This window comes from Colletes latitarsis, chromosome 1, assembly GCF_051014445.1.
Source record: "Colletes latitarsis isolate SP2378_abdomen chromosome 1, iyColLati1, whole genome shotgun sequence".
Lineage (NCBI taxonomy): Eukaryota > Metazoa > Arthropoda > Insecta > Hymenoptera > Colletidae > Colletes > Colletes latitarsis.
The window spans coordinates 43,603,828-44,180,543 of NC_135134.1; the positions used below are offsets into that span (position 1 = coordinate 43,603,828).

A 576,716-nucleotide genomic window follows, 5' to 3' on the forward strand; every position below is an offset into this window, starting at 1 on the left:
CCTTAACAGCCGTGTAATTCGTTATCGTAGGATGCAATTGAATTTAGAGAAATCAAAGGCAGAAGGTGGCGATGTTTACGACCGTATAGCAGGCAGCGGTTAAGACAAGGATGTTTTATTAATGATACATCTAAGATTAACCAGGATAAATGAAGTACCGCATTAAATAGACGGTGATAGTGTGCGAAAGACAACGATGACTGCGTAACGTGTCCGGCCACAATATACATCGTAGGTTCGTATACGTACGTCGGCCCCAGTCCCAATGATCCGTGCATGAGATTACTTTGATATACGACAGTTTATCGTCGAACACGTTAGGTTGTCGCAGGTCAGGTCAATTCAGTTCAACGTACTCCTTGCACCGTCCGTGTGTCCTCGGTTTCCGTCTTCGAAACTTTGTTGCTTCGGCGATTCTTTCTTATCGCGGCGGAACGAACAAATTTTCACGAATTTACGTTCTTTTCTCAGAATTAATTACACGTGTCACCTTCGGCTTAAACTTCTTCATGGGCGACTACCTGCACTTTAGCCTTTGGACGAGCAATAATCATGCACAACGATTGGCTGAAAGAGACTTCAAGGAGCTAACGGAATAGCAGTTCCTGTTTACGTCTATCGGTTGATAGTTTTATCGTAAAATTCTCTAGTGTATTTTGCTGAATTAATTCTTTTTAGTACGGTCACTTTAAGTTGCATAGTAATGTCCTTCAGATTTGATCAAGACCTGGCTACGGGATTGATGAAAATGAGTAGACGCATGTTCTTGTTTACGTTAACTTGTTTCACAAAATTTTCAGGTGTATTCTACAGGTCAGAATTAGCGACAGATGTTTAATAAACGTACGTTTTAAAGTCATTAGTTTTTTTTTAGATACGATTACTTTAAGTTGATCAAGGTCTAATTTTCGTAACATACTTCGTGTGATTTTGTGATTAAGTGCAAAGTGTTTTTTTTTTTATAATCATCGGATTTCACGTCGACACGAGTTAAGTTTATCAACAAAGAATGTATATCATGAAGTAGATCCCTCACACGAAAATCGTTTCCTCGCACTTTTCGTCATACTAATATGAATATCGAAAAGACATTACTGCACATTGAGGTCTTCTACGTCCTCTATTGGTTTGAATTATTTTATTATTCAGAATTCAGCTTATATTTTGTTATTACGTTTACATATCGGTACCAAGAGTTTTTTTTACAGAATGATGTCGATCGAATAAAATAAGTAATTTTTTATTTACTTATGAAAAGAATTTTGCTGGAGTCATCAAAGACCCCAGCGTGTTTTCTTATCTTAAAGCTTAGTTGGAGCTTGAAATTAACTTAAAATATTATCAGCTTTTTATTTACATCCAAAAGCAATAAAAAATACGCGTGCACGCAATACGATAGTTCAAAGATTACAAGTCTAATACTTTGGTAATAGAATATACTGGGATCTCGGTCGATGGAGGAAAACAGGGCTGAAAATTCCTCTGCAATTAATAGGATTCATGCAGTTATCGAGGTAACCAATCCAATATGAAGGAGTCTCAGTTACACAATGTATACCCAAGCATGGCTCATGCTTGACCTCTCGTATAATCTTCAATCTCTAAGCAACGAACTGTTTTTGTCTCATTGGAAGACTTCTACTTCCAATTTCACTGGTTGCTGAGCTTAAATACGTGTGATTTTATTCGAGTTGTAGATAACTAATAACATCAACCTATTATACATTATACAAATTATTTTCGTTATTACGAAACGTAGGGAAAAATGACGAGGTATTTGAATGGTTTCGAAGCGTGCATCTGATGGTAACAGAGAATCGTCCTGCCATAAAAGGTCATTTTAATGATTTTCTCAAGACCTTTAACAATTTTTTGCACATTAACGTACAAACTGGTCAGATAACTGTCGCAAAACCGATTCACAGAGACGATAATGCCAGATAATCTCAATTTCTTCGATAATGTATTATTTACCGACGAATCAACATTTAGCAATAATGGAGGATTAAATCAGCAGAACATTCATTACTGGAATACTGTTAACCCACTTTGACTTCGAACTATCGACCACCAGGATCGTTGGAATGTTAACGTATAGTGTGGTATTTTAAAAAATAAAATTATCGGTCCATTTTTCACTGACAGCACTTTCAATGATCAAGAATACAAGGGATTCCTAACAGATAAATTGTTAGAATTATTGGAAGATGTTTCATGTCAAGATAGAATTGTAATTATCAACATAACAGATGCCCAGTTCATAATGCCAGAAAAAGATATAGTACAAATATTATCTGGCCAATTCGATTGCTAGGTTTGTCATCGTTAGATTACTTCTTATGGGGAGCTTTAAAATCTATTGTTTATTGATATGAAAGAATTTGAAATGCGTGTCATACTCTGAACCGTGGAAATGTCATAGAAAATGCATTCTCTTATAAGCACTTGCAACAAAATAAAGAAAGTTACAGCATTTTTTTTAATCTTCAAATTTCAACTCATTTTTTGCATTGTCAAGATCATCTCAAGGTTATTTAGTTCACTGAGCTCGTCTTGATGTAAACGATAGCATCCCACTATAAAGAACAAACGTTAAGGACTTTGAAAAAATATTAAAATGACCTTTTATGGTAGAACGATTCCGTTTCCATCAGATGCACGCTTCGAAACCATTTAAATACCACTTCGTAATTTGTTCCTACCTTTCGTAATGACGGAAATAACTTAGATGTTCAATTTAAGTGAACCACCCTATACGTGTATCTGTTACACGAATCACATTCAGTTGTTGTCTTCTTTAATTTATGGTTGTAGCATTAAATTTCAATTTTGTTCGAATTTCTTTGAAACGACATTTATGTTCTCGTATAAAAAGATTTTTAGGTAATCGTTTCAATGGGAATTATTGAAAATAACATTGTGGGTGTAAAGCTTTTAGCAAATCAAGGGTTAATTATCAAATACTTGTCTAATCTGCGTGCTCTTGTTCTCTATCTTTGAAACATTCTTGGTTCAATGATTCTTTTCTATAGTTTCTGTATTCGATTTAACGTTCGTATAATTTTATAAGCATATTATATCTGGCTAAAACCGAAATCAAATTAAATTCGACCAAGCAAGCTTTTGTGTTTGTAATTATTGAGCGTTCCTTACACTTCGCGAAATAAGGTCGTCCATTCATCCATGCATTTCTAGTAAATTGGACATCGTTGAACGCGAACAATCGAACGCCCCATTAAAACGGTTGTCTTCACCCCCTCGAGTCCGAGTATCAATTAGTCGATGATTAATTTCGGAATGTATTATTCATCGCGGAAGACGAGACGTGACACGCTAATTAAAGTCTGAAATCCACGGCTCGTGTCTTTAACGAGGGAAGAAGATCGATTCCAAAATATTCTTATCGACGCCATCGACTGATTTTTATCAGTAAGGTTGTATTTGCATTAGGTAACTTTTGATCGAACCTCGTCGTTCGACATTTTATTGTTCGATGCGACTCGTGCAATGTGTAAAACAGTTTCACCCGTATCGTCACAAATTGCAATCAGTTTGTTATATCAGTCGATAAACTTTACAAAAATTAAACAGCAGGAAACATGGTCGATGGGTTAAAAAGTGGATAGAGACGACCTATACTTGAAACATCACCCACTATACATTTTGTGGGGGATAAAGAAATGTACAGAAATGTTCTGAGAATATCGACTGTCTAATGTATTGATTAATAAAATTAAACTGTTAATTTTGAAACAAATTACTCTAATAGTTATCTAACTATCTGCTCGCTAGAGACAGTTTTAATTCACTTGTTATTTTTTATAGAATTTCAAAATCAATTATATCGAAATTTTTGTCTCGTGTATTGCAGCTGATTTATAAAGTACTATAGGACTGCAATACTGCAATCAACTTAGATGTAACAGTACGTGGAAACAAAAGATTAAAAGGTACTATTGTTGTCGTTTAATAATATAATATCTACGCCTTTCAGATGGATTGACAGTACGTCAATTGAAATAAATTGAAGCTCATACCTTTGATTATACAAAAACATAGACTTGAAGAGTCTATAGACTCAAATTCGATCAAATTATCAAAAATTCTACGGTTAATGTACCTCTCAACGTACACCACTTTCGAAATCATAACAAAAAAACATTCTGACATCGTTTGTTTTTTAACAGTATTAGATCGGAATTTATAAAGAGTTAATTGTCTAAATTAATTACAGTCTTTTCTAGAATTTTTACGGTTAATTTGTTTTCGTGTGTACCGTATTTCTGTCTCCATGGCTTCTTCAGACATTTTGCCAACGATTAAATTAAATTTGAAATAGTATTAGTTCCATGAAATAGTTATTTATGTAAAGTAGTAGATATCTGTATATCACTTACAATTCGACAGATATATTGTTTTCTCTTGTAATAACTGATAAACCGATGTTTAATTTATACACCAAATCGTAATTAATATCACGTAATTGGACTGTAGAAGCATCGATAACAATTTTTATTATTTTCTTCGTTAAACATGCTTTAAATTAACGTAGAAAAAATCACGGGAATATTTATTAGTATTTTTGTCTAAAGCTCAAATCAATGTTGGTACCGTGACACTAAATATAAGTTGCATAAATCAAATTGAAAACACAAATTTTCGTTGAAACTTTCTGCAACAAATTGGAAAATTCGGTAAAAACGAATCTAGGGTACAAAAAATTTATAAAACATAAATTTCATTTTTTTGTTTAGTTCAGTTAATTGCTGGCCACTCTGTACGCCGTATAAATTGACCAGTGAGCGTAGTTCCTATTTCCACCTAGAAAATAACATCGATTCGTAAATACTTTTAGCATCGTTTGATTTATACGGATCGAATCTAACCAGATATCAGCGATTCCGCGATCGAGCGGTCGGCTTACCACGGCGTAAGAATACGTTAATCCGTTCGTCGCAGGCGGTTCGAATTTCATACGTCAACCGGTAACTGAAATAAACAAGAACGTTCAGCGAGCGCGTCTCCTAACGGGGTGTAAGCATACACGTGACCAAGGAACGTGCCTCCTGGTGCACGTGGACTCGAGCACATCCCCCGGCATCGCCCTCCGCTCACTCGTCGAGCCTCGTGCTTTCAACCCTCTTTCGCTCGAGGCAGAGGAGAGGAACTTGTTCCTCTCAGTCATCCTCGAGCCTCTTCAGGCTCTACGCGCGCGACATCCTTCGTCGATTATTCGTACGTGGAATACGCGAATTTTCTGATCTTTCTCTTTAAGGAACGTAAGAGTGACAAAGAAAGGAGGGGAATGTTGCACTTATTATGTTTATTCGAACGTTCCACCTGTACATACCTACGCACCATACACGCACGTACACGAACAGACGCGCGCGCGCGTGCACGCACCTACACTTAGACACACGACGCATAAATTCACACACACGCGTAGAGACCCAGAGCTGCGGGTTTGCCGAGGCTATACGTGTCGCGCTTATTGGATCCCAGTAGGTTTCGTTGATTTCCGAAATCGTTTTTTGCCGTCGGTGCTGAGCTTTCCTTTGCCCAGCGTCTCCTCGAGATTTCTTTATCAGATAAGTAGTGGATATATACGGTTGTGAAAGGTAGTACTCCAAGAAGGTGCGAGGATATCCGATCGTCATGTGTCGCCGGCTGTTCTGTGATATAGAATATTGTGCTCCTATTTTTCTTCTTGTTTTTCCAGTGTTCGGTGGTTGATGAACAACGTCCCGACGAATCCGATTCTTGCGAGTAATTAGAGCGACCCTCGCGATAACGGGAACGCAATTTTCCTCGAAAATGTTGGCGCCGTTTGAATCCGATTTCGATCGAAATCGTCACGTTGCATTCTCAAGGTATAGTTTCTCGATTCCTTTCTGAAAGCTTGACTCGCGTGTCGTGTTCGTCTCTGGGGAACACGTTTCGAAGACGTAATGTCCTACTGTCGGACAGAATACCGTAATATGACGTTTTCTCGTACGCACCGAGGATTCAGAATCCATCGGTGCTCCTTTACCCTTGCTTCCTACGAACTGCTCTTAAACTTGCACTCGAAACTGCTCGCTGGTCGCCCCGGAATTCTCTAAACACCGTTTCACATGCGAAAACACGCGCAAGAAATACTCCATATGTACACTTTTCAGGGCAAAACACTAAAAGATGATCTCACCTGCTTCGACTCCTAGCTCAGACCGTTAAAAGAAACAAAGTCCGAGTGTTTCGCTATCAGGGTTCCACGATATTCCTCGTAGATGAAATCCCTTAAAAGTTCACCGAAGAATTCCGAGGGATGTTTTGGATTATGGACAGTTTACTATCAGTGAAACAGTTGTTGTGAAGAGAAAATTGCGAACGAAGAACAAAGCGGAAACGATCGAAGGGCCGGTAAAACTGGCATCGAAAAGTGATCACTGCGCGTGGTTTCGAATGGGGAGCGAGGAAGGAGGAGATGGGATGGCAAATGTGAACGCCGCCGATTCTTGGCAGCAATATTACACCTGGTCCGCCCCGTATTCTCACCAGCATCCCCATTCACACCCCCAACCAACGTCCCATCCGAATACACATTCCCAATCTCAGTATCACCATCCGAATTATCTGAATCAGTACCAGGCGGGTCAGTATCAACAGCAACCTCAGACAACCTCCACAGCGAACGCTTCCGGTCGCTATTCGACCTCCCAGCAATATCAACCGCAGCTGCAACCCGCCCAGACGCCATCCTTGCATCAACAGCAACAATTTCACCCTGTTAAGGATCAGAACGCGCCGAGAAGAGCCGCTCCTTACGACCGACCAGGTATCCAATCCAGATTTTTCTATGGCTTTCAGTGCTGGATATGTGCTCTAAGATGTTTCCGTATAGTGGATGTCTACAGTGTCTTCTGGATGTTTGCCCGACTCTGATAGTGAAAATAGTTACCAACGAAGTTTAGTCGAAATAATACTCTTGTTATATGTACTCAAGTTTTATTTATTATATATCCTTGTGGCACGTAAATTGTTTAGCGAATAATTAAAATTAATATTTACGTTTCCGTATGGATAAGCAGAGCTTGAACGAATCTATCGATCGTCGAGGAATGAAAATAAGTGGACGCATAATAAAATACGTAATGAGTTTAAAATTAATATTTAGCGTTTCCCCCCTTTGCTTGAATTATTCGTTGCGAACGTCGTGGAATACTGCTTATTAGATTTTCGATAGAATCTTTGTTATTATTTTCAGATTCTGGCTACGAACTTTTGAAACTTTCGAGCTTGTTATTCTGTTTTTTGTTTTCAGTGGGACTTTCGCGTTTAAAATGTTTAAGTTATCGATTTGGGTTCGGAGCACCCACCATATTTTCACCGAAGTAACTCCACACAATAATTGAACAGACACTGAGTTCGTGCTTCGTAAGAAGATGAAATCTAAGGGCAATATATTTCTCAAGTGCCTCTATAGAGATAGCTTAAGCCTATGGTTCGCCAAGAGGGCTCTTTTCAAAAATATCAGAAGCAGTATCTAAACCTTGCGATTTGGCAATAACCATTGTACAAAGGCTGAATTCTATTCTTCCTATACCATGGGTGTTATTCTACCTCTTTTGATTGCGTACAAATTTTTTAACACGTTTGCTATCTATGACTCGTATACGGGTCATAGCACAGCAGAAAGCTATTAGTGGATGATCTATGTTTATCTTACTGTTTATATGAACTCTGTATTACGTAAACATTTCTTCTTAGTCTCTATAAGAAATGGAAAGTTTCTTGAATGAAATGGAAAATGGAAAGTTTCTCGAATAAAGAAATGGCTGAGATGTACTCAGTAATAATATTTTTAAAGTAAATAATATTCTTTTTCGTTGTCATATTCTCTATCCCTGCTCTTGCTCGTGTTTTCTTTTCAAATTCGAATTATGTGCCTCTCGATTTCTTTTTACACTTTGTCTCTCTTCATATTCTGTTCTAGTAGTAACGTTAAAAATGCTAATCGACGATCAATATTTCATTCAAAAGGATGAGACTGAAGGTTAAGAGAAAGAAGAAGTACTCACTTGCGCGAGGAATATTTGTATCACAATTTTAACGCACTAAGAAGCTACTACTTTACGACGTCGAAAAGTCATTTTCTTCAATATATTTATTTATCGAGTAACTGTATTGTTACTTCAATTATAGTATTGTATCATATATTCAAAATTTGCGATAATGGGTACGACAGATCTTAAATTATTTACTATTGACCCCGGTTTCCCCTACTCTGATCATGAATAGAAACCGTCGAGGAAGATTATAGAAGGACGATTTAATATTTGCTTCTTTTGGTACCATTCAAGGTATCGATTACCGTAATCGGCCGATTCTCCGGCTCTTCTTCTAGGTTTATTTGGCCAACGTTAGAAGAGTAACCGGTACCAAGAGATTTAACATGAAAGAAACGCGATCCTCGGGGGTATAGTCGGGGCAACGTATAAACGATAGGATGGGATTTTAATCTGGATGATATATACGGTATTCGCGAAAGAAGCTGAACTGGCCGACGATATTAATTCTTCCACAAGGATCGACCCATTTGGTGATTGACGTCGCGTGACGATCGGCTAAGCCGTTTATGTAATTCCGCGTAGAATCCTCCAGGGTTGTGATCAGAATAATAGGTATCCGGAAGCCAAGGACAAGATTGGGTAGAGCGCGCTGAATCGTCGAAAAGAAAAAGTTCATAATAGGTTTTTGCAATTTCGCTGTTCCCGATATTGTTTAAAAATTTCAGACTGATTTTTACGAAAGCTACCTCTGCAAAAGAATTTTTGTCCCCGCAACTTCCATGTGCTTTTTATTAATAGAAATTCGACAAAAATTAAAAATTTCTTCCGAAATAAACATTTCAATAATTAAAAGAACAATTTAGTTTCTGTTTCGAACGCAAGTACCGGGATTCTTTGCTGTTAATTTAAAACTTTGAACCGCTGTAATAAATAAAACACAAATTGTGTCGTTTCTGGTAGCCTGTATACTAATAGGAAGAAACTTAGTTGGAATTTAGTCCCAATTTTTTTATTTAGAGCTGGATTTCTTATTAAATCCTTTGCCCCGAAAGAGTCCCTCGGGTGGTTCGATTTAGGCAATATTACTCTATAGTATTTCGAAACTCTGCTATTGTTTCCCGACGAGAAGCCACCGAAGCAATTTCGAAAGGGTTTAGGTCGTCGCGAGGCGTCGTAGTGACGGTATGACGAGGAAAGACGCGCGATTTTTCTAGGAAATGGCATTTGCGTAACGGCGAACACAATCTACGGGGGCCGCTTACGTATCGCGAAAACAAAAATGTCGACGAAAACGACGATCGACCGAAGTAAATCTACCCTGTCTGGGAAACGCGTCGCGAAGGGATGAAGTCCGGGACGAGTACGAAGTCCCGACGCAACCGTCGGTGAAACGAACGCTGAATTATTCATGGGGAATCTGTTGCTTTTATTCGGCCGATAGCGGTGTCGTTTGTACCTCGAATTTATTCAAGGAAGAACCGTGGAAATGACCGGCGAAAATTGCGACACGCGCGACTTCAATTATCTATGGCAGCCATGTTGAACTGACTTCAGCTCGCGGAACAATTTCCATTTTGCTACTACGTCGCAACGGGTGTACAGTTATTTAATTAACGCTTGTTAATATTGTGTGAAAAGGTGTGCTTAACAACAGATAGTCGTTCGATCATTTGATTAATCAATCGACGCACAGTAGGGTTGTTTCGACTTCCAAACACTGTTATTGTCGAACAGCTTAGGACGCGTTGTTTATTCCTTTCAAATATTAATAATACGAGGGTTTAAGACCTTCCAAATTACTTAATAGCACAGAATGCAAGATTCAAAGGATTAGATTTTCAAGAACTTGTACGAATTGAACCGTTAATACACCTTGGAAAAATTTTAATGGGACATTCTAGAGCCCAAAATAAGACGGAAATCAAGAATATCAATTTCTTGACTGAGGCTTCATTAAAAAGTTACTAAAAAATTAAATTAAAAAATTTCAAATCATTCTAAAAAATTATTTTCGGTTTCGGGGGTCAATTACAATCACTTTTGGTGAATACACATGCCCCTGAAATCCTACCCACTTTCGAGAAAAAAATTCGAGTAGGTACTGAAATTTTTAGACGAAATTAAAAAATTAGATCTTATAAATCTTCTACTCTTCGTCTGCATTCAGTTGAAACAGTATGATCAAAGGCAACACAGCGTAATATTTGATATTAATCAAAAACTAAAATTGTCTAACGATTTAACACTAGATTCTCGTTTCCTATTTCTATCGAGACCCATCGTATTGATAAATTGCTAAGAAATAATATTTATAATTTCTGTAACTTTAAGTATGAATTCTAGCGTTAAACACTCAACCTTTCTGTTCAAGTTGAAGTTGAACACGGCGTTTGAAACGTTTTATTATCAAAAAACGTTGATCGAAATTATGTTTGTTATTTCGCTAACACTTTACTGTTCTCTCAATTTCAATCTTGATGCAACATTAACAATTTACTACTCCTCCTAATTACATTTTTTTAAATTTTGCTTGTCAGAAACAAGTTAGGATTGTTCGTGGAAAGTAAACGTGTTCTTCGAAATAGCGTATCTCGTAATTTGAAAAGAAGACGACTGTTTTCGCGACCGAATGCTGTTACGAAAACGTATCGGTCCGTGCGTGCTGTTATTTTTCTTCCATGGAAATTCACGATAATCCCGACGCTGAAATAAACAGCGACGTCCATCATCCGGAGTGGCGGTACATGAAAACCGTATCTAATCGTTCGCCATTTCCATGAGCGGTACTGTCTTCCACTGGCCTGTCCTTTCTCGCTTATAATTTCATAGTCCTCTTTTATTCAAATCGAAACGTGGCCAGTCTTTTCCTCCACGCGGGACTCGCGAATTTGTTCCAGTTACTTCAACGATAATATTCACTTTGTGCAATGAATTTTGATGCGTTCATTTTTCTGCAACAACAAGGTTGTCAAAATGTTCGAGAGAAAGCTGAGAAATTCAATAAATCAATTTATTGATGTAATGACCTTTTCGGCACTGATCTATATCAAATTTTCTTGCTTTTATAACTAAATTTTTAACAATAAAAGTTATGTTAATATAAAAGTGTATCTAAGCACTTTTATTGGTAATCCAAGCAGTGACAATTATGGCGCCTCGTTATAAATCTGCTTGAGATCTAAGACGAAACGCCGTAATCGTCGTTGATTTACTTTTATATTAATATAGCTTTAACCAATAAAGAGCAAATGAATTAAAATTATTTCGATCATCGTTATACTAAATTTCATAGTTTTCTGATAAATCCACTCTGAAGTACATTTGTCCAAAAAAGAGTATCGTTTTCGTAGACAATTTGAGGAGTACAGTTTGGCAGTCAACGTGTTAAAGAAATAAAGTTGTCCTGGAAATATTTTAGAAACAAGAGAGAATATGAAGATCACGTTCGTTGCTTTGGTTTCTCGGGGAAAAATTGTCCCTCTATCTTTATCTCGTGAAATCGGTTCGGACGTTATTTGAAACGGTACTCGCGAGACTTCCTGTATCATATCGTTACAATATAACACTGTGTACATTCTTCTAGCTTACAGTCGTAAGATTTGCACGTAACGAGGATACGAAGCACGAAGAACTTGGAACACGAGAGGCTCGAACGTTGAAACCTTGAACGACGAAATGGAAAATTCCCGTGGCGGCGGAAGTCGTTCGATTTCGCAGGACACGCGACCCGCGGCATGTAATATTCCACGAAATTCGTCGAGAAATAGCGGAAGGTCTCTTAAACGCGTCTCTCGAGAGCCTCGTGCCAATTAGTCCCAGCGTTATTAATCGCGACAGGATCCAAGCGATCTACGATCTTCCAAAGATCCCCCATGCTTCCCGTTTGGTCGTTTCCGCGAAGAATGCAACGCGCAACGATCGATCGAGGATCCTGAGACGCGTTTCTAGCGCTCAAGGACGCTGGCGTTCCGTCTCGTTGCCGAGGATAATGCAACGTTCCAGGATAAACTTGGTGGTTAGTGTTTATTCCTAAGCAGGCGATCGCAGGACGCCGCTCGGCGAATAATCGATTTCCTCCTCGTTCTCCTCGTCTCTTATCCACCGGTTCGCATCATCCACCTCCATCCTCGAGTTTCGTTCGCGTTCGTCCGTCCCACTCGACTCCTTCCTGCGAGTTTCCACCTCTTTTCCCGCGTTCAAACCGAACCGCCGCGATCATTTTCTCTCCGTAACGCTTACCTCTCGATCAAGGATCCGCTCGAAGGCGAGGCTAATATTCCCTTTCGAATGCTTCCGAGCTACGACAAATTGAGACCAGCTGACCCTTCCGTAGCGAAGAATGCGAACGTACAGTTGCGGAAAAAATTCAGTGAACAGGTAGGGGGAAATAGGTACAAATTAAATTTAATCAAAATAGTACAACTATATTATGCGTTTAAGTTTTATACAAGGTGTTCGACCACACCTGGGAAAAATTTTAATGGGAGATTCTGAAGGCCAAAATAAGACAAAAATGAAGAATGCCAATTTGTTGATTGAGGGATTGTTAAAAAGTTATTAACGTTTAAAGTTCCGTCTAACATTGTATTTTCGGTAAAGAATTTTTTTCTCGAAAATGCGGAGGATTTTGAGGGTATGTCTATCCACCAAAAATGATTGTAATTGACCCCTGCAACTAAAAGTAATTTTTTCAGAACGATTTGAAATTTTTTTTTTTTCAGGGTAACCAGACAGTCATGGTCAGACATTGTATTTTCAGTAAAGAATTTTTTTTCTCAGAAATGCGTAGGATTTCGGGGCTATGTGTATTCACCAAAAGTGATTGTAATTGGTCTCTGCAACCGAAAATAATTTTTCCAGAATGATTTGAAACTAATTTTTTTCGCCGAAAAATTTAGGCACCTACCCCCTGTCGATTTTGCTTAAAAATTCGTTTTCGATTTTTAGTAATTTTATTTGATGCCCTATAGAAAAGTTGTCTAATACTTTTTTGAAGGTACTCATGAGCTCTACTTCAGAAAAAAGTTTCATTGAAATATATTCACTATTGTAGGAGTTATGGCCGTTTGAAAATTGGACTAGTTTTAGGCGGTTTTCTCACCTTACGGGTTTAAGGAGCAACTTTTTGTTAATTTTTAGAATTTCTACATATTCTCTACCAAAATACGCGTTGTTTTTCATTTTGAAACATTAAAATCCTCCATTCCGTTCAGAAGTTATAATATTTTAAAGACTTGCATGAAATTTCAGTAGAATATTTCTGGTCAGACATTAGTGCACAGGTCGAAATAGGCAAAGATTATTCATAGATTCGAAAAAACCGGGTTGTTTAAAAATATTTTTAAGGGTTTGGGTCAGACCTGAGTTGGGTTACCGTGTAATTACTTCAAGGAAATGGTAAAACAGTACAGTTTCGTAGGAATTCGCTTTTACGGTATAATGAACGCTAATTTATCTGTCGATGGTTCTTTCTTCGGACCTCGGGAGCCACACAAATCGTCGATTATAAAAGTTCGGACGCGATCGAAAGACCGTTCTTCCTTTCGAAACTATCCTCGATGTATTTCGTATATTGTCGACCAGTTCGAAGAAGAATGAACGATTCGAGGTACGAGATGTGGTGAGTCATCGTGCAAAATCCACCGGAAGATCTGCTCGGCCCACACGCGCTGGCATGGCTTGCATGTGCAAGCAGATGCACGCACTGATGCGCAGCATCGCGGGCCACAGCTTACTACGAGGATCAGAGCCACGACTCTTAATCCAAAATTTTCTTCGTCAGTTAAAGTTACACCTTTTAATCGAACCACATTGAAGATTGCAACCTTACTCGCGGTTCGAACAATTATCCGTTTAACCAGTTAACTGCATTCGACGCGTGTACACGTCAATCTGAGGCTCAATTGCGGTGCAAAATAAAAAATTACCATTCTACTATAAAAACTTGAAATTTTAATAAGATAAAAATAAATAAAAGTAATAAAAATGTCATCTAGTGGTGTATTTCGTCGACAACGCATTTAGATCATCAATCAGTTCACCAGTAATGTTTTCATTGATCCAGCGACAATTTATACTTATCGATGTCGACATTTAATGCGTATTATGATCGTTACTTTTATTTAACTATTGATAATATGTCTATGTACGTCAATAGTTCAATAAAATTGGCCATTTGTATTACAGACTTAATATTTCAATAATTTATTCTCAACTATCACTATGAATTTACAATGTGAATGCAAGTGAGTTAAAATCCATCGAAATATCAAAGACTATTATTTAGGATACTAAATAAAACTAACATCGTATAGCTATACAGGGTGTTCGGCGATTTTTCAAATCGTTCTAAAAAAATTATTTCCGATTGCAAGGGTCGATTATAATCATTTTTGATGAATAGATATACCCCGGAAATCCTACCCAGTTTGGAGAAAAAAATTCGAGAAGGTGTGAAATTTTTCAACAAAATTAAAAAATTTTAAATCGTTCTAAAAAAATTATTTTTTATTGCAGGGACCAATTATAATAATTTTTGGTCAATAGACATACCCACGAAATCCTACCCACTTTCGAGAAAAAAATTCCTTACCGAAAATATAATTTCTGGCCAGAAATGGTTCTTCGAAATTTCATGCATATCTTTAAAACACCATAACTTCTGGACGGATTGGACGATTTTAATGTTTAAAAAAGCAAACGCCGCGTATTTTAGTGTAGAATATGTAGAAATTCTAAAAATATTCGAAAAGTTGGTCCTTGACCCGGCAAAATGAGAAAAACCCCATAAATATGGTCCAATTTTCAAACAGCCACAACTCCTACAATTGTGAATATATTTCAATGAAATTTTGGGAGGAAGTAGAGTTCATGGATACCTACAAAAAAGTACTAAACAATTTTTCCGTACAGCGTCAAACAAAATTACTAAAAATCAAAAACAAATTTTTAAGGAAAATCGACAGGGGGGGGGTGGTGCCTAAATTTTTCGGCGAAAAAAAAAAATTTCAAATCGTTCTGGAAAAATTATTTTCGTTTGCGGGAGTCAATTATAATCATTTTCGGTGAATAGACATACCCCCGAAATCTTACCCACTTTCGAGAAAAAAATTCAGTATTGGCAGAACTTTAAACGTTAATAACTTCTTAACGAAGCCACCATCAACAAATTGGTATTCTTGATTTTCGTCTTATTTTGGCCTCTAGAATCTCCCATTAAAATTTTTCCCAGGGTTGGCCGAACACCCTGTATACAAAGAATACTTTCATAAAACCTCGATAAACTTACAAAACAAATCGCTCGTATAGAAATTTCAAATTGTGAAATCGACGAATCATTAACTTCAAACTTACAGATTTAACTATTTATATTTTTTCAGCTTTATAAAAAAAAGTATCGTCAAGTGGTTGCTCCTACGTATAATAACTATAATGGGTACATGTTAGTCTTGACGTAAATTAACGTACACATTTGCAAAATATTGTTGTTATTAAGTGAAACAACTTTTACGTATTAATACGATTAATAATAATTGTTGAATAGCCAGAAATATGTCTTTCTTTCTTTTTTTTGCGCTTTGTAGCCAAATACGTGTGCACTTGAAACGTTAATTTGAAATCTGTACACGTTTTTTTAGCGTCAGAAGTTACTCGATTGAAAAATCGTATGTTATTAACGAATTAGTAATTGTATAAGTGCATAAATTGAAGCATCGACAGATAATATTGGCCGTCTTTAAGGTCATACTGTGTTCAATTACAGTGGACATGTTTAACAGGTTTTTTCGCGAGTAAATGATAGCAGTGTCCTTGAACGTTTAAACGAACAACCGTAGTTGCTTATAGGAACCTGGTTATAAGGGTGGAAGCATACGATAACTCATATTCACGATTAACTCGAAACCGCTGCTAGTTAGCGTTGCAACACACCGGCATAATTGCATCCTGACAGTGAATAGATTTACACTTGTGCTCGGGGATAGGAGCTTCTGCCAATATCATTCACTCTAATCAACCGATTATACGCGTTATTCGTTCCGTGACTTCTTGAAACGATGGCCCGTGACGGTAGCAGTTTTGTTTCGTTTATTCGTCTTACCTTCCAATCGTGACCAACGCAAACTGTTCCGGATAAATATTTCATTTGCATTCAAGTAACAGTGAAGTATAATTATGAGTGTAGATTTTTTAATTGCCTTTGTAACAGTGTCTTTTTATTCGGATTCCATCCAACCGGATTGCGGGTCGGTTATCAGAAAGAAGGAAAATAGTTGAGAAGAACATCTATTACCGTTCTGCTACATTTGCAAACATCGGAAAACGTCTTGGTAAGAGAAATGACTTTGCAATTATGCCGTTAGATCAGATCTGCGAGTTTCAGGTTTCGAGTAGTTAATTACATTGGCGATATTTTGAACTTTAAGTTGATTGGAATATCGAAATATCGTGGACTCTTCAAACAGGAGCTCTTACATCTCTGGACAACTTGAAACTATTGAAGACTTCCGAGAAAAAAATTCTTCACTGACAATACAATGTCTGACCATGAATGAATGATTCCTCTAAAAGTTTATGCGTTTGTTTAAAAAATTCCTCAAACCTAAAATTTTATAGTTCTTGATATCCCAAACTGTGGGCTGTTAACCTTTCAAATCCAAAATTCTTGATCCTTTGAATTTGGATTCTTGACCTTGGAGCATTTAAATGAACTTTTGAGATTCGTAATTCTGTAATGTAATCCTAAACCAGTGACCTTAAAAATGCACAAACTCATGATCCCGTGGACACCAGAATAGACTCGATTCAACGTAGTTCGCTTCGACCACGTTATAAACTGTTGTGAAATCGTTGGAAATTTACAAAATCGGGGGAGAAATGAAAGGATAGACATTGATGGTAAAGAAAGGTGGCAACTCGGGCGTCCAAGAGTCGCATAACATTACGTTCGTGTGTGGCGCGTCACGGCACGGTGCAACGAATCGCGTTCGTCGGTGGTAAGGGCGAGGTAAAACAAAGCCTAATAAAGGGAGGAGGACAGAGGAGAGAAGAGCAACGGCGAACAAAGAAGGGTCTTCTTCGCGAAGACAGTTCGCTCGGTCGTGGCTCGGTCCTAAGCGTGGCTGTACGAGCCTCCCACTTGCGCATTATGCGAGGAGATACTCTATCTGCTGCGAGAGAAACGTTTTCCCGTTCCTTTCTGCGGCGCATGCCTGATCCCTGACCTCTGGAACTGTGATCTCGGCCCAAAGACCCTCCCTACTTTGCCATACCGGGCCCACGCGCCGTCGACACGGCCTTCTGCTCTTGCTCTCTTTCATATTCCTCGAATGGTTTCGATTCTGCTCGTGATATTAACCCTTTCGTTACGAATTTATTAAAAAGTCACGAGGCAAAATGTTTAAATATGTTTTCGTGCACATCGAATGACCGTATAGCAGGGTGGAACGTATTTTATAATTTTGGAATTTTGCTTGGAAAAATAACCTACGCAAAATCTGAAATTGTTTTTCCCCATTAAAGTGTATTGCTATCATGCATTCTAGTACCTCTTTGAATTCGTCTTTTTACACTTTATAAGGATTTAGAAACAAAATTTAGAATTTTTTGTTTCTTATAAGTCGCAGTTATAACATTTCTAAAATTTATTGCGGAAAAATTTATACTTTTCCGCGTTATATTTACTTCGTTAATTGGTACAAGTTTTGCCTGTAATATTTTTTTATATGTTTGTAAATAACGAAGATATTCAAGTGATTCCGTGTTTACGTCTTTGAAAGTACTGTTATATGTGACGATTCAAAGGAGCTTGTATTAATTATTTAGTATTATGTAATATTAACGCAAGTTTCTTTGAATCATCAGGTGTAACAGTGCTTTCAAGACTTTGAATACTATTTTGCAAACGTTTACATAATCTATTTTGTACGCATAAATTAATTGTAATATTAAATAATTAGGAAATTGTAATCTTGATATACGCCTAAATTATTTCACTGAAAAGTAGTATTTAAGTTACTACTACTAATAATAATACTAATATAATAATTATAATAGTATAAAAACGGAATTACTTAAATATCTTCGTTATTTATAAATGTTATAGGTAAAACTTGTACTATTTAACAAAGTAAATATAATGCGAAAAAGTATATTTTTTTCTCGCAATAATTTTTGAAATTTTAGAATCGCGACTTATAAAACACAAAAAATTCCAAATTTTATTTCTATATCCTTATAATGCTATACATTGATTGAATAACACTATGATAGATTTATAGTTACATCAACTACGATTTGGCGACATTTTCATTACATCGTGCTATTGCATGTAAAAACCAAAAATTTATCATGTTTAACATTGTTTTTCTACCTCCAGTAGCTTTTGAAATTTTACTATTGTCGAAATTTTCGATTATTGTTTCCATTTTTTGATTATGCAAGGTCTACTTAAGGTTGGTAATACTTTGTAACACCTTGTTTGCTTTCTAATTTTTTTATACGCAATCAACAAAATCGACGTTTTAAGCGAGACGAATGTATTTGTTTAATCCATAATTATTCATAATTTTATCAGCTAAATGTATGCTGAAGCAGCGTCTTAAAACATGTATCGATGCAAAGGAATTTGAAACCATTTTATCAGAATATTATTCATTTTGGGACGAATATGTATTTCGTTCGATGACTGGTAACAATTGTGTGAAAACTATACTATATTTGCGTAACAATATTCTTGATCAATTTGTAACAATTTAACTTATAGATAAAATCAGAGTTTGAAAAATCAGAGAGTCGACAGTGTAGTTTATAATGAGATATTACAATTTTTCTCAATACCATCCAATGGAGACGTGTTTACATTTATAAAAAGGCGAGTCCCACATTTTTCCAGTAATACCATTTTTGTACAGACATAATTTATTTATCACGCCACCACGCCAGCAGTACTAGAAAATAATAATCGTCCATGTTTAGACATTGATATCAAATCACTAGGAATTAATTAAACCGGTTGCGTATAATGTACAGTGTGTAGTGAAATTATATGTTACAATTAAAGAATGTAAAATTGATCTTCACCTAGAAAGTAAGGTCAAATTTTTTTTTTATTTCATCGTATTCTACTCGTGGCGAGGATAAGAAGTCTCGAAGTACATAATTATAAGTTGTAACTCAATCGTTTTCTTAAAAAATGACGAAGTAGAAATAATTCTTTAACAGACTTTAAATAGTTATTTGCGTAAAAAACTTCCTTGGCAATTTTAATGATTTCAATGCATATTGTTAGGGACATATTCCTCGGTGTTTTAATACAAAAAATGTCGACAGCGCTTAATTGTCATTGTTAATGTAAATCTATTAGAATCGATGTTCAAGGCTACCAGGAGCACTCAAACAAAAGGTATAAAAAATAAAAATATACGTTCAACCTAGACCAACCTACTTTTCTTTTAAATCGCGTAATCGCAATTTATTTTGAACTTTGAATCGTTCGTTTTTATTTATCATTCTTAATTTTGGACAATTTCAACAAACTTTTGAATAGCTTAATAGCATACAAAGTTCTGCGTGACTCTGCAGATTATTGTATTTGAATGAATAGTAATTATCTATTATTTTGCTTGTTCATAAATTCCAATAGATTTGCAACAACCTTTTGAAAATTAAGCGCGAAAGAAACACTCAGGAACTCCACAACATACATTTAAATCGCCCAGGAAGCCCCTAATGTGAACAAATATCTAAAGTCTGTCCAAGAATTATTTAAATTTTAATAGCGATCTGTGATTCCTAGCGACGAATAGAATACGATGAAACGAAACGATTGACCTTCGTTTCTTAGGTCAAGGTTTTTGAACACCTGTCCAAAGATGGAGAATCCCGGCGTATTATAATTTCTTTGCACCCTCTACAACAACGAAGAGTACAAACGGTGAACGCATCTCTGCCTTCCCTTTCTTTGATCTTTCATCTTCTCTAGCTTTTTACATCTACCAATTAGCTATTTTAATTACAGTGACGAAATTGTTCTCATACGGCTCTCCTTCTTTCGCTCTTTGTATATCTATCTGCCACTCTGTCTCCCACTTTATCTCTCACTTTCATGCCATGACGTTCACGCAATACTGTACTTGTGTCGTTTTCAGGTGACCCCATGATAACATCCTCTCTGAAGGGTAAGTGACAAACGACAGCTCATTCTGTTTCTTTATTTTTTTTTCGTCTTTTATTCTCCCTATTTTATTTTACTTTATGTTTTCACTTATTTATTTGGTTCTGCATCCGTTCCCCAAAACGAACGATCCACACCAGAATCATAGTTCTCTCGGACTTCTTCTGGAACGAGGACAATGGTGGGACCTGTCTCTCATTTGCATGCGGTTTTTTTTTTCTCTCCTCAGTTTTTCATTCACGCTTTACACCTTTTTCACACACGTAGGAATTAGAAGAAAGAGACCGAGGCGTTCTGACGCGAATCGAATACTTCGATTTGATTGATTAATTTCGCCGCGGCGATAACGCCGTCAAAATCTTGTTCGCGTCAGAACGACATCGACGTATCTTCGAGCATTTAAGATGACGTAGGTAGAACCAGCTTTAGCACACGTTTAGTTTGCAATAGAATATTAAACAGTCAGGTTTAGATAAGACAATCTTGTCCCGAGCGTAGTTCAATAGTGAATTACAAGCGATACGATGAACACGTGTTTACGAAGCAAACTTACAGCTTCGCGGCGGTCGTTTTGATCTTATCAGATTAAAACGCGAGCATCGGTGTTTTTTCTCTTTTCTAAACGTTATTCGAGAAAATATTTAGGAGCAAAGCGAAGAGGATGATATTCGAACATACGAAACCGAAGTGCCTCGTTTTCTATAAACTATGTTGGTTGGTTTTATGGGAAGTGACTAAACATGGAAATCGTATCAATGAAATTGGTTTTGTATGATTGTGATTAACTCATGTGGTAACTGTTTGGATGATGTAACAAGTGGCTGATAACATTCTGATATGATGGAAAGTTTGATCGTAACCAATAATGTGTACGAATTTAGACGAATTTCAGAAATTGTTCTAGAAACGAGCAGACACTACTGCAAGATTTCGTGTCAAAACGATTGGCAAATATGCTTTTGGGAACCTCTAAATTATCGAATAAATATAAAAAGATTTTATCGCTTCGTAAGTTAAAAGGGTTAAAAAGTGAGTAACAAAATGGGACCAATGTGCTTATAATGCTGTTTCAGTATTTGTTCTAACGATTATGGGTACAGAAACTCCTTGTTGTTACTCGGAATTTTTACCTCGATAAAAGTAAAAAAAGGAATGGCCAACACCACTGTTTATGTTTATTCGTTTATGTGAATCGAAACGTTCGATTCCTGAAATAAAATAGTGACTTTTATTGAAGATTTCCTGCAATTAAATAGTGATTAACAAAATGAAATCAGAACACTCGTAATACTAAAATGTCTATTTCAATAATAGTAAGTGCATCAATTTTTCGTTCAAAATTTAGTTTTGACATTAATCTTACCCGAATTTATGACCTATATCGAGGAGTTTCTGTAGTTAAAGATTAACAAAATTAAATCAGTCCAATATTATTCTAATGTTTATTCTAATAATCGTAAATACAGAAATTCCTCGTTAAAACTCACGATGTCTACCTTGATAAAAATTGCTGAAACATTTCTACCATTCATGTGCTTTGATCCGTGTAAATGAAAAAGGTAAACACCTGGAATTACATTGCCGACCATGTTCATTAAAAATTACTGAGTGGATACAATTTTGTATATATTATCAAGAAGTTTCTATAGTTAAATAGTAATCAAAAAAAGAAATCCTTAGAATATTATTTTAATTATCGTTCTAACAATCTGTACATGAATTCCTCCTTTACTATCTTTACACACCTATTTAAATGATAACGATAAATTTCTGGAATAAAATAGTCTACCATATTCTGAGACTTTTATCAAGGATTTCTGCAATTAAAGAGCAATTAACAAAATGAACAAGTACGCTTATAATATTAATGTATTTTAACAATATAATTACAGAAATTCTTCGTTAAAAGTCTAAATGTTCATCTCGATGAATATTTTGGAATTTAGAGGCTGAAAATTCTGTAGACGTACCATAATTGTTTGCTCGTAAAGAGTAACTAACAAAATAAGACTAATATAATACTATTCCAGTGTTTATTACAACAATGACGAGTACAAGAACTCGTTAAGAGTCCATATTTTTACCTCGATAAAAGTTCCGTAATGAACTCCGCGGCTTCTTATATTTATCTGGCTGTCTGAATAAAAATGGTCAATTCTTATAATAAAATAACCGATAATTGTTTAGTTTAACACTACCTTGAATAATTTTCTCCTCTAAAACAATTAGCGGTCGCCTTAAGTTTACGAGATATCTGTTCAGTTTTAAATGTCGTGTTACGTACTTTGCTTTGTTAATATTTTACGATTCATAATTTTTGTAAATTAGATTAAAATGTGGCTAATTATAGAACTAGCTTAACTTTTGAACAAATTCTTTTTTCACACGTTAACCAAACTGCAATGTTATTCGCTCGTTACATATTCGCGGATAGAAACAAACATAACAAAACCTAAACATAATTCATAAAAATTAATACTAATCGCACGATGTTAAAACTAAAAAAAAGAAAGAAACGAGCTATACTAAATAACTACCATGATAGTTTTTAGCAAATATTTCGTAAATTAAAAGCGATTTCCAGTCGTTCTAGAGAAAAAAAGTTGTTTAAAATGGCTCCCTCGACAACATGAGGCATTTTTCCTTGATCTAAATAATTACTAAATGACTTGCCATACTCGTCAAAAGTCAATGCAGCCTCGGTTTTGTGGCTTTTATCAAAGTGTTTCCGTGCAGCTTGCAGGTGTTACAGATAATACGAAAAACAATAGGAAAACTGTGCTTCTTTCTGTCAAGAATTTTACACTATCGAGAAAATTCCCTTTTTATATCATTGGCGTTAGAACGATTCGGATTTTCAAAGAATCTGCGATCTCGTAATTTTCGCAATCATGTTTGCCAGCATTCTTGCGCACTCCTCTCGGTTTTCCGTTTCAACACGAGCGCAGTTTCCGCGGAGCGGATGCAAACGGGATTGGCTGCTCGTGGCTGGACAAAAGGCCATTTAATATGTGCATTAATTCAACGCATTTCATCGTCAATAATTTATAAGTCGCGAGGCTATTAATTACGCATCTCGTACGCCAAGAAGCTGCGGCTGTTGCTTGTACACCGCTATAGTAACGTTGCATGAACCTCTCCTTTCCAATTTCTGTTGACTGTCAGTGATTCTCAACACATTTTTCCTAATCGAAATCATTGCAGTACTTCCTAGCTTCGTCGCGAAATACAAGGGTTTCGTGAAAAGCGATACAGTATTGCCTGTAAAGTTGTCAGTGGGTCAGGAACCGTGCTGTGACAATCAGACAGGTAGGTGAAATTTGATCGCCGTTATCCTTGGAATCACGACTCAGACGAAAATCGTGACAACTCGGCAGATTGTACTGTATAGAAATTTTAATAAATCGGAGACGGTAATTAATAAAAGAACACTTTGGGTCCACTTGTAAATAAGGAATTTACAAATACGATAAAGTAAAAATTCAATCAGAAACCTTGCATTAGAATACGAAATAACGAAATTCAGATTCGAGTCAAAATGGACCCAGAATTTGCTATTCTATTTCTATTTATCTTAAAAACGCGACCACATCACTCGCGATCCTGAATACTTTGTGTTCAAAGGTTCGTTACAGTCGCAGCAGTACTCTTTTAACATATTTGTGGAATTTCCTTTATTATCTAGCATAATTAATTTTGTTTTGGAAATTCTAAAAGACAATATTATTACGCAACTACTTTAAAAATTAGCTTTTTGCAAAGTGTACGTAGATAATTGTAAGTTTATTGGCAGATAAACCAGGCATACATTTAGGGACTTGATTGTAATGAAGGAAAGAAAATTCGGAAATCAATTCATCAGAGATTAACAGTGAAATAAAAGGATGAGTTCTACGATAAAACTGACAAAGTACGACATTCGTCGACAAACTAAACAAAAAAAGAAGAATTGAATTCGCTGAGGAATATATGATTAAATATCAAAACTTTTATGGTGATATTTTATTTTCGAACGAAAGCAAATTTTCGATATTTTAGTGAGATGATCTGATTAAAGCGTGGATAAGAGCGAACTCTGAATAGGAGGCTAGCAATCTTCAAAGAACGCTAAAACACGAAGGCGGTAGAATTATTATGCGAGGTATTGCGTCATACCTGGCGTAGAAGTGTTGGTGTTTATCGATGAGACAATGGACACAACCTTATACTTAAATATGTTGGAAAAAAATGACAAACGAGTGCAGAATCATTGAGCATGCAATATAATTTGTATTTCCAACAGGTTTATAAGCATACAGCCCACGTATGTAGTTCGCGAACGAATATCTTAAAATATTCCTTACAATTTGAAAATTTTATCAAAAACGCCGCATTAAAATGTGCGGATTAAATTGGAGAATTTCTTGTTTTTTGGAAAAATAAATGTGAAAAATAAACTTAAATTTAATCATGGATCAAAAATACGACTAATTTTTGTGATTTTAATATGATTTTATATTGTAAATAAAAGTTTGAATTCATAAAAAGTTAAACATAAATCTTGACTAAACAGAATCTATTTTCGTTTTATGATCGTCTCATAATTCTTACAGAAAAATGTATTTTTATATGTACATTTTTAACTCTCCAGTTTACTATTGTTCGAAAGTGTTCAACTTTGGGAAAACGTAAAAGTGGCATTATGATAAACTTGGACCATATGATGGACGGTGCGAAATCCAACTTCAAAGTTACCATGTTGCAGCAAAATTTCTTCTTTATGCTTTCGAACTCTTCTCAATCCTTGCTTTAAAATAAAGAGTTGGTGACCTGGTTGAGGACGCAAAGTTCGAAGTTCTGTCGCGACGACATCAAGAAACATGTCCATAGTTGATAGAAGTACGCAGCGAATGGTGATGATTCTGTGAAAAAGTCGATATATCGCACGTAGGAGTTTGTATCGATGACTGTTATCCTGTATCGTGCATTAACTGAAGAACTTCTAGGGTCTAGACTAATCTCACGAATTTCAAAATTAAACCACTTTGTCCAAATAAAAGGTTGGACGCTGTTATTTTAGAAACCAATGAAGATATCAACTTCATTTCTTTTTAGATTAACTCTTTGTCTTGTAATAACGAGTCAGAGTCGTGATACAAATAGTAGATGGAAAATGGCAAAAATGAGTCGCATTCATAGTGAAACTAATTTCAATATTAGTGCTTAATATTTGGTACTTTTTAAAAGAACGAATTTTTAAAACTTTCTTCTAATTTCGTTGGCTTCTGGCAGATTGACAACGGTAAATTTATCTAAAAACATTACAATTTGCCTTTAAAAATTTGTTGAGTCTCCATATTTTTGAAAATAAAAGATGATATAATTTTTCTGTCATTTAATAGGTTTTATCAAACTGAATAACATTTACTTAAACTATTTTTTTCTATGCACACAAATATCTTCAAAAGTGTTGATGATATCGGAAAATGTTTGAAACAAAAATTAAATGGTTTTGAGGGTTGTTTAATCTGCTGTAATTTTTTCTTTCATAAGTGAATGCATAGAGGACATATGAAGGTTATTTATGCTTTTCTTCAATGGAATTTTTTTAATGGAAACCCTTACAAAAAGGCTCAATCCGACTGCCTGGTCTCCTTAAACTTATACACTTAGGACATAGTGTTTTCTGAAAAGCCATACGTAATTTAAATTTGATGTGAAAACCCCGGGAAACCTAATTCTGAAGAGTCAAATTGGGCAGAAATCGTTCTAGCTTTAGTTTAGCGTTTTTTTAGTCACCTTAAAGCGTTCTTGGCGCGTATATGCGTATATTTAGGAATCACGTATATGCATCTTGATCTCCTAGCAGCTCGAATGGCATGGATTACGCGCTAAAACGTCGTCCAGGTTGCGCGAATCGATCTCCTGGTGTGTTTCTTGGCTCTCGATCTGTGGAGCATGTCTCAGCGACGGTACCAGATATTCTCGTTTCACCGACAACATCACCGCTCTTGCATTTTATCTGGCATGATGTGGCAATGCCGTGTTATGGTCTAACTCTCGGCTGACGTTATGGAAGGATAATCCCATGCGGTCGACGCTTGGTTTCAAATTTCGCGCGGAGACCATAATCTCGTCGAGGGAACGCGAGAGGAAACCTGGACAGCCGGCTACCCGCCTCTTGGTAAACTCGGTTACTTGCAGAAAAATTGCGGGAACTCTTAAGAAAATTAACGAGATACAAGCAGAGATTAGGACCACCGGCGGGAAAAGTCTGTGTTTCTTTCATTGGCAGGTGACGATAGTTTTGAAAAATTTCTGGACCATGTAAAAATTCGTAAACAGACTGTGTGAGTGATATTTTGTTCATAATTGCATAAAAATGTATGACATTTTGGTTGTGCTTGCTGTTACAACACAGGCATTTATAGCATAATTTCTTATTAATTACACACACATAGAAATACAAATTTAATTTGCAAGAAATTATGTAACAAAAGGTGTTTATTATAAGAGCAAGAACAAGCAAAATTTCATACATTTTCATACAAGTATATACAGAGTGTGGCACGAATTAGTCCCCACGATTCTTCAGCCCCTTTCGATGGTCTGACAAGAAATTGCTTTTCAATCAAAAATTATGGTCACTGTTATATTTTTAAATGGAACTAGGCATTTTTAACTTCATAGTACTATAGACGATATCAAAACGAATTCAACGATATTTAAGGTATTTAATTCCGGCGATTGAAGGTTCATTTGAAAAATAATTAAAAGTATTTGAAATGTTGTCATGGTACATCTCGAAAAAGATGATTTCGCGTCTCAATAATAGAAACTACATGAGTTTTGCACGGAACATATCCGAGGACTGTCGACGTTTCAGAAACTCCGCGATACACGTCGAAACTTTGAAATATTCTTTGACGAGCCTTGTCTGTTCCTGACATTACTGAATTTCTGTTTACTTCTGGGTGCAGAGGTCGAGCATAAATTCGAAGCTTCCAAAGTCAGCTTTCTTATGAATTTCTTTGAACGTGGACCTCCAACTTTCCGCAGACAAAGAAAATTTATACACCCACGGCTGATAAGGGTTGCGTCAATTCTTAGGATCTCTTGGATTCTTTTTCTCTGACGAGAGAGGCACTCAGCCTGACATCCTTTCGATTTTAACGTACTCTTACACAATGACGGAATACCGGTTGCTAGGTGAAAAATATTAGGAGTAACAATTTGATAATTGTAGAGGTACAAGTACTTAAAGTAACATCATTGCTATGTAAAGGGTTGTATTCTAACATTTAGGACCCACTTCGACGAATCGAAGACACGTTGTTTATGCTCAAATTACGATTATCGGAAAGCAGACCTAAAAATATTAACGAATTAAACCAACAGAAGAAATATGGCAGTTATTTTCAATCTACAAGTGCAAAATGTTGGGACTTTCTTTGCCTGATAAATTAGCCGAAATGTCATTAAACAATGGCTGTGATTATTATTATTAGATATTGAAACGATGTGTTCGTTTATTTTTGAAATACTTATTTATTTAAAAGTAACTGTTCTTATTTTTCTTTGGTCGATACATTGTTCAATAATAAAAATTGCTGAATTTCCATAAACATTACCTATATAATAAATGGGAAGATTTATATAAAATAAAATGTTTCGATGCTAGTAAATGCGTGTTTGTAACAAAATAAAAGGGGAAAAATTAGGTTTAGTTATAATTTAAAATCAGTAATAGACAAAATCGGGCTTAGAATTTTTCAGAAGCGAAGGAGAAAATTATGTCCTATCTAAAGGGTCATTTTACGTATCGAATTCAGCAAATGGCGACGAGGAAACGACAGACAGGATCTCAATTCCAGTTTGATCGTCAAATTGTTTAGAAATCTCGATTCAACCTTCGAGTCTTAGGAAAGAATCGCCCGGAGCTGAATGCGTTCCTCATCTGCGCAGCGATAACCGATGAAACGATCAAGCGCGACGCGTAACGAGAATGCACGCGCATATCAGTACGCTGTTATTATCGTTATTATTATTTTTTAATGTAATTATATGGCTGCGCTAACGAGCCGCCCTGTCGGTACGATGGTAAACCGTTTAAATAATAGGGCGCGAGACGAACGCGTCGCGTAGTCACGTCTGCACGATTGTCAGCCTGAAAAGACGTGTTTGCAGTGAAAACCGGTCATTAGATTCCTATAAATGCATTATATCGTCAACATCTCGCATCGCAACGTCGTCTTTTGCAAATGCTTCTGGCGTCTTTCAGCGTGTTCAGTCCTCGCGAAATCAATCTGATCTTAGTGGATGCTGTTCGTTAAACGACCACGTTGTGTCGATTGCCCTCGCAATGGTAATCTGTTTGTTTGATTCGAGTAAACGTCTGATTTGGTGCTGACACGGTGTCAGGTAAATTGACACCGAGTTAGCCTCGATGAATTCATGAATTCAGGAATTCAATTTTCCAGTCTTGCGTCGATCTTTGGGGGATGTTTATTCGTTTGTTCGTCAACTATTTATTGCTTATTTTTGTGGCCACAAGCAGCAGACTGAAAGAGTCCTAAATATAGCTGTTTTAAACTGTTACTTATCGGTCTTGATTGAAAGAGTTACAATGTTCCCGCGTTGAATGTACAAATTTTATCCCCGCTACTAGGGGAATCCCTCTTGGAGTCAATGAAACGATGCTCGGCCGCCAAATAATGCAACGTGATCCTGTGTCGAATATCCACGCGAGACAGTACTAAGAAAGAAGCAAAACCTCTCAGCGATTTGAAATTTTTCAATTTTGTTGAAAAATTTGTCCACCTACTCCAATTTTTTTCTCGAAAATGGTTAGGATTTCGGGGGTATGTCTATTCACCAAAAATGATTGTAATTGACCCGTGCAACTGGAAATAATTTTTTCAGAACGATTTGAAATTTTCTAATTTTGTCGAAAAATTTAACGCGTTCTAGAATTTTTTTCTCAAAAGTGAGTAGGATTTCGAGGGTATGTGTAATGACCAAAAATGATTATAATTGACCCTCGCAACTGAAAATAATTTTTTTAGAACGATTAAAAATTTTTTTTTTTCCTCGGGAAATTAACCCCCTGTCGATTTTTCTTCAAAGTTCGTTTTTTATTTTTAATAAATTTGTTTGACGTTGTACAGAAATGTTGTCTAATACTTTTTTGTAGGTACCAATGGGCTCTGCATTAGAAAAAAATTTCAACGAGATACCTTTACTATTGTAGGAGTTATGGCAGTTTGCAAATTGGACCAGTTTTAGAGGGTTTTTCTCACTTTACGATGTCAAGGAGCAACTTTTCGAATATTTTTAGAATTTCTACATATTCTCCATCAAAATATGCGTAGTTTGCTTTTTTAAACATTAAAATCGTCCAATCCGTTCAGAAGTTATGATGTTTTAAAGATTCGAATGAAAATTCGGGCAGACATTTCTGGCCAGAAATTATATTTTCGGTAAGGAATTTTTTTCTCGAAACTGAGTAGGATTTCGGGGGTATGTCTGTTGACCAAAAATGCTTGCAATTGACCCCTGCAACTAAAAATAATTTTTCCAAGACGATTCGAAAGTCTTTTTTTTCACCTAAAACTTTCAGCACTTACTCGAATTTTTTTCTCGAAAGTGGGTAGGATTTCGGGGGTATGTCTATTTACCAAGAATGATTGTAATTGACCCTTTTAACCGAAAATAATTTTTCCAGAACGATTTGAAATTTTTGAATTTAATTGTTAATAACTTTTTAACGAAGCCCCAATCAAGAAATTGATATTCTTGATTTTCGTCTTATTTTGGTCTCTAGAATCTTCCATTAAAATTTTTCCCAGGGGTGGCCGAACACCCTGTATAATCAAGAACAGAACTCAGTTACAGTCAGAACCTTTACAAGTGACACCCAGAACAGAACCAAGTTACAATCAGAACACTTAACAGTTACACAAGAACATTTACAGTTACACCAGAACATTTACAAGTTACGAGCAGAACTCAGATAGTATACGAGACTGTAATAGAACATGATTAGTACGGATTAGATGTCAGAAATCTACGAACCATTTATATATGTACAATTGTTAACACGTGTATATATGTGTTAATAAATTTAAGGTGTTTGTAAATAGTTATTGGACTTATCTATTTACTAAATGACTCGGCTCCACGAATCTTGTGGGAGCCAACACATGGAAAGCTCGAAATTTTCGACGATACGAGTCGACCGTAGTTCATAATTTCGAAGCGCGACTCTTATCGTTGCTATCTTTCGCGTATATCGAGTCAGTTGACTCGGTCGCTTGTCTCGATCGCGATAACGGGGAACAATCGCGGTTAGGAATTCATTCGTTTGTCATATAATTGGCATACTTCAGCGCGATCGAAAGCCAACTAGCGGGGAAACACGTTGCTGGCCCATTTTTGCGACAGGAAAGGTCGAGAAAAGGGACCTCATTAGCGCGCGTGTCGCGGACGTGCGTCGAAGAGAAACAATCAATTAATTTTTCCACGTAATCGTGGCCACGTAATGGCCAGTCTCGTTACGCACCCGAGGTAAACTCGTTAGCTCGAGTTCGAGAGGCTTATAATTATAATCAATCACACCGGCTAGACCAAGAGGAGAGATCGCGTCGTCGTCGCGGGAAGGACAGCGAGGATGAATAAATTTATTACGTAACCGTTAGCCCACTTATCGCGCGACGAAGCGCTGAAAATATTTTTCGTGCCCGATTGCGCAATTGGATCGATAGCGAGAAATGGTAATTGCGTGCCCGCTGTCCGTCGCATCGTTAAAAAGAACGTTAACAATAAACGTTGTCCGCTTCTCCCTGGTTGGTTATGATTATTGAAAACAGATACGGGGGATCAATTATCGACAGGCGGTGGCTATCCACCTACGATGTTATATGAACCGCATAACGAGCTGCAACCCTCGTACAAGGTTGGACGTGTTCGATAAGATCACGAGTAAATCGAGAAAATGAGAGTGGAAATACGTAGGCGATCGCGGTGGGTGGTAGATCTTGAAATTTTTATTCAGAGTATTAGAAGGTTAAGAATCGTACTGTTTAAGAAACACTGTCTTTTAGGCGTGTAAAAATAGATGGCGATTTTCAACGTAAATTACGTTAAAAGTCGGTACGTTTACAGCCTTGTATTGAGAAAATGATTATTCTGGCGTATAGATCTCGAAAAAGGGAACAAAAAAGTATTATACACTTTTTTTCTGAGATGAATATTTATAGTTGAAAACATGATTCACTTTTGTTGCATCGAACGATTGATGCAGCATGACCAGCAACTGGGATATTGTAATTTCTTAACATAAAACATGAAATATTTTGATATGAAACAGGTCGAACAATGTATGTTTCTATTTACAAACTAAGTGTAAGAACATATTGCACCTCTTTATTTAAACTATTATATTAAAAAGAAAAATTTTATTAAAGGATAGCTTTCATTGGGGGATTATCAATTCGTTATACCTTTACCTACAAAAGGGTTACACCTTATTCCAGTTTGTACAATTATCCAATATAATTTTGTTTTTGAGACAAATGGGATGAAAGTTAATATTTTCAAGTTTTTATATCAAGAAAGTAATACTACTAGCTTATAGATCTTGATAAAGGAGACAAAAAGGCCATATTATTTTCTTCTAAAATGAATATTCACAGTTGACAATAATTCTTTGTTTGGAACGTCAGATGATATCGAGTGCACAGAAATGGCAAAATGGCGCCACGTTGGTCACCGATCAAAACCGTATTTATATATTGCATTTTGAACTATAAATATTTTTTACAGAAAAAAATATTGGTACTCATTTGTACTCCTTTTGCGGAGATTCATGTACCAATATTATTACTTTATCTATATAAGAACTTTAAATTTAGTAAACGACTATTGTAGAATATAAGATATAAATTCATAAAAAGAAACAAATTTCCACTTTTGTTGCCTTTTTTAGTTAGTTTATGGAAGAGCGAGTAATCGCAACGGCTTGATTTTATTTTTTGATTTTAACCATTTTTGTTAACAGCTGATCAAAAATCAAAAGACACCAGAAGCATGTTTATTGAATACAAAGAAAAGAGCAATTACTTGTAGCGTTTATGTTTCATTGAAAGGTCGCCGGACAGTGACAAAAATCGAATTTAATATCCCAAGGAAAAGAGAATGTGATATTTAAAAGAGAGAATTGGGTTAAGAAGTTTACTTCCTCCTAAGGAAGTTAAAAGACGACACACAAAAAGGTGGATTTCTTCTTAACGAGTTTAAAATAAGATACGCGAAAATATCAAGTGAAAGTAGGCTGTTTGTGGAATTCATGTTGACAGAAATTGCTTTCGTTGAAAGCTTCGAATATCTGGTGCAAACAACAACTATTTATTAATAGGTAGCATCGATTTTGGGAGACTAACATTCTTTGTCGTTTCTCTTCAGAAATGATTTCAAATAACTTCAATTTCAACCTAGTCTGAACGATGATTCATACGTGATTATTAATCCGATTACAGATTATCAAAGAATATTTATTTTATCGATTGTGCAGTCCTTTTTAGATTCTCTTCGGAGAAATGAGTACATTTACATTAAAGTCTAAAATAATAAATATATGACGTGTAATTAGTTAAATTAGAAGAAACATGACGAAAATTTCAAGGTTCTATTTTTTGAATTTATTGTCAAATCCAAACAGGATTTCGAACAGATATGCGAATAGGTTATAGTCTCCATGAACATAGTGGAAGCCTACAGTAAATGTATTTAAATTTTTGTACGACCTTAAAACAAACTGTAAACTTGAACAAAAATGAAGACAATATATCTGAATTTTAATATAATTGCAACAAAATGTAGACAACGTAAGTGTTCCTGAATTTTATGAGTATGCACAGTGTATCATACGCGATCTACAATACATTCGACCGTTTGATCGTTGTTCGCATTTTGCTAACGTTTCGTTAGGCGAACTAGCGACATATGCTCGGCAGGTCGTTTTGCCGGCGATGATCTTTAATTGTCAGGTGTCGGTAAAACACACAGGCTTGTTTTGTATCTGTAACATAAATGTTTCCCGACACTTGCAGCATCTGGTCGTCAGCTGTGGAACTGCCAAACAGAAATGGTCGCGAAGGAAAGTCGTATTCTTTGTCAACGAAATGTAACATCATCTAGAAGGAGGCAGATCGATTAGATTCAAAAATATATACCTAAAGTTAACGTTTTCCTTCGAAAATTATTATTTATTTGCAACGATATGCCGACTGCTCCTCACCAAATTAAATTAATCAATTTGATACGTCGGTATCGAATTTATACACACAGTATTCACACTTATGTTATACCTCTGCTGAGATTTCATCGTCAATGACAGTTGTATGAAAATATTCTAGTTTTGCACACGATAAGAAATAAAGTACCGTCGAATCTCAGCATAGCAAAAACATTAAAACGCGAAACGTACTTTTAAACTAAAATTTTGTTTAAAGAGGGCAACTGCTAATCGAGGCACGAAAAAATAGTTTTTACGTAGAATTATGCGGTCGACTTAAACGTTTCTTTATCAGAGTTTAGTTTCTATCATTTATCTTGGATCCCGAAGTGATCTTCCTTCGATGATAACTTTTTGTTGTCATAAAATTTTCAACTATCGTTCAAGTTTATGGTCAGTAAATCGCAAGGAAACTCACTTGCAAAAGATTGATTTCATTTTGTTATAAATTTCTTTTACTTTAATGTCCTGAATCTCAATGGAGTTTCGCGGTTCATATTTTTGTTATAAGTTCCTAACAAAGCATTTATTTGGTTTTACTTGTAGAACACACTGCTGAAGTGTGTACGGAAAAATGCGGAACACTCTGAATGTCTAACTACAAGTAGAACTTGTTTAAAAATTGCACAATTACAGAAGTTACACTTTTATTTGTAAAGATTCTGTGTAGTAAAAACAAAATACCTCTTCTCGGTCTTCGAGGTGGTATTTTCTCTCGATGGGTCGTGGAGTATGTCATCGGATTAGTCTGGTCGCTACGAAGCGAGATTCGCGGCAGTAGAATTGTCCGTTCAGGACCGGGCCAGACGTGAAAACGACGACTTTCGGTGGGTCACTTTCTCCTTCTAGTGAAATGCGCCCAGCTGTTTCCCCTACCCGCGATTCCGGAATTGGTTTGCTGACTTCGGTCGTCCCATTTATCCCTCGCTTTCCTCCTCGGAAGGGCCTCCCTAAAATTTTCGTTAAGTCGGTCACGAAAAGCGGAACGCACCGAAATGGAACCGCTTTCTTTCGACTACCCGTTAGACTAGTTCCACGGTACTTTTACCCGAGTTAGACAGTTTCGATGAATACACGAATACATAAATATTAATATTTGCTGTAACCGCAGTATACGAGTTTGAGCTTGTGCAAATAAATTATTTAAATCCTTTTCCGTAATAAATGGAAAGGATTTTTAATCGCATACACTGTGTGACATTAACGAAATTATGCATATTTAGTTATGTACTTTTCAAATAAAGCGAACACCACGCCATTTGCAACCTTGCAATCAAGTTACAAAGGCGGGAAATCTAAATTATGAAAAATGGGCCATTTCATTTGCATTTTTATACAATAACATTAAATACTGACAATTTTATATAGAACTTGCTTCATCAATGATATACGTGCCATTTTGTTCTATGATTTTTTGCCATTCTTTGGGCAATTTAAATATTTCTTTGCGATAAAAGTCATCGCTTTGTTTATCAACAAAATCTCGATACGAGTCTTTCTTTGGTGTTTTGAACGATTTTCATTTTTTAGTGACAAAAAATCATTTAATTTTTGCACAACATAGAATAAGACACGATAAGGGTCTTCGAAAAGACGACAAAATTGGGCAAACGAACACAAAGTGTCATTATTTTATAACAAAGTTCTCGTTTAGCCTCTTTATTTTCTTCGTCTTTCCCCTATAGACTATCATCTTTTCAAACATTCAAGTAACTTTTTAACTGGAAGGGCAATTCATGAGAATTATTATAGAAACAAAAAACTACATTTGACGAGTGTATTGCTTCTCACGTACGCAATTTCTTCCGAAATAGCATTGGTAAAGAAGAGATGTATCGAAGTCTATGAAGATTATTATAACATTAAGTTTGCAAAATAACAGTTTAAATTAAATGTTCAAAAACGATCGTTTCATTTATAACAGTACTATATAAATTCGTAGATTTGAGATCTTGTTTAATGGTCAGAACGATTTAACGACGAGGTAACTTGTGGTATCGCGCAGAAACTTTTTTCTACAATGGGTAGATTCGACGAACGAAGCATAATTCGTATCCTCGAGGTTATCGATTATGAAATACCGAAACCGTGCCGTAGTAAATCAGTTGACCGATTTGCCGCTTCTTTCTCTCGAGTCTGGCTCATGATGCAGGGAGTGAAAGGAAGCTGCACGATCAACAGGTTGTCTCGATTCCCATTTCATGCACCATCGTTAGACTGTAGCAACAGCTTAACCTTTACCCGGGAAACGAAAGCGTCTTCGCTGGCATCGAGATCTCCGTGAATGGTGGCAAAAGCAAACGCCTCGTCAACTTTTAGCAACGTGTTACAGTTAACACGCATCGAATTTATCGAACTTACACTGTCGTTTGAAAGTTTGATCGTGCCTATTTAAAATTGTTGTTAGTCCCTTAAGGGAGTATTGCTGTCTAGGCTGTCATTTCTGCCTTTTTTTGTGATTTTTTTTTTAACGACAGGTAGCTTGTTTTGTAGTGACATTTTGCAAATATATTTATTTGTCTTATAGGTATGTACAGTATTTTTTTCATCAAAAAATATTAAACATTGCGAGAGTTATAGCTTCTTGTGTAAAAAAACGCATTTAAACTTGCTTACGTGATATTTCAAGATCTAGCAAACCGATTTACTTCAAATTTGGAGAGAATATTCAGCAGACATGCCTTTATAGCTGGAACCAGAGATTTAAAAAAATATTGAATTTTACTATTTTTTTTTGATACGCTAAAGACAAAAGAACGATTAACAAATAGAAATTTGAAACTTGAAGCGTTGCCATTTCTTTATTTATCAGGATTTTAACTTCTCCCTAGTTCCTGCTATAACTACAACCTTCCTTATGAAGATACTTTAACCCCCTCTGTTTCAAATTATCTGGAATCCTGGAAGCCATTGGAGCATCTTTTCCAAAAGAGCCATTAAATAAGAAGTTATAATTTCCACGATTTTTAATATTTTTCAATGAAAAAAATATTGTGCACGCTTATAAGATGAATAAATATATCTACAAAGTCTCAGTACAAAACAGCCTATCTATCATTAAAAAAAACTCACAAAAAGGGCCGTGAAATTGACAGTCTAGACAGCAATACCTCCTTAAGAAGAGTATGATGAAGCACGGAGCAGATAAAACAAAAGAAAATACAGTGAAACCTTGTTTATGCGAATCGATCGGGAGACAGCAGAGTTCTTAATATATGTAAGGAGATTTACAAGGTTGTGGAATAAGTCCTTCTCCTCTTAGGACTTAAAGTGTTGAAATACACGGATTTAGAGTGTTTGAGGTGTGTGGTTTTAGAAGAACTTGTTTTTTTAACTTTGTTTCCATTTCTATTGGTTGTCACTAACCATCAGTCCCTTCTTATTAAATTGTATCGGCAATTATCAATCAGCGAACTTGGTAAACATCTCTCCCCCAGTTCTTAACCCCTTAACGCTCATATTTTTCGGGTTAACCAAGAATGATCAGTTTTCTTTATTGGATTTGTTTCTAAAAATGCGGTCTTTGTTAATTACAATGTTGTATCTAACGTATAATTTGAAGGAAAACAAATATTATCATCCCTTAAACCGTTAGATTAAACAAATATCGTTTTTCAAAGCAGTTAAACTCGGGCATGAACGTTAAGGGGTTAAGGCGTTCGTTAGCACCAACAAAGATTATTATTACGTTTATTACTAAGAACTGAGTATTCTGAAATGAATTTAGTACGCAAATAAAAGAAAAATACATGTCAGTGACCTGCACAGAACGCAAAACACACGGATAACTGACACTACGTTCGACCTCTGTTTGAGTAATAGAAACTCGTCCAGAAATGAATAGAAATCATAACAGAGATTCTGCCTCGAGTAGTTTAGATAATAAAGGTTGTCTATATAGAAATAAATAATTCGTACATAAGCGTGCTACAGGCAAAGGCTGTTTATCGATCTAACCTCAAAGTTATTACACGGAACTAACAACCATAAACAAGCAAAGTGATACGAAAAGGAACGAGTAAAGAGAGAAAGCTTGCACAAACTGTTGACGAATAAAAGAACTGATTGCATGTATGGAAAAATAATTACTCGATGGTACCTCTCACTTACGACTAAATGCAGTATTTGACAATGACGATCTTCGAAGAAGATCGTGTATGAACGCATCGTCTGCAAGTTGGCTAAAGAGAAAAGTGCCACGAAAAGGGCGGTGGTAAGTTCTGCGTGTGCAAAGGGGAACAAAAAGGTAGATGAGGGGAAAAAGATGTAAAAGAGGAGGAGGAAGGAGGACAACGTAGGAAGAGAAAGAAATCCTTCCGTGACCCGCGCGAAGCTGCTGGCTCCTCGTGGTTTCCGCGTTCGCAAAACAGGCATCGTGTTCACGCTACGGGACCGGTTCACCGGTGATTCAGAGCTTTATGCCTCTTCCACCAGAATTAACGTGGCTATCTGCCCTCCTCCGTTGCTTTTTTCCCCTTTCTCCGTACGGCCAACGAGGGAACGACGGAGAGAAAGGTCGTCGGTGCAAATGAAAACGAAACGGGAACTCTTCCAAGTCCGCAACCGGCGGCCTCTTCTCAAAGTACCGCAAAGAATATTTGGACCGTGCACGAAACTTCTCTAAGAACTTGACGATTTATAATAAATGACTTTAAGACCTCGTTTAAACTTCTGCAGCATTTTCATTTTTCGCGAACCTTCCATTTAACCGGTTCTCTCGATTTTATACAATTCACGATTTCAAACATCGATTTTCTCGGTGTCTTTGTTATAAAGAGCGCCCCCAAATTCACGCAAGATTTGTATTTTGTGGCATTTGTGCGGTAATGTGTTGGCAATGAAAAAAAACGAGTGTGACAGGTAACGGTTCAGGGTTATTAAAAATAGAGCGCTACATGAGAGAATAACGTGACTTCATTGTTGAGAAATATTTAAAAAATAATGAGTTATTTCCTCCACGTTCTTCCATATTTATGCATAACGATCACTCGTTCAATGCCAGTAACAGATTTGTAGCAAAAATATTTGTTTGAACATCGAAGATTGTCGGATCAAACGATTCATCGTACATGCTTGTTAGTCCACACGATTTAAATGATAAGGATTGTATAAAACATTTTGAAATTCTGATGAAATTAACAGATAAAACACATGTTTTATGACATAGAGTTTGGAAATACGGTTACTGTGCAGTATAATCCCAGTTTTAGGAACGATAGGAAGGTATCAGTCATGAAAGTCACATATTGATAGTGATAAATTTGAAATATTTAAGAAAATATGCTATAAATATTGTGACGAAGTATATTTGTGTAACTATAAAAACTTGTAAAAAAATATGAATAATATGACGTATAACATGACAAACATGCACATGTTAGTATCATAAATACACACAGTCACACGCAAAATCTGTATAAATCGAGGTTACTAATATATAGATGATGGTATAAATAATATTAAAAAAATGTTATTTACATCTCTGAGAGTAAAGTCTGAATTCTATTTTGTAACATTTTGAAATTTTTTGCTTGTTAAGCTAATTAATCTTCGCGATTGTAACTATGATGCAACAATCTTTTAATCTATTTCTTGTCATATATTGAGCATATAGCTCGTCAGAGAGAGGCAAGAATGCATCACCTTCACTGGCACTGACACCGGTACCACGCTCAAAATTTCATAATCGTGTGTACCTAATTATGGCCATGGTGTACCTAAAAATTTAACATAGTTGATACAATTAAAAATTAATAGAGACGAATACGGCACAATATTTTTTAGTATCTCGTAAAGTATTGGAAAAAAATATCGTTAAATGTTAAATCAAATACAGAAAAAGTTTATTTAATACCGACATAATATTAACGTATGAAATAAAACGTAGACAATAATATAATTTCATTTTCCTATATTAATCACATTTAAAAATCTTTTACGACTGTTTAATTGGTAATTTTCATATGTATAGTACAAAGATGATCAATTTAATGTTCAAGATAACACTTCTTTGTTCGCTTGCTTGTACGACCAAGTTTGAATATTTATTAAAATATAGAAACACGCAAAACTATTACTTTCTTCATTCTATAAATTTCCTATGATATTTAAATTCATTGTTGCTCATTTAATCAAACATGATTCCCTATTTCGTAATTAGAATCGGATAACGATCTTCTTTAAACCAAAATCATTAAAAGCTAGTTTGAAATTGAATCTAAAAACCGTATTCGTTATTTGTAAATAAAATTCTCCTAGCCGTGACGGAAACCATAAGCAATCGTTAAAATATCCTCGGGACCATAATCTCGGATCTAACGAAGTTAATTCTCACCAGTGGCTAGCGATGAAAATAGATCGTACCACTTTCTATCTCCAATGTTCATTTGGAGCGTCGTATAACGTCGTGTAATTGGATATTATTGTTGCTTCGAATTGAAAATAAAAAAAAAGAAAAGAGACGTTCTACATCTCGACGTGAACGATCGTTTAAGAGTCTTAGAAGAAGCGTTGCTATCGAACGATCGACGCATACAGAAGGCAGCAGATCAACGTAGTTAGAACCTTTCTTCAGGAACAACGAGGAACTCTCTCTCTGCGCCCCACTCGGACCACTATGAAACGATCCTCCGCCCCCCTCCCGACGCTCGACGTCGTGGCATTTCGCCACTTTCGATTTTACCCGGCGAACACAGCCGGTTCGTTACCGTTAATTTCATGGATCGGTCACGATCGAACCACGCACCAGGAAGTGGGTCGATCTGACGTAGAAAACGGGGACAGGCTGCGTGCGGAGGTTCTCTCGATCTAACGTCAACCGCGCGTTCCAATTTCTTTTTCACTTTGATACGTTACTGTCTCCTTCCATGAACGATCCATAGAAAGAGAAAACTTTTGCTTGTAGTCATCGTTGTCGTAATTTATAACCAGGCTGCGGACACGTATGCATTTATGGGAAATTTAAATTTTTAAGGATCTATATAGTGCACTTAATACGGAACAATGTAAGATATACTTAAAGCAAGATACGAATAATTATATTTTGGGGTTGAGACAACCCTCTACATGTCCTCGTTTCATTGATTTTATTGATGAAATATACTTCTGTTGTCCTATTATCCTGGGTTTACTTTCTTTAATGCTTATGGTACGGAATAAAGGAGCATTGGAACTCGAGGACTGTCGCAGGGGTTAGTCAGTGATTGCAAAGAGCTTGTGCTAGTAATATCGAGTCTTCCTTGGGAATAGCAAATAAAAGTTATAAATAAAACATTTCCTAACGATGATAGAATGTACTTAAACCATGGGGGTCCACATGTAATACTCAGACATTGAATATCAATAATTATACCTTGTTTGATTCGTTCATATTTTAGAGATCGAACTTTCGCTTTACGTTATAAATTATTATATAGAAAATAAAAATATTCTAGGTGTTCTCATAATTTATAACAATAGTACAAATTGTATTCTACGCTTCTCAATGATTATGCCTTGTTTGACCTGTTTATATTTATTGAATTTAACCTTTATTTTACGTGTAAATTATCATTTAAGAAGAATGGATCGGTGAAAGTAGAAGGCTGAAAAGATAAACTTTAAATTTTCATAATTTCTAACAATAACACAAACTTTTGTACCGGTGCACTTAAATTAATTTGAAAGATTTTGAAAGATTATATCGTGCACTTAAAGGTTAATCGAAATCTCCATTGATCGCCATAAGTTAATTTTTCAAAACAAAGAGTACTTCTCGGAACGAAAGATAACTGCGTGATCCTTGAATCGATCAGTTTAAGTAGATTAGGGCAGTGTGGTTCTTTACAAGGTTCGAGAAATATACTTCAACTTTTTACTCTAAATGTACGTCGCCTACAAGTTCTCTCGTATCTATATTATATCCTCTATTTAGTTTCATTTGAATTATATAAATGTACATAGAGGAAATATACATAGAGAAAAATTATCAAAGAATACTGTATTAACAGTGGTTCGCTATTTGGTATCAAACCTCTGCAATTTTAAACTTTAAAATCTACATTAATCTTTTCGGGTCTAAAAATAATACATGTCTAGCGGTGTATTTATTTAATACATAATTATTCATAATTTCATCGGCAAAATATATGCTGAACCAGAATCTTGAATGTGCATTTCGTTCGATGATTGGTAATAATTGTAATTTGTAATAATTTGACTTATAGATGAAATCAGAGTTCGAGAAACCAGAAAGTTGACAGCGTAATCCATAATGAGATATTATAATTTTTCCAGTAATATATCTTTTTGTATTAGAAAACAATAATCGTCCGTGTTTAGACACTGATATCAAATCATTAGGGATTAATAAGATCTGTTAAAGAAAATTACTGTAAAATTGACCTTTACCTAAACAGGAATTTTTTTTTTTATTTCATGGCATTCTACTCGTGGCGAGGATAAGAAGTCTCGAAGTAATTATAAGTCGTAACTCAACCGTTTTCTTAATAAATGACAAAGTTGAAATAATTCTTTAACAGGCTTTAGATAGTTATTTACATAAGAGGTTTCCTCACCCATTTCAGTGATTTTGATGCATATTGTAATGTACTGGTAATGTTTTACAAAATGTTTTTTTGTTCTCTGATTCTTTATAGGCAATAAAAACACGTTAGATATGCGGTTATACCTTACTTTCCCTTATACTTATTTTACGCTGTATATTTATAATTTTACTGCCTCGAAAAATGATTAATTAGAGAAAGTACGTCAAAGTCATGCTTAAAATTAATATCCGAGAAGGTTAAGCCAGACGTGAAGAACCTTTTGACATTATAAAATATGTAAAATATTTTTCAGATATTATTGTCTTAATCAAATATATCTACATATTTTATTTTCATAAAAGCATCGTCGCATGCCACTTCAATTGTAAACTGTTTATACAAAGTAAATGTGTTTGGTTTGTTTGCTGCTCTATTGTAAGTGCATTCATTTGAAAGATAAATTAAAGTATCTTTTAAAAGAAATTCAAAACCAGTCAATTTGACTAATGTAAACTTTCACGATTTTAAAATAATTATAATCTATTAAAAGTCACCAAAAATTAGACAAGGTAACCACCTCTGGGAAAAATTTTAATTGGAGATTTTAGAGACCAAAATAAGACGAAAATCAAGATACCAATTCGTTGATTGAGGCTTTGTTAAAAAGTTATTAACGTTTAAAGTTTCATCACAACCAGAAAACTTTTCGGTGAAATTAAAAAATTTCAAATCTGTTTGAAAAAATTATTTTTGGTTGCGGGGGTCAATTACAATCATTTTTGGTGAATAGATATACTCCCGGGATTCTACGCACTTTCGAGAAAAAAATTCCTTACTGAAAATATAATGTCTGACCATGAACGAATGATTCCCCTAAAATTTCATGCGTTCGGTTAAAACATCATAACTCCTGAACGGATTGGAGGATTTTAATGTTTCAAAATGCAAACAACGCGTATTTTGGTGAAGAATATGTAGAAATTCCAAGAATGTTCGAAAAGTTGTTCCTTAACCCCGTAAAGTGAGAAAAACCCCATAAAACTGGTCCAATTTTCAAACGACCATAACTCCCACAATAGTGAATATATTTCAATGAAACTTTTTTCTAAAGTAGAGCTCATGGATACTTACAAAAAAGTACTAAACAACATTTCCGTACAGTGTCAAACAAATTTATTAAAAAACAAAAACGAATTTTTAAGAAAAATTGACAGGCAGTAGGTGCCTAAATTTTTCGGCGGAAATGTAAAGTTTCAAATCATTCAGGAAAAATTATTTTTGGTTGCGGGGGTCAATTATAATTATCTTTCGTGAATAGACGTACCCCCGAAATCCTAAATACTCTCGAGAAAAAAATTCATGTATTCTTGATTTTTTCCCAGGGATGGTCGAACACCCTGTATACTGAAATAACTTGACTTCGATGTAATAAAACGTGGTATGGCATACGTATTTCGCCTAATTATACTTTACATGCACAAAGAAACCAGAAATAAAATATTTTGTCTTATGTAAAACACTATTCTAAAACTTGGTTCTTTGTATCTTACTATTTAACGAAGAAACATCGCGTCGCGTGCTTACACGACTTCCCGACGCTGTATATCAGTCTGCCGGCACTAAAAGAAGATAATTTTACTAAATTCAAGCATAGAAGTTAATAGATAAGTTATCGTTATGCCTTGCTTTATGTTACAATTACGAAATATACGAAAAAACCACACCGAACGCCTGGAAAGGTCGCGTGCGGCCTTCGGGGCAGCAGGTTCCTCATCCTTGGACTTCGACGTTCGAACGCGTGAAACGCAGTTCTCCGGCGCGCTTCGAACGCGGGTGAAGCTCTCGGGCAGTCAGGGGTTTCCCCGTCCCCGAACGCGGAAGCTCTTTTGCATCTGCGAAATCGTCGTTGATTGGTCCGTGACGAAAGCGGTGCGCGCGTTCCTCGCGACGAAGGAAAAGCGCGCGGAGCTCCCGCGGCGTAGGAGCGTTAAAAACTGTGGAAAGTGCACGGGGGTGTTACGCGAGGAAAGTATCCGTGTAGTCGGAAAGAAAGAGGGAGAGATATGTATGCATAGAGATCGAGGTGGAACGGAGAAAGACTAAGGTCTGGCGTAGGAAGCGCAGAAGTGATAGAATCTTGTAGATACGTTGCGCGCGCGAACACTCGAAAGAGGGGATCCCTGGACGCCGGGTGGGAGGTGGGGGCGGGTAAAAGCGGATGTTTGGCGAAGGCGAGAGAGACCGAGTGTCGCGGCGGTGGAGGGAGCCCGTACATGCGTGCAAGTATCTATGGAGGAGAAACGATGGGTGGAACGGGGGCGAGGGGGAGGGCCACCGCGATGGAGCGACAGAGAGTGAGGGAAGAGAGCGAGACGTAATCCTCGAGTGGAACGGAGTCGACGTTCGCGGCTACTCAGTGTCTTTCCGGACGCCGCAGGTTCGAGGCACGCACAGCTTTTTCCCCTCTCTTTCCCTCTCTTTTTTCCGTCTGCTTGCCTCTATTGGTGTCTCCCTCCCCCGTCTAACGAAACCCCTCGGCTCCCCTCTCCTCGTCAACCCCTTGGAGCGTCTTTCTCTCGGACTCCCCTATCCCTCCCGGCTGTTTCCCTTTCTGCCCTTCCTCGTGCTGTCTCATCTGGTCGGAACCCGGTCCCAGGACGACGTCGAGGCGCGTCATCGTCTCTCCCCCACCGTTAGGAACGCGACCAGGGAGCCAATAGGAGCACCGCTTCCGGCAACGGTGACGGCCCAATGGGCGAACACCGACGACGGATAGACGCTGACGGTCGCTGATTTTGACAGTCGACACACGACGACGGCACCGTGTTGCTCTTCTTCCGTGTGGGCGCCTCTTGGCTCTCCCTCCTGTTGCCAGGACGCATCGAACGACTCGGGATTCACCGCGGGGAGGACGCGCGCGTCCACGTCCTGTGCTACCACGGTGTGTTGTTGCTTTCGTGCGGTGCCGCTTCGCGGATCACGCAGAGGACAGGGACTCTCCGTGAACGAGTTTCGTACAGTGACAGTTCGCGTACGTGGTCGCGAGGGAGGAAGGGAGAGAGGGGAAAGGAGGAGGGTCCGGTTCGCGATCCGTCAGTCGCGCCGCGGAGGGTAGTTGGATCTCGACCACGTGGCTCTGCACCGAAACCAGAATTACTTTCAGGAACAATTCGACGGCGGCCCGCGACGTGGAACGAGTCCGTTCGGATTCATGCAAATTCTAATTCAAGGATTCTTCGCGACTCGGTGGGACCGTGTTTCGTATGTCGAAGCTACCAACGTTCTCCGTCGATCCTCTTTCGTTCTCTCCCTCTCTTTCCGGTGACTCTCGCGTCGCGCACAAGTGTCCGTCCAGTGACAACGCAAAAAGGACTGCGCGAATGACGACCGGCGCTCGAATCGGATAAAATTACGCGCAGATGCGGAGGCAAATAAACGCCGGTAACCGCTGGGCCTCGGTGGCGTAGCCTGTCGTTTACCATCTGTGACGATTACGTATTCGCGTAGAAAGACGTTCGACGAGAGGCCCGGCGATCGACGTGAGAAAAGGGACTTAAATGCGCGCGTGAAAGAAACTGATGAGCTGCGCTATGGAGTACCAGCAATTGGCACCACCGTCGGTACCAGTCACGCTGCACCCGGCGCATCATCAGCAGCAGCATCAGCAACCGGTGCAGCAGACTCCCCATCCGCACATCGTGGTCGCGCCTGCGCTCCAACAACAACCCCAACAACCACCGCCGCCCCCGTTACCGCCCACCTCGCACGGCCATCAGGTGCACGCACCACTTCCGCCTATTCACGACGACAGCACGAGCTCGCGTTGGAGTCAGTATCAGCATCTCTGGAGGCAGCACCACGTCTACGTAAATGGTAGGAATTTTTCTTCGTGACGTATCCTAAGAATAGGTCCGATGACGAGTAGAATACACTTTCGAGGAAATTGTGCGTCTTTGTAAATGGTAAGACGTTCTGAGACACGTGTTAAGAATAAGCGTCGTATTTGGATAATGGGAATGTACTTCAGAGACAGTCTTGAGTGTTTACGATGGGAAGTTTATTTTCAGACGTATGCTAAGAACGAATCTGGTAACGAGCAGAATCTACTTTCAAGGAAACGTTTGTATAAATGGTAAACCGTTTTATTTGAGACGCGTATTAAGAATAGGTGAATCAGGGTGTGCTATAGTGCAGTGTTTCTTAACCTGTGATTCAGGGACCCCAAGGAGGCCATAGGTAGATTTTTATAGGGAATTATTAACTATTAATTTTTATTAATATTGAAATTGTTATCAAACAATTTCTGTGTTTTGAAACGACGATTAGACTATTATAAATCTGTCGAGTCTTGAACCAAGTAATTACTACCGAAAGTGATACCACATGCGAGTAAAGATACCAAGATGTAGTTAAAATGAAAAATATTACATGATACGTAAATCTTTTTCTATTTAATATGAATTCTTATACTCTGATTTGAAAAACGAATTTAACTAATATTTTCGAAACATCGTTCGAAGAAAGAGATCCATGAATTTCATCCAAGTGTTGATGAGGGGTTCGTGAAAAAAAAACTTAAAAACCATTGCTATAGAGGTAATCTCGAATGTCTAGAATCGATAGGTGACTTTAGAATCTAAATATCTGCATTATTTATAGATATCTATCTAAATATCTGCATTGCTTCTAAAGCAATCTGCTTTAGAAGCAATCTCGTATCTCTGTAAACAATAGGAATTTTTCTTAAAGACGTGCGTTAAAAATAGAGTTGATCTATGCGGACGAGCAGAATCTACTTTAGTAAGATAGTTTCTTAGCAGGTATCGGTGAATCTACTTTAGAAGTAGTCGCGTGTCTCTATAAACGATAGAAAGCTTTCTTTGTCGCGTGTATTAAAGGAGTCTATCACTGAACTGTTGAATGATTAGAATCTGCTTTAAAGGCAATCCTCGAGACTCTGAAAAGGATGAGAAATTTTCTTTGAAACGAACGTTGATCTTCCATAATATTAATTATATTTAAATTCTGGGAAAAATTGTACAAGATCATTTATAAACAGACAGTGGGGCGTAAGCTGAAACCAAAATATTTAATCCTTCATGGTAGACAATTATTTTATAATATATACAGACAAGATGACAGAATATTGGATAAACCTAGAACAAACGTAGATAAAATTTGTCTATTTTATAATTATTTGGTACCAAAACATTTGGTTTATATGAGTATTATGGCCACTACGTGTAGCTTTAATATCTTATAAACGTAATAAATTATAAGGTTTAATAAACTCAGCTTTCTAACTGTACCCGTCCTGGCGTGAGAAACCATTAAAATTCAGATCAACTCAGAAATCATTAGAATTCAGATCGAAACATTAAAATTATATTTCATACAAGGTGTTCTTATCATACATTGTTCATTAATAATTATTAATCAAACGACGTAAAGGTTTTGACCACTTTGAATGTCTTCTTCGAATGTGTAAACTGTTTTAAGAAACATCTTTAATTAAGAGAAGAAATTCTGTTTCTTTAAAATGTATTAATAATTTACTCATTGCAATTGAGCAATACAGTTTGACATAATATTAAAACAAAATAAAATACGTAAATATTAGTGTGCAACGTGACATCGGAGCACGTGCTTGCTCCGCTCTTATTAATTTTGTTGCACGATTACACATTTGCCTTCGGTATTTTTAATCAGGAAAACAAGGAATGACGAACAGTCGTTCGTAAAAACAATCGCTCGTCTGCGTCGAGTCTAAGGTGCAACATTTTCGATCGAATATTACAGCAAAAGTCATACATTGAACATTTCAAAATTGAAAATTAATCTGCAACTATCTATACAATTTGTACGTCATACTATTATATAGATAATGTATTTATAAATTGATGACCCGGGGGGTTATACTGGATTACAAATAGGTATCTCTAGTCCACGTGGATGTTTAATATCTACTATAAATACAGTGATAAATAAAATTTACTTTAGAAGTAGTCTCGATGTTCTGTAAACAATAAGAATTTTTCTTTGACACGTTCGTAAAGGATAGGTGTCATTTAACAATTATTAGGTATTATCGTAAACATTTAGCGAACAAAAATAGCTAACGTATCGCTAGTGGTTTTGAATGATTGTATATTGTTTGGAACGTTTGTCCACTCGCCTGTATTGGTAGAAACTAACTCAGGCGGCATCGTGTTTGAAATAGCAAGTGCTTTTTGTATTAATGTATTAGCAGTTTGTGCGTTGACCTTTCAAACGCAAAACAGAGTTAATATGCCTTGGCATACTTTCTATTAAAAGTTGACGATAGTCTGGCGAAATTTAATTCCATTGTTCTTGAACTCTGGAATACAGTTGAACAATCGACGATGACGGAGAATCAAACGCACCGTGCATACGCATTTTCCGTAATGTTTTCAAATTTTCAATGAGATTCGGATCGGTTACTATAAAATAGAAAATTACTAAACATTCGCACGACTTTGAATACTTTCGACAGTATACTCGAGATCTCGATCGTGTTCGAAAAAGTTATTTTAGTATTTTTAATAAATTACACAAAATTTGACGCAATTTTGTTAAATTTTATTATATCTTGTATCAAGTTATACCAAGTGAGGTATATTTTCTATAGTTTATAGTAGACTGCGCTTCGTAATATCTTTATACGTATACTGGTTTATAACACTTTCTATACGGTGCAATGAACTGATTCCAGCCAATGTCTTACTTCCCCGCAACATAATTGATCCACCTCCATATTTAACAACTTGCTTCACATGTCGTTGATTAAGAGATTCGCCTTTACAAATTCATTCACGAGCTTTAATGTTTTTCATTAAATAGACATTATTTTTCTTCTTGACAACACTCTAATTGACGCTTTCAATGATCCTTTGAACAGTCCAGTTACTTATTTCTATTTTTATAACACGTTTTCATAATTAAGTAGCTATGGTTGCTGGCGTTTATTCGTTAATTATGTTGTCTTGATGCTTGGTTAAATATATCATAGAATTTTTCTTTTGTTTTGATACTTAAGGCTTTCCTTCTACTAAGGAAACATCATTTATGTTTGATACTTATATTGGACTCTTAATTAGGTTATTGAATATAATGGGGTAATCTGTAATCGTATTGTGAAAGAAAATGATTCTTTTTATTCGTTCTATTTCTGTTTCTTTTAGACATTCGTTAAAAATAAGTGTCTTCTTCGTGAAAATAATTTTTCCCATTTTGCTCTCCTTACAAAAACAGTTCATCTTTGAATACTCGATTATTTGAGAACTCTGTTGAAATCCACTTCAGACCAGAGTCGTATCTCTCTGTAAACGGTAAAAAATTTTCTTTTAGACGTGTGTTTAGAATAGATGCTGGCTAATGTTAATGATGCAACTGTGTTTTAGTAGCAGTCGCACGACGCCTGTAAATTATATGAATTTTTCTTCAAAACATGATATAAAAACAGGTGTCTTTGAGCTACACCGATGTTGAAAATCTATTTCAGAGATGAACTCGTGCTTTGATTATAGAAAGTAGAACTCCACTTATTTGAACAGGTGCAGACAACTAGATGGTTCGTACAATAAGAGTCCACCTCACTATCTATTCTACTAGTCTTCATTAGTTCGTATACCTAATAAGAGCTCGGTAACATGACCAGTAAACTAGCTATCGACTATCTCTGGTCTGCAATGATTATCAGAATCTACATCAGAGATAATCGTGTACCTTTGTAAACGATAAAAAAATTGTTTGCAACGTACTTTAAGGGGGTATTCTCAATCGAGGACATCGATAATTGGTGATTTTTAAAATAAAGAATTTTAAACAGCAAGAATTAAAAAATTTTTCTTATTAGTCATTTTTCCAAATAACGCAGTATACTTTTCACGCAATAATCTCTATTATTACTTAAGTTATCGCATGTTTCCTGCAATCTATTATTTTGAACAGCCGTTGTGGTGTCTCGAAAATAGATCGATGGACATATAATAAAAGAAAAACTGTATTTTAATGAAATCGTCGACATAACAGGTTTCGATAAAAATATGTGCAATTAATATCCATAAATCTAGTGTTAGGGATAGCTGTGTCTGATGCACGCAGATAATGAAAATCTTCTTTAGAGAAAATGTTGAGTCCATGCAAATGGAAGGAAGTCTTCTTCGAGACGCACATTAAGGATGATGGGAATTTACTATGGAGGCACTCTCGGGCCTCTGTAAATTATAGGAAGTGTCCTTTAAGATCTGCGTTAAATATAGGTATCTTTTTTCCACGTGGATGTTGAGAATATACCTTAGAGACAGTCTCGTTTCTTTGTAAACGATAGGCAACTTTCTTTACAATAAACTATACGTGTGTTTGATTAATGTAGATGATATAAATCCATTTTAGAAACAGTCTAGTAAATTGTAAGAAGTTTCAAAAGCAGTCAGCCCACCACAACTTAGTTCAAACTATATTTATAGCAAAAGAAAAACTGAATGAACGAAATAAATGAATAAAATTTAAGTTACAAACATTTCTAAATTTTTTTGAGAAAGAGACCTCTTTAATTTTTAAATGTAATATCTCTAAATAGCCTGAAAGTTGCTAACTGCTCGTATCAAACAAAAATCTCAGAGTGCAAAGGGTTAAACACAGGTTCTAAAAGTGTGTATTTTTCGATCCTTGCTTTTTAGCATCGAGGAAACGAACGTTTTTGTTTTGCAGATATACACATTGTAAAAGAGTTTATTGTTTGAATCTATGTAGCATTAAGAAAATGAGCTACTTGTTTTAATTTCTGCACTTTAGTCTGTATTAAAAATAGATGTCTATTTGTCGAATTATAATCAATAATCATTTAGAATTGTGATAATATCGTAGATTTATAAATAATAGAGATGTTTGTTTACCATCTGAAGTTGTGACAGTTTCAATTTAACCCCATACGTCGATTTTAGACACGAAATTTTCAGTTCTAATAGATAATAATAATAATGACACTAAACAAACCTATAGAAATAAACGATAACAATAAACAAAGAATCTAATCAGTGTCTTCGTACTCAAATTCGTTTGGTTAGAATGCCCGCCGTTTGAGGGTGAAACTGACTATGATTCGAAGAATTTTTTAGTATTGAGAAAGAGAACTTTTTATGTTCATGCCTTAAGGGTTTAATGTTTTAATTTATGTTAAGAACAGATGTCTATTTTTTTTATATTGACGATGATGTCTTACTTTGAAGGTAACGTTGCAACCAAGGATAGCAATTTTCCTTTTCAGATATAAGTTAAGAATAGGTCTGTCCTCTAATATGCATTGATGATGATCATTTACTTCGGAAACAGCATCTTGTTCACATATGTACGTAACAGGTATTTGTCTGACATCTGCGGTTAGTCGTGATAGAAACCAGTTTCTAGAGTAATCTGTTTCTTTCAATCTGTAGTCTAACGTAAATTGACGATACTCTATGGCGTAAAGAATAAACAGCGTTTAGTTTTAATTGTCACAAGCCTAGTTTTCTACTTTTTGTATTCTCTGATCCATGTCTTCGACGAGGATCTATTTTTCAGCTTGCACCTGATCGAAAATTTTGTTTCTCAACTGCAATTCTGATGTTTCAACTTTGTATAAAGCATTGTATTCTTTAGATCTAGATTCTATTATAGACTAAAGATATTTTTTAGTATTTTTTATATTTAAAGAAGATTTATTGAAAATATACTAACAATACAAAATAAATTGATATTTACGAATATATCAAAATTCAATTTTTTAATTCTTATTGTACTACATATAAATTTATCATGTGAAATACTCATTGGATGCAAAAATATTAGTATAATAATGATATAATACAGTAATTAATATTGAACTTAGCAGGCACGAAGTATGATTTTGACTAAAATTGAGGTTTAAAGGTCACCATATTGTTTTTATTAAATGTACCTGCACACTTTCTTTATTCGTGTAACGAAGATATAATAGGTTAATTAATAATAAATTTAACAGTCGCGAAGTACGATAAATCCGCGCCATTAGGCATGGAACTTTGTTTCTCGAAAATGACCAGGAAAATTGGCGGGAAAGCGAGAGAAGGATGAGATCTCGCGTTGAAACGAGTGAGCAGTCGCGAAATAGAAACGCCCACCTGTTGCTTACATCAGGCTGCCTACATTTTATTCACAACTATATCGCATCGTGATCTAACGATCGACTTAGATCATACTCCGCTTGGGACTTTCTCCGTGACTTTTTCCTTTCGACTTCTTTCCACCGTGGATTATTATCTCATTGAATTATTATTTTACTAGAAACGTATTAAACGTTTCGCCTACTACTTCTATTAAAACAATGAAATCAAAATATTACACAAAATTTATCGTGCTTTCAAATAACGAATAGAAATTTTTAATTCATTTACAGTCGGAGACAAAAGTAAGTGGTCAGATAGTGGAAATAGTTGTCGATGAAAGTTAATCAAAATAGTACTATTGTTACAAAAATAACGAAAGTGCAAGCAAACAAAATAAAAGAACATTTAATTTCGTGTGGTTTCGACTATCCTTGAAACAAAAATGGCATGAGCTTATGGGGCAACTCGATAGAACGTAAAAGAGGATATCGAACCTTTCAAGTGTGGTGTATCTATTCGCATGTAAATAATATAAATTTAATCGTTGAATAAAATCGTGCAAAAATAATATTAGAAAAAACGATAAAACTTTCGGATCGCCAAAGTGAGTTGTTTAGACTTGTTGGGGCAATTAGAGCGACGAGAATAGAAAATAGTTGAGAACTCCTGGGTTAAAACTTAATTGATGGTGCCTGTGTCTACGTATGTATTAGTAACTGTCAAATGACGCGAACTATAGCTCATATTAGAGTGAGTCGTCCGTAAGTGTCGCAAAAATCTGTTCCACGACTGTCGCGTAGTTATCCCTACCATTTCTTGAAACCTTGGCGTTATCTGCGACACGCGATAGTCGATGCCTGGTTACCAATGAGTTACCGAAGTAGAAAAGTAAAAGTTTTATGTCATTCACACTCACAGTTCCCTACTGACCGTTTTTCAGCTGATTTCACTATTTCGCACTTTCTTCCGTAACGTAAACATACAGTGAGTGTTAGTCGAAATCGTATACCTTAACACGTGGAAGAATTTTGCTTATGAATTACTTTTCCTATGTTGTGCAGGATAAAGCAATCTATACACGAATTTATTTATCTAGCATAGAATAATTACTAAATTAACACTCCATTTGTGATAGAAAATGCAAACACATTTAAAAGTAACAATTCAGTAAACTTTCTTTTATTTACAAATTGACAGTCTTTTGTTCTTTAGTTGAAAATCAAGTGAAAGCAAATTAAACGAAAAGAGTTGCAAATGTAGAGTTGCTGAACTTGATTGGAGCAGGATAGAATATTATATAATTAAACGATACAACGAATGTAATCATGTATCAAACAAATTAAAAACAAGATCTAACACTATTATTGTGGATTATTAAAATTATCAAAAGCAGTCCACGGATTAGTGCATCAAAGTGGAAAAATTGATTCTACGGTTAAATTAGAAAAAATTTCAACGTAATATCTGATAACAATGTGATATGATGAACACAAATTGTCACCCAATGAGCATAATAACAGTACTTGATAAGCCATCGAGAGCTTTTCGTGGGGAAAAATAGGTGATTTCTCTATCATCATCTAAAAGAAATGTTTCCATACCTTTCATATTTATTTACCCAAGAAAGGAAAACGTGTAACTATGTATAAGGCAATGGAATTATTTAGAACAGAATTCTAAGCAGAATCTTGAGATCACGGAAGTAACGGATGACTAATTTTCATTGAACGAATAAGGCACCAAAAAGCTTCTTTTATTCCTTTCACGGAATTTGTGTAAGAATTTTGTCTATCCCTGGCGATCAGTAACTTCTCAATTAGCAACGCTTGGGTACTTTTTTTTTTTTATAATTCTATCGTCGATTTTTCTAATCTACGCGACATCGTAAAAAAATTGTACGGACGTTGGTCAATATTTTGATTCCTACGAAGCTCTAGTATTATTTATGCCTTTATTTATTCCACGTCGAGCTGGCCCGCGTTCTCTGTCGCAGAATGTTATTTATTGCCCGCAGTCCGAGTTAACGGGTTTGAACATGGAGCGTGAATGAATCATACGCGTCCGTATGCGAACGTGTGAATTCACCTATGCACCTATCCTACTTGCGACGGAATCGACTCAAGGCTATTAACATTTGCATCCTCCCACGTCTTCCACTCGGTATCTCTCTCTTTCTCCTTTCAGACCATGTCTTCGCGATCCCGATTGTTCTTTTACTCTTTTGTTGAAAAGAGAAACGACTGACGGAAAAATACATACGTTCTTCGCGAACCGCGAAAAGAAGAAGCAGAATAGCAGTTAAGAACGAAGAATGTTAACCGTTTGAGTATGTAGCGTCTTTGAAGAGTAGATCAGGCAGTATCGAAATTATCGATGTGAAAATAACAAAATCCTCGGTAATATGCGCATGGTATGTTAGAAAGGTTTGTTTAATTTCTCGCTAAAAGAACGTTTGATAGGACAATTATTCTTTTTCGTGATATTGGTGCACTTATCCCTGATAACCGTGTCGATTGTCAATCATATCGGTTTTATAGGTGAAGTATCAGTGAACCAAATAACTCGGTGATTTTTCTGCATTGCAATTTATATTAAATTTTGTGTAAAATGTAAAACAATGTCCTCTAACTTTATGGAATTGTTAGGGAAGGTTTTTAACGATTATTATATGTATAAACAAGTGAACGAGAATGAACCAGTAAGTCAACTATAAATGTCAGAATTGGGAAATCAGTGACAGATTTAAATGTGAAGAAAGTGATTAGTTAACGAATCATTACCGAGGAAGTTGCTGACGAAATTGAAATCTTCTACAGTTCCTATTTTCTATTCCCAAGAATAATGGAAACCATGAAAGGGTAACGGTTGTGGAAAAAGTAAAACAAAAATTACAAAGCGAATGACAAAAATGTTTTTTAAATTGGAAGAAGCGTTGAGCATATAACATCAAACGGGGATTATTTTTAAAAAAACAATATAAATTTGAACGAGTAAATAAAATTTTTATTCAAATAAACCAGAACTGCAAACTGTACGCAACAGAAAGGAAGAAAGTGCTAAAAGAATTTAATTTATTTACTTCCATAAATAGTTTATCTACTGAACGAATAAAAGCGAATCCGTTGGTGGTCCGAGCAATGGAAAAAGATAAACATCGAGGTCGATAATTGCATATAACTAAACTTCTCGAAATGGAAAAATTTTAAATACATTTCTCGAATCGTTTGAAGCACAAATTAATTTTCTCATCCCCGATATTCGATTTCAGTATCAAGTTATGGTAGTTACGAGATCGGTTCGTAAGGTATTTGGTATTTGGTTCGATGCTGTAAATTTTTCAAGAGGCTAGAGACTTCTGAGCACGCGATGCTTCATCATATTTCGAGGCCTATTAAACGCGAGCGAGAGAGACGCGTGCTGCTTCCCGCAGTACATAGTTAGCGCGTTAAAAATAACAGAGGACTGAATGCTCTCTTAGCCTGTCATTGCCAATTGCATGAACGTCATTTTCGCAACGGCTTTCACGCGGTTGGACTTTCCTAAATTCCCAGATTCTTGCCCCCTAATTCGTGGAAACTTGGCGAAATTTTCGAAAGGTCCCCGTACGGTCGCGTAATTTAAAATATTAAACATGAAAATATTGGAATTAACGCTGGAAGGACCGAACGGAACAAAATGATCCATTGGTAACTTTGCAAATGCATATTTTCGATACTAATAATTATTATGGTCTGTAACCAAGTTTGCATGCCAAAAATTCACTTTATTTATCGACTTTCTAATGTACTGGGCAGTTTTTAATAGAATAATTTGTGGAATTTTCACTTTTGTACATTGGATACCAAATGCTTTGTGTCTGATTCATATTTCGTCAGATTTAATAGTACATATACTAAATTAGCGTAACTATACGAAACTTGTGTAATAATAAAATAAAAATAGTTCCAGTAAACATTATTCAGTTTGATAAGAGCTATCTAAATAACATAAGAAAATTATACCGCCTTCTATTTAGAATAATTTTAGGGGAACCACTTTTTTCTTGTAACAGTCGTTCCAAAAAAATTAGCTACCTGAATCGTTAAATTTTAGGGGGGAAAATAATGTGAATATCTTCATTGATTTCTGAGATAACAATTTGTAACACTTTCTTTAAACTATACGGTTTACTATTATATGTCTCGAACACTACAAATTCCTCTGTAGACTTTTGGTACGAATCTCATAGAGCAGAAATTCTGAAAGTAAAGTACGTCCTACCTATTATTCTCGAGCCCCTAATTAGTGGTACGAACTCGGTGGATGGAATATATAATTACTTTCTTCGATTTTGAACGCATTTATCTTTGAAATTTCGTCGAACAATTTTACTTGTTGCATATACATATATTAGGCTGGGAGAAAAGAAATTCATTATTTTTCACTTAGATGGCTGTAGTGATATATATCTCGTAAAGTATTGAACAAATTGAGACTTGTGGTATTTTACAGTTTTTTTGTTGGTCGATTCGATTGTGAGTTACATGGTGTAAAAGATGGAAGTTAACAAAGAAAAAATTCGGTATATTTTACAATTTTGCTTTGATGTGAATGGTGTTTATGGCCCCGACACTGTCACATCCAATATTGAAAATTTCGATAAAATCATGGAAATAATCGAAGTAGACCGACGTGTCAGCAGTCGTAGCACCGTTCAGGAGCTAAAGATCGACCACAAAACAGTTTTAAACCGTTTGCATAAAGCTGGATTCAAAAGGCTCGATGTTTGGGTGCCACACGAATCGATGGCAAACCAATGGCAACAAATTATAAAACAAAACGGTACATATTTCGCCCAAGTCGGGCAATCCGAACCATGTTAAATAAAGTCTTGAAATAAACGTGAAAATAATGGATTTCTTTTTCCCCCATCTAATATTTTAATCTCATACTAGAATTATAAAATTTATAATAAAGTAGTAACTTAAAATGACTTCGGGAAATTGTAATTTGTACCTTAATTTGCATTTTCCAAAACGGACGAGCAAAACGTCCAGTGAATTATGGACAGTAGTGCAACTATAGGGTCGCGGACCATAGGATAAGAAACGCTAGTATAGAGGATCGAAACCAGTTGCTTCTTACTTCTTAAATTTCAAATAACGTTTGCTGGACTGTCGTCCCGCGACTCCGGAGAGTAAGAACGTTCATCGATCCTCGTTCCTCGTCGTTTAGCTAGTCGCTTAGCGCGACAGAGGCTCGAACGTCGCTCTTCTAAACGCTGAGCGACCTCGTGAGCTCGTTGCAACTGTGCTCGGGCGTGCTCGTCGAATTGTCGTCGAACACAATGGATCAAAGCACTTCGAGGGGCACAATGCTAGGGATGGGCGGACCAACCCGTCCTGCACTTTGACGTTGTCAACAATGACGAAACCGGGGATCGTGTCATTCCCCGAAATATCCACTTTTTTAATCGGAAGCCCGATGATGTTACGTAATTACTCTTTCGCGGTACTTTTCGCGCTGGAAAAATATGATTTTACACCAGAAGGACCTGGGATTCCATCAAAGCCTACGATTTTTAATAGAGATCCTCCTTTCACGTACGTTTAAATACACGTCTACGTTTCGTATTAGAGACACGTGTATCCGTGAATTATTTCATGTACATTTATGTACACATGTAGTTATTCACGTGTCCGTAATCCTGGATCCGTAAATTAATAACAATATTCTGAATATTACATAAATTAAGATAAATTTATTCATGTGGAATACTACACGTGTATATAAACATACGTGAAATAATTCACGAGTGCACGTATGTACCCAATACATATTAAAACCGCAATCTTTAGTAACAATGGGAAGAATTTTAACATACTCTCATGGAAAAATTCCTCAATTACAGCAAATTTTAACGTATTCTATCATTAATTGTTTTTAATATGTTTTCTCACATAATAGACGATATTGATACGATTTAAAATCAGATGATGCTATCACTTTTTATTAATCGAACGACTCCAGTAATAGTTTCAGTATCTTCATTGTGGAACAATAGTTCATGTTGAACTTTGATTTTGATATTGGATCGAAGTAGTTTTTAATCTAATAATATTATTATATATAATAGTATATGTAAAAAAATACATTCCTTCATTATGTTTCTTTTCGATATATTATATGATTCATGGAATATCTATATTGACTGTGTTTTGACATTTTTAGTTATATCTGATAACTTTCTACTATTTTTGTATGATTTGCAGAAATACAAACATCTTAACGTCTTCGATGTTATACCAAATACTATAAATAGTATTTATAAATTTATAAGGCATCGTTCCAAAACGATGGAACAAGTTGAAACATATAAATTCCTTTTCAAGATTTAAACAGTTAATGGTCACCGATCTAATATGCAAGTCAGAATACACGAGTAAATTTATTTCTATGTAATAAAACGACATCGAACTTCTTCATTTATATTGGCTCGAGGAACTGACCGTGAAAAGAGTTCCAACAATTTTGTTAACACTCTATACAGAGAGAAAGTGTGTTTAATAATAAATACTAGCGTTTGAAAAAATATCATTTGATTAATGATTAACGATTATGATTACCGTGTAATCGAACCAGCGATTAATAAGTGATCGGTAATCATGATTAATGACTAACACATATAATCAAAGCGTATGTTATTACTCGATCAATTCACTACTCATTAATTATGAAATGATTGTAATATATTTTGTATTACAATTGTATTGGTAATTTAAATAATGAGACGTCAACGACGATAATCAACATTGTTGTGAAAAATATATACTCATTCGCTACGGAATGGACGAATGAATCAATTATAACCTGAAAATTAATAAATTATGAAAATTACACGCAGTTGGATACATTTCCAAATAATAAATAAAAAGTTTAGATTCATTCTTAAGCTAGTCTTTGCTAGTATTTTTATTCGCTTGAATGTCGAGTTAGAAAAATCTAATTTGCAAATGAATTTACGAATGAAACTGAAACGAATCTAAAAGTTTTATTCGTTAATTGGAAATAAAATTTTAATATTCTTTTAGGGGATTGCCTTCCAAAAAATTTGACTGACACTATTTACACTCAATTTCATTTTGCTGGAACATATCTTAGAGTGGATATGTGTCAATTTAATGAAACTACTCACACTAATTACGAAGTGACTCCTCATGATATTCAATCATGGACTTCTCCATGAAATTTTATATTTAGGGGGTTAGGTAACTCTAGCGGTTTGGAAAACAAGGCAATTTTTTAAGCTACAACGAAGAAAAAGTAAACAGTCAATTATCCTGAGACTTTGCACTGTATTTAGGTATAACAAATATTGAAAAAAACCCTTGTTCCCATGCCATGTTCCCGAGCCACTTCATTTTTTGATGCCTAACTGGTGTGTAGGATTATGGTAAAATGGTTGTTGTCTACAACAAAAACCGAAATATTCCATTAACTATGATAAAAGTCCTTACCATCGACGATGAGACATTTCAATTAGTATAAAAATGAACAGTATGGCAGATATTTGAAACCTAGAATCAAATTTTATCGAAAATCGAGTTTTTATTACTAATATTTTGCAGAATTATTAGACAATTTTTTAAAAAACGGATCGTCAGTGCTTAATAAATATAATAGTAAAGATAACTGTAAATTTTCAAAGCAATTGATTAATTAAAACTGGAGTAATTCTGCACACCGTTTTGTTGAGGCTCTAAATTTTCAGCAAAAACATTGTTCCGACACTGGGACCTTCCGCATAATGATTTTAAGGCCTCAAACTATTATTTAAGCCAAAAAAACAAAATATCGAATTTTTCAAAATTTTAGTTACCTAACCCCTTAATAAATCATCGCGTTGGACAATAGAAATTTCATAGATCCTGGAAGCAGTTCGACGAAAACGTTTGTATTTTACGTTCTCGCGGTACTCGTTCCATAAATAAAGTTCTGCGACATTTCCGTGACCATCGTGATTATTGAATCACGTTTCGTACGGACGTCGGAACTCACGAAGCTCGTTGGTACGTTTTTGTTCTCTTGTCGGTAGGTATTTTTGTCTGCTCGATTCTTTGGCATATTCTTTTTTTCGAGTCTACGATGCTGGCCAATATTACAAGCTCGTTTCATTTTTAACTCGTTTACTGTTACGATTCGAGCTATTTTCTTTTGCAAAATTCCGTAAAAATGGACGAAAGAAAAAGTATCCATTCGCGGTTAACGAATGGAAATCGATGCACTCTCGATGATTGGAAATTATTCGTCTTTTACGAACACCACTGAAAAAGCTCGCGCTTCCAGGATGAAAATTGGGCTACAGCGTGCGGAAGAATGAACTTATTTGGCGTTATTTATTTCGCAATAACAAGTCTGTTGGGAAACTAACGGATCGCTTGTAACATGTTTTGATGGCAACTTCAGGTGCGAGGAAAGAGCACAGTCGAGCGCGTCGCTAGAAATTAATATCGAGAATGCCGACAGCTCTATGACGCAAAGTGGAGGCCGACCTGCGACCTCGATTCATGAAAGATATCGTTCGCGTTGCCCGATCTGAAGCTTCGCAGAATCGCAGATCGTTTTCTATGACCTGGGGACTTGTTGTTGATAAAAACCGTAATCGAATCGCTTCTGAACGATCGACCATCGAACACTCTGTTTAGCTTTAAGTTAAAGAGGAAGAAGATTATTATCTTTTACATTATTCTTTTTACAGTGAAGCATTATGGCGAATCTAGAAAAACCGATAAAGTTATAGGACGTTAAACCGAACTTCTTACGTACTCCGATCCTTAAAGCCGTCCTCCTTGAAATAGCGTTTTTCAAGGTTGGGCTGACGTAATATCTCGGGGAAGAAATGGTCAAATTCGTTTGAAATTTTACACGCGTATAAAACAAACGTCTCGCTACGAGTCGCCCACAAAGTCACAAAATTTTATATAGTAACTGAATTTTTCTTTAGAATGTTTCTTTTTTTTTAATTTAATATACAGGTTCAAAATTAATCCGAGTTCTTTGTCTCTGATGCCTTCTGCAATTACATGTAACTCCAACCATATCGGTTCGTGCTTGAAAAAAATTCGTGTGTTTTATGAAACTAAGATACGGATGTACAAAATTAACATACTGAATATTTTTCTGTGAAATGAATCTAAAAAATCTTCAAATCTTTACGACTGAGAATTTTCTGAATCTTGGGCCACGTTCCTGCGTGTTTATTTATTTATTTAACGGCTATATCGAATAAATCAACGATATACATGTCAAGTAAACATTGGTATGATAAAATAAAGAGATGCAACCGAGGTGCTGTTTCTGAACTTAACCTTATCCTAGTTTATAGATATGACATCATTCTTTTATGAGAATGGTTCTCATCAAAGACACAAAACAAACTATGTGTAATGCTTTCAGTGGTCACGGAATAACGGAAGCTGTTACTTGAATTAAAAAACGAATTCGACGTATTCCACGAGTAGAAATCGGAACAAAATTTTATACGAACAGAGGTTGAAAAATTCTTTGTTAGAAAGTTATAACGAAAAGGCAATATGCAATTTTCTAACGGTGTTCGTTTTGACTGTGTCCGTTGTTGTTGCTCAATATATCCCAAAAATCATGCAACTTTTCAATTAACAAAAGAGAATTCAGCAGATCTGTCGCTGCAGCGCAGAAATATACAATGTGGATAGATGATATTTTGGACGTTCCGATCAGAGAACGTGAAAATATGTTTGCGAACGTTTATTTCTGCTCTCGCTGAAATTAGATTAGATTTTTCTCTGGCTCTCTGTTTCGTGACCTAGATTCATTCCCCTGATCGGTATTTTGACCCCTGTTAATGCATGGTGTCCCATAAACTTCGAAGGATCAAGGATCGTCAAGGAATAATTTACAAACGTCCATTTTATGACTTTTCATAACATAATTGTCATATATGTATATCAGTATTGCATATGTCTCAAAACCTTAGTCTCTCATATTTCTACCATATCTCATAATCTTACCTTTTCTATCGTACAGAAAAAAATCATATCGAATGACATTCGGTGAATAATGAAAAACGGTTTTAGAAATTAACATTTATGATTTAAATCGTTCGTTTTGAAAAAGTGATTAAATCTTACGATGCTGTAGGCGAAAATTATAAAAATTCTTGCGTGTATGCTGTAGGGGTTGTCGAACGTCAAACAATTTTTATAATTAGACAAATGTTTCGAATTTCACCCTTTTTAAAAGCTTTAATTTAGTTCCTGTTGCGATAGTTTTGCACGAATTGAAATTTGACTTTTCAGTAATATTCAAACGGTGCAATAAATTTGTCAGTACTGTATAAAAATAACTAAACACACTGTCTTTGTTTTTTAAACTGTCATTCGGGTGTACAAACGTCTTGTAACTCGTACTTGTATTTTGGTATTTGTTGGAAATACTATAAAAAAAAAACAATAGAAAACCTGAAACGACCAATGTAAAATAAACGTTATTGTGCCTGTGGAAGTATAAAGAATTCATCCAGATTCATTATATGTTTAAAACAACGGTCGGCGTCCTAACAACCGTCAAAGCGAGGCATGATCGCTAGTGAACGCTGTCGTTATGCGAATGTCGCTCTGCAGATCTCAGAGAATAAAGATCGTTCTTAAAATACGGTGTTTTCATTAAATATCCCATAATATCCAATAGTATTGATAATGTCCAGCAAATAAATCTGGCAATTTGAGCATTGTAAAAAAATGTAGCAAACTCTTTATTTTATATAAATTAACGAAAACGAATAGTGTTGGAAATTCCAACATTTATTAACGGACCTCATTTAGTGAATATTAGTTAAATTACTTAATTATCAATTTAGCGTACACCTTATTTAGTTAAATAGCAGTTTAAATTACTTAATCAACAATTTGGCAACCTTTTAGGTGGAGGATTATTTAAAGTATTTTTAAATTTAATTAATGTTATGCCTTAGTTCACGTTTTTAAACGTGAATTGGAGGATATATTCGAATAATTTTGTGATCGAGATACAGTAAAACCTCAATTTAGTGGACTAATTAGGGGAGCAGGGGTTCGTTATATGGCGACACTTCCTGTATTCGTCCACCATCTCGGGTTTCTATTATATGTACATTCCTCGACTGACTTCCTAATATCTCAGTCTAAAGCAGGGCCAGCTAGGAAGCCTTATTGATGAGTCCACTAGCAGGCCCGGACGAAACGCACCCCCTTCTTTCCTTTTCCGTCCTCCTACGAGATTCTCACGAGTTTTCCACACCGCAGCGAAGCAGCGCCATCAGTATCTTATGGTACAATGCAAATTGCCGTACCATAAAGCCGTAAAAGAACCATCTTTCTGGACCATACCTGCCCCTTGGGACCGCGGACACCTACCTATGCACCACTCTCAGTGGGATTTCGAATGTTTGAGGACTAGCCCACGAGAGATGAGCAGGGGTTTGATTGACGACACCGAATCTCCACCATATTTTGGAATATGTATAAAATCACGGGGCATGAGATTTTAGAATTAGAACACTATCAGAACACGATAAGAACAAGTAAGAACATTAAAATTTAAACTGTTAACACATGTACATATTGTAAATAGTATTGGATTTCTATTTACTAAATAAAACGGCTCCACGAACATAGTGGGAGCCTACAAATAGCAATCGATCGGATCGTTCGCTTGGACGGTTCACTTTTCAGAGCAACCGAGTCCCCAGCGTGTCGCAGCGAGTTAACATTTCCCGAAGACCGTGGCACATTGACCGTCACCCGACCTTCTCGAAGGCCGCGCTTTAATCCCCCGGCCTAAACGAAGCCGTAAGAAATCACTCTATCTCCCGACCATACTCCCATCTACTCGCGTTACGTGCTTTCGTTTGAGGTGCACGTGTTCATTCGCGAGACTATAACGAACGAAAGGCTCGGCGCATACGCGTCGGTTTCAACGCGGCATTAAAGCTTTGCGTTTCAGGGTCACGCTTTCGCTCGCGCGAACCTAGGCCGAATTTTAAACGAGATCGTCTTATGGCAAGCTGAACGCTTCTGTCCTTTCTTTTTCACTTTCCCGGCCGTATGCTTATTTATTTATTTAAACGGGACGGAAATTTCTTCGGTACGCGACACAGAACGAATAAATGAAGACATGGACAAAATTAACTGGATAAACACAACGAACAACAAAATGTGAATTTAATTTGACGAATAATCCAGATACGTAGACTCAAACTGCGCGACGCGCCATATACTTAAGAACATTTAATCAAATTGCATATTTTTGAATGGGAGATTCTAGAGGCCAAAATAAGACGATAATCAAGATTACCAATTTGTTGATTGAGGCTTCGTTAAAAAGTTATTAACGTTTAAAGCTCCACACCGACCGGAAGGTTTTTCGACGAAAAGAAAACTTTTCAAATCGTTCTAAAAAAATTATTTTCAGTTACGGGGGTCAATTACAATCATTTTTAATCAATACACATACCCCCGAAATCCTACGCATTTTCGAGAAAAAAATTCAGGAAGGTGGACAAGTTTTATTAATATTTTTTAAGAATAATTTTGTTAATAACTTTTTAACGAAGCCTGAATCAGCAAATTGGTATTCTTGATTTTCGTCTACAAAGTAAGAATTTATATAAACTTGCAATTAAGAATATTTTTTAAAATCGTCAGTTTCTGATCAAAATATATTAATTAAAACATGGAAACAGGACGTGAGACGCGAAACGGTGACAAATTGTACGCATCGCTCGTAATCCACGCTATTCGGTTATTCGTATTTCCTGTTATATTCAGTGTACCGGATTATCGGACTCTACCGTATAACGATCATGATTGTGTGCGACCAATGGCGATCGCGCATGTTCGTACGCGTGTACTTTTGTGTCGGTACACGTGCGTCCTGACAGAACGCAACCAACAATTATTGCACATAGAAGAAAGAGAGGGGATAACGCGACAAGCATATAGCTTGATTTATTCCTAGTTTCATACTAACGTAGCGTGTGTATGCTATCGTTCGAAAGATTATGCACGACGAGGACAAAATTTTAAAATACAGCAGAATGTCGATTATCTGATTTATTGAGTAGTAACTAGTGATAGGATTTAACACAACTCGAATCGATTAGAATTCATACATATGGCGAAAAATTCAAATCAATTCGAACATGATTTGAATCTTCACAGTCTTAGAAACTTCGAACCATTTCAAAACTGAGATTCGAACAGCCCACCATTAGTTGTAACATAAACAAGTTCGATTATACTCGATACTTTCGTTTTACTCATTAACAAAGTACGAAATTACATTTGATCCATAATATGATCTTTATTATTATTTGCAACAGTCTTTCATTTTGAAGACAATGGATATTGTCATCATAATTATCATCAAAATGGAAGTCTTAAATTTTATTTTATGTACATTATTTCTTTGAATGACATTTATTTGTTACTCGAAGATATGAATTCTTGATGTCATTTCTTGTTATCCCCAAAATCTTGCATTACAAAATATTTAAAAATTATACCTTCTGATTAATTTATGCGAATTTCCATTGATAATTAAAGGTAAATTCTGCATATGTAGCACTAAATAATTTAAAAGGAACGACTCGATACAGTTTTGTAGACTGAATATTATACACAAAAGTGAGGCCCACGAAGGTTCTAGGATAGAATTATAATATTCAGATTTAAACAAAGTATTATGAATAAATTGAGTGGGTAGCAAGAGCCACTGAAACAATATATTATAATGCACGTGCAAGCATATGATTTTATATTCATGGCGTTACGTGGGCGTGATTCGTTCCTTCCCATAATTGTTCTTTTCGATAATAGATTTTCTTCTAATCGACATTTCCGGTAATGGACGTTCTACTGTATGCTAATTTTTATAATTCATGGTAAACGCTGTTAGAACACGGACAGGATAGGAGCAAATTATAGAGATAATTCCAATATTTAACGTTTTGTCTCTATTTTGATATCCTCTTCAGAAATTTCATAGATTTATGAAGCTGTAAGAAATGAAGGAAATTGTAAGCCTAATTTGACTCCGTACGGAAATGTTGTCTAATACTTTTTCGTAGGTATCCATGAGCTCTACTTCCATACTAAATTTCATTGAGATACCTTTATCATTGTAGAAGTTATGGACGTTTGAAGATTGGGCCATTTTTATGGGGTTTTTTTAATTTCACGGGGTCAAGGAACAACTTTTCGAACATTCTTGGAATTTCCACATATTCTTCACCAAAATACGCGTTGTTTGCATTTTGAAACATTAAAATCCTCCAATCCGTTCAAGAGTTATGATTTTTTAAACATACGCATGAAATTTCAGGGGAATCATTCATTCATGATCAGACATTGTATTTTCGGTAAAGAATTTTTTTCTCGAAAGTGCGTAGAATTTCGAGGGTATGTCTATTCACCAAAAATGATTCTAATTTACCCGTGCAACCAAAAATAATTTTTTTGAACGATTTGAAATTTTCGAATTTTGCCGAAAAATTTCCGAATGTTTTAAACGACACTATGTTTTGTATTTATGTATTCTTTCTTGTAAACGAGTTTATTCCATTTTTAAATACTTTTAATTTTAACTAGTACATAATTTAGTGAACGTATAGAAAATCGAACAATTTTTCTATTTTTTATAACAATACAGATTTGCTTGTATTTAACTCACTGTATTTGATGTATTTGATCACCAAAATTTCCATATTTTCTTTCGATTATTATTTCATTACCGTTCCATTATTCTCACAGTTATTTCATTTTATTTATTATCGATAATCTTTTCCCTACCTTTTTCAGAGTGTTGCCATTTTTCAGATCAGTAATAATGTTCTTTTTCCATTCGATCATATTCGCTTCCTGTTGATTGCTATTATATTTCAGCATATATTATGATGATCTTTGCCCTTTTTTATCACTCTTTTCAGTGCATATCATTCGGCTAATGACATATTGACTAACAATAAGGCAGTAGCTCTCGTCGTCTGCACTACCTTCTTATCTATAAATCTTAGGAAAACTTATTTGATATGTTATATTTGATGAAATACGTCAGAAAGAATTCCCAAGATAGAAAGATAACCTTAAAGTTTTTAAATGTTAAAATGCCCTCTTTTTACAAAATCAAATTCAATGACTTGCAAGAGAGTGACCTTGAACATTGATTTCTCCTTCTTCTAATTACTATTCAAGTACAAAAATGATAATACATGTTCTAACGTGTAGATTACGTCAAGGCCACGTTGTTACGTGCCATTGAACTCATTTTTTTCACCTACTTCACAGTATTCAATAAAATACACGATACCATTAAAAAACATTCAAAGTCACCACGATATTTCGGAAAATATGGGACACAAAGTCAGTGAAATTTCATTTAGGTAATGAATTATAAATAAAATCGTATTTACGTAAACTCATTGTCAGCTATGAAATTTAGCACAATAGTAAAAAAAGGAATTGCGTGTTAATTAATTGATATTACCAAAACAGACCTTTTATAACGCGATAAAATTTGTCGAAAATTCCACTCTGTTTTTAAGTATACGGAATCTAATATCCTTTTAGCATGCTATGAGCGATTTTGCGAACTATTATGCACACATTCAAAATGGCAATTTTTTGCAATCCCTCGTGCACGTTAATTTTCAGCTTGAAAAATATTATATTCTACTATTTATTTTATTTGTATTATTATTAATAGTATTATTACTACTATTATTATTACAGTAGTTTCTTGATTATCTGGCCTAATTAGGACGAGGGTTGATCGCATAATCGAGAGGATCGGAACATCGAAAGATTTTCGTTTACCTTAGAAGTTATAAATATATTGCAATTGTTCTTTAAACGATAATATAATTATTGATACATAAATATGTATAATATATCGTATATGGATATCCACTTTTAAGGCATAGGATTATAGATTATGCACATTTAAATAAAAAATTTCGTGAACATCTGCTGGATTATTATGGAAAGCTTGAATAGTTGTAACATAATGAATTAATTAATATTTTAGAAACTTCAGGTCGGTTAATCAAAGATCCACTGTATTATTATTAATATATTTTCTATTTATTTCTCTCGTATTGTCATAAGTCACTGGGCACTAATTGCTGTGGCACAGACTATTGTCAAGTACATATCACGCAGTAGTTTCTATGAAGTCTATTGTGCCAAGAAACGTCTTGACATGTGACGTGTGTCCGATATAGCGTGTCTTTGCATTTATTCAGTTAAGTATAGCGTGGTCAACATCTTTAATTGTTTAACTATCGTTTGTAGAATAATGCCAGTTGACTTTCATGACACAACAGAAATTGTTAAATATATAGACAGTAACGATACTTTTAATTGTACCCTTTTCTCGAATCGATGCATTTCCTTATTGGTACAAATAAAAATTGTACAAGTAAATAAGAGGATAACCATATACTGATTTTAAAAAAGCAGTCCACCGATTGACAGGCTGAAGGCCGTTCTGGTTATGCGAAAGGAAAAAATCAATTATTCAGGAAGAAGGCAGTGGCGGTCTAAACTAAACAAAATCGAATACCTTGAAATTCGAGGAAATAGCGACATTTTAAATTCAAACGATAAAAGCATGTCTTTTTAAGGCACTCGACTTATCGTGTCAACCAGTTCCAAAATTATTTTGAAGAAAGTAAAATTTTTCACCGGATCAAAAATTTAATTTTACACAATCGCAAACTGCACGACTCAAAAAATTTGTCTAAATACTTATTCTTGTTCTTATTCTTTAACATTTTAATTTGAGAATCAATTGTTTTAGTTCCGTAGTGAAAACTGCTGTCACCTATATGTATATGGATGACGTGGCAGTCAAAAATTTAAATAAAAAAAATGTTTACTTCCGATTTTCGTTTACCCTACAAAATAGACAACCCTGGTGCGTTTATTCTCATAGATCGTTGTATTTGTTTTGATATCAGCTGTTACGCGATAATCTTAAAAATATATAATACCGTTTGAGGATATATCGATGACCTTGAAATGTTGAAAATATGACCTTGAGAGAAAATCGAACGAAACCGTACGATGCATTGCTAGTTGTAGGTGCGCTCAAACGTTTGGATGTTGTGTTTCTCGACGCGTTACGAGCAAAGCTCGTACAATAGGAGGGAGAGAGAAAAGGAGAGTGTTGTATGTATAAACAGTGTTGGAGCACGCATGCATCCACGTGCTCGGGACGCTGAGGGAAGCCGTTCCGCGAAATTGGATTTTGCTCGAGCGTATCGATCGTTGGAAAATGATTACTCAAGAGATTTTATGCTATTTTTCTTTTTCGTGTATGTGCCCCCTCCTTCCCTCCCCCCTTCTCTACATCTTCACGGACGCCGTTCTAGCGCTTCCTCGCGTGAGTCACGACGAATCAGTTCTTTCATTGGCACCTCGACGGGCATCCTTCGCCCAGACGTTCCGCGACCAAGGACGCCATTAATCGTTTGATTTGATAAAGGGTTAATTACTCCTTCAGTGGTATAAACTATAATAACTCCGACTACAGGACATTTACGATCACTTCTATTTATTACCCTTGAGAAGAGAAACAATAGTTACCATTAATGACGATAATTCTATGTTTCTAATCCTTTACGCTTCGGTCTCTTCTAAGGAGTAGAACTGTTCGAGTATTTGTTACTTAAAGATATTTCCCACTAGCAACAAAAACGAAGAACGAAATGAAAAATATTGCTTTGTAATAGCAAAAGTGATGAGTGATTCAAGTGACAATCACAGTGGGTCAGTTTACTCGAACTTAGACGTGCACTTAGGTCAAGATATATTTAAAAATCGGTAGAAATATTCAAAATGATTGGTATTTTAGAAATCTACAATTCCTTTTATTTTACTTGGTGTAAAACAAATATTTCTGTATATTCTATTATACGTATAAAATATTTGTATTCTATTCGAATCCAAAAGAATTTCGTATTTTACTAGAATACATGAAATATTTTATTGATTTTACTCGAATAAAGCACGGGAACATCTACACGTTTTACAATCAAACAAAATAGTTAGAGATTTTAATCTAGTAAACAAAAATTTCTATGGATTCTACTTAGATTACGAACCAGAGAAATAGTTCTACGTATTGTAATCGTATACAAAAGAATTGTATATATTCTACTCAGCCGTAATTAAAACTTTCTACGTGTTCTGTATTCAAGAATAACATGGTAGTTTGAAAGTCATTTATGCTTAGGCTATTAAAAATGTTACAATGAACGTATGAAGTGGAGATACGTACTCATGTATTTAGATAAAACGATTGGGACACAAGACGTGAAAGAATTTTATAGCCACTAATACATAATTTATTGTTGACCGACTATATGCGAACGATCATAAATTTCCAAGTTTTGATTTTACGATTATGAATTACTATACTACTTTTTAATGAATAAAACCACTATGAAAGCGATGTGATCATTATTAAACAATGTTACGATATGTAGAAAACTTGAGTATGTACAGTTCCCTTATTGTTTTGATTATTAATATTTTATTCGTAACGTGAAATTAAATTTTTTTACAAGAAATTGCATCATTAGGCTATATCTGACAAAGACTAATTTTATTTATAACGAATTGTATTTATTTTTTAATATTTGCACAGTTTTTAGAGAGAAATATGTGTATTGGAACAATGAGGAAACAAGATTTACTTTGCAGAATTACATCGTGGAAATAGTACTGAAAATAATTGCTGATTTTAGAAATAAAGTAGAGGAAATCTTAAAGGAATAATTGAATATTAATTAGACGCAAGAGCAAAATTTTCTTACTAAAGATATGCTAAATTTTAAAATTACTAATATTCTTAATTTCTTCTTTTCACTCAGTTCTTATTAATTAATGCGTACAAATTTGGTACAATAAAGACGTATTATTATTAATTATATAAAACTTGTATTCCCTATAAAATATTATTGGTTTACTGATCCTTACTTTTGAATTTTCAATTTCGATTACAACTTTATTTATATGAAGCATTAGAATACCTATGTTTCTTAGTATGTTGCATGGTATTGATATGTATTTTTTTCTGTTATTTTTCAGGTAAGCAGCACACATACTGAAATAATCCAGTTTAAGTTGCATGTAGAATTACTCGGACATATGTAAGTAAAATTTTAAAAACTTTGAAAAACATATAGTTTATAAAAATGTTATTATTTTATCTATTTATTACCATTAATTATGTACGTGGCTTGATGAATTTAAATATTTATTTCTATGTGTAAATAAACATATAAACTCTTATTTCACTCGTGATTTTTAATAAATTAATATACATTGATTTCGACAAAAAATCTACTCATCCTTTCCTATAGATGATGTTTATTAAACGTAATCACCTTCTATTTTAACTTCACGCGCGTAATATAATTTAATACTTGACATTTAACTCATTCTGTAGAAAAAGTGTGAATATTGGCTGTATTTTGCTGTCTGTTATTAATTCATATTTCTTTCAAGAAAATGGGAAGACTGTCTAACCCAACAATTTCATTAGAGTTTCAAGTACATATTTTGGTAACTTGAAAGCAATCACTAAAATTGTAATGTAATATTCAGTATAAAATTGGATAATCACCCGGTTATCTGAATAACTGTAATAGAAGGTGCCTAAATTTTTCGACGAAAAGAAAAAATTTCAAATCGTTCTAGAAAAATTATTTTTGGTTGCAGGGGTCAATTACAATCATTTTTGGTCAATACACATACCCTCGAAATCCTAACCATTTTCGAGAAAAAAATTCTATACCGAAAATATAATTTCAGGCCAGAAATGTCACTCGAAAATTTGTTGCGTATCTTTAAAACGTCATAACTTCTGAACGGATTGGACGATTTTAATATTTAAAAAAGCAAACTACGCGTATTTTGATGGAGAATATGTACAAATCGCAAAAATATTCGAAAAGTTGTTCCTTGACCCTGCAAAATGAGAAAAACCCCATAAAAATGGTCTAGTTTTCAAACAACCATAACTCCTACAATTGTGAATATATTTCAATGAAACTTTTTTCTGAAGTAGAGTTCATGGGTACCTACAAAAAAGTATTAGACAACTTTTTTGTAGGGCTTCAAACAAAATTACTAAAAATCAAAAACAAATTTTTAATGAAACTCGACAGGGGGTAGGTGCCTAAATTTTTCGGCGAAAAAAATATTTCAAATCGTTCTAAAAAAAATTATTTTTGATTACGGGGGTCAATTACAATCATTTTTGTAACATGTCGACAACGTTACAGTTTTCTAAGTGAGACCCAGCTAAATGTTATTAACTTTTTAACGAGGCCTCAATCAACAAATTGCTATTCTTGATATTCGTCTTATTTTGGCCTTTAGAATCTCCCATGAAAATTTTTCCCAGGTGTGACCGAACACCCTGTGTAAACGCTTGGCTTCGGATTCTAATTTTCGAGCGTATATTCAACTTTGACTGTATCGAGTATTAACAGATCGGTAGAAGATCCGTGATTCGATGGATTGTGTTATTGCCGGTGACTTTGATAGAAACACCGTGACATAAATAGGCAGCCGTGTTATCAAACGACCCGACTTGTACGATAACGTCGACCGCCTCCTGGACCTCGACGATAAACTTTTCGCTCGCTTCTAATACTATCGGGAACGAAGACTTTTACTCGTTTTGATTAAAATTTGTTTGCCGGAAGGGAACCAGGGTTCGACCCGCTGCGTCAAAACATTAATTTCACTGTGGGGCGGTGACGTCGTCAACTTGACGGCTGTAAACGTATTTTCAGCACTATGTCGAATAAGCGACGACTCAAGAATAGAATAAAAGGACAAGCGAACTTAAAAACGTCTTAATCGACGTGTTCCCCACTCGATTCGATCACTTTTCCTAAATTTCTTCGAAGAAATAGATACCAATGGCGATACCAAGTTCGGTCCTTGGATGAGAAATATTTTGAAAGCGTGAGTGTCATTGTTTTTTTTTTTTAAATTTTTTAAATTATTGCCTTACAGCATACTGGAAATGTCTAAATAGTATGCAGAATGGTTCCGTGCTTCCTGGCCCATTTCTTATTTATTTATATATTTATACTTTTTACTTATACATTTGCTATATATTTACTTATACATTTCTTATCTTGCTTACAAGGAAACCCCGGTGACTTTATTTTCAATTTACTTTTTCGTGTAGAATCACCTTCTACTAGATAGGATAGTATTATTATACGTTATCCGATCTAATATGGAGACAGAATTTTTCGAATAATAGAACACTCATTTTTCTTACATCGATCATTTATCATGTTTGAGGTAAAACAGTTTTAATGCTAGTGATCGTAGTAAACCTTTTCGATGTCATAATATTTTTGTTCTTCAATGTATACGTTACCATTATAACATATTGGTGTTATTATCACTTGTACTAAAATGTAATAATTTTTTTTTAATATTAGGAAAGAATATTTCGATAAGGACAGAGATATTTTATAAACACATACTGTGTTCGAATACATGCATGGTATAACGATTGAATGGTTGAAATTTTTAATAGTTTAATAATTTAATTTAATAGTTTCCATGAAGGAAAGAAAGGGTAAAAACCTTAAAACGTAATATAAGTATAACTCTCATAATTAACATATATGTTTTTAACTTATTACATTATACTAATTCTCACATTTTGTATAAACAATCAGGTTGTTCAAACATTTGAACAGATTCAATTTTATCAACTTTGATCAAATATTTAAATTACTTGGATTGTTTCGGTCGCGAAGTACTATGCCCATTTGCTGTAAAAGCAATATATAGTAATAAATATGGAACAGAAGTGTAAAAATTATTCAATAATACACACGTGTATTATTCATCAGGAATATTTATCGATCTACGATATACAATATAATCTTGACAGATCCAGTAATGGAAGACATTAAGAAGTACCTTTTACAAACTAATAATTGTAATTAACAAAATGTGCTTATGATATAATAGTAATGGTAGACATCATCGTTTCTGTATCCAATTGTATTTCTCAAAATATTCTATTTATTTCTTATCCAATAATTTTTGTCGAATTCGTACTAAAAACGAAACGTTTTACGGAGTTTCGAATTTATCGAACGCACCCGATGTCATTTGTTTGATCAGCTGTTGATTATAAAACATATTTTTCGTATATCCGTGCTGTCTTTTGGCGAATCTTTCCTTGGCACGAGGCACGAACAATTTCTTTAATCGTAAAAAAACACAACAAAATAGCCGATAACGAGTGATTATACTCGCGTTATTTCTTGAAATTTAAATTTGGAACTGTTTACGATGATGTTTACCAAAGCAATGAGCGCGACCCCTGAGTAGAATTTAACAATCCCACGACAGGGGGTGCGCGAATAAAGGTTTTTGATCATCTTTACCAACTGTCGTAATATAATTTTCTTGTATGATTTTCAATCATTTATTTCGAACGCAGAAATTGTCTTTCTTTCATATAAATCCAATACAGTATCTTCTAGTTTTCAGATTTGCACAAATAAATTTTAAAATCAATTTAAACATTTCCACTCAGAGTGCAAGTTTTCTACAGCATTATCGTCGGAAATGTTACCAAGGAAATTATATAAACTAAAAAGAAGAACATGTTTACAAATATTATAACGAAACCAATGGTATAAACATTAATTATGGATGAAAAAAATGGATTGCATGAGTAAAGATGTTTGAACATTTTTCGTTATAACGAAATATACAAATTAAAGTTTTGATTTTATATTAAGCCGGTTGATTTATAATTGTGTAGTATGATAACTTAAGAACGGTATTAATCGTACAAAATAATAACTATCTTTCGTTCGAGCATTTATAAAATCAGATATTTGACATTCGAAACGGTAAACGGTTGTCCATCGACAAAAAATTATTTAATAACAATTAAGTAAATTTTCGTACGTAATTAATGTCAAGGTCCCCTCGATTACGTAATCTGTAATCTCGACGCAGCGTTGACGATAAATGGTTTTTTGCTTCATGGGATTATCAATTCCAGCTAATAACGCTTAATAGCACACTTGGCGCAGTAATTAAATCAGTTATTTTAAAAGCTGCATGTATATGATTATACAGATGGAATTGTACTCGAGATTAATCACAAAGTGTTCCATAGAGTACAAAGGCATAGCAAAAGCGAAACGAGACGTAACAGTTAAGAAATAAAAAAAGTACCTAGTCACTTGAATTTTCTTCCCCAAAGTTGCTTATTTTAAAAAGTGAATAAACATTTGATAAATGTGAAAAATAATAGAGCTTACCGATACCACTTATCAAAATACAGTTCTAGTTATGATTTAAAAAATTGCACCACTCGTTGAAAACTTTATTTTAGATAAGAATATGCAGAGAATATAGTGATATTTTTTTCTATAAAATTTTATACCACTCACCTTTCGTCTATTGTTTATTTTATTATCTTCGTCGTCACATTTTACTCTACTCAATTTCACCGGAAGTCATCGTTTTTTAAACGTTTACACGATATTTAGAATCGAACGATACGTATGAAGTGGCAATAACAATAACGATTTCAGTTCTATTTTTATATATTTCCATCGTTGTCGTAGTCTTTCTGATGTTTTTGAACGGCAATGTACATACGTCGTGCGTTATCGGTTTGCGTCGAGTTTATCGCGTTAAAAACTAGCATTTACTTATTAAAATAACATTGACCCGGTAAGGAAAGAGTTCACTATCGAAACGCTGTCGGCCATGAGCGAAATAACGCATATTTTCACTTTGCTTTCCAAACGTGTTTGCACAAACTGATCAGGTTCCTTATGTCACGTGATAGAAAGTAGGCCCGATATTAGTTTCTAATTTTCGGATATTTGGATCTTGAGAATAACTTATGAATTGTATAAATACGATACATTGCAGGGAGAAAGAATGATTAATCGCATATTGAGAAGAAAGTATCATTATGAGTGAAAGGAATAACGACAATGTTGATTAATTTTTATTCGTTGTCAGACTAAAACATCTGTGCCAATACGATTGGCAATTTCTTCTAGGATTAATCCTTCTTTCTCTCTGAAATTCATTTGTAAAATATTTTTGTGTATGTATATGTAACAGAAAGAGAGGGAAGTAGGGTAAAATCGCATATCTACCATGTTTTCATCTATCTACCAAACAGATAGCAAACAAGATTTTATAAAGCATTACCAGCCTTAAGTAGACCTCGCATAATCAGCAAATGAGATTTCTGTTTCATGTTTGGTTATTATGGAAAATAAGATGTTTCGACAATAGTGAAATTTCTTACCCCATCAAGAATTATATTTGATAATTCATTGATAATTGAATTATAAAGTAATATTTTTTACCCCATACTCAGGTATTAAAAATAAATATGATTCATGAATTTAAATGGATATGAATGTGATTTATAAACATGATTCATGAACAAAAGAAACTGAGTGGTTCTCCACGTTATAAGTTATAAACAAGGCTCAAATCATCGACATAATATTTTTGTATATTTTTTATGAAATAAGAATTTTTTAATTTGATGCTTTTTTTTAAAAAATAACAATCAGTACAGTAGTTTTTCGAGTTTTTCGACTGATTTCTCGTTTCAGTAATAAAATAAAGCTTTAAAAAATTTGAAATATTCAGCTACCAAAGTGTAATATTATTATTTGATCATGAATAACCTTCAAGAACCGTGAATTTGTCGTTTCTTGAACAGAATGTTTTCTATGATGTATAATTTTTGCAATAATGTTAAGACATTTTACCGATAATTATCATTTGAATCGAAAAGATTTGCGCGCAACCTAATTCAAAGATTATAATTTCAGTTTTTTGATAGTTGAATATATCAGACTCTATTTGCTTTAGAATAAATGCACCTTAATACTTTTATTCTCAGAATTCATTACGATATTGAATTCTGTCATAAAAAACTGGTCATTCCATTTATGAAAACGAAGTTTACCTTGAAATCTCCTCTACGTTACATCCTACAAAGTAACCATTCTTGTTGTATCTATTGTTGCAAAACTAAATGACATAAGTCGCGTGTTTTCATTTTTTAAATATTCTCGATTTAAAGTGTCGAACATCAATTTCTTTTATTATCAATATTTCCTTATTTCTTTATTATGATACGATATTCCTCTAATTTTGAATAACGTTTTATGTTAGTTTAACAACAATTTATTATAAATGATGTGATGCAGTATTTGATAATCGAGACAGAAAAAATTGGTCTATTTCATATTTTTTTATAAAGATTATTTTTTTTTTGGAGCTTAAGGTACAACAAATATGAAAGCAACTAAAAAAGTATTTTTTGTCAGCTAGAATACATTTCTGTTCAATTTTTAAAAACGTTTGAGAATAAAAATATTTATCTTTACGTATGTTGCTCTCGTTAGGGGAGAAATAATGCAGTAATCTTCCTGTTCTTTGAAATTTATAAAACCTCTTTGCTGTTTGAATTTTATTGTATGTACAACTTTTTATCAGCCACGGTAAACGGAAAGAAAGCTTGGAAAGGATCCACATTGCGGAAATCCAGGTAAATTATTAACGTTACTTTCCCTTCGCTCCGTTTGCCGTTGAGGGCTGAATTATTAGATCGATATCGTTGTAAATTTTTCTATATAAATAAATAAAATTCATGAGACGCGTAGAGCAGCGTCCCGCAAGGAAATCTGGCTGCCTGAAGACACCGTAACGCGGGTTACGTGTAAAAGTAAATTCCGAGTGCAATGTCCTCCGACAATTTCACTTTCCACACGACGAAAGGAAAGAAACTGTAGATACTTCTCATGCGCTCGCATGAACCGCAGTCCCACTTGGCTGATCGTAGAAACCGAGTCCACATAATGAGTACGTTTGCACAGCATTCATTCTCGATACGATTACAAATTTTTATTTATCTCATTTATATCAAAGCGATTCAAAATTATTCGTTTACTTTAATCAATTTAATAGATTGATTCGAGGGAAATAATTGTTTTTATTACAATATTAAGGCGTTTAATCATCTTGTCATCTTTCTTCGTGAACTCTTCTTATGGTTGCTGTTAGCTTGTAACAGTAATGGTACGCTAATTGTTTATTTATATTTAGTTTGATGTACAGAGTATTGGAAACATTAAGGAATTATGTCATACGGTAGAATAGGACGAAAATTAAAGGTGACGAAATTTCGTTTGGAGACTATCGGAGTTCTCGACTCGTAAGCAAGCTGTTATAACGAAGAAAAACTTGAAAACATTTCCTTTACGCGAAATCTTGTTTTATAATATTCTGATCACGTTTCGTTTATTAAAGAAATGTATATATTTTGTGAAAGTCTATACTTATATATGTTAACATGATTGCATTTTAATGGTTGAGTGAATGCCAATGAAACTTTATATTTAAGATTTATATTCTTTACAGGCAAGATTTATATGGCAATGTTTAGATTTTGAATAAAATTAGTCCATGTAGTTATTTTTTTTTCAATAGTCGTTATCTGTTATATACATTTATTGATGTTGCAGCTTCGATTACTAACTAGTTATTTATATAAAATAATCTAAACTGGAATATTTCTCGAACAAATAGAAGAAGAATATTTCTTGAAGAAATTGTCTAATGAATCAATTAAAAATCAACTTGGAAATTTAAGTTCGAACGTTAGAAGTTAACTGAATCATACCATACACAATTTAAAATACGTTACCAGTGTGTAATCTAGTCCAAAAGGAAAAGAAATAAGTACAACAGCTTGTTTGATCTCAAACTAAGTATAAATGTCAGGTTCTCTGTTATTCATGTTTGACATCCAAGAACCAGGTTCAGATTAGTATCATGTAAATACATTACTTTGCAAAACTATTTTGTTGTATATATACATAAAAATAAAAAGAAATTCAAAAATTTTCTTACCTTTCTTGCAAAGTATAACATGCATAAATGTTTTAAAATTTTCTTTAAAAACAATTTTTTTTTTTAAATAAATGTGCAAACAATGAGTTCGAGGATACCCCTCCCCCTCACCTTACTTAGGTTTTAGCGTGACTGGCTCGGAACTATTTCTAAGGTTAAAAAATATAACTTGTCTGATTATGGGACCATGTAGCTCCCATTGAGAATCACTGCGTTAGAAGACTCTTCAGTAAGTTGTTTTAAATTTCTGCCACTAGATTGCTAATGTCAAGATCGTTGTCTCGCCGTTAACCCATTTATGTCTTGCGTTCTATATATAGTCCGCCTTTAAAAGATATTCATAGAAAATTTTCTTCCATGGACGACACAATACCACGTTTGTGCTTACATGCAGCGAATCTTTTTTGATAAAGAATTCAGGATTACTTATGATCCAATGGTAATAGTATCAAGCTTTTAGTTCGTACACGAATGGTTTTAATTTGATTTTAATTTTCGAAAATTATGTATTGATCTATATTGCAATGATCCATGTCATTGAAATTTTAATTTACGATTTACCAGTAATCTTAATTAATTTTACGATATTCCAATAATAAATTATGATAATAATATAATAGTAAATAGTATTATTTTATCATCATTTTCTATTATAATAGGTACTTTTACAAGCAAATTTATAAATCGATCTTTATCAAAGAGTTACTAAATTCAGATTATTTGAACAATTATTCAAATATTAATTTTCACAATTATAGCATTTTCTTTACTAAAAAGGAGTACTAATGTGCAATAGCAGACTCAGGAAGAAATGCAATATTTTTGCTCTTGGGTATTGTAGGGGGAAAGATTAGTTTTGGACTAAGGTGAATCTGTCATGAATAAATAGAATGTGGATAGTGTAGCACAGTAGTTCTCAACCTGTGACCCACGGATCCAAAGGGAGTCGTAGATTTATTGCGCATAAATGTTAAATACTTATTTTCGTTGCATTATGTCTAAAATTAAACTAAAATAAATCTTTCAATTCAGTGTCCTAAACTCGTCAAAATATATTTCTAATGTATCGTTGACACGATTAAAAATACGATCTGTTTCGAGAAATATGTAGTAAATTAGTCATTCAACATCGATGTTACCTACCGTCTTTTTTTTTTTGTTTAACATGCTTCACGCTATATTATGTTTCGCACAGCTTCACGCTATCTTGAAATACCAACTAACAATTAGCAGAGCATCTAACAGTCGGCAATGACACGCACCATCGATTCATGATCTAAATCCTAACATTAATATGATCATTAACGACGGATTGTTCAATAATTCCTGACTAATTACGTACATCCGCGGCGCATTTTTATTTAACACTAATTGACCTGGATAGTCGTATTATCGTTGGTAAACGTTGAATAATTACTTCTTACGAAGACTTATTTTGTAGCCATTCTATCGATCTGTTACCATCAAGAAAATTGAAAGAAAATTTATCTTTCTACAATTGTTGTAAATGAAAACATAGTTCTGTATTAATGAAACATCGTCGAAACTAAATCAAATATATTTCATTGTGCTCAAAACGACCATTGCTTTATGTTGTTTTATATACAAAAATTTTAATGGGGGATTCTAGAGACCAAAATAAGACGAAAATCAAGAATACCAATTTGTTGATGAAGGCTTCGTTAAACAGTTATTAACGTTTTAAGTTTCGACCGTACTGAATTTTTTTCTCGAAAATGCGCAAGATTTCGGGGGTATGTCTATTGACCAAAAATGATTGTAATTGACCCCCGCAACTAAAAATAATTTTTTTAGAACCATTTGAAAATTTTTCTTTTCGTCGAAAAATTTCAGCACCTACCCCCTGTCGATTTTTCTTAAAAATTCCTTTTCCATTTTTAGTGATTTTGTTTGACGCCTTACAGAAAAGTTGTCTAATACTTTTTTGTAGATACCCATGAGCTCTACTTCAGAAAAAAGTTTCACTGAAATATATTCACAATTGTAAGAGTTATGGCTATTTGAAGATTGGACCATTTTTATGGGGGTTTTCTCATTTTTCGGGGTCAAGGACCAACTTTTCGAATATTTTTGCGATTTGTACATATTCCCCACCAAAATACGCATAGTTTGCTTTTTTAAACATTAAAATCGTCCAATCCGTTCAGAAGTTATGACGTTTTAAAGATTTGCATGAAAATTCGGGTGGACATTTCTGGCCAGAAATTATATTTTCGGTAAAGAATTTTTTTCTCGAAACTGAGTAGGATTTCGGGGGTATGTCTGTTGACCAAAAATGCTTGCAATTGACCCCTGCAACTAAAAATAATTTTTCCAAGACGATTCGAAATTTTTGAATTTAATTGTTAATAACTGTTTAACGAAGCCTCCATCAACAAATTGGTATTCTTCATTTTCGTCTTATTTTGGCCTCTAGAATCCTCTATTAAAATTTTTCCCAGTGGTGGCCGAACACCCTGTATACTACGAGGAACGAATCAGTACATTTATGGTAAAATTTTATACTATAATATTATTAATACCGAGTACGTTAGTATTTTTTATATCATTTGAATAGAAATATCCATGACTTCAACGGAGTACGTAAATCTTCTGAATCGATTAAATTGATTAATGCACATTGTCGTGTTTTCCTTGGTAGAAGCATGTAAATCAGAATAGATATACAGTGTTCCATTTCAATTTGGACGGCGGAGTATCTCGGAAGATAAACTTTATCGTAAAATATATTTTAACGAATTTTAAAAAAATGAGTTAACCATGGTGAATGACCTTGACCTGACGTTAATACAAGGTCAGCATTAAATGTCCACATCTAAAGCCTACAACTGTTGTATAAAACATCTTTTTCGATAAAGTTTACTTCATTCATTTTTAACATTCAATTATATTATTATCTTCGAATTTTACTGCCTTTACAAATTCCCTATATCTTTTTATGGCCAGCTATTTTTCATATAAATCAATGTTCAAACATCTAAGTATCAATAATTTTGGTTGTACATATAATTTTAAGTTGTACAAATCGCAATTTATCAAACGTAGATCCATTTTTCTATTTTGTTTCCAAGTTTTCCGAAGGATGTTTGAAATTTGTTAAATATTGATTTATATTTATTATATTCTATGATATAAATAGATGATTAAATGTCTGATATCATAAAAAATAACAAAGTAATCCTAAAAAGTAAATGATCACTTTGTTCAGCTGTGACGCAGTCGAAAGAAAATTAATCTAAATTTAAATTTAATTGAAACAAAACTCAATATCGTATGTGAAGAAGTTCGACAAAATTGCAACCAACTGAAGTAAACAATAAATTGAATAGTACGTCGATGCCAAAAGTGTCTCAACAAAGGCGAGCGTCACTTTGGAATGGAAACATAGGTATATTCAACAGTGTTTGCACCACAACTCATATTTTTGTCATAACTTCTTAACAAAACATCTATGATTTTTTTGTTATATAACACTTTAGTCTTATTTTTACTTGTAGAACATACTGCTGACATGTGTACGGAAAAATGCGGAACACCCTGTATATCAACGTGATACAAAAGTGTGGACAATACTAACAATAAGTGATATTGATCAACTAATTGATTCTTTAAAAATTCTATAGTTAAAAGTAGTATAATTAATTGATTACACTCCTCTTCGAGGCTGTACGTTATTCATGCAAGCAAAGTGACCATTTAAGAGACTACCTTCTGATGGTAATCCAATTTATAATATTAATTAACACGTTCAATGCTTCGATCAACCGATTCGAAGTCCTTAGAATCACGTGTAACTATCATAGACTTTGCTCGATGAGCATCATCTTTTTTTCAATAATGATCTTTAGCATTTCCTCAGACGTTGAACTATTCGAAGAAACATATTCGAAAGGTTTATAGAAACAGATGAATCGTAATTACTGTAATTCTTTAATTTACCTTTTTCTTCCCCTACATTCATATATTTTTATGCAACTTTTAATAGGTAATTAATTAGCTTACGCACATAGACGTACATGTACATTTATAATCTATTTATTATAATCTGTTTAAGAATGATAAAAACTTGCACGATCGTGAAACTTACTCTAGTTTAATTAATTGCATTTAAATTCTGGAAGATTAATAATTTCTTTACAAAAGTGTAATAATACCAAGGTGTCCTATTTTAATACGTTTAATTTTATTCAATTCAACGTACGTCTCAGATATATATCCATCTGTGCATTATAATGGGTCATGTTGGTATAATGGTATAGTGAAAGTGGGTTTCATTATCAGGAATTCGTATGTCGTCAAAGTGTTGAATGAATATTATTGTAAAATTCATGAAATTTTTTCACACGGCACTATAGGTTAAAAATTTGATTTATTATTTCATTCGACGTGTACATTTTTTTTTTAATTTGATAAATTATTATATGTTTATTAAAGAAATCAAATTTGTTCGTTTATAGCAACGGTAAAAGTATATTGTCTAATATATAGAGACACATGTATTTTCAATTTTAAACGACGGCTTTAGTGTTATTTTTAATTAATATTAAAATCTAGCATTTCGAAACACATTCCAAATTCAGTTTTGAATCTAATTGTGTAAATCTTCTAAAGAAAAAGTGATTTACGTTCTTAAAACAATTAATAACAACGATACAAGTTGTATATCTCGTCGACATACGAATTGGCACGTGATGCATGATATTGTATCAAGAATATCAGGGGAAAAAGACTATAAATCAGATAAATTAAGTGAATAAGGCAGAATTTGATATTTACAAAACGTAGTATCTATTTATCTTCTCTAAAGTCCATTTGTGACATCTACAAATTTTCCATTTCCTACATATATTATTTAGAAATATTGCATAGCGATGTTCGTAGAAAAATAAACATCTACTCACATACTGTACAACTGTTTTTTCTACGACATAAGGAATTATAATTTCGCTAAAAAAATATCAGTCGACAACTTTGGTATAAGATGGTACAAGTGCATCCAACTTCAACGCGAAATTATAAAAATGTCAAGAATGTTACTTAAATGTTAGAAATTGAAAAACTTCTTTTCACAAAGTGTCGCAATCTAGGGAGGGGGTGCGTTAGAAAGTAATCGAAAGTCGAAAAATAAAGACCACCCTACCCAAGATCCGTCCAATATTGGCAGATCGAGCACCGTTCGATCCAGCTACGATCCACGGATCGTGATCTTCGTTATCGTACGAGAGACCAGCAGGTTGCTCGGCCGCGTTTCTTTTTTCCACGTCTTCGTCATAATCGTTTTATGTGTGCACCTTTAACGTCCGCCGCGGTAAAACCAGTTACGGTTTCTTACGTTACAGGAAGTTTTCGCTCGCGCGATTTTTCCGACGTGGCGTTTTTATTTCGCTTTTTGTCGCTCGATCGTACGCGCGCGCTTTCTGGAAAGCGAAATACGGTCGGGCCGCAAAAATTATAGCCGAGCGCGAACTTTCTCGCGACATTCGCTTATGTAAGGAGCGGTAGGCGATCGTAATTTGTAACGTTACACGATTCCCGTTGCGATGGGAGGGCAATTGTGCCAGTAATTACCAAGGTGGCCTAACTAGGAATGTCATCCAGTTAACAATCTGTGATCCTTCTGAAACGTGAATCGAGCACAACGGATAGAAGCATCGTAAAATTGTGGAAGTTAATTTCTTTATCGACTGATATTTGAATAGGTATCTAAATTTTTCAGCGAAATTGAAAAATTTCAAATCGTTTTAAAAAAATTAGTTTTAATTGTAGAGAACAATGACAATCATTTTTGGTGAATAGACATACCCTCGAAATCCTACCCAATTTCGAGAAAAAAATTCGTATAGGTTCTGAAATTTTTCAGCGAAAATGAAAAGTTTCAAATGATTCTGGAAAAATTATTTTCGATTGCAGGGGTCAATTACAATCATTTTTGGTGGATAGACATACCCCCGAAATCCTACGCATTTTCGAGAAAAAAATTCTTTACCGAAAATATAATGTCTGACCATGACTGTCTGGTTACCCTGACGAAAAAAAAATTTCAAATCGTTCTGGAAAAATTATTTTCGGTTGCGGAGGTCAATTATAATCATTTTTGGTGGATAGACATACCCCCGAAATTCCACGCATTTTCGAGAAAAAAATTCTTTAACGAAAATATACTGTGTAGCTGAAAATGTTTTTATAACTTTTTAACGAAGCCTCAATCAACAAATTAGTATCCTTGATTTTCGTCTTATTTTGGTCCCTAAAATCTCCCATTAAAATTTTTCCAATTTATTGACCGAACACCCTGTATAATTTGGAGTATCTTTACCATATTTTAAACAAGTCCATTTCTTACAAAACATGAGTCCACTTTTTACCTTGATCAGATCTTGAAAAAGATTGAAGGTAATTTATTATTAATTTAATAATGTATTTTCCCCTTTCCTTGCGATTTGTAATTCCTCACCGCAACCTTTTCTATTTGCATTATTTTCTTACATCCAGAGTTATCGTCCACTCAGATTCTATAAACTCGATCAGAACCCTTTCAAGTACTTCCAAAACAAATTACAAGAAAGCTACACCAAACTGGCTGCAAATAACAAACATATAATCTTCGACGTGCAACATTGTACTTTTACAACAGAATACAGCGAAGGGTTAAATTTTTAAACGAAGAAGGATACCCCAAGGTCTAATTTCTCGGAAGAAATAAATAACTTGAACCTGTAGAAGAACTTCCGAGCGTAACGTGACATTTAATCTCGCATGACGAGTCTCATCCTGATGGCTATCGGACGTGTGCAGAAAAATACAACGATTGGAGTCGCCTAATCAGGAACTAGTTTCCGCGAGCCTAACTATAAATCAACGATACGTTCTTGACTGCCGAGTGATATTCACACCGTGCACAATAACACAGTTTATCATCGAAATCAACATGATTTTCATTGCCATTGTTGTCAAATCCATGATTTTATCTATTCCGATAAATGCTTTGAATTCAATAGGCAAACGGATCCCAGAGAACTGAAAGGAGAACGGAAAAGTAACTTCTTTCGATCGTTTATTGTTCCTACGATTATTATTTAACTACGTCTTCCTGGAGAGAAGAAACTGTATGATCTTTACCTTCTCACGGAACACTGTTGGGGTTTTCACTCAATCATTTCATACCTGAAGTCACAGAAATTTTAAACGTTATCTTCGTTATCTTTCATGTTGAATTTTATTGTGGTAATAATACGGATACGTGTCCTGATTAAAAAAAGAACGTATTTTAATGGACTCGTACAAATGTAATCGTGTAAAGAGACTAATTTCCAAATACTTTGTATTGAATTTTAAGCCTTTATAGTATAATGGACCACGAGAAACGTTTAACTGATTTTGAAAAGGGTCAGGTTATTGGTTTAAAGGATATGAGTCTTTCGAACCGAAAAATTGCAATAAAACTTCAAAGATCTTGGAATGGTATCGTTAATTTCATGAAATTAGGCGACAAATATGTTAGTGAAAAATCCACGGGTCCTTTAAGAACAAGTCACTGACCTTTATTAGGGTAAAAATTCCAATTTTTAATTAAAAAAACATAAAAGTAATGGAGTTATATCCTAATAAAGTTCGGGTAGAGGTGTCAAACTTTAAACATGATTTTCTCAAAAGTATGTTTTAAAGATCGGTATCAGAAATATTTCAGAGATTAATGAACCTATGATTATGAAAATACGATTCGACCATTAGTATTTTCACGATGATTACTTTCAATTGCAATTATTTTTATAAAAATATCGTTCTCGAAGATTTCCAGTACTTATTTATTTAGTTAAGTTCGCGGTCCTGTGTGATCGTCGGCGAAACAAATTTGAAATTTTGCTCGAGTGTTTTTATCGTAATTCTATGATATGTTTTCGGTGGTTTTCGAGTGTTACGAAGGCGTTATCGTTTTGCGAACAACTTGAATTTGGGTCGCGGTTGAATTTCTCCTTTCGGAGAAGAAAAGAAACGAGAAAAAACGCGTTTGGGTGGGAGCAAAGCAGAAAAAGGGCGCCGAAAAGAGAAAGGAGAATCGCTTTTGTACACACAGACACACTGACTCGTGCACGACACTCGAGCACTTTTATATTTAGGCTCGTGTAAAAAAATATGACCGCGCACAACACACGATCCTGCGCACGTCCTCGTTATTTCGGTGAAAGTGAAAGTTGCGTGGCGTACAACTTCCTAGTCCGATCGCGTATGTTTGTGGATGGAAAAATGCATGAAACAACGAACGTTCTCGCGTACACATACATATCACATAGTAGCCGAGTTAATTTGAAACGAAAACGAGAAACGACTGTTTGACATAATATTTCAGTCTTTTAAAAAGTGAGATCAATTTCCCCGACTTTATTTAGAGCCCGTGAGAATACAATTCGATCACAGGTATTTGATTTTCAATCAATTAGACATGTATAATATTGTAACATCGGTAGAAAATTTGAAAAAAAATTTCTCTTTGCAATTAAAAAAATCTAGAAATTACTAGAAGCTATAATATAGCTTATGTTTAAATTTAAATAAAAATGTAACATAGTGTAATGCTGATTTGGTATAGTAATCCAGGTCGTATTACAATTTATCGAAAATAAAATACTGTGCAAGTAGTATTTAAAACAGGATTTTTATAATAATAATCATAATTTTTATAAAAATCATTTTAATTTATTTTTACGAACCATTAATCTGCCATAATACGTCTTCCTGAGACACTTTATAATATTATAAAAAAAATAGTGGAAAAGAATATTTATTTCGAGGTTGTTATAGTTTTCCAAACTTAAGTTAAGCGAAACTTGGAAGTAATATAAATCTAAGAATTAAAATATAATTTTAAGAATTCATACATTAAAAGTAAAACAAACGAAAGTTGAATATTTTGGTAACACAAAACAACACAAGGGACATCCCCTGTTTATTTCAACCAAAATATTGTTATATAGAAATCGTATTATAGGAGTGTACAGTCTAACTTGTCGCGTATTTTTCAGATATAGTTTACAATATTCATCGATTCTAAGAGGCACAAAATATGCACAGATTTGAAAATGTGAACGACGGTGCTACTTTATTCGATAATTGTATAAATTGTAGCCATGAGGTAGAGTGGGAACGAAGGGGTTAACAGACGAACCACGCTCGGTAGCTTCGCTTTCTTTTGCGACACTTGGACCAGAGATGCCAGAAAGGCACCGAAGGTGCTCTCTCACACTATGTCAGATCACGCGTACGTGAGCTCGTGGAGTTTCGGAAACCCGACAAAGGCAAAATGACGCATGCCCTCTTTCTTGATTATTCCGAAGCTGCCCGAAGTAATTTCGGACCGCTTCGTGGGAGTCGAGAGAGAAAGGCTCACATTTGCCTTCTCGCTCTTAACAACTGAAATCCGACCTCCCGTCTACGGCATACGATTTGGAATCTCGACTGCCCAGGTATTTTTACTTGCCTTTCCTAGAGTTCATTACTGAACTCTGCAAATTACTCCTGGTTTCTATTTGCCTCTGATGACCTCTGATGACCAGTGCTGACAAAAGTACAGAACTCCCGACAAACTTTTGACACCATACAGCGACTGTTACTGACTGCTCCTGATTACTGCTTGCCTCAGCTGGACTCTGCTGACCATCGCTTATATTTCTGACAACCTATAACGATTACTACTGACTTCTGCTAACCTCTGTTGGTCTTTGCTGATCTCTGTCAGCGTGTGCTTGTCTCTGCTGAACTTTCCTCGCCTCTGCCGAACGCTACTGACCACTGCAAGTATTTCTGATAATGTGTAACGATTAATACTTACTACTGCATGCTCCTACAAGTCTCTGCTTGCCTTTGCAGGTTTCTACTTGCCTGTGCATGCCTTTGCTGGCCTCTGCTCAACACTCCTGACCACCCCTGATGCTTCTGACATCGTATAACAATTACTACATCTTACTGTTCGCCCCTGCTGATCTCTGCTTGCCACTGCATGCCTCTGTTCATCTCTGCTGACCGCTGCTGACCACCTCTGATGCTTCTGACAACATATAACGCTTACTACTTGCTACTATTCGCCCCTGGTGATCTCTGCCTGCCACTGCTGGCCTCTGCTGACCACCACTTATATTTCTGGCAACGTACAACGATTACTACGGCTCCTGCCTTCCTCTGTTAACCTCTGCCAGCGTCCCCTGCCTAAGCTGGCCTCTGCTGACCGCTGCTGACCACTGCTGACCACTGCTGACCACCGTTTATATTTCTGGCAACGTACAACGATTACTACTGGCTACTGCCACCCTCTGCTGACCTCTGCCAATATCTCCCGACGTCAGCTGACCATCGCTGACCACTGCTGACCGTTGCTGACAAATTGTGACACGATGTAATATAATATAATATATTTATATGTATTAAAGTGTTGTATAATGTAAATGTATGGCAATAAATGATATAATTTCAAAGAATTCTATGTGTTCTCATAATTTTAACCCTTCTTTTCCCATCGAAATCTTTCCCTTAGTTATAAGACACTCCGAATCTTTTAAAATTTTCCAAGTTCCCCGGAAAGATTTCAAATTTCCCGCCGCCAGGAATTTTTGCGAATTCCTGGAAATGACGTCATTTCTAAGAATTCCTGAAAATTCTCGGATCCCTGAAACTTACCGGTGGCCCTGAAACTTCTCGGAATCCCTGAAATTTCCAAGAAGCTTCAGGCAACAGCAAAAATACCGGCCTGAATTTTTCGGCAAAAATTTTAAAGAGCTGTTACGTAATATTACGTAATATTACATAATGTTACGTAATATTACGTAATTTTGCCGAAAAATTTCGGTCACGAAAAATTTTCAAGAGCTATTACGTAATGTTGCGTAACATTACATAATGTTACGTAATATTACGTAATAGCTCTTTAAATTTTGCCGAAAAATTCAGGCCGAAATTTTAGCCGCTGCCTGAAACTTCTTGGCAATTTCAGGGATTCCGAGAAGTTTCAGGGACGCCGGTAAGTTTCAGGGTTCCGAGAATTTTCAGGAATTCTTAGAAATGACGTAATTTCCAGGAATTCGCAGAAATTCCTGGCGGCGGGAAATTTGGAGAGGGAAAGAGGGGTAAAAAATGATGAGAATACATAGAATTCTTTGAAATTATATCATTTATTGCCATAGATTTACATTATACAAAACTTTAATACATATAAACATATTATATTATATTACATCATGTCACAAGTTATCAGCAACGGTCAGCAGTGGTCAGCGATGGTCAGCTGACGTCAGGAGATGTTGGCAGAGGCCAGCTTAGGTCGGGAGATGCTGGCAGAGGTCAGTAGAGGCTGGCAGTAGCCAGTAGTAATCGTTGTACGTTGCTAGAAATATAAGCGGTGGTCAGCAGTGGTCAGCAGTGGCAAGCAGAGATCACCAGGGGCGAATAGTAGCAAGTAGTAAGCGTTATATATTGTCAGAAGCATCAGAGGTGGTCAGCTGTGGTCAGCAGAGTCTAGCAGTGGCAAGCAGTGGCAAGCAGTGGCAAGCATAGTCCAGCAGGGGCAGGCACTAGCAAGTTGTAATCGTTATACGTTGTCAGAAGTATCAGGAGTGGTCAGTAGCGGTCAGCAGAGTCTAGCGGATGCAGGCAAAAGTCAGTAGTAATCGTTATACGTTGTCAGAAATTCCAGGAGTGGTCAGCAGCGATCAGCAGAGGCTGAGAGAGACTAACAGTAGCCAGTCGTAATCGTTACACGTTGTCAGAAATTCCAGGAGTGGTCAGCAGCGGTCAGCAGAGGCCAGTGGAGACCTGTTGACGGGAGGTCGGATATTAGTTGTTCAAGAGCGAGAAGGGAAGTGTGAGCCTTTCTCTCTCGACTCCCACGAGGCGGTCCGAAATTACTTCGGGCAGCTTCGGAATAATCGAGAAAGAGGGCACGTGACAGTTTGCCTTTGTCGACTTTCCGAAACTCTACGAGCTCACGTACGCGTGATCTGGTATGTGTGAGTAGGGCACCGGGTGCTGATTCTGGCATCTCTGACTTGGTGGCGGCGTTGTTCTCGGAACGCTTCGCTGAAAGTTCAGATGGAACTGGAATGCGGCCTTGACACGACATAAGGAATAATAAAAGATGTCAGAATGAGCGTAGATGCGCGACACAAGCGTGTCGCCGGCTAGCAACTGTGAGGAATTAATTTTAGATTAAACAACCGGTGGGTGCCTCACTAGGTCAACTTCATTCGAGTCAATGAGCGCCGCAATGGCCGTCTTTCTGCGAGTGCCATCGCTCAGATCACCGTGTTCCTCTTCGTCTTGTGAGGAACGAATGCCACGCGTTCCTCGTTTACGCTGATTTTTGCGGCCGTGCATTTCGATCGTCGCGGGAACGCTACGCAAAGATTTACGTCAGCGTCCGCCGCGGAATTCCATCCAAGTGAAATTTCTTCCGGAGTATTTGTAACGAACACGGAACCGTGGTTTATCGTAAAACTGCTGGCGCTAGCGCGACGTCATGCGTGGAACGGAATTTCTAACCGTATTTATAATTTATAGCATTACTAATTCCTATAAAAAACATTTTTAATATAATTTTCACAATTTTATTGTGGTTATTTTGGTAATCTTCCAAACACTTTTCTCTTATTTATGCATCTCATGTATGTATTGTATAGTGAAAGTAAATTCAAAATTTTGAATAGAACTGATGTATGAATAGGAATTTTCTAAAATATGCATGCCAATGTTATTTTTGTTCTGGATCAATTTGCATTATGCTTGTGACAAGCCAAGAGCGTAAAATTATTTTCCCACAGTAAAAATATTTCAAAGTTTATTTTTCACGTCATATTAACATGGGAAGAACCATTTCAACAAAAATAAGTAAAAGAATGCATTTATTGATAGATTGCATAAATACACTAATATAAAAATTTGTTATCCTATGTAACAATATTTAATTTTTTCTTATAATAAATATTTCCTTATTTTTGTTTAAGAAAATTGCCTTTCAGAGCTATGATATTTTCGGAGCTGAATTGCTACGATAACAAGGTTTTGAGGTTTCAATATTTTCTGTTTCTCTCTTAATTTCGAACTTCACGAACGTTAAAATTTAGGTCTATTTAGTTTTATAGTAGATAGTTTTTAATTCTACGGTTCGTTAAAATCTAGGAAGAAAAATTTACTAGAGATTTATCTATCATTGTTTGAATGATTTCACACTCGTTGCTTTTTAGCAACGATACAAATTCGCCTACCTGACTCTCAGATTAGTACAACTCGGCCCCAAATCGCTTTCAACCTGAGAGGCAATATCGTAATTCAATGACAAACACACATAGAAGCTTTTTCACTCATTTTCCAGCAGCGATACAAATTCACCTACCTGTCTCTCAGATTGCTACAACTTTTCAATCCGAAAGACAACATTGTACTTCAGCGACCGACACGCGTAGAAGTTTTCCTACGATCGTAATAAAGTCACAAGCTCATAATTTATTTATGCATTGATTATTATGCAAAACATACTCCCTCAAAACAAACCTCGTAATTAACAAGTTAATTATTTTATGACGTAACTGTTCACAAATGCGTTCGTTTCAACGTTGTATACCGCCTTAGATCCTTTGGATCACTATCCTTCGTTATTACGTGTTAGGTTAGTAATAAAACTTTTATCAATTTACTTAAGGACGTAGAACAAGAGCTGCGTTATAGGTCGTGTTCGTTATACTTTTTTTTCTCGGGTTTCCGCGCGTGGAACACGCTGGCGAATTTAATGGCGCCAGTTTCGAGTCACCCTGTACCAATAAAATCGATCAAACGGTGAAACAAGCGTGTGTGGACAGTGGACGATTGGTAATCGTTGGGAATTATTGCCTCGGGCTGTTGCATTGGCTTTGCACGAAATTACGAAGCGCGCGTTTCCCGCGGATACCTGTTCTCCGCGTTAATAAAATAACAAAGTTTACAGCATCGTCGATTATCGCACGGAACGGGCCTTGTTCAACGTATTGGCTCATTAACAAATTCCATAACGATCTTTTATCCCGCTTTTTGCTCGGTCCTCTATCATAACTAACACGTGCACACGCGTGGACGTGGATAGGCAAGATGTGTCGAGACAACGCCGTGCAGGACTGACATTTGGATGGCCTCCTTTCTCCGCGCGGCACGTGGGTTCGTACTTTTCGGCGTGCAGCGAGAAAGTTGTTAGACATACAGAGTGATCCAAAAATACCTGGCCAACAGGTACAGTAGAGCCTCGGTTATCCGAGGTAACGTGCAGTCAGACTCCTTTGAACGATACGAAAGAATGGGTGTTCACGAATCGCGGAGTATACTCGTGAGAAACCATTTTGATAATGTCATATTACACGTACGTTTAAATTTAATTATATAATTGCTTAATTTAGTCGAAGTTTATTAACCCTTTGCACTGGAAAAATTCATTTTAATAAAAGCGACTAGCTGCTCCGATGTAATTTTGTGGAATTAAATTTGGCTTTGTTAAAGAAAAATTTATTCATGGTTATAATTTGAAATTTGTTCGTTTGCTTCGTTAATTTAGTTTATTTTTATGAGTAAAATATGAATTGAGTCGTGTTCGTATTATGTATGTCGCCATTGCGGCGCCATTGGAGTGCAATAGGTTAAATTTTCGAACAAAGTTATAGATTTGGGGTTAATTTCATATCTTTTTTGCTGTTACGTTTCATAAATGTGTTGGGAAGGAGAAAGTTAGATAAGTAAGACTCTACTGTACGATAAATGTTGAGTATATGCCCCGAAAATTGAGACCACAGGCGTTTATGGAGTAGATCAGTTCGAACTTATATCCAACGATCTATAAGGTGGTACGACATATGCAAGCTGACTCATTTAACCCTAATCACATTGAAGTGCGATTTGGTATACAAGGGTACTCGACTGCCTTAAATATCTAATTTGTTTTCTAATGATAGAATAAAGTATCGAGGGAAAATATTAATAGCTTGATGTTCAATAGATAGTAAGTAAATAAGAAGAAAATACATATGTACAATAATAACAAATGATAAAAAATACAAGACAAAGTAAATAATCAATGAATCTCGCAATTTACCTATTTTTCGGAATAATCTTTTGCTATAATGCGCTTGTTCCATCGATTTACTAGTTTTTTTTTATCAACAATAAAGAATTCTTTATCTTGAAGTTTGAGCCAGTTTTATACATTTCTATTTCAATTCTTCGTTGCATAATATTTAACCCCAACTAATGACTCTTTCAAGGGATCAAATAAAAATAAATCTGATGGTAGAAAATCTGAAATATGAAGTAAATATGGCAGGACCTTCTAACATAATTTTCGAATGGTCTTAATGGCATTAATTTGGCAGTGGGTAAGCATCATCTCAAAGGAAAAACGCTTATTCTATATAAGTCTTGCCACTTTTTCAGTAACCTAGGCTTCATTTTATTTTTAAGCATGTTTCTATAGTGTTTACTATTGATAGTTTGTCTTGTTGCCAACGATGAATCTACTTATCTGTATCTGTAGAGATTCGTTCGAAAACATCCATCATGAAGTTGATTTCGACCTCGAATTCAAGATCACATTTTTTTCATTTCTATGTTCTACTTAAACACAGGATAAGAAACTCTGAAGAAATCGTATGTAATGAAGTAATCGTTTCCTCGGAAAAGATTATTAATATTCAAGCCAATTAAATTGCACAAGCACGAACATTTCGTTCAATAAAACACGATGTAGGAGATAATATTCAGTAAAAAGTCTATTCTCCTATCAAGCATGACGCACAACTAAGACTTGCATTATTTTCTTAGACGAATTATAGTATTTATTTTACCATAGCTGTAACTAAATTGAATTTTAGCGCATGGAATGCACATCACAGATGTATTTTCGTAAAAAGCTTTTCGCTCATTTAAAGCCGCGTAACCTACTTTGCAGCTAATAATTCCGCAAAATAAGTATCATATACTTTCTGTTGAAACGTATAGAGTAATTAAACAAAATTTCATTTGCGTTGGACAAAAATATTAGGAGTTCTAAAGAAATCACAAACATACAGAATTTGAATTTTATATTAATAATAATAAGTAAAGAAAGATAAAACCATCCTAATGGAAGTAAACTGTACATTTTAAAGATTACAGTAGAATGTTTATAGGCGGTCTCTATACTTGCACGCGAACCTCGTTTGTTGCATTACAGAGACAAGTAAATGGTCACTTAGTAACCAGAAGTAATAGAGTATTACACGTACATATTGTGTAAGTAACGCTCATTGGATTGGTTACCTCGATAATTGCACGTTTCTCTACAAATATGTTTAGATAGAAATCCTATTATATCGTAATTTGTTATATTTTAGAACAAGCCTGAAATCGTAACAAATGCTAAAGCAACTCGCTGTAAACATACACTTATTTTGTCGACAACCAAGAACTGGCAATCTAAATTTATTTGTATACTTAACGATACGTTCAATTTGTAATTCTTATGAGTGTCTAACATTGACATTGCATTATAATAGTAAAATGTTTCTAATAATACATGAATTTTAAAGTGCACATAAATTTAGTATTGTACATACTAATGATCCGATTATATTAGTGTATAACAAATATTCGAGTATTTAGGCTTGCGAATATTTGACAATATAAATTCATTTAAATTGTATAATGCATATGTAATTATTTTGTGACGATTTCTTGTTCCGTCAATTAATAAACGACGTGAAAGAGCTTTTTTAAATTATACTTTCGAAAGGAACGATGTTGTTGGAAAAATAAGCCATTGACAACATAAAAACATTATAAATTAAAATAATACATACCTTATAAGGTATCGATGATATTTTAGCCATTTATATTCTACGAATATCCCTTACTATTTGACACTTCTAGGTCGTGTAACATGTGTGTGTGTGTGTGTGTGTGTGACACATGAATCAGGAAAAATGGGGGAATCACGTCCCACCTACAAACAACTGCGTAAGATCTAATTGGCGGAAACTTGAATACTCTACTGGGAAAGAACACGCAGTTTCTTCTAAACTTATTATCCTTTTGTGGCATAGAATGCGTAGCTACGATAAAAAAATATTGAGCTTGAATCTTTTGGTGAAAATAATTTTTGTGACTTTTATTGTCTGTAAGTTACATTATTGCCGTACTTTCAAAAAACAAAACACGTTCTTTGCAGTAATAACAAATTAAATTTCCTCCCCTTCTTATAAGGAACTCAGTAAATGTTATTGTATATAGAAATGATATAATTTTATTCGTTTCCAAAAAACTTGAATATGTAATCGGGAATAGTAATATTTCGAAAATAAGAACAATTTACGAACAAGATATTTATCAAGTTTAATAGAATTGCTATTTCTAAATTTTTTCCAAGCAAATGATGAAACTTTAAAATTGTCTATTAAGTAATATTTATGAAAATAAATATAAAGTTAATGAAAACGAAACTTACAAATGAAATAAACTATATAATTAATAACATATCGATGTAAACAATCTATACATTTTCATTTAACGTATAATATTTTTACTCGTTAATAAAGTGTAAATTATTATTTTGGAAAGGGGTTCAATAAACTCGGAACGAATAAGTACTAATTAGTTATTCGGATAATTATTTATCTATAATAAGAATAATTCTAAAGTTCTAAAGACTCACTGTCGACGAAAATTTCTATATTCTCAAGATTATTCTTTATTTATCGATAAAATGCAGCATTTGTCTTTATTTGTCGACTGTGGATTTATGTTTGATCTGCTTCTTAGGTATTTGTTTATATTTTCTCTCAGTTCTCGCAGAACAGACAACAGAGTATAGAATTTGGATTTCATTAAAGTTCGTATTCCTTAACGAAGTTTTTCTTCGGTATTAATCAGTAATAAATCGAAGGTAAATGCGTGACAGCTGCGCGTAGATGTGTTTTCGTCGCTTCTTCGGCGTACCGTGAGACCAATCGTCGATAATTACCTTCCACCGAAGATTCGCCTCTTGTCTGACCTTACATTCAGAGGGGTGTATAATTTACTACGACGATAATTGACAATTACTGCTGTTTCTTTTTACTTGGAGGATCGACTGTCGAATCGGCGATTTTAATTGATACGCTTTACCCTCGACGGGACACTTATAATTGGACGTGTTTTAAAGAAATAACGAAGATATGCCAATTATTTTCGTCCGCATTACGCCACCCGATTTATCATTTATTGTGTCACATAAAGCGTGAAACATGTAGAAGACTAGATATGTATTTCTATCACATAAAGGACAGGAAGATTGCCTTACTGACTGTGGAAAATAGGATCGCCGAGTCTGTCACAAATGCGTTATTATTTTAGTATAACCAAAATATATTTTGACTTAGTTTCTAAACGATTAAATAATTATATACGCATAGTAATAGTTGATTACTCCTTTCCTCGTGAGATAGCCGTATGTATAATGAATTTACTCGCTAGCAATCACATTTTACTAGAAAAAATATGAAAAATGGCATAAGTGAAAATGATCAATAGTATAATAATATATTCTTACTTTAAAAACATTTACTTTTCTACTTTCTTTAGCAGTTATATAATGTATAGAAATTATGAAACATAATAATCACATTACCAGTGTTCCATTTGTATTAAATAATAAAATATCTTATCTGTTGGGAACAAAAACGCAAATACTATGAACAGTAATATAATATTACATAAGAAATGTGAGTGCACACAGAAAATACATATAAACTGTACACACAAGCATCTTTATTGAAAAATCAACTGTCTGCATCAATATTTAAAAATATGATACCGTGTGGATAGTTTGATTCAAATTTCCTCTACCAATGTCTGTTGGCAAATATTTTGTTTGCTCGAGGCCACTTTCCGATTTTTCGACACATTCGTCGGAAACTACTTTCTTTTTTTTACGCTACGTTTCAGTATTTGCGGGACAAACGTATAACGAGAATATTAATTAACCGAATGTATTCTTTTGCATTTAGAAATTAGTAAATAAATGTCGAAGGGACTTTCGTTTTTTAGTAAAGGAAAACAACTCGTTCTCTGTATATCATGTTTAAAAGTTTCAACTATCACAAAAGATTTTGCAATAAACACAAAATCAGTATGTAGTATAAAAATGAATAAAAAATCAAAGTTAGAAGTGAAAGAAAATCTTAGATAAAACAAAGACATAAGAAAACATGGACTAAAATCAAAACTCTGTAAAAATGAATTTCGAGTTAATAATATTCGTTGCTATTATTAGTCAAATAATAAAACCCCCTCTAAATAATATAATGATACTATTCGATGTTCTTGGACGGCCAAAACATTTGACTTTAGTAATTGCGTATTACGAAAAAATTAGATTTTTATTCTGGCCAACGGTACTTTTATTTGTTAGATTTAATAGCACTATACTGACTTTCGAGTCAAATTAAAAAATTTCAAATCATTCTGGAAAAATTATTTTTGGTGGTAGAGGTTAATTATAATCATTTTCAGTCAATACACATACCTCCGAAATCCTACTCAATTTCGAGAAAAAAATTCTTTACCGAAAACACAATGTCTGGCCATGAATGAATGATTCTCCTGAAATTTCATGCGTATGTTTAACAAATCGTAACTCCTGAACGGATTGGGGGATTTTAATGTTTCAAAATGCAAACAATGCGAAAATTTAATTCCAATAAATGAATTTTACCGTATGTACAAGATAATATTCATTAATCAACAAATATTAACTGCGTTTTAAGTTAAATTTTAATAGTTTCAAAATAAAGTAGACCAGATAAATATGTACCGTGAGAAATAAGTATAATGTGATCCAATATAACATAAGAAATATCGAAAATATATACATTCCTTTCTTTTTCAGTTCGTAAAAATTTGCAAATTTTTGAGTGTTTGCAATAACGCAGCTGTCGGTTAAAAGATTATGTATATTATGCGTAATGATTAAATATACACAATCTTTTAATCAATGGCTAATAACTGGTGTTATTTTTAACATTATGTGATTATAAATTTTAATTTTAATTAACATTAAATTAAAACTGTTAAGAATCACGCAGACAAGCGTATCAGTGGAATTTTGAAAATTCGTATTTCACTCGTTTGAAATCGAAAGGCTACGTAAATCGTCGAGACACGCCCCATAAAGGCTAATTAACGGGAAACAGGAAAACACCTCGTTCGTAAATACACGGCGAAAAGAGAATAACGAAGAAACCAGTCTCGTGTTTCGTGAAACAAAACCATACAGGGTTTGATTTATCACCATGCGCAAAAGAATAAAACGAGAACTTCCTTAACACGCGTGGCAGGCGACCAGACTTCCTGCATAATATCGAGATCGAGTTTCGATTCGATTCTTTTCCACTGGCTGCCGACTCTCGAATACTCCTGCAGACAGTTCGAACGATTTTCTTCGTTGTCATTATTTATTACGCGCCACTGGGAAAGTTGACTGGCTGACTGGGCAACCCGCGTGAAATTTTTACGAATCTCCCACTACTTTCCATTTCTCGGGTCGTTCGATATTTTTTTAATTATTTTATAGCGAATAATTCGATATTTAAATCGAAGTGGTCGAGTTATATCACCGCTTACGCGGAAAAACTGAAATTTTTTAATCGACGCGAAACCAAAAGAATTCATTCGCTGTCTAAAGTTGAATAACAAGGAACACGTTCAAATGTCATTTTACTGAAGTACGTAGTAACGGAACAGTAAATCGATACAACGTTTAAGAAGATCGTATTCATTTTTAAAATAATAATAACAATAACAAGTAATAATAATAATTACTATACACGCAATGATACTTTAAAAACAAACAAAAAAAGTTCTCGTTGGTATCGTTATTGTTTACCATCATGATTGTAATTATGTTAAAACACGATGATGCACGTACGTATTTTTGCTTCAAGAAGATTAGTATGCTGTGTTCAACGTTGATGCAATATAATTCTCTTTTACGCGTACCACTCCGTGTTTACAGACACTTTAAAGTTACAGATAGATGGTGTGTGCTCGGTAAACGAAATTAAAGAGAATATTTATAAGCGTAAAGCGCGACAATTTTATTTTTACATAATAGCGAAACATCGCATTCCTCGTCGAGCGAAGTATTATTTGCACCTCGTAAATCTGCAGGTTAACTTTATTTTCCTAGATAAAATCATATATTTTCTAATGTATAAATCGATTAAATCATTTATGAAAAGAAATCATTAATTTTGAGGATATTTTAATTTTAGTATTAAACGATAGTACTCACATTTGAAGCAGTCGATGTCTTCTAAACTAACGACTTTTTGTTACAAGTGGTTCTGTACTTTTGTATAGGGAATGACATTTAAGAAAACAAAGTTGATTTTCACAAAGGAAAAATTAATTTACGTTAGATTATGTTCACCCTGAAACCATTTGTCTTTTGTTTGAAATATTTTTTAGTATCATTGATAATTTCGAAGATTGTCGACTGATTTAAATAGGACACCTTGTATATTGTCCCTTTTATGCCAGAACAATAAATACACGGTTCGACACTTTTTTGGAACACGTTTACAAATCATTAAAACGACATAATCAGTTTTGCACCAGGATTAAATGGACACCGTGTGCGTAGTTATTCGATACAAAACTTGTAATTAAAAAAACCCAATAAAAGATTAGCAGTACTATTCCTGTTGAACATAAATTTTATAAACTGACAGCGTATCGTTTCGTTGAAACATCAAGATGATAGTGATTAATGCAAAATAATAGACGGATATAAAGTGTTTATTGCACGCTGGCGTTTCTATCTCACAGTGTAACCACGTTTTTGTCACAGTTTCGTGCGTATACGCTGTAATTGCTATGATTGATGCGTAATGAAGCAAATTACATGTGTCTAAATAGCACGGGCGAAACGAACGTGCATTAATGTAATTTCTTGTCAGTTTGCAGAAACCGGATAAACACTATTTCGCGAAGACGTGATGCGGCATTTCAATATCGATTTGATTCGATATGCAGCACAATTCAAGGAAACCGCATCTCCTGAGCCATAATAATGTTGTTTGAGTAAAAGGAAATACGCAAATGGCGAAACTCTCTCGATTACGTTATACGTTCCATTCATTTCACGCTTCATCGTTACTTTTGCAAATTTCCTTTATTCGTAAAAAAAATGGCGTTCCGCGAACGTTCAACTTTCAATCTCGGTACATATATCTATTTTAGCATTGAGTTTATTTTTCGAGCAAATCAGAATTTCCAACAGAGTTGTTTTTTTAAACAATTCTTTGATTTTTTCTCGTGGAAATTATTCGTAAAATGACTTGAAAATAATAAAAGGGGTCCTTTACACATATCCAATAGATTGTCGAAGTTATTTCACGAGTCTTGATACAAAGAATTTCAGTATAAATTGTGATTGATTAAAATGAAAAAGAAGTGAAGAAATTTTAAGAATAGTCTTATTGAAATAATTGCCAAAAATTGTTCAGTTTTCAAAGTTGTTCTTCTCGATAACGAAAGGTGCTACGAAATAATTTTATTCCACATTTTCGACTTAATTTTGTATATAAAAATTGCTCACTACCCCTGAAAGTATGACGTATCAGGTTTTGCAATCTGATCGCAGATCTATTAACGTGGATATTGGACTTTATAGACTGTTTGATCCAGACAAGCTAAAGACACTTGTTCACCCTGAAGGAATATTCTTCTAAACGGAGAAGGGAGTGAATCGTTTTAGGGTGTAAATCAGCATGATGCAAAGGCAGGAACTGCATTTCGTGTCGGTGATGTTACCCGGCAGGAAGAAGCCACAGGTTGTTGCAGTCTGTCTGTGTCAGCGGTCGTCGAGAGAGAGAGAGAAAGAAGTAGGAAGGGAACGAAAGCGCGACGGGAGAGCTGGGGGACGAGAGAAAGGCACGAAAAAAGGTCGGAGGAAATGGCAAAGAACCGTCGACACTTCCGCGATCTAAAGCGATCTTAGGCGTTTCCCAGTCGCGTGACCGATCTTTCCCCTCGCGTGGCCAGACAACGCGTGCTTCCCGTATCGTGTCTTACGTCATTGATTCACTTTTGCGTAGCAGTGTTTGGTTTCGCCCGAGAAAGTTCTCCAACTGCTTTCGCGGTGTTTCCTTTGACATCGCCGCCTGGGCATACCAATCAGAAATACGTGTTTTTTCACATTACGATATTGGAGCCTCTGGGAAAATTTCGATTATCTCGACATCTTTTCAACGCAATGGAAAATCTCTTTTTTCTTTCGTACTTCGAATTTACAGTGACACCTGCTTAACACTTTGACTGCCATCTCACTCATATATGGATGACAGGATTTACCATTATGATGCTAGAAAAATTAATTCTCAAGTTAAGACGTCGGGGGAAATAAATTTAGACAGAATTTGTGAATTTTAATAAGCTTATAAAAACAAATCGTGAAACAAATTTTAGGTGATCTAGTTTGAAGTTATCTAAAATCAAAATTTTACTTTTGCAGAATATTATACGATTTTGATTTGGCAGTGAGCGTGTTAACAAGAGAATCTTCGAATTTCTTTCAATTTTATGCCAAAGTACCTACTTTCACATATGTATCTTCTACTCATCTATGTAAATAATTTAGTTTATATATTTTCTTCATAAATAAATAAAAAATCTGTTCTAGCATAACACTTGTACATAACTTATTTTATGTAAATTTCAGATTGTACTACAAAATTCGTTAAAATTAATTAATCACGTGTACAATTAATAGTTGATTGCATCCCCTAAAAGTAAATTATGAGACGAATGAAAAACAGGTGTGTGTATGGATGACTTACTCTACTTGTGCACAAAGTTTCATTTTTTTCTGAACTTCGAGATTACAAAATTTCCTTTGTATACTATATCGCAGTTTCTACTTCTAACTAACGCATAATTATTGGAGTAGACCCTTGCTATAGTTTGAATGGTCGAAACCGCATCGCGAATTATGACGAAGGCGATACCGTTCCGGGAATTACCAGCTGTTATCGTTAATCGGCCTGCTCGCATCACAGATTATGATAATTAAAAAATTAACTTGGCCATGGAATCTCCACCACTACTCCACCTACATAAAAAACTATTATTACAACATAATGAATCTTTTTGTACTAAACAACTTTTCTATGAACAATTTTTTATAGTTTGAATCGTTTATGAATTATTTCACTGTTCTCACTTAAATCTATTATCTTGTATATCTACATCTCTTTAATACTATTTTAATTAAAGATAATTGTTTATAAAAAAAAGTATGTTTTTGAAAATATATTATCTACGATGTACGTTGCACAAATAATAAGATTTTATTTAATTTTTTCTTCGTTATGAAAGATAGAAAAAATGCTTTTTAGGAAAAACTCCAAAAATTTTTAGAACTTTTATAAATAACAAATACACAAGATGTTTTGACATAAGTAAGGAACGCAGAAAAAAAGTTTAAAATATACTTTAAAAAAATAAAAGAAAAAATCTAGTTTCCCAAATTTCTAGACCAGATTACTCCTGAAATCTTAAAGTTTCACATACGAATAAAAGTGCATAGCATATCATGGACATACACACCTGCATATAACTTTCTTAATTTTGTAAGTCTAGCGATATCCATCGATAAAAATATTTTCGAGGACATATATTTATTTTTAGAAAACGAAATAAAAAAGATGTCGATTTTTCAAGGGTTTTAGACTAGAATACCCCTTCAAGCTCGCGATTCTAATTGGTCGGTAACAGGTTTCGAAAGGCACGCGTGTGTCCTTCGACACCTCTGTCTCGTCCTTGACAATGGAACGTGTAAACGCTCAGATCCAACGTAACGCGCGGCAGTCCTTTTAGTTTATCCTGAATCGTTACATTCTATGTAACTTCGATCATCCGCGCAATTATTCCGCGACTTTCAATCGTTACGTAACACCGCGAGCAGATTTGCATGAGGTGTTCTCTCCGTTGGAGTGGTTTCGCAAGGATGAGCAACATCGTCCTTGAGCAAGTCCTGGATCCGATGGCATACCGATCAAATTGGCCAAATTGGTCCTCCCAGCAAACGCTTCCTCAATAATAAATGAAAGGCTGCGAATTATCTCACGGACACAGTGACGTTCTGTTGTCTCCAGTTGCGCGGAATCAAAAGAATTCAGATCCTGATTGCAAATTCGTTCGCGGGGTTGTCTACACGATTTGACATTTTTCTAGAAATATTCTCACCGGTCTATAATTATACAAAGTCAAATTTTTCACTTGTATTCGTGTCGACACGAGATAGGCTAAATTCTTATTTAGATAAATGTTTAAAATAGTGATTAAAAGATAAAGAAGCGTTTATCCGTTACTCGTTAAATAAAAATAACAAATTTTAATCATAGAATAAAATATACGAGCTAATAAAAGTTTAATTGCTCGTCATAAATAAATTAACGTCTCTGTTTTCCATCTATCCCATCTCCTAATGTTACTCATATGGAAAACATACACTCTGCTAAAGATATTGCCAAGTAAAAGTTGAAAAATTTGCTTTATTTTTGTTTAGTAATTCTGTGTCTTCTTAATTGAAATTAACAAGTATAGTTTCTAAAAAAAAACTTATGGCGTTATTATGGCGTTTTGTACTAGATTTGTTAGAAGACTAAATAAGAATCTAAATTGATTAATATGTTTACATACAAGCTGATATTCTAATTATTATTTCAACATAATAATGTAAGCCATATTTTCTGTTTTAGGTAAGTCATCGTCAACACCAGTCCAAGTATTGACCATCACAGATACTTTCGTAGATTTTACGGTAACGTTTTCAAACTGATTTTTAAGTTGAATTATTTAGATTTACATACGTCTAATTAATGTGCATGCAATGATTACTTTCAGCCATAACGTTTTTCAATTATTATTCATTAGTTTTTAGTTACATATTTTATACTTAGACTAAGGATATTAACATTAAAACTCTCAAATTATTATATATTTATATTGTTATTATTATATATTTTATTATAATTATATTTATATATTTTTAGCAATCTAGTCATCCTAACCACAAAACTAATCACGTTTAGTTTAATAATGTGTATCGACTCTAACCACCCCATTTTCTAGATGCTATATTTAGAACAAGTTCAAAATTCATAGGTTTTCTATGGTCCACAATATTTATATTCATGCAATTTATTTCACATGAAATTCTTTAAATTTATTCATAAAAAATTTTAAATTTTAACTATTCTTGGAGTGTCTAGGTTAAAGCATTCCTACCACTTCTTGTATCGCAAGATAGTTGAGAATAAAGAGGCTCTTTGAGTATTTTTTTAACATTTGGATCTTATATTCTTAAACTATATACTTGATGAGATTTCAATCAATTTTTCCAGAATTTGTTGTATATTCAAAATATAGAAAAATGGCACCTGAAAGATCCCAGTTTCACGTACATACAATAGTTCAAAAGGACAGTTTCTCATCTCAGAATGAAATATAAAGTTTCGAAAATCATTCGACCGTTTAAACGCAATCGTCTAAATAGATATACACATTAAAAGAAAAATTAATTGTTTCATAAACGAAACGTTACCAAGGATCTTAAAATTTGTTTTCCAGTATTTGTCTCGATCGTAATTTCTTTTACCCCATATAAAAAAGTAAATTGTTCTTTCTACTCTTTTTCTTTCGACGGAGTTAAAAAAAAATCCATGTCGTCTTGGACCCCCATAAAGACATAGCGCGCCACTGCACGATCTATACTGTTTCACAACGAATGGCAGATTCCGCGAATTTTCCGCGCGTTATAGTCGAGACTGCGAAAAGAACGTTTCCGCGCAAAAAGCCTCGGGGTCGTTTCCACGATTCTTCGACTAGTCTCGCAAAAATTGCTGGCAAAACGCCCACGTGGTATCTAATGACACGCTGGCCGCGCTGTCCAGGAATAACGTCGGAAGTCGGGGACGATGTTCCGCTAACGATAAACTCACTACGAGCGGCGTTTATCGCGTTTGTCGAAGCAATTACGCGAATCGACCCGAGAAAGAGAAAGTCCGCGGAGAGGAAAAGCCGATCAAAAGGAATCTAATCGCGCCAGAGGTGTACGTGTTCCGTGCATTGTGCGCAATCGCACGCGCATTTACGCAGCACGACAAGAAAGTAATGGGACTGAGAGGAACATAAAGAAACGATGCGCATAAGATAATGGCTGCGAGCTTACGATAGTCGGCGATACGCTAGATACCCGTGTATGCGTGAATAAATCTGTATTGTACGGATGGGTGAGAGTTGTCGCGCGTACAAATGCGAGATACAGTCGAGACGCTGTCTACGCCATTGGTTCTAGGCTATAATTCTGCGCTCGGTTCTGTAGAGTGTCTCGAATTAAGTACTGTTTGGTACGACGCGTAAACTACGGATTTCTTAAGGTAACGTCAATAGGGAAATTCAATCTTCGTTTTAATCTTGCAGAAGAGAGTTTCTAAGATCGGTTTGAACGGTCATATTCGAAGTTCGAGTCTTCGGCACTGTGAACGAAAATGAAATATAAACGACAGAAAATAACAGCTTGCAAGGGAAATCTCGGATTTACCGATTGCAGAGCGATAGATCCAGATCAACAATAAGCGTAACCATAATGATAGTAGATGGTCAATCAATTTTGAGGAAAGTATGTATGAAAGTTCGGGAATGAAATTATTTCAAATTGTACTGATAGATATCTGGTTTTGCATTGGTGAGAGGCTGTCTTGTTTACAATATTTAGAGAAATAATTAACGTACCGTTTTGCGTTTGATATATTTGTTTTTTTGTTGCTGACTGCGTCTGCTGTTGCGCGCTCCTTGCTGTGCTGTTGTGTGCATATCCTCGAGCGTGTTTTTTTACCAAATTCATGCAATTATATTATTATATCTACAAAAGTGCTGTTCATTTATTATACCGTGGTATTTCCCTGCACCTGACTTCCCGGAACAAAACCCCAACAAGTACAATAAATATCGTATAAAATAGTTGTACTACTTGACAGTAATATTTAAAAAAAAAATTCCCGTGGCGAAATTTAAATATGGGCCAGAAAGTTTGTAGACATATAGTGTAATCGTTTCGCCAAACTTTAATACATACTTTTTTTACGATTATAATTGGTTACGCTTATTGTAGATATGGATCTATCACACTATCAAATTTCATTAAATTCAATAAGGGTCACATTTGAAATTTCCCTTGATAGACAGTCACTAAAACGTAATTAACCTAATTATTCCGTATAATGTCAATATTAATTTTAGTATTAAATAATTACAGTCAATAGTAAATCCAGAGTAGATGAAAGAAATCGATAAACAAAGGCCGTGGACAGTGTTAAATAACAAAGTAATTGGACTTCATTTTATTGGCGAATCATTAAATAGAGAAAAAAGCAGAATTTTTATCGGGTGATTTGGATAAAATGGTAAGAAATTATATCAAATGGTCGTGGGATTATATTGGACTAATATTTCTACTACTATATAGGAAAATGTCCATTTCGTTAGATTCGAATAACGGATCCACAGTTTGGCTAGCACGTTCATCGTATCTGACCCCATTAGACTTTTTTCTTTGGGAGAAAGTAAAAGAAGTTCGTCAACAATAACTTATCATTCCAAAGAACACGATGCATCATACAATTATAGTTTGTATTGTTATCTATCACCAAAACAATCTGTGATTGTTCATTTCAAAAAATGTGACTACATTGCTTTGAGTATTTATTACATACACAGTCATTTTTGTTGGCTTATTACATTTTTTATGTTCAAGGTCATTTAAAGGTCATGACCCAGAAACTGTTGAATATATTTTTCCATCCATCACAAAGTACAATACAAAAGAACATAGGTTTTCTTAGTAAAAAATATTAACGTTGTTTTACTTTGCATTTACTCGGTTAAACTTTACTTTGCTTTTATCAATGATCATTGCAAAAGAAATCAAATAAATCGATATGTTTGCAATTGATTCGTTTCATGTGTTCAGTCAATAGAGAAAAACTTCTTCGCATCAAAAATGTATATTAAACTTAGTGGATTTATGTTATTAGCAGACTTTCTAATAAAAGTTGGACCTTATTAATGAGTGAGAGTTAATTTGTAGAAGTCGTATTGCTGTTCAATCGCTTAAATTTTTATTTCTTATTATTTCTAATTCATTACTACACTGCTGAAGATTGAAAGGAATGATTGCAATCAATACGATGAATAAGATAATTCTTGATAGGATGACTTAACAAAGCAGAATAATCAATCAAACTACATAATTACTGGCACTCGTCAGAAAGTAATTAATGAATTAGTAGAGTGGTTCTTAAAATAATTGTTGAATCCATCTATACTATGTTCAACTTAAGGGAAGACTTCGTGTGAACAAAATCACGTGACTTTAGGTTTAAAAATAGTGAATAACAAATGCAGATTGAAAATTGTTAAAGAAAAATTCGAAACAGAAAAATAATAGCAATGGCTGTTTAGCGGAGATTTAATAAAATATTATGATCTAACCATCGATGTGTGCCACCTATAAAGTTAACAATTTTAATATTGTTCTAAAATTTGGACAAAGTGTAAGAGTATTGAAAATATAATTGCGTTCATTTATGAAAACGTAGTATTGGTTTCTGATGAAAAATTATTCAACATAGAATAAGTAAGTGCAACTTAATAATCGTTCACTTAAAAGTTTAGCCATTTTTTGTCGATAAAATGTGCAAATCAAAATGTATGAAAAGGTTAAATGTAATTATAACAAAAATCTATGAAGAGAACGATGAAAGATTTTCATATAATTGTTTAGAAGGGGGGACCATATATAAATACTGATGTTTCTACTTTGAATAACTAAGCAATCCCTACAATTATTTAGGCCAAACTACTAATACGTGGTGTGCTACTAAAAGAACTTTACTTCTGAGAGACGAGACGTTGAAAACAAATTTTGTATGTAATAAAAATTTATAATGTAATAATATGTTTTGAATGTTTTGGAAAAATCAACAATACCTATCTCTTTATTAACAACAAAGGTAAACTACACAACTTAAAAGTTGTCCTAGTAGTTACTTTCGTAACCTCATTAAAATTTATGAAGCCTATTAAAATTTATTTTCTTTAACATTTCAATTTGAGAATTAATTGTTTTAGTTTCACTGTTAAAAGTTCCGGCACCCATATATGGGTGACGTTAAAGTGTTAAAAGACTCCTCTTATAAAACATAAATCGTCCAAAATTAAAATACATAAGAATTCGTTCCATATAGGATTTCCAAAGAATTCTCATATATTTATGTTTCTGAAAAAGACTCAACGTTAAAATTATGCTTGTAACGATCGAATTATAAATACGTAAAAAAGGTTTTCGTACCAACGAGCATAAAAACATACGATTTAAAAAACACACCCGGGAAAAAGAAATGAAAGAATATTCTTTCTACTGCAAATTTCTGCGAAAAAAAAGACTCGTGCTTAAGCGGTTAAACCAATATTCAGCCATAACGGTTTCACCCCGGAGCCAGGACACAATACGAACGAGGTCCGTGGTATAGAACTCGAAGAGACGTGGCTTGGCCTGGCAGCGAGTGAAAGTTGCTCAAACCACTTTCCCCTCGGGCGAACGAGCGAACGATCGCGCAGCCGACTTCCGGGCTGCGATCCCGCCGCAAATGCCGGAGATCTACCGCCCCGAATCGATCGATCTGCTCGAAAAATCTCCGTTCCGCGAAACTTTGCCCCGCTGCCAATAAATTCTGCCCGCGTGTCCTTCGACAGATCGCACTTTCTCGCCGATATCGTGCTTTTTTACTTTCGGGATTCTTCGGCTCCGCCGAACTCTCGCTTTCCAAATCGATTGGTATTTATTGCCAATGCGATTGGATTCGTACACCTACGCCACCGTCCATATTGTCACTAGACAGACGTTGCTCGCTCGACATTGAAAGCGAAAAGAAAGACACTGACACGGTTTTGTGAAGCGATCTTGTTATCTTATCTACGTTGTGTTTACTTATGTGAAATTATTAGTTCTCTAGAACTCGTCAAATTGCAGTAGAACTAGAAGAGCGTTTTACTATTCGAACTTTATAATATCCTATCAAGGTCTTGCACAGAATGATTATAGTAAGTGGGTTAGATTATAGCTCTGTTCTAAATAAAGATAGAGAAACACCATTGAGGTAAATGTATATTTTTTTTGACATTTTTCTCGAATGCATCGGTGAACAAAGTGTACACTTTCTTTCGAATGGAACTATTTGATTTGTCTTTCATAAATTTACTTTTTGAATCATTCTATGTACATATAAGAAATATCAAAAACTTACTACTTTATGAGATATTTGATATCTTTCAGTAAATAATTACAATGAAGGAATTAAGATAAATTGTCCAAATTTGGTGTTGACAACTAAACAGTAGAATGAAAAGATATTATAAATCAATTTCTATTTTCTAATTTGGCAGAATATAAATTTTCGTAACCCATTCATTTTACAATTTATGTAATTTCATGACAACTCGTTCTTATTTGTCATTTGCCAAGTATCCAGTAATATACGGACTCGAGTATACATAAATTAATAGTACCAAGGTCCTCGGTCATTTATTGACCTATATGTATCATAATTTTTCTATTAATAACTGCTTTTTTTGCAATAAATAATCCTTTGAAGTCACTAATCGCATACAGTTTCTCCTTTTTCTCCTTTTTTTCGTTTCATTGATTAGTAGCGTCAAACAATTCGACAAATTGAAGAATTTCGTATTCGTTTAGTGGCGTTGTTGAGGACCTTAGTTATTAGTCGACCCTCGAAAGGAGAATCAAAAACCCGTGCTCCAAGCGCGTCGAATCAAGAACTCATGCGTGATCCTTCGAACCTGTTGATCCGGAAGGAATTTCGACGCCCGCACAAGCGATGTCTCCGCACGCGAGCGCGCACGCACGCGTTAAACAGAGAAGTTACGCGACGACGACATTTCCGACAGCTCCATTATCTCCAGTAAAATCACACATCCTTGTGTGAAACGATCTATAAAATCGCGCGCATCGTCTTCCACGCGTCAACTTATCTCTCGGTGACGCCGTCAATACGTAGAGGAAGCGCAACATATTTAAAATACTAGTTAGTTTAAAGTGAATAAAAAATTAACTGAAAAGGTGGGAACAAATAAAATTACATAATATCACAGGGAAACTAATAAACTTTTTAATTTCAAACTATCAGTATTAACGAAAAACAAAAGTATCTGAAATTTTGATTTGACTGAAAAATGACACAAAGTAACGATTTGGCTGTAGTGTGTGGATAATTTTGAATAGTGGTATTTCAATTTACCTTCGTGCTATAAAATTAATAAAACAAGTAAAAATTAAAATTATTTTTTCTTGTGATCTAATTAGAAGCAAAAGTTACAGCATAAGAACAATCATCTTTGTTAAACGTCAATTCTATGTCTTAAAAGTTATTATTTGCAATGATCATAGATGATATTTTCTGTAGTTTCTTGTAGCTATGACGTTATCATGTACTGCCAAGATAGATATTTCTATTTATATGTAACTACACACATGAGAAAATAAAAATATTTATATTCTATTTACTATTTCATATTTACTATTTTTCCACAGCCCTGAATCAGATCAAAAGGCCATGATTCGCCATGCAATAGGACTCTCGACCGATTTGTAAATATGTTACTTAAAAATGTTCTTGCTATTTGAAGATAATAAAACAGAAACTGTCATACATGACCTACAAGTTTTGATTAATATTCAGAGACACATCATGCAGTAATTCCTGAAGATTGTCTCGTAAAAAATCAAGACAAATAGTCCCAATTAAGGGGGAATTCTCATATAACAGATCCAAAAAATCGATTTTTCAAAAATAAGCTTTAAAATTTTAAAAGTCGAATGATAGTATAGTGATCCTTTTTGATGTATGTAAAATATTAGGTGCAGATACTCAATAGTTTTTAAGATATAAATAATTGAAGTTTCATACCTTGATATGCAAGGTGTGTCGCGACATAAACTTCGTACTTCAAAATTGCGGTGGTAAAGTGGTATAAACGATGAACCAGTAAACGCGAGGTTATCAGATCGAGTCTCATCAAACATAAACAAATTTTTTTCGTTCTCCAATATTTCTTACTCGCTAGTAGGAGAATGTACTACATGACTATGGGTGATAACTATCGTATATGTCATTAAAAACATTAAAATGATAATTGGTAAAATGATTTTTTGGTATAATTTTGTGTATCAAGGTATGTAACTTTAATTATTTATATCTTAATAACCGTTAGGTATCTACACGTAATATTTTACATACATCAAAAGAATGTTGATCTTGCTCTTGTTCCCATATAGCAATGATAATATTTTACAATTAAATTTGTTTTAATTATAAGGATAATTTTGTTTAATTTATAAGGATATCATACACCATTGAATGTGTGATTATAAGTATAAAAAGAAGATATATATATCTCACTAAACTACCATTAACTCATTGTCAACTTTTTGTCCATTGTAAGACTTCTCATGTAATACTTGGAGTTTTAATTCATCTGCTCGCTAATTTTGTTATTAATTATTTCAAAGACGGCTCGATACGTGAGAAAAAAAGACGAGACATAAAATCCAGGTGAATTCGATCATCGTCGCACTTACTTTTTGGACTGATTTTTAACGAATTTGTCCATCGTTTTTCGGGGAACCGATGACATTTTTTGTTGTTTGGAAAATACTCTGAAAGACGCCAAAAACGGACATCTTTAACATTCTACTTTTCATTCGTTGTTCGATCGTGATAATTGTCCGCGTTCAGTTTCGATTTGTATGATGCGCGCGGCTCGATCGTTCGACCGAGAGTGAGTGTTCACGTCTGGGTGCGCGGCCGCGTTCGCCAAGAAATCAGATTGCGGATGAAAGAGAAATCCGGCGTGTCCCGTGGAGGGAGCGGCGCGCATGGTTCATTAAAATCAAGAAAGCCCTGCCGCCGGTCGTACGGCGAAGAGGGAGTGGAAAGAAAGAAGGAAGCGAGGCCAGACCCGAGACAGGAAGACAAGCGAACGCGACTTTTCGTCTTTCCTCTCTTTCCCTTTCTGTTTCTCCGCCCCCGTGTGGCCAGCTTGTCGTTTCTTTTTCCTCCTTCCCACGGAAACGGAGTCGTTGCGTGCCTGAAACCCTCGCTCGTCGTAACGCACAAACACCGTTTCAGGTTATCAGGAAGCGAAAAAAGCAACCAAGCAACGCGTGGATTCTGCCCGGTACCGAATAAAAAGCCAAAAAAGTGAAATTTCTCTGGCCCTATTTGCACGTATATTGTTTCGTCACGGTCGTTCCTTTTCTACGTACCCCTCGCCATTTTTTAATCTCTTTGCTTTTTACCGATTCTGGCTAAACGATTTTCGAGGCCTCGAATTACCAAAAGTTATCTGTATTCTTTTTAATATTGTAGTACATGCACTCCTTGTGAAGCGATGAACCCACGTACTCTTGCTTTTTGTTTATTGTAAAGTTAGAAAACCCCCCTAAAAGTGGTCCAATTTTTAAACGTCCATAACTCCTACAATAGTGAATACATGTCAATGAAACTTTTTTCTGAAGTAGAGCTCATGGGTGTCTACAAAAAAGTATTAGACAACTTTTCTATAGGGCGTCAAACAAAATTACTAAAAAGCAAAAACGAATTTTTAAGAAAAATCGATAAGGGAGTAGATGCCTAAATTTTTCGGCAAAAAAAAAATTTCGAATCGTTCTAAAAAAATTATTTTTAGCTAGTGGGGTCAATTACAATCATTTTTGGTGAATAGACACACCCCCGAAATCCTACGTACTTTCGAGAAAAAAATTCGAGTAGGTGGCCTTTGTCGACAAAATTAAAAAATTTCAAATCGTTCTGGAAAAATTATTTTTGGTAGCAGGGGTCAATTACAATCATTTTTGGTGAATATACATACCCCCGAAATCCTACGCACTTTCGAGAAAAAAATTCTTTATCGAAAATATACTGTGTGGTAGAAAAAAATTCTTTATCGAAAATATACAGGATTTGAACACCCTGTATATTCATACAATATGCAAAACCTTAGATTTGTACGACAAAGCAAGTATTAAATTGTTTAAAATTTATTTTAATTTTAATCCATTCGGCATCGGTGTTTCGCTAAAATGAATTGTTTTTCAATACAATTTGGTTTTATTGCGTGCTTATGGTGCAGAAGTATCGGTATTTTTATAGATAATACCAATAATCAAAATCGGGATAATTAGTGTAGGAATTTGACTGCTGGTTCAACCGAGGAAAGATAACACAAAAGTTGAAACGTCTAGTGATTTTAAATTAAATAAAACAATGTATTTTATTTAATACACTTTATTATATTGTTTTCTGTGGTAGATATCATGCAGAACTAGAGATAAGTATACAGGTGCAAAGGCGAAGTACAGCTATTTCAGTTAGTTACTTGACCTAGAATACAGTAAGCGAGTGAAGCAAGAAGGTTAACCTCTTTGAAGATACTGACACATACCTATGCATTTAGTTTTTAAGTTACATAAAATAATGCAACATGGAAGCCACAACTATAATTACAAATATATATTTGTAATTATATTTTTCATCGATATAACACAGAATCTTCAGAAAAAAATTATGTCACGACTTAAAATATCAATTCAAATTTTTATTTAACTGAAAAAAATACTTCATCTTTAAGGAGGTTAAGAATAGAGGTTGAAGAAATTGATTAAATTTGTATAGTTAAATAATCGTAGTAACGCCTTTGTTCTACTAGAATTGCATAGAATATGAAGTATAAATAATAAAGTAAATAAAATAATTTAAAAAAAAGTTAAATGGTGTAACATTGTCTCCTATTACTACTAAAATGTTTGTTTCAACCTTAAATTTAATTTAAATTCTTCACAAATAAACTGTTGAAACGATTCTAAGGCTAAGGCGAAATAAACATTGTCGAGAAAGTAAGGATTAATAACTTTCTGTTTCAACGTTAATCAGGTTTGGCAAGTAAAAATAAAATAGAAATTAAACATAATAAATTCGTGCTATATAATTTAACACAAGTCTGGTTTCTCTTTAACATATATAGACTTCTTAATATTTGATACAACCCAGTTCCATCAAATCTGTTATGAAATAATTTAACAATTTTTAATAAATGGCAACTTCCAAAATTCATAATTATTTTTTATTCGTCTCGTAGATATTGCAAACGGGTTTAATTCGATTTTATATTTACGCGATGCTGTAACGTTAGAAAACGCATTCCTGTTTTGGCAAATGAAATTCAAAACATGAAGAGTAAATATATGCTCGAAGTTAAATGTCACTATCGTTTCAATGATTACAAAAATCATGTATCCGGTGTTCTCGTAAATTACTTCAAAATACGCCATAAATCTAACTTTCTCCATACGAAATGTTTATCAATGACAATTTCATCTTGATAGAGATAACTTAAAAGAAGCAATAACATTCCTTCGGTTGTTCCGCGATCTCTGTCAATTTGAAGTATTCTAATCTTTTACATCTAGTTACATTCAAATTGGATCTTTATTTTATCGAATATTTGTTTCTTTGTTTGGAGAAGAAGGGGGGGGGGCAATAGTAGAAAGCCAGATGACATTTTCGGAGTTAAAGAAATAATTTGTTTGAGAAACTAAGTAAAAATATACATGTCTGTAAACGCTGAAGATAGTGTTTGTCAAAGTAAAACGTTGCTCTCTTTTTATGTTGCCTTTATCGGAGTGAAATTCTCATTGATAAGCATTTTGTATGGGGAAAGTTGAGTCCGTAGAATTCTAAAAAGTAATTTACGAAGACAGCAAACGTAGATTTCCGGTGCCTTGGAAACATAAATTTTATGTGTTTGAATATTGATGACTAAAATTGATATTTTCTACAATATCAGGATTTAGTATCACTCTTTAATAAAATCCAATACAGGGGAATGGAATATTCTATCTATTCTATCGATCGAAATAAATAATTCATTGTAATACAGAAGAGTTAAAAAATCCTTTCTTGTTTATATTGATAGCAAACTATTCGATTATATAACAAAGTAATTTATTTATTTCAACGTTTTGGCACTAGGTGTGTTTATCATACTCCAAGTTATTTCAATTTAGTCGATTTAAATAGTGGAACAAAAAAATAACAGAAATATATATAAAACAAAAAAATAAAGAAAATAGAAAAATGAAACATAAAAACATCTTAAGATTTAGAAGTCATAAATTGATGGAGTTCTCTGTGTCGTTATTTTTTTTGAAAGTTTGTTATACCATGTTTTTCTGTAGTAAAATATGTATCTGTTCTTGTAGTTTTCAATGGAAAACAAATATTTATCGTTAACAACTTTAAAAGAACTGTTTTCATGAAACAGGTAATTTAGAATTTGAATAATACAAATAATTGCTTTCATGAAAACAATTATTTTTTTAGATAAGTTTCTATAAGATAAATAGAACTAGCATACTATGTACATAAGTATATAGATACAAATTTTATTTAAATATCTATTTAATTATCTGTTCACAGTTGCTGTGGTTATTTTCATGCTAAAATATGTAAAATAATTCAAAGACTATAGGTACCGGGGACTTACTTAATTTTAACGAATAAAATATTCCTGATAGATATTTTTAACAGTGTTCTATTTAGAGGACGTTAAGAAAAACGTGTTGCATGCATTCCAATTTATTTAATAAGTTGATTGCTGTGGTGGTCACTGGTGACCGACACATTAAACTTGCAACATGTTGCAATGTTGTTTATAATGGAAAAATTCTGATACCTGAATGCTATGAAATAACAGGTACACTTTTTAATTATTTACTGCATGATAATCATTGACATATTATCAAATATTTCCTAACAAGAAATGTATATAAACACGAAATATTAAGACAAAATTAATACACTACTTTCTTGAATTATATACGATATAAACTACAATATTAATAATGCATACTTATCGATGCATAGAAAGAAAGAAATAAACCTCAAAAATAATTCAAATTTATGTATACGTATATTGCGAAGAAAGGCGTTTTTCTAGTTAATTTCAGAATAAAACATTATGTTATTATAAAAAGAACATTCAATTTAGTCGAATTAAACAAACTTTTACGAATTGCTCTAATAGCCAGAAAAGGATTTGCTCGTTAATTCCGATCCAAAAAATTGTAAATATTCGAGCAAAGAAAGTGAATTGTCGATTTTGGGAAAACAATGATTCGGTGTCCATTGGGTTAAATAACGACCTCGACTGATTCTCTTTCGTTCGTACCGCTATTTGTTCCCGTTTCCTCGTGGATCGCGGTGTGTACCGTTTCGGTGTATCAGGAAATGTGTGTCTCGTTCGGCGCGCTTGTGTGCGCGAGGGAAAGTTTTCGTTCTTACCAAATTCTTTTTCCCCGGTCACCTCCCCTCCTTCTTCTTCTTGCCCCACCGTTCCGTTCTCCTCTGGACATCGCCGAAGAGAAACTTGAATCACCCGGTTTATACGGCGCGTTTATGATTTCTAGCGGATCGCCCGTTCGGCTCGAGAAGTAAAAATACAAAAAGATTAAGCCAGCCAGAATAATCGAGTCATGTTAATTGCGAATAGTTCGCCGCGACCGCGACACGAGCGTCGACGTCTAAACGCTAGAGAAAAGGGGACAGACTTTGGAACGATAAACTCGCTATGGTCTGGCGAGCATTTTACGAGTACCCTTTGAAATATTCCCGCCGTAACACGGGTAGAACGTTTATCGCCAGCCGGAGAAAGCTCGAAAGCCGTATGACAACGAAGCCAGCGGGTTGCTTCGTATTTCGAATTGATTCGTTGCGTTTAAAAGTAAAAGGGGCGAGAAAAGTATAAACTTGTGTTCCTTAAATCGTCCCCTAGGTAACGCGTATGCCATTCGAAACGATACTGTCTCGCAATATTTAAAAACAAATAGTCAAGATCTAACGTTGAATACATAATGATACGTGAAAAATAATTTACGAATTATAGCTTGGAGATTTCAACGTTATTTTGAACACCTAATAGAATGCAGCTCCCCTATGTTCCCAATGTCATCTCAGTTTTTAAAAATATTAGTCTTATAAAAAACAGTTTAAATAAATACTGACATTTTTTCAAAGAAGTATAATAACTCTAATCGTAAATTCGTGATATTTTCTGATTACTCGAGTTACCTTTTCCTAAATCATCCTACTCTCAACACAAAAGCTAATCCCTATATTTTTGAAATAGGTATGGAACAAACTTTACGATCATCGTAAAAATAATCCTTACATAAACAGAATCGAATTTTATTGGATTACCTCCTCGCATAGGAATTTATGGTAACGAAGTAACTGGTAACTTTGCTAAGAGTACCTCCGATGTAGATTTTAGACTTGACGTAAAGATTCCTTTTATGAATCTTAGAAAAGATTGTAAAAGAACAGTTTCGATTAATACTAATGATTTCATGGTCGAGCAGGACTCGTACAAGGGTAAAAATTTGTTTACTTCCATGATTAAACGACGAAGTTGATTACTACTATTAATAAAATTAGGTCCGAGCATTATAGGCTTTGCGTTCTCTCTAGCTAAAATTAACGTTGTAGATAATCCTAAATGCTCCTGCGGTTGAGAAAGTCAAGATATTGACCACATTCTAAGGGAATGCCCTTTATATGAAAAACACAGACATGAATTTACTAATCGTCTTAAAATGTGTAACGTTTGTTCTTTAGACCAAATGTTAGAATCTGTTACCATATACAGGGTGTTCGACTATCCCTGGGAAAAATTTTAATGGGAGATTCTAATGACCAAAATAAGATGAAGATTAAGAATATCAATTTTTTGACAGAGGCTTCGTTAAAAAGTTATTAAAAAATTAAATTAAAAAATTTTAAATCATTCTGAAAAAATTATTTTCGGTTGTGGGGGTCAATTACAATCATTTTTGGTCAATAGACATACCCTCGAAATCCTAACCATTTTCGAGAAAAAAATTCGGGTAGGTGCTGAAATTTTTCGACGAAAAAAAAATTTTTCGAATCGTTCTAAAAAAATTATTTTTGGTTGTAAGGGTCAATTACAATCATTTTTGGTGAACGCATGTACCCCCGAAATCTTACGCATTTTCAAGAAAAAAATTCCTTACCGAAAATATCATTTCTGGCCAGAAATGTCTGCCCGAATTTTCATGCGAATCTTTAAAACGTCATAACTTCTGAACGGATTGGACGATTTTAATGTTTAAAAAAGCAAACTACGCGTATTTTGGTGGAGAATATGTACAAATTGCAAAAATATTCGAAATGTTGGTCCTTGACCCCGCAAAATGAGAAAACCCCCATAAAAATGGTCCAATTTTCAAACAGCCATAACTCCTACAATTGTGAATATATTTCAATGAAACTTTTTTCTGAATTAGAGCTGGGTACCTACAAAAAAAGTATAAGATAATTTTTCTGTAGGGCGTCAAACAAAATTACTAAAAATGAAAAACGAATTTTTAAGAAAAATCGACAGGGGATTGGTGCCTAAATTTTTCAACGAAAAAATAAAATTCTAAATCGTTTTGAAAAAATTATTTTCGATTGCAGGGGTCAATTACAATCATTTTTGGTGAATAGACATACCCCCGAAATCCTACTCAGTTTCGAGAAAAAAATTCTTTTCCGAAAATATAATATCAGGCGGAACTTTAAACATCAATAACTTTTTAACGATGCTTCAATCAACAAATTTGTATTCTTGATTTTCGTCTTATTTGGGCCTCTAGAATCTCCCATTAAAATTTTTTCCAGGGGTGGCCGAACACCCTGTATAGTCATACTTAAAACAATGTGGACTCAAAGTATAGTTATTTATTGTTTTATCATTGCACTGTATTCTAAACGTATTAGCGAATGGTATATAATATTCCAGACGTATGCCAAATGTAGGAATTAACATTCTGTAAGAAACTGTATGTATTTTGTTTCGGAGAGTAACCTATTTTCGAGGTTGAAACTACTTTAAAAAGAAAAAGAAATGGTGCTCTAGTTCTTCAAATTAAAACGAAATCTGGAAGTCTTTCTACATTTAAAAAAATACAGATTTTATGAAAGGAAGGTTTATGTATTATATTGTAATACAAATTATTTCAATTAATATAGTCTCCATTATTATTTACGACGGTTTTACAATTGGCTATTCCTGTCAGAATAAAATTCTTAAAATCACATATTTATTCTATAATACGTTACAACTTAATAATGCAATAATATTGTTCGTTGTAACACGGTACATTGTCTTATGTTACATAACTGAGAATGTTCTAACATCTTATGGAACTACTCTACAGAGGAGTGACTAACGACTTCGTAATGAAGTCGAGTACGAGTTTATTTCAAATGAACTCCGTTCGTTTATTCATTAAATTTCATCGGCTAATCCGTCTGCAAAGATTAACTTCTAGTCATTTCGCCGTGACCAGTTTCTTGTCGGCCGCGAAGTTCGTGCGTGATAACGAAAGCGAAGCATAAACGCAACCAGGCGTGAATTATTTCATGTGGACAGGTTTACGGTGTGGGGCTTGGAAAAACCCATCGACCAACAGGTCGCTACTCTTCCTTGGCAAGTCTACTTCCGTGGGTGATTGACGAGCTACCAAGACTCGCCTTTTCACATTCAAACGAGCGAGTACCCTGTAGCGATTTTAAGACAACGTGTTCTGCCGTGCAAAAAACATCTACCCTGCTTAATCATCGATGTTAAACACAATTCTCACGAGGATAAATGATACAAGAGTTCAGAAATAAGAGTCGACACTGACAAGGTCGCAAAGTTGTTTGCACTTCATCAATTTTGGTTTTAAACGATCGATACCTTATGAAAGAAAACACATAAAAATTAATAAAGCAGATACCTGCGTGATTCAGCTGTGATCACTTATACTTATATATCTCTAGGAAAAATTTTAACGAGAGATCCTGGAGGTCAAAATAAGAGGAAAATCAAGAATACTAATTTGTTGATTAAGGCTTCGTTAAAAAGTTATTGTGTGTGAGAACCAGTAGAACCGACCTGCCCCAACCTATCGCGCGCACGCAGCCTTACTAACAGTTGCAGACCTAGAAGAGCTCAAAGAGGTTGGGTACTAATAATAAGTCAAGAAAAAATTTCGAGATCTTGAAAATCCCACCCCTAGAAATTATAAATTGAAATTGAGATATTAAAGTCTAAAATCTCAATAATAGCTTGACCAATTTCCTCTAAGTTTTATACACATGTAAAGAATCTCATGATAAAAATAAATATTGACTTTACATGATTACTATTTCGAACGATAACTACACTCGTATTGATTTCTTTGATTACTTTGATTTCTTTATTTCAAATAAATGCAACGTTGTGGATCGTGGCAGCCATTCAAACCGATAGACTGTGGAAAACGTGCAATAACTTGAGTAATATTAAAGATAATTGTATGAAAATTACACTGTGTTATGTTGAAAAATGACTGAATATATAAGACAATTTTTAAAACATTTGGTCTATAATTATAAACATCACCTAAAATTAATGCTTCCAGGTCAAAATACTTCCTTAATTCGTCGAATGCCTATAGGCGTTTAATGCACATATTTGATCAACTATAGTTAGTCGTCTGAAATCACGAAAAGGTGGTAAACTATTATTAATTTTATCAACAACAACACTAGTCTACACCTTACGTACAAATGGGTATGAAAAAAAGTGTGGCGATTATGCTAGATTGATTCTAAACTCTCGATTTGTCGTTCATATTTGAGAAGATAACAATCATAAACACTGAGTAGCAATAAAAGTAAGCAACATGTATTATCTTGAAATAAAATCTGAACATTATTATTATTGTTATGTCTTTATTATGCAAATTAGAAGAAAGTGCAAAGACGAGGTACTGCCGATGGCTATTTCGAAACCTAATCTCAATGTTTAAGGCGTAATAGTAGCGTGTCCACTCATCACAACTTTAACATGATTCTGAAAACTGCTTCGAGTAAAAGTTTAATAAGGAAGAAAGTTTTACAAAGTGGAAAATTCCTTTTGACGAATGGAGAAATAACTTCTTCCACTTTTATATTTAATTTTTGAGATCTCATTCCAATCAGAAAACTGTCACAAATATGTTGATGGAGTTCGAAATGAAATGAAAAATGAAGAACAAAAATAAAGATAAATTTCGTTGTTGATTTAATATACAGAGTGTCTTGTTCAAGTGAGTATAACAGGATATCTAGGAAAGGGTTGCAGTTATTAAAAAAATGTTCGTACAAAAGTTGTTTGGTAGGACGAACTACATCATGTAGTACTAATTGTTTTCTCGTGGGCGGAATGGTGGAGATCCGAAGGTCAATCTAATTTTCTTAAATGGGATATTTTTTCTTCAGAAAGTAACAGTAGGCACTGAGACAATTATAAGATCGGTCGAGTGCTTGCGAGAGGGACGGTCCCTCTGGCGGCGAGTACGGGAAGCGACGGACCCCGCACTACGAACGAATAGAAATGGTTTTCTTTGTTCGTTGCTCAAACTAGGAGTCTGAACGTCGCAGAAATCGATTCTTCGAGGTTGCCGATGAATGCTTCGAGTTTCAGAAAGAGGAAATCGGTGACTATGATATCGAATCTCGCGTGATTCGATGCGGAACGAACGACACGTGTGGCTCGGCTCGATGTTCCTGCAGGAGTGCAGGCTGCGGACGTTTCGTTGCACGCTCGTGTGCATCCGAGCGGGATAGGAAACGATTTCCAGGAGGTCTGGAGGCTATCAGAGGAGCGGCCAAGGACGCATTCGTGGCTCGCTGCGTTTCAACCCGTTACGCGCGAGTTCGTAATTTATAATCGCAACATTCGCGACGCGACTAACGATACCATCAAGTTTGATACGCGCGAATATAAATCGATCTGATACTCAAGTATCGTTTCGCTGGAATCGAGTGACTCGTAAAAACACAGGGCCCTTATAATAGAACGCGGGACGAATCATGCAAATTCTCCGTACAAAAAGAACTCGAAATGTAATTTACAAAGACTAAAACTTTGACTCCTTTGTTAACTAATAATTTAAATGCAAGCTTGTTTTGATAGAATAAAAATAATGTTAGTAAATAAGGGGTTTCTCAATGAATATTTTAATAATGTTTCAACCTTTCGATTTACACTTCATGTAAAAGCAGTTTTACAGTATCAATTTTCTTTTTCAAAATTGTATATACTTGGTAATTATGGCTATTACGCCGTAGAGGTACTTAAAAAGTCTGAAACGCTATTAAAATTTGTCTTGCAAAGGCCAGTATGTACGAAAATTAGTTTTATTTTTTATCAGCTGCAAATAAGCTCATAAAATTTATATTAACTTATCAAAATTTCGGTAAATTATTTATTTTATTGCGTCAAGGTAAACACTAATTCTGTTCGAAATATTTTGAAGGAAAGGTCTTGAAGATCATAACTATATTTGCCAGGAGCACAGTTGCCAAATTGACTACGCTTTTGGTATCTTTTGCCATCGTTTTCTGTCGCAAAAGCGACTATAAAGTCGACGGGAAACGTGTCGATTGTGTATGTAGATACCTATTACCTTAATTGCTGGTCGCATATGTCCTTGCGGCACACCTGTATACACCTGTATTAAGCCGCTCGAACGAACGAACAGCACGTTTTGTGGTCGAAGCTTTATAAAAACGCCAATCTATCGCGCATTTCGCAGAATGAAAACTGACACGGCTATATAAACGCAGAACTGGAATAACTTGTAATCTGAAGTGCTTGAAATCGAAAAGAAACGCGTTCTTTTATCCAACCCTGATGATCTATGAATTACCTTCATTTGCAATTTTCTTTATGTAAATAATTCAAACATTTGCATTAGATAAGTATTGGATTCGATAGAAAATTGGCTTTTATTAACAGGAACGTGATTGATTGTGCTTTGCTTTAATGTCACAATGCACATTTTTTTGCATTTTACAGCAATTCAAAAAAAAAATTTCCAAAAAAGGAAAGGTGAAGGTAGCGTTTCGTCTTGGGCCTGACATTCGATGACAGGTTACGAAACATATGTATGTGCATGTAGGATTAGGTGATCAGTCGGGCACTTGTGAGAGAGCATAGCCCTCTGCCGGCGAGTGCGGAAAGTGTCGCCACATTACTTTTAACTTTTCCATTATTTTTAGTTTCAACAAATTTTTATTCACATATGCACGATTGAAAATGTATGTAAGATGTATATGTACCTAATTGTACTAATTTCATAAAGATACATAACCTAATAGTTAATATTTAACCCTTCGAGTTTTTACTTATTGTTAGATTTCTGAGTTAGGCAATGATCGCGAAAAATTTTATTAATTTGTTACGTCACACGAAATTTTTCAAACTTAATGTTTTTATTAACATTCCTAAATGCTTGGACAGTACAATTCGCCTTAGGAATGCAAAGATTTAATGCATCCCTCTAAAAACAGTATCCAGAATTGTAAAAATACAGCTACTAATAATTGAAATAAAAGTGTGTTACCAATGGATAAATTAACAGAATACGTCTGTGTGTTTTGTTTTAAACAAAATACACGTTGGTTAAGTTAAAATAAAGTTCGTTCCAATTCTGTTCGTTCGTAAACGAGGAGCATGAACGAGGTGGTGGACATTCTAGCAACAACATAGCCTCGTTGTAAACCGACTGAACGATACCGACAATAAGGTCGCTAAAAACTAGAGATAGTACCGTGTACGCGCGCGTCGAAAAACTGGTCGAAATATACAACGTATATGGTGGAATTCTTCGTCGTGTTTTCGCGAATGTTGTTTCAGTGATAAGATGCAATTGATGTATGCGTTGGAGAAGGTATTAGAGAGCTGTTATCACGAAAAACAGTTGAAACTATTTCAGAAAGTCTGTACTGTTTAAATTTGTCGAGCAGTGTGAACGTTTCGGTATAATTAATAGTTGAGAATGAAATGTAAAAAAATTTTTACGTTCCGATTCTTAATGTAATCCTTTAGGTCTATACTTTATAACTCTTCGTTCAGTTTAGAAGATAGTATACTTTTATTGCTTTAATAATATTATACTTGCAGTACCATCCCCCACAATATTATTATTAGAAATACATATTAACATACAAGAGTTCTGATTAAATTTTTGTATTATTGCATTTGTAAATTCTTTATTTATTAATGTCGTTCTGCAAGCTTGCTATTATTGGTGTTTATTAGAAACCAAAATTTTACGATTCTGAAAGAAATAGTTTGCATGGGTCCAAATAGACCCAGATGGTCCAAATGGCTCCCTAAACCAACTCTGAACGAACTAGCCGAAAATCCAGAATAAGTTTTCGAAGTCAATTTTTGTGGGTATCGAGGTTCGCGCAGAAGTAGCTCGAAACGGACTATCCTGTATCGTAATCGTTTTCCTTTTCCACTGTGCAATCATCTAGCGAGCGTGTCGGTAATTAGAGAAGACCACGCTAATTGGAGCGTACTCGAAAAGAGAAAGCATTTTAAAGAACACACGCAGGAGCACGTACTTCCGGCAGCCCGAGGATCTCGGGATCCTCGTTTGCAAACTTTTGCTCGGACATTACATAAGTCTGTTAGGCTTTTCCGCGAACTCCAAAAGTGAAATTTTTCTGTTCATACTTTCCTCGATCTTCTTGCTTGTGTTTCGAATCGCTCCAAACCTTTCTATTATTATCGTTATCGCTATAATTACACAGAATGTCCCACCTAACTTGAATACCTTAAGTAAAAAAAATAGTTTGGGAAAGAGAAACAGTATGATAAAGAATCAATTTTCTGGAGGATAATATTTTGAAGATTTATTGTACTGTTGACCTTCAACTGATTTTAAACTACAACGTTCACGTATTAATTTACGTGTTTCGGTAAAAATGTCTACATATTTTGTGTCAGAAAATATTCAAAATAATGTCTCTGTTCTCAATAATGTTTCAAATTCATGGCTATACGTCTTCAAATATAATAAAATTAACCGTAACTGTTTTGAACATATTCTGAAATAAAATAGGGACATGTATGTGCTACTATACGCAAACATCAATGATGTATCTATGATTCTTCTATCGTAAACTACATTGCAACACGTTGTAAATTCAAAGTGCCAGTCAAGTAAAGTTGATAAAATTTTTTCGAAATTAAAATCGGGAATGTTTAGTAACTAGAGTTCTGAACTTCGTAGTAAAATTCGATGGAACGAGTTACGTTGTTCTCATTCATCTTACGACGGTAGTATTTGGTTTCGTAAATCTAGCTATGTAGCTATATGATTGCGGATCAGACCGAAATGATTAAGAGTCGGAAGAAACTAATCCGAAGTATCAGATACCCGCGAAAATGTTCACTTTCTCTGAAATGAATAATACGTACGTCGCGCTGCGCATTCCCAGTGATCTTTATACTAGTTTTAAGCATGAAACGAGAGAAACGAACATTCAATAAAGCGTAATTTGTGGGCTGGCAAAGTGTTATTGGCAGTCTTGATCGTAAAATTGCGTCCGCTCGTCGGACAATAAGTACAGCGCAATTATCGAGCCACGAGGTTAATAGATTTTTAAGGTAACGTGGTTTACGAACCGTTCGTCAAGGAAGATGACAGTGGCTTACCGCGCGTGTAAATCATCGGGACACCGACGACGACGCGAGATTTACAGATCATAAGTCAGAACCTTTTTTTTTCTCGTTTGGTTCTTCTTTTACGTCGACCCGTGGAAAAATAGCGGTTAGCTGAGCGCGATAAAACATCGAGTTGTCAATTGAAATATCTATTCCCTCTGACGTCATCACTAACTCGCGATACCGTTCGTTAATTATTCGAACGAGTGTCGGTAAAGACATGCATTCTAACAGGTTGCTGCACAAGTTCTGTTCATTAGTAAACATACAAATGCAATAAAACTTTTAACTTGTTAACTGTGAAGGACGAGATAACTTGTCATTTGTAGTCGACTATATCGCGAGATTTTCTCGTTTCTTTGTTTACCATATTCCTCGTATTTCTATGTTTAATTTTATTATTTTGCTGCTTCTATTAGTATATATTATGTCACATTCGAATCTGTCACAAGATAGATAATGATTGATTTTTACTGCGAAATTACCCAATGTACATACGGGTTAGAAATTTCTTACAAATTACCCCTATTTTCATAGTTTTATAAAGCGAAATTATTCTCAAAAACGAGTGAAATGGTTTCAAAATGGCAAAACGGCTTTCGAATAATTTCTGAATAGCGTGATCAGTAATTGTGTAAGCTAAGTGCAATGGTTATATTTTTAAATGGTTTTTTATCTTTATGGGCGCTCATTAAGATTGGAAATGCATATTCGTTAAGCGTTTAAATAAACAATCCTTGCAATTGTATTACTTTGTTACTTTTTAGAATACTCAAATATTAATTGTCTCGCTTTTATTCACGCATTTCCTAAAAATTCAACAAATATTTACAAGATTTGTCATCTAAATGTACATTACATAATTTATATGTTATGCCCAACGATGGATTTAAAGATCTGTAAGTGTAAGTGTAAACTACAATATTATTATCATCGAGGAAATAATTACGATATATTTCAAACGTACTTGTTCCTATTAAGTGAAAAAGAATCCCTCGATTATGTGACCAACCCTTGTTCCATTAGGTTGAATAATCGAGGAATCATTGTATAAAATTTGTAATATTCGTTACATGTATGGTACTTATTATTATTCAGAATTCAGGTAGGATTTAGTAGTTTGTTCCTATAGGGTTGGACTTATAAATTTGATCGCTAGTTAGACCTTGATCACGGACTTCAGTTTCACTTCGTATTGAATCAATCGTCCGAAATAGCCGAGTATCGGACTACCAAGGCTACAGGAAACCATCTCCAAACAGATGTGATTGTTTATTCACAGCTAGCGAAGTGGTATGGCTCCGTTATTGTTTCTTATTTCTGTAATGTTTTTTTTCTTTTTAAACTCATGTACACAATACACCTGTCAATCTCTATCGATTGTTACTCGTTTACAAACTAGGACAATATTACAGAAATTAAAAGGTAAAGAAAACGTTTTTTATCATTTATGTTATTTGCAACTTAAATTTCTGTTGTAATATTTGAAAAGAGATAGGGATTCTCTAGTCACAAACGTTTTATTACTTTTTTTATAATATCGATTGGAATTTATTTAAACGAAATGCTATTATTACGACCTTTTGCTTCATTTTATTAAAGTTCCATACATGTAGAGTATTATGTTAAAAGGAGTTTTGGCATTTGAATAATTAACAGAGTTACAGCACTAAATGTGCTTCTAAAACGTCTTAATATTACCTATAGAACTAGTGTTAGACAAGCACTTTCCCGTTTATTTTTAAAATATACTTTGATAGGCTACATAAGAAGTAACTGTGAAAATAATAAACTTTCATTGCATGGTTTGTGTTGAAAGAAGAGCGTTTAGACTACGGGGAGAAACTATATACGCATTTTTCTCGAAACCATGTTTTCTGACGTGGCACGCAACAAACCTTTGAAATTGTTCATCCTCTTAACTTCAGATTTATTTACTTCTTAATATCGAAGATTGCTTGAAATTACTAAATTTAAAGCTGAGATTTTTCAACGAGAAAGAAAAATTTTTTTCATCACAAGGTTGTCATTTCCTTGCTTTTTAAAATAATCAAAAAATCATACGTTGCAAATCTTTTGCAATTCTGCAATTTCCTATTTTTAACTAACATAACATATATGAAAATAAAGTTAAAATGTTGCTTATGAATTTAAGAAATCAGTGTTTTAAATACATTGAGAGTTATTTTAATCTTCATATTTCTTTATCCCTCCAAACGAAGGGCGCGCGTTCCTTTTAAATAATTCTTTCTCAGTTAGAAAATTCATATTTTTGCGTCTTTATTTTTGAAGAATCAAGATGAAAGAATTACTGGCAGAGCACTAACGCCAAGTGACATCATGAATCGAATCGACGCGTGAAAATTATGAAAGTGTAACGTTAACGTTGGTAAAAGAGGTACGAACAAAATATTCGCGATTAAAAGTTACGACAAAAATCCGCAGAGGGTAATTGATATGTAACGCAGATAAACTGGTAAATGAACGGAAATCATGGTTGTTCATTAATAAAAGCATTTTCAATTCCCTTTCACTGGCTAATCTCGAATCAGCCGGTAGGTTTTTCCACGGGTGCACAATGCTCGCGATACGGGAACGCAACTGCGTGAGACTGTTAATGGTAATTGTATTCGGCGACTCGAAATATTGCCTATCAAGTTGAAATTTCACCGACGAGCGAAATTAGAAACGTTGCTCGCGATTTCGCGCGAATTTCTTGAGGTTAACGGCCTAAGACGAAGAGAAGAAGAAAAAAAGAAATGTAAATAAAATTCCTCAACGTTTAGACCGTTCAGAGTTACAGTAACATATGTATACAGGGTGTTCGGCCACCCCTGGGAAAAATTTTAATGGGAGATTCTAGAGGCCAAAATAAGACGAAAATCAAGAATACTAATTTGTTGATGGAGGCTTCGTTAAAAAATTATTAACGTTTAAAGTTCCGCCAGTATTGAATTTTTTCCTAAAAAATGGGTAGGATTTCGAGGGTAGGTCTATTCACCAAAAATTATTGTAATTGACCCCCGGAACCGAAAATAATTTTTCTAGAACGATTTGAAATTTTTTTTTTCGTCGAAAAATTTCACACCTTTTCGAATTTTTTTCTAGAAAGTGGGTAGGATTTCGGGGGTAGGTCTATTCACAAAAAATTATTGTAATTGACCCTTGCAACCAAAAATAATTTTTTTAGAACGATTTGAAAATTTTTTAAGTTAATTTTTTAATAACTTTTTAATGAAGCCTCAATCAACAAATTGATATTCTTGATTTTCTTGATTTTGGCCTCTAGAATCTCTCGTAGCAAAGTTGAGCAAATTTCATTCACGAATAAAAACTTTTCATTCGTAATGTACTGTTTGCTCGGCGGAATGTCGGTTTAAAAGATTTGTCAAAAGTATCGAATTCACGAATGCGACCAAAACGGAGATTAGTTTTGGAACGAGTTAAAAATTTGTATCCGTTATCCGTGAATAAAATTTGCCTAGATTCGGTGAAACTTCGTCCGAATAGACACTCCGCGACGATGAATCTTTACAACACTCGAATCGAACATGAACCGTGCGTGTGTAATCGCGTCGGAGAAGAAAAATCATCTCGTCGTCGTGTCTTTTTCTGTTTCAACGTCGTGTGCCTACCGCGAGACGACGAACGACGAATCGTTTCGATTTTTCTGTCGTTTCTGCGGCGGTTGTGACTCACTCAAGCCAGGTAAAACGCTCGCGTGTTGTCGATTACGTAAAGAAATATCTCCTGGGGGAGGGGGGGATCGTAATATGACAAAGAGAAGAGGAGAGGAGAGGGCTGGACAGGGAACATAGTAATTAGAGACACGGTCTCGGTGCAACGAAAGAGCAGAGCTGAGAACTGGTTCTACCGTTAACGGAAATCGTCTCCGGCCAGATTCAGAACCAGCTACCCCGCAACAAATGCCCTTTACGGTGCTTCCGGTTTTGTAACGCGGCCTCAGCGACCAGGAACTCGGTCAACTCAATCGGAGACCAGCGTTCGTGATCGATTCCCGGTCGAGCTATCTTTCAAAAACTGTCCACGAACGATGGTTCTTCTATACGCAGTACCCATTTCTAAGAGATTTTTCAATACTTTAATAGTATTAGTAAATTAATAATTTCCATCGGATAAAAGATAAAACGCTCTTGAAAACAAATTTTTTTTCAAGTCGATACCGTAGTTAATTCCAGAGAAAACAATTATTTACGAAAGAATGGCATAATAATTATGCGAACACCCTGTATACAAATTTAAATTAATTTTCAATTAAATAAACAATTTATGATCCAGTTTTATCGCACACCAGTCGTATAATCAATAAAAATTGTTAAAACATTTTTAGGTATATAACGTCAAAGTAAATTTCAAAATAAGCATAGAAGATAGTAAAAATTATAGTAGCTGGTATAGTCATTGAATAGAGGATGAAATGCCCTTTAAAACGAGCGTTTGTACGAGTCGATAGCTTTATTAGTTCCGGAGATATGGCGATTTTAGTTTCAAGTCGATGCGGTGGCTAGTTACGGAGATATAAGGGTCCGAAGTGTTTGTTTACTACGGCCTTGCCAAGGTCGTTGATCGCACGTGATCGTAGTAAATAGTAAACGTGACGTCACTCGGTCACTCGGTCAGTGGGTCAACGTGCGAGAAGGAGGTCCGACGCGTTAGACGAGGACAGAGATAGTCAAATTAAAAAAAATTACCATTTACATAAATTGCGATATCTCGAAAACGGAAAGTCGGATCGACAAAAACCAAAAACCATTTTAAAGGGGAAGGTTCACCGCTTCTAACGATGGCTCATTTATGCAAAAAGCATAAGTAGTTTCAGAACAACGCGCGCCTAAACTTTTAGTATTTTTAATACGCGTTAGTAAGCTCTTGTACGTCGGAGACAGAGAGATAGCGGAAATTGAAAAATTATCCCTTTACATAAATTACGATATCTCGAAAACGAAAAGTCGGATCGACATAAACCAAAAGCCATTTTAAAGGGGAAGGTTTACCTCTTCCAATGATAACTCAATAATGCATATAACACTAATAGTTTCAGAACCGCACGCGTCTAAAGTTTTAGTAATTTTAATACGCGTTGTTAGACTGTTTTAAGACAGTGGAAATTGAAGATTCTCTCCTTTCGTCTTTGCTATACATATATTTCCTATTTACATCGGACGCTAACCAGAATTTGGTACCCAATTTTGTCCAGTTTTGTACGAAAAAATATAAATCATTCAACCGATTAGATGACCATGGTAGGCAAGACGGACTACATATTTTTTTCAGAAAATAAACAACAAGAATAGAAGTGAATATTCAAAAATTCATTGCACGTATACTATAAGAAAAGTCGTGAAGTTACATGGCGCTAAAATAACATTGTGTGGTAGAAATTCTAGACAAAATTCCAAAAACAAAATAAGACTGTCACCCGTCTAGAAGACTCAGCACTCTTTATCTTATCTCACGAAGCCTAAACAATCTCCAAATCATTTCCAATTCGTTGATGCATTATATAAACAAACTAGAGATAATTCCAAAAGACCTACATATTCCGCAAAACGGAATATGGTCAAACATAGCAAAATCGAAGTCACGTAGATCGTAAGAAGAGATGTAAAAACGATCTATCCTAACATTCATTCATTTCATTCTGTCCCATTCATTTATTCGTCAAGAATCAGTCGGTTCAGTGTCAAGTATTCATTCGTCAAAGTTCAGTCGTCGAGTCATAGAAGATCCATCTACTAAGAAGAAGTCTACGATAGAAGATCATTAATCCATCGAGGACGAGAAAATGTCTCCTCGGAAGAGGGAACCAGCAGGACGAGTAACCATTTCCTAGGAGTAATAGAAGAAGAAATGGTTTTATTCGGAATCAGACTATACAATTATAATAAAAAAATTTCATCATAGGACTGAAAACTAAGAAATAATTCTTTTAGAATATCATAATCGCGTTATACCCTTTTTCGTTAGCCTCCTGTGATATCTAGAAACACTTAGAATTCATCAGAATTAGAATTACAGATAATTTTAGTTTTATTATTTTTATTTCATAGATAGTTTTAGTTTTCTTTTAAATTTCATTTATATTTAGTTTTCTTATGTTTATTAATTTTACCTTTGCTGAATACTATGATTTAGTTTAATAAATAACTTGATTTCTTTAAGAATAAAAGTGCATTACTATTGACCCCGAGTTACGATCGCCCTAGGGTAAGGGACGGTTGCAACACTTACTCTGTCTTCCATTATTTACTAATAACTTGAATATTACTTGGCATACATTAAAGTAACCGTGAGCGAATACTATCAGATAATTAGGTAACATTTTCTAATACTTTTTTAGTTATTGTGTTCCAAATTCAAAGTATTACTATTGATCCCGGTCTCCCCTATACCTAGATCTACTATCCATCACGGAATTCTTATTATTTGTTAGATCATCGGAATACCCTATTCCGCGTCCAGGTTAAGATCTAGTTAGACTCCTGAGGTTTTTCTCAGCTTTCACCCACGTCTTTTTAATGGTTCTCAGTTATCGGTTCGGTCGATCAGATTTTTTTTTGTTAATCTTGTCGTTTCCCTAGCTATCGTTACTCCTCTCCATTTTCCGCTTCGCTTCTCCTCCGATTTCACACTCAGGCTCTCCTTCGTTCGTTTCTGTTCCCTCTCTTCAGACCGTCCACCGCCTCTTCCCCGTGTTCCAGTCGGCGATGCCGCCACGCAACATGAGATTAGTTCCGCAGAGCTGGCGACGGCGAGTAGCCTTGAACCAAATTGCGGGTTGTCGTTGTTTAGTTGTTTAGCTGGCGTGCGCGGAGAAACCCGGCGTATTCCGTATGGCTGCCGGACTTTTAGAACGTCCGTCCTGGAACGCATTCGCTTTTCATCGAGAGCGTTAGGAGATTTTCCGTCAAGAGACTCTCGCTTCTTCGGCTCGTTGCTCATCAGACACTGGTATTATATTAATTTTTAAAAATACTAGTTCTGGTTCTACTACACCATTATCGGGATGTTCAATCGCCCAGATGATCAACGATGATGGAGGTTCTACTGTATTAGAAATAAAATAAGCGCATCGAACCGTGAACAACTGGGCCATTTTGAAACATTTTTACTTTTTAAAAATCGCAATATAATGATCAAAGTTACTTTTATGTCTAAAGAATCTATTAAATAGTTCTCCACCTACGGAAACTATTGTGTATTATAATATAATACATGTATAAACATACATTATTTATAATATTCTTTTTCTCGACCACCCGATAGTTTCATTGACTCTATTTGTCGTACAATAAATGACAGTAAATGATGTTTTCTCTGTAGACCACGAGTATTAGAATGAACTTAGCTAATTATGACCATTCAAACCTGGAATACCCTGTATAGATTTGAAAGAACAGGTCAACTGATAGAGATATAGCCACTCGAATGATTGCAAAAATTTGCAAGGAGAACGTGGGACATGCAATTGTTTGGAGAATGATGCTGATGGACAGCTGTATCCGTACCACACGCAAAGGGTGCAAGGACTTGGTCGTAGCAACTCTCTCCATGAGTGACCTTCTGCACATGGTTGCTTCTTATTTGTGTTTTTAATCAGAATCAGAATAATCAAAACTTCTACGTTCGACATTATTTATCGACAACGCTCGATTTACCAAACACAGTGTTTGTAAATATTATTATAAATAGTCGAAATACTGCTGCGTGAATCGCGAACTTAGCATTGTCAATGTTTTATGCTTCCAATATATATGTAATGATTTACAAATCAATTAAAAAAGAAAGTTATAAGATTTGAATCCAAAACCTCGAGTGTATAAACTCCCAGTTTCTACCATCTGCAGTACGGTCACTTTGATGAGGAAAAATCTGCTAAAGATTAATACTTATAAAAGAAAGTAACTTCAACTATATTTTGCACATAGCAGGACATATAATCTATCAGTCTGCAAAACTAGATTAACACATTGTCAACTCCTAATGCTTTACTACAATTTTCTGTAGGACCGACAATTTTAGTCATATACATAGAATTATTTTAAAAGGCGTGTAATAAAACAGCGTTTATTTTTTTTAATGAATGCATATTGAAATGAAACATTTTTAATTTGGATATACAGCCAGTTGCGAAAGTCTTCGTGCACTTCATAAAAAAAGCATTTAAAATAAGAATAAACATTAACTTTGAATAACATCATGGGATAATATTAACTATCGTATAACAAAATTTATTATTTTACAGAAATATTTTAACAAATTTCTTAAACTACAAGTTGTATTAATATTTTGTTAGGCTGCATTTTGTTTCTAAAACAGTTTTTAATCTTTTGGCATAGAACACACTACATGAATAGTATTTTTTTCTCTAAAACATTAAGGCTTTGTTTATTTATTACATTACGTTTTCTATATTCCTCTCTAAATACTCCCACACGTGCTTTATAGTATTTAAATTGGGAAACTGAGATGGCGAATAAAGAAAATAAAATTCTTATCGTATGTTTGGGATTTTAATTTTGTTGCAAAATCCAGTTGTTTCCAACTGTAATTTTTCTGCATCATTTTAATATAAATACTACTCATGCTGTCGTTGATTCCTAAACCATGACAAAACCACCCCCATGTGTCATAGTATAATGTTGCTTTAATCGAAATGCTTTGACGCTCTTTCTCCATACAATATGGAGAATAGAACTCTAACAGGATCGATAATGTTCGAAAGGAAAAAGAAATACCGTTATCTGTAAAACAATCACGAAACGAGTAATTTCGTTTCCGGTCGAAACATACGTCTTACTAAAACAATAACTCTCGTTACCAGTCGCTAATGCGTTAAAATCGAAAATTCCAGTCCTTTGGAGCGTAAAATACGTGTTAAGATTATTCGAGCGCCATTTATTGAACCACTCTGTACATTGTTAGTATTCACCGTCCCTTGCATCCACTTTATCTCGCAATATTGATGCTCCGAGCGGCCAGAAAATTTACCATACGTTCTCGTTCGGCCTTAGAATACGCGATGACATGCTCCCTCCCGTCCCGTGCGCCGCTTTGCACCTTTTTCTTCCACGGTGTTGAAAGCCGCGGCCATCAGAGATTGCTTCGTGGAAGAAAAGAAAAAAAGGAGCCGCGCTGACCGTCGCTGGCCTTGGAGATGTTCCTCCAAAAATAGTGAGCCAACCCGACATCGATACGACCACCTCGACTCTTCTCTCTTTCCTCTCATTTCGCCGCGTTCCTTCCGCGTTTTTTGTTCCTCGAAAACCACGTTAATTGTTCGCGATGGGCCGTGATCGTGCCATTTTGAACGGACGTTGTTCGATCTACGTTTATCCTTGAACGTTCCGCGGTTCGATTTTCGCACGCGTCTCGATCCAAGGCGTCAAGTAGCATGATCGTTCCTACGCTAGATTATCATCCCTGGCAACGTAAGAAAACGCATGAGAACCAATAGCGCATCAGAAGAACGAATATGCACCACCTTCGTCGAGATATCAAATCGTATAAGTAGAAATACGCTTAGTTTAGTCGAATTAGACTCTTTAATGGAAAATAAGTTCTAATTAAAAAGAAATGATACGAGTCATCGATCCACTGTAACGAGATAATAGTAGCATTTTGTCTACAAAACCCCTTAGATCTCGGAAATGAATAATCAGAGGTGAAATTTAGAAAAGGAATAATACTAGATAACCGATATTGAAACTGGAAGAATAAGCTATGCAACAGTGGAAGTTTTATCTAAATTGGTTTAGTAGTTCTCCAATGTATCGTGTATAAATGTAATCTAAACGAACTAATTTGCACAATAGTGTAGATAATAAATAAAATGTCATTAGTAGATACATTTACTTAAAAACCCTATAGTTACTTAAACAAGATATAAATCATATTTCAATAGGAGTAGGGTAAGAAAAGATGACTGTAAAATGCCAGAGAGAATTGGTATAATATTTTGATTTACGTAAAATGTAATAGGTATTCAAGAAGATGAACAAATTTCTACAACGGAATTTTTGTTTACATAAATATAAAATAATCGAATAGGGGTTTTCTCGTGGATCTGGGATTCCCCTAAACGAAACGCATACGAGATTGAAATTAATAGATTTATCTCACTGTATCACAACGTGGGACAATTTTTAATATTTTGAGGCCACAATTGTTTATTTAATGTACCCATTTATATTATACTGTTTTAGAATTTTGATGATTATTATACTAGGGAAGAGGTTATCAAAGTCTTTGAAGTATTGAAGACGTAATTCAGAAACACTGATCTACCCGATTAGTAGTCTAAGTGTTAAATCTAACTATTATTTAAAATTTTTATAACACAAAACGAACGAAGGAACTGATCTAGTTCTTTCCTTGCACTGCGAAAAAGTGTGTGAATTTTATATCACAATTTGCTTCCATAAAATTTATCGACACTCTATTTTAGAAAACATTATCGCTGATACTTTGTTGGTAATAAATATGAAATTTGTATGGTTTCCAGGGAAACAAGGCAAGGATGGACCGGAAGAGAAGAAGGACGCTGATGGAGAGCTCTGGGGCAACGTGGAAGCGCAAGCCGCCTTCCTCGGCCCAAATCTTTGGGACAAAACTCTGCCCTATGATGCCGACCTGAAGGTATTGAACCATGTATGTACAAAAACGCGAACACGGTAAGCCCATAAACCCGGCTGAATATGAATCCCAATCGCGTGGATCTAAAATATAAACCAGACAATTGATAAACAACTAAAGAAGAACGTTCATCGTGATTTCTATTAACGACAATTAGTCAAGAAATCATTTTTGGACGCCCACTTTTCTTCTTTGCCGCAGACCAAAAACGGTAGCTTCGATTGAACTTTCACAAAACTAAAATGTTGTTAATTCTGTTTTATTTCCGTCGAATCAGGCATTTTTTAGGTACATAGGTTCTAAACGTCGAACGTTTTGTATAGGACAAATTTTATAATATTGTAATAATACGACGCGTACGAAAAATTAGAATCGCGACCAGTTGAAACAATCTGAATGCCTGTTTGTGAATTCTTGTATCAGGAGTGTACGGTTGAACAAACTGGACGCCTAAGTGTAAAGTCTGGCAGAGTAAAAATCATACAGTTTATTGTAGTATTTGGAATCATTTATCTGCACGAGTATCAATTAGTTACCAAAATGTACCTAACCAAAATATATTCATTGTGTTTCCAGAAATCTGTTTCCAAAAAAAGTTATTTTCTGATTATACTCAAAATCCTTCCTACAATATAAATTAAAACTAAGTTCGATGACTAATATTAAAAATTATAAAGTTCTTGATCTACTCTTCTCTTAAAGTAGAAGAAAGTATCTACTTTTCAGTAAAGTAGATATCCTTTAAATATCGAATCTCCGTTAAGTTTAGATGAATTTTATTTTTCTATTTGATACGAGTGATATACGTCTGGAGAAAATATATTGATAAACATTTGTGTCGTGTGTATTTAAATGATTCACAGTAAAACAAAATATTTAGAAATGATATAAAAAATTATGTCCGTTCCTAAATGATTCAATGCAAAGGGAATGAGGTCTAGAAAATAGAGGATTCATTAAAATAATTTTTTCAGGATTAGAAGAATAAATTTTAAAAGGTTATAAAAATAAAGCTATCCCAGCAAACCTTAAATTAACGAAACATTGGTTTCTGATTGATTATTCTTTAATTCTGATGGATTATTCTTAGTTGATATCGTTAAGTCATGAAGAAATTAGTCTTTCATTGAATTTTAAGCGACTGTTATGTAATAACCGAAAAAATATTTTATTGTATTAATAAAAGTTTAATTTATACTAAATTCTATTGTTTTCATATATGTATTATTTTAGTAGTTTATCATATTTTATTCTGTAATTAAAAGAAACACAATCCATCCTACTTTCTGTTTCCCTTTTGTCACGTTCGTCATAATTAATAATATTAATGCAAATTAATTTTAATTTATTTGCCCATCACCTATTTGACCTACGTTAATAAGAATGCATAGCCACGTCCATGAGTTGCAAGAGCAATGACAATTATGTCGTTTCATTCTACACTTGCCACAATCATAATATTAATATTTTTTTAAAATTCATTATTTACATCTTTTTTGTATACAGGGTGTTCGGCCACCCCTGGAAACAATTTTAATGGGAGATTCTAGAGGCCAAAATAAGACGAAAATCAAGGATATTAATTTGTTGATTGAGGCTTCGTTAAAAAGTTATAGTAACATTTCAGATCACACAGTATATTTTCGGTAAAGAATTTTTTTCTCAAAAATGCGTAGGATTTCGAGGGTATGTCTATTCACAAAAAATCATTGTAATCGACCTCTTCAAACGAAAATAATTTTTCCAAAACGATTTGAAATTTTTTAATTTTGTTGAAAAATTTACACCTTCTCGAATTTTTTTCTCGAAAGTGGGTAGGATTTCGACGGTATGTCTATTCACAAAAAATCATTGTAATCGACCTCTTCAAACGAAAATAATTTTTCCAGAACGATTTGAAATTTTTTAATTTTGTTGAAAAATTCACACCTTCTCGAATTTTGTTCTCGAAAATGGGTAGGATTTCGAGGGTATGTCTATTCACAAAAAATCATTGTAATCGACCTCTTCAAACGAAAATAATTTTTCCAGAACGATTTGAAATTTTTTAATTTTGTTGAAAAATTTACACCTTCTCGAATTTTTTTCTCGAAAGTGGGTAGGATTTCGACGGTATGTCTATTCACAAAAAATCATTGTAATCGACCTCTTCAAACGAAAATAATTTTTCCAGAACGATTTGACATTTTTTAATTTTGTTGAAAAATTCACACCTTCTCGAATTTTTTTCTCGAAAGTGGGTAGGATTTCGACGGTATGTCTATTCACAAAAAATCATTGTAATCGACCTCTTCAAACGAAAATAATTTTTCCAGAACGATTTGAAATTTTTTAATTTTGTTGAAAAATTCACACCTTCTCGAATTTTGTTCTCGAAAATGGGTAGGATTTCGAGGGTATGTCTATTCACAAAAAATCATTGTAATCGACCTCTTCAAACGAAAATAATTTTTCCAGAACGATTTGAAATTTTTTAATTTTGTTGAAAAATTTACACCTTCTCGAATTTTTTTCTCGAAAGTGGGTAGGATTTCGACGGTATGTCTATTCACAAAAAATCATTGTAATCGACCTCTTCAAACGAAAATAATTTTTCCAGAACGATTTGACATTTTTTAATTTTGTTGAAAAATTCACACCTTCTCGAATTTTGTTCTCGAAAATGGGTAGGATTTCGAGGGTATGTCTATTCACAAAAAATCATTGTAATCGACCCCTTCAAACGAAAATAATTTTTCCAGAATGATTTGAAATTTTTTAATTTTGTTGAAAAATTTACACCTTCTCGAATTTTGTTCTCGAAAATGGGTAGGATTTCGAGGGTATGTCTATTCACAAAAAATCATTGTAATCGACCTCTTCAAACGAAAATAATTTTTCCAGAACGATTTGAAATTTTTTAATTTTGTTGAAAAATTTACACCTTCTCGAATTTTTTTCTCGAAAGTGGGTAGGATTTCGACGGTATGTCTATTCACAAAAAATCATTGTAATCAACCTCTTCAAACGAAAATAATTTGTCCAGAATGATTTGAAATTTTTTTTTCGTCGAAAAATTTAGACACCTACCCTTGTCGATTTTTCTTAAAAATTCGTTTTTGCTTTTTAGTCATTTTGTTTGACGCCCTATAGAAAATTTGTCTAATACTTTTTTGTAGGTACCTGTGAGCTTTACTTCAGAAAAAAGTTTCATTGAAATATATTCACTATTGTAGGAGTTATTGTCGTTTGAATATTGGACCATTTTTATGGGGTTTTTATCACTTTAAGGGGTTGGGGAATAACTTTCCGAATATTTTTAGAATTTCTACATATTCTCCATCAAAATACGCGTCGTTTGCTTTTTTAAACATTAAAATCGTCCAATCCGTTCAAAAGTTATGACATTTTAAAGATACGCATGAAAATTCGGACAGACATTTCTGGCCAGAAATGATATTTTCGGTAAGGAATTTTTTTCTCGAAAATCCGTAGGATTTCGGGCGTATGTGTAATGACCAAAAATGATTGTAATTAGCCCCCGCAACCGAAAATAATTTTTCTAGATCGATTTGAAATTTTTTAACTTAATTTTTTAATAACTTTTTAACGAAGCCTCAATCAAGAAATTGATACTCTTGATTTTCGTCTTATTTTGGCCTCCAGAATCTTCCATTAAAATTTTTCCCAGGGGTGTTCGAACACCCTGTATATCTCATAGTATGAATATGATATGAATGTGATTGACATACACCGCCATACTAGTTGAGTGTAAATAATAAACAAAACTCCATCAGTAACTTTCAATTTCTTTAACACGTACAAAAGCTTTGATCAAAAATTGTGTTTCATGGTCAAGATGAAACTAATCGTGAAAGAAGTCGTCAAAGGAACTTGTATAAAGTTGACGTACCAGTGTTTAAATAAAAAAAAGTCTGAGATCTCTACAAACGCATTCCTCTAAAGTTCTGAGTTTAATAAGGTTTTAAAATTCAGACCAATCGTAAAAGGATCACGGTTGAAGACAAACGAACTTCAAAAATGCTTGGGAGCCCCGAAGGATAAGCGACGCGACGGTCGCTTTACGTCGATCACCGAAACCGAAATAGGAACCAAGATGAAATGATGGTTCTCTGTTACAGTACGTGGATCTCGACGAGTTTCTCTCCGAGAACGGCATTCCTGTGGATGGTGCAGCTGGTGGCGGACAGGGCACGATGCAGAGCGGGCAACTGCACAAGATCAACAATACCGAAGCACCAGGACACCAGGGACCAGCCGGTCTTCACTTGGAACCGGTCACCAAACGTGAGAGATCACCCTCGCCGAGCGAATGTTGCTCCCCCGACACGATGAACCCTCCCTCGCCCGCGGATTCCAGTGAGTATATATTACTTTAATTTCACCCTATTCCGTCCAGTATTCCCAAAATCGATGATATCGGGAAATATACTATCACGCTACCACTCCCAATTAAAGTTCATTTAAGGTAACGTTCGCTACTTTTTCCCTCGATATTATTCGCGGTGCCATTCCCACCAATTCTTGGAACTGCATCGACAAGGTGAACGTTATAAGCCTGGTCATTAATTGTTCATACGTAAGACTTGATACTTCTTCGAAAATGTGTAAATTAAGTTTATAAATAAGGAAGAAGAAATACCTGAGAACTGGATATTGAACGTGCTAAAAAGATGCGAAACAATTATAAGGTGTAACGTTATTAACAAATCAACCTTCACTGTTTTGAAGTTAAGCTATCAGAATTATGCAATTTGTAAAGAAAAACTATATATACAGGGTGAGTCACCTAACGTTTACACCTGTATTATCTTTGTTATTTTTAAAGATACGTCAAATGTCTTGAGGACAGAATTGAATGGTACAATGGGCCTCACACGATGCCAAAAATATTTTTATTTCTATGTAATTTTTTTAAGTAGAATCACCCTTTTTGAAACACCTACAATGATAGTTCAACAATTGTACTCTTGAAAAATGTCTAGCTGAATTCTAATCTGTAAGATTGTACTGTTAGTTTAGCATCTTGCCAACTTAACTGGCTCGCTTGTGGTCAGTAAAGCCTCGTACTTCAGAAGAAAATACGCAACGTCAACTTCAATATTAAATATCTCCTAAATTATTGACCGAGGCAATAATATTTGTTGTAGTTTGCGTGGTCTGAATGAAGTTCGCACGACGTAATATCTCGCGAGACACAAGGGATCTCATCGTAATCGCGGAATCGACCACGTGCAACGACTATGATCATTCGAAGTTTTCGCGTCATCGTATTGAATTAGACTAACATCGACATTGTCGATTGATTATTCCTTCTCCGCGCGACAGATTCCGAGGACTCGTCACGAATACAATATGGCTTTCTTGTAGCGCTCTCGATGGCCTCATCGGGGCGAGATTTCGATCCACGTACCCGAGCCTTCTCCGACGAGGAGCTCAAACCACAACCGATGATCAAGAAATCACGGAAACAGGTGAGTTTAATCTCGTCTCGTATTCTTACATGGGCCATTCCACGCTAAACCGATCGCTCGATGTCAGGAATTTTGATGTTATTAAAATATCTTCTAGTTTGTATAAAATTAGGATTGGAGGTAAAATTTAATTCTCGTAATACCAAAGGAAAATGGTACTTTGTGTCCACCATGTTACTATTTTGATCATTCCCGCTAAAATAATTACTCAAATGTCCTGAAAAAATTAGATATTCTCTAAGAGTATCTTTTTATGTAATACAAGAATCTAAATATTGTTTCATAGAATTTTAAAGAAAGTTAAAAATGGACGAGAATGTTGTCATGCGTAATGGTGTAAATACGTAAAGAAATGTTATGTTATGTTAAATTCATTTGTGAAGAATTTTTATAAAAATTGATCAAAACTGCAAACTTTGACAACTTGTATGAGTATTAGAAAAATGGAAACTAAACGCTCCATAATTTCAATATCATCAAAATTCTTAAGATCGAGGTATCATTGAAGAGATCGATTTATCGTGGATTGGTCCATACTCGCTCGTCGTACGATCGAAAAGAGGCTGGTTACTTTCGTAACAAGATTAGTTAAAAGTACATGGTATCCAAAAATAAAGCAATAAACCTGTGAAGCAATTTTCCATGAATATAAATAAATAGAAAAGTTACAAAGTGTCCATCGTAATGAACACCATAATTTTTTAAACGCTTATGATAACCTGAAAAATTTATCATCAAACATTAATCAGCACTCAGTTAGCAACAAAATTAAATATTAAGAATTGTTAAACACATTTTCTTTAATAAAAATTCAGGGTCATTTCAATTTTTTTAAATAGCACTGTATAACTTCTCCTGCCTGGTGTAAATGACATCTAGACAAATTCAACGATATCGAATAAATTTTTGAAAAATTGCAAATACATATTTTTTATTTTTTACCTTATTTACCCGTTAATTATCTTTCTCATTCTTTCTCATATTAAAATTTGAACAAACGTGGATGACATCCCTAAACATAGAAAATAGGCGCGATAGTCAACGTGTCACGAAGGAATTTTATTAGATTTAAGAATAACAACTCTGTTTTTTAATCAAAGAAAAAGTATTTCTAGAATTTTCAAAAATTTTACTTCGTTGCTAATTAAAAGCTGATTAATTTTTATTTATAAAATTTTGGTGTCATATTATTGGACATATTACAATGTATATTATACAATTAACAAAAAACAATGTTAATACCCTGTATGAACATAGGTGAGAAATATTTCTCGGAAAATCAATAATTTGACAATACTTTTAAAATATTATATAATATATAATATCTATTTAAAAAATCGTAGACTATTTTGGCAGTTTGATCGTGTAATTCTACCATGTATAAAATGAATTTTCGATCGCACGAAATTTCGTGAATATTAAGCTCAGAATGTTGAGCTCGGGCATGTTTTGAATCTGATCTAGAACTTCTAATCTAATTTTTAGTCTTATCTCATTTCTGATCTAAGTTCTAATTACCTTCCGTTTCCTATGACCCACTGCCGTGGCCACAGTTTGTTCCGGATGACCTGAAGGATGACAAATACTGGGCGCGTCGTAGGAAGAATAACATGGCAGCGAAACGATCACGGGACGCACGGCGCATGAAGGAGAACCAGATCGCTCTCAGGGCCGGCTTCCTCGAGAAAGAAGTAAATCTTCCCACGCCTCTTAAATTATCGAACACATTAGAACAAAACTCTAGATCGTTTCATCCTATCATCGAAGCTACGCGATCACGGCGAAAAAATGCTTTCTATGCTGAAGAATCACTTTTGACGTAAAATGATTTTTATTTTAACTTTACTACACCGATTAATCAACGATAACGCATACGTATAATATTTCTAATCAAAAGAGCATAATCATTTTTAAAAACTTTCATCAATTAGAAGAAAATTGACTCCTGAGAAGATTTCCTTGTACTCTGTTCTAAATAAGCCACCCTATAAAGGTTAATAAAAATAAGGAATTCTGGGAAAAATTCTGGAAGTATCAATATAATGAAAAATAATTTAAAACCATTAAAAATATCGATATTTTATTCCGTAAAATGATTACATTCTACTATCAATATGTATCAATTGTGATTCGAAAGCTATAACGTGATTTATAAACAATCAAAAATAAATTCTATTTATTAACACGTTAAACGCCATGACACTAGACTTTCCGTTTAAGCGGCGTTAATATCTGCAAGCCAACAGTGTTAAATTTACAAAATAATATTAAAAAATATATTTATATTGTTTCAATAAATTTTATTAAATTATTTTAAATGGAAATAAGGTCTCCTGCTCGAAAATGAAACAGAATTAGCTCGGCGTGTAACGTGTTATTTAAGAACGGTCCTGTAGTATGATCTTTTTCACAAGCTAAATACATAGTATAATAAGTATACATTGTATTGTTTACAAAGGTGGTAGAGGTACTCGAACGAAACAGAAAATGTTCTATGGCACCACGTCCGATCTGCCTTCATTTTGCTTCTTTCTACAGTTTAGCTCTTATAAACATTAAATGTGTACGATTTTTGTACAAGAGAACATAACTTGGGTATACAGATGAAGTTTCACCCTAAAGTAGCTGTAGTAGTTAATTGCTTACCATGACCCAGTAGCCGAAAGAGTAGCAATCCTTCACAGAATCGAAATCTATTATAATCATTTGTTAGACGTTCTGAGAAAAATTAACGGAATAACTAAACATCTGGTTTAGCGTTTGCTTTTACAAACAGCTTTTCTTTCGTTACACTTGATTACTCTGCGAACGACCTCTTCCCTGCTGTTACTAAAAACTCAAGGATACTCTAAACAGATACCGTTATTTCGAACAGCTTAAATCTTCAGGAACCTTGTTTCAACGTATTTATCTCACCGATGCCAATAATATGATGAATTACGAAATTATAATATTTACAAATAGTGTAATTCTATTAATTTATAACGAATTACAATGCTATTAAATTTAAGTTGTTATTGCAAAACGAAGGCAGATCAGAGACGATGTCACAGGATATTTTTTGTTTCGTTCGAGTTCCTCTACTAACTCTTTCAAGAATAAAGCGTATAATTGTTTCACTCTGTATAATTCGTGTTAAAAACGAACGGACCAAAATTCATTCTATTCCAATTCGATCAAATCGTGTTCATTGTTTCACATTGTAACATAGTAAAATATCACCAAATTGAAACGTGACTTGTACATTTTTCAGAACATGGGCCTACGGCAGGAGTTGGACCGGTTAAAGAACGAGAACATGCTGCTGCGCGACGAGCTGAGCAAATACACGGACGTCTAACAGCGCGGCGGCGAAGCAAGGCAACAGCTCGTCCCGGTGTTAAAAAAGACGCAGAAACGAGCGTTTGTTTCGTCGGCTCCTCCCACAGTTATAGTCGCAGCACTTAGGTATCGCCAGTCCGGAAGAGAAAGAAGGAAAAACGGAGCGCGCCGAATCACAAGACCATCCTCGACAATTGAACAGAGCCCACTTTCCTAGGGGATCCCGAAAATATCCTTCTAGAAGTTCTGCTATTCATCGATTCTCTCTCTCTCACACACAGACACATTCTTCTTTTACTCCTCATCCCGCCCATCCTCTCGAGAAGAAAATCTTTCCATATCCACCTCCCCCCTTCTTCCATCCCCCCTCCCAAAGTGTACATAGTTATATGTATAGTTAGATTATATGTATACGTGCATACATACACGGCCGTGTGTATGTCCTGTCTGTAAGTGTGAGTCTATGCGCGTGTGTACAACCGCCTGTACACCTGCGTCCACGTGCACACGTGTATGTCTCTGTGATTATATACGAAGGATATCGTTTGCTACACAGTATCCACATGTTATATATATATATGTGTGTATATATATACATACATATATTACGCATGTACGTATGTACATAGAAGCCTACGCGTATACACGCGAGGCCGCAGACGTGGATGTCAGTGTGCGTGCCAGAACGATGTACCATGGTACCAGTGTTCTTCGTGAGACTATTAAGGGGCTTTTTTCATCGATAATATTAATAAGGAGACGGACAGATAAGCGTGTCTGTTTTTCACTATTGGAGGTAGAAAGGATACAGTGTGATCTACCCAAGACGGGTGTCTCAAACGTACCAAGCACTGGCACGCACACGCAAAACGGCTCGTAAGCCGGGCTGGAGCTGATTAGAGTAATAAGCGAAAACTGTATGAACATAAGCACAGACAGGCGCGAGCGTAAACGATCGCCTCGTTGGAAAAAGCGGCCGCTTAGCCACGCGCTGGCTCTCGAGCTTCTGTTTGTTTCTTGTACAATATGGCCCCGCATCAGATCGTGGATAGATTCTTAGTCTAACGTTTCCTTAGTTAACGCTTCCTCGACCTTCCTCGTTCTTCCTCCAGTCTAGTTCCCCGTTCAAAGGATTCCTGGGGTGACACCTATACAAAGGATTTCTAGACGGTACCTATACAGATCTCACAGCGGCCTATACAAGGGATTTATAGAGTGACCTGTACGGATCTCTACAGTGGTCTCTAAAATAACAGAATATAGAGGATCTCTAGAGTGATCCATAGAAGGGATCTCTGGAGAGACTCGTAGAGGGGACCTATGGTGTTCTGTATACAGAGGACCTGTAGAATGTTCTATACAGGAGATCTTTATGGATACCTAAACAGGAATCTCTACAACAATCTCTAGAATTATTCATATAGAAGATGTCTGAGCGATCTATACAGGAAATCTCTAACATAACCTATACAAGAGATCCTTACAGTGGCCTATGCAGAGTATCTCTAGAATTACCTATACAGGGGATTTTTAGGGTACCTATATACACGGGATCTCCAAGGTGACCTATACAGTGCGTTTAGAAGATTTTTTAACGACCTTACGACGTCACAGTGAATCAACTACAGTAACGAGCATTATTTTACCATGACGTGGTTCTGTAATCGACATGCACACTTTGAAGGATAATCTAACATTTTGTAGACCGATAAAGGAATTACCAGTTCTTTGATTACATAAGACACTCGTTCCCTGATTTGGTTTCTGAAATAGTGTAAATTATTATTCAGTCGTCCTTGTACAGACATAACGTTGTAAACGCAGAAAGATGTAAAAGGCACAGAAATTGCGGTAAAGGATTCATTCTAGTCGAATTGTACCATTTTGTCGCACGAGATTGTTTCTTCGGAAGATAGTTGGAGATAGGGAAACAAAAAAATGCACCCAATACTGAAGGAAGATAGAGGAGGGTAGAGCGTCCGAATCGGCGGTTTATAAAAACTAAATTACGAACGAAGAATACTTGGGAGAACGACGCTTTCTTGCGCACGGACTAGGTCCTAGTTCTCTAAGAAACGTTAATTACTGTAGCGTATCCCACGTGGTGATGGTACACAAGTGATTCTAGTTGTTTTTATCGTAAGGTAGATCAAGTGCTTCTTTTTTCCATACATAACATTTTATCTTTTCTTTATGTTCATTTCGGCGCTCGATTGTATGCTATTCAATCGCTCGAAGCAGCTCGAGTGCGGGGAAAGCGTTGCGACGCGTCTCTTATTATCGTTTTGTCGCGCTTCGATAGTCGATAGATCGTCGAACAATGGATATTTAATCTTTTCTTTTGTAAATACTTTAAGGTGAATCGTACTATTAATTTTCTTGCAATTCAAGGTATCGTTGTATAATGTTTGTTGCTAGTTTAATAGCATAAGATTTGTAAAACTTGAAAATTATTAGAGAACAATTTAAATTTGTTCTACGAAAATGCAAATTTTTTAACGAGGACAAAGTGCTTTTTTTAAATAAATTAAACCGTAACCTCCATTGTTGAAGGTATCACGACGATAGGATTATACAACAATTGCAAAAATTATACACCAAGAGGGCTACCTTTAGGCAACATTAAATGTATCTCTATTCGTAGCTGCTTCCTCGTGTCTCATGAAATTGAATATATCATTACAAGTGAAAAAAAATCATGAGCGAAGCTCACTCATGCGCCTTTCATGGATAATACATGCGACTAATATTTTACATACTGTTGATGCGTTAAATAAGCGATTCTGCTCGTTGCAACGCTCAGTGACAATAATCGAGTATAATTATACATATATATACATATATGTTTTTTAGCACTTTTTGCGACATAAAATCGACACTGAGAGAACGTTCCCAATAGGAGAGTCTTTTACATTATGCTTGTTACCAATTGTTTATATTATTGATTATTATCTTACAAGTTTATTCGGTTGCTTGATCTGTAACTCCACGAATTCTCGAAGAGCTTCTACTATTATATCGTATTTAATACGTTATATATGTATATACATACACATATATATGTATATTTGTAGATAAACACAAAGAAATTAATTTTGTAGGAAGCCTTGTCAATTTGTTTTTATATAAAAATCATTCTAGTTGAAAAAGTATCGTATCGTTCAACCGAGACTTAGCATTTGTCCAAATCCAACAAGTGTCCATACTACTTTCTTTATTTTTGTGACTATGCGTCAGGGAGCTCTGTAGAATCAATTATGTTTTACATTTATAAATTTTAGTCGGATATAAATCCGTGTTACTATCGCGTCGACGTTATGGACATTGTTTTACACATTGTTATTGTATACATATATGTTCTATTTTTTTTTCTGCCAAGATTTTATGCATGTTGTATAATGTGAAATTTTTGTAGTTGATAGTGTACGCGGGCGGATCTCGTGTCGCAGTCAAATCACGTGAATGATTTTTAAGTTCAGCCCAACAGATTCGATTTCTAAAAGCGACTTGAGAATTCGTTCGAACGTATACCATTACTTGGCCGCGAAAGAATGAAAGGCGGAAGTAATAATTGTTATCTGTGCGTAACCAACAGTCGAACAGCCGTGCGTATGAATTTGATTCATGAATGTTGCAAAATAGCGCATTGTAAACCCCGCGTGTAGTACGTGACAAAAAAAGTGAGATTATGTGAGCCCGACTAACGAAAACAACACAATATCAGGAGCATCGCGCGACATTGACGATATCGGCTCTCATCGTTCAAATTTAATTGTTACGCGACAAACACGCCGTTTTTTTATGTCATGCAGCCTAACTAAAATATTAAGAGAACTCATCGAATCATAAAAAAAATTATATCAATGGGCTATTTAAGCGCGTCCGGTCCACGGTCGGGCGTACAACGGACAGAAATTTCCCCACACAAACGAGAAAGAAACCTTTTGTATCTCTGCGTCGTAAACCTCGAGCGTATAGAAATTGCAAAAGAAAAACAGAAAACAAGAAAAAAAAAAAATATAGCAGGCATTCTGATTGTTTCTCGATTGCTGCGATAGCTGACAAACAGTCGTCCGATTTGTAAAACCGAGAGAAAAAGAGACACTCGTTCACGTTTCTCGAAGATCGATATTTCTAAGTACCTTCTAGTACAAGTTGCTATTAATTAAATACGTCGTAGCTTTCTAAGTGGCCGGTCTTGGATGTTGGTACGATTTAATAATGCGACAAACGAAAAGCGCAATAGCATGGTCGATGATACAAATAAAAGTACACGTGCGCGCGCGCGCGCGCGTACACACAGTCCGAGATTAGTAAACCCATTATGGAAATCGTAGAGAATTAGAAACATGGTAGACGTAACCGACAGCTTTGCTCCAGTTAGAATTAACGACGATGATAAAAGCGAGGGAAAATTAGAAGAAAAAAAAAATACAAAAAAAGAAAAGGAAGAGTTAGATGACGTCGCCGCGTCCGTAATGACACGCCATCCGATCCATTGAAACGAAAAACATTGAAACGAACACGTGAGAATTAAAATACGACCACCAACGTCAAAGTGTATCACATTTCGAGAAATATATGTATTTGTTATTGTTTTCATTGATTTATGTTGTTGTACCTGATCCTGGATCCCTTGAATATCTTGAGCTTTAAGAAATCGGTTGCAATCGTTTGCATTTTGTTTCCGTAATTTTATCATAGTTGTTTTGTGCGTCAGTATTACTGTCACGTTTCCTTTTTGGTATTTCAGAATTTTAATTCAACAAATTGAAGAACTAACAGCCGTAAAGAATTTTTTCTCGAAAGTGCGTAGGATTTCAGGGGTATGTCTATTCATCAAAAATCATTGTAATCGAACCCTTCAAACGAAAATAATTTTTTCAGAACGATTTGAAATTTTTTTCTGTCGTCGAAAAATTTAGGCACCTAATCCCTGCCAATTTTTCTTAAAACTACGGTTTTTATTTTTAGTAATTTTGTTTGACGCCCTACAGAAAAATTGTCTAATTCTTTTTTGTAGGTACCCATGAGCTCTACTTTAGAAAAAAGTTTCATTGAAATGTATTTACTACTTTCGTTCGAGAGGATGCCACCTTACGAGGAACTAGAAGGATTGCCCCTTTGTGATATTCGCAATGCGAGAGAAATCTGTCTTTTTGCCCGTAAAACGCGATTTCGCGATGGTAATGCTACTAATCATTAGTTCGTGCGATACGAAATCTTGACAAATATTAAAATAATTTTTTACGAGAATACCAATCACTGCATGTAAACTCCATACAGTGTACCTTACTCGACGATGGTGTGAATTAAACAATTATAAATAAAACTTGGCATTGTTTAACATTCCTACGCAATAGTTTGAACAATTCTTAACAATATGTGGTATATGAATAATGAAAGAGCTCATCAGTATGCGTAAATAATAATTTTTCGCGAAATAATTTGTCCACCGGACGGCAACCAACTTCAATCACAAATTTGCATAACAGAATTCAAGAACAGTGGGAACAAATATCTCCAGATTATTGTAAAAAGTTAATAGAAAATATGCCAAAGAGAATCAGTGCAGTTTTGCAAGCTAAAGGGTTATGGACGAAATATTAAAAATGAATAATATATTAAATATTGTCAAATATTGGACGTGATGCAAAACTGAGTCAATCTATTGTTCGTATTATTCATAAACAACAAGATGTTAATTACTGAAAGACTTTCTTATATTATTTCTAACTGTGATAAAAATAATTATAATGTTTATTTTTTGTTATTCTTTTATATTCCTAGTAATAAATAATGATTTATGCAAAACTTGTGGTCACTTATGCTCCTTACTGTATGTCTTATTGTATCGATTATCCGCGATGTCCGATTAACATTTATTTTTTTATTTCCTAGTCTTGAGATACACTCCTTCAAAATGGAACAAAATGTTAAAAAGATCGTGCATTAAATTTTAAGAGGATCCTTCTAAGAAAGCTTTAATCTTCGACTTGGTCGTGGTTTTAATGGGTCGTTGGTTATTCGCTAGTCAACAACGATTAGGTAATGGTCATCGATGGTCAACGGTGAGGCTGACATCAAGATCAAAGGTCCAGGAATCCAAAAGGTAGGGCCAACCGAAATAGTTGTTCGGTAGACCAAACTTTCTTTAACTGTCAACTTGGTCTCCGACTCCCCACTCTTCCACCTTAGGAAGAGGTATAAAGGATCACTGCTAGCGTACTCCCTCAGTACCCCTGGGTCTCCCAGGGGGATCGGGTCTCGCGAATTAGTGAACTGGGCTGACCAATACTGACCAATGGTGACCACTGATGACCAATAATGACCAATACTGACCAATGCTGACCACTGATGACCAGGACTGACCAATGCTGACCAATGCCGGGCCGTAGTGAGTAACAGTCAGAATCAGTGAGTTAAATATGATTTTTATTCCTCCGGCCCCCATGTCCTAACCGACATGGGTGACTGGTTGTATACGTGTTCTCTTTGGCAAGTGTAATGACCGCGTGAGTAGTAACACATGTATATTGTTTTATCTTCGGATCTCTTGCTTAAAATTCGAATCTTCTTGCATACCGCGATTTTTGAGATGACAAATGTCATAGTAGATTCAATTATTTGAAATTTGACACTCATTTTAAAATGAATATATAACGAGTACATACATCAGTTTCTCTCATCCGCTCGTTCTCTGGTTCTCGCTTTCCGAGATTACGTCTCGACTGAAAGGACCAGAGAGTTTTGCTCGATCACCTCTGTTTAATGGAATGAAACACGTGATCACCTGTGTAGTAGGTCTGATAACTCTAACCGCTTCAACCCCGGTGCAGCTTGGTTCAGCTTAAGTGGGGCCTTGGCGGAGGGATTATTCTCCTCTTTATCCGGAAAAGAGCATAACCGACGTCGAGAGGTCTTGATTCAGGTCCTTTCTCAGTACTAAGTCGGGTCCTTTTGTAATCGTGTGTTCTCTAGGACCCGGCGGTGTACGTAGAGAAGTAGAGTGACCAGTTTCAACCGTGACTTGCTTTTCTGATAATCAAGGCCGGGGGGGATCAATTTGATACCCACACTCACTGCACACTATGAGCACGCGTCGCGTCGCGTCGCGTTTTATTTAAACGTGCAATGGTTTTGCACGCCGCGATTTTTAGTATGACAAATATCGTACCGTCGATCAAAAGTAGAGTCATGATTCTAATATCTTTTACTTGTAATTATATTCATCTTGAAATTAGTGTCAAATTTGTAGTTTCCGATTGTTCTTTATATTTTTCAGTAATTAAATTCACTTTCATGATTGATTTGACGACTTTGGGTATCTTCGATATCGAAGATAACCAAAGTCTTTCTTTACTTATTAAAATATATCATTAGATTTACGTGCAAGAAGATATTTCGCGACAAATACATTGTAGAATCAAAGTAACATATATTATGTACTATTTTCACTTTGTCACTGCACTTGCCTGTAGTTGTAGTATCTGTAGGTTTACGAATGTCAAATTTTTGTTTGTTCTATTTCTAATCTATTAAATTTCTGTTACAGAGCATATTCCTATGGAAGTTGTAGGTTTACAGAAGTAAGAATTAAGAATTGTTACAATTTCGTTTCATATTGTTTTGTTTGTGTTTCAGGAAATCATCGTGGGATAAACAGAAAATACATCAGAAACATCAAGGAAGTACATATTTTAATGTATTTTGTTAAATAATCAGATAGGTAGGATGTATATTAATTTAGATTTATAGTTAGGCAGGAGTTTCGTTGTCTGTATTAACTATTGTATTAGGCAGGCTATATTTTGTTGTTTTGTTGATGGGCATTTATAGGTAAATTCTTTCTCAGAGAACTCTTTTGTTGGTTGTTTCCTTCGTTGGTTGCATTTCCATTTATTGCTTCTTCGACCAACGTTATCTATATTAATTATTATGTCAGGCAGGGTTCTATTTGAATACAAACTCTCGTTTTGGTTCAAATACTCTCTTCGTTGGTTGTGCACCTTTCATTGGTTGCACTTTCGTTTGTTGCTTCCTCGACCAACGATCGTTGGTCACAGAAGCTCTTTATTAATGGAGGGTGGATGGGATTCGGTTAGGGTGGGTCTCCATTCGCAGCAACCTCCACGTGGTGAGACCTGGGTAATATTATTTAGCGTTTAATTAATAATCGTATCATTCTTAGCTGGGTAATACAATTATTAATTAAAAACTAAATAATATTAGCAAATTGGCTGCGATTCGCCTTGCATAGGTCATCATAAATATAGAGCTTCTTCATTAGGTTAGTTTTGATCCTCATTGATTCATGAAAGATTCAAGTGTATTGTCACAGACGAGGTATACGAGTAGATCTTTCACCCAATGTATTTTTTCGTCCCTTTTTTATGGGGTCTCGAAACCCTATTACCATTTTCGTGTCATTCGCAACGCTACCAACAGTAACACTTGGAATATACTGTATACTCGCCTGTGAATGCATTAGTACCAACAATGTTTGTAAATATCTTAAAAACTAAGACCGAGAAGCAATTATTATTTAAATAAACGTTGTTCACAATTTCGTCCTCTACATATAACATACTCAAAAATCATCGAGATTGCTCCAAGTATACTACAGTTTCTTTTTGTCAAAAAATGCACAAGCGCATTACTTTTACACTCTTTCCTAATTAATATTTTTTTTCAATGCTGAAATATAGTCTTTTATGAACAAAATAGACAGACTTAAAACAAAGCCACTAAATATATTTACCTTAACTTTACATAGTTTATGTCATATTTTAATTCCATTAAAATCCCTAACATTGAACTGAAAAGTGATTGTTTTGGTGTTGAATGACTCAATAACGCTTGACTTAAGGATTGCAGTGAAACGATTCCGTTTGATTTATTATTAACGCGAAGCTTTCCATTCGTCATATGTACTGATGACCCAACGATTCAGTAAAATCATTGTGTCACTAAACGCGACAAGGGATATTACTACGCAATACCGTTGAAAATGTTGCAACAAACAATAAAATATTAATGGAGAGAAATTTTAATTGCAGTGCGTACGGATTTTCTATTTCTTACGTATCGACGCTAGATGGCTATAGCATTTGTCGGTTCGTGACAATCGTTTCATATGTAGTATTCGTTTTGTGTTGAAAGAAGGAGGCGTTTCGAAGGAGCTGAATCTATTTTCATAATCACGAATAAATAACAATTGTATCTCGATTGTCGACAGCAATTGTCATAGTAGTAGAGTGTATATTAGTCTGCAATTATAGGTACAAAGAAGGTTTTACATCTTGACAAATGCCGAATACATCCTCTATAGCTCATTTACCATTAAAGGTAAATATTATCGAAATACTTATGCGTCTTTCGTCTTTTGTCTTTTGGTAATCGACATTTTTACTGTGCGAAAATTATTCTGTCAGTCTTTCAAAATGTTATTCGATGCATGTTATTATTGTTATTCTTTCCTTTTACATTTTTACCGCTTTTGCCTCGCACGTCTGCATATACTGCGCCCAATTATGAAAACAGTTGTCAGATAATCTCAGTCTCATTCTATTGACGTAGTATATATTTCATTTGAAATAAGATACAATTATGTAAGGGTATATGGCAATGAAACAATTCCATAACTTGCTTGACAAGTTTCTTATATTATCGAAGTGGGTTATACATTACCGTAATTATATTTTCGGGAAACCACGTCCCAGAACACAATACACTGACTTTGTACTTTGTGATCATGTTTCATGATCCCTTCGAAATTTTTCAGGTGATATTTGCAATTCATTTAGTGCTAATAACATGGTAAGAATAAATTTTATACTTTATTATGTATTAATCTATAATGTACTACTACTTAATAATAGAGTACTATATTCAAATATTGTCTATAGTACTTAATTATTAAAAAATCAATTTTTAGGGGTATTCAGGGGGATTGGTGTCCAAAATCAGTAATATTTTACAATTTTTTATTCTTTATCTGCTTATTATGGGCTATTCACCATATAGAATCAGACGAACCATTGCAATTCGTAAGTAGCTGACATTAGTTTGCTCTGTGATATTTTATTGAAATCTATATATAATATTGTTGATCGTTTTAGGCCTTTTTCATAAATGTAATTTCCATATTTTTCGACATAATAACATTATCAGTTTACTTTCCAACAAAATGTAAGTTAGCACTGATTTCAAAGTTAAGTTCAGAGTAATCTAAATGCGTGGAATTACATTACTCTGATTAACCTCCCAATGCAGAAAATGTATTTATCTGATCGCACAAACTTACAGATTCGTCTGAGAAGTTTAGCGCAGGGATTATGATTATAAACATGATTGTCCGTATCATCACAAGCGTATATCTTGTACGAATAGGTCAAGCAAGAGGTGGATGTTTAGCAACAATGTTTGCTTCAAGATCAGCGATGGGTCAGTAACACATTGGATTCAGTTCCTTGTTTTATAGGCCTGCATTGCTTCCGCAAAGTTTTTGTTCTAAGTAGGTACAGTAGACTTGTTGTAAAATACGTGCAACATACGTTAATTTGAACAATTTGCATGAGTAACTGTTATGTTTGAATTAGTTTAAAGCTTGCTAGTGTGTTTGTAAGCATTTTGTGTGCAAGTATTGTGATGCATGTGTTGTGACGTTATCTTGTATATACAACTTATGAAGCCAAGGAGCTGGAAACATATGTTTACCAATCGTTTTTTTATTTTAGACTTTGGTCGAGAAGATTACGAAGACATATCCCACCCGATTCCACAAAATTCTGACTTTGCTGGAATTTAAAAATATAACATATTTTCAAAATTCCACGTATCGAAAATCACGCGATATTGTGTTACATCTATGTTAGCTCATAAGATGTTCGTTTACACATAGTTTTGGATATTCAGATCTATTTTTTAGAATCGAAATTCCATAATTAAGAGTTCTTAACAACGATAATACTCAGTATGAATGGGCGAGTGAAAAAGCCAAAAAAAGGTGTTTATTTTTGTCAAAGGAATCGTTTTTTTTCATTTTGTACCAGAGCAGTAACAAGAAGCATCGAAACACGGCCTGCTGTGTCAGCTATCGTTATCTGTCCATAAGTTTATGACAAATTGTATGATAATAACACACAAAGAAATATTGTATTATTGTAAAAATTATATCTTAGTTATACATTTCATACATCGAACTAACGGAAATTTATTCTGTATGACTGTTTGTATTTATAACTTGTGAATAAAAATCTTAACAACAGCAGAATGACGAGACTTCAATTTCTAACATTATTATTTAAGGTGTTCGAGCGTAAATTGTCCCGAACGTTCCTGTGATTAATAACGATCGAACGGAACACGGGCCCCCCTAAGGCCGGGGGCACACGAGCGTCTAAACGACGTCTGTTTTTATACCCTTTCTCGTCTTGCAATTGAAAAGACATAAGAACGCTGATCTTATCTGTCTTCGTTGTTTTCAATTGCAAGACAAGGAAGAACATAGAAACACACGTCGCGTCGACGTCGTGTACCCCGGTCTAAGATGGTGAAAATTGAACGAGTAAGTTTTCTTCCGTGACAAAATTAATAAAATGCTTTACAGCTTTAAAGAACATAAGCTTATAGTACACGTTTACAGTATACATTCTTTGAAATGTTTATAAATAATGAGAATATGTTAGAAAAATTAAAAATATAAAACTTACATATAATGTCTCCTGGAAATATGTTCAGCCGTTTAGGTGCAATCCTGTTCACAGACGTACATACGTATTTAGGGATCTGGACATTACGTTTCGGTCCTGGTCTGGTCACGCGTTGCTCGCATGCAGCTGTTTATATTTCCTTTGCTTCCTTTTATAGGTCGAAAAGCGAAAAAAATGGTGAATTCAAAAAACCTGATGTATAATCCACATCACACTATTCAGATACTTCATCTGTGCACTTAATATTCAAAATGTCAAATTTTTGTTTTACGTTCGTAGAATATTTGAATTTTCGAAGTGTTCCAATACAGACAAATTTTATAAGTATGTAGTCTTAGTTGGACTAGGCTAGTTCAAACACGTATCGTAATTGATTCGAGCGGCGAATCGCTACTTACTATTAAACGGTTTAGCGTATAAAAATGTGTCTGGATCAGTACAATCGAACTTTCGTAATTACGAGAAATAGACAAACAACGCCATCGTGCGGCACTGGACAGTATTATCAAAAATACGTTGAGATTTTACTAGAAATTGAGGAACTAAATAAAACAAAGTGTATTTGGGTTAGGAAAGGAACAAGTAGAAGAAATTTATTGGAAGCTTCAGGTAGTCTTTTGAAAGTTCTAGAATTAAGATAGTACAAAATACTTCAGTATGCTCAGAATGTTGAAAAATTCTTTTAATTTATTGTCGAACAAAAATAAGGCACGAATTCAATGCAATGACATTTTTAATATTAATAAACTTAACCAAAGAAATAAGTTGATAGGTTTAGTTAGCTACATACTAGTGAATGGTGGGGAATGATTACTCGACCACAGTGTTACCAGACAGCAGATCAGTGTCATGAGGAAACTGCACCTCCACTTACATACACTAATGCACAGTCACATGTACGTGTGCTCTGGCGCTTCAGCAGCTTCGGGGAGTCGAGAAAGAAGGCGAATGTTAACCTTTCCATCTTGCATTTGAAACAGCTGGAATTTCCAAGCATTTCTGATTTATGTAAGTACATATAAGGAAAGTATAATGAAAAAAAAATTTACAAATTTCGCAAATTGTTTTTACGGTAATACACGTATTAAGACCCCCTGATTAGATTTGTACTATTGAAAAGAAAGACATTTTTTTACTGTGTCTATGTACGTGTGTACGTATGTATGTTATTAACATGATTGCGTCTAAATGACTAAGTGAATTTCAATGAAATCTCACATTTAAGAACAATGTTCTCATTTTGAAGTTTGATTCAAGTTTGCGTATATTCAGTCCATGGATAATGATGATAACCTTCTGTAATTTTTTAACCTTAGGAAGAATTAAGTTTTATATAAAAACATAAAATAACCTTTTTCTTTGTTTTCTCTGGAAAAGAAAAAATTAAACGAAATCTTATACATTGCATACCTGCATAACCATAATAATTAAAAACATATCACAAATATTTTAGAATAATGTTGTGCAAAGCGGTCTCAGTCACAGAACTAATTAAGAAATAAATATTTAGAAATTGTGAATAAGTAAAATTGATTAAAATGAAAATGGTACAATACAATATATTGTGTATATAATGAAGTATATAATACATTTTAATGTTTTACGGTACGTTTTACGATAACCATACCGATTTCCAAAAAAGAGTCGAATGTTTTACGTTTTAATAGAATTAAAAAATTGTAAAAGAATTATAAATTCATCTTAGACCAGGAAAATCCAACGAAATGGATTTCGAGTAAATTTAACTATTTGAGTAACTTGTTTTATTCAATTACTAGACTTGTCTAAATCTGTTTTCAGTTAAAGTAAGAAAGAGTAAGATTCAAAGCAGCCGCGTAGCGATGGTGGCGCGATTCGTTGGGGGCAGATGGCGCCACTCTTGGACTATAAGAGCCGCGTCGGTGAGGCGGCGTGGTTCAGTAGTGTGCGTGACCGTTCCGGGAGGAGGGTGGCTCCACGCGCGGCCGCACCGCGAAACCGTGCCCACTCGTCTCAACCACGGACATCCACTCGTTTTCTCGTCTCGTGAAAACATGGCGGCCAGCGACGATGAGCCGATGCATCTCTACGAGGTCTTTCAAAACTGCTTCAATAAGATCGCCAACAAGCAGCCCGGTGAGTGCCGTCAGCCATGAAACAGTCCCTTCCCCGAGCCAGGGTCACCTAAATCTTGTGCTGTGCGTGCGCGTCGTGTGAAAAATAGAGCGACACAGAGTGTCTCTTGTGTCTAGTGCTACTCGTTGCAAAGAAGCACCGTGCATTAAATCACGCGAGCATCGCTCTGGTGTGTTCCCTGTGTCAACAAGTACCTACTGCAAGGGTTAAGCGGAGATCTGGGTGTTGTGCGTCGGTCGATCGAGCCCTCGATTTTCTCGAGAATCGCGCCGGACGTATCTCTCGACCAACTCGGTCCGTTTGTGTTTTGGTTTGCTTGTCAGTGCTTTGGACAGTGCTGCCCCGTCGTAGTGAACTAACCCCCGGGAGAGATATGTTCTTCCTTGGGCTTCTTGCATCCCGTATACGTTCTTTCTTTCTCGGTCGCTTGAGTTTTGTCCGACTGGCGTACTCGGCGTTGAAAAATATCGACGACATAACCTAAACACACACCAGAGACGACTCGTTGCTGTCATGTGCAACAGCGTCCGGTTGACTGTTCTGACGTGCCCGCGACGGCTGATACCGAGAAAAAGTCTCTGCTCGGTTATTATACATTGTCACGTATGTTCTGTGGTCCGTGAATCTCGCGAGATTCCGAGTTAAAAGTTGGTTCGCGATTGGGCGTGCTCCGATCGCTGCGTACCACGTGTCTTCACGACGCCGCTGGAGGAATCGTTAGAGGTTAATCGCTCGAACGTAATTCAGATCATAAATCCGAGTCTTTTTCTCGGCGGATAGCTTCGGGAGATTTGGAGGGAAGGGACTGCTGTGCTTTTTTTCTTTATTTTTATTCTTTTCATACACCTGCTCGATTAAGAGGGGGAGAGAAAGAAAGAGAGAGAAATTGCTCTCCGTGGAGCGATGCGCCGTAACCGCTGCGTGTCGTAGAACCGTACCGAAAGTGGTTCTCAATTTCTCACAACCCCCGGGCACGTCAATTTCGGCACGTGTCTGCTTGTTTCTCGCTCGAGTAAATTACCGATGCTTATGTATACGTTAACCGCGGTCAAATATTCTTATCTGTTTTCAAAAAACGATGTTATCTAGCGATGTGCGACACTGTTGAGTTTTAATTTATCTTCGATAAGCTTTTGCCAATATTGTTCGCCGTGATACAGCGAAATTATTTGATATTATAGTCGAGGAGGTAATTCTAGTGTCGGTTGTTCATACAACCGTGCTGTTTGCAAAACGATGGAGTCGTTCGGTTCAAACTGAATCTCGTCTCGGTCAAGCAAAATTATTTTTTATTTCTTCATGTTCATAGTACAGTTGTCTTTCGAAGTACGCAGGTTTGATTGTACACAGTTTTTTTACGACTTTCGTAGTCGCCGCGTTTTCCGTGGTTGCGGTTCTTTCGCCATTACAAATTACGATTTTTTACAACTTTTTTTACGATATAGATTCCTTAATGATACATTCATTAAAATTAAAACAAAATGTGGAAGAAGGATTAGAGATGTGACAAACTACAATTACCATATATTTTCATAAAATGTAATAAATACACATATGATTTTCTTGTAATCTGTATTGTATTATGGTGGGAGGAAATAGGGATGGTCTCAGAATTACGTGGATTTTCAGTTACGCGGTACGTGGGTGTCCCGAACCCCTGCGTATTTCGTGGAACAACTGTAGTTTCAATTATTTTCTTATCACACAAATACGCATACGAAGATAAATTAGTAAAGGATTTTATTAATTTAATTACATTAACGTTCAACTTTCTAAGCTTCAAAGTGTTTTTTATAAACCATTTAGTGTTTTTAAAGTGTTTTCAAAGTGTTTTTAAACGGTTTAAGTGTATATACACAATTGTTTTTGAACGTGAAAATTATTTTTCTAATATTCTTGTTATTATGGATTCTAGAAGGTAAACAAAGTATATGTAATATATTATATTCATTATTTTTAATTTGGGATGTGGAAGTATAAAATTGACGTATTGAGCTTCATTTATGTTTATTAACGTGATAATGTTGAATACATGAATTATAAAATATAGGCATGATTCGACTTTCAGTTGGTACAATAGAATACCCATAATCATTTGGAAGTTGGATCCAAGTGTCTTTTGTTACATCTAAGATAGTATGGATACATTTTCTTGCATCAATCATTACATGCAATAATAAGCAATTATAGTAAGATTCGATAAAATAAATATTAGTGAAATTAGGGTCAATTAAGGTTTTTGATACTCGGGTCGGATTTATAGATATTTTTAATCGAAACCACGTTATTTTTAAAAAATATCACTGACAATATCTTCAACAAAATATTTGAATATTTTAATTCCATTAAGAAAACAACTTCATTTTTGAACGGCATTTTAAATTTTATTAATTTCAGAAAAATATCGTCGCTTAGAATATCTTAGTATTAATATAGAAACAAGATATGTTTATTTATAAATATTAGCTTCCTTTAAAACTAATATAATTATAGACATTCTTTTATATAAAAATTGCAAAATCGTAAACATTTCAAGATCTATTTACAAAAAAATTTATCTTCAAATTGCAATATTAAAAATCACTGCGATTTTTTGCTAAGATATGAGGTCCATTTTGTTAAAAGTTATATTTACTTGAAACTATAGTTTTTATAAAATCTAGTTTATTTTAAACATATTAAAGTTATCTAAAAATCTCAAAAAAAAGAGAAAACAACAGTAAGATTTCAGAAACGATTTAGTTCATTGGGGAAACATTAGTAAATAGAAAATAATATTTATTTTAGTATGTAAAAAAAGAAGGTCCTTCCCTTTCTTTAATCTATGCTTGAACAAATACACTCGTAACCTAATGTAATTTATATTATAATAACAAATTTGGAGAGGTTAGAGAAGAGAGGCATTGAATGCCAAATATAAAATTTTAGTTTCGGGAATTTAATAATTTTCGAGATACTAAAAAATTTCTTGGAAAATATTTAATTCCCAAAACTAAAATTGTATATTTGGTATTTATTCCCCCCATCCCAAATTTCATGTCGATCGGTCATAGGTAGGTGCCATTCGGAAGAATATTCCAAATACATTATTATTTCATAGTATTTCAATTATATCAATTATTATTAATCACTGACACTTGTACGCAGATGCACAAATTTCACGTATTAGATCGATGCATATGTGATGAAAGATTTTGTAGAAAAACTTCTTTTAGTTTGTTATGAACGTGTTTAATCAAAATTATTGTTTGATAGTTCGATGGTATACTTGTTATTTTGCAGTATTCCAAATGTATATACTATTCAGAAATTTACAAATATTCAAATTCACTTGTTATAAGCGTTTTAGAGGCATATTGTAAGTTTAAAATGCTGATCGCCAATAACTCCCGTGGCAATAAACGTATTAAATTTTGTGCTTTAAAAAGTTGGAGAAATACTTGTCTTTGTATCGTCAAGTAAAAAGATTAGGCTTATTCGGATTTCATCGGGCCAATAAATTCTTCCACATTGGATCGTGTTATGTTTAATATTGATGGTTGCGCGTGTCTTGTATTTAATCGGCGATTAGATACACGATTCGTGTCGAGTTTTACGCGATGTTTGGGGAGATCCGTGGCAAATTCGAAAATACATGTCCGTTTGTTTGAGATCGATCGTCGCCTTACTCATTTATATTCCGATGTTTGAACGGCACGTATCAGGTTCGTTAAGCGTCAATTGTTCCGTCGAGGCAGTCGCCAATTGCCAACAATCCGATTAATTCTTCGCTCGTTTCGGCCGGTTAATTTGAACGATTGCCACTTTCAGTGGAAACACTGTACTGTACGCAGTCTATTGTACGCGGCGATGGGCAAACTATATCACGAAAAGCTGCCAATGTAGTTTAAAAACTTTCCCGGTATTAGTTTTAAACGTATCAGAGTTCCTCGTTATTAATAGACGACGTTTTAAACAAAAGAAAATTTTATTTCTCTTTTTATTCCCATAAATTTTATGCCACCTGTACCCCACACGTAGAAGTTACCATACCAAAAATATAATTCTTTGACGAAATACTACTAAGTATGACAAAATTCAGAGCACAATATATATACACGTAAAATATGTCAATATCTTCCTATTCCCTTATCGAATTTTATCACAAATTCAATGTCATCAATTTTCATTATACAGAGTGTTCGATTTTAAATCTATAAATGTGAATTACTTGTGAACTACCTTTTGTATAAAAAATGGTTCAGTCAGGATTTACATAAGTGGTTTCAGGGGAGACATAATCTAGCGTAATTAGTTATTCTGCTACGTTTTCTTAAATGGAATATAGAATTTTTAATGCGTCGATGATTGCAGATCGTTATTTTGCAGATTGTAAAGTGGTATCTGTCTGCATTTATATTTTTGTAATGTTTAAAAATTAAACAATACGATAATCGCGGCATGTAACACAATCGGGGAAGAAATTTTCCAGAAATTCATCAATAGCTTGTCAGATCAAATTCTTCGATTCGTAACAAAAAAAGGGAGTCCTACAGATTATCAAAATCATTTACAATATATTTCTGTCGATACGATGCTATAGCTGTACAGCCATAAAGAAGTCATTCATTCATGTATATATTTTTATATCGATAGGAAACTTCAATAAAATTTATCTAATGTTCATTATTTAGCATATCCTTTTAGCTCGTATAATTGAGGTTTTTGCATTTCTATTTAAGGGAGAGTTAAGGGGAAAAGGGAAGATGAGGGGAAGGAGGAGGAGTTAAAAGAGTAGAAAGGAGGGAAATAACTGAAACTGAAATAGAAAATTCAGAAAGAAAACGAAGAATGGTGTTATTACAGAGCTGATAGAGCTGGTATCGCACTCAAATAAAAATATAGGAAGTAGGAAATTTCTATTTAAAAATTCAAAATATTTAAAAATGCAATATTTCCTCCTTGATTCGAAGTTCACGAACAGGACTCCCTCTTCTCCCCTCTGGCGCATCACTGCCAGGGGGTATTCGGAATAACTAGCTCTCTCATCGTAATCTGAGTCGTAAAGGAACGGGTATAGGAGTCCTGACAAACTCTAGTTGTAAGTTGGCGTAAGGAAGTTTTCTCTTGGGTTATTCTCACTGTTGAAGTATAATACAACTCCTCCAGAGACGTGACTCTTTACCCCGTGATATTGCTAGGATCGTTTTCGTTCATTTTCACCATCAACTGATTTAGAAGTTCAGAAAATTTATCCGTTATGACACTTGGCCCTATTCATTAATTATAAAAATCGATTAAGTGTTAAGTCATCCCTTCTTAAATAACCTTCAAATATTTCACATACGTGAAAATAAATGATAATTATTAAACAACGTGCTTTGAGGAATTATTTGTGTCCCGAAGCTCGTCGAAACTCGAAAAGTTTGGAGTTTCGAAAACTGGTTCTCAGTTTCCCTTTTTAAAAGTTGTGGCCTGATTACAGGTGAGCGATTTTTAAAAACACGATCGTTCGGTTGTTCTTATTTTACGAATTTAAAACAAGGAAGATAGATATATGAATGTGTATTATTCCAACGCTCGTGTGTCCCCAGCCTGCCTAAATCTTCGTTGCAGTTTAAGCACGAAAATTTTTTGAAATATTTATGCATCAGTTTATACAAATTTATCAATTTTTTCAAGTGACATATCACTTCCGTTGAGAATCGCTGATTTATACAAATTTATTCATTTCCATTTTGGATATATTAAAAATACGTATTTCATGAAATTTGTTCGCTTTTGTATTTATTTAAATTATACTTCATTTCAATAGATTTTCATTAAATTTTAGATTTTTTAAAAACTTCCAGGATTAATTGATTAGAAACAAAGTGCAACAATATGTGGCAGGAGATAACAAAAAATTATGTGAATTTGGTTGAGAGATTCTGTCACAATTACTTTGTTCTACAAATATTGCATCATTCGATTATTACTTTTAGTGGGTAACGAATTTGAAAATATCAATGAATTAAAAACAGTATTGAATAACATTTTAATGGAAAATCAAAGAAGTTTTATAGCGATGGTATAACAGCTTTGTCGATAAAATGGGCGGGAGTTATTGAACGAGAAAGGGATTTATGGTTTTTCATAAAATTCAATGGTATGTTTGAAATATTGCTTTAAATTCTAGTACCAAATTCGGCACGAACTTATGGAACGACCTAATATAAATGAAGCAATAATTTACAAAAATATGTTTCACCATTATGTATAGTTTAAAATTAGTTATCATATAATATCTTTTAAAACATTCTCTAACGTGCAGCTCAGGCTTTCTTTCGCATGTTTAATGAATGTAACTCTTTTTCTTTAGATTTTACGGTTGTAATAAACTGGGCAATCTATATGTTTTTCTTGGGACGACGTTCTTTGCTTGAACTAATAGTGTAATATAAACACGATTCGATCTAGTCTTATCTTAATCATATTACAGTTGCCCCTCGAAGTACGTGGTTTCCTCACTTTTGAAGTCATTGAAAAGTTCTAAGTTCCTTAAGAAAAAAAAAAAAAAATTGGGACGATTTTACACAAGAAAAAACATGCAAATATTCATCTTTTTTTTACCATACTCTATTTCGTTAAAAGAATTTATTTTCAATCTAAAAACAATTACAAGTTTCAATCAATTTTACAACGAAAATAACCATATACCGTTTTTCTCCAAATATTTTAGAAGGTGTGAACACCTGTACCAATACCATAACATAATGGACGCTGCCACTGTGAAAGTTCCTTTATCCACACACTAGTGCAAACAAAGCTGACCAAAAAATAGAAAGATCTATTAAATCGAAATCACGTAGGAGTAGAATTGAATGTCCTAAACTTGACACCTGCGCAACAAAGTGATTATAGCTCTGTTACTTTTACGAATTTTAATAAAATCATTTAGGTGCATATTTTTGACACTCAAAGTTATGACAAAACTGCCAGATTAGAATACTTCTTCAACGCTTTCACAGTCACTTTAAATTCGCGTGTGAGTTTTCTGGACGTCGCATAGATATGTATAGTTCAACGAAACGATTTAATACATTCAATTATATTACTTCATGTGTACTCAATGTCTGGTGATATAATTTTAATATTTTCATATATAAATTATAAAGTTGATATCTCAAGTCGGACGTAACCCATAATAGTTTAGTTTGTAAATTGTAGAAATCCTCCGATTATGCAGGATATCTCAGGAATTATAGTACTCTACGGAGAGGAATGATTTTTTCATGAAATAGAAAATATAGAATAAAATATTTTTTATGGCCTTTCGTTATCGAGGAAAACATCTCTGAAAATGTATAATTGTTGATTCTCCAAAAATTTAACTACGATAACTTACTGTCGACCAGAGGCTATATTTTATACTGTATTAGGTACCGAAAAAATTTCGTGCGGTTTTCTATCAGAGTTGAATTCGCTGCAATTTTCTACTATGATTTATGAAGAACAGTGTGACAATACTAGTATCAATGGAAGGTTTAGACTGTTTAGTGTCTCAATTGATTTCCCATTTTTTATTTATTTCGATGTTGCCTCCTCTATACAAAGATAAAGATGGCGAGCGAAAACAATAAAAATGCGTTTCTTTTTGTTTCATGAGTTTAAACTTGGTAATTCAGCCAACAGCCGCAGCAAGACCAACTTGTAGTGTTTGCGAGGACGATTCAGTGAATGAAAGGATAGCACAGAAATGATTCAAAACGATTTAAAAAAAAAAAAGTAACGAAACGTTAGAAGACGAGTAATTTTCAAGGCGTCGATTCGTCATCAGGGATGAAGAATTATGTGAATAAACTTCTGACGGATAGAGGATATCGGATGGAAAGTTTTACCGCATCTTCCCTGTAGTTCAAATCTTAACTTATTTTTCGCAAAAGAGTCTCAAAACTTTCACATTACTGGAATGTACAAGCTTGTATAATAGAACTTTGAAAATAGGTTGTAGCATTAAGCAATGACTATTTTGTCGAATAAAATTATATTGCAAAAAAATTGTGATTGTTTGAAGTTTGTAGTGTTAATCCGTACGAACCTTTTCCGATACCTAATATATGTGTTATTACTGCACTTTTACGATCAAATAAATTAGAGAAAAGAAAATATTATCGAATTGTACAGAGTGAGTGAATATTTTTAAAACTAGCGGTGATACAAAAAAAGTTATTAGGCAAAATTGAAGTATTCGAGGAGTTGCATATTTTGGATTAATTTGATTAAACAAAGGGAACTACATATTTTCCTCACATTCTGTCGAATTAAATGATCATAGTCACTTAAAGTCAATAAAGGTCGTAGATATAAAAAATATCTTTTCTAATTCCATCTTGTACTGATATTTGTTTGCTAGGGTAAAATATCCAGTTATTGTCATCTGAACGACCGGTTTTATTGCTCAGTAATTAAAAAAGTACTTACCAAAAGATATAATGATACCATTCACGCGTTTTTTCATTACAAAAATTCGAGAGCTATAGTAGTTTATAATTTGTACGATAGCTTCTAATTAGACGCAACAATCAACTGATTTTTTTAGCTGCGTACGCGCGACTAGAACATGGTGAAACTTGATCATTGTTTATTCTATTCCTACTATTGTTTATGCGAAATAACGCACAGCATAGCGTTTCATACTTCAGGGAAACTCCCCCTACTTGATCTCCAAAGTTGCAATGTCTTCGAAGGCCTCGAAAAAACTGCGTACTTGAAAACCACTTTACTTCGAGGGACAATTGCAATCGAATTGTATATAGATTTTGTTTGTTCTAATTGAACGAATCCACCAGCACGCGTGTCAGCGTTCATCGTTAAATCTCTCAAGGGTCAGGGCGCGATCGTTCAAGCACAAGGGTATTCTAAAAATACGAACTAACCGTGACGCTCGCGTTCTCCAGAAATATTTTCTTCCTTTCGAATGCGTTCCCCGTCCTGTACCGCGAAGGTTCTCGGTGATCAAAGACAGTCTTTTTTTAATTCTTTAAACCCTTTCCGCGACATCGTTAGGAAAACGATCACGGAAACCACGCGCAACGCTCGCGAAAACAGCGCTGATCCCAATGGCCGATCCGATCTAAAATTATCAGTTGGGTGACTCACGAGTAAATCTACCTGAAGCGGAGTGAGTTTGTTTCGGGAAACCTTGGCGCGGTAAAACATTGCGTAAATAGTTCCACGACCGCCGCATTAATTATCTCCTGTCGATCGACGAAATTATACGTGACGCGGACAAAAACGATGGGTGAAAAAAGTTGATTCATGAATCGAACACGGTGTTATCGCTCGTTGGCTGCGAAAAACAGCGAAGCAAACGATCGATAAAAATTTCTCTGCACGTTGTTCTCTTTCTCGAAACGGTGTTTCTCTGTGTTCCAACGAATTTGTCCAAGAATTCTTCCAAAGTTGTTCATTTAACCCTGCGCAGTGTACGAGGATCATTTGAAAAGTCTGCGGCTTGAAAATGAAAACATACTATTTTGAGTTTTAAATTGCATTTGTATTTTAATATCTTTTAACTTCTGAAGCTCTTATACTATCACAAAAATCCATTTCTTGAAGGTCTTCCGAATAACTCTTTACGGTATCTATCATCCCTTGATGAAAATCGTCGACCATTGAGAAATGTTTTCATTTTTGGGCACAGGTGAAAGTCTCAGGGTGCCAAATCTGACAAATAAGCCACTTGTAAAAAATGATCTTTTTGTGTATTAGCCTGGTCTTTTTTGTGAATTGCATCATTCAATCTGACTTTTAGGGAAGATAGTCAGTCGGTAGTATTCCTTTAAAATCCCCAGAAATCCAAAGCCATGACTTTTCTGACGGATAAAACTGTGAAAAATATGTGAAACTTGTGATCTCGAGGAAAATGTTTTTTCGCCTTCGAAATAAACATTTCTGAATAATTAAAAAAATCATTGTTCGTTCATAGAATCTTGTATCTTCATAAACAGGAGGGCCAAATTTTCCATTGTGTAAAATTTGAACTAAATCGGTGACCCAATATATATCCTATTTCGACTATTTGGGAATGTTAATTTGTTGTATTAACTTTAATCTGATAACTTTGGTTCTCACTCAAGATGGGCAACGGATCAGAATCTCAGCGCTGGACACGATGTCAGTTCGATTGCCGAACAGTGGCGAATGAGTTTTGCGACTTCCAGGTATCGGTAGAGATTACCTTTTCGATTCGATCTGACCCCGGACCGCCATTTCTGAAACTCTCTCGTTCCCCGGAGCGAGAGTTTAACCGAACAACCATAAACGAGCTCTCAGACACAACACTCTCGTGGCTTAGCTCTCCTTCTCTCCTTCTCCCTCGATCACTTCGGCCCGTAATTCCGTCTTTCTCCCTCTTACTGCCTTCTCCCTTTCTGGAAGAATTATCGAGGGAGTGTCACCGTGATGCACCTGCCTCTTGCTCTCTCTCTTTCTCTCTTACACTCTCTATTTTTTCTTACTCCCACTATACATCCCTCTCTTCCTGTGGCCCTCTCACTCGTTTCGTTTCTTAGTTGTACACGCGCCTCGCACACGACTTCGGAATCGCAATGGCTCCGCGTATGGAAATTCGCTTCGAATCCGATAGATGGATCAGTGGATTCATTAAATGTGGTAGTGGTACAACTATAACCGGTGGATTTTTAATTAGACAATTTTTGACGAGGGAAGGGGGAAATATCTAACATAAAACAGAAAGCAGGAACAGGCAAGAAAGGTTGAGAACTGATGCTTTGAACATTATAACTATTAATTGTAATAATAGAGACACGGTAAAAACAAATTTCAATGAACTGAAGAATAGACGCCAAAATAAGACGAAAATCAAGAATACCAATTTGTTGATTTAGGCTTCGTTAAAAAGTTATTAACAAAATTATTGTTAAACATTTATTATTAATAAAATTTGTCCGCCTAGACGAATTTTTTTCTCGAAAGTGCCTAGGATTTCGAGGGTGTGTCTATTCACCAAAAATGATTGTAGTTGACCCCTGCAACTGAAAATAATTTTTCTAGAATGATTTGAAACTTTTAAATTTCGCCGAATAATTTAGGCACTTACTCGAATTTTTTTCTCGAAAATGCGTAGAATTTCGGGGGTATGTCTATTCACCAAAAATTAGTCTATTTGATCCCTCCAGTCGAAAATAATTTTTTCAGAATTAATTAAAAATTTTTTTTTTCGTCGAAAAATTTAGGCACCTACCCCCTTGTCGATTTTCCTTAAAAATTCGTTTTTCATTTTTAATAAATTTGTTTAACGCTGTACAGAAAAGTTGTCTAATACTTTTTTGTAGGTACCCATAAGCCTTACTTTAGAAAAAAGTTTCATTGAAATATATTCACTATTGTAAGAGTTATGGCTGTTTGAAAATTGAACCATTTTTATGTGGTTTTTCTCATTTTGCGAGGTCAAGGAGCAACTTTTCGAATATTTTTGGAATTTATACATATTCTCCATCAAAATACGCGTAGTTTGCTTTTTTAAACATTAAAATCGTCCAATCCGTTCAGGAGTTATGACGTTTTAAAGATTCGCATGAAAATTTGGGCAAACATTTCTGGCCTCAAATTAGATTTTCGGTAAGGAATTTTTTTCTCGAAAATGCGTAGGATTTCGGGGGTACGTGTAATGACCAAAAATGATTGTAATCGACCCCTGCAACCAAAAATAATTTTTCTAGAACGATTTGAAATTTTTTAATTTTGTCGAAAAATTGTCTACCGACTCAAATTTGTTTTTCGAATGTGCGTAGGATTTCAGGGATACATTTATTAACCAAAAATGATTGTAATCGACTCCTGCAATCGAAAATAATTTTTCCAGAAAGATTTGAAATTTTGTAATTTAATTTTTTAATAATTTTTTAACGAAGCCTCAATCAAGAAATTGATATTCTTGACTTTAGTCTTATCTTGGCCTCTAGAATCTTCCATTAAAATTTTTCCCAGGGGTGGCCGAATACTCTGCATAGTCCAACTAATTTTTACATCCAATAGGGTTTCGATTCGTTTCACATAAACAAGATACGTTCTTGGGGTTTGGGGTCCGCCGTGCATCGATGCGTTTCATCGAGCACGCAGCGTAGAATCCGATTTTCTCTTACATAGGTCGAATTTTTGCAGCATTCGAGATGTTCAACAGCTCGTTAGCGAGTCCCTCGAAAGCCGTATTTATCGGTCGGTCGGTCTTACATTTCCTCGGAGCTTGTGCCGAGCGAACGTCTCCCGGAAGTCAGGTTCTCCTCTGTAAGTAAATCAGGGAGGCGTTTCCCGTTGGCCGGCTATGAGACTTTTCGATTCTCTCTCCTTAGGAAAGGCCAAGTCCAAAGTGCGTCGCTCACGCACACGGCCGCACACAGATCAAGGATGAGCGTAATCTACATTTACAGCAGGGGCCCGATGAGCATCTGCTTCTGCCACCCCTCGCGGCCTCGGCCCCTCGTCCCTCGACGCCCAAGCCACGAATCCCTTTCTCCTCCGGCGAGCATCGTCCTCCCACCGTGCATGCTCTCCCGATCGCGATCGTTCGTCCTCGTCCGTCGCGTGGCTCTGCACGTTGCTCTCCTCTCTTTTCCCCCTGTATGCGCATACCGAATGCGCGTACGAACGCCGGTGTCGATAGGTCACGCCGAAGATCTCTCGACGCGCGTTCGTTATCTCCCGAAGCCTTTATTATTTGCGGTATCGCGGCGAAAAAATTTGTAATCGTTCCGACTTTTCAATTCCCGGTAATTTTTTCAATCGGACATGGCCTATTGCGTCGCTGAAACAGGCGAATCCACGTTTTGCGTTCTCAGCAAAATCCGCGTCGGTGTTGTTTTGGCGACTCGGTCGCGAGCGACCGATCCTTTTTGCCGCTACCGGGAACAAAAATGCGTCCGATAAAATGTTCAACGAGTTGACTCACGAAGCGCGGAAACGTTCCTCGACGTCGTTGTTAGTTCGCGTACGATCTGCCGGGGCTATGATTTATGGATATGATTTTTCTCGAGTGCAACGATGCGAGCGCGATACGCAGTTGCGCTTTTTTTTTATCTTCGAATCGAACTGGTGCCATGTTTTGTACCGTTACGAAACTTAGGGTGATTTAGAGCAGCGGTTCTTAACATTTTGTCTACCATAAATACCCTTTTAAATAATTTTTTATAAGTTCTTTTAAATAAGTTCTGTTCAAGTTTTATTTGTTCATACTCTCTAGAATTCTTAGAATATTACCGTTGAATTTCTGTCTGTTCGAAGACTGTTTTGATTTCATTTTTCATATCTGTTCTGTTCCATATTTCGTATTTTGCTTTCTCTTATCAAATTTCTGATCTTGTAGTGTGCCATTCACACATTGATTTACAAACCATAATCGTAATATCATGTGATGTTCTGTTTGAAGAGTGTTCCTTGATTTTTGCTATTCTCTTTATAGTGAATATATTGTACTACTCCTTTAATGTTGATATCTATATTATTAAATGCTTTTTGTATAGTATTGCCAATTTCATTTAAGGGGGTATTCTATTATAGTATGAAATACGTCCTCACTTTCTGAAGGAATTTTTTGCAAATAAACTGTGACACCTTTTGCAGTCGAATTTACAAGGTTTATTTATACATGTTTTAGTGTAATCTAAAAATTTTTTAGGCGAAAGGAAATTACAATTGGCTGCACCACATACTCTTATACATAGTCACTTTTTTTAAAAAAGGCGTTTCACGGTGTCCATGATTCTGGCCACTCTGTCTTCTTTAATATCAAGGTCCTACAGAAAGATAAAAAATTAAAATTTAGGGTTGATTTTAGTACGAACTATGATCATAAATGTACTGAATGTGCACCTAAAATATTCAAGTAGATTTTAAAATGTCATGGGCATCGTTCTGGTAAACACTTTTAAAATTTTGCATCCCTATAACGTTGCCGTTGGCCATCACGTTCCTTACATAGCCATAACTTCGTTAATTTTACGGTCCCATCGAAGTCCACGAGAAAACTCCTTTCTGACAAGTACGTTTGTACGTTTAGTTCGGTCCAGAGTTGGCATACTTTTTGGCGGAACGCGTAAAAAACTATTCTAGAGATTTACTTTCGCAAATTAGAGTACGGTAGCGTCTAGGTGGTCGAGAGCAGACATAGCGAACGTAAAGGGTTTTGTGAAGTTCGCGAAACGGGCGAGTGCATGCTGCGACTCGAATTCCTGACTAATGCAAGTCCCTCGTTACCGAACGTGCGCCGCTATTCGCCGCGCTCCCGTTATGGTCGATATGAATTTGCCACAGCATGAAACACCGTCGCCCTGAAACTCTCTTCTCTCTTTCTCTCTCCGTCTCTCTCGTTGCAAGCTGCGTTGTGCGGCTCCGAAGCCGCGACGGCAACGTCGTCGTGTCTCCGCTCCTTTCTGCATTTCTCTCTCGCGGCAGTGCCAAGCCAACTGGTCTCGGTAAATTCGCGATGCTCCGCGGGGAAGAGCAAAAGTCCATTAGCCGGCGCGAGAACTGGGTTACTGAAAGGGGCCTGGACCGATAAAAAAAGATTCTCGATGATTCCGTATCTGCCGCGCATTCTGCACCTTTCCCCGGTCGATGCAGCTCGATTCTGCGAGATCTCGCGAGAGATACTCGACTTTAGGAACACGGACTAAGGGTGCTAGTTGCCCCAATAACTGCTACCGTGAGCGTGTCTGCGTATCATTATTATTCTTTTCGTTTTTTAAATCCGACTGTATTTGAAATCAATCTACCTTTGACAGATTATAGCGAATGTAAGCGTAGACTTTTTTTTAACCCTTTAATAGTCGTAACTGTATTTTCTACATTTTTTTATATTCCCTTTTTATATTTAAAAATAAAATTGTACCAAAAGAATCTTAAACATCAAGAAATTGAAGCTACTTCAATGAGGGATATTTTATGTTTTCAAAAATGCAAACGAGAATTCTGTTCGCGTTTTTCACTGTAGAAGATAATTTACAATGGATTATAAATGAAGTAAATTATTATTCATTAAATACGTATGATTGCATTTTGAGAATAAACTTCAACATATGATATTGATATTTTATATTTGCTGTTTAAATGTCATGTAGAAATACGTAGTAGAATATGCAGAACAACCCAATCTATTTAGCATGTTTTCGTTTATTAATATGTTTCTGTACATCGTTTAAATAAAATATGGAAAATGGTTGTATGCATTGGTATTAATTTTCAAAGTGCAATGACACGTATTTAGTAAATATTGTAATAAATGTTGCAAGCAAGTATTATTCTTATATTATAGACACTCACACGTAGGTTACATCTATCGAAATGCATTTCTGACAGACAGTGCTGTTATTCCATAGCATTTAGATTAGTCATGTTTTGAATAGATGTGTTAGAAGGTTTGAGTTGCTCTATCGTGCGATTGGTGATAGCATGCCACGAAGAAAGAGTATGAACTGAGCCACATGTCGTTCAAGCGACTGAATATCAAAGAGAAATCGTTTTAAAAGTGAACTTCAGTTTCCGTTCGCTTTTAATATCAAATTGGGAAAATAATTATACTGCAAAGGATGAAATAAGAGAACACATATCGAATGGAGACAGGTAGCAAGCTATAGTTAATGTGTATACCAGCACAGGAGAAAGAGTCGCGAAATTTAGATTTATGATGGACAGGAACAGTTAGGCCAGATTCATACCTACTGCATAGGAGTTGAATCAACAGAGTATAACTGCAAGTTAGAGTGGCGTAGTTCGCGAAGGCAGGTAGATGCATTGGATGAGAGTGTTATAAATTAGATAGCAAAGATGAAACACTTAACGTTGCTCAGATATTCAGACACCTGTAGAAAAGAAGAAATATGCTATCCCCTTCAAGGATACTAACACATACATATACATTTATTTTTCATGTTATTTTAAATAATACAATGTGGAAGTAATCGCTAAAATGTGAATAAATATCTGTAACTATGTTTTATAATGTTTTATCGCAAACATATCGAAAGATTAATAGTTGCCATGCATGAACATCAATTTGCATTATTGTTTATTTCGAACAAAATAATTTTTATTTATTTTGAAGAAAAAGAAAGTCGAATTTATTGTCCCGATCTATTGATTTTTGTGGCACTCTTGATTTATTTATTATTTAAATTTTTTTTTATTTTATGAATTTCTATTACGTATAATACTATCTAACATCTTTTCTTCAAATTGAAAAAACCCACCGATTTAAGATTTTATACAATTTCGACGTTTTCATCCACACTCCACAATAAAAAGAGATGACAGTGTTTAATGAGAATAACAAAATATTTTAACACACCTCGGTACATTTATTACCAAAACAGTTCTTTAGAAGTTTTTTAAAATAGCAATTACGATTGCATGAGGAAAATATTCTGTAGTATTTCTAATTAAAGAACTGTTATCCGAAAGTTTATAAATATTGGTGTTTGTTTATTGCAAGTTCGTAGTGTCAGTCACCGGTGACCAGCATGGCATTCAGCGTGCCAAACGCGTATCGTTCGAAACAAGGCAATTCCCCTCGACGATGTTTCTATTTATTCAAGAGGCAGTTTTCGAATTGTACCGAACACATTGGGCTTGCAGGAGCTTTTTACGAGCATTGCAATCGACGTTGATCGTTACGTTTCTCATCCAGACATTGTCGTGAATAAATCTCTTCGATTGGTCCGCGCGTAACAAAATACATATAGAGATCTGATGACCGTAGACGCGCGTTTCCGTTGCTCAGGAATGCCCCTGCTCGGGTTCGTATGGCGTCCTCCGGAAAGACGAGCATCCATCATCGTCCTAGAGAGTCTCTTAGCAGTTTGACTGAAAGCACCACCCTACGAAGTACCATATTCTGGTATCCCCTTGTTGCATTGGCGTAGGTAGCGACGTTCTCAACTTCCTTCTCCTACAACTGACTTTTGGCGTTTCGAAGAAAAATTCTTCAACTTTTACTCTCCAATCTTTCAGTACGTCAGCTGCCCTTATTTGTAATCATAAATATGATTTAAGTGTTAGGGAGATCAGAGTCCGGGCGTTTTTGTTTCTTGAATAACGAATGAAAATATTAGATTCGCTCGTAAACTAGCTCCTGTCTATGGTTTTGCATGTCTAAATATTGGTTTAAAAAATTCGTTAATATATTCTAATTTACCAATGAATTTATGAATGAAACGTAGATAAAAGTTAGTTTACAAATGAAATTTTCCCAAGTCTGAAAGAGATGATAAGATGATAAGTCACATGCATCCATGTCCTTGTGTTAGTATAAAGATAATCAATTGGTATACTTAATTAATACTATGTAAAATGAATGCAAAGTTTTCTAGGGATACGAGCTAAAAACAGAATTGATTTAAAGTTTGTTTCCATGTCAGGTTATTTCAGAGTAATTTAAATAATTCACTTGTAAATTTCAATAAATACATTATAAAGGAAAACCTTCAGAATTTTTGTTTGCCGAATGTATTACTTGATAAGTTGCTGAGTGTACTATACTTGAGCTATAGTGGGCAACGTGCCAAATGGCACACTTTATTAAACAGAAACGACGTGACGTTTCGACCAGTTGTTTTCGGTTCTCTTTAGGAATACAAACTCTTGCAAAACAAAAAACAATTATTTAGGAAAAAGATAACTAAGTATGAAAAAATAATGAGTAAGGAAACAATAATGAACGGATCAAAACAAACGACAGGGGTGAAAGATGAAATGTAAAAAAGATGCAAACCGTAAGTGTATTATACATAAATAATAAAGTCAACGTAATCGTAAAATTACGAAAATTTCATATCAAAAAAGGTTGGGAAACACTGTATTAGTGGTTGACGCAATGATACGCTTGTGATATCATTTTGAAGTTTCAGCCAAAATGATCATGTAATGCGTGACTTTCTCTTTGTTCCTTTCATTCTCGGTGTACCTCATTTAGTCTTCTTCGAGCAACCAATTTGAGTTCAATCCAGATGCGAGGTATAATTCATTACGTACCCCATTTTTAAAACTGACTGTTGTGACTGCTATGATAGTTATAATTAAATTGAACGAAAGTTCATATTAAAAAACATTAAAAGGAGTTACAAATAACGTAGAGAAACAACGAGACAGTCGAGTTCCCAAAAGTCCTCCTGGAATTAACTTCGATGATCGAGTAAGAATCGTATTTCTAATTTAAGTGATGTTAACACGTGGTCTTCAGACATGGTTATATACGCATAATCGTCCCTGTCACACAAATGGACTTCACAAACAATTATCCTTGTTTATGCGGTCTACAAGCTCAAGGCTTACAGTTTGTGTTACGAAACTTCAGATATTTCAGTTAGGCGGTATTCTGGTCTAAGCATTGCAGGGAAATATGCAGAGTGTCCCAGAAAAAGATGGTTTCCTTAAGACAGATGGTTGGGGAGGTAAAATGAAGTAAAACAAGTCCTATAAACACGATGTCGAAAACGTGTACTTAACAAGATACATAAATGTTATCAGAGTGTAACATAATTATGGCTGATAGATTTATTGAAGACGCAGATGCGACTCAATGTTTACGTTTACGTTAGCGAAGAACCTTTTCTATAGGGCACGTATGTGTTAGAATTAGATCTGTTTCATTAAACGTATTTAGAACCGAACGTTACAATTTTGGATATGCGCCTAATCGTGTAATATCAAACTACGAATTAAATTTTGTACGCAAAAGAATGATGGCTAGTTTGTGGATTTATTGCTTTGCCTGTTGATAGTATTTTTATTAAATTTTATATTGTTTTTTCATACGCCTTAACACTTAACGGACGAATTCTTGAATGAGATAAAGGTAATTTTCACACAATTATATACACTCGTACGTCATTTGATAAAATATAGGAGATGTAAAACTTCAAATTATTTTAAATGACGGTAGTAAGAAGTTTTTTATTTATACCAAATATTTTTATTCTTTTAATAATATCAGTTTGTGGTTTTAAATGTATGTAGATAAATAGGGAAACACCCATCTACATGTAAGGAGTATTATTTTCATCTGAAGTGAAATCTTGTGCAGGAACTTTACGAAATGTATGTAGAGAATTACAACTGGCTACTTTTGCTAGACTAGTATTTTGGTTCAGAATGAAGTCAAAAACTAATTTCTTTTCGATGTCCTGTACATATTGTACGTAAAGTATTGGAATAACAGGGAGTAAATACAACATTAAGTGCATCAGTACAAGTGACAAACTGTTTTGAGGGAAATTTTCTTATCTTGTCCAAGGCACTGCCTATGGCAAAATACATTCCGCAATAAAGATAGATGCAAGTCTATCGATACTAATGCTTTTGGCCATGACCAGTTTTCGGCAATACAGCTTGTCCTTCATTTATTTTGGAACCGTCTCGATTGTAGTGTGACCTTTATGTAGGGTTTTCACGGTATAATTGAAATTTTGTTTGACGTTGGAGGAATTTCTGATTACATAGACTGAATATTACATTCAGCTGTTGTAAGCAAAGAGGGATATTTCTGCGCGCAACAACTATAGAAACGTACCGCAAAGAAAATGGCACAGGATGAACCGAGATATTGGACCCTGAAGCGGTACGAATAATTGTCACCTGTACCAGTACGTGGAATCTATGAAAAGTTGGCCGGTTCGACGGACTAACGCGCGTGCAAGCATATTCATGCAGTACAAGTGTACGCTGCTGGTGGGTCTGTGCCGACCTGCACCACGTTTGGAATAGACATCTGGCCAGATTTCGTGAAGTCTGGCCACGTGTACACCTATATGTATATACACGTACACAGCTGGCGTATAGAGACTCGTACACGCGACACCGGTGCTCGAACGAACGTGCATTCGGTTCCTGGCGCCGGCCGAAAAGGGGGCTCTGATTTTTTGGCAGGTGCCACTGTCCTGGCGCAGCGTCACCTTCCTACGTTCAATGGCCCGCCCAAACGCAAAGGATTCCGCAAAAGTCTCGATTCTAATTGGACACGAAAATCTCTTGGGTCAACCTCGACCATCGAACTTTGCCGTTCGTTATCGAATTTGACGATGAATTGCTCCTGCCGTACCTTCCTCTTCCAGTCTTTGTAGACGTAAGGAAGTATTCCGGTCCAGACGTGTCATTTTTAGGCTCTTTTTTTATTTTTAAGAAAATCGTAGACCGCTTTTCTTTTTTATTGAGTTTTAAAGTCACATCGACTGCTTGGTTATTAGCGACTGGACTATTTATACTATTTTGGACAGAAATTTGGATTCTCGTAGAAAGGTTGTTTAGTTTGCCCTTGTGAATTTGTCTTTTGATAGGTTCGATCTCATAGAGATTGCGTTGTGTTGTATTTCGGACAGTGGAGAAGTAGGTGCTTTCTAGTAATTGTTGTGTTACAGTCAGAACAAGTGGGCGACGATTTCTTGAATAGTCTATCCTTATTCTGAAGATTCCTACGTTTCTTATTCTTGATAGAGGTGTCCAAGTACTTGAAAATACAAACCGAGTCAAGTACCTTGGTTTGTTGAAATTAAATCAAGTTGTAGTTTTCATAATTACCGCAGGAGGACTGTATCATTTACTAAAAAAAGAGTATTTGATTCTGACGTGTTTCGCATTTTTCCGTACACACTTCAGCAGTATGTTCTACAAGTAAAATTGAAACTAAAATGTTATATAACAAAAAATTCATAAATGCTTCGTTAAGAAATTATAACAAAACTATGAACCGTGAAACTCGGTTGAGATTAACATTAAAGTAAGAAAAAAAATGTATAATAAAGTAAAATCAGTCTTTTGCAAGCATTGCTGAACATAAACTTGAACAATAGTTCAAGATTTTATGAAGGATTTTAAAAAATACTTGAGCATCCAAGATAAATGATAGAAACTAAAGATAACTCTGGTTAAGAAATGTTTAAGTTATCCACATAATTCTACGTTAAAAATAGCAGTTGCTCTCTTTAAAAAAAAGTTTAGTAAAAAAAAATATATTTCATCTTATTGTCACAACTTCTTAACAAAGCATGTATGAATTTTTTGTTATATAACACTTTAGTCTTATTTTCACACACACTGTTGGAAGTGTGTACGGAAAAATGCGGAACACCCTGTATATTTTTGAAACAGCCTGTATATCAATGGCTTCGGCGTTTCGAGCGTTATTACCGTGCATAAGTCCATTAAAAAGTAAGCGTTACAGTCGAGTTTGACTGTTTATGAGCCACGCGAGAACGATTGCCGGTGAAACGTGGAGGCAAAAATGGCGGCGGGGCTCTCACCTGTTGAACGTAGCCCCGAGGCGATCCACAAGATTCGCTCTCCTGCCTCGAACCTCCGTGCTGCCGGTGGTCCTCCCGTACAGCGGCGATGGGTTCGCCGTGAACCTGTGAATGAAAACGCGCGTTAACTTGTTCGCGCAAAAGGGACAGGGAGGAGGGAGGAGGCGGTGAGGCGGTGAGGCCGCGGGAAACCAGAGCACGTGCATGCCACGTGCCACCGGTCGCACGGCCGCATGGCCGCACGGGCGCGTGCGCCCGCTCACGCACGCACTCACTCACCTTCGCCACTTTTTTGGACGCGATTTTACGCGCTGCTCTCGTCAGTTTTCACCGTTCGCAGAATCACCGTCCGCTCGACCTGTTCGCTTTTATTCCGCTCGCTCTGACCAAATTTCGCGTATCATCCTTAACGCGTCAAGGTCCATCTATATTGCACGGAAAGCAGAGATCTCGATTTTACTTGCATCTTATTTCACCTGCACGTATGTAAATAATACACAGTGTGTCTCTGTCCAGTGGAGTATCTTAAAAATTGTTGTCGATCGACCTGTTCGCTTTTATTCCGCCCGCTCTGACCAAATTTCGCGTATCATCCTTAACGCGTCAAGGTCCATCTATATTGCACGGAAAGCAGAGATCTCGATTTTACTTGCATCTTATTTCACCTGCACGTATGTAAATAATACACAGTGTGTGTCTCCGTCCAGTAGAATATCTTCAAAATTGTTGTCGATACTGCAAAAATGTTTCACGCGAGAATCGATGCAAATAGTTTGTTTATGTGAAGGTCAATAATATTTTTCAATTCACTATTCAACGCAGGTCACCATTTCTTGTGGAAAAGTATTTAGTCACTTATGACGAAAATCCATTAGTTTAAAAGATTTTAAATGTAAACGTTGTGTACTGTATTATTAAAATATTATTCAAAAATAATGTTCTACTTTGTATGGCATTCGATACTTTTTAATGCATTAATCGATTCAATTCTTCATTCCCAACAAAGAAGTACTGTATTAATTATGGTGAAAAGCCATTAGTTTAAAAAATATTTCAACTTAATAATTTAAAAGCTCCTACATTTATGTTGAAATATCTTCTAAACTAGTTATTTTTCTAGTTACTAGTTACATCGAATGGTTATTTGAAAATATATGATTTCAGTTTTAATAAATACATTAATAACCTTCACAAAAGAAATAATTCTAGTAGATTATGCACCCCCCAAAACCATTTAATTTTTATCTGAAACATTTTCCGATGTAATTAACAGTTTTGAAAATATTTGAATGGACAAAATTCGTGAAACACGCTGTATATGCATATTTTTGGATTTGTCTAATTTTTAATACACGTGTATTGAGATTTGTGTACTTGAATACACGTATGTACATATATGTACCCGTGTATTTCAGTAAACGCTTAAATATGTATGTACTATACATATAAGCATATTTTATTTCGTGTGATTATTTTATGTAGAAGAACGTTTCCAAAGGAGGATATTAAAAAATAGTCGAATTTTGTATTGCTCCGAAACAAGTATTGATAAGACATCAGTTTTTAGGGCAAAAAGATGTACAAATCCATTAGCATTTATCGCAAATTCGATGGGAAAGTTATTTAAAAAGCGATTTAAGTGGAAATTGCATGAAGCAAGCAAGAAATTAAAAAAATTCAACGTTATTTTATCGATGAAAGTTGATTTTTAGATAAAAAAGACTCGTAAAAGTGTTGTAGTGTTATAGATTGAGTAGTGCTATCTTAAATGTAGTTTAGGCGAAGTCTTATTATTATTTATTGATCGTGATTTTTCTAAAAATTCACATAATCTAATGAAACGCTAATATTTATCCTATTTATAACTATCTCCTTAAAGTGAAAAAGAATTGTTATTCATCAAGCTTTATTAAGTTGTTCGATATTTCTACAGATGTTGATATTCAAAATTTAACTAATTATGCAATTTTAAAATAGGAAAACTAATTAGTTCGAGGGTTATGTGTTGGTTTTAAAGTCTGAACCATATAAAATTTTTTTATTTAAGCGACATCTCGTAGTGTGCAAAATCGCATAAACCAAACGAAAATAATATTCTAACGATGCATGTAATCATTTATTAAATTCAAAGTACATGTAAAAAAGTTTTCAAAGATATAATAGCTTCCTTTGTTTCTGTAATGTTTGTGCTTTAAAATGGTCTCCTACACATTTGATAAATTGTTTACCATTTGAAGTACATTCAGGAGTTCCTCTTCTTTAATTTTAATTCATCGAGTAATGGGTAAATAATTATTTATCTTGTATTCATTATTCGAAATTTTTATCTAAATAAGAATTTTATCCATTTTTATCGTGAAACTTAAGCTACACTCAATTAAGTTTACGAAATAACATGCTTGTGTTACTAGAATACAGACAAGAACATTTTTCAAATTAGACAAATATTTTTGTGTTATTAGTATAAGCATTTGTCACCATTCTGTTTTAAGACTTACTATTTTGTAATTTCGCGATTGTGTTTGAAATGAACAGCATGAGACAGTTTTCTAGACTGTATATTCTAGACGTTTGTAGACCAAAGTATATCACACGTGGATGTAAGAATATAATTATAAGGAACTACGGATGTAGAAATACCACACTGAATATACAACATTAGACTCGATCTCGAGGAAATTAAATAAGTTTAATAAATGATAACATTGTAATCGAAATAGTGAAATGACATATACGTAACAGCAGCAGGTAACGGCTGGTTGGTGAAATCACATACACGTGACAGTGGCCGTCAAAATGTTAAGTAGGTATACGTCCAACTTCGCAGTCGCGAGATAAATGCAGGGATAATTTCTCGTTCGGAACATCGAGAGCCCGGAAAGTTAGTTACCCAGGCCCGATACGCCTAAAATTTCGCGAACCACTTGCGCATCTACCGCCAGTCTCCGCTCGGAACACCGAGTTGGACTCCATCCAAAGGAGACGAGAGCAAAACGTGTACCGGTAAAAGATACCCAGGACAGATAATCCATTTCAAGAACATTCTGGATCGTTCTCGTTTCTCTGCTCGAAATGTTCGTATCAGGAGTTAGAGAAGCGCGGAATTGACGAAAGGGGAATCGATATCGGATATTCGGAGGTGGAAGTTGAGAGCTACTGGAGCCCCCGTGGTCTGCGCCACTGTCCTCCGGTGGGCCCCTTCTAGGGTAACACGAAGGGGGGCACTGACAGCGACAGCTGCCGCTGCTGTTGCGTCCCCCTCTTCCCTTGCCCCGCCACGACCCACCGCTCGGAGCTCAGTCCCTTTTGCTGAACGCGCAGCCCTCTCGGTCCCGCGTGGCCCCTTGGCACCATGGCATCCCCACCCCGGGCCCCATGGTCGCGTGGCAGCCAACCGTCTCCTCCACAAAATACACCTTCGCTGTTCCGTTTACTCCCGAACGCCGCAACGGACGATCTCCCCCCTTTGAACCCTCCCCTTCCCACCACTCCCTTTCTCCCTTGATTCTCGTGGCTTCTTTCTCCGGGCCAGCGCGAACCCGACGTTCATCGTGAATTTTTCCTGTACAGTATATACTTGGAAGTCATGTAAAGCTAATGAAAATGTTAATCTTACGATTTATAATTCAGGTAATACAATGTATATAATGAAGGTGCATCACGAACATTACTTTCAAACGTTTTTGACCAAGTTTGTTGGTCCCCTTCATAAAGGAAATTACATCTTTCACGTCTAAATTACATGCAGTCGTGCGTTAAAGTCACGTCCAGTAAATGTTTTTGATCAATTTTGTTAGTCCCCTTGATAAAGCATATCATGATTTTTACATCTAAATTACAAACGATAGTGTCTCAAAGGCACGCCGAACACATTATATTTAAACATTTTTTACTAAGCTTGTTGGTCTTTTTCAAACAGAATATTATAGCTATTAAATCTAAATTATAGACAAATGTGTGCTTAAGTCGCGTAAAACACGTTATATTTAAACGTTTTTAACCATGTTTTTTGGTTCTCTTCAGAAGAGAAATTGTCATTTTTGTAAAATTATTACTTGAAATTAAAATACTGCGACTTTCAAAATCTCTATTTTCATTTATAATTACAGGTGTAAAACTCACTATCACTCAAATATTAAATAAAAAATATAATTAATCGTTCTATTACGATTGCTTTTATTTTCTATGTAGCTTATATAATCTAAAAACAGCATATTTTATCATGTTTATAAGAGCAAGATAACTATTATGGTAGGTTTTTATCTTTGTTCTATCGTTAACTCTTACACTTTTAGACTTTTTAGTCTCGATAGTTTTCCTCATACTCTCTACAATCATCAGCAATATCACTGTTTGCAGATATAAAATCATCCAAGCTGCTAGAGATTATTTCTTTCTTTGTCCCGTCTCTTTTTCCTAGTTCTTTTTCGACTTTTTTACAAGGACATATCTCCAAACTTTTTATACGCTTCTGTTGACCTCTTTAAATCGTCGTCTGCCGTCTGATTCTTTCCCTCTGCTTTTGTTCACGTGCCCGAGCGATGTCAGTAACTCACATATTTAATTCATTGTTCGTTTTTAGCCTTTTTCTCCCCATAAATAATCACAGATCTTCGTACGGAAATATTTTTTTTCTTCGCGGCATTTAATAGCATTTTGTAATGCGACTTCTGTCCAACTGCCACGAATTCCAACCAAATGTATCAACTACATACGAAATAACCAATTTTGTAGAGAAATTTGAAACTTCTCCATACGTCGTTGTAAATTAAATTTTCGACGCATTCCATCGACATTCCACGCATTTCTGCCAAGGAGACACAAGTGCATTTATTATATTGTTATACAAATCTGGTTTTCTGGGCGCGATAAAGTCCTCGAAGCGTTTTTGTTTGGTGTTTCACCCTCCAATAGTTTCTCCTTCAAGAAGTGATCCGAATGTTTGAGTAAGTGTTAAACAATTGGTGACGAATCCGGTGAAGAGAGTGGATGTAGAATATATGTGTATGTGTGTATAAGATTTTCGAGTGAACATGTTGAATTATATTTTATAAAACATCAAAAGACTCATACTCGAGCCGATTTATTTCTTGGACCGATAGCTATTTTGGAGAACTATCATATTGATCGATTAATACAGGTTACTTGATGCATAATTCGTATTTCTTAACAATATTTGTTCGTATTTATGGTTTCACCTGATTTTCGAAAGGAATAATGAACAATGTCAGCTGCAGACCATCAGATGGCCACTAAAACCTTTCTTGGGTGGAGAATAATTCGGCATGTATCTCGGTGCTTCAGGAGTATTAAACCATTATGTCGATCTCAGTCGATTGTCGTACAGGATCCATTATTCGTCGTAGTTTATAATTCGATGCAAAGATGGATTATTTTTGTTTCGTGCAAGAAGGGAAAAACATACCTCAAATCGATGAACTTGCGTTTATTCGATATATCCTAGGGGACCTGTTTATCCATCTTCTTCATTTTCCTAATTGATTGTGAATATCTGAAAATTGTTGAATAGTGCAGATCTAGTTTACTCATTTTTTAACTCACGGTACACTCTTTAACTCATCGTTATCGATCTTCTTGTTAATCATGAAATTTAAGCTTTTTAACATTAGTACGAAGTTCATGGGTCCCTTTCTTAAAATGATGTTTTAAGACATTAGTTAAATCGATGTTTTTGGCGAATACTCTGCAAACATGCTCCACTAAGTAGCCGTTTGCAAATTTTATTTTCTCAACTACGTCTTAGTAACTTTGCCAATACCTGATAGTACTTCTGTCAACATTTCAAAGTTTGCAAAGACAGCTTAGGCAAGAATATTTGTAATTCTTCGGTTCAAGACATAATAGTGACTTGGACCATTGAAAGATTGATTATAGTCTAATAGCTATCGCCATTTCAAAGTATTGCAAGCGCAAAATTTTATAAAAATATTATTTTTAAACATAATATATATACAGGGTGTTCGTGTCGTGACTAACCAGCATTTTTTTTCATAAATAGTGAGTATATTGAAAAAATGAATGAAAGAAAAGTTTTCTTGTCTTTTATTATTAGCATTATAATAAATATGAAAGTGTACGTCAAGACAAATTCAACTATGTGATACACTATGATTTTCAAGATTATACCATGTCAGGAATGAAAGAAATATGTAAGTTCGAATATTTCGAACCATTAAATGGAGCTAGCGCAGTTTACCAGTCAATAGTTGAATTTGGTTCGATGTATACTTTCACATAATAAGAAGAAATATGTAGCATACAATTTGAACAATTCAAGTAATACAACAAAATACAACAAACTTTTCTTTTGTACGTTTTTTCAATATAACCACCATTTACAAAAGTAATGATGAAATGAACACCCTGCATAACAGTACGCTTGTGTAACTATAGGAAAAGTTTGTTGAAGTCAATGGAAATTACCACGATTAGTAAAATATATAAGTTCGTAAAGTAGGAGTTAAAACTAGAAGTTAAAGGACGATATTTTCATTTGCAACAACCTAATAAAACTGATGTGCATTTCGAAACCAGCGAAAGTATAGGTAAAAGATCCGTGAACATCCCATCTATAGGGGTTATTTAGTCCGTCTAGATTGTTGAAATTGGCCACTGTACAACGCCGTTTGAGAGCAGGCCCCGGTGTTCTTTTCACCCGGGGAATTTTTATGCGCCTGCTACCTTTCCGTTCCAGAAAGTAACGGTTTCGGAATGTTTGCTCCTCTCTTTCACGCGCCAGCCTCTCTGGTCGTCGAGAACGTGCCGCCTGGACAGTTCCGGACTTATCAAACTCGAGTATTTCAATGGTGTTCGGGTACCATGCGTCTCGTCGGTTGCAAGTTCCAAAAATGGTCAAAATCGTCATCTGTGTAGATACAAATTTTTAATAACGTACAAAAGAAATCAGTTTATTATCCGTTATTCGTTAAACAGGGATAAAAGTTTCAATTATGGATTATGGAAATTATTAACTTTCTAAAATATTCATATTACTTACATATCGTTATCTACTGTCAGCGTTTCATTTAATATTTAATTTTGAAAAATTTATCCATAATAAATGTAATAACGAAGTCTTTTTACGTGCGTGTACCTTAAAATGATATAAAATGCGGTACCAGAATTCCATCTACGGGATGAAATTTGAAAATTCGAATTAGACTAAAAATATTATAAGCGATCGTTAGTTCGCGAGGAAAATTGTTCTTGTCAGTTCTACAATTCCTTCGATAGAGTCATTGGTACAGAAACAAACGACTGTCAGTTATTCTTCTCGCATCTCTATTGATTACACGACCTCTGTACTCCTTTTATTTGTTCACACTGGAAACATTTGAAAGAGTTTGACGAATAGAAGAACTTTCGAACACCTGATGTAACCTATGTAATATGTAGCCACTATTGTAACCGTATAGAGGTCAAGTCATGTAAACTATAACTGACAATCATTTCTACGTCAGCCATTTGTCTAATGAGTTATGGAATCGATAAGAATAGTCCTGTTGATGAAATATTCTATATTCTAAGTCCCTTATACAGTACTCGCTTTCGTACACCCGACTAGAATTTCTTTATATTTTAAATTTAAAATTAGTTTTGTTTAATAGATTGTATTTTCTCACGTTTTATTTCCCATGCTCGCTTTTTTCTGTAAAATGTGTTTATTAACGAAGACAAATGAAAATCAATTTCAATTGACGATTGGTGGGACTTCTCTCATCACAACATGCGTACCAATGTTGAAAATATTTAAAAACGATATAATATAATAACAAATATTGCGGTATTCATTATTAATCTGTTTTAGTTCATCTATTAGTAAGTTTGCTACATGACTCAAGAAGATAATTTCTATTTGCCTGATCTTCAGTGAATTTAATTGGGATCTTTACAATTCTTGATGGAATGATTCTCGCTATTTGTGCAGTGCTATGTGCAATACTGTTACCTTTTATTTCACGATTAAGATATGTGGCTTTTTCATATTGTTCCTGCAATTCTACGAAGGTTTCATCTAATACGATTTGTAGAGTTTTTATTATTGTCTGGTTAAGTTTCTTCGTCTTTCTAGAGATTTATTATACTAACGGTTTAAAGAGTGGTGTGTAAAAAGGAGTAATAAGAAGAGAAAAGAGAGGGGAGCATTTCGTCCTGGGTCTGCTAGTGGACTCATCAGTAAGGCAATCCTAGCAGGCCCTGCCTTAGACGCCGGGATATTGGATGGTCAGTTGAGGAGCGTACATACAATAGAAACCCGAGATGGTGGCGAATACGGGAAGTGTCGCCATATAACGAACCCCTCCTCCCCTAATTAGTCCACTAAATTGAGGTTTTACTGTATCTCGATCACAAAATTATTCGAATTTCTCCAATTCACGTTTGAAAACGTGAACTAAGGCATAACATTAATTAAATTTAAAAATACTTTAAATATCTTAAATATTTATCCTATTAAAAATGTTAACTTACAAATCTAATTTTGCAACTCCAAAAAACGTTTCGACACACAATTTTTCTAATAAAAAATGATAAAGTGTTAGCGATTTAATTTTTGCAATAATGTTAATACAGACTGTATTGTGTTTAACAATGTATAGTTTGAATTTAAGGGACTTTTGATTTCGTATAGATGTTATTTTACGAATATCTGGATTTAACAAACACCAAGCCTTCTCCCTTTGTTTTTTCAATTAGTTCGCTAAATCGGGGGTTTTACAGTGTTTCCCTCATAAAATCATTCGTACGTGACCATCCCTGGTCATAATGGTTGCTTGAAAAGCGAAGAAGTAAGAAGTCACGTGACAACTTCGATCTCTTCGTTCGCGTCGAGCTCCGTGGGACTCATGGATCCGATACACGTATAATGCCCTGCGGTTTCGGGTCCGACGAACCCCGCCAGTGTCGAACAAGGTGGGACATTATATCTGAAAGCGTAGTGCACACGCTCTTCCGATTATTCCCAGTCCGCTGGTTCCACTGTGCCCTTGCTGGAACAACCTTTCGAAACCCTGGCCCTGGAGACGGCTCGATGCCTCTGTCTAACGGGTGGAAAAGCATCCTCGTGATAAAGTTCGAATCCCTCCCGCGACTATTCCGAGACCATGTCTGGGCATTATTCAAATAAATTATTTGTAAAAGTAATCGTTAGAATAATATATTATTTTATTGAAATAACTATGCATTAGTTAATTTCAGCAGTCAAATAATTTTTCACGCGATGTTTTGTTATTTGAATTTAACATAAAATAATTGTTTGTTTTATTTATTATCTGATCAAATATTTATTCTAATATTATCTCAAATACTTGAAAAATTTGGTATTCAATTGTTTCATCCGAAAAAATTGAATTTAAAATTTATTACTTTCATTTTAATTTATTGCTTTACAAGTACTGTTGGAAATGTCTTCGTTGCTGCATACATAACTGTACACGACGAATTAAAAATGACTGAACGGATTGTAACGTATTTTTATTTTTCAGCTTTACCTCCACAAAACGAGTAACATGTCAACATACTCTCAATTAAAATATTTCGCCATAACTTGATAATTTACAACAAACGAAACGAAACGGACTATTTGACTATTTAACTATTTCCTATAGTTAAATAGTCAAATATATGATCAGAAACAACCGGTAATAGAATACACGATAAATAAATCGTATTGCGTTGTTGGAGATACTACAAACCGATTTTTTCGAAAACGAAGCCTCGAATGAAAATATTATACATCATATTTTTTCCTTATTTTTGTTTACATACAATCACTCCGTAGTTAGTTGTATTACGATTCTCCATCCACCCTGTATATTCTGTCGCCACGAATATTTTGCATCAGTCTGTGAAGGAGTTGGACAAATTTTATTCACGAATAACGAATAAAAATTTTGGATCGATTCGTAAATGAGCTTCTATGTACGTTTCATTCATAAATTAATTTATAAATCAGAATCTATTAACGAGTTTTTTAAATCACTATTCCGACGAGCAAGAGCTAGTTTACGAGCGTATCTGACATTTTTATTCGTCATTGAAAAATAAAATTTGCCTAATTTTGGTCCACGTTATAAAACATTGGAAGACGTTTCCTAGCGAAAAAAATCCCATTTGAGTTTCATTCGATCCCAAGTACAGATCGGATCGAGGGGGCAGTCGTGAGTTCGGTTGAGCACCAGTGGCTACCTGAGTTCTTTTTCACATTTTTTTCCTCTTTCTCCTGGTCCTCTATTCTTCCTCCCTCTGCAGAGGTGTGCGTAACCCCCTCTACCGTTGGAGTCGAGGGCCCCAAGGGTGGCAAACCTTCCCTTCCCCCGTTTCTTTCTCTATTCTCTGCTGGCTGCGAACTTCTTTTTCTCTCCCCCTCTTCTGTCTCTGACCCCTCCGCTCTGGTTCTTACCTGCGAGAGCCTGGAACACCCTTTTGGGTCGCGTGGCACCGTGCACCGGCACACACGCGAATTCTCCCATAGAAATGGCTCGTCGGGGTGCGTGGGCCCGACACGGTGGCAGTCCACGTATCGGGTGTCCCGCAAATACAGGGGAAAAAGTTGTCACGAGGATAAACCGATAACCCCGTGGAGCTGTTTTCCCGTTTCCACGCGCGGATCCTTTTACCATTTTGTAGCTGGAAGACGGATACGTTTCTTTTCTGCTCCCTGTCAGCTACCTTCGGCCTCTGTTCGGACACCGAGCAACTGTTAAAATTTATCTGCGGGCATAAGGAGAAAAAAAAAAGAAATAATGCTGGCTATCCGTCGAGGAAGATAATCGAATTAAGCCTTTCCAGGGCGCGCAGGTGTTCCATTATTTCTTTGGCCGTTTTACAAGCCAGGGCCTTTGTCGTGTCTCGCGCCCTCCCTTCCCTCGTGCCTCCTGGATTTTTCTTGACATTCGTTTACATTCGGCTCGGTTTAATCGCGATCTCGACAGGTGGTGATGCGTTAGAAATTCGATCGACGGCCGGATAATTCGGGCATGAATTACTTTTTCGCTTAATCTCGGCCTTGCTCTGTCCGACTTGTCCTCGCTGGGTAACTCGATCGAAATTTTCATCAAATCCCCGGGCTCTACGCGCGAGCATAGTGGGAACGAAAAGGATCCCTCTAAGTTTCACGATCGCTGGCCCAGCGAGGTACCCACGCGGATCGGGCGTCCGATCGTTTTTCGAAAAAGGGGAAAAAATCGTCCAGGCAAGGTGAACACATAGGAATCCCGGGTCAAAGTCCAGACGACCGGTCACCCAATACTGGCCCGCATTAAAGACGTCCCATCGAGCGTGTAATCGTCTATTTTAACGCAGCCTCTCGGTTGCACCCGAATTTTCAAAATTCAGATGCCCACCCATAGTGAAACCATGCGTTTCTGACGTTTCGTTGATACGTCCAATGCAGAGGCCTGTTTTGTAGACCTTCGTACTCGATAACAAGGGTTAGTTGCACTTACAAGAAAGCAGAGCCATAAAATACTATTTTAACGAGTAAATACTTAATATTTTATTTTACATCCTACATATAGTGTTGAAAATAAAATATTTTTTTGGAAACATGTTTTAAAATGATACAGTAGAGTCATATTTACCCCGACTCTTCTTTGGTATATATTATGGATTACATTTCATCAAAGTAATAAAAGTAACAAAAAGACTTAAATCTATATTTGCCTTAGTAAATTGTTGCCTCGTCCAAATCTTGGGTATTCCATTTATTAATTTCTTAAAATATTCTGCATTTAGCCCAAAGATTGAAAACCCAAAAACGTTTCAAAACAACAAAAATATAGATACAATCCTGAATGGTTCTATAAGATTCTATTCCCTGAAAAACACGTTAAAATTCTACAAAATACAGAATTGTTCAGAAATGAAATTTAAAAAAAATATGCAATAAATTTTGTTAACAGACGGTTATTTTCCATTTGATAACAAAAGAATATCGTGTTTGATAGAAAGACATGACTGCTTCCAAACTTCTAAACGGTAGTGCACAAATAACTTGGGGATTTAATTTGATAAAGAAGCATAAGCATCGGTGGGCATGATTTGGTTTCTTATATTCCATGCTAAAATTATGTCTTGAAGAGAGGAATTACTGTAATATCGAACGATAAGTCAGTAGCGCTGATCATTCGTCAGCCCGACGTAAACAGGGAAAATGAAAACTCTTTCGGTCGTTTTTTTTCCAGAACCGCGAAATGCAGATACGATCGCGCACTTCTGTTCCACCGAGCCCATTTTATTTTTTATGCCGGCTCTTGTTTTTCAACGGTTCGCGTTTCCACGCGCTTTTTTTACGAGATCGTCCACGCTGAAAGTGTCTGGCATTTTCGCAGCGCGTAATATTCGACGATATTTTTCCCCTTTTTTCCGCGTCGCTGCAGCGAATCCGCGGAACGGTGTCGGCGCGGTATAATCGATTCACGGAATCCCGTTTCTGCCGATTGATTTCGTGAATCTCGCGCTTCGAAATTCATTGTGAATTCAGGCTGCGAGAGAGGGCAATTTTTAAAAAATAGAAATTGTATAATGTCTCGCGTTTTAATGGAATCTCGACCATATTGTCGATATATGACTTTGATTAATACTCGAAGCTGATGTTTTGCTATTATAGGTACAAAATAAATCCAGAAATCAAGGCTTGGGTTCAGATGTTCTTTTATGTTTAATTAAAGTATTAAATCAATTATAACACACATAAGACATTCTAATGGATTGAATATTTAATCCGTTAATATATTGATAAAAACCTATTGGAAAAGTTGTGCAGGATATCGAATATAAATTATTGTTGAATTGTGATAAACCATCCACAGACGAGCCGTCACTCGTCTATTTGCCTCAAATAACGAATGAAGTGTTATTTCAATGAATTTGGTTCGAAGAACGCTATTTATTAACGAACAAAGTATAATTCTTCACTCAATTAAAAAATTAAATTAAAAAATTTTAAATCATTCTAAAAAAATTATTTTCGATTACAAGGGTCAATAACAATCATTTTTTGTCAATAGACATACCCTCGAATTCCTAACCATTTTCGAGAAAAAAATTCCTTACCGAAAATATAATTTCAGGCCAGAAATCTCACTCTAAAATTTCAAGCGAATCTTTAAAACATCATAACTTCTGAACGGATTGGACGATTTTAATGTTTAAAAAAGCAAACTACGCGTATTTTGATGGAGAATATGTACAAATCGCAAAAATATTCGAAAAGTTGGTCCTTGACCTCGCAAAATGAGAAAAACCCCATAAAAATGGTCCAATTTTCAAACAGCCATAACTTATACAATTGTGAATATATTTCAATGAAACTTTTTTCTGAAGTAGAGCTCATGGGTACCTACAACAAAGTATTAGACAACTTTTCTGTAGATCGTCAAACAAAATTACTGAAAATGAAAAAGGAATTTTTAAGAAAAATCGACAGGGGGTAGGTGCCTAAATTTTTCGGCGAAAAAAAGAAATTTCGAATCGTTCTAAAAAAAATATTTTCGATTGCAGGGGTCAATTACAATCATTTTTGGTGAATAGACATACCCCCGAATTCCTTACCATTTTCGAGAAAAAAATTCAGTACGGGTGGAACTTTAAACATTAATAACTTTTTAACGAAGCCTCCATCAACAAATTGGTATTCTTGATTTTCGTCCTATTTTAGCCTCTAGAATCTCACATTACAATTTTTCCCAGGGGTGGCCAAACAGCCTGTATACGGAGTTCACAAATAGAAGATTCTATTAACAAATCAAAACTTTGCCCATCCCTCGTGGTTTTTTTTTTTAAACTAATTAGATGTGCTTAATGGCTTTAGGGTATGTAAATTCCTTTTGTAAAATAAGGTACATCGCCAGATGACCAAATCAAGTAATGTTGAACTAAATGATGTGTCCTATAATATAAATTGTTGGAATTCCCAACACTTATTCCTCTTGTCAAAGCCACGTGGCATTTTCAGGTCAGCAGATCTGGCTCGTAAAATTTGTAGAATCGTATCGAGAGGCTCGAGTCGTAACAAACTGAACAAACAAGTAAATAAAGTAGAAATTTGGATGTACTCTGTGCTCGGTATGAGATAACTACACCGCGTAGAGGGAAAATAATTTTCGGAAATTCTAATTCGATGGTGTCCCCGCTGATATACGACGCCGAGTGGGGCTGACCACCAAATCGCGGTCATGTCTTGCGCGCTGAAAATCGCCGTACGCAGCGCGCTCCGCGCGCGGTTTTCGAGGTTGTGTCGCGCGTTTCGCGAGCTGTAATGCCGAATTGATGCCGGCCGAAATCCGTGTAGATGGTATCGTGGCGGCCAGCGACCGGCTGTAACGCGTAATTCGCCACCGGTGGTCGATTTCCCTCCTTCTCGACCCATATTCCACCGCTTCCGCGCGAAAGAACGCTCGCGCGACGACGTTCTTTCGCTACGAAAACTCTCTTATTGACCTTTTCCAAGCCTTTTTAACATTTTTCCTCTTACCCGGTTCTCGCGAATGCGGAAAGTAAATCGAAGGACCCGGTGTAATAACCGGGTATCTCCAGTTTTCTCAATGTTATAAGGCATTGAAAAGAAAAGAAGCTTCTTTTTCATAGTAGGGTCAATTGCCCTGATATGGAAAACTTATTTTATGCACATGCTTCGTTTATTTGTAGAACTTATATAAAAATTTACGTATTATGGACTTATAGGGACTTGTATGCTCTTTCGACTGGGTAAAATCAAAGTTAAAGTATAATAAAGATTTAGGAAATATTTATTATTTTTACTGAGATTCTTATTTTCGATATTAGGCTCATAGTGTTTGTAATATAGAACAGCATAATATATCGAATTTACTCTTCTAGAAAGAGAAAATATGATATAAAGAATAAGTGACGCACAAATTTCAATGTTTTAAAAAAATTCATTCAAGGGCGTGTTCCATTTTTAACCCCTTGACGTACGATTTAATTTTAAATAATTTGTCGAACGTATACTATTTAATATTGTTTAAATTTGTTTGTACAAGGAATGGCCACGAAAAAGAATAGATTCGTTTCATGAATACCTCGTAAATGTAAAAATATGTTGATTTCAATATACGAGACTCGATGGCGAGTGAGTAGCCTCATAATTGTTAAACTTGACATTAAGAACTTGTGTCAGACTCGTCATTATACGGAAAGGGGTTAACACGTGCGAAAATTTCCATAGAAATTTGAAAATACAGTACTGAGAATTTACATGGGAATTAATTTAAAAACTCTTGCATGTGCAAGAAATGGAACTCGCCCCAATAAACGCGCATAAAATTATTCAAATACGCTTATTTATTTTTATATTTAAATTTAAAACCAACAAAGAAAAATAGAAACAAGACTCGAAGGAAGAATTTATAGCTTTTTGTAAGAGATTGTATTAATACCTAAAAAAGTTTGGCCATCTCTGGCTGACACGTTGCGGACGGTGTCTCCGGTGGTTGCGCGAACACATTTGCTTCGTAAGTCGAACGTGGCCAGGCGGTTTCGGAATCTCGCGGAGCATGTGTTCGCGGCAATTCTTCATCGAGCACTGTTCAATAGAGGTGACGGCGGCAGGAGCCAACGTGGAAGACGAACTAGTCGTGACATGAAGCCGGCCCGGTGCTCAACACTACGTCATAATGGTCTAGCTGGCTTGCACCGGCCCTGAGGATGACACGATGGACCATGGTTTCGCTTGTCCTTTGATGCATGATATTGCAGACTCGGCGTTGCACGCTTCGGCAAACATGTCACGAGCAAGCCGAAACTGTTAGGATTCATAGTTATCTCGGCCGATCGTGTCGTAGTCGGACACTCGCCCTATCGTCCACGCACGGCTATATCCGTCCACCGTAATATGATATACTCCTTCTATAGTGGCCTTTTCCCGGCCAGTTATCGGCCAGCTGGACTTTCTGCTCTCGCCACTTTGATAAGCGGAACCGCTCGACGGAGCTATTCTTCTCAAAGCCGGCAGGTGAATTATACGAAATAATTAACACTAGCGGGTTCTTCCAAAGTGGGACGCTCGACACTCGGAACGGGCGTCCTGCAATTCGAATGGAACGCGAGAAAACATTTGTTACGCATCGGGTTGACCAAAAAATTATTTTGGTTTTTAAAAAAAGATTCAAACGCGAACTTTAAATTTGAATAAGAGTCCATTATCTAAAGACGAGTATTAGTCGCCAGATAGAGATAATGAAAAGGAAAATATTTTAAATAGATACAGGGTGTTCGGCCATGCTTGAGAAAAATTTTAATGGGAGATTCTAGAGGCTAAAATAAGACGAAAATCAAGAATATTAATTTGTTGATTGAGGCTTCGTTAAAATGTTATCAAAAGATTAAATTAAAAAATTTCACATCATTCTGGAAAAATTATTTTCAGTAGCGGGAGTCGATTGCAATCATTTTTGGTGAATAGACATATCCCCGAAATCCTACGCATTTTTGAAAAAAAAATACGAGTAGGTGGATAAATTTTTTGACAAAATTGAAAACTTTCGAATCGTTCTGGAAAAATTATTTTTAGTTGCAAGGGTTCGTTACAATCATTTTTGGTCAACACACATACCCTCGAAATCCTACACACTTTCGAGAAAAAAATTCCTTACCGAAAATCTAACCTGAGGACAATAAATGCTTCCCTGAAATTGTATGTGTATCTTTAAAACGTCATAACTTCTGAACGGATTGGAGGATTTTAATGATTCAAATGCTTATAAAAAGTAAAATTTTTTTCATGTACGGGGTTTTCTAGTAGAAGTATTAGAAAACCACAAAAAATAATCTAGTGCTCGTTATTTTATTTTGATGTCCATTCAATGATATTATACATGCAGTACAGTATCATTTGTTGGAGTGTATATAATAAACACAATTTTCGATGACTGACGCATAAATCAGATTGTATCTTACCAATAACACGAATGATGTTTGCTTTGAAATCGTCAACAGATCGTGGTTTGTTGGAACAAGCGAGAGACTTAACATTACCCAATAAGAAAAAGTCTGATGGCGTCAAGTCGTAAGATCTTGGTGGCCAGTTGACAGCTGCATTTCTCGAAATAATCTTATCATCGAACTTCGATGTCAATAAAGTGATAGTTTCGGCGGAAGTGTGGCATCTGGTACCATCTTGTTAAAACTAAATCTCAGACAAATCGAAACCACATAATTCACGCAAAAAAAAAGGTGAAATTATCGGACGATAATGCTTATCATTAATCATTGCAATTACCCCTTCATTTTGAAAAAAAGAAGGGCCGATGACTCCACCAGGAACAAAATCATAACGCAGAGTGACTTTATATGGGTACCAAGGTTACTCGATTATTGGCCCTCAAATTTGACAATTTTGACTATTGACAAAGCCATCTATCCAAAAGTAAACATCATCTTTTTTGGCAAAATCAGGATCGTAGTACGATCAACAAACTCACGGTGCATACGATGGCTTCAATTCCTAAGTTAATTGAATTTTGTAAGGAAGATATAAGTCTTTTTCAAATTTATCCACTAAATGACGAAATGTTTTTCGAATTGAACAGAGAATTTTGATAATAAATAAAACAATTTCAACGCATCGCGACTGTGCAACAAATAAGAAATATTCTGAAAATTTAAAGTTCTGTCACTCTTATCGGCGAACCCTAGAATCAGTTATTATATCGAAGGGAAGAAATTGATCGTCGTTCGAAGGGTTGGGAACGCAATAACAGGCCGCGACAATAAAATATCGTCGAATTAAAGTTAATCCGAATTCTTCCACGGCGGTTTTCGAAACCAGTAAATCCAGCCGATCCTCATAAATTCTTGGCACGACGCGCGCACGTAGATTCGCGCTCTCGTCTTTCTCTGCATGCCACGTAGGTATACGGGGTGGGCATTAATAACAGATGAAGCCCCGACTGCGGCAACCACGTAATGTTTATCTCGTTGTTTATTCCGCGTGCGTGGCAGCCGCAACGCGGGAAAACGCGCACAGCGCCGTGCGGATTCTTAGCGCGATCGCAGTTTTGATTTATAAAGACGCCTCGCGAATTTATGCCCGACATTAATTTTGCATCGACTCGCTGGCGTGTATGCATGCCGAAGGATCGTCTTCTTCCGCTTCCCCGTTTGACGGGGGCCGTTATCTACAATAATATAATTTTAAACCTTTAACAAGTTAACCTCCCGTTTCCCATCGTAACTCAAATCGTGATTCGGCGTGTCGATAATTTTGTTAATTTTTATATTTATTGATATAAACACGGTAAAAATTATTTCATGTTAGGTCACATTATTGATCGTATCAAACATTACGCCTATCGTTTAAAATATTGTTCTAATAAATACTACGTTCAATATGTTTTGTATTTTCTTTGTAGCAATTAATGTAACACTTCGAGGTATACATGGATAACTTTTCCAAAAATTTATAATCAGAGATCACAGTTTGATTAAATAAAATTTTAACGTTCCTGCTAGAAATTCGAGATTTTAACCACTTTTTATACCTACGCGTTACATTTCTAATTTCAATTTTACTGATCCGTTTAGCAGAATTAATAAATTTTTTAAATATTAGGTTTCTATCATTCAACTATTTTAAACAAACTAAATACTACATTTTTATTGTATCTTTAAATATTATTAACGATCGATCGAATAAAAGTGAACGTTAAATAATTAAAGCGTAATTATTTAGTACAAGGGTCAATCGTTCGAAACGATTGTGTTTCGACATTTACATGTTAGCGACTGACAACTTTTGTATAAAAGTTCGTTCTATCTGACTTTGTTTTCATGTTAATGACGTTTTAATACGTTGGAGTCTGACGTGTTAATATAACTACACTAATTTTATCTATTATTCACGCTCAAGGCTTCACGCGTCATGTACGATTTTATTGATTATTTATAATCAATTCTACTGTTCTCCGTGAATCATTTTAATCCGTTATATGGAAGACATTAATACGTACGCGTTGAATCTGTTCAATAATTCTTGCTACGAAAGGTAAAAACTGTAGGTCATATACATAATTAGCGAATATTTGTTTCATCTCTTTCGTTTATTATTTTTGCGCGTAGAATGACTTTGTTTTTACCAACTTTCTACAGTAAACAAAGTTATCTCAGGGATTAAGAGAAGCATTGCATTTTTATCCAGTTATGTCAAGTTGCAGTTTTATTTGTTAATCGCGAAGAATTTCGTTTCAACGTTCTTTCTTTGTTTGTTTCAGAGAAGTCGGGTTTCCAATCGCCGTATGGCCCCACGATGGACAACGGAATGGTAAGTGCATTTCTAACATTTGCCACGTTAGGGGTTTCATTAGTCAGAAAAAGAGATGTGCAGAAATTTATTCGACGAATAATAACTATGTTTAATAATTTATTTGTAACGTTTAGGACTAGATGAAAATTTTGCCCATTTTTTCAAAATGAACGTTGATAAAACGAGCAAATTCTAGCACTAAAAATCTTTTAACAAATACTTCAAGTTTCTATATTTAATTTTATATCCTTTTATCGTAATTACGGTATTGTAGCAGTGAACTGATGCGGTCAGACAGTGAATCAAAATAATGGGCAACGATTCCCAGATATTATTTACGACCTCAAACAATGCGTTCCTGTTATTGAATTTTTGGTGACACAATAGCCTCTCAACCTTCCTCCAAAAATGTTTAATGGAGTCTAAATCAGATGATTGCGCTGGCGAAGTCAAATACTAAATGTTGTTATAGCCGAATCACGTTTAATCTGTTTTTATATTAATTTCGTATAACATGCGATAAGATTGCAGTTGCAGGTAACTCATGATATTGAATTCTTCGAAAATTAACTTTTATCTAAATCCTCTTAATTCTTCGACTGTCATGTCGCCCATACCGACGACTGGATTTTCCACTATGGAACTGGAAAAATTAATTCTCCAGTTCAGATGTCGGGGAGAATAAATATGTGCATAGTTTACAATGGTTTAAAATCAAAATTTTGTACGGTTTTGATCTGGCACTAAATGTGTTAATATGATCTTCAGTTTTAGTTTGCGCACAGTTAGTATAAGCACAATGTTTATTTTTTTAAAAAAGTATATTTCCCCGATTGGTTGACAAATGTGTTGAGATTTTTTTTCTTTATGCATTAGCGCATAGATGAACAGGAAGTGAGTTCAGAATTTGTCTCCCTTCCGTTCGACCGACTCGAAACTCAAGATAAAGCGGGATTACGCAAGAAACAGGAGCGTAATAATTATTGCAGCCGTAGAGGCAAATTTATCCGAGAAAAAGTTACTCCCTTTCTTCCTACTTCCTGTTTCGCGCCCTGAGCCGCCCGCTAGATAATCCGAAAACTTTATTGCGGGCGATATTTTTGGAGAGCGGTTCTCATTGTGCTTAAAATTTTCTTGCGAGGAGGTGAACACGCGTAAATTTATAGTAATTAACTGGTATACGCTTTTATAATTTTTACGAAGGTGTGTATTGATTTCTTTCAAACGCTTCAGCAAATGTTCATCAAGCTTCTATAATAGAGCATAACTCTGAAATCGCATACTTGATATTTTGAAATTCGATGTAATCCTATTGTCACTATAATTGTGGTTTTAAAGCAATATTTTGAATGTCTTGCTAGGGTACAGTTGAAAATTTGTGTTTATTCTAATTTATCTTTCAATTTACGTGGCATTATTAGACAACACAGTTATTCACACTGTAGAATGTTTTTTTACATACAAACTCTTTATATAAAACGTCTTTCTCGTTTTCTTGCGGCATTTGCACAGGTTGAAGTGTATTGTCGTCTTTCTATTTTCTTTTGGCTTATAAGTTATATCTTTCGACAAATATTTGTCAACCAGTGTTGGATTTAATTACATGAGTAGCTAATTTTTTCAAAAATGTCTTCCTAACAATAGATTTTATTAACGATGGGTTCCATAAGTTATGTTTTATATTTCAAATTACGTAGGCATTAGCCATTAGCTTAAGAAGCTCTTTTACACGAATATTCGTTTACTAATTTGTCAAGAATATAAACTCCACAATTGGTTTCGTTGTAAATTTCAATAGTTTCTGATAAAATTGCATGGTCGTGATGCGTCGATGATAATAAAATAATACATCTTCCGTTCTTTGGCGTGTATGATACTGGTGTTAAATTTTTAGTGAATAAAAACTCCGATGACATGACATCTATTTTTGATCTGTAATAAACTTCTTGGTAAATTCTCATGATTCTTACGTATAGTTTCAAATATAATTATTTTTTGTTTGAGCAAGTCATTTGTTAAATCAATACTTCTAAAATAGTTATCGGTTGCGGTGTTACTTAAACTTAAAATAAAGATAAGGAATAAATGAAAAATAACTGTAAAAAACTGTATCATGAGAACGGGCTGTAAGGGTTTCGAAGAGCCTCAGTTTGCCCACCAATGGTATATACCTTATAACTGACTCGTAAAACCGGGATTTCATGTCTCTAATTTCATTAAATATGAAAATAGCCTCGTGAAACGTCGATAAAACCACGTTCGTTTAAAAATCTCGTGATTCTGGAAAGCTCGTTCGTTCCGATGGCACGTAATTAGACGTTCCACGGGGACGAAATCGTCGCGACTTCCTCGCGAATTACCAACGATACTTCTCCGCGGGAGAGCGAATTAATCTCAGCCGCCCGCGGCGATTCGCGTGCGTTCTTTCCTCTCGGAAATAAGAATTACCTAATTTCGCGAAGGTTGAGCGTCGTCAAGCTGGCCGGTTTTAATATCATTTACGCCTCGCGCTCTCGTTCGCGACGAAGCATTTATACGGCCGTGTACGTGTGCCCCCGCACACTACGAATACGTACATACTAATATATACATTATATGGAACAAAGGACCACCGTCGGAGGGGTTGCAGGGGGGTTAAGCGGTCTCGGATGAAAAGTTATCCCGTGGCGCGGATAAAGTCCCTCGCATTTTCTTCTACCACGGTGTGTGTCGACCATCCATTTCTTCCGCGCGACCTCCGTGACGATCGCTAATTAGCCGAGTCGGCGAGAAGACTGCCGAAACGAAACGATTCCACGCGATGAAACTCGTTAAGAGGGTTTTCCTTGTGCGTTGGCTTGAAAAATGAGCAATATTTAGACTATTTTTTGTTTTTTATGCGAGACTTCTATAATCAGGAATTATCAAACTAAAACTTTTTGTGCTGATTAATACACTCGTCATTGCGTGAATTTTGGTCGTATAATTTATTATAATAATAAATGAATTATCAACGACGGACTGTGAATGCAGAAATACGTAAAATTGGGAAAATTTTATTCACGAATAACGAATACAAAAGATTCATTTGTAAACTAGCTCTTGCACGTTGCTTCGCTTGCCTGAATATCGATTTGAAACATTCGTCGATAGACTCTAGTTTGCAAATGGATATTTCCAATAAAACGTAAAGGAGAGTTAGTTTACGAATAAATTAACTTTGTAATAAAAATCGGTGGAGCATCGATGTCACGATCGGATGGAATTATTTCCACGATTCGTAATTAATAAAGCGTTGTTTACTCTCGATTCTATGCGAGACGTTATCGAAACGCACGTCGAATTTATGAAATGCGTAATAGAAAGGCGACCTTGTGCCCTCATTTAACGCGCCTATTGCTGCACTTTTAATTGTTGCATCTCGACGACCTTTATCGGTGACCGTCGACGTTTTGCAGTAACCTCGGTCGAGAACTGGCGAATCGTAGCTCGAATCCTTCGAGGAGTTTTCTACTTGTTCTTTAATGGAATGATTTTCTTTGTCGGCGTTATTCGAAAACTGTTTGCATATGAGCGGTTAGTAAGACTTCTAGGAAGAGGCGTTGATAGTAGAGACTTTTTTACGTCGTCGGAGAGCAATATCTAATCGGTAGTCGTTAAACCATAACTGATAAGAAGTATTGATTTCGATGGGTGATTTATTGGACTCGCCTTCTATACTCTTCTTCGCATTGGTTCCTTCGTTCGTACGTGTCTTCTGACAGTCTCTATGTAAAATTCCAATTGTAAGCGTGTTACGTATTATTTAAATCATTTTGCGTCATCTTTGTAACTTTTAAAATGTTAGATAATTGGAATGCAGATGTATAATTAATTGGCAATTAGAGCAATTACGGTAATAGAAAATTTATTTCAACGTTTCAACCGTGTGGATGCGGTTTGCTTCAGGAACCGCTTCAGAAACATTGCAATAAATTTTCTATAGATGTAATTACTCTAATGGCCAATTAATTACACACCTCTCTTCTAATCATTTACGCAAATAATGGAGCAAAAATCTACGCACAATTTGCGTTATCAATTAATTTTTTTTAGATTTGGTTTCAGGACTCCGTGACAGTGAATTGAGCTTACAAATGAGAAATTTTGCGAACGAAAAATGCTTCTATTATCAAAGGAAACGATTATTTGTAACTATTAATCCTTTCATTTTCAAATTATTAAAATGTCATAGGAAAGAATATCGAAATAATCGATTATCAAAGTACATACATAGTTTTATATATTGAAAACGTTTGAAGCTTTCTTTGTATTATTTTTATTTCAAACATGTATAATAATTTGCATTAAAAAATTCTTTAACGCGATGAACAGCCTTTTTTACCATTTGCAAGTTGCAATCTTAAAGTAAATAATACAATTCTAAAAATAAATATATTTTCTTGATGAAATCTGTAATTCTTGTGTCATCGTGGGTCATCAACTAGGATATAATAATTTTTAAAGTGGCACACTTTCGTGTAAGTTATTCATTTTAACGATCTTGGATCAATTTTACATTAGCAGAACATTTAATTTTTGACACAGTTTGCATCGCGATGGAAAAATATTTTTTAATATGGTCAAACGCTAACATTTAAGTATCTCGAACCGGGAAATATATGACTTAATCAATTATCATAATAGCCGGTACAAATAATGCTTTACGATTATTCGTGAAACATATTTGCCTTTCGTGCTTTGCAGCTACCGACGAGAATATTTTCACAAATCTGTTAAGTGATTCTGTGTGGAGAGGGGGGAGACCTGTTCCGCGTTTCAGTATAAGATATCTGAACACTTTAATACAATGACCTTGGGTTCAGTCTGTACACTTGTCGAATAACCGATATAAACTGATCGTTTTGCAGACGTATGGCGGAGCAGCATACGGTCCGACGGCGGGAGGGCCAGGCGGGGGGCCAGGTGGGGGCGGCGGCGGGGGTGGCGGAGGCGTAGAGGGCGCCACCTACCCCCCGGATTCTCCGTACTTCCCGTTCGGAACCCGGGGTGTACCGCCCTCCGGGACACCCACTCCCGCTGCCAACCCTGCAGCACCCACCGGCACCAACGGAGCACGGTTACCAAACTCCACAGCTGGTTAGTTTATTCTTAACCCCTTTGTCGTCGGTCGGGAGTCCGTCAAAGTTGAAGTGTCTCGTTCGATTGTTTCAGGTGCGGCAGCCGTGAAGAGGAAAAAGGATGTAAGTACCTTTTGCTCCTTAAAGGGTGGTCGGTTAGAATAGATCAATGATTCTTAACCTGTGCTCCACGAACCCTTAGGGAATCATAGATTTCTGGGGATCCGCGAATATTTGTAGGGAACCATTGAATATTTATTTTAATATGTTTTCTCAGATTTATTGAAAGAGATTTTACCAAACATATTGGTAGAAAATATCATGTAACTCCACTATTTTCACTTAAATCTTTCTTCGATATTATGTCTCGCATGGATGGAGGGAGGCAGAGTATATCTCCTCTAAAAAAATTAGTCCAAACCTTAGTTATTTCTGATTTTGAACTAAAACTTGGTTTCAATGTTATGTGTTATTTTTATACGTGGTATTTTGTCGCGCTACTTAATTTTCAACTAGCAAAAGTGTATTTTACAAAAATTCCATAAAACAATAAAATTTCAGCCGTTTATATCGATTAACCAAAATTAAATGTCAGTCATATTTAAAATAATTAAAAATTTATATTTTTTGATAATCTCGTTTCTCGAAAAGCTTGCTTGAGTTTACGTGATAACTGCCTTCCGACGAAATAAAAATTAGTTGTTACCGAATGATCGTTTTCGAAAGAAGGTTGAGAATAATTGTTATTTTGTGAAATTCGGGAATAATCATTGATCGTTTGGTTTTTGATTTAGCAGGCCCTGGACGGAGCGGACGGCGAGGTCGTAACAACGCAGCACTGGGTGAGTGACTCAAAAATATTTAATAAGCGCATGCCAGTCTGCGGGAAACGCGTTCCCCATTCGATAATGGCTCGAATGCATCGAGACCATGTGAGTTCAGCGGCGCGATTGGTAAACGCCACCGACGGAAAAACGATAGAATTAGGTTGCCTCGTAAATTACACTGCTCTTTTTTTTTCTTCTTCGTTCCTCGAAGTACGAAGAAGACGCTCCGATGATCTCAGAGACCGCTCACGATCGTAATCTTTATGAGCTGAGTTACGATGGATAATGATTTTACCAAGAGACCAGCGTCGGATAAAACTTCAGGATCTCGAGTCGTTTTCTCATGAACGTAATCCACGCTGGTCGCACGCCTCTCATTTTTCATCCAACGAAATTATCCCCACGTTCTTTACTTCTCGATAGGCGATATGTATTTAATCCTGAAAGTACTGAGCCACGAAAGACCAACGAATGGATGGTTTTTTCGAACTCGTGCAATTCCTACACGTTTATTCTGAAAATAATTGTGCTTTAAGAAAAGAAATTTATTACATTTAAGAGTGTCACATTTCGTAGAAAAGATGGTAAAATTTTCTTTTATTTAGAGTAATTGTTAAAAAGCGAAGAAATATACAGGGTGTTCGACCACTCCTGGGAAAAATTTTAATGGGTGATTCTAGAGGCCAAAATAAGACGAAAATCAAGAATACCAATTTGTTGATGAAAGCTTCGTTAAACAGTTATTAACGTTTAAAGTTCCGACCGTACTGAATTTTTTTCTCGAAAATGCGCAAGATTTCGGGGGTATGTCTATTGACCAAAAATGATTGTAATTGACCCCCGCAACCGAAAATAATTTTTCCAGAACTATTTGAAATTTTTGAATTTAATTGTTAATAACTTTTTAACGATGCCTCATTTCGTCATATTCGTCGGTTTTACTGTAATTAAATTATAACGTTTTAATTTTCACTAAATAACAATAATGATGGGAGGCATATAAACTGATTAAAATAAATAACAATAAAAAAATAATAAATTTACAAATACAATAATTAAGAAATTTAACCAAGAAGCTTATGTAGGAATACGAAACATCAGTATTTAAATTCAGGTCAAAATAGAGGTTGCCGTGCAAGGGTTAATATTTAGTGTAATGCTCGTTTGTTAATTCCGTCTTTTGCAAAGTCTTATTAGTTTTTAACAGAGTTAAACATAAAAAGTTCTAATAAAATGAGTTTCAAGGTTTTGCCAAGGGTCGCGTGTTCGAGTTAAGTAAAAGATCCGATTGCAAATGATCGAGAATACCCGATTTAAATAAACCATGTTCGGAAATGTGACATGCGTACAGCGCGTGAAAGAGTTGGCTCTCGGTAAATAGGATATAATATCGATCGATAGAAGAACGTTAAATATTTGTCGTCCGCGTTCGTGATTCTCTTTCGAGTGGCAAAGGAAGAGAGGCGAACACAAACTGCCTCTTGATGATCAAACACGCTCGCGCACCTGTTTAAATTTCTCTTTCCGTGCATCTCGTTTAACTGATTTATCGAAGGAAGCTATGTCTCATCCGAGATTTCGCCAGCGTTACGGTTGTTTTTGCCAACAACAGTTCTTTTTAGTCGTGTCTATGTATCAAAAATTTGTAGAAAGCAAAAAGGTTTTCAGGGCAGTCGTTTCCAAACTATGTTAGTCAAAATTAGACTTCGATGTTAAAACTGAAATCTGACTTTTATGTAGGAAATTTAATTTTTGGACTCTGATCTCATCGTGTTCTGATATCATACAGTCATTTTCTCTGAAATCAAAGGATGCAGTTCTGTGAAACTTTAATTAATTTTTCTCAAACTGCAACTTTCATCCCTATTATAAATGATTTGTTATAACTGTATGTTCGAGAGTTATTCTTTTCTGCGATCATAATCGTAATGACAAAAATTTCAAATTCTATTTGGAAAACTGTACAATAAATCGTACTGAAATTTAACATCCACATATACTGATTTTTAAATTTAATTTTTAACAAATTATGTTATAATGATTTTCCTATAAATACAAGTATAAGTCAAGTATCGTACATTTTATAATTTACGTCTTTGATAATACAAAAATGGTCGTTTAAAAATCCTAGCATCGGAACTCCGTCCAGGTTTTGTAGACTTCCCTTTTTATCGACTAAAATGCCTGTTGTGCTGAAAAGTCTGAGTATATAGTTGATGGCGGTTCTGAAGATTGAAAGTCGAAAGTTTCTTTAAGTTTGGATACTTTATGCCATCCTTCCAGTACTTGAAGATATTAGCAAAAGGCGGATGTAATGACTCTTGTAGGTAGTTATGAATCTCTTCTTCGGGAGTCTGGCAGGAGTTTTGGTTTTCGTTGGTGGAAGTTGACGTCATCAATTATGAATAAAAATCTCACATACTATGAATTTTTTGCTCTGTAAACATATCCTGACGCTTAAGATTGCATCTTATAAAAGTCAATTTTTCTTTACCTCAATTTTGTACGATTCAAGCTTTAAATTGAGACCAAAATCACTGTTCTTATTTACGCGTTATTTGGTTGCTGTCTACATATACATGAGTTTAAATAACTATCATAAAATTCGTATAATTAAAAACGAATATTAGTGAAATTTTATCAACTAGGCAGTTCTGTTTACATTTGAAGTGGAAAAAGTAGCTTACTCCATTTTCTGATATACACGTAATAGAATAATGATGGTTTAATCAAAATCGATTCAGTCGATTTTAAGTCAAACAATCAAACAGATGGCCAGTGAAGAATTTATAATTTGGTTTAGATACATTGCAAACTATACGTTTAAATGAAAATTGTATAAAAATTGTATAATTACAGACAAAATTACAATTTTATTTTTATAGAGAAGTCGAAGTTTATGATTTCGTTTCTCTGGACCTTTTTTCGATCGTTGCTTTCGAGACGCGTCGTTCCTCGTCGATAAACTACCACTTCCGTGATTACCGGGCAAACAAGGGTAAATATGTCGAAGGGGGTTTGTGAAAAGGGTCGTGGGCGGTGTTTTCGCACTCTCCCTCGATGTCGATTGCGTCCAATCGGTGAAAGATGATCCCCACGATGCGGTGAAAAATTTACGCGTCGATGATCCTTTGATTGATTTATTTATTTATTTATTCAGCATACGCTTACACTGCCTACGTACACTTCTGTACGTGAGTCATCGGAAACATAATAAATACAGAATAAGAACGAATCGAAGTTATATAATTACGAATGTATTTACGACAATTAGCCCCTTATTGTATAAAAAAAACATTAACATGTTCATTAGCTACGAAATGATTTGATACTTAATTTTTTTCATAGATAAATATTCAGTTCTCTAATGCATACTGATTTGTATTTTTCTTCCGTACGCTTATTATCTACTATTTACTCGTAAGTGACGACCGTTGATAAATCGTTAGCTACGAGTTAACTCATAGTTGGCAGTCAATATGTTAATTAATATTAATTGAAAATGTGTAAGGTTATTCTTCTCTTATATTATACCGAGAACGGTTCGATTTCACATCATGTAATTTTTGCTCACATGTTTACTCATATTAATATTCAGATAAAGTGTGGTTTTATACTCTTAATTTGCCTAATTTAATTTAAATACACCTCTGCTTAACAAACTGTTTGCCCCCAAAAGTGGCTACTGTTAAAAGCCCTATTATTGTACAAAAACACGTTACAAAGTAACATAACACTGGGAATTTTTCTTATCGACGGTCAACACGTTCAAAATAAAATCATTTCGAAGCAATGCGTGGAATGACTCTTGTAAACATTAACTTTTTATCATATTTATTTTTGTGCACTGTATAAAATGATTAAATAATAAATTAAGAAAATCGTATTACACATTTAGAAAGAAACATGCTTCTGTATTCTCGTTGGACGATGGTCCATTGATCGCACTCGTGAAACCTTTTTTGTCATTTCTCCAGTGAAAGTTTCGATAATGTCGCGTATAATTTATCAAGCAACCGCGTTGCCCAAAATTACGCGAATGTATTCGGAAAGATTCAGGGCCATCGGGTGATTAAAAATAACTGGCACACGCGTTTCACCGTTGTCATGGAAATTGATTCGATAAGGCCCTCGGGGCGAAAGAGATCGATAAGATTATGACGATTCCATGTTTTCATTTTCGATGACACGCATGACACAATCAGTTACGCGAACGCCGCCGGTTATCGTCGCCTTTAATCATGCTCGATAATTCCTGAGCCGAATGTCGTCCTTCGTCGGAAAAATTTTTTAATTAAATCGCCACGAAATACTCGCAAATGATTTAATCTGTCGACAATCTTCGATCGAGCAATTTGAATTGGATCAGGTTAACAAATTGGAAAATCAGTGCATCGTTCGTCGCTGGTATTGCGTTATCTCGACGGTTGTATTATTATTTAGAGCAGTGTTTAAATTTTATTCACGAACTGGTTTTTATCCGTGACTTCGACCTCGTTGAATCTTCTTATGCACGAATGAAGTGTGTAAATAAAACTTAATTGCAATTCGCCTAGCGAAAATATGTACAGGAACAAATAGTTTTTAAATTCAATTTACAACAAATTATATTATGAATGCTTTTGCTATGAAAATGAGTATAAACGAGATATGTTACATTTTGTAGTTGGTATCTCTCACAACCCTTATCGTGACAAGAATTTTGCGACGTTTTCAGGGTGAGTCACGCAACTTGTTCACCCCGAATCACTTCCAAATAAAAATACTAGGAAGACAAATCGGACAATTTCTGTCTTTAATGCAAGCATATATTTAATGTTTTGGCCCCATTTTAGCGATAAATCTAATAAAGAGTTATTGGAATAAAATTGTCAAGACAAAGAATAAAATGGGTGCCACTCGTGAATACCCAATAGAAATTCATTGGAACGAAAACTTCTAGCAATAGATTTTTATTCGAATCAATATTCTTTAGCGTTAGGGGTAAAGTTGATATTATTCATAAAGGTATTCCTTTTTATTCAGGTAATTCTTTTGCAACTAGGATTTCCAAAACAATCCTTTTATATACCTGTTACGCATATATGTATAGAATGTATGAATTTTCAAACGTGTACAATTTTTTTGTGCTCTTGTTGAAAGCAAAGAATGTTTCTTAAGCTTCTGGTAATATGCGAGGCAATGTCAACTCTGTCGGCGCAAGAATGTGACTGGTACTCGGAAAAATCGCCCGACAATAATGGGTAATGGAGCCAAAACAATAATAAATAAACGTGGAGAGTCACGGCCGAATAAATCCTCGATTATCCCACGGTGCAGATCGTCGTTAATCCAAGCGATATGGCGTGTTGTGCGGACCCTTGGCCATAGCTGCGTAAGCCATGCTAATAATTTATTCAGCGCGCAGGACTACGCGATTACGTTTCTATTAGGATATGAGCGTTCTAGTGTCCTCGAGGGTGCTGTAACCGTATTCCCGCCGCCTCCACCGGGAGTTTCACTTATCGTTACCATCGTCCCTCCGAAACACACTGTCCCTTTTTTTTTTTAGAGGTCTCTCGACCGTGTCCGATAACGTCCTGCCACCGTAAGAAAACACAGAACCCTACTTCTTTTACCAAAATATAAATACCGCGAGCGACGATGGGAATAGGATTTTCGTTCGAGCGAAAAAAAAAGCTTCCAGGGCGAAGCAATTGAAATTACCACCCTTATTATTGTCTGCAGAGGGAGCTTAATCAAATAACAGTCGCATGGTGGAAATCGTTCCGAGGGAAGATCCTAAAAGATCCTAAAGATCCCGAGGCGACCCTAATTTTACTTCTAACAAGATCCTGTCGCGCTGAATTTAATTATTCTGCAGCGGAGATGCTGTTAACGATTATCTATAACTTATTGATAGATATCGGTAGTATCGTTAGGATATCGATAAAATTAATAAAATTGAATGAAATAATAAATTCATCGCTCGAATCTATTTATTTATAGACGAACTCACTATCGAAAGTATGTTTGTTAATTACGCAATTTGTTCCCAAACCTACGGCGGAAGAAATTTGAGAATACTGAAAAAGTTATTTTTATAAGGGAATAAATAAATTCAAATTAATTCAAAATTTTAACCTTTCCTCGTATGTATCGCTTAAGACTCGTGTACCATAAGTGGTACGCTAACCATATTTTGTTAAATCCTGTCCTAAACGATTCTCTGCTCGTTATACACAACAGTACGTGGATCGAATACTTATGGTACTTTATCTACCTACAAAGTTTCATTGAAATCCGAGTGTTGCACTTGGTGCGGTTCCTTTGGCAGCGTTCGGTCGTTCCACGTTTCCCTTGGCGATCGTTAAAAACGAAAAAGTTCCACGGTTCGTTATCTGGCGGGGTTTTTCACACGACGTCGTTGCATAGTTCGTTTCGGTTAAGATCTCGTATCCCCCATATCTTTCTAAAGCATGTTTGCGCATTGAAGGGGTCATGGGTATCGGAAGACCATATGGTGTCGCGTGCTACGGTCGCCAGACCGTGGAGCCCTTCCAGTTCACTTCCACGGCTCGCGCTATGGCTGCTTGAATGGCTTCTCGCTAATTCGTGGCCCCGAGGAATTTTGTGGCCGCGTCGAAGAAACGAAGGATCCAGGCTCCCGTGTAAGTGGCACGCATTTACACGGATCACTGGACGGCCCTTCTCGAGCTGGACCACCGACAACTTTTGATGGACGCACTGTCCGTGTGGTCCGATGCTCGTCCAAGCCGCAGGCTACGCCGGAAATGACACCATTGCTTTTTAACCCTTCTGTAGGCAACCGGGTACTCACCCATTTGTAACTTTTATAACAATTTTTTATGATTGCGTACAAATATTATAATATCGTTCCAGATACCCATTCTTTAGATATTTTTACGTGCATTGATTTACGTACATACAGGGTGTTCGACCACCCCTGGGAAAAATTTTAATGGGAGATTCTAGAGACCAAAATAAGACGAAAATCAAGGATACTAATTTCTTTCTAAAGTAAAGATAAATGCTTTGTTAAGAAGTTATGAAAAAAATATGAAATGTTTCTTTATCCACTAAATAAACAAATTTATTAAAATTTTGTTTAAAGAAAGAAGTATTTTTAACGTAGAATTATGTGGATAACTTAAACATTTCTTTATTTTATAGTGATACTATTAAGTATTAGAAATGTAAATACATTATAAATTCGTAATTAAATAAGAATCATATTTCTTACGATAGAATAAGGAAAGTAACTTATTTAAATCCCTTCCTGGTCTGTCTAGGGTTAATCGTGGACCGATATACGCAGATATCGAAGTATGATGCATTTATCGTTGCATCGGTCTGTTGAACGTTGATTGACTTAAGGCGAGTTTACGATGCCCAGGGTCGCAGGTGTTTTCTCGAAGAAATTAAATCCTGGCCACTTTTGGGGTTTCGCTTTTAATTGCGTCGTAACATCCTCCGCCTGGCCACGGAAGGTTTACAGCAGGAGGATCATTAAGGTCGTTCCATAAGATCAAAGCATCGTTCCACGCGAACATTTCATTCCGAAAATTTCGGATTTCTTCACCTGTCCGCGTCGTTGCGTTCCTTAGACGGATCAGTCGCGTAGTTCGATCTTGTTTCGTGACGTGGTCAATCGCGCGTATAGAATTAATGGGCCGTCCGGCGGTTTTTTACCCGTTTCGAATGTCGTCAAACAAAGTAACAGCTTTACGAGCGATTTTCAATATTCATTTGTCGGCTTTGACGTTTATCGACCGCATAATTCGCGAGCCAGCCAAGTGTTACGCACCGAGAAAGTCTCGGGAACAGTTTCTCGGTCGTTTCTACTCAGACCTGGATTAAGGAGGGGGGTTGCAGCCTCAAGCTTCACGCTTTAAAAGGCTCTTTTCTTAAATAATAAAATAAAGTTTTGCAAATACATTTTATTTTTAATACAGATTATTTTTAATTTGCTAATGTTTCTTCAACGATTTCGTTTTCTTAATCTAATGGAAATTATTTTATTTGACGTTTAAGCAAGTGAACCAGTGTTTACTTGTTGCTCGAACGTAAAATAAGTCAATTTTGATTAATACAAATAGTGGATCTGGATTTCGAGCCAAGACATCGGATGTATTAATAATAAACTCAGTTTTACTTGCTTTTCAAACACCGAATAAGTCAACTTTCATTCGACATACAATGTCGAACAAAAGTATTGGCACAGGCTGTGTTTTATGATGCAATCGTGTGGGAATCTTGTTTCAGAATACTAACAATTATATGATTAATAATAATAGAAATGTATACGTATGTAGCATAGTCCATTGAGGAACTATTCTAATGTGAACCTATCAACAAATCGATTTCCTTTTTTTGTACTTACAAAACCTTATTCCTAAACTCCTAAAATTAACTAAGTAATGGCTGTTTAAATTTCGTGATGGCCAACCTCATTGTTATAGGAACACAAAATTTTAACAGCGTTTTTCTCGAAACTATATCCTTAAAATTTTCGATGCACATTCAGTGGATTTGGCCACTTTACCAAATACATATCCGCGTAGAACTCTCTTGCATCGATCGAAATCGAAATCGAAATGGAAATCGTTTGCACACGTCGATCTTTCGGGACCGGTTCTATTTAGACGCGAGATCGAGCGAGGGCCGTCTTTTGACGAAAATATGTCGAGAATTTTGCGTAATTTATGACCGTCGCCTTCTCGAACCGCGCTATTATTGGACACGCACCGGGTGACGTAACGGACACGCGTGCGACTCGGAGAAATCGGGGGATTTTTCGCGCTCACGCGCACGCGTACGCTCGTAAACCGAGGTGTCGAAGCGGCTATTACGCGCGCGTAAGTGCACTCCTCGATTCTGCCCCTTATCTTTGTTGGCAAAGTGGTTGCTTGTCGAAGAAGCACGTTACGTTTAATCCCTTGGGGCCCCCTTCATCCCCCCTAACGATTTCACGTTATTGTCACGCGACTCACCGCCATTGTGTTTGTTCTCGGTTTCCGAACTTTAGTAGCCCGCCGGAGCAGTAAATTCGCGTATCGTTTCGTTGGCAGTTTTCTTCCCAAACGGACGATAAATCCACCCCCGCCCGTGTTCCTCTTCGTTTCCCGGCGAATGCGTTGCGTTTGTCCCCCTCCATGTCTGACGTTTAAAATATTCACGAGACATCGATGTCCACACAGATTTCTGAATCACTTCCCTACGGACGGAGATTTTTGCATTCTCCAATCGAGATTTTTCTGTGCACGGACTCTCGAATCGCCCTATGCGCCAACAAAATGTGGTTCTGTTTATCATTTCTGGTTAACACTTTATGGAAAAATGATTGGAGTGTATTTACAAAGTAATCAAACTTAAATTATTAGCTACGTAATATCATAAAGCTCTTAATAAACGGAAAAATTGTAAGAAGCATCAACCATATGTTGTATTTATATCGTACTCTTAGGTGAAGTAAAACTGCAAGTAACGAATACTGTCAGAAATTAAATTTGGAAATCTTTTAGCTGAGATATTAAACCGGGATTTCTCCATTAATAGGATTTCAACACACTCGTTTACCGTTGCGTAGGTATATAGCAAAATTGTATACAAGTAAAGTTAATGCACACAAAATATAAAAAATTTGTCGTCTTAGAAAAATTTTCCATAAAATTAATAATAACTGAGGTATCGATCGAGCCTTTCCAATTTTTATATGTGTCCTCTAACAAGGTTCAAATTATATATTCGCTAATCGTTGTTTAGTAATAGAATTGAGAAATCCAAGATTTATTTCAAAGGTTCTTGGAACGAAATTAACTAAACATTACAAAGACATTAGCTTTGTCAGTACAAAGAAGATTGCAGACCATCATTGATGCTTGAAGATGGCCTAAAAAATATTAATATAAAATGAAGTTTAGTTTATCATTAACTTATACTTTTTTTTGTAAAAAAAATCCTTAAAGAAATGAAAAGAATGAAACCACCCTAAGTCTTGTAGGTCCGCGACAAGAAGAATGTATTTATAGGAGGGTTCGTGATGGTCAAAGGGTTAAGAACCTATCTGAATAGAAAACGTTTACGAAACAGTTTACGTTTCGATTTCGGTCGATGCGAGAGAGTTTGCTCGAAGTCTATGTACCATGCACAACAATCGCGAATTTGGACGAAATTACGAAACTCTGGAGGATGAAAAAGCGAACCGGAGTCCGAATAAAAGGTGCGACGAGGCGAAATAGCCCGCGCAAACGAAGAACGGGCCAAAGTAGCACAAATGGGATCGGCGCGGGGAGGAAAGAGGTGGCGAGTGCAAGCCAAAGAGGCATTGGCTCGTGTACTGCCAGCAACAGGTGCTCGTCAAACAGCGTTCAACGTCTCCGGTAAGAGCCGTCTCTTTTTCGCTCTTGCGCTGACCTTCCTCCTTTTTCCTTTTGTTCTCTCTCCGCCTCGCACGCGATTCCTGGTAATTGATTCGTCCACGAGACAGCCCGCCAACGAGCGAGCTGTTCATCGACCGATCACGACCGTCAGATTCGAGAAACGCGACAATTGGAAATCCTTCGATACGTTTTTACGCGGGTAAAACACGACGATGTAAATTTATTTCGCTTACAATTTTTCAGATATCCGTGAGACTCGTGCATGTAACACAGAGATTTCGAAAATAGGACCCAAAAGAAAATATGCGCTTGCAATCGACTATACTTGAGCAAAGTGATGTCTTGGAAATTGGCTGGTTACTGTCCCCATCAGTTCTTGGAACTAGTTTCCCGCTTCTCTCGGAGTATATTTTTACAAAAGAGACACGCAGGATTTACTAGAAGATTTATCTTCCTTCGACTTTTGGCTAGTTTCTAGTTCCATACTAAATTTCATTGAGATACGTTCACTATTGTAGAAGTTATGGACGTTTGAAGATTGGGCCATTTTGATGAGGTTTTTCCCACTTTACGGTGTCAAGGAACAACTTTTCCAATATTGTTAAAATTTCTACATATTCTTCGCTAAAATACGCGTTGTTTGCATTTCGAAATATTAAAATCGTCCAATCCGTTCAGGCGTTATGACTTTTTAAACATACGCATAAAATTTAAGGGGATTACGCATGATATTTCATATGTGGTCAGACATTGTATTTTCAGTAAAGAATTTTTTTCTCGAAAATGCGTAGGATTTTGGGAGTACGTGTAATGACCAAAAATGATTGTAATCGACCCCTGCAATTGGAAATAATTTTTTTAGAACGATTTGAAAAATTGTAATTTCTCCGAAAAATTTGTCCACCTACTCGAATTTTTTTCTCGAAAGTAGGTAGGATTTCGGGGGTATGTCTATTCACCAAAAATGATTGTAATTGACCCCTGCAATCGAAAATAATTTTTTCAGAACGATTTGAAATTTTTTTTTTTTCGTCGAAAAATTTAGGCACCCTTGTCAATTTTTCTTAAAAATTCGTTTTCGATTTTCAGTAATTTTGTTTGACGCCTTACAGAAAAGTTGTATAATACTTTTTTGTAGGTACCTATGAGCTCTACTTCAGAAAAAAGTTTCATTGAAATATATTCACAATTGTAGGTGTTATGGCGGTTTGAAAATTGGACCATTTTTATGGGGTTTTTCTCATTTTGCGGTATCAAGGACCAACTTTTCGAATATTTTTGCGATTTGTACATATTCTCCATCAAAATACGCGTAGTTTGCTTTTTTAAACATTAAAATCGTCCAATCCGTTTAGGAGTTATGACGTTTTAAAGATTCCCATGAAAATTCGGGCAAACATTTCTGGCCTCAAATTAGATTTTCAGAAAGGAATTTTTTTCTCGAAACTGAGTAGGATTTCAGGGGTACGTGTAATGACCAAAAATGATTGTAATCGACCCCTGCAACCAAAAATAATTTTTCTAGAACGATTTGAAATTTTTTAATTTTGTCGAAAAATTGTCCACCTACTCGAATTTTTTTCTCGAAAGTGCGTAGGATTTCGGGGATATGTCTATTCACCAAAAATGATTGCAATTGACCCCCCTAGCTAAAAATAATTTTTTTCAGAACGATTTAAAATTTTTTTTTTCATCTGATCTTCTAAATCTGATTTTCTTAAAAATTCCTTTTTTGATTTTTAATTTTGTTTCACGTTTCAAAATGTAACATCAGGCACTAAGGCAAATCCAAAAATTGTAACAATAATAAATGGGCTACAAATTCAACAATTTCTGCCCCGCTAAATAATGTTATTGGACCAGTTCCCCTTAAGGGGTTGAATAGAACTAAATAAATTCATTCCGCGTCCAAGATGATTTCGCTTGCGTACGAAAGAATCTTGCGACTTCCCCGACACAGACGGACACGTGGGTCCCGAAGGGTTTCGTGACTTTCTCGATCAACACGGTGGCCCGGACGAGGACCGCAGAAAACGGTAAACACCGACGGGAAAGCTGTAGGTGAAGCAGCCATAGAATTATCGCGCGGGTCTTGTCGTATTTATCCCCCTTCCTTTTCTTTACCTTTCCCGTCGATCTTTCGTCTCTTTCCCGCTCTGGTGACCGTCTCTGGCGGGCCGGCGTGCAAACACAGTGTACAGAGTACACAGCACGGCACGGCACGGCGCGGCACGGCGCGGCACGGGTTTATGGAGTGAGTTGTCGACTTACAACGGGTAAACCACCACCCGTCGGTGTCGCGGACCGCGGGGAAACCAGTGGTCGTGTCGGCGGGGTGGCGGGTCGAGACGCGGGAAGGGTTTGTATCGGCGTGGATAAACCGACCAGAGGGAGGGGGGGGGGGGATAGATATGATCTATACACATATTTTCTGGCTTCGAACGATACGGTAGAACCGCGCGCTCGCCCATTGTTGTTCGGCCTGGCACTTTAATTTGTTACATCGAGCGTCGTTAAGCCGCGTAATTGAAACCAAAGAACGATTTTAAGTTCGACTTCTTGTCAAGCGTGATCTCAAGAATGACATTCCCGTTGTTTCTGGGATCCGCGTATACTTGCCCCCTCTCGAACGATTAAAAAAATTAAGCTTTCGATCGTACTGTAGGGTTCGAGAAATTGTATACAGAGTATAGGGGAAGGTACCCCAGTGCCAACTCGGGTTTTTTTATCGTAACTTGGGCTAGAGTTGGTAAAATTCAATTTAAAAAATAGTAATTTATACCGTAAATGGCATTTAATACAAGAAGGTTTGTTTTTGGAAATTTTATTGTAAGAAATAGTAATTTGCAAAAGAAAAATGTAATTATTGTACTTACTACTTATTTGGTTAATAGTGTTAAGAAACGTTAATAAAATATATTTATACGTTAGTGTAGTACAGTGTTATTTAAAATTTATTTTTCCAACCGTCTTTGGTACTGCACCCAATTTTCATCGAACGATTCTTCGTACGTAATGTATTCAGTGATTTCTTCATCACTCAAGGACTTCTTTATAATATTTGTTAACCTCTTTTGTTTTCTTAATTTGTCCTTAATTGTCTTTTATATTTTTCCTTCTCATTTTCTGTGATTTCTCATTTCCTTCAGGCTTCTCTAGATTTCTTTCAATTTTTCTTGTTTTATCTAAGGGGGTGTATTCTAGTATAAACTTTTGAAAAAATCGATTTTTTCTTTTTTGCATTTTCTTAATTCGTATAGTTTGGAAAATATATCTGTAAAGCCTTTGAATTTTTTAAATTAACGAAATAATGGCTGTTTAAAGGACGCGATGGTCAAAACGTCATTGTTATAGAGATTTTTAAGTGTTTTTCTTGAAACTATGTTTACCAGAACGATTGATGTTAGATGTTTGTTGAGATTGATGTTGACGTTAGATTCATGGCTGTCGTTTCAGTGGAGGGTTTTTGCAGTTAATTAATTTCGGTAGTGAATCGGGCTCTATCGTCCCTGTTTCAGATTACAGTCGATCCGCATTCGGCTGGGTGTGGAAGACACAGGAACATATACATATATCTGGCGTGCGATCGGCCGAAAATGCACGCGTGAGCGATAGTTTACGGTCATTATGGGATTATCGCTATAAATTATTGGGTGTATTGCAATTGCGCCTATCGGTATGTCGATAGTATTAATTGGGTCGTCGAGATTATTACCGGGAATGTATCAATAATAATTACCAGTGTACCAGGAATAGAGCTTGGATTTCCCTGGAAATTGTAATCGCGAACTTTTGCTTGTTCTCGGTAACCGTGCGCTTTGCGAATTCGTCGAAGCATGGAAAAACAACTCACGAATATATTTTCACGATTCTGTAGTTACTGGTTAATACTCGAAAGGTGAGAAACACTTCTGAAAATTACGGTAACCGAAATAGTTATGCCGTTTATTATGAAAATGATTTTAGTCATTTTATTACAAAATATTTTTCCATCGTAATGCAAACTGTATTAAAAGTTAAATGTTCTGCTAATATGAAATTTATCCAAAATCATTTGAACAGTCGAATTACATATGCCACTTTAAAAGTTAATAGTTCATTAAGAAAATTATTTTTAGAATTGTATTATTTATTTTGTGATAGCAACTTTATAATTAATTATAATTAATATACAACTATAATTTTCATATACTTTGTATTAAATTTTAGATTAGGTTAAACTTTTATAGTATAATGAGCTGTAGAAAATGTTGAATTCATTTCGAAAACAGTCAAATTATTGTTTTAAAGGATACAAGATTTTCAAAGCGAGAAATTGCAAATAAACGTCAACGATTCTTGAATTTTATTAATTACTTCGTGAATTTAGGCGAAAAATATAGCAGTAAAAATTATTGATCCTTCAGGAAAGTTTTTCAAGAGAGAGTAAGGAAAAATCTTTCAAGACACTCAAAGAAATACAGTCGGTGCAAGTCAAATAAAAACTAAATTAAGTTTGGCAGTATCTACTCGACGTGTTCAACAAGTTTTAAACTCTAGCGAAACTCTTTGTTATAAAAAGCGTGCAAAAAAGCCTCCTCTAACGAAACTTCGTAAAGTAGAACGGTTAAAATTTGCTAAAGGTCACGTGTCATGGGTTGAAAAATGTAGAACAGTAATTTTCCTTCGTGAAAAATAATTCAGCAGAAGCAGCATACAGCTAGCATTAGAGTGTAAGCATTCCTTTAACAAAATCAACTCGTGTTAGCTTGTAATTAGTTTAGTTATATCTTTGGTTACAATTTTTGTGAATATTCCATGTCGAATTCATGTAGTTAGTTACCTTCCGATTTTCCTTTTCATTAATTCTAAACATCGAAACAATAATTGTATAAATTTTTGTCATTTTTAAAATCGTCCTCGCACGTTTCGTTTCTTAAATTGTTTACCTTGCATCACATACACACGTCGTATCGCGTCTGCTGTCGAAACGAGACTGATTTTTTTAATATTAAAATCGAATAGAATAAATTATTCGATAATAAAAAAAGATTGCATGGAAAAAGGGAACGAGACGTTTCATCTTTTTTACAAACGAAACTAAAAATTAGAATATATATTTTCCTATTAACAGCAATTATTAACATTTAAGTATTGCTACTTTTAATTATCGAAATGTTGTTTTTTCGAAACCAGGTTCTTGTATTCGCGTCCTTCTCGAAGCTAACGCCTCAATTTTAGCCAGCGACGTGTTGCTTGCACGGCAAGATGTAAGAAATTCGTTAGCCAAGTGAACGGGTCAATTATTTCGTTACGCGTCCGAGCTCCTATGTTTAACCAGGCTCCGACGAAAGGAAAGACACCGATAATTACACGGTCGAGATGACGCGATGCGTCCCACGAAGGGTTGAAAACCGGCCCATACGGCGGATCCCATGGATGGTTGAGTTCTCCATGGCGTGTGGAGAGCATTCAACGATCGTCCGGATGTCGGACGTGTACGAGATTAATCTATTACCTTCGACCAGCGCGAAATTTCGAGTGGACGGTATTTGTTCGCCCCACGGGCCGTAGGTCACGTGGCTCGCCGGGGGTTTTCTACTCGAGTGGCTGCTTCACGTGTACGCCGCGATCGTTTTCATGGGGGATTGACGATCGCGGTGAGAACTGCATGGCAATTAACATATTAATCGGCCTAAATAGATTCATCTCACTGCTCCGGCCAATAGAACCGTCAAGCGATTCAAATGTCTGCTGGTCGAACAAACGACAGACCACAATGACCTTTCGGTTCGTCGGTGTTGCTCTTGATACTCACATAGCGATCGAAAATCTCAAAAAGCTGGTCGAACGTATGTTTCCTTTCGCCTAGATTTCTCAATAGGTTTTAAATCATGTTTCGAAGCCTCAAAGAAAGACGTTAGCATAAAAAAAAGTGGTAATTTTGTTTTACTGTGTCGTGAAAGTGACGAGTCTAATGTAATTTTTTAATTGCTTCACGTTGGGAGGGAGTGATCAGTGTAATAGTCTAAATTAAGGTTGGGACTATTGATTATCGATACTTTATTGATACTTGATACGTTGGCTACGATGACCATTTTTCATTGTCCTTGACGTTTGATCGAATTATAGTGTAAATAGTAAAAATATTTAATAATTCAATAGTGTATCGTAGAATTACTTTAAGTTGAGTTCTGAGAAGTAGGCCATTTTTCTGAAATTATCACTGCTGTTTTTAAATTTGGCGTCAAAAATAATATTGTTAATTATTGACCAATTTATATTCTTAATGTCACGTTAAATATTTTTTAAAGTATCGTTGTTAATAAGATCTCAGTTTTAATAGTAATATAGATTTGTCTATAGACGTTCGACTATAACGAATCTATCACCATACCAAAACTATTTGTTGCAGAAAATAGACAATGGCAACCATTTATATGTATACAGTACACCGACTTCTATGAGGCTTTGATACCATTAATCATAAACTTCTGATTAGGAAGTTGAATGCCTTGGGCTTGCCTGATTGTTCATTTATGTTTGTAATAACTCACTCTTTGTCAAATATAGCGGTCATTTATTCAAACCGGTATATGTTATATTTGGCTTATATCGCAAGACTCCTATTTACGTCCAGTTTTATTTAATCTCTTTATTAACGACATCTTCGATGTCTTCTTAAAGACTAAAAATTTATATTTTAAGCCAACAGTTGAAAAACCTTTAACAGAGTGGATCTAATTTTAGAAAGATCTATTTAATCTTAATGAATGGAATAAGCATAACATGTTACTATTTAATATCTTCAAATGTCATACCATTATTAATTAAATTTGTATACTTCCTTGATGACACTGAGCTTGATAAACTAGAAAAAGTACATGATCTTGAAGTCGTCTTTACTTTTACATAAAGAATACTGTGTTTAAAGTCTCAAGGGCTTTAACAACGTGTCCAAGTTCTTGAAAATTCAAATTGAAAAACACATTTGAAAATCATCGAAATCGATGAGGTACCCCCTATCCCGAATAATTAGTGAGTAATTGCTGTATACAGGGTGTCCCGTAGCATATGGGACCCACTTCAGGACTTGATTCTACACATGAAAACAATAAAAAAAGTTCATATAAAAATACGTCCTATTCGACCTGGTTTTCGTAGGTATCCATTTAAAATCCATTGTATACAAAGTGCCTATTAATAATGTTGCAATGCTACGCCAAGACAAAAAAGTGCGTATGTGCCAGGAAAGCCATGGAAGCCCTTACTCTTACCCTTATTCCATACATAACCCTATACCGTATACTTCATGAGTCAATAAAAAATTTACAATTTTTAATTGAAAACCTCTGTTCTCTATGAAAATTATTTCTCGCGTGAATGTTGATACACCCTTTAGAAAACGTGTGTTCGAAAGTAAAATTCGTGGAGAAGTTCGAGTCCTACCTTGGAGCGGTTTTACGCGTGCAGCTTTTGCGCGAAGATAACGGACGCGATAAACATTCGCGTTTCCCTCCGTTTCGCCACGCGTGCGTGCACCGGAGTTGCATAGACGATTGCATAAGGCAAGCCGGGGCTCCCGGGAATCCGATGGGAGTCTCTCCCCTCGAATTCGAGCCGCGAGGGTAACGCTCGTGGATCCTCGCGTGCGCCAACACGTGAAACGAGTCGCGTGTGCGGCGATCCGCTGCGCGTGTGTTTGAACAGGGTTGCCTCGAGTGGGCCCGGGCATCGTCGTTCTCAGCTTTCGTTTCGGTTTCTCCGTCGCGCTGATCGCTTTGCCCACTTAATTGCTGGCACATCAAGGGCGTATCATCGGCGTCCTCCAATTATTTGCAGATAGAACGCCTATTCCTGGCGCCCGAATACTCTCCATTAGTGTGGTCCTTATTTTTCGACTTTCGATTACTCTTTAACGCACCGCCCTCCCCCCTGATTGTGACACTTGGTAAAAAAAAGGTTTGTGCAAAATTTTAGAGAGATTAGACAACAGGAATACGCGCGACATTTAAATTAAAGTTTTGAAATGTTTATGATGTCACATTCGAGTTGGATGCACTTGTACCATCTTATATCAAAGTTGTCGATTGATATTTTTTAGTGAAATTATAATTTCAAACAAATTTTGACCCCTGCAGCTAACGGCCACTCTACTCTCAATCCAAGCAAGAATAGAATTTCAACGATTTTAACCCTTTACCTTGCAATATGGAGCACGTGGTTTATATTACAGACTAAACACGACGTCGAGCGTTGCTTTGCGTAGCAATGCTCACTGTACCTGGGCCAGTGGCCTATAACCACTTGATCCGAAAGTCACGAACATTTCTTATCAACCCCTTGACCGCTCGAATACCAAGAGGTTATGGCTCAGAATTACTAACCCTCTACATTATAGATCATCGAGGAAAGATACTCAAATGACAGCATCTTGACACTAAGTATATTTGATCGTAAGGACGTTTCCTCTTGAGTCTTTCTCTCTAAATTGAGTCTATTTTTCATCAGGCCACTCACCCAATGAAAATCGTACAAATCCTATTGTAGGAAGTACTGGCTGGCTACAATAATTGATCTAATAAAATGATTGATCTATAGATTGATACGTACTTATTACCCAAGCCAAAAATACAAAATTAAACATTAAAATTAAAAATTTCTAAGGTTCTTAGGTTAGTTCAAAAGACGATTGTGCAAAGTTTCATAAAACTCATTTCTTGCGAGAGGAAGCATTAACAGTGCTATTAGGATAGACGATTCAATGTCAGCCATTTATAATTTAAAATTTTTTTCTATATACTTAGATCATAATAGATACGTTGCATAATTTGTAATAGATATAATGTCCATCCAAAAATTGTTAGAATCAATCGTCGAGGGCCTCCAAGTTCCTGGATGAGGAAGACGTTCGCTAAATTCCTCTCTCGTTACTCTCTCCGTCTCTGTGGATACGTGGTGCAAATTCCAAACCTATGTATCTATAATTCCCTAAAATTACATATGTACACAGGGTCGCGCGTATGTGTTTGTTCTACGTACGCAGCAGTGTTTGCACGATGCGTACGACCTAGTCGAGGGTACGGGATGATACGAGCTAAATCGAGCACCACCCAAGTGTGCTTCATTTGTGGCGTACCGGTCTGTGAAATTCGGGGGATGCCTTTATGCCATCCCCTCGCATCGTCGTTTCATCCCCCTCCAGCGACGATTTGTCGAATACCGGGCGTTGTAACGCAAACGAACGCTGTACGAAAACTGGAGCTGGATTTTCTCATCGAAATTCTGGGAATAATTTATTTCGTTCGCCTCGACCCTCGGTTAGGTCACTTAGTATCACTATAACTTGCAACTATTTCAATCGTTTCGTTTCTGATTACTAGGTAGTGACGTTACTCTCAGTTTCCTGTACACTTTCAGCATAATTTACAATGGTGGACATAAATATTTACTCAATACGAACTTTTATTTATCGAATCGAAAATATCAAAATTAAATGTCGTTTACAAACGTCTGGGTAACAGGTTATTTATCCTTATTATTCGCGACATCGCAAATTAGGTAACGTTAGCAGTTTTTTAGATACTTTGATTATTATCGGTACTCCAAATACGCTGTGCTTCCCAAATAAAATAACTTGCCCTTGAAGAGGTTAATTTCAATTTTTTTTCTTCACAATAAACGATTCAAAAATTTCGTGAAGGGCTTCGCAAAATAGGGGCGGACGGGAATAAAGGTAGACGAGGGTAGACGAGCGGCGATCCTCTTTTTTCTTGGGCTTGCTCATCGGCGTCGTTATAATTCCGTGAAAAATGCAGACTGGCAGCTCCAGCGGGGCGTAAAACCAACAACTCAAGGGCGGAAAAGTACAGGTCGTTTCGAAAATCGAGTCTCGTGGACGTGGCTGGCCTTCGAAAAGGAAGAGTAGCTTTGCGAGAGCGACGAGGAAACACTGAGCGGCCGAAAAGTCGTGCGCGATCGTGTGTTGAAACACCCCTTTAGAGTAAATAACCCCGTACGCGGCAGGCTCAAATTATCTGGCCCGCTGTGCACTTGGAACCGTGACCTTAAAATCTTTTCGAGGTGTTTGACGAACTCGATACTTCCCTAACTTCGCAATATTTTTGAACCTCTTACCGGTCTGCGTCCTGGCATTCGATCAGTGTTAGCCGCTATTCAGAACAAATTTTATTTCAACCCCTTAACTCTCAGATATTATTCAAACGTACAGTTTGAAATGCATAAAGTCGCATCCTGTGAATGTCGTGACATATTTTATGCATTTCTAGCAGTGCACGAGTATTTTACATATCTTTATTTAAGTGCTTTAGCCAGAATTTAGAAAATTATGTAAAAGAATCTTTTGTGTAAAGTGTTTTATATACAGGGTGTTCGGCCAACTCTGGGAAAAATTTTAATGGGGGATACTAGAGGCTAAATTAAGACGAAAATCAAGAATACCAATTTATTGATGGAGGCATCGTTAAAAAGTTATTAACAATTAAATTCAAAAATTTCAAATCGTTCTGGAAAAATTATTTTCGGTTTCGGGGGTCAATTACAATCATTTTTGGTGAATAGACGTATCCCCGAAATCCTACCCACTTTCTAGAAAAAAATTCGAGAAGGTGTGAAATTTTTCGACGGAAAAAAAAAATTTCAAATCGTTTTGAAAAAATTATTTTCAGTTGCGAGGGTCGATTACAATAATTTTTGGTCATTACACATACCCCCGAAATCCTACTCAGTTTCGAGGAAAAAATTCCTTACCGAAAATATACTGTGTAGAAATATTTCTATAATTTTTTAACGAAGCCTTAATCAACAAATTAATATCCTTGATTTTCGTCTTATTTTGGCTTCTAGAATCTCCCATTAAAATTTTTCCCAGGGATGGCCGAACATCCTTTACATGATCTCGCAATAAATTTGAAAAAAAGGAACTTTAATTAATAAAAATTGATACTTATAATACATCAAGAAATAGGTAACTTTAGTTATTTATATCATTAAACGTATTAAGGTAACACACATACCATTGGAGACCTGAATGCTGTTATTTGACTAAAGCTCGATTCGGACAATTTGGGTTCTTCCCTTGTCAGCCTCGTCCAAAAGCCGCTCGTAAGCATAATTTGTATACATGGTAATTATCTCAAATACCACACGGGATAATTAACAAGTATATCGAACTGCAGCCACTTTTCTTAATTAATTCGTATTTCCCGCTGAGAAGGGACGTTCGGATGGATGGAGACGCATTTCGTCAGACTTGTTCGACGAATGCTGCGCCGCGGCAAAGTCGTTAAATTAATTCACCAGCGGTACAACCAAAGGGCCCCGCGGAACGGTAATCGTCCAAGTGTTTCGGACTTGATCATCCACCTTCGAAGGAATCTTTTTTATTTTTATAGTTCGTTCCCGCGGATGGTTAACGCGTGCGTCGATTTATGGTGATTGCGGTCGGGCCTCGAAGTTCGCTTGGACTCGAAAAACGTTCACGATTTATACGTCGCGTTCGAGATCGACCCACGACGAATCTTCCAGAGTCCTTTTTTTCCGTGTATTTCTAACCGTAGCCCGCCTCTCGGGATCTTCGAAAACTATCGAGGGCGTACAGCGGAGCTGATTAGAATTTTATCATCGCAAAAGAGGAGAGAAAAAAGACAGGAAAGAGGTCTCGAAGGGTGGCATATGGCGCGACTCCTCGGGCTTTTGAAGTTTTCGGGGATGAAAGAGGCCGCCATTCTCGAGTTTACTTGACTCTTCTCCCTCCTGAGGATCCGCCAAACCCCCTTGCGTCCCTTTCGCCGTCCGTTCCTCCTCGAAGGCGAGTCGTTACTCACGAAACGAGTTACTATCCCTCGTTCTGTCGTTCCAAGTGGCCCGACTCGTCTCACCGACTCTCGAAACGACTACCGGCCACTGGAAGACGTTGGCCAAACATCCGTGTGAATCCTGCAGTTAGGCTAACTCGCCGCGAGTGTATTTTCTGGCCGGCCTGGAAAAGTTTACGGGCGAACCTTCCCTAACAGAGCATCATTCGAGTGGCCCAAGTTGCGTTTAAACGGCCGTGAAACTTCGCGAGAGTTTCCTAGTAAAAACCGAACATTCAACCCTTAAGTCGTTTTTACGCCTGAAACGCGTGTTCCGCGCCGCGAACCTTTAAACCCAACTTCCGGCTGAATAATGTTTATTGACAGTTACACTTCGAACCACCCCAAGCGACGCTGTTGAAAAATTATTACAGATTCAGTAGCTTTGTACACGCCATAATTTTACGCTGTCTTCTCATTCTAAACATATAATTTAACATTCGTTCATTCGTCCTTCCGCCTAAATAATATAAACGCGATTAACTCGTTCATTGAGCTCGTTCGTTGAAAGCACAATCTGCACGTACTTTCGGTTCTAATAGTGTTTTGTATTCTTTATTGTACGACCTACAAAATTTAAACTATCAACGCTAGAACTACCGTCAATTATAGTGTATTTGTACCAAAGAAATTAATACGATAGATACACGAAGAAATAAGTGTTTATTCGTTCTCTTACAGAAAATTACGATTTTTCAAAAATTCAGTCGAGTAAATTTCTTACAAATTTTATTAGAAATTACGAATGGGTCATTTTGACTGCTTTGATAGTTTTAGTTTCTTCAATTGTTGATAATGTATTTGATTAGAAAATGGTAACTGTTTGAAACGAAATTATGTTATTTTCATAATAAAATCGTTTCTTTTTTTTTATATTATTACAAACTTGGAAGCAAAATCAACGAGTACGCTGAGTTTCTAAGAATATCCTGTGCAATTTTTACGTGTCCATTGCATTCGAAAATCGTATTTCGAGAAAATCGCGTTTAAAGTTTCACGTACAGTTTTCCCCCTATGTGAGCAATTCATTTTTTGTTGTACCTTTAGTTGTTTATTCTGGCGCCATATAAGGTACCCTCAACAGCGGGAGCAGCTTCGCGGAATTGTGTGTTTCGTTTTCTGCGAGCTATTCTTCCTTCGTGCCCTGCATCATGCGTTTAAACCTTTACTGCGCGAACTCGCTCCTCGCCTTTATCCTCGCAGTTTGTATCACGATTACTGACGATTTTTATATTTGTTGCAATAATTACGACAGAAAGCCCACTGGATAATCAAATTTAGTCCAACAATTTGACAATCAAAATTGATCGAATAGCTTCGATCATCTTCCGAAGGAAACGGGTTGTGTTTATATTTACTCGATGTTCCTTTAGCTTTAGTCACAATAGCACGATATTTTACTAAACAGTGCACATAATATTTCAGGCTATAATTGACGAACTGACTTAAAATTTTAAACACATATTTAGAAAAATAGCAGCTTCGGCGTGACTGACGATTTTTTTGGTAACATTGTTTGTTCGCGAAATATAAACAAAAACAGCAAAGAAAGGCTCGGTCACGTCATAATAAAAAATTTGTTTTTTTATTTCTGCAAAGTCACGGTAACTCGAATAAATACAAATATTTTTTTATTTAATTTTAAATGTATATTTATTAAGATTTCTATTAATAAGGGCCCCAAAAATAAATAGAATCGTATTAGTAAATTTATCATAATTAATTTCCAAAGTTTGCGCTATGTTTGATGGATTTAACGTTCAGTCCACTGTCAATAGATTATTTTGCGACGTCCAGACAGAGCAATTCGCTGAAACCTAAGAAACGGGTGTAATAAATAATCGAGTACCATTTTGACTAATGCACAGTCGAGGAAAGCTGTTCCTATGGATTCTTTCGCGTCTCTTCCCCTACGGAAAATTTAAGGGTCCCATTTCGTGGAGTGGTTTCCTCCTCTAGAACTAATAGAAATTTCGGGGTTCGGTACCTTCGTATTCCGGGTAATGTACCCTAAGTACAGCCATATAAGATAACAGTAAGTAGGGTGAACCAGGATGGATAACACCATCCTCGACGCTACGTAGCTTCAGTCACCGCGGGGTACGCGTGTATCCAACTTCCTTGGTAATTTACTACGATCGACCTGCGCTGCTCGTACGACCTTTTATCTTCGTCTATTCCCCCCTTCGCGGCGGGGAGCAATGTTTCTTTCAACTACTAAACATTTTACTTTTCGTTGCCAATTTGCAGGCCCGTTTAACATGTCCGCGACTTCCGTATCTGTTGTTTTATCACATCGAGCTATAAGTAATGAAAGAAACATCTTTCTGCGTACCGCTTCAATGCGGCTACGTCACTTATACAATGATTCAATCTAGCTGAATACTAACTCAGTGGTTAACTCAGTGGTTACACGTAGATATTGTTATACAATACATTATTGGTTATCTCTGTGAGATTAATACTAAAAGAACGAGGTACTGTAGCTATCTGAAAGAATCTTCTGGGTCATTTTGACCCAGATGTATGTTTTTGTTACTTGTTTTTCTCTAAATTTTTCTATGTGTTTATTATAATTGAACCTTGGTAATTCGACTTTCAAGAGAAGAGACAAAATCGAATTATAGTGATTTCTCCTTAACGAAGTTTCAACTAAACGAGGTTCGATAGAGAAACATTCGAATTATGTATGGATAATTTATGCGAGGATATTTCGAATTTTAAGAAGCTGCAACCGGTTGTTTTATTTCTAGTGGAAATAAATAGTAAGTAAATTTCTTAGTGGAATGTATCAGATTCTATATGCTTTTAATTTCATTTGTCACATGACAAATAAACGGTCACAAATTTATTTAATTCTTTATAATCCAGCGTAACTTTGAAGTTACGTATCTATTATTTATATTCTTGAAATCTAATTTAATCCTGTTCTCAATATGTATCAATTGTGGTGTTAAAGCAATTAGAATACAACAATTATTCTACAGTGTCTCACATTAGAGTGGGTACAGTGGAAAATTTGTGTTCCTTGAAGTTTACCTTTCAATTTGTATCTCGTAATCATAGAAACTTAAATTCAATGAATCATTACATATCGTATAATAATTCAGAAGCAAAACATAATTCGTATCACAGAAGTTTAAATTTAATGAATCGTTACATATGTATTCATTTATAGCTACGAGTATCTAAAGAATTATTCGTCCAAAACGATAAAAGTATGCTGACCACAGCTCGCAAAAGATGAAAAAAAAGAACGTATAAAAGAAATACAAAACAAACAAAAGAGACACTTCGGTGACCATAAAATTTTGAATTCATTGATGAATAATAACATTGATCCTCGTAGCGATTCCGAGTGAAATAATTTGGGTATATCGTGTGAGAAAGAGGGAAACAGAGTGAGTTTGTTTCTTAATACCATGAGAATTGATTTCTCGAGTTCAATTTAATCCTCGCGGGGTAAACAACGTTCTCAGGTCGCCGTTGATCCGCGTTATTTCGTAACTGCGCGGAAGTTTGGCCCATCGACAGCGGTCCGTGATCGAGCACGATACTGCTGACGAAGGAAAATCGGAGGACCGATCAATTCCGGGGACAATATTTTGCAGCAGTTTGATATTTCTCATGAGTATCGACTATAGTTCGGGTACGGCGCCGCGCACTATAGCCGGGATGGGTAGACTAAACGGCGGAGGTTGGTACTAAATCTCACCCTAAAGCATCCCTACCGAGCCACCCCTAACTACGCTACTAGTGCTCCTGCCACCCCTCGTTCAGTGTCTCGCATTGGCGTAGCCCTCGCCAAGAAGAACTGCTTTCCCAGCATCTCTGCCCTGGCACCGGATACGATCATCCTTTGGCTTTCGGCTGGACGGAGCTCGTTGGTCGAAAGATTAAATAATGATAATAATACGGCTTCCTTACGCGGCATCGTACGGCAAAAGTAGTAAAAAAAACGAATATAGGGTGAATACAGTCGTTAATCAGCGATTTACACTTTTTCTAAAGAAAAGGTTTCAAGAAAGATTGTTTAGATAATAAAGTGTAGGATTTAACAAAGAGAATTGTATTTGAAACAAATGTACAGACGATATAATTCTGTAAACCACTTTGAAAGCACACAATCTTTTTACACAAATGAATTATTAGCAACACAAATTAATATCGTATAAGAATATCGTTGTCTTGCTATCCCTGGTTACCCATTCCTTCTCGAACAAAACACTTTCAACCCTTTTGCACATAAATTAACATTCGACAAAACTACAGCGCAAATATTCAATACAAATCTCCTACGAAAGTATATATTTCAGTGGCTTGGATAGTTTAGCTCCGAACACAAATACATTTTATTGCGATCCACGTGTTATAAATGTATAAATAAATGTCACCGCGTATAGTGCTTATCGAAACTGAACTTCCCACTATGTTCTGTACGGCTATCCCCGCCAATTCCTAGAATTGCTTCGAGCCAGGAAGTCTCAGAGAATCGTTGATTTGCTTAATGTTTATTCGTTGTGTGAATAGACATAGTACACGTTGTTCAAATAAGTCAGCTATAAAGTAACGATTTTGCTTCGTTGCTTTCCTTAAAATTGTTTCCTGACCTTCTACAATGCACTACGTACTATTTCCAAGGATTTAAAAAAAGACATGCAATTGTAACTGTCCTTCGATAAGGCGACAAACAAATAGAAGGGCAACATCTAATAGTTTCCCATGTTATTTGGGTTTTATGCAATATAAATTTTGCATTGTTGGCCATAATGCACACGAATATTATCGTTTATTAACTGGAAAATAAACTGGAAATTCAGCAAATTTGGCGTTATCATAATAGAAAAAATACTAGGACAATTTTGCAAGAGGCAAGATGAAACTTAAGAAACGATATATTTTCGTCCTATTTTGAGGTCTGAAGTCATTGGTACTCGGGGGTTTTTTTTTGAGGATATATATCTACATTTAGATTATCTGTACACACTTATCGATAAAAAATTATACATTACAGAAAAGCAGCAGCTAGCTTAGATTAAATATATACACAATGCTTCTGTAGAAAGTTGAAAACAACCATTAGCGCGGAGATGCTTGGTTGAAAAAGAAAAGTGTTAATCATGTAAAGGGGGAAAGAAAAAATTTAATGAACGTAGTTTAGCAATCATTTCACTTCTGCCAATGATCAAACCGTGGACATTGCCAGATAATATGATCAGGCTCTTGTTCAGGATAGCCGCCACTGCACTTGGGATCGGAAGCAAGGTTGATATTATAAAGAGATTACTAGCATAAAGTTCAAGTTATTTCGATGAACATTGCATAGAAATCCCCGCGAACTCAGATTATTAAAAGGGGTGTGTGAAAACAGGAGAAGATTTATCGCAATACCAAAATCTTTGGGGGTCAACTATCGAAAATGTTTCGATTCGTCGTGTCTCGTAATTTCCTCTCGAATGATTCGAAACGTCGGGCATTTTTCGAGCCAGAGAGGCGGGGAAACCTCCTTAATTTCGCGTCGTAACAACTAAGAGAGTCGCGAGCTTAATCCCGACGGAGTTACTCGGTCCGATGAAAATCCTCTGGCGAGCAGAACGATCGATAAGACACGCGGTAGCTCGTGGAGCCGATAAAGGGAGGTAAAAGAAAATAGAATGGCGCATAGCGAGCAAACGAGAGACACGTCTCTCTCGATACGGTCGGTGGCTTTCGTCTCCTTTTTAGGACACCCGCTCCGTTCGCGTATCAGGGCACATACGTACACCGGTGTTATGCGTTTCTCTCCGTCTCTTTCAGCGCGGCGCAAACGAGGATCTAGGAATCGACGTGCCGGGATACATCGTGCGCTCCGCAGATCGAGATTCGTTAGGTCGATCTATATTTGGACGCAATCGATCGGGACGCGGGCGCAGAGTGGGGGGGAGGAGGAGAGAATACACCGCTAGAACAGCCTCGATTAAGGCTAATCGGGATTAATCTCGCGGATCTCACAATGAGAGACCGCTGGGCTGGTTCTTCTGCGTCTCTGACCGGCTGGGAGCGAGCGAATTAAAAAGAATTAATTAGAGAGATTAGATATACGGGGGCCCCCGCTAACGACGAGCTATCCGGCACCGCGGGGAGTCACGCAGTGATTCTTTCCGCGTCGGTCACCTACTCGGTGCATAAATCTATCGAAAATTGACCCTTCGTTAGTGGCTTAATTAACAGGATAAGTAACGATGGAACGCGGAACGCAACCGCTGCAGACTGGCCGAGATTTATTTCCTCGTTCGGTGGACTCCTGACGCGCGAGGTCTGCGGAAAGTCGAATCCCTTGCCGATTCTGTTTTAATTAAGCTCTCAAAACGGAATTTTTTTGTTTGTCCTTGCACGTTCGATTATTAGGAGTTCGAATTTAGGACAATTAAGCGATCGGGTTTGTTTTCGTTCGAAAGTTTGCAGTTCACGCGGTCTCTTTTGCTTGTACGTGGTTTGAAAATAAAAACGAAACGGAACCGAAATAAAACGGAGATCATAGTGCACGTACGAATGAATTTAAGACCCTCGATGTAAAAAGTAAAAGTAAAAGAACTATTTGTTCGTCTCTCGTTTGTGTTACATATTACAATTATTGTTATTAACAGAGTTCTCATAAATTAGATTTACGGGTATCGATTGCACATATTCTTGTTAAAACTCTTTAAAATGTTGTTTTTATTTTAATTAGAATATATACATTTATTTTACATAGATTCTCAACACTAACGATTGCCATTGACAACATGGTAAACAAAACATTATCTAATATTGTATAAGCATTGCTATGTAAAATTATGTAGTAATTGACGAACAACAGATATACTTTCTAAAAGAAATAGTAGCATCGAAATTGCGTAAAAAGTTTTCCACGTTATTTGGATTTCATAGACATGTGTGTTTATACGTGTTGAAAGATGATGAGATATGAATATTGTCGTTTTTTAAATGGAAGATAAATTAGAAATTGTGTAACTTTATCTAGTGTTGTCATGATAGACCAAATGTTAGAACGATACAATACATGTAGCAAAATTTAATAGATGACCATTAGTTTCTTTACATAATATGCTCGACGTAATAATCGTATTCTGAAAAGGAAAACAAATAACTGCCGTGTATCATAGATTCCCAAGCATATACATCTTTCCACAGAATTAGCAATCGGAAGTATGCTAATCAAACCAGCTACAATATTCGACATTTTATATGAGCATGACGAGATGTAAATAAAAAGAAAGGAAGCTATATTTGCCAACGATTAATTTATAAAACACAAGAATTGCATTTCATTAAAAGTAAATGGTTTTAATAAAAAATTTGATATTCTGTATTACTTATCGATAACACTTTCCTATGATACTATTTATAATAGATCTAACTATAGCTTTCGTTATATGGGTACTCGGGTCCCTCGGTTATTCAACAAGCGCGTAATTATATTTGAAGTCCTTGTATCCAACGCAATTTTGGGATATTACGACAAGAACGCTACCCTGATTCCTGGTTATCGACGTAAGGGTTAAATATGGAATTTGAAACCAGTCGAATCGATGAGTTTCATAAATTCAGTGTTGTAAATCTTAAATATCCTTCATAAAATCCGACGTGTCGTATACGCAAAGTAAATATAATTATGACGAATATAATCTATTAGAAAAGAGGAGGTTATGGGAGTGGCTAAATGGGCCCCCGAGTCGGTACTTGGCCCAGATGGGTGAAAAAAGTTTGAGAAACACTGGTTTCGTGTACACAAAAGCCCAGTACTCTCGAGTACACTTCCGTGACTCGCAAGAAAGGTCAGATTAAGCCGTCTCCTTGCCCTAGAGCAATATCCCGTTTTCTATCGAGCTTACGCCAGTGGCGTCGCACCCCAAACCATCTCTATATACCCCGTCGCCCTGCAGTTAATGTGTTCCAGGGTGGAACCCTGGGCTCCCCTCCTCTCAGACCGCCCCCAATTTCAGCCCTCTTTCCACATCCACCCTTACCGTTTCTACCCCCTCTGAAACCCACCCAACTCAGGATCTCGGGTTCGCCTCAACGAGACAATATTTCTCTTTCTCTCTCTCTCTCTTTCTCTCTCGCCATCTAGCGTCGTCTCGTTTTCTCTTATCGTTTCTACGCTCGTATTCCGGACTCTCTTTCGCCCTCTCGCTTTCTCCCGGCGTACGGTCGCTCTTTGTTTTAGAAATTAGAAGCGGATTACCGAATCCCCTTTTCAGCTGCGCTGTTATTAACTATTACCTTTTAGCCATTCACCCTCGCGCGCTCGAACGAGTTGTACCAGGAAATTAAATCACTTTTATGGAACTCCGTATTCGCGGCGATTCTTTCTGCCATCGTTCCACCTCCCTCCTCGGTGACGTAATAGGAACGGCTTGGACGAATTTTTCGGGCTATAGTATTGCCGTTTCGGTCATCGTAGTCTAATCTACGGAAGCTCGGTTTCAGCAAATACAAAGTATAAACGAAATAGTTTTGAGGATCTTTTTCTTTTATTATGCGTTACATCAGCAAACAGAAATTAAGTTTCTTTAAGTCAAGTTGATGACTTGGAACCCTCACGGAGTCGAAATATGCCATAACGAGAGAAAATCTCCTGAATTTTGTTTAAAGTTGATCGATCAAAGTGTCTTTCAGTCTTCTGGGACCCTGTTCCTTGACACGTTGTTGGACGAGAAGATTTATCTAGGAATTTAACTTGAAATGATATTTATCATTATCTTGTATATTCCGTGCTAATATTACAATTCACCGATACGTGGGGAAAAACAGTATTTTTCTGTATGACATCGTGAGACGTGAAAAATTTTTTATTATAATTTAGAATATTTTGTAAGTTAGAATCGTCTGCAAAAATGTTTCGTTTCAGTGTGCGAAGAAAATTAAAGTGGAAGATTGAATTGAAATTATATTGAAATCGAACGAAGTATTTTTCCACTTGGTCGCTGAATAAACATACATACATATATGGTCCAATTGACCGTTCATTGCACTTGTACGGCAAATTTTACGGCAGCGCCATACTTTCATTTCGTTCGATCATCTTATACCGCTAGTTGTACGAGATACTGGTGCACGTTAAGATTTTCGTTAAAAAAAAATTGTATCAACGATCGACATCGTACGACAGATAGTGACGTGTGCAACTAATTTCTTATATGGCTCCGCAGGTTCTACAGAAACTCGTTAAAATTGTCATTGTGACTTGTACTATATTTCGTACGAGAAATCGTAACGTGTATGGGCCATTTCAGGTCCGTTTTTATTAATCTTTTTGTTCATTTTAACCGTATCTTATTGCAATATTTGCGGTACACATCGTGCAGTCGACGTCAGTTTCAAAACTTTTTTTTACTTCATTAGCAGTTTTATTTGCAGTTTATGTCTCTTTAAAAATTCGATAACAATCACACCTTGTCAGTTTTATGTTGCCGCTTGTATAGCGGTTTTTACCGTATTTTTAACGAATTTCTTAACAAATATTGCACACGGCTATTAGACGTAACAATTCTTTGGATTTAAGTCGTTGATTGTACAATGGCTTTTTCTATACTTTTCACGCATTTTTAATAAACTTTGTGTGCAATTGATTCATTTATCAATCGTTTGGCTATCTTTCGAATAAAGAAGAAACCTACATTGTTCAATTTTCTCAATTCAAGAACTGTTTCAATTTTGAAAGAAATCGGGCAATGGATAAGGATGGCTGTGGTTTTTTGCTTTTCCGATAAATAGAGCGTTCCACTTAACTTAAATACCTTGAATATCTCAGATCTTGAGCCGAGGATATATATATATTATTTGTAAATTTCTTGAATATTTGTTATTTGTAAAGGTTCTAAAACATTCTTGATATAAATCTAAGAGAGAATTAAATTTTGTGTAAAAAACCTATACAGGCAATGGTACTCATTTAAATATTGCTTTTAATAATTTTATATGGTCTTGACAAAATACTGCAAAATTGCCTTAATTCTCCATTATTTAAACACTTTTACATCGACTCACGCTTTATGAGAAAGAAATATATGCAAATAATTTTGAAATAAATGAGCTGCAATCATAATTAAACGCTTCTTGCGCAATTGAGGCTATCCGGGTACCTATATAAGACAAATTATATTTAACACTTTCACTGTCACGTTACCTATATATGGGTGACACAAATTTTCACTGTGAAATTAAAGAAATGAATTCTCGAGATATTAAGGGAAATTTTAGTTATTTGCAATTGTTCAAAATCAAAGTTTCAGTCTCGTAAAAAATTGTACGATTTTGGTCTAGCAATCAATGTGTCAAACAAAATTATAATTGAAAAATTTAGAAAGAAATAATACTGAACACTAAATTACTGACACTATTTATCGATATAAAGAGTACAAATTATAGTTATTAAATAACCACACAACTAAAAAACCATATTTCACATAAGCTTGATATTTGCCTACATAAGGGTTAAATTAGGTAAAAATTAGGTCTTATTCGTCAAATATTTAACAGTCTCATACAATATTTTTGAATATATTATAGAAAACGTTGGAAAATTTATAAAGAAATGATACTGAACACAAAATTATTGCCACTATTCATCGATATAAAGAGTACAAATTATAATTATTAAATAACCACACAACTAAAAAACCATATTGCACATAAGCTTGATATTTGCCTACATAAGTTTTAATATAGTAAAAATGAAGTCTTATTCGTCAGATATTTAACAGTTTCATACAATATTTTTAAATATATTATAGAAAACGTATCTCGAATAGCTTTTTCCTTTGCAAAGAACGCAAGTCAATTTTAGTTTTTATTATAATATTATGTCTCTATAAATTTTTGTTTTGCATTATATAAACGATAATCTTTAATTGAAATAGTGTTAAAGTAACGCGTCGGACAGCATCGTGACGCGTTCGTCCGGTAATTTAAAATGGTGCTAATTACTTTCAGATGGCCGACAGCTACACTGTTCGATCCTAGCAGGCCCCCACGGTGGTAGGCCCATATTCCCAGTAGAATTCGGTCCCCGGAAACCGTCGACGCTTCATCCCGGTCGCATTTTATCATATAATTTCGATCTCGAGCAATTTTCGCGTTATCTAATGACTGACCTTAATTATATCAGCGAGACGCTTCGGCTCGTAATGGCACGAGGCACGGAGTTCCGTCTTCTTGCGAGCGAGACTTTTTGCCCTGTCCTCGCGAGAACGCTCGACAAGGAACATCAGCCGACAACGACCGCGGTCTTATGATTTTTTTTCCTGCTCGAACGGGGCACCATACGACAACGACAACGACAACGACGACGACGACGACGACGACGACGACGAAGGAGAAGAGGCGTCCGGGTCGACGACTCTCCACCTTTCTTTCTCGTCTCCGCTTCTTCCTCTCGTCGTTCACCTCCTACTCTTGTCTTCTCCTCTTCCTTGTACTTTCGATGTCTTCGCGCGAGCCGACCGGACAGAACGCAGAGAGCTGATGATCGCGAGGAGCCGCAGTTTACACAGTTGGCCAGGCGAGGTTACCTAATTATTTGTTGCCCGTTGCCAGTGACGAAACGTTTCCCGCTGCCAGGTTATATGTCGCATCTTTTTTTTTCCTTTCGATAGTTGCTCCCTCGTAGATACGTGGCATAACTTCAAGATTACTCGTAAAATTCTTTCGAAGGATTCGTTACCAAAAAGTGAATCGGTAATCGTTTTGTTCGCTTTTGTTTTTCGAGAAACGAAAGAAGAGTCTTGCAAGCGTTTCTGTTCTCGTTTGACTCTATTATATAGTGATTCAGGATTATTAATTTTTTGCGAAAATATAATCACATACAATTTTGTTTGCAATTAGTGTTTGGTATGATCGTCGTTTTTAACAAACAGGTGCTCGATGGAATTTAAGTCAGGAAGTTCGAGTGCCCATTCGTGAAATTCGAACCAGGGTTTGAGAACAGTTATGGTAGCGGTTTTGGTTCTTGAAATGGTTGTAAAAACCGAAATAATTTTAAAACAGTTATTAATTGGGTGCAAGCAGTATTGTTCTTCGGTTGTGAGGATATCTACAAAACTGTGAAGAAATAATTTTCGATAAAGTTTCATACGAAGTTAATGGTATAAAGAAAAAATTGACTATATTTCAGCCCTACCATAAGTAAAAAGTACCCAGTATTTGTAAAATTAAAGTCAGTATCAAATTTAATTCAAAACCCAAACGTTTTGACCCTTTTGTCAGACAAACAAAAAAATAATATATATTTACTATTTTTCCAACCGTATTGGAAAAATACAAATAAAATGGTATTTAAAAAACAGTAATTTTCATTTTATAAAATTTTTTATTACATTTTCAAAAGCGTAATGGGCCACGAAGTTGTAAAACGCGAGTTATGCATCGCTGCTTTGATCAATACGTGTTATATAAAAAAATGTATCGTTGTAAAAGGACCTGATAATTTCTGTTAGCCAACCATGTGTCCGATATTTGAGGCTAGAGCAAACGGACAAAGGGAACATGTAGGTAGGTAGTCTGTATTTTTCCCCCAGTGGTACGCATTTATGCCTCGGGGGCGCTGATTTTTCCTAGGAACAAGGTGCTTCGAAATGATATTCGGGTACACCATATGCCAGTGATCTGAAGGTAGTCTAGTGGTGCGACAAGTACCTTTCGAGATTTACAGCGGCCATATTAATGCCCAGCAAGTGCACCGCGAGAGTCCAGGGAATCTTCGTGCAGCCCTCGGGCCGCCATGTATTATTTTCTAGCGTACACTTTAACTCTAAACTAATTTCTCCTCCGGAAGTATACTCGCGAACGCGATGTTTTTTTCATCGGTAAATTGGATAAACCTAGATTATTTCAATTTCATTCGTTTCTATATTCTTATAGCTTCAAAAATAAATATCTCTCGATGGAAGCGTTTGCTAGTTCCAGAGAAAAAATTCGTTTCTTTTACGATTCCACGTTGGTGTCTCAAGTTCGAGCATTTAACCCAGGAACAAACTGTATATATCGAATTTTCGGTATATCTGGTATATCTTACAGCAGTCCAGCTGCAACTTATCAACCGAATTAACGGAATGGGAATTACGCAACGATATATTGTAACGTTGTTGTATTTATCTTGAAACTTGTCGAATTTTCTGGCTGTCGTTAACACGACGCTTGAGACTCTCCAACCTGCGTTCCGGCAGTGCTTGGATCTGATACGGAGTAAAACATGTATCTCGATCAAGATAAAGCTGTACTTAGGGAAAATACGTTCCGATAGGATTCTTATACGTACAGTTAAGCTGATCCGCCAGAGTTGTCTAGGCACGCTAATTAAATTTGTGAAATACAGTAGAACCGCCATTACTTATCGTACGATTTCGTTACAAGTAATGTTTCAAATATGTACGTTAGAAGAAATAAGAAATCTATCATTGCTGTTGGTTCCAGATTGTGGTTAAATAAATCTTCTTGATTGTATTAAACATATAATATTTTATACAGTGTTCACAAATTGTTTTTGGCACGTCTTTTCTATGTAACGCTCTAACATGGACTTTTATATCTTCTTGTAATAATTTACTCTTTACTAAATCAGCGGTTAAATTCGTATTTAAACTATCGAGAGTCATGCCATAAACCAGCTAAAAGAATAACTGCTAATAATTTATCTTCTACTGGATTACCTAGGTTTTTTAACGTTGTTGTGTCTCTTTATTACTAGTTCAGTAGAAGCAGTCTCATTATTTGAACATTCGAGGATCGACTTTAATTGTTAAAAAATAAAATTCATCTCCATACGATGATTATGTATGTCCGTGATTATGAAAGTAGTCCAAGTTAAAATTATATCGATTTATTTGACTATATCATGTAAGAATTTTTGCAAAATAGTAATAAATAGAATTGATAATGAAGTTGATCGTTATTGGGTTAAACGAAATTCAGATCACGTTTATTTCGATAATTATCCAAGTCATTTATTTCTCGATAAATGTGTCATTCGCGAAGAAGTGCATAATTATTTTCCAATTATGTCATTAAATAGTAGTTCGGGTACATAAATTTTTCAATAATTTTAATGACGAGTTATACAGATAAATTATGACGAAATTTAATTACTGTTACCAAGAAATGAAAAATTGTTCATATTTTTTATACAGTTGTCTCTCCACTTTCTCAAAAAACTCTTGTTGAGATTGTTTGCTTTAACGAATACTTTCGGTCTTTTTTGCTGCGTCGGATATCCGCCACTTGGATCGATAGACTTCATCGTGATTTCTATTATTTATGAATGTCATAGTCTCTCGAGCTATAGTCACTCCCATAGTTTTTAACGCAGCTAAAATCGTATTAATGATGGATGTCTTTCTCAATAGGGCAATTATTCGAAAGAAAGGCATACGTACTAAAACTGTATTTTAAGATATTTATTGATAATAATCGACATTGCAAAAATTTTATTTTTTAGAACAAAACGACGCAAAGAAAAATAATCATTTTACTTTTAGTTAAAAAGGTAATTACAGTGATCTCTTGCTAATATTCGCAATTTTTTCCCTCGTTATTATTCGCAGAATCATTCTCATCAATTCCTAGAATTGATAGAATATCACAAATAATCATATTTAAACATTTCTTTAATATTATATTAGAATTGTTTAGTTTCTTCTTTCTAACGAAATAAATCGTGGGAAAGCACCCTCCCTGCCCTCAACAAAAATTAGCCCAAATTATGTCTATTTTTTATTTTAAATTACACATAGCTTTAATTGAGATATCTTAGCTTGTAATAATTACGTCGTGTGATATTTATTTTATCCTGCAGTATTTTCTCACGGTACCCTTGCATTTATTTTGGCCAAGTCCAACGGAAGAGTCCCGTGTTTTAGTACTTCCTACACGATTGCAATTGAAGCAGCATCACCGTAGCCAACAAATTGAATAATTTCGTTAATTGCCTCGAAATGTGTTGCATAAAACGCAGCTGCTTTTAACTAAGTATCCTGTCTAGTTAACGATAGTTCAAATGGTAATGGAACATTCTCTGATCTCGATAACATTCTACTCGAACGACTCTTTGACTAAAAAGCAACTTATATCCGCGATGAATATGATAACTTTTATGTAGTCTTCGTTGGATCGAAGTCAAAATATTACAGTCATTAAAAATAGGTACTATTACTCTAGATACTGGAGCGAATTATGAATAATGCAAAATGTAAACAATCGTAGAAACAACATTTAATGCCAAAGTAATTTTCCTTATTAAAAAGTCAACATACCATATTTTTCCATAAAACTGCTTCTACGACGAATAAAATATTTTTCTAACGTAATAACCTGTGTTCACGTTAACTCGTAGAAACAAAGTTTAATGCCAAAGTAATTTTCCTATTGAACTGGATTTGAACTCCATAGGGTACATAAAATGAATTGCACCACTAAGAAAAGAATAATTAAAAGTAAAAAATTCATCGATGTCAAAGGACATATTCCTTATTGAAAAGTCAACATACCATATTTTTCCATAAAACTACTTCTATAACGAATAAAATATTTTTCTAACGCAATAACCTGTGTTCACATTAATTCGTACAATACCGTAAATGTACTTCGGGTGGCTATTCCGAAGGATAACCTCGGATGGGCCCAGGTACGCGACAGTCCCTCCCTAACTGTACATCGCTGGTGTCCCATTGTACGCTCGGTTCATTTTCGCTGAAACCCAGGAGTACCTGTCGCTTTTAAGTATTTTACTACCAGTACCAGCCAGCGGCATAGAACGTTTCTTTACACCTGACGACCGGCGTCTTCGCAAGGCACAGGCATCTAGTTTGACTTCGTAGTTTATTGCCCCTTTGGGGCCTATCCTTTTGTCACCGATTTACTGTTCTACCGTCGAATCTCCACGATTTGGCGCATTGTCTCTCTAATTTAAAAAATGTTCGGGACATTAGAGGCTCGTCGTATCCGTCGAGACTCCCGAAGGATGTACCTGTGCCCCGGATGCACCTATCTCGAGGCCATCGACGATCGATCTGTTCCCGGCTGTTCGTTCCTCGGGTTCGAAACACGGATCGAGCGTCTCCAATGGAAAGGTCTTCGGCAACGATTGATGTCAACTCGTTCCGTCGTTGCTCCGACGGACTCGAAACGGAATACATACTACGTACAGTGATTCACATTATTGATCGCGCGTTTCTCGAATATGCACATTTCCATTATTAGAACAAAGAAGGGCGTAAGAAGTGTGGACGAAACAATATTTCGTGATGCGTGCGCCGTCGTAGGAAGCTTTCGAGTACGAACGACGTATTATTTGATAAAATTTTAAATTCCCTAGAAAGCCCCCCTGAAAGGGCGAAGAACATTTTTTTTTTTACAATTATTATTCATCGCAGAAGTCGCGAGTAAACGTATTTCTGACTTCTCTGGTGAAACTCAGTCGCGTTTGCGTGTTGTAAATTTGTGTGCAACGAGTAAGTTTTAAAATTTAATTTTCAACAAATTATAGCAGGAACACACACATGGAGTTTTAACATAAATAATATTTTATTCGATGTCTTCTTATGAAAAACATTAAATTCTTATTACTATCGTCATTTTGCTTAATATAGATTATCTTCGTGGAACAAGTTTTGAACTTTTGACTTGATATTTGATCCACGAACCTTTAATAATGATTGAAATATGCTTCGGCTTACATGATAGATCATTATATATCGCTAAGAATAATAAAAATTATTTTTTCTGCTAAAACGTTTAGTTACAAACGGTTATAAGCGATCGAAATTTATTTCAGCACCTCATAATAGTTACATTATGATTATCAATAATATGAACCAGAAGTTATATCATATAAATTACAACGTCGACTCCAACCAAGTAAAAGATTCGATCGTAAATAATGTTTTTATTGAAGTCTGCTCTATATTTCACGATTATTAACCTTAAATTAAATAACAAGCAACTTTCTCTTAACGGTCTTTTTCATGCATATTTTTAAGATAAGTGTTATTTTTGGTCCCTCGTTACAACAGTAAACGAATTAAGAAATTTCAATCGTGTCTACGATAAACTCGTTCCATCCAGTGTATACAAAATCGAACGATCTTCCTGTCGAGGAATGAGAACAGGGATCAAATTTCGTACACCTGTCTGTTATAGTGTCACGGTCCGATCCCCAGCTAGCCACTGATACTTTGGAGGAATTCACTGTGTCTTGAGGAAACTTTTTCTTTCGCGACGTCCGGCTAGTCATATCCGGATTTCGGTTCGGGAAAACTGGAACTCTCGTTCGTTTGCCAAGTGGGTTAGATTGGGTCAGGTGAGGTTAGGTAATTTTATACCTTCGGCCAGTCGCGTGGGTACGACACTAAAATTACTCACGAATTTCCAACTAACGAGCACTACCTTTGGCGCCACGGAGGTATCTCGTTTGTCTCCCGCGACAGATTTTCCGAAACCGCGGCATCGTCGCGGGGGCCTTCCGCCGCGAGTAAATAAAGCAAAATAATAATATATTTTCACTCAACGAATCGTTTGGTGACGCTTCAGCGCGGGGTTGATCGTTATGCTGCACATTGTGAAACAATCAAGAAAAAATCAAAATACAAAAGACGCGGAATTCATTTTTTAAAAATTAGACTGATCCTTTGACTGCCACATTCTCTAACTCAGAACCAACGCTTTGATGCGTTCGTGTGACAGAATTACATGTTAACTCTTAACTGGTATCGTGGAGTGCCTTGACATCACGACTAAAATTTATTTATTTATTTACAAAAACTCATAAAAATGCAACTGGGGCATTTCCATGACAAAAACCATAAATGAAATGCATATCAGTGTATTCACGATTGGAAAATTGAAAAAATTTAGTATTAAACATTATTAGCTCAGCAAAAATCAATGACAATATCAACTACTTCAGCAAGTAAACATTAGAGTTTATGTACGCACGTATAGATATTCATACTCCTTATCATTTTGTATTATTAGTTATAACTCCTTAATAAAACGTTTAAGAGCATATACAGGGTGTTCGGCCACTCCTGGAAAAAATTTTAATGGGAGATTCTAGAGGCCAAAATAAGACGAAAATCAAGAATACTAATTTGTTGATGGAGGCTACGTTAAAACGTTATTAACGTTTAAAGTTCCACCCGTACTGAATTTTTTTCTAGAAAGTGGGTAGGATTATGGGGGTAGGTCTATTCACCAAAAATTATTGTAATTGACCCCCGCAACCGAAAATAATTTTTTCAGAACGATTAAAAATTTTTTTTTTCCTCGGGAAATTAGGCACCTATTCCCTGTCGATTTCTCATAAAAATTCGTTTTTGATTTTTAGTAATTTCATTTGACGCCTTACAGAAAAGTTGTCTAATACTTTTTTGTAGGTACCCATGAGCTCTACTTCAGAAAAAAGTTTCATTGAAATATATTCACAATTGTAGGAGTTATGGCTGTTTGAAAATTGGACCATTTTTATGGGGGTTTTCTCATTTTGCGGGGTCAAGGACCAACTTTTCGAATATTTTTGCGATTTGTACATATTCTCCATCAAAATACGCGTAGTTTGCTTTTTTAAACATTAAAATCGTCCAATCCGTTCAGAAGTTATGACGTTTTAAAGATTCGTATAAAATTTCAGGGAAGTATTTCTGGTCTCACATTAGATTTTCGGTAAAGAATTTTTTTCTCGAAAATCCGTAGAATTTCGGGGATATGTGTAATGACCAAAAATGCTTGTAATTGACCCCTGTAACTAAATATAATTTTTTCAGTATGATTTGAAATTTTTTAACATTTTTTTAATGAAGCCTCAGTCAGGAAATTGATATTCTTAATTTTCGTCTTATTTTGGCCTCTAGAATCTCCCATTAAAATTTTTCCCACGCGTGGCCGGACACCCTATATATTCATATAACATTTTTGTCTTACGTTTGCTTATAGAATACACTGGCAAAGTTATGCCAAAAAAAAAAAAAAACTGAAAAATAGGGAAAATAGTTTTGGTTGACGAACGATCTTCAGGAACGAATCAAGTTCGTGAACCGTGGTTCGACTGGTACTTCTTCGACCCATCGGGAAGCAAACTAAAAATACTTGTCCTTAAAGGGTTGATTCGTGTCCCACCCAGTGGCGAATCTTGCCTCGAAACAATTTTTGTCTCCCGAAGAAACGGGGCTTTCGCGTGCACAGCGCACGAGAAGACGCGCTCTCCGTCTCTGTCCGTCTCTCCTTCTCTCGCCTCTCTTTCCGACTCAACAAGTGGACCGATGTTTTCAGTACGGCGCACAGCCGACGAATAGCCGGAGATCCACCCACACTCGTAGTTCTGCTCGTCTCGTTGATACACGAGAAGAGCGTGGGCAAAAACGCTGGCCCTTCGCGCTAGGGGTTGCTTCCTGTGAGCCGTGCACGAGAGACGCGGCGAGAGGAAAGAGGCAAAGCCAAAACGCTGCAGGCCTGACGACGGTCGGTTTGGTTGGGGAGAAGAGGATACGTGCTCTCTTCGGGACCGAGAGAGAGGCCCGTTTTTAGCGATGGCTTTGAAACACTATCGATCGGAAAATCAAAACGAAACGGTTCGTTTCTACGGTAAAAGTTGGACGTATGCCCGAAAATTGGGACCCCAAGCGAGGCATTTATAGCGGAGATGGATCGATTCTGATTATAGAAATGGACAGCGAGTAAAAGAGAATCTCTCGTCAGTGGTGGGGATGAGCACCACACATTTACACCGTAGATCAATTCGAGCATATATTCAACGTTCACTGTAACAGGTTTTTCAATAAGAGAAATAGAACTTTGAATTTAAATAAAATGAATACTACAAAGGATAACCTGATACATTCGATGACATTATACATGAAATATCATGTAAATGAGAATCACGATTGTATTTGGTGAAGTAAATAGGACCACCCCAATTCTCGATGATTCTGACGCATAAATCGTCAAAAAATCACGCACGTTTGCTTTGAAATCGGCAACAGTTCGGCAACAAACATAGTGGCTATGATAATTCAATGTTCTATTACCTCTATGTAGGAACCCTTATTATTTAACCTTTATGTTAATAACCGAATAGGAGAGATAGGGGCTAAACGTTTCGATTTTACGAAGATTCTTGCACGACAGTTTCAGCGGCTTAACGCATAACTTTAATAGAAGCGGAACCCCTTTTCGTTTTTCGTTAATATGTTCGCATCTTAAAATACAAGCAGAACTATTTACATATTTGCGTTGAAGCAAGTGGGGCAAATTGTTACGGTAACAACATGCTCCGAGTTTCAGTAACAACTAACTCTTATCAGCACACGTAGCGATTCGTGACAATATTCTGCTTTCACATAAACAGTAATGTTTTTAAATGTCATTTGATCAACAAGAGCTAAACTGATAGCGGCGTTAAATAATTGAAATATACCGATATGAATAATATACTGAATATATTTGACTAACTGTATTACACAAATTATTTCAAGAATGGATATAACTTTTTAGAAGATCGACTCCTTTCGTTCGTAATGGGATCTTTTGATAATTAACCTGCATCTAAAAATTTATCATATGTAAAATTCTCTTTTAATTCATTGAATTATTACGTATGTATTAAGGAAATCAATTTTTCTTGATTTGTGGCTATAGGTTTGTACGACCCAAACGATAAAAGTATCTTATCAGATATATTCACAAATAGGAAAGTGAAGTATAAGAACCAAAGATTGATTCGTCCGTACATGACAGAGTTCATGCATATAGCCAAAAGATAAATAAAAAAAAGAGCGACGAAACGTTCGTCTTTAAAAGTCATGGTTTTCTTGACAAAAAATTCCTAAAGATGACACTAAAAATACCCCCTTGAGAACCACTGGATCCTAAAAAGCAGCTTGTTCGAAAACTCGGAAGAAAGAGATTTCGAGCTTCCATCGCTAGCCGCGCGCCTGCCGCGAGTAGTGGGGACGCGACGGTGAAAGTGGTGGGGGCTGGAATCGTCGGTAGGGGAGGGGTGGGGCGGCCGCCTCCCCTTAGGAAGCGTCAGTCTCGTCGCGTACCCCGTATAGGAAGGAGCTTACGTGGATCTCGTCCGCCTGTTTCCACGCTCATCGTCGCTAGCCTCCTTCCGATCGATCTCGTCGTTTACTTCCACGTTCTCCTCGCGTTCCTTCGACGGTGGAACGACAAATTCTGGTGACCGGTAGAGTGCGTCGAGTGCTCGCGTGGACCGAAAGTGCGACGCGTGTATCGTGGACTGAATGTTCTGCTGGCCGGGCGTTGCGAGCGTTTCTCGCATCGAGGCGTAGTTTACTGGTGCGTTGTGGTTCGCTCGATCCTCGGGTACCCGCGATCGTTGCTAAACAGGTGTTCGAGAAGCGATCGGAAAGCAGCTCCGCGTGGAGAATGGTGCGGGGACGCGCGGGTGAATCGTAGTGCGGCTACGCGATGCGTCCTCGTGGCACGCGGCGGCGTCGATGACTTGAGCCCTCTGTTGCCTTCGAAAACGTGCGCGACCCTAGTCCCCGATGACTCTGTTTCCGTGATATATCCATCCCGGTGCTCCATAAACTGGTCAGTGCGTGGTGTTCGCAGCCGTGAGCTCTTTGTTTTTTTTTCTGTTCATCGACCCCCTCTGTTTCTGATATGCTCTGGGAAATTGGTCGTACGTGACGCGAGGTGTTCTACAGAGTGGAATTCGTACGAAGCTTCCCGCTACCGATAGCGCGCTGCTTCGACGCGAGTGCAGATTATTGTCAAGTTCTGACGGACGATGAGAGCGATAAGTACGGAACGACCCGCGATCGTTGTCCAGATTTGATAGCGAACGCGACCATCGGGGTTAGGCGACACGTTGCCCGCGGCCGGTACTCGTAGCCGCGAAATGCAGTCGAACACGATACTGCGCGACATCGTCAGCACGGAGAAGCTGATGGGAAACAACAACAATCTGAACAACAACGGCTCCCCGGGTACGGACATAATGTTCCAGATGGAGGATGACGGGCTGACGCAGCTGGGTAGCGTCTTTCAATCAGCCTATCAGTCGATCGTTGGCGGTGGTGCGCAGGTAAGAGGAAAATCATGGAGACGATCGTTAGATTTTCATTCGTACCTGCGAGGACGATCTCGTTCTTGATGAAACTTTTACTCGCGAACGAGGTTTCTACCTCGGGGTTATTGGCTCGCCCTCTTGGAACGATAGACCGGATACGCCAGTTGGAAACGAATTCCTTTCAATCTAGGAGGGTTTTCACGGTGCACAGGATTTCCTCGTAAATCCGATTGTGCGTCGATTGAAAATAGGAGCAAGTTTACGATATTATCTGTGCATTCGACGGGGCGTGCGGAGCACGCCATCGGTCCACTGACGTCAGGATTACGTCACGAGCATGGCCGACGTCACGTGGGCGGGCACGTCGGTCATTCTTTTTTGTTTTACCGAACAACCCGCGTTGGTTGTTGCAGAATTTTCGAATCTTGATCAACTACAAAAATTACAAGCGATTCTAAACAATTACTTTTCACCCCTAAATTGTTATTTTCTCTCTTCTCTTTTCTAGAAAACTCTGCTTCTGAAAGTTCTTTCGAAGAATACATAGAATTAGTTTACGCGAGATAGACGAGACCTGTCTTTTATTGTTGGAATCGAGGGTAGATTTTAATAGCAGGATTTTTAGTTGCATTTCAGTTCTTACATATGTCATATATCAGTTTTGTTTATATTTTTTCGCATGTATTGGAATTTGTGATTTTCGATGAACAATTTATTTACCACGTTCTTTGCGTGTGATTTATTCTTCATATTTTCTCAAAAGCACGATTATCCAATTTCCATCAGATTTTAACAACAAAATTTTTCCATGTATCTTAACTTTTAGTTTTCGAACTGTAAAGAAGTATTATCGAGACAGATTTTGATAAAAAAATTTTTTTTACAAATCATATTTTAAGACATTTGAGCTGTACGCCTGTTGCAAATATTTACAAGCAGTTTATTATACAAATAGGTTGATTTTATTGGTTATCTATTATTCGCATAAAATTTTGAAACAGTAATTGTGACAAAAAAAGCAAGTTCCAAGACCTCTTGATTACATTTCGACTGTCAAAAAAACATTTTATTTCTGAATTTGCATGCATACGTATTATGTATTTTGGGATGTTCGTCTGTCAACTCGGTTACGTATTAACAGTTGAATAGACTTCAATGAAACGTTATATTTAGGTTCTACATTCTTGTCTCGAGATCTGGTTAGATTTTTAGTAAATTGTATCCGTGGATAACGATTCAATTGTAGTTTTTGTTTTTTCTAGTATATATTCGTCACTTGTAACGTTCATTCTATCTTTTCTAATACAGAAAAAATTAAATGAAATGCTAATTACATAATTAAACACATAATTGTAATACACAATTATTGTTGTAATTAATATAACCATGAAACTATTTAAATAATTATTATCTTTTACTAATATATTGGAACCGCTGATCTCTAATGCACAGTTTATATTTGTTGTTCTTGGAACGCGGGACGTTCTTCCTAGTACTCTAAAAACATGGTTCCCTCGTTTTAAAGTTTTAACTAGCAAAGTTATTAACTATTAGTAAAACATAGATCCATATAACACATTTATTCTTCGCAACTCTGCAGGAGCATGATTTCTAATAGCAGGTTAGATTTTGACAATCGAAATTTACTCATACCTAGCCTCTTAAACACGTATGTGACCTAATTTCATTGTATTTTTCACATGTACATTCAAACTACTCGTTTTTTATGCACAATTTATGTCTTTTATTCGTGATATGTCAGTTATTCTTTACAATTTTTAGAAGTAGCATCCTCCAATGCAGGTTAGGTTTTAACAAAAGAATTTTTACCCCCGTCTTGATCACATATTTACGTGTTCTAATTTCAGTTTTATTTCTTACACATATCGTAACTGTACGTCTTCGATGCAAAATTTATTAACACCGTTCGTGGTGTGTTATTTACTTCACGCAATTTTCCAAGGGTATGATACTCCAATTTTAGGGGTAGGTTTTGACAAGAGTTTGAACCATCTTCTTGCTTATTCATGTACCACGATATTATTTTCATTTTTGGTGAATTTGCTAAACTCTGTTTCCACCAATGCGTAACAGAGACGTTTAGTAATTATAATCAGGCGTTAAGAAATATCAGAAACGCTAGGGAACGTCTATTTCGACTCGTATGGCAGCAGTGACTCATCGTCATCCCTGCATTGTTTCGTTAAATGGAATTTCTATCTAATTTAAATGCGGCTTAGCCAGAAATAATGCGATTATGCGTTAGCTTATTCTGTTTGTTAATCTCCTTTGCACACCATTGTCACCCTGACGGCGAGAGAGACGGGGAGATAGGAAGAGAGAGGCCACTGTGTGTTCCGTGTAGTCCCGCTTTGCCGTTTTGCACGGCACTGTACATTACTTCAGTACAGTCCGCGCTAGATCCTCTCTGGCTTATGGACTGGTAGCAGCGGTTCTCCTTTTCCGGGGTTGGGACTTTAATTTCTACTTAATCGCGCCTACGGAAGTTTCCCGTCGTTCGATAAATCTTCTCAACGTTTCGTGGCGCGTTTCGTATCGCGACTACAGTTGGTCGCAAAAGTATTTAGACACCAATATTGCAAGTTTCAAAATAAATCTTTATTCAACATTTATGTTAACACGTTTATTTCCATGGTGATCATCGATGATCAACACTTTAAACTTATATCGTCTTGTAAAATTATTTATAGTAATTAATAAATTTTATGGAATATTGCTAGTTTCGAAGTAAATGTTTATTCAAAATTCATATTAACATATTTATTTCCATGGTGGTCATCGATGATCGACACTTCAATATCGTCTTGTAAAATTATTTACAGTAATTAATAAATTCTATGGAATATTGCTAGTTTCGAAGTAAATGTTTATTCAAAATTCATGTTAACACATTTATTTCCATGGTGGTCATCGATGATCGACACTTCAAACTGATATCGTCTTGTAAAAGTATTTACAGAAATTAATATAATCTATTTGTAATAATCTATAAGGAATTGATTTAAAAAATTTAATAGTTATTTTTTTTAGTGCCATTTTATTTGTAACACATTTTGCCAAGGATCTTTCTGTATAAGAATTTGGATTGTCGTTTGGTGGAAAATTAATATTCAGAAGTGTTGTTTCAAGCATTGCTTTGAAATTATCTTAAACAGTTCGATGACTCAATTTTGTACGATCCTCTTCAGTAACATAAACATATGATTCATGTAAATCATATAATTATTTACATTAAGTAACAGAATGGAAAATAGCTTTTGTTTTTTATTTTAAAAAACTATTTAAATCTTTTTAAGTTTTGTTATTGTGTTTTAATTTTCGTTTACTATGTTGTCTTTTGTATTATTTAATAAAGGTTGAAACATCGATTGAATAATTAGAGTTGAACAATTTAAAAAAATATGTAAATCAAATTATAGTCACCGGGCGATATAATTTTTTCGTTCTCCAAGTGTTTAATAAAATGTTGAATTGTTTGGGCGTGAGAACAGCTTTATTGAAAAGTGTATAATATAAAAGCTGAGCGTTTAATTGGATGCAAAAAAGAACGATATACATATTACTTCATCAATTACATAAATTTTAAATGAATATGGACTATTTTATTTCATTTATGGATTTTATTTCATTTTGTTTTCGTAACGTGCTTGTTTGATAAATTATTTAATATGAATATTTTTCATATTTATTTATACACAATATAACATAACGAACATCATTTTTGTTATAAATCGTTACAAATGCTGACAAATACATACAGTTTCCGTTTGAATATAATTTTAAATATTCATACTGAAAAAGGACTGTATTCATCAACCAAAACATACCGTCAGTATTATATATTTTTCAATAAAATTGTTCCCAACAAGAATAAAACACAAACAACTGTAAAAAGAAGTTTCTTTTGTTTGTGATTTAAAATAATCACACTTTTCCACTCTTCATCTTTTCTAGATACGAAAGCAAAACGTTACTCTTTTTTCTTTTTAATATATATTGTCAGATTCTCTAAAAAAAACATTTGCTAATATTTTAGATTTTGATAAAATAAAGTTTCTAAGAACTCCGGATTTCGAGAGTTTTCGCAAAAGTTTCGAATTCGATTTTGATTTTCGACCCGTCTCTACTATTTACAAAGATTCCAAAAGCATTGTTTTGAAATGTCGAATGTAGTACAAATTCGAAGTGAATCGACGAGATTTATTGATGTTGTGAATGTTTGATACTTTTGTGATGTAACCCAATTTCACGTCATTTTCTCGTCGTTTTTTTATCGTCAGAGGAAATTTGTCTTCTGGTATCGATTGTTGCGAAAGCGTTTCCGTTCTTCGATCCCTTTTTCGCTTCTTCGAGACTCGAGACCCGACTTATTAAGCGCAACAAAAGCCTCGCAATTACAAAAGACGAACGTCACGACACGAGACAACACGTTACAGTAGCAGAGTCCCTGTGGCGTCAGATCGACAGCTGTCAGGCCATTATTCGAAAAGCTACTGGTGCAGCTTCCTTGAATTGGCAATTGCAAGAAAAACACCGATTGCTCAATGATACTACACGTTCTTTGATCGGAAATCCTAAAAAAATTGTTCAGAAGCGTGCCTTCTAACTTTGAAATCCAAGTATTATCGACAAGAAGTGACAGATACAAGAAGGGGGTTTGTACCCCCCTACCCAAACTGAATTTTAGTTGCTTCAAGCGATTTCTTTATTCCTTGATAAACGTTGAACGGAGTCGTCGTAGTTTTAATATTTTTTTTTCTATTCATAATGTATTATCCATCTAAATGAAACGAATTTAAAAACGAAACGTTCGGTTACAAAAGTCGCGCAGAAATAGTACCGAAACAAACGAGAAGAATTCATGAACCACCCAAGTAACGCTTCAATTACGTGAAATGTCGTCCTCTTCGGAATAATTAAAAATAATAGTAACATAAAGTAAAAACGAATAATACATATAACAGAACAATAAAAGAACGTAGTATATTACAAACTAGAAACCGTAAAATAATAAGAAAAATATGTAAGCAGCCGTGTAAAAATTTACATAGTTTACTATATGAATAAACGAGCTCGGGCAAATCACAAGTTGATTTGCATACAAATTTGCATATTACGGAGAGGAAAGAGGATAAGACAAGAAAGTCGTCCAACGGTAAAATGACAACTGTAGTTTTGAATTATATGCATAGTCCTGCGACAGAAAAATGTCCAAAGGAAGATGTTTACGGTGACCAGTAAAAATACACGTTCAGAAATAAATTGTGTACCAGAACTATCTATTGATTATATTATTTTGTCAAGAACGTAAGGTACCTTTCGAAGAAAATTAGTATAATATACAATTTATATTACATGTTCAGTCACATGTGAATGGACATCTATAATACAAAGTATTAATTCAAAATTTAATTTCGAAGATTAAATATGGTTTTATATCACTTTGTAGATTCAACGTGAAATTATAAAAGTATTTTTAATCTTTCAGAAGTTTGATTTGGAATTAAGTATAATCATCTCGTAGTTATTAGAGCGCAAGAGGGAAAACAGAAATTTGTTTATGTTAAAAAAAAAATAATAAAAATAGCGTAAAGTCGGTATGAGTCTAGATTATCGTGTATTATCAATTTTGACACTTGATTTTCGTTGGTTTTATCATTTTGTACAGTTTAACATTTTCGATAGTAAATATTTTTTCTTATAAAGAAAAATTGATTGCAATGAATTGCATCCTTAGAAATTCCGCGTTCGAATTTTTCTCTTGAAATGACTCGAAACGTTCGAAGTCGTAAATCTCGATAGTCTTCATAGTTTCGAATTTAAACGATTTTTTAAGTCTTGACAAATTTTGAGAGTGTGAAATAATCTTTAATGTCAATCGTATCTTGTATAGATTGCGATTTTTATTCAATTTTGTTGGCATCGGTGCGTTTTGCTAGAATTTATTTAAATTTTTAGTTTAATATCTTTTGAACGTTACTCATCGCAATTCCATAATAATTATTCTTTTGATGAAGCGATCCATTCTTCTACTAGTTAGCGTTGTGGTTCGGAGCAACGACTTCAGAATCCATTCTCACGCGAACATTTGTTTTCTGGCATTCCCAGTAGGTTAATGCTTGTATTATTGAAACGAGATAAGAACATTATTAGTTTGCTACGTTTCATAATAGAATTTTAAAGTCATTTCAGGAGAGATCATTTCCTGCAATGGCTATTTAAAAATACAATACGTTGTAAACTGCTCACTTATAATTTTGCATTAAAATTATGTTTTGGAATAATTTGAAATTGAAAATACGTGATAATTAAAGTTTTGTTTGCGTTAAAATAAAAAGTTGAAGAATTCGTAAAATATTATTGTACTTGGATAATTTTTATAGAGTTACAGAAACGAGTTGAGACGTAATTTTGGCAGAATTTCTTCGATCCTTCTACAAAATTCTAGTTGAACGATAGATAACTAATAAAACACATAGTTATAGAGATTTACTCCCAACGTTTATTTTGTCGAACAGTCACTGAGACAAAAATTCAGTTTATAAATTATCGAGCAAACAATGGATTAAAAGTTGCTTATTATTCATTATTCGAAATTTGTATCTGTATACCTTTGTCCATCTCCGCTCTAAGGTTACACACGTACTCGTGTATCAATATTTATAAAGTCTGATTTATTCAAAATTACATTTCAAATTGTAGCTTATTATCAATGTTTGTCTATGACCTATTATATAATTTTTCCCGAAGCTAAAAATAATTCCGTTTTTAAAAGATTAATTGTCTTCGTTATCTCGAAACATATTAGTTACAATAATCGGTAGCTCGTTGTGTTTGTAAAGGTCTTTGACGCAAAGCTCTTGAATTCTCAGATCCCGAAAATTTGTAATTTTGCTTATTCACGAATTCATTTAAACGGGAATGTGTTTGCTCGTAATTAACTTCTTTAAAAAAGAAGGATCACCCTTAACAAGCTTTAAGAGACAATTAGTGCTACCTGAATTTTACAAGGAAACCTGTGATAGTATTCTCCGAAGTGACCGATCGATCCTTAATTCAAGTCTTCTAAAATTTCATTCGAACGATAAATGACAAATAAAACCAACTTGCAGCGGTCTATTTGTGACATTTATTCCATTAGACAGATAGTTTTATTCGGCCATTGTGGAATATTTTATATTCCCGTAATTGAAACTTGAATTTTTACTCTACAAGGAACGAATACAAGATTGTTTTATTTTATTCGATACTCGAAACTTTTATCTAAATAAAAATGTTACCCATTTCATCAAATCGACTTCACGAATGTCCCCACTTATTATTAATATCATTTTTACTTTAAATTTGTCATTTGAATGATCACCACTGTACATAGTCAAATTACTCTTTAATTTTATCAACACAATCTCTGGACTTACTACAACACATACAATATTGTTTTAAACACTTCGGTTTAATAGTGCATATTCGATCCGCTAAAACATCATGAATTTAAGCGTTGGAATACTTTCATCGATCGCTGTAGCGAGACAGCCTCAATTTGTTCGAGGAACATTTTGTATTTGGCAGTTGATACGCCGTAGATGCGTTCTTTTTTTCTTTTTATCTTCCACCGATCTCGATTTCGAGCGTCTGGCGAAACCAGTTTTTGATCGAGTCGTAAGACCAGTCACTTCCGGTCCGCGTTCCTCCCTCTCTCTCGGCTCGTATCCGGTACGGTACCCGCAACGTTCGAAACACCCTGCCACGGTGCACTGGAGTGGAGCTTTTTTTCGGGCTTTGTCGGGCGTAAAATCTTGGCCGAGTCATCGGAGGAGGAGGCCGCGTAAAAATACGACAAAAAGCGCGGTACGCGTTCGTTATGAGAGCGTTATCTCTCTTTGGGTCGAACTTAATTAGCCGAGAGGGCGCTCGCGAGCCCGTTCATTTTTCCCCTGAAAGCGACGTCGCAATTAAACGTTTAAATTAGCCGGCGGGTTGGTAAGTGGCCCGGCGAGGAATATCGTTTCGCAACTCCGGTTCGACAGTTTGTGGAAATCCGATCGCAATTCGCACCGTATAAGGTTCATCTGGAAACCATCGATCGCGGAAGCGTTTACAACTTTTCGATCCTTTTTTTTTTCATACCTCTGTACGGGACAACATTTGATTATTAACTCTGACGAGTACGGTCGTACGTATACAATTAATTTACCGCAGGAATGAATTTGTTGCACTCGGGCAAAATGACTTACTATGCTTTAAGTAATAGTTAGTATTGTACAAATAGAACGAATAATAGAGTGATAATTAAAAAATTATTAACGCTTGCACGTAAGTTTTAGAATAATATAGTATCTAATTTGTTTTTTATTTTTAATAAATTTATTTTACGCTCTACAGAAAAGTTGTCTAATACTTTTTCGTAGGTACTCATGAGCTCTGTTTCAGAAAAAAATTTCAATGAGATACCTTTACTATTGTAGGAGTTATGGTCGTTTGAAAATTGGACCAGTTTTAGGGGGGTTTTTCTCATTTTACGGTGTTAAGAAACAACTTTTCGAATAGTTTTGGTATTTCTATATATTCTTCGCCAAAATACGCGTCGATTGCGTTTTTAAACATTAAAATCGTCCAATCCGTTCAGAAGTTATGACATTTTAAAGATTCGCATGAAATTTCAGGGAAGTATTTCTGGTCTCACATTAGATTTTCGGTAAAGAATTTTTTTCTCGAAAATCCGTAGGATTTCAGGGGTATGTGTAATGACCAAAAATGCTTGTAATTGACCCCTGTAACTAAACATAATTTTTTCAGTATGATTTGAAATTTTTTAATTTCGTCTAAAAATTTCAGTACCTACACGAATTTTTTTCTCGAAAGTGAGTAAGATTTCAAGGATTTGTGTATTCACCAAAAATTATTGTAATTGAGCCCCGCAGCCAAAAATAATTTTTTCAGAATGATTTGAAATTTTTTAATATTTTCTTAATGAAGCCTCAGTCGAGAAATTGATATTCTTGATTTTCGTCTTATTTTGGTTTCTAGAATCTCCCATTAAAATTTTTCCCAGGGGTGGCTAAACACCCTGCATATACCATTATATAATAATTATGAAAAGCATGCAGTCAAACATAAATATGCAATAAAAACTTGGGAATACTACCAAACAAAGCTCACTCTTCAATCGTGTGCACTTTCGAAGAAAATTTACTCGTCAAAGTGTATACATTAAACGGATGGATTTTTACTCTATATTGATTTTTGGGAAATTAACGTTTGTACTCCATTCCCGCCATTTCTTTAGATTAGGAACACAAGTTCTCTCAGACAGTGGAAAACGTAATGTTACGAAATAAATAAAGTAAATATTAAAATCACGGCTATAAAAGTGTTTAATAAAGAAGTTACAGATCTTTTCTTTTTTGCTGTTACGTTCTATAGACGTCTTGTCTTAAATATCTCTACCGAAAAGTTCAAAGCACCTCGGATAATGGATACTCTGTTGTACTGAAAAACAGATTCGCGAGACATCCACTTCGTGGCGTCGTACGAACGATATTGTGTCCCGGAATCCGTAGTTGGATGCAGTTAACGTAATTGGTTTATCGCGTCTATTCGTAGCGCCTTTCCAGCTTGTCGCTAAGAACCTCACGCGTTGACGCGACGTGAAATCCTCATTTAACAATCTAAGAAAAAGGTTAATCTCGTTTGTAAAAAAAATGACACGCGTTTCTCTCGTTGGATCGTCGTACGTATCCGTGGGTACGCAGCGAAAGAGTAAAAAAAGACGGAGAGGAACAGAATGGGAGAAACGAGAAAGCGAAAGTGGTGGCCGATGACGGTGGTCCCGGTGCGTGCCAGTGCAGCGGTTCGGTTGAGACGAAAATTCGAGACGATCGTCCGGTAGATCGAGAAAGCTGTCGAATGGGATTGTTTTACGAGCGATCCTCCGCGTTCGATCGTCGCCCGGAAGGATCGACGCCGTTCGATTACCAGAAGATCGACGTAATTGCGTCCGAAAACGGGGGACTGAATGAAACCGATAGGCCCCGTTACGTCTCCTCGTTTCACCTGTCCATCGACTCGGTCGACGACAAATTTCGCTTCGAAACCAGAAATTTATGCAAATCGTGGCGCACGCGACGGTTCACTTTTCTCGGGGCTTCTCGATCATTTCGACGATCGTGTTTAATTTTGTTTTTCGATGTTTAGACACGAAGGAATTATGGTCGTTCTTCCATTCGAACGTCGAACAAATGATCTCTTTATGGTCACCTGCACGTCGTAATAATTGTAGATAAATTTGACTAATTCGTTGTTCGAGCGCTGAATATTATTGCAGGAATTCGTTTGGACAGTGCTGAACATCGTTTCTGTTTCACATTGAAAAATGTCGAATCGAAAGCATTTGTTTTCTCAAAACGTGAGAATACAAAAAAGAAAGTTGTTAAACGATCGCTCTTCTCTTTGAAGAATGAAAAATGTTTTTCATGCAGAAACCTAGTGCACGTCGTGAAAATAATTTTTCCAGAACGATTTGAAATTTTTTAATTTTGTCGAAAAATTTAGGCACCCCCTGTCGATTTTTCTTAAAACTTCGTTTTCAATTTTTAATAAATTTGTTTGACGCGCTACGGAAAAATTGGTTAGTACTTTTTTGTAGGTACCGATGAGCTCTACGTTCAGACTAAATTTCATTGAAATATATTCCCTACTATAGGAGTTATGGATGTTTGAAAATTGGACTATTTTTATAGTGTTTTTCTCACTTTCCGAAATTAAGGAACAACTTTTCGAATATTCTTGGAATTTCTATATATTCTTCACCAAAATACGTGTTGTTTGCATTTTGAAACTTTAAAATTCTCCAGTCCATTCAGAAGTTACGATGTTTTAACACTTCAGGGGAATCATTCATTCATGGTCAGACATTATATTTTCAATAAAGAATTTTTTTCTCGAAAGTGAGTAGGATTTCGAGGGTATGTCTATTCACCAAAAATTTTTTCAGAATGGTTTCAAATTTTTTAATTTAATTTTTTAATGACTTTTTAACGAAGCCTCAATCAAGAAATTGATATTCTTGGTTTTCGTCGTATATCAAATTAAAATTTTAGTTACCTTCACAACTTATAGTAGTATATTCATATACGCATACTACTATATGTATTAAAAAATTACTGCATTTTCGTAATTCCTATAAACAAAAAACGTTTGAAATGATACATGTAAGCAATTTATGTAGAAGAAAAGAACGAGTCGACAATTTGTGGATCGATTTTGTCAGAATCGCGGAACTGAGAAACGGTTAAATTAGTACGTAAACACTTTTTGACTCGTCAGGATCGGGAATATCGAGTTTTAATCGGCCTCTGTCCGTTTTTATTCCACGATGCCGGCGTGTACGATTCGACGAAGATGATGAATATGGAAGCAGATCTTGAGTTGGGAGCCACTGGCGGCGCGAGGGCTAGGTTAAAAGCAGCAATGAATAGAATTGATATAAATGGGACGGCGACCTGGCTCCGGTCTCGAAGCTGATTGTTTTTTCTTTCCCCTATCGTCGAATTGGCCGACAAGTGCCACTTTATTACCGCGATCGGCTCGTTTTCGAGCGTTCGGGGTTCCGAACGACGCGGCGAGAAAAACCGCGCTTTCGCGTAGCTTTCGACGTAGCTAACGTGATCGGAAGCTCGAAAACCGCGAACGACCGATGAATTTCCCTACGTAATTATCAGCGTCTGTGTGCGCGTTGAGGTCGGTTCGTCGGCTATTTTTGAACCTCGAATCAATTCCGCGCGGACGGAATCGAACGGAAAACGATATTAGATCGTCCCCGCGGTCGAGTTAGAAGCCAGAAGTCAAAGGGAGCCCGAATCTCCCGCGGCACGGTGTTCCGGTTGATCGTCGCTGCTCGTCTCGTAATCTATGGTCGGGATTAGCATTAGTACTTAGGCACGTATGTGTAACCCGTATGATCACGCTTGTAGCTACACGTCTCGGCACACGTACGTGGCTCGACCGTACGCGCACGTACGCGCGCTAAAGTCCACTCCACAATTTGCGCCCGACATATACACACGCGTAAATAGATACTCCGCCGTGGAATATATATTCGCTAGACCCGTACGTGCGCGCGAGCGCACACGTACACGAGCGTAATTAGACACACGCACAGGAACACTGACGCACGCGAGCTCGCTCGCATACCAGCCATTCGCGTGACAACAGTGTATCCCTACGCCTGGAGCTCTACTAATAGCGGTATCCTGGGATGCAACGCGCGCCGACTGATATATCCATTCCCCGTAACCATTATCCCCTTGGTTCTGTTTGCACGGATACGTACCTACGAGACACGCGTACCTCGAATGCACGCGCGCACGTGCTGTTGGTGCTCGACGAACCTCCTATCCCGTGGATTATGAGACTTCTCGACCCGACGCAACGCCACGGAACTTCGTAGGCGAAGGACACCGATCCTGAGAAGGAATGTCCTTTCTATGGGTTGGCGTTTCTACCCCAACTGATCTGATTCACCTGTATGATAGCGACCCAAGCAGGATTCCGCGCGCTAATTTTTTCAAGGGTCAAATACTACAACTCCTGGCAGAAAGTTTCCGATCGTACGCATTGATACAAATTTTACGAAAAACTACCACGTTTTATGATTATAAAATGTTATACAGGTGTTCACACCTGGGGAAAATTTTAATGGGAGATTCTAGGGACCAAAATAAGACGAAAATCAAGAATAACAATTTGTTGATCGAGGATTCGTTAAAAAGTTATTAACGTGTAAAGTTCGTAACGTGTACAAATTTAGGCACCTCTACACCCTGTCGATTTTTCTTAACAATTCGTTTTTCATTTTTAATAGATTTATTTGACGCGTTACGGAAAAGTTGTATAATACTTTTTTGTAGGTACCCTTGGGCTCTGCTTCAGAAAAAAATATCAATGAGATACCTTTACTATTGTAAAAGTTATGGTCGTTTGAAAATTGGACCAGTTTTAGGGGGTTTTTCTCACTTTACGATGTTAAGGAACAACTTTTTGAATAGTTTTTGAAAAGAAACAGTCGTGACCAGGTAGTCGTAGTATTTCCAAGAATTTATTATGCACCTTATATCATGTATGCACACGAGGTCATTCACCTCGCGTCAATGAACGTAAACAAACGCTTCGGACCCTTATATCTCCGGAACTAATTACGCTATCGACTCGTACGCGCTCATTTTAAAGGCCATTTCATCCTCTACCTAATTATTATATCACCTACTATAATTTTTTCTATCTTCTATGTTTATTTTGAAATTTACTTTGATGGTACATACCCAATGAATTTTGATTGTTTTTTTATTCCTACTTATCGTACGACTAGTGTACGATAAAGCTGAGTTATAAATTGTTCATTTAATTGAAAATGAATTTAAATCTGTATACAGGGTGTTTGCATACTTACTGTCATTTTTTCGTAAATAATTGTTTTCTCCGGAATTAACTACGCTATCGACTTGAAACAAAATTTGTTTTCAAGGGCGTTTTATCTTCCATTCGATGATAAATAAAAAATTTTTTAACATAGAAAAGAAGAATATCTTACGAATAATCTTAGAAGTACGTTGCCTCGTAAGGAATGGGTATACATGAAGTGCCAGTAGGGTTAAAGTTTTGTAAGGAACATCATGATTCGACGAGGTATAAAATAAAATATATATAACATTATAATATTTAGTTTTCACACTGGAAACACATTTTTTACAGACAATTCAATTGATTATGAACAAAGTTAGCACATAAAATCTGGTTCAAACAACGTAAAATCAAGAAATTACGCGATAAAATAACGTGCATCTCGAAAGATGATCCTTTCAATTATTTGGAGTAGTACGCGAGCATTTCATTTGGACCGCGAGTAGCCGAAGTAATTGATAAATAAATGGAAATTACATTTAGCAGTTCTTCGTGCAAAGTGGCGTCCCGGTTCAACTGGTGCCAGATTAGCAGGAGACTTCGCAGTTTCGGTGGACTCTCCGGGTAGCCGCCCGATTGGTCGTCCCGGAATAATCCTCCGCGTAATCCCTTCCACGGCGCAATTTAATTAAGCGGAAATTAATAAAGTGACAGCGTGAAAATTCCAACGGAAAATCACGTCGCCTCTACTCGTTCTAATTGCCCCGTCTACTCACGCTCACCTGTGTTTGGCCTCGTACACGTATCGCCCGACAAGATATATACCCATATCCGTCTATATGGGTTTCGGTGTGTGGGTTTGTACAGCCCCGCACACCAATGGACGAGCCTTGACAGGAATGTATGATACGTACATAAACGGCTACACCAGCGCCGCCCTCTATGTATACACGTGTGCTCGGGAGCCACTGTATAGACACCATATATACGTTCGATTATTAGTGTGTCACACACGCTTGATTTGGTAGCGGGCTTATAACGGCCGCCATAGTGCCGAGAGGCGCCAGCTGGATGTGTTTCGGAACGCCACCCCCTTTCGCCCCCTTACCTCGGGCGTACGCTGTCTCGCTCTCGTGTATCGTGCACACCGATGACGGTGACATTGATGATGACGGGGACAACGATATCATTGACCGCGAATCCTTATTCTCTTCCAAAGGGTTTTTCACTCGGAGGTGTCCAACCACGTGAAAGTGCAAGCAGAGTCATTCTTAGCTTGGATCGTTCAAATCGAATCAAGTATTATTCAAATAATTCAAATAAACTTGATTCACTATATATTCTTACTTAATTATAGTATTATCTTTCAATAGAGAAATTCAGGAATAATCATGGTAATTTTAGAAATTAAAAAAAAAGTTATCCATTTAAGTAACCCGGGGTGGTTTGATATTTGAATAGTTTTCTGTAGTTTGCGTAAAGGAAAGAAAGGGTAGAAAGCTTAATACGTAATATAAACATGATTCTTCTAATTAATATATATGTTTTTACTTATTACTTGATAAGTGAGAAAGAATTTTCTCGTATAATAAAATACTTGACTTGATTTTAAAATGAATTTTTTCTTGGTTTGAATTTTGAGTACTTCGACAGCTTTATTTTCACTGACGAGGGAAGGATAGAAATTGTCTGACTTGGATTTTAATGTGCTTTTGCAGAATGATAGAGTGATGTAAAATATTGGGTGTAGATACTCAACAGTTTTTAAAACATGAATAATTGTTTATTGTGTGCTCATGACGTCGGAATTTTTTGTGTTTTAGCGAGCAAGAAACATTGATAAACGAAAATGATGTATTGCATTTGACAAGACTCGATCTGTATCTTTTCCAACGAGACAAAGTAGCAGACGGATAGTTCTGTCTTTATTCGTTGACTGTTAATATTGACGTTTATCACTTGGGTATTTCCTATTGTTTGCTGTTTCGTCATGTTGGACAATCTATAGTGACCACTTCACCGCCATTATCTTGAAGCACGAAATTTATATCACGATACACTTTAATTATTTATATCTTAAAAACTGTATCTACGTCTAATATTTTACACACTATGGTGGCTATGTCGTCACCTCCCATGCTCGCCAACAGAGGGGTCACGTTCTCACAAGAATACCAATTTGTTGATGGAGGCTTCGTTAAAAAGTTATTAACAATTAAATTCAAAAATTTCAAATCGTTCTGGAAAAATTATTTTCGGTTGCGAGGAACAATTACAATCATTTTTGGTCATTACACATACCCCCGAAATCCTACGCACTTTCGAGAAAAAAATTCGAATAAGTGCTGAAAGTTTTGGGTGAAAAAAAGACTTTCAAATCGTCTTGGAAAAATTATTTTTAGTTGCAGGGGTCAATTGCAAGCATTTTTGGTCAACAGACATACACCCGAAATCCTACTCAGTTTCGAGAAAAAAATTCCTAGACGAAAATATAATCTATGGCCAGAAATGTATCTCGGAAATTTCATGCAAACCTTTAAAACATCATAACTCCTGAACGGATTGGACGATTTTAATGTTTAAAAAAGCAAACTACGCGTATTTTGGTGGAGAATATGTACAAATCGCAAAAATATTCGAAAAGTTGGTCCTTGTCCCCGCAAAATAAGAAAACCCCCATAAAAATGGTCCAATTTTCAAACAGCCATAACTCCTATAATTGTGGATATATTTCAATGAAACTTTTTTCTGAAGTAGAGCTCATGGGTACCTATAAAAAAGTGTTAAACAACTTTTTTGTAGGGCGTCAAACAAAATTACTAAAAATCAAAAACGAATTTCCAAGAAAAATCGACAGGGGGGTAGCTGCTAAAATTTTTCGGCGAAATTGAAAAGTTTCAAATCATTCTGGAAAAATTATTTTCGGTTGCGGGGGTCAATTACAATCATTTTTGGTGAATAGACATACCCCCGAAATCTTGCGCATTTTCGAGAAAAAAATTCAGTACGGTCGGAACTTTAAACGTTAATAACTGTTTAATAAAGCCTTCATCAAGAAATTGGTATTCTTGATTTTCATCTTATTTTGGCTTCTAGAATCCCCCATTGAAATTTTTCCCAGGGGTGGCCGAGCACTCTGTGTACACTCCTCGACCGACGTATTTTCGTTATAACAGCGAACAGCAACTTAAGACCAAGTTAAGTTTAGTACTATAAAACAGATAAAATTAAATATCAACACAATAAGAATATGAATTGAATTTTTGTTGCTCTTCCTAATATTACTCCATCCTTCTTGTATACAATTCGTAAGTTTCTGATTGTTTTGTTTTTAAGTCTAAAATGGCTATAGCAATATTTCAACACTACGTTTATTTAGAAGTTGTCTAACTCTGCGAGACGTATATTATGGATCGTTGTCGGCTTGTAAATTTTCTGTTTAATTATTTACAAATGAGAGAAGTGCTTCATTTAACATGAATCCTGTGTATAGGCCCAACATTTTGTTACACCATTGCTCTCCCACGCGTGTATTGGTTCTCCTGAACATGTTATCGTTTATTACACAGTTTGAAGAAAATTTTTCATTAGCTCATTTAACGTACATTTGTTCATCCGAGACCGTTTTATTAAATTTACACTTAGCAGTGAAAATAACTTTCTATCTTCTTCTTTTATGTCAATCGGAAATAAGCGGTTTCTTGTAAATTAAATTCATTCAATTTTCTTTGGACTGTTCTGACACTAATTTCACTGTAAATTTCGACTTCAGAATCATGTCGAACTGGTTGTTTTTTTATTGAAAAGCTGAACTATTAAGAACTGTGGTTGGTTAATGCATTGTTTCGTGTTGGTCACAAGTATGAAAGGACCTTCTGAAATCATGGGGCTCCAATATGAGAGTCTCTTACCCCTGAAGATGCAAAACGTTTGGGAAACGTTGGGGAGTTGCTAAACTTGGACGCGGAATCCATCCGGGAGCCATCAATATACATATATACACGAGGGTTTATTGATAGCTAAAGTCTCCAATAACGCCATTGTGCGAGTAATGGGGATGTAAACAAATTTTAACCTGCATTCGATAACCTCGAGTGTCGAGTCTGACCGTATAAACTTTGAGTTTCTTGTGTAGCATCGTTGCATAACACATTTATTATGACTTCGATTTCTGAATTGCCTACCAAGCAACTATTTTTGATAGAATTTTTAACGCTGAATGCGGTATTGAAAATAGATGTGTCCAAGTACTTGAAAGTATAAGATTACAGACAACAATTAAGAATTTCAGGAGGCAAAGTTTTTAGTTTTTTTTTCGACATGAAGATGTCAAGGAGGTTTCAAGATCATTGTTTTAAGTGCAGGTTATATTAAACAAAAGTCGTAAACTTCCTAAATATAATTACATCTTAACAATCGCATCATATATTCGCTATTGTAATCCGTAAAATAGCTTCAGATCAATCAGAATGTACTTCTTTAATGCGTAATTAATAATTCGGCTGACCACTGCATAACGAGGCAAACCATCTAAATACAACATAGTACGAATTTATATTGTCATTATTATTATAAACGGGACAGGTAATGTAAATACAACAAAGTGCATTGCTCATACACGCGAGTGCAATGATATCATCCCCGTTGTTATTATGAACGGAACGAGCCTTTTAAATTAAATAGAATAATAATACGGTGTACAGAAAAATATGTAAGTATGAGAAATTTATTTATTTCGTTAATATGGATTAAAGAAAAATAGGTGAACGGTGATAGCGTCTGGTACTGATAAATACTGATCCTGTGAAGGAGTTTTCGAGTTGTAAAAGATGGTTTATCAGATTTAGACAGGATTGAATTGCTTAGTGTCGTAAGGCATGGCGGGACTGCTAGTTCGGTTCGCAAAGCTGTTGAGAAACATCGCGAGAAATTAAAAAAAATATTTGAAGATGGCGGCTTTCTTCCACGGTATTCAATTGCAACGAGAGTGGTCGTTTTTTTGTAATGTTGCCGCGTCGTTGTCTGTCGGCGCGACATTGTAAGGCAACGCGATATGGTAAGCGACGCGTTGACTTCATCAAAGACTACCGATACCTTTGTAATTATGCCGCATTCTGGAATGTTTCGAACCTTCGAGAAGGTGTCGGTGTTCCATTTAAGAAGACACGAGACAAGGGACCAGACAGACTCGATCTAGACGTCAGAGCCGCAACATCGAAATATATTTATTATCGTTAGCCTGTGGCCATCGTTTTATTTTATTTCTTCCCCGAATTTTCCCCCGAGTTATGCTCTACATTTTAGAAAAAATTGTCATTTAGAATATATTCACGTTAGGAAAGAGGAATCAACCACGACAGACCATGATAAACTTTTAATATGCGTCACTTTTTTTTATTTAATGATTTGATTCATTCGCAGTTCACTATTTTAAAAGTTTATTTGCAGCCTTTAATAAATAAATATCACTATTTATCACGATATAAACGTTTTTCGTAACAATTAAAAATATCCGTCGAAACATTTAGAAATAGTTTGAAACAATCATAAGTGAGATATTGTAGATAGAAGTATTTAAAATAATACTTCTATTGAGGAAATAGTGACTTTATACTATATAAAAGCATATTTATTTTTTACATGTAAAGAGTATGAATTTTTACACTAGAAATAACTCAATAAATGCCATAATTATTACAATATACATATATATTGTAATTCTTTACTGTAATAATATTTATTGAACTCTAAATAACTCGAAACAATTCTGAAATTGAAAGGTTAATAATTTACATTTAAATGAATATTTACACTTGAAATAAATGGATGAATGTAATTATACATTATCAATAAATGTCCTCGTAGTTATTAAAATTCATGTATATATTATAAGTTTTTAATTAGATGAATCTATCAAACTGGAAATAACTGTAGAGACCGAAAACAATTTTTTTTAACACCCGAAGGGTTTAACTGTAAATTAGGTCTATAGTGTTTTGTTCATTGAAATTAATGAATATGAATATTTCATTCATCTTTAATTTATATGTAAATGAACTTGTATGCCAAAAATAAATTAATGTCATTGTAATTATCGAAATGAATTGAGGCGCTTGAATAACATTTTGTTTACCCAGAGGATATTAATCTTTTCACGCGACGATTACGCGTCATTAAACGCGACTTTTTCGTCGATCGGAAGTGTCAGGGAACAATGGTTATTAGTGTCGATATTGGTCGAGGCGTGTACGAGCGAATTACCAACGCGTTGCTTGTGGGCGTCGCCCGTATGCGACAGAATACACCAACAGAGAGTCTGATGGTCGATTATGTCCAGAAGCGTTTGTGTGCGCGTCTGTTGCGCTGTACAAAGGAATACAGGCGCGAGCCGATCTGTAATTACATGCTTTCAAACGGGAAGATCTACACACTGCTAACGGTATCGTTCTCCTTCTGTTTCAGGTGAGTTAACAGCTCCTGTAGCTTGTCGATTGAGCCGCGTTAGAGACATCTTTGGTGAGTGAGCTACTCCGTTTATCCCTTCCGTTCCTCGCAGACCCAAGAACTTGAATCGTTAAGGGAATAGTCTGCTCCGCAAAGCACAAATCAAATATTTCTTCCCACATTCATTTTACGAAAAACGTTACACCTATTTAGTTCATGTTTCGCGTATATGTTTGTGCATACATCAAGTATTTGTACGAATACTTTTATATTTGTGCACACATCAAGTATTTATATAAATATTTTTATATTTGTGCATAGATTAAGTATTTGTATAAATACTTTTATATTTGTGTATACATCAAGCATTTGCTCAAATATTTTCTAAAGTTAGTGGTCGTTAGATCTCCAGTTATTATGTTCTTGTTTAATGGAATTATCTTGTTTTTAAATGAATGAATTCCATGAGTCATTCTGTCCATACAAAGCAAAGTAGTCGGAAACTTAGTACTTATAGTATTATATAATTTTCCTTAAAAATAATAGCTTCTATCGATAATTGAAAAGAAAAAATTAAGATCAATTGTTCAAATTTGAATAAGGTAACGATTGCGTACTTTATTTTGAGAATCTCGGCAAATGCGGGAGTTTTTAAATTTTCGGTAGTAATCCCTAAAAAATTTCCTGTTCCCGATTCGGCCTGATATTTCGGGTTCTAGCACACCCCTAATATTATGTACATATGTCGCCGTAGCGACGCCCCAGTGAAGGAGAGCAAAGGTTTAAGGCTATAGAAGATTGTAACTTGGTTTAATCGGCTATGCGGGATAATTTTTTATACAATTTGTCAATACATATTCTCAATATCCGTAACTTAAAGATAACGCTTAAAACATGCTGCATTTATCTAACCAATGAACAATTTTTGGTACATCATAATTACTGTTAGCAGAAAGCATTATTCACGAATGACAAAAGTTACTATTTACGTATTATTTTGTATAAATTTTATTTAACACGTTCACTGCCAGATCAAAAATCTAATATTCTATATGACTAAAATTTCTTTCGATACTCATTTTTGGAACCTTGATAAAATTCACGAATCCAATCCAAATTTATTTCCCTCAACATCTCAACTTGGTAATTAATATTTCTAGTTCCATATAAATGCTGTCACCTGTGTGTGGGTGACGTGGCAGTCAAAGTGTTAAAGGAGGACTTTTCATAAAAGCTTATTAAGATTTTCCTAGTTCTGAACCAGACCATCTCCCCTTAAGATATTTTCGATGACTGAGGAGTACTCCCCAGAGCTTTCTAATTTTCTGCTCGGACAAAGAATACGCGCAACGCGAACGTGACTTGAGAGATCTGCTTAACGAGAAACCGAGAGGGAAGCAGCTTGTTGGAAAAAATGAGGGACGGTGTTGGGTCCCAACGGAGGAAACATGGCGACTTTCGGGGCCATATGGCGTTTACGGATACCCAAGCACCGTAAACTTCCACGGGCATAACCTGACCTTCCCCTTGCTCTCTTTCTCCCTCGCCCAGCTCGAACAGGAGCCTTAATCAACAACCGTCAGACCCTTAAAGATCGACGAATGGTCTCGTTTCGATGCCGTGAAATGAAACTCTCGTGCCAGAACGTCGTTCGGTTACTGGTTGTATCTACGTTCCGAATTCGATCCTCGTATTTAAAATAATTGCGTTTGTTCGTTCTTCGTCGAACCCCCTAACCTGACCTACGAACATTTTAACTCGATTGTAATACACATTTGAGTATATTGAACCATAGTGCTATCATAATTTTGTTTCCAATTTAAAAATAATAAATATTTTCAACATTTTCTTATGTCGTGTCGTTATGACAGCGAACAGGAACTTAAGGCCAAGTTAAGTTTAGTACTATAAAACAGATATAATTATGTATCAACACAATAAGAATATGAATTGAATTTTTGTTGCTCTCAAAATGATCGTAATTGACCCTCACAACTAAAAATAATTTTTGTAGAACGATTTGAAATTTTTCCAGAATGATTTAAAATTTGTTTTTTTCGCCGAAAAATTTAGTCGATTTTTCTTAAAAATTCGTTTTGCATTTTTAATTACTTTGGTTGACGCTGTATGGAAAAGTTGTCTAATACTTTTTTGTAGGTACCCATGAGCTCTACTTCAGAAAAAGTTTCATTTAAATATATTCACAATTGTAGGAGTTATGGCTGTTTGAAAATTGGACCATTTTTATGGGGTTTTTCTCCATTTGCGGGGTCAAGGGCCATCTTTTCGAATATTTTTGCGATTTGTACATATTCTCCATTAAAATACGCGTAGTTTGCTTTTTTAAACATTAAAATCGTCCAATCCGTTCAGAAGTTATGACATTTTAAAGATTCGCATGAAATTTCGGGGAAGCATTTCTGGCCTCACATTAGATTTTCGGTAAAGAATTTTTTTCTCGAAAGTGCGTAGGATTTCGGGGGTATGTATAATGACCAAAAATGATCGTAATTGACCCCTGTAACTAAATATAATTTTTTTAGTATGATTCAAAATTTTTTATTTTCGTCTAAAATTTCAGTATCCACTCGAATTTTTTTCTGGAAAGTGGATAGGATTTCGGGAGTATGTGTATTCACCAAAAATGATTCTAATTGACCTCCGTAACCAAAAATAATTCTTTCAGAATGATTACAAATTTTTTAATAACTTTTTAACGAAGCCTCAGTCAAGAAATTAATATTCTTGATTTTCGTCTTATTTTGGCCTCTAAAATCTCTCATTAAAATTTTTCCCAGGTGTGGCCGAACACCCCGTATATAAAGTTTATGTGCAACGGAGAATACAGAAAAACGCGGTCACACGGTTATAAAGACTCGCCATCTGGTGGGAGAAAAGGAACATAAAACAAAAGAAAGCAAACCTCGTGTTAAAAACAAAAAATATATATATAATATAGAGAAATAAAATGTACTGTTTAACACAGAAATAGTTGGAACACGATCGTCTTTGAATTTAATTTAATCGGGAGAACATCACCTCTCCATTTATGGTATTCTCGCGAAGGTACGACGACGAAGATAAAAATATTAATTTTCCCAAGTGGGTAAAGTCTGGCTGTTCGAGTTGAGCTGGTGATTTCTTTTCAGTTATCGGTGAACAAATTGTTTCACGTTCGTGGCTCGAGTATCGATGCACGTGGTATATAACACGTAACACTGATACGCGTACGCTTAGACACGGACGCGTCCTCGCCAGGGAGGCGGACCTCACGTTCGACTCTAGGGATCGATCTACATAACGGTAGCTCTCATAATCGCGCGAAACGTGTATAGTGGCGCGCGTGCATATGTCCGTCGCGAATGGTGCGAGCCAGTTTAGGCGTCTCGGGGGATGGATCGTGCTTAGATTAGGTCGGTTCGCGCCAGCTACGATTCCGTCGAGATCTCACGGCAGATCGTGCCTACATCGGTGCCTGCCTCTAGATTTCAACGTTCTTACGACCCACCGCGTGCCTTTTCATCTCTGGCTGCTCGATCTTCGCACTTTTCAACGCGCGGTCTACCGTGCAATTTGTTTCTCCACGCAACGCTCGGGCACCTCCGCGCGCTTTTGCAATCCAATTACACGCAACGCTCTCAGAGAGCACGTTGTTCTACGCGTTTCGCCTTACCTGGAGCGAATTCGATGTCCCTTCGCGACACGCGATCCACCGGAGCGCCGTTTCCATAGCGTGGCGGCGAATTACTAATTTTCAATTCGAAAACTGCAACGTTGGCGATCAAGGTAGAGCAGAGTTTCCGTAGAGCGATACGCGTAGCGATAAATAGGTAGGGGTTGGTAACTTATCAACGACGTTGGCCACACTGGGGCCTTGAGGTTAATAAGGGAACCATGGCAAAGAGTTACCATCTTTCACAAGTTCTTAATGTCGAGTTTGTTAAGTTTAAATTTGATTTTTATCATTTTAGACGACAAGCAAATTACTTTGTTACTGTTATTATAAATGCAATTTTTCTCTATTGAACCTCGATTTTATTCAAAACTTCATTAAGACGAAATTTGTATAATTTAAAGATTTTCTCCTCCCTTTGAGATTCGAATTACCAAGGTTCGACTATCTACAATATCATAAAAAATTTATAACCTTAATCCTCTGGGGACTGGCACGTTTACCTTGTATCTCGAATGTAATGTCTGGGATTAAAAAATAGTACACTTTTCGGTACGTTTGTCGTGTAGTTTTGAAACATCCTGTACATTTTTATTCTCGAACAGGTTGATCACCTGCAAACCCAGCTAACCCAGACCTAACCCTTTATAAATCCGAATTTTGCTCTATTATTTTATTCAAAACTTCATTAAGACGAAATTTGTATAATTTAAAGATTTTCTCCTCCCCTTGAGATTCGAATTACCAAGGTTCGACTATCTACAATATCATAAAAAATTTATAACCTTAATCCTCTGGGGACTGGCACGTTTATTTTGTATCTCGAAGACAATGTCTGGGATTAAAAAATAGTACACCTTTCGGTACGTTTGTCGTGTAGTTTTGAAACATCCTGTACATTTTTATTCTCGAACAGGTTGATCACCTGCAAACCCAGCTAACCCAGACCTAACCCTTTATAAATTCGAATTTTGCTCTATTATTTTATTCAAAACTTCATTAAGACGAAATTTCTATAATGTAAAGATTTTCTCCTCCCCTTGAGATTCGAATTACCAAGGTTCGACTATCTACAATATCATAAAAAATTTATAACCTTAATCCTCTGGGGATTGGCACGTTTATTTTGTATCTCGAAGACAATGCCTGGGATTAAAAAATAGTACACCTTTCGGTACGTTTGTCGTACAGTTTTGAAACATCCTGTACATTTTTATTCTCGGACGGGTTATCGTTGCACGCAAGATTGCACGCAAGATTGCACGCTCGTTTTCTATCAAACTTTGATTGGACACTATGAAATCGCCGGCTGAATAATTGAGAACCCCCGCGGACGTACGTAGCGCGTCGTATCAGGTTCGGGATTAGGGTTGCCCCGAGCCAGTTCCGATTTCCGTGGAGATCTCACGGTAGATGGTGCCTACCTCGGTGCCTGCCCCCAGATTATATCCCGCTGATCCTCCGACGAGTTCGTGTCCCTGCGTGGTGTTCTTGCTATTGTTGTTCGAACCTCTGCCCCCTCCCCCCCTTCGTTCCCTTCTCGGTTGCATTTAGTTCGAGTTGAAACTTTTCCCGATTTCTCGCACCCCTGGAAGTCACGAAGCAAATTTCAGTTTCGAAGATAACCACGCTTCAATTTCGTTCTTTTATATTCGTTCTCGCCATATCTTCGATCTTCCTCCAGTTTCTCTCGACTGTACTTTTTTCTTTTTCATCTCGGAGCCTGTCATTTATGATTTATCGTGTTTAAAAATGTTCGCCGAGAAATCGGCTTTCCAGTCTTCTTCGGGAAATATAATCGTTATTCTGTATAATCTGTCACTTTGAGGTCACGTTAAGCTTTTGTAGAAGCATTTTTAATTTGAATCGCTGTTACGTTTTCTCTTTTAAACATTTTTAATGGCCCGCAGGTACGAAAAGATATTTCTTCCGCTTGAAGTAAGTGGTAGGTTTAAAAAAAGAAATATTCTCCAACAGTTGTTAAGCTTAAATGATTAATATATTAGTATAAACAAATGTTTAAGTTATCCACATTTTTCTTTTGTTGCCTTTGGATCGTGAAACGCATCCTATCTCCTGAAGGGTCGCGTCCCCCTACTTTGGGAAACAGGCTTAATTCTTCGTGGTCAGACATTTGAAAGACGATCAAAATTTATTATAATTTTAAATACAAGTAATAAAAAAAAAACAATTTTAGTGTGGAGTTATCGTAAGTTTTTGGAATAGAAATTATCAGATTGATATGTATTAGTCAAAATTCCACCACAGGTTTCTAGTTTATATTCATTTCTTTCGTTTTTCTGAAAATCAGCTTTTTTTAATAATATAACTTTAAAGTTAGCAAATATTTCTTATTATTCCTATTTTTCTATTATTTTCTTTATTATTTACATACATTATATAATTCAAAATATTACGCAGCAGTGAAACTTTCATAATAAATACATTTCGTTTTTTTTTTCTTCAATTAAATAATTTAATTTTCATTCGACATAAAATAATATAAAAATTATTAAGCAGAATTAATGTTAACAGTGTTAATGGTCGTTCATAAGCTTGTTTTTAACGATTTATATACTTTTAGGGTTGTTGTAATATTTGATAGTAACTGAATACGAGATAAGGTTAGAAGTGTATTTATGGGTACATAGTACCCGACTAGCGATCTACGCCTATCCAATAATACAATCTTTACGGCCACAGAGCAGTCTTCGATGATCGATAGATCGCAGGTGAGGATGTTATCCCCTCTCTTCTTTGTAGACATACACGCAACAAAGTGAAATATACTTTTCAATCGCCGTTTTCGAACACTGCGCGACCGTACGAATAACGATCTCGATACTCGAAGGTGTACGCGGCTATAGCAAGCGTCGGAAAAAGGGGTATTTATAGCAACCGTTAATAATTTCGTAGTAGAAAGTATCGTGTTTGATCGAGAGCACGGAACGCACAACAGGTTCGATCGGGCAGACCACGTCCTCGTGAAATCGAGGCCCGAAAAGTCGCGGCTTCTTGGATGTATGGTCGCTCGATCGCGAAAATTGCTCTATCGATGACGATTACCAGCTACTCGGAAATTCCACATGTTACCCGAGCCGGCAAAGCATCGTCTATAAGTTAATTCGAATCGATCAAGCTCGGTCGCGGCGAAGGTACACGTGTCTCTTTTAATTTGCCATTGAAAGGGGACCTCTCCTGTCGCGAAGACTTATTTTCTCGAAAGCCTCGCCGCGTGTAATCACTCGAATCGACTTTGCGTCGCGGTTCCATCGCCGGCGCGGAGCCAACGGTTTCGAGAAAAGAAATGGAAAATGAAGAAAGATCGCTCGGACGGTGGTAATTTTCCTGCAATAGAGCCGTCGTTTATCTGAGACCGTTTTCCGTATTAATCCCGCTGTTATCGATTATGTTACGCAGCGACGCCATCGTACGCTGTTAAACGGCAACGCGATACCATTCGACGCATCGTTTGTTAACGAAACGTTGAACCTCGACCTCGAATCGCGAAACTGGGAACTGCGTGTGGAAAATTGTAGCAAGTATACGAACCGACTGGAAATTACGTCGGTGTTTCTGGACAAAAAGATGTTCCTCCGATGGTTTGCTACCTGTTTGGTTTCATCAACGTTTACAGTGAGATTCCACGTAAAAGCTTGTATTATAAGAAAAGAATTAAACTTTTTATTCGATCTTCGGTAAATTGGGAAAAATTTAATTTAATTCGAGATTTTGGTTCGAGTCGTTTTCGCGGGAGTGATCAATTTTATTTTACAAAAGTGAATATATTTACTACTAATATATTTGAAAGAAACTCACCAACTAATCATGCACATGTATGACAATAATTAATCATTCCAACGTATTTTACTCGTATTACCTTTTTATTCGAGTTTGCTAATGGGAATGGCTTCAAAATATTTCACTCTGTTGGTGAGTTTCTACCATTTGATCTTATTTATTTAGGGTCAAAAAAGACCCGATCACCTTATGTTCAACTGTTTTTATAGATTTTTAATACAAGGTGGTCCATAGAGTACTGACAGAGTAGTGACACTTTATTCGGGATATGAAATAAGGACACACAGAATCATCGCGTAACCAATGACTAATGAAGACTTTATTCGTGACAAAGGTGTACATTGAATATAAGTTTCGATGTCTTTCTTCGTTTCTTTGACACGTGACGTGACGCAGCCAAAGAAACGAAGTAACGAATCGTTGAATGTCAATAAATTTCAATAGTTTATAGTCTCAGACTGACATTATGTACGAGCTCCATTTTTCAGAATTTATTAGAATCAGCTTCAGTGTTTTCCTTGTCTCTTAGTTGTGTTTTGTTTTAGCTGAAGATTAAATTTTGACTGTCGCATTTCTATTATTTCAATTTATAAATCATAAAAATTTTTTCCCTCGACATCTCAACTTGAGAATTAATTTTTCTAGTTCGTAGAGTCAAGACATTCATGTTAAACATCTCAAATGAATTTATAGCACAATAAATGAAAATGAAGATTATTCAGAATTTACGTTCTGTCCACTTAATTTTGTCCACGGCTGTATGGGTGACGTGACAGGTCAAAGTGTTAAAAAGGGTTAAGGTCTTTTTGTTTTAGACGATCCGGTTTGAGCGTTTTGCAGGTCGAATTCTTTTGGCGTGGAACAATTTCGATGCTCCTGGTGGCGTCGGATTCGTTCTCACGCGGCGTTATTTACGCGACAAGTCTCGTATTTTAATTCGGGTACCGTGGTGACCGGTCCTGAAATTCGATCCGAAATTACGAGGACGGTCCCGGCGAGTTCCGGGACAGCAGAAACACGATAGTACTCCCGTTGGTCCCATGGAATTACGGTGTTTCGACGGTCAGGAATGATGGTTTCGCTGCGCCAATGGGTGGGTCATTTCCTGAGTGTCGGGGTTCTTGCTCTCCCCCTCTATGTCTGCTTTCTTCTCTCGCTCTGTCTTACTTTCTTTCGCCCGTTGTTTCTTATCCTTGTTCTTTTCTCCCCTCCTTGGCTGCACTTAAGCGTGGCTAGCTTCTTCCACTCCCCGCGGTTCGTTCCTTCCACGGAGAAGGAAAATTACAGATGTTGGAAAAAAAAAAGAGAAACTCGGGAAGGGAAAAAATGTGACCCTCGTTCGCGGCGGAAGAAAAAGTCCTCGCTCCCGATGATGTACACGGTCTAGACCAGTGGTTTCCAAACTTTTTCGAATGCAACCCCCTAAAAAGAGAATTTCTTAGCTTGAAATTTATTAACGATTAATTTTCATAGGTTTAATTTACTTCACACGTTGAATGGTACGGTGGCCACCAGTGACCGGTATTTTAAACTTACGATGTATTGTAAAATTGTATATAACACGGTTGTTATTAGAAATGCTGTAACAAAACAGATATTAAATAGTCGAATATTTCAATTTTTTCGTCGGTAATTATAGGAAATTATTTAATGAGAAAGGACCCCGATACTTGTAAAGTTGTATACGATGCTGCTATTATTAGAAATGCTATGAAAGAACGGAATTAAATTTGATATTAATATTTATTTCATAAACATCGAGTCTGTTTTGCTCGTGCAAAAACTGAAATATAATCAAAGTGTTTATTCAACTCTTACAAAAGATAATTCGAAGCACTCGAAAGTATCGCAACTTCGACAGCCTTTTAAACAAATTGAAATTAAAATTAATTCAATCGGTGCGGCTATAAAACTAATTTAAAAAAGGAAGAAATTTTCTTTACTCTTAATCTTAACACTAGAACTACCGACAATTATAATGTATTTATTTTTACCGAAGAAATTAAAACGATAGATACGCGAAGAAATGTATAATGCAATGAAAATAAGTGTTTATTCGTATTTTTATAGAAAATTACGGTAAATTTTCAGAAATCCAGTCGAGTAAATTTTGTACAATTTTTATTACAAATTACAAATGAGTCATTTTGATCGCTTTGCTAGTTTCTAGTGTTAATTACAGATATCTAAACGGATTCCTCTTCCCTCCTCCGCCTCCGCAAACCCACGAGATTAACGTAATAAGCACGAGATATGGAGAACATTACAAACGCGTTCCAAGGTTCGATGCGTCGATTTTCTTTACACAGGTGTGCCTAATCTGAACTTCTTTTCAACTATCGACGATTGAATTGTGCAATCGTGGTGATAGCCATGCTTGGACGAGAGTTCCCGTCGTTATTAAGTAGTTACTTTGAAGAAAGCCTATTAAGATCGAACATACTCTACAAACGTTTGTGTTTATATGTATAATGTTCCTAATTATATAAGATTTTATAATCGCGACGGATACAGAAAGAAAGTGAAATCCACAAATCGAATTATGTATTTCCTCGTAATTTACATTTTACACAAGAAATCGAATAGATCAACTTTCTCGATTCCGTTTAATTATTTTATATTAAGTAGCAAGTGAATTAAAACTGTGCCCAGTGGCCAGATATCAGAGTGTTTGTAATTTTATCATCGTTAAATTTATCAACCGATATTCTTAGAACATTCTTGTACATTTTCTTATCCTCCGAAACAAGTTTTCTCAATATTTTGGACGATGCTCTAACCGCAGATTGTCTCTTATTCATTTTTTAATCCATCAACGTCGTTTTCTACTATTTAATTTTTGTATAACTGCATTTATTAACTAATATAACAAATTAATTGTAATACACGTGAACTTGTTTCACACGCTACACGAGCTATATCGAACAACAATATGTCGAATAACGAGGCTACAGTGCAAAATTGTACGATTTAGGGTCGATCAACTAGGTTGTTTGATCAAAAAGTGCCAAATATAGAGGCGGCTATACGAGATCGATCAAGTCGATCAACATCGACTCAAATTATAGTAAAAGTTGGATACAGTGTATGTTGGATATATGCCCGAATTGATCTACAGCGCAAATGGCCAGTGTTCATCTCCATCGCTGAGGGGAGATTCCCTTTGACGTAGGACCTCTTTATTCCCTGTCCTTTTCTATTTTCGACATTCGTCTCGGACTGTTTCTAAAATTAGACTCGATCCATCTACCGCATAAATGCTCGGCTTGGGGTCCCAATTTTCGGGCATATACATTCAACTTTGACTATATTTGCCATGTCACCGTCGCTTCGAAAAATAATGCAATGAAATTTGGACGGAATAGGTTGAAATCCATTAGTAGAATTACAGCAGTTGGTAGATTTACGAGTTTCCTCTAAACTTGTGGGAATTTTTACCGTCCTCTGACGTAAATTACGCCTTCTCGTTATCGTTCTCGCATCTTCAGGTTCGACCACGTCGGGGGACCCGTGGAAAATCTATCCCGTTGATCTTTCCCCGGTTTCGCGGAGATTCGAAGCCTGTGATTTAGGTCTTGGAAGGTCCCTAATCCCAAAGACCCTCGTCTCTTTGCACAACATCGTTATTGCTGTTCCGTGTGTAAAACAATGAAATTAGCGCCGTTTGAAAACCGGTCGCGAGCTTTTAAAACCCATAATCCTAGCGAGTAGAGACCTGCCAGAGGATAGTACGCTACTTGCCTGAGCCCAATCACCACCCGTGGTTTCTTTCTTCGATACATATTCACCCTCTACCTGTTCGGGGAATCTTCAGGCTTCGAAGCACCCGAAAATCGATGGACGAATCGGTATTATAGAATTCATGGTCGTGGTTTTGATGTTTCGCAACGTCGCATCGTTTATTTCGATGTAACGATTAAGATAAAGCGTACCCATAACTGGTCAGCTTAAGAATCCAAGGCAGCATTTTTTATTTAAACAAATTTTTTACCGCATTATTTTTGCATTTATAGTAAAATAAATTAAAATTTCAAAATACATTCGTATCATTACATAGCCAATGATATAAGCGACTTTCTCCTTAACACACTTATACGATGTGCACATTGCACTTGCACTGTTTTACCAAACAAAAAAATGTCTTATCGATAAATAAGTCTTATGGATAGATGGTAGAGTAGAAATACTCTAAATAATAAATTTGTATCGTTTGACTTCCAGGTAAAACTGTATCATAATTCAAATTACGTATTATATACCAAAAAAAAATCATTTAACCCGACTACAAGTTGCGCTTAAATCCCAGGCCCAGAAAGGGTTAGGATGTTAGGTTAGCTGATTCGTGGTGCGCGTATCTATGACACGCGTGATTGTAGGAATCGCGTACGGTTTACCATTTTCTTTTTCTTTCCTTCGATGCGAAGAAGATTCGTGCGGACGCGCGCCGCACGATGCAGGGCAGATAGTGCGCATGTCGCGTGCATTCACACGCACTCGCAGTTAACGGCGCTGACGCATGCGCGTACGTCGCCTCGTAGCAGCTGTCCGCCAGGTGCGTGGCCCGCTCGACCAATCAGGGCCCTCCCCTTGACCAGAGGGGTGCTCAACCTTCGGTGCCCTCGATTACCTGCGCCCTTTCTCGTGGGTTGTAACCTGCAACCGTCTCGATTCTTGTTTTCAGAATACATACGTGTCCTCCCTCGCGAAATATTTTATTTTCGTTCGTAAAGGATTGCATTTTATCTCCGACACGCGAAGCAGCACGATTTATCAATTACCTTTACCCCGTCGTTGCATCTCGAAACCCAAATATCTTAATACGTGTCTCTTAAATAACTGTCGTTTCTTGCGAAATATTCGCCTTTCTTGCTTCGTAACTACATAACAGTCTTCGATATTTCGTTTCTGAAATGTCATATAACGCGCTTGAAAAAAGAAAAGAGTTATAATAATTATTTACGTTTACTAACCAATAAAAATAGTATGCGAACTCTCGGCGTTTTATTTGCCTCGTCTTTCTCGTTTAACGAGCGTTGTTGGAATATAACGACGAAAGCTCTTAAAAGTTTTGGATTTATTGTTATTCGTGTCGTTTGTAATTTTAGGAATGTATCCTCCGTTAAACTTTTATACTGTGTGATTATACTTCGCACTTGATTCGTGAATATGAATTATTGTACAGTTTAACAATACTGGAAGTTCGAATTCAGAATCGATCAAACGAAACGAAATTCATGATTCTCGCATAACGGGAACGATATTTATTATCATCGTACCTTTTTACAAATTCGCATAGTGTTATCGTTATTTATTGAAAACCAGAACCTCGCGATTCTGGATAAACAATTTGTATAGGTCAAAATGAATCCGAGATCAACACTATGTTTATTTCTAATTCTTACATTTTTAATAATTTGATTTTTTTCACTGGAAACTGGCTTGTTATAACGTTGCTTCTCAATCGTCGAGTTTCCTTATACGTTCAGTCATTCGTTTCCGTAATCCCCACACACCTAAAATTTTATATAAGCCTGTTGCGTTACCACATCTTGAATGCACCTCATTTATCTGGTTTCCGTGTATTGGTGTATACGAAATATAACTAGAAAGAATCTCCATAGTACAATATTCTGAGATTTACTTCGCGCCAAATTGAGTCTGTTACGATTATGCAGACATTCTACACGCATTACAAATACATACTTAGCTTTCTGCAGAACTATTGCATGTCTTTCTGTCGTATTCCATATTATCAACTGTATATACACGATGATTATTGTAATTGAGCCAAACTATAGATCTGTTCCAACGAGGAGAAATCGCTTCTAAATCTTTCAGAACATATGGTGGACCTTTTTTTTTAGATTTTTTATTTAGAAGGGAAATTTGAGAACTTGGAAATTAAAAAAATTATGAAACTGTACGACTAGAGTAGGTCATTCATAAGATATGTATATCTATTTTTCATTCATGCCATAAGTAATTTTTAGGGATCGTCGCTCCTTAAAATGTATTTCTTTCGATACTCTATCTATCTATGTAAATAATTTATTTTAGATTTTGGAGAAATAAATAAAACCTCTATTATCAAATTTGAAGTCTTTTTTAGCAGTCTTTATTATTGGAATGAATTCATAATACATAATATATATAAATTTCAGATTGTTATATAAAATTTGTTAAAATTAATCGATCGAAGTGTTAATTTTGCCACCTATTATAAACATCGTCATATGTTATGAATGATCTACTCAACTTGTACACAAACTTTTATAAATTTTTGTATCTCCTGGTTTCCAAACTTCACTTGTTAATCCACCTTCGTATTCCTCGGTACAATTGTGGGTTCTTTAACAGTTACAACGGTTCATGCAACTGACCGCATTATATCCTAATAAAATTGCATCGTGCCTCGATGATTAAAATCAAGAAAATCAAGTTCTAAATCACACACGAGCAAAATTATTATCAAGACGAAAATGTCAACGACTTAAAGATGAGCCGATCATCTGTTATCATATAAAAATCAAAAATTTCAATTATAGAATTAAATATTTTACAATGAAGAAATAAAAATTTATCCGTTAGGTCCAATGAACGGTTACAATTACATTATTATATCGATTCGATTGGTTATCTACTATTTGAGTAAAATAATAGGAAAACTTTCCTCCAACAACGTTTCCACGATTTCGTTTTAACAATCGAATTCTTCTCAAAGCGTCTGCGACCTACAAACTTAACGATTCGTCATGGAGACGGCCAGCTAACCTAATACGTAATATTTTGCAATAGTTTATTCGCGGGCCTGATTTGCGTTGTATCGTGGTCCCAGAATTCGCGCAGCTGGTTGAAAAGACCGATTTTCGCGCATTCGTCCACGTGGGTCCGTGTTGCGAAACGATTCCGCACCAAACAGAGGCGAGCCAACTAGCATAACCTATGGCTAGGCTCGAAGGCAAAGAATCAGAACATACGAGCGATCCATTAAAGGCGATCGGCTTCAGCTGGCCGATCCGGCTAACTTTATCCATGGCGAATTGTCCTGGACTGGGCCCGACAATGGACGCTATTCCGTCTTATTGTCCGAACGAGGAAGAAAGATAGGTCGCCTCGCCCCACGAGGGAGAAACGGTACGACGTTGTGCGTTTCACGAAAGAAAAATTTTACAACTCCCGTTCGGCGTAATCGCTTATTGTGCGCCCGCGGCTTAACAGTCGCCATTATTATTATTCGGTGATAGGTGTACCGTGTAGAACATAAAAGGGTACAAATGCCTGAGTTGCCCCTAGAGAAAATCTGTTCTCCGACTCTAACAAGAAACACTAATTTCACTCCGGTCGAATTAGATTTTTTATCGGAAAAAATTCCCAATTTGATATTCTTCTAATGCAATAATATCAGCGACTATAAATGATAATGTAGAGGGAAATTAATATTATTCTGTTATTGTCTATCTACGATGGTCGCCAACCAAGTTAGTTAGTGTTAACTTACAGTGGTAGAAAAGAAAATTTAATTTATTGCACAGCTTATTTAATTTCATTTCATAAACTCTGATATTGAATATTTATTGTATCGAACAGTACATCCAAGAAGATGGTTCGTTCTTCGAAACAGAGCTGATAATTTTTAGTATTGACTTTACTGTCAGAGATATTGTTCTAGGAACAGTTTTTTGAAAACAAGATCTCGCCTCTTGTCTCAATGTAGAAATATTTGATCCTGGTATATGTCTATTGTTCACGTACAAAGTATTTTTCTACCATTCTTACCTGTTTAAGTAACATAGTGAAAAACAGGTAAAATTGTACAATAACAGAAGTCACATTTCATGGAAATTATAAACGATGGCCAGTATTAGTCTTTTCTTTAATAAGTTCTTTAGAAAGTTCATATTTTACATTTCTTTCATTTAAAGCAATTTTTCTCTATTTTGTCATTTCGTCGTAGTTTTTATTTATATATTCACACGTGTGTTTGTACATATTATAAGATATTAACAAATAGCTTACTGAAAGTTTTGAGATTCATACATTAACTCCGATATCCTTCGAAGTTGGCGATCAGTGGTCTATACTATTAGTCTTTCTTGGAAGAGAAACGGACGACTAAACCCGTGGGCAAACCTGCAGCAAACCTCCGCTTGCATAGAGTTACTTAACCCTTACCCTGTTCGTGCGTTGTGAACTATCGACCAGTGTCATTATACGCGACATATTATTCAAAATATTCAGATGGTCTACTTAAAACGTCATTTATGATTGACAAATTATACGTTGTACCGGCTAAGGGACTTATTTACGCATTTAAATATCGTTCTGCGTAATAGCACTAAGGTGCCCCTAAGTTTAGAAGCCTATAGATTCCTTGGTTCGAATGACATAAACGTGTTCTACCCTGTGGACCACCACCAGAGGGTTATCGACCTCGGTATAACTAGCCCTCTTTTCGTTATTCGAGTCGTAAAGGTTACAACGAGTACGAGAGACCTATCAAACTCTAGTTGACGTAAGGATGTTCTCTCTTGGGTCCTTTTAATACTACTCCTCTGAGAATTAGACCCTTGGTACATACAAGCAATTTATCGAACCATCTTTTTCACAAAAAAGACCAACGAGGAAGACGATTGGCCAAACTCACGAGCTAAGTCCTTAACGTTCAAATTTTTCGGATTAACCAAGAAAGATCAGTTTTCTTTATTGAATTTTTCCAAGCTATATGAAGATACGGTTTTTGTTGTATTTAACGCATAATTTGAAGGAAAACAAATATTGTCATCCCTTTAAACGTTAGATGAAACAAATACCGTTTTTCAAAGCAGTCAGACTCGGGCATGATCATTAAGGGTACCTTAATTTATTTCAATAACCTTCAGTAAATTTCAATATGTATAGAGTTAGATACGAGGTCTGATAAGCTAGGTATTCTACTATAGATCACGTCCAATTGGGATTCTCACAGGCACTTGCACTATCCGTTACTCGCAAGCAATGTTGCGTGCAAAAAATGTCACAGCAAGAAATAACGGGTAGGGATCTACCGCTACAGTGAAACTACAGCATCACATACCTTAGGTTTTACTTACTTTCCTCTTAGAAACGATCTTATTTTGATTTATAAGCGTTGATCAATTTAGATGATTATGTAGAGCCGTTTGTTCTATACTGTTTGGTATTGCGTTTTTAAAAATAATTTTTAGTTCATTGATATAAATTCATACATTAAAAATTCTAAAATATATAAGAGTATATTTTAATAAATAAAATTAAATAGTACAAATCGTGGAATATCTGGATTTGAACATCTCGGGCCGATAGTTTGAATTCTTTTTAATTATCACGAGCTTTCATTTTATCGTACCATGTTCTACAGTTTGTTTTTCTACGTGTGTTTGCTGTTTATTTTAAAGATTTCGTAAATATAGCGAAAATTACGTAGAATAGTAAGTCTATTAGGCTATGACCAGTAAACTATTACGCGATGAAAGGTTCTTGTCACGATAGAGAATTTAGGAATAGAATTCTCTAGGTTCAGTTTTAACGAACTCAAACGCTAGACGCTGACTGTTTTGGGTCAGTTCCAAATAGAAAATATGTCGACTAATCTTCTTTACGAGCCCATGGTGCGGGGGAGATACGGTTCCGTGATCGAAAGGGCGTGGTCTGGTCTTTTTGAACCCACGACGAAAGAATATTGAAGGTGACATCGTTTAATTTTCTTTAACAAATTTAGTCGGTGTGATCCAAGTGTCCAGCGTCGATTCGTAGCAGAAAATAGATAAAGTTGCCCCACCCACGGAGTTATTCGTGGAGACGGTGCCATTGAATCCGCTAGGACGCGTCTTCGTAGCCGCGGAACCGTGGTTTCGAGTTTTTATCCCACATTTTCACGACGTAAGATTCCGAGGAATTGTGTGGTTTTTAAAAACTGAATTCAGACGTTTTAATCCCAACTGCTCGACGTTGTTTCGTAGCAGAAATTGCGTGTGTGCTGTCGCGCGAAGAATAGGAGAGAAAGGATGAAAGTGAAAAAATGTTTTCTCCCTTTCTACAGCCGACACAGCCGCGAGTTAACCGTTTAGGGAAAACGTCGGTTCCTTTGAAACGCCCGCGCAAGATCTGCCGCTGATTCGCCGAGGAAACGTCGGGGAAATGTCGCGCGCGCACGTGCACGTGCAACGAGTACAAGGATCGAGTTTAGGCTCGGGACGATTGATGGCGACAGTGGAAAACAGAAGGGGCAACCAAGAAGAAAGAGGCGGCCACGAATTGACATTTTCGATTGCGAAACCTGGAACTTATTCCTATCTGTTTCTGCCTTTTATCTTTTTGGCTACGTTGATACCTTTGTTCTCAAAACTGGATCAGTGGTTGAGAATCTGTTTTCTTTTTTTTACCCTCTATAGCCCAAATTATATTTGGTCTCTAAAAAAAAATTATACAGTATGACCATTGATAAATACTAACAACGAGATGTAAATTGGAGGATATGTTTCAGTAAACACAAATTTTCAACTGTACTCACCCTAGTGTGAGAAATTCTTACCTAAATTTGCCTTATATAAATCTACTTTTCGTCTTTTCTAAACTTGAAGTCAATTTACTCTCTTAATATTGATTCTGTTGATATCAATCGTTTGTATCGGATCAAAACTTTTCAAATTTAATTTATAAAAAATTTTCGTTTGCTTTAGAAATATATAGTGACAATCAAAATATTGTACTTTTAATTAGACAAATTTTGTGATTTTGTGCTGCTCATCCAAGAAGTAGGTTGCTGAAAGCAAATAATATTAGATGAAGATCACGGTTGCTATCGAGTCTATTGAAAACTTTTATAGAACGAAAAAATTTCCAAACTAAATTTACAGCAGCTTTTGTTATACACATTCCTGCTGTAAAAGCAGTGATAAGTCAGAAATCGTTCATTTAATTACCTGTAAGAGTAATTAAGAGTATTGTGATGCAAGTTCCATTTTAAGCTATGTTAGTTTAAATAGCACTTCATGTTTCGTCACAATCGATCTAGCTGTTTTTCTGTCATATGGTAATAGGTCGACCGATCTATATTTTATTTATTTTGATTCATATAATTCCATGAAATTGTTAGTAATTTGTTTAACACCGCAAGCGATGAACTGACGTAGGTAGGTCTAGGTTAGATATATAAACACTCACTGTTTACTCTGGTTGATTTATGGACCTATATATATCTAGCAAGTAACTTTTACACGGTTTAACGAAGACTATCAACCTTCATCTTTTTGAATGACCTTTTTCTCTTTTATAACTTTCAATATTTCCTTACTTCCTAACGCGAATCCTCTTAAAGGAGGAATAATCCCTTTTAGTTTTAAAAACTTCTAAAAAGAATGGCATAATTTTTCCCTCGAACTTCATCCTTTTAAGAATGTAGTTTTAAACTAATAAAATGAAATTCGAAACGTTTTTCGTTGAGTATGTTCCAACAATCAGTAATCGATCCTTAAACTTTAAATGCGTTTTTTTTTTTTAAATGATATATCCAAACCATCGATTCAAAATTTGAATTTTATATTCACAATAACATTTCTTTAACGTTGCACCTATGGAATTATTTTTTCTCTAATACTTTTTGAGAAAATTTCAGCATCTGACGATTTTTTTTCTACAAAATTTATACTTCTTTTTTGTAAAGTTAAATACTCTTGAATAACGTTCACGTAGTTTCTAAAAAGTCTAATTTTATTCTATTCTGACCATTAAGATCGAGAAATCCACCTCGCCAAGTAACTATACCGTAACTATACATTTTTTAATGGTTTCTTAGAAACTTTCGTTAAAAGAGGGTATTTTTTCATTCAGTTCGAATCCTTTTAGCTTCAAATTTCAAGAGTATCCATAATGTTTCTCGTTTAAAAACATCGAAAATAATAGGAGTTATAATGAATCCAGTGAAGGTCTAATTAACACTGCCAGACCAAAACTGTACAATTTTTTAACCAAAATTTTGATTTCAGACAATCGTAAACTACACAAGTTAAAATTTGTCTTAGCACTTATTTCCGTAATCTCACTAAAATCCATGAATCCTATTTAAATATCATCTTTAACATTCCATTCTGAGAATTAATTGTTCTAGTTCCATAGTAAAAAATCCTGCCACCCATATGTGGATGACGTGGCAGTCAAAGTGTTAAACATACACTTCTTCCACGATCCTGACTTCTGATCGTGTGAAATCAAAAGAATCAAAAAACATTTTATTCACTGATGTGGTTATAGTCAGATCGTGCAAAAATACTAAAATAAAAAATTCGATAGCATTTTAAATATTTGTGAATATCCTTAAGCAGGCACAAATAATAGAGGGAATTTTAAAAACAGATAAAAAAATACTCTTAAAATGTAATTCACTCTTTTAATCTGTGGTTCTCGACTGTCGCGTGAACTTTAGGTTAGACTTCGCCGTAGTCGAAGGATCGATAATTTTCAAACACTTGTAAAATTCTTACGAACGTACAGCACACAAAGTGCATCGTCGAATGCGGCGTTGTTTGTTTGCTAGACAATCGCACTATTAATAACGCAGTCGTGTTCTAGATACTATCGACGAATCCGTATCCGTCAACGCACCGTGAAATCGGCTGGTTTACTATCGAACGATCAAACGTTTCGCGCATCGTCGGACATGCTAGTGAGATTAATGAGGGAGCTTTGATGCGTGCCAGTAATCATTAATTACGTACATTACGTGACGCTTACTGACTGCGACCTCTCTTCTCTCTCTCTGTCTCTCTCTCTCTCGCTTCTGTGCGTTCCGAGCGGTGTTCAATCGCGTTAACTATTGGCCTTAATGTACCAAGAAATGGACTTGCCTTCGGTGATCACGTGGCTTCCGTATATCGTCCGCGTAATCGCTGTCCCGCGACGATATCGACATCGCGCGGTAATAATTTCGTTAACTCGGCTAATTACGAAGTCAATGGAACGTTTTCCCTGTCGGATCCCGGACGACCATTTTTCTTCATTCACATTTTCACGAGCACTTCGTAAAAGGTTAAGAGGCAGTGTGATCGTTTCTTTTCGCAAAAAATAAAGGCAATTGATTTTTACCGATATCCTAATTACTGTCGGCTAAACCAAATCCTTTATAGTTGGAACATTAATTACTATCCCTTCCAGGAACTATTTTCGTCTAGATCTCGATTTTTTAACGTTTCTTTCCTAGAAATTTTTGTTAAAGAAGAGTGATTTTTAAATTCACTTTGAATTCATGTGTATCCGCAATTTTTTCGTACAAAAATGTTAAAAATTATAAGAGTTACAGTAAATCCAATAAGGATCTTGCAAAAAGAAGTGTGCGTTTTTGTATAAAAGTTAGTGTTTTATAATACATCTTTTAATGTCGTGTCTTGGCAACTTAGAACCTACTTGAGTAACCATTTCTATGTTTCCTACGCATTTTCGAGAAAAGAATTCTTTACCGAAAATATACTCTGTGGCCAGAAATGTTTCTATAACTTTTGAACGAAACCTCAATCAACAAATTAGTATCCTTGTTTTTCGTCTTATTTTGGTCTCTACACCCTGTATAAGAAACATAATAGTTAAATGTTTTATGAAAATTTTGTAAGTTCCCTAAAATTTTAGTTGCCAACATAAGGGTTAAACTACATAGTTCATTCTATATTAAATGTTCAGTTGAACGTCTATAAATTTTGCCAATTGTTACTATTATATTTTCAGTTATGTTCCAAGGGCTTAAAGCTTGTAATAAAAATTTAAAGAAAGCAAAGAAAAAAGAAATAGGTACTTTCTTTCTTCGCGAAGCTCGTACTAACGCGGACGGATAGCAAATTATTCAGCAGGTCCCTTCGTTTAATTGGCCTTTAATTAGTGTTCGATAATTTGCTCGGCGAATAACAGGATCCGGTCGCCTGGCAGCAAGATGAAATCAGCCGATGAATTATTTATTGTCCGCCCCGTTAGATGGGTCAAGGGTTCGACGAGTCCCGTTCGTGCCAAAAGCCATTAACTCGAGAACCCAGCAATCGTCTCTTCTCTTTCTCTCTGTTCCGCTCGGTCGAGACTCGTACTTTTTCCCCACCCTTTTCCGGCTTTCATTTTTCCATACTAATTTTGCGACAGGATCGCCGAGAGAGGCGTTCCTTTACCGGGCGTGCGAATTTTCTCTCTCTTTCATCGATTGTATCGATCGTATCAATTCTAAGAATGTTCCTGGCGAAATTCATCGCGGTTATCCACTACTACCCCGTAATTTCCCTCGTCGCGTCACAATCGGCGGGAATTCTTCGCCCGGACGCACGTGAAACCCCATTAGGGTTTTCGTCGACCAGCCCGATATACCGGGTGTCGCTGGTAGCTTTGGCTCGAAGCGGTGGGAAGGCGGTGCGAGTCTACCCCAAGAGAGTTGCCAGTGACTACTTGACTGACAAGCAATTATACGACCTGGTTGGTAAGGCAGATGCGTTTATGTCAAGCAAACTGCTCGAATCCGGGGGATCTCTTTCGGTTAATCTCGACCGAGGGGTTAGAAAACATCTTAAGAAGGATTACGTACCGAATAAAGGGACGCCATCGTCGATATCCCGGGAGGGTATCGATAGCCCGATAAACGGCGATACCGTGAAAAATTTTATTTATTCCCTTCCCTATTTTCCTTCGTATCCACGAGATCGTAGTTTTTTCCCTATCGCGAACGTCGTAATTGATTTGGAAAATCAGCGTTATATAATCGCGGTTCGCTGTGTCGCGAACGTGATTTATCGTACACGCGCCTCGATTACATTGTTAATCTATTACTCGTCGCGGAAAAATTTATTATCGTGCGTAGTAACCTCGGTATGATACACGAAAAGAGGAAACGAAACCGGTAATTAGTAATAACGCACAATGTCGACATTAACAAGAAATACGGGCCGCCATTTTTTCTCGAGGATACTCCCGCCTCGTGACTTTGTCGGCTCGTATCTCGCTTCGTTTGGGGCATCGGAGAGTCGGCGAGGAAGAGGAAGAACGAGGACGAGGGAGAAAAATTGGATAACCTCGGGGTGCGCGAAAATAAAATTCGCTATGCCTTTTATTTTAATCAGAAGCAACCGATAGTTGCGGATCACTGAAGAGCGCCATGTTGTCTGCCCGCTTATCGCCATCCCATTGGTCGTTGTGATTGACGTCCGACGAAGAAGAATCGACCGGCTGACGAAGACGATTACAAACGAACTTGTAACACCCTGGTCACGACCGCGATCCGTGATTTTTCGAACAATAACAGTATCTCGATTTGCTCGATGACTTTTTCCCGAACCCTTTATTGAAACGAGTCGCCTTCTTGCTATTGTTCGTTCGAGATTTACCAAAGCCACTCGTCGATGAAATTTATAATCCACTGTATCGCCGCGTGACTCTGAAGTCACATCCCATCATCTGTATTTCCGAAGTCTGATTTAATCCTGTCGTTAATACGTATCGGGCAACAATATCGACTAGAAACAGTCTGTTTTCAATAAAATGGAATATATCGCAACGGACAAATACAAATTTAATTATTCGATCGAACTTACTACGTGCGTTCGTTTGACTAATTGTCTATTATTCGAATAAAATTTGCCACGCTAGTACGAGGTACAGATAGATATCTGTATTTATTCGTATTTACATTTTCACGTATATTTTGTTATCAACGTATATCGATGGTCCTGTGATATAATTTTTGTTCATAAACTAAATATAATTTAGTTTGTAGAGAGTCAACGGTCGGAAACATCGTCCGCAATAAATTTTAAACGCTTCCTTTGATTCGGACGATAATGGGTGCCATCGCGCGCAGCAAAGGTAAAACTGAGAGTCGTTAAATTTTTTGTACGTCCATGCGAAAACAAATTTTTTTTTTTTTTTTGTTTCAAACGTGGTCGCGAATCGCGATTTTTGAGATATGACCTCCGGCCTCGCGGAGAGTCAAAGTTTCAAATATTCATTTGTCGCGACGCGCGACGGCATGAAATTTTCGATTTATCCTGCCAGCGGATGTGCAGCGCGCTTTTCCGCGCTGCATATATATAAATAGATATATATACACACACACACACCAGCGGCCACGGTGAAATTATTACATAATTGTTATTCACACCGGGCGTGGAAAATTAAAGCGGAATATCGCGAGAATAAAGCAGACACGAGCCGACCGAAGTGGCCAATAACGAGGTGGTCACTCGTTGTTGGGCTATCGCTCGTAATTTTAGTATCTGCGCAAACATCATTTTTACCTCCCGGGGCAACGGTGGTTCTCAATTTTTTCAATATTTATTTTCAAAACCTACGAGGAACCAGGTGAAAAAATAAATTATATAATAATAATCCATGAATATAAGGGGAGTATCGGGTCGCAAGTTTATTGGATAGACGTAGGATAAACGTTGGTGCTGACGTCTTTTTACAAAATGGAAAATTGCACAAAATACTGAAAGCCATTCACACAAATATTATTTAATTTTAGCGAATGTATTCGGCATTGTTAGAAAAGTTTTCTCATTTTTGTCAGTAGGGGTTAAGAACAATGAAAAATGGAAGATGAAAGGACAGATCTTATAATGTCTTCATAAAATATGGAAACCCAGAAATTGATATGAACAGCGAAGATGATTTGAATGATCGCTTGTTCCAATTTCAATTTGCTTATTTGAGATGGCTCACGGTCAATTCGAGAGTTATGCAGAAATACTGGAAATATGTAAGTCGGGCGTTGAAAATCATTCGCATAAATTAGACCACGTGAATCGGTATGATATACATATAAATGCCACATGGGCTGTATAAAAAAAATTTTGTTTAAATCGCGTTGAAACGGAAATAAAACGGCTTAAAAAATATGTTAAATAAACAAATATAAATCGACTTATTAATAGAAATCTATATGGTCTCCATGCACAGTTAACTTTACAAAATACTTCTCAAGATATTATTTTTGAATAAAGAACACTGGTTTTGTTTTCTCTGCATCGATGTACGTATAAAAATATAATCCAGCGCATAAAATATATGCTATAGATTCATAAAAATTATGAAGCAATACGAAAAATAAGACAAAAAATTTATTATTGCCCCAACTATGACATGTTAAGTAAACATAAGTACGTTCGTTAATAATTATTAACATACGAAGGGTTTTTCTATTTCTTATAGATTAAATATGTTAACATTAATATAAATAAGTGTCACTTAATTGTTGTATATTGAACAGTTTCACTGACAAAAATTGTTAGATGACTATGTAAATTTTAATTTAAAATTGTTTAGACTTTGTGAAGATTATAATTTAATTGTAAAATTGAAGAGATAATAATAAACATGTTTTGGTAATGACTCGACGTTTCGTTCGTCATTATCGATTAATCTTAAAATATAATGATAAATATAAAGTATATTCAGAGATAGATGACATTCGTAAATTATAAAGAAATAAATATCTTTTATATTATGCAAGAAATTTTTTCTTGATAATAAGTTTTTATATACTAGGGGTGGTTAGTAAATTTGTTCGTTTTTCTTATTCATAATTCAAACATAAATATAACAAAAAATAAATAATGATTATTGTACAATATAAAAACCATTATAATAAAAAATATACACATTTTATACGTGTATATATATTTATTATAGAATTTTAATTTTAATTTTTATTATATTATCTCGTCAGCTCCCACTTACAATAGTAACATAAAAGTATTTAAATCTCTAATCTCTTCATGCTCCTTCCCAAACTTCTAAGACAACATTACAAGTGATTAATTAAAACCGAAGTAGAATATGAAAGAAAATGTCGAAACCTTCGTATCAATATACCATCCGCACAAATAGAATAAATTCGCTAAAAAAAATCGCAGAAAAATAATACCACAAGAAATAAAGAAAGACTTACGGACCAGTACAATAACAGGTGTGTTATGGATCAGGCTGTAATTTCCAACGTTAATTTGCGTACAAATTACCACCATATATAGGAAGCACAAAATATCCTAAGTGTGGTACGATGTTCAAAACTTTCTCCTACTTTTTTTTTTAACAATAACAATAATAAAATAACGATCGTTGTGCAATTACCGTGGTCCAAGTCTGAGACACTTGCAACGTAGATGAGAATAAAGGGCGGAGGGGAGTGGAGGAGCATTCTGAGGTAATGGCCGCAAGGGATACCACGGACAGGAAAATCGCTTTTCCCCAGCGGCGGAGATTCGTCTCGCGCTCGGTGCACGGGGATTCTGTAATCGGCGCAAACGTTCCGTATTGTGTCCGGTAAAAAGTGAGTTGTTCGCGGCTGATTATCGACGTACACGTAGATAATTGTATATCATTACGAACCCGGACTCGCGGAATAATCGTAGTGTTTAATTTAATGTAAATTCCGTGGGCTCGTGTATTATTCGAGTTGCACAGAACGGATCGATCGGCCACGGCGGTCACCGATCACCTGCGCGTTTTCGCGATAAATCCCCGCGCAAAGCCGACAATAGGCTGCGAGAATAGTCCTTTTTTTTTTTTTTATTAAATCTTCCGTCCATGCATGCCATCAAAGGCGCTTTCCTCGCGGGCCGAGGGACTAATTATTATTATCATTGGCCAGGAAGAAAATACAGGTTCCCTCGCCGTGATCATCGTCATTATCTCCTTATCGCACGCGGCATCGCAACACCGCTCTCGTTTACATCGGATTCATGACCGTTCATTATTCCACGTATATAGATAAGCATCTGTTCTTATCGACTGTTGGCGAGGACCGTCCCAGGACACGCGAGACCCGAGTATCGTCGAACAATTGAAATATTTTTCGACTCTCGGCGAACAGCCCTCGGGAGATATCGTGTTTCGAGGAAATAAAGTATTCGAAGATAAAAAAAAATGCACGGTAATCGCGTTTATATGCAACCATTTTCCCCGCGTATACGAAACTAAATATCGAAATAAATATCTGTTGTCAAAGGTCAGTATATTGATTTATCAGCGTCGTTTATTTGAGCGAACAGTTATATAAATTAGTTTCGATTTGTTCGAAGTGAAGTATAATTTTGTTCTATACTTCGATCTGCGAATTTTTATTTCGCGAATAATGGTTGGAAAATTATAAATTTTTATTAAGATAAGAAATTTGCCCTTTTTATAGAAGTGCTCTTCAGAATTGTCGCGTTCGAAAAGATGAGACATAGCAAGTTACAAAATAGAGTAACCCCGGTTATATGCAACGAAATTTTCCCGCATATAAGAAACCAGAGATTGTTAGTCACCATTGTTAGTTAACCATTAACGGTTTGTTTTGTCAGTACAAACGATACATTGGCTCTATTGATTTTTATCGCAGTTGCTATCAAATTTTATACAGTGTTGAAGATCAACATTTATATAGTTAATCAAAATAGTATTTTTGCTTAATAATGTTTTACAAACGTGAAAGTTATCGATCTTGCAAGCTGTATTTACAAATACTACTTGCGAGTCAGATAACCTTTATATTTTTATAATAATCTCAGCTATCGTTGAATAGAGTAACTATACAGAATTGAATACGAATAACGAATAAAATTTTTAGATTCACTTATAAATTAAATTTTTATCGTCTTCGATCGCCTGGATGGCGATTTCAAAAATTTATTAATGAATTTACGCACGAAACATAAATAAAGCGTACTCTGTGAATGAATCTAAAATTTTTATTCGTTATTCGCGAATAAAAGCCTCCTGAATTTGGTTAAAACAGTTTCATGATGATAAAATTAAAAATATGATACCTTTACCTTTTTGTTTTTATAAAATGTTAATTACTTAGGACACCGTCGATCGTTATCGAAAGCTGCATTTAAATCCAACCTTAAATTGTATTCGAATGATAGATAAGGAACAGAACCAATTATAGTAGTTCGATTGAACAGTTAAAAGTATAGTATTATTTAACAACTAATAAATGAGAAGTCATTTATTTTTCAATCGTAATTTTTATTCATTTAAAAATGTTATTTGTCTCTATCTTAAAGTTATTGCATAAACCAAGGCACGTGCCCCTATTTAAGAAAACATCAATGACATCGTATAAATGGTAAATACATGCTTGAAATTAAATCGGGACGCGTACGTAATTGAAAGATCCATTCATAGTTATTCGTAGTCACATTGGGTATGAAAATTTGCATTTCCAGTACGTAACGATTTAAATAGATACTTTGAAAGTTGCGGGTAACTGACCATAACATTGCGTTCTGCATTATTCTTGCTCGAGGTCAGTTAAGGACAGAGTTTGCAAATTTTAATCACGAATAACGAATACAAATTTTAGAATAATTTTTGAAATAAATTGTGCTTGAAAACGTTTCTAATTTGGATTGATTTTCGATAGAAAAGACCCCTGCAGTCCATTGATAATATTGTAATGAAAATAGAAACAATAGTTTTCATTTTTGTCACATAAAGGTGTAGTAATATGTTGTTGGAAGGCTCTGTAAAAATTACGAAAATATATTTCGCATTTATTTTCATTTTCATTGTACGATTTGTTTATTTTTTAAAACGAATTACGGGAAAATGGAAATTTCGTTATTTTCGCACTGTTATAGGAAAAAATACTATCAGTTTATAATTGAAACTATAATTCACCTAGTCTATACTATAGTCCATAATTTAAATCACCTTTTCCAAGCAATGGTGCATTTTTTGAACGAGTGGTGATTCATCATTCACGATGGCATTAAACGAGTATGCGTGGACTTTTTTGCATTCAAACAACCGATATAGTATTGCAGAGGAATGCAGTTGATTTCAGAATAATAACAGAAGATCATAGATCATCGTGATTGAAATTCCGTTTTATTATAGTTATCTTTTAGGACATTATACGAGACGTATAAGTACGTCTTCCTCAGATTACTCTTCAACGACTGGGGTCGTTTGCGCGTTATAAGCTCGTAGTTGCTTGATACTTATATTTCTTTGCTAGAATATAAGTAACGCTTTACTTTCTTTTAGATTTATTCTACTTATTTAAATGTTTTTTCATAATTTTCAATCTATTACGGTCATTCAAATTGAGACATAAGTAATCATTTGTTTCTCATTAGAGCATTATTTATGGTCGTGTAGAATTCAATTTAAGTTATACGTACGTTCAGTATATTTTTGAAGTTTCGTTTGGTTTCTTCGTTAAACAACACCTGTGAATATTGGTGGTTTCAACTTTGCTCCGAATATCCGAATTTCAACACGATATTGACGCATTCAGAGGGGTTACCATCGATTATTACGCAAGTATCGAGGGTAATTTCGTTTAAAAATAGAAATTCTTCGTTTCGTTTAAATCTGTAGATATTTAAATAAAACTTATTTGAAGGATCGAACTCAAGCTTAACTTGGATCAGTCTTTTTATTATTTTACACAATACAGACACGTGACACGACTTATTTCTGTAGCTTCAATTACGTTCTGATTCACACGTCTTAGACCTAATATCGCGTTGAAACTATCTACATTTATTTATAACAATTTACAACAATTCTTACACAGGGTGTGCTACTTAAGTAATGTTATTGAAAGTAAGAAATTTGGGAAGTAACAGGTGTTAACTTTCATCATTTTTGGTGAAGAGACGTACCCCTGAAATCCTACTCATTTTCTAGAAAGAAATTCGAGAAGATGTGAAATTTTTCGACAAAATTAAAAAATTTCAAATCGTTCTGGAAAAATTATTTTCGGTTACGGGGATTTATTACAGTCATTTTTGGTGAATAGACATATCCCCGAAATCCTGCGCATGTTTGAGAAAAAAATTCAGTATCGGTGGAACTTCAAACGTTAATAACTTCCTAACGAAGCCTCTATTAACAAATTGGTATTCTTGATTTTCGTTCTATTGTGGCCTTCAGAGTCCCCCATCATTAAATTGATATTAAATTGATATAACATTGGGGTTGTTAATGTTTTCATGTTCTTAAAATGTAATTTAGTTTCAATTTGGTTGCCAAATGTCACGTAAACTCATGAAAGTGATAATTCTGAGGTTATTAACATTGTTTTAACGCACGAAATAACGAAAGATTTTTATCAACCATTATCCACTGGTAATGTGAAGAGGAAAGACCGAGTAATCATGACAAGGCTACGAACAGGACACTGTAAACTCACACAGGAGTACCTAATGAAAAATACCGAACCACCAACCTGTAACCTATGCAACAAAATCATAACGATCAACCATCTACTACACGAATGCAGACGATACGCCCAAAGACAAAAATACATATAGAAAATACCCTGAAACCAACATCTACCGCAAAATACAATCACACCAAAAGAAGAGAGTAAAACATGAATAAAAAAAAAAGGCATTATTTTTTTATAATGCAATGCAACAGTCAACGTCGAAACGAGTCGAACGATCTATGACCGTAAAGAGACCTTGAAGAAAAATAAATCAAGATAATTAATTATTTAAAAATAATAAAACGAGAGGAGGTAATAACGTTGGATCGTTTAAAAGAAATGGCGTACACAACGGGCTCGAATCGACTATATCTGATCGATTCGAAATTCTAGTCAGAGGATCGATCTCGCGTCTACGTCGCGGAGCAGCGTTTACGTATCGTTCGACAAGTGGAAAACTCCATCGCCTCGATTTCAATTCTCTCGCCTCCCCCCCTCTCTGGCGAATCCTCTCTCTCCGAGTTGCTCCCTTTTTCTCGCGTCGACAGCGCATCGCAACAACCACGCGACACCCAGCCCCCTCTCCGCTTTCTCCGTCCTCCCCTCGCCCCCCTCCCTTCCAGCCCGTCGATTTACATATTTCGGCGTGCGTTTGACCGATAATAATGTTTCGTCCCGTTTTCGACGAATGGCTCGCCATTACCGGGGAACCATCATGGCACTGACTTTTCGTTATTATGTGCTTTGAAAAATCAACCATCCCCCCCACACGCACACATACCATGCCGGGGTGCGTATCGTAGGCACACAATGGGACCTAGCCGTGTACCATGGCGCGAGTAGGTGTGCGTACTTTGTGTGATTTAACGCGCCAAGCACGCGGATATCGAAGGGGGGGGGGGGGGGCAGCAGCAGCAATGTAACTTTTCACAGAAGCGAGCCTGCACGAGCCATTGATCATCGGTTCCGCTGGCCGCGTAGAGGGTGACTGTACACAGTGGATTTAGCCAGTTTTTTGGCGGGATTGAAACCCGTTAAAATGTTTACCGATGTTGGTTCATGGTTCTCCGTTCTGCATTTCCGACCAGTCCATAGTAACGCCCTTAAATTTTTGCTTTATCGTGCCGTGAGCTGTTTGCGATCAGAGAAAGCGAAAAATGACACGGGAAATGGGAGAAATAAACGTCAAACTGTGCACCAGTTATCTTATTTTTTTTCGTTGACGACCGGTAAACCATCAGAGACGGGCAATATTGTTATCCGGATGACAATTTTGAAGATCGTTTAAAATATGAACAACTGTAATTCGTTATTTTTATTCGGTGAAAATTACAATTTTAATTCTAAAATTAAATTATGTTTATCGATCGTCTTTAGAGCGACAAAACTTTTGTCTGATAGAAGTATTCGTTGTTATTCATATTGTATGTAATTAGTAATTACTTTATAAAAATATACAGGGTGTTCGGCCACCCCTGGGAAAAATTTTAATGGGAGATTCTAGAGGTCAAAATAAAACGAAAATCAAGAAGTATTCTTAATTTACATGTTTGTATATTAATTTTATACGAGTAGAAATTTTAGGCTTTGATGCCATGTTGCTAATTCGGAATATCAATTATTTGAAGAAAAATGGGTGCAGTATTTTGTGTGTGAAATACTCTGAAAGTTACGCCTGCGACCGCTGCAAATCAATTTTAGGACTCGGATAAAATTTATATTTATCTAAGACGATTGTTCCTCTGTAACTTTTTTGTCCGATTAGATCGTAAGATAAAATAATTTTATTATCTACTTGTTTTTTTAATTATATTAAGCGAAGGTTAATTGGAGCACCTATGTTCCAATTTACCTGCACCCTAACGAAATCGTTACTTTACGTAATTTTTCAAACAGACCAAAGTTAATAAAATTAACAGTTACTTTTTGTTTTCCATTATTACTGAAAAATTTGAAATACAAGAGTTTACTGATTTCCCTACGATGCGGTTTTCCTTATTTCCATCTTCTGCCATAATTTCTGACGAATCTTATAGAAACTAGCATTCGGAATATCTTGCACTTCCTCTAATTATTTAAAAGCAATTTGCGAAATTAATTCAGCGGCGAAGCGTTTCTTTCACTGATTAATTCAGCAGCGAAGAGGTTAAGGAAAACCATCGACTACGGTTCACTGTATTTCTTTCGGTTTAATAACTTCGTAGAGTAGACGCGAATCGAGTTGCCGCGGGATATTCTCGCGAGACGCGGAAAGTGGAAAGGGATCGCGCTCACTTTGGTTAAATATTTAAGTAACAGAGCATTTCACTCCCGAGGGTAGATCGCGGGGCGCGAAGACGCCGAAGACATCTCGATTCTCTTTATCTTTATCCGTGAGATATCTCGCGATGGTGAGGACGGGAAAGTCCAATCGCGGTTTTATTGCCCCTCTTAGAAATCGGCTTAAGTACGTTTCTGTGTCCCGCGGAAATTCACCGAGCACGGAAATGCCTTCCGAAAATTCCAACTCCCGCTTTTTCCAGCCGCGTTCTTTCTCTGTCTTCGCTCCCCCGTGAAACTCGAACCTTGATTTCTGAAATTTTATCCATTTTCCGGGCCTGTGCATCTTTGTGCAGCTTTGTTCGAAAATTATTTCTCCTACTAGTTAAATGGAAAAATAGATTTAATTGTTTCCACTGTTTCTGATCGTACAAAAAAGGTTTCGAAGAGAATATTCAGAGGATTTGAACTTTGTTTAGAATAAATGTATTCTTCATATTGTACAGTGTTCGACCAAACCTGGGAAAAATTTTAATGGGGGATTCTAGAGGCCAAAATAAGACGAAAATCAAGAATATCAATTTCTCGATTGAGGCTTCGTTAACAAGTTATGAAAAAATTATTTTCGGTTGCAGGGGTCAATTACAATCATTTTTGGTGAATACACAAATTCTTGAAATCCTACCCACTTTCGAGAAAAAAATTCGAGTAGGTACTGAAATTTTTAGACGAAATTAAAAAATTTCAAATCATACTAAAAAAATTATATTTAGTTACAGGGGTAAATTACAAGCATTTTTGGTTATTACACATACCCCCGAAATTCTACGGATTTTCGAGAAAAAAATTCTTTACCCAAAATCTAACGCGATGCTTCCCTGAAATTTCATGCGAATATTTAAAACGTCATAACTTCTGAACGGATTGGACGATTTTAATGTTTAAAAAAGCAAACTACGCGTATTTTGATGGAGAATATGTACAAATCGCAAAATATTCGAAAAGTTGGTCCTTGACCTCGCAAAATGAGAAAAAACCCCATAAAAATGCTCCAATTTTCAAACAGCCATAACTCGTACAATAGTGAATAAATTTGAATGAAACTTTTTTCTGAAGTAGAGCTCATGGGTACCTACAAAAAAGTATTAGACAATTTTTCTATAGCGCGTCAAACAAAATTACTAAAAATGAAAAAGGAATTTTTAAGAAAAACCGACAAGGGGGTAGGTGCCTAAATTTTTCGGCAAAAAAAAGAAATTTCGAATCGTTCTAAAAAAAATATTTTCGATTGAAGGGGTCAATTACAATCATTTTTGGTCATTATATATACCCCCGAAATCCTACCCACTTTCGAGGAAAAAATTCGAGAATATGTGAAATTTTTCGACAAAATTAAAAAATTTCGAATCGTTCTAAAAAAATTATTTCTAGATTCTAGGGTCAAATACAACCATTTTTGATGAATAGACCTACTCCGGAAATTGTACCCACTTTCTAGAAAAAAATTCAGTACGGGCGGAACTTTAAACGTTAATAACTTTTTAACGAAGTTTCCATCAACAAATTTGTATTCTTGATTTTCGGCTTATTTTGACCTCTAGAATCTCCCATTAAAATTTTTCCCAAGTAATGTAACATTTTCGACTTGCTATTTATGGTCATTCAAAAAAATTAATTTTCATGCGGCACAAAGTTGAGTATTCTATATAAACTCTAATTTTTCGAACATTCCCCCTAATCTCTTGATATTAATGTAACGGATTATTTTTTGAATAAATTGGACAAAAGAATAAACGTGCATAATACTACAAATTCTATCACCTGAATTTTGTGTAAATTCAGCAAAATCATCAGTACGATTTTTACTGACAAATTAAATCTAATTCGCTGAACGTTATTAAAATTTTTAGAATATTTTTGTTGCACTAAAGTTTTCGGGCTAGAGGTTATCCGAAAATCAACACATTACGTATGATTGAATTTATTTTTACTGCTAAAAATTTGCCAATGACCTTAAAAATGTATGTTTATCATAGCAAATTCGCATTTATTGTAATAACCCCTTAAAAACAAATATTTTTTTGAAAGATGTTCTTTTCGTACCATTAAAAACAGTGTAAATATTTTTGGTCGTCGCGACAATTGGGACATGTTGCGTACAAACAAATTATCAACTATAGTTATTTCTTGTCAAGATAGTGTCGTGCAGCGATGGGTGCAGCGTTAATGGGACGCACTTTTCCCTCGGGTCGAATTAATCGAGTCGATGGCACTCCGGGAATCGCGAAACAGTTGTCGTTTCGAGGGTCGTCGACGTTTCAAAAACGATATTCCACTCGATGATCTGGGGGATAATCGAAAAATTAGTAAAGTGCCCTCGACTGGCTGGCTGACGCTCGTCGAAAAACGCACCCTCGATCGCGGCAGAGAACTCTTCTCGAGTGTCCTCGAGTTCCAAGTTCGATACTACGAAACGTTTTTGTGGCTAATGATGCTGCTTCTATTCTGCTTTTCGAATCGCGTTTTTTTTAATTTTTAATGGAATTTTGCACGATTGACTTTACTATAAAGTACAGTACTGTGCGAGCAAGGTCATGTGTAGATGTTTTGGCGTGCTAGACAATAATAACATACGATACACTTTGTCCATTTTTGTTTGATCATTTACTATACGCACGTTTGATAAAAGGTCAACAGTTTATTATTTTTAGGGCTCAAATAATAAGTAACCGTTCGATATTTGCATAAACATGCTGCACGCCTGTAAACAATTCCTTTTTCGCGCAGCTCACGTTTCCACGCGCATAGATCATCCTTGACACGTTATCGATCGCAGCACGACCGAACTCCCTTGGAGATTTACATCGAAGAAGTGTCTTAGAGCCCCGGACAGGCAGATTTTTGCTGGAAATTAATGAAACCGCGGAGAGAGTAGAGGGAAGGTCATAAACAGGAGATTTTTCTTTTCTTCGATTTTTCGCAGCATACAATGGTACAGAGAAACGCCGAGCTAGCGGGATAATTAGCATACAGAGTGGATAATTAATTACGCGGAAAAGACAGTTTCGTTCGCGCTCGTTTTTACTTGTGCGCTATCGCAATGCTGTGGCCGATCGAACGTAACAAAGAATTTGAGGCACGGAAAGAACAAGTCTCGACCTTGTTGTCGACGACTCTGTTCGAGAAGCTGCTACTATTTTTGCCTGATAAATTGTCACAAGCTTATCCCTGTATACAGGATGCTCACCCACCCCTAGGAAAAATTTTAAAGGTAGATTCTAGAGGCCAAAATAAGACGAAAATCAAGAATACCAATTTGTTGATCGAGGCTTCGTTAAAAACTTAGTAACGTTTGAAGTTCAGTAATGAATTTTTTCCTCGAAAGTGCGTAGGATTTCGGGGGTATGTCTATTCACCAAAAATGGTTGTATTTGACCCTAGAACCTAGAAATAATTTTTTTAGAACGATTCAAAATTGTTTCTTTTCGCCGAAAAATTTGTCCACCTTCCTGAATTTTTTTCTCGAAAGTGCGTAGGATTTCGGGGGTATGTCTATTCACCAAAAATTGTTGTATTTGACCCCAGAACCTAGAAATAATTTTTTTAGAACGATTAGAAATTTTTTTTTCGCCTAAAAATTTAAGCACCTACCCCCTATCGACTTTTCTTAAAAATTCGTTTTTCATTTTTAATAAATTTGTTTGACGCTCTACAGAAAAGTTGTCTAATACTTTTTTATAGGTATACATGAGCTCTACTGTAGAAAAAAATTTCATTGAAATGTATTCACTATTGTAAGAATTATGATCGTTTGAAAATTGGACCATTTTTATGGGGTTTTTCTCATTTTGCGGGGTCAAGGACCAACTTTTCGAATATTTTTGCGATTTGTACGTATTCCCCACTCAAATACGCGTAGTTTGCTTTTTTAAATATTAAAATCCTCCAATCCGTTCAGAAGTTATGACATTTTAAACATACCTATAACACTTCAGGGGAATCAGTCATTCATGGTCAGACATTATATTTTCGGTAAGGAATTTTTTTCTCGAAAATGCGTAGGATTTCGGGGATATGTCTATTCACAAAAAATGATTGTATTGGATCCCCGCAATCGAAAATAGTTTTTCCAAAACGATTTGTAATTTTTACTTTTCGCCGAAAAATTTGTCCACCTTCTTGAATTTTTTCCTCAAAAGTGCGTAGGATTTTGGGAGTATGTCTATTCATCAAAAATGCTTATAACTGACCCCTGTAACTAAATATAATTTTTCTAATATGATTTGAAATTGTTTAATTTCGTCTAAAAATTTCAATACATACTCGAATTTTTTTCTCGAAAGTGGGTAGGATTTCAGGGCTATGTGTATTCACCAAAAACGATTATAATTGACCCCCGCAACCGAAAATAATTTTTCCAGAACGATCTGAAATTTTGTAATTTAATTGTTAATAACTATTTAACGAAGCTTCAGTCAACAAATTGATATTCTTGATTTTCGTCCTATTTTGGCCTCTAGAATCTCCCATTACAATTTTTCCCAGGGGTGGCCAAACACTCTGTATTCACATACAATACTTATATTACAAAGCTTTCTATCAGTTTGAACGTTCGAAAAGTGAAACGTGGAACACGAGTTTTCGGTGTCTCCAGTTTTCCGCGTTTATCGGTTGCTGGGTGATCGATGATATCTTTAATAAACTCCAGATTAAATGGAGAGCGCCGGCGGCCGACAATTAATAACGATCGAACTCGATAAAGATACAGCGGGTCTGTTCGCGGAAAATATCAACGTAGCCGGGATTGATCGTACGGTGCTTTACAATTACGCAATTGCCCGCAGGTGCAGCTACAATTTCGCGCGTCATAATTATTTGTTATCATTTAATTAATCGCGCCGGCGAGCATTTATTTATTTACCGGGCAACGGGACGGCGCATCGATCTCTCTGGTAACCTCGTGGGCGTACCGACGGTAAAAAGCCGAGAATCAAAGCCGCGAGTCAATTAATTGAAATTAGGCGACGCGCTGGTGAAACCAATCCTCTCTTCCCGCTTTCAATCACGCTTCCGCGATAAACCACGCCGGATGAAACTTCGTAAATCTATCAGCCAGAGATATTATAATAGATACAATCTGAACGAATATAGTTTATTTAATCTTGGAATGTCACATAAGGGTTTTTCTTTCGCTAGCTTGGAAAAATTTTCTGTAGAAATAAATGGAAAGTCCATTTTATGAAATTGTTATCATCCGTAAAACTTGGTACCGATATACAATATGAATTAGATAAATGTGGTAACATAAGCTATATTCTAAACTTCAAATCAGTGGAGGGGACACCCGGAAATTTCCAGATCTATCTTTTGACATTCGCATTAATAGAATGAAAGGAGTGATCAAACGATTTTCACAGGAAGTATATACACCTATTTCGATAAATTAGATAAAGAGAATACGGTTCACGTGTACTTCGTAAGAATAAAAGGAACGTTATACTGTTGTGTGCTTTGCAGTAAGCCAATTTAAGACAATTATAGGATCCAATTATCTGGGTTACTTTCGACCTGTCTTTCATATAATGTTTACGCAATGTTATATTCTTCAGGATATTATACTTTTCCGTTTGTTTATAAGTCTTATAAATTTAAAATCAAAAGGAAAGTTTGTGATAATTATCATTACGCAAATAAGGAATAAAAAATAATTATTTTTTTCAATTTTTTTCTTTCAAATCATCTGTTGCCAACAATAAACATATTTCATTCAATTTAACTTAATCTCTGTGTCTAGCGTACCTTATATTTCTATGTTAAGCGTATAAATTTTGTCATTTAATTTAACCTAATTCTATATGTAACGGTTGTAAGGCATTGTGGTTGTTAATTACCCTAATGTGTTGATGCAACAGTAAAAGTTAAATAAAAAAAAAACAATTTGTTAGTGGTACAATAACATACAATTTTGGCAGAGAAAGTATTTCTACAGTTTATAGTAACATGGATCAGAAATAATTCAGAGCCAATCGGCTGGTCGTTGAGGGGTTACTATAAAGATAGTTCATTTTCTGACGTCAAATAAGCTTGTACATAGACGTAGGTCAGAAACGTCCCGACTTGGACGTCCGACTATTAAAATTGAAAATGGGGAATAATTTGACAGCAGTTTTATCCGGGGGTTTCGCAGCTTAAACGACCCTCCGTCCTCGAAGACTCGCGTGTGCGTTTCTTGCAACCCTCGACAGTACACAGGGAAAACGTTCGTGCGGAACAGTAGAAACAAAGGCAGAACACGACGCTTTATTCGTCGATCGTGAAAAAGATACAAAGGGAAAATGGAAGACAGAACGGCCGTTACCTCAAATTACACGGTTCGTTTTATTATTTATCGCCGGCAATTTCTGCTTCCACGAGGAGGAGCCGCATCTCCTAGACGCGATCGAAGTATGATTTGTTCGAACGCCGCGCGAATTCGTCGTAGATCTCCTCGGTGTCTTCTGTAGCATAGTTTCTTGTACCTATTGCCTTCCGATAAAATATTGTTTTTTCAACATCGTCACCCCGTTATTAAAAAAAATAAAATTCGAAAGTCATCCGTTATTCTTAAAGGGGTACTCTATTGTAATTAAAAAATCGATTTTTTAGATTGTATTACATTTTGCGAAAATAATAAAAAAACATTAAGAAATCAATAGTTTGTAGAGGATGACCCGGTGATTCAGGGAAAAAATAGAATAAACGATAGCTACAGATTAACGATAATAAATATACATATGTATGTTTAATGGGACAACTGAATATTTTGGATGTATTATTTCACATAACGTGACAATGGTCGACAGTTTACAGTGTTGGACACAAGTATTTGGCACAGTATGATTGTGGTGGTACAAATGCTTCTACTAAACAAATTGATTTGAAGGAAAATTTTTTTGACATATTCATTTATTATCAATTTTAGTTCTTTAATTTTATTTAAATAAGATTAAATGTCATAAAACCTTATAACATTCGTTCCTTTTAGTAATTTGGAATAATAATAATATCGTATTCTACGAAATTCACAAATATCGTTGAACCTGTTTTCTTAATATTTAAAAAGAAGTAAACAATGCCAGGTGTTCGATAACTGCCGAACACAGTAAGATGTATCAACAATAGTGGTGTGCGGTTAGTTCGAAATTTATGCTCGAGCCAACAAGAAACCGTCGAATGGAGGCAGAGCCCGGTACATTTCGGACCGAAATGTGTCGAATGGCACCGAAACGGTTCGGTTTCCTGAGATATATCGGGCTCAGTCTGAATCCATCGCTTCCCTGATGGTCCGAATCCGAGGTTTGGGCTACACGCACACCCCTAATCAACAACAATCGAGGATCCGTTCAAAAAACTTGGCCACAATTCTTCTACTCGCTCCCAAAAAACAACTGAAAAGACGCCGTTTTCTATAATTGCGATTCAAATTTATCGATCACAGTGTAGCAACGTGATACACCGTTAGTTTAGACTCGAATCATGCCCACAAACCGTAGTGTAAAATGTCATTGTTGATTTTCGTCTTATTTTAGCCTCTAGAATCTCCCATTAAAATTTTCCCCAGTGCTGGCTGAACACCCTGTTTACATTGATTCAGAAAACAATAAAAAGAATGTATTTATTGAACATTTTATGGGTGGACGAAAGTTTTGGCACACTCGAATAAAAATATTTAAAAATGACTTGGAATTAAATATATTTAGCTGGCCCTCTTTTCCTTATAAGGACTTCCTTTAATCGCTCGGGCATCGAATCAACTAACTTTTTTGTAAAATCTGGCTCGATTTTGTTCCACTCTAAAAGAACATTCTTCGAGCTTTGTTTGTTATATGATGTTTTCTAATTCGTTCCAGACATGTTCGATAGGATTCATGTCTGGTGGTGTTCAATAAATACATTTTTGTTATCGTTTTACGAATCGATGTTTGTATATTATTGCTTCTGTTATGTAATGAACTAAAATAGATAATAAATGAATACGTCAAATAGTTCTTCCTTCAAATTAATTTGTTTAGTAATTACAAGCATTTGTTCCGCCGCAACCATGCTCTGGCAATACTTACGTCCAACACTGTAGGTCTTATTGGTTATCTATTATTCGACTAAAATTTAGCCAATCTCTATTTTTCGTCTATTCTTGATTCTAGAAAAAAAGAAACGGATCGCGCGCGATCAGCCTTCCTTCCCGGCCGTCTTATACGCTTCCTGACATTTTCAGATATTCAATTACCGCGACACAAGATATTGCGGCCAAACGGAGCCGGGCCCGCCGCAAAAACGCAATAAATCGCCGAGAGGCCACGCCGCGCCGGTGCTCGCGGATTCGTATCGATACCACCACATTTATATGCGTTCACGCGCACGCACACGCACAACACACACACACACACGTGACCCGTGTCTCGGCTATAACCTCGGATGCATGCATATCGATGGCTCGCTCTCGGAATATTGCGTGCGGTTGATCGGCAAGAATCGCAGCGGCAGAACGCGAAATACGAGCATCGTCGGCGCGGAATGAAATCGATGGATCAATTCTGAAGGGGCCACGGGGTCGCGCAGACACTTCCGCCAGGCCATAGCTGTGTTTTCCATCAACCCTTCTGGTCTCGATTTTCTAGACGCGACGCTGTACGATGCAGCTAGAACGCCAGCTACTAGCGATCGTTATTGTTTCGCGGAGTGTATCGCTCCGAGATGGTGTCTTAACCCCGTAGGAGTATCGTGCTAATATTTATATTACTCCGTTTCATTTTTACGGATACGATGGTGTAGTATTTTTTTTTTCAACAGCGAAATTGTATTGGGTTTATTTTATTAGGTAATTAGATTGGGGTATATACACGCTTGAAGGTTTGGTTGGTGATTTTTGTATTTGCACCAGAGAGTATGTTTTATTCTTTTGAAAATAATATGTTTGTATTAGGTAATTAGATTAGGGTGTACAGATGCTTGAAAGGTTGGTTGTTTTTGTATTTTCACCAAAGAGTATGTTTATCGCTATTATTTTGTTCTTCTTTTGAAAATAATATCTTTGCGTTGAATTTGATCAAAGTTATTAGAATAGCGATTACTTTTCTATTTTATTCTTTTTTTTTCAAAATAAAATATTAAAAGACAAGTCTGACGAAGAGGTAACAAGGTCCAATCATGCATAAATAAATAACTTTTTATGAAGGACCTATTAAAATTAGTTAAGTGTAAGCTTAAAATTTTTAAATTTTAAAATAGACTTTTAATAGATTGAAATTATTTTCTAGTTAAGTAATAAGTATTATTGAATTATGTAGCACTACCTCCTAGATTTTCGAATCTGTCAATTATTTCCGTTCAATTTTGTATAAATGTTGGATATATGCACTGAAATAATTTACGATTTTATTAAATTTGTACAAATAGAGTCGAACGTCAATTGGTGGGACGCCAATTATCGGAGACGTCGATTGTACGAAAATCTATTATCGGAAGAATAATTCAATTGATTTGAAATCTCACGCTTGCATTCTAATTAGAATATATTCTTTCACTCGCTGTGTTACTAATTCACTCGTCTTATTAAAATTTTATTTACTTTTAAATCTTATTCCATGTTTTTATTACGATATTAACGTTTATAGTTCTTTATGGTCACATCCTTACGTTCAAATTGTTAGTTGCTATAATATATTAATTGTTATTATTGATATTATTATTCATTTCGTTGAAATGTTCCATACAATTCTGGTTTATTAAAATTATGTTTCAAATTGCATTGATTTTTTGTTGTTCATTAAACCTGTCTACTTTGTCCACGACTGTACATATGTTTATACAGACTCTATTTCTTATTTTTACGATCCTTGAAGTTACACTCGCGTGTTTCGAAACATCCTGTAGGAGCACACCGAGAAAGTAGCAGGAATGACATCTGTCTGTCAGGTTGTCGCAGGATCGGTGGAGCAAGTCTGCGGCAACCGTAGAAGCCAACGCTCGGGATATCAGAAATAAGTATCATCGAGCAGCGATTTAGCTGTACAGTTCACACGACTCAGCAGCAATAAATACTGGTACTAATTAGCCATTCGCGCTCGCATTTCACACGGTCGTCGAAGTTACCCCGTAAATCACCGTAATTGCCCGCGCGTATCGCTCGCGCGAGCGTGTTGCGTGCTCTTGGCTCGCGGTACCATATTCCATTCGACTCGACGCGCGCGGTCGCGCTCTCGCGAGGGTCAGAGGACGCGGAGCGGAGTACCGAGCCGTAAGATATTTATCTCGTGCTCGCACGCGCCTCGTAAATTCGCGCGTCGCTGAACTTTTATGCTTTGCCTTTAATACACTTTGCCGGGACCTGGGAGGGAACGGGAGAAAGACAAAAAGAAAAAAGGTGAGACAAAGAGAGAAGAAACGAAAAAGCTTCGCCTCTCTTCCGCCCGTCTGCTGGTGTAAAAAGAGGCGAGCACGAAATAATACTTACGACGTCTGGAACGATTCTCGGAGATCCGTGGCTCCGTGTAGCAGCCTCGGTGCGCGTCGCAGCTTTCGTATCGCCGATCGATCCACCGGCGGGGGGATAAAGCTGTAAGCCGGCGCCGTTTTCGCACCTCCGCAGCTTCCCCGTAGATGAAAACCAGTCACCGAGAGAAATGAGAATTTTCGCGGAAATCAGATTTACCGATTCTCGCAGTGTCCATCGCTCTCTTTCCTCCGTTATCCGTTCCTCGTGCTATTTCTCGACTCTGTAGGAGTCGCGAATTACCCTCTCACTGGGTTACCTGACATCGAGCGGTACAGCTGGTGGCACGAATACGCAGCGATCTCGTAAAAATTGTAACTTGCAAAGCCGATAGCGCTCTTGACCGTGGGATGTATACCCATTGCTACTATGACCAGTTAAATGACTTTCTTTTCCTCTTTTACGAGGCAACGTACTTCTAATTTTTGCATTATATGTATAGAAAGTTGCGTTTTTATGTTTATTCGTAAGATATATTTCTCTTTTATGTTAAAAAATTTAACTTTCATCGGATAGAAGATAAAACAACTATTTAAAAAAAAGTGCTGGCTAGTAATCACGCAAACATCCTGTATTTAAATTTATTGTCAATTAAATAAACAATTTATGGTCCAGTTTTATTGTAGACTAGTCGTACGATCAGTAGGAATTGTTGAAACTTCTTTGGGTATGTAGCGTCAAAGTAAATGTGAGAATAAACATAGAAGACAGCAAAAATTATAGTAGCTGGTATAGTCATTGGATAGAAGATGAAATGCCCTTTAAAATGAGCGCTCGAACGAGTCGATAGCTTTATTAGTTCCGGAGATATAGCGATTTTAATTTCAAGTCGATGCGGTGGCTAGTTTCAGAGATAGGGTTTGTTTACGTTTTTGTTGCGCCCGCGCGAGTTCATTCATCCCCCGCGCGCGTAGATAGTAAACAGTGCGTAGTAAATTCTTGAAAATACTACGACTTCCTAGTCACGTGACTGTCTCGACTCACGCGCGACAAGGAGGTACGGCGCGACGCGTCAGACGGAGACAGAGATAGTCAAATTAAGAAAAATTCCCTTTTACATAAATTACGATATCTCGAAAACGGAAAGTCGGATCGACAAAAACCAAAAACCATTTTAAAGGGGAGGCTTTGCCGTTTCTAACAATGCCTCAATAATTAATAAAACACTAGTAGTTTCGGAACTGCACGCGTCTAAACTTTCAGTATTTTTAATGCGTGTTAATAGCCTTTCCTACGGTGGAGAGCGGAATTTAAAAAATTCCCTTTTACATAAATTACGATATCTCGAAAACGGAAAGTCGGATCGACAAAAACCAAAAACCATTTTAAAGGGGAGGCTTTGCCGCTTCTGTCAATACCTCAATATTTAATAAAACACTACTAGTTTCGGAACTGCACGCGTCTAAACTTTCAGTATTTTTAATACGTGTTAATAGCCTTTCCTACGGCGGAGAGCGGAATTTAAAAAATTCCCTTTTACATAAATTACGATATCTCGAAAACGGAAAGTCGGATCGACAAAAACCAAAAACCATTTTAAAGGGGAGGCTTTGCCGCTTCTGTCAATACCTCAATATTTAATAAAACACTACTAGTTTCGGAACTGCACGCGTCTAAACTTTCAGTATTTTTAATGCGTGTTGATATCCTTTTCTAAGACGGAGAGCGGAATTTAAAAAATTCCTTTTTACATAAATTATAATATCTCGAAAACGGAAAGTCGGATCGACAAAAACCAAAAACCATTTTAAAGGGGAGGCTTTGCCGCTTCCAACGATGGGTCAGTTTTGCAAAAAACATAAGTAGTTTCGAAACTGCACGCTTCCAAAGTTTAACTATTTTCATACGTGTTGTAAGACTATTCTAAAACAGTGGAAACTGAAAATTCTCTCCTTTCGTCTTTGCTATACATATATATATATGGAATTTGATACCTAATTTTGTCCAGTTGAAATATTAATCATTAAACCGGTCAGGTGACCGGTCGTGGTAGGCAAGACAGACTACATATTTTTCTCAGAGAACAAACAGTAAGAAGTGAATATTGTAAAATTCATGTGTTCATTCGTTCATTCACTTTCTAATATTTTTACATGTATTAAATGAACAAATGCAATTATTAATTAAAACACATCTGTATCAAAATTAACTCTATACTAGATGTGATAAAATATCCTTCAGCCCTGATTTAACCCGAGCCAAAATTGTTGTTCTTCGTCATTAACTTGATTTTTCTTTTTTGTTTCAGGTAAGTCACCAGAACTTTAACATAATTGAATCTGCAGTTAACTACTAAAGAAATCTCTCATCGCAGGTATTTATCATAATTATTTATTGTTGATAAAGAAATACAGTAGAACTTTCATTAACTTTATTATTCATTGAAACATTCTTCCACAACGTTAAATGGTGAATCTGTTGATCACAATTTTGCAAGATAACATAAATAAGAAAGTATCGAAACGTCTCTTCAGTACATAATACTAAAAACGTCTTAATTATCAATTTTTATATCATTGGTAGCGTAACGAAAAGTCATTAAGTAACAAGTGATGGAAGAAAAATTTAATTACACGTAGTTAAATATGCGAAGATAAACTTGTTCTGTTTAACAATCAGAAAGATACGAAACTCATAAATTGATAAGAAAATTGTTTTTATTAGTTAATTTTTTCATTTCTGCTATCTATTTATCTACGTTTTTTTATCTACTTATACATTTAAGTATATGACAGATGTATTGCCTTAAACACGTGTCCTGAAGTAGATCAGTTTGGTATTATTCCACAGGTTTTATCATCAAAACAATCTTTCTTTAATTTAAAAAGAAAATGAATCGATACAAAACTTCTCGACATACGGAATGTCTTTGACAGTAGGATAGTGAGTATCCTGTTGTCAAAGGCAAAGAAACTTTAAAAAACACAGAAAATATATATTTTAAATTTAAAATGTTGTTAAATGTCTAGCTTTTAATATGTTTTGATTATTCTAATTCCGGCTATTACCACGTCCATACTGAACACCATGCTTCTTGGTTTTTCCAACCATCTTATTTTAAAGAACCTTTACTAAGATTACCAAAATTACGAATATTTTTCCAATATAAAAGATTTCAATACAAAAATATTTCACTGTTTCCTCCAGAATTCCAAAGAGCCACTGAAAAGTTACATTCTGGACTAGAATACCTTCTTAATTAACGTTAGAAAATCGATATTTGCGAGATACTAATTTACAGCGTGGACAGGTCGATAGGAGGCAATAGATATCGAAATTTGGGTTCCTTGTGTTACTCTTTTCCATCGAAGGTGAAACCATTTATGCGTAGATCGGCGAATTCCGTTGGTTTACAAGCGGTTCGGAAGCTCTCGAGCGGCAGGTCCGTTCGCGTAATTTGTGATTTTGTTGGTACCGTTTCCCTCGGACGAGGAGCTCCTCTTTTTGGCGGGAACCAACGCCGCGCGTTAGATTTGTACGGGTTATCGAGATACGCGGCGTTTGACCAGCGGAAAAAGTCCACCGAGCATGGGGATAGCGAAACAGCCATTAATTACGAGCGTCGGCGCTGGCCTTCCAATTAGCTCGAAAAATCGGGTTCCGTTTCTGTCCTTCTTCCTCTCTCTGTCTCTCTCCGACGAACTCGTAATTTATGAATCGACTAACAAGCAAGTGGAAAAAGAATCGCGGGGCAAACCGATAGGCAGTCATACGACGCTCGAAACGCGTTGATTGTTACTGGTCCTAAACAATCGCTAATATCGTGGGCTATTTAACTTATTTAATTTATAATTAATACTGTGCTCTATTATTTTGTATAACCAACTGCATAAAATAAAGACAATACAAGTAAGTCGTTGCTTGTTTCTTTTTCGATAGTATATTTTGGGTTATTGAAATGGCCCACGATACCAGTTAACAAATTTACGAAACCCATCAATTTTACTGCTCATCTTTCGCGATCTAACCCGTTAACTAAAATAAGTAAGACTAAAATTTTAATTTTAGACTATCGTAAACTACGTGACACAAAATTTGTTTCAGTACTTATTTTTGTAATCTTACTAAAATACACAGATCCTACCCAAATTTATTTCTCTCCACATCTAAACTTGGGAACTAATTTTTCCTGTTGCATAATGGAAAATCCTGCAATCCATATGTGGGTGACGTGGCAGTCAAAGTGTTGAACATCAATTTTTTTTATTGGATTTGTCCCCTTCTTACTACATAATTACAGTGTTGAATCTTATATTTTAAGCATAATAAAATGGAAAAACGTAGAATGTACAGGAAAATATTTATTTCCGCCTCTTAAACGATTAGATAAAACAGATTGTTCCTAACAGCATATTTAAAGGGTCAAAATTAAAAAAACTCAAAAATATTACTTGTCATGGCAATTTAAGTTGATTCATGCAATGATATAAGTGTACGTATACGATGGAAAACATCGATTTACTGCAAAGCTTGTACCGAAGTATACTGAAGAAGCACGCGACTACGTTATCTCGTAACGCAGAACTACAAAAATTGCGAATAAATATAAATAAATTTTCCAACAATACACGGTAATATCGTTGCAAGATTGGTAGATGGTCGTTGTACATTTCGACGAAACTGACGCGTTCCTGAAGGGGTTAATTAATCGAAACTCTCCCAGTACGGATCAAAAAGAGACCGAGGCGCGATCGCCTCGAGCGGAAAAGGGACCGATAGAGACGAAAGGATTACGGGATCGCGGCTAGGTTATTTTTGACACGGTGTATAATCTTCGCTACGGGGACGCGTCGCCTCGCGATGATCGGCTTTATTATAGACGTGCTCCCCTGCTGGAGGAATATTATTTCTTTTTTTCTTTTTTCCTTGTTCCCTTCCGCCTACCCTCCAATTCAAATCCGCTTCCACGCATATAACTCTATCGGTCGATCAAATAATTGAAACGCTTTAATGCTCCCTTTTCTTTTTATTCGCCCCCTTGTACTTTGGAGGCTCCGACCAGCGACAGTATCAATCACTTCGTCGAGGGTTCCGTGAATTGCGATCGAAAGGAACGAATCCAGGGGCGAGAATACGCGTACTTCGTCGAGTAGCTGATTCCTAGAAAATTGCCTTCGATTTTCGATCGCGTCTAGGTGGTTTTGAACCTTGGGTCACGATGAAACATCGAACATTTTGAAGATTCTCTTGTGTAACTTTTAAAGCATAAAAGCATAAAGTTTGAACTCGAATACATTAAGGAATAATCATTTTTTAATAATAGATAACATAATGTATTTGGTATTGTTTGATACAATTTTTCTTTATCCTTTAAATTTAATTTCTTTAGATAGATTAAAGAATTTTTAGCCTTACTAATAGTAATAATATTTTACAAATAATTGCAAATAAATCTTCTCCTTTATTAGTAAATAAAAACTTGAATAAAAAATAACAAAATGACTCGATGGGCCAATAATAAACTTATTAGCTATATGTACCTCAAATTTCGCGGAAAAATATTGAAAATTGACATAGTTATCGTGAAGACTGTCTCCGGAAAGTGAGTTTCAAAGAAAACACGTTTAAAGTTTTACGAAGAGGATGTATACTGGAGGTGCTTACAGTGCACGCTCTTACTTTCACAGAATAGTCTTCATGCTATATACATACAATAAAATAAGCAAATCAAAAAAGAAACGATTTTTTGAACCTCGTAAAGTTATATGTACCCTCTCAGAGGCATCTATCCACGTCACGATAACATTGTGATCAGAGTATTTTCTACGGTAAAAATGATCGAAACATATTGCACGTTCTTTAGAAGAAAAAAATTTACGTTTAAATATAAGATATTACTTGCACTTTGCTAGTAGAGAACTCAAGCAAAATTCATCCTTGAGACTTCTCCAGCGTTGGGGCCCTCCACCCTTTGCGCACTTAATCCGCCCCAGAATGTATTTTCGACGCTAACTGCCGCAAACTCGATAACGATGCGAATTATCTGCGTGATTGTACCCCTCGGCAAACGGGGCTCTGGAGTCTACGAGGAGATCGCAATTAGGACGGAACAGTTCCTCAGACTATAGTAAGAGAAAATAATTCGATTTCGACGAACGATTACATTATCCTTGTCAATATGGCGAGCAGTGGACGATAAGTATCGTTGCCAGAGTGCATCGGGTGGTTTTTTCTTTGGCGTGTCTAACAAAGGACACTCTTGAAGTGGAAATAGTATCTTGCAAATGATTATGATAATATATTTAGAATTAATATACGAGGCGAATCACGCGACGCGACCACTCGAAATAGTTCGTAAAGTATTTGTTATAGGAAAAAATGGTTTCGAACGATAATCAATTTCTTGGTGATTCGCTCCTTTCGTGATATGGATATTGCGTCCATTATAAAAAATTGTAAAGTCTAATTTCTCTTCAGGTATTCAAAGTATCAAGTTTTAGATAGAAAAATATTATGATTATTGAATATCTCCTCCTCGAAACCATTCAACTTTTATTGGAAATATTTTTTAGTGCCATCAACATATACATATATGAAGGGTTTCACAGTCATACATTGAGAATCAAAATTATACACACAAGAGGAAAAGGTACAAATTAAGTAGTAGAATTGTAATCTAAATAGTGCCAAATAAATAAAATTAATAGGTACCAAGTCATACAGATTAGGTAAAATTCGATACAATTATTTCTACTAAAACGAAATGTCAGATGAAAAAATTGTTTATCGCAATTCTTCCTTATTTTTTTTACCCCCTGGTCGGTTGTACTACGATTTTCCACCCACCCTGTATGTCTACGCATATTATTTAAACTAATTTCTACGGCCAGAGATGAGTTAAACAGCTTACGTGACGAAATTTGTATTTAAAAAATATTTAAAAAGAACACAAATTTACAAAATATACTTTGATCGAATATTTGATCAACCTGTTTTCATTCCTGATTTGAACGTTTTCGTTCCTCCAGTATAAACATTTAGTATTGAAAAAATACACGGCCAGTATTTTTGCAAGAACTTTTTCAGAATAATTTACATGGAAATTGAAATTTCAATCGCAGTCCTAAAAATAAAGGACAAAATATGAAAAAATATGGAAGCTTTTGAACGATAAAAAGCAAGGAAAGGACTTCGAAAGCAGTGTTCCTCAAACTTTTGTAATCCCGGTCTACTGGGATAAAACACATAATTCAGTGGACTCTCTAGACCCCTCCCATAATCCTCCCTTTCTGATAGGCCATATTTTCCCGTCAGAAGCGAACCTAAAAATGCCGCTCCAGAGGGTAAAATTATTGTCTAGAGGATTTTGCAGTTATTCCATGTCCCGAAGTGGTTTCAGCTAAAAATTAAGTCTTTTTAAAATTAGTCTCACGGTGTATAGCTTTTCCAGTCACATCGGTGCGCAGAGAAAATTCATTCCAATGCAGAATGTATCATTACTTTTGGAATAATTAGTTGAAGATACAGGGACAACAAAAAATAATTTCCATATACATATATACGTTGTATTTATATGTTCTATTTTACCCTCTTCCCAAGTTATAGTCATTTTTGGGGAGGGAGTAGCGAAATATATTAAAGTATATTTTTGAATTATGTTTTGCACGATTTGGAATTCGTTTATAATTTATTCATATTTTAAATATTCAAACATATTATTTATTTATACGAATGCATACTTAGAAACAGTTATAGAAAATAATGTAGAAGAAATAATATGTTTTCAAGATTTTATAATTCTTATCTGTTTAATTAGAGTACAAATACAACATTATTTTATTATAAATAATAATAATATTGTTACTATGTAAATAGAATAAAAAGAAATTAGTGTATGTAACAAACCATGTAATATACATATTTGCAATGAAAAGTTTTGTATGTTACCAAACAAAATTTTGTACGCGTGGAATGATTAAAAAAACGTGTTAAACGAAACCATTTGATTAGGTCGATTCGACACGATGGCCAGTGAAGGAATAAAAACGCTGCTATAAACAAAAATCGCCACCATATAAGCTCTACAGGTTACTAGATTGTACCCTGAATTTCCTAACAGTGTAGCGTGCTGGAAGATTTTTAAAATCAGATAATCGAGAGATGAATGAGATAAATGTGATAATCTCCCAGCACTATTCAGCTGTCTGTGCAGGGTAAAATGGAATCGGTGACTCAATCAGGTCAGAGGGTGGATTTCCCATGTAGAAATGAACCAAACACGTAGAATAAAATAATTTTATAGGATGTTTTCAGTTCTATAACGCTAACACATTTATGCGTTATCAATAAGAAATTTTCGAAATACATTATTATAAAATTAATTTTTAGAGCTGTTTGAAAAACAATCTATTTCGAAATAATATCATTATTTCGTGAAGTATTTTATATGGGAAAATGAATTGATGTATTTCCAATTGAATAATTTATTTGCCACTTAAGAAAATAAATTATTTGTTATTTGGTTTTAACGAAAATAACTTGTTTCTTGATAGAATTCTGTTAAAAACTAAATCAAATTTTTTCTCTGATAAATTATATTGTACTCTGTCAATATCACTGATATTATATTGTTAGAGCTGCTTGAAAACTAATCTATTTCGAAATAATATCATTATTTCGTAAAGTATTTTATATGGAAAATGAATTGATGTATTTCCAATTGAATAATTTATTTGCCACTTAAGAAAATAAATTATTTGTTATTTGGTTTTAACGAAAATAACTTGTTTCTTGATAGAGTTCTGTTGAAAACAAATTTTTCCTATGATAAATAATACTTTCTCAGTATGACTGATATTATAGTACATATATGTATAATCTATAGTATACTATTGCACACTTATTACTATTATCCCTATAATAGTATATTTTTCAGTGTCCCTTCTGAACGTCATTTGGAGAAAAAAAATGTTCAATTAAGAAATAAATGTTATTTCCACAAATAAAAAGTATTTCAATTCACTATTATTTGGGCAAAGGAAGAACCTACAGAGTGAAATATGAGCTGAAATGTCAATTAACGTTATTTGAAATGATTATTTAAAAATTATCGTTCGAAATAAATTTCAGTCAGGTCTGTTTTAAAGGTTTCCGTGTTCGCGCCAAAATCGAGCCTAACCTAACGCCCATGACTTCGATGCACCTTCCCCGATCCCCACTCTTGTTCAACGGAAAACGTTGCTACGTGTTGCTACACCGGCCAAGGGCCTTCGAAGGGAGGATGCGTGTTTGACGGACGCCCTGCGTGTTTGTTGCTTACTCTGTACTTGTGTTTGTGAAGGGGAGCTCGAGAGGGGGCGCGGACAGGAACGCAAGAGGGTGAGTCAGGGTGCCCGGGTAGTTGAGGCATTATAGTGCAGCTACAAATCATAGGGTAGACCCCTGCTTTCCCGTGGGTGTGTGTTGCGTATCCGTGTGACTGTGTGCGGGTACAGGCCTGCGTTTGTGTCGGTGGAAGGGTCGCCTGACAGTGGGACGTTACACGCTTTGTGTACTGTATATTTCGTTGGTGCAGGCAGGGGTGGCGCACCCCCGAAAACTGCCGCCCCACGAAGGGTTTTCGGCATTGGTGTACACGTCGTTACTACGTGTCCCCTTTTGCCCCCTTTCCCCATCCTTTCTCCGCTCCGTGTCGTTCTCTCTTTTTGTATATTTTTTTTTTTCTTTCTTGGCATTCGTTCGTTGGAGCTTCTCGAGCATCGTGACGTTGGTGATCCATGGTTTACGGACTCCCTGCAGCCACCGTTTTCGTGAATGCGGACGAAGGCGGAAGCTCTTAACAGAGTCGAGCGGTTTGCCTGCGTTTTCGCGATTTGAACTTTAAAGTCCTAATCGATCCGCGTGTAATCGTATTTAGACGAATTACGCGGCAGAAACTAGAGTTTAAAACTTGTAAAACGTTCTAAAAATGAATGTCGTGACTCGACGATGATACGCGTCTTATTTCTAACGTTTTAAAAATTGGTCTACGCGTCCTTTTTTCGTGAATTCTATAAACTCCTTAAATGCGATTATTTGTAAACTACCTATAGTAAACTTTTAACAAATGTACAGTTAGTTTTTTTATTTTCGCCTCTGGAATCTCCCATTAAAATTTTTCCAAGAGGTGGCAGAACACCCTGTATATTTATACGTTCATGTATCTCTTTGTTTCAATTGTAACAGTTTTTAGATTACGTTAATCGTATTTTTAGAAACTAAAATTACTAATATGCATTTTAAATTAGTAAACTTATTTAATTCTTTATCAAATGTTTAGAAAGTTGATAAATTGATACCAAATTTACTATTTTATCGAAAATTTCTAAAAAATGTATGACAAGTTTGTGAAATGTATTTATTGTATAAAAAATGTATACTTTACATTTTATTCATTAATTATTGCTTTTAAACAGTTTCATTCTCTACGAAATTAATGCTAGTACAGTAATGGCAGTAATATATAACCGTTATTGAACCGATATAGGACCATTATAGCGCCGTTATAGAAATTACATTTAACCAATACCAGAACTGATATTAGAACCGTAAGCATAATCGATGCATTCGCCGGTTTAGTTCTTCATTTAATGTTATTTCGAATATCGGTTCTAAGTAACTATTTTTCTGTGTCCAGAATCGATGTTGTAACTGTTCCTCAACCCTTAACAAATTGCCTTTATTAATTTAACTCTTCGTCGATGGAAATTTTTAGATACACGTTTAAAAAACACAGAAAAATAACGAACATGTAAAAAGTACTTTAGAATAAAAGTAGATGAATCGATTCTAATTATAAAAGTAGCTCGAGTCGATTGTCGAACGTAGAAAAGGACAGCGAGTAAAAAAAAAATTATATTATACATATTCCATGTGTAAATTAGAAATTTTCCAATTCCAACCCCATTCTCTTTTTTTAATATTTACATTATAAATGAAACGTGCAATTTTAATTATAATTATCTACATACAATACATTATCTTTTATGATACGTGGTAAATAATATAAAGATAACAATTTAATATTTAAACAAAATTAAATTTTATTAATTTCTATATTCTAACGTTGGTGTTGTAATCTGTCGAGAACTTTTCGATTTAAGGTTTTCTTCTTCGGACGCAAAAATGCACAGGAGACCCACGATTTCTGTTGAAACTCCCGGCGCACTTTCCATAAACTCGAGAGGCCGACCCCAGCGATATTTCTATCGCGCGAGAAATTATCGCCTCAGCTTTCAGGATGGAGAGGATCGTGAAAACCCGTGAATTCGTCCAGATCGAGCGATACGGACTGGCAAATTTATGAAGCAGCTGACCGTTATCTCTCTCCGTAACGAATTCATACGCGTCCGCGATAGTATTTAATTCCGTGGCCGGGGAGTTAATTAAACCGAGGTCGCGCGCGTTAATGGCTTCGCCGATGCGCTTAATCGTGGAGTAATTTAGCGGCACGGGGTCGAAGAAAATTTGTCCTGCGATCGGGTCTGGATATCGGGAACGGAACTCGATTTTTAAATAGTCGTCGCTCGAAGATCAAGAACGATTCACGAGTCAGAGATAGGCTAAATTTTATTCAGCTAAAAGATTACGAATCCATATATTCCACAACCACAAGCGTTTTCCTTACCGAGTTAGCTACGATAAAATTAATTAAATGAGTAGAAAGTTATTTAGTACGTACAAACAACTCGATTCCGAATCAAAAGTATATATTAGTCAAGGTTTTCTGATCATCTAAGTATGACCCACTTGAGGATAGTATTCTAAACTTAATACCGTTGATATTTAAATAAAATTCAAAATCTGTGTATTTGTGATTCCCCTATATATTATTCAAGGTTTTTTGATCATCTAAGTATGACCCACTTGAGGATAGTATTCTAAACTTAATATCGTCGGTATTTAAATAAAATTCAAAATCTGTATATTTGTGATTCCCCTATATATTATTCAAGGTTTTTTGATCATCTAAGTATGACCCACTTGAGGATAGTATTCTAAACTTAATATCGTCGGTATTTAAATAAAATTCAAAATCTGTGTATTTGTGATTCCCCTATTACAGGGTGTTCAGCCACCCCTGGGAAAAATTTAAATGGAGGATTCTAGAGGCCAAAATAAAACGAAAATAAAGAATACCAATTTGTTGATGAAGGCTTCGTTAAACAGTTGTTAACGTTTAAAGTTCCGGCCGTACTGAATTTTTTTCTCGAAACTGAGTAGGATTTCGGGGGTATGTCTGTTGACCAAAAATGATTGTAATTGACCCCCACAACCGAAAATAATTTTTTCAGAACGATTAAAAATTTTTTCTTTTCGCTGAAAAATTTAGGCACCAACCCCCTGTCGATTTTTCTTAAAAATTCCTTTTTCGTTTTAGTAAATTTGTTTGACGTCCTACAGAAAAGTTGTCTAATACTTTTTTGTAGGTACACATGAGCTCTACTTCAGAAAAAAATTTCATTGGAATATATTCACAATTGTAGGAGTTATGGCTGTTTGAAAATTAAACCATTTTTATGGGGTTTTTCTCATTTTGCGGGGTCAAGGACCAACTTTTCGAATATTCTTGCAATTTGTACATATTCTCCATCAAAATAGGCGTAGTTTGCTTTTTTAAACATTAAAATCGTTCAATCCGTTCAGAAGTTATGACGTTTTAAAGATTCGCATGAAAATTCGAGGAAGTATTTCTGGCCAGAAATTATATTTTCGGTAAAGAATTTTTTTCTCGAAACTGTGTAGGATTTCGGGGGTATGTCTGTTGACCAAAAATGATTGTAATTGGCCCCCGCAACCGAATATAATTTTTCCAGAACGATTTGGAATTTTTGAATTTAATTGTTAACTTTTTAATGAAGCCTCCATCAACACATTGATATTCTTGATTTTCGTCTTATTTTGGCCTCTAGAATACCCCATTAAAATTTTTCCCAGTGGTGGTCGAACACCCTGTATAGATTTAAAAATAAAAGTTTTAAGACTGTACGTGATAGTAAGTGGAACGCGCTTATAACTCGGCCTCTATTGAAATTAGAAAAAAATTGTCGAGGAAAGTGTTACACTGTTTAACACGTTCTGTCGTACGACTGCATATTTTTATCGCAGTTTTACTATTTTTTTAAATAAAATTTATATTTCTGCAAAACTAACTAAGGAGGATTCAAAGTTGCGTCGATGTTATAAAATTCTCAAATACAATTGATTAAATTATTGTTTTAATACTATTCTTCATAATAATACAACGGGACAACGGGGAAACATTATTTACTATTTTATAAGTCCGTTTTTCTTCCTTTCGTTGTTCGAAATTTTTATTTAGATGAGAATTCCGCCCATCGTCGTCGACGAGCAGAGTTCTCTCGAGCCCAAAACTCTGAGGTCTTGGACAGATTTCGTTTATTGGTTTGTTCGGCACACGGAATCGTAAAACTCGTAAAGATCAACAAAGAGACGAGTTTATGACGATTTCGTGACCGATGAAAGAGCACGAGGGAAGAACGAGTCGAACAACCCTTAGCCTTGAAGTAAATTTCATTTTTACATCGAACAAATTATCTTTTCGCCAAGGTTTTTGAAACTTCGTAAAGTCTGTCAAATCGTAAAAGTTCTTAGTTTTCGGGGCATATCGTTAAGTTTTTCATTTCCTTCGAGAAGTTATTGCGATTATTGAATCGTACTGTAGCATAAACGGGATGAAAGGGGAATGAAATCGCGAAAGAAAAACCGTTTTACTGTTGTTGAACGGGGGTAGAAATGATTGAGAGACTGAGACGAATCGCTCGAACGGGAAAGAATGTGGTAGTAATTTGATGATACACTGATCAGAGGTTCTCAATCCCATTAAGTGAACAGTATACAGTTCGAGACGAAATAATAACACATACCATAAAATTAACGTTTCCATTATTTTTACGTGATAAATTTATTCAATTTTCATTTTTGAAGAGCTACTATTACGAAACATTCGTATTAATTAAGTAAAAAATAAAATAACCAAAAATTGGTGGAATAAAATGGTAACACATAATTGTTAAATTTTAGTTTAAGTTTTATGAGATTTGTTATTTTTTTGACGCTGACGATAAGCGTCCCCAAATCGTAAAGTAGTCTTCAAATCGACAAATACCTTTTGCATATTCCGTACTTGTGACACGTTTGTGTTTATGTTTTTATACATATTAGATTTCGAAACTGCACTTCAGCTGCACCTTGCCTCTTTGTATACTTCATATTTTCGTATCTCATTTTTTGCAGTAAATAAACGTTTGATCTACACTATCACTTTGATCATTCTAATGCAACTACGCAACGACGTTTCTCAATATATTGTATACGCTATATTTCCAGCGCGTTCAAAGCGTAAAAAAACAGATCCATATCACTGGTGATTTATGCTTCAAATTTACGATCTGTTTAAAAAATTGTTTAGAATAAAAGAACCCTTGTGTTTATAAAATTTTAAATAACGCAAAGACAGGATCTAAATACCAAGTCCGAGGGGGTTGGGAAATAGTCGGGAAAGGATGAACGTTGAAAGCCACTGACTACGCGTTGGTAGGCTTCTAGATTTAGGGGGATCCCCTTGGTGGGTTAGCTGCCTACTTTACCAACCGACCGAGGCGAGTTATTAAATTTTTAACGCGTCGAAGTTGGTACAGCCACCCCGACAAGCCCATCCTCTCGTTTCTCGTCGATTCCCCTCCCCCTACTCCCAACCGAAATCACTCGAGCTGGCGATTTCAACCCCTCCTGAACGACTATCGGAGTAACGGAGAATCGTCGAGCAGGAGGAACGAAACAAGAGGGTGAGCGAGAAAGGGGAGCAGAAAAGACTCTTGTGTGTTGTCTGTCGCAATAAATTTATGAATTGTTCCCAATTACACGGAAGCTCGTGGCCAATCGCGTTAACTCCCTCGTTGGCTAACGGAAATTCACCCTCGTCTTTTTCTCCGCCCACTTACCGGGGCTACGTAAACACGTCTGCGAAATTGGCAAAGAGAGAATTTGAGAAACATCGTTTCGCGGAATTTCTTTGGAATTCTTCTGTTCTATTTATTTTTACATACAAGGAACGAGCGTGTCCTGTCTTTTTCAATTTCAGATATGTTGTAGCCAAAAAACTGAATTAGGGGTGTCTTGCGATGTAAGGACATTTCACTTGGAGAATGAGTTAAGAGATAAAATATTTCAACATTTTACTTATTAAAATTGTCCAAGGATGATATCGAAGAAAAATAAATATATCTATATTTATTGTGTAGTAATGTCAAAAGTGTATGCTGAACATTGTTCCGAGTTTGTTAATAGTTCAAGATCCAAAATTAAAAATGAAAAGATAGCAAAGATGGAAGGAATAGTGTCAGGGGAACGATAAATTGTTATAAGAAATTTTTAAATGTGACAGAAGTTGTTACAAAATTACGCATATTGTTAACAAAAGAATCAGTACTGTCCAGTGGGGTAACTGTGATTTTTTCTTAAACTTTTTAAAAAAAAATTAAATATTTCGTCCTCGAGAAACTGATCGAAACGATCGTTTCTATCTACGAGTTGTTTATACATTAGTTCATTGAAGTAAATAGGTCTAATATCGCCACTTAGTTACTAATAACAGCGCCATTTGGTTTTACTGGTCCCTCGGAGATGTCGGCCTCTTCGGGGAATTTTTGCCCGACATTATTTCAGATTACAGGCTCGTGACTCACGTAACCCGATAGACGGGAGATAGTTGGCTGATGACCGTGCGTTCTCATTAAACACTTGACGCGGTGTCGAGTGACACTAGCTGTCAAGGATTGTTTGCATGTCGTGTGTCGGCCGCCGGAGAACACCTTCGCGCAGAAATCCCGATTATTTTCATGAACGATCGATACGGGTATCGACGGTTCGTCGAACTGGCTCGGGTATTTCAAAGGTGGTAAACTGGTTCGCGTTCGAAAAGCGTTTGCAACTGAAATGCTCGTTTCGAAGCGATCGGTCACTATCGATCAGTTAATTAAATATATCGATAATATCGTTAATCCCTAATCAGATTATTGTGGTCCTCTGCATATTTAAATTAATAATATTCGATACGTGTCAATGTAAGTAATTGAAAATTTATGTAATCTTCGGTTATCTCAGCTTTCTGTGCTTCAAATCCTACGAAGGAAACTTAATTTCTCGGAAAAATTGAGATAAAATAAAATAATTTAGTCGTCGGATTTTGTTGTTGTTTTACTCTTACAATAAACACCAAGAAATTGAACTACACTGGTTGTTTTTTTATATTTCCGGATATTTGGTTTAAACGGGCGAAATTCAACTTTGAAGATTCGTTTAATAGGGATAATTGGAATTTTTTCTAAAAATATAAATCGAAATAGAAAGAATGTCTGACATAATTTTTCTAAATTTTAAATCCAAGAACATTCAATGATTGAATTTTTCTTGTGTCTTTCGATATGATTATTATTAACGATCATAATTAGTTCATTATGTATATTCCAGGATTTTAGAGAAATATAGAACAGCTATGGAAAATTCAAAGTATATTTTTAAATTGTTGATTTCGATGCAAACATTTGTATAAAACATTTGAAAATAAGGCGAAGGTGAAATAATCTATAAAAATATATATGTATAAACCATTATTCCAATGATAAAAAATAATTTTTTTATTATCTATTATATAACTAAATGTTTTCTGAATTTTTCGTGTTTTATCTTATTTTAATGCAAGGAAAATATAAGAAATTAGTTGGAAAAAAGTTATCCCCAGTTATTGGTGGAATAAAAATTTCACTTTTATAGTAAGAATCTTTTTGATACATAGAGACAAAGTTTATTGAAGCCAACGCTTCTCCCAATTCCAATTCAAATGTGTGGATTCTGGGTAATGTTTCTTTTGCCTTCGTCGAAGCATTCGTAATTTCCGGAAATCGAAGAATAAAAACGAAAGTTGGTGCATTGCTTTCGTTGGCCTTCTAGGCGGATATTTCGATCGTCGACGTTCTTCCCACGTGTCTCGATCGCGCGACACGAAAAATCACGTGTCGGAGGTGTGCTGGATCTCGCGAGGGATGACGTCACGCGTCAGCAACAGTGTCGTATAACTGCACACGAAATTTCACAGAAAGCCTGCGTCGCACGGTTCTCAATCTCGACAATCGTGCTCATCGCGATCAAAGTCGTCCCGATTCTCTTTGGGAAATTCTCGTTTCTAGAAAAAGATTACTCGGTTTCAGATACCCCAGAAACAGACCTCCCGAATAAACAAAATAAGCTAGTCGACATCATGCTCCAAAAATCTGAAATTATATACTTGTCGTTACGACACAATATAGTGAATTAAAAAAAAAAATTGTGTTTTTAATTTTTGATACGAGTTTACGAGATTAGTCTTTTGTGCATACAAAAATATTCTTTTTAATTTTGGCAAAAATAATAACCCCATGCGCCGGAGGAGACATCGTGCTTTTACGTAGTCCGATAAACTTTGAAGATTTCTACGAAATTCTGGCGTCGAGTTATTCTGCCAATCTCAATTAAGGATTGAACGTCAGACATTTCTAAAAATATATGTAATTTTGTAGTTTACCACCAGTTATTCCTGTACTGTAAATAAACTCGAGTACATGGTTAGAACAACATTTGTATATTTTGTCTATTAATTATGTATGTTTATGTGCGTCGTTAAGCGCCGCTCATCCCTTCGCGATATCCACACGGCGGACATCTTCATTTTCGCAGTAATTATAAATCGCTCCATTTAATTTTAATACCCATTGCCACCATAATATGCATATTAAGTAGTAAGATTTACGATTTCTACACAGTTCGTAAGCGTTTTCTACTGTTACATAAATTGACTCGTTCGATAAGGCAATACATAAATAATAAACTAAACGTAATACGAAATATAAAATAGAATTACCTTCAAAATATCGTACATACAAATAAAGTAAATTTAGCCTGTTAAAAGATGTCTACGTTATATAATACTGAAAGTTATTACAGGTGACTAATAATTTATTTATTTATTTTTCCATCAAATATAGAGAAACGACTTTTAACATATCTTTGACAGTCGTAAAAAGATTTACAGTCGACATGGACATGGTAGCAAACTAGGAATTGGTCCTCCGGTCAAAATGGGGTTGACGTGATTCGATCTATCCACGCAATTCCGAGCTTATTAAATACATAACCTACGATGATTTTTATTTAATTGAACGGGGGGTAAAAAAACACGGAAAACTCGCTATCCGGTTCGACGTATTAATCGCAGCTTAATGGGCACTTGATGATAATGCGCATCGCGCGATGGTTAATCTTCGTCCGACCGGAGGCTGGAAATTTATTGTTCCCGACGATGACGGTACAAACCACTGTTAAATAACAATTACACCGGGACGAGGGAAAACAGCCACCGAAATGCGCCCGTGTAACGTCAACCGGCGGTAATTTAACTGCCGCCTCCATAAACAATCGTAGCCAGGACCATAATTATTATTGTACAGGTCGGCCTGAGAGAGCACATTGTACGCGCGCCACGCTGCGACAGTTAAATCGCCATCGTTAAATGTCCGGCTTTACGAGTGTCGTTGGAATCGACGGTTCTCTTCGTTATCGTCGCGCGTATTCCTCCCCCCACTCCACGTGTACATTTACCTTTTTTTTTTTCATCTTCCGTTACCGAACTTTTGCGTCACCCGGTACGTCTGGGACTTCCGGCGACTTCGTTGGAGAACCAAGCGTCCCTTTAACGCGGATCGATCCCGGATGTACCGTGTCAATCGAAAGTTAAGGGTTGTTTCCGAGATCGATCTTGCGTCAAATGACGCGCTCTAAAGCGGAATACACACTTTGAGATGCGATTCGCGAAACTATGGGATCCTGAGTCTAAAGCAGGCTACACACGATGAGATTTGTACCGGAGACCTTTGTTTCGTCGCGTGTAAATCCAATTTAGACACGCGATTAAGACCGTTTCTGGAGTCGTTAGCCACTCGGATGCGAATATAATGTCTCTGCTTTTTATTTAATATTATTTAATTGGGAATTTGATATTAGCATTTACTTTTATATTTATACATATACATAGTTTTAAACAATTATCGTGTAAACGAATTTTTTAATTCTTATGTTTGTAAAATAAAATATAGCTGCACAAGGTACCAGTAAAACAGTATTTATAAGTCTTATGTTTACTCAGCAATAAAACGTTATTGATAAATATTAAGTTGGCGTTTAATTGCATATATAGGGTGTTCGGCCACCAGAATTGTCACCGCCAACGTGTCACCGATCGGCTCTTAACCCTTTCACTTTTAGGGAGACAATCTCGCGTAAACGTTGGAAACTTCAATCATTTTTATTAATTTTTTTAAAGTAAACGTTACATCTGACGCTATAATTCATTTTCGCAGTTTACTTAACTATCCTTTGGGAATACAAAATAAATTTTTTAATCATTTTTATTGACTTTTCGTGTTGTTATTACGCCCGCAGTAAACACGTGACTAAAAACGTAGATGATTGGCGAAATTAAACAATTTTAGATCATTCTGGAAAAATTATTTTTAATCGCAGGGTTCAGTTACAATCATTTTTTGTGAATAGACATACCCCCGAAATCCTACGCATTTTTGAGAAAAAAATTCTTCACCGAAAATACAATGTCTGACCACCCATGTCTGATTCCCCTGAAATTTCATGCGTATGTTTAAAAACACCATAACTTCTGAACGAGTTGGAGGATTTTAATGTTACAAAAGGCGAACAACGCGTATTTTAGCGAAGAATATCTAGAAATTCTAACAATATTGGAAAAGTTATTCCTTGATCCCGTAAAGTAAGAAAAACCTCGTAAAATACCTCCGTATAGATGCAAGTATAAGATTTCCGGGTTTTATTTACGATTCAAATTCGATCACGCTCGGGGGCCCGTCGATTACTCGAATCAGCGGGTTACTCGCGCCAAGGAAACATAAATACCAATGAGAATAATTCCTCTTCATTTGTTCCAAGAAAAGTTATTTTACATAACAGGGTATTACTGTATTTATTTAGCCGCGTCGGTGGATTGAGCACAAAGCAAAGACAATCGTGCCTTTTCGAATAGAAACGCAACCTCGAGTCCATGTTTGGGAAAAAGTGACCGTCTACGTGTGCTGATGATTCGCAGTGGTTTATCCGATTGGAATAATCGCGCGGCCTTAGTTGCTTGGTGACACGCGATGAGAATTCCTCGCCTCTCGTTTCCCCCGCTCCGCTGAGAGGATCCACGATTGTCGATCTCACCGGTGTTGAACGCTCGACGAGTTTCCATGAAAATCGTTCGCCCGTTATTTCCGGTTACCTTGAGCGTCGCCGCTGGTAATTATCTTGTCCTACGCGCGATTACGTTTCCCCCCCGATGCCCGAGTTTCTTTTCCTCCGCGCCGTTGTTAATTAAAATTCCTTCGTTTTGTTTCAGGTAAGTGATCGAGCTGCGAATTTGCTGCATTTCTCGAGACTGAATGTGTCGTGGATCGAAGAGTATCTCCGAACCGCTTCGTGTTGGAGTTTACGATCTTTTGTTCGATCTTAAAAGGCGCTGAGGCTCTCTGCTATATTCACGGAACGATTGGACGATGAGGGTATGACTTGCGTCGATAAATAGGAATTTCAGAAGTTAAATTGAGAAGTAAAAAAGTTAATTTTGTGAATATTCATTCAACATTGCTTTCATTTAAATTTTGTTTAAATTGCTAGATAAGTTTAGCTTCGGTGATTTAGATTACAGATGGAAAATTGATTGATACAAGCTGTACAGGGTGTTCGATCACCCCTGGGAAAAATTTTATTGAGAGATTGTAGAGGTTAAAATAAGACGAAAATCAAGAATAGCAATTTGTTGATTGAGGCTTCGTTAAAAAGTTATTAACGAAATTATTAATCAAATTTGTCCTCCTACACGAATTTTTTTCTCGAAAATGCGTAGGATTTCGAGGGTATGTCTATTCACCAATAATGTTTGTAATTGACCACCACGACCGAAAATAATTTTTCTAAAACGATTTGAAATTTTTTAATTTCGTCGAAAAATTTGTCCACTTATTTGAATTTTTTTCTCGAAAATGCGTAGGATTTCGAGGGCATGTGTATTCACCAAAAATGATTGTAATTGACCCTCCCAACCAAAAATAATTTTTTTCAGAATGATTCCTAATTTTTTAATTTCGCCTAAAAATTTTCCAGTCGGTATGGAACTCTAAACGTTAATAACTTTTTAACGAAGCCTCAATCAACAAATTAGTATTGTCGATTTTCGTCTTAATTTGGTCTCTAGAGTCTCCCATTCAAACTTTTCCCACAGGTGACCGAACACCCTGTATTTATCAAATGTTTGGCTCCGATTTTGATGGAGTTTTGCAAGGTTTTGAAGCAGTCAAGAGTAACTAACATGTAACTTTTTAATTGTGGAACTAATACAGTACTAGTACACTTAAAATTGCCATTAATATAAAGTTTAATGTGTTCCAATTAAAAAATCAAGTAGGCACATTTTTGGTACTTTCCTTAAAACTCGATTCAAAGTTGATAAACATAGGATATTAAAAATTAGGACAAATCGTTACCATTCTAACAGAATTATTATGACAAACATTACAACTACATGACGTGTAAAAATTAAATGAAACACACAAATGTTGGACAGTATTAATGTGTACGATTCCTTTATTGGTACTTTGAGATGTGAGAATTAATAAATCATAGATTCGGGTTTTTTTGAGTTTTGTCTGTTGCACGACACACGCTGTGGGTCGTAGCGAGGACCGAGCGAGCCTGTAAACTTGGAGCTACGCAGCACGTGGGTAGACCGCTAACAATCGTAAACAGGCGTGCTTAATTCATTCAACTTTCTAGCACCGCGCCTACCTCGATCGTTGCTTGTCGCGCGGATATTTTCCACGCTCCTGCGCGGAAATGTTTGTCATTCGCGTTCGTGCCGTTTCTTTATTCAGCTGGCCGCGTAATATGCAGCGGCGTTTTATGTGTTTACCTAGCCGGATCATTAATCTTTGACCGTGCCTCGTGGAACGACCTGTAAATCTCGCGTGGAAATCGTGCTTCGCCTCGCGTACGCATCGTTCGAGTCGTAAGTCCGACTTTTATAGTCGCTCGTCGATATGATATTTATACTATTCGCTGGTGCCACGGATAATGCGCGTTTCGACGCCAAATCAGTTTCGATTTCTGCGTAGATCGGTCCACCATCGTTTTCAATCGAAAAGTTTTAACCCTTCGCGCTCGATTCTTCCGAAAGGATATCTTAAAACAACTCGGATGTCTCCTCTAAACGGACACAAAGAAATTATTGCTTTAAGGTGATTATATAGGACAAAAGTTTCATTAGAGTTTTTACTATCTATTTTGTGAGTGTTCGAGTTGTTGGTAGGCGATCAAAGAAAAGTCTCCAAATGCAAAGGGTTAAAGTTATTCAAACAATATTAACAAGGGTGAGAGGCAGTTGGCACCTCGTACATTTTGATTGGCTTCCACGTGGTGAATCTGCATGAAAAATAAATCGACACGTGTTCGAGCCTTTTTTCCATTCGACTACATTTCAATGCTTTTTTACGATTCTTAACCTACAGAAATCCTATTTTATACCTTATTTTTGTACAATAGAATTTTTTAAGTTTTCTAATGATAATTCTTTGTAGGCCAAGCAAATCTCGCGTCGATGATTGAGTACGAACGATTGGAAAGTACGCATACTATTTATTCTTTCCTCTCTATTTCTGTGGTAAAATATCTACTGACTCTCTGCTCACTCAGAAAAGAATAACGAATATTCCCACTCTAGTTTGCAATCTACTAACTTCTCTCAAATCGCTATTGGTCGAGAAAAATTACGAAAATCAACAGCGGGTGACCTTGTGTTACAGTAACAGAACTAGTAGATCGTAAATTAGAGGATATAAATATTCATTAGCCTTCTTCTCGAGAATAGTCAAGTAGCTTTTTCGTAGTTTGTTGCGTTTGTTTTGGTGGCTGAAACTCAATTACCTTTGTATAGTATAACGTTTAGTGTCTTCTATTAGATCCAATTCTTTATATAATTCACAACAGTGATATTCAGCATTCTGTAAAATACTCCTGGAGGCCGTCTTCTTATTTTTCTAGATACAGTTTTTTTAGTGATAATATTTTTAAAATTCTACCCCTTTTTTAGCTTCACCCGTAAAAGATAATTTCCTGTTCTTTGAGCCTGTATCAATGGTTGATTGGAAATGCATTATTGAAAGAAGATCTGTTTAATTTGTTTTTATATGAACAATAAGTGTCGATAATTCGTCGTATATAAATTATAAAGAGAGTACTGCGTTATGTTTTATTTTCGGGAGTTATGTTAAAATGTTTGATTTATTTTTTTGTAAAATTCCTACGATTGTCAATTTATTAACTGATTTACAGGATGTGAACCAGTTATCTACCGTAATGTTCCTGTTGGCGATATAAATAGGTACTGATAACTGAAGGTCGTACTGTGTTGCAATAGATAAACTTCCGGCGCGTTGAAGACATCGTGAAGTCCTTGGCAACCCCAAGGTTTATATAATGAATGAAAACGCGCAAAAAATTCTTTTTTCTTATTTTCTCGTAAACTGTCGCTCAAATTGAAAATGTAAACAAAAGCTAAATGATTTAATGTTTATTTACACCTATGTAAACAAAATTAAAATTTCATGGGATCGTCGGAGACTCCCATAGTATCGTTCTAAAATGGAAAAGTATAGTGGATGCCGCATTTTTCTTTCAAATGGATCGTAGCGTGAAACTCTAGAAAATTCCAGGAAGTCGATGTTTCAGAATTTGTCGGATATCTCCTTTTCACAGTCTGCCGTTGATATAGTTACAAAATTAAGCTTCTTAACCTCTTTCTGTACGACAGACTTAGTCGTGAACACTTCATCTAAGGCAGAGTATTATATGACACTCTTGTTCTACTGTACTAACATACAGGGTGTTCGACTACCCCTGGGAAAAATTTTAATGGACTTTAGATGCTAAAATAAGACGAAAATCGAGAATATCAATTTCTTAATTGAGGCTTCATTAAAAAGTTACTAAAAAAATAAATTATAAAATTTCAAATCATTCTAAAAAAATTATTTTTGGTTGTGGGGTTCAATTACAATAATTTTTGGCGAATACACATACCCCTGAAATCCAACCCACTTTCGAGAAAAAAATTCGAGTAGGTACTGAAACTTTTAGACGAAAATAAAAAATTTCAAATCATACCAAAAAAATTATATTTAGTTGCAGGGGTCAATTATAAGCATTTTTGGTGAATAGACATATCCCGAAATCCTACGCACTTTCGAAAAAAAAATTCTTTACCGAAAATCTAATGTGAGGCCAGAAATGGTACCCTGAAATTTCATGCGAATCTTTAAAATGCCATAACTCCTGAACGGATTGGACGATTTTAATGTTTAAAAAAGCAAACTACGCGTATTTTGATGGAGAATATGTAGAAATCGCAAAAATATTCGAAAAGTTGATCCTTGACCCCGTAAAATGAGAAAAACGTCATAAAAATGGTCCAATTTTCAAACAGCCATAACTCCTACAATAATGAACATATTTCAATGGAACTTTTTTCTGAAGTAGAGCTCACAGGCACCTACAAAAAAGTATTAGACAACTTTTCCATACAGCGGCAACCAAAGTAATTAAAAATGAAAAACGAATTTTTAAGAAAAATCGATAGGGGGTAGGTGCCTTAATTTTTCGACGAAAAACAAAATTTCGAATCGTTTTAAAAAAATTATTTCTAGGTTCTAGGGTCTAATACAACTATTTTTGGTGAATAGACATACCCCAAAAATCCTACGCACTTTTGAGGAAAAAATTCGAGTAGGTACTGAAGTTTTTAGACGAAAAGAAAAAATGTCAAATCGTTCTGGAAAAATTATTTTCAATTGCGGGGATCAATTACAATAATTTTTAATTATTAGACATACCCTTGAAATCTTACCTATTTTCGAGAAAAAAATTCGTAGAGGTGTGAAATATTTCGACAAAATTAAAAAATTTCAAATCGTTCTGGAAAAATTATTTTCGATTGCAGGGGTCGATCACAATAATTTTTGGTGAATAGACCTACCCCCGAAATCCTATCCACGTTCTAGAAAAAAATTCAGGACGGGCGGAACCTTCAGCGTTAATAACTTTTTAACGAAGCAAAATTTGAGGTCAACCACTACCCCCAGAATATCGAATACGCTTTAAAAATACCATAAGGTGTCGTTATAGAGTCTAGTGCCATTCCTTTTAAGTGTCGGATTATTTGAATTCGAAACTACTATCATCCGTGGCCAATAGTTTTCTAATTTCGTCGAATACGGTCAGAAAAGGTGTCCACGTCAGTGCAAGGACATTTTGGTCGCGCATTCTTCGTTCCACTGGTCAGTTTTATTGGCACATGTACCGCACCCTCAAAGGCGACAGGCAGTCTGGGGCCAATTTACTCTTCGCTGATTAATACTTTCGACAAAAGGAGAACGATACCGTTAATCGAACCTCCGTTGTCTTCTTGGAAGAGATCCTGAAATTGCGAAGATCCTTCCCGAAGTATCGCTCGGCTTCTCTCGACCTCTGCTTGGACCATTTTGTAGGAATTAGACGAGTACGTCAAATAAGCTTTGCTCCTTTCAGCTACAGAATGAATAAAATAATGAAAAATTTGCCTAACACCACATAGTTTTGAAAATAACGTTCTTCATTTTTAAAAATCCTGATATCCCTTTCATTAATGTTACTTGCTAAAAAGGCCTCCGATTGTTCTTTAAACTCGGACCTCGAGAACAATAGATCCTCGCATTGTACACTAAAAATGCAAGATATCATATTATATTTAAAAAAAAAAACATTGTTACGTAGCTTAGAAATAAATTCGATGAAACTGATAACTTTCGGTGGGTTTAGAGGTAAAAATGCGAGCGTTAGGGGGTTAATCCGGTACGCTATGGTTTAATATTCGGTAATTACTGTCATCGCGGATCTACGAGGTATCCAGCGTTAGGTGTGACGCAGGAATTTCTGCCGCATTTTTCTCCGAGCATGGTATCGTTCGGCCAGGTGAAAGCAGCCATCGTGGAAGTCGTGTTTCGCGCGAAATATTATTTTATCCAGCGGTCTAGCTATTCCTCCCGATCGCTCTGCGTTCGTTCCCCTACCACGAGAGTGTCTCGCCGCCTGAAGAACGGTTTTACATTGTCGACGGCGGCAGGCAGTCTGGCCAGTTTGCTCTTCAGTGGCTAATCCACCTCTCTTCTCGACTCGGCCGTCTCGATCGTGTCCGTTTCTCTGGCCTCTGCTTTTCCTTTTCTATCGCCTATTCCACGACCCGTGGCTCGATCACCTCTCGGCCACCGTCCTTGTCGAGCACCTCCCAGGTACGACTCGCGTACCTGCCGTGCACGCAACACGTCGCGCTCGTTTCTCTCTCATTTCTCTTCCACTGCTACGAAGTCCTTTAAAACCGGTACAGTACCGATAGAAACCATCGCCTCGTACACGCCCTTCGTCCTACGTCTCCTTCGAGCCTACGTGCGTTCATAAAATTTTCCAACGCAGATTATGTCACGTAACGGTATTCGAAGAAAAGTAATTTTTAGTAGTGAAATAAATTTTTTGGAAAATCTGAGCCAAAAATTGAAAATTAACCCCCTTCACGTACGATTTAATGTAATTTTTCAAACGTACGGGCACGAAAAATATTGATTTGTATTACGAATACCTCGTGAATGTGAAAATGTATTGATTTTAATTTATAAGGCTTGATGACGAGTGAGTGGCCTCGTAATTGTGCAATTTTACATCAAGAACTTGTGACACGTCAGACACGTCATTGCATGGTAAGGGGTTAAAGGTTAAACCGTCTTTAGAAGACATTGGAGAAATATTCAAATAAATGTTATACCACTTTTGAAGACCTACATATACAGAGTATTCGACTAAAATTAAGAACAATGAAATATCGTTTCTAATCTATAGGAAAGATACTGTGACAGAGAAAAGTTTCGAGATACTTTCTTTATGGAAAAATATTAATTTGATTATTAGAAAAAAGTAGATAAATGCGCGTATGGGCGTATGTACGCATATATGTATGCATTTTAATTGCATTTTGTCTTAAGAGCTGAATGAATTTATTTTATATTGTTTGTATTCTCATCTTAGAATTTAAATAAATTTTAAATAAAGGGATTAAGAAATTAAGAAGGGATTGAGAATATTTTAGGGGAATAATCTAGAAGCGCAAATAAGAAAAAAATATTATATGAAGTTTGCTTGTTAATGTTTTAATACAGAGTTACAGGTAAATATTTAACGTAGCCTGAATATGTGCTCAAAATCACATTCAAAGTTTCATAATACGAACAGTTGCCTGATTTTATTTTGTTTCTAGTTTTACGATATTTCTTGTCTTCCATTGATTTATTGTAGCCATAGTAGTCGCATTCCGGTTATCGAACGCAGCAGTACGTAATATCGTGTAAGCCAATGATTTCGCATAGTCGTGTATAATAGCATTAAAATGCCGAGACAATTTTCAAACGAATAATATGCAGGTATTACGTATGTGTATGGATTATCTGATGAAAATGCTCCATCAGCTGTACAGAAATACCAACGTATGTTTGCAAAAAGATGATCATTTTAAAATGATATAAAAAGAACTTTGTACTGAATTATTTACAAGTAAATTTTATATAACATTTATTCTTATTTTCACTTGTAAATTGTGTTCCTGTTAAAGTAGGGAACACCTTGTATACTTGAGTATGAGATTGTTATGTAATTTTTAAAAACCAACACAACGATATCTCAAATTAGATTCTCGTCCTCGTAAAATTTAAGTAATTATTACGTCTAATATAAACTTTGATCAGTCAACAAAATTACTATTATCAGTACGTATAAAACTTTTTGAATTATTGGTTAGACAACATGTGTCAAGACACTTTTTAGTAGGAAATAAATTGAAAAAAATCGAAATATTATTGTATACTGTCTACATTACTTCTTCAGTTTTATAGTTGAGTGTTATTTGCGTGTTGATATTATTAAAAAAATACGTACATTAAAATCAATATTGAATAACATTTTAATGAAAAATTAAAGACGTTAAATAGTGATTTAAATGGCTTTGTAGAAGAAATGAGTGGGAGTTATTGAACGAGAAAGAAAATACGGTTTTTCGTAAAATTCAATAATACGTTCGAAATATTGCTTTAAATGCTAGTACGAAACTCAGTTCGAACTTACAGGGACGTCATAATACTTGCCCCCTGTTATATTAAATAAGAATCGAGAAAGTAAAAACGAGATTGTCACCGGTGGCTCGGTCGAGTTATTGCGATTGGCTCGAGGCACAGCGTAACACGAGTAACCGTTCGCGATTCGAAAGGGTACGTTGTCGCGCAAACATCGACGGATATCTAGGTGAAGGTGTACGATTAGGCACCTCACGGACCGTGGTACGGTATATACTAGTTTCCGTTGAGCAACCGCCAGCCGATTCTGGAGCGCGTTGGCTGGGCTTGATTACGCGTGCCGATCCGCATTATCGCTTTTTCACGCGAAATCCTGCAGACGATTTTCCGCTTGTCATACGATCGCACGAACAGGATCGAAATTAAAAACGACAGCTTGTCTCTTCAACCTTCTCGTTCGTGTCTTGCTTAATTTAACGCATTGGACATCATATTTAGGTAACTCTAATCCTACCAAAATATAAGTTATGTACAGGGCGTTTGACCTGGGAAAAATTTTAATGGGAGATTCTAGAGGCCAAAATAAGACGAAAATCAAGAATAGCAATTTTTTGATCGAGGCTTCGTTAAAAAGTTATTAACGTTTAAAGTTCCGCCTGTAGAACGGCAATCTGCGAACAGCTGCGTAAGCGTGATAGTGGTTCTCACTTAGAAAACTGTAAGGCTGTCGATACGTCAGTAAGTAAAGTTTCTCATGCTGAGTGAGAACCACTGTCGCATACACGCAGTTTGCCGTTCTACAGACGGAACTTTGAACGTTAATAACTTTTTAACGAAGCTTCAATTAACAATTTACTATTCTTGATTTTCGTCTTATTTTGGCTTCTAGAATCTCCCGTTAAAATTTTTCCTAGGGGTGACCGGATACTATAGTACTTTTAAGTTAAATGTTTTATGTCTTCTAATTTTTAATGACTATTTTAACGATTCAGGAAGATATAAGAGTTGGGCAAATTTAATTTGCAAATAAAGAATAAAAATATCAGATTCGTTTCTAAATTAACTTCTGTTTATGCTCCATTTGTAAATTTATTCGTTTATTAGAATTCATTAAAGATTTTTTTAAACCAATATCTTAGCGAATAAAGTTGCAAGTGTAAAGTTCACGAGCGAATCTAAAATTTTCATTCGTTGTTTGTCAATAAAATTTGCCCTCTATAAAGCATTAATAATAGCTTTAATGTATAAATATTTAAGTGAGTAACTTTAGAGTATTTGATAAGCATGAGAAGAGATCGTTAAGTGAACTCCTCGTTAAAAGTTCGAACACTCGTCTCGATACAAAGTTTGTGGATAGGAATTAACATTTTATATTTGTCACTGTATCTTAATGAAAGTATAATTAATGAATCGGTGATGTTTCCCGGTGAAAATGAGCTCAAACACAACATTATTATTTTCAGTTACCCGTGGTAAAAATTATTTGTCAAAAATGTTGATTTACGTACGAATTAGAGTAATCCGAATTATCTCGTGTGCGGGTTTAGTTTTACCGTGAAAACATCACCGATCCATTAGTAAATCCAACAAATATGATTAATTTTTAAAATAAAAAATTCGTGAATTAAAAAATGAAATATTTCACGATTAAAAACATTTAACTGTCTGATCGAGTGAACGTCATAAATAAAGTACTGTATGTTGATCTGTCTACGTTATCTATTAGGAAAGGAACCTTCGTGTCAGAGAATTTATAACATCAAGAATTTAACGCGTAATAATTCGTATCTTGAGTCGTTTTGGCAAGGTCGACCAAATGTTCGCTTCTCACCGATACGGTGGCGATTTCAATTGGAAATAGCTGACCGATATTTCGATTTCCCAATGGAAGTTTAACCGCCACCTTCGCCTCTGTGGATATTTGACGGGTTGCTTGGACTTGCACTGATCTGTGCATTCGCTTTCCTACCTGTTGCACGTTGGCCAAGCTAGTTTTTCTTCGGATTTACCTCCCCGAAAGCTGTGGCCCGTTTCACTCTGCGTGGGCGAAACGCGGGTTGAGCTTTTTCCACGACGGCCCGATGAATTTCCAGTCTTGGCTCGATTTGAAAATTTCGATCGATAACCTTTGATGCGTCAAAACGGAACAGATTTCTTCCTGTCGATGTGTCACACGTGTCAGTGCACGAATTTTTCCAGTATGTATACTTCGAACACAAATATAGAACATGAAAAGATTTTAAAAAGTTTCGTCCCTAGGATGCGGTCTTTAAAAAAAAATGTGTTGAACAAATTTATTATTAATGATTCGGTTCCAAAACTTTCTTTTTTCGAGGTGGTGCGACAATACACATGTGCAATGACAAAAATAAATTTAAAACCATTAACGAAAGACAAAGCAGTAAGATATATACGGTCACAGAAAATTTGTGAACTCAAAAGGAAAAGGTGGAACTAAAATTAGAGTTCAACTCTCGGATCGAGAAGCAAATGATATCAAATTAAACAAAACAACACTTTACTGAAGAGACTGGTAGATTTATTGAATCGTTACGGCAAGTCCTGCACGTTGGTACGAACTTGAGAGATCTAACCTGAGTCCAAAAATGCGCGTCGTTTATATATTTGAGGGTGAGAGATATTAGTGCAATGGTTGGCGTACGGAATGGCTGGAATTTGGAAGCTATGACTAGGATGTTTGTGTAAGGATGATTCTAATACGGTACTACGTTGGCTTATGAGTTAGTCATACAACATAACATTTTATTACAATGAAGGATGGACTGTATTGGGCAGATGAGGAATCAAATCAGTCGGCTATGGTGTCTGTTATGTTGCTTTTCAGGAAGAATCCCATAAATCCTCAACAGTTCATCTTCTAATTTGACCCAGGACAAGTGGTCGGATCCTAGGTGTTCCGTTTCGGTCCACTTGCTTCTTATCGCGCATTAAAAATGTGTACCCGGGTAAAAATGTAACTTTGGTCGAAAAGCACAGACGCGCGATGTGCCCCGCGAACCAGTTGGAAAGTTCTCGCGTGCATCGTTGCATCTCTCGTTGCACCGTGACGCGCGCGGAGAGCTACAGAAATAGTTCATCCACGGTCGAGGGAGGGATTTCGGGAGATACGCGGTTGACAGAGACAGAGATAGGACGAGGGTCGTGCGCGAGAAAGAGACGAACGAGAGAAAATACGAGCGGGAGTTACGAGTTACGGCGGAAAACGGTGGATTATGTGTGTTTAACTCCCCTCCACTTCCGAAAGGCTAGGAGTTATGTTTGAGCACGAAAAGTAAACTTCGACTTCGCGGCGACGTGAGGCGCTTTGTGAGGATTAGGAGGAGGCCGCCACCGGTGAATCGGCTCCTTTGTCCCGACTTCCGGCGCCGTAGAATCGATTCTTCCGCGGGAGGAACCACCGCCTTTCTCGAATCTTCTGACAAACGAAACAAAGCAAGATCTCGAGGAGGTCTAATTGCAGCATCCCTGAAGGTCGAGGAATTCGATGGAAATTTTTTTTTTTTATTACCCATCTCGTACCGGAACCCTGGAAAAAAGATAGCTCATTCTTATGTCTCTTGTACAGCGTGGGACAAAATAACGGCTCGCGTCGAAAAATGCCTCGTTTATTTTTAAATAAACACGACGTTTCTGTACGATTATCTGTAGAATAATTGTGCCAGTAGTCGGTTACGGTGAAAATTAATTTTATGTGTTATTATTAATATATTCAAATCTCCTATTTAGAATTATATATTTTTAAGTATGTATTTTTCGAGTGTCTGGACACTTATTTTAATGGTATAGTAGTTTATATTGAAGTGTCTAAAAATATACGGACGACTTTTTATCAATAGATATACGAGATGGAAAAATAATTTTTCCAGAATGATTTAAAATTTGTTTTTTTCGCCGAAAAATTTAGTCGATTTTTCTTAAAAATTCGTTTTGCATTTTTAATTACTTTGGTTGACGCTGTATGGAAAAGTTGTCTAATACTTTTTTGTAGGTGCCCGTGAGCTCTACTTCAGAAAAAAGTTTCATTGAAATATGTTCATTATTGTATAAGTTATGGCTGTTTGAAAATTGTACCATTTTTATGGGGTTTTTCTCACTTTACGGGGTCAAGGAACAACTTTTCGAATATTTTTGCGATTTCTACATATTCTCCATCAAAATACGCGTAGTTTGCTTTTTTAAACATTAAAATCGTCCAATCCGTTCAGGAGTTATGATGTTTTAAACATTTACGTGAAATTTCGGAGAACCATTTCAGGCCCCACATTCTATTTTCAGTAATGAATTTTTTTCTCGAAGCTGAGTAATATTTCGGGGATGTGTCTATTAACCAAAAATGATTGTAATTGACCCCCGCAACCGAAAATAATTTTTTTAGAACAATTTGAAAAAATTTTTTTTCAACGAAAAGTGTCAGTAGAATGTTTCTGATCAGACATTATATTTTCAGTAAAGAATTTTTTTCTCGAAAATGCGTAGGAATTTGAGGGTATGTCTATTCACCAAAAATGATTGTAATTGACCCCCACAACTAAAAATAATTTTTCCGTGAGTGATTTGAAATTTTTTAATTTAATTTTGTCAATAACTTTTTAACAAAGCCTCAGTCACAAAATTGATATTCTTGATTTTCGTCTTATTTTGGCCTCTAGAATCTCCCATTAAAATTTTTCCCAGGGGTGTCTGACCACCCTGTATACAGAGGCGAACCCTGTTTGTTCGATCAGAGATGGTAAAAAATTTGACTTTTTCGTGTCTAAATCGCCGTTCCCCAGTTAGCAAGACTCGCATACTTTTCGAGTTTCATCTTCCCGTCCGTTCACTATACACAACTCCATAGTTTTCTCACGCAAGCTCCCCGTAACGCGGACGTCGAGAGAGCGTCGAGTTTTCCCTATCAGCGGGAGAGTCTAACTGTCGAGGTACTTGACCTCTGGGGAAAAAGGGAAGAAACAGTCGATTAAGATATCGCGATTAATGCCCGTGCGGAACGGGAGGTTAGATAGCAGGCGCAAAACAACGCCGCGCCGCCTCGGTGAATCAATATACATACACTCTTTTTGACGATGCACAGCGTGCTCCGGGAAAGATCATGCTCCGCGGGAGCCCGAACCCTTTTCTCGCCCGGAACGCCGAAACAACGTCTTCCATGTTGATCTCTCGACCGTAGGGAAAAGAATGAAACGGGAGGGGATCGAGATACACTCGCGACAAAGCGGTACGTGAACGACCACCCACTCGAGCTCGTTCGCCCGGAGTTCTCGGAAGCTGTCAGACGTTCTCTCTCGGGTCGAAAAAAATGTTATCGTTAGGATTGCTCGACGGCCGGTAATAAACCGATAGAATATGGAGGTTAACATGGCCGGTGTCGTGGCGAAGTTCAGAATTTCAGGTAGACGTTAAACCGCCTCGTTTGAGATACTTTGTTCGACGCGTCGTAATGGGAATGGAATCTTGACGTGCTGCTGTGCAGGATTTATCGAATCTATACGCTGTATAGAATCGTTTGTCTTCGAACAGTCCATGCAATGCGAACTATTCCATAATAGTCAGCGTAACGACATAATTCAACTTTGACGTAAAAGTAACTACGACGACGTGGAAACGAACTGGTAGAGAAAGCTTGGCTAATTCGAAACTGGTATGCTGGAGTTCTGATAGACTAATTTTTATTTTCGTTGCAATTTGGGAAATGCACGTGACGTTGTACGTGATAGAACCTGTTAATCGGTGTATGCTAAGTGTTCTTAGTTGATTTGGCTAGTTACCTTCACGAACATAGTGTATTCTTTATTTATATATAATATCATTTCTTTAACAATATGGAATTAAACATGGGAAGCATTTTAAACGGAATAGAAATATTCAGGGTACTCCAGATTTGAGTGTTCAAACTTTGTCAGTATATTCTATAGCACTAAAGAAGAAAGAAATGTTTGTAGGTCACTTAAAGCTTTATTAAAAAATTATAACACGTATACAGAATACAAGCGGAGTGGTAACCGACTTTACTATAAGCATTGGCCCGAATAGATCAACAATATTTAATTTTTACGTGTTTATATAAGCTGTGTTTCCTATCTGAGGTCGTCTAAGATTTTGAAAGTAATAGTAAAATTTCTAATGATTGTGGATTTCGAAAAGAAATTGAGCATACAATTTTATATATGTAACTATTCGTCGACGGTTCATTTACTGGAAGCATTATAAGATTCTTGGTAGTTGATAGTGAAAATATAAGTTACTGCACGAAGTACTATTAATTTATCATTTGTTTTTTCTTATATGCTTGTCAAGTCATTAAATCTAATAAAACGTAAAATTTGTTTAAGCTTATCTCCCGTCATAGCAACGGTATAAAGTCTAGATAGACTTATCCTTTCTTCATAAATCTATGGAACTTTCTCTTGATTCCTTGAATCTTTCAATCATGAGCAATTCATTTTTTGGTTGGTGTATTTGACATTAATATTTATTACTTCGTGATTTGTAAAAAAATTAAAGCAATATTTTATTGTTTCAATTCACTCTTTTCCGCCAGAATTGCATTTTGCTAAATACTTCGTAAAATCTCAAGACGTTTTCGTAGCTGACCAGATACAACTTTATTTTGCCTGGTTTTTTAAAAAAAAATATGATTCATTCAACCGGTTAGATGACCAGTCCTAGTAGGTTTAGTGTTAACCCTTAATTACTCACCCCGTTTTTCGAACAATTGGTCGCATAGGGTTTTATATGACTTCAACGTAATTAGAAATTTTCTAATCAACTATTTTATTTCAAATGAAATGTTTATTAATGTAAATGAAGTTTCTGTTAATATTGTTAAACAAAATGTTAACACGTAGGTAATCACAAACATAGAAATAAATATTTTATTTCTCCGATAATTGGACTATATTTACAAATATAAAGTGATAAAATCGAGGAATATAATCGCAGATCTCATACATTATATTTTCGATTAGGAATTTTTTTCTCGAAAGTGCGTAGGATTTCGGGAGTATATCTATTCACAAAAAATGATTATAATTGACCCCCTCAACCGAAAATAATTTTCCCAGGACGATTTGAAATTTTTGTTTTCAGGGTAACCAGACAGTTATGGTCAGACATTGTATTTTCAGAAATGAATTTTTTTCTCGAAGGTGAGTAGGATTTGGGGGGTAATCTATTCAGAAAAAATAATTGCAATTGATCCCTGCAACCAAAAATAATTTTTTTAGAATGATTTGAAACTTGCCATTTTCGCCAAAAAATTTCTACACCTATCCCCTGTTGATTTTTCTTAAAAATTTGTTTTTTATTTTTAATAAATTTGTTTGACGCTTTACAGAAAAGTTGTCTAATACTTTTTTGTAGGTACCCATAGGCTCTGCTTCAGAAAAAACTTTCAATGAGATACATTCACTATTGTAGGAGTTATGGGCGTTTGAAAATCGGACCACTTTTATGAGGTTTTTCTCACTTTACGGGATCAAGGAACAACTTTTTCAATATTGTTAGAATTCCTACATATTCTTCGCTAAAATACGCGTTGTTCGCCTTTTGAAACATTAAAATCCTCCAATCCGTTCAGAAGTTACGTTTTAAACATACGCATAACACTTCAGGGGAATCATTCATTCATGGCCAGACATTATATTTTCGTTAAGGAATTTTTTTCACGAAAATGCGTAGGATTTCGGGGGTATGTCTATTCACAAAAAATGATTGTAATTGGTCCCTGCAACTAAAAATAATTTTTCCAGAGTGATTAAAAAATTCTCAATTTCGCCAATCATCTACGCCCCGGTGTTTAAACACGTGTTTACTGCGGGCGTAATAACAGCACGAAAAGTCAATAAAAATGTTCAAAAAAATTTATTTTGTATTCCCAAAGGATAGTTAAGTAAACTGCAAAAATGAATTATAGCGTGAGATGTAACGTTTACTTTGAAAAAATTAATAAAAATGATTAAAGTTGCCAACGTTTACGCGAGATTGCCCCCTTAAATGTAAAAGGGTTAAGAGCCGATGAGCGACACGTTGGGATCGTTCCTAGCGAGCTCGAAAGACGCTCGTTGGCTCGTTCGGGGCGTAACGAGGGAATCCTTTGTCTCTGTCCGAAAAGGAGAGGAAAGGTGTCTCCGTGAAATTCTTATCGGCGTTCGGCGAACTTGGAGAAACTGCAACTGGCGCGGCGAAGTGCGGCGCGGAAACGGGCAGAGTCTAGGGCCGAGAAGTGAGAGAGGTTTGCACACGAGCTCGTCCACTTGCACGGAACGAGCACGCTCTTGGGATCGTGGAGGGGTAACGCTGGACCCAGGCTCCGTGCGGCGCGTAGCTCATGAGCCGAGTAACAAAACCAGTCGTCTCTCTACTGGCTAACCAGCTGCCCGCCTTCTAATCCTCTCGCGATTGTTTTCGCTCCGACCGTCGCGCTGTCTGACGCCACGCCGCGTATTATCCGCTTCGGACGCTCTCCTCCAGACGAAGAAATCGAGAATCGTTTCGCTTTTGGCGTTTCGAATTTACGTTTCGGGGCACCGTCGTCGTCGTCTCGAAGAGGCTGGAGCAGTTCCTCTCGCGACCCGTGTTTTTTAACACGCGTGAAAGTCCGTGCGCGAAACGCATTGTTTGGGAGCGGCGCGTAGTCGCGGCGATTCGACGAAAGGCTGCAGCGATTCGCGGAATTCGAATCGAAGGGAGACTCGGGTCTCCAGCGAGCATTCCTCGCCGATTAACGATCGTCGTTGCATTTTAACCGAGCAACGAAGGAGATTGTCTACGATTCTACCGATAAATTATAGAAAAGTGCTACGCAAGATTGTTCATCCGCCACGAGTGGGCAGAATGTTCTCTAATGGCTAGCTGTAGCTGTTTGAGAGACCTAACCAAGACCATTGTAACGTTAGGATCGAGCTCTTGAGGCGTTTCGTTCATCGAGGATGTGCGCTCACTGATCGCGTAGCGTGGCTAGGTGGTGATTGGTCGAACATGGTCGTTTTCGTGAACGTGTTTGTTCAACTGCGAACTCGAAATGGATTAACCCATTGACCCGATTATAAGAGGAGATCGTCGTGCGTTGAGACCTGTACGTGAATCACGATTTCAAGAACATCGACTTCAAGATGAATCAGCAGAACTTCCAGTTGAGTGACTTCGGGATCGGAACAAAGTCGAATCACGCGAGTGACCAGTGCAAAGCCAGCTCGAGGTATCGTGTCGCGACTGTACAGGTGCAGCAGGCTCAAACGAGGCCTGGAAGACTCGGTCCGGGGGCCGATGGATCGAGCCCCCTGCAAGTTGTTTGCAACCGTTCACGGGTCAGTTTGAACGGTTCCGTGTTGATGTGCAGCAGCCAAAGGAGGAGCCCGAGTCAGTCGATCGGGCAATTGCAGAACGCAGGGGATCGATTCCAAGCCACCAGCCCGAGCAACTTGTCCGGAAGTGGTTCTATGTTGCAATCGGCCGTTTCATCGGTCCCGTCGCCCGGTTATTGGAATCATTATAGCGGGCAGGAGAGCGGGGTAAATTATTAACCATTCTAGGCCATTTTTTACTCTGCCACCACGTCCTAATGCGTGATTATTTTACGACAGTCGATAATATTTTAACACATTGACGGCCGCTGTCGCGTATACGTGACTTTGCGAGCTAGCAGACGTTGGCCACTGTCACTTGTGCGTGATCTACTGTATCAGTCGCCATTTCATCGTACATTCAAGTTACTACGTTTGTTGAGGTTGCATTTATAATTCCTAGCATCTTTGCGGATCTCACTTTAGTCTACAATATCAGTAGCGACGGGCAATAATCTTTACGCGATACGTGCGGCCATTAAAGTGTTAATAGCAATTCTTCAAACGCATCGACACCGTTGCATCGTTATATCGTGATCAGAGGCAAATTTTATCCACGAGCAATGAATTCAAATTTTACGTTGATTCCCAAACTAACTGTATGTTTCGTTCATATATTCATTTATGAATTAGAATCTATCGACGAATTTTTTAAAACAGTATTCAGGCGAGCAAAGTCGTGGACAAGATCTAGATCAAGAATCTAACGTTATTATTCGTTGTTCGAGAATAAAATTTGGCCAACTCTGATCGCAAGCAAATATGTGTACGGTGTGGAAATATTGAAACAGTTTCCATGGAAATAAGTAAAATGACATGTTTATAAAACAGAGGCACGTCAAACAAAATTTTGTTTCTTAAATTCAATTAATTTTTTTGAAAACAGCTTTATAAACATCGAAATATCAAAATGTTTGTGAAAGATCTTGAGCAAATGTTATCAAAGAAAGATAATTAGTTAACTTTCATTTTTCAGTTTTGTTCTTCTTAATTAGTGAACAGAACTGTTTAAGTTGATATACATATATTGGAAAAAGGAAGCACCAACGCCAATTAGTATACACCGTACCAGTTAGTCGAATCCCTATATTTGTACAGACAACATCTAAATACAGAGCAGTATTCGTTATTTATTGTACTTATAACCAACAATTCGCATCTCCAAAAATAAAGTAATAACCAATAACACATACCTCAAAATATAGACAAAATAATATAAATAACACGAAAAGATATAAAATAATAAAAAAAGGGTTAAACATAGTTCAAGGTGTCTGCTCTATACCATAAAATAACATTCAAAGTTGAAAGTAAAAATCATATTCGGCCAATAACTCGAAAACTATTAAATTCAAACCAAAGATTCACATTGGAAGACTGTGTATTTTAAAAGTCTAAATTTAACTATGCAGACATGTTTTCTTAACTCAATTGTTTTACGAATATTTAAAAAATAAGTACTTTTAGTTTATTTTCGCGTAAACGTACTTAAATGAATTATGGAAATAGAATATACGAATATTTTGAAATTTATATTTTTGAAATTATACAGATGGAGTAGCTTTTACTTGCATTTTTTACGATGTAGTTTTGTGTTGTGTCAATTCTAGAGAATCCGTATATTTTTATGACGTTTTTATCATTTTATTGTTTTATACGTTTCTCGTCCTCTGAATGTTTAAAATTAATGCCACAAGTAAATGAAGCACACGGCACTACTAGCGCCCGCCATAAAGAATATGGAAGGTTTAAGATACAAGTTGCACTCGACTCGATTTACGGTCATAAAACCTGAACTGGCCTCAATTATCTCGTAAAGACAAATAAACGAGGACTGTTTCAAAATTTACTATAAGGCTGGATCTAAAGCGGAAATGAGCAAAATTATATTCGAATAATAGATGACCGATAAAGCCAACACATATAACAATTTTATTCGATAGAACAATTAAATTTTTATTTCTTCATTATGAAATGTTTCTTTCCATAATTGAAATTTTTATTTTACGAGTCACCGATTAGCAATTATTTATCTTTTATTCGCTAGTCGAAATTTTTATTTAAATATGAATTTTATCCACCTTTAATTTAAAACTAACTGCGTTCATAAAAATCATTAACGATATTATTTCTTTCCCTTTCTTGCACGCTTTGTGAACATGATAATTGGTAGCCAGCTTTAGATTCTAAAGAATTGTAAAGAACAATATTTGACTTATAAAAATATAAAACACGAAATTTTTGCTTGATGAAGAATCGACCGTCTAGTATTCAAAACACATGAATTTTTTAATTATTTAAAGAACCTCGCCAACTGTGACATTTTTCATATTCAGTTTATTATATTTCTGCAGTTTTATTCTAAATGTAACATCATTATCATAATGTTCTATTAATAACAGAAAATAAAAAAGTAAAAACTTTTACCAAATATTGAAATTACTTAAAAAGTAAAAATTACAGATTATAAGATAGATTCTTTACGGTAGAATAATTAAATTAAAAGTAAAATTAATCATACAGAAAACACATTTTCCAGTAAATCTACTTTATAGAAATTAATAAAATTAAAAATTATTCATAAAAATACTCTTACTTATTCCTAAATAAATATCACTCTGTTCATATACATACTATTAATATAATCTTATACATATAATTATCGATGATAATATAATACAATAATATAAAATATATTTTCAAAACATGAACAAAAGTTTCTGATTCCAAGTACCCCCTATACAGATTGGCTAACTTGTTAATTATACATATACCGTTAGGTTAGACGGAAAGAAGAAACGAGGCAATCTTTGTTTCTTTGTCTTACTTCCGGTTTAGATCAAAGTGTTGGAAGCCAATGAAAAATTTGGACGCGGTGTCCGATCCCTTCTTAGGGGATGCTCAGATTCACTTATCGAATGCTCCAAGAACTTGCGCGAAATTTCATATTCGTGTTCGGACAGCTACGACAGTTTTACGAGTGGAATATCTGTTATCGAACGAAAGTGCCGCGCAAGGCCCGTGCCACGAGAGCTGGCTGATTAGTCCCAGACGGTATGGGACCGGTTTAGTATCCGTACGTGACTTCGACCCGACTCGAAACTTTTATTGCACCGCGCGCGTACTGGATGCACTTGCCGTCTTTTATTCCGATGCAAACTTCCACGATCAGCTGTCCGGGGTAGCGACGCTTTTTAGATTTCTGGCCTCCCTCAAGGGCTCGGGCGGCATTTATTATGCGTATTATTCTGTGGCGAACTTGGGACACGCTAGGCCAGTGGTTCTTAATCTTTTTACTTCCCCACTTGCAAGGAAGATATTGTGAATCGAGGAAAACACGTTTCGAGACACACCGATTACATTTTGACTATTAAACAACATTTTCCTTCGACAGATTTTTCAGATTTCATATCTAAAGTTACTGAAATTATAAATATTACTTTTTGACCATTTATATTCGTTAAAAGTACAAAATAGAGAAACTTTGATAGAAATAGATGATCAATTCTCGTATATCTAGTGTTAATGTGTTATATTTATATAAACGTAAATAGATGGATACATGTATCTGTGAATTGTAATACTTAATTTATAATGTATATCTTAATACAATATTAAATGGTATTTATTAGTAAATTGATCTAATATTATAAGGAGTACACGGTCTTTAATATTATTTATTCTTTAACTTTATTTAATTGCTTGGTTAGAACGCAAGAATAAATAATTATGTATGTATTTTCTGATTAAACTTGTTTTGTTTAAATAGAAGGACACTAAGTCTACTTATTTTTACCAAATAGAAACGATTGTTTTTATTTTTCCAGCGCGTTTGGCAGATCATTCTCAATCGAAATATCGTACCAAGAGACGTCGCACAGACGAGTATATAACGTTTGAATCACGATTGAAGCGAAGTTTGTTCGCTGACCGATGTGACTTGAAAGCAGTATGAATTTATTTCCATCCCTTATTAAGATAAGCGTTGTTCGATCTTGATTCAAGTATGACGGTACACGTCTTGCTATTGATGAAGCGTAGATTCTTTATGATGATCAGTTTACTTATACGTTTCGACTAGATTATTTTCATTCACTGCATACGATGCTTTGTACGTATCCAAACATAGAATACCAGTCACAGAATGGTGACTGTAGAACCGTAATTCGTGGAATTAATCGTCTTTTCACGTTTCAGAACGTTGCTGTAATGAATAGGAACGTGTTTACAAATGAGGATCGCCAGTTTCAATAAGACATATACTGGGGGGCAGTGTTGTTCGGTTAATAGAGATCCATTAGCATCTCTGCCACGCTTCCTTATTAGTTTGAATAATAAAAATATTCAGTAAACGAAGGTCCAAGCACACATGGATAGTTTCAAATACAGTCAGGCTAAAGAAAATTGCAAGTTTAAAGATTTCACGTAAAATTTAATTATTTTCATTCATACGGATTATATTCACACACTTTAATTGTATGAAAAATTTTAATGGGAAGTTCTAGAGGCCAAAATAAGACGGAAATCAAGAATAGCAATTTGTTAATCGAGGCTTCGTTAAAAAATTATTAACGTTTAAAGTTCCACCTGTAAAACGGCAATCTGCGTGCAGACGATAGTGGTTCTCATTCAGCATGAGGAACTCTACTTACTGACGTATCGACAGTCTTACAATTTTGTGAATGAGAGCCACTGTCACGCTTACGCAGCTATTCGCAGATTACCGTTCTACAGGCGCAACCTTAAACGTTAATAACTTTTTAACGAAGCCTCGATCAACAAATTGCTATTCTTGATTTTCGTCTTATTTTAGTCCCTAGAATCTCCCATTAAAATTTTTCCCAGGGTTAGCTAAACTGTATAATATGTCGACGTTAGAATAAACTTAATCTTGGTTAGTTCTCCATCATGACGAATCTAGAAATTATAATGGACCAGAAATGCATTAGACGCATATTACAATTCACTTAGGATTCCTCGAGTTTATATTATAGTAGAAATACTAGGCCTGCGGTACGGGAAAACGTAGAATCAGTAAATTCTACGGAAGACCTAGAATTTGTAGTGTACATACAATGGTACCGGGTTCCCATTACAGTAAACCAAGGATCTGTTAGTTTTACGTCATATAGTAGACCTAGAATTTGCTAGTCCTATATTGGATACAATAGGCCAACGTTGCGAAAGGTCTACTTCGTTAGACACAATTGCTCTGAAACGTGGGTTATCCCACATCTATGTGGCAGTTATCTTGCGATATACTACGGTTTTAACCGAACCTAATGCATTTTGATCCATTCTACGTTGAGCGTCCTTTCGCTGGATAGCCTTCGAAGACCGACGGATGGTTTCTGGAAACAGTTTACAAGCTGCTAGCAGCAGGAAGTGGCTCGCAAGTTCGTGCTTCAGCCTCGACCTAACCTCAAGTAACGTGGCTCGTATTTAATGTTTGTCTCTTCGCGCGAAGTCGTATTCACAGCGCGTTTCGCTCGCTTAGCTAATTAGTATGTGCCGTGGCGGCACGTATTAGGCGGTGGTCACACTCGCATACGAAAGACACGCACACAGAGAACGTCTTTTACAAACGGCGCATTCTGCGATGGAAAAAAAAATCGCTCGGTGGAATTTGAAGAATCCTCCCCTTCGTTCTACTCTTCTCCTTTTCTTTACCCGTTTGCGCCTTCTTCGTGGCGTTACGGTGAGTTCTACGTTCCCGTGGATATCTATTTCCTTTCACCGCATTCGTTCAAGAAAGTTTAAATAGATATTCTGGTCTACAGAGTCTGTAATAGGGATCCTTGAATTGCCGTATTTTCTGAAGGTTTCATTCAGCTTTGGAGTCTTAAATGCCACGAAACACTCACAATCGTTGTAATCTTGTATAATATTTGGTGGACGATACTTGCCACGAAATGCCCTTAAATCATCTTAACGTGTTCAAAAAATACAACACTTTTGGGAACTTATTTGAAATGGACTTTTTGGTCAAAAGTTTTCTATAAAGACCGAAGCACGCACGAACAGTTTATACAAATTTTTTTTCTAAAAACAAACACGTATGTAATTTCTGATAAGTTGCATTCTAAGGAATATTTGAACCATGGAATCTGCTGTAGGATTTTTACAATATTTTAATTGTCATCTGACTTATGCACTTTTTTCCTCCAAAGTGACGTCATTTTGGTATTTTACAACCAATCGAAAAGATTCTGCGTCAGATGATACATAACTTACATTCATATAATATTTCATTGTCCAAATTTTGTGCGAGAATACTGTTCATAAAAAATTACATACAAATCTGCCATACTTTATTATCGACCACTATGTTCGTTTTTAAAGAAAAACTGAAAATAGAATTTTTATATAACGATCGCCTAACCCTTTGAACAGGGATCGATCGTAGTTACGCGATAATTTATCATTTTAAGAAAGTAATTTACTAAAAAAATAATCTAAAAGTCCTTATATGTTACGTATAATCTGAACTATTTAACTAACATGGCCCAACAAGATTTCACAATTTAAGATTTATATTCATTTCTCATAACGATACTATAACTGTTTTTTTCTCAGTCATCAGTGCACTCGCTGTTTGTAGAAAGTATTAAAAAGACATTCAAACTGTGAAGCAAGTGCTTGGGTGGATATTGCTGCTTTAAATCGGTCGTTATCCACCTTGTAATTGAACGAAAGGAACGCGTGTTTCTTAGAGCGGTGGTTTTCAACTTGGCAACAGTGATTTCTCAGAAACTACTTAACCGATTAACTTGTTTTATTTTTTTTATTCAATGAACGGAAAGCCCCATTACCGTATGATATTCAAAATAAGGCTGGAAAGGTAATTTTAATGCAAATTAAGTAAACACCGTGAGGACAAAATGTTAAAAAAACTTAAATACACAATTTTTGAACGATGCAATAGTATCCGTAAAAGAATCTGCGGTTGTACAATAAGAGTTCGCGATCAGACAAAGACGATTGAGTGGATCTACCGAGAAATGTGCGTGAGAATCTAAATGCCCTTGTGGGAACATAAAAATTGATTAACCGCAATGATTGAAGCCAGTGAATATCGTCGTCAATTAAGTTGTATAAAAATGACATGTTTGCAACAATTCTCCCAGATTCAAGTGTTAATAAATTGAGTCCAGTTGAAACTGAGGTGTAATCATGATCCGTGATATCAATTCTTCAGGCAGCATTAATTTGTAAATTTAATAGTAAAATTGGATGACACATGTAACATTCTAGAATGGGTAGAGCATTATGTCATAATCATTTAACATATGATTCTTTTTAACTAATCCATATAAATTAAAATTGTGAATTAAATTATTGAAAGACGTATCTTCGTTCTGACTGTGATGCGAAGTATAACTTCTGACACGTATTTTAGTATAGAATGTTTATAAATTCTAACAATATTGAAAAAGTTATTCCTTGACCCCGTAAAGTGAGAAAAACTCCATAATAACAGTTCAATTTTCAAACAGCCATAACTCTTGCAATAATGAATATATTTCAATGAAACTTTTTTCTAAAGTAGAGCTCATGGATACCTAGAAAAAAAGTATCAGACAACTTTTCTGTAGAGCGTCAAACAAATTTATTAAAAATGAAAAACAAATTTTAAAGAAAAATCGATAAGAGGGTAGGTGCCTAAATTTTTCGACGAAATTGAAAAGTTTCAAATCGTTCTAAAAGAAATATTTTTAGTTGCAGGGGCTAATTACAATCATTTTTGGTCAATAGACATACCCCCGAATTCCTACGCACTTTCGAGAAAAAAATTCCTTACCGAAAGTATAATTTCTGGCCAGAAATGTTACCTCAAAATTTCGTTCGAATCTTTAAAACGTCATAACTTCTGAACGGATTGGACGATTTTAATGTTTAAAAAAGCAAACTACGCGTATTTTGATGGAGAATATGTACAAATCGCAAAAATATTCGAAAAGTTGGTCCTTGACCCCGCAAAATGAGAAAAACCCCATAAAAATGGTCCAATTTTCAAACAGCCATAACTCCTACAATTGTGAATATATTTCAATGAAACTTTTTTCTAAAGTAGAGCTTATGGGTACCTACAAAAAAGTATTAGACAACTTTTCTGTAGGGCGTCAAACAAAATTACTAAAAATGAAAAAGGAATTTTTAAGAAAAATCGACAGGGGGTGCCTAAATTTTTCGACGAAAAAAAAAAATTTCGAATCGTTCTAAAAAAATTATTTCTAGATTCTAGGGTCAAATACAACCATTTTTGATGAATAGACCTACCCCGGAAATTATACCCACTTTCTAGAAAAAAATTCAGTACGGGCGGAACTTTAAACGTTAATAACTTTTTAACGAAGCCTCCATCAACAAAATAGTATTCTTGATTTTCGTCTTATTTTGGCCTCTAGAATCTCCCATTAAAATTTTTCTCAGGGGTGGCCGAATACCCTGTATATTTGTTTATATAAGAATTGATCTATGATATCAGTAACATAATTAACAAAGTCGAAATACGACTCGACGAGGATAATGACGTTATATTTATTTAAATAGTAATAAAATTCCTCTAACATTGTGATAGTACACTAGTTGGGGGATGCAGATTTTTTAAATGTCGAGTTACAATTCGTGGAACTCTGTGGATGTACCGAATTGTTTTATTACTATCATTCATGGCTCACAGTTCTTTCCTCATTTCCTTAAGAAAATCCCGTTGATTCATTGTTTGGTCTATCATGATTTTGGCTGGACCCTTATATTCCTGTTTGTTCATCAGAATAGTCTTATGTATAGTCCTCGTCGAGGAGGAAACACAAGTCATTAGTTGAATTTTATCCATCTCTGCAGAAAACTAAACGTGACACTTAACGGATCATTCACTGTACATAGCAGCCTTCGAAATGTTGTTCGACTCAATAAATACTAAAGATGATTGCTTGAAATTTTATTCATAATTATTTAAGTTACGAATAAACGTCTGTACGTCTTAATAGTTCGCGTTTAACAGTTTTATATATTTTAATTAACGTTGGAAATGCTAGAGAATTAATTGATAATAGTGGTCGTTAATGCGCGCAGGTGTATTCTTCGATGAAACAAATAAATAGAAGTAGCCCTTGGTGGTACGGCGTGCATCGTCGGAGGACAATTATATTAATTAGTTCACGAGACCATTAAAGTGCCTTTGATGCTCTTGTGCGCATCCCTCGTCGTTCACATCTTTCGTGTTCTCTTTCCTGTACCGGGAACGAGATTTATAACTTCTAAGGTAGTTTCTTTTCCTCGCTTGGATCTCCTGGATCTCGATTTTTCCCGTAAATCGCTGAAATCCTCGATAAAGTTCGGTGAATCGAAAAATACGTTGGATATATTGCTCGTTAACTGTGGAAACGTTAATGTCATTAGTTGCAAGTTAGTAATGAGAGAAAAATGGATTTTGAAGAGTTTTACACGAACAGTGGTGATATTGTTTTCTCTCTTTTTTTTTTTATTTAGTAGGTAAACCATGAAAACGCGAATTGAAATTGAAGCGTCACAAAGGGTGTGCCTCTTTTTCAGGCTTGTAGTTTTTATCAGCCAAATAAAAACAATTGGAAAACGTACCGGTATCGGCGAAATTAACGAGCGTTCTCTATAGATATCGATTGCGGTAATAACCGCGAGACGCGATTTTGAAAAAATAGTAAATCAAATGAAATATTCCGGATCGGGCGTGGTGCACGTCTCACACGGCAGAGTTCCCGCCTCTCTCGCCTTTCTAATCGTCTTCGACTTATGGCGAGTGTTTAAGATAATCTTCCACTGTAAAACGTGTACGTTTAGGTCATTTTGTCATAATTTTTTGATGAAACACTTTACAACTCTTTTTATCGGAATTTCTTACGAACTCGTATAAATTTTTTGAAAGTGAACTAATAATTGTCTATCTTACATATTCTAAAGCATAGTAAGAGAAACATTGTGTTATGGTTTCCATAGTTTCTGCCATTTTACAGATTCGAAATGGAAAATGAGGAAAGATACTTAATTGGGATGAGCTTTGCTATAGCAGGTACTAAAATGATACAAAAAAGTCGATAATTAAGTAAAGTGACAACACTTTGAAATTTAATTGTCGAGTTTTTAATACTTGTGTGCCGATCGATCAGGTATTAATTAAAATATCGTGAAAATCAATTGAAACAACATACTTTTAAGAAAAATGTGTTTAAGTTCTTCACCATTTTTGCAGATAAAAATATGTACGAATCAAACAGTTTGGACACAGGATTTTGCTCGTACATTTTTCAAACTATTATATATTCTTCCGAAGGACAATGTTGGTTTTTGCCGAGCAATCACAGAAAAAATTAAAAATTGATTTTTCCTGAAAATTCCTGAAAAGGAGATAATATTTCCAATCGATTTTTAAACCAACGAAGGTTTTCTCGATGTAAAAAAGGTGCTATTTTGGTTACCTTATATTTGTGAACAGTTTTCAATGAAAGTTTTAACAGAAAGTATTATTTTGATGTAACATTTATTTCTGGACGTTTTCTAATCAAAAATTTAGGAAAAGTTGCAGTTTTCTTTTCTCGTTCTTTCTTGTAACGTGTGCCATTTTAGTAGTGTCGGATTATAAAGCTTGTTAAAAATTGAAGTTATCAATTCTATCTGCTTTAAATTTCTTAATTTTAGCGAAATATTAAATAGTAATATTAAAATATTGTTTATAACATGAGTTTTCCCTATTTTTTTGATTATGGTTTCTGAATGACTGTAATTAATCCACAGCCCCGAAAAATTTAATATAATATCGACAATTTGCCCGGAAAGTCAAATCTGTATTCAATCTTCTCTATAATAGTTTGCATTTATGGAAACTTCGTTTCCACAGTTTGATAAAAAAGTTTCAATTACTTGTATTTACTTAAGAAATAATGTTACTGTTTTTATAACATTTGTTCTAGAAACGAAGCTTCGTAGAAAGCTGTTTTAATCTAACTTTTCTATGTATCTATCCACTCATTTCCAATCCATTTCCAACACACCGTATACAGTTTGTCTGCTAAACAATAGCATTAAAACGCAGCTATGTTACATTTTAATTGGATCAATATAGAATTCTAGGAAATAGCGTTCTTCTTCCACTCCAGTAGAAAAACTAGGTCGTTAAGCGGCTAAATTTAATGAATCATTTCCTTGGTCGAAGAATAGATTTATTCGAGGTGTATAGTTCGGGCCACGATATAGCGAGGTCGTAAACTAAACTCTTGAGGGTTGGGACCGACTTGCTTGCCTTTCTGAATGTCTTTCTGTGCCCGTAACTACACTACCTTTTTTCATTTTCTACCTGCATATATTATAAATAGGTAAATTAAGATATTAAAGACTTGAGTAAGACCTTTACTTGTCACGATAATCCCTAAAAATGGCGACACTAGATAAAACATTTCTTCGTACGGTCCCTGACTATGGTCTAAGGCCCTCAGCTACTCGTATGGCTGACAATTCACTTGTTTCGGGAGCTGAAACGTGTAAACTTTGACACCTACTCGAGTTTACGACCTATATCGTGACCCAGACTATACTTCGTCCGCGAGGAAACCTCTTAGATGTTAACGTAATCGTCGACCGTGTTTGCTGCAACAAGCTTGAATGCTTCGTTACAATTGCGAAACGTTTTCCGCGAATCGTTTTCCGTGAAAAACAGGCCCTGAAAAATCTAGGCTATCCTGATCTCCTGACAGAAAATGATCTTCTTGCTGCTTGGGTTACGCCGATGATCCCACAGAGTCGCGAAAATTGCGTTTACTTCCACCGATTTCTTGTCGTACGCACATACACGCAGAAACAAGGTCTAATTGCTCACGAATGGAATATAAATATCACCATGATTGGACGAAACCAGGATACATTTTTTCCACTTGTTTCCACAACTATGCAGCGAATGAAGGACAATGATCGAAAATTGTCATTTTCCCTACTCGTTGAGAAGAAAACTATCGAGAAAAGTGACGATGTCAGCAAAGTAAACAAAAATAAGGCGCAAAATAACAAAAAATTGTAAAGTTTCTCTAACGAATAAATTACTTTTTTAAGGAAAATTTGCTGGGGTTACGACCTCGATGAGTTTTTGTCGGTACGTGTATGGGAATAATTATGTAAACAAATGACATATTTCAATGTCTTATACCGTACGGAATCGTGTTAAATAAAAATGTTCCTTTTCCAGGCGAGTACCCAAAAAAAATGGTCATTTTTGGGCATCGTCCCTTTCGCTCGCGAATCCCTTGTCTGGGTAAAGGTTAAGCAGGTGTAGGAATGGTGGGAGGGAATCGTGGGTGGACGGTCTGTAGGGAATCGCCTTATTTTCGCGGAAAAAGTGTCCCTTTTTGGGAGATTCGTGAAAAGGGACGGCTACCGTTCGAGCGAGAACGCGATAAGTCATCGTTCGGTATTCCGCGCGTGGCGACAAGAGAGGAAAGTTCCTCGACGTATATCGACGAGCGGAACTGCATGCCTCTTGTAATTCTGCACGGTCGTCGTCTTTTATGCAGGCTTAAATCACATTCTCGAAGAATGACTCGACCCTTCGAAGAGAGAAACGTTCGCGTTCGGTGGATTCTACCGGGTGGCTCACGCGAAATCCCACGTAACCGAGAGTTCTCTACGCGGTTGGCGGGTAGCGCGATAACTATCGATTTGATCCTTTTGCGGGAGGTTGGACTTTACGCGAAGTCTGAGACGCATTCTGATTCGGTGAGTCAATGCCTGGTGTCCAGAAAGAAACGCTGATCGACGAGCGCGCGTTTACGTCTCGCGATACTTATTTTTATCGTCGCGGGAAGAAGCGTGTAGCCCGTTAAGAGTCCGCCGAGATTCACGACGAGATCGATTCGATCGAAAGAAGAGTTGCGTGAAGGCGGACCTACTGGTGTATTCTCGTATCTAGCTAACGGTCGTTTGCCATTTCGACGAAACTTCGTCGCCGCGGGTTAGGTAGCCCAGCTAGGTATACTCCAGCGACGAAACTTGATACCGCATCGATACCTATCGATACCACTTGACAAATTTCGATCCAATACTGCATTGTGTCGGACGTACAGTTGGCCGCATGAGTGTTCGTCCACCTACCGCGAACGGTGAATGGGCACGAAGAAAGGAAACATGCAAGTAAAATTGCAATAAAAAATTCAGAAATTAGTCTATTAATCTCCTATTAGACGGATTTTTTTCTAAATAAACTTGCAAGGTATTTACTTTAATATTTCAGGTTGATGTTGCTGCCAACCGTTATCAATGTTGTTATTAGTTGTCTCAGAGACATTATATAGGGTGTTTGGCCACCGCTGGGAAAAATTTTAATGGCAGATTCTAGAAATTAAAATATCAATTTGTTGATTGAGGCTCCGTTAAAAAGTTATTAGAAAATTAAATTACAAAACTTCAAATCATTCACGGAAAAATTATTTTCGGTTGCGGGGGTAAATTACAATAATTTTTAGTGAATAGACATACCCCCGAAATTCTACGCATTTTCGAGAAAAAAATTCGTGTTTGAACCACTTTAGTATATCGTGAAATAAGAAATTCATATTCTATTTTCTTTTTATTAAGAAAGATTTCATCCTATAGCACTAAAAAATCGATATTTCATTGCGAAGTTTTTGCTCAAATACTATTGAAAATAGCTTTTTCCAAAGTTGTATGCATATCCACACGTACTTTAAGAACACATTTAATTTATTGAAAGAATATATTAACATAGTGTTTTTGAAACGTTACAGTCCTGTGAACACCCAGAGAAAAGGACGATCTTTAGCAGAATTCTTAAAGTAAAATTATGTTCTAATTTTGTTTAAATATAATTACAAATTGTTTAAAAAGTTATTGCACTCTATCTTTATGCGAATATTTTCTTCATTAGCTTTATCGAGGCCTATATTCAGGAACAGAGTGAATGTAGAACCAGATCTAAAACTACTAACTTCCATAATTACACCTAACATCCCCCCACTTAATTTCTGAGAAGTAAATTATCCGCCTCATTAAATTTAGGCGTGTATAATTGTTTCTACAGTTTCGTGAACAATAATTTTTACGTGTAACGTTCATCACTTTTTATTCTGTTTCTGAGAAAAATAATAAAACAGTTTTACCGGACTTTTTGTTTATAACAAAATAGTTTTACCTGGAAGCCAAATAATATGAATTTTATAAATACTATTCGATAAAAAGAATTTATTATTGTATAAAAACAAATAAATTTCAACATGTGCTATACGAATTTGCCAGTTTTTGTTTATATTTATTTTTGTACATTGTTTTAATAAAAAACATTTGAAAATTTAAATTAAGAAGAATCCTTTAAATTGAATACTAATTTTTAAAATATAAATATAGATTTATAACATAGCGTTGAATTATATTTAGAAAATTTATAATTTAATTACAATTCTATTCTATTTTAAAAATGTTCCTTTGTTGAAGCGATCTCTGCGAAGATGAAGTTTGAGGAATCCCAAGTCAGTTACATTGTAATCCAGATTAGACATAGCACTGGATCTACCATTGCGTAGATCAATTCTGTCCGGGCCTGTTACAGATTAGACACTCCATCTGCCTCTGATAACTCAGGCATATTCTAGTTTAGGTTCTACGTAATCTAATTATGTTATAAACCAGTCGTGTCAGGGATTAGATATTCTACAATCTAGATTTCCAGTAATTTTGGCGTATGTATTAGGTTGACCCAGTGTTACCCAAGCATCGCGTTTGCTGGGTCAATACAACTTGGGGACTACGTAACCTAAGTTCAGAGTAACCTACTTACTTCGTAGTCTACATCAATTGTAACATTGATATCTCGTTATCTAAGTCTTGTATAACCTGTGTACTTCGCAGTTAGATAACTTGTAATTTAGGTCTAGTCTAACCTAGGTACCTTGTAATTTAGAGATAATTTAACATCGGTACGTCACAGTCTAGGTCTGATAAATGTCAAACTCCTTATATCGTAACCATCAATGTTGAAAACTTTCACATTCTTACAGAAAAAATGTGTTTTTAACCGTTTAATATATTTCCTGTTCATAACTGTATATCAAAAATATAAATGTCTGTAATACTGTGTTGGAATGTACAATCTATAAACGATGGAGATACATAAGTAAATAACAAAATGTACAAGAAGACTTCATATTTCATATTTTGAAATTATCATTTTAATTTGATTCATTGAAGCATAATAATTTTAAAATTGGCAATACATATGATTGAATTATAGAAACAGAAATTTCTAAAATAAATAATATATTTTTAATTATAACGTTTATTTTACGTTCGATATAAGATAACTTGTACCTATCTGTATTATAATTTGGATATCACGTTATTTAAGCCTTCTATAACCTAAATACCATATAGGTTGCAGGTCTAGTATTATTTGGATACCTTATAGTCCAGGTCTATTATAACCTACAAGACCGGACAAATTTATATAGTGTGATATTTCGAATTGTTGTTTGACTGTCGTTAAATCAATATAGTCACTTACAGAGGAGGGACTGATAGATAAATTGTCTTGGAAAAATATGAGTGCTGGTAAACAGAACGCAAAACCTTTTTGTACGAAGACATCTGTGTACACATCAGCTTGGTTTTCCTACGAGTAACTTGTGTCACGTTTACGATAATATCTTGACACGGCCGCACTTGAAACGCGTAGAAATGTCAACGATCTGATCTTTTTTACAATTATCAACGATCGTATTAAATGACCATAGTTACTTGGAAAGATCAATTTTTACGTTCCTGGAAGTCCCTTGAAGAATATTGATTTCTCACAAATTTAAACTAAAATTATTTATATCGTGTTCACGATCACGTTTTGAGATCCCTAAATCTGTCAGTGTATAAATATTTTATCTTTTTGGTTATCTTCTTTTCATTTTCTATTCTTTTTTTTTGTCTACGCTTTAACGCAATCATATTGTTTCTTTGTTGCTGTCTTATTTTTCTATAATGTATATGTTTTCATTTTAATAAGTAAATAAAAATATAATCTAAACTTAAAACCTTAGGCACGAGTAAAAATTACAGCATGGATGATGACAATATTTAATTATAATTCTAAAACGCCAATAAAAAATATTAATCTTTCCAAAAGCATTTTGATTTGTTTCATCGGAAGAAAATCGTAATTACAATTTTATTTTTCAGCGGTCCATAATGCTAAGAAGATTTAAGAGTTGTTCGAACAAAATTTTAAATGTCACTTACCGATCTAAATTCAATAGAAAATATGCTATAACGACGTTAACGAGTTAGAGAATTCAATGAGAACCAAATCGAGAAATGATCGTTACGAAAATTAGTAAGTAGTACAAAAAGTAGAATATTTGAAATAATTAAATATTACAAATTTAGTAATTATGTTCTTATAAAAATTTCGTTACTCTTCTGTGCGTTAAATTGTAACATGTATTTTGTTTGCACAGGAAATAAAACTTTTTTTAATTTCTGTACATTGGTTTTCTGCTTTCTATTATTTCTCAGTCTTTTTTTTATACTTTTGCCATTTTTACTCATGATAGAATCGTATAGAAATTTGGTTCAGTGTAGCTTCATCACTCTGTGCGTTAAATTGCAATATGTATTTTGTTTGCACAGGAAATAAAACTTTTTTTAATTTCTGTACATTGGTTTTCTGCTTTCTATTATTTCTCAGCGTTTTTTTTATACTTTTGCCATTTTTACTCATGATAGAATCGTATAGAAATTTGGTTCAGTGTAGTTTCCTCACTCTGTGCGTTAAGTTGCAATATGTTTGTTGTTTGCAGAGGAAATAAAACTGTCTTTTAAAATTCTTTGGTTTTCTGCTTTCTATTATTTCTTAGCGTTTTTTTTTATACTTTTGCCATTTTTACTCATGATAGAATCGTATAGAAATTTGGTTCAGTGTAGTTTCCTCACTCTCTGCGTTAAATTGCAATATGTTTGTTGTTTGCAGAGGAAATAAATCTGTTTTTTAAAATTCTTTGATTTTCTGCTTTCTATTATTTCTTAGCGTTTTTTTTTATATTTTTACCATTTGTATTCATGATAGAATCGTATAGAAATTTGGTTCAGTGTAGTTTCCTCACTCTCTGCGTTAAATTGCAATATGTTTGTTGTTTGCAGAGGAAATAAATCTGTTTTTTAAAATTCTTTGATTTTCTGCTTTCTATTATTTCTTAGCGTTTTTTTTTTATATTTTTACCATTTGTATTCATGATAGAATCGTATAGAAATTTGGTTCAGTGTAGTTTCCTCACTCTCTGCGTTAAATTACAATATGTATCTTGTTTGCAGAGGAAATAAAATTGTTTTTTAAATTCTGTACATTGGTTTTCTGCTTTCTATTATTTCTCAGCGTTTTTTTTATACTTTTGCCATTTTTACTCATGATAGAATCGTAAAGAAATTTGGTTCAGTGTAGTTTCCTCACTCTCTGCGTTAAATTGCAATATGTTTGTTGTTTGCAGAGGAAATAAATCTGTTTTTTAAAATTCTTTGATTTTCTGCTTTCTATTATTTCTTAGCGTTTTTTTTTTATATTTTTACCATTTGTATTCATGATAGAATCGTATAGAAATTTGGTTCAGTGTAGTTTCCTCACTCTCTGCGTTAAATTACAATATGTATCTTGTTTGCAGAGGAAATAAAATTGTTTTTTAAATTCTGTATATTGGTTTTCTGCTTTCTATTATTTCTCAGCGTTTTTTTTATACTTTTGCCATTTTTATTCATGATAAAATCGTATAGAAATTTGGTTCAGTGTGGAGGCTAGCGCAACGGGAATCGAAGCGAGAAGACGCGTGTTAATCGAGGGGCCGAGCGCAACCGCATCGCGTATCCTCGTTAAAAACCGATCACGTAGTCCATATCAGCCAGCTAATTGTTGATTATGCAGCCGTTTGTCTTGGCTCTCGCTATATACGCGATGACGACGCGGCTAATAAATAATGTAGATGTCGTGGATCTCTAGTCTCTTTTCACGTGCTGCGCGGTGCTAGTCGAGGTACCCATTCGGAATTACATATGCACACCTGCGCTGTGTGTTCGAACGTTGTAAACCGACGTACACCTTACGCCCCACGGTTGTATTGGTATCGTTGCCACCGGATCCTCCATCCCGTGTAAACGGCCTTAAGCCTCTTACGTCAGGTTTCCACGAGTGGGTACGCCTGATAATTACTAATTAGTGGTGCCAATTAAAACCGGGGTAAGCTTTCGATCGTGCCGAGTTCGCGATCCCTCTACCCACCTTTCACCGCGAAGATTTACTCGACGATGAATTCCAGGTCTCTCGACTTCTGTTTGCATTTCCTATCGTCGTAGTCGTCGCCGTCTCGCGGCATCTTTGTTTAACGACGGACTTGGGGAAATTTACTTCCGCGGCATTAGTCATCCGTCGCGTATAAATACACGTCCCTCTTTTTTTTCTTCTCCAAATTTATTTCCTAGTAAATTATGTTACAGGCATTTTCTCTGTTCGAGACATAGCAAGCAAAATGTAATATGGTAATTAAATACACGCTTTTAACACCGTTTACGGAGCGCATGTTGCAGACACAGTCGAAAATTTATTTTAAATAGAATGGTTCGAATGACCGACAACTTTTGCTCTAATTAGTTAATCGAATACATGGATATCTCGGTTATTATGTGTTGTAATAAAAGTTTTTATAGAAGGTTCCATGTTTGATCAGTAATCGTTTTTGTTAGAAGCGTTTTTACTGTTTAAGCAATAGGGAGCGAGATATCATGCGGAAATCGAATACATGGTTTGTGTACTATTTATGTCAACGGCAGAAAGGGCCAATCTGAAATCCCGGTTGTTATCCATTCTATCGAAAATTTGTACCGATCGAAAAGGGCTCCGAATTTAATTCGTAATAACTTCTGTTACGCGGAATTTTATTGTTAAAGCAATAGTGAACAAGGTATCATACGATAATCGAATACGTGGTTCGAATTCTGTTTATGGGGCATATGTCAAAGGCAGAAAGGGCTAGTTCGATATCTCGGTTATTCGACTGAGAATTTGTATAAAATGAAAAGGGTTTAAAATTTAATTCGTAAGAACTTACGTTACGCTGAATTTTATTGTTAAAATTATACTGAGATATCATACGATGATCGAATATGTATTTAATGGGAGATTCTAGAGGCCAAAATAAGACGAAAATCAAGAATATCAATTTCTTAACTGAGGCTTTATTAGAAAGTTTTTAAAAACTTAAATTAAAAAATTTCAAATCATTCTGAAAAAATTACATTTAGTTACAGAGGTCAATTACAATCATTTTTGGTCATTAGACATACCCCTGAAATCCTATCCACTTTCGAGAAAAAAATTCGAGTAGGTGCTAAAATTTTTAGACGAAATTAAAAATTTCAAATCATACTAAAAAAAATTATATTTAGTTACAAGGATCAATTATAAGAATTTTGTGTGAATAGACATACCCCGAAATCCTACGCACTTTCGAGAAAAAAATTCTTTACCAAAAATCTAAGGTGGAGCCAGAAATGGCTCTCTGAAATTTCATGCGAATCTTTAAAATGTCATAACTTCTGAACGGATTGGACGATTTTAATGTTTAAAAAGGCAAACGACGCGTATTTTAGTGTAGAATGTTTATAAATTCTAACAATATTGAAAAAGTTATTCCTTGACCCCGTAAAGTGAGAAAAACTCCATAAAAACGGTTCAATTTTCAAACAGGCATAACTCTTGCAATAGTGAATATATTTTAATGAAACTTTTTTCTAAAGTAGAGCTCATGGGTACCTAGAAAAAAGTATTAGACAACTTTTCTGTAGAGCGTCAAACAAATTTATTAAAAATGAAAAACGAATTTTTAAGAAAAATCGACAGGGGGGTAGGTGCCTAAATTTTTTGGCGAAATTGAAAAGTTTCAAATCGTTCTGGAAAAATTATATTTAGTTACAGGGATCAATTATAAGCAATTTTGGTGAATAAACCTACCCCCAAATTCCTACCCACTTTCTAGAAAAAAATTCAGTACGGGTGGAACTTCAAGAAGTTGTTATTCTTGATTGTCGTCTTATCTTGGCCTCTAGAATCTCCCACTAAAATTTTTCCCAGGGGTGGTCGAACACCCTGTATAGCTTAGAAACAAATCCAATAAAGAAAATTGATCTTTCTTGGTGTTTATTTGAGCATTAAGGTGTTAAACGCATAGTTCGAACATTGTTTTTAAACCGTATATCAGACAGTATTTGTCAGTTGTTATTTATTTTATCGAAAATTCGTATACAAAAGAAAGAGTTTCAAATTCAATCAAAGACACGGTTCGAGTCCTGTATAATATTCATTCTTTCGAAAATTTATCTAGAGAAATAGGATTCCAAATTGTGTTTGCTGTAATTTCAGTTACGCGTATTCTTACGTTGAAATGAACGGTGTAATTGCTTGACGAAGCCTCGTTTGGATATTAATGATCGCTGGCAGTGGTAGATTTGTAAACTTTGTTGCCGCGTCGGCAAAACAATCGATCGTATGTCGGATGAAATAACGACCGCTAATGAAATCTCAAATATTAGGCGGCATCGTATCTCGTGTTTTGCAAAACTTTGCGCCCCCTCTCGCCGCGGCTTCCTTTTCTACCGATACGATAAACGCGATTCTGCGAAATCGGAGTCGCGGAACGCGAGTCGAGATACGGAACCGTCGGGGGAGTAAAGTTCGATACTCGCTCTCGAATCGTGTTCCTTCGTAACTCTTTGCAGCGCGGTAGCTCGGGTGACCACCTAGAAAATGTCCATTCGAGTTCAGTGACTGCCAGCAGCAATCACTTCTTCGCTATGATTATCCTTGTTATACACTGTTTTTTTTTCTCCTTTTTTTTAACGCGTTGACCAACACGCGAGTTTGGTCGATTTTGACCCGAGAGAGAATATCGAAAGATTTGTTACGACTGAAATGTGTAACTGTAAATATTACAAGGGTAGCGATAATATTTAGAAAAGATAGAAGAGTATTTGTTATTGTGAAAATCTCGTCGTCTTTTTAGACCAGGAGAGGCAAACCATGACATTTTTCCTAAATTATTGCAGTTCTTGAACCGAGTTAAATTATATAAATCATATTTCTATTTCAATGCAGCTTTTCTACCTGCATCGTTCGTTGTTTAGTTCAGTGCACCTTCTAAACTTGACTTTTATAGTTATGTAAGTAAAAATGTTCACTAAGAAGGGAAGAAAGAAATCGAAAGACATGGCTCATCTTGCCCAAAATCTGCCAACCTTTTGCTTTAGATGATCAAGTTGTATAATTCTTGAAAAGTCTTGAAATTATTCCAATTTTTGTGCTTTAACTAAATGGAATACAAATTTTTTTAACGAAAAGGGATCCAAGTTGGACAGAAGTTTTTAATAAAATATATACGAGGGTGGATTCAATTTGAACTTCTTATAGCGGGGTTAAGAAAAAAAAAAGGAGGAGGGAAGAGGAATTTTTTAACCCAACTGTGTTTAGAACTGTGTTTCAAAGAGTTAACCGTTGGCCAGCAGTGGCGAGACATCGGATTCTTTCGTTCTACGTGCTCGACTCTCGGAATTATGCGAAACGATAGAACGCGAACGACGTGTCCGTACACTGTAGTCGTGAAAATAAAAAAAAAAAAAAAGAAGGCAGAAGAAGGAACGAGCTTGTCTCAATTTCTATTCGTCGACGATCGTTCGAAATGGCACAACCGGAAGTCGTTCTGTGTCAGAACATGCCTATTCCATCTACGGGTATTTCCTTTATGGCCGGCCGTTCCCTCTGCCATGGGAAACCATCGGAACCCCGTCCTACACGAACTGAAGAAACATAAATTTAGAAAAAGAAAATACATGAATTACCACCAACGTTTTCTCGTACGACCAATTCTTTCCCACAATTCCTTCACCTCCTGACACAACGCGTGACATCTTTTATTCTTGATCGTGGTGCAACGTAAATCCCCATAAATTCGGTTTGTCGAGAGTCGCTTGCAGAAAATATTAATTTTCTACAGTAAGTATTTAATCTTCGTCGTTATACAGGCCTGGAAGTAATTCAATCGATAAAATATCCACATGGATTGTTCCGAGATCCAAGAACTTCAAACTTCAGATAGCAATATTATTTGTGGATTAATATTTAGGGCTTGAAATAAACTTACAAAACTAAAGCATTTGGAATTCTGTTCGCGTATTCGTTCGTATTTAAGTACTGGGAAAAATTTTAATGAGAGATTCTAGAGACCAAAATAAGACGAAAATCAAGAATACCAATTTGTTAATTGAGGATTCGTTAAAAAGTTATTAACGTTTACAGCTTCGTCCGTAGAACGGCAATTTCGGGGAAACATTTCTGGCTATACAATGTATCTTTGCCAATGAATTTTTTTCTCGAAAGTGAGTAGGATTTCAGGGGTATGTATATTAACCAAAAATGATTGTAATTGATTCCTGTAACTAAATATAATTTTTGTCGTATGATTTCAAATTTTTTAATTTCGTCTAAAAATTTCTATACCTGTTCGAATTTTTTTCTCGAAAGTGAGTAGTATTTCGGGGGTATGTATATTAACCAAAAATGATTGTAATTGACCCCTGCAACTAAAAATATATTTTTTAGAACGATTTGAAACTTTTTAATTTCACCGAAAAATTTGACCACCTACTCGAATTTTTTTCTCGAAAGTGAGTAGTATTTCGGGGGTATGTGTATTAACCAAAAATGATAGTAATTGATCCCTGTAACTAAATATAATTTTTTCAGAATGATTTGAAATTTTTTAATTTCGTCTAAAAATTTCAATATCTACTCGAATTTTTTTCTCAAAAGTGGATAGGATTTCAGGGGTATGTCTATTCACCAAAAATGATTGTAATTGTCCCCCACAATCGAAAGTAATTTTTTCAGAAGGATTTGAAGTTTTGTAATTTAATTTTTTTAATAACTTTTTAATAAAACCTCAATCACGATACTGCTATTCTTGATTTTCGTCTTATTTTGGCCTCTAGAATCTCCCATTAAAACTTTTTCCCAGGCCGAACACCCTCTATAATTGTTTAATATATTTGTAAACTTATTAACTATTACCTGTAGCGTGTCAAATACAACACTGTCCTGTACGAATTTTCGATATTACCGGTAACAAACGAAATATCTACCCAGCGTTTCCTGCCATTGACAAATATTCTATAAGCAGTCTTCGTGCCATATTCGAAAAGCATTTTCTATCCAATATCTTTATTAATATTAATTTGTACTTGGATATTCTGTTCTCTGTTACATATTTCGTATCACTAGCAGGTGTCTACCTATGTAACATTGATAAACTGAACGTTTAGATCGTCGAGTTGATTTTTAATCGAAAGATCAAAATGTATCCGTTCTGTTCTGTTCTTGCATTTCTTTCGTCGAAAGACGTAGCTTCCGATTCACGGAGGGTTCAGTCTCGACGAGCACCTGTTCCTCGGTCTCGAGGGAGGATATCGGGCCCTTCCATTGGAAGAAACTGCCTTTTATCGCCGGCAACGTGGCAAGTCTGCGTGACACGAGCAATTTGCGTAGAAGCAAACAGTTTTCATGCGGGTGCGTGCAGCCCAGAGTCCGTGGGCTCGTTAGAAATTATCCGACATTCATCTGTGACACAGCGGCCATTAAGCTTAAAGACCGTTGCATTCAACCTTTTTACAAATTGCCCGCATTAATCTTTTATGCGACCGCGACGAAGGGAGAAGACGAGCGAAAGTTTCACGTCGATAAGTCCGGACGATTCCTCGCGATTTATGTTGAGAAAACTGCGATCGGAGGAACGCATTCTTCATGAAAGTTTAATTAAACCGATAAGCAGATACGTTATCGAGTATGCTATCTAACGTGCTATAATTCAAGAAGCAGGAAAACCCGCGGATTTTGGACGCTGGAGTCGCACGAATTAAGGATCTGATTTTTTCGGAGATAAAAGAGTAATTTTATTCTTTGAACGACGTGACATTGTTTGTTATTAGTGCATACGAATATATCGAGTTGGGCGTAGTAAGTATTTTATTTTTAAAATACACCGATCGTTTTAAAGCAAATTCTTTCAATAAAATATTAATGTGTCTCTTTTTTTCAGATATTATTCATTAAACTGTTCCACGTCCGCAGACAAATTTTCAATTAGAAAATGTTAATATTTGCCGTGGGTATAATATATTCGTGATAAGATTAAAAAATTAACCTCCGATGTGAAACAGACGAGAATTCATATTTACACAATTGTGTTTTTAAATACAAAATCAATCTTTTCTTTCTTCTTTTCGAGGAATAAAGACAGAATATTTACTTGATAATCGTAACATTTTCTTTGCATCTGAAGGTGACGTATTCATTTAAAAACTCTGATGACATAAATGCTTCCAAAAATTATAATCCTTTCGTGTATGTTTTCTTTTAAATATAAGTATACAAAATTGCGATTAAATGTCGGTAAAATTAACAAAAATTGCAAAATAAGAATGTATAGCGTAGATTATAAATTCTTACTGTTATAGCAGTAAAAATGGAAACGCAAAAAGGTTTTATAAAAAAAATACTGTAGGATTTAATCCTGCTTCCATTGTTTCGGAAAAACCGTACAAATGTGAAGAGAATTGTATCGTAAATTCCCCATCGTTTGAAACAGCTTTCAAATATAGGATTTGTGAACAAATTCTTTATTAGAGGAATATTTTTATAAAATTATTTTATTCTGCTTTTTTGGTGTAAGTACCTTAAAGCCAGAAACTTAATTTTTAGATTCACCGTAACCTCGATACCATATCATACGCAAATTTTAGTTTCCATCCCTTTTATAGGTCATTTGCTACTTATAAATGTACATCGGAGTGTCAGCACGTCTACCTTTGCAGTCATAAGCATAATCAATTTTAAACTATATCTGAGAAGCTATACGATAAATTATACTCAAATTTAACATACACTTATGTTGATATTTTTGAGTTATCGTCGTTTTTTACCAAACTATTACCTAACTTGCACCGTGCATTGGAATTTTCTAAAAAACTTGTATGTACTTTGTTAAGCTATCAGGTTATTTGTTTCACTGACTTCGAAGGTTGTATTTATGGAATCAATTTATCGTTGTAATCGCATGCTGGTAGGAGATGACACGTGGAATATATGCCATATATAGGCATGCATCGATGCCGGTAGAGGAATTCTCACGGGGCCAAGAAAGCAGCTGATTTCGTCTGTTCGCTCTACGGGCGAAAGCGGTAATTTATGGTTAAAATTAAATTTTTCAACTTTCATATTTAAAAATAAAAAAATGTTACCGTTCTAGAAAGCTATAGACTTCAAAATTCAAAATATTACGTTTCTTTTATAGCATATATATTATTATTGCAAAAGTGTAGTAAAATTAAAAAAATAATGTCAACTTATTAAATAAAATTTACACATGAATTACACACATTCCGAGGTCTGGCGAACCCTATACAAACTTTATAAGATCGCTATTCTCGTTTCACAAATGCATTAAAGATGACACAGTATCGATCGTATTGTTGACACTACAAATATTTTTCTTGGCGAGATTAGGAATCGAAATGTCACCCTCTGCGAAAGATGTGTCCACGAGAGAATAGAGCGGGGTTCAGAACAGAGTCCACCGAACCCCACTGTGGCATTCCAGCGTTAGAAAATACGATTTATCGTACTATAGTACTATTAGTTCTCCCTCAAAAGACAGCAACAATGTTTCTACTCGCAAGATGAAGAAAATCGATTTTTGATCGCCGCCGGTTCCCAGTTTCGTTCCACTGTGCGGCGGGGTGGCTGCTAGGCGGGCGTTTCTTATAAGTTCCTAGCGTTCGCGAAGATTTCTCGTTCGTTTTTTCCCAACGTAGTTCCGAACAGTGACGTAAGTGAACGGATCCAAGAGGAAACCGTGAAAGAAATAAGTTGCAAGACGACAAAACAGCCGGCATGAGAACGTGAAACTGACATCACGTGGACAATTTTCCGAAGACGTCACGTTAACACGCGTTGCTCCGCTCGTAGCCGACCCTTCTGTCCTATTTCAAAACCTGAAGGAAGCTAATTTCCCTGACAGAGATATTTCCATCCATTTTTCTCTCCTTTTCCCGCTCGTCGTCGGCCGCAAGCCGTGGAAAAAGAGAACTAAATCAATGTAGGACATTTATATTGGCTGGAAATCGCTGACTCTCTCGCCACCGTGGACATCCACCGGGACATATTAAGATTTCTGATCCGCCCTGCCGGCCGCCGGACATTTTTATTATTGCGTGTCCTTCTCCCAACACTGCGGCGGGGATATAAAACGTGAATTATTGGCCACGCGGTGCCTCCTCGAGCCTGGGACCCGAGTCGACTTTGCTTTCTTGCGCCCATCGTCGCTTCCCTGGATAGATTTCGTCCATCGAGATCGAGGACGTTAGTGGCAGACGCGCGTCGTTCCCTCTGGAAAGATATAGGGATCTATGTCAATTTTTGAAAATATAGAGGGACGATTTTGCGTCTTCTTACCGATCAGTTAGATCGATCGCATCGTTTCAAGTATACCTATTAACCCCTTGCACTCGTATTTATATTTGAGAACCAATCAACTCGGAATTTTCTTTCGTACGCGATCAAAATGAAAACATATTTAACTTGTCGGTTTAGAAGAAAAAATTAGAAAACTACACAAATTTAATCTGCATCTCACCCCCTCTTGAACAGTGAACATAATATGTGTATATAAATTTTGATTTTTCAGAATGTTTAAAAACTAAATAAAACTAACTTTTAAATTGGAGGGAACACATAGAGCACACGGGAATACTGAAGGCTAAAATAATACTATACTACGCAAAATATGAGGCTTGGGTATATTTTTTATTACCAGCCTTTATGAATGTATGAAATGTATTTCCAATATTCCCCTCGAAAACACAATTTTTTATTTTTTTTTGTAAACAAAACCAATTAGCCAGAACAAAAGAGGAAAGATCTTTTATCTTTTATTTATTTTATTTTACATATACACACATCTCTAGAATGAAATACTAATGTAAATATATGTATAATAATAAAATGTAGGATGGCGACTATATGACGACATACGAGTGCGAAAGGGTTAACACGTGGGCTATCGTACCAATTGCCCATATCTAAGACTATCCTCGACATTTGTACAAATTATAGTGTCAAACATAAAAATATTCAATAATTTCATGGTATACCTATTTTTACAGCGTTCCTGATTAAAGTAGTGTAATTTATAGTTTCACGATTATTAGACTTCTTCCATTGTAAACAATGTTGCAACATGTTGTAAGTTCACAGTGTCGGTCACCAGTAAGAACCATAGTAGTCAACGTGTTAACCGGTCTAGTAGACTATAATTTTGAGACTTCTTGGTCTAGATCTCTCGTAACTTAGCTTCTTCGTAGTCTAGGAATATCATAACCTACGTATCAGCCTTCCTAGGCTTCTCGATATCTAGGTACATATTTCGTTATTTTAATGTAGTGTAACTTAAATACCACGTAGATTAGATCTAGTAGTACCTAGATACACTACAGTCCTTTTTGTTTTAGCAGAGCTGTCTTCTTGTACTCACTTTCGTTCCTACTCAGTATTTAGTTTAATACTCTTGGAGATCACAGTATCACATCATACAATAAATGATCTTTCTATCTAAATAGTATAATCTAGGTATGTCATGAACTAGATCTAATACAAGTCTAGTAAAACTTAAGTACCTTGGAGTCTAGATCTAGTACGACCTAGGTATCTCTCAATACTGTTCTCCTATAACCTAGATATCTCATTGTTTTGACCTAGTGCAATTTAGATACGTTGTGGATTTGGTGCAACAGTATCTAGATACGTCACAGTCCAGGTATTTTGAAACTTAAATATCTTACTATTTGGGTCTAATTCCTGTTTAGGGGGCATTGTCTAGTCAGTATAATTTCAAATAGGTCTAATAAAACTCAGATGTTCCGTAATATAAATTCAGTATTTCATAGTCGATTGCAACCTAGATATCACAGTCTAAATCAGGTACTGTTGGCCTATCGATCGACGATCGTGACTGCCCCAAATCTGCAGTGTAAACGAAACTCGAAATCGAGGTCGAAGACTCGAAAATGGGAGGAGATGAAATTGAACGAGCGTGCGTATCGGAGCCACCCATGTCAAAGCAATTCATTTAAATTAATAGGTCCAGAGACCGGGCGTTTATCGCGTGATTAGCAGCGGTTTTTTTCTCATACCCCCACCTCGGGACAGACGTTCGTATTTGTAAGCCCATTATCGACTGCCGCTGCGATAAACTCGACGCTTTTATCGCCTACAATTATGTACCCCGTTCCTCTTTCGCCATATACGGATGCACCGTAAACATTCTCCAAGATCTTTTGTTCTTGGGATTAGATTTCGTGTCATCTTTTCGTGCACCGTTCCCTTTAACCCTTCAGCGAAGGACACGTGTTTTGAGATTCCGTGTATCCAAAAGATAGTACTGTTATTAGTTATTTTCTAATATTTGTTGCGTATAGGATGTAATATTTGAAAATAGAAATTTTATTATCTGGAGTTGGATGTACAGGATTCTTCTACTAGTTATCCTTTTAGAGTAAAGGAAGTGCTATTACTGAAAAAGCAATATATTAATAAAAAATATACATAGTCCAATTGTATGTGCGATATGTCAAAAACAGTTATTATCTATTTTGTCGAGAATTTGTATACAATGAAAAGAAAAGGTTTCTATGTTCAACTTTTAATAACTTTAATCATGTACATTCTTGCTGTTGAAGGAACGATGAGGTATCATACGGTAATAAAATACATGGCATACGATTATGTTACATAAAGTAAAAAGAAACGGGAGAACAAAACATTAGAATCACAAGATTTAGTGAAAAATCGAGGAAGTTATGATAGATTGAATTGTGATAAATGATAGATACATAGATGAAATTTGTAATAGAATTTTTGAATCACACTGTGATCTTCCGCACATTCTTTCGCACGGTATACGTACACCAATATTTTCTCAAAAAGAGACCCAGGTGTATATGGGTATGATCGTCGAAAAAGTGTGTTTAATTCGTTATTCGAAACGTGTATCTAGATAAGAATTTTACCCATCTCAGCGCTCAGGCTATCGAGAGGACAGATCTAGACACAACTTAGCCTCTCAGTAGCAAACCGTTCCTCCATTGGTTCCCGCCGACCCCCACTACTCGGTCGGTCAATCGTCAATCGTCGCGTTTCGTCCCGCAGCTAGAGATGATTCAGCACCCGGTGCCCTACTCACACATACCAGATCACGCGTACGTGAGCTCGTAAAGTTTCGGAAAGTCGACAAAGGCAAACTGACACATGCCCTCTTTCTCGATTATTCCGAAGCTGCCCGAAGTAATTTCAGACCGCCTCGTGGGAGTCGAGAGAGAAAGGCTCACATTTGCCTTCTCGCTCTTGAACAACTGAAATCCGACTGCCCAGGTATTTTTACTTGCCTTTCCTAGAGTTCATTACTGAACTTTGCAAATTACTCCTGGTTTCTATTTGCCTCTGATGACCTCTGATGACCAGTGCTGACAAAAGTGCAGAACTCCCGACAACTTTTGACACCATACAGCGACTGTTACTGAGTGCTTCTGATTACTGCTTGCCTCTGCTGGACTCTGCTGACTATCGCTTATATTTCTGACAACCTATAACGATTATTACTGACTTCTGCTAACCTCTGTTGGTCTTTGCTGATCTCTGTCAGCGTGTGCTTGTCTCTACTGAACTTTCCTGGCCTCTGCCGAACGCTACTGATCACTGCAGGTATTTCTGATAATGTATAACGATTAATACTTACTACTGCATGCCTCTACAAGTCTCTGCTTGCCTTTGCAGGTTTCTGCTTGCCTGTGCATGCCTTTGCTGGCCTCTGCTGAACACTGCTGACCACCCCTGATGCTTCTGACATCGTATAACAATTACTACATGCTACTGTTCGCCCCTGCTGATCTCTGCTTGCACTGCATGCCTCTGCTCGTCTCTGCTGACCACTGCTGACCACCTCTGATGCTTCTGACAACATATAACGCTTACTACTTGCTACTATTCGCCCCTGGTGATCTCTGCTTGCCACTGTTGGCCTCTGCTGACCACCGCTTATATTTCTGGCAACGTACAACGATTACTACGACTCCTGCCTTCCTCTGTTAACCTCTGCCAGCGTCCCCTGGCCTAAGCTGGCCTCTGCTGACCACCGCTTATATTTCTGGCAACGTACAACGATTACTACTGGCTTCTGCCACCCTCTACTGACCTCTGCCAACATCTCCCGACGTCAGCTGACCATCGCTGACCATCGCTGAACGCTGCTGACCGTTGCTGATAAATTGTGACACGATGTAATATAATATAATATGTTTATATGTATTAAAGTGTTGTATAATGTAAATCTATGGCAATAAATGATATAATTTCAAAGAATTCTATGTGTTCTCATCATTTTTACCCTTCTTTTCCTATCGAAATCATTCCCCTAGTTATAAGACACTCCGAATCTTTTAAAATTTTCTAAGTTCCCCGGAAAGATTTCAAATTTCCCGCCGCCAGGAATTTTTGCGAATTCCTGGAAATGACGTCATTTCTAAGAATTCCTGAAAATTCTCGGAATCCCTGGAACTTACCGTCGTCCCTGAAACTTCTCGGAATCCCTGAAATTTCCAAGAAGCTTCAGGCAACGGCAAAAATTCCGGCCGGAGAAATTTTAAAGAGCTATTACGTAATATTACGTAATATTACATAATTTTACGTAATATTACGTAATTTTTTGCCGAAAAATTCAGGCCGGAATTTTAGCCGCTGCCTGAAACTTCTTGGAAATTTCAGGGATTCCGAGAAGTTTCAGGGATTCGAGAATTTTCAGGAATTCTTAGAAATGACGTCATTTCCAGGAATTCGCAGAAATTCCTGGCGGCGGGAAATTTGGAGAGGGAAAGAGGGGTAAAAAATGATGAGAATACATAGAATTCTTTGAAATTATATCATTTATTGCCATAGATTTACATTATACAAAACTTTAATACATATAAACATATTATATTATATTACATCATGTCACAAGTTGTCAGCAACGGTCAGCAGTGGTCAGCGATGGTCAGCTGACGTCGGGAGATGTTGGCAGAGGCCAGCTTAGGTCGGGTGATGCTGGCAGAGGTCAGCAGAGGCTGGCAGTAGCCAGTAGTAATCGTTGTACATTGCCAGAAATATAAGCGGTGGTCAGCAGTGGTCAGCATCGGTCAGCAGAGGCCAACGGAGGCCAGCAGTGGCATGCAGAGGCAAGCAGTAACAAGTAGTAATCGTTATACGTTGTCAGAAGCATCAGGGGTGGTCAGCTGTGATCAGCAGAGGTTAGCAGTGGCAAGCAGAGTCCAGCAGGGGCAGGCAGTAGCAAGTTGTAATCGTTATACGTTGTCAGAAGTATCAGGAGTGGTCAGTAACGGTCAGCAGAGTCCAGCGGAGGCTGGCAGACGTTAGTAGTAATCGTTATACGTTGTCAGAAATTCCAGGAATGGTCAGCAGCGGTCAGCAGAGGCCAGTGGAGACCTGTTGACGTAGGTCGGATATTAGTTGTTCAAGAGCGAGAAGGGAAGTGTGAGCCTTTCTCTCTCGACTCTCACGAGGCGGTCCGAAATTACTTCGGGCAACTTCGGAGAATCGAGAAAGAGGGCATGCGTCATTTTGCCTTTGTCGGGTTTCCGAAACTCCACGAGTTCACGTACGCGTGATCTGACATGGTGTGAGAGAGCACCTTCGGTGCCTTTCTGGCATCTCTGCGCGCAGCCAGACCCGCTTGCAGTCTCGCGTCACCCTTCGTGGGAGTAGTATCGTTGTACTTCTCGTCTACCGTGTCTCTGTTTACATTATTCGAAAAGCAAGGTGCTCGTAGCCGTATTACTATTCGATCATCGACTCTATATACAAACTTGATGCACGGTAGTAGCGATCGAGCAAATTAGTTAAAAAGAATGTAGTCCAAAGTTCATCGGGATCGCTACAGGGTGGTCTCGGGTCTCGCATGTTGTTCGAAGTAACGCGATTCTTTCACGCTCCCACGAAGCCGTGAAATTCGAACCCGGTCGGCCATAGTCCTCGCGTTAGTCGAAACTTGGTTGTTCCTGTCGTTTCGTGGCACTTTTCGTTGTCGATGGTAGCAGGTGGTGGTAGTGGTGGTAGTGATGGTGGCAGAGGAGCAGAGGGGAGGTGACCGCGGACAAAAGTTTTCGGCACAGTGGCGGCGGTAACGGAGGAGCTCTCGTCGGTTGGATAAGAGAAGCGGCGCGGAATATTTTAACATATATCACGGCGAAATTGGGACGAGGGTATGCTGCCGCGAGGCACCCCTCCCGCGGCACTTTCCACCCCCGTGGCCAAACCCCGGCCGTAGATCCCCGGTTATGTTGTCCCACGACGCGATCTGACTTCCTCTCGACGGTTTCCTGCGTTCGCTGGCGATATGTTTGCGTACCCTGCGGACTACGGCAGTTACAGAATGGTAAGAGCGAAGAGCGCGAGGGATTTTTGGGTTTCGAACGGTCCGCCCACTCTTCCTTGGCTTCCGTTCCCATTGTTTCGCGTCGACGCACAGTGTGCCGCGCAAACGGGAATTTGGAACAAAAATCATAGTTTCTAAACTAGTCAATTTTCGACATAAAACCTCTAACACTTTTTTTTAAAGAGAATACAAAGATGCATTAATCGATGCACAAAAATTATACATTTTTCTTAAAAAAATTTGAAGCTACCTTGATTTTTCTGTTGAATAAAAATTGTTTTGCTAATTTCTACCAATTGTTAATATTGAAAAAAGATTGTTTAGCAGGTTTGGAAGGTACTATAATACTGTACATAACTTGCAAAAATCAAATGAAAAACACAAATTTTCGGTAAATGGCACATGTTTAAGAAACTGCACCGAAAATTGCAATAAATTTCTGGCATCACTTTCACCAACAAATTGGTAAAAGTCAATGTTATGGATAGTGTTAAAATCTACGTTCCTTTATTAACATTTTGGGATATAAGAATTTATAAAACATAGGACAAAATTCTTAGATTGGCCTACCTAAATCATTACACAAAGTTTCGTCGAAGTCGATGTGCATTATTTACCGGTCTCTTGTGAATCTATTTCGAAAATATATAAAAATTTATATACGTCGGTGGTTGGAAAACTATACTACTGGAAACATGGTGACATACAATTCGTCGACACACATTTCCGTCGTGTCGTAAAGGCGATAGTTGGCATTCCAACAAACACTGACGTCATTCAGATAGTCGCTCTGTCGTTGCAACGTGTTGCTCTGAAACTGCAATTGTAATGTGCGCGTTAATAGTCCACGACTTCTGTTCCGAGGCGAATCGCGCCGTTTAATTGTGGATACGTTTCATTCATCGTCGTCTCACCTCTTAAACCAGTAGCTTACTCGATTACTCCGTCGTTAATAACGTTCTCGTTTTTCTTTGTTACAGTACGGCTCGGACGAATTCGGCCAGGACTCTCCGAGATACACCTCCCCCAAGGCTGCAGCCCTCTACGCAGACCCTTATTATATCGGTAAGCTGACAGAATCTTTGATTCTTGTCACTAGATTGATCAAAACCACCAATTTGACAAGTTTCAGACTTTACACGTAAAATTACGGAAATCATAAATATTATTTTTTAGCAATTTACGTTGAATTTGATTAATGCGATGATACGAATGCAGGTGCTAATTAAAAAGAAAAGACATGTTCTAATATATCTCTGTACGGGTTCCAATAGAGACGAGTGTTACAAATAATACTTGTAAATTTAGTGTTAATTGTCTTTTATATAAACTTCTGCTCGTTTGAAACTAGTTTCTATTATAGGTATAAGGATAGGTTATATAGTTTAAAATAAAATAGATGATAATCCAAGATTGGGTAGGTCATATAATATAAATTGTGAGGGATGATAGCTTAGGATAGAATAGATAACAGTCAAATATAGAATAGCAAATATCAAATGGATATATTAAACTAAAATTAGAATAGACGATATTGTAACGTAGGGTAGGCCATGATTAAAAGTAGGATGATTGCTATGATACATGCTAAAGTAGGAAATAGCTGAGGATTAAATAGATGATAGAAATCAAGTTAGAATGCATGACAATCGTAGAATAGGTGATACAGTTCCAGCTAGGTTATCTGTAATTCGTGGGGACTAATTTGTGCCTCACCCTGTATACACTTTTCCTAGTTTGTGTGTAGATGGATGCAGATTGTTTCTTCATTAATCCGAATACTTGCTACGAGCATTTTATAGTCGATTTTGGAATTTTTGTTAATATCATCTAGCAAAACACTATCACTAATGCTCCTGGGTTTCTTATCATCCCCTATTCTAAATTTGTTGAGACACTGTTGTATCTGGGTGAAAAATTTTAATGGGGGATTCTAGAGGCCAAAACAAGATGAAAATCAAGAATACCAATTTGTTGATGGAGGCTTCGTTAAAAAGTTATTAACAATTAAATTCAAAAATTTCAAATCGTTCTGGAAAAATTATTTTCGGTTGCGGGGCTGAATTACAATCATTTTTTGTCCATAGACATACCCCTGAATTCCTACCCACTTTCGAGAAAAAAATTCCTTACCGAAAATATAATTTCTGGCCAGAAATGTCTGCCCGAATTTTCATGCGAATCTTTAAAACATCATAACTTCTGAACGGATTGGACGATTTTAATGTTTAAAAAAGCAAACTACGTGTATTTTGATGGAGGATGTGTACAAATCGCAAAAATACTCGAAAAGTTGGTCCTTGACCCCGCAAAATGAGAAAAACCCTATAAAAATGGTCCAATTTTCAAACAGCCATAACTCCTACAGTTGTGAATATATTTCAATGAAACTTTTTTCTGAAGTAGAGCTCATGGGTACCTACAAAAAAGTATTAGACAACTTTTCTGTAGGGCGTCAAATAAAATTATCAAAAATCAAAAACGAATTTTTAAGAAAAATCGACAGGCGGTAGGTGCCTAAATTTTTCGGCGAAAAAAAAAAATTTCAAATCGTTCTGGAAAAATTATTTTCGGTTGCGGGGGTCAATTAGAATCATTTTTGGTCATTAGACATACCGTCGAAATCCTACCTATTTTCGAGAAAAAAATTCGAGTTGTGAAATTTTTCGACAAAATTAAAAAATTTCAAATCGTTTTGGAAAAATTATTTTCGGTTGCGGGGGTCAATTACAATAATTTTTGGTGAATAGACCTGCCCCCGAAATCCTACTCCCTTTCTAGAAAAAAATTCAGTAGGGGCGGAACTTTAAACGTTAATAACTTTTTAACAGAGCCTGCATCAACAAATTAGTATTCTGGATTTTCGTCTTATTTTGACCTCTAGAATCTCCCGTTAAAATTTTTCCCAGGGAACGGGTCATACATTGCAGATGAGTCTATCAAATGAGTTAAATAAGTGCAATGGAATTTACAAAACGTTAAATTACGAATGTATAATAAGTTGAAAAGGAGTGTGACAACGTTGGTGATACAGTTGCAAAGTAGAATAAGTCATATAGTCTCAAGATTGAAGCAATAGTTCAATCTAAGTTAGGCGACGTTCACACATGGAACGGGTTATACATTGATGATAAGTCTATCAAATGAATTAAATAAGTGCAATGGAATTTACAAGAAGTTAAATTACGAATGTACAATAAGTTGAAGAGTGTGACAACGATAGACCAATTGTCGAAGGATTACGAAACGTTGGCTATTGCCCCTTGATCCTAAGCCATCCGAAACACTCGAAACAAAAGCGAGTCTCTGTACCCTTGCGTCTCTTAAACTGGAATCGAACGTAAGTTGAAAATCTAGGCCGCTCGTTACCGGATGCAACTAAAAGTAACATCTAGCCGGTGCCGGTGGATCGATCAATCTAGCGATCAACCAGCACGATGTTCCGATTCTAGTATTGGAGCGTGCGTGTGGATCTATATCTGCTAGAAATCGCGTAACGATTCGAACGAACGATAAAAGGGAGTTTACGATCGCAGTAATATTCAGCTGTTTACCGAGCGCTCGTAAAATTCGTCGTTCTGCCTGTCGCGCGTAAAAACAATAACAATCTCTCGTTATTTGTTCGCGAACGGCGGCGGCGGCGCGCGCGACCGTGCGTCGTAGCTGGTCGCTGAAACTAGCGGCTACTAGAAACAAGAAAAAAAAGAAAAGAAAAATGAACGGAAGAAATTGCGCGCGTGAAAGTTTGCGTTGACGCGCGCCACACAACGCACAATAAACTTTATACCGATTTGTCGACTGTCTCTCTCCTGCTGCGATATAGTTTAATCGCGTTGCGAAATCGACGTCGCGATGCTATTTCACGCGTCCGACTTCTTCACCGCTGACGTTATATTCGCGATTGGCGAGATGCGTTCTGTTTGTTTACTGGCCGCGGTGTTTTCGAGAACGACGTCAGAAAATTTACAGACGCATCTCGCAACTCAAAACTAACAAAAGAAGGCTTTTATAAACTACCGACGCCTAGGTTCGACGCGTGACTTAATAAGCCTTAGGTTTATTCGATTATCTACGTTTAGCAATCCTTCTGGGTTTAGCAATCCATCTGTCGCGAGTATAGGCGTAACGAGTTCTAGTTTCAGCGAGAGTTGCGACCAAGAAGTGTGTGCGTAGCAAATTTTCAACCGAGCAGAACTTCGATCCACCGCAGATTAGACATAATAGATCTTAGATCCAGGAGAAACTGGGTCAGGCTGCTCGAAGGTAGATTGGAACCTGTTAGACCTACGTTCAAGTTCTTGCGAGGCCTTTCTTAGATTTAAGTTCTCGGGATGATGGGAACCTATAGACATACAATAGACCTTACAGACGTATAGATCATGTAGAATCTGTTAACTTTGTATAGCGAAACTTGGGATTTATACGGGATGAGTCATTTGACACTTTCGTCTTAATTTTTCTTGTGAAGTACATGTTGTATAAAAAAATGTTTCGAACGAAAGGCAACAATTAATTTTTTGCTGTTTTTCTTGAGTTTTTTTAACTACAATGTGCAACATTTAATCATGCCATTCGAGAGTCGGTTGAATACAGAATAAAAAATTATTATAGTGCAACCCATACTTTGGAAGTTACAGTGATGCACTAGTTGCATAGACCACCCTGTATAAATACAATCTCATTCAATTTTAGAAGGACACTTCATATTTATTCGAACATTTTCGAACTTTCAATATCTCCAGTCATTCTGATCTCGTCTTAAAAATAGCGTAATTATGCTATTATTATAGTGCAACTCATATTTTGGAAGTTACAGAGATGCACAAGTTGCATAGACCACCCTGTATAAATACAATCTCATTAAATTTTAGCAAGGACACTATATTTATTCGAACATCTTCAAACTTCCAATATCTCCAATCATTCTGGTCTCGTTTCAAAAATAGCGTAATTATCGTTCGCAAATAGCAGGTGGGAATGATTTTTGGGAAACGTCGGGCGGTTTGTTCGTCGTCGAATTTTTCGAGTCACGTTTCGAAGGGGTAGGAAGAGGATCGTGGAAACGAGCAGGAAATTGAACAAGCGTATCTGAAGTTTGTCGGACGGATTACCGAGACGGTAAATCAATAAGATCGGTAAAGTTTCCGGGGTAAAGTTGTTATTAAAGATCAGAGGGTAAGATGACTCGTTGGCCAGCACCTCGAAACGCGTTTCCTCGGCTCGTGACACCCGGTAGGCGAGCGGAATAGCTTATAAAGGAGGCGGAGGGAACCGTAGGATGGGCGAAAAAGTTTTATCAGACATCGAATGCCGGGTAGTCGGGTAGGAACGGGCGAGTAGTTTGGCTTAGTTTCAGTCTGCTCGTCGGTGGAAACCCCGTGCGCGGAATTATATCAAGCAAAAGTATCAAGAAATACGTTCCCGAAGCTTATTGCTGTTGTTTTCAACTGAAATAATGGCCCGCGTCGTGCCGCCTATTGCCCTCGATACCGGGTGTTCCGCTCGAACGTAGAAGATCGGCGGTCTGGCGAGACTCCAGCTTACCTTTCTCGCTGGACGAAATGTTACGCGGGGGTGAAATGGTGGCAACTAAACGTGGAATCCAGTTTCGGAGGATGGTATTTGAGGAATTCAACGGAACGTTTTCTGTTCCTCCCTACCACGTCATTGGCCATAATATCGAATGGCGGGCAATTCGAACCAAGTTCGGTGGGTACGTGTCTTTTCACTCGATTCGACGGAGTACGTTGATCGAGCACGTGCGCGACATTCTTTGGTCACTGAACACCACGTGTTACTATTTGTTGCTTTAGGGTCGACTGCTAACGAAATTACGGACGCAAACAGCCAGTTGGAGTTTTCAAGTAGATCGCCTTCTCGCGGGGCAAAAGAATTCTGAGTTTTATCTAGAGAAATTTTAGTTTTACTGAATTTCGTAAATTTTACAGAGTGGCAGGAACAAGTTAAAATCTATTCGAGTCAGATTGTACTCTTATGTTCTGTTAAAATTAGTTTCGTTAGTGAGTTTATTAAATCTCGATTATGTTAGGTTGACGTTTCATCGAACCTAGAGCTTGGCAACAGATAATAATAGATAATTGTCATGAAGAAAGTAGTCTTACTACGTGAAATTTTAATTCTAAATGATTTTAATAAGCTTTAATAGAAAGTGTCAGATTCATATTGGAATTTATTAAACCTAGGCTCTGGGCTTAGTTTTTGTTAAATTATGAAATTTCACTGAAACACTTAAGATTTGCTAATAGATCGGCTTTTCACGAAGAAAATACTATTACTTTTCACGTAGAAATCAGTTAATTTGACATCGGTTTCACGGTAAGGTCCAAGTTAAAATTTATTTTACACGGGCAGTATTAATGTATCTTGTTAAAATTAGTTTCGTGAATGTGTGAATGTAATAAATCTCGACTATGTTAGGTTGAAATTTTTCCTTGCCCGATGATAAATGGCACAAAATTAAAAAGGCAAATTGTAAGATAAAATTACCCATAAATGCATAAACATCTCTAGTCCAGTTATTACATAATTTATCTTGGTTGCTGCAGACTGCATCGGACCTATTCTAAATCCAATTAACGAAATATTGTTTTCCTGTTGCAGATGGGAATGCTGCAGGAACGGGTCCTGGTGACCCATGGACGGGTGGCGGCGGCGGGGGCGGCGTTCAGCCCCCGTACAGCGGATATGCACCCCCTCACCTGGCCCAGCCAGCCTATCCCATGCACCTACCCCACGACCCCATGGTAAGCGACTCTTATCTTTTCCTCCCTTTTCGTTCTCTCGTTCGTACAAGCACCCTCGTTGGTCACGCGACAAACAGCAATCAATCACTCCCTGCTTCGCTCGTTCCTTCGTATCCGACAGTCCTGGAACTTTGAGATGGACACTAGGAATGTTCCCTCCTCCCCACTTCTCTCGTCGGTCACCGGACGAGACGGAGTCGTTCGATTAAAACCCTTCGTCGTCGCGGGGGGGGGGGGGGGGGATCGATGCTTTCGTTTCATACAACATCGCCAGAACTTGGCAAAGCGTCCGATATATTTGCACTCGTAGAACGGGGGAGAGGAAAAGTCGAAGAAAATGTGGGATTTCACGGTTTAGGCGTTCCCGTTGCAGCGTCGTAGATCCAGTCAGCGATCGTGTCTTCGACTCTCGAGAAGACGTTCGATTCGTTTGACACTGTCGGCGGCCAGAGAGTTTGACTGGATCAAGCCAACTCCGTTAACTTTAATCCTCTTCGGCGAGCCGTGATCCAGGTGGCCACTCGACGGATCTTCGGTGGCTGTCTCGTTTCGGACCACCCGTTGTCTCGTCCAAGCTTGCGTCGATGGTGGTTGAGAGACACTGTTGACAGTGCTCCGTGTACACTCGGAGCAACGTCAAATGACTCAGTGGCTTCTATATATAGAACGACCCTCCCGCTACTCGGTGTTTCTAGTCAAGTGCAGCCTTCGTTTGATTTACGCTGTTCATGGTTACCACGAAATACTACTGGTTCTCGCGGCACCCTGAATTCCCTTCTCTCGTTCCTTCGACCCAGCGGGCACGTTCGACGTCGCCGAACGATTCCGTGCCAACGAGAATCGACACGGTGAATTCGGGGATAAAGGGATTCTCGAGGATCCCGCGGCGTCGTTGGGCCGTCGTTCGCGGCAGAATCCGTCGATTGGCGTGGAACGAGACGCGTCTAAAACCGGATCGTCGAAGGGAGACGGCGCGTTATGCATAATGGAGGTGAACGATCTACAAAAGACGCGGAGCGGCGGACCGTTCGGACCAGCCCGAGACCTCCCCCGGGTCGAAAGGTTAAACATTTACGATCCTGCGGTTTAATGATCCCTCTTTCGAGAAGCTGCCCTAACCGGCGAAGCTCTCTTTCGTTAGAGCTTGTCCCATGCTCCGAGACGTCTAGGTTTTCGATAGCCCAGCCGAAAAACCAAGGCCTCTCTGGCCCGTCGCTAGTTATCGCCTCGTTCTTCCGTCCGTAAAACGAACAATTAACGGCGCTCCTCGGTCGTGAAGTCGAGCAAGCGAATGGCGGTCGAGCACGCAAACTCCCTCTAATTTGTTGATAAATACTCTTCGCTGTTCGGGCCGAGACGACGCTTAAAATTAGACGTTTTACGAGCGAGCTTCAGTAGGTGTGAGCGTACGTGGCTACACGCCGCTAACCGTATCCGATATCAAAGCTGTTCTGGCCCGGTCCATTATGAACCCGGACGGTTGGATTCGAAAGGTCGTACGAGCCGTCAGCCGCTCGACAGCCAATCTGTGTCTCGCAGAACTCGCGATGTCATTTTGTGCACTTTGTTTTCTCTCGTAACGATCGTTTCCATCGTCTTTATCGTCCAAGTTGGAACGCGCCGTGTTCTTGTTTTTAGAGAAATCCCTAATGTTCGGCACGATTTTCAATTAACGCGTTGTATTAATCTATCGTTCGACCACCGGTTCGATTCGGTTTATTTTGTGTCTTCTTTCCGTTACCTATTCCCATTTGTAGCAATGTGGCGAGAAGATTCGCTAACTTTAAAGTTATATTATTGAGAAAGCTGATTTTCAGAGAAACCAAAGAAATGAACATGAACTACAAGCCTGTGGTGGATTTCTGACCAATACGTACCAATCTGATAACTTCTATTCCAAAAACTTACGATAACTGCATATTACAATTGGTTCTCTTCGATTACTTGTATTTAAAATTATATTAAATTTTGATTAATTGTTTTTATTCTGAAATAAAGTGCGTACCTTCCTGTACAATATGAAATCATTGTATCATTATTTCCTAGAAGGAGAGATAGAAGGATTTAGAAACTTAATGACACTTAAAGTAAAATGATTGGAGATGGTCAAAAATTGGACTTTTTCGCGTCTAAATCGCCGTTTTGGTTTGCTGCTGCAGCTGATTTCTACATAGGCAATTTTGTGCACTTGCTTGAATAGTGTGTATATGAAATAGAAATTCGAACTGATTCCCTGTGATCTCAAACCCATTGCTAAGTCTTATTATGTGAAGGCTCCTTTATATTTGTATTTTAACCCTTATATAGGTAACCAAAATAACTGCCGTCGTTGGACAATCGTGATATATACCCGGATCTCTCAAATGATCTATTTCGACACATCAAATATGAAGCAATAATTTCACGTTGCTATATTTCAGATTCAATTAATTTCCTTTTCCTATAACATGTAAAGTACGATTTTAACTAGAGTGAGAAAATTATATATATGTATTGTTGTTTATCTTGATTCTCTATGATTACAACTACGTTTACATATTAGAGGAGTGTTTACTATCAAAAGAAATACAAAATTAATCCGTAAGTGGAGTCTCAATCTCAACTGCATTATTTTAATTAATGTTGACTTTTCAAAATTGCTAAATAGAAATCAACTTTCCTTTAAAGCATTTAAAGAATAATACACTAATGGAGGATTACGTAAATTTTCGAATAATGGCATTGACATATATTAAATAATTATTAGTTTAAACTTGCAGAGGACCGCAACGGTCCCAATAATCCACTTAAGGGTTAAAACATTCGATATTTTTATTTTTAATCGCGGGTTGTGACACTGTACGTTCGGTTGACGATACGTTAAAAAGTTGTACAAAACTGTTTGAACATGTTCTTGTTTTGACGTTCATGTTTTCTAGATCGAAGTAATTAACACTAAACCTACCGGTACTTCATGTACACTCATTCCTACCATGACGTAATTCTAATTTTTGCCTTATATGTATAAAAAGTTGTGTTTTAAAATTTATGTCAAAAAGTCTTTAACTTTCATTGGATAGAAGATAAAACGCCCTTGAAAAGGAATTTTATTCCAAGTTGATACCTAATGAAAAAGTGCTGCCTAGTAATTACGCAAACATCCTGTATTTAAATTCATTTTCAATTAAATAAACAATTTATGGTCCAGTTTTATCGTACACTAGTCGTACATTCAGTAGGAATTGCTGAAACTTCTTTGAGTTTGTAACGTAAAAGTAAATGTGAGAATAAACATGGAAGATGGCAAGAATTATAGTAGGTGGTATGATCGTTAGGTAGGGGATGAAATGCCCTTTAAAATGAGCGTTTGTACGAGTCAATAGCTTAATTAGTTCCGGAGATATGACGATTTTAGTTTCAAGTCGATGCGGTGGCTAGTTTCGGAGATACGAGGGTCCGAAGCATTTGTGTACGTTTCATTGATATCAATGAACTCGCGCGCGTGACAATAGTAAACAGTGCGTAGTAAATTCTTGGAAATACTACGCCCGAAACTAGGTCACGAGAGTCACGTCTCACGTGTGACAAGGAGGTACGACGCGACGCGTCAGACGGAGACAGAGATAGTCAAATTAAGAAAAATACCCTTTTACATAAATTACGATATCTCGAAAACGGAAAGTCGGATCGACAAAAACAAAAAACCATTTTAAAGGGGAAGCTTTGCCGCTTCTAACAATGCTTCAATAATTCATAAAACACTAGTAGTTTCGGAACTGTATACATCTAAACTTTCAGTATTTTTAATGCGCGTTAATAGCCTTTCTTAAGGCGACGAGCGGAATTTTAAAAATTGCCTTTTACATAAATTACGATATCTCGGAAACGGAAAGTCGGATCGACAAAAACCAAAAACCATTTTAAAGGGGAAGCTTTGCCGCTTCTAACAATGCTTCAATAATTCATAAAACACTAGTAGTTTCGGAACTGTATATATCTAAACTTTCAGTATTTTTAATGCGCGTTAATAGCCTTTCCTAAGGCGACGAGCGGAATTTTAAAAATTGCCTTTTACATAAATTACGATATCTGGAAAACGGAAAGTCGGATCGACAAAAACCAAAAACCATTTTAAAAGGGAAGGTTTGCCACTTCCAACGATGGCTCAGTTATGCAGAAAATACTAGTAGCTTTGTAACTGTACGTTTCTAAAGTTTAACTATTTTTATACGCGTTGTAAGACTATTCTAAGTCAGTGGAAACTGAAGATTCTCCCCTTTCATCTTTAATATACATATATTTCCTATTTACATCGGAAGCTAACCAGAATTTGATATCAAATTTTGTCCAGTGCAAATATAAATCGTTAAAACGGTCATTTGACCGGTCGCGGTAAGTTTAGGGTTAATAGACTCGATTTTTGCAGGCGTACTCGGCTATGTCGCCGAATGGAGAACCGGCGGCGCCGATTCTGGGCTCGGCGGTTACCAGTGCGGCCTCACTGCCACCAATGTCCACATTCCGGGGTAGCGTCGCAGTCGCGGCGAACAGCGGTACCGGTGCACCATCCCCGGCGTCGTTGCAATATAGTCATAGTCCCGGTGCGCCAACGTCCGCGCCCTCCGCACCCAATTCTGCACCCACGACGAACCAACAGCCCACCACGGGGGACAACCTCGGCAAGACTCTCGCGTCTGTAGTAAGCACCAGAGTATGTATTCGATCCTTCGCATGTTCGTTCTTCTTTGTTCCTGATAAAATGATGTCTTCAACCGATAACAGCTGTTGCTGTGAACTCTGTCGTTTCGCCAACAATGTAGCTGGCTTGACCACGTAACCGGCAGCGACGGACACACTTTTAATCCAGTAATAAACCACAGACGAGCTATACGAGCAGACCTCACATCCAATGTATTTTTTTCGCCCCATTTTTCTGGGGCTCTGGAGCCCCATTACCATTTTCGTGTCACTCGCGACAGGTTACACAAACGAAGACAAGAGAAAGTGAGACAGAAAATGAAATTACAGAAACATTTTAGGCCACACATTATATTTACGTTAATGAATTTTTTTCTCGAAAGTGCGTAGGATTTCGAGGATATGTCTATTCACCAAAAATGATTGTAATTAATCCTCGCAACCAAAAAGAATTTTTTTAGAACGATTTGAAATTTTTTAATTTCGGTCGGTATGGCAATGGGATTGAGTCACGAAAGTTCATAAGGTGAAAGGTCTACTCGTGTACCTCGTCTGTGAATAAACAGTGAATGAAACCAACGTACAGCAATTTATTCACGATGTTTCTTCGATCACGTTAATTTTTATTTATCTATCGTAAAATATTTCAAAATCTTAATTTTTATACTACGCGTAACGAATGAAAAGTTGTTCACGTCTTGTTCGTTACAGTGTACGTTGGATATATGCCGGGTATTAGAGAAAGATTCTCTTTGATACACCGCAAAGCTCGGCAGCCAAGAAGGGCCTCTTTTACTCGCTGTCCTTTTCTACGTTCGACAGTCGACACAGGCTGTTTCTATAATTAGAATTGATCCATCTACTACTGCATAAATGCTCGTCTTGGGGTCCCAATTTTCGGGCATATATCCAACTTTTACCGTATATAAAATTTACGTACATAAGAATTTTACCAACCTTTAGTAACCAGTAATGTCTCGTCAAGTTCACTAGAAGACATTCGGTTGATTTTCTTAACCCTTTGCACTCCGAATTATATTTCAATTTTATCACCAGCAGCTCTCAACGCTTTTAAGTGTCTCATTTGAAATTCACGTTAAAAGTAGAGCAGCTTAAACAAATAGAGGAGCAAAGAAATTCAATTAAATATCTGTTTTATTTACACTGTTGTTGCATTTTGTAATTTTCAAGTGTACGGTATCTCTTTGGTTTGAACTTGAAAAAATGTCGAATGGGACTTGTCAGAGGAGCTCCTAAGACACAGGAGTGCAAAGGGTTAAATAATATATCGCCTACAAGTGCTAAAAGAAGGAATACTAATCTCACTCAGTTTGAAAATTAACTGGAGACATGTTCGCGTGCCAGTCATCCGGTTTTTTAAAGCGTTGAATATCAGTTTTGGATTTAGAAAACTCATTGCTGTCGGGGAGTAATTCTTTTTCGGCCTCTTTATCAAAAGTTATCTAACTGTAAGTGTTCTCGATCTTACAGATCTATCCCACGGACCAATCAGTATCGAGTTATAGCAGCAACCCATCCACACCAGTCAGTTCACCGCCGCCTTTGACGGGTTCGGCGCCAGGCTGGGCAGCAGGTGCTGCGCCTGTGTCTCCGCACTTCACGGCAGATCCCAATCGTGGCACCATTCACATGGTATGCATCCATGCTTCGCAATTATGACAATTTTTATTTTTTTTTTTTTCTTTAATTTAGTTTATATACATATTTATATATCATTGTTGACCCTGACACTTCTAACGAGACGTCCGAGTCACTTCGTTCGAGGAACCACGAGAGTTTAATAACGTTGAACTAGATTTTGTCGAGTATCTCGTTGGAAAATGACGGGTGCATCTTCGAACGCAGACACGCTTCATCGCCGTTTCGGTGCGCTTTAGAAACAGGTCAAGGACGTTCGTAACAGAAACCTCTTGTGCTCGTACACATCACTCGCGATATTTTATCGTACGCACTAAGGTGAATCGTTGGAAGTACTCGTTACACGCACTGACTTTATTTCTATTCGGGGGAGGATCGAGAGAGACCGGTCGTTGACGTCGAAAGAACAAAGGCGACGAGCCCCGTAAGATCGCAGACCTTCAGTTTACGAGAAAGAAGAACACATCGCCCATCGTTACACGCTGGGACTCGAAATAGGAATTGTTTGCAGTCGAGAGATCGTTAAGATTTTTGCCCGTAAATTTTTATGGACGACTCGTAACTCTGTCAACGACCGACTCTGTCTGCGAGTGTACCTGGAAGTAGCACAAAGTAGCATGCACTCGATGCACCGAAAAATCACCCCTTGTATGCTATCCACGTTGCAAACCATTCTACTCGTCCTCCCCCCTGTTCAGTTCATACTCAAGTCGATCATCTCTTCATTTGTCGTTTTACATTTTTTTTTTATTTTATTTTTTTTATTTTATTTTTTAAAAAAATCTTTTGTTCACCATTTACTCCTTGTTTGTTGTGAACGTTGTGTTGACTTGGTTGTTCTCTCTTTTTTTTTTTGGTTTTGTTGTTGCGTTGGTGTTGTGTGTGAAGCCGGCGCCTGAACAGCAGAGGCTAGACGATGCCATCGGCTTTCTTCGCGACCACGCCGAGGTGAGGATTGCCGATTTTCAGTTTTTTTTCTCCGTCTCTTCTCGTTTGTTCTTGTTTCTATCCCTGCCATCCGCTCATTCGTAACACACCACACTCTGCGCATGATTTATCATTCGACACAGCTAACTTGCGAAACAATCATCCGTGATTCCAATGTCTACTAACGATTGCAAAGTTTTTCAGCGCGATTAACCGCGACACACCTGCCTTCATCCTTTGATCCATCGTTAACTAATTACTACCGCGACTTTGGTTAATCCTTAAACTGCGGAAGCAACCTCTTAGTCGTCGAAAAACAAACTGCAGTCGAAGGATTAACGGCATGCTGAATTCCTATTACCTTTTTACTTTCTGTTTTGACCCACTTTTAAACACAAATACTTTATACAATCGATCCTCTGTCTTTGTATATGCTTCTCCGTCGCCTTGAAAATATATTTGAACCAGCGCCAAAGATACACTGACAGCGTTCTTGATAAATTGCCTTCGGAGTTCACGTTCATCCGCGATGAATCTTTGACGCTGGTGCTTCTGCAAATAATTGTCGAACAGACGTGTAATCGAGTCGAAAATCGGGTATTCTGTTGGTACAGGGAACGCGGATGGAGGAACGACTGGACGATGCCATAAACGTTCTGAGAAACCACGCGGAGAGCCAGCTGGGCCTTCATATTGGTCCCGTTGGTCCACACGGTTCCCTTTACTCCCACACATCACCACCGCAATTGGACCACTTGGTAAGTCGTAAAATCTTTTGTTCTTTTATCTATGCGTCAAGGAAATTTGTACAAGATGGTTACTTGGTTGCAGACGAGTCCACATCCTGCGGTAACAGTGGCACAACCTCAAGGCTCCTACCCTGGTCTTACGCCAACGCCCGACACGGACGGTTCCATTAAAATCGAAAGGTTACCCGTGACAAATGCCAGTAAGTTTTGAAGTGATCCTTTTCTACAGTCTCGGCGGTTCTTGAGAGGTTCGTGGAATAGACGACTAGACAGTCGACGAACGTATTGACAAATACCTGAATCTCGACAGCATTGCGACGAAGGTTAATCGACTTGTACACACGAGGAGAAGACTAGAATTTTTATGAGTCCTATTACTGTGTTTGAAAGTCACAACTTATTAACTTTCTTTGAAAACTAGTCGACAACAGTTTAGTGACTAGTCAGGAACGTGTTGGATCAAAATATTCGACGATTAGAGTAAGTCTGAGTAATACACAGCGCTACACCATCTGTTAGGGTCATAAACGTTCCAACCAACCGTGTCCATATTAGACCCTCAGTTCTCTCATTGGTATTCTTTATTGCTACCCTTCTTTTTTATTCTCATTTTTCCTGACCTTGACCCTACACACCCTCTTCACGATTTTACCTGTTTCGTTGCTAACGCTCGAAACATCCAAAAGTCTGTCTTCTGTGTGTTTTTACATTTCCACTAATTGGGAAGGAGACTGTTGATACTGACAGAAAGGAGAGTTCGGGGACAAGCTGTACGAAATCGGGAAAGCGCGTTAAATTTTTAAAAAGTCGCCTACGACATGCCATTACAGACAACAACGTGAACGTACATACTTGTAGAAAAGCTCGATACAACTTGGATAGAACCCCGTTCGTGTTATATCATCCTACGCTAATTTACACTAGTGACATTAACTTGCTGCAAGAGTTATTGTGTCAGCAACCATATCATTCGAGACATTCAATTGCAACACTATTGCGTATGCTTCACTATATCCTGACTTAACAAATCTCCCTGTAAATTACTGTCTCGACTCAGATTTATGTTTATAATCGCAAGAGTTGCTTTGTGTCAGTCGCGCTATCCTACTTTTCCCGTGGAACGATAACTTGTTCATCACGTTTTATTTACTTAACACTCCTCAACTGTATATGCTGAGGAAAAAATGTTCAGCAACTAAAAAAAAGAAAAATAGTTTAGCGTTTGATAAATTAAACCTGCAGAACACGATAGAAAGCGCGCGTAGAAATTTAATTAAAAGACCAGAATTGTATATTCGGCAAAATGAATAATATTTTCAACAATTTCTGAAGCAATACAATTTATCGTGCTCGAATACTCTGTATTTTTGTTTATTCTTGATTGCTCAGTGCAATAAACACAAACCTGAGCCGAGACAGTAATTTACAGAGAGATTAATTGAGTCGAGACATAGGTTGTACGCAATGCTTGGCGAATATTTGAAGTCAATTTCTTCGAGAATCAAGTTACGCGTGAAAAAATGTTATTGTATGTTTTCGACTTTTCTTCATACAGAATGAATTACCAAATATTTTATGTCAAATAATGAATCAATAAATGTAATTGATTAATATTAATTTCAATTTTCGTTTATTTGAAAGAAATTAATCAGAAACACACTAAAAGCCTGGAGTTACAGATAATATTTAGTTGTTCTTACGTATAAAAATTATTATTGGCTTATAGATTTCAGTAAAATGAGCAAAACTGTCGTATCATTTTATCGTTAACACGGTTTCAATGCAACACGGAACGAATTAACTATGTTGTAAGAGTATTGATTATATATACATGGGGAAAAAATGAGTTATAAAAAATTAAAATGCTATTACCCTCAAACGATGTTGTGAAATATAACTAATACTTCAAATTCTTTAGTAAATATTTATAATAATTACTCAAATTTGATAAGGACCTTATAACGCGTTTAACACTTTGACTGCTACGTCACTCACATATAGACGACAGTATTTTCCACTATGGGACTGGAAAAACTAATTCCCAAGTTAAGACGCGGAGAGAAATAAATTTGGGCAGAAATTTAACAAGATTAGAAAAATAAGTATTGAAACAAATTTTAGATTACGTAGTTTACAGTGGTCTAAAATCAAAATTTCAGTTTTACAGAAAATTGTACGGTTTTCATCTGGCAGTGAACGTGTTGAAGTTGTGTACACTTAGAAAGGGAACATTTTCTTAAATGGTTCATCAAGATCTAGAACTTGAAGTACGACTCATGAAAACGTATTTTTCTCTTCTGGTACTCTCCTTGGCAGTCTTGATCCACGATTCATCATGGACTATCGCAGTACCGACCGTGTACATCCAAAAAGTTCGAAACACTCTCCAATCTCCATCGACGACATTAAAAGACAAGAGTCAACGAGGTTCGACGATAGTCAAGCCTGAACGGTGGTATTCTATTCTGAGTGTCGCATCATCGGACAAACACTTTTTCCCATGAGCCAGCGCGAGCTGCAAAGGAAAAAAAAACGAGAGAAGGAGTTCCCAGGTGTTCCACGGCGGAGTTCGAGCCCGATAAGGAAGCATTAGATAAATCACGCGAAGTAGCTACCTATCCTGCATCGTTGTCGTGCCTTTATTATTCCCCAAGACCTCTGTCTCCGCTCGCCTTTGTCTCTTTCTTTCTTTCTCCCCATTTCTGTCGCACTTCTGTTCCTCTTACCCGGTGAACGCTCGGAATCCCTTCTCTCGCGGGCCGCCTAATGGAATGCGCAAGTTTTCCGAGAGTCGTTCGCAAAGAAGCGCTCTTTTCTCCATTGCCGGCCATTTCTGGCGATCGGAATTCAGACCGCGTATTCGCTACGCCCGTTTCGGCCCCGAACCGTCGTAGCACACAGCTTCTCCATGTCCAAACGCGTGCAATCGTCGATCCAATTACTTCTTCGTTTTTACGTTTTTTTTTCCACGCGAAAAAAAGCGTTCGCTAGACTTTCACCGTGAAACAGACGATCGCGAGTCTGATAGCAGAAATTGTCAGGTTAAGCGTTTAAAAAGACTGTTGAATACGCTGTATCGAGCTTCCTGCTCGTAATTGGACGCTTTTCACGGTTTGGTGACTAAGGAGCCTGCCCAAAGCTTAACGATAATGTCGAGAATCGCGATTGCCGTTTTCGGTGAAGGTCGTCGTCGCTTCCGGTGCGAGAGAAGCGTGCTCAGAGATCGTCGATCAATTTCCTAAACGGTTCGAAGCGTTTTCGTTTTATCGTTCGAGAATAGGAGGAAACGGTACGTGTCACCTTGACTTTTTGTCGCGACGCTCTTGTCTCTATTCCATGAACGCTGTCAGGGCGCTGCATCGATGTCAATGCTTTATGGGAACGCTTAAGGACAGTATTAATAATGAACAGAATACGTCTCTTTAGAAAAGAGAAAGGACCCGCCGGACAGCAGCGGCGGTGAAACGAAACCCTCGAGCAGCGAGCTGGCGGCGGCGGGTGTAATTGGCGCAGCCACGGTCAACTCCACGTCTCAAGGAAAAGGGACGAAGAGATCTCGCAGATAGTAAGTATATCCTGGACGTTTATTCTTTTGTCCGACGATCGAAGGTCGCGGCCATGTCGATGGGTGAAACGACAGTAGTGAAACCGAACAGATTAGAACCCCTACGATTGTGAAAATGTAATTTATTGTCCAGTTGTTGATTAAAGAATGCCCCTTGAATCTTTGTCGAGTCTAGCTAGCAACGTTACCGTCTCGAATATGAAGATAAAGTGTTCGAGGTTTCAAGATCGAAAACTAAAATAGAATTTTGGATCTATCAGGAACTACTGATCCAAGGATGTGTGGAGACTCTTGTGTTACTATATGTAAAAAGTAGCTAATCGTTTAGGAACCAGAGTTCTATTTAATGAGACAATTTCTTCCTTTTTAGATTCGTAAATGCACGGCAATACTTAAATGAACGTGGATTGTTTATCATAATTTCTGAGTTATAGGATACTAAAGGAAATTCTCAGTGTATTCTTGACCCAATTTAATTGTTAATTTATTGTTTATTATTTCAGTTTCAATTTCTTGATTGAGGCTTCGTTAAAAAGTTAGAAAATTATCAAATCATTCTGAAAAAATTTATTCAATTGCGGGGGTCAATTACAATCATTTTTGGTGAATAGACATAACCCCGAAATCCTACGCGCTTTCGAGAAAAAATTCGAGTAGGTGCTAAAATTTTTCGGCGAAATTAAAAAATTTCAAATCGTTTTAAAAAAATTATTTTTGGTTGCGGGAATCAATTACAATCATTTTTGGTGAATAGACATATCCTCGAATTCCTACGCACTTTCGAGAAAAAAATTCATTAACGAAAATATAATGTCTGACCATACCATTGATATGTTTCACTGAAATTTCATGCGTATGTTTAAAACGTCATAACTTCTGAACGGATTGGACGATTTTAATGTTTAAAAAAGCAAACTACGCGTATTTTGATGGAGAATATGTGCAAATCGCAAAAATATTCGAAAAGTTGGTCCTTGACCTCGGAAAATGAGAAAAACCCCATAAAAATGGTCCAATTTTCAAACAGTCATAACTCGTACAATTGTGAATATATTTCAATGAAACTTTTTTCTGAAGTAGAGCTCATGGGTATCTACAAAAAAGTATTAGACAACTTTTCTGTGGGACGTCAAATAAAATGATCAAAAATGAAAAACTAATTTTTAAGAAAAATCGACAGGGGGTAGGTGCCTAAATTTTTCGGTGAAAAAAAAATATTTCAAATCGTTCTGAAAAAATTATTGTCGGTTGCGAGGGTCAATTACAATCATTTTTGGTCATTAGACATACCCACGAAATTCTACCCACTTTCGAGAAAAAAATTCAATACGGACGAAACTTTAAACGTTAATAACTATTTAACGAAGCCTCAATCAACAAATTAGTATCCTTGATTTTCGTTTTATTTTTGCCTCTAGTATCTCCTATTAAAAGTTTTCCCAGGTGTGGCCGAACACCCCGTATACGCTAACACCGTTTACACTTCAGCACTTTATCCAATTATTCCGTTTTTCATTCGGTTTTGTTTTATATTTTATTTTGTGCATTACTTTGAGATTAGGATTAAAAACAATTTTCGAATGTACTTCATCGTTATGCAATTAGGCAATTACTCTATTGTAACACGTACACTTATTACTAGTAAATACATTAAAAGAAAGTAGTATATATTCGTACATATGAAAAAATAGATGACAGTAACATTTTATTTCAGAACTCATATTACTTAATTTTCTATAACTTCAGAAACTATTGTATGCACAATCTATATTCATGTAATATTTCTTACTCGTTTTAACTTGTTCAGGGGGGAATTATTTTATTCAAAACAAATAGAAATCTAAACTAATATTGATCCATGATGTTCATTAGTCTTTTGGTTGTTGTGTATGCTATTATCATAAAACGTAATTGCAAATCCTCACGATTTCAATGATTACATTAGTCTTGCAATTTATAAATTTACTTAAAAATTAAATGTACTTGTATATATATTAATATCTCTAAAGAATTTAGCGGATAGATTTATTCTTTGAAGTTTTGCAGTGCAGTTACGAATTGTATCATAAATTCGATGTGGTAATGTTTGAGTTGTACTACCACCCTAGTAGTCGTCAGACGTAAGAATTTTTTTCGGCGTCGAGACACTAAAGAGAGATCAGTCTCTCACCCACGTGTGCAATACAGTATTGAACTAACCGATTCTATTTAAACAACCGTTGTTCGAGCGCTGATGAAGATTGCGACGATCCCAGCACCAAAGCGGTGCGCGAGAAGGAACGTCGCCAGGCCAACAACGTGCGTGAAAGGTTAGTGAACACACGCAGTACGCACTCCCCGTTGTACTATTTCAAGACCACCGAGATCCTTCCAGGACTTTTGTATCCTGAGTCCATTCTTTCGTATGCATGCCCGATAAAGCGTCAGAGAAACGAAGAGAGAAACGAACACACGATCATCGAAACATAAAATAATTACGACTATTTGGCATGCTTGCGTTCTCCCTACTGCGAGGCCCGTATTCTGGCGTGACAATTAAAATGTTTCTGGTTAAGGACAAAAATGATACGAGTCCAGACGAAAAAAAAAAAAGATATCTGGACAGTTCTCGTGCTCGCCTATCAATCAGTCTCATTTTAATTCGGCTGCGATTCGGTCTCCACCAGGCATGCTACCTTTAGTTTACAACGTACCAAGCACATATCTACGCTCTGCATCGCTGAACGTGTTCTTACAATGGGTTCTAGAATTCTACTCTCACTGTCACTCGTCACGTTTAGCTTTCACGTTCGTTCGTCGCGCGTTAAACATTGACAATTCTTACAGTGTACTTTTGGACTGTCAAAAATCCTACGATCTTACCCTGTTGCAATCGCAACGAATACCGTAAACGATCCAGTTGTACATATAATGAAGATTTCTTTCAGAATTTACCGTTCGAAGGTTCCCCTTCCTATCCAGCACATCCTGGTTATATCCAGAACCGACACGCTGTTCCCTAGACGTCACCCGAACTCTCAACTTTCTAGGTAATGGCACGAAATCAGTTCCGCGCGTTAGATCCGCATTTTTATCTTGGTTTGTCACTCTTTGTCATTGGTTTTTTATTCACGGTTGCAAAGAATACGGGCCCTTGAGTATGGCAATCCGATTTCTGTCCACAACCACAAGCCGATCGGAGAGCTCTGCGTGTGTTCAATCAAAGAGATCGCTCTTGCGTCGAGAAAGAAACGAGGCGGCGATCTCGATCGAGCAACCCCGTCGGTTTTTGAAGGTCTGCCAGTCGAATCGAATCACTTTCAAACCCTTCCTTCGTGTAAATTTAATTGGTAATTAATGGGGGCGATGACGGTCTCATTGCTGTCGGTTCTCGCGCGCTCGATCTAGGACGAAAACAGTGCCATCGCTCATGTCAGGTGATTAATCGAGTGTTGTTATTGCGTAACTGTTGTTCGAGCGCCGAGGACGAGGATGACGATCCCGACGTGAAGGCCCAAAGGGAGAAAGAGAGGCGGCAGGCGAACAATGCTAGGGAAAGGTAAGAAAATCGACGAAAGTGTGCAGTGTATCGCGAATACCCACTCGTCCGATTCGAGAAGAGTTAGGCCCGTATTCTATGTATACGTAAGAAAGAGATTTGGATCTTGCAAACGATCAGACTCTCGTGCTATTATGTAGAAGAATGTTGAGAATGTTCGAGATAATCTGGATCTTCACGGCCTGGGTTGCAGTTTCATGCTATTCGAGGTTTCTGGTGCAAAAGGATTCCCACGTTTCATTAAAATCGTAGCAATATTAGCCTGTTAGTTGATCCTGATAAAATCAGTCGCAGCGTTAGACAAACGTTGGAAACCTCGTGCAGAAGGATCGGTATTGAAAGTCGATAAGTAATCGTCGAAGGATCGACTAGCTTAAAACACGTTTCTTCCTTCGAGCGTTCGCTTCCCGTTTTCCAGAGGTTTATTCTGCTAACGACGTGCTCAATCAAGATTTATTGCTTTAGGATACGTATCAGGGACATCAACGAAGCTCTCAAGGAGCTTGGAAGAATGTGCATGACGCACCTGAAGACGGACAAACCTCAGACGAAGCTCGGTATCCTTAATATGGCCGTCGAAGTGATCATGACGCTAGAACAGCAAGTTAGAGGTATGTGTCTTTTGACTATCTTGGTTACAATATTTTTCTCTGGAATGTTCTCTAACAAATAGTTTGTGTCTCTTTGCAGAACGAAACCTCAATCCAAAGGCAGCGTGCTTGAAGAGGAGAGAGGAAGAGAAAGCAGAGGATGGACCTAAGTTACCTGGCCATCTTGCTGCACACATAGCACACCCACACCCACATCCTCACGCGCATTCTCAGCCACCCTTTTCCGCGATGCCTGTAAGTATAACTCGATGAACAAGACATCTATGCTCGAAAGAAAAACAACCAATTGTTCAAGGTCAGTTTTCGCGTGTAAATTTTTTACAAGGAATAGTTAAACTGTTATGTTGGGATTAGCACTTATACAATTGGTGGTAGAATTATAGTGGGATCATCCGTAGGAGAGATGGCAGTTATTTCAAGTGTGGAAATAGTCAGTTTAGAGGATTTTTATACTACGTTATCATTATAAAGGTTTGAGTTATGAGCAGCAAGTGATATCAAGGTGTATCGAACTGTAAGGTAGTTCTAGATATATTTACTTGGGTATTGAGATTGGAATATACTGAAGCAGTGCATCCACACGTTATATAAATTATAAATATGATATTGGGTTCCATACTAGTCGGTGCGAGACATCTTTAAAGCATTGAATTCTAAGAACTTGCACAAAAATATTCAATACCTTTACTCAAAACGTGCATTAGTACTTTAATAGTATTAGTAAATTAATCATTTTCATCGGATAGAAGGTAAAACGCTCTCGAAAACAAATTTTCTTTCAAGTCGATACCGTAATTAATCCCAGAGAAAACAATTATTTACGAAAAAATGGCATGGTAATTATGCAAACACTCTGTATATAAATTTAAATTCATTTTCAATTAAATAAACAATTTATGGTCCAGTTTTATCGTAGACTAGTCGTACGATCAGTAAGAATTGCTGAAACTTCTTTGAGTATGTAACGTCAAAGTAAATGTGAGAATAAACATAGAAGATGGCAAAAATTATAGTAGGTGATATGATCGTTAGGTAGATGATGAAATACCCTTTAAAATGAGCGTTTGTACGAGTCGATAGCTTTATTAGTTCCGAAGATATAGCGATTTTAGTTTCGCGTCGATGCGGTGGCTAGTTTCGGAGATAGGGTTCGTTTACGTTTTGTTGTGCGCTCGCGAATTCATTGATAACGCGCGCGTGACAATAGTAAACAGTGCGTAGTAAATTCTTGGAAATACTACGCCCGAAACTAGGTCACGAGAGTCACGTCTCACGTGCGACAAGGAGGTACGACGCGACGCGTCAGACGGAGACAGAGATAGTCAAATTAAGAAAAATTCTCTTTTACATAAATTACGATATCTCGAAAACGGAAAGTCGGATCGACAAAAACCAAAAGCCATTTTAAAGGGGAGGCTTTGCCGCTTCTGTCAATACCTCAGTATTTAATAAAACATTAGTAGTTTCGGAACTGCACGCGTTTAAACTTTCAGTATTTTTAATGCGTGTTAATAGCCTTTTCTAAGGCGAAGAGCGGAATTTAAAAAATTACCTTTTACATAAATTACGATATCTCGAAAACGGAAAGTCGGATCGACAAAAACCAAAAACCATTTTAAAGGGGAGGCTTTGCCGCTTCTGTCAATACCTCAGTATTTAATAAAACATTAGTAGTTTCGGAACTGCTCGCGTTTAAACTTTTAGTATTTTTAATACGCATTGTTCGACTGTTTTAAGACAGTGGAGATTGAAGATTCTCTCCTTTTGTCTTTGCTATACATATATTTCCTATTTACATCGGAAGCTAAACAGAATTTGATACCAAATTTTGTCCAGTTCAAATATAAATCATTCAACCGGTCAGATGACCAGTCCTGGTAGGCAAGACAGACTTCATATTTTTCTCAGAAAACAAACAATAAGAATAAAAGTTAATATTGTAAAATTCATTGTACATATACATATATCGCACTATATTCTACCCACCAAGTATCAATGACCTTGAGTGCCCGGTTGGTTTTGTTCCACACTAGTCACATAATCGATGCATCGTCTAACGTAAAAAATTGTTTGTTTCAGGGCCCGCCTCCTTCCCTTCAGCACAATCCGTCACAGCCACAGTAGCAGCGGCTCAGCGGCGGTGTGATCCTGTGTTAAGGGGTAGATACAGCTTAAAATTGTAATAGTTACGGGACTTTCGCGGGACTCGCGCATACAGACAGGACTACCCTCCGACCGCGTACCAGTTGTACGAATCGAGCCAAAATTAGGGGTACTACGCGACACGTGACACGAATATAATCTTCGAACGTAACGTCATTTACGTTCTACGGAGAAACGAGGACGCTTGGGACGACTTTCCCGGAAGACGGATCAAACGTTGATTCCGGGATGCTGCGCTGCCAAAGCGCAGAACTGTGCATGTCGTACACAATCCAAGTGGAAAAAGCGGGTACGCCCTGATGATGTCCGCGGTTTTTCAATGTGACTCTAGATACACACGCGTACGACGAATAGGGGAAGAGTGGTCGCTCTGTATGTCACCGCGAGCCATCAAAGAGATAGAGAATGAGAGTGCAAGAGTGAGAGCGAGAGCGTGGTTACTTTTAAGAGGCATCTACCCAACCCCCCAGTTCCCCTTGAAGGCGGCTTAAAATTATTTTTATAAATAGCGAGAAGACAAAGGAATATGGTTCCTCTCTTTCGAGACGTAAGAAGCGTGCGTAGCGCGATCGAGATTTTATTGAATTCGATCTCCATCCCGCTAACCGGCGCATCCCCTGACCCCCGCCCGGACCTTGTTGAAATTGCCCAGCATAAAACGCGCGCGCTACCGAGACGCGTGGCGTCGCAGAGCGCGATCACATCGGGTGGAGAGCACTCTGGACACGACGAGGGACTGGAGAAAAGCCAGTGGCCGAGGACGATCGCGGGACCGTCGCGCATCGAAAAAGCACACCTACAGGTTCCTCTGAGCGTATCGGGAGCTCGGCACGCCAGGGTCCCACAGGCCGGAATTCTCGTCTATCGCGAATAACTTTGCAGGGGTTCTGCATGCTCGTCGCCGGTTGTAAATACGTAGAAATCAACGACTTCGAAGCCCTGGAGCGGCGACCCGACCGATCCTCCTCGACGACTGGCGGATAAACATAATTGTACATACGAGACGGGACGATTGTCTCGCGGGAACGTTCGACGCGAATCGAGGACACGCGACGGTGCGTTCAGGCTAACTTTCTGTACTTACGTTGTACGAAGAATAGATGAAGGATCGTGATCGATCGAGAGAGTGAGAGAGAAGTTCGCGTTGGAACGGTGGACGCACGATGGAATCCTTTCTTTTAAACATTTTTTTTTTTTTTTTTTTTTTAAATGGTTCAACGATAAGGACCACGAGAATGAAAGAGGGAGATAGCACAAGTGCAAGGATTAAGCAAAAAGGCAGTATATAGGTGTGAACGATAGGAGATGAAGAGAGAATGAGAATACGGATCACTCTGCCCATCGAACACGAAAAAAGTTCAAACATATCTCACGCATAATTGTATATATACAGCAGCGGCGTACGCCTATTCAATTACTTTATTACGATTATTATTATTATTATTATTACTATTATTATTATTATTATTATTGTCATCATCATTGCGATGATTATTATTATTGTCATGATCATGATTTTATTATTATTATTATTATTATTATTAATTATTATTAATATTATTAATTATTTTTAATTATTATTATTATTATTATTATTATTATTATTATTATTATTATTATTACCGACTAATGATCGCCGAGAAGATCCTTCATGAAAGAAAGAAAGGGACATTTTTGTTTTTGAACAAAAATATAGCTCAACTCAATGTGTACCCAGTTGCCATGTATTTTAATTTATTTAGATTCTTAAATAAATTTTATTGAATAAAAAAAAAAAAAAACCAACAATAATAACAACAAGAACAACAAGAAATAAATGACCACGTGTGTCTCGAGTGCCCGTGTTTACTCTGCCTCTTTCTGCTCTACGCTTCGTTCTCTGTGTTGCTCTTCTTTCTTTTTTCCGTTCGTCGGTTTTTCTGTGCCGTCTTTTCTGGTTTCCGTCTCCCGAGCGATCGTGCGATGTTATCCCCGCCTCACATATCACGCGTGCAGCTATATTTTTCTTCAAAAGCATATCGGAAGCTGTAATTAGGAAGAATATTTCGACTCGCGTCTCGCTCTCTGTACCTTCGTGCGAATAATCGAACGCGTTCGGTCGGTTTCGTTGCTTTTACTTCTTTTTACTTTTTCTGTTTCGCTTATTCGACCGCTGGTGGAAACGAAACCGGAGGAGAGAAACCCCGACGCGAGCACACGAAACGCGACGAAGTCCGTTTGGAAAAATTCCCGTACGCGGTTCGGTCGGCGATCCCGAGAATCCTGGGATCGTTCGCGGCTGCCGCGACGAAAGGATTCGTGGCCAGAACTTGGTCGAGATAACTCGCACAACCTCGCTTTACTTTTAATCAACGGATCACCGGAATCGCGGGAATTGCCTCCAGAAACTGACAAGGGACGACGCGATTGCGTGTACGTTATTACGGATAGGTCAGCGGCGATTCATAGGGAGATAAATTACACACACACATACACACACACGTACGCGCGCGATCACGCACTTGTATTTGCGATGGTAATCATGTAAAATAATAACGACAATAAATAGCTCGTAAGCCCCGTCTAAGCTAGGCGCACACCTGTCGATAGTCTTAGATAGTCAAAAGTGGAAAGGCGAAAAGGTGAAGAGTGTGCGTAGCTCGGCTCGAGTCGAAAGATCGGCGAACGCCAAAGGCCTCGTCACGTTCTTGCGCGAGTATGCGTGGGTCTGAGTCGCGATCGTATCGATGGAGCCTCTCGAAATCGTTCAGCGTTAACTTTCGGTTCGTTTTGAAACACTCGAAACGTACTTATTGTTTCTTTTGCCTTTTCCCTCCGTGTAAGCGCGTGTCTTTCCGTTGATTCGAACTCCGATCGGTCGGTTCGTCGGAGAAGATCGCGTCGATGGATCGTGGAGCCGAATTCTTCGAACTGCGGGTTTCAGAGTTCATGGAAACGTTGACATTTGCGACGAGGGCTCGAATCGACGCGGTCTTCTTCTTATCGATCGTGTCGCGCTTACGCCGAGCGAGCGTTTCGTTGGAACTCGGTGGTAGCACGCTCCGTAGGATCGTTATTAATTTGTGCGAAACACCGACGACTACCTTCCGTTTGCCCAGGACACGATTGTCGACGAGCGAAATCGCACGTGTACATTTAGATCTAAACGACATTGTTGTATAATATGTAATTAAAACGAGAGAAGCGTACGTAGGCCTGGCGTGGCTCGATTCGCGTGACACCCGGGCCTTAAAAGGATAATGAAACGATCGATTTCGATGTGCATGCGAGTTTATTAACATCGACGAAGCACGAGCTGAATTATTATGCATACACTGAGAAAAGAGAGAGAGAGAGAGAGAGAAAGATAGAGGGTGAGAGTGTTTAAGAAAAAGGTGCACGAAAGAGTGAGAGAGTGTGTCGAGAGCGTTTCGTTTGAGAAAGAAAAAAAAATGTATAATTATCGGTAGTAATATTATTATCACTAATAATATAATAAATGTGCCATTTTTTCCATAATCACGGTGCCTGATAATCTCCGGTTGCTCTTTTTCTCACGCTTCAATACGCTAACGGGATTTTCGTTCCTTGTCGTCTTTTCAGTTCGCAATTTTTTTTTTTCTTTCTCACTCGAGCTTTCCCGTTTTGTACATTGTACGCTCCCCCCCACCTCAGTATTAGACGATACACGAAAAAAGCATACCACGTCTTACGTTTTGTCGCTCATTTTACTTTTGTGTTTGTTCTTCTGTTTTTTTTTTCTTTTTTCCTTTAGGTGCGTCTCAATTATAATTTCGTTATTCCGCCGCCTACTTATTGCGTAGATACGAACATATACATAGTGTAGATACGTTTAGTCGATAAGATGTATACCTTCAATTGTGTCGTGCAAGTACAGCGGAACAGGGCTGTATTTGTTGGTTACCTTTTAATCATTCAGCTGTAAGAGCTCTGCAAATGTCGTCGACCGATGGATGATTGTAATACAGATTTTCAACGTTTTCAGGAAGCTACGGGTTTCAGTGATTTCTTTATTTTTCGTCCATTGAAAATGCCACAGTCGATGATCAGACGCTGTTCAAAACAGTTGGTGTGGTTATAGCGTCGGGGATGAGATACGTATCGTGTATTTAACAGGAGATGTCTAACTTGCATTTTTTATCTAACTCAGGCAGTTGCTTCAAACGATTTTGTCAAGATGCTCAAAGAAAAGTCTCGTCGTGTGATCAATAGAACTTAAATCCGTACAGTTGGCCACAAAGGTCTACCTACATGAGTGCAGAAAAATATCTTTGATAATATCTTATAGGTCAGTGTTTCTCAATCCTCACCTCTCCGTTTAATAAATGAAAACTTTTAACAAATTCCCTACAGTAAAATTAAATTTTTCTATTTTTTAATATATTGAAAAAAATGATTTATATTTAACACAATTTAATTTAGTATAAATGGTTGCATACTTTTACGTTAAACTGTTTACTAAAGCAATGCATAAAAATCCCACATGATACACTCGGGACCTTTTAGGATTTTTTAAATACTATTTAATAATAAATTAATTTTTCTTATTAAAGCGTTAAATAATCCCTGTTATTTGGTCTTTAGGTATTATTATCTCATTGAAAATGCACAATCTAATAAATACTGTTTTTTTCATTACATTCGCTAAAGCGTAATAAAAAATGGTAAATATGTTATAAATACAAAATAGTGTTCGTAAAACAATACAAAATATTTCAACTGATTTGAGTTTCCAAGCTTCTTTTGTTAGTTCTCAATGTGTGCTGCATGACTAAAACTTGGCGAAGTTAAAATTATTTTTATGGTATATTGGATTGTAATATAAGCATGTTCGATTATATTAAAAATTTTGTTTATTTATTAACAAAGTACAGAATTATATTTAATCAATTATATAGTTTCCTATTTTAAAAGCAATTGGTTAATTAATATAACCAAATGGAAATCTTATAATTAGAACATGTTTGTATTTTGCAATCGAACTTAATTATGTTAAAACTGAGTAGAATTATCATTCTCAAAGCATATTATGCTACAATATAATTCTTTAAATATTTTTTCAAAATCTCTTTTGTACACATAATTTTTGCAACATTTCACGAATATATTACAATAATTTTATGGGGTTAGAATAAAATTAAAATATTGCTAAACATCGAAGGTAACAAAAAGACAAATCCTGTACATACAAAACGCAGCCTTATTGTATTTCTTTAATGTAATTACAAGAATATTTTTAAACATATTTTTTAAACTGAAGTAATTTTTATTTGATACTACTTTATTTTCAAAGTAAACACGCAAAAACACATTATCATCCAGTTGAACAGTTACAGTTTATTCGAGGAAAGTTTGTACTATTTTTCAAATAGCTGTAAAATCAACAATTTATAAAATGGTAGAAACTATTTCGAGAAATGTTTAAATATCGCTGAAGTCTACATCGTATTCAAATCTCAACTAAATCTGGAACGTTGCACCAAAAAGTGTCCGACTTGATATGCAATGACCTACCGCATTCGCTTCAAGACAAGATATCGCAACAGATTTGAAACAAAAGTAGATAGGAAAGTTCAGCGGCCTTTTATTAAGCCAGATATTACGAAGCTTTGTAAAAATGTATAACAGTGTCACTTATCTTGAGTCACTTTTGAAAAAGGTATAACGAGTATTCTTTAAAAAATTATATCTTTAACAAGCAATATGATAATTGTGAAGCAAAGTGATTCTGAAATCGATTCGAAAGATGGTTCTGGGTGTGAAAGTAAGTTGAAAATATAAAAATATTTTTATATTTCAACTCTTACGTTTTCTTCACATTTATATCGCTACAGGAATTATTTATTTATAAATACTTTCCTATAAAGTCAATAACATTGTAGACATATTCTTTTACGAAAAAATTGAACAATCTTTTAAAATCGTTTAAAAATTCACGCTTAATCTCATTCATACCTATCTGAACATATTTATTTTCAAATTGTAATTTAAAAAGTCACTTTGTAATTATTTGGTAAGATGTAAGGCTGTTATTTCTATTTAATTGTAAACATATTATTTGCAAAATCCATTCTGTTTTGAGCATATTAAAATAATTCAAAAATAAATAAATTAAAGAATCTCTTTAAAGATTTTAATTTTTTAAGTTTTCGTTGAGCATTTGAAAAAATTAGGCTCCTTGAAACGTGAGATCCGAGGCTAAGCCTTCGCCTTAATCTGTACTTGTTTGAAACCAAATAGTTTGGGAATTGCTACTATAAATAATTCCTAATATCCTGTATATTAAAATACAATAGTAAATAAAAAATACAATGTCACAAAAATTGTACAAGAAATATCCCAGCCATATCACTTTAATTTCTTACATAGTATTGCACGACTTTTGTGACAGTAAGGGTATGTAAAATGTAAATTACTAGCTTCCTTCCTTACAATAAAAATGTACAATGAGTAAAATAAATACGGAACGCTCAGATGTTTAGACCTTATAGATCATCGAATTTGAGTTAATTAGTCTCGAACGTGTGCAAAACATTCCTGGCAGATTGTACCTGGTAACATTGCCTGAAAATCGATTATCGATTCTAGATAGTCATTTAAATTTAGCAATCCCCAACTGTTTTGAGCAGCGTACTTCGACGAACGTTCATCGAATTTACTTTTTTCTCTCTCTCATTTTCAGTGACACGATGCACAATGCGCAAGTTCAATGTTTACAACATTCGGTTAGGGAATTGCGTAGCTAATTCTGTGAAATCGCATTTAACCTTTAACCATAGTGTTCGTATCAATCACGCTGATATTCCTGATCTTGCCCAACAATTTCGTATTCCCTCAAAAAATTTTCATAATTTGAAACGTTCGTGAAAAATATTACGAGTCGGTTCAAGTATTCTGCTCTCACCATAAAATCGTTCGTGAAAACGGGAGAAGACACTGCACGTTTATTGGAAACCGTTTTAATAGAGATTCGTATCAAGTACAAAACAGCGAATAATAAAAAAGTACTCGTTCACAGAACAATGACAGGAAGTTGCTGTCATGAGAATTAGCATTTCCATCGATAGGACTTGTTATTTGCACGATCACACGATACTCTTTTCCTAAACCACGTTGGCATTTCGTAACAATTGTCGTAATCACACGCGAAATCACGTCACTGCCATCATGACGCATCTAACTTCCAGATTGGAGTCGACAGCGTCTAAATTTTCTGTCTACGAAACGATCCGCGACCAGAACAGCAACCAATGACCTCTCAGGCCGAGGAGAGCTTCCTCTTAAGCGTGCAGTACGCTGCGAACCTGAAGAACACGTAGTTGCAAAACAGTAGAACGATGTCTATCCAATATTTGCCATCCATCATGGACAGGTCTGTCATGATCATTTCTGGCATCCTATAGTGGCAATAGCTTTTCGAGCAGGGCATCTTTTCGCGGTTGAATCCGTATATCGAATGTACGAATGCGTGCACCGAGTACTTCAAATAGCTCAGATAGCTGGCATAGTAGAGTATAATCGGTATATGGCTGTACAGAGCTAAGAATCCGGTCAGAACCAACATAGCACACGTGATGATGGCCGCCATGAAAGTTCCGTTGACAGGATTGAGCAGAGTCCCTATCAGGATGCCGAAACTTTCCGCTATCAGCGTGGTCAGGATCGCCACGGCCAGAAACATGAGGAACCTGTTGGTGTCCGCGGGTTGATCGCTGAGGAAGTAAGAAGGCGAACTGTAGACGACCGCGTACAACATCTGCATAGGTACGCTACAAATGACGGACGCGGTATAGTACGTCCTCAGCTGGTACCAATTGTTGAACCTCTCCTTCTTCAGCGTCGAGAACTCCAAAGGAAACTTGAGCACAGCTGGCATCATGCTTGTGTAGCACAGGTAAACAGAGGTAACCACGAAGAACCCAACGTTACTGACAGTCTTACCACCGTCCTGGCCAGCGTCTGTGTACAACACGCCCAGCAGGATACCCACCACGAGATGAAGCAGCAGCTTCAAGTGGGTGACCGTCCAGTCCCTGAAGAGTTGGACCATGCAACGATGCATCAGCACGAAGAACCGCTCCATCTCCGACGGAGGCTTGATCAACACCGTCGCCTTGCTCTCGTTCTTACAGTTGGCGACAGTTTCTTTCTTCTGGGTCTGCGACGTGTTCGATCGCCAGGATCGCTCGTTGCTGTTGGCCAGCTTGAACAGCTGGTCGTTGAAGTCTCCGTATTCCTTGCTGATCACTTCCAATATGTAGTCGGCCGGATTGTGGTACTTGGGACACTGTAGCCCGATTTTAGCCAAATAGCTGATCGTGTTCTTGGTCGCGCCGTCGTACATACACCTGCCCTCCGCCAGGAAGTAAACGTTGTCGAACATTTCGTAGACCGCCGCGCTGGGCTGATGGATCGTGCAGACGATGGTTCTGCCCGCCTTGGCCAGACTGTGCAACAACCTGATGCACTGATAGCAGGACTGGGAATCGAGACCAGTCGTTGGCTCGTCTAGGAACATTACCGGTGGGTTGTCCACCAGCTCCAGCGCGATGCTGAGCCTCTTCCTCTGGCCTCCGCTCAGTTGGCTGCACCTGGTTTCCTTCGTCTTGCTGAGATCCAAGTTTTCCAGAACGTCGTCGATCAGCATCTCCTGGGCCTTTCGACTGAGACTGCTGCCGATTTTCAGACCGACCGCCATTCTCATCGCTTCCAGCACGGTGAACAGAGGATGCAGCTTGTCGTCCTGTTGAATGTAACACGACTGTTTCCTGTATTCCTTCCAGGTGTGCTTACCTTCCTTGCCGATATAATCGATCTCGCCGTTCCATTTGTCGCGCTCGAAACCTGTCAAAATGTTCAGCAGTGTCGATTTACCAGCGCCAGACGGACCCATGATGGCCGTCAGCTCTCCAGACTTGAATGTTCCGCTGATTCCTTTGAGGATCTTCTTGGGGGGACCTAGAAACCCTTCGCGGGCCTCGTAGGTGATATTGGAGAATTCGATGTCGATGCTCGACGCCTGCGGAAGGCTCACCAGCACCACTCGTGGATACATTTCGACCTAGTGAACTGTCCGACCTAAAGATTTTGCTTGATTTCTATTTGTTTCGTTTCCTCTTTCTCTCTGTGCCGAGACGTCGCGTAAATTATGCGTTATCTGCGTGTCTGTTATCGTCTGACCGCATACAATTCCTGTGTAGCCTCTGAACTGGGTCAGCTCGCGTCGAACGGATTCATTGGTTGTCACTTTCGCAGACGATCGTTGACGATATCTGTTTTATCTGGAATTCTAAAGTGGCCGAGCTTCGATAGGTAGAATCTTCGATTGCGTGTCTCATGTGCATTTCGTTTATTCTCGAATTAACTCGCATGTCTTTGATTCTCGTACATCCTCCGTGGAAACAGAACTAAGCTCGATCCGCGGATAAACACAACTAGACTGTTGTTCCAGGACAAGCGTTCTTGGAGTCGTCTCCTTCGCGTTTATCGCCCGTCCATTGGCTGTGGCGGTTTACGCATCCGTCACGTTGACGCCTAGTATTCTTCCAGACGAGAAACTCGACAGCATCTTGCCGTTGATCTATTCCCTTTTCGGACACAGCGATGGATGATCTTCTCTGAACATCTGCCTCGGTCTGTTGTCTTTTTTGTTCCTGACCTCAGTTGCGACGAGCCTCAGGCTCCTTTGGCGTTTCTCGAGATAACGTGTCTGTAACCAGGTTTTGAGTACTTTATTACTCGGTGGTTTCGAGCCTACCCACTTGCATTTACATGTTTCAAAGGTTATGTGACACGGTAATGTCTATCGCAGTGACGAATTTAAAAAAGCTCGCGAGGAAGAGGGGCCTATCAAAAAAACGCGAAAAAATGTCGACTCTTCGGAAATTCGAGAATTCCATCTTTAAAAATTGTAAACGGATATAGAATGATCAGTCAACGAATAAAGAAATTGGTTAAAACAGAATTTTTTCGCCACTGATTCAGTGTATGATTATATTCTGTCACAGAGTCCTGATTTTGAATACCATTATAACGTGGATGCGAAGATAAAAATTTCGGAAAGTAAATATTTATATATTATAATTTATATATAATTTTACGTACTATTATAACGTATCGTGCATATGAAATTTACAGGTAAGGAAATTACATTTTTTGCAGGTTGTGTCGTATAACGCAATTTTGTTATGCAATAAAGTCCCGAAGTAGAGTTTGAATTTTTTGCAATGTTGTCGTGACTCGTGAGTACGAACTTTTCAGACTCTTCTTTGTTTAAGTAAAATATTATATTTTCTGTTTAATACCTCTATGTGTAAAGCAAAAGTCAACCGAATGAAAGTAATTGATAATGGATTAATAACAGTGGAAGTTTTTAGTACAAAGAGCACGGTACTGATAACAATTGCACGGAATGTCTTTAAAAAAAAACAGGGTTTCCTTAAGAGAGATGGTTTATTCTGTGAAATGGAATAATTAAAGTCTTATAAATATTACGCCGGATGCGCATAATTACTAAGATAAATGCTGTCAATAATACTGCGAAAGGTATCGATGTTTAACCTAACTGTGAGTCGTTTTAACCCAGACCCAAAAATATCAGTTATGTCGATTAATATCCACTGTTTATAAATTGGAATTAGTTCGATCATAATATTTTGTCTACTGTATGATTGATCTTCTTGATATTGAGTCACCAGTTATGCGATAAATCCTAAGTGTCAAGAACTATTGGTTATTTATGCATATTACACTAATGCAATTTTATATGGTTGATGTGTAATGGCACAACTCTTTGGCTTTTATCAGCACAGCTTTTTTTCTGCAACAACTGCATGAATGGTACGTGGATTAAGTTAAAAAATTAATATCATTTGTTGGTTGTTTGCGATCACTATGATGTTTTCTATTTTGAAATTTTCCATTAACACGTATGTAGTTAGTTAATTCAACATTATCAAAGACTTTCACACTCAGATATCGTTCTGCATTTATTTATTCAGCAGCCTTTCGAGTATTTCCTCTGCATTCTTGAAATACTTGTATTGTACTACAGTACTAAATACTGAAATATTAGTATAATACGCTGTTTCAGTATCATATCGTAGACATTTTTAATGTGAAGGCATACAACTGAATGTTGTTGATTAACAAACGTGATACATGGCCATCTAATTAAATTTGGAAATTAATATTTACAAATTCATATACAAGAAACTCAGTAATTTTTGTAATTCGTCCGTTGTAGTGCGATTGTTACAACGCTGGGTTCCGCGTTGGTCCAGGTAGGGCCATAAAACGCCGTTTTGTGCTCATATATGGGCATAGTCGAAAAACTTTCTACAATGAACTTTTCCACGACCCCCCCACGATAGTTTATCCCCTGCGTTTAACAAACAAGCCACCGATTAACACACTTCAAATCTCACTAGCTCTGTTAACGTTACATAGCATCATATCATATCACAATAAACGTTTTTCCAATCGCACTAAACCTCGTATATCAATCATTGTTTCCATACGATTCCATAACATTAACTTATTCCTCAAGATAGTGCACTCGTGAACAATTTTGCTAATTCGCTAGGAAAGTGTCGATGGCCTTGATCGATGGTCGATAGTTACTTGCATTTATTATGGTTTTGTCTGATTTAACGACGGAAGTTAATTTTTCATATTAATATGAAATCATGAATTAATAATTGTACAAAATATAAACTTACAAAATACACTTCAAATACAGAAAGTACAATTCTTACAAAAATATTGGACAGATATATTTTGTATTGGCGATCATCGTTCTCATGGAAGAAGTAAAAACAACCCTCAAAGTTCGGGATGAAAACTTGTGTGTCTTTGGACGATGAATTTTTAAAAATAATACATAAAAAAGTATTACTTTTGATCATGTTTTTTTTTGGAAAGTATGTTAATCGATTTTACAAACATTTATTTATAGAAATTAAAATATGAAATGCAGATACTTAAAAATTTTTACTTTATATATTCAATGAAAATTACTGTATTCGTAATTTATTTACACTCTGTTCAAAGAGTCCTTGAAGAATTTGTAAACTTTCGTGTCGTTTTTTATAAAATTATATTGCATAGCTGACGCACGATTAACATTTTTAAAATTATGCTCGATCGATTCACGATTTCAAGACAGTTCATTGAAACTTGCGCGAAACCCGGAAAAGATTGAACTTTAATTTACCTACGTTTGTAAAAATGTGATAACTTTGCAAGGAGCAGATTTTATTTCAGATGTTTTGCTTTCGACAGCTTCCTCGTGTATAAATGCTGTACATCGGGAACGTATACTAATTATTCAACGTAATTCTGATATAATGGAATTCTTCAAAGAAATTATTGAATCATGAATTTTCTTGTAATCAGGAATATTTTAAGGAAATCACATCGTTACAATTCAAACGAGTCATGCTATGTAAAATTGTAAAATATCCACTATATTTTATAATTCTCCTGATCTGACACTTGTATAACTGCATCGAAATTAGACACATTGAAATTGTTGTCTTCAGCAAAAACAATCAACATATTTAAGCCGTATAGTATCACAGTATATATATTTATCTGTTCAATATTCAGTAGTCCAGTATCTGTAGCTACAGTATGAATGAAAGTCTACCGACAAGTTATGTTGATATATTTCTTTTATTCTTTTTACACGTTTTCTTATATTTTAGAAAAAACATAAAACAGTAATCTTCTCACATAGTCTCTATTGGTCCCTCTCCACTTATCTTTCATTTAATATTTTTTACGCAAAAAGTATATTTTTAGACTTCGTCTCATGTATTGAGTACATGTGGATATTCTTACACTATAGTTAACAATAACTACCACAAATAATTAATAATGACAATGGAGTAACTACCATTATTCACTAATAATAACAGTAACTTAACATAAAATTTTAATTTAAATATAAAATTATATTATGTATATTTAAATTAATAGTGAAAATACAGAACCGTAGTTATTTAATACCATGTAATTCTAATTCACATAAAGATAACTTATTTTCTTCAATATTACAACAGATAAATCATAAAAAAGAATTGACAGTAACATATTATTATATTGTTCCTTGAATGGATTTCCTTAACAATGTCCTTCGAATAGTGTACATTTCTTGATATTGCCTTTGATATTTTATTCATGATAATTATTCATGATAAATACAGTTCAAATTATATCATATTTGGTCTCATTGTAATCAGAAGTATCTGACCAGTATGCTAATGAAACGTACATCCAGAAGAAAACTAAAAATAAAAAAGTTAATTGGTCGATTTTATTATAGTATCATTGTATATTTGTGCTGTTATACTGATACGAAGGCTTTAAAAATCTCTTAATGTTGTACGAAAAACATTAATAAAAATATATTATTTAAACAAGTGCATTTTTCTGATAACTGGATACGTAGCTAGATTTGTCGTTCAAAAGTGCAAAATCTTCACTTTTAAACATTTTGTTGCATTTAACAGTTATCGAGATACTGGACCAAGTAAATTTTTTTACTTCGAACTTTGGGTGGTTGTTTTCAAAATGAAGCGTTGAATATTTTTGTAATAATTACTTCCTACACACCGTAAAAGTTGATCGGTTCCAGTTTGAAACCGTCCACAGTCAGTATCATCGAACACGCTCGTATCTACGTTTTCAATGTATTGTAGAAGATCGTATACGTGTATTTATGTTGAACCGGTTCGAGGCATTAATTAAAATTATGCGCTATTATGCAATACACGTATTACATTTCAGATGATTTGCATTTAATTGTGCCGATTGGTTTCGAACGATTACATATTTTTTTGACCTTGATAAACGAAGTTCACTCCTGCAATATAATTAATTATTCTTCGATAGAAAACTAATAGGTTATAGTACTCGTATTCTTCATGCTCTGCAACAAATTACAAAAAATCGTGTCTTTTATCTCTGTTACTATACTTTACTTGTACGTGTATTATTTTGAATTCTCATCAGATTCATTCTTTGTTGCATAAAAGCCTCGATTAGTGACATTTAAACTGTCTTTGGAGAATTTATTATAATAATTATAGATTGATGTAGTACGTTTTGAATTTTTTTAAAAATAACTTACATACATATTATTCCTTATTTAAAAATACACATTTTTCATATTTGAACGTATATATGTATTTCTGTTTTAAAAAGTTATTCTTTTTTTGAAGATATTATACTTAATTTATGCGTTTTTTGTAAGCTGTACATAAACTTAGATGGTATTTGTGTCATTTATTGTTTTTAGTTAGAAATAACGACGAGAGAACTATGATTCATTTTGTGTTATTGATACGGATTCTCAGTAATTTAAATAAGAAATTGTACTATTAAAACACGATTCACTTCGTCGACAATCTGGGAAACACCTATCTAAAAAATCTATGGTTGAGATGTTGAAGATAGCAATTGCCAAATACGACGAGCGTCAATAGAATATGCAATAAATTCTTGCAAAACATGCAATTGCATCTTATTGTCACTTTATATTACGTAAGTCGCGATATTTGGTAAAAAACTGTTTAAACGAGGAATTGGATATAAGCGTGACACGCGATAAGAAAATGATGCTGTTAATGCTGGATCCACATTGCTGTTCACGAACAACTCGCGAGCAGTGTGGATGCTTTCGCGAACAACGAGCAGCGAACTCCTCAGCGAACCGCGAACACCGTTCAATTACTTCAACAATATACAGTGAAAATCTGAAAATCCGGATTTTCTGAATTCTTGGGTAGTATATTTAAAATTGAAATTTAGGGGAGTATAAAAAAGAAACGAATAAGTATACTTTTACTGTAAAAGAAATGTACGATAAACAATTGTCAGTGGAACTTATTTTATACAAATTAGAACTGTCGTTTACTTACTAAATACAGTGGGCGTGAAAAGTGTTCGTACAGTGACTAATTACGACTGAAATGCTGAATAATAATGTTTGTTAAACAATATTTTTTAATATCAAATAAATAAAAAAAATATTTAAATTGTTTATAGAAATATCAAGGAAAATGAACAAAATGGCAGAAGTGAACGCGTAATAAGTATTCGTACAGTTACAGTACGTACAGTTATTATTCATTATTCGTACATCTATGATTCAAATTTTGTTGTGTAAACACAGCGTAATTAGTTTCAAACATCGCTTACTTATGCTAGTTGGCGTAGAAACGTTGTCTGAAATTGTAGCACATACATACAGAACAGTATTCATCAAAAACTCATGTTCATTTAAGTACTGAAAAAATGGGCATTGAAAATAATTTTGTGTTCATGTAAGATAATGATTTTATACCGCTTATAACATAAGAATGTGGATTGCATATAATACGCCAGCACATTTAAAAAAATTCCTGCAATCACCAGATATTAACCCTATCGAGCATTTGTGTTAAATTATTATTATTACTAGATACATCGGGAATTGCAACAGAATCTGACAGATTTTTATGTTATATATTACTCATCAGGATTATGAAACATATCAAAACATTTATTTTTTATCGTGATTACACTATCAATGTACGTCAGTGAACAAACAAATGGTAACGTTATTATACGCTTTATAGGAAATGTAAAAATTACGTAATTAAATAACGATAATACTTTTTTACTATTGTTCACGAGAAAAGTTGAATTGCGACATACGGTTCACTTTCTCACCGTTTCTACTACGAATAACGGAACAGCCTGTATGTTTTACGTATGTACAAGCATGCCCAACGTTATTAGCATATTAAAATATTTTCTTTAGTTTATAGTACCATATATGTATAAAAAATTCGCCAATCTTTCCGGAATTCAATTACGAAATGACTTGAAAGAAAACCAAGCGCTTCGTCGACGGTCAGTGATAGGTTAATTACACCCTTATCCTTTTATTCTCGTATTTCATGAAATGGACAGGTATTACGTGGCACGTTACATAAAAACGATCTTGAACTGCGTACAACGACTCACCTTGAATCGGTGAGCGAATTGCTCCACGAGCCATTTCATTGTATTTCATTGTATATACTTTATTTACCACGTGTACGCTGTTCTATCAGATTTGCAATCGAACCAATTTAGTGTCATCTACATCGGTTCCCTTTTACTGTACTTTTCCCCTATATTTGAATCTATTGATTTTAATTATAATTTTTTGTTCAGAATTTAGCCATAGATACCGAGAAAATGACATACATAAGAATAAAATTAGAATAATACTTACGATCGTTTTAGTGAAAAGTTTCACACGAAGTACGTACAGTAATCTAATTCATAAATCTCTGATATCTACTTTTTCCGGAATTATGAATGATCTATCAAATTTTGCATAAAAGATTATACCATAAAGGGTTTTAAATTAATATGTAATTACTGAAATATTATCAAAATAAATTTCATTTCGAGCGTTGTATGAAGCATTGATCGTTACAATCACTGCCATTGCGTAATTGGGTAATGAGTGAACGAGAAACTTTTTCAAACGTTTTTGCAGTTATTGCAGCATATGTATAAATAATACGCTCACGCATATTTTTGACCGTCATCGGTGACTGGTGATAAACTTCATTTTTTAATGCTCACTAATGGAAACAATCCAGCGATGTTAGATCTGACGAACAAACTAGTCAAGCAGTATTACCGTCAAGAAACATATAAACGTATAAGACAGTCTTCGCCAGAGCTTGAATGAAACCGTTAAAATCTTCAATCAGTTCTCATATAACAGTTATTTGTTTACTTTAAATTTTTCTGTTATATGAAAACAGTTTTATATCCATTGAAACTTTATGTATAGATAGAAAACTTTTATTTTTTCCAGAAATGGGGAAAATTTCTGTTCGAAGAAAAACAGTTATTCTAGTGTTGTGTAGGATGAAGCCTTAAATCGTTTTATATAGAGTGGTATTTAACTTCCTTAGAAGTATGAGGATTTCAGTTATCTGGGTGACTTTGTCAAAATTTAATAGAAACTGAAATTAAACGTAAAGTTGCAATCTTCTTATTCGATTCTTTCCATGATTTTTATTGTATTATTGTATTATTGTTTTATTGTATCTTGATACAATAAATATTGTAAATTTTATTGTATCAAGATACAATAAAACAAGGATTTCAAGAGTATAGTAACAGGAAACCAAACAAATTTAAAAAACAGCTGGAAACGCAGAAATACGTGGCAAATTACATTTAACCTTTGATCTACAAATGACTTCATTGATGATAAAAGCATATAATAACAAATTTTAAATACTGAACCCTAACGTCGTAAAACTTATAATTAAAAACTTAAGGTTATCGCTTATCAGTCAGAACTTGAAAATTTAAATGTCGCTTAAAATTCTTAATGGCAAGATAACTAGGAAATTCATTTCATGTTTAAACGTTAATTTTTATTTATAATGTATATTTATTTAAATAAAATTTTTCACCAGAATTTCTAATAATTACCTTGCACAACATCGAATACAGTATAAAATAAGCAATTTTTTAAATTTCTTTAGAATACTTAAATTCAAAAAATTAAGAAGAGACTAATAAATAAATACAAAATGTGTACGTTCTTGAACAATTTCAGAAACAATAAAAATAGTGACTTAAACCGCTTCTACTACCATATTACGATTTATATAAAATTTCTAACTGTTCTATATAAAATTCTTAATACCTAAATTCAATTACTTATTATCTAAAATAACATATGCGTAACTGAATAAACGGTCCTTGGAAATTTTTGAGAAAATCGGAGGAAGCTGGTTAGTTACGTCTGGACCGACATAATAGTTTCAATTGCCAAGTTTTTATGCAGTTACTAAATGTTTAAAATATCATTTGCATGCGAAAGAGCAGCAATCATCTTGTAAATTTTTGAGTAAATTACAAGAATTCGTCTAGACAGGTGTATTTTCAGAAGAAACAGGTAATCAAAATTATATATGTATAACTACCTGGTGTCTAGAACAATGTATGAGAACCAGAAGCATTGTAAATAAATTGTGGTCACTAAAAGATTTTTACTTTAAACTACACAACGATTCTAAGCATACTCTTCATACTGTAAAAAAATTGGTCTTGTACATTACGCTTCAATTTCTTGAAATTCTACTATAATGATCAGATTTTTAACCAATGGAAGATTTATGAATAGAAATTATTCAAAAATTAATCAAACAAATTGTAGAAGTTAGATATATTTAATAAAAAAAAAATCACATGTTTCATGGTGTTATTAAGATTGATGTTGTAAAAAGATGTCTGCTACTCAAATTGAATACACACAATAAAATTGTAATACGCGTATCTTACTGCTGTAATAAAAGTACTTTGATAATTTAATTTTATTAACCAGCAAACGTTCGGTTCAAAGACGTTCGAATACTTTCGTGAGCCATGCAAGAGGAGTTGCAGGTTCTGAAAATTTTCGAGACAATTACGAGTAAACCGCCCAGTCGCATTGGTCCGGTGGGTTCCGACTCTTCTACACTTTCACTCAATTTCTCTCGCATATATAGAGTAAAGTTGCTTAAATTGGGCCGCTTAAATAACCCGAAAGTGATACAAACTGATGAACATTCGCCCAATGGTCAAAATATACGGACCAATGTCTTTAACGTGAGCATCTAGAATAGGTAAATTTCTATCGCCGATACGAAAAAGAGTCGAAGATAAAGATTGAGCATCTTTTCTCAGTTATATTTTACAAGATTTTATTTCCATGGAACTTTTTTCCAAGTCGAGTAGTATAATTTTATTAATGCAATGTTGTAGCTTATAATGAAATAATTTTGTTCACATATGATATATTGACGTGGCCAGTCTCATATTAAAAAAAAAATAACGAATAATAATAATGAACGTTTTACAATTGCATATATCTGCATGAATTGTACAACAAATACTACATCAATATACAGGATTAAAGTGGATTAAAAATGCAACGAAGCTCCCGTTTACAAAAATCAACATGACCCAGGATGAAGGGTGGAAAACTATAATATTTTGAAGAGAAAAAAGAGGTAATCTAGGTGGTTCTAAAGAATTTATACAAATTTCGTCTTCTGTGCGTTAAATTGTAATATTTTTACAATGAAATAGTTTTTTTTTTAATTCTATACATTGATTTTTTGTTTTCTATTATTCCTTGATTATTTCTTAGCAATTTTTTAATATTATTACCGAAATTCTTACCATGTTTATTCTAAATAGTAACGTTCTTACAGAAATTTCGTCCATTGTATTGGAGAAAAAACTATCTAAATTGTACGCATTTTAAAATTTGTATGTGGATTGTATTTAAAATTATTATTGAATGAAAAAATTCTGGAGTGGTACATGCACGCTGAATCCTTTCTCGCATGCCTTCTGGTACTGTGGGGATATCGTGAAAAACTTGTTTTTTCGAGTATCATTACAGAAGAAAGTCAGTTGGATGTTGAAGGAGATCGTTTTGATGAGCACCTTTCGAAAGAAAACAGGAAATATTTACTTCGAAACACGTACACCTTATACAGTTATTATTTTACTCCAATATAAATGTGATTTTTGTTATGTTCGAATTATTTTTAATTTATTAAACATAAACTTAAGCCAAGACAGTAATTTATAGCTTGAACTTGCAATTGTTTGGATCGACTTTGCGTATTATACATTGCTAGCAAATGTTCCAATTGCGAGAAAAAATCGTTTTTATCCGGGTATGTGCATTATTTCAATTTGGATATTTATAAGATCAAATTATAGATGCATTTAGAGTAACAGTATCGAGGACATTTATAAATAGTCGCCTTGGTTATCTTGATGCTTGTTTGCAACAGAATGCTTTTTTGTCTACTTGTCAACGTTATCTAGCCCACCTTTTGTTCGATAATAATTCTCTCTTCACTTACTTCTGCGTCCAAATGTTCTATTTATTCTATTCTATTTTTTTAGGAAAATATAGGAAACCACTGTTTAGTTCTTGTTTTAATATGCAAAACTAGAAGAAAATTCTCTTCGATCTATTTTTATTAGATCTTCCTTCTTTTCAATAGGTCATGTGCACGTTACTTGGCTAATATTATTTACAATCTTAACTGATTCAAACGACTATTTATAAATATTTATATAATATATACTCTTTTACTTTTGGATGGAAGACTGTCTTAGCGATCGAATAGCAGACTCCGGATCCATTTTGAATAGAATCTGAATTTTATTATTTTCTATTCTAGTACAAGGTTTCTGATTAAATTTTTACATTATCGTATTTGTAAATTACGATTAAATTCTATCCGACGATGTAAGAAAGATTTTCTTAAAGCAAATTGGTACTGAATATATTTTAAGCAAAAAATATAGTATTTTGAAAAAAAAATTTTCATATAAAAAAAGAAATTTGGTTGGGAAGCAACCTCTGGCTACATCTCGTGTTTGTGTAAATTATTCTTATATGATTACAACTGTATTCTTAAATGTGTACAATGATCAATTAATATTAATAATAATAATAATAGTTCAGAGGTTTCACAAGTTTATTTTGTCGAATATTGCCTAAAATTGTTATATTTCCTGTTGGTAAAGATTCGATAAGATCGGCTGAAATAAAAAATGATCTGTGGTCGCATTTATCACTGAATGAAATAAGAATTATAGTATGTAAATCGGATATTAAACGACTTAGGCTAGTTTGTTGTATGGATATGATGTATTAACGTCTGCTGGTAATCAAATCTTGTTATTACGTTTTGCTTTGAATTGTTTTACTGCCTGAAGGTACAGCGGTTACGCGACTTATTAATTGTTCCGTGATCATACTCTCATAAGGATAAAAAGGCTATTTAGAATTCCAAATAAATGCTTTTTAGTCTTCTCGAATGGCTATCAGTTCATTAATGGCTCTTTTGTTATCTCGAATTAGATTGTTATCAAATTTGATTAAACGCGAGATTTCTAAAAACCTGTTTCTTGCAATTACAAAAACGAATATAGAATTCCTACAAGATTCTCAAGACGTCTAAAGTTGTGTGACATTTTCCTTATGATAATGAAATATTGCACCAGATAACGTCGTATCAAAACATGCTAATAACTCTGTTTTTTTTTTTATAGGTTTCCATGTTATGTTTCATAATATGACATCAATGATATCATCTGTTACGAATAGAGCTGAACAGTCAAGAATACTGTCAGCATTTTGAGTAACTACGACAAATAGTAGTTTTGTATTTGCACTGTTATTCGCTATCAAATATAACTTGAGTACTCTAAAGCCAGAGTCTACTAAATCTTAACTGCGTTTGAGGCAATGTTTGACGAATCAGACTGACTAACGTGTTCAGCAGCAAACGCTGAACGAAACACCAATTAACATTTCTGACTCTTTTATTTTAAAGTTCCCAGCTCGGAGCGAATTATATAATTTATTGGAGACACGATCGTGTTTCTAGAATTAAAATTCTGAAGACGTAGTCGTGTTACCAGCAATAAAATGCACTTTAACCTTTTGACGACAACGGACGAGAGACCATTTAACTATGGCGTCGCACAGTGGGACAAATTGACTATGTTAGAGTAAAAACCGCAGAACTCTTGATAGAAACGAGACAAAGGGATGATTTTTTTTTTAAATTAAAGCTAACATATAAGAGATATTGATTTCAAAAGTTATACAAGTATTTAGGAATGAAAAACAACGAAGCAATTAAGGTGAACCATCATTGTTGCGTTATAAGAATGAAAATGTGATTAATAATCACTGATTATTAAATCTTGTTCAAAACAGTGGAGTGATATTGTGGATCTGTAATCTTATCGCACGTTTGCACTATTCTAATTTTTTTCAACAGTGTTAATTCAGTAAATGCTGAAGGAAGTTTATTTACAGTGTAAACAAATATATATTTGTCTATACTCTTATAACTGCAGAAGTCAATATCTTTCGAACGAATAGTTTCCAAGCATTTTTCCAAAGGAAAGTTCTAAATTTATATTTCAAGTCTGATTATATAACACGAGAGCACCTTGTATTGTTTATTTTTCCAAATATTAGTCGAGCTAGCAAAAAAATTAGGGGGAATGACTTTCCAAGTTCACCTGTGTTATCGTATATGATATAAAATTCCACATATTAAATGACGTTTAATTTCGTCCAATTGAAAGGTTGTGAAATGTCAAAAAATTTGTTGCATCCTTTGTAACCATTCATCTTCACCACAATCATTCGATCGTTCGCATACTGTCGATATCGATCCATATATTGTTTAATCGAACGCAACGGAGCTCGCAATGCATGTGTCGTCAAGTTACATAAATTCATCTTTAATGGTAATTTATTAATGGAACGATCAATGATTTCAATTGTAATTCAATTATTGATCCGGTTACTTGACCGTTCCCATGGAATATAATCAAAAGATGAATCATTTAGAGATAATTAGTACGCAGTAGAACCTTAACTCCAACAGAACTAAAGCGAACAAAGTGAGTCGTCCTAAAGATTGTTTTTCTTTGGATAGAAAATATATTTCTTCCCGTGAGAATACATTATTAATATTTTTTCGAATCACATGGTCAAATGTTGCACATTTCATTGAAAAACGCAAGGTGACCTTCATATCATTTTTTTATAGGGAATAATTTACAAATAAAATCAGATTGCAGAGTCAAATGGCACACGCTGTTTACCATATGACTTACTTCTAATGTGAAAGTTTCTCTAAATGTAAATTGTCACATTTCAAATTATGAATCAATGTTTTGGTTACAACGTCCAAACATTATCTATTTCTAATGTTTATCGCTTAAGGGGTTAACGTTATTTTTACATTAAAAAACAAAAATCGAAATTTTTCTTGTAAAATGAAAGTTTGACCTCTTAAAAATAATATGAATTATATTTCATTGAAAAAGTTGTAGTAATAAAAATGTGCTTATCTAGTATCGATAAGCAGCGCGAATTTTGTGAGATTTTGTTTTCGAAGTATAATAAAAACATGACTGGTAAAAACAGTCTGCTTTCTTTTAAATGCCACAATTTCTTATCACATACGGCAGGAAATATCTTAAATCAGTCATATCAAACACATGACCCGTTTAACCCTTCTTTGTATAATAATGGCTTTAAACCAGTTACATATTTAAGATACAAAAAAAAGTCAATCGCGAAGGATGATCAAAAATTTTTACGTATTAAATACTTTACCATTTCAAATACATTATTGATTTAATTGATACGCTGAGAATTTTTCTCTTTTTATATGAAGGTTTGTTACTTGCATTTATTTAACAATGAGAAACAACAAAACACTTAAAACATCAAGATCAAGTGATCAACACCTTTCTTTAATTTTTAAAATTACAGTAATTCAAGATTATCTAACAAATTTTGACGATTTAGGGTTAGCAAAATGGTTTTACCATGGTTCGGATTATTTAGAATTTTTCACCAAGCGAGCTATTTTTTACCGAGCGAAGTGATGGATGAATTAGCTGTCAGAGATCTAGAATCCTTCGTAAAAAAGAAGCATCGGTCGACAGAAGAAGGCAAAATCTTATAATAGTGAATGTCACTTTCTGTCACAGCCATTCCTCAGACACAGCGAAGGTCGCAGGTCTTCGTTTTTGCCATTATTATGGACGTCGACGACTATGAAAAGAAAAATGATACCGAGGCTAAGATCGTGATTGTTTTTCAAGGCCCGGAAATTTTGTTATTTGTTTCGTGACACAGGCTTAAACAGTCGTTGACAATTATTTACGTCGAGGTAGGGTAGACCGGAATTAAATATAACAAATTAAATATATTATAGACACTTACGCATGTTGGTTATAAAATGAAGAACAATAATTGAAAAATACATATGAGTACGGTATTTTTGTAACAGTTCAATGCATAGAATACAAGAAACATTCAAACAAAAAGTGCACACAATAAATAATTTATGCTGATATAAATATAATATATTGTTATAGTTGCGATTCAGAGTAATTCTCATTTTAGTAAAAAGAAAACACCAAATTTGACCAACCAATTATTAAGAGTAAAATAAGATACTAGTTTTTAGAGGGACAATCGGTAATGGAACATGTACGTACTGAGATAGGAGTTTAGTTAATAAAACGATAAAGTAATAATCGAAGTACATAAATCGTGGTAGTATAAATTAACGTTTAAAATTGAATATTTGCTCAGAGGATGGGGGAATAAATGGTATTATTAAGAAGAAAACGAGAAAAATGCTTTTAGAGCATGCTTTTATGATATGTTATAAGAAATCGGAAATTAACAGTTATTTATACGACAAGTCTACGAAAAGCTATAAAAATGCAATTAACTGTAAGAACATAGCAGTAATTATAACTCATTTGATTACAATCTTCCGATCGTATTTACTTCGGACCACGATCTACGTATTTCTAATATAATCATTCAGAAAATCATGCCAAAAATTATAATAAATTGTTGCTTAGTCTGAACAACTAATGAAAAGCAGTTGATTATTAAAATTTACGTGCCATGAATATTATTCGAAACAAGAAATTTATTTATACCGCATTATTTGTGTTCTAAGTAATTAAAAAATTATCGTTTATTCTAGAAATGACAAAAGAAACATCATAAACTAGTATAAATATAAAAAAATAATTGTGTTTATGATTATCTCTGTCACACTTTCTGCAAATCTAATAATAGTATCGAGTCCATTGTTACTTTTGTCAATTAATATACAAACTACTTCACACTGTTACACGAGTTGGTTTTCATTTAATATTCATTGTAATTGATTGTCTCAAGTACATCTGCGATCGTAATTACAAAACTAGCGTTTTCATTAATATAATTCGTATAATAGCTTGAAGCACATTTTAATTGGTAAGTTGTACAGATATATAAGCGAAGATCATAAACATTTAATTAAGGAAAAGAATTCAACACCGTTTCGATACGTACAAATCGCAAATTTACATACATTTATATCTCCTTTGGGCATTAAATTGGATAGACGGTTATGTTTGTTTCAATACTGCACTATTTTATGTATAATGAACCGGTTTAATTCAGCTGTAATCGCAGGTGTAAGAGTTGCGTTTAACGAAGCATATACAATTTTAATATCGTGGAATAATAAATACCATGCGGCGAGGACTATGAAAGCTTCAGAAATGGGGTCAGGCAGAGCGAGAGAAATACTTCCCTGACTCCTATGCCACTATGTAATAATTAATTAATTGTATAAATATAGTAATTACGACTGTAATTATGACTGAATTTAATTTTACATAAAATAGTGTAGTATTCAAACAAACTCAGCAGTCTATTTAAGTTAGTGGTCGAAGGAGACATAAATGTAAGCAAATTGCGATTTACGAGTATCGAAACGACGTTGAAATTTTTCCTGAACTAAGCGATGATAATTATCACTGATATACATGTAAAGCTTATCGATTAAAATAAGCTTTAAGCTATCATGCAGTTCATAATAATTAAAACGTTAGTTTTGAGTTTACGAGCGCAGTCGCATTTGGGACAACCAATTACAATAAACGTCAAATGAAAATTAATTCTTGCAATAGTTTTTCATTAAAACCTCAATTACGATCTCATTATTCAAACAGTATGAAGTATTTCGTGTTTATATTAATAAACAAAAGCAAACGTGGACTGGATGGTATTATTGGACACACCTAGGGTTGCAAGAATGGTGAGAATTGTAGAATATGATATTTTGGATTTATTCGATAAAAAAACCTTTATGGCATTTTGATCATCATTTGTCTTTCATTTTCTCTTGTTAATAACACCAATTATTATAATAATTGTAAGTAATCTTTCACCTCATTTTCTGAATGATTATGTTATCAATAGATCATCCATCCGTCATCCGAAGTAAATAGGATCGGAAGGTCGTAACTAAACGAATTATAATTACTGTCATATTTTTGCAGTTGATTGCATTTTTATAGCTTTTTGTAGAGTAGTCGTTTAAATGACTATTAGTTTCTGATTTCTTATAACGTGTAGAACAATAGAGTAAAAAAATGTTACGTTTCAGGTGATTTCTAAAATTGGCGTATTTTATACGTGTTCCTTTAGGTTCCCATAGTCAGCATTTCTAAATTCCAGACTCTTAATCCCATTGACATCTCTCTTATTCCGTGGTTTTACTCTAAAATCCTTTCGTCAAATAGAAGTGGTTTATGACTCGTTAGAATGAGTAGATTTACGTCATGCACATCCCAACCTGTGGGTCGTAATTATCATTCAGAGATCTGTCTTTAGGCCTCTATTACTTGATATCTTTGTTACCGACCTTCTCTGGTGATGATATGCAAGTTTTACATGCGATAAAGTCATCCACAATCAGTATTGTGATAAAGAAAATAAAATCGATTCTAGACAAAATACACTGTCAATGTACACACGATTTTAAATAAGATAAATGAATGTATGGAAGTTAACAATAATCATTTTAAACATCCGAGGTACATATTTCTACTGAAACATGTAAATTTGAAAAACGTGATTTCATTGCTCAAGGTCATCTGAAGGTTGAATGTATAATTTTATCAATTATAACAGTATATGGTAGAGGACATACATTCTTTCATTTGAAAAAAAAAGTCAATGATTTTGGAATACCAAAAAATATGACCTTTAGATAAATTTGTTTACTTATCATAAATATTTGCTCTACCAAGCAAATAGTGTTTTTCCTCTGACATTTTTTCTATCATCAAAAGCATACGAAATATTTAAGGTGCTCGAGTTGAGGAATATTTTAGTATATTTGTCTTTTAGTTTTTTTATCCATTCCTTGACAACTCCTTTTGTCTCAATCTTTAGTAATCTCCATCTTGAATTATTGTGACGTTGTATAAATACGTGGCCTTTGTCTTTCCTCTCGACTTGCCTCTTGCGTGCAAAATGCCAAAAATTGTTGTCTCCGATTCAAGGAGAATTCAATGATCGTAAATTTGATCATATCTCTTTGAAAAGTTTAGCTGGCCGAGCAGGATGCAGATATGAATCTTTTACCTTTGTTGCCTCATCTACAAGTCCCTTAACAGTGGTTCAATCTTTCATACCACTTTGTAAATTCTATTCCGCCCGACGACAGTCTATTCCAGTTTCAAATGTGTAAAAACTTAAAAATACTGATAAACTTTGTATTACAACTGCCCTATGGACAAGTATTAATACTGATAAGTTATCGGTGATAACGTCCTCACAATAATCTGTCATTTTATAAATAACGATTTTCAATTCAAGACATGTATGTATTATCGAAACAACAAAATTTTCCGGAAATTTTTTTTTCCTTTGAAGAAACAGCTGCAAGCCTTCTTTTTGACTTTTTCCTCATATTTTTGGGGATTTTAAACAAAAATTTGAATAACACACCGACTTCTTTTTAGCGCTTTTGCAATTTGTACTTGATTTTTTTTTAAGTAATTTGTATAGGATAGACCTGCACAGATCTGCACACTTTAAAAGTTTTTAACAGACTAATTCAAGTGCCTTAATATTTTGTTCACTTGACATTGCAAAACAGTAAACTTTAAAAACTACAGTGTACTTGGCTTTGTTTGTTTACATTAATACATAGTCTTAAACAAAACTTGCTCGTTTATAATGCAGTTTATTTATAATAATTGTAAGATTTTACCAAATGTACATGAAATTTTTGATGTGTACAAGGATGTCGTAAAACATAGAATTTGCTAATAGATTTGTTCGCCACTATTTCGCATACACAAGGAAAAATAACGCCGGAATTCGTGTCCTCTCATGCAATCAGCAAACATTACTAGAAGCGTTTGGCCAACTTTTTCTCGACGAGTCGGTTAGGTCATCGGTACCATCATTGATGCTGTGCAGTTAGCGATTATGCTCGAGAATCTCGCCTTAAGAATTCTTGGGACATTACGAAAAGTGTATTTTATCGATTCTCAAGAATATAATTGTGTACCATTTTCGGATTCTCAAATTTCGAAGAAAATTTTTGGTTCAATTTTCAAACGGCCATAGCTCCTACAGTAGTGAATGGATTTTATTGAAATTTATTCTGGAAGTAGAGCTCATGGATACCTACAAAAAAGTATTAGACAACATTTCCGTAATACATCAACCAAATTTATTAAAAATCAAAAATGAATTTTTAAGAAAAATCGACAAGGGGTAGGTGCCTAAAATTTTTCAGCGAAATTAGAAAATTGGAAATCGTTCTAAAAAAATTATTTTTGATTGCAGGGGTCAATTACAATCATTTTTGGTCAATAGACATACCACCGAAATCCTACGCACTTTCGAGAAAAAAATTCTTTACCGGATATACAATGTCTGACCAGAAATGATTCTCCTGTATGCGTATGTTTAAAACATCATAACTCCTGAACGGATTGGAGGATTTTAATAGCACAAGGTTGGGGTGAAGGGGTCGAGAGGGACCTCCTCTCCTGATTGACCAACAAAGTTTGATACTTAAATTTCTATCGCTAGAGGCGATTTTTTAAAAACTTTTCTGATCTTATTTATTATTTCAGGAAGTAGCTGGCTTTTTGTAGCCCCTTCTCCCCACTTCATCGAGGACACCAGCGATACATCAAAACACCTGCGGCAGTAAAATTTCCATAAAAGCATCTACGAACGAGCGGCCGGCAAATGTATTCGCATCGAGGCTCTTCCGATTTGGAGAAGTACTCGAAAACACACGAAACTTTGTGAGCAAACGTTTTAAATCATAGACGGTAACAAGATGACTTCGCGTCTTTACCTTGAAATTTTGTACTTTGATTGTGACACGACGTCACGTAGATCGTCCAAGACATTATTAGAGTCAGAGCTTATATTACAGGATACATCAAAGATATGTTGAATTTACATAGAATTACTTTTTTCAGAAAAATAGAATTGACAACGTTATTTATTATGATAACAAATGTGTTTCACAAATAATTATTAATAAAAATTCGTTTTTTTTCTTTGTTTGGTATCATTGATAAAATTGTTTAAGATAAATATAACAATATCTTATTTTAAAGATTTTGATTATCGTTTTCACATTGTCGTTTCGTATCCCAATATAGAAACACGAACGGTTTCTTCAAATTTCGTTTTAATAATATGAAAGATCTAGAAATATAACTAAGTTTATAATTATTCACAGCATTATAGTTGGAAGACAACTGTCTTAAACAAAATGTTTCTCAAACGTTTTATCAGAAATGGCGACAATACTACTGCTTAGCTAACTCGTTAGATCTAACGACGCTTGATTATTTTCTTTGGGGAGCAATAAAAAATGAAGTTTATCGTAAGCCAACGGCGACGGTTAATGATATGCGAGAGCATATTATCAGTGCATGTGCCGCAATAATTGCAGAAACGTTTGAATAAATCTCCCGTTTACTCATTATCTTATTACGTAGTTGCATTGATATTAACAGGCAACACTTTGAATACCGCTTGAAATAAAATTTAGTTTTAGAATAAGTAATTACTGATTGCAGACCTTATTTGGTATAATACTTTTTCACGCAGAATTTGATAGTTTATCCGAATTCAGGAAGAAATATTAAATATTTTATTTAAAAGCTGAAGGTAATCTTTATACATCTCGAAAGTAACAAAAATACAATAATATATATTTCCCAGATAACCATGCATGTTTTATTGGAAATATTTTTTCATACAGTAAATAATTTACGAATTATTTGAACTGATCATATTGGAAGACTTATTCTGTATGTGCCTACAACTAGACAGTATTACTATATCCATGTTTTCACACGTGCTTATATTATTATGTATTCAGGTTGTTGCACCAGCTAGAATAGAAATATTAATCTAAATTTAGCTTTACTAAAATTGGTGCAAGATCCAGGAATTAGTGCTACTTTTATTTCACAAATTTCTTATACACAACCACAATCATCTGCCCAATGATGCCGAGTTTACTATTATTGAATCGAAAACAAAGAGAAAAGAATTTATTTATAATTCACGCGATTGGATTGATTTAGTTTCTAGTGTAAAAAGAAGTAATCGATTGTATAATAAAAGAGATTTTCCTAAAACTATTTCACTGTGTCTTCGATCGTTCCGTTTCACGTCACTCCCTCGTATGCATAAATTCAAATCCACATTTTTGTGGATATATGGACAGATATATCGATATCTGTACTAATGGTCGTACTTCTTCTCACAATATTAAGCAAGTGTTTTCTTTCTTTCGCACCCGTACATTTGTACCATAATGCAGATTAAACGATTAAAAATTACTAGGTTAAGAAAATTGGCGCTATATTTGACGTTTTTTGGTTTAACGAGCAAACATTTATTGCCAATAATTCTAACATATAGGCATCTCAGACATTTTTTTTTTCGATAATTTAATTTATATTGAATTATGATCGGAGGTTACATATTTTATGGCTCAAAATACAACGCCGCATTGCACTTATGAATGTTAATTATGAATATTAAGGACCCATTACTGGTAATTTTTACACTTGCCGATTGCACTTCCACTTATTATTGCCATTGTCATTAACCTTCTTTTCCATGTCATTTGTCAATAACCTGCTTCGTTATGGTTATGTAATGTCATACATCTTTGCACGTTCCCTCATTTCGTGTTCTCGAAGAACTTCCATACCATTATTATGCGAGTTCATGGCCCAGTGATCCCCAAACTTTCTCTGTTTATGCCACTCTACCTAATTTGGCAGTTTTTTCGTAGGCCTAAAGAAATACCCAATAGTTGCATTAGTTAAGTAGCTGTGTCTAAAGTACTCGATAAGCTATTATTAGACAGAAAATAGTAGATCGTCGCAAGAGTATTCAATAAAATTTTGAAATGTTGCGTAGTGGACTGTTTGGGAACCACTGCCTGGATAGTTCAAACAGAAATACACATTTTCGCAGTGATTTAACTAGGAACCGTAAATCAATAACCTCTAAAGTAGGCAAATTTTAAGATATTTAATAACTTAAATATTTGTTTTCAAACTTATTTGTAGAATCAATTCTATTTTTTCGCCTTAGGTCTGTAATTATGCATAATAACAAAAATGGTTTGATGATGATTTAATTCGAGTAACAACAAAATTATACCACAGATTTAAGCAAAATCTAGAGAGTCCCTTTTTCTGTATAACTGTCGCCCAAAAAATATTAACCCCACGGACCATTTAATTTAAAAGAAAAATGAATACTTTATTTGGACAACATGGTATCTATAAGGTGTATTGTAAAGTGAATCAAAAATAAGTATGTCCGATTTGATCATCTCCTCGAGTGATAGTTAACTTTTTGTAGCTAACTTCTGTACAATTCTCAATCATAAACTAAGTTAGTTTAACTGATTATTCTAATCTGTTTTTTATAGAAAGTGTTCGATAACTCCTTTTTTACCTTAACGGAAGATTAAAAGTCAATATTATGTCAATATATTGAGTAGGTAATTAGTATGCATTATTGAAAGAAATTCCAGACGCCTAGTCAGACAGTTCTTGAACGAACGATTTTCTAACGTGTGGATAGGTTATACAGGGTGTTCGGCCACCCCTGGGAAAAATTTTAATAGAGGATTCTAGAGGCCAAAATAAGACGAAAATCAAGAATACCAATTTGTTGATGAAGGCATCGTTAAAAAGTTATTAACAATTAAATTCAAAAATTCCAAATCGTTCTGAAAAAATTATTTTCGGTTGCGGGGGTCAATTACAATCATTTTTGGTCACTAGACATACCCCCGAAATCCTATTCAGTTTCAAGAAAAAAATTCCTTACCGAAAATATAATTTCTGGTCAGAAATGTCTGCCCGAATTTTCATGCGAATCTTTAAAACGTCATAACTTCTGAACGGATTGGACGATTTTAATGTTTAAAAAAGCAAACTACGCGTATTTTGATGGAAAATATGTACAAATCGCAAAAATATTCGAAAAGTTGGTCCTTGATCCCACAAAATGAGAAAAACCCCATAAATATGGTCCAATTTTCAAACAGCCATAATTCCCACAATTGTGAATATATTTCAATGAAACTTTTTACTGAAGTAGAGCTCATGGGTACCTACAAAAAAGTATTAGACAACTTTTCTGTAGGACGTCAAACAAAATTACTAAAAATGAAAAAGGAATATTTAAGAAAAATCGACAGGGAGTAATAGGTGCCTCTTCTCGGCAAAATTGAAAAGTTTCAAATCGTTCTGGAAAAATTATTTTCGGTTGCGGAGGTCAATTGCAATCATTTTTGGTGAATACACATACCCCCGAAATCCTACCCACTTTCTAGAAAAAAATTCAGTACTGGCTGAACTTTAAACGTTAATAACTTTTTAATGAAGGCTCTATCAACAAATTGGTATTCTTGATTTTCGTTTTATTTTGGCCTCTAGAATCCCCCATTAAAATTTTTCCCAGGAGTGGCCGAACACCCTGTATAGAACTCAGTTAAAAATATTTATTTATACAATATTCATTGTTGAAATATTTAGGTAATCTATGCGAGAAGGCATAGAATTGATGAATTTCATGAAACATTATATCTGGGGCATTTGAAAAAACTAAAAAACTCTATATAATGATGTCTGTAGACTAGTCTTTGCACCGAAGGTGGCCATTTCGAGGACTTCCTGCGAAGGCAAGCGACTGCACATTACCATTAACTTTTTTCATCGTTTTCGTGTTTTTCATCTGTCATTGAACCAAACTTCATATAGTAGTACTTTGTTTATAGGGTGCCTCGTTTTAATCGATCCACGCGAGTATCTTTAAAATTTGTTACAGTGACTTACGAAACTGATCCATATGTTAACATAATTTCTAATTCTCTTGGAATATAAATTTCTTAAAACAGTTAACATTGTATCAAAGTCACTTAAGTTGTTTGTTTACATCTCCCATTGATGCTGAAACACTCAATTAGTTGGAGTTATCTTTCATAGTTTAGAATTATTGCATAGTGCGATTGATTAATTTTATGAATTTGGATCTTAACATTGTAAAATCATTTCGTGCTCCTTGATAAACTTTTTCTTCAACTATTGTCAACTTTATTATGAAATTATAGTCAGTAGAGCAATGCTTGGATAACTGAGTTATTTTCGATTGGATAAGTGAACGATAGACATCCCTACTACTGAGAGGGGATTCCTCTTGACAAATTAACGAAACTCAACGTTGACTGGACGATTTACTTACTTCTAATAGAGTATAAGATCGTGTTTTCGAGTGTCAAAAAATGAGTTATTGTCACTCATTAAATACGGAAATATGCTCCAAGTTATATCGTGTTTGGTCTTAGTTTAATCAGAAGAACTTCACAAATATATCAGTAAAGGTCCCCATTAATAAAAAATAAATAAGTTTCACATTGTGTTGTTCTTATTTATCCTTTATTTGCTATCCTTCTCCATGTATCTACAGAAAACTAAAACGATAGGAATTACAAATAATATAATTTATAGTAATGTTAGTATATTTTTTCTGAATTTGCTCAGAAGAAGAAGGAGTTTCCTGCTATGTAGATTCTGGTTATAGCGTCGGAATTTCCATATTTAAATGTGTAAATCGGTGGTATAAAAATACGCGCGAAACGAAAAGTGTTCCGTTCAGTCAGCTCAGGTTTTTCCGCTTTTTATATTCCCAGATGCGGAGCCGTTACTTCGTCGCAAAAATTCTCGAATATTCCGCATCTGGCAAAGGGACAGCCGAATAAGGGGGTCAAATGCCCTTGAACCAGACACATAATGGATCCATCGATAGAGCATCAGAATCAATCTCTGCCAAGCTTCAACCCTTTATCTTGTTCGCAGAGGGTAGTTATAGAGGAAAATTCGGAAAATTACGTAAAAAATCTGGAGCATTGTGGTTTTCGAGATAGGTGTTCAAGAATTTTTATCGGTTTTCCGATTCCAAATTCTAGACATGAAAAATTAAAAACGTAGAAAAATACGGATTTCGTATTGAAGCTTTCGAGACACTAGATTTATATAATTACTGTAAATTGTCATTGGTTATGTACCTGAATTTTTTCAGATTTTTTGGTAGGGTGAGCCATAGTAGCAAAAATCAAAAACTGATTTTATTGACGTTTTTCGCGTGAAAAAGCAACTTATACTTTAAATTTTTGTATTCCCTTTAATAGATAACTATATTCTGTGGTTTTAAACATTTCTATGTTGAGCAGAACGGTGTATCGAATGGAAAAGCAAAAATAAGTCACCGTTCACTATATAAATGTTGATACCGATGTTTACAAACAACGAGAAGGCACGTGTAGGATATTACGTCATCATTATAGCATTCATTTCTTTTATACTTTTGAGTTTCATTTCTTGATACGTTGTTGTTACGGAGTGATCACGTTGCGAATAATGGCAGATTACACACCCAGTGAAATTGTGAATATAATACTAATGTTGAGAATATGTGAACAATTATCCTGCAGTAGTACGATTATGGAATATACTCCATCTCTGACAATGTTTAAGAAAGACTCACGATTAGTAGGGAATCGAAGATTGTCGATGACATTTAGTTTATAAATTATTACGGTTTTGTATACAGGGTGTTCGTTTGAAACTTGTACATCTCAGTGTTACGAAAAAAATACATTTTTGGCAAACATGTTAAATACAAAAGTTTTTTAGTATCAAGGGAGAAATATATTTTGCTTACTTGGTTTTTTGTTTATTAAATATTTTCAAAGTTATTCGGAGAAAGAACAAACTTTTGTACGAAACATTTTCTGATGAAATTTTATTTTAAAAAGATATTTAATAAAATGATGAATTTTTGTTAGATTAGCTACTTTGAAAATGAAGTAGGATTTAAAAATATTCAAAATTGCAACTGCTGTACTGGCAACTCGCACCTGAGGTAAAAGGATATTGAACTAAGTTTATTGAATAAATATTATTAACGAAAAAGAAATAAAATGGAGTAGTTTATGCGCTCGAAATTGCGGGTTAAAATTTCGTTTATCGTATAAATCTCTCTTATCTTTGAAGTTATTTATTTTAAACTTGGTATGGTGCAAAAATTAATTTTATTCAAAAAAATATACTGTGGCATCATCGATTCGCTTTTTCAGAAGAAGTAAAACATAATAAATGATGATTGTAATAAGCAAGTATTCATTATGTTCGTTTTGTCGAGTGTTTTTATGATTGCAATGCATATAGATCGATTGTCATTCGGTATTATGAATATTGATATTGCAGTAGTAGAACAAACTAATTAAAAAAAAATGAAAAATATGGTTTAAACCCACAACCTCGCATATAATGAACTCTACCATTGGCGCTACGATCACTTGGTTGGAAGAAGGTGATAAACATTAATATTCATAGTGCAAGGTATGTAACTTTAATTACTTATATCTCTACAATTATCGAATTATGGCACCTAATATTTTCCACGTGGTTTAGCAATTGGGACATGTAATCTATCATTCTGCAAAAGTAGATTAGAACCTTAGATAAAATCGATTTTCCTTTTTGTTTTCTAATTTTTTTAAAGAACGTAGTCTAATTTGAAGGATTTAATGTCATAAATTGAGCACCGCAATTACCAGACATAAACACTATTGAAAATCTTTGGAAATAAATAAAAAATAAAAAGTGCAGACCTTAAAGAAACCAATTTTCATATTCATTACTCTTCTGAACCTCTCGCAGCGTTTCTAGATCAATATTTGTTATTATAATTCTTATTTTGCAAACGTTCCGTACTGTAACCTACACAAATGCTACGTTTTTACGTTACTTTTACGAAACATTGCTTTCTTTAACAGACCTTATCATTACTACAGAGTAATTGAAAAGTCCTTGTTTTTGCTACAATATGCAAAATTAACAATCGTATTTACATCAAACTGATTTCCTTGTAAAATAACGTCTGTCCAAGTAATAGACATCGAATGACCCTCACAAATAAAAGGAGCAAAATTGCAGAATCATTTGAAGAAACAAACATCAGTTGACCAAGGGAAGATTCGGACGTTGTGTCAGGTAGAGTTTCAACTAATCAACGTTTTAAATTACGCTGAGATCATTCGAGGTTGCTAAGCTACACTGACTGACAAAAATTAAGAAACAAAATAATTATTTGCCAATCTCTGTACATAGGTTACCGCTAAAATTAGTACACAATCGTAATATCTCATACATTAATAATTTTTAATAAAAGCAATATTGTGTGAATGTCTGTAATTTTCGTGATTATTTAGTAAAATGAGTAACCCTTGAATTGCATGACGGCGTGAAATCTGCATGATACTGAGTCTATTAATTTTTTAATTAACTTTATTTTATTCGTAAAAGAATAACTTCACAAATGTTCAATTAGATTCACTGTAAGAATAATCAAGAAAATTGTGAGAAACCATCGTCATATCGGTTCGAAAATGAATATTTTTTTCCACTTTATGCAAATCTGTGCAGTTCAACTTGGCTTATTACAAAGTTTAATGAGTGCCAATTTAATACACATTTTTTTTTAATCGATGAAAATGATAGTTTGCTGCGGTTGCATTCAAAATATTCCCCAGTTTTAAAGATCTTCTAGTAATAATTTATAAAAGAAGGCACAAATATTTACAAGAAACTGGTAAATCCAATTAAAATTACGCTACTAAAACATACTTGTCTTTATTAACATCTTACGATGTAAAAATTTGTAGGTCATACACCTTTCATTTCTTTGTCTATTTTTCAGTCTTAAAATGCTTGCGTAGTTAAATTAAATGTGAACGTTTCGGCTTTAGTTCGAGTCACATTTAGCCTGACAAAGAATAAGAAATTATAATATAAAAATTGTACAGTGTAGAAAAATAGTAAATATATATTCTATAATACACAATTTTTTAATTATAATTCTTCAAGTTTCGTTTTGCAAAAGTGCAAGAAGAATTGTAAGTTGTCGTGCATAGTTTTATGAAAATAATGAGAATTCGTCCAGTCATGTCGATTCAACGATTTTCGATCGATCAATTTTATACCAACGTTTTTCTATTTATGGAGAGGTACTCTGTTGTTATGTACTACTACTATGGTAAATTGATTTTTTTTAAATAACCTTCATCGTCATTTGCAATATGAATTGCGATGAAAACGTTGCTCTTTTATCGATGCAAATTGATATCACTTCCACTCCTGTTGTTGCGATATTATAAAACCGTTTCAACATATAATTAAACTACATGCGCTAAATTAGCACAGTGTGCATTATCACGGTGCAGTGAAACGTGAGAAGTGTAAAAGTGTTTCTGTAGATGAGGGTAGAAGTTCATTACGATAAGACAATTTTGTATTAATTTTAAAAATCAAAAAACGCATAATTTCTTATCACTTTTATTTACATATTACATTAGGATAGACTGATGACAAATCAACATTGATTTGCTACATTACTTAGCATAGTAGTTTAATTATGCGGTTGAACGACTTGTGCAATGTCATGTATTTTTTCCAATAAAGAAGAAATTACCTTTTCACTTTAATACTCTATCGATGCCAAAAAGTTTTATTCCGAACGAATTTTTTGTCTTGAAATCTATAAAAGCAATATTTTTTTATTGTCTTATTTGTCTTTGAATACATTATTTGAATAAATCATTTCAGATCTGAGCTTTGTATGAATGAAATATTTCAAAGATAATTCTTGGGATAATAAGTTGTCTTATTTAACTTGGGTATTATTTTTGAATATTTGTAGTTTATCCGAACAAGTAGATAATATTAGTACGAATTATTTCGTGTTTTGTTTTTCGATTAAATAATTTTCCTTCTTAATTCAATAACATAGTAATGAAATTTTGTTGTTACTCTAATATATCTAATTCACTTGCTACACGGAAACAAATGTCTTTGACAATCTTTGGAAACAGCAGGAGTACTGACGGCTGAGAAAATAGAAGAAGATTAGGAATTAATCTCAATTATTTATGAGAATATTGTCAAAAAACTTAAACAACTTCTTTAATATTTATGGAATAATTCTATTAAATTTGTAGTATGACGTTTCATTATTTATCGTGTTAAAACGTTAAAAAAATTTATATTTTCTAAGATAATTCTAAAATGTAGTAGTAGTGAACACGTGTTGACATCGAAAATTCTAATACTTGACCTCTTTTAATTCAAAAGTTAACTTCTCGCACTGTTCTAGGAAGGACGTAAAAAACAACGTAAGCAATATTGAAAGCATTAAAAAGCAAACTGTTTACTTCAATAAATGAACCTCTAACAATCCTAGTATTTTTAAAAGAAAAAAGTAGATTAGATAAGTATAATTAAAGATATAATTAGGTATTTCTAAGAAAACCTTTAAGTTAGTTAGCTTTGCAGAAAGTGTAATTCATGACAGATGACATAGACTAGTGAAATCTTTTGTTTTGAGAATACCACCAGGAATATTATTTGCAAATATTTTTTGCAATGTCAACTATTGGTATAACATCAACTATCAGCATCCTTCCCTTCAATACGTTAGGGATATATCTGTATCACTCTAACTTTTAAGAAAATAAAAAAGTGATTTTCTATATCCTTCAAACAAAAATACCCCTTTATTGACCTCGAAAATAGAGAAAATTGAAGTTCTATATAATATAGACAAAACCAAGGAAGTCATTTCTACTATAAATTTCATGTTTCATAAACCGAAAACTCGTAAATTAGAATTTGGAATCATTTTGCGGCACCTTTTTTTTTGTACGAATAGAAAAGTTGAGTTTAAAATCTGTAATGTTTCATCGAATTCAGTAATCAGAATTATTTTAATGTTCGAAAAACAGGAGAAGTCGGTCGAAAACCTGACTTTATCGAAATGAAAATTGTACATTTTGACACTGTAAGTTCAACCCTCGGTTTTCTAAGCGCGACACGATATTTTTCAACATCACTCACCACACAAGATTCAAATCCCAATGATAAATTGTTCGAAAAGCTTCGATCGTTTGGGTCATCCGTCGTTAGTCGAAAATTAAACGGCGCTCTTCGAACACGCTCCACGGAACTCGCGCGAACTTTTCGAAGCGGAAACTATCGTCACCGAGGATCTATCCAGAACTGCGATCGATCGATCGCGGAACCGAGGGCTCGCGTGCCAGCTCGAAGACACCGCGCGGAACAGAATGCAATTCGCACGCGACACAAGCTCTCTCATAGTCGCGCGAGCGCTCGATGCGCCCCGCTCGCTCGCCAATTCGCGCGAACTCGCCCTTCTAATGCCGGGTCCACACTGCTGTTCGCGAACAGCGAGCAGCGAACACTATCGATATTGTCTGTCTTCGTTGTTTTAATTACTAAAACCGTAAAATTTTTTACGAGACCAAAACTTTGATTTTAGACAATTGTAAACTATGTAACTTAAAATTTGTCGTAGTACTTACTTTCGTAATCTCGCTAAAATTTATGAAGCCTATTCAAATTATTTTGTTTAACATTTCAACTTGAGAATTAATTGTTTTAGTGCCACTGTTAAAAGTTCTGTCACTCATACATGGGCGACGTGGCAGTCAAAGTGTTAAGGACACCAGGCAGTCAGATTGAGTCTTATTGTAAGGGCTTATTAAAAGAAAACGGTTAGGTATAAATAATTTTCCTTTTACTCGATGGTTTGGTAGCTTAAAATGTATACGAATACAAAGTTTTTATTCCAAATGTTGTCAAACAATGATGTATCGAGCACTTAAACGAATGCAAATTATTTTTATTTTGCAGTGATTTCGCTTCAGCGAAAAGGTTTCGTATCCTAACTCAAAATTTTGGTCATAAACCCAAGTCATTGGCACGAGTCAATCGTGGTCATCGACATTGTTTTTTGTCTTAAATACTCGCGATCGTGAGAACACCTTTGACCGGACAGGTAATCACGATTGTTTACAGTTTCGGCCATTGACCCGATGACTAATCGCACATCCTACATACGCGGTGCTCCATGTGATCAGAGTTGGGCAAATTTTATGTGTTATTAATGAATAAAAATTTTAGGTTCATTCTTAAACTAACTTTCGTTTACGTATCATTAATGAATTTTTTTAACTGACATCCATTTAGAATTTCTACTCGTTAGAGATAGTAATAGAGAAAATGCGTAATACGTCTGAAATGTTTGTTGTCAGCAAACAATAACGGTTTAGAGAATTATTGTAACTACATCTTGAAAACTAAGAGTGAGCAATAATTACTTTTTGTGTTACGACACTTAGGAATACGTCTTTTTCAATATATCTAAAAACTGTTGAAATCAATGAGTTATTGTTATTTTTGTAAATTTTTCACGCACGTGACATGATTTGTCTGCGATCCATCTAGAGCTGTCCTCTCGCGGTGGATCGACGTACGATAGATCAGAGCGAGGTCGATCGCCGTCGAACTGACAGACATTGCCTATATCAATATGAATCAATGCGAATTTCTGCACTATTGCAAGCTAAGATGTTGATAGACGATCACGATTTAGTGCAGTGCAGAAGTTTAATAGTTAAATTAAACAATCTAGACAAGTAGTTCTCAACTTTCTTTTTCTGCGAACTTCCTATGGGCCAGGGGTTGAATGAAACTTTTAAAACTTTTAATTAGTTTTGGTACAATAGCAATTTTTTACTGTTAACTTTTCCATGCCAAGAAAATAGTTATAAAATGAGGTATATTCGCTGAAAATTTTATTACGCTCATTTTTGCATAAACAGAGAGCTTTTACTTTTTTGGAAATGGAAAGAAGTTTTGATTGAACCGTAACAATTATTTTACTTTGAAAATGTTCAAGTTTAGTTGATCGAACAATCAAAAATACAATACGTAGCCAACATAAAACAAAACGTGCAAGCAATGCAAGCAAAAAATGGAATAAAAACGCGACCTACCACAAAAAAAGCCTCGCAATTTTTACATGATATACCTTGAGCAGCAAAGATATATTTAGTATATACAGCTATAGGAACGGACGTATTTACATATCGCTAACGGATTGAATTTGTCGTCTCTTGTCTTATTCACTTAATAATGGATAAAACATGTTTTGGTTGTGGAATTCGCGTGGTTAAGCCCGCTTCGTGTTTCTTTTGTAACTTTATCTCACGTCTTACACGTGTTTACCACACTGGTTATCCATATTTAAATGAAAAATTCCTGGATTGTAAATCGCAAAGGTCCTCAATATTTCAACGCTTATTGCGTCTCGAAGCGAAAATCTGTAATTTTTGCAACTCGTCGGAATTCGTCAGTTGTAGGCAGGGCCATAAAGTGTCACATTATGCCCATATATGGGCATAGTCAAAAGACTTTCTGCAACGAAATTTTCCACGACCTCCACGATAGGACATCGATCAGGGCACCATCGATTACTCACTTCAAATCTCAATCACTCTGTTAACGTTACGTAGCATCACATCACATAGCAATAAACATTTTTTCAATCGCAATCAAACCTCGTGTATCAATCATTACTTCCACGCGACCCTACAACGAATAGTAGCGAATTCGCTACGAGAGAAACACCTTACGACGATCTTCAGTCTCCAAATTCACACTGATTTTGAGAACTTGAAAAAAGAAATGATTTAAAGCAGACATTGAAAAAAATACGTCGTGACCTGTCTGAGATTCCTAATCGTGTTTCTTTATTTAAGGATAATGTCAGATCCACTGACAATTCTTCGGGTAATACCACATCCTGGACGAAATTTATTCCTGATTTATTCCGGAGGGAATTGTTTTGGTTCACTAGTTCAAAAAATTCAGTTCACAGTTACGCTGTTGAGGTCAAGGCTTATTTGAACGTGAATATTCCAATTCCGAGGGAAAGACTACGGAGAAGCAGTGAAAAATATTCTTACATAACGCATACTAACAAAAATTGATACATTATTTAAAGATCGACCAAACCTCTATATTCACACTGGAGTTTGTACTTTTGAACATCGATTTTAAGAAAGTAAATACATATATTACTAGTACCACGACGCAATACTGAAATTTAAGTATCTCCTAAAATAGATTTTCAGCAGAAGCAGCTTAATACTATTTTGTAGGAAATGGCGATTAGTGTATTAATAAATATATTATTCCATTTAAAGAAGCAAACGTGACCTTTGTAAGTCTTCTATACGTTTGCCTTCAGAAAACCTAATCACTATAAATTATTCCTTCCTGCAGCATGTAACTTTTATTTTAAGAATTTTTTAATATAACCAAGAGTTTTGAAAATATATCGATTTAAATGACATCTTGCATATGACCAAATGGTAAATATAAAAATATAACCTAAATCTAAATCCTAAACAATTTCAAGGTTCCTGAAATGTTTGTATATGTTTGAATTATCATTGTTGTTTTTGTACAACGTATGTTTATTAATATAATCTTTGCTTGTTTTATTAACTAAGTAGAGTGTTACGTTCAAAGGTGATTGAGAAGTTTTAGAATTTAAAATTCTTCAAAAACGTTCTATAAAAGTTAATTGTCGTGTACCGGTATTGATAATGACGTTGATGTGCGGAGCCAACGACGGAAATGAATTGAAAGTAACACCAAGGTCACGTGCTATGTAAATAAGTGTTAGTGGTATGCGATTGTGCGTGTAAGAAAGTTTAGCGTACTGTATGACCTCGAATGTCTCATGACGTTTGGAACTGTTAATTCTGGAATGGTGGAATGGGGTTATTAACGATCTCAGCAAAAATTTTCTGTGTAATTAAATTAAAAGTCGTTTATTTTATGAATTCTTAGAATTCCTTTTATTCACCAACACGACGTAATACTATTAATGTTATCAAATGCACGAGACAATAGTCGTGACAGATTTAATGAGTGTTTAAAACTCCAAGAACATTATTTTGAACATTTAATAAAATAATTCTCAATCTAAAATACGTTTTTTTAATTATTTGTTGACTCCTCATGTAATAACTATATGCTGAAGGGGGCTGAAATTTCAGCTGAAAAAATATGCATAACTTGTGAAGACTCTAAATATATCGAATGTATGCCTTTTTTCATTGTTCATTATATTTTTACCATATCAAGTGGCTGATAACAAGCATTTACAATTTTTGCGTTTAATTTTCCTTCAAGTAATCACTAAAGATCGAAGATTTACCCGTGTATGTAGCTTGTCGAGAAAAAGATCCAATGTTTCTCTCGGTTTGTAACCATTCACCGCGCGCGTACATTGATTTAGCAATAAAGATTTATTTGTATCCCAACAAGTTTGATAAATCACACGTAACTCACGTGGTCGGGGTAGCATGGCCAACAATAAACATAACGATAAATTGCAATCGCGTGACGTCGATATTACTTAACTCGGATGCACGCAATCGGCCAGACCCACTAAGGAGGCTCCGATACCATGTAAATGCATTTTAATGAAGTTTTCCTCTAATTTGTTTTAATTGCTAGTTAGAAAACAGAATATATGGACACGTATGCGTAGTGAAAGGTTCAAGTCGCATCACATTACTACGAATATGGAACAACAATTAATTTAACTTCTTTGCTTTTAATCCATTTGTCATAACCCATAGTTGGTGTACTATATGCATGTACATGCAACTTTTCTGTTTATTATTACCAGAGCATAATCGAAGTTAGGCAAATATTTACGAATAACGAATACAAATTTTACATCAGCTTCCTAGTATAGATCAACGCAAATTGTTTAGTTCCATCGTTGAAAATAACTTTTTCATTTATTCTACTTTATTCATTTCTTTACTATGTTTCTAAATAAATGAATGTGACGATCAATGTACTGTAAAATGTTACGTATGATTTTCTTCGTTGCACGCTTAATTATGTATTTCCAGTTTAAACATTGTTTATTCGTTTGAAGCTATTAAAAATTCATGATGTTTATGTGCATCTCGTCAACGATAATATTGTGCCTGTTATTTGTTATTAGTTATAATATTGTGTGTTATTATTTTTAGTAGTCGAACTCCGTAATCGAACAGTGCTTTGATCACATACACGTTGGACTATAGAGATTATTGGTTACATCCATTATGTGTGTCAGGGCCTCTGAGAGGAATTTTATCAGAGGATACAAAGTTTCCTATGGGCCTTTTCCCTTCTCCATTAATCATTCTGTTTTTATTCACCACGGTTTTGTACTATAAATTGTCGCATAAAATGTGAATTCTGGTTTTTACACGTACGTGCACACTATGCGTGTGCTGTTACAAGCAACTGTTTGATCTCATCCAAGTATAGTAATCATTAAGAACATATCATTATAGTTTTATAGAATCCTCGTTTAGAATCAAAATAAAATATTTCTAAATTTTGGTGTAAAGAGAAAAATAATATAGGATGATCTAGTAATCATTGTACAACCGAGAAGAAGCTGATTTCATGAGAAAATGCAAATAAAATATATAGAATAAAATTTATTCATGAGGCTTTGTTTTCGAGGAAATTAACTTTATAGATACATGTGCAATACAGTACGATTTGATATTAACATAAGTAGAAACAATGAGTAATAGACAGATGCGGAAGGCAAATTCTATTCTCTCTTAAACAAAGCATTATGCATAAACATTTTGTTCTGCATTTTCGACTTATTTTTTCACATAGAATTACTTTCTTCCCGGTTATACCATGATTACTGGAGCACCCCGTATGCCTGAATTATATTTATTAGTTGAAGAGTGCTTCAACTCAAGTTAGTGTTGAGAGACTGTTTTGTCATCTTTAAAATAAATACTCTTACCGTAAGAGTACAATTTATCTGATGATATCCTTAATAATGTATTACTACTTTGAGTTAATAAAAATGTAAATTTATAAGTTGGTAAGTATATTGTCACTTTCCTCAATTATTGAGAAAAAGATATGTCTCAATTTACTAGTACATCTTTCGATAAACTCAGTCTTTTTGTAATATTTTATTCCTATTAACAAGATTTTCCAACCTAATGCAATAAAATTTTAGTGTTTCTTTTTCAAAGAGTATTGATAATCGTAATTTCCATTTTACGTACGTATCTACGCACACTTTAATAACACTGTTTTTTTTTTATACTAGAAAAATATGTGTACGTAGTCCGGAAAGAATGCAGCCACAGTGAATATTTCGCGAACTGGTAATGATATGTTGTAACATGATAGTCAGTCAGAAGAGACCTTACCGTTCATGACTGCATAATCATTTTCCCGTGGCGTCATTCAATCGTCAGTGAGACATTATTATGCCACCGTCACTTTTACGATGATCGAGCAAGTAGACAGGAAAATGGCCATTTGAGACTTTATCGTTAACAATGTAGATCTCAATCTTTTTATGAGTTTCGTTTAATTAAAAAGAAAAGAAACTCCGTCACTTTTGTATCGGATTTCATTGTATGTTCTTAACTTGTATCGAAGAAGTTTACACAATTCTTCTCACATAAAAATTTTCAAAAGTATTGAAGATACAGTCTCAGTGAAGTCCCTGTTGTTAAACATGCTTTCACAGTTACCACGTGTTTATGTAAAATAAACAAACTAAAACCCATTTTGTTCAGTAGGGATGTGGCTATGGTCGGTACCAAAATTGCACAAAAATATTGAAAAATAAAATCTTGGCAATAGTTAAAGCGAGTTTATTTCTTTCTTTCTTTTATCTTTTGCGTGTAAAAACAAAAAAATAGTAAAATACATGTGATATTAAAAATTTTCGCGTCGCTTTGATGGGAAAATGGCCTTAATTATCCTCGCGACAGCTTATGCATACAACTCGTCAACTACAACTTTTTCATTCGTGCATGCATTTTTTCCACAATTGACGTAGTTGTAACAGATTTTTTTCATTATATTTTGTTTGATTACTAATCCTTTGTTCTTCGTGTTTGATGCTAATCGTTGAAGATTTACTGCGCGATAGCTGAACCTGTTTCGGAATCGTTTGAAACCAGTTGCTGTTTTTTTTTAATCGAATCAAGGTCCCTGGGCAAAAGAGATCAAGTAGATTATTCGTCGTAATACAGAATATTTTAATTCTGCATCAATTAACGCTGTACGAGACCTAAATTCCTCGGCTCGTCGATTTTTGTGAATACAACATTTGGTTGAATGACTGACAATGAATAAGCTTCATGTAGTATTTGAAAATAAAAAGAAACAATGATTAGATCAAACTGTTAATGAAACAAATTGGAGATATCAACGACTAGTTCAGCGTCAAAATTAAGTGAACGCACCTATTTTATACTTGAGAATATTCTTAATTGCAATGCTTTAAGATATTTGCTGCTATACTCTAAAAACATTCTGCTGTCAACTAGTACATTTTATTCTCAGATCTTTGTGAAAAATGTCATTTAATATTTTTTATGAATATTAAAAAAAAGTAAACTTACTCTTGAACTGCTATGTTTGCGAAGTGAATAGAAGTAATTTTCTTACCATCTGTCACGCAGCGTATCCACTCAACAAATAGTTTTTTACGTACATATTTGACAAATAAGTGAGAAAATGTAAAAACTGCTAGAAATAGATTCGTAAAATAAATTCCTCCACTTGAGAAGACTAGTCTCCGGGAATTTGATTTACTTCATCTTCCATTCTCTCTTTACAACTTGTATGACCGTGAACTGGCGCCTGGTTAACGACTCTGAATTGCGACATTGTTGACCGTCAAAACATTTTTTCTAGACCTGAATGAGTTTCTGAAGCGAGGAATATAATGAATGGTCAGTTTTCTAAGTAAACCGTGGTGTATTTTGGATCTCTAAACACTATGTAAGATTACTTTGTACTACAATATTTCAAAATATATCGTAGAATGATACTTTTACAGGTAAAATGGTTTACGAGTCATTTTCACTGTCGAATTTAACAAATGATTCATTTAAAAATGTTTTTGTTGAAGTACTGCTTGAGAATATTTTAGATTAAAATATTTTGTGATATTTGTTAGAGTTTTCTAACTGTGTTTGATATGTCCTCCAATTCACAAATGCTATGAAAGTGTATTGTGCTTAGAAAGAAACTGAAAATTAAGTCAAAAACCACCACGACTTTGGTTCTAAAATCGTAGAATCGAGATTTTTGTACTGTTTCTTCGTCACTATTCTTCTACTGAGAAGATTCGCATCTCATCTTCACCATCCTGCAGTTACAATTTTCTCATACACGAATGCCCACCGGTTGCCATAAAATCTATTCCCTAATTGCATGCATTTATCTTGGACACCGAAGGTCAGGATGTCTTGTAAAAATTAATTATTGACTATTAGCGTCAATATTAATAAGATATCCATTCAATGTGTATTTAAATTGTGATTGCTAGGTCGTCTAACAGCAGCTTAATTTGCTAATCAAAGACCATAAATTACGTAAATGATTTCGAATTTGTATTGAAGTCTGTTTAGTATAGAATTTTATCTTTACTGGTTGGTATATAGGTGTATTGCAATGATTCACCTTGATGGAGTGATATCTATTAATTATGTATTTTGTATAATTGTATGTATGGGATAAGTTGATTTAAAAATCGTATGATTTATTTTTTGTTATCAAAAAAATTATGTTTTTCAGATTTAGTGGCTAAATATAACTATCAGGATACTTAGTGTAATGTAAAATAATCGAAGGTAGCAGAGGTCTTTCATGTACCATAAAAAGATAGCATACATTATAAGAAGTAGAATTTAAGAATTAATTAAGAAAAAGTTATGTAACCAAAAATGTAGTGTTATAGAGAAAGCTTCGTGTTCTATACCTTTTATTAATTTAATATATGTTCTGGTTAGATCCATTCTGGCGACGAAAACGGAGAAAGAATTTTAGAATACGACACGAGATACAGTTCATTAATTTTAGATACGTATTCCTGTTAAATTAGATGTTAATAGAAACATAGAATATCAATTTAGATAAGGATAGCAAACGATTACAGCTAGACAGTTTTTATTAACTAATATGATTATTCTTATGATCATCTTGTACATTGTAAAATCTAACTGAATCTTCTTACTATAATACTTTGACCTATACTAATTCTTTAAGATTAAAGCTTTAATGTCTTAAGTAACACTTTTTAGGTTTTATAATTTTCTTTATACTATCCTTCATTTCCTTCACTAAATTAAAAAAATCATTTCTTAATAGGTTATATGAATCTTTGGAACAGGTATGCCGGCAGCAAATGTAGAATAAACGTAACAATTAATTAAATGGATCGGGTAGGACATTTTAATTTTGTAAAGGAAATAAGATAGGATATTTTAACATAGAAAACGATTTAAATAATATTTAGCTCATTATTTCTACATGAAAAATAACTTCAACGTAATGCTAATTATCGTAATTATTATTATTACAAACTTTAATTGATCTTTCGGTTGATTGGCTTTAGTTTTGAAATGGATCGCAAAACAACACGTTTGAACATTAAATTGCTATTTACAATCTCTCTTCTGTTGACTAGTATTTGATATTTAATAACAATATTTTAGAAAACTTAGATTCATCCTTTTCTCTTAATTATACCTAAAACTGCACGTTCTTTATTCAAAGTTGGGGTATTGTACATACAGTAGTGGACATTGCTTATAATTCAGTTCATTTTAATTTTTATATCCAATTGTTGACTTTTATTGTACGTCGTGTTTATTTTGTCGTTTAAGAATATTTTATGTGTAATGTGTTCTCATTGGCAGAGGATTGGCAAAACGAAGGACCAACCCAGATAGCTCAAACTCTAGCTATGCTACTGATTTAGTCAAATGTTCACTGATCATGTTTATAAAACATGAAGTAAATCTTCGGCAAACATCGATCGTGTATGAACTGTTTAGAAAATAACTAATCGATCTAATGTTACATAATCGTTGTATTAGTGATAATTAGCTGCAATTGCAGTAACCAGAAATTATAACGATAAAAATGCAACGAGAAAAAAATCGATAAGAAAATAATAAAAGAACATTTCAAAGTAATTAGCTACATGCCCTATAATATGTAAGTCTAGATCTATCATTGGTGTGACACATGCTTTTATCAAATGTCAGCTTAAATAGCGTCTCTAGATCTATTCTTTGTCTTACCAGTGGTATAATATTTTTCAGAAGAAGCTACGATATAAATCACACGCATCAATTGCATGATTCGACAATTTTTTTAAAATACTCGTCTCCACGTTTTGTTAATATCCTGGTTTAATTTGCTAACCGCGTGACAGATTGTTTTCGAATACTGAAGAATACTCTTCGAAGGAAAACGTCGATCGCGTTTCATGTCTTTGACATTGCAATCAACGTCAAAATCTAACAGGTTATTAGATGTAATTACGAATAGTATAACCATAGACAAAATGTAACGACTATTTATGACCATTTAGTGAAATTTTTTGCTGAATGTCTAAGATGATCTAGAGACCCTTTACAATTTTCGTGTCAGTGTCGTACAACGAATGTTATTAATTCAAAATCAAATCAAATTTAAGTATTTTCTGTGGTAAAACGTAAAGAGCTATTCATGTTGTCATAATCGTGTTTCGAGATATTCAACGTTGGAACATTCTTTCGTTTATAAGATTCAGATATTGATGAAAAGCCTATGCAATCAATACTGTATAATCTTCACTTTTAATATAGAATAAAATGTTAGTAAAATAATTGCTGCTATTGAGAAGAAACACGGCCCTACTCGTTATTAAAATTGTCCATTCTTTTTTTATTAAAATTAATAAAAACTTTCTTTCAGTATTTTATGGAAAGATAAAATTTCTCGAGGAATGCCTTCGAAGAAAACAGGGTGTTTTTCAATAAATGGCAATAAATTACTTTCTTTAACGATATTGATTATATCTAACAATTAAACCAGTGACTTCTATTTCTTTCTGCTACGTTTTTAAAAAAATCTTTCTTTCCGCAACAATTAAATTTTCGCGAAGAGAATATAGTCGTATGTACAATATAGTCGTCTTAAGAGTTAACAATTGTCACATAGCAAAAAGTATCAACTTGGCTAGCGATATTGACGTCTTATTCAAACGTGAATAATAATTACTAATTATAGTTACATCATGTAGAACAGGTTTATAATGAATAAAACTGTTACTGTCTTGATACTCGATTTCAGAAACCGCAATGTCTTGCCTCTGATGAGTTTTTCGACTATTATTGGGTGTTATTTTCTATCCAACAAAGTTCTAAAATTTTCAATACTCGAAGTCAATTTTCCAGATTTCGATGCTATTGCAAAAACGTTTGTTGGTTTAAACAGATTTTAAACATTCTGCTTGTCCCTTGTAGCATGATAAATAAACGTGATCAGTGTGTTATCGCAAAAAATTGTTTGTCTTTATTTACTTGTTAGATTGACACGAAAAAATAAATAGTTATTATGTAACTTTTTGTTTGATCGTATTGCGATATCTAGATCGGTTGTAAAAATAAAAGTAAAAAATTCAAAGATAAAAACGATTGTTATATTTAATTTCTGAGAGACAGAATATTTAATTTTTCCTTAACCATTCGATTTTATTGGCGCAGTTTTGTGTTTGGTTAACTGATTTACATCTGTAGATTTTAATTATTTTCAAATGAAGTATGTTTTACGTTTAGATTACGAATGGTTTATTGAGAAATGAGGCAAAAAAAATCTTGAAAAGTCAATTTTCATACAAATCAGGTAACAACTGAAATTTTTGTCTGGAAAAAAACTTCTAACTGCTATTTATTAGTGACGCAGATTCCACGATACGTTCTTTTTTCCTTATTCCTTACTTGGCTGATAATCTTCCAGAATAAATTTTCAATAGAAATCCACTTTGCTTCGAATTATAAATATTTTTGTATTCTACATGTCCTTCACAAAGTTTTACTTCTCCAGAAAATCATCGTTTTGCTTTTATGTGATTTTATAATCAAATATTATTCCATTTGTAATAAATTTCATAATATTTTTTAAAGTAATACGATGAAGTTTTTAAAATTTACAAAGTTAACGCGAAGGTGCACCAAACAATGAGTTTCAGCTGTTAGTACTATTTGTATCTATGTATACAGCTCATTTCTATAAATTCACTTCATAAATTACGAATTCAGATTTCATAACATTTTAGAATGCGTTATAAGTGAATTGGGGAATGTGTGATTAATTTTCGCATCGGTTTCCAGTTTTTAATTGTTATTCCAATAACACTTTCCCAAACTGGTGCTACATTCTTTTCACTGATTTATGTTTTTGTAATTTTTTATCTTTCTGAACATTTTCGATATTCCTGCAATATTCGACGGCTTAAAATATCAACAATATTATTATTGGTACTATACTTCATACTGTGTCTACTTCCGTATATGGCTGATCATTATTTTAAATTTCTTCAAAGTCACATACGTCATTAAGATATCCATGATTAAGAGTTGTTTTTTTAAGCATTTAAAATCTATTAAATTTATATATGCTATCAAGAAGTAACGTTTGTAAATCTTCCAGTAAATACGTCTCTGGATAATGTGTCAGCCTTTGTACGAGATACATAATATTTAAGTTGCAAGTTGTACTAGATTAATCGAATTTATTATCATATTTTACAGCTCAACCACAACTACTAGTAATTGTGATAATTGTTTATGCAATACAGTGAGATAGTCAATGACTGTTTAGGAAAAACGAAAAGTTTATAGGTTTTGAAGATCCACAATATTTATATTCATGCTTACTTTACACGAAATTCTTCAAATTTATTCATCAAAATTTTTTTATTTTAACTATTCTGAGAGTCTTTAGGTTAAAAAATAAATAATGTATCTCACACTCCTACCACTTCTTCTACAATAACGTATACCCAGTTCAACGAGAATTGACAGGAAATATAAATAATTGCACGTGAGCGACGCGTGATCAGACCAGGGCCAAAAGGTAATGCTCAGATTCTTAAATAGCAGCGAAGAAGCTAATTTTCTAAAGAAAAAGTACTGATCCTCAATATTAATATGATATTATCTATTAAATATTATTATATAATAATGTAAATAAGGAGTCAAATGAAAGTACAACTTAAGGTATGGAAAATTACATTTCTATATTTACTTTACCTATTTATTACTAAATAACAACTGCTGAATTTATTCTATATCTCATGCCTTGTGCATCCAGTTGATGAATTAAGTAATTAGTATCCAAGATTAATGAAGAATACTGATAATTAAAGCGAATGTATGCACTACGAATGAAATAATAAAGACAATAATACTAATACTGTGTATGATACGCCTATGTTGGTATTCTAGTGTTAAATAATTTCAAAAATAAAAATTCAGTGGATTTGAATTTGGGAACTGAATAAGTTAGGCAATAGGGTTTGTACGACTATTAGAAAATTATTTGTTCAAGAATACTCTGTAGGCGTGCAAGACATAATCAAAGTATTTACATACGATTGACTTGTTAATGTTGCAGTTAATCAAAATAAGAAGTTACTGAACATTGTATATAAACCGTTTAGTAGAACCATATAATTATGCTAGATAATTATACTGGCTGTACTAGATGATTTATGACTGAAAGGTGTCACAATACACAAGTGGCCCTAATTTTAGAACGAGATCAAATAGGTCACATGTTTATTAAATTTTTTTTTCATTTGCATTATGTCTCCTGTTAACCATCGAAGTAGGTGCGACATATCAATTTGTATATTTGTGATAGTAGTGTACTGAAGAATAAAGCAAACCATCGCCGTATATTTTTATAATTGGCGGAAGAACTATGTTGACAAATTCTGGGTATGTTAGTTTCTAATTGTCCAAAAACAAAGTTTAGTTTTCGTGGACAATTTGAGGGGGTTGGCAGTCAGCGTATTAAACGCTGTATAATATATTATAGACAGTTGGGTAAAATTTTATTAAATAGATAATCAATAAAACCAACGCCCAGTAATTTATTCATGGAGGTTAATTGATGGAATAGTTAAACTTTCATCCATTGGTTACGTAAGTTTCCATTTTGTACTTCGCATTTTTATATTCGTTTATCAAATAACGAATAAACGATCGTTAAATCTTTCGTTCGTTAATCGAAATTGTTATTCAGATAACGGTTTTGTCAATGTCTGATTTACAACATCACAAACGAGGTATACTACATTTTTGTGGGGCTTTAGAGCCCCATGATCATTTCGGCGTCGCTCCCAACATTACCAACAGGCGAGAGAAAACGATCATAGCGCTTCTTATGGTAGGAAATGAAATTACAAGAATTCTTTTGTTTCCCAACCGAGTGAAAGAAGGCTCAGGTGCGGAGACTCACAGCTGACTCCTGGACCCTACCCAGAATATCAAACGCGAAAAAATAATCACAACGCTAAAAACAAGTGCGATCAAATTCATATTACTTGCAACTTGCAACGCGATTAATATTCGTATTTCGTAACACTACTGCAATTCGAGATTAATGTTTATACGTAACTCTATACTGGAAAAGCAAACGCGAAAATTATCATTATTCGCAACTCTAAAGTTAACTATAAAATTAATTATAACACTAATGCAAACCGCAATTTACCCCAAAATACTGATTGTTGTAATACAAGTACCCTCTGAAAAACTACAACTACTACAACTACAGACAAATACAGTGACAAAGTAGTAACAGAGAATGACTTTCCATCCTCATCCGAAGATGAAGATGAAGAGCCATTTGTTGTAGCCCACTCTTGAGACAATTTGTCAGGGCCTCTTCGACTCCGCAGAGTCTTTTCTCTCTTCGGCGGTCCAGCCGAAGCCTGAAACTTAATACTAGGCTCAAGGTTCCGTGTAATACCCAGTCCTCAAACAATGCTACGAATTGTTATCGGAACAGGTGTGGAGAATCTCGAGCGGGACGAGCGTTCGGGGTACCTATCGCGGGAGATCACGACCGCGAAGTGCGACTGTAAAGTCACGCGATTCCAAGAATCGAAACTAAAACCAAAACGAACGGTACAATCCGCTTGCATCGGCTAACGTTTCGACTCTCCAAATCGAACTACAGGAATAGGTCTGCCACAGAAATAAAATCTGTAACAGCTCTATCCTGACCCTACCTACTTACAACTAACACACATACCAGAAAGTTAAGTTACCTACCTACCTAACGCTATATTTAAAAAATTCCAAAACTCATTCTCGCAAACAGCCACTCCACGGTTCTCACACATAATGTCCGGGCGCAAGAGCCTAAACTAGAGAGGATTCCCCGGGGATCCTCCGACACCCGAACATTGTAACAACATTCATACTCTAAGGTACGTACCAATTTCCTGAAATCGGCTGACAAACACTAACGACCATTGCGTGTTTTTATTATATGTAGCATTTATACAGAACGTTTTAATATTGTCTTTAATAAAATATAATATGTGTAAAATTGAGAAGTTAATCTATTAAGCATTCTATAATATTACAGTTGTGTATGCAATATCAACTATTGGCAAATAAATGGTAAATAGAAATTTTATATTATTATTATAATTGATGAGAATCGAGTGTTAGAAAATTCTAAACTATAAAATAATGAAATTTTGAAACGATGCACTTCCACAGCCTAACCACACACACATGTGGAAAGTACGTCGTGCACGGTACACTAGCATTGCCAGCCGCACATATATAGATTATTGTTATAAATCTAAGTCATCATGCCCATTGTCTTCACTTACCCAAGTAGCACCTGGGCACTTGAGTGAGATTAGGCAATGAACACGGAAAAATATCCTGAAAATCCTGAACTAGAAAAATGATTACAATGAATACTAACGAATAACGAAATAGTAAATGTTATTAGTAATAAAAATTTTTCTAATTAAAAATGAATTATTTAAGAGAAAATATTTTATTTTAAAAATTGAAGATAAATTATAAAAGCAAACTAATTAAAATATTCAACCCTCGGACAATTCTGTCATCAAAGCATATTTTTTGAAGGTGAGAATAGTTCATGATGCATGATTCAAGAATTTATCCGTCGCGAAATATTTTCTTGTGCATAAATTGAAACATATTTTTCAATATGTAAGGAAACGGTTTGGTATCTTTGATACAAAAAGGCATAAACAATATAAAAAAACAATCAATATTCAAAATTATATATTCTATAATCATTATTATAGTAAATGTAATTAATATGTAATTAATAATTTATCATACTATGGAGCATTCATTTGTCTAATTAGAAATCGCGGAGCACAAGAAAACCCTAACCTAACCTAAAAAAATGTACATGTTACTACTCACGGGTATGATTCATACCCGCGGTCACTGTATTCGTCAAAGATACAACTGGTCACCCGCGTCGATTCGGACCTTTTTATCCTACGACGTGATTGGGGACCAGAGGAAAAAAGATAGCATGCGACTCACCAATTGTAGAATGCAAACACCCGAGCAACAATGTTGGTTAGTAGGAGTCATCAGCAAAGTCAGCACCGAAGTCAGGAACGTAGTCAGCAACGAAGTCATTCAAAAGGTTCTCTGGATCCGTAAGTAGGTACGTTGATAGGTTAGGTTCTGTAAAAAGAAACAGCAAATATAACACCCTATTTGTACGTTATACAATTTTAATTTTAATACAAAATTTCTGCTGACGTTGATAATTTAATGTAACAAAATTTGAAAGAAACAATTTTTTTCTAAATGTACTCGGAACAAAGTACGAAGATGCTTACATTTTTTGCTCGTGGGCATCGCCAAATACATACTCCTGTTCAGTGACGCACTGACTCTACTATCGCGATTCATGAAGCAAAAAGAGCCCCGGTGCTCTGACCAAAATTAACGAGATCTCAATACATATGTATACACTGACTCGAACTTCGCGAACAAAGCACTGAATTTACTGACCGCATTGCGCGCGGCCATTAAAATTTCTGAAAGAAAAAATGAAAATTTGGGGTTAGAAATGAAAAATAATTTAGTAAACACACAAATCTGTCTATCTATCCATTTAGTATTAAATTTCATCGATAAAAACACAAAAATTGGTAAACATATATAGGTACATACTCACTTGTTATAATGATGTTGACTTTACCAATAATGAATTTCCTGTTCCCTCGATTTGCGATTTTCAAGCATCAAGCAAGCAACGGTAGCGTCCCTTCCAGCCGAATTGCAGCAAAGTCTGTAACAGAAATAAAACAAAAATTACGGTCTGATGCGTTAAAATAAATGCATCCACACCTTAATTAAAGATCGACTGAACTCAAAATATGATCTATGAATTGATAATTTCGTTTGCAGATATCATAATTGACGTCGATTAGACATGTACGAAAATGCACGAAACTGACTCGACTTTTTTCGCGATTCCGGCAGAATTTCTAGTAAATACGTATGAATATTACATGAAAGCACCAACAAAGTTTAACGGAAAGTACTACGAACGATTTGGGACATCCAGATTACAATAATTAAAAATTACGTACCTAATTAAATGCGAAACTGTCAACACACTTATCACCCTACTTTCCAGACGAAGACTGACGAACAGGATCGGACACGTCTACCGCGCGAGGAGTGGGGAGTGGTGTGAGGGAGTCACGTACCCCATCTCGATTCTTGATGTATACTTCGAAGGAAAGATGAAGCCTTATATTTCGAATAACTGAAAATAAATGAAGTAGATACGAAAAATAAATAAAATAAATACAAAAAGATACCAAACAAACAATTAATTACTTAATTGACGTTATACTCTTGTGACGTCATAATGCAAGCTTCTCATTGGCTCTGCTTGAACACTGAATATCGACCTGTTATTGGATGCACAAGTTACTAGATCGATTCAAATATATTAATTCTAATTATAGAAACATATAATGTGTTAATATTAGTTTTCAACGTAAATTTCAATCAGTTTCTTATATAAATGTTCCTTTTGTGTATAGTATATTTTCTAAAGTTATTTGTCTCAATTTTCACTAGATCTACATAAAAGCCTGTCGTGATTCTGTGACGATACCATTGAGTAATCTGTTGTGCAGGCAGATGTCAGCAGCAATAATTTTTTCGTGACACACGGATTAACGACACAGACAATGCATCGTGTGGACGTGTAAAAAACTCAGTTTCCCGTGCCACGCGACGAAGTAATCATGAGCGCAGTTCCAAGGTGAAGTCGAGAGGCCGGCGACCAAAGATATAATCACAGACAGATCGAGTTTCCAAAGAACATGTGTCTCGAATCATTGACCGTGGCTTACGAATGCTAGCAACGGTAGGAATAAAATTACTTTGAAGAAATATTTTAGAATACACAAGAAATAGGTACAGTCGAGTAATAGGTTAGAACAGTCATTTAGTTAAACATTGTGAATATTTTTATATGAAAAGCATTGATTAATTTTTCGATCAAACATTAATATATTTACATGTTATTAAGTAGATATTTCGATCGACTTAATTACCCATGAACGATATAATACATCGATATGTCATTTTTAAGAGACACTATCGAATTTATCGAATGTATCGATGTTCAAGCAGAGCCAATGAGAAGCTTGCATTATGACGTCACAAGAATATCAGAATAATACCTCATTAAGTAATTAATTGTTTCTCTGATATCTTTTTATATTTATTTTATTTATATTTAGTTATTCGAAATATAAGGTTTAACTTTTCCTTCGAAGTATACATCAAGAATCGAGACGGGGTACGTGACTCCCTCACACCACTCCCCACTCCTTGCGCGGTAGACATGTCTGATCCTGTTCGTCATTCTTCGTCTGAAAAATGGGGTGATAAGTGCGTTGACAGTTGAGCGTATAATTAGGTACGTAAGTTTTAATTATTGTCATCTGAATGTCCCAAATCGTTCGTAGTACTTTCCGTTAAACTTTGTTGGTGCTTTCATGTAATATTCACACGTATTTATTAGAAATTCTGCCGGAATCGCGAAAAAAGTCGAGTCAGTTTCGTGCATTATCGTACATGTCTAATCGACGTCAATTATGATATCTGCAAACGAAATTATCAATTCATACACCATATTTCGGGTTCAGTCGATCTTTAATTAAGGATCGTAATTTTTGTTTTATTTCTGTTACAGACTTTGTTGCAATTCGGCTGTAAGGGACGCTACCGGCATGCAATGGATGGACGCCATTGATGCTTGGAAATCATAAATCGAGGAAATATGAAGTTCAATATTGGTAAACTGAACAGGAGCATTTGGCGATGCCCACGAGCAAAAAATGTAAGTATCTTTGCACTTTGTTCCGAGTACGTTTAGAAAAAAATTGTTTATTTGAAATGTTGCTACATTAAATTATCAACATTAGCAGAAATTTTTTTATTAAAATTAAAATCTCTACAAATTAAGAAATAGGGTGTTATATTTGTTGTTTCTTTTTACAGGATTCTAACATCCCATCAACGTACCTACATACGGATTCAGGAACCTCTTGAATGACTACGTTGCTGATTTCAGTGATGATTTCCCTGATGACTTCGATAATGACTCCAACTAGCCAACATCGTCGTGCGGGTGCTGGCATTCTACAATTGGTGAGTTGCATGCCAATTTTTATTCCTCTGGTCCTCAATCACGTCGTAGGACAAAAAGGTCCGAATCGACGCGGGTGACCAGTTGTATCTTTGACGAATACAGTGACCGCGGGTATGAATCATACCCGTGAGTAGTAACATGTACATTTTTTTAGGTTAGGTTAGGGTTTTCTTGTGCTCCGCGATTTCTAATTAGACAAATGAATGCTCCATAGTATGATAAATTATTAATTACATATTAATTACATTTACTATAATAATGATTATAGAATATATAATTTTGAATATTGATTGTTTTTTTATATTGTTCATGCCTTTTTGTATCAAAGATACCAAACCGTTTCCTTACATATTGAAAAATATGTTTCAATTTATGCACAAGAAAATATTTCGCGACGGATAAATTCTTGAATCATGCATCATGAACTATTCTCACCTTCAAAAAATATGCTTTGATGACAGAATTGTCCGAGGGTAGAATATTTTAATTAGTTTGCTTTTATAATTTATCTTCAATTTTCAAAATAAATTATTTTATCGTAAAGTCTTGATTAAAATATTTTCTCTTAAATAATTCAATTTTAATTAGAAAAATTTTCATTACTAATAATATTTACTATTTCGTTATTCGTTAGTATTCATTGTAATCATTTTTCTAGTTCAGGATTTTCAGGACATTTTTCCGTGTTCATTGCCTAATCTCACTCAAGTGCCCAGGTGCTACTTGGGTGAGTGAAGACAATGGGCATGATGACTTAGATTTATAACAATAATCTATATATGTGCGGCTGGCAATGCTAGTGTATCGTGCACGACGTACTTTCCACATGTGTGTGTGGTTAGGCTGTGGAAGTGCATCGTTTCAAAATTTCATTATTTTATAGTTTAGAATTTCCTAACACTCGATTCTCATCAATTATAATAATAATATAAAATTTCTATTTACCATTTATTTGCCAATAGTTGATATTGCATACACAACTGTAATATTATAGAATGCTTAATAGATTAACTTCTCAATTTTACACATATTATATTTTATTAAAGACAATATTAATACGCTCTGTATAAATGCTACATATAATAAAAACACGCAATGGTCGTTAGTGTTTGTCAGCTGATTTCAGGAAATTGGTACGTACCTTAGAGTATGAATGTTGTTACAATGTTCGGGTGTCGGAGGATCCCCGGGGAATCCTCTCTAGTTTTTGCTCTTGCGCCCGGACATTATGTGTGAGAACCGTGGAGTGGCTGTTTGCGTGAATGAGTTTTGGAATTTTTTAAATATAGCGTTAGGTAGGTAGGTAACTTAACTTTCTGGTATGTGTGTTAGTTGTAAGTAGGTAGGGTCAGGATAGAGCTGTTACAGATTTTATTTCTGTGGCAGACCTATTCCTGTAGTTCGATTTGGAGAGTCGAAACGTTAGCCGATGCAAGCGGATTGTACCTTTCGTTTTGGTTTTAGTTTCGATTCTTGGAATCGCGTGACTTTACAGTCGCACTTCGCGGTCGTGATCTCCCGCGATAGGTTCCCCGAACGCTCGTCCCGCTCGAGATTCTCCACACCTGTTCCGATAACAATTCGTAGCATTGTTTGAGGACTAGGTATTGCACGGAACCTTGAGCCTAGTATTAAGTTTCAGGCTTCGGGTGGACCGCCGAAGAGAGAAAAGACTCTGCGGAGTCGAAGAGGCCCTGACAAATTGTCTCAAGAGTGGGCTACAACAAATGGCTCTTCATCTTCATCTTCGGATGAGGATGGAAAGTCATTCTCTGTTACTACTTTGTCACTGTATTTGTCTGTAGTTGTAGTAGTTGTAGTTTTTCAGAGGGTACTTGTATTACAACAATCAGTATTTTGGGGTAAATTGCGGTTTGCATTAGTGTTATAATTAATTTTATAGTTAACTTTAGAGTTGCGAATAATGATAATTTTCGCGTTTGCTTTTCCAGTATAGAGTTACGTATAAACATTAATCTCGAATTGCAGTAGTGTTACGAAATACGAATATTAATCGCGTTGCAAGTTGCAAGTAATATGAATTTGATCGCACTTGTCTTTAGTTTTGTAATTATTTTTTCGCGTTTGATATTCTGGGTAGGGTCCAGGAGTCAGCTGTGAGTCTCCGCACCTGAGTCCTCTTTCACTCGGTTGGGAAACAAAAGAATTCTTGTAATTTCATTTCCTACCATAAGAAGCGCTATGATCGTTTTCCCTCGCTTGTTGGTAACGTTGCGAATGACACGAAAATGGTAATGGGGTTTCGAGACTCCATAAAAATGGACCGTAAAAATACATTGGGTTTAAGATCTACTCTTATACATTGACTCTGACAATACTCTAGAATTTTTAATGAATCAATGAGAATCAAAACTAATCTAGCGAAGAAGCTCTATATTTATGATGACCTATGCAAAGCGGATCGCAGTCAATTTGCTAATATTATTTAGATTTTAATTAATAATTGCATTACCCAGCTAAGAGTGATATGATTATCAATTAAACGCTAAATAATATTACCCATGTCTCACTACGTGGAGGTTGCTGCGAATGGGGACCCGCCCTAACCGATTTCCAACCACCCTCCATTAATAAAGATCTTCCGTGACCAACGATCGTTGGTCGAAGAAGAAACCTACGAAAGTGCAACCAATGAAAGATGCACAATCAACGAAGGGAGTTGAAAGGATTTTCAAAAGAATTTGTCTTCAAATAGAAACAACCTGCCTAACATAATAGTTAACCAAACACCTGCCTAACTATAAATCTAAATTCGTTTATTGTATCAAGAAACAATTCTAAATTCGCAGCCATTAGCTCGGTGTCACCTACGAAGAATAACTTTTCTATCGTGGGTGACACCGATTACCAGGTCTCACCACGAGGAGGTTGCTGCGAGTGGAGACCCGAAGGGAGATAGATGGAATCAAAGTTCCATCGATCTCCCTTTTACATTCTTACAAGCTAGATTACTAAACTAGAGAGATAGAAGGAAGCAATGTTCCTTCGATCTTCTAGTTTAGTTGTGCCAAGTAATTATTTCGTTTAAAAAGGGACGAAGCTAAATTATGGGAGACGCGACGCGACGCGATGCTGAACCGTGCAGCAGATCTTCGGATCGAATCAACACTACCCTTGGTAGATTGATTTCTATTTCTAGAAATCGATCTATCATTGGCAGGCGACTAGATCTTTCAGACAAACTGGACGGCCGATCACATGTTTCGTTCGACGAAACAGTGGTGACCGAAGCAAGAAACAGGAGAACGAGTCGAGAGAAGCTACTTGTTAAATAATTACTTGGCAATATTGGGAGACGCATACAATAAGGACTTAAAATTAACGTCGAAGCTCAAATCTAGTCAAGTTGAAGCTAAAATTCGGACGATAGAAGGGAACAAAGTTCCTTGTACCAAGCAATTATGTGGTTAAAAAGAGGGATGAAGCTAAATCGTGGGATACGCGACGCGACGCGACGCGATGCTGTACCGTGCAGCGGATCCGAGGATCGAACCTACTGCCCTTGCTAACTCGATCTCAACAAGAAAACAGAGAACTGCAACTCCGAATCGAGGTCTCCATTTCTCCAACGCAACCCGCCGGGAGCCCGAAGGACCCGACTTAGGCTGTCTGACAAAGAGAGAGTACCTGAGACGGTGTCGACTTCCGCTGGAAGGTATGCGTTTCCGCAGAATACGGAAACTCCACACCTTCCAGCGAAGTGCCGTTTTCCCTCAATCAAGCTTACCAAGGGAAGGCGATTAGACCTTTCGGACCAGATACACGGCCGATCACATGTTTCAATCGATGAAACAGTGGTGATCGAAGCTAGGAACGAGGGAACGAGAAAACGAGAAGCTACTTGTTTAATAATTGCTTGGTAGGACGCGAAAATATGTACAATAAAGAAATCTTCGACGTTAATTTTAAGATTCGCGACGAAGCTTAAATCTAATCGACTTAGAATTAAATGTCCCTCGGCGGTTGTGGCGTCTTACTTCGATGTCCCTGCGAATAATCTGAAACTAAAATTGATACTCATATTAGTGACATACGAAAGGAAATTTAATAACCACCATGCAAACTAGACGAAGCGATGGAATAATTAGTCGTGCTGATGTACCTAAGAGTGAGAATCTATAAGATTCTCGATGTTAGACCTACCTAAGGAAATGTACAAAATTTACACATAATAAAACTAAAGTATTCTACCTATACTTGCGTAACGAGAGTATAATGTCGAAGTAAAATAGCAAACGATTACTCAAATTTATCCCAAGAACCATACAAATTTCAAAGACGAACAGAAACAGAGATTGACCAGAATTGAAAATCCAACGATGATATCAAAGAATGAAAATGTCCAAGTAAAATAGCAAACGATTACAAAAATTTATCCCAAGAACCACACAAATTTCAAAGACGAACAGAAACAAAGATTGACCAGAATTGAAAATCCAACGATGATATCAAGGAATGAAAATGTCCGAGAATTAAACAAAATATCTTAGCGAAATAGAACAAGAATAAAAATCTTATTCTAATTAGTGACATCAAAATTCATAAAATAATATACAAACAAAAATGGTACATGATTCAACACAATCATGCCAATTAAAAAAATAAGGCAGTAGTAGAAATAGAGGAGGAACACATAATAACCAGATAAAACCGGACAGTAAAACAACACCGAATTATGACCAAACAAATAAAATAAACTGGTCAATTCTGTGATAATAACATAAACAAGTAAAGTGAACTTACTACTTGTTGAGTATTAGTTACCATTACCAAGGAAGCAGCACCAGAGGTCCAGCTGTAACATAAGAAACGATTCGTAATTTAGCAAAAGCGTTAGTCAGTTCCATAACGTTGAATTGGTATCAAACGACAAAATAGAAGTGGGGAGAGCAATTTCAAATAGTTCTTACCAGTGGTCATCACGGTCCGGCACTGGTCAGTAGTGGTCAGTAGTGGTCAGTCGTCGGATCTCTACTGGTCAGCACTGGTCAGTAGTGGTCAGTTCTGGTCAGCCCTGGTCAGTCCTGGTCACTCCTGGTCCCCCCAGTGGTCACCGCTCCACGAATTGCCTGACTTAGGCCCGCGAGACCCGATCCCCCTGGATGCTCCAGGGGTACTGAAGAATTTGTCCAGCGGTAGTCTTCGAGTGGGGAAGTCGAAGAGTGGGGAGACAGTGTCAACGTGAAGAGTTAAGAACCGCTTGGTCTAGAGAACAATACTATTTCAATTGGTCCCACCTCTTGACCATTTCTGGATCTTCACTGGACCGCTGACCTTGATGTCCACCTCACTGTTGACCACCAGTGACCATAAGTTAGTCATTATTGATCATCGACCCATTAAAACCATTACGAAGATTAAAGCCTTCTTACGAGGATCCCCTTACAATTTGATGCATGATCTTTTTAACATTTTGTTCCACTTTGGAAGAGTGTATCTCATGTTATAAGATACTCGTGGTACAGCGATAGCGTTCATCCCACTAATGATAGGTCTATTCTTTACCTCGTTTATGTGTAATTGGTATACATGGGTTGGAAAATAAAAATGCCTGGGCAAGTGAGACTCAAAATGGCATGCAGGCTGACACAAATCGGATTTAAGCTGTTTCGAAAGCAAGAAAGGAAGATTCACATTCGCCTTCTTTCTTAAATTCCCGAAGCTGACCAAAGCATTTAAGCTCACGTACACATGGCTGTGGATTGGTGTGCGTAAATGGAGGGGTGAGCTTGCTCTGGGCACCGATCTGCCTTCTGATAACACTGTTATGAATCAATTTTTAGATTTATCAAGACACATATGCATAACCTCCGTATCTGTAGTATCACTCATTTTCTATTCGTTAATTTTTGTTTATACGTGTCCTTTTGTACATCAGTTCGAATAGTTGCCATACCGAGCGAAAAATTCGGAGGTGATTTTAGCGTCCTCGTCAGTTGAGAAACTATTCACTGAATTAGTATTGATGGGCAGAAAGTTGTAACGTGTGCGTAAATGCATACGAGTTGAGTATGAGGAAGGGATTGAAATTCATTTCTAAATTTGTTGGTAATGTTGCGAGTGACACGAAAATTGTAATGGGGCTCTAGAGCCCCAGAAAAATGGGCCGGAAAAATATATTGGGTGAAAGGTCATTCATATACCTCGTCTGTGGTTGAGCTACGAACCTTTTAAATTCGATTGTAGATAATATAGAGTTCTGTAGCAGTGCACCACCTTTTTGATATTCGGTACAAGCTCTCCATGATTCAGGTCTAAAGTCACAGACGAGGTATACGAGTAGACCTCATATCCAATGTATTTTTTCGTTCCATTTTTCTGGGCCTCTAGAGCCCCATTACCATTTTCGTGTCACTCGCAACATTGCCAATAGATTACACAAATGAACACAAGAGGAAGTGAGTCAGAAAATGGAATTACAGAAATATTCCAGGCCTATGATAATCGAATAACCTTAACAATTAGTTTATTATCTTTTCCAGATTTAAAGTTATTTCGATTAAATCTATGGAGAGGTTATGAAAAGTTTCTAAATTCGTTCAGGTAGCAATTAATTTAACATTGTCTTTTTACATTTTTATAAGACATATTGTTACAATTCTTACTTGGAATATGTGTCATCGCGGAACAAAGTTTTATTTTAAAAAATGAATTACGCTATTAACGCTGAACGAAGGAATACTTTAAAGCTTCCCCTTCCGCGGTCGCGAAACCATCCTTTTGAAACGGCTTTATTTCAGTGGACGGAAAAGGCGCTCTTAGGAGGAAGAATTTATCGATCCCAGTGTTTTCTTTCTTCTCGGCCTGGAGGCCAGGATCTTGGGGTGTCTACGAAGGTGGGGGTGGCCGGAGACGGAATTAAAGATGGCGGTACTTTTTCCATTGTTTCAAGCCCCGAACCCCTGAGCGCTTTCTCTCGGCCATCCTCGGTCTCCTTAGGAGGGTGGCTTGCCTTGGTGGGGCGAAAAATGGCTGGGAATATTTTCGATGGAAATCGAAGTGGGGGTAAACACCCTCGAAAGCTGGACTGGTTCGAGGGTCCGAATGATGGCAGTGGACGGTCCAAAATGTCTGCCACTGCAACAACCGATTCTTTATCTGCTGTAAGATAGAAATGGTAAAACTTTAGAGAAGTTTCAGATCGATTAGATTTTGTGGTTGCTCCCTTGTTACTTTGTGATTAGTTTCTCGAAGTTATTAATTATACTCTATTTGGATTATATCAACGTGAATTTGTGCACTAATTTGAAAGAATACATTTTTCAAAAAGTTTATATACGTTTTTGGGTCATTTTCAAAATTGGTATATTCAAAGTTAGGCTACCACGTGTTTGTTTGCGGTTGTCTGGATACCAGAACGTTTGAAAAAAGAAATATACAAAAAGAAAAGAACAGAACAAAAAAGGTTTCCGGTGGATAAAGATGTGTGACATAAAAGTTAAATAATTCCTACAAAGGACTCATCAGTTTTCGTTGATTAATCTCTCCTTTCAATAAAGTTTGTTCGAGTTAATAGTTAATTGTTAATTGTTTAACAATTTTAAATAATATGAAAAGAATTACGAGACAAAGGATTGATCGTCTGAGAGGACCTAAAAGAAATAGCTGTTTGTTTATCTATATGGTTTATCGAACTCATTTATTAACACATATAGGATTTGATTTATTATTCTGAATTTGTTACTATTCTCACATCTGACAATTTAAGGCTAAGATTGTCAGATATACTAATTTCTGAAGTATAATATTATCTATTAAACAATTTCTATAAAAAATACTCTTTTTTATCAATTTTAAACGGGTATGGAAACTACTCTGCTTTGAATGTTGTTACTAACTATATTTATCAATTTTCAATCAAACGAAAAATATAAAGTAAATATTGCAAAATGCTTCAATTTACATTTCTGTAACTTTTCAATTAAAATCATGGTTTGTCCCAATTTTGTGCAAGCCAAAGTGTTACCTACGATAATTGAATAATCTTAATGATTACTTTATTAACTTTTCCAGATTTAATTAGTCACCTGAGAGGACTCGAAATAAATAGCCCTCGAGTAATTAAACAAAGAAGAAATTAAAGAAAGAAGTCAAGGGATATAAGAGCTCGGTCACACTGTGACTGCTGGTTGTTAGTTAAAGTTAAGATAATAATAATGTAGTTTCGAAACCATCCCTATGTTTTACCGCCATTACCGCTCCCATTGGGCCAGCTTCTTCTTCTGTTCTTTCACTCGTTAATAGGAGCCAGGTATTGACCGACACTGGCATCGCAGTATTTTCCTCGAAGCTTCCTCGAGACCGAGAAAACGCTCGCCTTTGTTTTTATTGCCGGAGCACAGAAGGCGGAGGCAGCCAGTCGAAAGGAGGGAAAAAGAGGGTGCGAGGGGTGAGATGGGGGGTCGAGGAAACGAGGGGTTGGGAGAAAGGAAAAGCAAATGAGGCTCGATGCTCCGAGGCTGGAGAGGATGAGGCCAGTAATGCGAATGGTATACAAGAAATCGCGAGTCGTTTCTGTTCCTCTCTTTCTCCGTTTTTCACCCCCTATCGACCATTACGACTAGAGACTTATCCCCCGTGCAAAAACTCGCCCCTCCCTATGGGATCTCGCGGTTTTTAAAAGAAAACGATATACGAACGAGGGAAACCGCGTTATCGAACCTGTTCTCGGGTATTGGAAAAGTGGACCTGTTTTTGAGGGTTGCTACATCCACCCTGGTCGCTCGCGGCTTTGAACCGACTTGTTTATAGATGTTGGGTTTCGCTAATAACAGTACATATCTGTACGGGAATACTTCCCTTTCGTGCACGTACCTAAATGCGCACTTATCTCCATTTCTATATAGGGTAACTCCGAAATTTGTGGTTCCGGTTTGGTAGCGTATTTTGCTCTTCTTGAGGGTGAAAAAAAGCAGGGACGAGACATTGGAAGTCAATGATCTCGAGTTTTCGATACTCGAAACTTTTGAAACCTAGATAAAGATTAATTTGTATAAAGAACTATGAAAATATTGTAGCGATATGATTAAAATAGGTCACTTAAATAACTATTTTTCGCAATAGAAGCAAATGTATTAAACCAATCGTCGATTTGATGCAGCAAATGTAATAGTACACAAAAAATTTGATTCAAGGTCACATATTTTGATATTCCAAAATCGTCAATATTTTTACAAATGATTTCAGTAAAAATACGACCCTTAATTTTCGTTTTAAAGTAAAGATGTCCACTTAAAGCGGCTTCTCGCCCAAAACGCAAACTGTCGTCCAATTGTTTCAAGTTTCTCGGTGTAACACGCATCCCGAAGAGAATTCGCGCGGGAGACACTCGCGGGACGCATCTATACATTAATTACGCGGGCTAAGTGTCCAGTCGGTGATTAAACGTGCCCCATCCAAAGGACGGGGACACACTGAACCCGACCTGGTTGTGAGCTCGTCGTAAATGCGTATGCAGAACGCGTACGACGCGTTTGACCGGTATGCAAAACACCATGATTGACCATCGTCCCTTGAAAAAGGGACGCTTGGAAGAATCTTTGCCAAGGGTCGGAGTTCGACCAGCTGCCGCTGGTCGCCTCTCGTCCCTGAACTAGTGACCCTCACCCCTTTCAAAGACCATCACTTCACACTGACGGAACAGAATTAATTTTTGGTCAGAATTTACTGAAAGTCGAGCTTCAAAGAGCGGCTCAACAGACGATCGAAGGTTTGCGTTATTTGGGACTGGAAGAGAAATTATTCAAGACCGAGCTATGGGATTGAAAATTCACGAATAAGCGGTGAAACTAATGGGCAAAAAGGGAATGTTGATTTTGGAAAAATTGATTTTAAAAGTTTTCAGAAAGAACTGCCGATTGGATGGCTGGTGTTTGAGTTATTCGAGGGTAAGGGTTGAGGTTGGTCAGTGAGTTCCGAGTGGTTTTTTTTCTCCAATATTTCATATTTCAACTTGAAATCCTCGAATTACTATAAAAGTTTAACTTTAAAATTCACTTCCTTGCTGTCGTATAATTGTCAATGTATCCGTGTAATACATTAAATTGTAGAATAAGTCTATTCGCGTCAATGTGTCGAAAATTTAAAAAGTGTTTTAGATCAAAAGCACTAAGGATCTAAAGATTCACGCTTATATTTTGTAAACATCACGTACAAATTGACATAGGAAACTGCATCTGTTTCCTTCCTGTTACTTTCTTTTCTATTTTACGAAAAATATCTTAACAAAAAATATAATAAAGTACTACCCAGTTCATCCAAATATTTAAAAAGACATATCTGACAAATAATTTAAATCAAAATCAGTTTATAAAAGAAACTAAACGTAAGAAGTTTACATTTAAAAACTTCTTTTTATTATGATCTTTTATCGAATAAAACTTTTGTAGGTGTTCATAGAAAGGTCATAAATAAATATTTATAGCGCTGTTTTACACTACATATTATTAGGTATTTCTGGAGCTAGTTTCCTATTTGTAAAGCATCTTGTAACTTAGCGAAAAAATATTTTTCACAAAAGATGAAAACGAGACATAGAAAATGGATCTAAATTTTGAAAAAATAATAATTCGTTACTTAATGGGTTAATAAGATTCGAATCGAAATGCAAGTGGACGAATCGTTGCTAAAAATCGCGTCATTAAGCTTCGATTCGAGTCCCATTGTAACCAGAGATAAAAACAGGGACACCGATAATTGCAAATTCCGCGTGACACAATATAAAGTTACAACAGGGATGAGGTTTGGCCAACGCGGACAGTTTATTGATTTAATTGCACGGCCGTTTGTCGTTAAATTTCATCCGGAACGGAACGGCGATTCGCTTATTAAACCAATGATTAATCAACGTCAGTTTTATTTGTAGCTAACGAATGATGCTAATGGTGGACCAGATACGCCATAGAGTCGATACACCGTTATCGCGATTGGCATTAACATTGCGCGTGCCAGAGCCCAGACAACTTTGATGCTCCTCTATCCGCTATCGGAGCCGATCGAAATAGTTTTTCAATTTTCACGGACGATTGGTCACCCCACGCGGGCAATTTTCCCGTCGCTTGGCTTTTCGATTATCCGCCGATCGTCTAGGAACGTCCGATGTCCCAACGATCGAAGTGAACGAACGCGTCCGCGCGAAAACACCCGATTCGTCTTTCGTCGGTCGATTATGTCGATTGCATTCGCAAATGAGGCTTTCCGTGACTGGTAATTGGTTGATACCAGCTTCCAGGTTCATCTGTGAATTTATTTTAAATTCTACTAACGGCTGATCGTCTTGCAACCATAAAAGTCTGAACCGTGAAAGAGGACAAAACGTTTTTCAGATTGTCTCAATTTAATTATTAATTCGAAATTTCCCTGTAAAAGTTTCTTTCATTGTTTCATAAAAGTTTTCAGTTTTATTTGCGTATTTTATTTGAAACAGTAATAGCTGTTTGGCTTGGAACGTGTTTAAACAATTACTAGATCATTTAATGGATTTCTTGTTTTTGGAATAATTTGTTCAGTAAATGAATATTTCTGTGATTGTAATGAACTTTTAAGTTCATCTGCGAATTTATTTAAAATTCTAATAACGACTGGTTGTTTTGAATCGCAAGAATCTGAATATTTGATGGATATTTGGATATTTAAAGGATTCGTTCTTTGTTTTTACTAATTTACTGTTTAATTGTGTCGAATGATCGTGCAAACGAAAGTTTCTATAATTTTAGATTGCATCCATACAAGTTTCTATTTACGTAAATTTCTGTACTTAATTCGAATTAACCTTAACCAATTTTAAATGGTCGATTCTGCACATAATTCCCAGAATAGCATTATAAAATTTTGTCACTTAATTATTCCCAAATTTTTTCTCCTACAACCACTTGATAGTAAAGCTAGGGTTTCTTGAAATTCATTCTATCGCTGTTATTAGATCCAATTGTTTCATTTTTGCCACAATTTACAAGATAATTATGAATCTGTTGAGTGTTTTAAGTATACGGAACAAGGATTTCGATCTTTCGATAATTTCCTAAGAACCACAATAGCCACGAAAGGAAAGAAAAAGAAGAGAAGGGTTGCTTGGGGTGCAAAAGTACGACGAGAGAGTGAGAATCATGCTGAATAAATTATTTCCTCATAAGGAAAGGTGATTAGGGAAAATAATAAAGACTTCTTGATAGTATTACAAATTTAAGAACTTTTGTTTTTGTAGAATTCGTGAATCTCTGACGCAATTTTTTCAACCGTCATCTTCGCATTGCTTTTCCTCCCCATTTTATCCGATCTGCTTTTAATAACGAACGTTCATCACCGGTGCAATCATTTAATTCTTATCGAAGGAACGGATCAGAGCAACGCGATAAATTATTTCTCGAGAGATAGACTGTTAATCCCTATTCCTGAGGTTAGTAGGGCAGGAGAGCAAAGGGTTGGTAGAAGGGGGTTGCGGACGGAAGAGAACGGTTTGAAAACTCGTGTATCGTAAAACAGGTTTCGGACACCCGGAAGCCCTTTTGGTCAGCGTTCTTTCCTGCATATCGAGCCCTTCGTCAGGGTTGTACAAACTCACATCTCACCCTTTCGCGCAGCAAAGGGTGCTTCTGATTAAAAGAAAATCCCTGAGAAACTTTGCATTGTAAATCGACGTTCGTGCGCGTATAAGCTTAAACAGCCAACCCTTGAATAGAAATTCGAGACACCAAGAAGTTTACGAACTGGCTTCGAGTAATTAGGGGATGATGCTTCTGGACGTATTTAGAAAATAAATATCAACGTCGAAAGATATAATAATAAATATTAAATATTTTTTATAAGATGGCAAAATATTGAGTAAATGTGAAATAACACTTGTAAAACTCATACATAAGATTAATTTTTATATTTATGGAAGATGTGGAATTTCATAGAACGATGGATTCTCGGAACACATAACTAAGAATGAATTAAACGTCTCTAATATTAGCAACACTCAGAAGTTATAAATAAATATATTCACACTTTGCATTAAGTGACAAAATTATATTATAACAGTAAATATCAATACGATGAAAATAAACTATAATGGATAATATTAATAACGTCCTAGAAACTTATATAAATGTTGATATTTCTTATTAGTGAACGATAGTATAACGACGTAATATACTAAAATGCAAAATATTATCTAAAATTATCGCAATGGTGAATATAAATAGAAATGAAAACGAAATTCGTTATATGCCCTCATAGTGGAGCCTTTCATTTTCTATACTACACGAATGGTGTACCTATAACGGAGCCTTTCGACCGTTAAGGGTCGAAGCTAGGAGGGTTTTTGCATTTTAAATTAATATCGGGAACGTTCTACAATGATGGTGTTTGTTATTCGGACGAAATTCGTAGACCCCTTTATTAAAATGACGTTTGAAAATATTTTCGAAATCAGTAACCTACTAAATGAGAGTTTATATTAAACAAGAAATGGTTAATGTGTTCTTTAGTATTTTAATAAATTTTTAAATTTCGTTTTCTAAAGGAAACGATAGAAAGTTTTGAATTTTATTTACTTCAGGACATTGACAGATTTATTACAGTCTAATAGCTGTCGTCATTTTAAAGCACTGAGATAGTTATATTAATATTCTTAAATGTAACGTATGTAAAAAGATAAGTATTTAATATATAAATCTATCTAATGTTGCTATTTTTTTCTTGTCCGTTCGAGAAATTCTCAAAATATTGGGCAGAAGCTTCCTCCCTAATTGTCGTGAAAGGTTCTATTATACCCAACGAAGGTTAAACAGCGAAAAAAAGTAGAAAATTGCTCGTTCTAACAAATGTAAAATTGTAAAGGCGAAACGTGCCCTTCGAGAATGGGCAGAAAATTTCAAAGCACCTCGCAGGCGGACGTTCTTAATTAAAGAAAAGTCGAGGATCATTAAGCGGGCGACCCTTACGAGAAACTACCCCCTTCCTCGCGAGTATAGACAGGCGTATAGATGCCATGGTCGCGGGATACTAAAAACTCTGACGGTTTTAAGCGTCGTTCGGCTCCTTTACGCGCGTCTAAAAAGTGCTGGCACGACAATAAAGGGTGGCCCTCGTAAACTCGAAGTAAAGGCGGGGTGGCAGGGTTCAGTCGTAAAAAGATCGAGCCAAGAGACGCCTAAAAATTTTTTAAACCCTTTATTATAAATAAACAGAGAGATGTGGATGCATATCTATACATATATAGCTAACTCCCATCGTTATCGAAAAAAATAAGTTTGAAAATCTGTCAGGTATAAATTGGGAATATACAAACACAATATTGATTAAGAAGTTGCGTAGTGACAACTTACTTATAACAACTTGTCCATTGTACATGTTGATGCCTCTCAGCACACACATTATAATGTCCGTTTTTTGTTACATTTACATTTTATTATATTAGAAATAGTTCTTGATCGTTTCCTTAAGATGTATAAACATAATTCGTGTATTCATGTATGTCTGTGAATTCAATTTTCTATCTACGTAAAGATTGAACGTTTACATGTAACATGTACGCCCATTTGTGTACCATCTAATATCACATTTGTTTTTTATTCTTGGAAAAAGTTTTATTCTAAAAGTTAATTGAAACAATCATTTTTACCATTGATTTATAATTCTTATAATTCTTATTAATTTATCTAATCTTATAATTGAATCATTCTTCGAGTAAGATAATGCGTTTTAATCTGAGGCATTTATGGTTCAATATGGTTCAATAAAACTCAAAGATAATATTAAAAATAATCTGTTTTTTTCATACTACAAAGGAACTATGCCAAGCGTTCGATTACTCGAGCAATTACTTTAATGGTATTAAAAATTGAGGATGTTCGAAAATAGCTAGAAAATATTTTCTAATGGTTACTTGTAACGAAAATCGGTTAATCGCAGATATTAATTCTCCACCACAACTTTACAAATTTGGGTTATGACAGTTACGATGAAATCCAGTGCATAATTAAGAAAAAGAAATTCAGATTTAGCAAATTAATTAAAGCAACCCCTAAAAACCGTAAAGACTCCCCACCAACGAGGTCATCCCCACCATTCTTTCGCTTCTTTCCCAGGTTTTTCCTCGTTCCGCGGAGCGCGAAGGCGAAGAGCCGGACGGGGGTGAGCCACCCCCTTCCCAAAGGCCGAGGGAAGAAAGGAGAACGTCCATCGGGGGTGGCAGAGGGTTAGAGAGACACGAAGAAAGAGCGAGGGAGCCTCTTGTCGACCACCTTCTCCAGTATTTCAGATAAGAATAAAGTAAACGGCGAATGGGGTTGCTGGAGGGGTAGTTGGAGCGGCGGTCGGGTTGGGGTGACGGTAACTGGGGGGTGGGTGATGCTTCTGCGACTGGGTCGTATCAAAGCGAAAGGGGCGAAGCAAAAAGTACCACGATCGATGCTACCGGCCACACGGAGTACAATGAAGATATTCTTGCCTCACTTTTCCTTCTTTTCACCCCGGTCTTTCATCCCCCTCCGTCCGTGAGTCTAGCTACTCGCAATCTCGAGATGGTCACGGGATCGACGCAAAGCTTTGCAACTTGCTGCGACACGCGTTTGAAATTTCGATGGGCAGGAGAAATTATGGGGGCGGTTTCCGTTGAGGGTTGTTTAACCCCTTAACGTAATATCCTGTCTTCCGTACGGCACCAGACGACCGTCCAAAATACAGAAGCCTACTTACCAGCGGTTTATTAGGGTGTTCTAGAAAATATTACCCTATTTCAGTCACTTAAATTCCTGTTATTTTTAACGTTTCGCGGTCCTATGTCATGTTCGTGTAAAATGTTTTCTCTGTTTACTCTTGTATCTATCTTCTCGTATATTATAATTCAATGCTGAGGTATCTGTATTGTAATATGATTAAGACGAGATTAGATTCATTTTTGTTTATATCACATTGTTAGTTCGAGATTGTTCTCATCTGACCAGCATTAACGTTTAGACGAAAGATCGAATACGAGTATTCCATATTCTTCTAAAAAAAAATGAAAATATTCTACTATTCTAGTATGCTCCAACCGTGAAATATGCGAAATAAAGCACGTGGGTTGTGCATTTGAGAATGCTTAAAAAAAAAACACCATACGTTGACTAATTTTAAATTATAAATAATGGTAAATCATGTTTTATATTATTGTAAGTTGGACTTTTGTTATTATAATAATAAAATACACACAAGCCGCAAGATATACGTGGAAATATAATTGGAAATAGCTGAATTGAGCATGAACCCAAAGTACTGTGACATTTATACTCGGATATTTTCGAATAAAAGAAACATCAGTTTTCTTAGGTTAGTAGTGTTCGAAGATTATGGTATTCAGATATGGCAGATTTTACTATATTATATATTTATGCATTATTCGGAAGCCTTTTTTATACTGACTAATAAAATATAGATTTTTGCATTCGTTTAATTTCATAATTAGTTACGAGATAAATAAAACTTGGATGCTTCCAAGCAATTGTACACTTTATGAGTAAAAGGTGATTAAACAATAATAGCGATGTCAAACGTAGAATTATTATTGAATTAGAATTGCTTTCAGAAAGATGGTGGAAAACCATCGTAAATCATCGTAAGTAATAATAGCAAAAAAATATGACCTCTTTGAAACTGAATCAACTCAAACAAAAAAACCATTTGAAAATAGTTTATTTCTGTCTCGAGTGAAACGAAGTTACTTTTCTTACGTTGTTTGTAAAATGTAATACAATAATCGAAATAGATCGTCATTTTCATTATTTTTCGAACTTTCGATAATAAGAAGTGTAGCTAAAAGAAAATTTTGAAATTTGAAGAATTTCTGAGATTCTAAGTGTTCAAGTAGCATTGCAATATTAAAAAACGAAATGAAATGTCACAAGTGTTGAATTTTCGATAACAATTCGAATCAATTTCTGCGAAAAAAATCAGTAAGTTTAATTAAAAAAAAAGTGTAAGTGTATTGATGCATGATAGATCATGTTCAACAATGCATAATTTCCTTCTACAATTTTTTCTTATTTTTAATAGAAACAGAATAATAGTCCGGTCCAGTTACTAGACTCATCGTTTATTTCTTATAGTTTCTGGTCGCTCTTACGTTCTGTTGTATTACTAAATTACTTTAATTATCATTATTATTGACATCCCTCTATACTTTATACACTGATAACGGCCCTGTAAAAATAATAGTCTCGCGAGGAAAATTTCGTGTTTTAATGCTCGTTAGAAGTTTGCTGCTATTTTCCTTGGTGTTAACTGAAAAACGACGATCGTTACCCGTTTTTTCACCACCCAAAACCCCCCATCCCCGACTCGGTCCGAGCTGTCTTCGGAGCGTGCTCGACCGTAATAGAGGCAAATGGAAGGGCGTGCGGCGGAGGCGGGATGAATTTCCTAATTAAAACTCGCGGGAAACTATTTAAAACTTAAAAAGGAACGAGGCTAGACCCAAAGCAACCCGGGGCCCCATTATCGCCCTCGCCATGAGCAACTTCGGCAAATTATAAATTTCATCGGAACTGGTTTGTCGGGGAGGAAGCTGCGGGGAGGGGAACGGTGGTCTAACACTCTTGTACCTTGGTTTATTTTTCCTTGGCTTCGATCTCTTCGTTCTCGTTTTTTCCCCAAGAGTCGACGAGAGGGGATGAATTTACTCTCGTAAATTGGATTAATACCGCGAGCGCGAATTTTTAGGCAAATTTCAGCACAGTTTCGTCGCTTTCCAGCCTTCGAGGACGAACGGAGAGAAATTTGCGCGATTCAGAGGCTCTCGGCTCCGTTGCTCCTAACGAGTGAAATCGAGGGTTCTAAATTAGCGAGGGAAACGAGGACGCGGGGGTTGGTCGAACGAATTCGCGAAAAATTCGCAAGCTCGCGCAATTAATCGTATCAAGGGGTTTACGTTCTGCTGGCTTGTTTCCCCGGAAATGCCAGAAACCGGGAAATGCCTTCTCCGCCCCTTCTGTTTTCCTCTTTTTATTTCACGAACGGTTTCCACCCCCGCGAGACTTACTTTAACTGCCTCCGACGTGGCGGGCAATTAGAAGCGGCGTCTTTTAAGCTGGGTCATAGATTTTTCTGCCTAGCTGCCGGGCTTAGAGCGGGGAAATTTAAGGGCAGTTTACAAGCCACTTGATGCATGTGGCCCGTGATGCACTCAATTCTCTCTGGGGTGCTTCTTTTTTGCAACTGAAATATTCCCAAACCAACTGCTATTGAAGGAGAATATATAAAAAGTTTTCGACATGGTTTTTGGACACTTGGGCGAATCTAATAATTTTGTTCGATTTTTATCGTTAACTTTAGGGATGGTTTTTCAAGTTTTATTTTTGCGGGTTAGAAAGGGAACTGCATTACCAACCCTGGAAGTTACGTGCATTGTCATCTGTGTTGGTTTCGTGAACTATGCACAGAGCTTTCCTTCGATCGATCAGGAAAAACATTTTTACATTTTGGAAAGTGCTGATAAGATGCTGATGACAGAGGGCGGCAGGATAAAAGAATTTGACGAAAAGCGATCAGAATATTACTAAAAACCTTCCTTCTCCAAAAAAAAAGAATTATTGTCATACTATAACCCTCTTCGTACTACACAAATTTTGCAAACAAAATTTCTTTATAATACCAAAAATAACGAAGATATTCAAAGTGATTAAAGTTATTACCCCTCTCTATGTATATAAATTTTGATTAAAAAGATTGAAAGATTCTTATCTTGCATAATTGTGGCTGTTGTATGAATAGAAATGAAAATAAAAAACTCAAAATTTGAAAAATTACAGCATTAAAAAAAAATTCGATTTTTTTATGAAATTTGATAATTTCTTCAACGTAAATCGAAGCAGCAAGAAAAGCTAATTTATGAATGCATGTAAAATTTTTATTCGCTACTTTTGTTCGAAAAATGACTCTAAAATCTATAAATCTTCTGTAACGTTGTTTCGAGTTTTACTGTTTCGAAAATGTAAATGAAGAAAATTTGATTTTTCTATCCCACGAAAGTAATTGGGCTAAAAAACTCGATTGATCGTCAATTACTACGCGTTGTTAATTAATTCGTAAGTAATGGGTCGCGCGGAACCATTGCTCGGCTTTGTAAATTCGTAACAAGTCCAGCCACGCCAGGGACCTTTGAATAAATAAAATCTGCTGCGGATCGATGCTGCGCGCCTGTCCGGCAAAAATGCGCGCTTCCATCTGTGCCTAAGCGTTATACAGTCCGGTCGACGCTAATGAAGTTTATAATTAACGCGACAGACGAGTTCGCAACGCGACCGGATTACATCGTGTCAAACGAATCGAGGCAATTGAAACGATTACCAGTTAGCCAATCCTCCCCTTCCAGGCGAAAATCAACGACCGAAAGAAAACGTATGCCCTAGGATCGCCTGTGAAATTAATCGACTGCCAGAGATTGGAAATAGTTACAATATCCATCACGGTGTTGAAATATTTATGAAGGGGAGAAGTAATCTCATAACTGTTATTTCCTACAACAGTTATAAGATTATTTTGGGCCTGAAACAATTACAAAGAACCAAAATAAATCATACGGTTGTTATATTGGATGAGCCACGAAACGTGATCGTTTTGCAAGGGAAGTTTGTGCAGTCAATTAATTTTAGAATCGATATAGACGATTATGTAAGTTACACATGTTATGAAACCATTTTGATAATAAAAACTGCCGGGATTGATTAAAAATTCGATAACATAGGTTTTATTTCTTTACTAAAAAAAGATATATAAAGTGCATTGTTTGCATGGATGCGTAATTGAAACATATTTTTGTATAAAATTAAAAAATTAATTTTAAACGGTAGCAGAGGAAATGATCGAAGAAGTACCGTTTAAAGACCAAAATATTTCATACAGTCCTGTAAACGTATAAAAATATGTAATTTTAATTAAACAATGTTAATGCAATAGTAAAATTCTTTAATTGTTGGTTTCTTGTTAATAAAATTGTTATAATTATATTTGTGAGATTTTTGTGATTAATACAAGACTAATTTGAATCATATTTACTTATTTAATAAGTGAAAGATAATGAAACTATGTCATGTTTCGTCTTATTTTAATCAGGAACAGTTTACAAATACGGTAGTACAAGTTCCATACAAATTTAATACAAAATTAAAACATATGTAATTGTATTAATATTGCTAGTGATAGGGTGGCCTTTAACCTTTCCGCATTTCAAATAGCCGACAACCTACATATAAATATATGTGCACGTATGTTCATCTACATATCATGCTTTCAAATTCATAATAAGGAAAGGAATTATTAAAATTCCCACATTTCTTTATTTTCATGTAACTTTTATATTTTTATATTTTTCTTAGATTGTTGATAATAAATACGATTGATACAAGTCGTAAATAAGTAAACATTTTTTTACTATCAACCATTATTTTAGTTGATCGCAAAAGAGAAACTCTCCTTTTTCACAGTTATCGTTTCCAACAAAATGCCGACAGAGGTATAGAATTTCGTGTCTCGTACATCATAAATGTGAGAATCGATTCCAATTTATCGAGAGAATATTGTGAGGAGCAGGTCATTCACCCCATCTAATCTAATTCGATGTTTCTTCTGCGTGACCTTCGTCACGCGATGTACTTGTGGATGTGGTCGACTAATCCAATAATAACAATTTGTGTGACTCGAAGGGGTACACGAATTTATGTGAATAATAATACTTAAAGTGTTAAAAATCTATTATCTCGAAACGATTCGATCAACGTGTTCGATGCTTCGTTTTTCCGCGGGGCACAAAACAATCTGGTTTTATTCATCGTGGGAAAGCGAATTTCGACGATATTCGGTACGTTTCGTCCATTTTGGAATCGAGTCGATCGTTAAAACTCCCGATACGATGCAATTATAATAAAATTATTCGCGAGCGTGATTCGACGTCGAGTCCGAATTTGCGTGGAAAATTAAATACGCACAATTATACGCTGTCGGCCGGTTAATTATTCAGTCTATCGGTCAATTAATTTTTGTGAGCGTCTCCGGCTCCCGGTTTGTAATTCGATACGCGAGCATTGCCGGAGGTAACCGATAATCCATTTTCGACGGCGCGGCGTGTGTATCACCGTGAAATTAAATGACTGCTAACGAGCCTGATAAAAAGTCGTTGACCTAATTTCAACGATCGCGTGCTCGACGCACCATTTTACGGCCCTCGTTGATCTCGTGATTTATCGCGGTTTTCGTTTTCCACGAGCTTTTAATAATAAGCACCTTCCCCCTACGTTAATCTGGGCTCGACGCTTTTAAATCGCTTTTCGCGCGTTCACTTTCGCAACCCATTCGTGCGGTTGAAAAACACGTCGACGACAGCTGGCTGAAATAATCGCAGCTAATTTTAATTCGTATAGAGAATTCAACGTAATACCGTTTTTATACGCATTTGAATTTCTGCTTAAAGACACCAACTACTGAAGTTTCCGTATTTTTTTACAACGAGAAAGGTTCGCAAGTGAATTCAAAAGAATTTTTATTATTATTAATGATGATAATAATAACGTTTTTATTAAGCCATCTCGATAAAGAGGACACTGTAATATTACATTTTGATACAGATTTAAATTTCTGTTTTTGAAGTTTTAAAAAGGTTCGTAAGTGAATTTAAAGGAATTTTTATTATTATTAATGATGATAATAATAACGTTTTTATTAAACTATCTCGATAAAGAGGACACTGTGATATTGTTTTGATACAGATTAAAATTTTTGTTTTTGAAGTCTTAGAATTTTTCCACGACGAGTTTGATTCAGAAGTGAATCTAAAATGTATTGCTATAATTAAATTGTATTACTTGTTTCTATGAAGCTTATTATTGCTTTTCAGTTTTATACCAATTTATTGTGATATAACGGAATAATGGGGTTAAAAATATTTTTTTACTGTGGTAGAATGTGTTTGACATGTTCGATATACAGAGCGATTGAACTAACTTGACAATTTAAATGGTTCACTTGCTTTGAAGTAACCGATGTTTCCTAAATTTTTCGGAAATTTCACGAGGGGGGTAGTAATGGTTTCCAAATGGAATCTCGAAGGGTCATAAAGCGTACAAAGTGCCCGGAAGGGTCTGCGGATCTTTTTCCGTAAAAGCAAAAGCTTACGGGGCTGTTTAGAGGGGTAAAACTGCGTTTAGAGTTCTGTCGAAGGGACGGCAGAAGAGTCGGGCGACCATTGCTAAGGGTCTCCTAAAAATCTCACCCCCTCCACCGTGTCTCATCCTACGGTCCTTTCTCTTTCAGCCCTCCGAAAATCCGTCTTCTTTTACCCTTCGTGTATGGTCTCTCTCTTTCTCGCTCTCTAAGCATGGCTAATTCAAAATGGCGTCCCAGCCCCTATATCATTCGCAGCCCTGCCTGGCCTCCCTTGCAGTACCCTCCCTCCTCCTGCCGCCCCTACGATCCTCGACCCTAGTCGAAGCGGCGCGTCAGGGGTGGGGCCACCGAACTATGGCGCCCCGTACACCCTCCGACCTACACCCTAGATCCTGACGCTCTCCGCGTCTCGGAACTCGACCAACAAATTGAAATCCCGCATTTTCCACGAGCCTAAGCCTAGCTAGCTTCCTGTCTGCACCGCACGCGATTTCTCGCGGGGCTTCTTGCTAACCCTCCGCTGCACTCTATATACTTCGCTTTCTTTAATTGGAAATTTCCTACGTAGATTCTTTTACAAGTACGAAAAGTGGAAAAATTCATTGGAGTGCATAGGGTCGTGGAAAGAGAAATTTTTAACTTTTAAGGCGAAGGGTGAGAGACGCGTAGACAGAATTTATTTCGGGTTCACTCAAAGTTTATTTATCTTAGTGATATACGTACGAAGAGTTTTACAAAACGTAGAAATGCGAGTAAATGAATGATTGTCAGTATTCGAGAAGGTCTTGAATACGAGTTAATTCCTTCCTGAAGTTGAACCTATGAAGTTGTATTTTCTACAAAGTTTATCTTACTTTTCTCTATTTATATCTATTCAGTATTTTAATTTTCTCTTTTATATATAAATTGCAATTTTTTAGACGATTCTGTTGCACGATTATTGTCCTGTTTACAAATAAAAGATAAGTAATAAAATGTCTTTACAATTAATATGATAATCTGTATTTATAACTGTATAAAGTTACGATATCTTAAATAAATTTAGTTTTAATAATTCATATCTAGGTGCGATATAACCGACATTTATTCAACCAGGCTTTTTAAACCGGTCGATCAAACTTCCAGTGTACATTTCCACAGAGTGATCCCCTTCAAGAAAAAGGGATTATAAAATGCACGATTAAAAGTTTCAAACTTGCTTCGAGATACTTGAAATGCCTTTTTCAGAAACAGGTCATGGTTCTAAAAGGGAATGAGTTAACCAGGAATGGATTTTTAAACAATCAATATTCAACTATGAGTAGGAACTGTAATACTATTTTATATTGTAAATTCATTCTAAAAATTTAAAACATTTACTCTAACAAAATTCTAACAATATTTCAGTTTTAGTTGTGTTTTTGTTCCTGAATAGAATAATGATAATTACTATTCGATCTTACAAGTATTAACATTTATCAATTTTTTATTGTTTTCGATATTCCTCTATTAATTAAGAACAGTAAATAAAATGACAAGTATATTTCAATAGAAAGAATCTTGAGGTATAAAATGAAAAACTTTCATTTAAGAAGCATTGACTAACACCATATTATTCTTTTTTAATTCTATTTCATTTCGTGATTGCCACAATCATATTATATCGTCATATGGATACACTTTTCGACATATGTACTGCAATTATAATGTTATGGTTCTAGTAACATAACATTGATATTGAACATAACACTCATGTTTGTGTATTTGTATTATTTTAATAATGATTTTTCATTCTACATAGAACTTGAATGTCATCGAAAACAATCATAAAGAACTTTTATCTCGCCGACGCTGAAACTTCTTTCTGGACAAAATCAACATGCTTCTTAAACATTACTTGCAGAAACACTTTTTATTAAAACAGTAAGCTTACATCGCTTCCATAACACAACTCAGTAATGGTGTCGAATTCTTCAGCCTCTTCTATTCAAGCTTATATACATATACCTAGATTGATCTAACAATTTCTCGTACACACCCACACATGCTTACAATTACACAAACTAAAGAAACGCTTACGTTCACGTTGCTTAAAATGATTTTTCTCAAAACTTCTTAAAATTATTTTTCTCGATACCCAAAATTAAAACACTAAAAATTTAAAGGAACGACAATCAAGCCCAGGACACTTCTGGCTATTGATCGTTGTTTCCCTAAAAATTATGCCCACGCAGAGTGGGCAGAAATGCGAAATCTCGCGGCGTAACATTTTCACGCGGACTATTCGTTGATCGTCCAGTCGAAAGCAGGAAGCGTGGGGTCGGTGTTGCAACGAGGGTGGTAAAAGTGGTAGGGGCGGTTTGGTGTGTTGGAATGCGAATTCGGACATGGTTGCGCGACAAGGGGTTGCAGGGGAGGAGGAGGGCCGCGTCCGTCCCGCAAATTTCGACGATCGCAGAGATTTCGCTGTCCTGTCCATATAATCACCGTGCTCCGAATTCCAGCAGCGAGATAGTTAGGGCACTTGTGGCGTCCGCGCGCCACTTTCACAGTTTCTTCTACTTTTTTTCCTGGGCGTTGTCCCCCTGCCTCCCACCTTCCGAATTGTCGAGAAAATTGCGACGCCGCGTCGCATAATCATCGCCCGTTGCAAAACCGCATAATCAAGTCCCTCCCGTGCCGATGACGGATACCACGTGGCGCTTTGGCACCGAGTCGTTGACATTTCGAAAAAAACGAATCCGTACCCCGGTTGTGTATGTCATCATCACGTGGTTGTACTATCGAGAAATTCGATGATTAGTTGATGCTTTCCACGATTATCGATGAAGGAATATAATGTGGGCGTAATTACATTTATTTTAAAAAATGAGAAAAGAAAAGTTACAGGAGTACATCTTTTTCTACAATTGTAATTGAGACGAATGGTTTGATTTCATGGGAAACATAATGTGGTTATATTTGTTTGATTCCAGGTGGAAGCATCAAAGACATTTCAAGGTCTTGCTCTTTTAATCAAATTTGGTAGTAAAAATATTTATGGCACAATTTACGTATTTTTAAAAAAGACATGTTGTGGAAGAAAACATTTTTGTTTTTTACAATCAATATTTGTAAGAATATTTATTAGTATTGCGTCTTGTAGTGGGCAGAAAAATGCATTTGGCAATTTATTTAATTCACGACCTCCAAACAATTTTGAACACCAAAAATGTGATGAAGTTGTAAGATAGTGTTAGGATAGTATATGAGCCTACTGTGTATGTTTTAAATGCTCAAAGAAATGTCCATCAGCAGCAGAGTCACTTCACATTCTCTGATTTAAATCGAATTACTCGTTTTATGTTTTTAAAAATAAATTGGTGTTAATGTTTACTCACAGGAAAATTTCTGCACGTTGTCTAATAGATCCACAATACTCAAGAGTCAAATTTTTTTATTTATTAGAAATATTGCGATATAAGAAGACGATGAAAGTTGTTTAAGCGAACAACATTATCCTGTATTATATGTAGTAGTAATTTCCGTTCTTATGTAACAATTTTTATACTGTATTCTAGGAACGAAATGACCCCGTTTGACTGTTGTGTTTATGTAGGCGAATGACCGGTCGATCAGTGGGGTCGACGTTCTCAGACGACTCCGATACAATCGCACGTGGGATCGAATGTCATCCACTAATGAAAATTAAAATTTGTATATGTGTATGTTACATTTTCGTGAAAATGTTTTAAATAGATTCACGAGATTTTTTCAGTGAAAATGAACCCAAACACGACCTTATTTAGACTATTTTCAAACGTTTTAAAAAATAATTTGAATAACCTATATAACTTAAGAGTCACATTGTATTGAACTCGTTTTTCTTTTGATATATATACTTCGTTAGTTTATTGTTAATACTTTTATAAAGGTATAATGAAAAATATGCAAATTTTCATTGGAAAACAATTCCACTTCTGCAGTTTAGTAACTTTTCTTAATTTTTAATTTCAGTCATTTTTTTAAATGTCTCATTTTATCATAAAAATATGAAATTAAACCAGCGGTGTTTAAGAAAATATTAAATATATTTAGTCGGCTTAAAATAAAACTTACTAGGTACTTCTGGCCTGGTTTCAATTATATTTACGTAAACATATTATCAAGATTAACACGTCCTGATTAAGTTTGGGTTAAACACCAAATTTAATTACATTCACGAGATAAACAAAAATTTTGTAATTTATTGCCTCTTAATAAATTAAAAAATAGTTCTTTAGTTTTAATGACAAAAACTTCTTTAACAAAGCTGAATTCAAAATTGGGGAAAGACCACTAAATTGCAGAGTTCACTTTTTATTTTGGATTAATGATCAACACACCGGCATGTGTGTAGTTTTGCTTCGAAGTTTCAACGCTGAGTGTACGTAATGCGCGTTTCGCTCGTTGTTGCTATATCTCGCTTTCTGTCAGTGTATTCCATTTGCTTTCTTGGTCTAACGGCAGAGGTACCACTAAATTTAAACTCGAAATAACAACCGATCAAGTGTATTAACAGTCCTAATATTGTCACTCGAAAGCATTTCAAATTGAAAAAGAATTTTAGTATGTTATTTAATATATATTTAATACGAGAAAGTTTACAGAGTAATAACGATGAAGTTCTTTAAGTATTACGATTGTCAAGGGTTAAGTGATTATATACGTATTTTAGTCATAATGGTACATATTTAAGATTTTAAAAAATTTAAAAAGTAAAAGACTTGTAAATAATATGGAAGAAAATGCACATGGAAAATAAAATTTATAAATATAATTAGCGAAAATTGTTCGAAATCAAAGACCGAGATTTTCTAATGAACAATGTCGATAAATCTCGAATAATACAAAATGGTACTCTAACATTAAGAGATTTAATTTAAATATCATCCTGTGTGTCGAGCTTACACTATACGTTTCCAAAAATGCACCGATTAAAGTTTATTTTGCGAACAAAGTATTTGGTGACAATATTAAAACTTTTCCTTTTCCTTATTCATCGCATACAATAAAGTTCGTTCCCAAAAGGTGCATCTCCTCAAGTATAGAAGTTAAAAATTGAATTTAGAGAAATATAAAAAGGAACATAAAGTAAAAAATATAAAACAATAATATAAATATTTCAGTAAGGATTATATTTAGTTGAATGATATACTAAACATATTTGCATACGTATTTTACTCGTAAGTAATCGATAAGGGAAATAAAAATCGATCTGTAAATATGACGGTATTTGATGCTCGAGTAATATTGGTGATAGTTTATCTAACACAGAGAGACGAACTAATTGTTTTCTAATATCATCCACCCACCTCGAGATTATTGCAACCTATAAGCTACGATGAATCCGGTGATCCGGTGACGAAGATCCCTGGTTTCCACAAATTGCGTCTCGAGTCTGGAAGATATAGTTCCGCGATCCGTGGTTCGCTGGAAATGAACACAGAGGGACTCAAACTCGCGAGAATTAGCGTGAATTTTTCCACGGTTCGCGTCCAACTGACCTCGCCCTTATTTTTTGGCCCTGTTCATTCCTTGGTCCCTACTGCTCCCTCCTCGGCACCGACCCCTCCTTCACCGCGCTTGGCGGATTTTTACGATTCTGCGCGTGGAAAAATCGCCTTTTTCCAACACCGGAGCCTGCGCAACGACGCGTATCTTCGAACCAATTCTTCGTAAATTTTCCATTCGTTGCTGCCTCTTCTTTATTTCAGGTATATAGGCCGCTCGAATCAGTTTACACGGTTCATGAAATCCCGTGGGGTCCTGACGACCACGACTGTTTGTTCGTTACAACAGGACTTTGATAAAAAATGAGATTACTACTTTAGAAGTTCTAGGAAATCTATGTTTACGTCTCTTTTTAAACAAGTGCAACTTTTAAAAGAATCTGACATTCAATAGTGGTCAATTTTAATTTTTAGTGTGCAAATTCTACAACTGAATCGCTGATTCAGTATTTATTATTAATTACTTTATATGTATACATATGTCTACTTTAGTAGAGAACTATTTAATCCTAAATATCATGCTTCGCTAACATGTGTTACTATGTTCCTCCACCATAGGACAATAATTATCCAAATTGGTTATGTTCTTCAAATAAAATCTTGGTTCAGAAAATTTAGATTAGATACTGATAAGGAAGGGCTGTAAGCTTGTAAAATAGCAAAAAATAATATATACGTATTTTTTTTTAGCTGCGATAAGTCAAGTTTAAGGGGTGAAACCGCCCTCCAAAGTTTGACTCCGATGATGCTAACTCGGAATCGGTTAGAGATAAAGAAAAAAATATTTTAACAAAAATTAAATGGTTTTTGACATATGAGAAGAAAATGTGCGAGTTGTCAAAAAATTTAAAACAATGTTTTAAAAACATGCATCTAACTTGTTTATTTGAAAAATTACGGCAATTGTTCATAGAACAAAAAGAATAGCATGTTTTATTCTAAGCTCAATCATATACGTATACACATTGTATCTTTAACAGTTAACACAAAAATTCCATTTATTGTGCATACATATATGACTTTAGTACTTGAAAGAATTTCGTTCGCCGATTTTCAGACGTGGCGCTCGTTTTAAATCACGACATTAACCTCCACGCCAGGAACAATATAATAAAATTACAATCTCTGGTCCACAATCACTTTTCATCCCCTAGGTTTCAGAACTTCATTAAGTACTCGTGGTACAGAAGCGAGTACGTAGACGAAAGACCAGATGGGTTCCAAAATCCTGTAGAGTAATGTTACTCCGTCGAAAGCGAATCAAAATGCAATGTTGAGACTAGATAGAGCAATTACATACATTGTAGGAAATGAAATTTTTGTGTCAACTGTTAAGGATACTATATGTACATGTACACATATATGGTTCACTTTAGAATAAAACATGCTATTTTTTTTGTTCTATGAACAATTGCTGTAACATTTCAAATAAACATGATGGATGCATTGTTTTTTAACTATTTTTGACAATTTTTTGACAACTCATTTCCTTCTCATATGTCAAAAACCATTCAATTTTTGTTAAATGCAAAAAGAAGTCAATTTAACTCTTTACAAACACGAATGATTCTGAAATATCTCCATTATTTATATTCTTTAAATGCATCCATTATAGTTTTAAAGCAGTAAAATAGTCTACAATCTATTTATAACAACTACAATTTTTTCTACCTGAGTAAGTACAGTTGAAATAAGTTAGAAATAAAATTTATTTTGTAATTTATCACATTATTATTTAGTGTTTATTAGTCTATCGTATAATTTCTTTTCACAAGCCAAATATCATTTGGATTCTAAATCCACTAGAGGGCATATCATTAGCGTACCTTTCCTTAAACAGGTCTTCTAATTGGTGAGTCTTTTCTATATTTTGTTTTATTAAGCTTCAAAATTAGTTTTCGTATTTCTGCGGTTAAATTGTAATCTGAAATTTCGTCACAAAGGAAACTTATTAAATCTTTAGCAACTCAACCATTCGATGACGGATCAATCTCAAAAGTTATATTCTCTCAATAGAATCTTGTACCATATAAATATCACTTTCCACTATTTCATCGATCAAGGTAACCTGGATCCTCACGACGACATGCTGCCAACCGAGTTACTGATCGATATTTGAAATGCATCAATTCCAACAGGTGGTAGGAAATAAATGTCGAAATCGTGATCCCCTTTGAATTCTTTAGAGAGTATTCTGCTGTTGTGTTTTCTTTGTCTCAAATAAAATGGATCCTGTTGATCGATGTATAAAATACTGATACTTGAATTCCCGTAGTTTTTTTAATGATAATGTTCGTCATGATGGAATTTAGATATCAAACAATATTTCTATATGTGAAATTTAATTAAATCTGAAGTAATCCAGCGTTGATCGATTCTAAGCTTGGATATACAAGTTCCATAGTGAAAATATATGACAGTAGTTATTGTTAGATGTTATCTATCTATTTCATCATGTATATGTACTCTAAATCAGTAATCATTTGAACGATTGTATACTGTTACTACATTAACTGCCGAGCAAATTTTACAATAGATAAACTCCAACATATTTTATTAATAATATGTGTATTTAAAATAACACTCAAATTAAGGTCTATAAAAGCAATTTGTATAATACACTTACTATTAACAGTTATTTATAAAACGGCACAAACATTTTCGACCACGTTTTAGATCTTCAAAAGATGTGAAAATATTTTTTTAAATATACAAAGTAAGATGAACTTAATGCCCTTCTTAATATGTTTAATATCATTCGTTTGGAAGAAAAGAAGCGTAAAAAAAACACAGTTTGCTGTTAACTTAAGGTATACATACCATAATACATCTATAATAATTAATTTAGTTTTATACATACATTAAAAAAGAATATTGAATTTATTTTGAGTCGAAGAATTGGTTTATTCTTTAGATGTGGAGTCATTATTATTATATTTCTACAATTTATTTAAAACCTTCATTAAAAATACAGGGAGTCGAGAAAATTGCGATTCCCTTTTTAATTTATGCCTTTTATAGTAGTTATCAAGCATTAATTTTCATACATGTATTTTCTATGCACATAAAGTTGTAAAATTGATCGCGATATAGATTTAATAATTTAACAGTATACTAATCTGTTTACAACTCAACACATTATATTATATGTATTAACGATTCTATTAAATTTTCACATAAATGGTGTACGTATTAAGCGAGCGCGTTCGATCGATTCACTTAAATGTTACCACAGAATAATACATTTTTTAAATTCTCTAATAAAAATTGCAAAATATATTCTCAGATTTATGTACTTTAAAAATAATTTCTTAGTCGCTCTGTATTTTCAGATATAAATTAAAGAAAAATAACGGCTCAGAAAACTGTGATTTTAATTAACATATGACGCAGTAGTCGTTCTATTCGTTACATCTTCAATAACCATTAATTACAGAAATATTACATAAAAAATCTTTGACATTTCTAGTTACTTTACATGTAACGGAAAAGACCACTAGAAATTAAAACGCTTATCGTGTGCGCTATTAATGCAGTTGAAGTATGCAATGAATAACATTTCATTTAATTTTTTTCTTACTATAGATGACAAACAAAATGTTTGTTCAACTTTCTTGTTTAAAATTGAATTCTTCTGAAATTTGACTGTTACCAGTCGAAAGAGAAAATTCCAGAAAAAATTCATAATATTTAAGTTTTTATAAAAGTTCTGCAAGCTAGTGAAACATGTGTATAAAACAAAGTATTCCAAATTAGAGTAATTGACCCTGTCTTCCAATCATTCCACCGACTAGGAACATCGTCTAAACGATGTGCTTCTCGACCGATTCGCATCTGTACGGGAATAATTGCAACGAACATCGGGAAATAAATGTCAGAGCGTCGCGTCCCTGGCAAATCGATCGTACCGTCGAAAGACGGAGCAGATAAATCCAGCAAGAGCCCCTGGATCTTCGAGTCGTTTCTCGATCCCAAGGCGAGGCCGGAAACAGGCAACTATTATTCAAGAAGCTTGGACGGGGAGCATCGGATAAGGGTGCCGTCTGAAGTCGGACGAAGTCCAAAGGAATAGCTAGGGCCTGGAGAAGGGGGCTTTAGGGGGGGTTGGGGGTTAGAATCGAGCCTCGCGAGACCATAAATTCGCTACTCGTACCGAAATTCTCGCACACCAACGGACCTCGGCTCTGTATAAACGCGTGTACGAACATGGCGAAACGCAGCGAGAAAGACACACGGATGCACGCACACGGCCGCCAGGAGGGTGAACATATAAATTCGCTTCGCGGAATAAGGATCGGCCCCTTTCAGACGTCGGCCGGGTGGCGTAGTGGCAACAGGGGGTGGCGTGAGTTCTAGTCCGGGGTAGGTCGAGCGGAGGTAGGAGGGTGAGTGCCACCTTCTTGGATCAATAAATGATTTAACATTCACAAAATGGCGGGTGAGCCCCCGGCGGGGGCGGAGAAATAATATAATCTACCTTAGACTCTCTGCCGGCTTCCTCCACCCTCTTCGTGCCCGTGGTATCGTCGTTCAGGGGTTGACGGAGGGGTAAGGCAAGACGTAAGGGGGCTCGTCGGGTGGCTGCACGAGGATGGGCGCGTCCCCCTTTTCCAACTACCACCCGGTCCACCCTCCCACACCATTTCGCGCGTACCCCTTCCACACTTCTCCCTTACCCGGCACCGTCAGCAGACTCGAAACCCTGAGAACTCCGGCAATACCTACGTTTCTGTTTGCAACGGCGTTACCACCTAAGAGAGAGCGTCCCGGGGGTTGGAAAAGGCGGACTATGACTGCGAATTTTGACTTTTCAGATTCCGCGAATAGTTGGCGAACCCCGCGCTTCGCTTCGCCGCTCTCCCTCCCCCTCCTGGCGCCTCTGTGTGCCTGCCACGGAACCGCGAAAGGAGCCTCGATTGTATTTCCGGGGGTGGTTCCAAGGAATCGAGAAGCTAGAAGAAGAAACTGTGTAAAATCAATATACTCGACTAGTGTCGTTCTTCTATCGTCGAGATATTTTTACCGATTGTATCTGCTGTTGATTATCAAAGTTCTATAGTTTAGGAACTTTTAATATATTTTTTCTATGCTTTCATTTTATTTGTAGTTTTTACTGCATAAATCAACGAGTTTATCTAGAGGGTGTCCCGTAGCATGTGGGACCCACTTCAGGACTAGATTCTACACACGAAAACAATAAAAAGAGTTCATACAAATATTCACCCTATGCGACCTTGTTTTCGAGCTATGACAAATTTTATGTTGGTATAATTATATCGAAAGTGTCTATTAATAATGTCGGAATGCTACGCGAAATACTTACACAGGGTTTCTATGAAATTCGAACAATTCCTGGACAAATGGAAAGTGTAAGACAGTCAATGATAAAAAGTCTTCTCGTTTCAAACATTTGTTGCAAAGGTGAGCAAGTACGGCGTGTTAAAGAAGAAACTTGCCATTGAATAGGACGTATGTTTATATGAATTTTTTTTATTGTTTTTATCCGTGGAATCTAGTCTTGAAGTGGGTCTTACATGTTACGGGACACCCTGTATATACTCTAAATATTAAAATGTAAAGAGGCGAGGTGCAGCTGAGATTTTTAAATTTATTTATTTAAATTTATTTTATTTAAAGGGAACGCAAAGGGCAAAGTGGATTTTAAGAGGGCTGAGGATGAAGGTGTCGGTACTTTGGCTTCGAGGCAGGCGGACATGCGAGATCCCTAAATATTAAGGGGGCATTAACGTGGTCGGCCATTTTGCAAGGCCACCGAGTTGCGCGTATGCAAGCCTTTTGCGGCGAATATTATTATATTATAAGGGGGTGCCGTAGCACCTCCCAAGATTATGGAAATCGCGATGGGTATTAAGAGAAGGCGGCGGCGGTGGAAGGGGGTGCGGAAAGGAACGCGAAACACAACCACCGCCAGCGCCAGCGAACTCCCAGATTAAATGGGAAAATTGATTTCGCGACGGAAAAAGGGATGATCGCTTGCGAACAATCGACTCGAAAGCATAGAATGAAATTTTCTTTTCTTCGGAGTATTAAACATTTAAGAAACTTGAAAGATTTCGCAAAAAGTTAGTAAGAGGTACTCAAAACCTACCCTCTCAAGCCGTGAATCGTTTGTAAGAAAAATTTGAAAAATGTAATATCTTTGATTCTTTAAAGAGGGCAATCGTACATAATCAGAATTTTGTTTACTTTTTCACTTTTTCCTACATGGAAAAATGTAACATCCTCCGACATTAATTATTATTGTTACCAACAATGTATATATTCCTAATAATCGTACATACTTTAGTGACTACATGACCTCTTTCACTTGTTTAGTTTTCGATTTAATTTTCGAAAAGACATTACTACTGTTGCATACAATTTGTTTCTCTTAAATGTTAGCTTTGAATCTGATTGAATGAAAAATCACTCCTCCATATTGGTATCAATCTCTTGGAGATTTCAACGTTTCGCGAGGAGGCGGTATTTTTCGAAATTAATCGACACAGTTTCTCACGTGGAGAAGGAAACAGAGATTCGTTGGCCCTGTCACATATCTTCATTAAGGGGGTGGTAACCAGCAGGACAGGAGGGTACTTAGTTCGCGGAGGGTGGTAGGGGCGAGCAGGAAGGAGGCAGTAACTACCGACGGAGAACCAGCTTCGGAGTTCCTCCAAGTTTGTTGTGTGAGAAAACAGGGACTGATTTGAATTTATATTACTTGGCCTCCCCTCTGAATACGGCGCTGGCTAAGGAAATTTCCATATATCTGAGAAAGCCCCGGCAAGTCGAGCCGAGCCCGTCGCGAAATGAATACCCGTGGCAAATTCAAATTTTGAACGCCGTCGAACTCCGGGAAATCTCAGATCGTCGATCGGTTCCATGCATAGACCCAATTCACACCCTTTGCCGCGTCGACTCCTTTTCTCTATCCACCGAACGTTACGTTCTGAATTTTCTTCAAAGTATCGCGAACGATAATTAAAAAAACGTTGGTCGCGTGGATAGTGACAAGCTTGATAAAAAGGGAGTAGAAACGAGGGTTGAAAAATTATTTGCGTACAATATATGGGAAAATAATTAATTATACATGTTAAAAGTATATTTTAAAATTGGTGCAATTCATGGATTTGAACTCTACTCAGAATTCTAAAACGCAAAAAGAAATTTTATGGAAGCAATGTCTGAGATTGAAAGCTATCGCTATAAAGTATATTCGGAGTATGCCAAGAAGGATTCATAGTATTATTACGCAGAGAGAGGTTCTTGTAGATACTTTTATATTTTTTTTTTTAAATATATAATTTCTTTTCTTTTTGTCAAATAAATTTTGTTTGATGCATGGAGTTTTCTTTTTAATTACAAGGCAATAAATTTTTATGTTAAAACGTACGTAATTCATATATTCACTATTTTAATATGTAAGGTAACTTGAAATTGATCACTAATTAGCATGTGTAATTAATAATTTGGACATACATTGTAAGGGCTAATCAGCAAACATGAAGCTCGTTGCAGGCATAATATTTACAACGTTATCGTTCTTCTGATTTAGATCTTCATCGGTACGAGGCAAATGTGTTAATTTAGAATTGATAATGAAAAAGTTGAATTAATGGAAAGATTGAATATAATTTTACGATATAATGAAACATATCTATACAGGGTGTTCGGCAACCCCTGGGAAAAATTTTAATACAGGATTCTAGAGGCCAAAATAAGACGAAAATCAAGAATACCAATTTGTTGATGGAGGCTTCGTTAAAAAGTTATTAACAATTAAATTCAAAAATTTCAAATCGTTCTGGAAAAATTATTTTCGGTTGCGGGGGTCAATTATAATCATTTTTGGTGAATACACATACTTTCGAAATCCTATCCACTTTCGAGAAAAAAATTCAAGCAAGTACTGAAAGTTTTGGGTGAAAAAAAAGATTTTCGAATCGTCTTGGAAAAATTATTTTTAGTTGCAGGGGCCAATTGTAAGCATTTTTGGTCAACAGACATACCCCCGAAATCCTACTCAGTTTCGAGAAAAAAATTCCTTACCGAAAATATAATTTCTGGCCAGAAATGTCGGCCCGAATTTTCATGCAAATCTTTAAAACGTCATAACTTCTGAACGGATTCGACGATTTTAATGTTTAAAAAAGCAAACTGCGCGTATTTTGGCGGAGAATATATACAAATTGCAAAAATATTCGAAAAGTTGGTCCTTGGCCCCGCAAAATGAGAAAAACCCCATAAAAATGGTCCAATTTTCAAACAGCCATAATTCCTACAATTGTGAATATATTTCAATGAAACTTTTTTCTGAAGTAGAGCTCATGGATACATACAAAAAAGTATTAAACAACTTTTCTGTAGGGTGTCAAACAAAATTACTAAATATGAAAAAGGAATTTTTAAGAAAAATCGACAAGGGGTAGGTGCCTAAATTTTTCGACGAAAAAAAAAAATTTCAAATCGTTCTGAAAAAATTATTTTCGATTGCAGGGGTCAATTACAATCATTTTTGGTGAATAGACATACCCCCGAAATCTTGCACATTTTCGAGAAAAAAATTCAGTACGGTCGGAACTTTAAACGTTAATAACTGTTTAACGAAGCCTTCATCAACAAATTGGTATTCTTGATTTTTGTCTTATTTTGGCCTCTAGAATCCCCCATTAAAATTTTTCCCAGGGGTGGCCGAACACCCTGTATATTAAGAATGTTTGGAATGGATGTGTTCATCGTATAAACGTTGTTGTCCTTATTGAATATTAATAGAAGAATAACAATGTATAAGGTAGGCATAATTTAAGCTATTGTACTCATATATAACGATTTCACGTAAATGTTAATAAGAAAAATACAAAACGAAGTACTATAAGAATAACCAATCATTTAAAAGTATAAGAGAGTTACTTACTATTAGAAAATTAAAAAGGTCGAAACCTTAGCCTACCACAAAGTTTCGTTTCAATCGATTTCACAGGGGGAAAATAAGCAAGAAAAGAAATATAAAAAAGACGATTCGAAAACGAAGATATAATGGTTCTTATTTGAAAGTTAAAATGATTTAATTTTAAAATTGATTTTATTTCCAAAGTAAATTAAAAGATTAGATCTGTTTACTCGTTTAACAATCTAAATTCTTCCAAAAATATTCATATCTATCGATTTCCCCAGGCAAACATTCATCTTGGGAAAAGGTATTAGTTTCGATACGCCAAACAGGTTTGAATGCAGAAGTATGGAGAAACTCATTTAATTCACTGTGTAGACGCTTGGTTCTCCGTGTCGGCTCTTAATTCGCGCTTAACCTACGGGTTTTTACGCTACATTTTCGTCGGTCTCACCCTCGTTACCGCAACAGGGGTGGGTTAGGTGGCCGGCTACGCGTTTAAGCACTTTTTAAACGTCCCGTATATTTATACCACCCCCTGGCCTCAGTTCGTTCGGCCAGTCCCGGTTTCTCTTTCTGTTCTACCTTCTCGCGCCACGAGCACGAAACAATTAAAACGTCGAAACGAGGGTCCGACTGTTTCACGGAGAAGTGTGTTTTCGCACCACCGTTTTCCACCGCCCCCGCCGCGCTCTCGCACCCTCTCGGTTACATAATCCGGAATGAGAAAGAAGGTGTCTGCCCGTCAGCTCTTCATTTTCCAGCACGGATTCACCCTTTCCTTCCAGCCACGAGCATCACGGAGAATGATTTAATTCTCGTCCATTCAGTTGCATCACCGCGAATCGATCAAGGGGTTGTTTTATTACAAAAGATTAAAGAAATTGATTCGAAAGAAAATTATTCTCCTTGGGTATAACTTTTAAAGAGCATTTTCCACGCTAAAACTCGAGATATGAATTTTTTCGGAGCAGGGGGAGGGACAAGTTTGATCCTCGAGTGCGAGCAAAGCTGAGAAATCTTATTTCTCAAAAATTTTAACTCTCTATGTCTCGTATTATATTTGAATTACAAGAATAAATTAAACAAGTGGATTATTAATAAACACATATAGTAAGATATAATTTGAAATGTAAATTTTAATAAACTCGAACTTCTGATTGCACCCTTTTTTATGTAAAAAATTGTAAAATGATTCGTAAAATCGGAAATGATACATTATCGGTACTTCAAGAGCAAATTATGTTAAGATTTTTAGAAAATTTAATATTCTTAATACCAAGGAAGAATATAATATTAGCGAAGTAAAATTTTTATTCTAAATTTTTATAATTTGCACCTGACATATTCTTTACCTCTGAGGTACCGATATTAATATTAGAATTAAATCACACTCGAAAAATGTAGATAATGAGTTATTGAACATGTAGGTAATGAGACATTGAATATGAAATATTTGTTTATTTTTCTATTTTTGAAGATTGCATCTATTGAGATTAAAATCGGGGACGTGAAAAAAAGTTGAGTATAAGAGACTCTGTTAGGAATAACTGTAAATCATGTATTAATGTCGATAAGTGACACCTACTGTTCTGTTATTAAGCTATGTTAAATGTACTATTGTTAAAACAAAACCCATACCAAATTAACAGAGTCCATTCATTACGACTCTTCGATGTTTCTGTCACATCTATAGAGAGCTTTCATAACTTTTCCGAAAAGGTTTCTTTGAGAAACAGAAATATAATTTACCAAACACTTTACAAATATTCTTGTAAGTGACATTTTTCATCAAATAAAAATCGGAAAGCAAAATGTATATAAAAGAACTATATCGAACAGAGTGAAAAAGCAAAGTTCAGCGTGCAATGTTCTATAATCCGACCCAATTTATCCTCCTTCTATATAAAGTGTGTTTCTTTTATCACGAAACTTGTCTCGAAGAAGCAGAACCATTTGCGCACACGATTAGCCGAACTGTCCCGTCGTTAGAAAAATTGTCGAAAACGGAAGTAGATCGGTCACGTTTTCGATGGCGTATTATGAAATCGCGATGTTTCATCGGCCAGAAACGATACGAGACTGTCAAGTTCATTATCTGAGATCGACGTCGACGACGTCTCATCCACTTTCAAAGATAAACCTGTTGGACACCCGTTGCTGACCAGTCACGTGAGAATTGCAACGCGGTGGCCCAATGAGCATTGTGAAAACAGACTCGCTTTCCGTGGGCCGTGAATGTGGGACAACGCTGCCAGAATTCCCACAGGACTGGTCCTAGTAACCTGTTATCGTTGTTTCTACTTGCATGCTCCGCAAATAGATACTGACCAGTCGCTGACTGGTCAAGTCGGTCCGTCAAGGTTTCAAGGAAACAGCGACCTGAAACTTACCCTGACAAGAAGCGGTTGGGAAGATCGTAGCAATGGATACTTGGGTTATAAAACAACCTTCTTTGCTGAATCTCGCCCTTTCACTTTGCTTGATGTACTTCTTCTATATGCATTTTACGCTTTTATTTCTATTTGACGTATATAATTGTTGAATACAAAAAAAAAAATAAGGGTAAATCGTTAGGGGTGAAATAGAATTTCTCGTGAACTTTGAGTGCTATTTTCAACATTGTATTTTTACAATAAACGAACAAATATCGTGTGTTACCGCTTGATTTTTCTTCTGGATTATCAGTGACAAATGAAAGGTGTGTTCTTTAATCATATTTTGTACGAGAACTGTAAAAAAATTTTTGTACAAATTAAGAAAAACCTCGTTTGATATAAGTACTTGTGAAAGGAAAAATCCATACAGGTACAGTGATAATTGTACCTGATTTTAACTCTCTCAATTTATTTCGTTAATATGGCTATTAACAGTAAAGTAAAAGTATTACGTTTTGTACTTTTATTAAGCTGCGTAGTTTACATTTATTACTACTGACAACACTGTTATTATTGTTTTAGATATGAAATAAAATCACAGACGTATAACGAAAACGTTCGGATGTGAAATCAATATAATGATCCTTGTAATTGTGTTTTCGTAAGGTTATAAACAATTTCGTATTAATTGCATAAATAAATACTACAAAACAATTATTATTCACTTGTATTTTTGTTAAAAAAATTGATGATGTTGTAATATAGAGGAACAGTTATACTAAGAATTTTCTATCTATCGTTTAAAATGACGAATATCAAAAACATTCATTTTAACTGTGAGAGATAAAATAAATAATAAAATATTATTAGGTAAAAACTAAAATGGCAGGATCCTTAAATCCTACGAAGAAATTAGAAAAACGTCAAGTCTATTACAATATACCTACGTTCGCAATGATGCATAAATGCTATGAATAATTAAATTACACATGGAAGTGATTGTATTCAGTGTGAACAATTTCGTGCATTGTTAATAATTTGGAAGGATAGATAGTCCAAGCCTGAATAATATTACCGAGGAAGAGGTTATAACTGTTTAAACATTCTAGGTTAGTTTAATAACAGAATATTGATACTATTTATTTACTCGATAACTATGTTATACTTATCTCTTATATAGCATAATTAGTTTAATGCTTAAATTGATATTTTAAACAATTCTGATATAGTGAAATCTTGTTATTATTAAATAATACGTAGATTATATATTACTACTATCTAAACAATTAATGGATGAAACAGTATACGACATTTACTAAGATACAAGAGTATGAGATCTCGCTATTCTTACATTTGTAAAATAATTCTAGGGAATAATAGAGGTTATTTTTTGTATATAGTTTGCGTTTAAAAAAGTATTAAAACATCTTTGAAACACTATCGACGAAGCATGTTTACTATTAACGTGTATACAACTTTAAAATAATTATTTATTTTTTTATTATTAGAGGAAGGCATAAACAGTTTCGATGACTTTGTTGGAACATGCTCAACGATTTGTCTTGTAACTTAATAGATTATTCAAATTGAAAAAACACTGGAACGAATGAGATTGCAATCCGAGTCTAGTTGCGCAGCCATTTTCCGACGGCAAACGAGTGTCGAGGCACCCATAAGAACACTTCGAAAATTAGAAATATCGAGCACATTGTTGCTGGAAGAGTGATTAAACGTTAACTCTTTACAAAATCAGTATCGTGTTTCGTAATAAATAAATTTCATTTATACATTAGGTCACTAGAACCTTCGACTTCGTTATGAAAACAATCTAAAATAAGACATCTTTAAAAAATCTTTTCGTTAGAAAAACCTTGGGTTGCGTAACGTTTCATTTTTAACGCAGAATATAGTGAACGTGAAATAAATTATATTTATGGAGAAAAATTGTAAAAAAACTGTCAGAGACCTTTTTCAAATTTAGGTATATTCTAAACCTCGAAGGGATAATTTGTATGGATACTTTGTAAAATATTTCTTTTCTTTTACATTTAATATTTACATTAAAAACGTTTTCTAATAATAGATAGAAATAATTTTTAACTCTTTCGAATGATAAATTATTCGGTATTATTTTCAAGATACAACTGCAGTTATATAACTCAGAAATTCACCCAATATTACACACGCTTTGTTAATAATTTTTAAATAAACGATTACAAATTCTTTTTTTTTACATTACAGACACAAAGTAATTTTTCTGCCCATAATTTCATTAAAATTTGCATGTGGTACTCCTAGTAACATCATGAAATGAAATTAAATGAAAACAGCAGCGAGGAGTGGGGACTCGTCGTAATGTTGAAAATGGAAAAGGAAAAAGAAATCCTAGAAACTATAGTCTGCCTCGCTTATACATTGTGGCTTGTCTTCGCTACTGCGTACGGAAATGCTTTTTATAATAAATCCGAACACCGTGGGCAGAGACTTCTGGGTAGCAGTAATCGAGTCAAAGGTTCTAATTGGTTAATTAAAAGGTGCGGCTTGGGCCATTGTTTTCGTTGCTTTTTTCAGCATTGTTCGCGTAAATCGCGATTGGCAGCGGGCCTCGTGCACGACGTTGCGGACAGCAACACGTCCACAAAGGCCGACAATGCTCATTGTCGTAGCCCGCTGGAGAAACTTAAGTTCTCAAAGGCGACAAGTGTACAATTAAGTCGTTAGGCGGACTTCCGGGAACTTGGACCGTGTAAGTTTTCGCACGAGAATGGACCTAAGCGGCCGTTAAACAGTTTGCAAATTGCAATTTCGTCGCCTTTCCGCGTCCACCGGCCGGATTTATCGCCAGCCCCTGTCACTTCCGGCGGGCATGAAAAAATTATTCGACTCAATACATCGACTAACTATCAAAGAGCACCGATACTGAACACCTTGAAGGCTATTTTTCTAAAAAGATTATTATATGTCTCATATAAAAACTTGTAATATTTATTGCAAGTATAACTCTATTTATTTTTGACATAAACAAGTTTCGAGAAATTAAATTTAATTTAAAACGTTTCGTTTCATTTTCAGCAGGACGAAATGAAAAACATATAAGAAATTAATCGTCTACTCCACAAATATTAGCGATAAGTCGTGATGCAAGGAAACATTTTTTAACGTAAATAAATTTTTGGTACAGTAAAAGAAAAAATAATGGAGAAACTTTGAATGAAATTTGAACAATGTGTCTCTTTTTTTTTACTCTTTCGGTTTATATATACCGTCAATATATAATTACATTCAAATGTATCGTATTATATTTTTCATACATTAGAAACATAAGCTGCAATTCCTTTTCATTGGGTATTTATTGTTAGTATAAAGATCAAATTATTGTAAACAGGTGACAAAATTGTATATTTTTATTCGTAAATTAATTTTTTATCAAATATAAAATTTCTTTTCGTTATTTGCGAATAAAATTTGTCTGACTCTGTTTCCAACCATTTCACTTATCCATCAAATATCCGCCAATTGACGTGATACTTTCTTATCGAATTCTTTTACCTTCTCTATCGTAATCAGGTGCTGAGAATCTGTCATAGTAGCAACTCGAAACTGCTGCAAGACAACGAGTTGTTGTTTGTAGGTTAGCCTCTGTCAGAACTCTTAATCGATCTTCGTTCAGAATGGATTTGATTTATGTGATTTATGCATAGTGGTGTACCGTCCCGTTGCAGCCGAGTAGTCAGACAGTTCTCGAACGAACGATTTTCTAACAGATGAATAGTTCTAATAGAAACTATTTCTTGAATTTTCTTGCATCTTTCTTTTTGAGGCCATTAAAAAATATTTATTTCTTCAACACCTTACTCTTATGTCATATATTCCCACGCTCCGAAAGTGTGTAATTATACATTGAAGTTTGCATTGTAAACACAATATATCCAACCGCGAAGATCATTAAAACCCACACACCATATTGTAATTTTGTCAAAAGTTGTCGCCTTTGTCGTTATTTCTAAATTGACATTGAATTATACATATCTCAAATTGAAAGAGTGCTGTTGTAACAGTATTTGAAATTACAGGAAGAGAAATAAAACGAAATATCGTAAGTTTGAAGACACTTAAACATGCTAGATTTACATAGGAAATGATAATAAATATATTTCTGAGCGTTGCATATTTTCACGACGCATTCGTAATACTATTACTCTATTATTTTATATATTCAATGTACAAACTGAGAATAAGTATTATTTGCCTGTACTTCGTACATTTACTAACCTTCTATCATAAGTACATAAACTCTACTTTGCATTTTTCAAACTGACTTTTGAAAACATTTTACCATTTTATTCTTTAAAATTGAAAAATGTAACTTTTAGGATAACTATTATAATATTACTCTGGGTCAGAAGTGACCCGGCGTCCATGGTGCACGAGGGTTAGGTCTGGGTTAGGTAAAAACTAAAATGGCAGGATCCTTAAATCCTACGAATAAATTAGAAAAACGTCAAGTTTATTATAATATACCTACGTTCGCAACGATGTATAAACAAATAATTAAATTACATATGGAAGTGATTGTATGTGAACAATTTCGTGCATTGTTAATACAATATTATTCTGGGTCAGAAATGACCCGGCGTCCGTGATGCACGAGGGTTCTTTAAAGTCCGATATCGGAGGACCAATAATGAAGAGAACAGTAGGGTTAAAAATCGCGTCGGGACAACGATCGTTCACGACGGTGGAAAATTGCCGAATCACAGTGTCGCGAGTTTCTCGGAACGTGCCTCGACAGCCCTCGAGGAAATCGAGCGAACGATTTCGAGAGGATTGGAAGGGGAGGGGGGGAGGGGTGGCGTGGGTGACGGGCGGCAGTCGATCGACGAAGGTATCGCGAGGGTGCAGAGACTCGGTCGGCTCGTAAGACCGACAAAGAGAAAAGTGGAAAACGAAGGTCGAAGCTTGCCGGAGTCTGCTCGCTATTCGTTCGATTCGATATTCATCTCGAGATTGAATTCAATTTCCCCGGCACCGTAGGTATCCCGCCGCTCTCTGCGTCGCAGCGCGTCGAGAATCGCGAGTCGTTGGTCGGGGGTGGGAAGCGAGTGGGTCGCTGCGGGGGAGGCTGGCGGTGAGCAAGAGAGAGGGTTGCCGGAGGAGTTGGAAAATAGGAAGGTGAAAGGGTGGGTTGCATTGAAAACCACCGCCTACCACCTCACCATCTCTAAGAGGAGATAAAACGAGCCGTGCACAGAGGCAGCCCTTGCGCCGCTACCTCGCGAACGACACCCCTTACCAACCCCCTCTGATACCGCTGGCAACCCTTCCGTCTCCACCCTCCCCGTCGCCGAACTCTCTCACGATGGCAGAAGGTACTACGCCGTCTCGAGAAACTCTCGTGGTGAGTACGAGGGTAGCTGGAGGAGCGAAGCGGGACGGGAACGGGGTTGGAAACTGTTTTCCACTCGGTCTTACTGTACTAACTGTACCTAACCTGCGCTCGTATCATTAATTATCTAAATTGAAGCTGCCACGGCGCACCCGAGTGTCTTACAGCGAAATTCTCAAAGGAAACTGCTCCACCCCGCGTCCACTCCTTGTCTCTCCCACCCTCTTTACCTCTTCTGCATATCTCCAGGAAAATGGCGGATGTTCGCGGATAGACAATAAGGTTTCGTCTTTACGCCGTTTCCACTCCTAGGAGATAAATAGTTTCAATTAATACGACTTCGTGGGAGGGTTCGAAGGAGGGGAGGACAAGTTTGCCCTTCCCAATGGGTTGTTTAAGATAATTCTGTTGACAACAGAAAAGAAGAAACCTGTGAAGTAACGTATGTTCATTGCGCCGGAAAGGTTGAACTGGTTCCAACGACCCTTGAAGTTCAGCAACCCTTATTTTAACTGTAACTGAATCAACCTTTGGACGAACCACATCGTGGAGTTTGAAATATTAAATATAGTTTTTAAAAAGTACCGCTCGCAACGGATGCGTTTAAGTTTACGATATTATTTTTTGTTTGGGGTTTTGACTAATTCCACGTATATTTAGATTATTTTCAAAGCATTTTTCTTAATTTAATTACAATGATCGTACAAGTATATCTTACGTTCATAATCCGAATGACAAAATGTAAATATAATATATTACCCAACGAATTATTTAGTATTTGCTGATCGTAATTTGTAGTAAACAATATTACAAAACGAAGTTACGAAACAACAAATTCCTATATTAATTATATTAGTTTCAGCCTTTCAAACAAGTTTTCCATTCTGTTTGTGCAGCATTAGTTATGCTTTAAACGATTATTTTTACTATATTATCGTTCGTGCATTTTTCATTCTTTCTATGCTATCCATAAATAGAAATATATAGATATTTTTCTATAACTACTACGAGTTTATTCAAGTTAGATCTGATAAATATTTTGCTCGACAAGGGTACCGAATTCAACTTCAGCGAAAAACATTCTAGGGTTAATAGACTTGTTAAAACGTCGAAGATATCGAACAAATAAATCATTTAATACATTTTTTCCCGAGACGTTGAAATTACTGTAGTTGCAATTAAAGTCAACCTACTAAATTCCTATCACATTCTTCAACGTTCTTCGAACGCTTCGAATATTTTTCGTAAAAGTATAACCACCATATGTAAATGTTTTGCAAGAGGTGATTAAAACCCTGGCCCAGTTAAAGGATTTAACCTTTATCTTCGGTGAAAAAGTTTCGGAATAACCCACGCCCCCGACCGCGTACACCGACCGCAAACGACCCCTAAAAGCGCCCCAATTAAATTTCCCCGTGCAAGTTTTTCTTCGAAGAAGCTTATTCAAGGCACGGGCGCATGGAGGGTGGATAGCGTAGCGAAGATAGGGTTCCTCAGGTCGTCTCATATTGACGTATTTTAGGCGTTTTCCCCGGGATCGTCTTGCTTGAACCTAGACGGAGGGTCGTGTGTGGCGGCGCGAGCGTGTATTCACGTCCGTGAGTGCGCACGAATCTCCCTCTTTCAAGCCCCGGAGTCTCTCTGCGCTCCCCTACGCCCTCGCTCTGCCCTCTCAACCCTCGACTTCCCCGCGACTAGTGAGTAACGATTTTCCTCCATCTTACCCCGATTCCGGAACACACCCTTGGGGCACCATCCCCCTCCGAGCAACGCCGTCAACCCCTTTCCACTGCCGCCATCCCTGATTCCAGCAAGCTGCTGCTCTCACGTGAGGCGAATTCGGTTGAAACCGAACGACCGGGGAACCTCAGAACATTTCTTTTCCCTTGACAATGTTATGTCTGTTAACGGGAGATAACGTGGAAGGCTAATGCACGCAACTACACGAACCAGACTAATTCGTATCACGATGTACTCGGAAAAACCCACAGACTTATCAGGAATGCAATGCAATATTTCAGTTTGAAGACCGATCACGTATCGCGAAAATTCACATCGAATAGACGTTGACTTCTCGCGTAGTTGGGTGTGCATATTGTTAGTTTGTTTGGGGAATAAGAAATATGTGTAAAGAGGGTAAAACAGTATCTTAATTTTTTCGCTACTACGGTGATAAATTAAATCCGAAAATTTAAGAACTTATAGTAGGTACTCGTCGGAGACTTTTGTTATTTAGGAACATTTGACGTCGTAAGTAAGCCTCATTGCAACACATTGAATGTAATCAAGGTTACTAAAAAAGGATAATTACTAATATTAACGAAGATTTCTTCATAGATGATAGAAGCCATCTTTGTCATAGTATTAATGTTCGATATGACTTCCTTCCATTCAATCTCACGTTTACGATTGACGTACATTTTTAAATATCCCTTCTATATCTCATATATACGACACGTATTTCTTATTTGCTTTCGTAAATCCAGTATATTATTTATTGGCAATGAAATTTAAGACCGTTGTCTTAAAGTGTCTCTACAAAAAGAAATTTAAACGGTTGATTGATCGAAATAATAAAAATTAGATTGATGGAAAGAACTACGTCCATCAGACCTGTTTAACTCTTCTCAGTAAGTAATATAAGCCCTTTAAAATTCTTTTTTGTATCCTGTACGATGTTCAACACTTTTTATAGCGGGCATAATATATACATATGTTATTTTAATAATGTCTTGTTCTAAAAGTTTGGTAAAGATTCTCTGCTATTTGTGAATTTAAGCTCGAAATCAGTAATGACTCATTCGTTAATAAAATATGTTACTGTCAAATTACGGTCGAATGTTTGAATCTTTATTAAGAACTAGCGCATAGTTATTATATTTCTTATGGTTATGATAAATAAGTACACTACATAACATTTGTGTTTTATGTGTCTCAATTTTTGATAATTTCGTTTTATAATCGTTTTCCAATACATATCCATTATCACTATTACTGACAGGACTAATGAATTTCAGTATAATACACTAGTAAATCACAAGTTTCCCTGTCTAGTTTTCAGAATACGATATCTGGATAAAAATTGTAATTTCATAAATCCATTTTCTAAGTTGTATCAGAGCTACTGTAACAGAAGAATACTATTAAAGTGAAAAATATTTAATCCCTGATGATATAATTAAAAATATCGTGGAGAAACGGAACTCTGTTCCTTCGATTACAGTGTTACATTATTTTAGATCCCTGAATAAATTTAAAAACAGTGAACATTTAAAATTAGATCCTCGGTTCTCTGCTTCGTTTTTAATCGCAGTTGTTCCAAACACAGTTAGCGGCATCAGTAACGCTTCACAATGTTTTTAATTTATTCATGCGCTACTATACGATATATTTCGAAACATTCTGCATTCGGGGACAATTTTATAGAATATATTCCATGAATATTATTTACTGATTATTGTAGACTGGAACATTCGTGATCTTCTAGTGTTTCACATCGAACTCATTTGTTTTAATAGTTATGGGTACAATACATACGGATTAGGAATTTATTGTTAAACAAAAATAGCATCAAAAGAAGGATAATTAGAAAATTGGAATCGAAGTTAAATCTTATAAGGACTCCAATATTTTATACTGCACCTATTCATCCTAATTATAATGCATACTGTCCACTGCTAGTTCTTAATAAAGAAGCAAACGTTCGAACGTAACTTGATAGTAACATATTTTACAAAGAAGTGAATCATCGCTGCTTACGAGTCTAAATTTATTAGTAGCTGAGTACCATTAGTAGACAGTTAGAACAAGACATTATTATAATAATATCCATAATATGGCCATTGTAAAAATTTAGAACGTTATACGTATAGGACATGCGTATCACCATAGTGGCGGAAGGGTGGAGGTGTCATTCTCCCGCTGCAGGTAGTTGCGCATGTTTTTCATCTATAGGTGTATATATTTTCCAAGGGGTGTGGTTGCCAGCCCGCTAGATATATCACGGGGTGGTAGAGTCGGATTTTTCCCAGCATCGTGCGCACGTTTGCACGAGAAGTTTTTGTCCGCGCCGGTCGTTGCGACGCGGTGATAGGGAAGGGCGGTAGGTGAGGAAAAAACGGGGATTCGTCGGTGGAAAACGAAAAGTCACACCCACTGAGCCGCGGAGACATCGATGCACGGTGCAAAGATATTCTTTTCTCCGCAACAGACTCTCTTTTTTTTCGCCGTGACAGGATCATATCACCCTCGGGTGGCTCTGCTCCGCGAGAAACCATTCAAAGAGGAAAGGTATCCTTCAACTAAACACGGAAAACGAAAACGTTACCGAAAACAAAAATTAGTGGTGATTTAACGATGCTAAAAATGCTTCACATTATGTATTGATTTTCTATTTTATTTAATTTTTAAAAAATTATTTCTGCGAAGAAATAAATACTTCTTACATTGCTGCAACTAATACGCAAGATATTTTGTTGAAAAACTTATATACATGGTTTTGGAAATGACGAACATCAATACTGTGTATAGTAATTTAGTCATTACTTAGTGCAAACCTCTTGTAAAAACATTAAAGGAATAATGAAAATAAAGATACATAATAATATGTAACCTTGAAGTAGAGTATGATAAAACTCAGGATAAGAACTAAATAAAACTACTAAATTTAACTGACATTTCAAGAAATATTATTTTTTTAATGAATGTATCTAAATATCAACAATTTTCTTCCAGATTATATGTTTTATTGACTTTTATTTACTTCACCTATAAAGTTATATGTTTGAAGAGATATAATTTAATCTTTTATGTTTTTAAATAGACCGAAACTAATGTTGTAATGTAAATTAAAATAATATGTTTGATGACTTATATCGATTCATGATATATGTAGTATAATTGCTTAATACATAGGCACTTCTAACACAGAATATTCCAAATATAAAGCACTTTGCTTAACTTGAAAACTTGGGGATGAACTTTTTTATTCTGATTCACAATTTTATACTTTGGTGCAGCATATAAGGGTCAACTTTTGACGATAAAATATGACCTCTTGATAGTAAGGGATTATAGTACACTAGACTCTTCCGAGATTTTTTGAGCTACATTTCCGTGGTAGAGAAATCATGCAGCTACCAGCAAGAGACTTTTTTACAAATAAAACAACTCAATATATGCTCCATCAAAGAGGGTTGCAGTCAGAAAATCTTGATATATTGTGATAGAGGATTACGACCAACGCCATGGAGACTGAAAAATAATTCTTGCCTCGTCTCGAGGATTCCTGTTATCCGGGTTGCTAAGTAAATACACGGTTACGTCACCGTTGATACGCGTGTATTTCGGCTTAGCGGCTTTTCTTCGAAGATTCCCCAAATGGAAGGGGGCGGAACGGGCTGCTAGAAGGAGAAACAACAGCTCCGCGAGCGAGGGGTGGTGGGGGAGTACGCTTCAGCAACGAAAAGCAGACGCGTCTCTACTGATTACACGAGACGAGCCTCGCGGGTGGTGTTGTCTTGCCAGTTACCCTGAAACGTTCCTCGCAAGTTCCGCTGTGCTCGCGGTGCGTTTTCAAGGGGATTGGCGTTGGCGGATAATGGTTGTTCTTCGACTAGGTCACAGGAAATCATGAGCTCTCATGCAGATACACGGAAAATATTTTTAAGAGTTCCCGGAAGAATCGGTGGCCCGTGCTTCGACTAATCCAATTTCCATTAGAAGTTGGTACGCGGGGTGGGATAATTCTTTACCCTCGTCGGGCACACCCCCGTCTGTAGGAGACTTGTAAAATGTATAATCAGATGCAAATGGAATCCGTAGAAGCTCGGGGCGGCCATATTCGAGGAAACGAACCGGGTGTTCCCAAGACAGTGGGTGGTTTTAGTAACGAGTTGGAGAGGCGCACAGCCATCGAGGAATGTACGGCAAGGCTGCGGAAAGAGATAGACGGAGAGAAACTCGGATGGGTTCTGGAGAGGACGAAGGCAGGGAGACAGACAACTTCCCCCTTTCTCGAGCGGTATCTTAAGTCTTACAGGGTGGCTCGGTACGCCTGACAAGCGACGTTAATGTATGTATGAGATCCAAGAGAGCGCGGAGCCTGTGCCCCCCAACCGCCCGGTTTCATCCCCCGTTTTCGCTCGCCACCCACCTCGTGGGGCCATCGTACCCCCGCTCGTCCTTTCCAACGTCCTCCCATCGTCATCCGTCTCCGCGTGTACGTGCGCCTTTGGGTTTCTAAGGGAAACTGCACAATGAAATGAGAAACATGAGAGACCGTGCTGGATTCTAGACTCTAGAACACCCCTCTCCTTCCCCAGTTACTACCTCGCCTGACGTATCCCCATCCTTCGAGGACGAATAACCCCTCGCAGGCTGAGTACACGCTCGTTTCTAAGGAATCTTCCTATTTGAATGACAAAGTGACGCAACGCGTTGGATGCGTGTCTCGCGCAATCAGGAACGACGACGTTTCTACGGTACAGCCTTTGCTGGAAATTCCTTTCGCTGCCTGGAACGAACCCGGGAGATTTCGTTGCCAAATGATTTATGTAATCTGAACTCTACGTTCTCGTCTCGGTTTGTCTCGTCTGGCTGGTGGGTGGACGGTCGAGGGGGTTGGTTTAAATTCTGACAAGGACGCTGTTCGATTTCGGAGACTGTTCTATAAACGTCGAAAAATTAATATTAGGTTGTTCGGAAAGTTCGTTTCGTATTTCTTGAAATTCGTTCTCAGATTCGCACGTTTGTTATTATAACTGGTTACTATGGTAATAAACAAACATTCATCAAACATAATCAAGTGTTACTTAATTAACATACCTTCACTGGCTTTACTAAGTACGTTTCTTTTGATAAAAATTAAATGGAAAAATGGAGAATCAAAAAATTCACTAAAAAATTTTCTTCATGATAAAAAATTCTGATCCTTGGTAGAGTTTAAAAATTACCTGGATTTATTTTATAGATGTAAAGAACCTTCTTTTTGGAGCAAAGGTATTATGCAGTTACCCGAAAGATGGGTCCAGGTCATAGAACAAAACGGTGCATATTTGATTCGATAAAGTTGTAGGTTGAACAAAATATTGTGTTTTGAATTCATGTACAAGATTTGAAACGAACTTTCCGAATAACCTAATAGAATTGATGGGAGAACACAATGATCACTTTCTACCATCCTCCTTTATAGCTCCCCTCAATTTTCTATTAGTTACACAAATTTAACTATGTATTCAGTTCACATTCTTCGTTTTCTTTAAAGAATCCATCTACTCCATCTCTACATCCAACATACTCTGGATTCCTTTGTGCTATTAGAAACTCCTTGTCCTATTCAATTTGATTCAGTATGTCAGAATTAGCGTATGCCACATAAAATAGATTATTTAGGTCAATCTTGAATCCCCCTTTATAGAATTGTATCGATGATAAAACAGTTTGAGCCCATTGGGGACAGTTTAGTTTATTATTTGAATTGGATAATTTCTAGACTTTCATAAGTCCACATTTTGCAATTACATTTTTATCTTTCATTAAGTAATAATACTCATGCACGAAGAAATTGAAATTGAAATATAAATAGTAAATATCTGGGTCTCGATAACAAATACAAATTTCAGATTTATCCATCATTACTAGTTGTTATCCATGGTTTCGCTTACTTTGATATTGGTTTAAAAAATTCATTCGCGGATTTTAATTTACGGATGAATTTAAGAATAAACGAAAGTTAATCTTTTGTATAGTTGTGAAAACGTTTCATGAGTCTTATCATGTATTTCATTCCAGTAGTAAACGAGTTATTAATAATATTCCGATGCTGTATTAGGAAGTGTTGCCATAATCAGTGAATGCGAGTGCGCCGCATTTAGCAATCGGAAATGAATAATGCGAACAGAATATTCTATACATACGAATTATCTAAACTAGGCAAAATCTGCACATCGAATTGATAAAACGAGCTCTGCTACAAGTTTTGCAACCTATTTTTGCATTACAGAAGGTTTTTATCATATGCTTTGATAGGTAACATTTCCGTATTTTATGAAATTGTAAACTTCATATATCGAGAATGGGTTATGCATAAGAAATAAAAATTGAGAGTATTTTGAAGATACTTCAATGCCAGTTACAAAAGTATGTAGAATGTAATTTATATTTTGATACTGAAATTCATACAGCTTTCCAAGGTTATTACAAGGTAAAATAAATATCAATACGGCTTCTATACCTTCCGAGATCTTTAGGAAGGGGGAGGATTAAAATGATACTCCTCGCGTATCTTAGGTGGCGATTGTGGTGAAGGGTCGTCTTCTATATTCTTAATTTCTTATTTCACTCAGACGTAGAACTGTCCTCTCCGTACCTCTTGCTTCACATTATTTGTTTGAAATTGTTTCGAAGAACGAATCGATAAGAAAGAAACGCGATAAAGTTGGAAAACGGATTATTTTTGTATTAACTGCGACGACAATTTTCTCCAGACGGAAAAGATAATTCCCTATCCTTGTGCTAGGTTAACACTAGACCTACCAAAAATTATAGTATATTTATTTGTATCAAAGAAATTAAAACGATAGATACACGAAGAAATTTACAATGCCATGGAAATAAGGGTTTATTCATTCTCTTATAAAAAATTACGGTAAATTTTCAAAAGTTCAGTCGAGTAAATTTTTCACGAGTTTTATTAGAAACTACTAATGAGTCATTTTAACTGCTTTGGTAGTTCTAGCGTCAAGTACAAATTAATCCCCTGCGTCGATCCTCTCGCGTATCTCCGGTCGACAAACGTGGACGGTAACAAACGAGATCCAAAACGAAATCCGCGCTCGCGTCGCCGGTTACCGCGCATGGAAGGCCCTCGCCGATTTCCTCGTTGTTTCTCTTCTGTTCTTGCAGGCAGTTTGGTTCCTGCGGCAGAAGAGATTGGAAAGCCGATGGAAGGAAGGGTGCGTCAGGCTCGAGACGAAGGAGCATCGGCACAGCAAAGGGTGTTTGCCGTGCAGGGGAGGGGGGGATAGTCGGGTGTGCAAAGGGTGGCTCGGGTTTACAGTGCGGCATAATATAAGGGTAGTTTGTGTTGGAACAGCTAGTGGTAGTACGCTCCGCACGTGTCTCCCCCTTCGTCGACACCCGCCACCCCCCCAAGACGCCCGAACGGGGCTTCTGATTGGTCGACATTATTCAAAATGGCGTCTTCGCCACATAAGATCCGTTTTATTAGCATACCGGGAAAGGAGACGTCGCCCGTTCTGCTGATGACGCGCGAAAAATTACCGAGCCGACCGACGACTTCCGGTTCCTGCCGGTTTTTCGCCATTCTTGCGACCCCCCTGTCGGAAACGTCGTTTTCGGGACGACCGGTGGACGCTTCGGGGTCCCCGAGATTGACCTTGACGGGACTACGAACATTCGTGGCTGCTTTCTACGGACAACACTTTCCAGAGTCGCCAGCTCCTACGTCTAGCGGGGCCCAGGAGGAGGAGGACGGGGGGCTGCGAGGGATCATAATGTTGGATCCCAGGAGCCTTGGATGTTCGGAGGGAAACTTTCATTACTATACCGGAGCTATATATTTATCGCTATGTACTTGGCGCTGGCGGTCGGCTGGGTAACGTAAATCCTATATTAGCGTCCTCTGTCTGAAGTCCGTTACAAGGAAATTTCGTTACGTTCTACTTCCTCGTATCATCAATTACCGCCAACGCGGAATTAAATTCGAATTCCTCCGAGGATTCTGATCGATCCTCGGGATGTGTTCGTTCAGCGTGTCGACGGAGGGCTCGGGGATTGAACGATGGACCCTGCGAGCGAATTAATAACCTATTTCTAATTCTCTTTAAGCACGGCGATCGGCGCAGCGGGAAAAAGTTTCTGTCAATCTGACGAGAAAATATACCAAAACGTATGTCGATTTTTATGAGACTTTACACGAATGTTAGGGCAACTTGGAAGTATGCTGTGGAATGTGAAACCACCCCTTGTATCGATGTTTGACATTTATTTGACATTATTTGTGTCTCTATAGCGCGTGTTATGAAAATACAAACCCCTCAAAATTCGAATATTATGAGTTTAGCGCGAGGGCTTATAATAAAATTTTGGTTTATACTCGCATATAATATCAAGAAAGTTCGTAAAATATTACGAGCGTTTTATGTATACTTTTAATTTATTTCGAAAGTATTGATTTCTAGGCGTTTTATTCATAGGCCTGACTTTCTCAAATGTCATCATAAATTCTGATTTTGATCGTTTCAAAATGTTGTTAATGTAAAAATGAATTTAATACTTTTTGCAATCTTTCGTGTAATAGTTCTCATTTCAAATAAACTGCAAATTATTATTTTATTTTTCGTCTAAAAAAGAAAAAATGGCAGAATGCCCATATAAGCAATATATTGACAAAATAAGGAATTTTTAAAAATTGTGTTTAATAGAAGGAATTTTATCGTCAAACTGATCAAAATATGCTAAAAACTTTTTTTTATAAACAGCTATTTTCAATCTATGAACAAAGAAATATGTCGTACTGTTGAGGTTTTACTGCACAATGTATTATTTGAATTATATATGTTTTATTTATAACAAGTAATGAGAAAACTAATTAGCTGTACGAAGCGTGTTACGTTACATTACAGACTGATCTATAATCAATATGTGATTCAGCAGGTGGTGATCGATTACCTGCTCTAGTTTATCTACACAAGTGAGATTTACGGTATTGTTTTGTTACTCCTGACACTTACTAAAAACTGTATTCAAACTTTTGGACGGTAGTGTTATCTTCTACTAAATAAAAATTAATTTTCTTTCTAACAATAACAAATAAACTTATCAATTGTATGGGAGGTTTCAACACGAATTACGTACATAGTAAAGTATTTAAATATTTAATTTTAAGATCGCTTGTCGCGCCCTCCTAACATGGTGCCAGAGGCGCGTGCCCCTTCCGTTCCTACCTTGTTACGGTCCTGCTCGAAACTTTCGTTATTTTTCACAGACAATGTCGTCGCACAAAATTCCAGGTGCAATTTAGATTTCGATTTTAATTACCCGATAATAACCACGTTAACGTCAAGACACCGCCCGAAATAGTCCGTGGAAATTCTTAAGGTGGCTGGATTTAGTTCCAGCGACGCTCTCGGAATCGAAGCGCCTTTAACGACAACATTGATCGAAACGTCATCCTGACTGGTTCGTTTCGCGTTTTCTCACGAAACCGGGAGTCGTCGATTCGAGTCCTGTTGCTTCTCCCACCGACTGCTGACCACTCGGTATCTCGATAAACTTGTTTCGATCAGTTTTCACGCGGTTCCTGCAACGCTCGAACAAGTTTGCCACAAGGTGGTCCACCGTCTTGAGGCTCCTGTGAAAAGGTCTCGTAATAGTCCGCGACGCAGGATACAATAACAATGAACGCTCGTCGAACGAGTTCCCGAAGGACACGGAAGATCGCCTTTATGCCTCGTCCTTCGAGGACATCCCGGACCTAGGGTGAGGAGGGGACCGGTTTCGCGGGGCTTCTTTTCTGCGTTCTAGCAAATCTCTCGTTTGCCCAATTAGAGTCGGCTTGTTGCGAATCGTAGAAGAATCGACTTTTGTCCCTCGAGCACCCCGTGCGAGAAGCAGGTTTCCCAGATCTCGAGGTTTGGATAGGGTGAACAGTTAAGACTCTTTGTTCCTTTGGAAATTATTATTATTATCGTTGTAGAGAGTAATTCTATATAAGAAAGCCTTTATTATAAACAGAATTTTATTTTAATTAATTTAGCCTTATACTTTGACGTTCCAGTGGTTATCGTACATCATAATTTATTATAATTGTATTACGTCGTTTCAGTGACACAACCGGAAAAGTTAGTCAATAGAATGAATATGTATAGTTTTGGTCCTGGAAAAATCTAAGTAAGACCTAACGAAAGTCTAATAAAATGGCTGGAGGTATTTAAGAAGGCAGAAATTAGAATCTGTTCGATAATATTAGACTGTTGAAAAGAAAAATGGAGACACAATGTGGAACCTTTATTACACGAACCTCTGATATCAAAATATTCTTTTAGAGAAACAGTGATCTTAAATTCTTACTGAGACACTCGAATATTTATACGATTCATTAAATCTAAGTATCGTTTAATATATCGACACTTGAAAGAGTTAATATGAAATGCAATAAAAAATTAGCGACGTATTTGTATCAGGTTTTGAAAATAACGCACCTAGAGTAGTAACGACATGTTTTAAAGGACAAAGATGAAGGAGAACTGTACCTAGCCAAGCTACTGTGGCAATTTCAACAAAATTTCAATTAAATTTTATTACAAAGGAAAGTAGTGGCAACTCAAGCTACACCTAAAGGGGAGAATTACTCCAGGAAAACTTAAACTAGATATCGTTGAATAGCTACGACATATTTTAAAGGACAAAGGCGATATAGACCTAGCATATACTTGAATAACTAAGTTCTCGAAAAGACCTCAGAGAAACAAGATATTGTTGGACGACGTTCGTCTGTCGTAAAGAAAAATAGCTTTTGGGGGATGGAAATCACGAAGACCCGTTGGGGACCAGTAATACCGGTAAAGAAGTTTCTAGGAAGCACACGGTACTTTCCCACCGCTGACCACTGGTCAAACAACACTGGAAACCCTTGAACTGGCACGTCGTAGCCGATAGTGACCGAGTACGGAGAAACAGTTGCCCCAGGTATCGAGGATCGAGCAACCGGTGAGATTATTCCGCTGATACGGTGTGAATTGGAGGGTGCAAGCGTGCCTACGTGCGTTTTAAACAATTTCGTGAGGTCCTGTTTTCCGGGGTCGTAACTTTTATGGTACAGATCGTAAGCAAGACACGTGAACAGCGTGATAACCGGTCATAGCCCGGAATTCGGAATGAAATTAGAGAGAGCGTCGGTGATCTACCATCGATCGTTGGGTAGGTGCAACGTGGCCAGACAGCGCGACGGATTGTCAGAGGCGAGTTGCACTCCGAAAATCCTATTCGGACATTAGGGAAGTTCGAGACGCGGCCACGGTCTGGAACAACAAACTCAAATTACCGTAATTAATCCCGTTTAACTCGGTAAATCGGATTTTTCAGTTAGCAGTCGGCGGTCGCCTTGTTGGGCGGGCGAGTTTCTCGGCTGACGTGCCGGGAACATCAAGGAAACATCTCCGAGACAATTAGCAAAGACCGAAGGACCACGGGAAACGCTGATGAAGACGGTCCGCTCAAAATTGCCCCCGTTGTTCCTCTAACTGGCCCTTTGTTTGCCAGTCTTGAGGGTCTGTTACGCGCACGCGGACGGAAAGCGGAAGGAGGAATCAAGAAACACGTTGTTTATCGAGAAATACGAACAATGTGTCGCCGGTAAGGGTCTCCGAGTGGTATTTTGTGTTCTTCGTGATTGCTGATTAAAAGATACGTTCTTGGAAATCGTATACATCTACCGCAGTAAGGTGAACTGCACAACGCCGTAAACGTTATTTATTTCTAAGCATTATTATTTTATTAAACCAAACACATTTAGCCAAAGAAAAAGAAATTTTGTTATACTATGCACGCTTATCATAGACTTTAGGAAATTACTTAAACATCTTACCGAGAACCATTAAGCACTGATAAAAGAAATATTTATTGCAATTTAGTTATTTTTATATTTGAAATGTATTAATTCATAAAATGACCTTTTATAATAAAAGAATGTATAAATTTAGCTATTGATACTCAAATTTCCTTGACCCAGATCGTTCATTTTTCAGTAGCATATTTAGTATGCATATTTAGTTAAAAAATACAATTTAAAAAATTTGTATGTATAAAAAAAAATTATAACATTAATCAATGGAAACTCGACCAAATCTACAGATTACTATAGATTATTTATGGTATACTAAACTATAGAATCAACTGTATTTTTATATAGCCCACTACAGTACTGTTTACTCTGATTATTAATTTTAGCTTTATTTAATCATAACTGTGCAAATAACGTGCAAACTATTACGATACATCAGAAATCATATAAACTAGAAATGTAAATATTATAATGTATCATCTCACGAATTAGTATTTGCCACGTAATAATTTACTGCAACAAATACTACTCTGGAATGACATTGCACAAAAGGTAATAATTTACTGCAGTAAATACTACTCTGGAATGACATTACACAAAATCAAATTTCGAATTACAGTGAATCGTCTATAAATGTCACACAGTCCGAATCGGTCCGCGGCACTAAATTATAGACGAGAGAAACTGAAATTCGATCGCTTTTATCTCCCCTTGGAACCACGTTCGCTCGAATTGTTCATATTGCAGAGAGAGTATGAAACAGTAGGAGTTACTGAGAAATAGTCAATACGAAACCTATAATAAGTTTGTCCACACTCCTCCACCAACTCAAACAAATTCTAACCTATCTTAAAATATTGTACTAATTTTCTGTTAATTAAATGCGCGTATTAGGCAAAGGCGCGTCTTCAAAATTACCCATATACTTAGAGTTCAGTGTGTTTGACTATATTTTTATTGCTTTACTGCAAGCTGTTAATTAAACGGCGAGAAACTGTTAAAGTTTGTATTGGAAATGAAACTATTGCTAAAACTCCTTTTTAATACCAGACTGAAGGTCCATTCTATGACAACATCAACAATTCTGAAGTCGTCCTCTAAGATTTGGGAAACTTTCGAAAGTGTAACTGAAGATCAATCGCCAGAAGAGAATCAGACAATATCGCAAATAATATGCAAGAACTAGAAGTTGCTTTTATGTTAAAGCTTTAGGATGACATTTTGAAAAACTTTCATAACGTAAGTCGAGTTCGTAAATTGAGAACGCGCAGCTGACTAATTGTGATCTTCGAAATATGGCGAAAAGAATTGAATAAATTGCAAATAGAAGCTATTTAGTGGGCATTCAAGTCCAACAAACAACCCCTTTCCTAAATTAATTCGGTAAACGAAGAGTTTCCTGTATTTGTAAAAAATTCCTTCGAGGTTCGACTATCCTACCCTAAAACGAAACCTTCATGATCGTCTTCCGCGGTCGGACGCGTTCAACTATTCCACCGAAAAAGCAGGTAGCCAATTTGCCAGGGCAACCCCAGCGTCGCAACTTCGATTGCCAGCAAGATCGAGACTGCTTGGTTTGGGAGGCGTAGGGGTTGGGGGTGCTCGAGCGATTCGGAGCACGGTTAGAGCAAGACACCGATCGCAGATTCTTCCTACGACACCGTCATAATCCATCTCCCTGGGAACTACTTCGCTAACTACCTCCACAGACTCGCCCGGGGTGGGTTCTTTCGGGCGAGGACGATCATGCCGGTGCTGCAACGCTGCTGGCGCGGTGTAGGACGAAGAGGGGGCTGGAACCGGGCGGGCAGGGGGAGGCGGTAGCTGCTTTCGGGGCACATTAACGTCAATTTCCATCCAGGCTCTCGAGAACTTACTTCCAGTCCAAGTTCCTCGCAAGCGAGGCAGCCCTGAAGTCTGCAGGTGGTGGAGGCGGAACACACCGGGACGAGGGGATGCGGATGGGGGTTTGGAACGCGGCGGTTCTCTCTTCGCTCGCATTATTAATGTTACGAGACACGCGAGCGCGCGATGGAGGAACGGAGAACATGGACCCGCTTCCGGATAAGACGGATTTAGGAAGAGATGCGCGCTAAGGCACCGTAAGAGCAGCGAATGGAGGAAGATCAGCAGCCAGTCAAAGGAACTGCGCTGCTGTTCCTCGAGCACACCCCCTTCCCAACCCTAATCGCCCACCCCCGCCTGTCCTTTAGTCTTTGCTAATTGTCTCGGGGATGTTTCACGAGGCAACTCGGCGCACAAGTTCGGGCAAGCTGACGATTCGAGCGACGGTAATGAGGGAAACGCTGGGAATAGTGGGAGGACGCGCGTAGGAAATTGCGCTTGTCCCTTTTTTCCGTTAATTATAAACTATTTACCGCGACGGGTTGTCGCGATGGGGAAAAAACGAAGGAAAATCGATTATCGATTGTCCGTGTTTATTTTCACCGGGACATGAATTTTGGTGGCCGTTCTGGTCCAAGGATTGTAATAATTTACTGATTCGAGTGGAAAGTAGTAGATATATTTGATTGGAAATTGTGTAGGATTTGAACATAGTCGATACTTTTTCAAAACAACGACTAACCAACAATTTTGTATCACGAATTTATTGGAAATTAAACACTTACGCTATTGTATATTATTTGACGAGTTACCTTCTTAAATACAAATTACACTTGAAGCCTGAAAATTATTATACCTTACGACTATTGATAAACACTAACAATAGGATATAAACTGAAAGGTAAATTTTAGCCCCTAATTGGTATCGTGTGTTCGTAAAACTTAACTGATATCCTAGATAATTTCATTACCACAAAATAAAAATGAACATAAGTAATATAACGTATATATTAACGTAAGTATACATAATGGATATTTGAATTCAGAGTTACTCGATATTTTAAAAAGTTAAATTTGAACTTGGATAAAAAACTGTTAATTATTTGTGAATTAATAGTCGCGAATCGATTGCAAGTAAAATGAACCAATAATTGGTTCTCGAGAAAAAATTCGCATGGCAGCGAAATATCCATAGATAGCCGACGAAACAGACGAGCGTTGATCGATCAGTCGATAGCTCCGTTCCAGGAGATTATGATGTCTTCGTTAGGAGCAGAGCGTAATAGCATCTTTATTGGTATTAGACACTAGACCATTCACGTATTTATTAGGGTGTACCAACAAATTATAATTAGCAACCACGGCGATTTGTGGTCTCTTGACATCCTTCTCAACGCAATTGTGTTCCTTTGCACTCTACAATATTACCATGACTTTTTGAGTTTCAAAAATTGCACACATCCATGTTTGACATCATCGTTATCCTTGATCCACCTCTCGTTTATAAAGTACGTCATATGTAATTTTAATCTAATTTTTCCAAAAATTGATTTATACATGGATTTTTATTTTTGTGTGTTATTTTTGTATGAAATATTTTGTCGTGTTACTACAGACGAGGTATACGAGTAGACCTTCCACCTTATGGACTTTCGTGGCCTAATCTGACTGCCATACCGACCTGAAAATTTGAAGGTGACTGAATTTCATTCACTGAATTAGTATTGATGGGTAGATTGCAGTAGTGTGTGCGTAAATACATGTGAGTTGATTATGGGAAGGATTGAAAAAGGCAATCCAGTATTATCAAGAAGTAGAGCTCATGGATACCTACGAAAAAGTATTAAATAATATTTCCGTAGAGCGTCAAACAAATTTATTACAAATGAAAAACGAATTTTTAAGAAAAATTGAGTGGGTAGGTGCCTATATTTTTCGACGAAATTGAAAAATTTCAAATCATTCAGGAAAAATTATTTCCGATTGTAGGGGTCAATTACAATCATTTTTTATGAATAGACATACCCCCAAAATCCTACTCGCTTTCGAGAAAAAAATTCGAGTAGGTGTGAAATTTTTTGACAAAATTAAAAAATTTCAAGTCGTTCTAAAAAAATTATTTTTAGTTGCAGGGGTCAATTACTACCATTTTTGGTCAATAAACGTACTCCCGAAATCCTACTCACTTTCGAGAAAAAAATTCATTACTAAAAATATAATGTCTGACTATAACTGTTTGGTTTCCCTGAAAAAAAGAACATTTCAAATCGTTCTGAAAAAATTATTTTTAGTTGCAGAGGTCAATTTCAATCATTTTTGGTGAATACACATACCCCGAATTCCTACGCATTTTTGAGAAAAAAATTCCTTAACGAAAATATAATGTACGGTCTGAAATATTCGCTTGAAATTTCATGCGTATGGTAAAAACATCGTAACTCCTGAACGGATTGGAGGATTTTAATGTTTCAAAATGGAAACAATACATATGCACAGCTGTCACTCTGTTAAAAAGCAATAGAATTTGTGTAATTTCATTTTCTGTCTCACTTCCTCTTGTATTCATTTCTGTAACCTGTCGGTAATGTTGTGAGTAATACGAAAAAATACATTGGATGTAAAGTCTACTCGTATACCTCATCCGTGGTGCTACATTTCCTGCATGTTACCAACTTTTCGTCATACGAAAGTTTTGTCGAGGACCGCCATTCTATCAAAATGTTATAGGCATACGTAGTAGCGCGCATACTCGTTCAACCAATCCCCGTCCAAATACTTTTAACACCTTTACCAAATCTCTACCAGCATTTGTATCATCGAAAAATCGATGTCACGTGCTCTCATTATATTTGGATTTCCCAGAAAAAAATTGAATCCTCGTAGTACCGCGAGGAGTCTCGTTTCTTCGTTAAACACGATTCAGTAGCCCGAGAACGGGTACGGACAACATAAATTTACCCGGAAACCGGATTATTCCGGTAATTGCGTAATCGAGTAAAATATCGTCTTTCTCGCGGAGTCGAAGGACAGAAGGGTCGGTTCCCCGTTAGGGGACGATTCCGTGCACGTTAGGAGCGCGCCGTGGCTCCGGCGTGGTAGTTTAACTTATCGATTTCTCCGGGTCTCCTTTCGCTGGTTGCCCGGATATGCCATTGGCCCCCTTAAAGGTTCGCGAAAAGCGAAGAAAACCAGACGGCGGAGCCAATGGCCGTGCCGGCCGGCCGTCCCTGCCTTTTTCCCCTGGCGATTTTTCCGCGGCGGCGACGCCTCTAAGAAAGCTCGGCGTCAGCGAATAGCAGCGGCGCAAAATCGACCCGTGGCGCAGCGATTGGCGGACCCGGCAGCGTCTTGACACCGCCCCTCGAGGAACAACCCGGGAAAACAGAGCTCTCGCAGCTTCGTTCCCTCTCTCTTCCCGGCTTTTCCTTCCTCCGTTGTCGGGCGCCGTTCGTTTTCTCTCGCTTCCGCCTCAGTTTCTTCTCCGTTCCCTCTCCGTCGGTCACCTGCCGCGTTTCCATCCCTCTCCGTTTACCGACCCCACGTGCACGTGCCGCATTCCCGCGTCTTTCCTCTCTTTCTCACGGTCGTTCCTCCGCGGCGACGATCACGACGCTCTCTCCGTTTCTCCACGGGTCTTCCGCGATCCTCCGCGCGTTCGCAGCGTCGCGTTCTTTCCCTACCCACCCCCGATCATCCTTTCCAGCCGCCCCTCCAGCCGCCTCCTCTCTCTCCAGCGTTTCGAAACCACCGGTTTCCTTTCTTCTTCCAGCCGCCTACGGGCCCCCGTTCGTTGCAACGCGACGAATCCTCCCGGACGACGGCGGAGGCGCGGAACACCGGAGGAAGAGGGCAAACTCCGTACGGCAGAGGTAGCGCGAGCACGACGTCGCTTCCTCAGATATTAGATTTTACAAGGAGCTTGCTGGGATTTTAGAGAGGTCACGGAGAGGGACGACGCCGAGTCGGCTCGTGCACAGGAGAGGGGGAGAGGGCGGGGGGCGAGATAAATATTAATTACGTTCCTAAGGGTTGCCTGCGGCTACCGGCCGTTATATTTCCCGCTGTATCGGCGCGCGCGCGGTCTTAGCTCCCACGAATCTGCGGGATTATCTTGGCTCGGTTGCTTTCTTATTGATCGTCTTCGCCTGGGCTTTTCGATCCCATGGAAGAACCACAGGTGCAAGGATAATGCTACGAGGGTTGTTCGATAACTCTTTAGAAAATCCAAGACCTGGCGCTCGTAGCATCGAAAATGGTTTGTTTTTAGTAAGCATCATGACTCGCCAGACAGCTGTCAAAGTCTGTTATATCCACCACATGGTTTCATTTTTATTGTCGATCGAAGCAAGGAACTTCCTCTTGCATCGAGACAATGCACGGGTGCACACTTGTCAAAATCATGGAATTAGAGTTCGAATTTTTTTTATTTCCAAGCTTAAAAAAATGGCTTGGCGGACAACGGTTCACGTCGAACGAGGAGGTCACCGTCCAAACAGTTGCCTATTTTGAGGACCTTACGAAATTTTGCTTTTTAGATGGCTTAATAAAGTTGGAGAAACGCTTGGAAAAGTGTATAGAGCTAAAAGGGGATTATGTTGAAAAATAAAAAAAAATCTAGCTACAATAATTCGTTTTTCTATCTTTTTCTGAGGACTTATTGAACAACCCTTGTACTTGCATACGAAGAGTTTACGCGGAAAAGGGGGAATATCTGATTTTAGCATTCTTCGAGAAACGAATAAAGTAGAATCTCGTTTATCCGAACACGTCGAGGGACAAGGCAATTCAGATAACCGAGGTGGTCCGATAATAGAGGTTCAGTGCTTATCCCTTTATTGATTTTAGAAAAATTATTGATGTATAGTTTCAGACACCAAAACCACTTTTAATCGAAATGGTTAGGTCATATGATTAGGAGTTCTATTCAACTGCTGTCTACATCGTTTTTAATTATCATACAGAACTCTCATATTTACAATTAATAGTATTATAATAATATTTGATTATTTTTTTGGGTCTTTGTTCAACTGCAACTTTGAATTCAGCAGGCAACATTGAAAGAAAATCTATGGTGCCCCCCTTTTTATGGTACCCTAAGCACGTGTTTATTTTCACTGTGAACTAAATATTTAGAATCTAACGGGATAATTAAACTTGTTAAACTAATTAACCATTTGTTATAGAAATTAGTCATTCCTTTACAATATCGATTACAATGATATGTTTGTAGATATTTGTGGTTGTAGGGCCCTATATTTAGGGTGAACCAGCTAACTTGACCAATGCAATTATTTTCGTAATTTGTAGAAGAATTAAAATTGTTTTGTCAGGGATGATTTCGAAAGACGTTCATAATAATTGATTATTTTATGTTTTTCTTTCAAATAAATTCTCAAAACCACCATTGACTTTTTTTATGTACAAGCGCAGACTTTTTTTCATGATAAACAAAATTTTGATTCGTCCATTAACTACAAAAGTAATCGACTTGGTCAAGTTAGGTGTTTTGCCTAAATATATGCTACGGTTACGAAGCTGCAGTTTGTATCATAATTACATTTTCCTTTCTGTTTTAATCATTAACTATTTAACAAACTATGTCCACGAAAAATTTCAAATTTCTATTACAACACAATTTAATTATAATCTATGTAAAGCTATGCATGTGATCACCTAATATTAAACCGTTGGTTAGTTTAATTTTAATTTTATAATTCACATATTTTATTTTATAAATTTACTTTATATCGAAATATTTCTAAAAAAGTCTTAAAAATAGGGATCGATGCATGCTCTGGAAGTCCAAATACTATTTTCTTTCTTAATTTCGACTAGGACTTACAGATATTTTAACATGAAATTTCGTTTTCATCGTTACATTTGGCAAAAATTTTATAAATATTATACTACCCAATCATTAGATAAATAAGTAATATAGTTACGCTAGAGAGGTATTGAAATCCATTGATGAATATAGAGATCCTTCGAACGAAAACAGGATGCGTTGGAGGTCAACCGAATTACTAACAATAGTAGCGTATCTACAGGTGTGATCTATGGAGTTTTGTATGCTAAAGCTTATGTGTTTACGGATAAATATTTACCTTCCCCTTCAACTTATAAGATAGGAAGTTCGTGTTTAACATTACTCCCTAATATACAATGTTTGATAGGTGAATTCAAAACTTTGAAACTAACGGTAACGTCTATTTGAAGGGCGAAAGATTCAATTTCTCAGCAATCAAGATTTACAAATCAATTTAGACTTAACACCAGATATAAGACAGATCTATTTCTGGCGGGACGATAAACTTTCAAAAGAAAATCAAACCTATTATCGATGCCTAAAATTTGTCAAAATATTAATAAGTTGCTTGTTAAATGGGTAAAAGTAATATGAAAAAAGAATCATATCAAATTTGAAATTGACGATTGATTTTTCTCTATTATTTGTAAGAATAGGAGTGATTTTTCAGTTTTCCTAGATTCTCATCTACGATCATTAATAAAAACAAAAAAAAACACTGGAAAATTATATCGTTGATAGAATCACATTTAAACTTTAGACAATCTGAGACGTGTGTCTTTTTGACAAATATTAATATCGATGTGTTTAGCAATTGGATAACTGATCACATGCATAGCTTTACATAGATTCAAAATATGTAAATTCTTATATGCTTCAAAAACACACTTACTTCACTCATTCTGCGAAAATATAATTAAAAATTTTGGTTGTTCGACTTGACGTATGTACAACACTTTAAATATGTAGAACACATCGTGACTATTTATAACTAACTTCAGACACAAGTCATTAAATTCTAGCCAATTTAAGGTAATTTAGAAAATACGTAATCACTGCATAGGATTAAAAAAGTTAAAAGATTGAAAAATCTAAAATGACAAGTATTAATGATGAGGAGTTTCCGATGGACCTTGAGCGATCAACAAAATGTTACGACTGATTTTTTGTTTCATTGAAAATATCCTGTGCATCATGTATCAACACTACGCGTTGTCGGACGTCGAAGCTATTATTGGAAGACGTTCGTCGTGGTTTCCTCGTCGGCGAATGACGTTTATCAGAAGCGAAAAAAATACTCGATACGAGGCGTTGGATGGACAAAAAGTGGTTCGATCAAGCTACGCGGTCGGTCTATTATCTCTCTCGCCGTTAAATTGATTCTCATTATTAAACGCAGCCTGAATTGGCCGCGAAAGTTTTTCAATTTCCCCGCCACTGTCTCCGGCCGTAAATTACATTGATAAATTACACAATGCAGCTAGTGGGAGAAAGCCGAGCTTGAAGACACATACCCAGGTGTCTAGACGCGTTTGTGTACTTTAGATGGGACGAAAATTTCATTTGCGAATGGAATGAGCCATGGTCCCAGTATTGGGAAGAGAGACGAGACCGTGGATTCCATAGAAAAGGATCAACTGCATCCAAATCATTTTTTCACGAAAAACTACGAAGATAACAAAAGATTCCAGACAACAATTAAAGGGACCACGGGGAAAAAAGAGAATGTTAAGTTCTAGCATCCCTCAAAAAATGAAAATTTATTTTTCCTCATTCGACATAATTTCTTACAATTGCCAGACTCAGAAAAATGTTTAAACTCAAAATTCGTTAAAATTAACATTCAGTAATTTTATTAATATAAGCAATATACACCAGTGATATGAGATGTAAACAACGGTATTTCAAATGTTAAAAATTCTGATTGCATATTTTAAATGACGAAGGACGGTAAAAATCAAAAGAATGTTTATTTTGGAGTGCGACATAGTAATGGAGAGAAAGAAATATTAAAATTGGCATTCTCCTTTTTTCCGTGGATTCTTCGATTCTTTTGTTCGATGTACAATCAAGCGATGATATAAATTTGAAATAATTTCATCGGGTCCTTTTATTTCGAGACTAAATAAATTTCTTTACCAATTATGTACGAAGATAATTTCTCCAAGAATAGTATAAAATTTTTCTAATTCTTGTAATGGCAAGAACTATTTCTTTCTTTATGTTCTTTCGTTATGCTAAAGTAGCATCGATAATTGGAATCAAAAATTGGTGAAGTCGTGATTAATTCGATCAACGCTAGCGGCGTTCAATGATCGATTTGCTAAATCTGTAGGTAATTATATGGGTTGGTGGCGATTGAAATGGAACGATCGTATGATTTCGTGTCACTTGTGGTTGGTGATCGTGCTCCATTACCCACAGAGTATTCTCCGGCTCGGTGGGTTAGGAAGAAGGTCGAAGGTCGACTCGTTGGGAATACGTTTCGGGGAAACGGGTTCTAGGGGTGGTTGGTTCGGAACTAAGCTAAGACAGTCGGTGCTGTCACGTAGCGGGTGGCGCGAAAACTAAGAAAGGGTAAAATTCGTGGAAAATGCTTTTAAAAAATATTTGGGGAACATAAATTTAGAGAGATTCCTTGCTATTTACCTGAGTTAGGGTATATGTTTAATTTCTTTAAACGAACGTGTACGCGTGTGTGTTTTTATTTCTTCATTTAAAAGATTTAAAGTTACCATTGTATCTATAAAAATTTAAATTTCACTCAGGATTACATAAATTGCAGGAGAATTTCTTTTACGTTATTTTTTATGAATTTTCAGGGAACTGAGTGTAGATTGATTGATTGGTGGAAATATTATGATAATCTGTTTGCAAATATTTCCAGAATCTTCAATCGTTTACTACTTAAATTGTTACAAACGTACAAAGAGTTTGTTAGATAGTAAATGACAGAAAGATTTCAGATAGACTTCTTGAGAATAATTTCTTACTTTTAGTTCAATTTATACTAGAAAACAGAACGTAGAAATCTATAATTTATTCTAAGTAAACAGTAGTAAATACTGATATCCAAATGTAAATATATTATATTTATTACATTGCATTTACAGTATGTCTAAATGCAGGTCTAAATATGTTCTTTATTTTCAACGATGAAAGTTGTACACAATGTAGAAACTAGCAAATTGAAAGTGTAAAATGAAATCCGTTTCTTTATGAAAAAATTAATCGAAGTTGCACTATGATGATATTTTTGTCCACTATTTGAACACTTTCCTCGTTAATTGTTCTTTGGTGTGTTTTTTATTATAAAATAAGTTTTTCCAAATATATGGTGTCTTCTGCGTTTAACGTTTAACATTCAGCACATTTATTTGAGGGAGAATTTGAAACAGGATTAATATTATTAATAATTACAGGAAAATTAGTATTTTGTTCAAATTGGGAATAATTAACAAGTCTTGTTAAGAATTCATCGTAATTTTAAACGTGAAACAATCATCTTCGGTTTCAAGTATCTGATTAAACTTTAAATGGTTCGTTAAATGAGATAAATCTAATCGTTATCCAATATGTGTTTTGCAAATCCTGTCGAAGTATTGTTTTGGATTATAATTACAAATTATTGTATTTTCGATTTTCATTTAAATCTTCAATAATTCAATATATCCAATAATTGAAATGAATTTTCAATAATTCATTCTACATCTTGTATGTCTATCTGTGTGATAGGTAGTTAACTCTCGGCTGATATGGTGAATGTGATGTCAATCACGTAATTGGTATTATTGAATCATTTACGACTCGTTGATGTCTTGTAGGAAAAGTCATGGATGTGGTTATCAATTGCATAGGATACATGTAGATAAGCAAGCAATAGATCTTTTTTAGAAACATTAATATTATTAATTATGAAGAACATTTTAAAAAACAAACAAAAGGTAGGGTGGGTCATGTTGTGTTTTAATTTCAAAGAAGAATTTAACATAAACTCCTAAAATACTACATGAAAATAATAAAAAAAAGTATTAACTGAACTTCTGTCAATAGAGTAAAAAATAGGAAATCTTACACGATGGTGATAATGATAAGAAAATAAATGTAAAATGTATATCTGATGATTACTGTCCAGAATTTTAAATTTGTGCGAGGTAATGTCACTACCTAGTTACCAGAAAAGAAACAATCGAAACGATCTTGCGTCGCGCGTGATCCAACAAGATCATTTCATAGAATATTCAGGATATAAATACAATATTTCATACCGATAATCTTTCCCAAAAAGAGAACTGTTTCGATCGTGGTGATTCGAAACCTCGCAGACATTTTGGCAAAACGAAGAAGTTTAGCAAGGGGTTGATAATCGATCGATCGATTCGAGGGATCATCGGCGGTCGTCGACGCAACGCGACGCAGCAATCAAACTCCGCCATTACCGCAAATGACGTACTTAGGTGACGGTGATTTCGCAGCGATTCGGTCTCGACCGTCAATGCGCTCCTTCGGACAATGATTTCAACCCCTTTGGACTACGGTGTAGGTCCGTGCCCCCTTCTTCGTTCACCCTATTGATTTTCCATTCGGAAGAGGCTCGCCACTCGAGGCGGCAAACGTCCGCGCGAGCCGCTCGACCGATTGACCGACATTCGATTATCAATCAACGCGTCTGGATCGATAGCCTCGCAACGATTAGCTGAACACCCTCGACACGCTTGTGGAAGGCGGTCCCGAGAGTACGACGACTCCTTGCCGCGGACTGACCTCGAAAGTTGCGTCGTCTTCCAATTAACACGTTCGCCACCGCTTAAGTAATTTTATGACGTCTCGATCGCTTATTTCGAAAACGCTCCGCGTCCATTTTCCTTTCTTCGAGATAATCAAATATATAGGTATCAGAATGTACAGTTTTCATATGAAAACTTGACCACAGCAGAAATGATAGAATTTCAAATGAATGTCTCGAAGTAAAGCGTTAAAACTTCTGCAATTTTGTCATTCTTTCTATCAACCCTTAAGTGGATTGTCGGGGCCGCTGCGGCCCTCCGCTAGTTTAAATCAATAATTGTTCGATACGTATCAATGTAGTTATTTGAGAATTTATGTAATTTTCCATTAGTTCATTATTTTTTAAATGCTTTAAAGGAAAGTTGATTTCCATTTACCAATTTGGTAAAAATCAATATTAAGTAAAATAATTCAGTCGAGATTGAGAGTCCACTCAAGGGTTAAGGAGGGAACCACTGTGACGGCTGAAAATAGAAGCAATTTTTTTAAATCGAGTGACGATTTTACGAAATTTTACAACTTTTTTGTATATTCATTATAATCATATGATATGAATAAATTTATTAGTTTTTACAACTTACAAGTTGATGATCAATGCGTGATTAGTGTGATTACATTCTAGTTCAATATTCAGTTTGAATTGCGAACAAAATTTTGTGCTTGTGATCTTAGTTACACGATAAATTATTCCAAAATGTAATTTCTAATTGGAATTACAAGTAATTTTTTATGCGATTAATTACAAATGTAATTAGTTTATGCCCAAATTTCTCTCAAACCATGCCAGGTATTAGCTTCAAACGCTGCATTTAGCAGCATTGCATTATGCGTAATGATCATTTGGAATTCAATTATCAATGATGCGATACATGCAACAGTTCCAGTTACCAGTCAGATCTAAATTTCACCGAAAAGTAGAAAAAATTTGCTTCAGAATATTCTTATTGAACTGGTGAACTATAGCAAATGTAATCTATATATTTTATAAATGTACAAGTAATTAAAGACTATATTTTGATAGCAAAATCAATTTCTGCAAACGTAAATTTCTTTCTCTACGTTTTTATTTATTTTGAAGACCTTCTTCAATATATTACATCGAAAACTTAGGAAAGTAGAAGAAATAGAAAATAGAAAACATTCAATTTACATAATAGTAAACTTATTGTCGGCTATGTAATTTTGCGAAATATATTACACTTATTTTCTAAGTACATATAGTAATTTTTGGGGGGATGAAACTTTTACAAAAGTCTATGTTCTTATAACGGATATATACAAATTTCGTTATTAGGAATGGAAAAGATAAATATTATATCGGAAAGAATATGTTATTATAAAATAACAAGTATGAAACTTATTTTTTGTTAGTTTTTACTAGTTATCTTAAAAAAATTCAATACTATGGTGTGTATATGCTAAGATATTGATGGATGCTAGCTCACGTGCAACATGTGTTTTGATAGTATAGCCATGCGTCGTTGAAACATCTCAGTGCATACATAGATAGTATAAGTGGCGGAACTAGTCATCTTCATGTGTGACATAACAACTTACTCATGATATATATTACAATCGCTAATTATAACAATAAGAAACCACAAGGATCGCACGATGAAAAAGAAAATTATAATTGTTAAACTTTTAGGAACGAATCACCAGAACAAACATAAAACCGTTTATAACATTCAGAAATAATATTTTATAAATCATAAATAGAGTATTGAACAATGTAAAAAAATTTGTAGAAAATATGTCTGGAAGCAACCTTATTGCCACACATTTTTTATCTAGTCCAATTTTACAGTTATTATTTACTTCTACGTTTTTATTAGTGTTTTATTAACCTAACAGTTCAGATTACGCGTCAAGCACGTTTTCAAAAATTTACAGGCAACAGATTACATTTTTATGACGTGAAAAGAATAATAATATCGGGGATCAGCACGTTTGGGGTCGCGCCACGAATTCAGCGCTTATTCAAATATCTCGGACCAGAAGCATAAACGAGGAAAAAGCAACCCTCGCGAACGTAAGCAACCAATAGGGGTGGATAAGGCAGAGACGGTAGCAGTAATTAGTCGTGCTGTTTGATTTGGACGTCGCGGAAGATTCGTGGCTATGATTGGACGAGCTTTCGGTAGCTACGTGTTGGCTTTCGAAGGAAAGAACAGCCCCGGGGCTTTTCGCTGCAGGATGTGTTGCGAGACGGTGCTAGAGGAAACGAGGCACGACGCGACTAAGGAGTCGACGAAGTCGTTGAGTTCGGATGAGAGGCGACGCGACGAGAGAGGAACGACGACGAGACGAGATGAGAAACAGCAACGTCGGAATGAGATATACTCCGAGAACGGCAAAGGTGCACAGAGATGGCTCGCGAGCTGTCTTCGCAGCTTGTAATGATAGCGCAAGATACCGCTGACTGAGGATTCTAATCGTTCTTTGTTTATAGTCCGAGGGGCCACCGTAAAAGTACGTAGAAATTGATCGATTTTGGACTCGGCTGGCAACGAACGCTTTTTACAAAATATTTTTTACGAGGAGAGGATCCTAACTGGCCGATTTCGATTTCATCGATTTTTTAAATGAGATTATAGTATACCGATACCTAATGATACGTGTAAAATATTAGGTATAGTTATTTACTAGTTTTAGAAATGTAAACAACTACGTTTATCTTTCTCTCGATTTTATTTGGGGAATATCGTGCACGGTGATAATTATTCTACATACAAAACAATGCAAGTGAGGAGTAATAATTAAAATGTTCGTGCGATAAACCAGGTTTTATTATGACCTTCCCTGAGTAGGAAATCTGAAATGCATAATTATTTATTCTGGGTTATCCCCATATAAAAATTATTGTTATATGGGGATAACAACCCAACGCGTGTAATGTGCAATAATAGCGTTCAGTTCACGTCAAAAAGATAGTAACAAAATTATTAATAAAATTTGTCAGCTACACGAATTTTTTTCTCGAAGGTGCGTAAGATTTCGGGGGTATGTCTATTCACAAGAAATGATTGTAATTGTCTCCCGCAACCGAAAATAATTTTTCCAGAATGATTTGAAATTTTTTTTTTTCGTCAAAAAATTTAAGCACCACCCACCCCCCTGTCGATTTTTCTTAAAAATTACTTTTTCATTTTTAATTACTTTGTTTGACGCCCTACAGAAAAGTTGTCTAATACTTTTTTGTAGGTACCCATGAGCTCTACTTCAGAAAAAAGTTTCATTGAAATATATTCACAATTGTAGGAGTTATGGCTGTTTGAAAATTGGACCATTTTTATGGGGGTTTTCTCATTTTGCGGGGTCAAGGACCAACTTTTCGAATATTTTTGCGATTTGTACATATTCTCCACCAAAATACGCGTAGTTTGCTTTTTTAAACATTAAAATCGTCCAATCCGTTCAGGAGTTATGATGTTTTAAAGGTTTGCATGAAATTTCCGAGGTACATTTCTGGCCAGAAATTATATTTTCGTTTAGGAATTTTTTTCTCGAAACTGAGTAGGATTTCGGGGGTATGTCTGTTGACCAAAAATGCTTGCAATTGGTCCCTGCAACTAAAAATAATTTTTTCAAGACGATTCGAAAGTCTTTTTTTTCACCCAAAACTTTCAGCACTTACTCGAATTTTTTTCTCGAAAGTGGGTAGGATTTCGAAAATATGTGACGCCCTACAGAAAAGTTGTCTAACACTTTTTTGTAGGTACCTATGAGTTCTACTTCAGAAAAAAGTTTCATTGAAATATATTTACTATCGTAGGAGTTATGGTCATTTGAATCATTTTCATGGGGGTTTTCTCACTTTACGGGGTCAAGGAACAAGTTTTCCAACATTTTCATAATCTCTACATATTCTCCATTAAAATATGCGTTGTTTGCTTTTTGAAATATTAAAATCCTTCAATCCGTTCGGAAGTTATGATGTTTTAAAGATTCGCATGAAATTTCAGTGAAACATATCAATGGTATGGTCAGACATTATATTTTAGGTAATGAATTTTTTTCTCAAAAATGCGTAGGATTTCGGGGATATGTGTAATCACCAAAAATGATTGAAATTGACCCACACAACTAAACATAATTTTTTCAGAGTGATTTGAAATTTTTTAATTTCGCTGAAAAATTTTCCGGGCCGTATGGAACTTTAAACGTTAATAACTTTTTAACGAACCCTCAATTAACAAATTGTTATTCTTGATTTTCGTCTTATTTTGGCCTCTAGAATTTCCCATTAAAATTTTTCCCACAGGTGGTCGAACACCCTCTGTGTTTAATGATAGGACAAACATTATTGCTTGGTTGGGATGTTTTACTCCAATTAAATAAAGCAATGAGTTTTATTATAAAGAAATATTTAAATAACCTAAAAGACAGCAGAAGATTATAAAACATAATGGCAGATGTACATATATAACATTAACAGTATTTAATATTCTTATAAAGCAATGCGAATGGTATAATACTTATACCATTATTTTATATTATATAGTATTTTCTATCTAAAGTACATTTAATTAAGCTAATCAGAGTATATAAATAGATGTTTCTCTTCCCTCATAAGACATTCTCTGTAGTTTCGCAATAATTTGGTTTATCTTACTTCATTTTAATGAAAATACCCGCAGACTACTTCGAAGAGGGTGGTTTTTCCAAAGACCGGAATCTTCAGTTACTATCATTGGAAAAATCAAATTGTATCTCTTTAATTAGGTTATTATATACGTTGCGAATACTTTTGTAATAAACGTACTTGAAAGGAATTAACAAGTTTGAAAAAGAGGATAATCGACTTCGATAATTGAAAAATAAGAGTACGCTATTTTATTACCCCAAGAATAAATACATACATTCTTAGAAGAGTATGGTTAGTAACCCTACTAACCTAACTGTGCAACTAACTTTCCATTTCGAAGCTTCGAGCCGCCACTATGTGTTGAGCGAAGCCTTGGTACAGATATAATGGCAAGTAACCGCTCTTTGAATCACGCGGGTAATTTGAAACTCATAATCGAGATAAAACAACTCAAATAATTCAATCGAGGAAGATAAGAATGACCAAATCGGTAATGACTAAATAAAAGTTAATGGATCTTTATCACTAACTGTACCTTTTTTAATTGTATGACTTTGAGCGAAAGGTTGCATCTTACTTTCACATTCCAAATAGTTACTCAATTATGATTGATCAATGAAGAAATCAATCCTTTTTTTGTTCCTTAACATTCATATTTAACATCTTTATGTACACAAAATTCAGTTGAAGTAGTTAAATCTGAAAGATTTACATACCTCGTTCTCTTTCATTTTCAAAGGAAAATTGTCGTAAATAATTAACATTATGTAACTACCAGCGCATGTTGTGACATTTGCAACATTACGTTACACGCAGGAATAGTTCATCTACTACTTTGGCGGGAGTTCGTACTACGTTGTACCTTTGTTAGGTTGGTGCATATGAAATGGCGGATTTTGTGTAATTTCATATACTAGAAAAAGATCCATGCAGAAACCAGAGAATTTGTAGACAGATTAAACATTGATCATATTATAATATCATGCTAAGTGTGAAGCTTTAAAAAATGGATAATTGTGTAAGCCATGAGCTTTCTGAGAGAACCAAGTTGGGTCGATTAAGTGCATGTTTTTCTCATTTCTCAAAAAAATTTGCAAACTAGTTTAAATACAAAGTTCCAAAACATGCTCCAAAGTTTCCTTTTCATCTACTGGTGAAACCATAATGGTGAACGAGCACCGTCAATATATTTAACATTGTCTAGCTCTCGTAACCGGACAAGGACTTACTGCGTTACACGATACCTAATCTCATACAATTCCAAACATCAATTTTCAAGTATAACAGCTTCGACTATAAGATACTACAGCGGTCACCACGTTTATCAGATTTATTTCTCATAGATTATTATTTCTTGAAAATATCTAGTCCAACAATTTAGAAACGTATTCAAGCAGATGGGCATTATTCTATTTAGTACAAATAAATAGTTAAAATTTTTCATACGCATCAACCTATTACAAACACCGTGCAACGAAGTATCGGAAGAAGTCGATGCTCCTAAACAGAAACAACGAGTAAACCTGAGGAGAAACACGGTGCTCGGGGGTCGAAACTACTTTTGGAAACGACAAGAATATTCCGGAAAGTCGATATTCGGAAAATGAACGAAATCGACACTGAAAGAAAACGGGGTACTTAACGGTTGAAGCCCATTTTTTTCAACCTTACAAAAGAACACCAGAAGAAGATCGTGTTAACCAAGTTACGCGAGGGTCGAATATTCAATTTGCTCGAACAGGGAGTAGCTCGACCGAGGATAATGCGAGGAGGGGTGAGGGCTGGAAGCCCTCTTCTTTATCTTCGAAAAAACGGGTTCATAACAATACTGAACGATACCGGGCCACGAGTGGCATTACACCGAGTTTTTCCCCGGGGTCGTGTATTCGCCCCTTCAGGGTGGATTTTTCAGGGGCGGGGTGGGGGCTGGCGAAACCGAAGACAGCGAAGAGGATGGAAAAGCGAAAGGAAAGGAAGGCGCGGCGGCGAGAACGGGGGTGCAGGATGTAAGACGAAGGAGGCGTGGCCTCGGCATTGATCCAGAACCCCCACTCTTGCACTTAAAAGTACGGCCCTGGCTGCTCCGTTCTGTGCTCACCCCCGTGTTCGACCTCCTGTAAGAAACCGGCAAGAAATGAATATGCATGAGCCACCGGCGTCGTCGTCTCCTTCCTTCTTGATTCGACCCAACGCTGGAAAAAGGGGATATTCCGTGGGAAGATAAGGGACGTTTATTAAATTTTCGTGACCAAACCTTGGTCAACCCTTCGCGCCTATTTCGCGAATTTTTTCTGTTTCGCGTACACTGTTTTCGGGACGTCCATCCCGGATACACTGGGTCCAAGATCTGCAAGAGAATTTAATCAGGTTTAGACAGGAACCGTTATAACTAAAATAAAGAAAAGTTATAAAATAATAATAATGGTTTGCTGAATTAAAATGTTTTTAATTAGAAATAACGTATATAAGTGACGGAGGAAGTTTATGTTGACTGCTGATGGCAGTTGCATTAATGTTGTTCATTTTATTCCACTTTTCGCTATAATGATTCGTTTTACACTACAAATATTGGTAGCTAGTAATTTGAACTGAAATTTGTACTATTGGTAATTGTAAAATATAAACTTTACGTGAAACAAAAAATTTGGTTGGTAAAATGCAACCGAAAAAATATTTCAGTTATCTTCAATTTAAGTAAACAATAACTGTGTTTTAGAACCTTTCATGCACAGAGAGAATAAGGAAAGAACTAAAGGTGGCGGAACATATTTATTTATAGCTTCAGGTAGAAAGGACATTTGCATTGGTCCAAGATATCTCTCTGTGTTTGAGGGATATAACTACCCTATTAGTTTGAAAAAATTATATTCCTTTCTATAAATATACTTAAAATTTTTAATTTGAAGAATTTATAAAGCTCATGAATTTTAAATTTGTAAAAATTGATGAAATTGCTTGTTTCGTTAGTCCAAATTAGATAGACTATAGTTTCTTCATAATTTTTATTAATAATGTCATTTTGTTAAATCATGACATGAAATAAAGAGAAAAGACAAAAAGAAGGAAACTTTATTTGTGGGTGTAGTTGTGATTCTCAACGATAAGCTTTGAACGAATCAACCACATTTATAACACAGATTAATGGGAAAATATCTACCGTGAAGAATCACATTTTATTAAAAATATTTCTCATATTTTCTTAAAAAGAAGAATTGCATCAGTACTAGTCATGAATTTTCATTTATCCAAAGTATGGTAGTTATGGCTATTCATTAATATAGATATCATGTATTGTAAACAAACAATTTAGAAGCATCAATCAAAAATGCTTATAGGGAAGTGAAATATAACATAATAAATGTTTATATAAACTTCTTTCATTGTTTGTACCAAATGCTACAAAACATCTTGTGTATTTGTATATACTTTTATTTTTAATTGTATATACTTTTATTACATTATAAATTGCCAATTAATGATCCATTAGAAACACTTCGAAAGGAAGATTTTTATTTCGTGAGGGTTCATTATGGACAATTGATCGAGTCTCGAGATCTTAGCGTGCGAGCGCATACTTAAAGGGTGAAATTATACCTAGTTAAGAGGTGAGAATCGATCAACGTGTTATACAATTCAGGAAGCTGGTTCCGCTGGAAATATCCAGCCCCGGGTGCGTTTGGATTAATTATAGCAATCCTATTTCTATTTACTGTCACAGGATATTGCTTTATCTAATTGCCAGGGAGAACTAAGGGGAAATAACGACTATGGCTCGGTAACAGATTATAAAGTGCTATCTTCTAACTTTTCACACAGTCTCAAAAAAAATTCACGGATAAACAGTTTCGAAGAAGAATTCCTCTCAATAAAATTACTCTCAAGCTTTTTATTAGGGATTTAGTGCTCACATAAATGTTCAATTTCAAATCTTGCATTAAAAGATATACCCTCGAGTGACCTAAAAAAATTGCAGAATAAAAACTTTGCAAAATTTGATTCCAATAGTCTTGCATTTCATATTATATTATGTATTACATAAGCATCTTCAAAAAGCAGGAATTTTATTAATGAACGCTGCTGTTCAAAAGTATTTTTAAGAATACTTGCTATCGTTGAATAAGTAACAAATATTATGTATACTGAAATAATTATAAAGATATTTTTTAAATCACAGCCGTTTGTCTCTTTAGTTATTTAATAATCCTCTCATGTAAATTTCAATGGAATCGTTCGCACGATTAAACAAGGGTAAAACACAAACATTTGTACGTAAGATACGCAATCCTATCGTCAGACGAAGTATTGGAAATTTGGGGGGTGGCTTAGGTTTATTTTTCCAGGGCAATCGAGGACAAAGGCGGGCCTCCAACATCCCCATTTCCAGATAAACCGCGTGAGATGTTATTTTATCCAATTTCAGAATGCTCGCGGCAGACGAAGAGGGAACGAGCGACCAGGGGGTGGTACGTCGGTGGATTGGTTGCCGGCTACGACGTTCCCAGAGTACACTGGGAGTTTGTTCTAACTTGCAGTCGGTGCCAGTTCTCTTCAAACAGGATAGATTATATTCCACGTCTCTCCATTTCGTTCCCGCCTAGCTCGCGAATCGCTCGCGCGCACCGATTGCTCGTGTTTGTTCAATCTAACTCCACTTGGCTGCCGCCATTTCGCTGATTGTGAAAAATAGCGTCGTTGCGCGCAGGCGATCCCCCATTCGGGGATTTCTTCGCGTGAAGTTCTGAAAGAGAAAGGGAGGATCCTCGAGAATCTTGGCGAACTGTCGATATCGCGATTGGTTTCGCTTTCAGTCCAAGATTCGCTGATAATTCTGTTTTTCTCATCTTATACTTCATTTTCTCTTTCCCTAGGCAATAACATTTCCTTTAAAAAATGTACTACCAATTTTGTACTTCAATACTCTGAAAGCTTCATTTTACAGAATCTAACATTCAAATAACAAACATCTTCGTAGTAATTAACCATATATTACAGGATTTTCTTTCGTTTTTAGTCATTACGAACGTAAGTTCTTTTTTGGTTATTTGTACCCCCATGAATTAACATTCAAACTAGAAAATACATCAGTATTTTTTCTACAGGGGGTGGTTTACGAGTAATTCGCATTTATCGAATATAAAATCGAAAACCTTGTATAAATGAATTCATTACAATATATTTATATTTATAAAGTTGCTATTGTGTTTGTAATATTGTCTAAAAAACGTTGCTCATTTTTCATATTTTCAAAATACTTATGAAACGTCTCCTAGAAAAGTACAATTTATACAGTCGTTCAACACTTTTTAAAACTAGTCCATCAGTCTATCGATTACAGATAATTCAAGTTTCTTCGTCCTTTAAAATTCAGTCCTCTGCTCATTCAATTACCTCCAATTATTTTCCCTCGAGGCCAGCAACGCGAAACGCACGCGTCTTCGTCTTACGTCGTCCACCGAGCCCGTTAAACCCGAAATGGCCGAGAGGGCTGATTTACGAGGCCGTTAATGTATCCGATAAAATACAAGCATCAGTTTTATTGCGGCCATTCCGTGTACGAGGAATCCCCACGGCGGAACGTATCTCTTCGTTCGTTCTTACCTGCCTCCCTCCGCATCTTGATCGCGGTAATATCAATTGGCCCGTAACCTGCTACCCCGACACCCCCTCTCTGGAAGATTTTTGGAGGGTGACGAGAGGAACGGGGAGAAGGGTAGAGTCGCACGGAATGCGCCCTCCGCGATTTAATTCACTTTGATCGCGCGCACCGAGCCCAGCCGCGGTGTATAACAGAAACCTCGAATTCAGATCCGAAAGGTAGGATTAACCGGGCTTCGTGGAATATATTGTCCCGCGGCCCAGTCCGCCCGGAAGCTTGCTCCATTGCCCGTTAAATTATCCTTTTTCCTGATTTTTTCACCCTTCCTGTGAGATCCCCGTTTCCGAACTTCCGCCGTCCGGGAAGCGTTTTAAAGGTACCGTCGGAAGTAGGCTACCTCGGGATTTCAGCTACGGTATATCCGTCAGTTCTCCACACGTGGCCACGTCTATCGATGATCGAAGGCTCGTATCCTGCGAGCAGAGTTACAGTTTACAGGACGAAACGGAAACGTCGAACCGTGAATTAATTACAGCTAACAGACCTCGCTACCAGACCTGCGAAATTTCCTACTAGGTCAAGGTTTTATTTTAAGACAATTGGAGACTACGTAACCTAAAGCTTGTTGTATTTATTCTATCCAGATTTATTTTTTTTTTGATATCTTACCTTGAGAATTAATTTTATTACTTTCTTCATGAAAAGTTCCATCGTTTGTATTTGAGTGACGCGACGGTCGTTAAGGTATTATAAAACGAAAGATAATTTCTACGATAGGGTTAACCCTAATTCTACCAGAATGTACTTTGGGTCACGTACTAAATTTTACTATATTATAAAGTTATACAAGTTACTATACCTATATAATCAACATGTATTATTAAATTGTAAAATACATCAAATATCGTGTAACAGTTTCATGTATAGTATCGTATAGATACATTTCCGTGGCATAGGTTGACACTACTGCTACGCGAGTAAGAACGGAACGATGTGTCCATTCCTTTTTTTCCTTTTGTTCAAGTATGCGTAACAAGTACTAATAAAATATATGCATATCCATTATCACACTGCGTTCATTTAATAAATCAACATATCGTCAAAAATTAAGATGATACCAAATAAATATATCTATAGTTATTAAGCTTTTATGACTAATATATATATTGGTAGAAACAAACGTTTAAATTATCCACGTGTTTCTATATCACAAACTTTCTTTCGTGTCCCTTATTTTGGAAAACACTTCTTTAAGGGCTCTTGGAGCACCGCGACTTATTAAATGGCGACCATGCGATCTTCCCTCGATTCAGGTAACTCTGTAAGGCGGTATTAATATCGACGTGGATGCAGTTTTCTTCAAAGGGTCTTTAAATAGAAGTCCCGAACTCGTAAACTGAATTCTTGCCTCCTTCAAAATATTTAGAGGGATCTAGTCCAGGGACGAAGTGGGAAGAGGAGGAGGTCGAGGCGGAGGAGCTTGTAGGTAGCAGAGGAGAGACTCATCCAAGTTGGCAACTTTCGGTCGTATTAGCTTTTGTATATATATTACCTCATTTGCGAGAGGAAAGCTTATACTTCTACCCCCTGTAGACACTATATAGATATATGTGCACTCACCTACCACCTCCCTTTACAATATACTCGTGCACGTGTTCCGGCTATATTCCAGCCTCGCTGCGACCAAGTCGGTTATCGTGGCGCAGCCGACGAATGGCGTGTCTGAAAGTTTTCCAAGTGGACTTGCCTAATATCTACTTTCACGCAGTGCACTTTAAAAATCAGTAAAACTGGAGGCAACGTCGCGGGGACAGTCTACCGCTCGGTCTCTCCGAACCCACTGAATAGCAATTATCATCTCGATATAACGATACTATGAAACGTGTGAAATAATCGGGGCTTCGTATGATTTCTTCCTTTTTAACCTAGCACTGAACCTAGACTTAGAGCTTCTGTAAACATTATATAAATATACGTGCAATTTTTTCCCTATCACAGATCTAACCTTCTTACAGACACATAGGTATATGTAACGTATCACCTCGGTTTACAATATACTCGTGTACGCGCTTTGGGTATATTTCAGCCCCGTTGCGACCAAGTCGGCGACAGGATTGACTAATGACGCGTCCGAAACTTTCCCAAGTGGACTTGCTTAATTTCCATTCTCCTCTAGCACCGTAAAAATCCAAAATACTCTGTAACCGATTACTCAAAGTCCTCTGCAAACAGCCACTCTGGCGGTCAACGTAATCGTTGAACTGGGAGATCTCTGAAAGAGCCTGGGGATTCAAGAGGTTCCAGGCCCAGACGTGGTAAAAACCATGAGACAAGAAGCGGGCGAAGGAAGACGACGAAGGGTATTGGTGCATCGGGGCAAGTATTGGCCGGCTGTCAGATGGTAGGTAAAGTGCTGGTAGAAGGAAGGTACCTACGCGGAGGTTAGGTCGGAATATAGTTTAAGCTAGACGAATGGGCTGGCGGGTGGTTCTGGAGGCAGAAGAGTGAGCCGAGGCGGGTAGTTTTGCCTGGGTACAGCCACTCCACCTCGCCAACCTCCACCCATCCCTCCGCGCACGGCGCCCCTCTCGAGCCGCCCCCCAGTTAGTACTCCACCACCTTCTCCACCTCCTCGACGACGCCATACCCTCGTTCATAATATCCTGCACGTCAGACTTTGAAAACTCCAACAATTTCCTCCTGCCGCCTGGTTGGAGAGCCGAAAGAGGAGGTCGGGAGAAAGGGGATGGCCGGGGCTCAGGGGGTGGGAGTGTAGTGGTTCTACCCGGTACGTGGAGATGGTTCCAGGCTGCTGATGCTGGTGCCGGATCGTCGTAGTGGTAGTGGCGGCGGTGGTGGCGAACCGACGGTGCGAGGGAGACGAGTTTCGAGTTTATATAAAGTTCGGGCCACATCAATAATTATAAGTAGAGAGCCGAGGCAAGATGGCGTGCTCGACTGGCAAACCCCCATCCCCCTACGTGCCAACCGAGTCATTATTCAAACCATCTCTTACTTCCTCTTGTTTCCTTGTCCGTATCAGGCTTCTCCAGCCGGTCTTGTCCGGGGTGGGATGATCGACGTGTCTCCCGCGCGATCGAGGATCGATTTCTTCTGATGAATGCGCCAACACCTTCCACGCTGTTCCGTCTGGTTGGATCCTGATTCCAGACAAAGACCCGTCGACCTAAAACATAGTAATTAAGTCACCCTTTTTAAACGAAACACGGATCCCGACGTCTTGTTCCGCGACGGGACAGCCTTTCGTAATTTACAATTTACGTAAAATTAAACGTCCCTTTCGTTGGGTTCTCAGCACCTTCCCTTAACCCTTTAAACCTTCGAGATCAAGTTAGCGCGTTTCGTGAGATTTTGTCTAAACTCTTGGAGAACGTCAAGGTCGTTGTTCGCAGCGGTCGAAGGTCATTGTTGGCCGCTTTCGCTACTCGCAATCGCAAATATCCCTCGACTCGATTGCTTCCGTTCGGGAAACGCTCTCACCGATATTCCTGTAGAGTTGGTTGCTCGATTGCTCGGGAATTCGAACTGCAATGAACAATACGTCAAAAGGACGAGTGACCTCTCCCTAGCTGCCCTCAAAGATTCAACGAGAACGACTATTATTAACGGGACTAAAAACACGCTAGGGAAGGCGATAGGAGAGCGCTCGGTTTCCGGCAAAGATGACGGTTGATTAATGTTGGGGGTAGTTTCTTACTCATCCCCCCATGCGGCTCGAGATACTCGGTTACAATGGCGGCCGCCACCTTAGATAACGCGCAGAATTAATATCGCGCTCGGAGCCAGCCGGTTACGGTTCCACCCCGTTCAATTTATAATTTTAAAGATCCACCCATGCGCGTGGTACAGTCGGAACGATAAATATTGAAAATAGTGGTGAAAATCTAGATGTCCCGCCAGAACCACAACACCTAATTACAGTGATTCGCTAATTCGTTTACACGTTACCGATATACTACTCACTCGGTGATTACAATCATATTTTTTGTTTTTCAGTTAGAAGTAGTATAAGTAACTACAATTATAAATCAATTAACATTTGTATTTCCCTATGAAAAAATTACATATGATATAAGAAAATACATATAATTTACAAATGATTGTGAACATAACGTAAACATTCGAGTTATTTAGTTCATTTATTAATGTTTCTGAATTGTTTTGATCCATCTTGGTATAGTACTTCGTCAACAATAAGTTTGTACGATATTCTTTTGCATTTACCCATTTCATTTGGAGGCTTTCTAGCGGTTTATCAAGATATGTATTTGCATTCCTAAACTCCGCCAACGGCCTTTATAGTATAGTACTGATTGAAATAGAATAACATTCATTTTTATGAATTGAATGTGTATTTGACAAGTTTTTTTCGTCCTCAAGCTGGTAACGAGCGGACACTATCCCGATTTGGTTAATGCGTGAATAAAAATCATAAGCTTAGTTCATGAAAATTAATATTGCCAAAATTAGTACGAATTACACGACATTAACGCAATAAAGTATACGCCATATAGAATTAAAAATCAAATGGATACCTTGTAAACTAAAGGCGACGGTCAATTGTTCTAGAAGAAAAAATGATTTAAAACCGTAACCTTGACAACATATGTGGAGGTTAAGGTCATAAGGGTATTCTTCTCTAAACTAAGTAATAAAATGTACATAAAATAAGTACATAAAATTGTAAAACCTAACGTCACTTATTTGAATCAATAGGATCTTTGATCCTGGGTCAATAACTAACGTCTGTTAATAAAAAATTAAATACAATCATAAAAATACAAACTACAGTCAAGTACCCCTTTCATACAGTCTTCACTTTTTTTAAATAAAATTTAGCAAGATACTACAATTTCCTAAAAAATTTTAAAATCTAGAATGTTTGGTTTTCGTTCTATTTGGGTCAAAACTATGCCTTGTCCTCGCAGGATGGGGCAGAAAAGGATGTTCATCGTTGTGATCGAACATACCCGGTAGTTTTCACGAAACATCGGGGTAGAAAGGTTCGTTTGGTGAAGGAGGAGGAAATGTTTCGCCGGCGAACCGGTTTCCTCGAGTTGTCCGCCACTTCCGACGCCAAAGGGCGTCCGGCTGCAGCCGGCCACATAGATACACACCGGACTGCTGGCCAGGGGGATCGGTTCGAATCTGTCCCTAACGTAGTTTCCAGTTGAAACGCAGATCTGGTGTTGCCCTAACTCGGCTGGGGAAACTCAGAAATCTAATGCCAGGAGGACACACCCAGGCCGCGCCAGCCAGCCAGTTCGACGTTAACTTTTAATGCATGGGATTAGTGGCGCGGGTGCACGCGGGGCTGCTACCCAAACTTTGTGCTAATTTGTTCGTCTATTAATCTCGTACTTCCAATAGCTCCGTGGCCAGCGCTGGAAAGAACCGGCATTGCTCAAGGAATCTTCATTTTTTTGGGATTTATACCTTTTTTCACCTTTCGATTCATTGACTGATACCCGATCAATGGAGGATATGAAGCTCGACAGATATTCGTGTGGCCATTTTGTAAAAACAAGACTAATTTGATTGATAGACCAGGTGTAAGAATTCAGCAAACGCTCCTCTTAAGCTTATTCATTTGGTACAACAATAAGAAAGAAAAGATAACAAATATAGACCGCTTCTTTACTTGCTTTTAGTAGTTGAAGTTTGTGACGAAAAAAGAATTTAATTTCATTTATTTTTTTTTTAATGTAATGGTATCAATGCTCTATATTAGAAGTCATCGATCCAAATTCTAACAAAAACTGAGACCAACGTAAACACATATAAATTTTGTAAACGGATTTCCTGCACTTTTGATCTCAGGGTAAATTAAAACACGAAGGAACGTAACAGGTTGTCATCAAGCTACTGTTTCACATTTTGATAAATAGTAATATTTTCTTTATGTAGCTGTTTGTGTGTCCTATTTTGATTCGAGAGGTCTTGAAACTTAATACAATCATTTAAGTTTCTGATATTATTTCTCGACTGTTTAATTGCTTGGTCAGCTTTTTCATTCTCTGAAACAGTCAATCAACAGATAATGTTATTTTTCGTCATCGTTCGTTAGAATTTGTCTTCCAAATTTCACCGCAATCGTTTTTTAAATACGTTGAACGATTTCACGCGAAATTCGTCAAACGGAAACACGTCCCATACCGAGTCCTGAAATTCGCGCCCATCGTGACTAGCTAGGGGAAGATCAAGAACGGACAGGAGAGGGCTGAACTCACCCCCCGAGCGAGTTCGGACAGACAAAGCCACAACGTGACCAATCTCGCCCGTGTTGAACTGCGGTTTGAACGAATGTTTTGCATTTTACTTCCGCGGGCTAATTTATGTGAGAGAAGCGCCACCCTCGTTTCACACCCTCTTACCCGGCAACTCGAGCGTTTTATTTTCACTTAGGCCCGCAGACGAGACTCTCATCCTCTGTCTTCCTCCCCGTAAACTTTCGTAAAGTGATAAAGAATTCTTCACAGTATTTTACAATTACGTTCTTCCCTCCGTATTTCAACGGTATCGTTGCTCCCTTTTGATGATCATCGTTAAAAAAAGATAAAAGTGAAAAGAAGCAGCGAATAGTCGGACAAAAAATCATCCCCCTCCATTGTCGTCTATAAAGCCGGTCTCTCGCGAGGAGACAATTAAAAAGAGTGTTGGTCAGTAATTTGTGGCGCGGTCAGGTTCGCGCGGAGTTGAAATTAATATGAGATTCACTGGTGTGGCGTGTGCGGACCCGGGATGGAACAGGAAGAGAGAAAGAGGGAGCGAGGTGGAAGGGGGGTATATTTAGCACAAAAAGCCTCTAATTTCCAACGAGGGTGTAAAAACGGGGTTGGCACCCGGGTCGGTATACGCGGGCCGCTTGTTGGGTCTATAAAACGCCGCTTAGCTTTTTTACCTCCTACCTCGGGGCTCCAGAAGGGGTGGTTTTAACCCCGTTAAGCTGTTTCCCGTCTTTTCCCGCATTCCTTTTTTCCGCGGCCGGTAAATTGAGCGCAGACCCTCTTTCCTCTGTCCCATCCCACTGCGGCTCCTGGTTACACGCGACTCGCTTTTTCCTCTTTTTTCTCGCTCTTTGGCTTCTCTACCCTCGTCCACCTGTTTTCGTCCCTTTTTACGCCACGCGAGTCTTTCGACCCAGATTTCTCTCCAGTCCCAGACGATTATCCCCGATTTCACCGTGATTGCGTTCATATGTTGCCCCTGCCGTTTCGCTCCAAGAATTCGTTGCTTTCAAACGTCCGATGGCCGAGTACCGTAAAATTACCTTAGCGATTTCTTCTGTTATTTAAAATTCTTTTTCTCTCCATTATCGAAATACATTTCTATACTCCTGCACAGGCGTAAGTGTTATTGGAACAAAGCATTTGAAAAGTGATCGTTAAAATAATATATTATTTAGTTGACTTAATACTATATCACCAAATGTAATCAAAATTTGACTATCTCACACTTTATCTTTGTAGAGAGTCCCACAGAAGGAACATGAAATCTCAACTAAAGTGTTGAGTTTTCGATGATTATGCCTCATATTTCTTATACGAAGAATACAATCAAAAACAAATGCATCGATACAGTATATGAGAAAAGAAGTCGGTTGATAGGATAACAGAGATCGTTCAAAAATATATAATTTTCTTGTATATTTTCCTCTATATTCGAGTTAGCCTCTCTGAAGTAACCATATACATGTATGTGCACGCACGTGTATCTGTTTGCACATCCATGCGCTTTAATTACCACAAAATGAGTGGATAATGCTATAAACTTGGCTTCAACTTACACTCACACTAAATTGGATCTCCTGTCTGGACGTGTCAACGAACAGTCATGCATAATAAATATTGCAATTTCATTTCCGTCAAACCATGCACGTATTGTTTAATTCCTGGCTAATCTGTCTCATACATGGAAGCATTTAAAGTAGACTATCGATATAGAATGTACAAGACTATCCAAGCGATAGCTTTTCGAAGATAACGAGCGATACAATGGACTAAGAAGATCCCAGCTGTTGGAATCGAATCCCCAGCGGACCGCAGTCGCGACATCCGGTCCAAGGCGTCGCAAACAGAGCAGCGAAAGGAGGGACGAAGGGTGGGAAGAGGGGCGGGGGTCCTTAATGGGGCAATTTTTAGCTGGTCGCTATCAGCGATTACTACGGGACGTTATACCCAGGGGCTCCATCGAAGACGCAACTAGCTGAAAATTCATGTGTCGCACGAAGGAATCGAATATCGCCGGTGCATCGGAACCGATGTATCTCCCCCCCCCCCTCCCCGCGCAATTCCCTGGGGGGGGGGGGGGTGAATCGGAACGGCGAAGGTTGCTGCTCGAAGGCGAAACGTTTCTCTAGGCGCCGGAATGGGTGTAGGGGGTGTAGGTGTGGGCCCAGATAGCGCCCGATTCCAGCAACGACTACGAGAGAGGTTATAGGTACGAGAAAGGTGCAGGAGAAGAGGAAGGACGATCATCCAAGAGTAACAGGAGCGAGAGGGGGCGGTCGTGGAGCCAAGAGATGACGGAGAAGGTGGAAGGTTGTAGGTGGTAGGTGAGGTAGCTCCGGAGAGGTCTCTCTCTATTTCTCCTCTCCTCTGCCGGTTCTAGCTTTCGAGGCAATATAACTCGAAAATGGTGGCTGGCTTGCGAGTGCCGTTATCATTTCTTAGCCCGGTATCAGCCCGCCCTCCCGGTTATTACTGCACCCCCGGGGCTACGCCATGGACTCTTAGATAAGCCACCCACCGCGAAGGTGTATTGTCTGTTTCACCTACCCTCGCCTTTCTATACTAGTCCTCCTTCTCCGTCTCTGCGGCTCGCCTTTCTATCCGTCCCCCTCGCGCTCTTTCCGTTCTACTGTGCTCCTCCTCTTCCTATCCTTGCCACTCTCCAGCCACTTCCGACACTCGGGAGATGTATAGAATTGTTTGAGAATCGCCCGAAGCGCCACGAGATTACTTGGGAAAACGGATATGTCGTTCGCTCGCGACGACCGATAGCTCCGAAAAGGACGTCGATCGATTCTTCGCGAGCTCGGTTGCCTGCCTCGCTGCCTACCGGACGACCTGTTGGAGAACGATCCGACGACCGAGGGGGGAGCTGTTCCGCTGCCGGTCTTCTTCGAGTCGCGGGGATAATCGGCCGAAGAAGACTCGAGAGTCACGGCAGAATTCCCGTCGCGTGACCGCGCGCGATAACGCTCCGCTCGAAACCCAAGGAAGCCTTCTCCTGCGGAGAATTAATTCCCGGTCACCTGTAAACGACCAGGGAAGACGTCTCCGGGGGGACTCGGCCGCGATTTAATCTTGCAAGGGCCCGGCGAAGTTCGCGGTGGAATTTTTGCAACGGGAACGCGGGGGAATCTCTAATACGCGGTCTTGAGTAATGATCACGCGGTCGAATCAAATTCTGGCGATCCGAGGCTAGGTCTCGCCCCCGCTAATGATTTCACTCGAGAAGACGCGCCAGTGTCTGAACGATAATTGGACGCCTGGGATTCGCTGAATCCTCGTTAGCGCGAATTCTCGAGCAATCTTTTGGATTTGGCGCTACTAATGATTTCATGCTCAAAACAAAGGGTACCTTTTCTACGTTTAGAATGCTACGAGACACACGAATCGATTTGGATGGATATTTAGAGCCTCTGTGAAATCTAATCTAGCCCTTAAGGGTTGAAAGATTCCTCCCCGTGGGGATATCACACTTGTACCGTATGAAACGAAAGACTGTAATATGAAGATACACACAGAACATCCTTTTTATTTATATTTACTTACCATCGTTGTAGTTTGGGGTAATAGTTTGCGTCTTAATAGTGTATTATATCGTTATATGATCGTGCACTGCTGAGAAATATCAATATTTAGTGAAATGTTTTTTAAAACGTAATTATTATGCATTGCTATTCATCTTTTTATTGTTATTCATTGTCCTAGAATAGATTTGGAATTTGGAAGTTACGAAGTGGAACGTTATGGAAAGATATCCTAAACAATTATGAGAATTAATTCTATGCATAAAAATATGCATTCATTAAATGGTTAATAACTTTACTGAGAGCATAATTATGTCATTGATAAAATTTAATCAACCTTTACTAACGAGTTCACCAGTAAAATATAAACGAAGTGCCATTTAATTTCTCTATCCCTTTTCTTTTCATCTTGTAAATCCCAAATTCATTGTTATTGAAATTTATCTGTGACGAGATTATATTCTATTCGTCTCAATTTTTTTATGTATTTATTAACAGAGCAATCAAACTTATATTACACCTTCATTCAGAAGAGCGGAATTCTACATTTCGTATATTTTTCATCAAATAGCTATTTTGTGAAACTATTTTAATACGTTGCTGAATTTGCTGAATCATCCTTACTGACGAGTCCATCGATAAAACTTTGATGAAACTCCATTTAATTTTTATAACCGGTTTGTAGTAATATTATGAACCTGTAATCTAATTATTAGAATCTATCATTGACATAAGTTTGCTACCAATTAATACACGTATCGTAAGACAAAAAGCTCAACTCTACTTTTTGAAAATGTCTCTATTTCGGTATACAAGTATTATCATAATACTATTATCACATGCTATTATCCATTTCTTTTAATTGCACGATTTAAAAAAATTATTTTATTTCATATAAAAATACATATAGATAAAGTACCTAAAGTAAATAAAGCCTATAGTGTATCTAGATTCATGCTACAAAAATCACATTCAGAATAATTACACACATTAGTCAGGGTTATTGTCCATGCAAGTAGAAAATACTAATATAGAGCAAACAACGCGTCGATCAGTCGCTCACCGCGCCATTTTGTCAATAGCTCCAAGTTCGTTGCGGGAAATGGTCGTGGCTGTTCACTTTCATTAAAATTAGCGACAAACAATCGTAAGTTCTGTTATTAAATTTTAAATATTTTGTACTGTTTGTTTTCCAACATGGTTTCTCGAGCCTTAAAACTTTTCAAATAAGTTCATTTTAATAGTTTCCAAGTCTCTTTTTTGTAAAATCTCTCCAACCCACAATAGCACCCTAAATAACGATGTCCACGAAATTTGAAAATCCAAAAAACACGTAAAATAAATGGCATGTACGTTGCTTTAAATAGTACCAGGAAAACTGTGATATATTTAGATGCTCTAATTGCTGAGTGGTATCTCAGGTATATCAAATAACGATTAATAAAATGTTTAATTTTTGGTAGTCATTTTGTTAGTGACTTTACTATATTATCCTAATTTAATGAGTCCTTTAAGACGCCTACTAAATGAAATATTCTTTAAGAAATGCCGATTGTCTTTTTTTTTAGACTTATAATGAAACAAAATTTATAATCGACGATGCCTTTTTAATTCAGGTTATTCATTATTTGCAACATACCACGTTTAATCAAGGTGAACCTTTTCTGACTACCTACGACCTCGTATCAAATAAATGCACGAACATAAGTGGAACATATTTACGTATCCACGGAACTCGAGAACCCCCTGTATCCGAACGCTAAGGAACGAATATGGACTAAATTCGGAAGACTACAAGTTCTCAGAGAGAACCGGGGAGTCTATTCAAGAATTCCTGGCTCGACCGGAAACCACTTGCAGCGAGTGCAGGGGCTTCAGACGATCCCACCCACCGCGGAAACGCAAAGACGCAGGATATAAATCCGCGAACCCGCGCGCGAAGATCTCCGTCGAGAAGAAAGAGGATATCCACGGAAGTTCGAGGCCGTGAGCGTGAGATGGCTTCGAGAGTGTGAACGATTTCAAATGAGGTCGGGCCGACTGACTGATGACGTCATTACTGTCAGGCTTAATGAAAATTTCCGGAAAGTTACCGCTCGCCTCGACTGCTGACGCCATGTTACCTTCGCCAAGGCGCCGTGGGAGGGGGAGGGGGGGGGGACATGGGCGAGGAGAGGGGTGGAGAGAAAGCGGGTGGGTTGGCGCCCGCGAGCGAACGAGAAATTTTACGAGAATTTCCGAGACTAATTTCTCCGGCGCTTTGCGCTCGAGGCAGGCGGGCGTCGTTAATTTCTGACGTTAATTGCTAAACCTGAAGTTTCTAGAAATTTCCTGGGCGCCCCCAAGCCTCCCTTCCACCCGAGTCAGTCTATCCACTCCCCCTCTATCCCGACCCCCTCTCTGTCCCTCTTTCGTCCGGTACTTCTATCTGTGTACGTGCGCCGATCCTCCGCCTCGGTATCCTCTTTCATCCTGAGCGCGACTGCTTCGCCCCGCTTTTCTGATATGAAGATTAAACATCGTTTATTCAGGTCCGGAACCGGGCGCGTCCTTCTTCACGAGGCCGCTGAGACGCGGCCGTCCGACTCTTCTTCCGCCCTCGTTAGTGAAAAATTTAGCACCGGATGGGACAAAATTCCCAAAACGCGTACCTGAATTTCTAATTACGAAACGACAATAGAAAGTAAATTACCACCGACGATACGAGACTAGACAAACTCTGGGTGTTACGGATTTATTTTTGTTCCAAAGTATAAGATACTTCACACTTTCCCGCCATGAAACTGAAACAATTCATTCCGAAATTGAAATTGAAATGTTAAATAAATTTGAATAGGACGGAGTTTGGCGAGGTTACGAAAATAAGTACCGAAGGTGAATTTTAGTTAGAAGTTTCGATCTTGTAAAAAATTGTACGGTTTTGGCGTGACAGTCAACGTGGTAATCGATTCGAATATATCCATCTGCGCTAACGAGGAACGCTATTCGATCTGTGCCAAAATCGGTCGGATTTTTTTACATAGTCGAAAGCATAGGATTTGGATTATGAAAACGTAAATTAAAAATGTTATTAAGATCTAGTTTGTTCGTGAGAAGTAGCCATTGGGATTTTGTATACAATACTACCAATGCTTCTATAATTGAATGCACTGGTTCTTTTTTACTACGAGGCAACCAATTGTTTGTTTTTACAATGTATCACGTTGGCTCGCGAGTAAATCGTGCCACGACACTCTGACGGATGACACGTGCCACAGCGTACAAACGTTAAATAAGATTTCCTCGTTCTTTGTTTACTTTTCACGGACAAATTACATCTCAATAGCGTTTTTATTTTTCGATTTCGTGATCCATATCACCTGTGTTTTCGACCTGTATAAAAAAGCCATGCAATTTTAGCATCCATTACGTAATGTTTCTTGCAAGCAAATTTATCAAATGTTTTAAGAATATATAGGATGTCTAAATTAATAGTACAATCTCAAAAAGGGTGAATTTACATTAAAAAATATATCGAAAATATATCATTTTTTCGTATAAAGCTTGATTCGATTAAATCAATATTGAATACCATCAATCTTTGTTGAATAATATAGCAAAACACAGAATCAATTATTGGATGGTTTATTGTGTGATGCTTTGACCCATGTAAAGGGTCCTCCTCAAGTACAAACTTAGCATTTAAATTATGCAAGTTACCCTACTATTCGTGGTACAACCGGATTGGGGGTGGTTCTGCATGAAAAAATAAGTTAAAAATGTAAAACAGAATATTATTGTGCGATTGAATACGATTTATCTGGCGCGTCTGTCCATTACTCACTATTTCTACTTGTTAGGAAGTTATACTCAATGCCATGTGTACTCGATGAATTTTCAAAGCCAAACGAGAACAACGTCTCGTATGAAAGAAATTTATTCTACAGTTTCGATTCACTTTTCGTGTAGAATAAATCTGGTATATAATAAATTGGAAACCAAAATTAATATTAACAATAGAGATACGTAATGACGTCGAGAGTTTGTATAAGTAAACTAGTTTTGTTTTTGACTTTGTATTTAAAAACAAATCGGTTTCTAGTATGAAGAAATTACTAACGAAGAAGAGGAAATAATCATCATTATCTCTGAAAAAATCATTAATGGGCACAAGCAACATTATTTACCCATGTTTTACGTCTTTTTGTACGCGTAATGCATTTTAGTAGCAATGTTTATGTTTAGAATATTGATGAATTGATTGTTTGAAGTTTAACCGCGTTTTGGGAAATCTACTCCACTGTGCCTCACTGGGATACAACATGAGGTTAGGTTTAAACCCTTAAGTAGGTACGCAAAGGTCTAGTAGAGTCCCACTGGGTTAAATTATGTACTTCTGCCTAATACAAGTTGACTATTTTGATGATGCATTATGTACCTTTCTATAACTGACTTAAAAACTAGCCTCTCCATTTTTTCGTAGTTCCTTGTTAGTTGACATTGAATTAAAATTCTTTATTTTATCATTTAAGAAAAAGTAAATTTGATTTCGATAAATTGTAAGTAAGAATAGATCGTTTTGCAACTGTTAAAAAGTATGGTTGATGACCCTGCTTCTACGCGAGAATCAACTGCTTAATGAACCCGTAGAAACAGGTTTCGAGCAAATTGACCTTAACCCCTGGTGGTGTTATCTAGAGACTCGCATCTATTAGTCACGTACGTTAAAATTAAATTCAAATATTTTATGTAGGAGTTTCTTGAACACTTCTTGAAAGAAGTAATAATAAATTACCTTTTATATCATTATTAAATACGTCATCGGTGGTTACAATAGTCGAATTTAATTTTGATAAACGTGGTATGTAAACTAGACCCTCTAGATAATACTACTAAAGTTCGATGGCCATATAGGAATCATGTTCGATCAAACATAAATAACGTTTAAAGTTATGTTTTAAAGAATAAGTTTTGAGACTATGTAGAAATCAGCTGCTTCTATCGAAGATTTTTTTTTTTAAATCATTTATCTCCAAACAAATTTTGTGCAACATTTGTTTGGTTCATAATTATTTGATTAGAAACACAATTACATATACGAAGTTCTTGCTAAAAATGTCTTTAATACACGTACCAACGTGTTCTGAAACTTCAAAGAAAAAATTACAAAAATAAAAATTGGCATTTTGCCCATATAACGCTAATGGATTCGTCAGTCCTTACTCCTTTAATTTTTATTTATAACTAACGAGCAAAAATATTTTCTCATAGTGCATTATTCGTTTGAATAATAAACTTTTTAAAAAATAATATATCAATTGCAGGTGAATTGTTTTGTAATGGTAAAATTTCTTACAACATGAGGAATTTACAAACATTGAAATAGAAAATCAACTATTTTTACTTATATCCTACAACTCGCGTGTATTTTCTTGTTGTACCGACGACGACCCAATTTACAATAATGTACTTAAAATAAGCAAAGCAACAATTTACGAAAATATATTTTACTATCATTTATAATTTAACGGTATCTTTTAGAACACATTCCAGCGTACAGTCCAAGTTGGTGTATGCTACACAATGTTTACATTCTTCTTGTGAATGTGAAATAATTATATTCAATTCTCCGTTTAAACGTTGTTTCTCATCAGATGAGGACGGTATTCAATTAAACTAACAGTGTAATATAAACACGAATCGATCTAATCATGCTTCAATCATATTATATTACAAATAACGATTAAATAATTATCAGATGTTTGCTTCGAACCAGAATATTACGAGAGAATAGATATAACAGATGTAGAACATTACTATGTCGAGCTAGATTTGACATAGGGCCGCAAAGGGTTATGGCAGGGTCCACCAGATAGCTCTATCGACAAGTCCTCTGGCGGACTTGGAACAAAACATAACTTTTCTTTAGCGATTCGTGCTTTTTATCCCCCCCTTCTGACTTGTTCTCCACTATATAATGTGAAGCAGCCCCTAGGGGAATGGCAGTCAGGAATAGAGCAATAACCTGAACAAAAGTTACATTCCTCTAAAAGACAGGTATTTCTTAAGATCTAATACAATTAATATTATTATTAACACTAGAACCACCGACAATTATAGTGTATTTATTTGTGCCAAAGAAATTTAAACGATAGATACGCGAAGAAATTTATAATACAATGGAAATAAGTGTTTATTAAGTGAAATTTTGAAAAATTCAGTTGTGTAAATTTTTTACATGTTTTATTAAAAATAACAAATGGGTCATTTCGACTGTTTTGATAATTTTAGTGTTAAAAGCATACCATTAAGAAGTCCACTATTATTACTGAGGTTATATTCGAAAATAGCACTTCAGTCGCTATCTCGCCTATTTGCACAATCTATTTTCTTCAATAAGTGTTTATTTCCCTCGTATAATGCTGCAGATTTTGCGAACTAAACACGTCCAAATAAAATAAACAAAATAAATAAATATTTTAAAATAGTGTTTCCATTCTTAATACAATAAAATTATATTATGTACTGTAAGCATTTTCTAAATTTCCTACTATTTCACGTAATCGTTTAATCTACATCCATGTGACGTTATCTAATAGACTAACTTATACATCCGCGTATCCTAATTCATTTAAGATTAGTGCATAAATCCCAAGAAATTTTATGTATTGCTCGTCTAATATAAACATACGAGGAAAACAAATTTAAAAGTTGAAATTACGAATGAATTTGAATAAAAAATGATCACTGTAAAATAAAGTAGAAAACGCTTATGCAATCATCAACTAAAAAAGCAAAATGAAACTATCACATTCACTGAAAGATGATAAACTGGATAATCTTTTGTTTCTTCTTTTATTAGACGTTGACTGTCACTTTATATGTGGTCTTCCTTTCTCTTAAATGTTCTACAATAAGAAATTGGTTTTGTGAGAGATCGAAACGTGTAAATATTGTTAAATTGATTCTTTGAAGCAAACCAAAAGATAATTTGGATTTATCGTAACGAATACTTATCAAAGTACCATTCATCAAATACTTTTTGCTTCCATCCATGAACTCTACCAAAAAAAGACATAAAGATAGTCGTCGCTTACTGCGGGACATTACCCCCTAATTTTTCGGGACACATGTGGGCCACCAAATGAAAAAAGAGGGTCGGAGGAAGAATTTCTCAGGAAAAGAAGGAATTCGCGACACGAGAAACCACAACAACCCCTCGATCTCTCCTTCAGCCATCGGAAGAGGTCATCACAGGAAGACGGAGAGAAAGGGTTACGTCCCCTAGTTGGAACCTCGTAGCTCGTAGAAGTGGGGGACGAGGGGACCAAATTCGTCGCGATAAAAGGACGAAAGAGGAAGCGAGAGAGTCGTTCCTTGTGTCCTCGCCTAGTTGTTTAGTTTTCCGCCATCTTTGTTCGCGCTTAGACGAAACGTGGGAGGGGTGGCTGGGGGGTGGAACGGGAGGAGCGGAAGGGAAAGGAGCGGGTTAATAGCGGGCTCCAGCGGTTCTGCACCCCCGTCGAGGGTTTTTGTCGAGAGAGAGAGAGAAAGAGAGAGAGATAGAGGGTGGAAGGAGCGCGGCGGAGAGGCGAAAGAGCAGCGAAAGAGGGACGCGGGGTTGAAAGGAGATAGGTTTCTAAGGGTTGGTGGGAAAGAGACGATCGGACGGAGAAGCCAGCAGAAACAGCGAAAGACAGAGAACGCGGCTGGTTGGTTGGCGGAGGGGCGAGGGAGAGAGACTTTACTTACTTACACCCTCGCCGGGACCGTATCTCTGTCTCTGTTCGCGGCGAGACGAAACGATGCGAGAGTCGATGCAAAGGAAAAGGAACGAGCAGACAGGTATTTCCCGTAGCGCGCGCGCAAAAGGCACCGTAACGATTTTCTGCTCCTTCGAAGGAATATGAAAGGCGATATTTGCGCGAGCCCAGGACCAGAACACGTTCGTCGGAAAGAGGGGGGGCGGGACGCGCGGGGAGAAGACACGACGAGCTCACTTTGTCCCTTGCCCTCCCACTGTCGAAGCTCTTGCTCCCGCTAACGACGAAGAGAACGAGGGAGGCTGGGTCGCCCTGGCAAATACCACTCGGGCGGGATTTAAGGGATGAAAAGGGGCAGGAAGCCTTCTTTGCTGCCTCCGGCAGAGAGCTCTTTGATGTCACTCGACCTGCCGCCTAATTTTCACTCCGGCTCGGCGACCTACCTCGAAAGACGCGCGAAAAATTATTAATGCCTCCTTGGCGTGATCATTAATGCGAGAACTGAACGCGACGAAGGTTCTCCGGGCCTGTCTCCTGGAAAATTTATCCGGCCCTTCTTCGGCTACGTTTCCGTCGAGCCGGCTGGAAATTACGACGATTAACTCATTAGAGGGGTTCCACGTGTCTTAAACGTGGCGAATGAATTATTCTTTTCGGGGTGTTTTCGCGGGGCAGTGATTCTTGGCTTCTTTCGACGCGCGGCGCGGTTCGGAACAGCGATAGTAAATGAAAAGGGCGCGTGTCGATTTTGGTACGCGATAGGATCTTATTGGTAATTTTTGAAGCTTAATTTTTTCGTGTTTTGGAGTTTAGATAAGTACTCCGAGTAGATACAAAATAGTAGATTGAAAATACTATGATCATCGGTAGAGAAAAAATTAAATATGTATGGTTATGGAAAAATAACTAAAACGAGACAATTCAACGAATTAAAATTTTGAGAGCAAATGCAAAATAAGATTACCAAAAATTAGGGTCAATAAATTAAATAATTTGTTTTGTAGCTTATAATAAACATATGTAGTTGGAGTAGACACAGTGTAATTTAAAACTAGAGTGTTGTCTGTATTATAGGAAAGAGTAAATATAATATATGGTTATGGAAAAGCACAAAAAATGTGAATAATCAAACATGTATAATTAAACAACCAATATACACGAAAATTATAATAATAATTTGTTCACCAAATTTCTCCAATAATTTTAATAGATAGAATTGCAAACCTTTCTGTTTTATTCATAATTTTACATCTAGAATGTTTTATTTATTCCTTTGACCACATATTATTACATATTTCAGTGTATGTCAATTAATTATAAAAATAGTTAATTTCCTACAAATTCTAAGATATTAAAAATATGTAGTTTCTTTTGAGATTGCTCAAAGAGTTGAAAATTCACTGAAAAAGAACCAATAGAGAATTAAAAACGTTTTGAACACTCATATATTCGAAATAAAACCAACGGAATTGCATACTTACGACGTGTATAACTATTTTATTCATTTTATAGAACATTTTTTCACTCAGATATTAATTCAACTTCTGTACAAATTATTTATGGATTTCGTAAATCACAATAAAATAATTATATCGAAATTTTATATTAAACACAGAGTCATGTATAATTAATGTATGCAAATTTTTTTTTCTTAATTTTATTTCGAAAATATATATGACGCTTGAGAGTACACTATGAGTTCTGAAACAAAATTTGGCAAATATTATATAAATCTAAATTCTCTATTTTTATCTAACTTATGTATGACTAAAACTTCATTATTTTTAAAAACAAGTAAGCTTACTTCTTCAAAATGTCAGTATTTTATTAGTCTTTAATCAAATGAAAAAATCCTACGACAAAAGATAGATAACATAGATTTATATAATATTCCATTATTTAAATTTTGTTTCAGAATCTTGCTCAGCAATCACGTGCACCGTTGAGACATACATTGCTGTATTCTTGATCGTTATATATGTTTTTAAAATGAAATTGGAAAAACAAATTTGTATTATACATATTCTATTATTCATACATATCTTTGTCTTTTGATTTTTTGTCATTTGAAATTAAAAGAATATGGTACTTTCCGACACATTTGCGTGATTTAATCCGGCATTTCTTTCCGATCAACCGATTTCAACCGATCGACATAAAATTTTGTTTACATGGAAATGTGGTAACCATCTTATTTTTGTCTCGACTAGAATTATCTACATGTGTTAATTATTTTCTTTCATCGTGCAAAAGTAAGATGCCAAACTTATAGTAAAACTTATGTTATCTCTTTAAAGTACCGCCATTCAGTCAGTTCTGATGTGTTTGAATTTTTTCCAGTTTACCTCGAGAAATTATTAAAAACTCATTTGTTATTAGAGAAAATTACACGAGAAAATTCATGTAATGCTTTCATAAGCAGATTAATTAGCACAAAAAGTTTCAGTTTAATACGTCTTATACTTCCCTCCAAGAAACTTTGTCCTTTTTTCGAGACACGAAATATCATGTTGAGAGTCGATTTTCTGGAAGCTCTAAAACTCTTTTAAGAAGCTGAAGATACCATCGTTCTCGAAATATTCGATAAGTATGCTTTGCCTTTGAGGGTGAAAATGTGGTTTATGAAAAGGAATGTCCACTCGAAACTTGCGTCTTCAACGTGGTTTCTTCGCGTGTGGTTTATCAAATGTCCCGAGACACGAACTGTTCTTTCGCGCATCATTTAATCCTAAGGAGGTATTGCGTATCCATGGAAATGGAACATTAATGGGGAACAGACAAAGATATTTGTTGTAGTAAAGATTTAAACTTTCTGAAAGTACTTTCACGTTCGTAGAAGCTTCCATAACAAAATCCTTTCCATACATAATTTAAAATTTAAAAACCTGAACTTTGATACTAATTTATATAGTAACTTGTCAGAGTTAATCAAGAAATAATCGTGAAGAACAGTAAACTTCGCTAAATTTAGAGCGTATTAATTTTATCAGTTAATTTTATCACCTCTAGTTCACAACTGGATTTAAATATTGGACGATTAGAATAACCATTAGAATTGTGAATAAATATTCGTAATTTGCTAATAGGTCCCATGGATCAATATCAGTTTGAATTTTTATTTATCTCGAATATAAACAGCGATGGGATAGATATTTAAAATTAATTTCTTCTCAGTTCTATTATGGTTTTGGACTGACAGCCGTGATGTGCTTCCCGCCATTTGATATGGCAGAAAGATTAATATAACCTCCCGAAATTGTCGCATTCAACACGGCAACGGATATGGCTCGAATTCAGCATTATATTTCGTACGAATGTCGGGAAGAGATAACATTCTTGCAGATAATATTGTGTTTTGCTACTATAGTGATATAATACTGGCTCAAACGATTACGATGGAATTTTCTACATCGGTGAACGTTCGCGCTCTTCTATACGGTCATCGATAACAGCGAATTATATATCGATAATTGAATTATAATTTGAGTCTCTAAATAAACGAGTAATATTCACGTGACATTTTGGAAAAATTATTTTTCAATTAAATATAATAATTCGTCTTTTACGATGTTAACCCTTTCTTCCAAGGTTTTCAATTTTTATCCACAAAAAATACGCTGAATATAAAATAGACTGTACTTTTTGGTTAGAATAATTAAAGAAGTGTTCTTCTTTGATATTCACATTTTTATAACCGTAAAACTCAGAAAAATATTTCGTAATACAATATAGCCAGTAACAAAAACATGTTACATATAAAATTCGTTCAAATTACTGGAAATCACTAAAAATCAGAAACGAATTTTTAAGAAAAATCGACAGTGTTAGGTAGGTGCCTAAATTTTTCGACAAAAAGAAATTTCAAATCATTCTGAAAAAATTATTTTCGTTTGCAGGAGACAATTACAATCATTTTTGGTGAATAGACATACCCCCAAAATCCTACCCACTTTCAAGAAAAAAATTCATTACTGAAAATATAACGTCTGACCATAACTGTCTGGTTACCCTGAAAAAAAAAAATTTCAAATCGTTCACGGAAAAATTATTTTTAGTTACAGAGGTCAATTACAATCATTTTTGGTGAATACACATACCTCCGAAATCCTTTACACTTTCGAGAAAAAAAATTAAATCAATATCAGTTCGAATCGTGCAAATGAATTGACTTTAAACGTTTGACGTCCCTGCACGTTTTTTAAAATAATAATTCATGCCATATGAAGCGTAAAATTTACTCTCAAGCGATACCTTATTCGTTTATTGAACATTTTTAACAAGTATCTGACTAATTTACAAAAAAGGTGTCATTTCCTTTTGTAAAAGTATTCAATCTCCTTTCAGTTAGGCAAATAATACTAATTGTAATTGAAGTTATGGAATAATTTTGGCCAGCTTTTCGGGCTAAATTGCCCTCCGTGAAAAGAGTAGATTATGGCAGATTTTCCATTTGCCAGAAACTTGATAAATCCGCTTCGAAAAATCAGTGAAAACAGATGGTCGCGCTCAGGCGTTCGAGAATCGCTGTACAAGGCTCGCGAATAATTCCCACCCCCCGTAAACGCGATCCACCCTCTGCACGTTACCTCCGACGGGACGTTTTTCGCTAGACGAGAAACTGGCATCAACTTCCAGAAGGAAAACAAGGGACCCGACGAATTCCCAGAGTCGTTTAAAGCAAAAGCACGGCGAGAGGGTGGCATTCGGAAGAAGAGGCGGGGAAGAAGATTGCGGGCGCAGAAACGGGTGCCAGGGGGGGTGGGAGAGGAGGGGTGGTTGTGGATGGTGGCGAAGAAGAGGTGTGCCCGGGTGGAAGCTCCCTCATTCCCGGCTGGAGACTTAGAGTTGGTAATTAAATACAAGGAACCTTGCTTCGCCTCGTCTCGCATGGAGTCAGCTCGTGCTCGCCGTCTCTCTTCGCCCCGCTCCCTCAGTCTTCTTGCATCCCCTTTCGGTATGCCCGGAATACAGAGAGGGCTGTATTTAATTCGAGACTTCATTCGATTTACTTCGAGTCGCGATTAGGCGCTGTCGAACTTTGGGCAAACGACCGACATGACGCCGTATCCGCGACTGCCTGCCTGAGAGGTACCGACATCTGTCATGAAACGCTATCTTTCAGGGTGCAGAGTCCTTAAAATAATCAGAAAATCAACCTTTTAGGCCCTTCGTAGCTCTTTTTACGAATATAAATACAATGCAACTGGGCTTGTGGCCGAATAACAGAAGCTCCAGTCTTCAGCTCTTGTGCAAGTAAATTTTTAGAGTAAAATTTTACTGTGGAAGGAGGAAATATTGACAGAGGTTGTGACGAGGTTAATGATATGAACATTGCCTATAGATAGGCAAAAAGAAGTAACGAATTCAGGTTGTTGACTTCATATTAAGCTGATAAGCTTAAGCACAGTGTTAAACTTGCGAGAAATTAAGGTTAATAATAAATGTATTATAACACGAGGACATTTCTAGGTTCTTTGTTTTCTATTACACGTAAGGAATCTTAGAAAAGAGATACCAATTTTTCAAGAACCCTATTTTGAGACTGAATCGCGGAAAGATTATTCCTTTGCCTATCGTTGAAGCGTTTACTGTCAGACCAAGTCCGGAAATTGTCTGCGATTCCAAAATGTTGTCAGGCAACTAGAAACTAAATAAGAAATTAAAGGAAATAAGTTTCTCTCGCATCACACCCGGCGAATTAATTTCTTTAGCTGTTTAATGAAAAGTCCAGTTATCTATAGGAGTATATGGGCGATGGTAGACGCTTTTATTATCGTAAAAATTGAAACAAATTGTAAACAGTGAATGGAACGATGGATGAAAATGAGAAACAATATGGAGGTAGAGTACGGTCAACGTCCAGGAGCCTAGAAACGTCCAAGAACAAATGGGGATCCAGAACGATAAATCGATCGCGTCGGAATGGAATCGGTGGTCTGGGCGTTTCTTTTCATAAATCAATTTCTCGATCAACCAGTGAGACGTATACGCGCATAGTCGTGCTATTATTGGCAATAACAGCGTTACAGCGGTCTATCCAGCCAGCCAGAGACCTCCTCTCTCTCTCTCTCTCTCCCTCGTCATTTCTCGTCGCGCGAAGGTGCTCGCTCTATCTCCTCGAAGCGACTCCGCGGCAGTCTCCTCGCTCTCTCGCGGCGAAACTCAATTCCCCAGGCCGTGTAGAACGGAGAGGGTGCGCACACTTTGCTTGCTCCTGCTACACAAGACGAAATTTCATTCCCGCCCGCGCCCATCCTGTGCCCGGTAATTGTGCACGTGAAGCAACCTGAAACCTGCATTTGCCCTGTAGGTTCGCAAAGGAGCTCAACCTCCCCCCTACGTCCCATCCTCGCGACGCTATCGTTCCAGAGGACTTCGACTCGCGATCCATCGTGTACGAGGAAAAATTGCATAGCTGGCTTCGCCACGCGTGAAAGGTAAATGGATGGGTCTGAAAGGAATCGCGAGTCCTGTTGGGTCAGATGTTTCACTCGGTCTTCGTGCGACCTGGGACTGAGCAAAAATTACTCGACAACGTTCACGTTTCCATCATTCGTGGTGTGAATGTAAGAAGCAGATATTAGACCTGGAAGCAACTGCGAGTTGTTCCGAGTTAGACGTTTTGTCCTTGTAAATAAGAATCACTATATACTATGTAGATCGGGAATTCCTCAGGTAATTCTTCAGTTTCATATATCTCGAAAAGAATGTTGTCTTACTATTATATCGGTACCATGGAACTATTCAACTTTTCTCTTACACGTTTTGAATCCTCAGAGACAACAAATATATTAGAGTCCCCATCTTTCGACGTCTTTTGTTAGATTGTGAATAAATCATGATAATGGAATGCATTTTTAGGACTCGAGTTTTTAATGTTCAGGAATTGTGAGGAAGCGTCAGAGAGTTGGACAAATTCCGACCGGGACCTCAAGACATTGGGGAATGGGGAAATCTAGATTCGTAGCATAAGAGGATTTTGAACGCGAAAATTGAACTCTCTTTGACGGTAATTGTTTCGGAATGGACGACTGTAGGAACTCGGTACAGAAACTGATAGACGCTGAGGATTGAAACATTGACGAGAAGTGTTCGAGAATATCTTCTTCGAGAACTTAATAAATTCACAACCATTATACTCTAACATTGTGAATAAGATATAGTTAACTGTACACTGACCTTTTTATTTATTCAACAATGATCTTTCACTTAAGGAAATATTACTCATAGATGATTATCGAATAATAAAAACTTATATGGACCCAAGTGCCTCGTATTGACAATAACTTTTAATTCTCAACTTTAACCCTTAAGTGGATTAATATAACCCTTAACTATTAAGTGATAGTTATATATTATATAACTAATAATTGTTTAATATATGTCAATGTAGTTATCTGAAAATTTATGTAATTCTCATTTAGCAATTTGGTAAAAATCAATATTAAGTAAAATAATTCAGTTGAGATTAAGAGTCTACTTAAGGGTTAATCTACTGTGTCCAATAATTATTATTTTAAATTGATTTCAGTAGTCTACTCTTTAGAATGAAAACAAAATGATAATAGCATGGAATATAACAGTGATAATAATAGTGAAACCTGTAAGAACTTTTATAATTTTCAAAGCATTTCCTATCGTTCTACCTTTCAGGTTTCATATAGGACTGAAAATGCTTATTTCGGGGGTTTTCAGTAGCAGGCAATAACAGCCAATTTTTTTTTTTTAAACGAGCACTGTACTTTGTTAAACTCATAATAAAAAAAATATAGAATAAAAATTTCAATCAAATATGACTCAAGAAGCGTAAAAAATGTACCTTGGCATGATTTAAGTATGTATACATCAGGTAACTTAATTTGACTGCTCAACAATTATTTTTGCAAAGCAACAAAATTGCAACTGTTGACTTTCATCTTGAACTGTTCTCAAATCGATCATCTCCAAATCGTCTGGTCAAAACTGACATATGGTGAAAAGATCTTACTAAATCGTGGCCCATGTGTTCAGTACCCTATTGCTCGAGTAATTTTTTCGACATTTTTTCCGGTTCATCATGTAACGTAGGACCGAACGATCGCAAAGGGTCTACCGTCGCAGCGAGAAGCAGCCCGAAAAAGTTCGTTTCCAGCAGAAAGTAATTGTTTGGCTTCCCTGGAACGGAAGAAACAGCTAGACGAAGGCGGAAGCTGCACCCGGAAAGCTAAGGAAAGGAAAACAGCGGACGGGGGCCAAACAGTGGCGCTAACGTCGTTGGAAACTTGAGCAGGCCCGGCACAATAAGACGGCTCAATGAAAAGCGTCCTTTACTGCGGCTGCACCGTGAATGCTTATATGCCGTTCTCCGGCTCGTTCTCTCTTTCTCTCTACCCCCGAATCCGGCCGTGTTCGCCCACGGATTCTCTCTTTCGCCGTCTCGCTCTTTCTCTTACCGTGGCCCGTCGTTTCGTCGTCGCTATTTGCGCGATATCTCGCTCGTTGGGCGCCGGCTCAGCCAATGAAAGCGCGCGGAGGCGAGCTTTTACGGCGTTCTTACGGTGTGGCGGGGATTGCGGGGGGGTGGGTCGGGGTGTCGGGGGCCGCTGCCTCCGCAACGTTCTTATTGTTTCAGCCACCCCAGCCACCCCAGGCACCCAGCAACCTCGCAACCACCTTCCCGGGCACCACTCCACGAGTTTGCTACCCTCTACCCCAACCCCCCCACCACCCACCCGCCCCTTGCCAGTAGCGCCGCGGCACTGTGCTTAGAATTTTAATGGACCGGCTTAGAAATTGTTGGCGGAATTAGATTTTAGGACGAGATTAGGCGGGGTTGCTACGAAATTACTGCAAGGAGCGCCCGGAGAAAACGGAGCCAGGGTACAGGGAAAGAGGCTGAAGGGTTCACCGAGGGAGGGGGTGGGGGGTTGCGAGAGGCTGCCGGGGACCGCGAAAGAGGCCTCTCCCGGTGAATTTATGCCATTGTGGAAAGAGCACGCGTCCCTCCTCGTGAATCTCGGCCTGCTTCGAATATCCAAGAGGGCGCGCCGAATTTTACGATCGACCTTCCTTCGGCTTCGCGCCCTTTGCCGCGTCGAGCCCACCCCCTGCAACAGAGGACTTTCTCTTCTCGCCACGCTACCGCCCTTGCGAGACGAATCTTCTGTTCGTACGTAAATTCTAATTAGCTGAGAGGACCGGGGAGGTGTTTCTTCAAGCGCGTCTTATCGTCCCGCCAAGACCCGCTCCTCTTCGGGGGTCCCTCGCCGCGCGACTCCGAGGCTAATTTTCCATGAAGAGGACTTCTCGGTATCTGAACCACAGAAGTAAACGATCTTCTTAGCATTGGATCGAGAAATCAATTTTCTAACATTCTGATGAGAAAAGATGTTTTTCTTTGTTCGTACAGAGCAGACGCGGGCAACCCTTTTTGCACAGAGAGCCATTGAAAACTTTGTCTCGAGGGGTTATTGTAAGCGACTAATGGATTATAAATTAGTCTAATAGATTATATAGTAAATTGTGGGAGGTACAGGCGTTTACAGATTTTACGCGATTTCAGTAGTGATTTTGAAGTTACTCGAATTAGAAATTGTGTGTTTAAAGAAAGTTAAGAAAACGGAAAACACTTTATTACTTTATTTTCTATTTATACTAATAAATTGCGTGAGATGGTCTTTCAGTATTTCCAGCCTTGGAGACGAATTTTGCTGACAACAAATCGAGGGGGTGATTAAAATGGAAGATCGCGTCAGCTTTCGTGTCGATAATTGTAATCGCAACTTTCCAAAGGGCGAGAGGGGTCCTCAAGAAGATCCACACCCTCGAAAATCTCAGTCGTCATTCGATACCCTTTACCGGTCCTCCCACGTGAGTAAAACAGCGTGGCGCGAGCAGACGGGGGTGAACGTGGGTGGGTCGACCCCCGGTGGTGTTTGAGTTTGAAATTACGAAGCGAGAGAATTTATATGCCCGTGCCGGCTGTACTTGCGCGGCGCCGTAGAAGTTTCATTTATTTAAGGCATCTTGCACAAAAGCGGGTAGGAGAGGCAACTCCCCTTTAGGAGAGACGGAGACAGGGTGAGAGAGTTGGAGTTGTCGCAACCCTGTCGTCTTTCTTCCGCCACGTCTGAATTCAACTTACCATGGGAACTTGAGTGGTCGCGCGCCTTATGGTGGTGTCAGTCGCGGGGTCAGCTCGTATTTCACTACCAAAACTGGGAAAATTTAATAGAGAAACTGCTTCGGGGGCGTCTGTCGAATTATGGGCGGTCGAGTGAAGAATATTTTAAAATGGGTGCTGAAACTCCTTTGCCCGCAAATAAATTGTGGTTGCAACGGTAGTTGCAGATTTTTTTAAAGAAAAACGATTTACAGGATACGGAAATGTTGAACTTTTTGAAATCATAGGGGATTGTATGACTATGCTCGAGAGCAACATACAGAATTCGATTACTGTACAATCGAAAAGGGGATGATTCGAAACTTGGTCACTTTTGACAATTCTTATGTTTGTTTACGTATATGATTGCGTTTATACGTGGATATACAACTTCGCCATTAGTAAAGCTCAATAAATTAGCAGATACATTTAAATATATTAGAGAAGTTAACTGATTACTGAGAAGTTTACTGACATATTCACATAAGACCTCAAATATTCTGGCGAATAGAGTTTGGCGGAATAACTTGGCCTAACTCTGGTTAGGCTCATCCCTAACTCATCCCTACCTCGAATTTAATTCTACAAATTTTAACTTCTACAAAAAAGATCGATAGAAACGGAAAAACTTCTTTGGCGAATTCAGAAGTCTCGAAATGGATTTGTGTATTCGTTTTTAGGTCAGACGATTCAGAAGACAGAATTAATTTATATTCCAATCGATTCAAACGATTTATATATTCTAATTTTCTTTAATCCAAAACGTTTCCAACTTCAGTTTCTTAGTTATTTTCAGTACCAAACACAAGAATATTTAAAAATAGCTATAAATTTATAAATTTTATACTTTATTAAAAAATACTAGAGTAAGTTGGAAAAATGTGTATATTCATAAATTGTATGTTTTTGTAATAAATCTAGAAATCTATTTAAAAAATATATAAGTTCGTCATTTTTTATCTAAATAAACTTATACAATAATCTAGATGAAAACTTATTCAAAATTGTTCGAATAATGCCAAACTTTGTTCAAATACACACAACCGTATGTGCAATGACGTGTCACTTTGAGTAAGAAGAAAACATTGACAGTTCTGCAGTGACTCTTAAGGATAGTCGATAGTAAAATCAATATAGTTAGAAGAATTTGAACAATTTTTTAAATAATTCTGAATTTCGAACAAACTGATCGAAGTAAAGTCGTTGCCACTCGGACCATTTTTTAAACCGATAGCGACGAAACTTTCAAGAAACGAATTATAGCTAGTGACGAGACAAGGTGTAGATATGATACCAAAACCAAACAACATCCATCACAATGAACCCACAACAAAATGCATCGAAGACCAATTCGCTAAACTAGTAAAAGTCATCACAGAAATTTTCGAATATTTTAAATAATGGAAAAAACGTTGGTACAAAAGAATTGTTAGCAATGGAGATTACTTCGAAAGTGACCAAACAGAAATTAATGATTGTTCGAATAGTTTATGTTCTATTTGATTTGTACTGGAAGTTTTCTGTAGAAAGGGATTTTATCAGAACCGATCAAATCTTCAATTCGTTCAGGTAGCAGGTTTTTAACCTATCAAAACCAAACAACATCCATCACAATGGTCACAACAGAATGAAGACCAAATCGCTAAACTAGTTAAAAGTTATCACAGAAATTGGGTTTTTAGAATATTTTAAATGACGAAAAAAACTTTGGCGCAAAAGGATTGTTAGCAATGGAGATTCTGTATACATCTATTATTATATACTTAGAGTTTGATAATTACTTATGGGTTTATCGAATATATAATCCTCAATTAGTGTACAATAAATTGAGATTATTTTGAAGGTGACCAAATAGA

General features: G+C 36.2%; 3 protein-coding genes and 1 pseudogene across 15 annotated transcripts; 3 read left to right on the plus strand and 1 right to left on the minus strand.

The window, feature by feature from the left end:
• The first annotated feature begins 5,235 nt into the window (after positions 1–5,235).
• LOC143342173 (thyrotroph embryonic factor) lies at positions 5,236–151,003 on the plus strand. 8 transcript variants are annotated; one of them, XM_076765774.1, is made up of 8 exons: positions 5,236–5,870; positions 6,159–6,814; positions 20,195–20,224; positions 137,472–137,617; positions 141,724–141,961; positions 142,973–143,075; positions 144,617–144,767; positions 146,330–151,003. In XM_076765774.1, the coding sequence occupies exons 2-8, from the start codon at positions 6,442–6,444 to the stop codon at positions 146,414–146,416; spliced, it is 1,128 nt and encodes a 375-aa protein (XP_076621889.1). In that variant the 5' UTR covers positions 5,236–5,870; positions 6,159–6,441; the 3' UTR covers positions 146,417–151,003. The 8 variants fall into 8 exon arrangements, with proteins under 8 accessions (XP_076621889.1, XP_076621922.1, XP_076621906.1 ...); XM_076765791.1 differs by having other exon boundaries at positions 5,532–5,870; positions 137,472–137,605; XM_076765782.1 differs by having other exon boundaries at positions 5,564–5,870; positions 142,973–143,076; positions 144,630–144,767.
• Positions 151,004–155,018: 4,015 nt separating this feature from the next.
• Positions 155,019–157,672, plus strand: LOC143346220 (type-1 angiotensin II receptor-associated protein). 2 transcript variants are annotated; one of them, XR_013080391.1, is made up of 6 exons: positions 155,019–155,745; positions 156,182–156,216; positions 156,335–156,446; positions 156,519–156,588; positions 156,706–156,913; positions 157,137–157,672. XR_013080391.1 is itself a non-coding variant. In XM_076774169.1 (6 exons), exons 1-6 carry the CDS (start codon positions 155,707–155,709, stop codon positions 157,205–157,207), a joined length of 465 nt encoding a protein of 154 aa, XP_076630284.1. In that variant the 5' UTR covers positions 155,043–155,706; the 3' UTR covers positions 157,208–157,672. The 2 variants fall into 2 exon arrangements, 1 of the variants encoding a protein (XP_076630284.1); XM_076774169.1 differs by having other exon boundaries at positions 155,043–155,745; positions 156,706–156,843.
• Positions 157,673–159,970: 2,298 nt separating this feature from the next.
• On the plus strand, positions 159,971–412,859 carry LOC143342147 (protein daughterless-like). 4 transcript variants are annotated; one of them, XM_076765713.1, is made up of 17 exons: positions 159,971–160,226; positions 200,746–200,795; positions 205,667–205,895; positions 205,971–205,999; positions 206,674–206,718; positions 384,497–384,581; positions 390,138–390,280; positions 394,686–394,970; positions 396,449–396,610; positions 397,505–397,563; positions 398,148–398,301; positions 398,375–398,492; positions 401,704–401,857; positions 404,077–404,166; positions 405,861–406,006; positions 406,086–406,240; positions 408,086–412,859. In XM_076765713.1, the coding sequence occupies exons 1-17, from the start codon at positions 160,145–160,147 to the stop codon at positions 408,128–408,130; spliced, it is 2,031 nt and encodes a 676-aa protein (XP_076621828.1). In that variant the 5' UTR covers positions 159,971–160,144; the 3' UTR covers positions 408,131–412,859. The 4 variants fall into 4 exon arrangements, with proteins under 4 accessions (XP_076621828.1, XP_076621838.1, XP_076621848.1 ...); XM_076765723.1 differs by lacking the exons at positions 159,971–160,226; positions 200,746–200,795; positions 205,667–205,895; positions 205,971–205,999; positions 206,674–206,718 and adding an exon at positions 250,020–251,024; XM_076765733.1 differs by lacking the exons at positions 159,971–160,226; positions 200,746–200,795; positions 205,667–205,895; positions 205,971–205,999; positions 206,674–206,718 and adding an exon at positions 350,864–351,093.
• A 492-nt stretch (positions 412,860–413,351) lies between these two features.
• Positions 413,352–447,250, minus strand: LOC143342164 (ATP-binding cassette subfamily G member 4 pseudogene; annotated as a pseudogene). Its single transcript, XR_013079734.1, has 2 exons — positions 447,110–447,250; positions 413,352–417,878 (listed from the first exon to the last, which is right to left on the minus strand). The product of XR_013079734.1 is annotated as an ATP-binding cassette subfamily G member 4 pseudogene (transcript).
• Between the last annotated feature and the right edge of the window lie 129,466 nt (positions 447,251–576,716).

What these genes read in the sequence shown, in the direction of transcription:
- LOC143342173 (XM_076765774.1), top strand. Translation starts at nt 6,442, where the DNA reads ATGGGGAGCGAGGAAGGAGGAGATGGGATGGCAAATGTGAACGCCGCC. An exon ending in CGCTCCTTACGACCGACCAG is followed by an intron (nt 6,815 to 20,194) that starts GTATCCAATCCA and finishes TGTCGTTTTCAG; the next exon opens with GTGACCCCATGATAACATCC. An exon ending in TCCCTCGCCCGCGGATTCCA is followed by an intron (nt 141,962 to 142,972) that starts GTGAGTATATAT and finishes GCTTTCTTGTAG; the next exon opens with CGCTCTCGATGGCCTCATCG.
- LOC143342147 (XM_076765713.1), top strand. Translation starts at nt 160,145, where the DNA reads ATGGCGGCCAGCGACGATGAGCCGATGCATCTCTACGAGGTCTTTCAA. An exon ending in TCGTAACAACGCAGCACTGG is followed by an intron (nt 206,719 to 384,496) that starts GTGAGTGACTCA and finishes TCTTTGTTACAG; the next exon opens with TACGGCTCGGACGAATTCGG. An exon ending in CGCAGACCCTTATTATATCG is followed by an intron (nt 384,582 to 390,137) that starts GTAAGCTGACAG and finishes TTCCTGTTGCAG; the next exon opens with ATGGGAATGCTGCAGGAACG.
- LOC143346220 (XM_076774169.1), top strand. Translation starts at nt 155,707, where the DNA reads ATGCCGAATACATCCTCTATAGCTCATTTACCATTAAAG. An exon ending in AGTTTACTTTCCAACAAAAT is followed by an intron (nt 156,589 to 156,705) that starts GTAAGTTAGCAC and finishes ACAAACTTACAG; the next exon opens with ATTCGTCTGAGAAGTTTAGC. An exon ending in TGCTTCAAGATCAGCGATGG is followed by an intron (nt 156,844 to 157,136) that starts GTCAGTAACACA and finishes TTTTTATTTTAG; the next exon opens with ACTTTGGTCGAGAAGATTAC.